General features: G+C 45.6%; 3 protein-coding genes, 2 long non-coding RNA genes and 1 pseudogene across 11 annotated transcripts; 3 read left to right on the top strand and 3 right to left on the bottom strand.

Annotated features, from left to right (window-relative positions):
• Positions 1 to 42,872: 42,872 nt before the first annotated feature.
• Positions 42,873 to 381,597, top strand: KCNIP1 (potassium voltage-gated channel interacting protein 1). 5 transcript variants are annotated; one of them, XM_077895566.1, is made up of 9 exons: positions 171,294 to 171,672; positions 364,222 to 364,254; positions 368,620 to 368,744; positions 369,548 to 369,617; positions 371,111 to 371,181; positions 371,892 to 371,999; positions 376,435 to 376,539; positions 377,445 to 377,507; positions 380,733 to 381,597. In XM_077895566.1, exons 1-9 carry the CDS (start codon positions 171,612 to 171,614, stop codon positions 380,778 to 380,780), a joined length of 684 nt encoding a protein of 227 aa, XP_077751692.1. In that variant the 5' UTR covers positions 171,294 to 171,611; the 3' UTR covers positions 380,781 to 381,597. The 5 variants fall into 5 exon arrangements, 4 of the variants coding, with proteins under 4 accessions (XP_077751693.1, XP_077751692.1, XP_077751694.1 ...); XR_013378172.1 differs by lacking the exons at positions 171,294 to 171,672; positions 364,222 to 364,254 and adding exons at positions 333,422 to 333,550; positions 377,085 to 377,136; XM_077895567.1 differs by lacking the exons at positions 171,294 to 171,672; positions 364,222 to 364,254 and adding an exon at positions 42,873 to 43,266.
• Positions 63,462 to 72,584, bottom strand: KCNMB1 (potassium calcium-activated channel subfamily M regulatory beta subunit 1). The gene is made up of 4 exons (XM_077895569.1): positions 72,183 to 72,584; positions 69,853 to 70,010; positions 68,652 to 68,823; positions 63,462 to 64,504 (listed from the first exon to the last, which is right to left on the bottom strand). The coding sequence occupies exons 2-4, from the start codon at positions 69,984 to 69,986 to the stop codon at positions 64,235 to 64,237; spliced, it is 576 nt and encodes a 191-aa protein (XP_077751695.1). The 5' UTR covers positions 69,987 to 70,010; positions 72,183 to 72,584; the 3' UTR covers positions 63,462 to 64,234.
• Positions 116,272 to 127,241, bottom strand: LOC144312639 (uncharacterized). Its single transcript, XR_013378169.1, has 3 exons — positions 127,108 to 127,241; positions 125,384 to 125,539; positions 116,272 to 117,203 (listed from the first exon to the last, which is right to left on the bottom strand). It is a non-coding gene; the product is annotated as an uncharacterized LOC144312639 (long non-coding RNA).
• Positions 120,062 to 133,933, top strand: LOC144312640 (uncharacterized). The gene is made up of 3 exons (XR_013378170.1): positions 120,062 to 120,305; positions 126,226 to 126,310; positions 132,992 to 133,933. It is a non-coding gene; the product is annotated as an uncharacterized LOC144312640 (long non-coding RNA).
• A 33,510-nt stretch (positions 381,598 to 415,107) lies between the features above and the next one.
• Positions 415,108 to 436,980, top strand: GABRP (gamma-aminobutyric acid type A receptor subunit pi). 3 transcript variants are annotated; one of them, XM_077895562.1, is made up of 11 exons: positions 415,113 to 415,495; positions 417,259 to 417,366; positions 420,051 to 420,147; positions 420,615 to 420,733; positions 424,732 to 424,799; positions 425,587 to 425,804; positions 427,865 to 427,947; positions 431,503 to 431,640; positions 432,123 to 432,275; positions 432,800 to 432,987; positions 435,077 to 436,980. In XM_077895562.1, the coding sequence occupies exons 2-11, from the start codon at positions 417,294 to 417,296 to the stop codon at positions 435,377 to 435,379; spliced, it is 1,440 nt and encodes a 479-aa protein (XP_077751688.1). In that variant the 5' UTR covers positions 415,113 to 415,495; positions 417,259 to 417,293; the 3' UTR covers positions 435,380 to 436,980. The 3 variants fall into 3 exon arrangements, with proteins under 3 accessions (XP_077751690.1, XP_077751688.1, XP_077751689.1); XM_077895564.1 differs by lacking the exon at positions 432,800 to 432,987 and having other exon boundaries at positions 415,108 to 415,495; positions 435,077 to 435,250; XM_077895563.1 differs by lacking the exon at positions 417,259 to 417,366 and having other exon boundaries at positions 415,115 to 415,495.
• A 31,822-nt stretch (positions 436,981 to 468,802) lies between these two features.
• LOC144311868 (small ribosomal subunit protein eS19 pseudogene) lies at positions 468,803 to 469,295 on the bottom strand (annotated as a pseudogene).
• Positions 469,296 to 474,607: the final 5,312 nt, after the last annotated feature.

The raw sequence follows: 474,607 nt of genomic DNA, 5'->3' as shown, positions 1-474,607 counted from the left end.
GTGGCCAAGATGAACAATCCGTGGAGCTCATTTAGAAGAGAGACGCAGAAGGTAAGAAATGTGAATGACAGTGATGATGGAGATAAGAATCATCACGGGTAAAACATGTGGAGTCTTTCTCCTGTGCCAGGGAATAGGCTAAAAACTTGCCACTAATTGTCTTATTTAATTATTGGCACTATTGGGGCACGGGTGGCTCAGTGGTTGAGCGTCTGCCTTTGGCTCAGGTCTGATCCCAAGGTCCTGGGATTGAGTTCCATATCAGGCTCCCCCCAGGAAGCCTGCTTCTCCCTCTGCCTATGTCTCCGCCTCTCTCTCTCTCTCTGTATCTCTCATGAATAAATAAATAAAATCTTAAAAGAATTATTGGCACTATTATTTATCCTATTTTTACAGAAGGGAAAACTGAGGCTCAGAGAGGTAAAGCTATTTGCTGCCTTGCACCCAGCAAATAGGTCGTGCAGCCAGGTCTCAACTGGCATCCTTTCTGGGTCCAGAGCCCCTGTCTTTACCTCTCTGCCAGCTCAAGGCTCTGAGATATTACATAAATCACCCAGGTGGAGTAAGGATTCAAACCCAGCTTTGTCTCCTGAGCCTGTGTTCTGTCCTATTCTATCAGTCTCCTTTCCGTGAAGAGCAAGGGAGGTTGTCGATCTGGACAAGTCACAAAGAGAATCCAGCACTTTCTATGAGGCAGGCCTTTGGTGCCGCACCCCCCTCCCCCCCCCCCCCCCCATATAACCACAGGGCCATTCCTCAGAAGAGCTGTTGGGCAGGCAAGAACAGGTGACTCGAGGGGAAGTGGGTTGCATCGGGTCTGGAGACTTTCATCTTCCTCAGTCCTCAGTGATTTCCCAACACTCATGAATTTCACATCTCCTGTCTCTGGCCATGGGTTCCAGAAGTTCTGGGGGCAGAGCCAGTTAGTCCCCAAGGGAGGCTCAGGATGCCAGAAGGGCCATAGTGATCCTGCGCAGGCCAGCTCACCCAGCCCAGCCTCAGGCCACCTGCTTGTGTAAAACAGAGAGTCACAATAGCAGCCTCTGGGTATAGCCCACAGCAGAGGGGACGCTGCCTCGATGAGGGCTGGGCCGGCTCCCAGCAGTCCTCCAACGGGCATGGGTCTTGGCTTCAAGCATGAACCAGAGCAGAGAGGGGCAGGTTAGGTGCAGCAATCATTGTATAGCCCTTGCCTGGGTGGTAAGTCCCTCTCCCATCGCTCCCTCTCCCTCAGCTGGGTGCAGAAACCCGGGACTCACGAAGGAGCAGATGGAAAGCTTAGCAGAGGCCTTCTTAGGCTTTGTGATATCATCTCCAGACTAGGAAGGGGGCAAGCAGTCCCAGCACAGAGTGAGAATGACCTGCTGGTATAGGGAACAAAGGGTCCCGAGATAGGAATTTTAAATGTGTGAACAGTGAGCTTGTGGACAAGAAAGTGACACTTACAGGCAGTGATGTGTCAGATTTTTCTACCTCAGGGGAAAGAAGCAGATGTAGGAACCGCACAATGCAACCCAGAGTCGGGGATCTGCCCCGTTTTCCCCTGCATCCCCCGTCCCACCTGGGCTTGAAGCCCCTCCCTGCCCACTAACCCAGAGCAGAACCAGGTGGAGAGATAACTGTCTTCTTCACAGCTAATTTGAGAGGGAGGAAGATAAGCAGTTCATCAGAAGAGACTTGGGAGCTGCAGCTTCTGCGCGTGGGGTAGAGGCAGGGTCTGGGGAGTTGTCATTAGACACCAGGAGAGAACGGAAATTAGCGACTTTGGAGGGGGGAGTGTGTTGCCCTTCCTAGGAGAGGCCCCAAGACACTAGAAGGTGGGTAAGAGGATGTGCTTATTCGGATTGGATTTGTACCGAGGGTCTTGTCTGGGGAGAGAGACAGAGGTAGTGGCGTGTGGCTCAGAGAAGGCAATGACATGGGGTGCTATGGGCAATGCAGACAAATGCCATCTCATGGGTTCACCCCAGCCTCACCTCCACCAACCTTACCTCCACCAACCCTTTATGGCTGCCAGTACCGCTTGAGGTGAGGTACTGCTGAAGTGAATTGCTGTTGAACTTTCTTCAGGGCCTGGGTGGATTTGCTTGGAAAGGAAATAAGAACTAGAGTTGTCACCTTCACAAGGAGAGGACGGTTTCCCCTCCATGCACAATTCCAACCGTGTGGAATCCTTCTGGATGGCAGTGGGCTCCCTCCACACAGGAGAGTGGAGCGGGAAAGCCAAGAAGGGGCCCTGACCACTTCCCCTGGGCAGGGTAGCTCCACACAGCCAGTGTGACGCACTGAGACGCAGACTTTGGTGACGCTGCCTCAGAGTAGGTGTGCCAGGAGGGACAGGCTTGCCATGCCACCCCTCCCCACACCGGGAGGTGCAGGGGCCTTGCTCACCCATGTTCCAGGAGGCTGCGGGGTAGGAAAGGAGGGGAGACACTGGTGCCAGCCCACAGCAGCCCTTCTTCAGGCCATGCTGTAGTCTCCCGATGGCCCTCGAGGGACTCCTGCCCCCCGCAGCCTGGACACAGTCCTCACCTCCCCCATCCCTAGATCCACATGGGGAAAACAGAAATCAGCTGCTACATGTGAGACGATAAGGAGCAATATTTTCCACTTCCTCCAAGCTGACAAGTTCATTCTTAAAAAAAAAAAAAAAGTGTATTTTTCATCCTCTCTATCTCTTTCTCTGTTCTTTTAACTGAGGTACCTCAGAAGTTTGAAAGTGGGCGGGAGGAAGTGCTTATTTGGACTTCCTGTCAAGCCTCCCTTCCTTGTCTGCCCTATTTTTGACGGCAGCAGCCTATCCCCAGATAGCTCTGCCACCGAGGGAAACTCCCCAAGTGGCCACAAAGGTGGGTGGGATGTAGGCAGGGGCAGGAGAGAGGAAGGCAAGCTTTTCATCTCCATAAAAGAGAAAAGGCGCTGTCCCCCTCCTGAGGCAGGCTGGGGAAAGGCAGAGGTGGGGGGGCGGGGGGGCTGAGGGCAAGAAAAGCAAAAGCAGTTTCACCCACAGCTCAGAAAAGGTGGATGTGGCCTACTTTGGCTGTTTCTTCCCAAGGAAGAGCAGTGGCCCAGGAAGCAGGGACATGCCCTGAGCAGCCAAAGATTTGCCACAAGAGAACCCAGCAAATTCCTTATAGCTCTCAGCCCTTTTGATCTGCACAAAAGCCCTGTGACTAGATGGTAATGCTCCCATTTCACAGATGCTGAGATACCAGAATTCTCTTGCCCACATTCCCACAGCTAACAAAAGGGGAGCAGGAATGTCCACTCAGGCCTGGGTGGATTTCCATCCATTTCTACTTGTATGACTTGTCCCTTCAGTCTTGGCAAGTCACTAAGCTGTTGATGTTCATTCTGGGTTTTCCTGCCTCACCTGTGGCCTCGGTGCTTGTGGCGCTCTCACGATTTCTGGAGCTCCTGATGTTGGCTGCATTGCCTGTCTTGAAAATCTCAGTGCCCTGGCCACCAGTTTCTGGCTGACCTTCCAGGTGTTTGACCCAGACAGAGTGCATCTTCCAATACACTGTCCAATACAGACTCACCCCAGTGGGCTTTATCAGTCCATCCCACCTTAGTGTGCGTGAGTGTCAGAGCTTTCCTATGAGCGTGGTCCTGGAGCAGGCAGCGGGTCCCTTAGAACTGGGTTATGGGCTTGGGGAGAAGAGGATCTAGAAAACACATGCTGTGCCTCTCCAACCCTTCCATGAACCATCAAGGGTTTGGGAGAAAGGAATGCTAGAACCTTATGTGTATTACAGCATGTGGCCCTATGAGTGCTCTTGGGGAAAGGGTGATGGAGGACACATACCCATTTTACAGATTGCAGAGAAAGGCTTGCGGAGAACAGGTACCTGTCCATGACTTCACAGATAGAATCTGGGATTTGAAACTAGACCTGTCTCGGGACACTTGGGTGGCTAGCAGTTGAGTGCCTTTGGCCCAGGGCATGATCCTGGGAACTCGGGATCGAGTCCCACATTGGGCTTCCCGCAGGGAACCTGCTTCTCCTCTGCCTGTGTCTCTGCCTCTCTCTGTGGCTCTCATAAATAAATAAATAAAATCTTTAAAAAAAAATACAAGCTTGGCAATTCTAATGCCAGGCGAGTGGCACAGGTTCACTGAGTCCCTCAAATGTGTCCTGTAAGTAAGTAGGGAGACATGCACGTGGGGCAGCAGCTCAGCCGGGTTAGGCTGAGCGGGAGATGGGAGGTGAGGTGCTGGAGAAGAGTGAAGTAAGGGAGGAGAGGGACTGCCCACACTCACTCCAGCTGGGACCTTGAGGAGCTCTGTATCGCCCCGCTGTGGAGACTCCCTGGAGTCGTCTGGCTTCTTCATGTTTAAGCCAGTTCTTCAAACCATCCTTACAAATATGTGTATACCCCATCTTCTTCTAATAAGTTACACTTTTGCACAGAGTTGGGTTCTGTTGCCTGTCCAGTTCCTGCTGCTATAACAAAATTTCTCAGTCTGAGTAGCTTATATACAAACATAAATTTATTTCCCACACTTCTGGAGGCCCGATGTCCACAGGCAAGGCGCCAGCATAATCATGTTCAGGTGGACCCTCTTCCTGGGTCTTAGGCAGCACCTTCTTGCTGTGTCCTCTTGTGGCAGGACAGGTTGGAGAGCTCTGTGGACTCTTCCAACAAGGGCACTAATCCCATTCTGGAGGGTTCCATCCTCACAATCGAAGTACCTCCTAAAGGCCCTGCCTTCTAATACCATCCCATAAGGCATTAGGATTTCAACATAGGAGTTTGACACAAATATTCAAGCCATAGCATCATAAAAAATCCATAACTATCCCAAGACATATGGACTGTTCCTCATCAATTTGGCCCAAAAACTGTCAAGGGGAAGAAAAAGAGGCAGCCTGAGGTAAAGATGGTAGCTGTGGACTGGGAGGTGGGGAGGTTCCAGGCTTGGGCTCTAATCACAATAGTGCCCTCAACTGGGTGTCTGACCTTGAGTCCTTTTTACAGGTTCTTCATCTTTTAAAAAGGCTAATAATACTTAACATTCCTCTAGGCACTTTTATGAGGAATGAAGCTGCTCATGTTATGTGCCTGAACTGTGTCTGGCCTATAATAGAGATGCCATCCATTTGTCTCCTTTCCTCAATTTCTAGAGCTTCTCTGTGATGCTCGCTGTCTATGCTACTTCTCAATAGCTGGTTAATTTTCTATCCATTTTCTTTGGGGATAGAAACAAAAAAAGATACCAATAACCTGATACAGAGGATTTATTTTAAAAAGTGTTCACAGAGGACCATCGGAGGGTGATCATTTCTATTATCGACTAAACTGGGACTTTTTTAAAAAGTGGAAGGGGTGATTTAAAAGCTATTCCAAGACAGAAGGCATAGTTTTGGGCCATTCCTGCAAGTGGGCACCCAACTCACAGTTATCACACGTTGCACTGGTGTCTTGGCCAGCCTTCTGCGAGGTCTCATCTGCCCTCATCCAACAGAGTTTCCTATGCTTTACTCGTCCTGGCAAATGCTGACTCTGTTTGCATTTAGCAAGAAGTCAGAATCCCATTTGCCACAGACAGACTGTAATTTAGGTGGAGGCATGTTCAAGCATATGGCCATGAGCCCAGTGCCTGTTACTGCCCAGCTGTTCGATGGGCCTCCTCAGAGCATTGCTTTAACGTGTCCTTACTAGATGTGGAGGGCCTGGCCACTCTCTTTAAATCCAGAAAACTATGCAAGTTCACAGCTCTAAATTTAATGTGTGAAAAGCAAACAGAAGTACTAGATTTTCATAACAAGCTTCCCTCCTCCTCCCCCACCCTGCCAGTGTTCCCTGTTCATCTCTTACAGAGTTCATGCCCTTCCACAAGCATCTGGTACTCCCAGACTGTAAGGGTTATAATTTAGGAAGTCAAGACCAAAACTCCCCCAAGCCATAGCATCCTCTGACAGGGATTTTGTTTCTCTTTCAGTCCCTTGTGAACCTAGGGACTCAGAGGACTCAAGTCCATTCTGGAGACCTGCTAGAATGACCTCTGTGGTATGGCTTTTCTTCCCAAATCCAGCCTCTTAAAAGCTTGAAAGCACATGCAATTCTCTCTAATGACAGAAGCTACAGGAGTCAAGACTCAGATTCTGGAGTCAGAATAACATGTCTGAATACCAACTCTTACTCTCCAGCTGTGTGACATTGCGTAACTTACTTAACTTCTCTGTGCCTCAGTTTTCACAAAGGGATGGGGAAAGCTAAATAATAACATCCATCCTCACTGAGTGATTGAGAGGATCCAGCAAAAGAAAATCACAAGCAGAGTGCAGTCCCTGGCACACCCTACATGGTGATCTTTGCCGGCGTTGTGCACTGTTGGGAACTCATCTGTCTCATCCCTCCCCAGGCACCAGCCCAGAGGGGCAGTTAGTTCCCTATTGCTGTGAGTTCCCTAGGTTGCGTGTAACACCAGGCTCCCCTTGGGGAGATGGTGGGGGTCAACTGCATACATCACTCTGTAATATTTCTGATGGAGACATGTAGCAAGAGCGACAGAGTTAAACTTTCTGATAATTAAGAAGAGGTGCTACAGGTTCAGGGGCTGATAAAGCGGGGAGATATGCAAGTGAGTGAAGAAAGCTTGGTAGAAAAAAACAGTAGCCCCGTGAAATAACAAATGGCAACTTATAAATGGCATTAGTCAGAAAGATGACAAGGAAGGGTGAAGTCTGGGGGAAACGGAGCAGCTCTGTTCAAGCTAATTGTTGCCATATTGTAATGAGGGCCTGCTAGTGCAGGATTGGAGCCCAGGGTCACAGTCTGGAGATATTTACTTAAGGGAAACTGGAAAACTAGATTTTATGTCAAAAAGAAAAAGAAAAAGAAAAGAAAAGAATAGAAAAGAAGAAAGAAAGAAAGAAAGAAGAAAGAAAGAAAGAAAAAGAAAGAAAGAAAGAAAGAAAGAAAGAAAGAAAGAAAGAAAGAAAGAAAGAAAGAAAGAAATGTAATCAATGTCCTAATCCTGGAATCTGTGAATATGTTCAATTACATGGCAAAGAGAAATATAGGTTGCTAATCAGCTGGGCTTTAAATCTCAGAATCCCAGAATATCTGCATGGGCCCAGTATAATCACAAGGGTCCTTAAAAATGGCAGAGGGCAGCAGAAGAAGAAAGAGCTCATGGAGATGTGACTATGGAAAAAAGGCACAGAGAGATATGATGTTCTGGTTTTGAAAATGAGGAAGGAGTCTGCAAGCCAGGGAATGTGAGTGGTGGCTGGGAAAAGCAGGAAGAGAGGTTCTCCTGTAGATCCTTCGGGAAAGAACGCAGCCCTCTTTTTAGCCTAGTGAGACCTGTGTCAGAAATTTTACTTCCAGAAGTGTAAGAATGAGTTTGTATTGCTTTGAGTCACTAAATTTGTGAAAATTTGTCACAGCAGCAGTAGAAAAATAATGTATCGAGTAACTTTTTAAAAACCATGTGGGCCAAACAAACCACAGGTGTTGGCTGTAGTGTACCTATGAGCCACTTCCGATTTAGAATCACTGAATGATGTATTACTTTTCATGTTAGAAGTACCTGATGGCCTAATCAGTTTCTAAGAGGTGCCCAAGATCACACAGTAGTGACTCACACTAGGGATGCTGATTCCTAGAATAGCATCCAAGCACGTCACAAGTACTTAATGCCTTACATCAACACCATGATAGGAGCTGGGAGAGAAAGAACTAGCTGTTCAAATGGTGGAGGCCTTTTTGCCAGCTGTTCTATTCAACAATGAAAACTGAATGCCCCCGTGAGCTCCAGAAGGCCAACTACAGCTGCTGTTCTCAGACCTTAAATCCTGTCCAAAAAAGACTTCTTTCTAGACAGAGGGCATTCTGCTGGATCCTTTCTTTGTCATTGCTGCCACTTCCCAGACGGATGTTCCTGTTTTGCAAGCCATTCTCATGTTCTTTCTTACTTGCTTTCTCTCTCTCTTCCTTCCTTCCTCCCTCCTCCCTCTTTCTTTTCTTCCTATTTCTTTCTTTCTTTCTTTCTTTCTTTCTTTCTTTCTTTCTTTCTTTCTTTCTTCCTTTTTCTCTTTCTTTTTTCTTTTTTCGTAATAATTTCTTAACAAATATGTCTTCATTCAGCACCATCCACAGCATTGGTTTTCTGAGCCCTGGGTCTGGAATTGCTTTACAATGCAAAGAAAGCCTATCAAGACAGGAATGTCTAGAACTGAACCTCTGGGAAAGAAAAGCAGACACTTGTAATTGTGGAGGAGCAAAGTCCTCCAAAATACCAGCTCATGGGTGCCTTTTAGCTGTGAGTGTTCTGTCGGGACCACAGTGCTCTCTGCTGCCCCCACCCTCAGAAAATGATCTTGAAAGCCTTTACCTGGAGCATGTTCTCTTCAGTTCACCATAGTCCTCAATCCTCCCCCAATATCTTAGACCATTCCCCTTCACTCATTTACATTCCCTGCTAAGAGCCGCAGAGAGTTTGAGTTTGTGGCAATTGATTTTTATTCAAGTCCCACAGTCAATTCAGTTCACTTATTCATTCAGAAAATATTTATTGAGCACTTACTATGTGCTAAGAATGTTCTAGGTAATGGGATTCACCAGTGAACAAAGTCCTTGGACTTACGGAGTCTCATAATGATAATAGGAATGACAATGATGGTGATGATTATGGCAATTAACAAGCACTGAGTATATACTTTATGCCAGGCTATGTCCTAAGCCCTTTATATACTATATATAGGTATAGATATTGATAGCTATAGAGAAATATAATGTAATAAAATTATATAATGTGTGTGTATATACATACATTCATGCTCACAACAGTCCTATGAAGTATTTCTATCACTATAAAATAAGGAAACTGAGGCACAGAGAAGTTCCCTCTTTATATGGGAGACAGTCATTAAGAAAGAACAAGTTAAGAGGCACTAGGGTTCCACTGTCCAATATAGTAGCTACTAGCCACAGGTAGATACTTAAATTTAAAATAATTAAAATGAAATAAAATTAGCATTTCAGTTCCCTGGTCACACACATTCCAATCACTCAATAGACACTTGTGGCCAGTGGCTACCATTATAGACTCAGAATGCTTCCATCACACAGAGCTGTTTTGGGTAGTGCTGGTCTAGAGTGTTGTGGTTAATAATGAAAACTCCAGGATTTGAATCTTCCCTGACACTCTCCAGCTGGGAGCCTTGAGCAAATTTCTTAACCTCTCTGTGTCTCAAGTTACTGACCTATAGCATCTAGTTAATAATAATACCATCTTCAGAGAGATCGAGTGAAGATAAATTAATGCTTGGGTGTTTAGAACATAACCATTTGATCAATTACAGCTATTACTGTGAATATATAAAATGATGTGAGTGATGAATGCTATGAAAACAGGTAAAACACAGTGAGGGGGCTAGAGGGTGATGGCTGCTTGTGTGGACAGGTTGGTGAGGTGGTTCTCCAAAGGGGACGGCATCTGGATGAAGTCAGGAAACCAGACTTGGGTAACTGGGGAAGGATATCTCAGTAGATGACACGGGTAAAACCCCTATGGCTGCAGCTTGCTTGCTGTGTACCAGAAACAGCAGCCTGGCCAGAGTAGCTGGGAAACAGTAAACCAAGGCAAGAGGAGAGATCTAGGCTCAGTAAACAGTGAAGGACCTTCATTTGCTCTGAGTGTGGTAGGAGCACCTGACCAGTTTTGAGCAGAGAAGTGAGGGAGTCTGACTTACTTTTTAAAGGGTCATCCTAGTCATGGGTAGAGACAGGGGTAGAGAGGGGTGTAGGAGTAGAGGCAGGGAGGCCCCTAGGTAGCTGCTCAAACCAGAAAGCTAGCTGGGAGCATGGAAAGGAGTGGAGATGAGAAAGTTTCATATTCAAGACAGCTCTGCCCACTGGCTGTCCCCTCTGCCTGGAGCCTCCTTTGCCCAAATGACATCCTGGCTCACTCCCTTACTTCTTTAGGTCTTGACTCACACTTAACTGAAGTCACTATTTTGCAAAAGTCTCTCTGTCACCCTTCCCTATTTGTTTTTCTCCTTAGTGCTTAATCCCGAACTGAGATACAGCATATTTTCCTGGTTTCATTTACCATGGACAGTAAATGTGACGGTGGGCATTTTTGTCAGCTTTACTCACTACTGAACCCCCAGTACTTATAGCAGTCCTTGGCACAAACCAGGTAGGTGCTTGAGAAATATTGTTGAATCAGTGAATCAATGAGCAAATGGTAGAGGGCAGGAAGGAGAACAGGTGGTAATTGAGAAAACTGAAGCCCAGAGAGGGGAAGCCATTGGCCTAAACCCACACAGCAGTTAAAGGACAGAGCCTGTATTGGAGCCCCAGGCCTCCCACCCCTGGGCCTGGACTCTCTCCAGTTCCCTACCACCTAATGCAGCTTTCCCTTTGTTGTCAGAGCTCTTAATGAGCATTTCCTCCTCTGCTCAGTCATTGTTTTTCCCATGACCCAGCTGTTTCTTCCTTATTTCTCCATTTTTTTCAGGCTGTGTTCTTCTGTTTGGCTGAACATTCCCTTTTTCTTCAGGCCTGGCCCAACGGCAATATCTGAAGAGTCATCTACATCATGTGAAAGAAATGCAACAGGACACCAAGACATACAGCCAGGTTCCCCTACTGGGGCAGTCTATGCAGCAAGGTGTACAGATAGGGCCCTGTGGCTGGGGCATGATGGGGGAATGTGGCCAATTCTGAGCATCCACCCCAGATACATTCATGCTTCTGAGCAATGACAGTGGGTCATGAGTTTGCTCTGGTTTCTGCCCAGGGATTGCTCAGAGAAACCACACTCAGCTTGCTCTTGAGAGCTGAGGGACCTGGCAGCTCAGCCTTTCCTCCCACCACACAATGGCCTGGAGGGCCTGAGAGCAGCCCATTCCATCTTCTCCTTCCAGCCTCCCCTTCCTGACCCATGCAGCTGGCCTGCTGTCCATCCTGGACTCTTACCCATCCCACCTCTGGTAGAAAAGCAAAATTCTCCCTCTTATTCTTTATCATAGTAGTAAAATTAAATAGCTACCTTTTAGAACAACTTATTCTACATGAGGCACTTTGCAAATCCACAATTCTTACACAGATTTGGACCTTGGGCTCAGAGATTACTCCATGCGTAAGTGGTAGACTTGGGTTCAATCCTGGGCCTGTCTGTGTCTGATTCTGGAGCTTATTTTCTTTCCCCCAGACACAATCACCATTCATTCGTCTATAATTAATTCAAACATTCATTCAGCAGTTTTCTATCAAGCCACACTAAGGGCTAGATAATGGTGATGAACATGACAGGGTCCTGTCCTCAGTGCACAGTGGGAGAGAAAACAATGAATGCAGCAAGAAGACCATTTTCAGGAGGGATGACCACTGTGGACACATGGAAAGGAGCCAGTGTGAGAGAGAGCATAGTGCAGGGGCAGGGGTGGGAGGGTCTTCTCAGTTGGGTGCTTGGGGAAAGTTACCTCATGCTGGTGGATGCCAGATACAGCGGGGAGGAACCATGTCACCAGGAAGCGGGGTCCAAGTTGGGAAGGGGCCATGGATTGGGGCAGGCCATCGGGAAGGTGGGGAGGTGCATAGCTGACCTTGGGGAAACCACAGGGTGGTGTGGGTCTCCTTAACTGCTAACTAAGTAGGGGAGTCTTTGACTCTTGTTACCGGCCCTTCTTTGTTAAGTGTACACTCTGTCTCCCCTGTTAGGTTTAATGTCAAATACCACTCCTTCTATCCTTGTCCCTCTTTTCTCTAGTTGGTTCCCTAACAGGTCTTTCTACTGGCACCAAGCTCAAAGCAACAGTCACAGTGGAGAAAGCTGAAAGCAACAGCTCCCTGGAGCTCCCCCTGGGGGCCTTGCTCCAAGCTGCATGCCTCTGGGCCTCTGCTGCCCCTACTCTGCTCTATCCTCTCCACACACACCTCCATTCTCCCTCTCTGCCCAACCCTATTAAGATGGAAGCTTGGTTGGACCTGATGTCTACCTTTGAGTTTGTTTGCCTTCTCCCCCACCACTGGGCTTATGGACCCCCTCCTGATTCTTCTCAGCTTTTGTCTGGTCACCTGACCAAGGCTTTAGGACCCCATGACCAGACTCAGAGCCCCCAGAACCCACTTATCTGGCAAATGCCTGCAGAATCACTTCAAATGACTCAATGCAAATTAAGAACATTATCCTATACCTTCTATAAGGATGTGTAAAGGGCCCCCTTCCTAATTCTCTTCTCTGTCAATGCTGAACATCACCTTCTTTGGAATACTTCCCTGAGCCTCCAAATGTGGGTTAGGGGTCCTTCCTCAATGCTTCTGGGGGTGCTGCGCCTCATTAACACCAACCAGGAGTGGTCCTCTGACTGCTCATCTCTCCCACTAGAAGAGGGTCTCTAGGAAGGCAGACCAATATGGTATCTGTAGGAATGACAAGGGTACCTGGCACACATGACTGACTGAGGCTTATAAGGTCCAGCTGGTCCAAGTATGAGGCTGCTGCAGGCCTGCTGCCAGGACCGTAGCAAACCAGAGGGTGTGTTCATTTTTTTTCCTATAGGTGGGAATCCCTCCAGCTTTCGTGACCCTTTAGCTTCCTCTCTGATTTCTCCTAAAAAAAAAAAAAAACTGAAGGATCCATGGGCTCACCGTGGGTTGGAGAGGTTCAGAAGCACATGAATTGAGAACCCCTGTGATTGCAAGCAGGGAAACCAGACTTCTATAACATAACCGCAATGGCCTATAGAGATTTTTGCATCTGCAGGAAGGCTCTGAGACACCCCTGTTTAGAAGGTCTGAATCCCTGGCATGATCTAGGGTGCTGAGCCAGTCAGAAGGCAGACGTCTGGAAGATTGCCAGAGGGGCTAATGGAGGACTAGTGGCTTTATACACATGTATTACCCAAATCCCTTGAAGTTGTCTGTTACCTTCATATTTTATTTTGTTTGAACGAAGTTATAATTTTTTTCTATCTACAAAGGTAAAACATAGTCATCATGGAAACAAAGCAGCAAGAAAAAAGTATAATAAAAATTAAGCACTTAAAATTTTATTATTTCCTTTTGCAAAAAAAAATTTTCATGCTGTGAAAATGGGATCACACTTCACACAATTCTTTATAACATTTTTGGTCTTTTTATATATTGCAACATGTTGTGAGCAACTTTCCATATGGTTGAATATCATCCCAAAGCAGCTTTTTAAATGGCTGCAGCATGTCCTGCGATGTGCAGGTACTAGAATTTATTTCAATAATTTCCTATTGTTGGATACTTAGGTTGGTTCCAAATTTCACTGTTATAACCAACTCAGAAATGAACATTCTTTCAACTAAACTGCTTCACAGCCACAATTATTTCTTTAGGTTAAATTGCTAGATGTAGACTGGCTTAGGTGAAGAACATGAACTTTTATAATTTTGTCATGCCTCACCCACTGCTCTCTACCAAGAACGCTTTAATTTTGGCTCCTGACAGCAGGGCAGAAGGGTATGCATTATCGTGTTGTGCCATTTCCTCCTGCCAGACCTGCCTTTGGTGTTCACTCAATCTGTTTTCACTGGGATGGTAGGTGGCAGGCCATGCAGTTGGCCCCAGTACCCACCTGGGAAAAGCTCTAGAGAAACATCGATAATCTGGCTTATGCCAAGGATGGCAGGTAAGAATATTATCATCACACTTGAAACAATGATTTTATTTTGTTGTTGTTTTTTTGTTTTGTTTTGTTTTGTTTTAAAGAGATAGAGAGAGCACCCAGGGGGAGGAGAGGCAGAGGGAGAGGGAGAGAGAACCTTAAGCAGACTCCATGCAGAACACAGAGCCTCATCTCACAACTCTGAGCCAAAACCAAGAGTCAGACACTTAACCAGTTGTACCACCCAGGCACCCTGAAACAATGATTTTAAAAATGCCATGATGGGGGCATCTAGGTGACCCAGTTGGTTAAGCATTTGACTCTTGATTTTTGATCAAGTCATGATCTTGAGGTCATGAGATCAAGCCCGGCACCAGGCTCAGTGCTAGGCTTGGAGCTACTTAAGATTCTCTCTGCCCCTCCCCTCCTCCAGGCACTTGCATGCACTCTCTCTCACTCTCGGTCTCTCTAATTAATAAATAAATAAATAAATAAATAAATAAATAAATAAATAAACTTTTTTAAATGCTGTGATGGTCCTATCAAACACAACACAGAGGTTAATAGACTCTAGGGTCATACAGACTTGGGTTTGAATCTTGACTTTGATTTGGGCAAGAAGGTACTGAGCCTCTGTTTTCTCAGCTGTGAAATGGAATATCACATCGTAGTATGTTAAATCAGGAATCAAATGTAACCAGGTGTTTAAAGCCCACAGCACAAAGTACCAAGTGAGGCTTCAGCACAGTGTAGCTGGAAGTACTATTAACTAGGCACAATTCTTTGAGCCAATATAATAAATTGTTTAGTTGAGGCCCTTAAGAGACCTGTTACCTTAAGAGAACTGTTAAACTCTCAAGAATGATTTCTAATTAATGTAGCAACTATTCTCATGGGAAGAGATGTCCGTAATGAGTTTCCTTAAATATTTCCTTAAATATTTTTTCCTTAAATATTTACTATATTTTGTTTTGTAATTCAGTGTTTCTTAACGTTTTCTGTGAAATTTTACTTGGTCTAATAGACCCTATTTTCATATAGCTTGTCCTAGCTAGCTTTCTCCAAGACAAAGGGAAAGCTAATTTGGGTATGGACACCAGGTCACAGACTCCTTGGCTGGTGCCCTTGGGGAAATGCAGATCCTGGGGTCTCAGTGAGTACCCCAGCTCAGGCCTCCAGGTGGCTCCCAGAGGTCTCATTAGCAAACTCCCACGTAATCCTTATAGCTAACTGGGCGCCAGACTATGAACTGGCCTTGGAAGTGCTAGACATAACCATAAATTGAATATTTGGAGACTTATAGAGAAAAGGATGCCATTTTTGTTTCATTCTGGTAAAAACACTAACTGAAGTGTCATTTCTACTATATCCAGAAGACAGCATGGTCTTGGGCCTCTTAACAAGGTCTTAGTTTTAAACTCTTTTTTTGTGATGTTATATTTTTCTTTCCACCCTAGACCAATCTCTCAGGGGGCCTGTGAAGTGTGCCTTCTAGTTCAGAGTGCTGACTGAGCAGCAGAGCCCAGTGTTCCACTTGCATCCCTAAGAACACAGTCATTCTGGAGGGTGTCCTGTTTTCCATTTAAATGTCCTTTGGCAATATAAGTGCTGCCTCCAACTGGCTCTGTCTGCAGAAGCCTTGTGTTAGAAACTGCTGCATTCATAACTGGTGGCTTAGTCTGGAAAAGAGAGTTTTGTTTTTGTTTTTAAAGATTTTATTTATTTATTCATAAGAGACAGAGAGAGAGAGAGAGAGAGAGAAAGAGAGAGGCAGAGACATAGGCAGAGGGAGAAGCAGCCTCCCTGTTGGGAACCCAATGCAGGACTTGATCCCAGGACCCCAGGATCACAATCTGAGCCAAAGGCAGATGCTCAAACACTGAGCAACCCATGTGTCCCAAAAGAGAGTTTTTAAGTGTAGATCTACAATGGTTCTTTCAAGTCCTTCCAGGAAGACAGTTGCTATTTTGTTTTATTTTGTTTTGTTTTATGTTACTTCATTTCATTTCATTTCATTTCATTTCATTTCACTTCATTTCATTTCATTTCATTTTGTTATTGTTCCTATTTTTACCTCTCCTTACAGGTTTCCATGTATCTGTTCAGGCCACAGATCTAATTGTTTAAGTACTAGGCACTCTGTCAATCACCTTATGCAAATTATTTCAAATTCTCAAAACAATTTGAATTGGTCAGTGTCAGCAGGTTGCCACTCTAGGCTGTCCAGTGTTACCACCCTGCTTCCAATTCATGCCTTGCATGTCCCTCAGGGAATGCTCCATCAGGGTATGAAATGTGAAATGGAAGGGTTGTGTATTGTGCCATAAAATCAAAGTGGGCCAATTTCTCCTATTGATGTGGCCCATCAGACACTCTATCCCAGGATTTTGAGCTCTGAGCATGTAGTGCGAAGAAGGACATAGGTTCAGCTGGAATATCTGGAGCACTGTGCGGCTCACCTGGCTCCCGCGGTGGGAAGCTGCTGTGTGGGGCCAGCAGCCCGGCCCTCTGGGATCCCATGGCTGCTGCCCACTTCCCAGCCCATTTGCATGCCCTTCAGTTCTTTGAGCCCCCAGCCCCTTAAGTTGTTAGATACTTGCCATTTGCTGTTCCATGCAGAATCTATTTCTGCTGCTTATGACTAAAAATCTAATCTGACTCCAGAGATCCTTTTTCCTTTTTTAAATTTTACTTTTTAACTTTTATATTTTTTATTGAAGTATAATTAACATACAGTTATGTTAGTTTCAGGAGGACAATATAGTGATTTAACAATTCTATACATTACTTGGTGCACATCATATAAGTGAACTCTTATTCCCCCCTATCTTCCCTAACCCTCCACCTACTTCCCGTTCTGCAACCACCAATTTGTTCTCAGTATTTAAGAGTCTGGATTTTTTTGACCCCCAGTTTACAGATAAGGAAGTTGAGCTCTGCCTTATAGCTCTTTTTGCAAAAAGCTCCCCTCCTAGAGAGCTCATGTATCAAAAAATACCTAGGGCAGGCTGGGCTAGGCTGGACTTGGAACCAAAAAGAGTGTGGTACCCAAAAAGAGTGACTTTTTGGTTCGATTTCCTTACCAAGGCCTGCATACCAGTTTATTTCCTGAGTTGTACATTCAGGGTGGTGAAATACAGGCTCCCCAACAATGGCAGCTTGGTATTGTGCAGAATTCTAGTGGTGTGATACCCACAGCACTGTGACTTAGGACTCAGATGAATACACATGCTTGACAAATCCAAGTACTGTGCATGCAGCACTCCCACGGTCCCATACAAAAATACTATGAGTTCATCTAATTCATGATTTCATGGATGTTTTTCAGAAAAAGGAAAAGATTTTTTTAATTTAAAAAAATTAATTGAATTAACATAAAATGGTAAATAAGTAGAAATAATGGTGGTTCATCTTAGAGGAAACAAACACCCTGATAAGTGAGACATGAAGGTCTGAAACTCGAGATCCCGGGAACATGGGAAGAACCTCTGGAAAGCGTCTCAGGCCAGAATCTGTTCCTGAGTGGGAATCTTCTTTGCACCGCCTCTTCACTCGTGAGGGATGCTCTTTAAGCTTCTGCTCACTCTTGGACATCTGTCTTTTACCTGGAAGTACCACCCCAATCAAGAGATATAGGCTCTTCTGTCCAGTTGTAATGAGCAAATGATAGAGGCAAGTTGAGGTTTTACTGATTATATAAAGGGAAGATCTGGGAAGCCCATGAATTAGAAAATGAAGAGTTCTGGCCAGTATTAACCCAAGGATGTGGATGAGGCTTGTCCTCCTAGCACTGGAGAAGCTCAGATCTGAGCCACCTTCTACCCATTTGTTGTTTTCTTCAACATTCACTGAAAACTTATTACCCATTTCTCAGGTGCCAGACACTGTGCTGTGTGCTGGCACTCCACAGAAGACTAGCACACAATCCCTATTCCTCTTGAGCAAGACAAGTAATCCGTTCCCATGGCTCATTGGTGTTGGCAGAGGGGCACTCATAATCATAGGACCAGAGGAATAGGAGAGCGTTGACCTTTCTCTCTATTGTGGAAGAATTGTAGAGGTGAAGGAGAAAGGTGAGGGAAGCTATGTTTAAGTCAAACAGATATTTACAAGTCTCCCCTAATTACTATTTATCTTTGGAGAAACCATTTAACTGGACCTTTGTATCCTCATCTTTAAAATGGGAATTATAAAAATAAAATAAAATAAAATAAAATAAAATAAAATAAAATGGGAATTATAACACAGAGAGATTAAATTAGGTAATATATTGAAAGGGAAAAGGCTTGGTAATATTCAATTATATGTCTTACCACATTTTTTTTTTTTTTTATCCATTCACCCGTCAAGGGACATTTAGCATGTTTCCACTTTTTGGTTACTGCAAATAATGCCAGAGTGAACCTGGGAATGCACGTTACTCATCCTCAAAAGAGAAGGAAACCCTGTCACCTGCTACAACTAGGAGAATTCTTGAGGGCATTGCCATTACGCTGGATGCAACAAGCCAGCCCCAGGAGGATAAACTGCATTATTCCACTTATATGAAGTATCTAAAGTAGTCAAGCACTATTTAGTAGAAGTAGAAAGTAGAATTGTGGTTGCCAGGACTGGAAGGGGAGTGGGGAGTAGTTCAATCAGCCTAAAGTTTCAGCCCTGCAAGATGGAAAGGCTCCACAGAACTGCTGTAGAGCCAAGTACATATAGCTAACACTACTGTATGGTGCACATAAAAATGTGTTAAGAGGAAAAATTTCAAGTCACTTTTTTATCACAATAAAAAAGAAAAGGGGTATAAGCTAACAATACAATATGTTCTCATGAATATTTACATTTGTAGTGAGTATATAAAAAACACAGAAGAAGGCTGCCTACCAATTGTTGGCAAGCAATTGTTTTTAGGAAGGGAGAAAGAAATGGGTTTGGGGAAGGCGGACATCAATGTACTTGTAAAGTTTTAATTTTTATAAAAGGATCTGAAGCAAAATGGGCAAAATGTTAATTAGTCAAATTGGAGTGAGGGATAGGTTGGGATTTATCATCATATAATGTGTTTGAAATATTTAACAATAATAATTAAGAATTAGTGCTCAGCAAAGTGCTTGCCATAGAGAAAGTCTCAAAAAGTAGCATTCAAATCATACAAATAATGCAAATACAAATCAAAATTCAAAGTGCATGCAGAAGTCCAAAAGAAGTCTTGAAGCAAGAGGGAGCATGCTATGCTTCTAGAAGAGCGCATGCATGTATCCATGAGGGAAGGAAGCCAGGGCCAGATCATCAAGAGTTGTCAGATGCCCAGAGGCACACTGCTAAGGCTGGCTTCAATCCCAGGGACCTGCACTGCTGGTCGAGCATGGAGAAAATGAAGTCTCAGCTCTAAAGCCTGCTCCATTATTGGGGACTGGATGGGAAAGCAACTGGAACTCTCATTCTGTTGATGAGAATGCAAAATGGTACAGCAACTCTGGAAAACAGCTTGGCGGTTTCTGATTCAGTTAAGTATTCACTTACAATGTGCACTAGCATTCGCATTCTTAGGTATTTGCCCTAGAGAAGTGAGAACTTAATGTTCACACAAACCTGTGCAATGAATGTTTATAGTGGTACTATTCATAACTGTCAAGAAATATAAACAGCCTGGATGTCTTTCAAATGGTGAACGGGCAGACAAATGGCAGTACATCTATACCATGGCATACTAGTGTGCAATGAAACAAGTGAACTATCAATATGTGCCACATCTCAAAGTTCTATCAGTGATTGCCAAAGTCTAGGGATGTGGGGGTAGGGTGGGGTAAGGATACAAAGGGGTAGCAGAAGGGAGCTTTTTAGGGTGGTTAGAACCCATTCTGTATCCTGTTTGTGGTGGTTGTCACACACTCAGATCTTAAAATTCATAGAACTACACACATAAAAAAAGACAGTATTACTGTGTGTTAGTTTAAAATGTAGAATTTTTTAAATCCTGGAAGTCATAATATATTTCAAGGGTTGTCAGCATCACTACTAATACTTCTTAATGGAAGCAGGAAGACTAAACGGTACGAACAAAAGATCAGGCATTTCTTAGAAAATATATAGAAATTACATTCATCCATCCAAATAGCCAATAATTCTGGGTTGTTCTGGTGAGCACACACCCTGGGCTCATGAGATATACAAGATGATATAGATGATAGAAGATACAGCAAACATGACAAAGTGTGATGAGTATCATCAAAGAAGTATGTTGATGGCTGAAGAAAAGTTTCTGAAGTAGTTTCCACTTAAGCAAGAATTTTCCAAATTCAAATTAAATCCAACAGTTTTCAATTACTCTTCCCCCTGGATTGTACCCATGCAGCTATTTGCTCATTGGCACAAAATACCTAATTTGGCATGTTTGCAAAATGTGCAGTAGTTGTTATGTTGTGTATACCTTATAAAACACAACATATCTGTCTTCAACTCCAAGTTCACTTATGTGAAATGCAAATCTAATGTATGCATGTGTACTGGGAATTGGAGACTTTGAGTTTCAGTTTGTAAATCTAGTATCCATCTCGGTGGGGATAATTAACAAAAGAGGGAACTAGGGCATGAGAATGTAACCAGAAGGTCAGCAGAGGTTTATTTATTCTTTTATTTATTTCCCTTTATTTATTGCATTGAAGCCCTATAAGTGATGAAAGAACAGGCCAGAGGCAGCTAGGGTGCACGGTACTGCCCGTGCATGCTGTGCAAGATATTTATGTAGCTGAGCCAAGACCTATCATCTCAAAGACTAGCAGTTGCCTTGAGAAATGTCTACTTGATATGCAAACCAATGGATTAAACAGTCCATGCTTATTTCCTTTTCATGATTGACAGTATTTTGTGATTTAGGGATCCCAGTGGGAGCCAGAAGGCAGAACCAAGAAGGTACATACAATCAAAACTTGGAATGAGGACCAGACAAGGCACAGAAATAATACCCCTTCATGTGTACATCACCTGCAACAAAATAAAATAAATTTGCGAATTTATTTTGAGATATAGTTTATAAAAGAATATGGATTAATGGATAGAGGGATGACTAACTGGTGGATGAGGAAAAGAAATTTAAGTCCTTGATGAGGTGGAGCCAACTCCCAGCTCTTCACATGTGGGCTACATACGGGGACTTCCTTCCAATGGGGACAGATGAAAAGATGTGCTCTTTCTTCTCCAAACCCATAATCCCAGTGTAATGGTGAGAAAATAATCATATTAGGTGAAGTACCAAAACAAGGTAAGTGTCCATCGATAGACAAATGAATAAAGAAAATGTGGTGTACACACACACACACACACACACACACACTGGAAAATTCTGCAGCCATGAGAAAGAAGGAATTCCTGACATTTCTGATAACATGCAGGGCATGATGCTAAGTGAGATAATTCAGGCAGAGAAAGCCACATACTGTATGATCTCACTTATATGTGGAACCTTTAAAAAAGCTGAATTCAGAGAAACAGAATAGAAAGGTGGTTGCCAGAAGGTAGGGTATGGGGGAAATCAGGGAAATGCTGGTCACAGCTTGGTGGTAATAGTCAACGATACTGTATTATAAACTTGAAAGTTGCTAAGGAAGTAGACCTTAAGGTGTTCTAACCATAACAAAAAGCTAAATATATGAGGTGATGGAGGTGTTAACTAAGTTGCTGTGGTGATCATTTCATAGTACATAAGTATATCAACTCAACAGACTGTACACCTTAAACCCACATAATGTTTTAAGTCAGTTATATCTCAACAAAGCTGGAAAAAATTACCAATTGATTTTAAAAGGAAAAGAAATTCATCAGGCAAATCCCAACTGAGGGACATTTTATAAAATACCTGACCATTATTTCTCACACTTTCAAGGTCATCAGAAAAAAGGAAAGCCTAAGAAATGTCACAGCTGAAAGAAGTCTGAGGAAACAGGACAACAAAATGTAATGTGGAATCCTGGATGGAATCCTAGGACAGAAAAAAAGACATTAGACAAAAAATGAAGAAAATCTGAAAGAACTGGACTTCCAACAATAAAGATATATAAATAGGGGTACCTGGGTGGCTCAGTCAGTTAAGCAACCAACTCTTGATTTCAGCTCTGGTCAAGATCTCAGTGTCGTGAGATTGAGCCCCCATGTTGGGCCTTTTTAAAGATTCTTTCTCACCCTCTGCCCCTCCTCACCTCCCATGTGCACATTCTCTCTCCCTTTTAATAATAATAATAGTACATCAATATTAGCTCATTAATTATGATAAATATGCTATATTATTATTCAATATTAATGATATTGAATAATGTCCCATGGGACATGGGAACTCTGCACGATCTTCAAATTTTTCTGAAAATCCAAAACTACTCTAAAAAGTTTATTTAAATAAACAAGCTGAGGGGCACCTGAGTGGGGCAGACGTTAAGCGTCAGACTCTTGGTTTCAGCTCGGGTCGTGATCTCAGGGTCCTGAGATTAAGCCCTGAGTCCGGCTCCACACTCAGTGGGAGTCTGCTTGAGATTCTCTCTCTCCCTGCCCCTCAGGCCTTGTGCAAGCTCTCTCTCTAAAATAAATAAATAAATATTTAACATATGCAAACAGATGAACAAGCAAGCTTAGTAAAATGTTAATGATAGATTCATTGGTATGCACTATAAAATTCTTTCAACTTTGTTGTGTTTCGAATTATTCATAATTTAAAAAATGAATTTGTAAGCATTTTGTTTAACCTGCAGGGTAGGAAGGGCTTGAAAAGCTTCCAGTAGCTCACAAGCAAACAAAGGATTGTGAATTATGTGAGCTGCTTAGTACTAATAAAGATGTGCAAATTGCCTCTGAGGTTGTCCTCTTGGTATGCTGTGTGCACTGCTTTGTATTGCTCGATATAAAATAACTTATACGGATATTAATAGCTTCATCATCAGCTTTGGTTCCCACAGCCTTGGTTCCCCCCCTTGAAATTTTAAGATTCTTAATCACAATTTCTCCTAAATGCCCTATAGTTAGAGAGATGCTGTATATTTACTATTTCTGCAGATAACACATCATCCCACTTCACAGAATAAAACTGAGGTCAACAGGCATAACCCCCCACTTCCTGTCCTCCTACATACACACTTATTTATAACCTCCCCACTTACCCCCTTCCTTCTAGACTCAGAGAGCCATTCATGGTTGACCCTCATCTTGTCTTTGATCCTCCCCTGCCTAATCCTTCCAGGATAGCCACATTTCCCATCAGTTATTTCATTGCTTTCCCAAATTTCAAATCTTCTGCCTCACGTCTTCTTCACAACCCCCAAAGCCTGTGTTTTTCATCTCTAAACAACTCACTTCCTCCAGTAGCAAAACAAACCAAGTACCCCAAAGTTCTGTCTCCCTCTCTCTGACTCTATACTCTTTCCTATGGCCAGGGTCCTTCAGATCACGGTCTACACTTGCCGTTTGCACATATGTTCATTCCTCAGTGTCCAATTCCACTCTAAAGCCCTCAACGAGCTCACCAATGACTTTCCTTAAAACCCACACCAGAGCCTTAATTCTCAGTAGCAGGTGACACTCATGACCAAGTGCCTGCTGGACAGTGTCTCCTCCTCTGGCTTCCAGGGCCCACTCTCCCCGCCTCACCCATTTGGCTGATCCTTGTCAGCCTCTCTTGCTGGTTCCTCTTCCTCTGATCATACTGATAAACATCAGAGCTCTGTCCTTGGCTTTCTTATCATGCCCTAACATACTCTTCCTGCATGATCCTTCCAAGGCCTCCATCGCTCTGATGATGCTCAAATCTACACTTCTCCACATAATATCAAGAGCTGACATGTAGCTTGTCATGAGGACCAATGATGCTGTTGGCACTATTTAAGCATTTCACAGACATTGTCTCATCTGATCTTTACAACAATCCTAGGAAGGTGCTACTAATATCATCGTCCCATTTTACTGAGCACAGATTCCCAAACACCTTGCCCAAATTCACACAGCTTGAAGCCAGGATCCAAACTTTGATGGATGCTCTCACCACCACACTATGCTCCTTGCAGAATATCTCCCCCTGGAGGTTTTTCATCTACCTCAAACTCAACATGGTCCAAATGGAACTTAGAATCTTTTTTGCAAAATTATCTCCATTATGTTTCCAGAAGAGGCTCCAGGCTGAGTGAGGCCTGCAGCTTCTAAAACTGGACAGAGAAAGGCTCTGAGAAAAACAAAACAGTGAATATGAAATCAGGTTCAGGAAAGTGGCTTGTGAGAGTGAGGAATCCTGGCATAGCTTTCATTAGCTTCATAATGAACCCCTCCCCCATACATTGTGTGTTTCGGTGACCAGCACTTAGTCACTCCAGCTGGAGACCTGAGAGCCTTCTTCTCCTTCAATTCCCTCCCCTTTCCCTTCCTCATCATAAAAAATCAAGGATGCAGTCTTGTAAAATCTCTCTTCCTCACATCTCTGGGGTGTCTCATATAAACCTCCTCATATAAACCATCTTCTATGGCTCAGGTCCTCAACATCCCTCCTGGACCACCTCTCATCTCTCACTTGAGCCACTACCATAATCTACCTCCTTCCTGCTTTGGCATGGGCTTTCCCCAGCACATTTCCTGTACTATAGCAGGGTGGGTAGCTATCAGAAACACACATCTAATCAATCTTTCTGTGACTTCCCTGTGTCCTCCAGCTAAGGTCTAAATTCTCTAGTCTGGTCATCCTTGCCAGGCTTCCTTCCCATCGTGCTCTCCTTTTGTTTCTTTCTTCAACAAATAATCCTTGAGTACACCTATGCTTGAGTAGTATTATCAAGTACCAATAGTAGGGCAACTAGATGCTAAATACTGCAGTCCTGGCAGTAAACAGTACAAGATCTTACACACCCCATGTTCACCACAGCAAACAGCTTACAGTTTCTAGGCTGTGTAAGACTGGGTTCAGCCTTTTTGCCTTTTCCTGAGCTATGGGAAAGGCTCTTAAATTCACTGATCACCTGACTAATTGCCATTTATCCTTCATGGCTAGAAGTGTCACCTCCCTATCATCCACCAGCAAGAATGGATCCCTTCTCCTTTCTACTTCAGATATGCTTCTTTCTTCTCCCAGAACATCACGTCCACTTGAGTGTGAGAAGATCTCCCTTACTTCACAGTCAATTCTTTGACCAGAGAGACAGCATTTGATTCATCTCTATACCCCCACTGGGACCTGGGACCTAGTAAATACCATCTATCCAACCATTTATCTAATCATTCATCAGTTCATCAATTCAGTTATTCATTCTTCCATATAGCCATCTGTCCACCTGTCTATCCATCTGTCCATTCACTCATCCATACAACAAATCTTTCGAATATCCTCCGTGTATCAGCCATTTTTCCAGGCTCTATGGATGTAGAGAAGAACAAGATAGATAAAGGCTCTGCTCTCACCAACTCTACACTCTAGTCAGGGGCACAGAATATGTAAATAAAGAATCAAAGAAGCAAAATAAATGAGTGAGACTTACTATAAAGTGAATTAACCAGAGTGATGGTCACAGAGGGTGTTGCTTTATAAGGAATGGTCAGGTCACCTTATAAGAAGGTGGCATTTATAATGAACCCCAAATGGTAGTAAAGGAGCAGCCAAGCAAAGTGCGGCATCTGGGAATGAGCTTTGTGTGTTTGAGAAACAGAAAAGCAGAGTAGGCAGGTGGAGGGGTGGGAGGTGAGGTTGGAGGGTCCCCAGGGACAGGATCATGCAGCAGCTTGTAGGCCACAGAATGGAGTTTGGATCTCATTCTGAGTTAGAGACAGATGTAATTCTTCAGTGAATGAAGGAGTAGATGAATACATAAACACAGCGCATATGCATTGTTTTGAGTTCAGTTGGTCTGTGGCTCATCTGCGCATTGAGTCCTCAGCAATGCCTTTACCCAGGCCTCTCCTCTGACCACCTGGTATCTGGTGAGCCAACCTTTGTCCTGAGCTCTAGACAAGTGGCCATTAGACAAACTTTTGGTTGCATCTCAGAACCAGGACAGCAGCCCTGCCTGGAAACAGTCCAGGGCTAGCCCTTACCTCCTGGTCCAGGACTATTTCTCTTGTAGTTCCTCAGGATCCTGGGAGAAGAGCAATTGTAGGCACACAGATAAAGGGGAGAGAGCTGGGGATGGTGTGAGAACTCGGGAAACACACAAGTTTGTTGGTTATCGGCCCAGATTTTGAATCCTTTCTCTGGCATTCATCTCTGCATGTACGACCTTGGACAAGTCACTTCAACTCTCAGCCTCAGTATCCCCACCATGACATGAGGACACAAGTACCTATGTCACTATCCATCCCCATGGGGGGAAAGATCAAATAAGACAGTTTGCTAAAATAAGGTTTTGACAAACATTATTTGCTCTCCTGTTATCACTTTGAACTAACAATGGCTTTGTTGCCTAAAAGTTACCATTAGAAAGCAACTTCATGCTTCTCCTCTGTTCTACCAAAGTGAGAAAATGGCAAAAATCATGCAGTGTGTCTCGTTTCCCCATTTCTTTTATATCCAAATTAATATTTCCCGCTTGTGACAATAACAAAGAAATGCAAAACCAAAACCGAAACAGCTTCACTTCCCTGTCCCTCAAGATCCAGCATGACAATCCCCATTGCCCTTGAAGCAAAATTGAGTGTCAACACAAGTGGCTGAGGAAGGAAGGCAGTGTGGCCTCTCCAGGGCTTTAGAAGCCCAGAAGAAGAAGCCCTCTTCCTGGGCTCCCAAGAGCTGGGAACTCCAGGAATGGCATCAGGCTGAGCCTCTTAACGACCCCCCCGCCCCAAACCTGGCTTATAGAAAGTGCTTCCCCTTCCCAACAGGAGTGGGAGCAGCTAATTCAGCTTCACACAGATCAAGTATTTTTGTTTTCATTCAGTTCTATTTTCTTCTTGTAAAAATACCCAAACAGACTTTGGGCCACACCAGACCTTTTCTTAGGAGGCCAACTGTGAACCCCCTCCCCCTCCACACATATGCTGGTCCCAGTTCCTCACCACTCCCCCACCCCCTAACCCCAGGAAGTAGGTTTCTCAACCAGTGAGGCTGGGTATGAGTCACAGGCAATTCCATTCTGTTTGGGGGCATAAGACACCACCACCCCCTGCTCTCTCGGGGTCAAAAGGAGTTGCTGAGAAGGAGATGTGGTTCTGACCCAGAGGGAAATTCCCATGTCTATACAGTGGCTTGGAAAGATCTTGGTCCCTTGGCTCATCTCTCTCAAGGATGCCCTTGTTCCTGGTAAAAGCCCATATTCTCAGGATGTGGCTAGGGTCTGGGGATGGTGCGGCTGCTATGGTGTATGGATGTGGCGAGGGTGGGAAAGGGGGCTAGTGCAAACAGCAGACTCCACCGTGAGTGGCAAAGGGGGGTATGTGCATGTGTGTGCTCACATTCATGTGCAAAGGGAAGGCATGGGAAGGGAAACTGAGGCCATTCATATCTGGCACCACAGCTAGTTACTGGTGCGTTCAAACTTTTCTTCAGGAGCTGCTACCTTTGGGGAGACAATTAGTGAGAACTCCATGGCATACCCCAGCCCTGCATGCCACCCCCCTTCATCCGGTCCTCTCCCCGACCCTCATCGAGGAGAGAATGGCCAGGTCTGTGGCTCCCACAGGGTTCTTTCTTTTCAGCTCAGACTAAGCAAAGAAGTGGGCCGGGAACCCTCTCTCCAGAGAGCACCAGGGTGATCGAAGAGGAAGGGGCCTGCAGGGAGGGGACCCCTGGAATCCATGAAGGGTGTTTCCACAGCTCCTTGAGGATGGGGAGGATGAGCCTTTGGGAAGGCTTGGATCAGGCATCTTCTGCTGTTTTCTTTGTTCTGGTGAAAAGATGCTTCCTGGTCCTTATGATCTACCTGCAGGCTACCCATCACCCTTGAGAAGGACGGAGAGGAGAGAGACAAACCAAGCAAAGCCAAGAGACTCTCCAAAGCATCCATAGCTCTGACCATGAGCGCTGCTCTGTGGACCAGTTGTCTGCCCCCCTTCCACCCCCTTCCACACCACTTGGAGGCTGCCACAGGGCTGTTCTGGTGACCAAAAGCCAGCCAGCACTTGTCTCTGGCCACAGAGGCTTGGAGTGGGTCGGGAGGTTCCCAGGCATCCATCCGGACAAGAGGTCAGTGCAAAATGGCATGGGCCCGACAAACCACAGGCAGGAGAGAAATTCAAACAGTCATCCAGGAAACAGAAGACACTTCACCGAACGCAGAGATGGGCAGACGCCTACACGCCCCTTTTAGGAGAAAAGGGAACATAACAAACAGATATTGTTAGTGAAGCTTTATCAGAAAAGAAAAGGTTGTTTAGCATACGACCCGGGGTGGGGACATGCCAGGACCATTCTGAGTTTGAGTTCTGGTCACTGTCTTTTCCAGGCCTAGGGTCGAGACCCCGTGATGGCCTCTGCTCTACCAGCCAGGCAATGTCTCCGTTTCCTCCGCTCGTGAGGCACGGAGCGCACTAGGGCTTCCACCTGGATAACCTGAAGCCAAGAACTGTGAGAGCCGGCTCCCCCGCCTTGGCCTCCAGGATTTGACTGTACTTCGCCCACAGAGGGCAGAGCAGCATCGCTCTCCCCCCCACCCCCCACCATGCGGTCCGCAGCTACAGGAAACGCTCTTTAGCCAAAATGTGGCCTTTCTCCAGGGGTGGCAAGCTGCAAGCCAGATTAGCTCTTGAGTCCTCAACTGACCTAGGTGTTGGGAAGGTCCTGCTGCTGCTGCTCTGAGCATCAGTGCTGTGGACTGTGTCAGGAGAAGCCGGGGAAAGTACGGGGGCTGAAGCCTCTCACCTAGGGCTTTGCCCCATCCCTTACATGGTGAGGCTGAGAAAAGGGTGCGAGGCCTCCCCGGGGCCCCTCCATCAACACCCTCGCTCCCCTGTAGACCCTGCCTGGCCACCGTCGCCTGCTAACATTACTGCACCCTTGTACAACCTTCCCTCTTTTAGCAAAGTGGTGTTTGGCTGTTGTTTGTTGGGTGGACCCCAAAACTGAAAAGAACAGGAGTCAAGTGGCAGTGCTAGCTCCTTAGGAAATGTGCTGCTCCTCCGGAAGACTGCAGAGGCCCCAGATGCATTTGGCATGCAGAGCTAAGTCAGCAGAACAGCAGGTTTGGACTAGAAGGGCCAGTTCTGTTCCGCTGGGAGAAAGAGGATGCAGAATGTGTTTTTTCAGTTTCTGGGGTTCAGGAGCTCCGAAATTCCCTTTCTCCCTGCCCTCGCTGTGCCGCCATCAATAGTGGAGCAAACTCAGCCTCCTCTTCCTCATATCGCCTTGAGGTTCTTGCAGCCTCAGTTTAGAAGTCAGTGAAATGGAACACCTAATTTTAAACTTTTAAAAAAGATTTTATTTATTTATTCATGAGAGACACAGAGAGAGGCAGAGACATAGGCAGAGGGAGAAGCAGGCTCCCTGTGGGGAGCTTGATGTAGGACCCGATCCCAGGACCCCAGGATCACGCCCTTAGCTGAAGGCAGATTCTCAACCACTGAGCCACTGAGGCGCCCTAATTTTAAACTCTTTACCTACAGTGTGAGAGAGATAGGAGTGACTCTCACGGGCCTCTCTGCAGCTTCCCTCCCCCCCACCCTCCATTGCCCTCTCTCTCTCTCTTTCCCTGCCACATCCCTCAGTTCCTTCTCTTTTCCTCCCATCCTCGGGGAGCCTCTGGCCTCTCCCCTCTCTGCTCCCCTCCAGGCAGGAAGACCAGAGTCTGCTTTTTTTTTTTTTTTTTTTTTTCTGGTTAAAAGGCCCCACTTTGCAAAATCCTGGCCAATTTATGACCCTGCCCTTCCCAGCTGGGGATGATGTTTATTTACATTTAGGGATAGGAGGAAAGAGGCTTAGCTGTGAGTTTTCTGAGGCCAGGGAAAATCACAGTGATAAATAACAAGGTGCTGAGCTGGTACCGAGTGAGCCCCAGAGGCTGCAGGGCTTGGGGAGGGCAGCATCAGAAAGGAGGAGATCTCACACTCCTGATTTGGGGGACTCACTCCTTCGATGGTGAGTCCCCCAAGCCAAGAAACAGGGGCAGAAGCAAAGAGGGAAAGAGGGAGGCCAGAGCAAGACACAGAGACTGAGACAGAGAGACTAAAAATGAAGAGTGAGGGAAAGAAAACAAGTGAAACACTTCTCAAATATTTTTTAAAATCATCAATAAGATTTGAAGAGAGCAGAACAAGTTTAAGGATTTTTCCTTATTTACTACTGAATAAAAACCCCCAGAGCAGGTAATTGGAGATCCAGGAAGTTTCCATAAGAATCAGGACCAGTTAAGCACCAGCTGGGACCTCAGAGCTCTTGTTACTGTCCCATAGGATGACTTATAGGTATAAGGCATTTTTCTGGGGTGCAGGGTGGCTGAGAAGTACAGTATGTTAGATATAGAAGCTTGTCCTAGTGGCCCAGGTCATGAGTTGATCTGTCTGGGGTGCTTCATGTCCCCTTGTCCCCTGCAATATCCCTGTCCTAGTGCTGTCCCCAAGCTGGAGATGAGGTCATAGAGGGGGCCCAGTGGCCTGGGATCATACAGCCCTCAGGTGGAACTCTGGTTCTGCTCCTCATGAGTTATGTGTCCGAACCAAATCACCTCATCTCTCAGAGTCTTGGTTTTCCCATCTGGAAGGTGGAGATATTAATATCTCATAGCATTATTGGAAGAATTGCTAATAATATTAGTATTAACAAGGAAACAAGTAATGATTTCTGCATGCAACTGCCATGTATTCAGCACTGCACCAACTCTGTGCTTTACATTCATGATCCCAGTTGGTCTACACATCATCTCTACCATGTGAGGGCCACAAAATACCCCCACTTTTCATATAACACAGAAAGGCAAAGCCAAAAGCTACTGTTGACAGAGTGACTCCCAAACCCTTCCCATTAGCAGCCAACATATCATAGGTGACAAGAAATGTGAACTCCCTTTCCTTGCCCTGCCTGTCATCTTTTTGGTTTCCTCTTTGGATGAGCCCATAGCTCGCAACTCAAGCCCAGCCCTGCACAGCTACAGAGCTGTAGAGAAGCAGTTCAGCCCTGGTGGGGGGTGGGGTGCAGAGGCCCCCAGTCCTGAATCTATAGGCCAGTAGCTGGCTAAGTCATCTTGGGTAAAGTCATTTCATCTCTCTGCAGCCTCTGATTCTTCATCTCTAAAAGGGAGATGGAGGTGATGGGATGTTCACTCCTGCCCAGACAGGCTGTTTTGAGGACCCAGGGGAGGGAGGCAGTACCATTAATCTAGGGACCCAAGGGAGAAGACAGGCCCAGGCTACATGCGGACTTTAGTGGGGGAAGTAGAGGGACCACACACCTGGAATTTACTCAAATCTGGGATTCAGGCCCCTACTCTGTTGGAAAAGCAGTCAAATCTCAGGATAGATGAACAGGCTAAGGGTTCAGATGTCTGGGGCTTCAAATCCCTGTTCTGTCCCTTACTAGCTAGGTGACCTTGGGCAAGTCATCATCCCTCTGAGCCGTAGATTCCTCATCTGTAAAACGGGAATAAAACTAGTGGCACCTTCAATGGTGGATATAACAAGGCTTAGAAAAGACCTGGCACAGCCTCCAGCACACAGAAAATCCCCCCCTCACTGCTGCAACTGCTCCTGCATCTTTGCAAAGAGCCCAGGAGCTGTGCTCTCTGGCTTCCTGCCCCACCTGACTTGGGGCCTCACCCCGCCACCGCTGCCCACAACTAAGTGCAAGTGCCACTTACAAGGTACATGAAACAGCATTTGAAAAATGAAGGCTCTGTGCTGCTCAGGGATTTTCTATTTAAATTTACTGATTCCCTAATTATAATCTCAGCAAGAAAGAAGACTGAGGACCAGCGGGGGTTGTCGAGGAGCAATTACTTGGCAATTTTCTTTTTTCCAATGGAAGCAAAGGGAGGTGGAAGAGCAGGACGAAGGACAGAGCTGAGATTCCCTACCCTGTCACTTATCTGGGCTTAATATTCTCTGCCCATTGGAGGCAACTCAGCACTTCCTTGGAGGGTAGGCCGAGGGAATGGTGCTTGGGGGGGTGCTGCGGGATAGGGGCTGGCAAGTGTGGGGAGCAAGGGGAATACCCATAGACCTTCATCTCTTTGGCATTCCCCTCTTTCTTGAAAAGCCAAAGCAAGCCTGCTCATCCCTTCCCTCCTGAGTACATACCCATCTAGTAGATCTTTTTTTTTTTTTTCTTTTCAAATTTCCAAATGTAGAAAGAACACTTGCTTAGAATTACCCAAGTCGCTTGTCATAGAGTCAGGCCCCAGAGTCTACCTACAGAATCAGCATCCGCTTGTCCTGATCAGCTGGAGGTAGGCACTGGCCTCTACACTTGACTAGCACTCTGCAATTGATCATCGAGTCCTTGGGCAACTCAATTCATCAGCTCTTAGGTTTCTCTGGTGATAGACTTTAGAAGCATCACCTGCAGAAAAGGATGGCCGGACACTTTCCTTGTCCTCTACACAAAACGACCCCAAACAGTACATTGTTGTTTGCAGAAGACCAGATCCAGAAGGACTCTAAGCAAGTAATTTCTAAGTGTGAGAGCAAAGCTTTAGAGTCAGACTTGCTGGGCTTAAAAATCTTCTTCTACTACCACATACCAGCAGAACACACAGCACCTCTGTGCCTCAGTCTCCTTAACTATAAAAGTAAGATAATAATAGACACATCCTCCTGGGAGGGTAGAATGAGATTATGTGAACATACACAAGCACATGTACACACATGTATGCACACAAATGCATAGCCAGCACCTCACAGAGTGCCTGGCACGTAAGAACTGCTGGGAGCTGCTATTTATTGCAGACTACACACATACTCATTTAGTCCTCACCATCCCCTGTCTGGCAAGTCTGTTTTTGTCCTGTCTTACAGATGGGGAAACTGAGGCTTAAAGACTTGAGGTAACTGGTGCAAGGTTAAAGAAGCAGTAAAGTCGGAGCCTCTGGTTTATTCATAAAATATTGACTGCTCTCCTTGTGCCAGACTCTATTCCAGGCATCGGGGATTTTGTGGTACACAAGACAGACAGTGTTCCTGGTCTCTCAGCAGTCACATCTAGGTGGGGAAAATTTGGAAACAAGATAGTCTGACTCTAGAGCCTATAGGTCTGACCACCAAACTGTCTCCTTGATCGGTGACGTGTCTTATCGTCTTGGTCAAGCACATAGCGGAGCCTTCCCATCACCTATCCTGTGTCTGGGCTGCCAGGATGCTGCACTTGGTGTCACTTGCTGAGAAGAGCCCTGGTCCGGGGATGGGGGAACCAGGGTTTGTGGAATACAGACTACCAGATTCACGGTGGGGGTTGTAAGTTCTTGCAAACTGTGAGGAGAAACAGTACTCATTTGTAGTCAAATCTAGCCTTTGCTGCCTGTGATCTCTGAAACCATTTTCCAAAGTCTGTTGAGACCTCCCCAGTCCTAGGAGGGAGGGCTGCCTCTCCCATGCCCCTGGACCCACATCCTCTCCCCAGCAGAAAAGCAGCACACCTGGCCAGGTGGCCTGCAGGTGGCGAGTGGGAACTTGGGCTCCCCCTAGTGAGGCAGTGAGGCAGTGCAGGACTTGCATGCATCCTGGGCACAAAGTCACCTCTGCAGGACTTCTTCCCCATCAAGAAGATGGTGGGATTGGCTGAGTCCTGATGGAAAACGGCACCTCCCTCCTGTGGCTATCAAGCCCAGCAACAACGCCCCAGTAGAGCTGCTTGGAATTCTCACCCTTTTGAGGTACTTGCCTCTGAACCTGAACTTCCCTCAGCTGTGTACATCCAGGTCACTGGATCTAGCCTCACCATAGCCCCCATCAGGCCTCTCGCTGGAAGGGGCCTCCTTGCCATCCTCTTTGCCCCATTAAGCACACGCCGACTCTTCTGCTGGGCCTGCTGGGTTGGGCTTGCCCCTGACCCCAGCCTGCTTGTCACCACAACCCCACTGGGCTGGGGGTAGGGGTGTATGGGTCATGACAGAGATTGGTCCTGAGTCCCATTGCCAGGTTCAGCTTTGCCTCCTAAAAGTCACCCCATGATATTTTTGGAGCCACTCAGCATCCTAATGATTAGCAAATTATTGCAACCAGATGCCTATACTCTGCTGAGTCAGCAGAGGTCCCCACAGCAGTGAGGAGCAGACCCGGGCCAGTGTAATTTGGAAGGAGTCACATGACCTCTCAGGGCTGCAGTCTCCTTGTCTGAAAATTGAAACAAACTAGTGAGGTTAAAAGGGACAAAATATGGGAAGGCACTCTGGGAAGTATAATGCACAAGCTGTTATTATTATCTCTATTATGTTTGAAATGGAGAAGTCATCTGAGATCCCTTATATTTTAAGAATCAGATATGGGTTTTGTGTGAATGTCCCCCCACCAGGTAGCAGAATCCTTTCTGTCCCATTCTCCTCCCTATTATGTAGATGGAGTGGGGTAGGGGTAGGGTAGGGGTTTTCCTGGTCACCTGGACCTCTGAGCGCCTGCTTCCACTGAATTAGGCCACTTTAGGGACCTGCTTGGTTTCCTATGTGCCCTGGTCCTATTCTACCTCAAATCTTACTGAATTTGTACTGTAACCCTTTTCCTAATTTTCATTTTAAAAATATCTGACAAATCCCTTGTGTGTAGCCAACTTCAGAGGAGATAGAGGGAGTTTATCTCATAGCCACACAGATAACTGAAAGTTGAGTGTCAGACAGGCATCTTCCTAAATGTCCTTTGGCTACTTCTGGTACCTTGAGGTCAGTCTCCCTGTCCTCTTTCCTAAGCCCTCATCAGCTCTCTCTCACCCCCAATTTCCTGCTGGTTCCTGCAACAGAGAAGTTTACAAATTTCTTTCGGCATATTCTGTCAATCATTGTTCATCAAGGCAACGTCCAGGACCCACACTCCAACAGGACTAATGCCCCCACAATTCCTTCCCTAAGAGGAATTTACGTGCCAGCTGATGGGATAATGACTTCTTTCTCTCCACCACATTTGTATTTATCTTTGGGCTCCCTGTTCATGTGGGCCAGGGACAGGAGAGAAGAAGGATGGGCACAGAGCAGGGGGCAGCGTGGGAGGCCCCAGAGGGGCTCCAATGCCTCTCCTTGTTCTTCTGCACAGTTATTTTTGAGGGGTCTCAGCTCCCTCCCCAACTAGAAGTCAGAGAATCAAACTCAAGCATTTTTCCATCTACATGGCAGAGTCTTAGTAAAGGTGTGTCCTGTGAGGGTGTAGTCCACCAACACTTTGGGGGATGCAGGATCCATACCCTTTCCAACCTAAGCTGAAGCCACATCAAGAGGAGGACTCAGGAAACTCACATTATGTCCAGTCCTTTGTCCTCCTGCTCTGGAAGTTTTGAAGCCCAAGGACACCTTGCTCTCAGACTCCTGGCTGGAGACAGAGACAAGAGCTCTGAGTGGTAAAGAGGCGAGACTCACAGTAATTCCAGATTCTAGATAATTCCATGTGGACTCACACACCCTGGATGGGCCGGATGTGTGTAGTGGGCTCCGCAGTTACTATAACAATAACAATGGCACTGATGGTAAGTAATAATGACTGACACTATTTGAGCACGTATTACATCCCAGATCCTACACATACCTTTCACTGGAAACAATAATCATATGATCTGAGTACTGTGATTACCCTCATTTTATAGATGGGGAAGCAGAGGCTTAAATGGCTTCCTTTGTCTCAAGTCACACAGGTAGGAGGTGTAGGAGCTGGGCTTTTAACCACCATGTAGCACTGCCTCTTAAGCAGTACGCCATTTAATGCTTGTGTACAATTTGCAATTTAGAAATGAAACTCTCACATATTATTTCGTTTGTCCTCATCTGGAAACACCTAACCTGGAAGCTCTTTTACAACTGTAGCACAGGCAGGAAACTGAGGCCTGCACAAAGAAGGGGTCAGTCTGCCTTCCCTCTGCTCATAGGAATGTGAGGGTGATGCAGAAGGAAGGGGTATTGACTCTGCAGCAGAGACACCACTGAGGACAGGGGTGGCAGGGGGTGTATATAAAAGGAGCAACAGAGACCTTCCCTGTCACGAGCAAGCCTACAGGCTAGATGGAGAAAAATGACACAAACCACCCAAAAAGGCTGAGCGTCTCCTCTGGCATGCTTATTGCCTCTTGCCCTTCCCGGAACACACCAACTTCGGGCTGGCTTGAATTCCTCTGAGAGTTGGGTTGGTTTTGCCATCTGAGGTACTGGGCACAGTGACAAGTTATCTATCCCGCAGTGAGCATCACACCAGAGTATGGGAAATACTCAGCACCCCACTACGTTCCCTACGCAAACGCCTCACTGTCTCCTGCCTGCCCTTTAGCCACCAGGCCCTCTGGGCACTGATGTAATTACCGAGAAGAAGATGAATATTTAAAGGGGCTCTTATTTAACCAGTAAATGCTTCCTCTCCAAGTTTCCTCCATCGCCGTTTCTGGATGGATTCTAGAAGGACTGTTCTGACTTAGACCAGGAGCTGCCTGTGGTTTGGCCCTGTGAATGGTCACGTGACCGTTCTCCCCTCTTTCTGGGATGCGGCCTTAAAGGTAGAGGGGACCAGTCATTCGGGCCTCACTGTGAACATTAAGGTTAGCTCCCCTGTTCTGCAGGGACCTGGCCATATAGGACCCTGACCTGTGGGGAAAGGGAGGAAGAATCAGAGACACTAAAGGGACTGGGCACCCTTGACTCATTCATTACTCCTTTACTATTATCCATACCCCGCCTTGTTGCCACAAATGGATAGTTTCTCTCCAGAGCCAACCCTACAGACCCTTGATCTCAGACTTTGGGCCTCCAGATCTATGAGAGATGAGACCCTGCTGTGTCAAGCCCCTCGTAATGGGTGATTTGTTACAGTCGCCACAGAAACCGACGCCAAGAGGAAGAGGAAGAGGGAGAGTCGAGAGTGACTTTGAGTGTTACAGCCCGAGGGTCCGAGATGTTGACAATGTGGTTTGTTGAGCTAGAGGGTGTTAGAGAAGCCATCTGAGCTATTTGCAAAGAGCAGAACCCCGAGGAACGGGAACACAGGACAGGTGTACAGTGATGAGAAAGCAGAACAGAGGCATCCGGAATCCATTGTATCTAGGAATTGGGACCCCAGCCCTAATCTCTGCACTTTGCGGTGGGGTGGGGGGGGGTCCTGCTTTCAGTGACTCTGGGAGGCAGAGGGGAGGCAGCGCTAACACATTAATTGGCTTGTCTTAGAGGGCTCTCTGCTGTTCAGCCTGGAGCAACCAGAGCCCACACCTGTGGCCTTTGGTGTCCAGCTTCAACTGGTTCTTCTCTTTCTATGATTACAAAATAAAGTGGTCCCCGTGATATTCCAGGACCAAGTCCAGCTGAGAGCATAGCATTTTATGGGGGCAGGAAAAGATAGCAATGGGCAGGACATGTCAATGGGCAACAATGGGGTAGCAGTTGGGGACACAGAGGAAGAAAGGGTGGCTTCAAGGACCAACGTGATGTCTTCCTACCTTTTGCCTAGAAGCAGCTGCAGCTGCGCACTCCCCTTCCTGCCAGTTCTGTAGCAAACTGTGGTTCCTCCAGCCCCCAGCCAGGCCCTGCAGACCTGCTGACACAGTAGAGAGCAGAGGGCGCTGGACCCCAACACGAGCTGCCCTGCCCTCCACACGAATAAGCCTGAGGACCTCCCGCCAGCCGTGCTGATGAATGCCGATCAGCTCTTAGGCATCATTTCCCCATAATCCTGGCAGGCAGCAGACACCGGGTCCCACTGAGAACACGGAGCTGCCACGCGCCTAGACCAGGGCAGACTCCTCTCTGAGGATCCACTTAAGCAGAGGGGAATTTTTTTCTGAGACTTAGAGGAAAAATAAAATCTGATTTAATTCTTAGGAAATTGCCTTTCTACCCACCTGTGCAAGCCTGTATTTAAATGCTAATACGTTTGGCCTGTTGGGATACCACAGTTATTATTTTTTTCCTAAGCGGCAACAAAACATCATTTATTTTTGAGAGTTCTAGAACCCCTACCCTCTCTCCTGAGTTTCTCATCTTCATATGCACCTAGCAGCTGACTGTGTGACACTTGAAATCTGTAACCATCTCCCTCCCCAGACCAGATCCTCTTTATACCTTTCCTGGTTTTGTTTCCAGAACTGCTGGTGGCTTTTGAGCCCCTCCTGTTCCCTAGACCTCCTCCTATCAGTCACCAGTCCTACTGACTCCACTTTCTTCCTTGGGGCAAATTACCAAATCTAACTGAGCCTCCACTTCCTCATCTGTAAAATGGGTATAATAAATAATATTGACCTCAGGTGTTTGTTATAAGACCCAGATAATCCAAACACAACACCCAGCACAGCATCTGGCAGCAGACTAACAAATCAGGATGATTTATTTTTATAATGACCATGACCCCCATGGAATCTGCCCTCTTCATCTTAATAATTATTCTATCATGATCTGTTCAGTGAGCTCTGAGAGGGCTCTATTAGATTGGAAAACACTGGCCACTATTTGCTTGAGTATTTGCATGCTCTAAAATTCTTTACCTTATACCTTTGTCTGCTTGTTTATAGTCTGAGCACTCCTACCCGACTCCACCTCTAAAATGCAATTTTCACAAGGGAAGGGATGCTATCTTTTTACCGGTGTAGCCTCAATACCTGGCACAAGGTGGAATTCTACAGTTTTGGAAGGGAAGACCCCTGGCCTGGCTGGTTATTAAACTACCAACTCCCAGGCACCTGGGTGGCTCTGTCGATCAAATGTCCACCTTCAACTCAGGTCATGATCCTGGGGTCCTGAAATCAAGCCCCGTATTGGGCTCCCTGCTCAGCGGGGAGTCTGCTTCTCCCTCTGCCTCTGCTCCTCCCCCACCCCTCATGCTCTCTCTTTTACTGTCTCTCAAATAAATAAATAAAATCTTTTTCAAAAATAAGAAAAACAAACTACTGACCCCCAGCTTCAAGGGTGCCCCTCTCCATCCTGCTCGGTGCTGCTGGGATGGGACTCTGCAAGCCACATTTCTGCTTTGCCATCAGCAGCCCCAAGATAGGCTCTGCCAGTAGAGGGACAGGGAGGAGGGGGCCAAGTTCCTTCCAGGCAGCTTCCTGCTCCTGCCTGTGGGACACATAGCACAACTAGCAATGGCATCGGGTTCCAGTGGCAGAGGCTGGTTCATTGCTGATACCTATTTTTTGAACTCCCAGAGTCAACCTCATGACTCCCCTTCAGAGACCCCAGCACCAGCCAGCCAGCACCCCATCCTCAGAGGACCAGGTCTCAGGCTCAGGGAGCCTCTCCTCCAGGCTTCTAGGCTCTGAGAATCCCAGTTCTTTCCTTGACTGCCCCCCGCCCAGCGCCAGAGCTGGCAGCTGCTTCCTACAGTTACCACCTCTGTGATTCCGCAGGGTCCCCTTCTGCCCTCATCCGTCCTCCAATAACCGTGTAACAAGTCTTTATATGAAATTCTTGCTGTCAGAAGAGCGGGTGTGGCTGTGTTTCCTGGCTGCAGTGTGGCTGAAATCTGCGTCTAGCCATGCCCACCGCCACCTCCTCTCACACCCCCATGGACATGGCCGTGGAGGGAATTCCTTTCGGGGCTTTCGTCTCAACTCACTCCATGATGCTTCCAGGAACGGGGGCTTATGATTATAATAGCTGCTTGTTTCTTTCAAATCAAGGCAAAATATGTCTTATTCAAATGCCCAGGAGCTTTAATTTTGAGCCCTGGTGAGATACGAAATAAATTTCCATGAATTTTAGATTCAAATATCAAATGGCCTTAGGCTCAGCTTCTGCCCCAGCTGTGTGACCATCAACAAGTCACTTTCCCTCTCTGGGCCTGTTTCCTCATCTATAGAATGGGTAGCATAATAATACTCGCCTCATAGGGTTGTAGGGTTACATATATGCAGGTAATCAGTGAATGCTGGCTGCACATAGAAGGTTCTCAGTGAATGTTTCTATCTGGTCAGCCTTTCAACCTTCCAGAGGACAGCATACCTCTCCTCTTGCTCTTGGAGAAGTCAGCACACTCTTGTGGGCAGAGACATCTGGAGCCCCCATCTGCTTTTCCTACTGCCCCTGGAAATCCGTGTGAAGGTTCTTGTGAACAGTAGCAGGTGGACCAATAACTCTGCCTTCCCAAGTTCCTTTGGCTAATGCACATCTGCGACAGGGAGGCTGACTAATTACAAACCTGCTGATGACCTAATTTCCCTGGTGCCACCTGAATGCTCCATTACCGTGTGTCCCTTTCTATTCCTTATTTGCAGAATGGTGTGTTCCTTAAGCCGAGAACGATTCTTTCCCATACTCTTCTATTATGAATTTAATACTGACACAACCAGGCTTCCTTTGCTGGGAATGGTCTTGGCACACTAAATACCTTGCCCACATTATCGGAGGCTTTGCTGTGTGATATTTTGGATGCTGCTGGCCCTCTCTGGGCCCGAGTCCTTTCCCTAACACTGAGAGTTCAAATACTTATCCTTGCTGAGATCAGAGGAGAATCTGAAATGCTTAGTGTTTGAGTTACTACGAGGGGAGATTAAGAATTGGAGCCTGGCTCCAGCATTTTCCATCATTACAAAGGTTTACTCATACAGCCTCTACTTGTATGGAGTTGTTTTAGATGCCAGGGGCAATCGTGGTGGCACCACCACAACAGTGGTAACAGTAGGAGCAGTAATAATGACCTGTGCCCTGACAGAGTGGCTTACTATGCCAGGCACTAGATTAAGCACATTAATTTCATCACGAAGCCTCCCCAGATGAGGTTAAAGATTATTATTCCCATTTTCCAGAAGGAAAAACTGAGGCTCTGTTGCTTGCTCAACAGTTGCTAGATTGCAGACCTTAGCATCTCAGGACTGTCTAGTCTTTGCACTTACTGTTCTCTCTGTTGGAATAGTTATTTCCCTACAAGCTGTGTGGCTGGTTCACATCTCTGCTTCAATGTCATTTAATGGAGCAAAGCTTTTCTCGGTGACTCTGTCACCTTAGGAGCTCCTGTCCCTTTCCACCCATTTCGTCAGATCTCTTCCTTCAAAGCACAGTCCTGTATGCAGACACATTGTCTATCTGTCCTTCCACCATAGGGATGTGACCCCAGTAAGCCCAGTGACTTTGTTTTGTTCCCCACTTTCTGCTCAGCACCTGGAGCAGAGGCCAAGGTCGCCCATCTTCACCAATCATATACATGGAATGAACAAGCCTCGGGCAAAGGGCCATGCTCTTAACCACGAGTTCATGTCTTGCCTGGAGCAGGGATAAGACACTTACTCCTTCTTGGGATTTGCCAGCTCCCTCAGACCACGATGCTGGATTTCTTCCCCCCCAACCCCTCCCCCCAACCCGATGTTTCAAATGACAAGACTCCAGATTCTGGAGCTGGAGCCCAAAGGCGAGTCCCTCCAGGACTTCTCCTGTCATCCCGAAATAGATGCTGCCCCACAGCCTTCAGGGAGCCACTCTTCTTGCAGTGTCCTGGCCTGGTTTGAGGCAGAAGAGTTCTGGGTCTGCTAATGCCACTAAAGTCACAGCCACCATTTATTCTGGCTTCTCACTCTTCAGTGTCCCTGTCTCCTGTGGGATGGAAGAGAGAGGCAGGAGGGTCTAGCCAAGGCAGGTGGTCAGGTGACTAACACAGCCTCCCCCGATCTTTCTCTAAACATTCTCCTCCTCCCTGATGCCAGGTAGTACTGCTCCTTGTTAGCTCTTTGCCCACCAGCTGTGTTCCAATGTCAAGTTCTTTCCTTCCCCTTCTTTGTACCTACCTGCCCTGTCTCCATCCCACTAAGATTGTGCAAATTGAACAAGGTTTATCGGATAAATGAGCTCCTGACAAAGGCTTGGTGCCTGATGGTGAATCCATTCCACCCTAAGGTTGGGAAGGCACTGACTCTGTGTGTCCAGTTTGCCTGGCCCAGTGTTTTCTACATCCTGGGAGCTTGGCAAATATTCACGTGAATAGGTAAACCAAAGACAGTGCCATTATCATTCCCAGACACCATGGGCCTTTTAACTGGAACCTTCGATCCCTAAAGACAAAGAGTGACTAACATGGCAATTCAGGCCCTAAGACATCAAGCACAATGGGATATTTTCCATCAGGACTCCTTTCTCTGTATATGTTGTGACTCATACCATGCTGGTGAGTCAGGGTGCTCTGTGTGTATGGACTGTCTCCAGAGTCTGGTCTTAGAGCTGAAATTTGATGGTGACTCCTGTCCAAGAGCTGATATTTGCTTCAGGATTCACTTCCACATGACTCATGGAAGATGGGAAGGGCCCGAATTCCATTTATCTGGCATTTTATCAACTGGTAGCCCATCTTAGACGATCTATTCTTCTCAAACATCCCAGAGAAGCAAATAACAGGGAGACAAGGAAAGAAGAGAAAGACGAAAGATGGAGAGGAAGAGAAAGGCTTTCCCAGGGTGTGGCTTAGTGCAGCAGATGGGGGGTTTCACATCTGCTCTTCATGTGGCCACAGTGCATTAGCAGGTGACGCCCATGCCAACGGCCCCCGTGAGGACCTTTTGAATCGCCAAAGAAAGTCAAGTGCGGCGTCACGGGAGAGGTTCACGCGGTGGGCAGGGGCCGGGATGCTGGGATGAGGTGTCCGCCGAGGTCCTTGCGGATGCGCACAGCGCAGGCCGTGGTACGGCGGGGCAGTCGGGGTCGTTAGGAAGCTTCCTGTTAGCAGAGGGCCTTGCAGTTTTACTTCTGAGAGTGCTGCGCCGTAATCGGATGGAATTCTGCGCCGGCCGTTGCGAGGAGCCCTCGGCACCGCGGGGCGCGCAGCGGGCTGGGGCTGGAGCGGGTGGACGGCGCGGCGCGCTCCTGCCCTGGGGAGAGCCGCAGGGGCTCTGCGCGGCCCGAGGCGGCCGGAGGCGGGCGGAGGCGTTGGCCTTCCCGGTGGCGGAGGCGGGCAGCCCCTGCTCTGGAGCCGGGGCCGGGGCCGGCTCCCCGGGGCTCCCGCTCAGCCCGGCTCCGCGAGGCCAACCGGGCCGCTCGCGCCGCTGCCTGCGAACTTTCCCCGAGCTCGGGCGGCGGCGGGCGGCCTCGGCGGGTCGGGCAGGGGGACCTGCTCCACTAGACTAAGCAGCAGGACAGCGCGGGCGGGCGAGCAGGGGCCGCGGAGCGCAGTGCTGCGCGGCGCCGTCCCTCCCTTCTGACCATTAATTGCTACATTACCCCTGCCATGTAAGAAAGACGTCGGCCAAGCCTGCGAGAGCGCCGGCTCCTCCTCCCGCTCGCTCAGCCTCGCTCCCCCTTGGCTCCCTCGGAGCCGGAGCGCCCTGCGCCCTGGCACTGCGTCCCCGTCCCAGCCCGGCGTGCCGAGGTCCTCCCACGGTGAGGACTTGAGTGGATAGCAGGAGGGGGTGGAGGAGGCAGGCAAGGAGGAAGGGAGCAGACATCGTGCCCCGCAGGCTTTCTGGATGCTGAAGCCGGACTCACTGCAGAGGCAGCTGTGCTGTTCCCGGAGCTTGTGGGGTACATCCCCTCGCAGGGGTTGCCTAGGGGGGCTCCTAGTTCCAGGGCCACGCAAGGTGGGTGCTTTCCCTTCTGGGCGCTGACCGCAGAGCCCACCTTCCCTCCGCCACCATGAGCGGCTGCTCCAAAAGATGCAAGCTTGGGTTCGTGAAATTTGCCCAGACCATCTTTAAGCTCATCACCGGAACCCTCAGCAAAGGTAGGGAGCCTGGCCTTGACCCTCGTTTTCCGTCGTCCTCATGTGGTCTGGCTGGCCAAAGTGGCAAGTGTCTTGGTGCTGCGTCTGTGGCTGTTCTGGTGTGCCAGGGTCTCCGAGGAGGGTGGGGGGAAAGGGGTGGCTGGGATTCGGGGCTGCTGACAACCTGGGTCCGGCTCCAAGCCTCCGAGCCGGCGGCACCACGCCAGGGAGCTCAGCCGGCCATAATTGCCTGGAACTTTGGAAATGGATTTGGTGGTGTGTGGCTGATTGGTTACAGGCGGGCAGAAGGACAGAGCCCTTCCCAGAGCACTGGAAGCTGCTTAGCGTGACTAGAGTTTCAAGAAGTTATCCAGGGAGTGGTGTGTCTTGTTGATAAAAGGGAGATTTGATGCGGTGGGCTGCGAGTAATTGTGCAGACCAGAGCCGCCTGGGGAGGCCAGCAGGGCAGGAATCCACCGCGCTGGTGATCGTGGGATTCGGATCCGCTCTGGGTCTCATGTGCCAAGGACTTTCTCCCACTGGGTTCCAGGGTCCTGCATTTCCGGGGCTTTGTTCATCATTCTGCTTTCTCGGACCCCTGTTCCTCTGCGGATCTTGCCTGTGTCAAGGTCTGTCTTCTTCTCTACTTCTCCAAGAACTGGGGCAGCAGGGGGGTGCTAGGTTCAACTCCCCAGGCAGCAGAAAGGGTGGTTGTGAACCAGACCTAGGACCGTGTATGCGCCAGTCAGCCCCAGGACGCAGAGGGGAGGCTGACTTCTCAGGGCCATCCTTGTCCCTGGAGCCCCCTATAGACACTATGTCACAGAGGGTGAGGCACTCGGAGAGACTCTGGCAAACTTTTTGGAGATAAAATTTGGAGAAAGAGCAGCATGATGTGGTTTCACTGGCTGAAAAAAAGTCTTTAAATATTCATACCCTCTTTCAGGAGGAAAGAGTCTTTAGGGGAGATGCAGTGGAAGCAGCAGGCTGGGTATCCAAGGAAGGAGGGCCGCAAAACCTTGACCAGGATTTTTTTAAATGACAAGGAGAGAAGATAAAAGCTGCGTGTGGCCAGCTGTGATGCTGCGGTGCAGGAGCTCCAGGCCCAGCAGGTCGGGCTTGGTACAAACTGAAAGGCAGGTGTGTTGGTGGGGGGATGGTGAGGTCTGCCTACATCCTTTCTCAGCCCCATCATCACCCCTGTTCTGCCTCCACCACAGTTCTCAAATAGGGCACTGAGCCTCCAGGACGCCCAGGGTGACCAACAGTCTAATGCTGAGCCTCAGGCTGTGTGCAGATGTACTGGGGCCCACGTGGGATGGACAGGGGTGAGGAGCAGGGAGCCAGGATTAGAGGATACAGCAGTGATCTCCCCGGATTTCGATCCTTCCGAACCGGATTTTCTTCCCACATCACGGATTCCAGGATCTTAGGGAATGAGGGGTGAGGGGTAGCTTCCCATCTCAGCCTTTGCTTCCCAGAGGTTTAGCAGAAAGAGCTTTGGCCCAGACTCAGGTCTGACCTAGGTCTCAACTCTGGCTTTGCTCCCTGTGCAGGCCTCAGCCTCTCTGAGCCTCAGTTTCTTCATCTGTAAAATGAATCTGTTCCCAGCATCCTGTTTATCTCCCAGCATTGTTGAGAGGATCCGGGGCAGCTGAGACAGGGGATCCCTCTACGGACTCCATGGTAGTGACAAGATGTGAGGGAGCCATCAGGGACTGAGATGGGCATGGGTCTGGAGAGGGTAACCCAGGCCATGCCATCCTCAGGAGCGGGGTCAGAGGCCCTTAATGTAGCTGACTGCAGGTGGGTCTGCACACTCCAAGGAGCTCCAGAGGGGGAGAGACCACAGCAATAGAGTTAAGTGTGAGAAAGTGAGTCAGGGAGACAGAGCCCGTAAAGGGGTGTGTGTGTGTGTGTGTGTGTGTGTGTGTGAGAGAGAGAGAGAGAGAGAGAGAGAGAGAGAGAGAGAGAGAGAGAGGGAGATGGCTATTTGAATAAATGAACAGGAAGATATTGTCTTTGTATTTGCCTCCAATCATTTGCTTAAGATTTATTTACTAAGCTCCTACCCTGTGTTATGCTAACTGCTGGACACTGGACACATGGACAATATGACACAAGACCTCCATCAAGACATGTGCACTCTGGTGGGGCATAGGATAAATACACAGACATCACCCAGAAGCCATGCTGAGTGCGGAGATGGAGGGAGGCAAGGGGACCGAAGGGCACCCAGAAGAGAAGCCTGGGGCAGATTCAGAGGCTCCTCCAAACATGGCATCAGCAGAGATGAGAAGCAGGGCAGGAGAAGGCAATGGAAGCAGGCTGGCGCTAGCAGAGGAAGCAGCACTGGGGTGTCAGCCTCTGCAGAGACACCAGACAGCACAGGTCAGGATGGGCCCCTCTCTTCGCTCAGAATCAAGGGGACTAAGATCCATGGAACACAGAAAGGGGTCCCCAGGGACCAGCACTGAGGACCCAGTGGCCGCCTGGCCCTTCTGCAACCTGCATCCTTACAGCGTTCCCTAGATCCAGGGCTCACGGAGGCGGCACATAGTGGGCACCAGGGCAGGATGGTGTCTCCCCACTCTGCAGGGAGCACCACGTGTTTACATAGCACTGGCTCTGTGCCGGGCACGCACTGGGAAACTGGTGTTCTGCCCAAGCCAGGTGTTTGCTAAATATTTGTTAAATAAATGACCATGGGAGCAGGGCCAGGACTGGAGCACGGGAGCAAAAAAGGTCTTTCTAATGCATAGGCCGCCCTCGGTGACTCTAGGTCAGATCCTACATGGACACATTATGGTAGTTTAATGATTGCTGGGTTTAATTGCAATTTCACTTACTCCTTTCTCATTGCACTGGGTCCTCAAGTTGCAAAAATCCGACCCTTAGAAGGACTTTTCCCTGTCCCTTTCAGAATTGAAGAAAGTAAAGATGCTACAGGACCAGGCATCTCCTGCTGGTTGTGGGTTCAACTCATTATGTCTTACCTGCCTTGGGAATTCCTGGAGAACGGAGAGAGCCCAAGACCATCCCTCCCTGTCCTTCCCTTCCTGGACCACAGCCACCTCCTCCCAGTTTTAGCAATCCTGTTGCCCACTGGTCTCAGCTGCGGGTGGCCCAGACTTTTCTCACCCTTTTCAGAGCTGAACTGATGAGGTCCTCCTGCTCACACATCTCCTTGACCTTGAGCTTTCCCTTCATAGCTCTGATCACAATCTGTGGTCCACGTTCCTTTTAAGAACATGTTTGCTGAAGGCTGTCTTCCCCACTGGACTTCTGCTCTGGGACGGCTGGGGTCATAGGCGTCTTTCGTCACCACCGCGGCCAGAGCCGCTCGTCCGGTGCCAGGCCGGGAGTGGCTGCTTTGCCGACAGCAGGACATGAACGAAGCAGCACCTCGGGGCACAGACGTCAGCCAGGGAGGATGTTTCGAGTGGGAGCTTTCTAGGACACACTGTGCGAGCCCCCATCCCAGAGGTGCCCAGTAAACCCTCTGTGAACTCTGTCCGGCTGCAAGACCTGAGTCTGGGGCCAGAGGATGAGCCTCCAGCCAGGCAAATCATTCAGAACCGTCCCTGAGCCTTCTCCGTGTCTCGGGAGCGGCATTTAATTGTCCCACAAGAGGGAGGCTGCGCAGGGGAAGAGCTGGCACATCCATCCCTGCCCCTTCAGCTCTACTTTGATTTGTTTTATGTACTGAATTTCCCTGAAATTTAAAGAACAGGTTTCTCTCGCTTTTTAAAAAACAAAACAAAACAAAGTTTGTAAACCACTTATGCAGTGCAAAAGACAGTAGGTTGCCAGACTGGGACATCCTTGGGTCCACTGGGACATCCTTGGGTCCACTGCTGGCCAAGGAGTCTCCTGCAGGGTCCCTCACCTGTCTGGCCTCAGTTACCTAATCTATAAAATGGAATCACAATGCCCTCCTTCAAGGATTAAACAAGAGTGGGTCTATAAAGCTCCCTGCATATTAAGTCCTGGGAAATGTTTGTTGATGTGCCTGCAGTTATTAGCTGCCCCCAGGCCTGTGAGTGCCTCAGGGCAGGGACTCCTTCTCACTAACTGTTGCTTTCTTCGTAGCTGGTACAGACTCTGAGAGTGGCCTCTCTAGAATATTCTATTCCCCTCTCCAGAACTTGCTTTCTTAAGGTCCCACCTAGTAGTAAGACTGACTTTGAGCCATTTCCCATACCTGATTCCCTTATTAGGAGTTTAATAGCATGACTCCCAGGGCCAGGCCCTCCCTGGCTCTTTAACTGAATGGAAGCTCAGCTCCTGGCTTAGATGCCTGGTTAACCCCAGGGTCTGGGCACCTGCCTGGTTCTCTTCCTACACAGCCAACTCCCTCACCACTTCAGAGACTCTGGGGCCACGGGTGGGAACCTAAGTCGTGCAGGCTTCACTCTGGTTGGGGAGGTTCAATCCCTTCTCCTTCTGCACTTTGGGAACCCATCTGTCACCCCTGGCACAGATGGCGAAGCCAAAGCCAGCAGGAGGGAAGAATCCAATCCAGGAGAGCTTCTCATTGTCCAGGCCACCCACATGGCTGCAGGGTGGGGAGGGGGTGGAAGGGCTGACCTCGTGAGATTTATCTCAAGGACAATGTCCTAGAACCCCGACTCCGCTCTCCCACTCTGGCGGGTGGTTTCTCTCTGTGCTTCAGACCCATCGCAGACACACTGTTCCTCTTGCTGCCTCTCAAGGAACTGACCTTGAACTTGGCTCTGCCTTCAGGCAGGCCCAGCTTGAGTCCCAGCCCTGTCATCTAGCAGCTGTGTGAGCTCAGGTCAGGTACCTCCCTAAGTCAAGGCTCATCCCTTGTAATTGGAGGTAACAACACCACCAAGTGCAAAGGTTGTTTTGTAACTCTGTGAGGATGACACAAGTGGCAGGCTGCGGGCAGCTGACGGTGAGTCCCTCCTTACATCGTACCTGTCTTGTCCCAGTCCTGACCCTGGGAGTAGGGGCTGCAATCACCATTTTACCAGATAAGGAAACTTACCAGGTGGCCCAGCTGGCAGTAAGTGGCAGAGCTGGGATTGGAACCCAGGTCCTACTGGGGCCAGGACCAGGTGCTTGCCTTTCCACAGCATGGGCTGAAGACACCCCTGAGGGGATTTCTCCCCACCTGTCAATGGCAAAGAGTACCCCCAGCTTCCCACTAATTTTATAGGTGGGTTTGTAAAGAACTGTTGTACCAGCTGGAGCTCTTCAGGGAAGCCACCCGTCTTCCAAAGGGTTGTGACAAATTCCTTAATGTGGCATGACCTGAGTTAAGAAATAAGCTTTATGGGGAATAGAACACTCTACAGGCCAAGGTCAGCAAGACAGCCTCATATATGCTCTTCCAGCATCACCATCACCTCTCAGATAGGGACACTGGGGCCAGGCATCTGCTGGTTGTTGAATGGGCTCCAAGCCCATGAGGGACACTCCACACCGCTCTCCCTTCACATAGGGCAAGAGTGGGGAGTGGTCATGTCAGTGGGGAAATACACAAGGTTTTAGGCACCAGGTACTCTGGAATTGAGAGACTGACTAGTTACTAGAATTTTCTGGGAAAGACCCTGGGAACCCTAGGACCTATGAGATGTCACAGAGCCCTCTGCCAAAAGGAGAATGCCACCAGTTCCATGAGCAGCTCAGCTTGCGTGCACTTCCCCACCGCCCTGGGTCCCAACTAGCTCACTGTCCTGGCAGGAAAGACCAGCCCTGCATCATGGTATTACTCCCTGAGTGCTTGTGCCTTGCCATATGCAGAAAGTTCAATCACTGGGGCTTCTGGTCCACTCCCACCTCTTTAGTCACAGCCAGAACCGACAAGCATGGGAAACTAGCTCATCTGGGCTCTCCCATTGCCCACTAGCCCTCATCCCAGCCTACCTGTCTCTCATCCTTGCCCTCTATACACACACACATCACTCCCTCATCCATCTCACTGGCCCGGTGCTCTCTAGGGTCCCCCTAGTCCCATAGCAGCTTCCTGCCACCTGCCGAGGCTGTCCTTCTTTGGGGCCACTGGGCCTGTCTTCCAGATAACCTGATACTAGCTAGGAATAATTTGTTCAGGACTATCCTGGCACAGACATCCTATTAACTTCAGGACCACGGGGGAGTGGCTGGTTTGGTCCAAATTAAAAGTAGCTGGAAATGGCCTCTCTGGCAGACAGGAGGGGCATTACGGGTTATGATACCAAGACAAGGGTGGAGTGAATCAAGTCAGGTCCTAAGGGAACTGGAGGTCCCTTATCATGTCAGTATGACCCTCACCTCCCCCAGTCCTTGCAGGATTACAGAATCTTCAGGGCACAGAATCTTCCTTGGATCACCTCTCTCACCAGACCCCAGGCCCCAGGTCCCTGAGAGCTGCTGATTCCCAAGTGTGGATGCGGTCACATGAGGCAGCCTCGGAGGAAGGCAGCATGATGCAGGGAAAGCCAGAGAAAGACTGTGGGGCCAGCCAGCCCTGGGTTCAAATCCTGTCACTTCCTGGCATGATAGCCTTGGGCAAGCTATTTTTCATTTTGAGTCTATGTCCTCCTCCTGGAAAGTGGAACCAGTAGCTCCCACTGTACAGGGTGACCAGGAGACTGAATCGGATGGTGCCTGTGACATGTGTGGTACCTAGCACTTAGCAACTGCCTGATAGAGGCCAAGTTCTGTCCTTCTCTTCTTCTCAAGTGATGAGCCCTTGGACTGGTAGGCAGGAGAAAGGAGACACTGCTGAATGAGGTGGGCTGGGTGTCAAGTCTTCTAGTTCTTCTCCAGATGTGCTGCTACTCAGGTCATGTCCCGTCACCCTATCACTTTTTTTTTAAAGACTTTTATTTATTTATTCATGGGAGACACACACAGAGAGAGAGAGAGGCAGAGACACAGGCAGAGGGAGAAGCAGGCTCCACGCAGAGTGCCCGATATGGGACTCGATCCTAGAACTCCAGGATTATGCCCTGGGCCAAAGGCAGAGGCTCAACCGCTGAGCCACCCAGATGTCCCCCCATCCTATCACTCTTAGTGACAACTTCTATAATAGAGAACTTGTCAACAGCTGAAATTATCCTTTTTATTTAGTGGTTTATGTGTTTACCTACCCAGTCTACGTGAGGACATGAACCTTATAAAGGCTCATGTGTGGGGCTTGTGCTTGGCTCCTTGAGTACCCAGTGGGTTGAATGCACGGTGACTGAAAGTGTCCCCCCCCAGCACCATCAGTGACTGGAGTCCCTTGCTGAGGCCCGCTCTCACTCTCCATCATGTCGTGCTGGATTCTGTGCAGGAGTGTGACAGACGTGACCAGCCAGAACCACCGTGATGACATGATGGGTCAGCCCAGTCCACACCCAGGCTTGGTCCCACTTCCACTCCAGTTTTCCTGTGCTCTGTCTGCGAGATCGGCCCCTCGACGGCAGGCCCGCACCGCCTGTCCACCGCGGCTGGCCAGCGCCCCTCGGTGTCCATCTGCGCCCCAACGAGGAGGGCAGGAGGGAGGGCCGAGGCTCTGAGGACCCCACAGAAAGGCAGAGGGCTGGAGAGAGAGAGGAAGCAGGAGATGAGATAGCCTCGCCGGGGCCAGCAGGGAGGGAAGGAGGCCAGGACCCCAGGAAAAGACGTGAATGGAAGGCGTTTACCATCACCAGCGACCACCCTCCCTGCATGCCTCACAGATCCTCCGTCTGGAGGCAGAAGAAAGCCTTCCTCCTGATGAGGTGAGGGCAGGGAGGCCACAAACACCAAGTCAACCCTGGTTCCCTCTGGCTGAAGCCACCACACGCCCAGCCCGTGTTCTTAGACCTCCATCAAATAACAGCCTCGGAGCCAAACCTGAGTTCAAATCCAAATCATCATGTTTGCTCACTGAGCAGGTGGCTTCCTTCTCTGGGCCTCAGTTTCTTCATCTTTAAAATGGGGGAGTTGTTGATTTGGAAGTTCTTGTCCAGCTTTAGAGTTTTAAGATTCAATACCAGTATTTGCCATCCTCCTTGCTGCACCTGCTCTGGGCCGGACACTGCTCCAAGCACAGTGCACGCCCAAAAGCACAAGAAGGTGGGGTGCTCTCGTCAGCCCCATTTACAGTGAGAAAACCGGAGCGTCAGAAAGGGAAGGACCAGGCTCTGAGTCAGGTTGTCTGTTTCCACATTCTGGCTTTGCACCCCTCATTTCTCGCCCTCCGTCTCTAAAACTCAGATCCAGGGTGGGAAAGCAATGAACACAAAGCTCGTGCCTTCCCAGTTTGGCCAAGAGGCGATGTGTGGTGCTCTTTCAGAAATCAAGGCCTCAAGACCTCTGTTCTGACTGAAGCAGCACAATCCCAGAGAATTCCCCTGAGACCCAAGTCCCCCGCAAACCACCACCGCTGGCCATCTTTTCCAGCTAAACAGCAGAAAATACGAGAGAACTGGCTGGACAGCCCAGCCTGCAAGGACAGGAAAGAAAGGAAATGCCACTCTGCAAGCCTTCCCCCTGTAATTGCCAGTCTGGCCAGTTTCCACTTCTTGCTGGAAGGAGGTGGTTGGAAGCAGAGGCAGAGACCTGGGCAGGAATCAGGGAGGGAGATGTGATTTTGATGCTTGTGTCTGGGAGGCCGGGGTTAGCCTGCCCTAATTTTCTTTCTGTAATCTTCTGATTAACCCTGGACCAGTTTGGGTGGCATTTTTCAAACCATCTACGCTTGGCAGGCAGAGCCAAGCCCAGGCTTGCCGCTCACTATCTGCAAGCATCAGCTTGGAACTGGCTGTCATTCAGAGCCTGGGACAACAGGAGGCACACTGCCTGCAGAAGGCACAAACCATCCTTGTGCTGGTTAACCCTGCCCGTGCCTCACAAGCCCAGAAACAGCAGCCTGTCATTCCAAACTCAAGAGGCACCGTGCAAAGAATAATAATCGCCATGGTCCCTTGAGTGTTATTTATTTGCTGGGGCTTTCTGAGGATCCCTACATTCAGTCCAGCCTCAGCCCTGAAGTTACCTACTCTCACCTGAGGATGGGAGAGGTTGAATAACTTTCCGAGGTCACAGAGCCAAAGTGCGACTGAAGATTCCATGCAGTCCCTCAAGGAAGGCTCTTTCGGTCAAATCTCTCAGCACTTTTACTGCCAAGTATAGACTGAACTGTGCCATCTCCCCAATTCATTTATTGGAGCCCTAACCCCCAAGGTGACTATATTTGGAGACAGTGCCTTGAAAGAGTTAATTAAGGTTAAATGAGGTCACAAGGGTGGGGCCTCATGGCGTCCTTGTAAGAAGAAAGGCACACACGGAGAGGTTGCCACGGGAGGTGACAAGGGTCATCTGCAAGCAGAGGAGAGAGATCTCACCAGAGAGATCTCAACCTTGCCAGCACTGTGATCTTGGACCTGCAGCCTCCAGAACCACGAAAATATAAATTTCCGTCAAGTTACCCAGTCTGTGGTATCGTGCTATGGCAGCCCTCAAAAAGTGACATAACCTCAGAGACAATTCTCTGCATAGCATCCTTTCCCATATTTTTTTTATTGCAGTAAATATACATAACATGATATTTGACATTTTTACCACGTTTAAGTTTACAATTCAGTGTCATTAAGCACATTCGCGCTCTTGTGCAACCATCGCCGCCGTCCAGCTCCAGAACTTTCCAGCATCCCAAATTGAAACTGTATCCTCAGTAAACACTGACTCTCCATCTTCCTCTCCCTAGCCCTGGCAACCACCAGGGCTCCTTTTTATCTGTACAAATCTATCTGTTCTAGGTGCTGCATGTAATGGGATCATACAGTAGCTGTCCTTTGGTGTCTGGCTTAGAAAATATTCCCTTGGCAATTTTTTCAAGGTTCATCCACATTTGTATCAGAATGTCCTTCCTTTTCAAGGCTGAATAATAGTCCATGTATGGATGGACCATCATTTATTTTACCCATTCCTCTCCTGCTATTCATCCATTCCCATATATTTAAAATACAAAATAGATCCCATTCACCCCTTATTCACCACTCTGCCTCCAGCAGTTTCTTGATACCTCTGGGGTCAAATGCAGACATTCCTCTGGGACCTACGGGCTTTGCTTGATGTGCCCTCTGCATTTACATCCTCCACTCCTGGTGTCCCTGCGGTGTACCCGAGCCACCAGGCCCAGTTGCTCCTGCTGGCACACCAGCACCAGCTCTGGATGCTCCCAGTTACTGTTACCTGCACCGGGCACTGTCAGCTCTCAACTGTCTGGCACATCCCCTCTTGTGTAATCCCCACATCCTCATCCCCCACTGCCCCCCCCACACACACACACATCAGTCACTTTCTGTCCACTAAGGTTGCCTCGTTTTTCCACATAGCATTCATTGCTTATGCAATGACATTACACATTGATTCCCCTGTTTCTGGTCTGGCTTGCCCACTAAGAGTTCTGCTTCACTTAGTGAAGGCAGGGACTATTCTGGCTATCACTGTTTACCCAGTACTCGGTGAAGGGCCCAGCACATAGTAAGACTCAGTGGAGGCTGAAGGGTCAACAAGGCAGGTGAAAAGCCCGAGGCCCAGGGAAGACCACTCAGCAAGCAGGCAACAAAACTGGCCTTGAATCTGGGCATCTGGTTCTCTTAAAGGCCCTGGTTCTGTAACCCACCTTCCCAAGTCTATCTGTCCATCCACGCTCATCCCTTAGCAAAGCCACCAGTGATCCTGCAATCGGACATGAGGGTTTGAGCCTTTTGTCTGGCTCCTTAGCCCCTCATCTTGAGAACTGTCCCTTCCTGTCACTGTAGCTACAGGCCATTTAGTTAATCTTTGATCTATTCTTCCCATGGAAAGAGGGCAGTGTTGCCACAAGGGAAGGACCAGTATTATTTTCCATTCTGGCTCTGCACCATTCAGCTGGGAGTCTCCTCTGTTACTGTGTGAAGTGACCAGTCACCGGCAAAGGCTTCTGGAGGCTGTAGACACAGCTGGCTTCCCTACCTGTGCTCCAGCCCTTGGGAATCCAGGACCTTCTGGGAACATGATTTTTGGAGGTCATTAGTCTCCAAAGCCAACCATTAGTCTTTGGATGCTATTTGACCTTCAGAAGATCCATCGCTTCTTTGAGTCTTGCTTTCTGCCGGGAAGTGGGCACAAAATAATAAGTACAGCAATGAGACCTTAGCTTTATAAACCTAAAACCTGGGTCAGACTCCCCTAAGGACACCTCTACCCTGGCTCAGATTCCCCTAAGGACACCTCTACCCCTAAGCTAGACCTCCAGTTTCAAAACCCCAGGGCAGATGGGCTCTGGCAGGACATTTAACAACATCTGGTGAGCTAAAGGCCAGAAAGTGATGAGCACCTGCCCCCGCCTGCTGGCCTTCTCGCTGGACTCTTTAGTGTAGAAGGAAAGCTAGCATGGGGCTCCCCAGCACAAACCAGTGCCTCTACGTCATACCTTGGACTTTGAAGTCCTCCCAAACAATCTGCCAAGAGCCTGATGGCAAGTAAGCAGTTGAAAGGAAGTCAAGGCCACCCAGGCAAGTGACCAGCGTGAGACTCCTCCATAACACTCCAACCCCAACCCCTTCGGTGTACAGATGGAGAAACTGAGGCTAAAACAAGGAACACCCTTGAAGTAGGTATCTTGAGGCAGAGTCTGGGGGCTGGCAGCCAGGAGCACCAGGATGAAGAGAGACCCAGCTCCCTACAGAGGTGTGGCCACCCAACAGTTGGCTCTTCCAGGCCACACATCAATGACTGCAAGACTCCTCGTCTCTTCAGCCGTGACCCTGCAGCCTTGACCTTGTGTCTTCTTCTCCAGTAGGGCCTCCTGTGTCTCTCTCCCTTGCCCCGGCTTGTCTCTTAAGTTCCAGGCCTGCAGGAGATGCCCTGGTTGAACTGTGCGCTCATGGAGGACAGGAGCCATATCTTAGTTGTATAAGATGCCTGATAGGCAGCACAAGGCCTGGTATGGAGTAGGAGTCCAACAGACAGATGAGTTAAAAAAGGAAGGAAAGGAGGAAGGGAGGGAGGGAGGACAGATCTTAAACCCTTCTATATGAAGGTCTTCTTGTGCCACTACTCGACCCTTATAAAAGCAAAGCAGCTCCCTCTCTCTCAACTCCTCTGTTTCTCTATGTCCCCAGTCTTTCACCCTGCAGTTATCTTCCTCACTAAGTCCTACTGATCATTTCTTGCCAGTGTTTCTCCTATCACTGTCTCTCCATTCTCAGAGCTGTTCCTGAAGTCCACACCCTCACCATGTCTCAGTGGCTTTGCTGCAGCAGCCTGCAGCCTGCACTTCCTCCCATATCTCCCTCTCCCATTCCCTCTACACCACGGGCCAGGCAAAGAGAAATCCATCCAGTCCTTCAACCCAGGATCCCACTTCTAGAATCTGTTCTAAAAGGTGACCAGAGATGTGCACAGAGACTGTGACCCAGGGGTGTTCATCATGGTATCGCACCATAGCAGTGAACAGTCAGGGACAAGCAAAGCTTTAGTCAAAAAAGAGTGGGTTAAAATCACTTAGGCTCAGCTATCTGCTGGAATAATGTTACATCTCTGAAAAATGATTTTGAGGACCACTTAAAAACAAGCAGAAATGCTTTTAACGTAATATTAGGTAAAAAAAAAAAAAGAAATCAAAATACAAAACTGTATGTACAATAAAGTTCCAATCTGTGAAAAGATATGTGTACAGAGGGACGCCTGGGTGGCTCAGTGGTTGAGCGTCTGTCTTTGGCTCAGGGCGTGATCCTGGGATCCCAGGATGGAGTCTTGCATTAGGCTCCCCATAAGGAGCCTGCTTCTCCCTCTGCCTATATCTCTGCCTCTCTCTCTCTCTCTCATGAATAAATAAATACAATCTTTATAAAAAATGTGTACAGAAAAGTAAAATAGAAAATAAATAAACTGAAGTAGTAGCATGGGTTTCAGTTGGACTTAAGGGTGATTTTTTAAAGTTCTTGACACTTATCTGTATCATCTACACTACACTGCCTTCAACAAGCATGTATATTTAATCAGTCCATAAAGAAATCATTTGCTGAAATACATCTGCAGGTTTTTACTTCTTCTCAAGAACTTCAGTGACAGCCATGCTTTCCTTATCATGATACCACAGACTCCCACATGCTAGAGCATGCCCTGAACCTACCAACCTGGGTCCCACAGCTCATGGCCTCAGCCCACATGCTGCTCGTGGCTCCCTGCCTCCATCTGCGTTCTCCCTCAGCCAGACTGGTCCCCACGTGGTTTCCAAACCAGACTTGTGTTTTATGTCCCTGAATATAACTCTCCAATGATTCGGAAAAAGAAATACACACACACACACACACACACACACACACACACGTACAAAGAAACAAAGAGGAGGAATGCAAATATGGCAAAATATTGACAACAGTTTGTGAACAAAGTACATCTCCTAGTACTCATTTTGTAATGCTTTATATAGTTGGAAATTTTTTAAATTAAAACTGGTGAAGGGCACCTGGGTGGCTCAGTCCGTTAAGCATCTGCCTTTGGCTCAGGTCATGATCCCAGGGTTCTGAGATGGAGCCCCACATCAGGCTCCCTTCTCAGTGGGAAGCCTGCTTCTCCCTCTCTCTCTGGCCCTCCCCTCAGTTGTTCTCTCTCTCTCTCTCTCAAATGAATAAATAAAATCTTTAAAAATAAATAAATAAATAAATAAATAAATAAATAAATAAATAAATAAGAAATAAAGGAGCAGTATAATGTCATGCTTAAAGATATAGGCTGTGCTATGAAATAAGCTGAGTTTAAATCCCAGTTCTACTGATAGGGCAGCAGTGACCTAAAACAAGTTACTTGCTTTCTAGGTCTCAGTTTCTTTGTAGGTAAAACGAGGATAATGAAAATCATAGTGTATTTCTATCCTACAGATGCCTGGAGGATGGGATAAATGTGTTCAAAGGGCTTAGTGAAGAGTCCGGCAGACCCTTGAGCATTGTGAACTATTAGTACCAATGTTAAATATAGAAACTGAATGGTGATGTTATCCATGATGCCTTCTACCTCCCAAAGCAACTCAACCCTTGGGTAACTAAGGGAAGTGTTATGGCTCAGAAATCTTTTGCTTATGTGATTCTCTTCCTGCCTCTGGCCAGGAGCAGCCAAAACACAGTACGGTTCCCACTGGCATCCATTCCTCCAAATCTTGCCACAGCATCTGGCACAGAGGAGGCAGCCAGTAAGTGCACAGAACCCCAAATAAGAAACTTGAAGGGCTCAGGTTGCACGTTAAAGAAAGTTCTCTTCATCAGATACAAGCTTGTCATTTTGCTGATGCAGCCAGTCTATTCCCATGGGCTTCCTGGAGATGAGGCATCACCTTGATAATTTAGCTGTGGATATAGGCGTCCTGCAGTTGGCATGGAAATGCAATTTAATTTCCAATTAAGCCTGATTTCTGGGCCAAGGTATCTGCCTGGCTCACAATTGGAAGATTATTCCAGGCAGATCTATTGTTGTCAGTGTTGATGGTTCTCCCAAGAAGTGGACTTTCATGGTCACTGGTTCATTGGCCCTTGGATGGTTCAGCAGGGTGGGGATGTGGCCCTTGTGTGCAGGCACTGCGTTTCCATGGGAACTAAGTTTATGTGAGTAGATTAAAGAAAGTTCAATGCAGAGGAAGGCAGTCTGTTTGTGGACAAAAATTTTAAGACGGAATACAGCTAGAAATGGACTGAGAGGGACAGAGAGGCAAGGTGGTCCCCAGCGCCACTCATGAGAACAGAAAGTGAGAAGTTAGTAGTAAGGAAAGGGGAGCAGTAGGAAGCTCTATGGGTTCAAACAGAGAAGAATTTATAAAACGAACGGTGTTAGGTTTGTTTTCCAATTGAGGAAGGGGAGACTGGAGGACATTAAATAAACTGCCTGAGGTCCCAGTTCAACCAGATTCCACCTCTTACTTTTCTGAGCTTTCTTCCCTGCAGTTGCCCTCTCCAAAGACAAAACATGTAACTCAGAGTCATGAGAATAAGGTCACACGAAGTTGAAACTTACCTCCCAAAAATGTAAGGATAAGAAAAAAGCTTTTAGAACATGTTTGGAGAGAGAGAGACGGTGAAACTAGCTGATGGGTGAGTCTACTTGGGGAGATAATCTGATGGAGAGGCAAGCAATACCCACTTGTGTTTGGGTACTTTCCCGCCTCCCCCACAAGGAGTGAGATCTGGACTGGGAGCCATGTGCCAGGATGGCTAAGAGGCTCACGTCACGTCAGGAGCTCAGAGCGCTCTAGCTGCTCCAAATCAATGGGGTTCTGGCTTGTGGCTCAGGGAATTTCAATGGAGGGAGTATAAACCAGGGTTTAAAAACATGTGTATATAAGACATTTCCAAGAATATGACTACTTGAGTGGCCAACAGAGTCACAGAAACATTACTTAATTGCCAAGAAGAGTCACATGGCCTGATTTTTATTAATGATAGTAAGAGAAGACTCTAAAGCTATGCATAAATAAGCATGCTGTCAACTCCTGGACAAATTCTAGAGTGGCCAAGTGGACTATTAAACCAATGGTTTAGGAATAATGGGAAAAGATAATAGGGGTTGCTGAGAGAAGCATGGGGTCCTCAAGAAAGAGTCATGTCAGACCAGCCTCTCTTCCATTCTGCTTTTTGATAGAGTGACCAGTTCAGGGACTGTTGTGGTCCTGGCCTGTCTGGTTCCCGCCCAGTGTTTGACGGGCTGTGGGCTGGGTGGTGCGTGGAATCCTGCAGATTGTAGCTGACTGTGTGGCCCGTCTGTCTTAGCAGCGCCCATGTCAGAACCTTTGCAGGCCTTTTTAGGACACCTATGTTTGGACCTCAACCTACCTCCATTCACTCTTCACAGGCATGATTCCAGGGAGGAGCCCACAGGAAGCCTGGGCTCTGTGGGAAGGTATATGGAAGCATCCAACACACTGCCACTCCTGACTGTGCTCTGCTCAGCATTTTCCATTTTTGGTACAGAGACCACGGGGCAGGAATCACAGAGCTTTGAGAGTAAGGTCTGAAGCCATGCTATCCGTGTTTGAATCCCAGCTATGCATTTGACTAACTTCCAGTCTGTGGCAAGTTAAGACCCTCCCCTGAGCCTCAATTGCCTCATTTCGGAAGTGAAGATAGCAATGATAACCTAAAGGTCATTGTTTGGGTGACATAAGCTGCACATGTAAAATCTCAACTTGTATCCTGACCTAAAAGTTCTCCATAAATATTAGCTCTACTATTAGGGATGACGTGTTCTTGTACAGGGAGGCATTTGCTAAACATATCCCCAGTGGAAGTGGCTGCCTCCTAGTACAATGAGTTGCTCGTCAAAAGGATATTAATGTAGATTGTCACTAAAGAGGAATGTTGTTGGAGGACCCAAGCACCAAATTAAAAAGTGAGGAAGCATAGATGATCTTTAAAAAAAAAAAAAAAAAGATTTATTTATTTTAGAGAGAGCATGAATGCTGGCAGGTAGGGTGGGCAGAGGCAGAGAGAATCTTCAAGAAGACTCCCTGCTGAGCTGAGCACAGAGCCCCAGATGCAGGGCTGGATCCCAGGGCCCCAGGATCATGACCTGAGCCAATTCCCAAGTCAGCGGCTTCACTGACTGAGCCACCAGGGCGCCCAGCACTAGATGATCTTTAAATAACTATTTACCTTCAGAGAACATGAGTTTGTATTTGAATAGGAGCAATCAACGTGGAATGAACTAGCAGGGGCTCCAGAATTGACACAAGAGGGCTCAGACACTCGCAACCATCTCACCGGGAGTGGGGAGAGAAGACATGTCTTGAAGCTGCATATACTTAGCAAGCCCCTGTGTTTAGTTTACATATATCAGAAAAGAGAGAGATTGGTATGGGGTGATGGGGATTACAGGAGATTAAAGACTCTGCAACTGGGGTACTGGGTTCAGCTCAGGTGGTGAGCCTGGGGTTCTGGGATCAAGTCCCTCATCAGGATCCCCATGGGAAGCCTACTTCTCCTTCTGCCTATGTCTCTGCCTCTCTCTGTGTCTCTCATGAATAAATAAAAACAATCTTAAAAAACAAAAGAGTGCAACTGAGGGAGAAGGTTCAAGCCTTTGGCTAAGTCCCCAACTTTGTCCACTGGTCAGCTGGAAGTTGTTGTCTTCACATCTACATCCAAGCCTTCCCCATCTCTCAAATCCTTTAAGGAAGTTGACTGAGGATCATCTGCTTTATAGGAGTGGGAAGGGAGAGTCGTGGAAATCTAAGAAGAAACTGAACATCTTAAGTTTATCATGGATAGTTCTGACCTCATAAGCCTCCTCCCTGAGAACCGCTATACAAGTCTGAAGTGAATTTCTCGGTGTCTTTCTCATCTTGCTTCAACCTTTCTCTTTTCCCTCCATGTGAAAAGGCAGCCGCTGGTGAGGTATAGGATAGCTACACTTTGTTCAAAGACCATATTCCCGAATATTTCATGTAATTAAAAATTCCCAAAATGCAATTCTAATTCTAAAGATATGACATATTTTTACGTACCAGCCTATATCGTCAATTAGCAAAGAATGAATGCAGTTTACAATCAAGCCACTCACTTTAGAAAGGAGTTTGAAAATTAGGAGAAATTTTGGATAAATTATTGATGGGGTGGGGGCTGGAGTCACTTCAATAAGTCACAAAAAGATTTTATTAATATTTTATATTGCACTATTCTGAATTTGTGTAAATTAGGCTCTTCATTGTGAAGGAGGCCCCTGATAATGGTGGGGGTGGGGGTAGGAAGAGTGGCCAGCTCCATGAAGGCAGGCACTGGGTCTGATTCATCTCTACCCTCCCCATTTCCGGCTTTGATCCCCATAACGTGGGCTGAGTTCCAGGGGAGGGACACAGGAGAGCAAGCCAGGTGCACCTCTCCAAGTGTGAGTCACTGGCCCATGAGATGAAAAGCAAAAATGGTGGAAACATGAGATGTTCATTAGCAGTGATTTATTAAGAGCTGATGAGGGCTTTTTGTTCCTAGGCAGCCATTATCCCAAAAAATTTTTTTCCTCAGTGTCTAACTTACTGTGCTGAAATGCCCATTACTTCATGTTCATCCTGCCCATGGAGTTCTGTGAGCAGGAGGCAGATGGAAGCCAGTCTCATTGACAGGAGGAGGGCATTTGTCCCAACCCAATGAAGGTCATTATCAATAATGCATAGGGCAGTGGGGGCTGGGCATTGTTCTAGAGCCACATGGCCTTTCCCCTAGCAGAGGCTGTTTGGATTTTCTGAGTTTCCATGTATTTTAGCCCCAAAAGCAGGTACATGGAAACCATGTGCTAAGAAGTCCCTTTCAGTGAGACTAATGGTGGGGGCTTTTTTTTTCTTATTATTATTTAAATTTACTCACATTTTTTAGATACTTGCAGATTCCCACAGAATTATAAGAATTAATACAGAGAGATCCCATTGTACCCTTGGCCTAGTTTCCCCCCAAAGTAATATCGTATCATTAGTACCATTACCATAGTACAAGGTCATCACTGTGGCTTTCTTAACAAATCAGGAGACTCGAGACTTCCCTGACCCCAGAAGGGAGAAACTCTGGGGAATGGTGTACTATATTCCCTTGGAAGGAATGTCCCCAAGTAAGAAACTGGAGGGTATGGGGACACATCAGGGATTCCTGGTTGGAAGTGAGAGATGCTCAAGCAGAATATAGATGCCCTCCTCTCACATCCCTGACTTGTATGAGGGCACATTGGGTTCCAGAGACACAACACTGTTCCCTACCTGGCCCCTGGGGCTTTGAGGGACTAGGGCCCCCAGCTCTTTAGACTCATTAGCTGAGTCTGCTTAAGTTACTATGGTTGATAGTCTGATCTGGAATCACACAGCCCAGAGCTTGATTCCCAGCTCATCACCTGCTATATGAATGACCTTGGCCAGTGACCTCTTAGAGCTTCAGTTTTTCATAATATCATATAGCACTTACCATGTATCAGTTACTATTCTAGGAAGCTTATAGAATAACCAATATGATACCAGCACTTAAAGGGAAATATTATTAGTTCCTATTTTGCAGATGAGGAAATTGAGGCAGAGAGGTTATTTGCCCAAAGCCATCCAGCTAGTGAATGAATGGGAAGGTTGGGTATTTGAAGCCACATTTAAGTTGACATACATAACCACTGTCCTGTATTGCTTTTCCTCCTCTCTGAGGTAGACTCAATAGTATCTAACTGAGTTTCTACAAGGCAAACTGCTTAGCACAGTGCCTGGCATGTAATACATTAAGCACCAATAAATGCTAGTTAACATTATCACTGGTATAATTGCTTCTGGAAGTTTCTGAGTATTCAATTACTTCCATTCTGGCCACCTACCATGTGTCAAATCTCTATTTGGCCCTCCCAACTACCCAATAGGAGGAGTCCTTTTTTATATAGATGAAAAAATTGAGAACCAGAGAGATGAAATCTAGCAGAGGCAGAGACAGATTCATATCCAGGGGCTGCGGCTGGAATCACAGCTCCTGAAGGAACTTCAGAGACATCAGCCTAACTTCACATCTAGCTCAGGACTTGCCCTGTCAAGCAGTCATTTATTTATTCTGAGAAGCTCAATGACAGGGCACTGGTTCTCTACACGAGTGGTTGTCATGCTTGAGGGCACTCAGAAGCCACTGAAGCCAGTGTCAAACCACAGAGTGCTGTCCCCGTCCCCTGTCTGCCACCTCGTCTCACCCCATCACATCCCCTTGAGGCTTCTGACTAGGAAAGGCTGGAGAGAATGTGCATTTCTCCCAAGGCCCCACAGAATGCTTATGTCACAGCACCAGGGACCATACTTTGAGAACCACTGTTCTAGGAAAACTTCTTGGAGTAGTAATAATAGAGATGATGGCATGCCACACTTATGCCCTTTTCAAGTGTGAGACACGCTTCCCTTGCAGGGCCAGTGCCATACACTTACCTGCATTATAAATTATAAATCCCCATCTATGTGGTTACCTTCCTTCCACAGAGAGTTCTTAAAATTTGTATGTTCTCAAAAGTCTGCCTCTGATTGGAGCCCAGCCCCTTCCCAGTACACTTCCTCCTGCTTGGTGACGTGAGGTTCACTCCTCCAAATCCTTCCAAGATAATATCTGTCACTGCTTTTCTGATTAAAAACAATAAAACCACATCTTCCAACTGCTGAAAATTTAGAAAAGTACCAAAAATAAAAAGAGGGATGAAAAAGTAAATTAAAATTAGCCACCATCTGAATTCCCAATCCCACTGTTAATATTTCAATATACTTTAGTATATTTTCTTATAGCCTCCTGTGATACATATTTTTATTGACATATTTTATGTCAATTGTACATATAACATTACATTAGTTCCAGGTATACAACATAATAATTCGATATTTGTATATATTGCAAAATGATCACAGTAAATCTACTTAACATCTGTCACCATACATAGTTACAATGTTTTTTTTTCTGATGAGAACTTTCAAGATTTACTCTCTTAGCAACTTTCAGATATGCAGTATGGTATTGTTAATTACAGTCACCATGTATAACTGGAAGTTTGTAACTATATTTGTTCATATTGGAATAAAAATGTATATAGCACCTAGTGTCCTAAAAGTAAATTCTGAATGTTCTCTATACACGGGAGCTGCTGTTATTTTCATTATGGAATTCAAAGAAGAAAGTAAGGTTTGCCAAGGATGGCAAAGGTAGGCTTTTGGGCCAACCATGAGAACACAGGCACAGAGATAAGCATCATTGTTATCTGGGGGCTGGTGGGTGGCACAGTAGGGTTTCAGTTAGTTGAGTGGGGACAGGTAATGGAAAGCTGTTACCAGCTGGCCTTGGGCTCTCTGAAGCCCCAGGGACTCATTGTACATTCTTACCCGAGAATGACTTATCAGAGGCATTTCCCAAAGCCCAACCATGTAGCAGAAGTTGTTATGGATCCTAGTGGAACAGTGCGAAAGCAGGGGGAGGAGGTGGGGATACGTAATTAGGGAGCAGCCAGGGGACCCCCTGCAGCTTTGCAGTGAGGCAGCTTTGGGGTGTGGATAGGTCTACTTCTGAGCTGCCAGGATGGAAAGGGACTGGTTTATCTTGACCATGGCGATGATGAGGAGACCTCCGGTCAGCAGGAAGGTGGGCCAGAAGAGAGAGAAGAGGAGGGTCTGGGGCCCATAGAGGCGCCGATACAGGACAGTGGTCTCGTTCTCCCGGGTTGTTGAGAAGCAGTAGAAAATCTGTTGCTCGTGGAATTTGGCTTTGACCTTCTCCACATCGGCCCGGGCCACTTGGTAGTTCTCCAGGCTGCCTGGGATGTAGGAGCACTGCAAGGGGGTGGGGAGGGAAGCAAGAGCACCCATGAAGTTGGAAATCCCTGTTTCTTTGGGAGACATGAGGGGCCAGCATGAAGTAAAGAAAAGTGTTGGCTTTGGAATCGGGGCCCCCAGTGGGAATGAATTTGCCGAAAGCTTGGCAGGCTGTGCACTGCATGGTTCTAGAGAAGCCTTCACAGTGTTGTTGGTGAGGGTGGGGGTCCAGGAGCTGCTCAGGGTACCCACTGCACACCCAGAGCCAGGGGCCCAGCTGCAGCTCTGGCTCTGCTTCCATTGGATGTAGAACCTGAGGCACATTGCTTACCTTTCTCAGCCTTGATATCTCAGCTCTTAAATGGGTTCATAGCAGTATCTCTTTCAAAGATTGTAATTAAAGAGGGACTTCAAGCTTATCTAACCAATGAGTGACACAGACTGAGTGGGCTCTGTATTCAGGCTCGGGACAGAGGTCATACACTCAATTCCCCACAGGGCTCATGCACGTAAATGTCCACATGTGAAGTGGGTGAGGGAAGAAGATGACAAATGCCAGCTGACACTTGCCTTGCACCAGAGAGGACTGTCAGGGAGTGGTGGCGCCTGATGAAATGGAGAAAGCCAGAAGCATCCAGACTGGCAATGATCATGCCATCTGTATGACGGATGCCAGGCGATCCAGGAGACCTACTGTAGCCAGGCCTCTGACATTTCAAGAAAAGCCAGAAAGCCAAATTTTAATGTGAACTCTCACAATTTTAAAATGTTGGCAAAAATTTAAATTGAAAACCCTTTGAGGGTTTGTGTGAGCCAAACAAAAGATCATTGGCAAGCCAGTAATTGACACTGGGATCCAAAAGTAAGAGAGAACACATTGGAAAGAGCTTGTACAGGCAGAGCATAGTATACACTTAATTCTGACACTGATTGTTGTGGCTAGGAGCCCCTGGCTTGGTCAGATGAGATCCAGCTGGAAAGCTCTGCAAAGAAGGCACAAAGTAGAAATGCTGGTTTTATCTCTGCTCTGTGCTGGGAGGTCTGAATGTTGTTTACGTGAGGCTCTGGGAGATGTTCTGCAAGGTGGTTTCCCCACAGCACCTGCAGCAGACTCCCTGGAGAGCTGACCATAGCACAAGTTCCTATTCACTCTGAATTGCTGAGGGTGGGGCCCCGCAAACAAGTGACTCCTTCACGCACAATAGTTTGAGACCGCTGGCCTGGTAGTCATGTCTGAGATCAAAACATGTAGTGTTGATCCAGCTTCTCCCCAGGCCTTGGCTACTCCCTGGGTTTGAATGAGACCCTGGCCCCAAAGCTGCCTGCCCTGATAGCACTCAGCCAGCAGTAAAGAAAATGGTTGCATCATGGCTCTGACAGTCTGGGAAGTGGGGAAGCTGTGTCCAGAGCAGGTTTCCAGCCTGCCAGGGAGCAGCTGAGGTGCGGGAAACCTGCCTCCAAGGAATCTGACATTCAAAGTCATTGGATACTGCAGGGTCCCAGTAGCAGCTGAATTCAGAATTCTGAGCTGAGAGGACCTAGACCATCTCCCCAATGCCTCTGACTCTGGCTCTGGGTAACCCAGCTCATTGAGCAAAGGTGTGGCTGTAGAGCCAGACAGACCTGCATTCAGCCACCAGTTCTAAGTTATGTGACCTTGGTGAATGCCACAACCTCTCTGAGTCCTGTAAAATAGGTTTGTGAGGGTAGCTGCCTGGATGAATTGTCATGGAGACAGGACTGGAGGGTGTGCTGCAGAAACTGACCCAGGGAGAGGCTGGCGACCTCAGGTCAGGCAAGCCAGTCTGCTCCCAAGCCCTAGCACACCAGTGATCGCTCCTGCTTGTCTTTGGAAATTTGTGTCTTGCTCCTCGGGATAAATCAACAGCCACTAGATGTCAAAGAAGAAGCAGGAGTCCTGGTAGAAGCTGATGTAGGGAACTTGGGAGGCTCTACCTCCATCTGGTGGCACTGAGTCACTTGCCTTGCACTCTCCAGACCCACTTCTCAGTGACGCCCCAACACTGTCAGTAATCCCACTGCACGCCCTCGCCCTTGGCACCCTGCCCTCCCCATCCCATCAGCTACCAAACGCTCACCAACAGCACCCATCCCTACCACAGGCTCAATCTCCACCCCTACTGTTGGCCATGGCCTCAGCCTCTCTGCCCAACCACTGAACTTTCCACTCCTCTGTACCACCCTGATCATGCATCTAGGACCACAGACCCTTTAAACACTCCTGGTCACTCATAGAAATAATTCTAAACCTCAGAATCACCTGGAGACTCCAGAGATTCTGCATCAGTTGGTCTGGTGTAGAAACCCAGTTTGGGTAAGTGCCCAGGTGGTTCCAATGCACAGCCAGAGCTGAGCAGTGCCAGCTTGCCCAATCACATTTTAATTCCATAATTCAGTGGTCCTTGGCAGAGATGACAGGCACACAGCCTGTACGGTGCCAGAATATTATTAGCATTTGCCTTCTCTACGGTCTACTTGAATTTAAATTCTTGGGAACCAGTAGAACCTTCCCCTGGGAAATGCTACGGGAAATGGAGGATCAGTTAGGAGCCGCTTATGACTCTGCTCCCTGCTAAAATCTGCACCATGAGCATTAATCGGAGTGAACTTGTTCCAGATAAAGCTCTGGCCTTCTGAAACAAATGCAAAGGAACTTCGTGTGTTCCGAGCCCAGGTTGGTGAGAGACCCGTCCTGATAGATCAGAGAGACCTGACTGCCTTGGCATTCACTCTTACTATTTTTGGTATTGAGGAAGATCACCTCCCCTCTCATAAGGTTGAATCAGTGTGTTTTTTGGTAAAACGGTGATTATAGATAAGCTTAGCCCTTCTCCCAATTCTCTTCCTTATGTTGGACTTTTAAAGCTTAAAAAAAAACCCCAACTGGATATAAATGCCTAACCCCATGTTTTGTGGGATGGCTTCTTCCACCTGCTTCCTTAATCGTGCTATGTGGTGTCTTGCACTGGAATTCAACACACGTTTCTCCTTTCCTACTGCGTTGTATCTGCTGTCTCACTCAGATATCCTTAAAGACTATCTTTTTAGCAAAATAAATAAATCAGTAAAGTGTTTTCTATATTAATTTCTTTAAATATGGGACTAATTATTATCCATAACTTGTACCATTCTTCATTAAAGTTTTGCTTCTCTCAAAAAACAAGCAGCAACTTACTACAAACAAAAAGCGTTCTGATTCCATAATTGGGTCTTGTGGAATGCACCTCTGCAGCCTCTCCCTGCCCCACCGCACCCTGTCTCCTTCCAGTCCCGTCTCTTCTAGGCCCTTCCTCCCACCATGCCATGGTCTATGCCCTCCCCTCACCATGCATGCTGCCCTCACGTGTCTGTGTATCTAACATCTGCTTGATTTTTAAAGTCTAACCCAAATGCGTTTCTGATACCCTCACCTCACTGTTGGCTGGAAAAAGTTACTGCCACCTTTAACCCCATACTTTTCTCTGTTCCTCTCCATGGCACCAATCCCTCCCCACTACATACTATTTCCCAGATGAGCTCTCTCCTCCTGAGTCCAGAGCTCCTAACACAGGAAGTGCTCGATGACTACCAGATGAGTGAGTGAATCATTAAATGGATATGGCCAACTTGTATTTTCTATATGAAAGGATAGGATGGGGGGTTGGGTGTGTGTGGGGAAAGGCAATGATGGGAAAATCTCCCGGGCGTTGATTGGCCTCCAGAGATTGCTTCAGCCCTGGGCCTCTGGTTTCACCGGGGTACAGGGGGTGTCTCAGGTGTTCTCCTCCAAGGCTCAGCTCTGGGTCTGGCCTCTCATTTGACTTGCTTTATAGAAATGCCTTCTATCCACCTGACATGGAGCTCAGCACACCACACAGCCTCTGATTTCATAACAGCATTTCAGCAAAGGTGGTACCTGCGACTTAGAAGGGCTCAGTGGCCTGGCCATACAGCAATTAGTGGCAGGATGGGGATTCAAACCCAGGTCTGTCTGACTCCGAACCAGAAGAGCTAAGTCTAGCTGGACCTCCATGTCAAGTAAGCTCAGCTTTCCTAGCCTTTACTCTCCAGAGCAGGGATGGGGATTCCTTAGGAAGAGGCCCCCACACCTGCCAGGGGCAAGGGGACACGTGCCCAGCTGCCCCCCCCCCCCCACCATCAGTACCTGCTGGTTCCGGTCCCGAGTGTCCTCTGTGTGGTACAGCACAGCCCACCGGCCCACAGCTGACACGTTAACCCACAGGCACGGGTACTGGGGCACCTTCTTGCCCTCCAGCTCCTCTTGCTCCCTGATGTTGGTCTCAATCAGATGGCACGTGGATTTCTGCGTCCACACACTGGGGAGACCATGCACACACGTACGTATCTCAGAACATGGGCTCCAGGCTTGAACCCTTTTAGAGAGACCTAGGGCTGGGACCCTCGTCTTGTCGTAAGCATCCAGCACTAAAGGAGTGTGAATGCAGAGTTGCCCAACCCATGGCAAGAACCATAGAATCAGAATATCAGTGCTCGTTTGCCTCTTAGATATCACCCCTTGGGTAAGATTCCAACCTGGAATCACTCCAGGGTTATAAAAAGTGAGGAGGAAGCAGGCCCAGAAGAGACTAACAGGCTCATCAACACATCAGAGAATCAACTGTGACTCATCTCCCGTTTATCAGGCAGGACACACATCACCAGATGGAGGGGTTGCCAGCAGCTGGAACATGCCCAGAGGCGAGGGTCAGAGACTTAGCCTCAAAAAACAGGATGAGAGAACTGAGCATGTTTATTCCAAACAGAGAATGGGTCAGGAACTTCACAGATTTCCTTTTAAAAGCTCAAGTGGTTGACATGTTAGGGAGCAAGGAACATTCTCTGAGATTCCAGAGCAGAGCTCCACAGGAGCAGGTTTTGGTTCATTGTAGACATTTCCTACTTACAGAAAAAACCCAAAATGAAATATGCACAGTGACGTACTGAGCTCCCCATCGCTAGAGACATTCAACAGGAGGCTAGACGCCCACCTGACCAGGAGGTTTCAGAGGGGGAGTCAAGCAGTGCAGACAAGCAATGAAAATCTAAAACCTCTGATTTCTCCTGGGATCAAACTCACACTGGGATGTTTGCTCTGATCCTTCTTTGTTTCTTGTGAGAAGGGCCTCCTGTATCTGCTATCCCCAAGTCCCAGAACCCCCGATGATCAGAGTCCAGCCAGCCCTACCCTCCCTGCACTTGAACCCTTCACCCTAAGAATGATTGTCCAGACCTTCCTGCCTGGTGTGAAGTCAAGGGGAGGGGTATGAAGAAGACTGGGGTCCCTGGCAGACCAGAGCCTTAGGAGAGGGGCTGGAGGATGGGAGCAGGCCAGGAGAGTGTCCTACCTTTTCTGGTAGAGGGGCAGCATGGTCGTGCCCAGGATATAGTAGGCAATGACCGCACACATCACCATGGCCACACCCAGGCAAAGGGCTCGAGTCTCTCCCCGCTTTTGGGCCATCACCAGCTTCTTGCCCATGTCCACGGCAGGCAGTGGTCATTTCTAGAGCCATAGAGGCAAACAGATATGAGATCAGCCCAGGCAACAAGTAATCCACAGAAGGGGGGACAGGTAAAAAGGGAGAGTGCTCAGTGATCAACATCACCTCTAGTTCTGTATGGAGTTTTGTAACTTCACAGGGCTCTTTGAACTCACGCAAACCTCCCATTAACTCTGAGAGGCAAGTGTTATCATCTCCATTCTACAGTTGAAGGATCTGTGGCTCAGAGAGGTAGAGTGACTTGTCCAAGGTCACACGATGTGAGATAGGTTCAGTAATGGCCCCCAAGAGGTCCATCCTCTCAGCCCTGGGATCTGTGAGTGGTACTTCACGTGGCAAAGACTTTAAGTTAAGGATCCTGAGATAGAGAGATTATCCTGGACTATCCATGTAGACCCTAAATGTAATCATAGAGGTCCTTACAAGAATGAGGCAAAGGGAGATTAGACACAGAAGAGAAAAAGGCGATATGACCAGGGAAGAGAGATTGGAACATTGTAGTCACATGCCAGGAAGTATGAGCAGCCACCAGATGCCAGAGGGGACAAGGAACAACAGATTGTCCCCTCAGCCTCTGGATGGAGTGGGCCCTGCAGACACCTTGATTTCGGCCCTACCAACACCTCACTGGCTTCCGGAACTATGTGAGAGATTTCCGTTATTTGCAGCCACCAAGTTTGCGGTGATGCATTATGGCAGCAACAGAAAAGTAATACAGGAAATAGATGAATACAGTGGGCAGCAGGGGTGGGACATCTGAGCATTTTTTTCTAGGACACTCATCTTAGAAAAACCTGTAACATTTCACAGTTTGTGAACACAATCCCAAGCAAGCCTGGCTGAGTTGGGGGCAGCAAACAGAAAAGGGGTAGCAGGGCCCACTCAGTGCCCCAAATAAAACCACTTCTTTCCTGGAGATGGGGTGTACCTGAGGAGCTGCCCTTGGCGTGTGCCCTACCTTCCAGGCTACTCAGTTGTCTCAGGGGCATTAACTCCTCTGCTGCGAAACATCTTGTGTCCTCCTGGCCCTGGGCACTCCGGACACTGGGAAGTCAGGCGTGCTGTGTGACCAGATCTGGGAACTCAGGAGGAGAGGAGTTGAGAGGCTCCCCTGTCACAGGGAAGTCTGAAACCTGCCGCTTGCTCAGATCCCACCTGTCTACAACGCTCTGGTGAGATTGTGTACACCGAGTGAGTAGGTTTGCAGAGTCATGATCAATGCTCCAAAGACCACTCAGGAATGGGGTGAGGATATGGGTATGTGTATGGGTATGGGTATACGATTTGACAACCATAGTGAGAACCTTCAGACGGGACGAAGGGTAGGCACTGCTGATGGCCTAGAAAGGAAGAAATGGATTGTGGCTCTAATAGGGGGGATTTCAGTTAAACTCCAAGAAGAATTTCTCACTTTTTTGAGTTGCTAAATACCTCTGGACTTTTTGGCTAATCTTCCATCTAGAAAAGTCACTCAATGTCTGGGGTGAATTTTGGAAAGATGGGAAAAATTAAAAGAAGATAGGACCTAGCATTTTGGTTGGCATTCTTGTCCTTAGGAGGACAGGGCACAGAGTACAGTGTTCAAGCGTTTGGTGGAGTGTGGGGCAGGGATTCTGAAGTCAGTGGATCTGGGATCAAATCCTGACTTTGCCACTTAGCAACCATGTGGCTGTAAAAGGAGAATAATAGTACCTGCTTCAGACAGTTCCTACAAAGACCAAGTGGCATACCAAATATCACATATTGATCCCAGTGTCTGACCCAACACAAGCTCTCAATAAATATTAGCTGTTACTCTTAACAAAGGGAATCCTGAAGGCTTGGAGCAGAAGTCCCCAGGGCTCTTGCTGAGCCAAGTTTTGTCCCACTCCTCCCCTGGGGACAAGTGCCAGGACTGGTGCTGCTCTCCAGGCTGCTGCCCTCTGGCTGCTCTGGAACCTGGGACCTGAGTGCTAGGAGTGACCCAGCCATGGAGCAGGCCACCAGAATGGGCACAAACACCAGCAGTGCTAGTCTTGGGTGACACCACTGTCAGCCCCCCTGGAGCCCAGAATCCTGATGGACTTCCCTTAAGGAAGCAAGTTCCCACTGCCAGCCTCTCTCCCCCAAGACCTCCCCTCTAGCCCCAGTGTTTGGAGAAACCACTCCCCGAGTGCTCTGGACGCAGTACTCACAGTTTCTGCTGCCCTGGAGTCTTCAGCAGGCGGATACTTTCTGCCTGGCCCCCAGCCCCCACCCCAAAAGAGGCTGTCTGAGCTGCAGCAGCAAGCTTGGGCTCCCAGCCCATCTCTGGGAAAGCGGCCTTTGGTCCCCATCTGGGACGAGCCTCCATGCCCAAACATGGTCAAGTCTGAGCACACAGCCCCAGGACACAAACTCCAGAGAGCCGGGACCAAGCCCAGGAGAAGAGGGCAGCTGTTACCCAGGCCTCCACACCTGTAATTTTCAGGGTCTGTAGGAAACAGATCTTGAACAAAAAAAAGACAGCAAAACTGAGAAACCGGGAAAGACCATCCTGGTACATTTAGAGACTTTTCTTCGTCATTCACTCTCTCTGGGCTGGCAGAGAAGCCAGGAATAGGAAATGATTTTCCTTTCGTTGACACAAAGGAGGGAGGAGGAGTTAGAGCTCCAAGGGGTTGGGCTTATCAGCTACTAGGGGGCTGACATATCCCCATAGAAGCATCCAAACCCTCCTGAACCTTTGGCACTTACATACTGTGTGAACCTGGGCAGGTCACAGCTACTTATCTGAGCCTCAATTTTCTCAACTATGTTATTAGGACTTTTTTTTTTAAACTAACTTGTTTAGGGTTATGATGAGTGTTAGGGATAATAGAGATTTGAGGCAGAGGAAGAGGAACCCACCTTTTAAAGCTCAGCCAAGCAGAAGCTAAAAGCAGTGAGAGCTCCACGGCAGTTCCAGCCAGCCAGGTCCAGGGACAGCTTGCTCAGCTAGTGGCCTCCTTGAGACAGTCAAAGGACAGTTTGGGGTCATGGGAAGGGGTTTGTTCCTCTCAATATGACAAGTGAACAGCAAAGAGGTCTTTTAAGGCCTGAGACCTCACAGGTAGATTGACAACGAGAGACACAGGGCCTGGAATGAATCCCTGGAGAAATGATTTTTCAAGATGGTCCTCGGCCCATCTAGGGGCCAGAATAGTCCTTCTGGGGCCCAAGAATTAATGCAAAAATGCCAGTCCTTCCTCCTGCTCCCGTGGGGGAGACATACACAGTACATTCAACTAAGCCACTCTTAAGTATGATCAAAGCGTGCATAATTGACTGAATGAGTTATTAAGGGTTACACATTTGGAATTTATAAGCAAATACCAGCATTCTTCACAAGGTACTTTTCCCCTCAGAAGATAGAAACAAGCAAGGAAGGGGGACCGTGAGCTCTCATCATGGAAGCCCCCTTCAAAATGCTGGGACAAGCTCTGTTCTCTAGATGATGTGGAGAAATCTCTTGTCCCCAGCTGGCTGTGGAGCTGTAGGTGAGGGGCAAGGAGGTCACAATGCTATGACCATAAAGATTAGCGCTCTGCATTAACACTGGCTGTTAGAAATCACAAAATGCTTTCCCAACTCCAAACTTCCAACGCCCTAACATAATAAGCACTGCAGGTTCGTAACAATCTATTCAGGTAGAGATTTTTCTGCCCATTTTATAGACAGGGTAACTGAGGTTCGGAGAGGCTAAATAAAATGCCCAAGGTAAGTTACTTTGCATCTCTGAATCTCAGTGTCCATTTCTAGAATGGAGGTATTTATACCTAACCCCTTTTTGTTTTTGAAAAAGAAAAGATCACCTAAGCTACCTAGCCAGCAGACTGTATTTTTCAAAGATGGCCACGCCAACATGCATCGTGTCTCACATCTTACAGGGTGACATCAACACTCGTCCATCAAGAGGGGCGTCTGCATCCTTCAACCTTAGCAGAGCTCTGTAACCACCTTGCCAATAGAATGTGGTGGAAGTGACACTGTGTGATTTCCAAAGCTAAGTCATAAACAGTGCTACAGCTTTCACTGGGCGCCCTCTCAGGACACTTCCCTTAGAGCCAGCCCCCGGATTATGAGGAAGCCAAGAAGCCACATGTAGGTGTTCCAGCTGACTGCCCCAGCTGGGTTCTCAGCCAACAACCAGCATCCCCCAATGACATGTGAGTGAAGAAGCCTGCAGATGCTTCTAGCCCCAGCCATCAAGCCCCCCAGCTGAAGCCTCAGACATCATGGAGCAGAGATCACCCCACCACTCTGTGCACTCTCTGAATTCCCCATTCACAAAATCCATGAGCAATTAAACAGTTGTTTTATGCTGCTATATTTTGAGGGAATTTGTAATGTAGTCACAGTAACTGGAATATACTGCAAGTGACTTAAAAGAGAAACTTACTGTTGCTGGTGATTGTAGTAGTATTGAACCAGTGGGGATGAGAAACCCTGAGATGACTACAGGGAGTATGATGGGGGAGCTTTAGAAGTGCTCTGTATGTTCTGACCTCAGGTTGCTCACTGCTGCACAAATGGAATAGAAGGGAGGTGTTGTAAGAGGGAATTCTCATTTCTTAAGCAACTACTATGTGCCAGGGCATGAGCTACATCCATATGTGAGAATACACACACACACACACACACACACGCATCACATGCATATACATATATGCATGGCTTTACATTTATACATGCAAGCAGTGCACACGTGCAGTAAGTATGTACATATCTGCATATACACATATGTATGCATATCAGGGATACTCATACATTTACACACATATACACATGTGTGCACATATGACACATACATGCATACACATGCACATATGCATTCACACATGCACACATGTACAGATATATGCATATGCATGTGCACACAATGCACATACACACATGCACACACATACATGATCCATAAACCTATACACATATGGACACTTATATGCACACTATGTGCATATATACATGTGTGCACATGCACGTGTAAATGCACGTGTACACATACACACAGATGTATATGCATACACAAACATATACACATATCCATTCTTCTCAGCAGTCCTCACAAAAGGTCTTGTTTCTATGACTTGCCCAAGGTCACTCCCCTGTCACCTGATGCAACGGAGCCTAATGTGAACCTGCGCTTGCTGACTCCACAGCCCATTCCTATCCACCCGTGACTCCCTGAGGCACAGTCTTTAAGAGAACCAGAGTTTTTTCACAAGTCAGCTTCAGCTGCTGTGCAAACCCCTCTCCTCAGTCCATAGCCCTTTCTGGATGCTGCATCCACTTATTTATTTAAACCCTTTTGAATCAATATCTATTCTCTGCCACCACTTGGGATAATAAGTCCCATAAATCAAATTGGCAACCGTGTCCTGAGCCCGAGCTGAGGGTGTGTCCCCAGCCGCGTGTCGCTGGGAGCGGGTGTGAGTCGCCCTCAGTCCTCACAAGGCCATTTGCTCACAGACCCTTGAGGACCTGCCTCGCAGAGGCTCTGAATACGTCACTGTGCTATAGTGGATCCCGGTGGGAAAGGGGAGACATAGATTTTTAAAACTGCAAAAAGACACAACGGAAAACTAAACTATTATATTTTCAGGGAGAGAGAGTAATAAAAGAGGAAATCAGTGAAAAATTTTTCAATAGAGTTGAGACAAAGTATAAAAACAGGACAATTAAATGTCCATATTTGAATTAAATGGCAAGACTGGACCCAATGAGGAACAGGATAGGCCTGCCCCTTCTGAGGGAAGGGAAGTCTCCCACCTTTCTCGTCTGATTCTTCCAGCCAGTGTTTTTGCTTCCCCTCATTTTTCTTACTTAGTGACAAGGTATTTTAGCCTGCTATATTGTTAACATAATTGTAAGCAGCTTGAAATCCTCTTTGAAACAAGGAAGAGCATAAATAAATAAAGAGCACTGCTCTCCATCTGTGCGGTCAGGTTGCTTTCTGATGCCTCTTCCTTACTGCAAAATCATCCACGCTCACTGTGAAAAAGTTGTACAATAGAGAAGCGTACTAAGAAGATGAGGCACAGTGATAACTGGGAGGGAATTGCTGGTCAGGGTGTGTGTGTGTCCTTCCAGATGCTCATAAAAGGATGCATGCATTCTCTCCCTCCGGAGGGCACATCCCTGTGTCCCCACCTGCTAGGGCACTCTTCCTCTTCCCTGGGATGTGATTTTGGGATCCTCACCCCACCTCCTGTTCCCTTAGCCACTCTCCTTGCCTTCTGGGCCAGGTCAGTGCTGTGATTGCACATGCTCAGAGCACCGTGTGCAGCATCTTCAGAGCACTCACGGTCCTTGTAATGTTGCACCTATTCCCCATTCACAGGTCTCCCCACTGGAGTGTAAGCTCACTGAGACCTGGAGCAAGAACTGTTCTGATTCACTGTCACATCTCTAGATAAACAGACTCTTTGGGGTATTTGCTGTGGTTTGTGGTGTAATTTGAAAAAAAAAAAAAAACTCTTTTTTTTTTTTCAAAAAACATTCGCCATCTTAACCATTTTTAAATGTACAATTTGGGAGTGGTAATTGTTTTGATATTGTTGCGCAATAGATCTCCAGAACTTTGTCATCTTGCAAAACTGAAACTCTACACCCATTAAGCAACAACTCCCCATCTCTTCCTCCTGCTTGGCAACCACCATCTACTGTCTGTTTTTCTGAGTCTGACTACTTTAGATACCTCGTATAAATAGAATCATGCCAGAATTGCCCTTTTCTGTCAGGCTATTTCGCTCAGCATAATGTCCTCAAAGTTCATCTATGTTGTAGCATTTGACCAGGAAAAAACCTCTTGCTCCTTAATGTAATGGAATACTGTCATCATTTTGCCATACCAGGAAACATTTTTTAAAAGTTTGCACAGTACTGTTTTATATGGGTAAGCTGTAGTATATTTAATTTAAAAGGTATGGTGTTGGATATTTATGAAGGATGCTTGTTAGTTCTTGGAGCTCAGAGTCCTCCTCTGTTGCTGGGTGGACCTGTTCCATCCATCTCCACCGCACTTACACCCATCATTGTTCTGGAACTGACAGGTACGGGGGAGATTGGATCTATGAGGACACAATTTAAGCACCAGAACTTGGGGATAAAGATGACAGAGCCAAAGAAGTAGAAGATGGCAGCAGATTTCAATTTCCTAGCCTTGTCCAGGCCTGATTTGAGCCTTGGGGGAAGAGGGAGAAACAAGGCAGAGGGAATAGATGCAGGCTGATGGAGCTCTTTTCACCCCATAGTCTTTGGGACTTTGGGACTCTGGAGTGATGAGAACAAAGGGCTCACAGTGATGCTGTGGCCCTGGGCAGTAGCCCCCTAATAAGGGAATCTGCATCATGACTTTTGGCAGCTGCAGCAGAGGCAGTGGCCCGACATAGTCCTGCACCAGTCAGGGTCTTGCAAGAAGGGTAGGGCTGGTGATGTGCTGAGCAGGTTCACACCAGCTTCAAGAGAGTGCTTGTTGTTAAGTCACTGGGAGCTGCAAATCAGCCACAGGGGGAGCAAAATCTACAAACACTGCAAAGCAGGGCTTTTGCTTTTTGAAGAACCCATTTCCCAGGTTGCCACTTAAAGGGCACACTCGAATTGGGAAAATGGAGGAGGTTTTAGGAACTACTGACAATGGGGTGGATAGGGAAGCACAGGGAATGTTGTAGTGCCCTGGGAGCTAGCAACATGGGCCTGAGGGCTGAGGGAAGGGAGCTGTGTCCCACCATCAGAAAGAGAGTCTCCTTGAGAGGGGCTACCTCCAGCCTGGGACCCTCAGTGGCTAAGCTGGGGGAATGAAGAGCTGATTTCACCGTCTGGAGACCCTTCTTCTGATTTCCTGAACCCCATTCACTGAATCCAACTGGTAGAGAGAAGCCGATTGCTCCAATCCCTATGGTCAGCCTGCAGGAAGAGTCTAAAGCAAAGTGCGGAGTGGGTCTGAAAGGGTACCCAAGAAGATATGAGTCCATCTCCTTGAGGTGGCTTTTGGGTTAGAGAATCAGCAAGCAGATCAGAGCAGAGAGCACTGGAGCACAAGAGGGAATCTCTGCAAACCCCCAGGAATATCTGCAGAGCTGTGAGCTGTGCCTCTGAGCCCAAATGTTTGTATATCAAAATAAATGTTGCTCATTTGTAGCCTCCAGCTGATGAGAGCTGAGAAAGCTCAGGTGACATAAACAGTGCTGCATTAAATACTCCTTGCAGTTTTTTGCCCATTCCATTTCCCTAGAATAAAGACCAGACAGCTGAACAAAAAATTCTAGAGCAAAGGCTTTCGACATTTCTCAGATTTTGATATTTATTGTATACTGTTTTCCATAAATTGACACCAATTGACAAATATGTGTACACAGCCGGTACATAGAGTAGCTGATTTCACACATATTCACCAATCCTGGGCATGATGAAATTTAGAAATATTTGTCTATTAGCTAGAAGAAAAAATTTTAGTCCCAGTTTTATTTGGCTCTGCTTAAATTACCAGCAAGGATTGAGCAGTTCTTCATATATTTATTTAGATGCAAAATATTTTATTTGTCCCCATTTTTTTTAAGTTCAGAGGAAGAAAATCTATGAAAGCAATTCATATAGTGCCCAGCACATGGCCAGCACTCGATTTACCACTCATTCCTAAACTCATTGGGCACATGTTCATGGCATGTCTAATGTAAGTGATGCTCAGGATATGTTTGTCTCTGGCAAGACCAGGGCCCCCAATCTACATTATCTGCTCTTACAGGTACCTGTCAGAATGGGGTCAAAGGACAGATTGACATTCCCTTGCCTGCCCACTTCCATCTCCTTGAGTTGTGGAGATTTTGAGGCTGCAAACAGAATATATTTATCCCTTTTGTGAGTCAAAGAATATCCCTCATAGGTTAGAGATCATGTAGGTTGACAGCCTGTACGTGTGTCAGGTTTTCTATTCACAAACTGATAGAGGCAAGTTATAGAGAATCTAATAAGTACAGAAAGATAAAAGGAAGCAATCAAAGTCCAACATCCCAAGGAAACCACTGTCAAAGTACTGGTGTTTAGAATATGTTATTTAAAAAAAGAATGTTTTATTATTATTATTATTATTAGAGAGAGAAACAGGGGGGGCAGAGGGAGAGGAAGAGAGAGAGAATCTTTTTTTAATAATACATTTATTTTTTATTGGTGTTCAATTTGCCAACATACAGAATAACACCCAGTGCTCATCCCGTCAAGTGCCCCCCTCAGTGCCCGTCACCCATTCACCCCCACCCCCCGCCCTCCTCCCCTTCCACCACCCCTAGTTCGTTTCCCAGAGTTAGGAGTCTTTATGTTCTGTCTCCCTTTCTGATATTTCTTACCCATTTCTTCTCCCTTCCCTTCGATTCCCTTTCACTATTATTTGTATTCCCCAAATGAATGAGAACATATAATGTTTGTCCTTCTCCGATTGACTCATTTCACTTAGCATAATACCCTCCAGTTCCATCCACGTCGAAGCAAATGGTGGGTATTTGTTGTTTCTAATGGCTGAGGAATATTCCATTGTATACATAAACCACATCTTCTTTATCCATTCATCTTTCGATGGACACCAAGGGAGAGAGACAATCTTAAGCAGACTCCATGTCCAGCATGGAGCTGGACACGGGGCTCAATCTCACAACCCTGAGATCATGACCTAAGCCGAAATCAAGTCAGACACTTAACTGACCGAGTCACCCAGCCACCACTAGAATATATTCTAAAGACAAATGCAAATGCTTTCTAAAAATAAATTTAGGAATATTCTGTATAATTTTAAATGTGTCCTTATTTTAAACAGGAACACCTTCCCATTAATGTAATATTATTTTACAGCATAGGGTTTCATGTCTCTAATAGATCATTTTACCAATGTGCTATAACATGTGTATTTTCCTATTATGAGACATTTAGCCTGTTTCCAAAGTTTTGTCATTATTAGCCATCCTCCAATGACAATTTTTGAACATCAGTCTTTGCTCACCTGATTCTTTTCTTCCAATAGACTTCTAAAAGCAGGAATCAAAGAATATTAGCCTTTTAAAGGCTTCAGCCCCCTTCACTTTTCCTGGAAGCATTAGATCCAATAAGATTCAAACTTCCCTTCTACTGGTGAGCTATCTGAGATCAGAGACTTATTCAAAGCAACTTACCTAAAGCCATGCAGCTTTAATGGTGCAGGGACTGGGATTCAGACATTACAGCCTCTCATGGGTGTCAGAACTGAGGCTGGAGCCCATGTCCACTGACTCCCAGGCAGTGTTCTTGCCTTACTCCTCTTCTGTAGACTACTTCTCTACCCATAACTAGAGCCCTCAATTCCTGGCCACTAACATGTGGCAGGCCCTGTGCTAAGTACTGAGAACATAGTATCTCATTTGATCCTGACTCTATGACGGAGGTACTATGATTGCCCTCACTTTACAGGTGGACACACTGAAACAGAGAGTGTCTGAGACAAGTAGAGACCTACTTGTCCAAGGTCATAAGATCACATACAGAGCTGAGACTCCTACCCTTCCTTGCTATGATGATGGAAATTTGAGCTGTCGAAATATGGGAGCCACGAGTGGCATGTGGCTTTTGAGCACTTATAAGTGGCTAATGTGAGTGGAGAATTGAATTTTTAAAATTTTATTTCATTTTAATTAACTTAAGTTTAAACAGCCACATGTGACTGGTAGACAGTCTACAAAGTCATAAACTGCTGGCCCCTGGCATTGCCTTTTCTTTGGCTACTTGTCACCATTCTCGACAAGTCCTGGGAAGGCACTCCCTGCAACCTCTCCTCAGCTGGGGAGGGACCCGGCCTGGCCTTCCTGAAGCTCCTCATCAAGCCTCAGCCTGTGACTCAGTCTGAGCCAGGACCCCGAGCAGAGGCCACCCCTTGTTTCTGACGCTGGCTCTTAGGCTGCCCAGAGGGGGCTGGATCCAGTAGGTGCCTCCTGCAGGCATTTAAAAAAAGATGCTGCAGAGAAAAGATTTTTAATCCGCTTGTTGCACATTAATAAATATATATGTTTGTGATCCACAAATAATAAGCTCAAAGTCTCCATTTACTCTAAGTGAAAATACCTTTATGAGTTTCACTAGAACCTTCTCTGGGAGTTAAAAAGATAGACTTGAACTCTATCTGTCCCAGAAGACCCTATCTTTAAGGAGCAAATTGTAGAAGTGTACAGTGCTGATTTTTTTTTTAATTCACCATTTACTGAGTGCCTTCTTTATGCACAGCACCTGGCTAGGCCCTGTACACACCTCACTGTGTTTGTTTTCTAGCATTGCGGTAACAAATTGCCACAAACTAGGTGGCTTAAAGCAATCTAAATCTGTTCTCTCACAGTTCTGGAGGCCAGAAGTCTGAAATGAAGAGGTTGTCAGGGCCCTGTTCCTACAAAGACTCTAGGGGTGGATCCTTCCTTGTCTCTCACAGCTTTTGGTGGCCCCAGGCATTTGGGGACTTGCGGCTGTGCCACTCCAGTCTCTGTTCCTGTCTTCACACAGTCTTCTCCTCTTCTGTGTCGCCTGTCTCACAAAGACAGTTACCATTGGATTTAGAGGCCTCCCAGATAATCCAGGATGATCTCAAAATCCTTAATTACATCTGCAAGACCTTTTTTTTTTTTTTTTCTTCTAATAAGGCCACATTCACAGGTTCCAGGGATTTGGACATGACCAAAGCTTTTCTCAGGTAGGGGGGGCTGGGGCAGGAATTGGGACTCCACTGAAGCCACTAAACTCACCTTATTTAAGCTGCATGACAACCTTGAGAGGCAGGGGAATTGGCCAGGATGGATTAACTGCTGCAACAATTTCAAGATATTATTGGCTTTCCCCAATTACAGTGCATTTCTCATGGAATGAGAGTCCCGAATATATGCTTCTGGTTGGGTGGATCCCCTCTAGGTGGTTGCTAGTGGCATCAGGCTTCTTCATCTTGTGGCTCCACTGTTTTGTGGCCTTGAGGTGACTCCAGAATTATCTAGCCAATAGACTGGAAGGAGGGAGTGCGTGCAGAGAGAAAATGAGGGTAACTGATAGATAACCACCTTGACCTAGAAGTGACAGATGTGACTTATCTTTATATTCCATTTGTGAGGACCAGTCACATGGTCCTACCCAGATGCAATGGAGTCTGGGAAATGTAGTCCTAGATGAGCAGCCACTTTCCAGCATGAATTGGGTGGTAGGATGAAACTTTGTTGGTCAGTCTGTGACTGCCACAGTATCATTCATTTATTTATTCCTCATTCATGTAATTCATTCTTTCACTTATTTTCCAGAAGATGAATTTAAGGCTCAAAAGAGTTAAGTGATTTGACTAAAGTCACACAGTTTTTAAGGCAGAATTCAGTCAATATTTATTAAGTGTCATCCGGATTTGGTGCCCCTCCTTCAGGTGGGTCTGTTCCATCTTTGAACTTTGCACACTCTTATTTATCTGTGTGTTTGCCAAGAATAAGATTGATCAGATTTATCTACTCGAGCCTCCCTGTTCCTTCCCCACTACCCGAGCAGTCAGTCCTTTGCCCTCAACTGTCAGATTCTTTTTCCCTCCTTCTGCCTGTCCCTCTAGAGGATGGGGGGAGAGAAGTGGCTTTAGAGAGGCGGAGACAGAGAGGTAACACAGAGCTGAGAGCTGGAAAGGGAGGGGGTGGCAGAAGGAGAGAAAATCCATATGGGCCAGATGTCCTAGAAAATTTTCTCTGGTTTGACATGTGAGGGGTTTTGGAGCAGCTCCTGTTAGAAAAATTCAGGAGCAGAGGAAAAATATGAGAGATGTAACTGTGAACTATGAGTTTTATCCACTTTTATGCATTCAAAGGAAATCAGTGATTTCCTTTTTAATTTGTTTAAATGTCTTCTTTTTTTCTGGACTGCACTTCTAGTCTACAGCTCCATGTGGAGAGGATGGGCTCCAGATAGCATGACCACAGGTCCCTGGTAGCTCAGACAGCCTGTGTTTACTCCAGTAAGCCACCTTCACTTTCAAAAATAATCCAACTTGAACAGTAGGTTATGTGGCCATGCTAACTTTGGTGTTTGAGTGGGTAGGTCTCCCCATAAGACTAAGGACTCCCCTAGGAGACCATGTCTGCTTCACCTTTAAATGTCCAGGCCCAGCTCAGGCCCTTAAGCACAGTCAGTGCCAAGGAATGGATGCAGGGACCAGGAAGGCAGAGCTGTAATTTGGGTCCAGGCCTTTGCATTCCAAATGCCAGGCTTATCCTGCTATGCCAGCTCTGGTTCTGGAGCTCTCCAAATACAGTGAAGCCAAAGGTAATGGGGGTGTCGGACTGCCTCCCCTCTGGTTTGTGAATACCATAGAGATTCAGGGATGGGAGCCACTGGTGGCTACTGAAAACACCAGAGAACAGTTCCCAAGTTTCCCATTTCAGAGCCTCTGGGAAAGAGGGTCAGTGTCCCAGGGACACCCTTCCAGAACCCACCATCCTGGCCCTACCTGGAGGACACAGCTCAAGCCTCCCTCTGCATCCGTAGTAGGCAGACTAAAGATATCATAACTCAAAACACCAACATGCCAGACGGATTTGAATCTGAAGAACTCTTCAGATAAGGAAATTCAGCTCCTTTTTCACTTTTTAAAATGTGCATTTATTTTTCATTGCAAATTGTGTAAACATAGTCTTAAAATTTTGAAATGAATAATCTTTTAAAGAAATGATCCCACCATTTAATCCTAGTCTTTGCATTTTGGAATCTTTTCCTCTGGGAATTTTTCCCCATTGAAATGGTTTTTCTGTACCTAGTTATACTCATAGACAGATGTATCAGTTATCCACTGCTGGGTAACAAACTACCCCCAAATTTAGCAACAATGACTCATGACTCTGCTGTGTGGTTCTTCTGGTCTGATCTGAGCTTGGCCAACCTCAGCTGGTCCCCCTTATGTACTCAGTTGGCCCTTGTAGGCTTCAGTCATGTCCCTTGATTGGCTGGCTATCAATCAGCTGGAGTGACAAGGGGTTTCTTAGCTTACTAGATGAGCTTATTCTCATGGTGCTGGTTTCAAGGGCAGTGAGTGAAGTGGAACCTGTAAATCCTCTCAAGGTCCAGTCATGGCACTTGTGCCATGTCACTTACACCATATTCTATTAGTCCAAGCTGGTCACAAGGCTGGCCCCATTTCAAGAGGGAAGGAAAGATCACCTCTTGGTAGAGGAATCTGCAAAATACTATGGCCATTTTTGCAATCGATTGTAACTATATAGTTTTGTACTCTTCAGATTTTTCATTTATTATTGTATTATGATCATCTTCTCTTATTAATACAAAGTCTTCACAACATTATTTTTACTGCCTGCATTATGGTTAGATGGTAGATAGACTACAGTTTACTCAACTGTTCCTCAACTGTTGAATATAAAGATTACTTCCAATTATAAATAAGTCTGCACAGAATATCTTTATGCAGTTAGTTATTTCTGTCATTTTCATTGTTGCTTTGGAATACACTCCCAGAAATAGAGCCAAAAATGGTATATTTTAAAAATACTCTTGATGTATACTGTCCAGTTGTATTGCAAAGAAGTGCTGCTTTGCCTCCAACCCCAAGAAGAGTGATTTTCAGCAGTAGCCTGTATGCAAGCCTTCCTGCGGGCCACCTGGCTTCCCTTGGGTCTCCTTGCTTTCTGGTGTACCAGGTTAGAGAGCTGGAATAAAAGCACAGGCTTTCTTTGGGCAACATTAGTATCTGTGGTCAGTGTCCAAGGGTCAGCCTTGTGGTAGACGACAACTGATTCAGGCCCCTGCAATTTCTCACCTCTTGTCTGTCAGCACCTGGATAATATGTCTCCTGGACCAGTGATTCTAACCATCTGTACCATCTGTATCTGAACTGGGGAGCAGGTGGGACCTCAGAGAGATTCCTGTGTTGGGCTGGCTATGGCAGTCCCTCCCGTGGCTGTGTGCAATGCCCCTGCTCAACCATAATTCCAGGTGATCCCCATGGAAACCCACGTGACTGGCAACACTGAGGTTGGTCACACTTCTGGATGGAGACTTGGGACCCATCCCCATTTCCCCTGGGACAAACCTCCCAGTGGGGACACCCTCTTCCACTTCCTCAAAACTTATTTGCCTCCACTGCTATTTCTTCGTTCCCATGTTTTTAACACACAGAATAATCAGGTAAATGATTGTGTTGACTATGCTTTCCTCTAAGATAATAGACTTACAGCTATATGGAAGGCTTCTGAAATGGATGGCATAATCTGGGGGGAATATTGGATACCATGATTAGAGGGTTGGTGAAAGAGAGATTTGGGGCACGTTCATGGGAAATCAGATACATGGGTCTGGATGTTGAAAGAACCTTGTGGAGCCTGATGGGACTGACTTTTGGAATGAAGCAGGGAGGAGTAGGTTGGAGAGGTTGAAGAGGCATCATGTGTGAGCTCACAAACTTGAAGTTTGTACACCCCAGTTCCAACCTCTACTACACCCATTACTGGCCCTGTAAACATAGCCAAGTTATTTCACCTCTCTGTGCCTTAGTTTTCCCATCTGTAAAATAGACATAATAATCCATAAGGATAATTGTGAGGATTAGGGCAGTAAATGGCAGGTAGTAATAATTGCACCTATTGAATTAAAAAAAAAAGAAAAAAGGTGATTTGGACACAAAGAACTCTGTGGCTTGTCCAAAGTAGCCTTGACTGGGACTTGTTCAGTGGGGACCAGAACCAGCCAGATGGCCTTCATATCCCAAGGAGCCTCTTCTGTCTCCTCCCATAGCATCTTTCTCTACTTCCTGTTGGCTCCAGCTTGGAGAAGACAGAGGATTTATTCACTCACCCTCTTAGGCTCCTTCCTCCCTCCAAGGACTGTAGCCAGAAGGATCCTGATGCAGAAAGGACCTTCCTCCCTGCCTAGAGTGTGGAAAGTTCCAGGCCTTTCACATTGGTGAGGTCCAAAGCCAGAAAGAAGAGAAGGCCACTTGCCTGAGCCTGGGCCATGATACTCTGTAGGGAGCGACAGTAGAAGGTCTCAGGGCTGGAGACCTCATGTAAGAACCCCAAGTGATGTGAGGCCATCAGCTTATTCCCCTGAGCCTAGTACAATTTTAAATAACTTGTTGGCTTTTCGAGACAAAACAACCTCTCTTTTTGCTGATGAAATATCCAGCCTATGAAACCATCAGTTGATGGAATCCACAGAGCAGTGTGGAACCTAGAGATGAATCCGAGGGGCTGAAGCTAGTGGGCAGCCTGGGGTCTCCACGGTATGTCTGGTGGGCAGTTGGTGCAAATGGGAGGAACACCTATAGATCCAAGAAAGGGCAGGAATCTAGAAAGAAAGAGTAAGCAGAATGCCTACATTGATTGATACCTCGATTTTCCTTTTACTAAGATTATAACCAAAAAATTATTTTTAAAAAATCCCACATTAGGAGGTTGGACAGTATATTCGTCTTTGAACAGGTAGAAAGGTGAAGTGAGGTCCAATGAGGTGATGAGGCCCCCAGCTAACATGCGAAGGAGCCAGACCGACGGTGCCGGGGCTCTTTCCTAGCAGTGTGCTCCATGCCCTTTACATAGTCTTTCCTAGACAACCTTCCCAACAGCTTTGCAGTAGGTACTGTCATTGTTCCCATTTTATAGATGATAAAGTTGAGGTTTAGCTCTGGAGACTAAGTGCCCAAGGCCACACAGTTAGGAAGGTTGTAGCAGGGATTTGGATTCAGCGTTGCCTGTCTCCAGAACCCTTGGTCTTAAACCTCACACTGTGTCTCTACTGTCTGCAAGGTGAGATCCCTATGTCCTCCCATGGTTCTCAAGACCCTGTGTGACCTGGACCTTTCAATGCCCCGTTCTCGACTCCAACATCTAGGTTACTATTACTAATTTTATTCACTTCCCCTTATCCTTCAGGCCTTGGCTTAAAAGCTACTTCCTCCAGGAAGCCCTCTCTGACCACTTCCCAGCCAGGAAGGGCATCCTCCTCTGGGCTCTCATAGCACCCATATTTCCTCTGCCATAGCCTGCCTGGCCTGGGCTGAAACTGATGATTTTAAGCTCTCCATAATAGACTCTGAGGTCCCCAGGTCAGGGACCACAGCTGCTTGCTCCCTGTACTCGGCTTTTGGCTGCATGGTGGGGAAATATGTCCCAAGAATATTCTCCACCTGCTCCCTGTAGGCCCCCTTCATAACAGGGTGCCATGCAGGACACAGTCCCTGGGGTTGGAGGAGCTCTTCACTGTGTCCCCAGCACCCACCCCACGCCTCTCCTGCCTCTCTTTTTTCCCACTTGCCCAAATTTCAAGAGGTACTTCCAGGCTGCCTCCCCCAATGTTTCCTTGGCCACCTGAGCTCTGAGGTACTCTCTTCTCCCTCCCATGGTGTCCAAAGATTTTTTTTTAAGATTTATTTATTTGTTCATGAGAGACACAGAGAGAGAAGCAGAGGGAGAAGCAGGCTCACTGTGGGGAGCCCGATGTGGGACTCGATCCCAGGACCCCAGGATCACGCCCTGAGTCAAAGGCAGATGCTCTACCACTGAGTCTCCCAGGTGTCCCATCCAAAGACTTTTCTGAAGAACACCAGTCCCACATGAGACACTTCCTTGGCCCAAAGTCCTGGGAAAACCCTGCCTGATAATACATTTCCTTGATTTGCACATATTAACACTTTGGAAATCAACACGTGTCTTACACTTTATATACATCAAATGTGAAAGTGCTTATTTCCTAGGAAAGTAGTTATTGCATTAATGATGCCTCTTAGAATTGATGGCATCTTGAGGCCAAGGAAATGCAGCATGGAGAGCCCCTCGCAAATTGGGAGAGGAAAGGTCCTAAGACGTCCTGTGGTAGAGAAGCAAAATTGGCAAAGCTCAGCCCACCGCTTCACAAATGAAAGCTGAGCCCAGAATATTTTTTTAGAAGATGTATTAACACTTCATGCAACTACCTTCCTCTAAAATGTACTTTGAAAGCACTCCCTGTGACATTTATAATTGATGGGATATATTTCATGATCCACCTTGCATTGTTTCTGTCATCGTTTCCCGGTTACTAATCTTGCCATCTCGCCTACACCACGTGCCTCCCAAGGGCAGGGCATATACACCATAGAACTTGCTGACAGGATGAGTGCCGACTCGGACCATGTGCCGCATGCCTGCTTGGGAACAGGGGATTTCAGGGTATAAATGCCACTGCTGCCCAGAACACTTCCTCAGCAGGCGAGGGAGAGTGACTTTTGCTGGTGGCATCTTATTCAGGGTGGTAGCCCTTCAAGGATATGGGTTCTGTTGAATCACAGTTTGTTCAGCTGTGTGACTTCAGAAAGTTGCTTCATCATTCGGAGCCTTTATTTTCCCATCTGTAAATGGGGAGAATTATGGTTTCTAGCTTCTGTGATTGATTAAGGGAGGTAACATGAGTAGAGCACTTAGAACGAATCCCAAGATAAGAACTCAAAAGCTAGCTGGTGTTGTTATTTTGTCCTTACTGTCATCATGAAATTCCCCTAGTAGTCAGTGATGGGCAGGATTTACTGGAGGAGGAAGCTGGATGATGGAAGCGGATTATTGTTATTATTAGCTGGAGGGAACTACTTACAGAAGAGTCATTGGCCTGTGGGGGCCTCCACGAGACAGGCTGGGCCCATCAGAGGGGGATATGCTGCTCAGGCACTTGGGTGCGAATGTGTCCCTTATTCCTCAGATCGTCTCCTGGGCTCGGCCAGACCCTGGCCTGTAATCTGCTTTCACCAAAGGCAGAGTGAGTGATCTCTCTGTGATGTAACTCAGTAGAGGTGCTGGTGTGAGCAGAATTATCCTACATCCTAAATTTGGGAGATCCAGAATACCCTATCAGGACCACACTTGTCCCCCCCACCCCCAGCCCCTGCAATGTGTGCCAGACAAGGAGGAAATGGTCACCATCCAAGTGTCTTGTGTTATTTTTGGTAGTTCTTATTGGGGCAAAGGGAAAACAATATTTTAAATGTTCTCTGGCTCCTTGAAGAATGTTTTCTTGGCTGTCACCACAGCCCTTGTTCAAAGTCTCAGTTGAAAAGAAAAATAAGCACAGGAAAAGAGAAGCAGAGTGAAGATTCATTCAGCTGAGTTCCTACTCCTGTGTGCCCAGGGGGGATGGTGCGGTTAGTGAGGAGAGGCTCCCAGCCGTCCAGAGCCCAGGTGATCTGGGAGTAAAATGTTTCCAGAACTCTCCCCTATCACCTTCCTTCTTATTAAAACACTCATGCAGAGACCCTCTGGGCACACAGTAGGAACTCTGTTCACTTCTCCAGGTGAGGGGGCTGTGGGCCTAGGGGGGCAAGAAGGATGGTTGGTGTGGTAGGTTGGTTTCAGAGTGTGAAATACCTTCACAGTTAAAGAGCTGGGGGAGCAGAGTGGAGAGACTGTTCTAGGTACCCAAGAAGAACAACTTGTTTCATCCTCAGACTGAGCGTGGCGGGTGACAAATATACCCAAAGTCACACAGGTGGTGAGAGGCGGGTCTGGAACAGAAATCTGGTCTGTCTGATGCTTAACACCATGCCGCCCTTGTCTACCATGCCATCTCCTGAAACTGAGATCTCAAACTTGGCAGTGTCATTCTGTACCCCCCTTATCAGAGAGTGGGTTCCTAACCTACACAAATCTATACAGAGACTCACCTAAGACCTGCCTTCAGGAGCTTCAGACCCCAGAGAGTTGCCCTCTGGGCTTAGTCCTGGGCCCTCAACATGTTCATGAACCCTCCTGACCAGTTGCTCTTAGCAAACCAACAAGACTGAGTTCTTTTTCCATCCCCAGCTCTGCTCTCAGCTCTGGTAACTCAGGCACAGAAGAGCCCCCATGAATCAGCTCAGCAGAGGCAGGGTTGTATAGGAGTTTTGCACACAGACTCCAGAGCCAGTCTGGGTTCAGATCCCACTTCTGCTACCAGAGCCACCATGGAGTATTGGATGGTTTATACCCTACGCAAGGTCTTCGGTCCAAGATGGCAAGGGGGACTAGCACCCAACACTTCTATCACCAAGCTTTGGCCACTGGACCACCACCCAAAGAACAAGGTCTTACACCAGTTCCAGAAGGGATCCATGTGTGCTAGCCACAGCTGTCTGCTGTTCAGAACTAGGTTATTTGGTTGAGTTGCATACCTTCATGGTGCCTCAATATGTTCACCTGTAAATGGAAAAAATATTATATTTCTCAGATGTATGAGGGACGAATACCCAGGAAACATTTAGAGCAGAGCCTAAGGCATAGTAAGTGCTCAAGGCATGTAGTAAGTATCTAGAAGATTAGCCATAGTTTCTGACCAATATTTTATTTTAAGATTTTATTTACTTATTTTAGAAAGAGAGAGCATGCACAGGGCTGGAGGGGGGGAGGGCAGTGAGGGAGGGAGTGTTAAAGCAGACTCCTTGCTGAAGTTGGAGCCCAACATGGGGCTTGATCTCATGACCCTGAGATCATGACCTGAGCCGAAACCAAGAGTTGGACGCTTAACTGAATGAGCCACACAGGTGCCTATGATGAGCATTTTTAAAGGACAATTTTACTGATGGCCAAATTTGAATCCACAGTGTTATTCAATTTTACTCTTTTATTGTTGTTGTTGTTCTAAGCCTGAGTGTCACCATCAGAAATCTAGAAAAGCCTTTGGAGGGTCTGTGAGGTCCCCACCACAGCCATCCTGCCTCATCAGCCTGCCCCTTGCAGGTCCCCTGAGTCCTTCACACAGGACACTGCAAACACGACACAGCTATACCTGCAGTGTCCTTCCTACACCCTGAAATGGAAAAGGAAAGCTGTTTTTTTTTTTTTTCTCATCTTCTGTTTTAGATCAATTAAAAGAAAAGCATTTTAATAAGCCCTGTGGAAAGAGAACTAAAGCTGTTCCCCAGGCTGAGCACTGAACCCAGAGGTCAGGGCAGGATTAATAAGGATGCTATAAATGCAGACAGTGGCCCATATCTCTATGGGCAAAGTGCTCTGGTTTGAGAGAAGAGAGAAAATTAAATTATAATGGGAAAATATACATTATTTGGATCAAGATAAAAAGGAGGAACTCAGTGGAGTATAAATGAATCTGAGTGGGTCTGGCAGAAGGATGTGGAGGCTGGCTCAGAACGCTGCCCAAGGAAGCCTGGCAGGGCCGTGAAACAGGGCCCCACCAAGAGTCATGCTCACTCCCAAGTTAGGCCTTACCCCTTCCCAGGGCCCTATCAGCGGGCTTGTAGCTCTGTTTTCCTGGGGTGACAGGTAAATACACATGGTCACCCACCCAACAAGCATTGATGAGACATCTTCCCTGTCCCAGACCCCCAAGGGCACCATCCATTCAGAGGGAAGCAAAGCCGGCCCCGGACTACCCCCAGGGAGCACGCAGACACATTATGTGGCTAGCGAGAAGATGCTAATTTACCGCGGCTTTCCAAGCACGGTGCTGGAGCCCCTTGGCAGCATTTGCTCACTTTTTCTCACAGCATATGGCCCTCTATCCCTGCCAAGAGGCAAAGGTGATTATGATGCCTATTTTATAGACGAGAAAGCTGGAGCTCTAAGGCCTGAGGGAACTGCCAGACAGCCCGTATGTGGCAGAGCTGAGTTAGAACCCAGGGGTTTATGCCTTTGAAAACCAAGTTCTCAACCACTTTGCAGACAGCTGTTGTGACAGAGGACAGCGGAGGAGCATGTGTGTGTGTACACGTGTGCATGTGTGTGTGTGTCTGTAGGGCATGGCACTGCACCAACCTGAGATAAGCATTCCTGGAAGGCTTCCTGGAGGAGGTAATGTCTAGTCAGGTCCTAAAGTAAAGATCTTGAGTACCAGGCTAAGGAATTTGGATTTTATTAAGTGTTTTTTGAGTAGAGGTGAAGAATGATCAAATCCACAACAGACGATATTTAAAAAGCAAGTATGATGTGCCAGATAATCTATAAGACACAGAGAGCATCACGAAGATCTAAAACAAGGTGTACAGCCTTCTGTTCTCTCCTAGCTCTAGTCTGGTTGGAGTGCTGAAACACAAAGCTATCAAAAATAATTAGTGGTCGTGGAAATAAACTCAGGCCAAGTGCCAAATGAGAGGCAGAGACCAGGTGCTATAGGAGGTGAGAGGAGGGAGCTGACCGGGCTCTGGGGTGATCAAGGAGATTCCTAAGGTAGGTGGAATCCTAGTAGGGCTGGAGGAATTCAGAGAGAGAAATGGGAAAGGCACCAGAACTGGGCCCTAATCGTACCCATATGGGGGTCCTGAGGGCTTAACAGAGAGCCTGCCTCTCACAGGTGATGATACGTGCTTGCTGAATGAATAAATGTTGGGTGACAATAAAGGACACATGGTTGAGAGGTAAGGTGTGACCAAGGACTGTGGGGTATGTCTGTTGGAGAAGTGAGTAGATGTGTAAGGTTGCAGCAGAAGAAAAGGTGGGAGAAGCCTGTCGGGAGCCGACGGGAGAAACCTTGACTGCCAGGCCAAAAAGTTTAGCCTTTTCCCTCGGGCAAGCGGTGGCCGCTGAAGTCTCTGAACATTCACGTAGCAGGAAGCCAACAATTTGGGCGAAGTTGAATGTGAGTCTGTAAGCAAAACGTCCTGAGGTGGAGAAAGGAAAGAAGGAAAATACTACAAGACAAGGCTTCAGGAAGTGACTCTTACCATCTAAAATGGGCAAACTCTTTGATCTAGAAATCTGATTTCTAGACATTTGTCCAAGGATATCAGGGAACCCCCATGGAAAAAAACTGTTTCTGGAGATTCTTTTGTTTGTTTGTTTGTTTCTGTCTCCCTTTCTGATATTTCCTTTTTTAAATTTTTTTAATTTTTAAAAAATTTTTATTTTATTTTATTTTTTTACATTTTTTTTAATTGGAGTTCAATTTGCCAACATATAACATAACACCCAGTGCTCATCCCATCAAGTACAATGGAATATTCCTCAGCCATTAGAAACGACAAACACCACTTGCTTCAACGTGGATGGAACTGGAGGGTATTATGCTGAGTGAAGTAAGTCAACTGGAGAAGGACAAACATTATATGGTCTCATTCATTTGGGGAATATAAAAAATAGTTTCTGGAGATTCTTACAGCACCATCTAGGACAGAGAACACTGGGACGTAGCTCCCTCTAGGGGCACAACGCAGAGCGGGCCAGCGGCCCCAGCTCCCGGGCTTCCCATTTGCCCTCTTCTGCCTCTCACCTCAGGGCCTGTGCACCAGCTGTTCCCTCTGCCTGGAGTGCTTTCCTTTCCTCCAGTTATGCGACTCACTCCTTCTCATCTCTGCTTAAATGCCTCCTTCTCAGGGGCGCCTGGGTAGCTCAGTGGGTTACGCGTCTGCCTTCAGCTCAGGTACGAGTGTCCGAGTGTCCAAGTGTCCAACTGGGATCGAGTCCCGCATCTGGCTCCCTGCTCAGCGGGGTGTTTGCTTCTTCCTCTGCCCCCATCTCACTCGTGCTCTCTCTCTCAAATAAATAAAATCTTTTTTTAAAAATGCCTCCTTCTCAATGACACCTTCCCTGACCACCCATTGAAATGCCCTTCCATCCCCCCACCCCATTTAGACCAAACACCTGCCACCCCATGCCGCTGCTTCACTTGTCTCCCAGCTCCTGTTACCATCTGACATACTCTCTATTTGACTTACTTTGTGTACCTGTCCCCGTCACCCTCTACCCACAGGCCCTCCGCATTTCAAGTGCACGCAGGTAGGGATTGTCATCTATTTCACAGGCCGGTGTATCCGGTGCTAGGGCAGCACCTGGCACATGCTAAGTGCCCAATGAGGATTTGTTGAATGAGTGAGTGAATGAATGAATGAATGATGGGCAGGTGAATCTGTGAGTCTGTGGCTTACACGTGACATCAGTTTGAGCAGCACCAAGGAGCGACCAGGGCAATGCCTTGCTATTTGCAGGCCTGCAGGGTCTGAGCAGCTGGAGGCTGGCCTGAGTACCTCCGTGCCCTACTCACTGGTGTCAGAAGGGCAATGAACACTTTCAAATTAATTATGCCCGCCTTTGGCACTCAGTGGGGTCATTTCCTGTCCTAATGAAACCTTTCCAAACATAGCCACACTCAATTGAAATGTCGTAGCACTTACACTGCAGCTGTGTCATATGGGAAAGGACTCAAGGCCTGCAGTCAGAAGACATGGATCCGCATCCCAAATTTACCCATCTCTCTCTCGGGGAAGACTCTTCATTTCTCTGAGCCTCAGTTTCCTTGTCTGTGAGGTGGGAATAATAACAGTCAGTAGCTATGTCACAGTGTGGGGCTTGATCAAGGAATTAACCGAGATGAGAGATTTTTATAAATTGAAAAGTACCACACGGATTACCCAATGTTACGTGATTCTCGTATGAAGGAGGACAGGTTTTACCATGTACCATTTATGAATGAGGGCACCAATGACAGGAAGGGAGCATGGCACAGGCTGGCACAGATGGAGGGGTTGCCTCTGAGTTCTCCCCTTCTAGAATCCCAGTGTAAGTGATGAGGGGCGGTGCTTTGAGCTCATTTTCTTTGTCTGCAGGCTCCAAGTGCAAGCAGAGATCCAAACTGTTTCAGAATTTCCTGGGGGAGTGTTTGGTTGCCATTTATTTCGTTCTGTGCTCGTGCCTGGGAAATGGTAAGGAAGGAGGCGGGAGGGAGGAGATGTGGCTCGAGGCCTGAGCTCCATTAAAGGGAGTAATTTATCTAAAGTGCAAGGACAGTGACAGTTCGTGCTGGGCAAGGGACAGGGAAGGGGCAGAGGAGTGGTCTGGGCAAGAGAGTTTCTAGCTCTGGTCCATGGTATTAGGCCCCCAGGACCATCCTTGCAGGAACCAGGAGCTGGCTCTGAATGGGGGAGCCGGGTGATTCCATATCATTCAGCGTCTCCTGGCAGCCTTCAACTCCTAACTCACATCTGATCTGCCCTCAGCTCCAGGGCTCTCCGCTTTGCCCGGCCCAGCCCTTTGGACACGACGTATGTATATAAATATATAAAAATGGTCTCCTGACTGTGGCTCCGCTTCATCATAGACTCTGCTGCCTCCATTCATCGGCCCAGCCTCCCCCTGGGACCTGCCGTCACAGCAAAGAGGAGCAAAAGCCATCAACCAACTCAGCACCAATCATGTCTCTTTCCTGTAGGGAAATCAACAAACCACAGCCATTTACACATCCTCTTTCCCTAATTCTTGTCTAACTGTGTCTGTGACCACTTCTGAGCTAAGGTTTCATAAAAACAGCTGCACCAGTTGAGATTGGGGAAGAAATGACATGATGCACAAAACAGTCAGCATAGAAGGCTAAAATGTTTCATCCTCATGGTAACCTAGATTGACTGGCGCTGAGCGCCAGGATGCCGCATCATGAAGAGCTAGGTCCACAGCTCTGCATCCAGTCAAGAGTGCTGCAGTCAATTAGCAATGTCTGCCCCAGGCAAGGGACAGGGAGCTGACTCGTAAATGTCCTTTACAATAATCCTTTCTTATATCTAGCCAAATCTATTTTGAGACATGCAATCAACCTAATGACAGCTTTTCTGGAAAAGGTCTCTATTAAATGTTACATGTAGATGTTGATTATTGGATGGATCCAAGTTTCAACCTTATAAATATAAAATATATATTTTATAAAATATAAAAATGATATAAATGTTAAAAATATAAAAATATATAAGATTTATAAATATAAAATATAAAATGTGTGTGTGTGTGTATGTGTGTGAAAGAAGGAAATAACTATTTGCTATCCCTTCTCTATCAAAACCTACCTGATCTCTTCAACCAAAAATAGGATGGTTATTTTTTGGAGAATAAAGAAATGTCTTGAATTTACCCAGACTTTCCCACTCTGGCTGTTTCTTGCTTCCATGTGTACTGGTAAGGTCTCTAATGTTTGATACATAGTGGGTACTTGGCAAATATTCATGGAAGGAGCTTTGAATGATGAACTCAGCATCTGTGTATTTTTTTAAGATTATTTATTTATTTATTCATGGGAGTCACAGAGGGAGAGGCAGAGGGAGAAGCAGGCTTCCCTGTGGGGAGCCTGATGCAGAACTCGATCCCAGGGCTCTGGGATCACACCCTGAGTCAAAGGCAGAAGCTCAACCATTGAGCCACCCAGACATCTCTGTTTCTGTGTATCTTTAATGATTCGTAAGTGTTGTCACGTTGGCTGAATTTCAATATAAAATATTATATCCTGTCAAATTTTTATTTTTCTAGGAGCAAACATGATGGGTTAATTGGGATAACCCATATGGGCATTGGTTCATTATTTTTCTGAGTGAGGGGATGTGCTGGATTTCCAGGGAGAAATTCTCTTGCTAATTGTTCCCACTTCTGTATTTGTTTGTTTGCTGTCCGTCTCTCCCTCATATTTCCCCTCGTATATTTCTCATCTTTGGATTCCTTATCCTATAGCTCTCACTTCTCAACCTCAGCTCTACTGACACTTGGGGCAGAATCTTTTTTTTTTTTTTTTTCTGTAGTGGAAGACTGTCCTGTCCATTGTGTAGCAGTTGGCAGTATCCCTCACCTCTATCCACTAGATACCAGTAGCAACCCCCTATCCCAAGTCATGACAACCATGTTGTCCAGGGTACATGTCCAGTGTGTCCCCAGACATTGCCAAATGGCCCCTGAGGAGCCAAATCTCCCAAGTTGAAGACTACTGCTGTAACCTCCCTGGGAGCACAGATGCTTTCTTCTTTCTGAGAGATTTCAGCATCCATGCCACCTCCTCAGAAAGCCTTGTGACCACTTGGTCCAAACCAGCCTCAGAGCTCTCCATTTTGCCACAGGACTTCATTTATCTGCAAAGCACGTAACTCTCTCTGATAATTCCCAGGCATAAGTTTGTTTATTGGTTGTCTGCCTCTCTCTACTAGAGTGTGAGTTCCATAAGGGGCCTATTCTATCTTGACTGTCTTTCTATCTTAGGGTTTAGAAGTGCCCAACACTTAATAGTTCTCAATAAATGTTGTTGAATGGGTGAAGGCAAGGAAATGTCTCTTTGGAGGTGATATCTCTAGGATATAAAGCTGCCAGCCACAGGAAGTTTGAGGAAGAGAATTCCAGGCAGAGGGAACAGCCATTGCAAAGCTCATAGGCAAGGTTACACTTGGCATGTGGAAGGTTGCTGGCAGACAGGGATGGGGGAGAGATAGGAGGGGCACGAGAGCCAAAAAGTAGCCTGATTTGTAGGCCTGGGGGACCAAGCTGAGGAGTGCAGACTTTAATTCTAAGAGTGACAGCAAGCCCTTTGGAGACCCCCTAGATGCCTCCAAAGGTATCCCTGGCCTCCTGTCTCTTTCTTCTCTCTGTTCTCCAGCCCCACAATGGGCAGTGTTGGGGAGGATTCTTAAATCTGGTCTGAACTCTCAAGGCTGAAGCAAGAGTTGATGTGACCCCCCCAAGCCACATCTCAGGGTAGGTGAGGGTCCTTCCATCCAGGAGGCAAAACTGCTGAGGGTGTTTCTTTCTCGGGAAAAGCTTGCCACCCTTTGCAAGGACATAGGCTGCCCTTACAGTATCAAGTCCTGGCAAGGGAAGCCTGGAGTGTCTATTTGCAGCTCTTCACAGAAATCCGCTTAAAGAAGTGATACATAGGAAAGAGCATCGAAGAGGCTCATTATGCCCAGTGAAGCCATCCTGGAGCCTTGGGTTGTATTAATTCCACTCTACCAGAGCTCCTTTCCCCATCCTGTGCTGTGACATTATGGCTGGGTTGGTATTGGAGGACTTTAAGAAAAAAAGCTGATTTCTGCATTTAATATGAACAACTCTACTCAGTATCTCCTGCATGAGAAGACTTTGGGTAATAATAACAGCTCACTTTGTTTTGGATATTTACCATGTTTTAGGCTTTATTCTAAGCATATCATGCATAATAACTCACTGAATCCTCACAGCAAAACCCGGAGGTCCATACTATCAATTTGCCCCATTTTATAAGTGAGGAAACTGAGGCCCAGAGAGATTATTTAATTTCCCCAGACTCGCTAAGGATTCTAAATCAAGTTAGGTCAGGAAGTCCACACTCTAACCCTTAAACTATATTCTCTTTTTTAAACTAATACCAGCATATTGCACGTTATCTTTTAAAATTAACATGCCTTTTGCCTCAGCAATTCCATGCTTAGGAGCGTATAATATCCTGAGCCTAAGAAGATATAAATATTCAGTGGCAGAGATGCAGTATCGTTTAAAATGTAGAACACAACCTGCACCTCCATTAAGAGGGGTTATTCAAATAAGTTGTGGGTCCTCCATATAGAAGGAGCTGCTCACAATGACATTATTCATATGTACCAACATGGAAAGTCATCTACACTACATATTTAATAGAAAAGTCCAGAAAAATTGCATTTTAATAAACAGTGATTTGATTTGAGCAATGGGATTGCTAATGATTTTTAATTTCTTCTTTTTGCTGGTCTATAATCTCTAATTTTCCGACAATGAATATGTACTACGTTTGTAATAAGAAAGAAACCCAATAAAATGTATTGAGTAAAAGAATAAGCAGCTGGAAATCATTCTCTCCTGAGGAATTCGCATCTTCTCTGACAATCAGGGCTACAGTTACTTTGTGGGAGCCTTCTGTTTATCTCCGAGGATCTGCTTTTGGCCAATGGGGAGACGAAGCAGGTGATCAGAGGTGGGAGAGCCCGAGGCCAGGGTATACATTCACCTGGCTTGTTCTCCATGAGGTCACTTGGACAGACAGCCATTTTCAAGGTACCTGACTTTACACAACCCCCTATTTGCTGGGTGCTGGTGAGCTTCCCCTCCCAGTGTGGGGAGAGGAGACAGCAAGGTTGTCCAGCTCTTCCTGTGCTCTCCACCCCCTGACACCTTTGTCATTAGTCCTTTTGTAGATAAACTCTCCTACATCACCACAATTTAGTATGTCATCTTTTTCTGGTTGAGACTCTCATACACTTACCTATTTGCTTTTTATTCTTTTCCTTAGACATAATTCTCTAAAATAAAATGACTCTCCAGTTGACCTGTCCAACTTGACTTTTTCTCCTGATGGTCTGGTCTTGCCCACCAGACATCTTCATTTGGACAACCAGGGAACTCATAATACTCATGCCCAAAACACGACTTCAACATTTATTCCCAAACTGAATTCTCTCTTCTTTTCCCTTCCATTCCCACCCTCTCCAAACCTCAAATCATCCTCATCTGTCCCTCTTTGTCACATCCTTTCTGTGCCTAAAGCCTGTGAAGTTAACCTCAGCAATGTCTTTTTCAAACAACCCCTTCACGCCATTTCTCCACTTGGCTCCCACATCCAGGTCTCCTGGTGGGGTCTGCTTGCCTCCCATATCCTCCACACCTCCCCTCCTCAATCTGTGTTATGTGCGACTTCCAGCAAAGGGTCCTTGAAATACAGTTCTGGTCCTGTCTACTCTCATACTCAAAACCCAGGGCCACAGCGACCAAACCCAAATGCCTCAATCTTCCACCCTTTGAACAAACTGAGCTGTGGCCCTACACCCCCAAGTCTTTGCTCATACTGTGTCCTCTGCTGGATCACGTCCTACCACCTTTCCAAGTGTCCCTCCAAGGCTGTTCAACAAAGCTGATCCCCACACAGTTTTCTTTCCCATAAGCAACCCATTCCAAAGTCCTAATCTGGTTGTACTTCTTTCTAGGAAGTGATTCTTTCCCAGTTGGCATTTGGGTAAGTAACTTGATTAAGACTGTGCTGTCATAGAGGCCGGTGTTATTTTTGTCTCTGTATCCCATGAGCTCAGCCAGGGGTCTCAATCTAAGTAGTCACAAAGGCTGTGTACCAAAGGCTCCTGCTCTACAGTGTAAAGTCGTCGTCTGAATGAGGAAGGAAGGAGCTTACATAAGTGTCAGCCTCCGGTCCCAACCTTTGCAGAGACAAACAAAAGCCAGTCCCTAGGAAGGTACGAAGACAGAGATTTTGGGAAGGAGGGGGGTGGCACAGCAGATGAGGTACTGTGGACCGTGACTTCATCAGCCACAGACACGATGACCAGAGAAATGGAGGAACAACATCTGGTGGAGAAAGCAAATAAATAGCCAAAATCCCCTCTCCCTGCCTGCTGCTGTCGACTTGCATGACCTCCCCCAGGCTTAGATGCTGGAAGAGAGGAAACAGAACTCTGAATTTGAATACAATCCTGAAATAATGAATTTGCCAGAAAATGACTAGGTTGAGTTTTGTGCTGCAAGCAGAAGTAGAGCTCAAAATTAGAATTGCATGGAGCCACAGAAGTCAGCATCTTTCATATCTCAGTTGTATGATCTTTTGTATATAAAACTATGTGCTTCCAATGTGCCAGGTGCTCAATATTCATATTCTCGTTTAACTAGGGAGACTGTAGAATGTATTACTTTAACTGGGACAATTCTGGGACTGAAGAGGGTGCTGTGGATGTTGCATTGGGATGCAGACTTGTGTGAACCACAGCTTACCGCTATCCTACAGCTAAGCCTCTCAACTTTCATATAAGCAGATAACATTTGTGTGCCCATTTACAGATGGGGAAAACGGGGATGGGGATGCCTAAAGTGATTGAATGGGGATGGGGATGGGGATGGGGATGCGTAAAGTGATTGAATTATGAGTCCAGAATAAATAAGAAGCCACAACTCAAGCCCAGCTGGTCATCTGCCAAAGCCTGCATATTTTCATTTTGCACAGAGCCTTATGCTGGCTCTGCCCAGCTGTCCCATCACCATGTTGCCCACACACTCTGTTCTCTTTTCTTTGCCAACAAAAATATAATGAGGCCCCATATACATTTTCTAGTGGCCACATTAAAAAGCAAACAAAAACAGGTGAAAGCAGCTTTAATATCATATTTTATTTAACCCAATATATTCAACATGTCATGCGATGCAATCAATGGAAAACAATTATTCATAAGATATTGTACATTTTCCCTGCCTCCACGCACCCCCCCCCCCACCAACATAGAACATACCTCAGTTGGGACTAGCTACCTTCCAAGGGCAATAGCCACATGTGGTAGTGGCTACCCTCCCCAGATGCCGCCCAGTCTGGCAGACCTGGTGAGAGCTGGCCGCAGGCACACTGCCATCTAGTGGACAGATGCTCCTCTCCTGGAAAACCATTCAGAACAAAATTCTCTGCACCCAGTACAATGGTCCCCAGATAAGCTCCCCAAATAAGAACTTGAGGGGAGGGGGATGTCATTTTGGAGTCAGTATCCAGGGTAGATATGCAGCCATGGAGCAAATTCAGGTTAACACGCTGTTGGTGAACCTCAGCTGCGATTCATTTTCCTTTCGTAGACACAGAAAAAAAAAAGTTTTTTCAGGATGTGTTGAAAACAGTCCTTCAAAAAGAGCTTTTTTTCACACCTAATTTCGCTGTATGAAGGACTTCTCCCCAGATAATATACAGCTTCTCTTCTAATCCATGCTAAAAACCTGGTTTCTTCCAAGTTGTACCTTTCTCACTCAGATTGGGTGCAGTTACTCAAGGATTTCGGTTACCAAAGTTTTCCCAATGTGAATAATAGATTATGAACCTATGATGAGAGCTGATGTGATTCTAGACTTTGGAATTACCCCCACAGTGGAGGGGAAGCCTTAAACATGGCTTTGTACGAATAAAATCATATAACTGCATCACTCCGGAGAGGAGGCTTGGCACCAACATGGCTTGGCAGGCAGAGTAAGAAGCAGGTGGGGCATTCGTTGACTTGGCACTGAGAGTGTTGTCAGCACCTTACTATCCTCAGGATAGTGTTGGGTTTTGTACAGACACAGACATGATGGTCACCTTTAAGGAGATTATAGTCTTCCCAGGGGAGCCATACAAAACCGTCACAGCTAAACAATAACAAGAAAAACAGCATCATGATAGAAAGCAAGGACTTAAATTGTCCTTCAATTGCAACACTGGGCGGGATGCAAATTAGATATAAAGCAAGCATTTGAGGAGGACAAGAAGGGAACTTCCTTCTGGTTTCAGTCCTGACACTCCCGGGCTGTGTGACCATGTTTCAGCCACACAACCTCTCTGGTCCTCAGCTTTATCATCTTATACTAAGCAATAAGCAATCTGGACAATTTGCATTTAGAAGATGGGGAGCCAAGGAGAAAGGAAAGACAGATATGTTAGATATGCAGTAAATGGCTGAGAAAGAGTTTCCCACCAGTGGGAGGGCATGAGCCCAGGCACAGGAAAAAAAGATGCTCAGCTGGCTAACCTAGAGAAAAGTGATGGGCCGGGATGTCCTCGTTCTCTATGCCAGGGATAGTTAGAGATTATCCTGCTCAGGGGCTGAAAACTGGCTTAAATTATTAACTTCAAGAACATTGACTTGAAAAGGATCTTTGAACTAATTCAGAATAACAAATCTCAAAGACTATTTTATAGAACACTGGTACCTCATGATGGTTAAATAGGTATTTAACAAAACAGACCTCCTTGCCACAGGACTTCTCAGAACCTCTAACATACTATGATTTTCCCAGAGTGCAGACAGTAAACAGCATTTCCCAGACTTATTTAACTATGGAACTGTTTTTGTTTTGCTTTGCTTTGTTTTGTTTTCTAAGGGACATCACTTAAGAAGTGATTCAGGAGGGATCCCTGGGTGGCACAGCGGTTTGGCGCCTGCCTTTGGCCCAGGGCGCGATCCTGGAGACCCGGGATCGAATCCCACGTCGGGCTCCCGGTGCATGGAGCCTGCTTCTCCCTCTGCCTGTGTCTCTGCCTCTCTGTCTCTCTCTCTCTGTGACTATCATAAATAAATTTTAAAAAATTAAAAAAAAAAGAAGTGATTCAGGAAACAAACTTTGAAAAACACTGCTGTAGCCCAACTCTGCCTTTGCACAGATAGGGAAACTGAGGCCCAAAAAAGACAAGAGGTGAGTCAGATTCACAAAGATAGTAGCAGAACCAAGACTGGAATTTCACTTTTTTTACCCAGTAAATTCATTTTTCTTTTTTTCTATTGCTGTTATACACTACTTAGGGATACAAAAAGATCTACAGAATTACACAAGATATGCATGTTGCCACCACCTGCTTAAAAAATAAAGCATTGCCAATGTAGTAAAAAAAAAAAAAAAAAAAAAAAACCATCTTGTATAGCTGCCCCGTCTCTCCCCAGGGGAATCCCTGTCCTAAATTTGGTGATATCATTCATGGATATCCCAGTGGAATTTCAAGAAAATCCCATCATCTTCAGAGGCTTCTTTTAGCCTCTTCCATGGTTTGTAACTTGTGATGGTCTTAGAGTTAAAAATAAAGACAAAATATCCCACCTGGGCCAGAACAATGAAGATAGAAAGCCCACCTAGAGAATCCTCAGATTACCTACGCACAGCTCCCAGCACAACCGAGAAGTGTTATGAATCAGTAAACTTCTTCATTCTCAAATGGGCTCTTCATATGCTTTATTAATTCTGTTAGATGCGGGGGTGCTTCTTGCTTCATTCCGTGTGAGACTTTCGTGGCATGAATTCACTGTACCACCCCACCCATCCGCAGGCCAGATGGGGAGCCGGGTGCTGCATAAATGTTTAATTGTGACACAGTAAAAATATTTGCTTTCAGTAGCTAGAAGCTACCAAATGGAGGTAGGGCTGTCTACTAGAGTTGCCAGACTTCATTCTAATGAGAACAGAAATAAAGGCTGATTAAATCAAATTCCCCATAGTGCAGAACCACTTAAATAAATGTTTCATATTGTTTGCATGATGCTTTTAAAATGTAACAGCTGCTTATGTAACCATTAGGCTGGACATAAATCATTCATTGCCATCACCACCGTCAGAGCAGAGCTCGGCTCCTTTTCTTCAGCTGCTGACATTTTCATTACTGGGGGATTTCTAGACAGACCATGTGGCTCCCCCTCCCTACCCGCATGCTGGGTAGCAGGAGCGCATGTGAAGGGATGTGGACTGTATGGTGGGCATGAAGCAGACATTTCTGGAGGCCCTGTACTGCGTGTGACCATTGTGCTGGCTTCTCACATTTCATCCTCACCACAAGAAGGCATTATTCCCCTATTTTATAGATGCGAACACTGAGGCCTATGGCAATTAAGTAACCTGCCCAAGGCCCCACAGTAAGAAACAGGGCCTGTATTTGAACCCAGGTCTGGCTGAGCCTTGGCACATCACACATGTCTTTCCAAGAACAAAGGACAACATCACTTCAGCCCCCAAACTCCACACATCTCATGATGCCTTTTGGCAATGATGAGACCAACAGAGGCCAGGGCAGGACTTGAAGAACTAAGGATTCATTTGAGTTGGGGCTAGGGGATGAGAGAGGATCAGAGATTCTGACCTGAACTCCATTTCCTGGGCCAGCAGCCTAGTCCAAGTTTCTGCTCTCACCACTTACCATGCTGGCCCCCTGCCAGCCTCCCTGCTCTCATTTTTGCTCACCTCAATCCATCATTCCCCCACTCACCTCATAAATCAGACCATGCCCCTCTTCTATTTAAAAGCATCCAATGGCTTCCCTCCACTTTCAAAATAAAGCCCAACCTTCCCCCCATGGCCCTCAAGACCTTGCATTGAAATGACATCTGCCACACTTGCTTGCTCTTCCCTACCTCCCTCCTTTGTCCAGACATCCTGGCTTCTTTCTGATCCTCAGACACCTTTGCCTTCTTGCCTACCTCAGGACCTTTGCATAGATCTTGCCATGGCAGACTCCAACCTGTCAATCCACCTCAGTTCAAAGTCACCTCCCAGAAACCCCTCTGCACCCTCCACCGAAAGCTGCTCTCACCTAGACTCTCTCCATTACACAGCTCTGGGTCATTTACTTTGAAGCACTGATTCCTTTCTCAGTTTCTTGACTTGCTTATTATATTCTGATTCACTAGAACGTAGACTCCATGAGAGATATCTGAGCTATTCACCACTGTTTCCCTAGCCCTAGAGTAACGTCTGAAACATAGAAGGTACCCCATAAAGATCAATTCAATAAATGAATCGACTTGCCACATCCATTTCTCCTGCATCCAGACAGAGTAACCCTCACCTGGCCCCTAGAAAGAGAGGATTTGAATCTGAAAGCCAGTTGTCACCTCCAGGTCCAAGCTCCCTGTAGGTAGCCCAGCCTTGCAGGTGATGTCAGTCACGGAGGAAGGCAGAGAGGTGATGGAGAAAATTCAGGAGACCCTCTGGGGTTCCCTATATTCACAGGCCAGAGAGACAACCAGTGTCCTATCTCTGCAAGGTTGAGTCTAAAGAGAAAACAGAACATGAGGCAGGCTGCTGGTGCCGACCAAGCTGAAGACACCCCATCATGACTGCGAAAGACTCAGCTGCTGGCCCTGACTGGGCTCCAACCCCACCCACCCCTCCTGCAAGTGCCCCTTGCTCTGCAGTGGAGGTTGGATGGCTTGACCCCAGACCTCCTGGAGCCCAGACCCTGGACATCATTCAGGCTTGAGCAAGCTTTGGAAGGCAGAAGCCACCTTTCTGCTCCTGTGGCAGCTCTTGGCTGGCAGACCAAGTGCTGGAGACAGGTTCTCCGTGGCTCTGTTCCACCCTCTGCCCTTCAGCTTCCCGGGGCCCGCTTCCTGCCCTGCAGCCCCAGCAGCGGGCCCCTGAGCTCAGCAAAGTCAGCGGCCACCTCAGAGCAAGTGGCCCCGGCAGGTCAGTCCTGCGCTGCTCCAGGGTCTCCCTTGAGGCCTTTTCTCCGGCCCTTCCAGAGACTTTGGAGACCGTCGTTTTTTTCAGTAAGTCCCTTCCTCATCACAACAGGTAGTTCCTCTTTCTTGCACTGACTCTGAAACGAAGCCCTTCCAGGGAAGGGGCGCTTCTTGTCCGCCTCTGGTCTCTGCAGCCTCAGGGCCCCGCCACACCTGAGGAGCTCCTTGGGCGTCAGGGACTGGGTGGGGGGGCTGGGAGGGGCTGGGGGGGCTTTACAGACACTGTGCTCACACGCTCTGTCTCACATTGTCATGCACACCATTGAGGAGGCAGCTCTTAATAATACCCGCTGCGTTGATAACCTGTTCATCACCCACATGTCCTATTTGCTTCATTTCCGGGCCCCATTTGGAAGCCTGCCCTTCTATTGCCGTGCCCCCCCCCCCCCCCCCCGCTAGGAGCTAATACTAGGACGCAGGGAAGGGCGGGAGGCTCTGAGCCAGGCATGCGTAGCTCATGGCCACCCTCTTCTGGAGACCGGCCAGGTGCAGCGTAGCTACGACCACATCGCTTAATCCTGTCTCCATGGGCATTCCTGTTTCCCCAGTTTTGAGAAAGGCACAGGGAGAGGAAGTGACTTCGGGGCTAGCACAGCCAGTGGGTGGCAAGACCTGGCCCCCACCGCAGCGCCTAGCGCTGGAGTGTGGAAGGGAGCTGTTCCCGGGAGCCCTTGCACCCAACCCCCCGCGTTCCCAGCGGCGGCAGGTGCCAGGGCTCTTCTCGGGCCAGGCCAGAGAGGTCCGTCACCTTCATCTTCCTCCTGAGAGTGGGGTCCCCCCTCCCTCCCCTGCCTCCCACGGGACAGTGCGCTGCCAGGCTGCCAAGACCCGGAGACATCACCTCTGCTCACACTCTCTCTAGCCTCTGGGTCTGATCCCCACCCCCAGAGTCAGCAAACTGCCCAGAGCCTTCCAGAGAGGCCTATGGGTTGACTTCAAGTTTAGCATTTTCGGTGTATGATAGAAAGAAAACAGCTTTGTGAGATTTACAAATGCAGTTCCCTACTTCCAGAATGCCCTCTTCCCTCCTCTACTTGGCTTGGCGAACTCCTCCTCATGCTGCCAAACCATGCTCCGATGTTCCCTTCCAGCCTGTTTCCCCCCACATGGATGGGTCCTACCAGGTACCTCTGGTTTCCTTAGCGAAGAAGTTAAGGAAAATCTAAATTGCTCCACATAAGAGAAAAGGAAATCGAGAGCTGAGAGGAAGCTGGGAAAGATGATGTGGCAAGCACCCGAGCTTGAGAGAAGGGGCAGAAAGGGTGAAGGGGTTTTCCCCTAATGCAGAATGTAGGGTGCAAGGCCCTCCTCCATCTCCACACAACAGTGTAAGTCGGGGTCTACACTGCTTACCAGTGTCCTGGGGCCGGGCCTCTCTTTAATTTCATCTTGTGTTTTTATGAAAACAATACCCCTGACTGACCAAATGTAGTGGCAAGAAACAGTATCTGACTTAAAAATCGCTTAAACCCCTTATTCCTTGCCTTCCAGAGCAAAAGGTCACAGTGTGGGCAACCTTAGGGCCACAGGTTCTGCAGCATCCTCGTGCCGAGCCTCGGGTGGCTTCTGCCACAGCCTGCTGTCCTGTCAATAGTCCCAGGACAGGTCAGCGTGCCGCAGGCATCACAGCCTCGTACAACCAACTCCATCCGACGTCAGACAGGAGGGAAGGTGTGTGTCTCCTTCGCTTCCGGCCTTTATGTGGGAAAGAAAATGGGCCCCATCCTGGCGCCCCCTTGATCCCACCGACTTCCATGCTATGCCCCCACTCACCTGCTGGGAGTGTGGCAAAGTATCTGGGGTCTGTCAACCCTGTCGTGAGAGTTGGACTCTGCCATCAGGGGGGCAGGGACAGCTGTTGAGTGAGTGAGCCGCAGCAGGGCGGCCCAGTGGGGCCCAGGCGCCCCGGTGATGAGGCAGGGGTTGGGGGGAGCGAGCGTGGAGAGGCCTGCTCTACTGCACCCCAGCCACAGATGTTCTCCTAACATCCTCTCAGTTATAGGAGTCTCAGGACAAGAAGGAACCAAAGGAGGCCTCCCCTCCGCTTGGATCCCCCCACTGATGGGGAACTTGTTACTCCTGGACACCACCCCTTCATCACAGGACAGCTGGATGTGCTAGGCAGTCCCTTCTATAAACGCAAGGTGACTTCTCAGTAACCTTCCATTGCCCTGGTCCCGCCACGTTCATATCCCTTCAGCAGCCGGTTTCCACAGCAGCCACCAGAGGGCACATGGTAGACCACAGAGCTGGATTGGATAAATCATTCTTGCTAAAAACCCTTCAGTGAGTCCCCAGGGTCTAGGGAATAAAATCCAGCTTCATGGCAGGGCAAGAAGCTTGAGAAGCTTGTCACAACCCAACTCCAGCCTGGTCTCTTATGACCCTCCCTCTAACACATATCTTCTTATACCTCAGGTTACAGCACACTGAAGCTCTTGTTACTCCCCCAACACTTTGATGCTTTCGTTCTATTTGCCCAGCATATCCCCCTACCTTCTCCAGTTGTCAAACTTCTGCACACCCTTCAAAGCCCAGTTCATTTGTACCCTCCTTACCTGGGCTACTATTCCACCCAAAGGACAATATGTTGTTACTTCCTTGGTTCTGTCACACCCTGGGTGGCTAATGCAGCACTTAGTGTTGTTTGGTGCTTGGTGACTTTCCTAAATACTCATTTCTAGCCAAGGCCTGGAAAGTCCTGTTGGGCACCTTTGCAGCCCTGTGCCTAAAGAAACCAGTCGGCAGATGCTTGCCTAAAGTGAAGGGTCACCTTGGGAACCCTGGCTCACTGTCAGGAAGTAGCAGAGATGGACCTAGAACTTAGAATCATGGGGATTCTGTGAGATGATGTGCAGTTTCCCAGCCCCCGAGAAGTGACCCAGGAATGGTAGCTGTGGCTACTACTGTGGTCACTGTGGCTGCTATGGGCTCTCAGCTCTTTCTTTAACTGACGTCTTCACCAATTCCAAAAGGGAGGGGGCCAAACTGCTTCCTCGATCCCAGAATTTGCCCCCAGTCTGCCTTCCTGGCACAGCTGGCTGCATCCAAGCAGGCTCCCGTCCCACCCTGTCCCTCCCCGTCCTTCCTCTCCCCCAGGGCAGATTCTCCCACTGACTCCATCAGTAGGTGCTGGCAGACAGGTTCAACCGCTTGCCTCTGAGTTAGAGAAATGGATTCTAATTATGGGACCTGCCAAAAGTGGCCTCATTTTACAGACAATTGGGTTGTGAATCGAAGTGAACATTAAAGTTTACAGGCTCGACAGAAACCAACTGGCCTCATCATCTTCCCAGGCTGAGCCGCTGCCTGTCACGGTGCAGGCTTCTCCTCCATTGACTGGACAACCGTTTGTGGTGGGAGCGAGGAGCACTCCATGGTCGTCCTCCCCACGTTCAGCGGTGGAAGAAATGTCTGTCCATTTGTCTGTTGTTTGTTCTTGAAACCTGGGCAGGTGCGGCATCTCCTCTCTCAATGATTTGCTCTCCCCCTGCTCTAGCCTCACATAAGAATATATTAGATAGGGACACCCGGGTGGCTCAGCAGTTGAACACCTGCCTTTGGCCCAGGACGAGATCCTGGAGTTCCAGGATTGAGTCCCACATCAGGCTCCTGCATGGAGCCTGCTTCTCCCTCTGTCTGTGTCTCTGCCTCTCTCTCTCTCTGTGTCTCTCATGAATAAATAAATAAAAGATCTTTTAAAAAGAAGAAGATATTAGATGGTGTGGAAAACAAAAACAGGGAAAAGGGGAGCACCTGGGTGTCTCAGTGGTTGAGCATCTGCCTTTGGCTCAGATCGTGATCCTGGGGTTCTGGGATTGAGTCCTGCATGGGGCTCCCCCAGGGAGCCTGCTTCTCCCTCTGCCTCTGTCTCTGCCTCTCTTTCTCTGTGTCCCTCATGAATAACTAAATAAAATCTTAAAAAAAAAAAAAACAGGGAAAAGGGTTCCAATCCGTAGACTCTTACTCATAACAGATCCCCAGTGTCTAAGCCCCCACAGTCCTGCTAGTCCAAGCCTCTGCTATTTGGAGTCAGTGGAGCTCCAAGTCTCTGCTGTTTCTGGGCTTTCCAGACCCTGTACACAGAGAGCCAGGCGCTCCCACTGGGTTCCTCAGGGTTCTCCACAACAGGAAAAGAACCAATAGGATCTACATAGATGTAAATCAGAGGACATTTATCATAGGAACTGGCTTTTGTGTTTGTGAAGGTCAAGAAGTCACACAGTCTGCCATCTGCAGGCTGGTCAACCAGGAACCCATCTGACTCCAAAGGTCTGAGAATCGAGGGCCAATGGTGTTAGTCCCAGTCAGAGTCTGAGGGTCGAAGAATCAGGAGCATCCACTGTGATGTCTGAGGAGGGCAGGAGAAGGTAGACATTCCAGGTCAAGCAAAGAGACGAAATCCATTCGTCCTCTGCCTTTTGTTCAATTCAGGACAACAAGGGATTGGATGATAACCACTCGCATTGGCGAAGTACTCAGTCTACACTCTTCTGGAAATACCCTCACACTCACACACATCCAGAAGTAATGTTTTATTAGCAATCTAGGCATCCCTTAGCCCAGACAAGCTGGCATCTGAAATGACCCATCACACCCACCAAATCTCTACAACCCACCCATGTGCTCAGCATCTTTGTGGACTTAAGGAGATGAGTCTCTCTTTTTTCCCTCTTCCCCCCTCCAAGATTTCTCTTACTCTTATCCCTGCCTAGCTCCAGGACATCCCACCCTCTCTCCTCAAAGGCTGAAGGCTGCTCAAAGGCAGATTCATCTTATAGCTGAGTTTTGGTTAGCCTCAACGGTATTATGTCTTTTTTTTTTTTTCAAATTGGGCCATTTTCTAAAAGCTGAGGTTTCCATATAAAAATGCAGACTGCTGGTTTCTCTTTAAAAGTAGGGCAATCTGGCAGTTCTGTGCTTGTGCAGAAACAATTTGATGATGCTGAAGAGCGGAGTTTTTCCAGGAGGTCTGAGATTGCAACAGCTGAAGGACCATTCCTCCCACCACCCCTCCCCCCAAAAACCCTCCCTGAACTTATTTATATCAACTCCTGTCCCTATAGACATTTACTTTAGGTTTTAACTAGTAATAGGGGGACAGGCTTTATTTAAACGCAAAACTGCTTAGGTGAGATGATACATGTAAGGCATTTGGGAGGAGGCCAGGTACCTAACTGGGTCTTAGATAAATATTTATGGAGTAAATAATCTGATTATCAAAAATACCAATAATCTGAGCACACAAAGTAAGAATACTAGCTCAGGGTTGGCCCTAGAGGGCTCAGGATTCCACAGTGTAGGGGCTCTGATGTGAGGCCACGCCATCAGGGGAGTTCAGATGACCTGAGGATCACCTCATGGCCTAAATCCAAAGAGACTGATGCCAGGCCCACGCTTGATGCTGCCAGATGTTTATTTTGGGAAATTAGAAGACAGCCATATGTTAGCCCTAGGGCCCTGGAGCCACCTAGAAGACCCCCCCCCCCCCAACCAAGCTCTTTACCTGCAGTTTGTTATTAGATCCTCACAAGAACCTTGTGATGTAAGAGCTTAGGTCCCCATTTTACAGATGAGAAAAGTGTCTACTGAAAGAGACAGACATTGAAATGGCCAAGCAAATAAACATAAGTGAGATAAATTCTGAGGGAAAGGGATATATAATGGTATAAAACAAAGAAAATGGGCCTGGTCTAAGTGGTCAGGGAATGTTTCTCCGAAGATATGATACCTGAGCTAAGATCTGAATGATAAGTAAGTGTGACATGGGATAAGAGCAGGCAGGAGGGACTGTTCTCAGCACTCGCAATCCCAGGTGCACCACATGAACCACTTGAGGAGCCATGATCTCATGTTGCGTGGGTCCAATTAAATCAGTAGGACCTGGGTGCCAGTGTTTTTAAAAACTTCATGGCTAGGGGCACTTGGGTGGCTCAGTGATTGAGCGTCTGCCTTTAGCCCAGGGCGTGATCCTGGGGTTCCGGGATTGAGTCCCACATCGGGCTCCCTGCGTGGAGCCTGCTTCTCCCTCTGCCTGTGTCTCTGCCTCTCTCTGTGTGTCTCTCATGAATAAATAAAATCTTTAAGAATAAATAAATAAAACCTTCATGGGTGAATCATCAAAATGGAGCAAAAAGAAGTCCAAAGCTAAGGCACTCACCGACAACAGCCATTCAGAGTTATCTGGCTGAACATAGTGGATGTTCAATAGCAGTAAGCAGGAGGGATTTTCAACATCTCCATCCTCATTACTCCTGCCTCCTCCAGATGGCTTGGTGACTTAAGCCCAATTTCAAATAAAGGAAAGAAACCTGCCTCTGTTGAGGGCTTACTGAGTGTCACATTATTTATTCCATTTAACATTTACCAAAACCCTCAGAGAAAGGAATGTTGTTAGTATTATTTTACAGATAAGGACACTGAGGCTCAGAGCAGGGAATTGGCCAGAGTCACCCAGCTCACCAGGGGCAGCACTGGGATCCTCTCCCAGGCCCACCTGGCTGAGACATTGCATTCCTTCCCCTGAATTCTGCATCTCCATCCATCCCGAGGGGTCTCCTGCTCACCTCAGCACCATTTGCTGGCCTGGATGCCTCACCTTGGGCTGCCTTGCTTTGGTCTGGCCACAGAGGTAGTTGCATGGGTTATGCCTATTTTGAGCAGGGCAGTGCCATGGTTAAAGAGCAAGGACTGAGGAACCAAATCCTCAGTCCAAATCCTGAGTTCAAATCCTGCTCTACTGCTTCCTGGCTGTGGGATCTCAAACTAGTGTCTATTTTTGTCTTCTGTGGCATGGGGATCATATTAGTTCTGCCTCCTAAGTTTGTTGTGAGGACTTCATATGTATATATTTAATGCGTATTCATTATATTTAGAAAAGCAACAGGAATATAGTCAATGTTCAAGTAATGTCAGGAACTCCAGGAGCTGGAGTGAGAGGAACCCTGGACTCTAACGTCCCAACCCCCAAATCGGGGCCATTCTAGGTAGGGTGCTATCTGGCCCCTGCAAATAGGAGGAACAGCACCAGGGACCTGGGTTGACAGGGAGTTTGAAGTGACAGTCATTCCTCCTCCAAGAACAGAATAGAAGGGAGTGCGTGGCTCCAGCGAGCGGCCAATCTATGGACTTGGATGCTGCTGATGTGAGACTGTCTGAGCTGGAGTGGAACTGGCCAGGGTCAGGTCTCAGCCAATCCCGCTGGTGACCTAGCCTGAGTCCCGGACAGCCCCAAGAGCCGGTCCTGACCAACTGTGACCAGTACCACTTGTACCAGCAGAGGGCGGCACAGGCCACGGGCTCGCCTGCTCCTGCTCACCCGCCCACCTTTTTTCCTAGCAAGGTTTTACCACCTAAGTCCAACCTCTTGGGTTCAGGGTCTCCCTCCTCCTCCCTGAAAGCCAGAAGCACCCTGCCTCTCTTGTCCAGTTCCCCCCACCCCAAGTCTGAGGTCTTCTGGATTCTCTTAGCCTGCATATAGAAGTTTCGCTGCAAACAGAGAGTAAGCCCTTAAATTCTTGCAGAGCATCCCAGCATCTATAGGTCCAGAGAGCTCACACCTCAGAGCTTCAGCTTCCACATCTGTGAAGTGAGGTTGGAAGGGGTGGTTCATTAAGCTGTTTTGTTTTGTTTGTTTGTTTGTTTGTTTGTTTTTTTCCAGAAGCTCACTCTGTGCCGGGCACTGAGCTATGTCTTTGACTTTTTCTCCCAAGAGGAGGAGGTACAACAAGATGATGCCAAAGGCACAAACTCCAAAACAGAGCAGGACTGTGATTAATACCGACCAGTGATGTGATTCTGGACCAGCCACTTCACCTCTGTGAAGTCAGAGAGAAAACCCCTACCCCGTGGGTTTACAGGTGGATGAAATGAGAAACCATGTGCACAGTGCTCTGCACAGTGCTTAGGGAGTAACACTACTGCTTTTTAGGGTAGGCCTCTCGGAGACCACCCAGAGCATGCTCTTTCAAGGGCCAGTACCCCCATTTCTCCCCCCTCCTCCCATCACCTTCTTAGTTCCACCTCCAGGGGCCTCCTACCACTGGAGCAGCCCCAGTGCCCTCAGGCTGCTACAGAGGTAGTGTAGGGCAGCTGTCTGGATCTCAATCAGACCAGCACCCTTGTACCTGGTCACTGGCCAAGACCATGGCCTCATCTCAATTTTATGTAGATTGCAAATGGAGCTTCCAGTTACACTACAGGATTCTGGAATGAGGACTGGTTGGGGGTGGGCATCTGCATTTTCACAGGCTGCCCAGGTGATTTTTTGAGGCACTACTCCAGGCAACCAGACTAGGGAAGTAGTATTCCAAAACAATTAATTAAGGCAAGTGAAAGGGACAAGAGAACCATTATGCAAATATGCAGCCATTCAAGGCTATTCATTTCCAGGAGAGAATGTGGATCCAGGTAAAGATTGCCTAAAACACTGGCTGAGTCAGCTTTCTCCCCCATAGGGCCAAGTCCTGCTCTGCTTGATGAACAGAAAGGTCTCAGCAACCACATCAGAGGGTGATAGGCTCCATGCTGGGTGACAGGGATCAGCTGCTAGGCCAGAGGCCAGAACTGGGAAGGCCCACCTGTTCCTGCTCGGCAGTTCTCAATTTGAGGACACACCAGACTTCCCCTGGGAGGGCTCAGTGAGACCCCCAGGGCTGGGCCCACCCCCAGCTTTGGGGCCTGACAGTTTGCATATCCGACAAGTTCCCAGGCATGTACAAGTGCCTGAGTGAGTGAGTGTGTTTTCCTGTTTTCTGCTTTCTGCAGTGTTTAGTTCAGGCTCCTGGTTGGCAACCAGCTTATGGACCCCATTGTGAGTCACAGAGAACAAGACTAGACCAGAAACAGTGACTGTGGCCCAGCTCCTTAGAATCCACAAATCCTGTCCAGGCCGTTGTCTCCAGGCCTCACAGTAAGTAAGCCCACTAGGCTGCTTACAAAGTACACCTGTGTGCTCTCAGTAGGCCAGCCACTGTCCTTGAAACAAACCTACAAACCCACACTTGCCCATGTCACAGAGATGAAGCGACTGCTCCACCGAGGAAGCAAGCCAAGGTTCAAACCAGAGCATCTGGCCCGGGAAGGAGGCTTGGAGCCCGGCACAGGGCGAGCCTACTAGCAAGAACACAGAGAAGACACCGTGTGACAAGCAAAACCGGACCCTCCCCTTCGAAGCTGGCCTCAGTCCCCCGGTCCTGAGCAGCCACGCTGGGCGGGGCCCATGGCAGGAAGGCAGTTCCCCCACCACTGCCCCGTGCTTTCTTTCTCCTCCCTCTTCACACTCTTAGATGGAACTAAGTAAAGACCTAAAAGCATTCCGGCTGTCCCTTAACTCCGGGCCTTTGCGGTCTTCAGAGACACACTGCAGTGGATTTCCTGGTCCCTCTGCCCTGTACTGTCAGCTCATGACCAGGCTAAGCTTGGACTCTCTCCAGAGTTTGCTCTGAGGCTGATGTCCTGGTTTCACACCATTTTGTCATCCCCAGCCCTGATCCCCCCATGAAGCCTCTGCTGTCCTTGTTGGCACCGGCCTCCGGGTTTCTAGAAATGCAAGGCTACTGGCTCCACCAACAGGTCTCCAGTAGGCACAGGACACCCAAGAAGTGTGTGACTCTCCTGGCTCTTCTGGGTGTTACTCAGGCACTTTGGATCCCCCCCAGACCCGCACTGGCCAGCTTCTCCCTCTCATCCTCTGCTGAGCCAGCCCCTTACCCCTTACCTCCTCCCTTGGCCAGTGCTGAGCTTTGCCTTCCAGCCTTTTGGGTCACAGGAGCCAAGATTCCCGTGTTCCAATTCTAGGTCTACCTTTTGGCATCAGGCCAAGGCAGCCATTCTGGTTGGGTATTAGTCCCATCAAGCACGTAACTGTCATTCCCTCCCAAAATCAGTCCCCAGGCTGCTACAGTTGCTTTTTTCAGTTGCCCAGAGCCTGAAGTGCCTGGGAGTGTATCTCATGCTCCTTCATCCCTTCTTCAGGACCTTAGCCCATGTTGGGAGTGGGAAAGCCCTGCTCCCTTGCCCAGAGGTAGGACTAACCCTGAGCACAAGCGGCCTTCCTGAGATCCAATAGGATCACACCTGAGATCATAGCCTCATGTGGCCTCTTGCCTTCCTCTTCTGTTTCTTCTCCCCTGCCCTTGCTGGTTTCTCCTGGAAACAATTCCTTGATCAATCTCATGCACACAACTTCTGGTCTCAGGGTCTGCTTCCAGAAGCCTGACCTAGGACAAAGGTGGTGTCGTGGCAGACTTTGCCTCTGGCCTGCCATGTGAGGATGGATGGGGGGCAGGGAGCAAGGCTTGAAGCAGTGAAGAGGGATTTGTGGTCATCCTGTCATGCTCAGCCTCTTGCTGTTGCCACCCCAGTCACTGCAGTCTGTGCCTCTCTGTCCCCTTCTGTCACCTGTGTCCATCCCTTGGAGGAGCCTCCTGGGTCATGGATGCTCCCTGTCCCTGCAGCTGGGTGGGAAGAAGGGGTCCCTGTCATTTAGCATCTCCACTATAGAAGGCTCAGGAACCAACCAGAAGGCTTTAGCCCCCACCTACCCCTTCCTCTGCTCTTGGCCAGCATGCTGCCAGATGCAAATAAGAAGAAGATTTTAATTCCACAAATTGCAGCACTTATAAAGCTCGTCAGGCTAACTGGCAGGCAGGCACAGGTGAGGAATAAGCGTTCAGGCTCGGCCGAGTGCCAGGGCCCCGGGCTGCCTTCCAGGAAGTCCCCCACCACCTGCCGCTGCAGCTCGTTCCTCAAATGTGTCAGGAGAGCTGAGCATGATGGGAGGAAAGGGGATAAGCTTGGCATCTGTCCCCCTTTTGCTTCCCACTGCCTCTCAATAAGAAGACCGGATGCTTACTCAAGAAAGGAGAGAGTGGGTGGGGTTCCTGCACTCTGCACGGTCCTTCTGAGTTAGCCTTAAGGAAGGTTTTTCCAGGGGTTGCTTCCACCTCAGTATTTCCAGGTTGAGGCAGCAGATCAGAGCCTGTGGAGCTATTCCCCTTCCCAGGCTTTGCAGCCCCCGCCCCAGTTCCGTCCCAAGATGGCATGTGTGTGGCCATTTTTGCCCACTGGGGGCAGACAGCCCAGGACCTCCTGAGAGTAGATGGGCCTGCAGACCTCAGAGGACTCAGAGCCCAAAGGAGTGGTTCATCCTTGCTTTCACAGAGATTTCATGATTCGCATAATTCACAAGTTCAAGGGTAGGAGGAATTCAGGTACTGCTGGATCCAGTGATATGAACAGGACTGGTTTCTCTCCATTTCCTGCCTCTGCTTTCCTGTGTGGGCTTCTTTTTCACATGGTGGCTTCTGGTGGTCTTTCCTTCCAGATGACAAACTGGCCTCTCAGCTCCAGCCTCACATCAAATCAGGCCCGAATCCCATGGGAAAGAGCCAGAGTCTTTGACAGTAGCTCCTGAAAACCTTCTGGGCTTCTTGCTGACCAAATAGCTTATGTTGGAGGCCAGGGTAACAAGATGCACAATTGGCTTTGGGCCTGGACCACGTGGCCACCCCTGGCAATAGATAAAGGAGGAGAAGACATTGGCATGCAAACATTCAGAGCTGCCCCAGTAAGGAGCGGGAGTGGCTACCAGAAGGCAGACACACATGGTTGACCCAGAGGTCTCAAAGCAGAGCCTTCTTCTATGGCTCAGGGCTGAGACCAGGCGATCCTGGAAATGGGGCTCCGTACTATGACCCGGGATTTGGGAAGGAAGCATTTGAAAAAAAGCCAGGCTATAGCCTCAGAAATTCTGCTAGAAAACTGCAATTAATGTCTGCATGACAAATTCAGACGTTTTACCACCTAAGGTGATTCTAACCGAATTTTCTTTTACAATCAATGAGTTAGGTTCTGTCTCCCTGGGAACGTCTTTTTCTTCTGCTGAAAACTCCTATACATCCTAAAAAAAAAAAAAAAAAAAAACAATACAGTGCAAACACCACCTCTTGGATGCCCTGGTAGAACTGTGCTTTCATTCACCCATTTGACAAACATCAAGTTCCTGCTTAGAGCCAGGCTCCGGGCTGGGTGACAAAGACACTGAGACCAATCAACAGGAGTGATGGGCAGATGGCGCCTGCGCTCACACAGCAGGTGGGGAGCCAGGTATTTATGAAACATACACATAAGTGTAAAACTGAAACTGTAAAACGTGGCACAGCAGAGGCGCCCACTCTAGTACGAGTCTGGCCTGGTCAGGGGAGCCAGAGAAGCAGTTTGAGGCTGTGACCATCAAGCTGAGAGTTTTAGGAAGAGTAGAAACGTTGGAGTTAAGAACTCAAGAGGGCAAGGGTGAGGAATGACATGGGAAGATTCTGCTGCCAAGGGGAGGTACGGGTGGATAGGAGCAAGGGGTTGCTGTTTCTGGAGGGGGAGAGATAGAGGCCAAATACATGGCACACTGGAGAGGATGGCAGAGATAGACTATGCAAGTACTAAGGGCAGCCAGGAGCCACTGAAGGTTTTATGCAGTGGGTGGTGTGATAAATTCTGCGTTGGGAAAACATTTCTTTGACCACATTGCAAAGAGCAGCTGCAGAGAGCTTGGGAGAGGCAACAGGAGTGTGAGTAGGCCAAGTGCCAAGACACAATTCCATGGTAGCCTGGACCAGGTGTGTGTGGAGGTGGACAGAGATGGGCAGAACATGGTGATGGATTGGGTGTGGGAGGAGAGCACCTGGAAAGGTCAAGGATGACCTCTGGGTTGTCGCCTTACATGTGTAAGTCAATGGTGGCATCATTCCTTAAGAAAGGGAAGGGTCTGGAAGACATAGACAAGGCTGAATTGGAAAGAGACCCTGAGGAGTCATGTGAGTGGAGGGCAACAGAAGCTCTGGGGGCAGAGGAGATCACCCAGGGTGATGGTATGGGATGAGAGAAAGAGAACCTTGGGCCAGTCCTTGAGGAGCACCAGTGTTTGATGGTCAGTTAAGGGATGTGAGCCTTATAAGAAGGAAAAACAGGAATGGCCAGAGAAGTAGAAGGAAAACTAGGAGAGTCATGTGCCATCCAGGGTCCCCCCAGGAAAGAACTGGCACATTCAATGAGTTTAAAGGAAGAGAGTTAGAGGAGGGACTGTGTATAGAGGCATGGACAGTGTTAAAGAAACCCCAGGATGGCAGCGTGCCCAGGGACCAGCACCCCTGGGCCTGAAGCAGCTGGGTTGGAGGGCAGGTTGGTGCTGTGGCCTCGGGGATGCAGCCACCACCAGGCCTGCAGGTGGATGGGAGGAGTTTGCAGCAACACGTGCCTGACCTCCCGTCTTCCTGCTCTCCGATCTGTTGATGGCTCTCTCCTTGCCCAAACCCAGCCAGAGTCAGAGGACGAAGAAGCCAGGGTAGCACAGGCCAGGGGGACAGAGTAGGGCATGAAAGGGCAGAACATGGATCAGGGAGGGGGAAATGGGGAAAAAGCAACCCAGGTATGGTGTCATGGAAGCCTAAGGGGAGAAGGTTTCTGGGAAGAGGAAGTGATCACGAGTGTGTCACACAGCTGAGAAGCCAACAGAACAAGGGCCAAATTAGTATGATGCGTTCAGCACCACAGAGGTCACCCGTGACTTTAGAAAGAGTTTATTCTGTTGAGTAATGGGGGTAGAAGCCAGGCTGGAACATGATATGCAAGGTCTGTTGGTGGTGGTGTTAAAAGAAGAACATAGAGGTCCGGAGTTCAAATCACGTCACAACCACAGATCTGTGACGTGGCCTCGGGCCCCACCCCGCTCTAAAGTAGAGAAATTTTTTTTTAATTTTTTTTTTAATTTTTTTATTTATTTATGATAGTCATACAGAGAGAGAGAGAGAGAGAGAGGCAGAGGCAGAGGGAGAAGCAGGCTCCATGCACAGGGAGCCCAACGTGGGATTCGATCCCGGGTCTCCAGGATCGCGCCCTGGGCCAAAGGCAGGCGCCAAACCGCTGCGCCACCCAGGGATCCCTAAAGTAGAGAAATTAACGGTAGCCACCTCACAGGAGAGCTGGCGGACGTGATGACACCGTGACACACAAACACCACAATCAACTCTAAAACAATGATGATGGACAAGAGAAGGACTTATTGTACATGGTGCCCCTGCCCAGAACAGTACGGAAGACCCCTGGGTCAGTCCCCTGGGGCTTGGACATTTGGGCAGAGTTCCTGTTTCTCTGCCCCCTGCCTTGGCCAGGACCTCAGCCCTGGCTACCCTGGTCTCTCCCAGGGGGTAGCAGCTCAGCGGCGAGTCCCGTGGGGGCTGCAATCGCTTTGCCCCCTGAGTTTGGGGCAGAAATGGGGCTGCCGACAAATGTGAATGGAACTTTGGCCAAAGAACATCTGGTGTTTTGAGAAAGCCTGGTGGCCATGGAGACAGCAGAAGCAGGCACACATTCACAGCTGAGGATGCCTGTCTGCAGGGCTGAGGCTGGGTGGGCGTCGGGGCAGGCAGGGCTGCTGGCGCCCCAGGGCTCAGTCGGAGTCCCCCCGGGCGTCCGCGGCCGCCCCCCGTCCCTGCTCTCGCCGTCCTCTCTCCACCTGCCGTGTCCCTCCTCGTCGGCAGTCTGTCTGAACGCGCGTGGCCGGGATGTATCTCAGGTCTGCAGCCGCAGGGATGCGAGAATGTGACTCCCCGTGTGTCTTGTAAGTAAACTCTGTTTTCAGTTTGCATGAATGTTCGTCCGGGCGCCAACCCAGGCCTGCAGAGGCCCTGCCGGAGGACCGCAGGACATCTGCAGTGATCTGATCAGACCTCGAAGCCAATGACATGCAGCAGCCCTGTCTGAAATCTGTCTGATTGGAAGCAGAAGGAATACGGGGCCATTTTTAGTGAGGCTTTGTGATTCAGGTAACAGAGCTAGCTCCAGGGAGCCTAGAACAAAGGCGTGCCCCCCTGTGGGGAGAGACACCTCACAGAGCCCGTGCTCGCAACACAACACCCCCACCCCTGGCCAGGATGGAGGTCCCTGCCTGTGAGCATCTGGTGGTGCAGCTGTGGTGGCCACTTGCATGAGTTTGCGCACATCTGTGCACGCACTTTGCACCTCTGTGTGTTTCCGTTCCCAGCCAGGGACCAGAGTGGGAGACAGAGGAGCACAGGAGGCAAGAGGCATCTGCAGTTCCAGAGCCTGCTCTGGCCTGGGGTCTCTGGGGCCCATCACAGTGCTTGGCTCTTGGGAGAACAGGAGAAGCTCTTTACTGAATGAGCACGCACTGACACTGTACCACAGGAAGCACAGCTGCTACTCTAGCAGAGGAAGCAACTGATCAGAGAGGGAACCAAGGTTCTTCTCAGCATTGGTCCATTCCCCAAAACTTTCTTTAGCTTTGTCCCCTTTGTTCCCTTGCAGGCCTGGGCAGGGGGTAGACGCTCGAGTCACATCCCAGGTTAACCAGTGATGAGCTCTGTGACCTTTGATAAGTGTCTGTCCCTTCTGGCAGCTCCTGGTGGAGGAGATAGCATTGCAAAGGCTCTGTGTGCTAGGTAACAGGGTCCTTTTAGGGACAGAAAGGAGGCCATATGGCTGAAGCTGTGAAGCTGAGAGGCCAGCAGGGCCAGATCTGCAGGGTCCCTGGAGCCCTACTCAGGACTTTGGCACTAATTAGATATGTGCCATGGTCAGGTCCTGGCCTCATTCTCAGCTGAGAGTGTGCTCATCTGCAAAGGGCTCTGGACTTGACCTAGGATCCAGCCCGACCTTGGGCCCCCGCCCTGGGTTAACTAGAGATGGGTTCTCACTCAGTGTATAAGATGAGTGTTTCTAAGGGAAACCCATCCCATTACCTGGCTGAGTCTGGTTGCAGGAAGCACATGTGACTCTCAGAGCATTCTGTCCCTACACTCAGGACAACATCCTGTTTTTGTCAAGTGAATCTAAGGACATCACCACCACATTTGAGTCACTTGACATCCTCAACAACTCCTTCTAGGGTGGAGATTTTCTGGCTTTGGGGAGGGAGCATGTTTATAGATTAATGTTGCCAGTCCAGGCATGTTTCATAGCAGAAAAGAACCCAGAACACAGGAGGTGAGTAGAAAGAAGCTGGGCTTCGATTTGTTACAAAAGGTTTTCTGCTGCAGCTATGTTCCAGGGGACACAGAAACCTGTGCCTTTGTGTACAGGAGCCCCTTCTACAAAACCCAAAGATAACCTACTCTTGAATACTCCCTTCCATGGGAGGTTCACTACTTTACAGGGCAGTCTCTTGAACAGTGAAAGGCTGAGAAAAGGCTTCCCGCCTTTCTGGATTAGCCCTGACCTCGAACTCTGCAGTTCTCTTCCCCATGACACATTTGGTTTTTGAGGCCTCATCATGGATTTGAACCACATATTCACCTAATGTGACATAGTAAGCTTTGGTTCAGCAAGATTTACTTTGTCAGTAAAGGAAGGAGAAAAAAAGTTGAAGTACTTTCCCATGGCTACAAAACTCAGCTGCCCATCAACTTATCACTCAACTTTCTCTGGGCTTACGAAGGCTTATTGGTGATGAGGACCACCCTTAGGTTTGGACAAGAGGTGTGCCTGCCTTGGAATCTGTGAGATAATAAATAAATATATCTGTCCCCAGTTCCTAGCACAGAGCTCCTGAAATCCTCGTACAGAATTTCCTGACTGACAAGAGCACCAGAAGCATCTTTTGTTCTAATGTTTGGTCTATGATCCCAGTTCCTGACATAAGGCTCCTGAAACCTAATTTCCTAGGTGATAGGAGTAGCTTTTGTTCCAACAAGGTGCTTCTGGGGCCTGGATGGCTCCTGGAAGGGGGGCTGGTCAGCAGAAAGACCAAGCCCTGATCAGAAGCTGGGTACTTTCAGCTCATCCCCATCCTCTTGAAAAGGGAGAAGGACTAGAAACAGAGTTAATGACCAATTTCACCTACATGAGGAAGCCTCCATAAAAATCCTAATAATACAGGGGTCGGGGAGCTAGGTTGGTGAGCACCTCCCTGTACTGGGAGGGTGATGCACCCCCAACTCCACAAGGACAGAAACTCCTGCCCTTGAGACCCTCCTGAATCTCACCATATGTATCTCTTCATCTGGCTGTTCATCTGTAATCCTTCATCATATACTGTAGTAAGCTGGTAAATGTAAGTAACTGTTTCCCTGAGTTCTGTGAGCCACTCTAGCAGATTGGTTGGACCTGAAGAGGGGGTCATGAGAACCTCAGATTTATAACTGGTTGGTCAGAAACACAGGACAGCCTAGACTTGTGGTTGGCACCTGAGGTGGGGTGGGGGCAGTCTGGTAGGCCTGAGCCCTTCACCTATGGGATATGACACTAGGTCAGCAGCATTGGAACTGAGTTGCATTATAGGATGGCCAGCTGGTGTCACAGAGGATTGCTTGGCATGGGAAAACCCCTACATGTTTGGTGACAGGAAGTGAAGTGTTCTGTGTGAAAGTAAAGGGGACACCTAGGAGGAAGGATGGGAGATTTCGCTATGTGGGACTCCTGCTTAGATGACACCCCTCTGGTCCTCCAGCTGTGCCCTCCCCACAGGTGAGGAGACAGAAAGGGCCATGGGGGTTTGGCCCCAAAAACCCATCCCCTCTTTCCATCTAGACCATACTCTTGGTGCCAGGACCCCAGGATTCCCTATCCTAGTAGCCCTGGGACTGCTTCCAGAGCCTCCGCACAGGCCTGTTTGCTGAGTGTGTCTTCCTGAGAAGCAGCCGTTTGCAGGAGCTGTGGATCGGCTTCCACAGCGGGCCGGACGCCCACAGGCATGTGCAGAAGGCCTCTTCCAGGAGGGGTGAGAAGTGGAAGAAGAGAAAGGGATCAGGTCATGGGCCAGGAGTGGGAGCTAAGGCCTAGTTTTCCTGCACTGTCATGTTCTCCTGAGGAACTCCAAGGAGGTTAAAAATCTGCAAACTCAAGCAGCTAAGAAGCTATCTTTGTTAACATAGGAAGATAGAATACATTTTATTTAGCACATAGCTGACTTGATATATAACTTTAAATATTTAGACATAGGGTAAGTAGGCCTCTACATGTTTCCTCTTGCTACTGCCACAAATTACCACAAATTAAGTGGCTTAAAACAACAGAATTGTCTAATCTTACAGTTCTAGAGGCTAGAACTTGGTCTCACTGGATTAAAGTCATAGTGCCAACAGCGCTGTGTTCCTTCTGGAGGCTCTAAAGGGAATCCATTTCCTTCTTTTTTCCAGCTTCTAGAGGCGCTCGCACTCCTTGGCCTGAGGCCCCTTCCTCCCTCTTCAAAGCCAGCAATGGCCAGTCAAGTCTTTGTCACACTGCCATCTCTCTGACTCTCTCACCCCTGCCTCCGGTCCTCCACTTAAAAAAGACCCCTGGGATTACTTGAGCACCCCCAGATAACCCATGATAATCTCCCCATCTTGCAGTCAGGTGATGAGCAACTTGAATTCCATCTGCAAACATTGTCACAGGACATCACATAACTTCAGGTTCCAGGAATTAGGATGTGGACATCTTTGGAGGGCCGTTATCGTGCCCACCACAGCTTCCATTTGTAGTTTTGTTCCAAGCCATACAGAAATTTGGAGTCTGATTTGTTGAATCCTGAAAGAGTAATATTAGCGCCTGACAATGACTTTTAAAAAATACAATTCTCCTCAGAGTCTGATTTCTTTTAGACCTCGGAGCTATGTACCTGACACAATTTGCAGGCCTGGGCATGAGCTCCACATTTCCAATGACATTATTATGTTACTTTGGCAGTGTTCTGAGAGTAGAGATAAAAGCCCTTCAATTCTCTCAGCCTACCCTTTACAGAGGGAGAAGGGAATTGGGGCCAGACAGTGAATAGTACTAACCCTTATTCCTCCATATACCTGCTTTCTGCCCAATTATTTGGGGACAGGCCACAGAAAGGGCACTAGACTGGGAGTTATCGACTTATGCACTCACCAGTTCAGCAAATATTGATTTAACATCTGCTCTTGCCAGACCTAGTGCTTGTAGTTGGGAGACACAGAGGTGGCAAATACATAGTGGCTAGCTCAGTCACTGGGGGCAGAGGCCTTCTTCCTTCTGGGCCTCAATTTTCTTATCAATCTCGTGAGCAATGGAGCCACATTGTGAAGGCAGGGCGCTGGCCCCTCTCACTCACTGTTGTCTCTCCCTGAACCTTGAACACATAGTAGATGCTCAGCAAATGTTGTTGAATGAATGAATAGCCCTCCCTGATCTGACAGTTAATGACCATATCACGTCAACCAAAAAGCAGAGAGCAAAGCAAGAGGAGAACTGGCTGAGCATGTTACCATGGCTTTGAGAGAGAACATGGAGGAGTTCTAGGGTAGGTTCCTATTGCTCCTTACAGAGCACTTGCTGGAATTTATCAATCCACACAGCCACCTTATGATTGTGGGGCCTAGACGGCTCCTGGAAGTGGGGCTGGTCAGCAGACTCTTTATCATTCCTGCTTTACAAAGAAAGCAGACTTATTAAAGAGAAACATGCTTAAGACCACACAGTTGGTAAGAGTCAGAGCTGGGGTCTGAACCTGGACTCTCTACTGAAGAGATCAGCTTGTCTCCTTACCTCACTGGTACATATACAGTCACCCCAGATCCCACTTGGTGGCTGTTAACCTCTCTTCCACTACGCCCTGCTACCTTCTCATCTCCGGTGATCTCCTTGGGTCTAAACCACCTCAAGGCCAGGCTATGCTGATGGGGAATGAAGAAGGCGAAAGGGCTGAGTTGGGGCGATACTTCGAGTCCTTACCTCCTAACTCAGTTCTCTTGATTGCTCTCAGCTACTTTCCCTGAGCAAAGGCAGAAGTGCTTGATTTGTGCAGCTTCCAGGAAGTCTGCGCCAAGACCAGGGAAATTGCCATCGGCCATCTGTTCTGTTCAAGCCTTCATAAGTGTGCTGCAGGATCTAGAGAGAATGACAGTTTAAAATATATTGAATAGCTCCTGCCTCTTCCTTTATTACCCTTTGACAGGCTCTGAGGGCGAGCAGCCATTAAAGTAAGCCCCAGCAAGTGTCCCAGCAGCACGGCTGGCATCAGCTGGTACCTTTACAGCAGCCAGGGGATGGAGGACTGGGGATTTTTCTCCCCTTCTGTTTCACTTGCTGAGGCTTAGAAAACTCTGACTGGAATAATCCATTTCTGATGCCTGCTGCCGTGGAGTAGTGCACAGAGCACTGGGTTTGGAGTTAGTCAACTCCCGCATGGGCTGTGTGAACTCAGGCAATTACATCTTCTCTCTGAGCTCAAGTCTTGCTGCCAGTTATCTGTGTCCTAGCCTTTGACGTGACTGCCAAGAAACCGCAGCGGGTCTGGGCAGGCAACTGCTGACACCCCACCTCTCCTCTCCCAGGTCTACCTTAGCCCTGTTGTAAGTCAGGCAGGACCTGCAATTCGCCTTAAACTCCATTTCTTGTCCTTAACACTCTACCAAGTGGTCTGGCTGGGCCTCCGCATCCCTCCCCTGGGATCCTGGGAACATAGGAACCCCCTCCAGGTCCTGACTGAATTGTTTCCTTTCTCTGGTGCCGAGGCATAATAGGTGTTCCTGCCTTAGCCAATGGTGTGCTTTAGATATAGTTTCATTCTCTAGATGTCCGTGTCTCCCGTCGTTCGTTTTACACCCGGAGGTCCCGGCGAAGCCCCACCAGTGCCTGGCTCAGCACCCTGCACACACGGTAAGAACTGGTGTGGGGTTCCCAGCTGGGCTGCAAGCTGGGGAGCTTCCCACTCTGAGTGAGGTGACCCTGCCTCCTGCTGGACTAAGGGTGTGGCATTCTTCCATTCATCAACACAATGGACTGAATAAGGGGGACTCGGGTACATCTGGACCTGCATTTTCAGACAACGTCTTCAGGAGACTTTCCCCTCCCTACTGCCGCTTTCTGCTATGTTGTCTTCACCACTCTTAGGGGCTCTTCTGTCTTCTAACAAGCTGGTCTTTGGCAGCACTCAAATTACCTTCCATCCATTTAGCCAGCTTGGGCCAACTATGAGCCAATCACTGTGGCCAGAGGAATGGAACTCTGGATTGGCCAGTTCTGGGTTGTGCACACCCTCCAGTTAGCAGATGTGTGTAACCTCATCTTAGCCAAAAAGATTGAGTACGAGTGGGGTAGGTTCTCAAAAGAAAATAGGGGAAATATTTCTTAGCAGAAAGGGGAATAGTAGACATTTGGCGTGTGAAAAACAAAACAAAACACCCGAGATATCTGCCCTGGTCTCATTGGTTTCACATTACTATCCATTCAGTTCTCATCAAATATTTAGAAATGGGTTCCTTATTTGAAACTGTCCTGCGTTTTCACTTAGGATCTATTTTAACCTCTGAGTTCCATCCTCTTCTGTTCTCAGCCTGCACAACCAAGCTGGGAGTAACCTCCAGGAGCCACACCATCCCCAACAGGCTGCAGAGCAACCCAGTATTCTTAAACCTGTTAGGTTTTAAGAAGCCCTCCCTCCACCATTAACTCACCTCTGTTTCCCATGTTCATCAATTATATTACTACCACCAGTAGATATGACCCCTCAAAAATAGAAAACAGAAACCTGGCTGGCAAAATCTCAGGAATGTCTTGATGTCACAATGGCTAGCAGGTAATGCAGCATCTCAGGACCAGTTCAAAGGGGGATATTTTTAAGATCAGGCTCCCCACATAAGGTCAGTAGTTGCTTTCAGCTCAGACTAACTTCTTCCCATCACCATAACAATCGAATCTCCCATGACAGGACATTGGGATCATTATTTATCAGGAGCAAGTGTACATACATTGGCATTTGTTCTCTCTTCAGAACTCTACGCCCTCAAGGGTATTATACCTTCCTTCTTCCTGGTAGTTTCTTGCCTGATAGTGAAGTTGTGACAATGAGCACTGTACCTGTTTCTTTTGCTGCTGTAACAAATTAACGTTCATCTGGTGGCTTGAAACACAAATTCATTATCTTAGAGTTCTGGAGAACAGAAGTCCAAAATGGATCTCATCAGGCTACAACGAAGATTTCAGCAGAGCTGGGTTCCTTCTGGAAGCTCTAAGAGAGAATCCATTCGCTTGCCTTCTTCATCTTCTAGAGGTTACCTGCATTCCTTGGCTTGTGACTGCCTTTCTCCATCTTCAAAGCAACATAGAATATTCAAATCTCTCCTTGAGTCTTACCTTTCTGGCACCCTCTTTCACATTTAAAGGACCCCTGTGATTACATCTGGTCTGCCTGAATAATCCAGAATAATTTCCTCATTTTAAAGTCAGCTAGTTAGCTGCCTTAATTCCATCAGCATCCTTAATTCTCCCTTGCCATGTAACATTAATATATTCACTGGTTCCAGGGATTAGGACATGGATATATTTGGGGAGGCTGTCATTCCACTCACCATAAGCACTGAGAATTCTAGGTGACTATGGACTTTCTCAGTGATGTCTGTCTAGCATTAGAAAGTTAGAAGAATAGCAGGATTGCCTAAATACAAATAATATAAATGATCTGAAAGATGAAACAAAAACATTCTAGGACAAAAAGAAATACAGATGTCCCCCAGTGGTCCTATTTAAGAAATAACATACTTGGATGTATGATCCTGAAGAGCAGAGATCCTGTCCAAAGAGATCAGAACCTAAATGCTCCCTCCTTAGCTGGGCCCCCATTATAGCTTCCAGTTCTATTGAGGTATTAAGGTTTGCCTTCTTAGGCTCCCTCAGCACTTTCTCCTATTCTCATAAGCTTGAAGACCCCTCAAATCCATCAGGAATTATACCATATTCATTAGGCAACAGTCCTAAAGATTTGAGGGGATCTTTTGGGGGAACTCAGGTGTGAAATTATAGCCCTGCAAGTTCAAGTACCCAATAATGTAGGTCATTACAACTATGAAATATAAATTATTTCTGGAAAGGTTAGATTAATGACTGATGAAGGGTAACCAGATGTTTGGAGGACAACCCTTTCTTAAAGGACTGTTATGTTCTCCTGGTCCCACTGACTCATACAGACCTCATAGGCAGAATGGCTCAAGGTCAGCATTACTCATACCGGGTGTCAGATTGATTCCTACCACATCACAATCCCAGGACTCCAAGTTGGAGCCTTGATGTTGATCCCTTCTCCTTTCCCATATTCAGCCTGGATCCCCTCCCTGCACTTTCTCTATCCTCTTGTGTTATGGAGAGTACTGTCACTTCCATTAGATTGAAGGCAATTATCACGTCCCATTCACCTCTTTGGGCCCAATGTCTTCCATGATGATGCTCTCTTTGTTAGTTCACTGCTGTTGCTTATCCCTCCATACTATATTTGGAAAAACACTCAACTTATGAGGCAGACCTCACCTCCCACCATAAAGCTGGGAATGCCAAATACCCTCTGCCCCAGCCTCCCTTGCAGCTGTGGTGAACATGAATGTCCTAGGCCAAATCAACCAAATTCTCCTGCCCCAAAGTTTGAACCAGAAGCGGTGACATGAAAAATGAAGAACCACATAGAACCTATTGTGAAGGAAGTGGCAGGGAAGCCACCATATCTAGTTTCCAGGGACAGCATCCAGAATTTAGCCTCAGTGCAAGCTGACAGGGATAGGGAGTCTTCACAGGGCCAGTTCTTCAATGTCATTTCAGGGGTTGTTTCTGGCTCATGGCCTCAAGTTGATTTTAGTCTCTTAGAGATTCAGTGAGCCAGCTAATGTCACTTAATCAATCCCCTTTCTGCTCTGATAAGCCAGGCTTAGCATTTGTCATTTACAAATAAGACCCTGAATGAAACAGATGGTTTTGAGTCTCCAATTGGAGTCATCCACACATGCCATTTCTTCCACCTGGAGCCATCATCCACATCCCTGTTCTTCCACATAACTTGTACTTATCCATCTAAGGGCCAGCATTGGTGGCTCTTCCTTTGAGAAACCTCCCAGATTACCCCAAGTCTGGGCTCCTGCAGTACTGTGAGTCCCTCCTGGCAGCACTTACCTCTCTGGATCTCGTCTGTTCATTTCTGTATCTCCCTCACTGCTCTGTGAGTTATATGAGGAGAGATACTCTATTTCATTGTATTATAGTACCTGGCTTATTCGTATTGTTGAATGAATGAATGAATGAATGAATGAAACTATCGCAGGTCAGAACAATCCCCAGTAGAGCCCCCACCATCACTTTCTGGCAGTGTAGGGCATCTTAAGCTTTCAGATTCAGGGCAATTGCCCTGTTCTAGAACCCCTCCCTACAATGGTGCTGCCTTATCCTACTTCCACCAGCACTTCTTATGTATCCACTGGGTGTCAGATCTCTTCCTTCCCTCTTTCTGCCCACATTTAAGATCCTTCAGGTAGAAGCACTTACACTGCCACTGTCCTTCTTCCTCAGCCAGTTATGGAGGCCCTGGGCATTTGGAGGAGTGGCTGTTGCTCCTTGGGAGAAGCACGGGCTAGCTGCAAGCCTCTTTAATGGGCAGGTTGCCATGGTGACTCTATAATAGAGAGAATTGCTTGAGAAACACTGACCACCAAAGGGAACAATTACCAAAGAGGCATCCATTTATTTAACCATTTTCAAGACTGGGTAAGACATAAAGCCACAAATGAAAAGACACCGCAAACAAATAATAGTGCATGAGCTGGTCTGGACCCAGTTCCAGGCCTGCTCCTCACTCCTCCACTCCCACTGCAGAGAGAGAAAGTTCTGCTTTTCAGTGATCTGTAACACTGGTATAAAATTACAGTTTTTAATAGTTACCAGCTATTTGCTCAGCACCCATTATGTGCCACATACTCAAACAGATATTTAAAATGTATTTTCTAATTCTGAAAACAACCCTGTAAAGTGAGCATCGTTATTCCCATCTTACAGATGAGGAAACTGGGGCCCATGGAGTTTAAATGACCTGTCTAGGGTTGCAGAGGTGGGAAGTTCAGGGGCAGTGTTTCAGTTTACACTCCGCTCAAGGCAGCAAATTCTCCCTGTGTTATAACACTGTCATAGCATCTTCGTGAGAAAGCTTTCTCAGGGATGCGACTCCAGCTCTCTCCTGTCTTGTCTGCACCATGTTCTATTGTCATCTACTTCAAAGATAGGCAGTTGATTTGTTTATCCATTCACACATACATTCATACAGACCTACCAATTTCAAACTTCTAGTGCAAAACCAGCAAGCTTTGTGGTGGGCACTTGGCACACATGCTAAGTTAAAAAAGCTTCTCCATAAATGCTGAGCTTCCAGTCCATTTTTTTCTACTCCTGAAAGTAGCCTTTCCTTTCTGAACTGCACTTTGGTTCCTGACTTTATCAGCCTAAGCTCCACACTCAGTTTTGTGAGCTGCACATTGCTGCAGCGTGTAAAGAGCCCAGAGCCTAGCCTGACATTTGGAGGGCTGAGGAGAGCACAGAGAAAAGTATGACAGATCCTGAACTGGCTACTTAGGGTTGAACCCCAGTTCTCCTGCTTAGGAGCTAGATGATCTGGAGCAAATGGCTTAAGGTCCCTGTGCCTCAGTTTCCTTCCTAGAACTCAGAGCTAAAAAAAAAAAAAAAAGAAAAGGCACCTTCTCCATAGGATCATCATGAGGATAAAATAACAGAATCATGCACAGAGCTTTGAGCAATGCCACCGGGTTTGTTGATGGCCCAATAACATCAGCCAGCCCTGGAAGTAGCAGCAGTTCTCAGTCTCAGTAATGGGTCAGTGCTCTCAAGTTCACCTCTGGCCCACCTCCCCATGCAGCTTCTTCTCCTCTTGGATAACCAGGAGCACTTGTATGGCCCTAGGGTCTCTACTCACTAATCAGGATGCTCATTCCAGCCATCAACGGCTATCTTCCTTTCTCCCATTCTGTGAGCATCTCTTCATGTAAAACATACATGGGATCATGTCTCTCCCAGGTAAAAACTCTTCCATGGCTCTCTGTAAGCCTAAATTCCACCCAGACTCCCCAGGGGAGTGTGAGGCCTCCCCTGACCTAGCCCCTGACCTAGCCCCTGCCTACTGTCCAGCTTCACCTCATCAAAACCATTTGCAGCTGCCAGAGCTTAAGGATCTGTTTGACCTAATGGTTCCCCTGACTAGAAACACTTTTTTTTTTTCTCTTTCTCTGGCCAACTTCTCTCGTTTTTAAGGTTCAGCTCTTGCAGAAAGTGAACCCTGGCCATGCCAAGTGCCTTCCATTTTGTAGCTGATAACATCTTTGTGTAGTTCAAGCAGAGCACTTGCAGCACTCCATTGTAATTGTTGCTTCTGCAGGATCAGGGAGGGCTGAGCTGTGTCCTGGCACTGACACTGGCAATAGGGGAGGGAGGGCTTGAAAATATTTAGAAGAGTATATGAAAATTACTGAGAACATAAATATGAAGATGTTCATGACTCTGAAGCTGGCCCAGCACTCACAGCTGGGCCCTGGTGCTGACTTTTTGAATATAAATGATTTCACAGAACATAGAGGTAAGGCTACACTGACCAGGATGGAGCAAGTCACAAATAAGACCACTTTGTAGTCATGTCTGAGCACAGACAAAATGGAACATTGAGGGGGCACCTAGGTGGCTCAGTGGTTGAGCGTCTGCCTTGGCTCAGGTTGTGATCCTGGGGTCCTGGATAGAGTTCCGCATCAGGTTCCCCACAGAGAGCCTGCTTCTCCCTCTGCCTGTGTCTCTGTCTCTGTCTCTCTCTCTCTCTCCTTCTCGAATAAATAAATTTAAAATAAATAAAGTCTTCAAAAATGGAACATTGTCTGAACCACAAAAATGACCAAGGTCCCCCTTTCCAAGCTAATCTGAGGAATGGCTACTTATTTACCAATGACAGTATCATTCCTCTACCTTACTGATTGAATTTATAAAGATCCCTATTGATAGAGTTACCTTTGCAGCCTGACAACATCCAACTAAGGGCACAGCCCCACTTCTCTGAGCACTCCCTAAGTTCACCTAGCACAAGCCTATATTCTTGAGTGAGTCTTTCCTCATACCCTCTTGCTCAGGTACTTCATTGCCCCCCCATGATACACATCTACTCTCACTGCAGACTCAAGAAACCCAGCTCTGTTGAACTAAAGTGTGTCCCTGGAGGCCTTTGGTTAAAGGGCATTGGTATCACTCAGGTTCTATCACCCTGAATTTGTTAAAAGAAATCTTAATTTAAAAATACCTGCGGGATCCCTGGGTGGTGCAGCGGTTTGGCGCCTGCCTTTGGCTCAGGGCGCGATCCTGGAGACCCGGGATCGAATCCCACGTTGGGCTCCCGGTGCATGGAGCCTGCTTCTCTCTCTGCCTGTGTCTCTGCCTGCCTCTCTCTCTCTCTCTCTGAGTGTGACTATCGTAAATAAATAAATTTAAAATAAAAAAAAATACCTGCAAAACTAATGGTGAGCAATATATTTCTGATAGAGAGCTTGTGCTGTAGCAGAGTACCCTGAGCATCATACTGCTTTCCAGAGAGTTGTTGCCTCAGATTCTTCTTCGCTGTGGACCTCCTGGCTGTCTATGATGGGTGTGTCTCCCCTGGAAGAACATCAACTATCATTTCTTGAAAAATTGAGTGTCATCATTGGATAATGACATCTGCTTCCTGGGGAGCACATGGCAGATGGTGTCCATCCCAGGAGCTTCTCTGTACAGATAAAGCCTGAGTCGGTGGCTGTTGTCATTGTTTGGTTACTGTCTGCAAGGCCATCCTCAAAAATGCCTGGTGATATCACTGCCATCCAGTGGACACCGTTGTGGCTCCATTTCTACCCCCAGTCCTGCTTCCTGTGGAAACATCAATGAGGATGCTGATTGATAGCACCTGGGACAGAGAACAGAACAGATTTGGGTGCTAAGCGCCCATCGGAGACATATTATGTGGTGATTGGATCTTCTCTGACAGTGGATGCATAATGGGTCTAATCTCTCACAGAGGCAGAAGGCCAACAGATGCTAGTCTGCCTTGTGAATGATTATTTCTTTTCTTTGTAGAAATTCAGAGTATCTTAATGGGCAAGATTAAAGTCCAGGTAAGGCCTCTCCTCAGCAGCCAGAAAGCACCTGGCGTTTGTGGCAGCAGAAATCCAATATGAAACCCAGATGATAAAGATGGCAATGGGTGTCACAAATGTCCCATCATAAATTTCTACCTGGAATGAGAACCAGGGCATCACAAATGTCAGCAAAGGCCAGTGATGGCTCTAGAGAGGGATATTAGGCCAGGATTGATCTATGAGGAAGTCTCATTCAGGGCTCCCGGCACCTCCCATCCATGGGCTGAGCTGACATGGGCAGGTGTCAAATTGTCACCCTTCTCCTCACCTCTCAGAAAAGTAAAACTTCTTTATGATGCTTTTTATCAAATTTGTCTTTTGCTGTTTCTTCTCTCTCGCCCCTCCCCTTCACTTCGTTCCTGACAAACAAATGAACTGTTACTCTGTCAGTTATTTATCTGAGTAATTTCTTGATGAAATTGCAAATATAATTGAATTTTCTGAAAACCATGAATTCAAATGAGGCAACAGTAGAGGAAACAGCGTGATTAAGGAATTGTTATTCGCTGGCTGTACATCATTACCACCCAGAATTCGTCGCCGGAGCGCTCACAGATGGAGTCACTGAACTATGATTATATTTTAGAAAATGAAAGGGGACAAATCTAAAAAGGCAATAAAGCAAATTAGGAGCCTTCTTGAGGGATAGGATTATTACTGATTAAGTATATTTGGCATCAAAAATGTGCTAGCACTTTGGCAGTTTAAATTACACATTCGTGCAGTCAACGTTTTTACTGGTCTCAAAATTCGTGTTATTTTGGTCTTCTAATCACATTTCCTTTCACCCTCCAAATTGACAATTTGAAAGAACATTAGAAATGCTCTTTTCTGAAGGACCATTTGCCTTCAAAATGCATTTACACTCAGCAGCTATTAAAAGGGTATCACCCACTCATTTAGTTTCTCAATTTAACTTTAAAGGAAAGTTACTGTACTAGAGGAAGTAGCCTCCATTTCAATATAACAGTCTTCGTCATGTCTCTCCATATGCTGGATTAGTGCTGTAGGATTGCGGGAGGCAATTTGCAGGCATCCATGGCCACCATGTGACCCACTGACTGGAGGTACGCTGCCACATACCCTATAGGAATGGAACTACATTCCTGTTGTCAATTCACTTTTTAATGGATCTGAGAGTAATTTCGGGGCATATCTCTTGAAGAGCACTCTAACAGAAGTCAGAGTTAAAAGAATTTCCTTGTAGTCCTGGCTCACCCTCCTATCAGCTGTGTGACTCTGGATATATCATTTCACCTCTCTGAGCCTCTGTGTTCCCATTTCTACAAGTACATAGTACCTGCCCCATAAGGTTGCTGGGATGGCAACTGGAGATGAACGCCTATGGTGTGCTTGCACTGTGCCCTGTGCACAAATGATGTCCATAAGGGTGCTTCTCTCTGCCACCCTCCTCACCCTCTATAATCATGATCTAATCCAGCCTGGATCTCACTCTGGAGGTCTCTTTCACCAAGAGGATCATATCTATCAATTTTCTCTCCTGGTGCTCATTAACCAGTGGAATTCTACTTGGCCAACACTTTCAGCTCCATTCAATGTCTCTTGTCCCTGGGTACAGTCCCCAGGGTAGAGCTGAGCTAAAAAATCCCTGCCCAAATGCCAGCCCCATGCAAAGCAGCTTAGGCCAAAACTAGGCCTTGGTCTTTAGAGAGAGTCCTGGCTCAGGGTCTCAGACCCTAGGCCAGGGTTGAAGGTGGCAGGAGATGAGCAAAGAAAATCCTAGAGTGCAGGGTCACAGAAAGGGTACTCACTCATCACAAGATGGGCTTGGGGCCCTCCTCCTCCAAGGGTAGGCATGGCAGATTATTTCCCAGGATGACAGCATCCTACATTGTCATCTGTGGTATCATCTGGCTAATCCTCCCATTGAAGCTGGGGTTTGTGTATCCTCCCCTGAAATCTGTATGGTACTTGACTGACCAATAGAGTTCAGCAGAAACGACCTCATGTGATCAAATGACCCAACTAAGGCTAGATCATCCAAGGCAACTCAGCTTCCACCTTGCTTACTGGAATGCTCTCTCTTGAGATCTTTGGCTGATTTGTAAGCAGTCTGCCTATCCTGAGATCCCCAAGCTGTAAGGAGGTCCAAACCTGTCCACATACACAGACCATGTAAAGAGACTCTAAGACTCCCTGAAATGAGATGGATGTCCAACCAGGCCCCCGCTGCAGCCACCATCTAGCTGCACTTGCATGAGACACTGAGCCAACACCCAGATAAGCCTTTCTTGAGTTCCTGACCCACTGAGATGATGAGAGAGAAGAAAATCATAGTGTTGTTTTAAGCCACCAATTTTAGAGGCGATGACTGGAACAGAGGGGTGGGGGGTGGGTCCACTGTGGAGTAAGTTCCATTAAGTCAAGTGCATCTGTTTTACCTTCGTCCACACCATCTTCATCTCTCTCACCTCTACCACTTACCTGCTGTATGACCTTGGCCAAGTCTCTCCAACCCTCTGAGCCTCTGTTTTCTCATTTCTAAAACAGGGTCATGATAGTACATCCTCATCAAGTGATTATGAGGATAAAATGAGACAGTTATGAAAAGTGCATAGACTAGTACCTGACATGTAATTTAATAAATATTAGCTATCCTGGAGAGCTACTTCAGAATTGGCAGCATGATGTGGAGAAACTGGAACCCTCATACGCTGCTGCTGGGAATATAAAATGATGCAGCCATTGTGGAAAAACAGTTTGCTGCTTCCTCAGTAAGTTAAATATAAAATTTTCCACATGACCAGCAACTCCACTCCTGGGTATATCCCCAAAAGACTGGATAACAAGCGTTCAAACAAAAACTTGCACATGAATATTCACAGAAATGCTATGCACTATAGCCAACAGGTGTGAACAGCCCAACACCCATCGAATGATGAATGGATAAACAAATGCTGTGTATCTATTCAATGGAATATTCTCTATCCATAAAAAGAAATGAAGTACTGATACTTGCCATAACATAGATGAAGCTTACAAATATTAAACTAAGTGAAAAAAAGGCTACAGGCTTTTTTCAACAAAAGATACCTCTTATATAATTCCATTTATGTGAAAAGCCCAGAATAAGGAAATCTGTAGTGACAGAAAGTATATTTAGTGGTTACCGAGGACTACAGATGGGGCTGGGGAGAAAATGAGCAGTGACTACTGGTGGGAACAAATTTTTTTTGGAAGTGATAAAAATGTTCTAAAAGTGATTGTGTTACTGGTCACAGAACTCTGCGAATATACCAAAAGCCACTGAGTTATACACTCTAAATAGGTGAATTATATAGTATGTAAATTATGTCTCAGTAAATCTGTTATATAAAAACATGAATTAGCTATCCCTAAAATCCCCACTGGTTATCCTGCCTCCAACTGCCCACTTTCATTCTCCTCTCTGGCCTCGTCAGTGCAAATAAAACATACATACATAAAGCAGATTGTGTCCCTCCTCTGCTCAAAATCCTCCAGTCCCTCCTGATTTCACCCCAAAGTTAATTCATTATAATAGCTATGCTGATCTGAACCTTTTACCTCTGACATCATCTCTGTCCACTCTCCTCTTTGTGTGCTTCATTCCAGCTACACTGAGCTCCTTGCTCTCCCCCCAACACATCACGTATATTCCAGCCTCAGGACATTTGCGTTAACTCTTCCCTCTGCCTGTACCATGCCTTCCTCAAATAACTATATGCCTCACACTATCACTTTTTCTACATTCTTGCTCAAAAGTCAACTTCTCAAGAAGGCTTCACTCTGAGGACACCATTTAAAATTATGACTTGTACCCACCTTCTCTACCACTCCCCAGGAACTTTCAATTTCCCTTTTCTTGCTTTATTTATACTTTTACCATAGTATCTATCTCTCAGGATTCTCTTTAATTAATTAATTAATTAATTAATTAATTAATTAATTTATTTATTTATTTATTGAATCTATTTATTGTCTAACCCCTTCTACTAGAATATACCCTCCATGGAACAAGGAATTTTTAAATCTGTTGTGTTAATTGACTTACCCACAGAGACATAGTAGACACTCAAAAAATTGCTAAATTGTTGGACTATATCTCACTCCTCTGTTCTTCCTTGATCTCAAGATAAAGCCCAACTTCACACACTCCTGCATGACCTGCCCAACCCTTTCACTTCAGCTACATTCGGCTATTACAGCTTTCCTACCATTCTCTGTATTCCCAAACTCTGAGTCTCAGCCGTTTCTCCTTCTGCCTAGAATCCCCATCGCTAGCATGTATTATTATTCCCCATTGTACAGATAAGACAACAAAGGCTTAGAAAACTCAGTCATTTGTCCAGGGCCTCTGACTTCAAAGGGCTTATGGTTTACTGGGGAAGACAGATTTTGATCAAATCATAACACTAATACATATGCATTAGATATGGAGATACTGCTTTGAATGTCATCTGAACTGGAGGGCAGAGAAGGCTTTCTGACCTAGGTCTGAGCAATGAGTGGGAATTTGCGAGTAAGATAGGTATGAGAGCACATCGGAACAGCATTCTAGAACATTTATGCCAGGTCCCAAGAGAGAAGGAAATGGTCCATTCCTGCCAATGAAAGACCAGTTTCTCTGGGACACAGAGGGTAGAGGGGAATAGCAGGACAATCAGGCAGGGGAGGGTCAGGAAGGCCACATTGTGAAGTGTAAACTTTACCTTAATAGTTACATTTAACCACTGAGGGGTCTTTGAAGGGATGATCAGAGTGATAAGCCTTGCATTTGTGAACTGTGGTTTGGAGGACAAGTGAGGGGATTTGCAGGACAGATGTGGGAGATAGTGAGTAGGCTCTTGCAATGGTCCAACAAAGAAATAATGCCTAGCTGGCACTAGGGTGTTTTAAATTGAGATGGAGACAAGTAGGAAGGTTAAAAGATATTTATGAGTTAAGAATGGACAGGACATGGTGACAGATGAGGCATGACACTAGAGAAGAAAGGCAGAGCCAAGCATAACACCCAAATCTGCATTGCATAATAGGGTGAATGGTGGTGTCATTCACTGAGAGAGAACGCCCAAGAGGAAGATGTGGTTGACAGGGGATAGGGCATGAGTTCAAGCTGGACCACATATCCAAGTGAATTTGACCAGTGAGAAAGCAGGTATATAGGGCTGGAGCTTGGAAGACAGGTCTGGAGTAAAGATACAGACCTCATCTGTGAAGAGATAGTGACTGAAGTCAAAAGAATGGATGCAATTGCCCAAGGGAAGAGTGAAAAGTGAGAAAGGTAAATGATCTACGACCAAGTCTTACAGCTGAGGAAGCAGAGGAATAGCCAGGAAGGAGAGATGAAAATCAGGCAAGGATGATGTCATGGAAGGGAGGAGAATACAGTGTTTCAAATGCAGCAAATCTGAAGTCAAACATTACAGAAAAGTCCAGCAAAACAAGACTGGAACCTGGCCACTGGGTATGGTGACATGGCTGCCATTGGTGACCCTAGGGAGAGAAGTTTTGGTGGAGTGAAGGCGCAGAGCCAGAGTACAGTGTGCTAAGGGACGGGCAAAGATGGGGACAGGAACATACCCAGTGTAGACAACCCCTGAAAGCAGTTTGGCCATGACCCAGAGGAGATAAAAGGGAAGATGGCTAATAGGGCTTGGGAGTCACAGTACTTTCGTTTACTCTTTTTTTTTTTTTTTTTTTTGAGATTGATTCAAGCATGTTTAAAATGCTAATGAGAAGTATGCAAGTGAGAGGGAACTGTGGAATGCTATAGGAGGAAGAAAATGATGGATGTCAGCAATAAGAACGTGTGAAGCCCACAGCAAGACCAGGGTATGGGTCTGGGCCTCAGCTGGGAGGAGGGCCAGCTGTATACTCACAGGAAGAAAGGAGAGGCAGGTGCAGGTGTAGGGAGGCCAGCGGGTGCAGCAGCAGGCAACAGAGTGGGACCCCACACATGGTCCAAGTTAGGAGGGCATCCTCTTAGGATGAGGGAGGTGACAGTGGCAGGCCCATAGGTTTGAGCCATAGTGGAAATGGTCACCAAGGGAGCAAGTTGGATTAATTTAAGGAATAGAAATGGAGACAAGGCATATGAGAAAATGCTGAAAATAAGGGGAAATTGGGACCTTAGGGCAGCAATTACAGAAGGGGGAGAGGAAAGATTGGGGTAATGGGGAGGGATGGAAGACATCCAGGTGCAAATACAAAGATAGGTGTCATGAAGTAGAGAAAGTCAGGAGTAGAATCCTCAAACACAATTCAGTGAATGCTACTGTGTCAAGGTTCAGATTGAAATACATTTTAGTTATACAGTTTTTCTTATAAGTAATTCATGCTCATATTCAAAATGTATTTTTTAAAAGTTCGGAAAAGCATAAATGGAAAAGGGAAGTCACCATACCCTAGACATGCTTGCTATGTGCCATTCTCAGTTTATCTTTTTACATTTTAGAATGTTAACTCAGGTTCTCCAATGAATTGATCTTAAGAATAAGTGTTCTTGGTCTTGTTAACAAGGGAGCCAGCATAAGACAAAAGAATTAGCTAATGTGTACTTCTTAGGGGTATGTGTCTATAAGGACAGGAATACACATGGGAGGTTTTTATGGGCCAGACTTGAAGATGTTCATGTCACTTCTCCTTCTATTCAAATCCCTGAGAACTCAGTCACATGGTCATACCTAATTATAAGAAAGGCTGGAAGACATACACTCTGGAAGATGACTCTTGTGGTCAGCTAGGAGCTTCAGCCCACAGTAGGGGAGCAACTTTTACCCTGGGAATATTTGGAATTAAGTGGATAAGTGTAGTAGAAAATCATACCCTTTGCAACACAATATTTGTGCTTTGTAATAAGCTGAGCTTATATACCTGTCATGTTTAAGAAAGTGTGGCCTTTTAGAGTCACAGACTAACTTTTCCATTCTAATGTAAAATAATTAATTGAGCAATTAATTGACTTCAGATTTTAAGTTGAAATCTAACTAATAAGTATTGGAACCTGTAAAAGAATAAAAGATTTGCTGTATTTGTAAGTTTAATGAATTATATTTACACTAGTTACTTAATACTTAAAAGGTTTGTTAGACAACTGAAGTACTTAAAAAGAGATTCAAATATATTAAATCTATAAATGCAGTTTACAATGTTTACAGCAATTTAATTAAACCCATTTGTAAATGCGAAGAAACATTTCTCAAAGGTGCCCTTAAAAGTGATTGTTAAAATTTGCTAGACTTATAAATAAATAATAGGATTTGTAAACTAAACTTTAAAGCATATGAAAGAACTTGGGTCTGTATGAATTTGTAACTTTAATAAATTGAACATTAATTTTAAAAACCGAAGAAACCTTTGAATAATATTTTAAGTGCCAGAGAGCTTTCCTCAGGGCATCAAATTAATAGTTTTTTATTATTAAAAAAACATATAGTTATGATAAAAAATTCAACCAACATAGAAGGGAAAAGGTGAAGCCCCTAGGGCCAATCCCCCAGGCAACCATCACTACTAGTATCTTGAGGATCCTTGCAGAAATCCTCTACTCATCCACTTATGAAACACCCTCCCCTCTGCTACCCCACCATTTTGTATACAAAGAGGTCTACTCTGTCTAATATTCTGTACTGGTTTTTTCGCTTAATGATATAATTCATGTAGCTTATAAAAATAAAGGTAAAAGCTGCTCCCTTCATCCCTCACCTCTTTCTTGGCATATGGCTTCCCCTCTCCCCTTCAAGTTGTGGCCATACTCATCTTGAGTATGGAGCTGGTGCTCTATTCCCACCCAATGTCCCTGCCCACCTTTCCACTCACCCCACAAACCCCCTCAGCACACAAAATGGCACATACCCAGGTACCAATGGCTTCCACAGCAGCAAATCCACCAGAGAGGACTCAGTTCTTTTCCTCGATCTGTGGCCGTGACAGTTTGCTCTCTCTTTCTTCTTGCTCACTGGGCTTCCCACAGTCTCTACCTTCTGCCCTCTACCACTTTCTTTCCTCACATGTTCTCCTACTTAGATATCACATCTACAAGTACTTTAGAACCTGGTCCTTAAGTGTCCTCTTGTCATCCTAAACCTTTTCCTAAAGTGTGTCTCTGCCCACAGTTTCTGTCCCCACCTATGAACAGCTGATGCATACATTTGTATGTCTCCAGCCCGGGAGCCCCATCCAAATTCTTAATAGATCTAGACAACTACTCAAGAAGCTCTTCTTCTCCAATGGCTCAAAGGAGGACTGGCTACATAATTTATTTGGCTTAGTGCAAAATGAAAATGAAGATCCCTTTGCTAAAAATGTATTAAGGATTTCAAGATGGCAACAGAAGAGTATTAAACCACGTGTGGGCCTTATGTGACTACACAGGTCTTGCACCCAAGAGGTGGCCCCATTCAGAGACATCTCAAATTCAAGCCTATAAAGAAGCACACACCTCCCACCCTACCACCAAATCTGTCCTTTCTTGTCTTTCCTGTTTTCATAGATGGCAGGGCTACCATCCAGCCCTTATCCATGGCACCACCAAGCCCCCCAACAAGTTTCTGCTCCTGCCGCTGGCTATCCCACCTGCAGCCCCCCCAAGCCACCATCATCTCCTTTCTGACTGGCAGCAGGCAACAGCCTTCTCTTGATCCCCACACCCTCTCCCCACATCATTCTACCATCTCCACTACGCTCAGAGAGGGTTTGTTGGTTTGTTTTCTTCAAAATATAAACCTAACTATGATGACTCATTCCCCACCCCCACCCCCGCTCCATCCGTTTCCCCCACAATCCCTTGCTGAAAACCCCTTAGCGCCTTCCCATTGAAAATCTCTTTCCCACATAATCATTTTTCTTTTGACTTTTTTTTATCATATAGACATTTTTATGTTTTTGTAATCAAATATGTCAGTCTTTTGTGGCTTTTGAGATTCATTGTTTTTCTCAGAATGATTTTTTTCCTACTCTAATATTATAAAAATCTTATCTGTGTTCCTTCCTATATCTTGCATTCTCTCTTTTTTCTTTTTTGCATGTAAATGTTTGATCCATGTTTGGATGTGAGGCATGAGCCTTCAGCTTTGTTTTACTCCCAAAGCCCAGTAGCCCTCCTCCAGTGTCCCCTGACTGAGCCATCTTTTCCTCTCTGAATTGCAAAGCCACCTTTACCTGGTCCTGAATTCCTATTGGCATTAGGGCTTATTTCTGGACTTTCCACTCTATCCCATGGATCACTCTTTCCTCGGGTACACGTTTTCTGATGGCCTGATGTGAATCAAGGATAAAACCTAGATTCTTCCAGGGCATGAATGTCCTTCGCTCAATCCCCCATAAATAACAATTGCTTCCACTAGGCTTTTCTCTTTCTTTCTTAATAAGAGATGGCGATAACAGAGGTCTGAGACTCTATTTTCTGGCAAGGTCCAGAATGCTATTACTCTGGGCTATTGATTGAGGGCAGAGCTATCAGCACATGTAGAACTGATACCATTGTGTGGGAAAACTGAAGAGCCCATCAGAGATTCCATCCCATCCTTATCGAAGGAGCTGCAAGTCTTTGAATTCCTAGCACTTGTTCATGCCTCTGGGCTTTCCCTTGGGTCCTTCCCTCCTCTACTTCTTCTTTCCTTCTGCTAAACTATCCAAATCTTCAAAACTTAGCTCAGGTGTCCCCTGTCAATAAACCTCTCCTGAGGCTCCTCTGTGCTGCTGGCCTGGGTTCACCTCTGCCGCAACCCCTAGCACATGCACACCATGAATGACATCCCTTCTTGCCCCACATCCCTCTCCCCAGACAGGGGGCAAGACCCAGATCTGGATTGACTTGTGCTCTCCACCTTGCCCTGACCCTCAGCCCAGCTCTTTAGGGTGTGCGGGGTAGAGGCATCTATTGGTTTTCTGTACAAAAGCTATACCTGATTATTATAGAAGAGAAGATCCAGATAAAAGAATAGCTCTAAGTAATCTCATCTCCCAGTCCCAATGCCTTTTCCAGAAGAAGCCGCTATTGGTGTGCTGGATAGCTTGGTAAATGTCTGCAGAAGAAATGGCCAACTTTCCTGCAATGGAGGGCTGCTCACCCCTCTTCAGACAAAGAAAATTCTCGTACTTTTTTTATAGCTCAGGGAGACAGGGAGGCTCAGAAAGGCAAGCTGTCATAGCCAACAGTGGCCCAGCTGGGCTTTGTAGTCTGTTCTGATAAGGAAGCTGCACTTACCATGCCACAGTGCAAGTCCCCCGGCCTGGATACTGCTCCTGGCAGAAGCAGGGACGTACCAGGCCTCGTCCCATGTGCTGCCTGGGGCACGGTGCTCAGGCCTCCTTCCACCTGCATCCCAGGCCTGAGGCCCTCCCTGGATCCCTGCTTCCCCCTCTACATCTCGCTTTCTTCCAAACCTATTCATTTATCACCTTTTGATGAGCTCTTCCAGGCAAGCCATGTCAGGAAATTTCTTGGTGTTCGTTTTAATAAAACTTAATTATTAAGACAGCCTCACAAGTCATAATACATTTAGTGGCTCATTTTTCACTTTTCCACTAGAGGCCTCCTGGCAGCCAGGTGGGAGGAGTGGAAGCTCTGGGGAGAGAAGTGTCAAAGGCCTTTCTGGCCCTGTAGGAGCTGAGGTGAGGGGAACATGTCCCTGACCCTTTTTCTCTATCAGCCCTCAGGCTTCACTCTCATATCAGAGGGGTGGGGTGGAAAGAGTACCCGACATGGAGTCGGGAGGTCTGGGGCAAAGCCCTGCTTCTGCCACAGATTGCCAGGCATGTCTCTGGGAAATACAGATCTCCCCACTACATGAAAGTAGAGTGCCCCTATGAAACTTTTCCCTAAGCCCAAATGGCATAAGGCAAAGAAGCAGTTACTTATGTGGAAGAAATTTTGAGCATTTCCAGACCCCAAAAATCACCTCTCTTAGGGTTTTTTTTTTTTTTTAATGTCTTTGGCCACCTCTTGCTAATGGATGCACAAAATAAATTAGGATAAAGCACAGATGCTCATAGACACAGTTCAGAGCTGTGGCGGCCTGATGCTGAGATGCTGAGTGTGGCTCCCAGGGGAGGAGAATCCTGTGGCCACTGTCACTGCTCTGCTTGGGGTGTGCGCTGCCTCTATAACAGCTCTCTGCAAAACCCACACCACAGACTATTTTCACTTTCACCTTTGTTTGCAAAAAGAAAAAATCTTTGGATTTCTTTTAGTAGCAGAAAGTGGTACTAATTTAGGTCTTCTGTAAAAATGAAGTAATATAACACAACCTTTCCTCATATGGGGGATACCTGTATAGAGTTTCCCCAGGCCTCAACTTACTCATCTGCAAAATGGGAATAGTTTTGGTCCAAACCTGACAGAGCCATTGTGAGAGTCAGAAGCAAGATCCTGAAATGAGAAGCCACCCCAATAGGCTGATGGAGGCAAACCTATAAGTATGGAAGCTGGCCATGGTGACACTTGTCTCCACTGGCCTATGAATCAGATCATCTGGGGAAAAGATGGGGTGAAACTGCAGGTCATCTATAGTCACAGGCATGGTCGACATTTATTAACAGCTTAGCCTATTCTAGGCCCTGTTCCAGGCCTGAGGGCTTTATCTGCACAACTCACAAAATCCTTACGACAGTCCTAGTTGTTACTAGGATTATAAGGTTGAGACTAGTAGCATCCATATTTTACAGATGAGGAAACAGAGTCAAAGGGAGGCAAATGCAATATTCCCAAAGTTACAGAACTAGTTGGTGGTGGAGCCAGATTTGAAGTCAATGCCCTGGGAGGAATCAGGGAGAGGCCAGGGAAGTTTATAATCAGGGTGACCCTCACCCTAAAGTTGAGGGGAATGCAGAGGTCAATGAATACCAGAGTCCATGGCAGTTTGATGTGGAGATGTGAGCACGCTTGTGGTGCTTACGAGTAAGCTGGATTCTACTCTTGCCCCCTCTTCAACAGATCCCATAATAGCAACATGGTCCTGGCAACATTGCCAATTCTCTGACCCCAACCCCACCAGGAGGTAAGCAGGGAGACAGGTTGGTAAAGCGTACACAGAATGATATTTTTATTCTGAAAAGAATCACAGTGTGTGGGTCCAGGAATGAAATCACCTTCCATTTATTGAGTACCTATTAAGTGCCAGGCCCCATCCTACTGTAAGCTTTATGTATGATGATTTCTGATTCCCACAAGAACTCCTCTGGGGTCATCAGTATTATTTCCATTTTGCTGATGAAGAAACAGGCCCAGAGAGCATAAGTGACCTGTCCCAGTTCACACAGCCAGGTCAATAGGAATGCTGGCAACTAAACCCAGCTCTGACCAATCTCAAAGCTTTTCTCTTCTGCTGCCCTGTTTTCCTCTGTATCATATCCACTCCCATACATTCATGTCAGCCTCACTCTGAGCACCTACTGTGTGCCACACACCAGCTGAGTGCTGTTTGAACAGGCCAGGTCTGCTCCCTCCCTCCCCCCACCACCTCCATGGAAGGGGAGGGTCTCTGCGGGGAGAAGCCTCCCTGCCTCCCACCTCAGACCCAGAGAGACAGTCAGTCTCCCACGCTGCTGTCCCAGGAGCAAGCAGGCAGCTTTTCTTAGGTTGTTCTAAGTTAAGGATTCTCTCTTCTGGTAAAACAAGGAAACAGAGGAGATAAAAATAAGAAAACAAAAAGAGAAAGTCACAAAGTTACAAGAACTCTCAAAATATCTTTCTGTTCTGGATACAACTCCCTAACACAACTGGGGTAAGGGCCCCTTTGGGAAGTTTTTATCTGCAGTTTCAAGGGCACTTAAAGAGGGCTGGAGCAGGCCCTGGTTATGCACCCCACTTCCATTTCTTCCCTCCTTTCCTTCTTACCTCCCTGCTAACAGACCCGGGTTTTATTCCATCCCCCAGGGAAGCTAACCCTACCCTCGGCTCAGAGTGAAATCCTGAGTGATCCAGGAAGCCCTCTTTCCAATGATGGGTTCAGGGGTGGCTGTGACCCCATCCTTCCTGGGGTCAGGGAGATGATTTCATGATTATTGGGTTGGCTTGGGTTTAAATTTGTTTCTAATTTGCAGTTCCAAATTATCAGGCGCTAATTCTCTGGTTAGTCACAATGGCAGATGACAAAAGGTCAAAGCGTAGAGCTGTCCTCTTACTTCCTGTCGGGGCCCACAGGTTCTTTTCCTCCACAGTCTGACTCAATTATTTTAGTGTCCTCACCTTAGATGGCAGACTTGTCTCTGTTCCAATCTGGGTTTTTATTTTCTTCTTCATGGCTGACCAGTTAAAGGCATACTGTTGATAACAGAACGAACAGAAAAGATTCTGGGTTAGCCTTAAAAAATAGACATGTTGTAATTTGTCTTGAATTTTGACCTTTCAATAAATAACTTGTTTCTAAATTATAGTCTTGGTACAGTGGTATGACTCACTGAAATGGTTAATAGCCTGAAATCTTGATTTTAAAGCAAATTTGGGTAAATAAAATTACCTGTTTTTCTGCTGACTTCTGCTTTGGAGAGCCGTTCTCCGAGAAAAGCATTGTTACCCCACAAGCTAACACATCACTCCTTTTATGGAGCAAAGAGCCTCAAATTCTTCACATTCAAGAAAAACGAAAATATTCTGACCACGTCCTAGCAGTAATGCTCAACATCAATTACGAAGCACAAAGACAGTTTTGAAATGCAAAATATTTTGTTATAAATGGCTTTCCCTTGGGCCCACAGATGAGGACATTTCCTATACGTTACTTGGACCTATAACTTCCCCTTGGGATTTTATATCTACCAGAAAGTAAATATTTCTTTTTTACGAGTCTAAGACAACCACTTGTTTATTTCATGGATTTGGCTCTTAACTTTTTACCTGATAGCCTGATTTAGAGTCATTCGTGGCTCTTGTCATTATTCATTCATTGAACAGATGTGTTTGAATGCTGCTGTGTGGGCCTCTTGCAGTGCCACTGGAGAGATAGAGATGAATCCAACATGGCCCTGTGCTCAGAATTCACATCTTCAGAGATGTGTAAGTTAGCATTTGCCATAGAACATGACAAAAACTCCAGTGTTCATGCATTCAAGGAGGGTAAGAACAAGTCACCTTGTGGTCGGAGGTCAGGAAGGGCTTCAGAGAAAAAGTGTCACTTGGATCTTAGCACCTTCTGGATGCTTGAAGCAGCGGGGTTGAATTCAGGGGTCAAGATGCATCTAGAAGGGCAGTGGGGGTTGAATGATAGAAGGCCTAGTAGGCCAGGTAACAGCTGGTGCTTTACCCAAATAGACTCTCTGGTAATCATATTCCTTTGGTATCTTTTGTAAGTTCCTTGTTTAGTTATTACACACTCATCCTAAACTTTGGTGGATGATGGTCAGAAAGGTATCACAGACACAGGCAAAGGACAGAAGCCCTTTAATTTGGCTTTTTCAATGGAATAGGAGAAGTCACAGCACCTATGATAGTAGGAAAAGCTTCTTTGGCCTTCAAGTCGCAGGAGAGTACCTGCTGTTGACATGGGTCTTGATAAGGGTATGGATCCCTCAGGCCCATGGAATGCTTCCTCTGCTGCTCAAGAGGGGGTCTTAACCCCCCAATTCCGAGGCACTCACAACCTGATCCTGAAGACTCCAAACTCAGCCCAAGCTGGAGGGCTTATGCAAGACCATGCAACTCCAAGGTCAATTTTCCATGCTCACTTTCCTAGGAGCACCATCTCCCTGTCAAGCCCAGTTCTGCATTGTCAGAACAATTCCCTGCATTCCTAAGTTTCTAGGTGAGAATTTTGGCATCTTGGGTTCCTTTTAAGTAGGACATACTTGTAAGCTCTAAAATAAAAAAGAAAAGGTTCTTGAAAGGTGTTAGCTTTCAAGATTATGGTTCAGTGGGATTTTCAAGGTGCCTAGGGTGAATAAAAATGACACAGACAGCTGAACACTTCCTACAAATGAAACAGCAATATAGATCTGAGTTTCATGCCTGACTCTTGAGGTGGTCAATGAAAAGGAAAAGAAAGCAAAGGGTTGGCAGGATTTTCAGGGCATTTGCCCCCCAGATGTTTCAATCTTATTTTCTTTGGACTTTGAAAAGTGGAACTGCAAGTTACCTGTCAAGGAAGCATCAAACCAGAAGAATTCAAAATATGTGGTGTGGCCATGCAGGGGCAAGCCTTCAGAGGGGACCTCTCTCTGTTGGTTGCTTAGAAAACTAGGATTTATTGCCTGGGGGCATCTTGAAGAAGTCACCAGCTGGAGGCACTGAACAGGCCTATATGATAAAATACTGCTTTTCTAAAGAAAATAATAATAATACCAGATAAAATCATATATTATAACATATACAATACAATGTCATAATAATAATAACAAACCTCGGGGGAGGGACTGGTAAGGCACCAGAGACAATTGACTGAGAGGTTAGGACTCCTGCCCCAAAGATTCCTCTCATCTTCTGCATAGGACCTGGAAAAGCTCCATTTGATCAATTCCTTTGAGACATGAAGACTTCTCCACTTCTAAGAATCTTCACGTGAAATGCAAGCACAGTGTGGCATGCCCCAAGGCAAAAATAATCTTCAGTCCCTTCTGATCATAGTGCAGTTCCATGAGGATGATACCTCTCTTTTTGGCCCTCTCAGAGGCTCTGGAATTTTGGCTGTGATGCACTGATAGTCCTTTCATGCCTGTGGGACATATGTCATCAGGAGGGAGCCACATACACACCTCTTTACACTTTGCATAATATTCAACTTCCCAATCTCATGAATCTATTCAACAATCTTTCCTTGACATTCAAACACTATTTACTTCATCGATAAATCAAAACTTATTAAACTTTGAACCAATTAGAATTTATCAAACTTATGAACATTTGTTACAAAATTATTTACCCACAGTCTCCAAAATTTTTCACTAAAACCCTAAGTTTAACGTGTCAGACTCCCTTAAATGCTTTAAGCACCTAAAAAGTCAGCCAAAATGCACACAAAAAATCACCAGGACTGAAAAATACAGACTTACAGTTGCTCTTAAACTTGTTACAAAGTATAAAGATCATGGATATAGGTGGAATGTTTCATTATTTTTATACTTACAGTTTCTCAGAGTTACTTTCTTAGAATTAATATGGCAGTTTCTAGAATTAGGGGAAAAAAAATTATTTTCTGCTCTGATTACAGAGTTCTTCTAATACCAAAAGAAAAACAATATCATGTCAGGCCAGCGTTTGGGGGTCACTGTTCCTTATTTGGGACACCAATAAAGAGTCTTCCAACATTATTACGCTTATTATTAACAGATTGTTAAATGTGGCTTCAGTAAGAATGTGAAAGTCCATGCCTTTCATGTAGATGTTCTTTTCTGTGACCAGAAGTTTCTCCCCAATGATGTTTCATCTCCTGCAAAACCAGGGATAGAAAGTCAGCATCTTGCTGTTTTCATGAAGATAGTTAGCCGACTCAGGGTCTCCTACCACTTTATTGCTTCCTTCCTGTTACTGTGCATTACTACTAATTTCTATTTTTTTCTCCATAACTATTAGATGTATTCAAAATCCACTCTTTCTTCCTTACAAGGATTGAGAAAAGTGCCAAGGTACCTAACAAACCAACATATATTTAATAGAAGAAACAAGATCATTCATATTGGCAGCTATTTAAAAAAATATAAAATGAAACTGTATCATGTTCACCATGTTTTGTACAATTTAAATCAACTTTTTCTCTTTTGAGCTTCATTAGGAACTTATGGCCCTTCACAAGAGACCATGTGCTTAAATTAATTATAGTTATCAATCTCATTTGATGCTCAAATTACCAGAGCCTGACTAAGTGGAAGCCTCTTTAATCAAGCTTTTTGGTCCTTTCAGAGCTAACCGGTGGCATTCTGAAGAGCATCCTTACTTTCTCTGCACAAAAGGAACTTCCTTCCTACCTAAGGTGACCCTCCAAAGAGCTCTATTTCTTTCACTGGGGAAAAGTTATTAGAGTTAAAATCTGAGCATCAGGGGGCACTTGAGAGTTGGTGGCTGGATATAAATGCTGCTGCTGCCGTGGTCACTTTTAGCCACAGAGATGGGAAAAATATTTAAAGTCAGGGAGTTCACATCAGTGCTTCCAATAGAACTATTGCATTGTTCATTTATGCTGTTCTGATATGAAAGTTTTAAATAGATTTTCTCAATGACATGCCAGTTTAGCCTCTCATCCAAGCTGTAAATTGTGCCTTACTTTTCTTTTGTCTTATATTCATAAAATAAATAGATATAAAATTTTGTATGTTTTTCATTCATCTGTAGTCAGTTGATTAAAGAATGTAGATATACGGTTGAGTCCACTTTAATGAAGGGTTAAGTAACCATAAATAACTATAACCATAAGTAAAGGAGTTTATTTATTAGGGATTTATATTATTTATTAGAGATACTAGGACAGAAAGAAACATTGAGATTAACCTCACCCACCTTCCATAATGATGGTTGTTTATAGTTGATTTTATAGTGAAAAGGCCTAAATCTACATTGGGGTTGTTTTCTGAGTAGCCCACATGGTCAGATGTGAAGTGCAATTGCCATTGCTTGCTTTTGAGCCTTTCTTTCTAAGTCTTATTCTTTGTTTATGGATTTAGTAAAGTGAATTTCTGGAATTCCAGTCTTTTATCAACTGCTAAAGCATTTTGCTTCTCTCCAACATGGTTAACAGAATGTTGGCTGTGGTGACGGGATGCTTTGCAATCTATATCTTCCACCAAGCGTGATGTATTGGCATTCCCTCTAGCAGTGGTATGTTAGGCCAATTGAGAATCTAGAAGATGTTAATGCTTTTTAAGAGAGTTGTTAGCAGGAAAAGACACTGTATCTTTTCACTGATTCCAGAGTGCTTGGAATCCACTCTGAGAAGAGGTCTACCATTGAGATAGCACAAGATACTTCCTCTGCAGTGCCATTTGTCTTCCTCCAACATTGCTCCATCAACCTGCCATAACTCTAAATGTTTCAGGTCAAGTTTATGTCCTTTCCCCAAGGAGGCCAAGGAAGGGTCGACTTTTAGCCAAGTATTAGTCAATGTGTATTAGCAGGAATAACAATAATTAAAACAATGGCCACCTTTTGAATCTCTGTTGAATGCCCAGCACAGTATGAGGCTCATTACAGTTATCATATCATAAAATCCTCATAAGAGTCCAATGAAATGTGTACAATTATTTGCTTCATTTTACCTTTGAAGAAACCAAGGATTGGGTAAGTGAAGTGATTTCTCAAGGACTCACAACTGATTAATCGTAGAGCTCAGAAACAGGCATATGTGTTGTTGGTGTTTTCAGGAACCACACCTCCTGACAAAAACCATAGTCCCCTGAGATTCTGATATAATTTCTCTTTGCTGGGGATTCAGTAGTGATATTTTAAAAATCCACAGAATCCTGACAGAATTATGGAAGGTTTTATCTAGTATGCTATGAGAGTCAAGTAATGTCCAAGGCCAAGGCTGTCAGAAAGAGAGAGAGATAGAGGGAGGAGAAGGTGAGGGAAAGAGAGATTTATTAACTCCAAAATTATAATAGCTTCCAAAGCCCTCTCTCACCAATTTCTCCCTCTACTGACACAGCCTCAGTGACATTCATAGCCATATATTTGGGATACTTATTAGGAGAAGCATTTTGCTACTGCTGTCCCAATCTCTTTGTCCTAAAAGGTTTTATCTGATCATACAGTATTTCAAGTAGGCAATAACTAGACTCCATGTGACCCCTGGAGCCTTATTCCAGAGCCTAATTCTAAATTTAAAATATCAGATGGGAGAAATAAATTTTCTTCACTTTTGTTCAGTCTTATTTCCAAGGATGAATGGGGTCAAAAGGGGGTCTTGTGTGTGAAAGTCTGGACAGTGTGGGCAGTGACAATGTTCATTTGCAGGCTGTTGAGATGGGTATTTATTTGGAACTACACCTACTTAGGCCCAGAAATTACAGGTGATTGTTGGGTGGGAGCCAGCTGGGTCATGGGGGAAATAACTTAGGGCGACCCAAGGCTGGGAACCATCTGACTGAAAAGATGAAAGCCAGAAGCCACTCCAGGAGGAAATGCAACTTTTGTACTCTCTTGTGATCATCACTGGGATATTGCTCAGATCTGCCTAAGGTAAGCTTCTGAGTCCCCTTAAAATGCGCTGATCCAGCCTCTCCATCTCTCCTGTCTGCTACCATTTCTCTTGCTTTTTTTTTCTTTAAAGACACCAACATTGTTATTTGGAGTTAGCATGCAAGAGGAAAGTACAAATCACTGCAAAACTCAGGCAAATGTCCGTCAATGATGATTTGCATGGGCCGTGAGGTTCTGGAGTGATGGTTAGGATGACCCCGGAATCAGACAATCCTAGGTTAAATCCCCACTCTTCCCCTTCCCAGGTCAGCAGCTACATGTCTCTGAGCTTCCTTTTCCTCATTTGCAAAAGGATTGTAAAAGATACCTCCGTGGGATAAGATCTCAGCATCGCTAGATTCCTAAATAGGCACATTAGTGTCCGTTCGTTCTGTAAGTGCTTCTTGAGAGGGCACCGTGATGCTGAGGACTCCACAGCCCACCAAGCCCACGGCCATCCCTGCTCGCAGGAAGCTGTCAGTCTACTGGGCCCGACAGGCGGTAATGAGAATGAGAACACCGCACTGAGAAGTGTAACATCATGCCTCCGGGAAATGCAAGAGGATAGAAGTGGGCGGTACCGAGGCAGCGTGAAATGGGGGTGAAGCTGCAACCAGAAGGGAGAACAGCCATTTCCCACCTCATCACTTTGCTTCCAAGAGAAACAAAAAGTTCTTAGATAAGTTCTCTGGTCCCCCAGTGGGACTTCGTCCAACAGGGGCAGCAGGAAAGCAGTCACTTCAGGCCAACAGACTAGTCAGCAGCACTCTGCCGTCACTTTCCTGCCCTGGCAGTCCTTTGGATTCACACAGACCCCAGTGGGATTGATAAACCCACTCATCTGAATCTCTCCTTCCGCACTCACCCCCTCCGGGGCCGTCACCGCATCCCTGTGGCCTTTTCAAGGTGCACTCCTGACAAGCACTCTGCATCAGATCCCCAGGGGTTGTGGCAGCAGGATGAGTCACCTCACAAATATAGTACGTTTCCCTAGGGGGCGGCAGGGGGCGGAAGCATTTGTAGGATTCACCCTGCTTTAATAGATCATTTAGTGCTGTCATACATCAGGGAGCGAAAACAAGCCAGCAAGCTAACCAGGCATGCAGCCCCTCCCTGAACCCTGGTTGGCGACTCCTAGCCAGCACACCCCTCTGCCACATGCGTATCTTGGGGAGGCTGCAATAACTGGGTTCACAGGGCCTCACTCAGCTCCACCTCTACCTCCAAGGCCAGACACTCATTTTCTCTCTCAGTCTCCTCTCTCTCTCTCCCCCCGCCCTTTCTTCTCCCTCCCTCTGTCTCTTCTTCCTTCACTCCATCTCTCTGGCTCTGGCTCCCTTTCCAGCTTCCTCCATCTCTTCCTCCATTTGCAACCCCTCACCCCATCACCCTATCTCCAACCATACCAAACAGGAGTGAGAGCTGATTTTTCACTGCCCTACAAAACTCTTGGTCCAGACAGGGCCCCTGGCCTTGGGCCTAGAGCAGAATCCCATCCTCCTTCCAGCGGGTGGTTCTGTTCCCTCCTTCACCACTCCTCCTTCCATATCCCAAAGCCAAGCCCACAGAGCCCAGCTCTGGACCCAGGGTCTGGACAAAGAGGGTGGCTGATGTTGCCCACACACATTCACACACCCCACCTTCAGGGTCCTGTGGATTTGCAGGGACTATTCTGGGAACCACCTCCAGGAATCTGCAAAGGAGCTGGGGCAGGTCTGAGTTTCCACGGGACCCACCCTCCGCCTCTCAGGGGCTGAGCCTCTTCTCCCTTCCTGAAGGGGCTGAGGAGGGGTGGGTGCTACTGAGTCTCAGAGGAAGGTAGGCAGCTTTTAGGCTTCCACTGGGTCTGGTACATGAAGGAGGAGAAAGCCAGGAGCTCAAAGATAGAACAGCTAAACCCTGCCCCAAGACCCACACCGTTGGCCCCACGCCCAGCCTCAGATCACTGCTGGTCTCAATTTAACTGAAAACTGACTGGACAGGACCCCCTGTGTCATTCTTCTAGACACAGTACCATTGCCAAGATTGGAGACAATCCTTGGAACAAAGAACAGACCCTTGGGATTGTCAGACCCCGAGCCAGGCTTTATCCCATATGTCTTCTCATTTACCTTTCCTCAGAAACCTAGAGCTAGGTACAGTGGCCTGTCCCAAACAACAAGGATGTTGAGTTTCAGAGAGGCTAAGTGACTTGAGCAAGTCCGTACATCTGGAAGCATCAAGGCCTGTCTAGCTCCAGTCTTCCCCCTAAATATCTCAACAGGCCACCTGTGGTCCTGACACAGCTGGGGGTAGGAGCAGTGTCATTGCTGTAATAGAGACCCAGGAACTCAATTCAGAACACCAGGCCCCAGCTCATTTAATAGATCATTTAGCGCTGTCATTGGCTGGGCAAGGATCCCAATACCATGCGCTTCTGCTGATATCCAGCACCCTGATTAGGCACCCAAGATACCACCCAATTGGCAGAGAGGTCAAATGACAGCTCCTGTCTTGCCCTCCCAGTTTAGAGGTTGGGCATATGAACTCAAGAGAGGCCACTGAATTTTGCCTTCTGAGACTGTACATTTCAAACTGAGCAACCTAGAACAAAAAGTAGTGGCAATGGATTTATCCTGAAGAGACCCTACTCATAACCATGACTTCTGGAATCCTGGCAGTTCCTGGATTTAGTTGTTAAGCTTCTTCTGGGTGTAGGAGTCTCCACACTCTTCTCATAATTTCCTCCTTCTGCTAAAGTTGGCCAGAGTCAGTTTCTGTTGCTTGCAACCAAAAATAAGTCTAACTAATATATCACTATCCTACAGGCAATAGAAAGCCATACTGTGATCATCAAGGCTGTTTATGGTCGGGCCTCCCTAACTTTCCCCGACCAGCTTCTTCCTACCTGTGCCTGCAATACCCCAAGTGTGCCACACTGGTTCATTCCTGCCCACTTATGTTCTATGGTTGTGCCATTTTTGTTGAACTAGTCCCCCCACTAGCAAGCATGTTAAATTTGAGATATAACTCATTTATTAGTCAGGGTTCTCAAGAAAAACAGGACCAATCATATTAATATATTGGTTATTACATATAACAGTATTATTTTTTTAAGATTTTATTTATTTATTCAGAAGAGACAGAGAGAGAGGCAGAGGCATAGGCAGAAGGAGAAGCAGATTCCTCACAGGGAGCCCAATGTGGGACTCGATCCCCAGACCGGGGATCACGCTCTGAGCTAAAGGCAGATGCTCAACCACTAAGCCAGCCAGGTATCCCTATATAACAGTGTTATATATGATATATATATATATATAAAAAGAGAGAGAGAGACAGAGATTTATTTCAAGGAATTGAGTCCCATAATTGTGAAGGCTGGCAAATTAGAAATCTGCAGGGCAGGTCAGCAGGCTGGATACCCAAGGAAGGGTCTCCAGGATATTGCAGCTCATGCCTGGAGGGAGAATTCTCTCTTCCCCAGGGGAACATCCATCTCTTTTAAGGCCTTCAACTGATTAGATGAGGCCCACCCACATTATGAAAATTAATTGACTTTACTCAAGTCTACTGAGTCAAATGTTCATCTCAGCTAAAAATGCCTCTGCGCCAAAATTTAGACTGGTGTTTGACCAAGCAACTTGACACCGTGGCCTAGCAAGTTGGTACGTAAAATTAACCATCACAATTCACATATCATAAAATCATCCCACTTAAAACATACAACTGAGGGGTTTTTAGCCTATTCGCAAACCTGTGCAACCATCATCACTATCCTATCATGGAACATTTTGTCACTTCAGAAAGAAATGCGGCCCTTCAGTCACCCTGGTTCCTCCCTCCCCCAGCTCCTGGAAACCTGCTTCTGTATTTTGCACATGCTGCCTCACCTTCCTCCTCCTCTCCCTTTGCACACGTTTAGCAAATTTCTACTCATTGCTCGAAAGCCAGCCCTTCTGAAATCTCCTCCTTGACTCCAGCCTCCCTGAGACACTCCATCCCACTCAGAGTGAGTTAATCATCCCATCTTCTGTGTTCGCCAGTATACACGCTGTCTGTGCCTCCTGGCAGAGCCCTGAGCAAGAGATGTTAACTTGTTTCTCTTTCTCATCAGATCAGGCATTCCTAAACTGTGGCTGGCGATTTCAGTTTTTGAAATGGACCCCACATTTTACCCACCTGTGGGTGGGTATAGCTGTGGGTGTGGGTGTGTTTGTGTGTGTTTCTGAGGTGAGGGGTTATAGATTCATCAGATTTTCAAGAATCCCATGAAGTCAGAAGTCACGACATTAGGGAGAGCTTCTCAAGGGTAGAGACAAGCTCATAGCTGCTCTAGGCCTCATGCCTGGTGCAGAGTAGGAGGTTTGCTCAACATGCCTGGGTGATGAATAAAGTACATTTAGGAAAAGGTCACTTTCTTCAGGGGCTTTCCATCATCATTCTCTGTGAAGCAGTTAAGAAGCAAAGCCAAATAACATATGGCTAAGTGTCAGAGGAGGAGGATAGATGTATAAGTGCATACTCATTCATCCATTCATGCAGTCACCCACTCCCCATTTATTTTATGCACCTACAAGGAACCAAGCCCAGTGCCTGGTGCTTGGTGCTCAGAGAAGCAAGCAGTCCCTGAAAGAATCAAAGGTCTCTGAATGTGGAAGAGATGGTATAGGAAATCAAGGAAGGCTTCTTGGGGGAGGTGCTACATGAGTGAAGTCTGGAGTGAGGAACAGGATTCACATGGACAGGATGAAGGCTTGAGAAGGGCATCCTGAGGGTGTGTGTTGGAAAGGGCACTCACGTGAGCAGATGCCAGCACAAGGCCCTGGATCAATAGTCCTTGTGGCGATGGGAGGACTTCTTAAGTCTCCGAGGGGTGATGGTGTAGAGAAACCTTCCTCATGTGCCAAGACGGACTGTTCGTAATGAGGTGTGGGGTGTCATTCCAGAGCCGGAGCACAAGACACGGCTGAATGGGTAAAAATACTGACCCTGAGTCCGGCTGAGCCCTGAGCAGAAGGAAGATTTCATTAGCGTCAGAGGGAGGAAGGATGTGCCTGCTACCCCGGAGGCCTGAGGGCAGGAGGCTGGCCAGGCAGGGAGGGTGACCCCACGACCCCTAGTGGTGATTGAGCAGCCTGGGAGCACTGGCACCGAAGGAGGGCGAGACCCCACCCGTCACTTCAGCACTGACCCTGCAGGATGGAGGATGGCTGCCAGGAATGGACATTCTCCTTGAGATAGAAGAAGCCATGCTGCAGGAAGTGGAGATTGCAACTCTGTGGTCAGAGAAGGAATGAGACTGTCAGTGGCTGAGGGAACTCAGGCCAGGCCTAGAGCAGGGTGGCCTGGGCTCACAGCCTTGTGCAGGAGCCCCCCGGGCGGGGGCTGACCCTTCTGATCTCCCTCAGCACCCTGTGAAGGCCCCGGAGCCACCTGGTCCTTCCCCTTTCCCATCTTGCTTGACCCTGTCTCTTCCTCTCTGTCCTCTGCCCTCCCACACCCCTGCATCCCTGGGCAGCTCTGAGCAGACCACTCTAAATGAAGTGGGACGTTATTTGGGGCAGGAATGCTATGTGCAGAGCTGTGCTTGGTTTCAGAGTTTAAACGCCCTTCCCAGGGACCACTGGAGAGAGAGATGGAGAGCCTGGATGCGGTGAAGGCTCCCCCTCTGTTGCTGCTGGGAGACACACTGGGGGATGGTGCAGAACTTCTAGCCTCCAGAGCTTGGCCACTGAGTCCCATGCAGAGCAAATGGAGAACTGGGAGCCTCTGGTATGTGCAGACAGCCTGGGGTACCTGCCTTGTGCTGGGGGGTGGGAGGGAGGCAAGAGCTGAGACCTACAAGCCGAGCAGTTGGAAGAACGAGCTGAGCTACAGGATCTGAGGGCTGATCACCAGTCCCCCAGGGGGACCATTTCCAGCCTCCCCACTGAAATGGGAGAGGAGGGTGGAGGAAGGGCAAAGGCTTCTCTCCAGTACTTTTGGGTCAATGTTGGCATGTTGACAGCAGAAAGGATTTTCCCTTATGCCTGGCACTTTGCATGTATCTTCTCATGGATCCCTCACCTGTTTCAGATAGGTAGTAGAGCCTTCCACCCATGGGGATAGAGAAGTACAGGAGATTGGGGATTGAGGCCTTGAAGTGGTAGCCTGGGGAGAGGCCCCTTTTCTCCACAACGCTTGGTTTCCCCTGTGACCAGCACACCAGGCTCTGCAGACTTGTCACAGTCATCCAAATAAGAGACAGCCCATAAGCCCTGAGTAGTGCTGTGTGATCTTGTTCGAGTTGCTCAGTCTCTCTGTTCTTGCTCTTCAACTGCAAAGTGAAGCCATCTGAAACCATCCATATGGATGTTGAACCTGCTCTGTTGAGAGGCCTCTAGGGCCTCCAAAGATGGGTAGGCTAATGTCCCTGCCCCCGCTGACAGCTCTCCGATCTTCCCACTCCCCACCTTGAATTTCTCGCATGGTGATGGGACACAGGGGTGTGGGGCAACAATAAAGGGAAAGCACAACGGAGTTTCTTTGTGGTGATGGAACAGTTTTGGTATCTTGATTGCGGTGGTAGTTACAACAACCTACAGATGGGCTAGAACGGCTGAGGAACACACACACACTAATGAATAGGTGTGATGCTGCTGAAATATGAACAAGGTCTGTGGATTATGCCAACATCAGTCTCTTGATTTTGATGTTAGACTATAGTTATGGAAGATGTTAACATTGGGGGACACCAGATGATGGGTGCAGAAGACCTCTCTGTACTATTTTTTTAGTTTCTTGTGAGTCTATCATTTTTTCAAAATAAAAAGTGAAAATATATTCTCCTATGGCCTCTCCTTGCTCTTAGCATAAATCTAAACTGCATCCAGGATGACAGACCCTGTGCAACCTAGCCTCCCCAGCCTGCTCTGGAACCTTCTCCCTTGTTCTGCTTGGCCCGGCCCCAGTGCCCTTCCCTCTGTGCTTTGAGCCTGCCCAGCACACATTCCCTCTGCAGGGCCTTCATGTCTAGTTCTATTACCCTAAATCCTAAGCATGAATAACTCCTGTCTGTCATTCAAATTTCAGAATCGACCCTGCCTCTCTCAGCAAGGCCTTCTATCTCAGGTTGTCCCCCTCAGCTCTCCCACTGTAAGGATTCCACCTCCTGGTACCTCCTTAGAGTGCCTATCACCAACAAATGTAACCTGATTTATTTGCTTCTGTGCTGTGCACTGTCCTGATGTCCCTTCCCTATGAGAATGGAAGGTACGGAGAGCAGGAAAATGGTCTGTCTTGGTCACTGGTATATCCTCATACCTACAACAGGGGCAGGTATCACAGATGGGTAGGGGATATGTATTAATGATCAATGGGTGGATGGATGGATGGATGGATGGATGGATGGATGGATGCATCATACCAGACTACATTTCAGCAGTGGTGAAGAAAAAAAAGAAGAGAAGAGGAAAGAAAAGGGCAGAGAAGAGAAGAGGAAAGAAAAGAAGAAAAGAGGAAGTTAATGCAGAGGTTCTCCACCAGGACTCCTACTATTATTTAGACATGCACACCCACCTCCCTGAGGCCTACTACAGGCCCAGACTACTCTGCTGGTCCCCACTCCTCAATCCAGTTCAACTCTCCTGTGCACTTACTTCTTCCTAATCGCCACCCTTCCCGATCACTAGCAAATCTGGTTTATAATATCAGTCATTTAAACTTTAGTCTGAATTCCACGTCAGTGCCAACTTCCTCCAGAGATTTGTAGTATAAACTTTACTTGATATTCATCTCGAGGGAATTTCAGTAAAGGGGAGGGAGGTCCATTTTGGGCACATTTCCTGTGCCTATTAAAGTTATGCTTCTTAGAAAGCCAAGAACAAATTCAGATCTGTTTCTGGAAGAGGCTGTGACAGCTGGGGACAACCTTTAGTATTTTATTTTTATTTTTATTTTTTTAAAGAGATTAGTTTCCTTTTTTTTTTTTTTGATTTTATTTATTTATTCATGATAGTCACAGAGAGAGAGAGAGAGAGGCAGAGACACAGGCAGAGGGAGAAGCAGACTCCATGCACCGGGAGCCCGATGTGGGATTCGATCCCGGGTCTCCAGGATCGCGCCCTGGGCCAAAGGCAGGCGCCAAACCGCTGCGCCACCCAGGGATCCCTCTTTAGTACTTTAAAATATGAAAGACCCTTTCCAGAGCCCAACTCTATTGTTCTCTCCCTACATTTCCCTAAGCAAACATCTTTCCCTCCCCTGGCCATCTGTAGAGTGGCATATAAAGTCCTTTACAGCTTTGAGTTGTATAACTCTAAGAAAGGGTACTATTCTGGGGAGAATAAGAGTTTTCGAGAAAATGTGCACATTCAGAATTAGAGCCCAGGGTGCAGGTCAATCCCTTAGCCACCCCCACCCCCACTCTAGCCGTTCAGTTGCCGCTGTAGAAAACAGCTATATCCCCCCCCACCAACCTGGGCTTTCCCTCTCACCTGAGGGCTTAGCTTGGGGAAGTCAGGGCTTTGTGTGGTTCTGGCAGTTTGTATAAAGCAAGGCTTTTAGCAAGGCATTCCATCCCCTGCTTTCTGGAATATTAAGAGAATATTAAATCCCCTTCAGTTTAGCAGATCGGTGAGCTGTTAGGAGGCACCTCCTAGCTCTGGGCATGATAAAACGCTAGAGCAGGTTGCACACAGAAGCCAGGTGGCTTCCAGCCCTGGAGATGTTTCTGGATGACTCAGTTGCTCACTTCAATCATCTATCACAAGTTTATCTGTCACATGATGCCTGGACCTGCTTTCTCCAAAGTCTGTCCAACTCTAGGTTTGGGGAATCCATAAATGGGCACAATGGTGCATTGCTGCTCTGGCCAGTGAGACATTCCCACGAGAGGAATTAGGCTGTGGCTCCGTGGAGCTGCTGAGGAGAAGGTCCCTGAACCAAGTCATGTGTTTACAGTGATGTTTGGCTGCCAGATTTGATTTAGTCTTCAAGACCCAGTGCCAGCGTCTTCTGCTTTGGAAAGCCTTGCCTGACTGCCCTCACCACCCCCACTCTTCCCCCAGGTTGAATCAGACATCTCTTCTCTGAGCTCATGTGGTCTCTCAGCTGATTGCTCTAGGCCCATCTCCCAGTCCTCAAATGGCTTGTATGTCACACTCTGTCCCCATAGGACAGGAGCTTCCTACGGGCCAGGATGGAGCCCACCTCACCTCTCTCTGCTTCTCTGCTACCACCACAGGACAGCTGGGGCAGAGCACGGGCTCAGTTGTGCTGGCGGATCATTGGAGGACCTGGCTGGGAGCTCATACATCATAGATGGCAGATTCCAGGGGTTGGCAATGTGGGAACCAGGCGAGGAGCCCCAGTCTCATCTGCAGCCTCCCACAGCCTTCCCTTACTCGGCAGCCTTGATTCGCAGCAAACTGCACCAGGTCCCTATCACACACCAGGCTCGATGCTCATCTGCATAGCATCCTCCATCCAGAACAGCCCTGAGCTGCGGGCACGAATACTAATGCAGCATGCAAATGCCAACCCAGAGAAAGAGAGCCCGGACTATCAATGAGCTCCCCCAGCACCTGCTAGAGTGCCCAACCCCCTTGCTCACTACGGGCCAGCCAGGACAAGAAGGGACAACAGACACAGTCATCTCAAAGTGCCACTGTGGTCAAAGCAATGCCTCGTGGCTTCCCAGGAAGGGGGCCTCCATGCAAGGTAGTGGGAGAGAAGGCCAGCCTGGCCTCTCAGGAAGGAGGCTCCCAGAGGTGCTCAGGAGGAAGGATGGTGTTCCTGTTCTCAGAGGTGCTTTATTACCCTTCCCGCCACTCCGACAGCTGCAAGCTAGGCCACCTGGGTGCCAGCTTCAGTGCACGTGGCCTGTGACCCACCATGGAGCCCTCTAAGCCAAGACACAGGCTCCTCACAGGCATTCTCCTCTGACCCAGGGCCTCATCTGGGAGGACCTCAAGTAGAGAACACCCCCTCATCCCACCTGTTCTTCCTGGCACTGCTCCCCCCTCCCCACTTCTTCTCTTTTTTGCACTGATCTCCTCCTCTTTCTTTCCTGAGTAACAGCGTGGTTTGAAGATAGACAGAAATGGGTTCCAACCCTGACTCTCCAGCTGTCTCCAGTTTTATGGCCTTGGGCAGATGATTTCACTTCTGCCTCTCGGCCTGCTAACGTATAAAATGGAGGAGAGAGCCGAGACAGGAGTCTTATGAGGAATGTTTACAGATAGCTAAGGACTTCGGGCCACTTCCTCTGGTGTGCCAGAAGCGCTACTTGGCTTGTTTCTTAAATTGCCAATCTTAATTTCTATTCCAAATTCCTACTCTTCGTGGGGGTGGGGGGCAAAAAGGAAATCTCAATAAACTCAGAAGAGCCCGATCTTCTCAGCATTATCTGATCTTCTGAGGGCTTATGAAGCATGGAGGTGTGGGGTGGGCTCAACCTCTGCTGTGCAGCCTATCGCCTCTCCAGGCAGGCAGCCCCAGGATGTCCTGCTTCCTGAGCATTCTATGCTTACTCTGCCATCCAGGTCATAGCTGAGCTCCCCACCCCCACCCCCGGCCTACAACCAAGGTTTACCTGCTCTTTGGGGCATGGTGGGCCATGGCCCTTGTGAGCCCAGAGGAGAGATTTCTCTCCTTGCCGGACTCCACTAGGAGAAACAAGTCAGGAGCCCCTTCTGAGCAAACACACACAGGCTAGTGGAACATGCACTGTCTATGCTGCATAACGGAGTGGCAGAGCCAGGAGGGGGACTTGGGGTCAGGTCCACTTTCCCAGACACTGCTTGGGAAAGGGACAGGGTCTCCCTGACCCCTGGGTTCCACCCAAGTCTGGAGTTTCAGTGCTCATGGTGCTTGGCCTGAGGTAGGTCAGGGACAAATCCTGTCTCCGAGCCCACATTCTTCTATGCCTTTTTTCAAACCAGAGCCTTTGTAAGTCAAAATTCAAGAAGGTGGCCCCTTCGTTTCTGTGTCTTATTGCCACAGGCAGTGAGTGCTACAGATCTCACATGTGAGGCAGGGTGTGTGGTCACAGAAAACAATAGAAGAAGCATCCATTGATACCTTGTACTTTCATGTTGCCTCATTTCTGCAGCTCTGTCCCAGAGTCAGCCCTTGGTATCAAGGCGACAATGACTTTTCTCCCTGCTTCCTTCCTTCCTCCTTCCTTGCTTCAGACTTTTTTTTTTTTTTTTCCCTCTTCAGGCTCCAATTGTGGCAGCAGCCGCCTAGCTGGGAAGCTGGGAGCCAGCGCTGACAGGTTCAGCGGGCCGTGGAGGGCCAGGGGCGCTCATCTCTGGCATTATTACTAATCATCACTCAGCATGGTTGCTGCTCCTTCCCTCCTCCCCTGCTCACTTCCTCTGGGGTCTTCAGTTTGGAGAAGTCACAGAGGGAAAACAGACTCTGTGTGCATTCGCATTTCCATAGGCAGATGGGTATGGCTGCAGCCGCCTGGCAGAAAAGGTATGGATAGGAGCCACAACTGCCAGCCAGAGGGCCAGGACCCAGTGACCTCCCCTTGGCATCTATCCCTTGGCTCTAGGAAGCTACACCATACCTGTGAGTTCCTGGTGAATTGCTACCTCCCAGAGAAACAGTGCTGAAAAAGGAAGTTAAAATAGCCGCAGGAGGGCTTGGAACCAAGGGGAATATAGGATCTGGAATCAGACCACCTAAGTTCAAAGCCAGCTCCACCACTTCCTTGCTGTGTGGCTTTGGGCAGATCACTAACCTCTCTGTGCTCTGGTTGCATCATATATAAAATGGGAGATAATAACGATACCTACCTTAACGAAACAATTAATAGGACCAGGAACAAACTGGTACTTAGTGAAAATCCCAAAGACAATGGCTACCACTGTTAAGGTAATTATCATATAATCTAAGGAGAATAAAGGAGGGGAGTAAACATGCCAAACTCCTGCATATTTACCCAAGGAGATCATGGATCCATGTTCTGCAGACACTTTTGAAATTCTGTCCTCATTGCCCCAGCCATTTTAGTGTCACCACCATGGCAATTTTCCAGGGCCACCCTCACTCCCTCTCAGTCCTGTCTGCCCCGACTCTCACCTGCACTACCTGCAACTCCATCCATTTCTACCTAGTTCCAGTCTTGCTTTTTCCACCCCACTTCCACCCTGACCTTGTCCTCCTAGGTTGCTCTAGGTCCCTGGCCTTGCTGAGTCCAAACCTTTGCTTCTCCCAGGACTGTGTGGGGCTGGCCGGCTCAGCCAGAGTCCCGGGCTGGTTTTCTCAGTGGTAGACCTAGAGAAGTCATTCCCACTCTTTCATGGGGAAATCTGGGATGGGTTGTGAGTTGCTTACCTGCCCATTGCCCCCTTAGACTCTGAGTTCCCCAAGCAAGTGAGCATAAACTTCTGCAGCCCCAGAGACCATCTCAGGGTGTGATGGAACAGAAGGCACTCACTACCTTGTGACTGAATGAATGAATGAGTGAGTGAATGAAGTGTAATGAGGCTGTTTACGATGACTGACACCTCTCCCTGAGCCTTACCAGCCATTACACTAGAGCCCTGGAATGCTTCTTCTCATGTAATCCTTACAACAGTCTCAAGAGAGAGGCACAATTATTTACACCCATTTTACAGATGTTGAAACTGAGACTCAGAGAAGTTCAAGTGGTACAGCTAAGAACTGAGTGAATCAAATCCCTGATTATCATCTTTCCCCTGTTGCACAGAGTTTCTTAACTAGGTGTCCATGGATGTGCCTCGTGTGGGAGAGTCGTGAACACCATAACATTTTATGCAAGGTGTGAGTGCGTGTTCACACATGCATGGCTATTTTGGGGAAGAAGGTTCACAGGTTTCATTGGATACCTAACTGTTTGTTTGAACGTATTTGAATCCACCTCCCTCCCCACCATTCCTTCTTCTACGCAGCCTTCCATCCACCCCCAGAGAGCCATCTGATCAATTTCATGAAGTAGTGACCTTGTGCCTGGCCTAGGGTTGGCACCCATGACCCCTCTGGTCTCCAGGGCACATTATGTATGTTGCTTCAGATAATGTAAGCCAGGATGCTCTGGAATGTCATCCCCCCCCCCCCCCTTCTGGAACTGGGTAACTTGGAAGGGCTGTGCTGCAAGTGTCTGGGCTGTGTGGGTGGCTGCACTCTGTCTGAACTCATTTCAGCCCCAGGCAGAGACTGTTCCAGCACTGGAGCATGAAGGGGGAACCCTTGGGGCAGTGCAGCCATCAAGACACCCAAGGCAGAGCCTGTGACCTGGCTTCCCTGGCATCAGTCCTGCTCCCTGAAGGGTCACGATCAACCTTGACAGATGAGGCCATGCTTGATGCATATGGATGTGGCCCTGGGGAGGCACTTCCCAAGCCCAAGTCCTATTTCAAGATCTTTTCTTCCTCCTGGGAAAGTGGGGAAGAAGTTGCTTGCAAAGAAGACTGGAAGGGGAAACGGAAGAATGGAGTTAGCATTTTCTGAGCCAAGGCTGTGTTCTAGGCAGGAGACCCTCTGCCAGGCACTTTTGTAATCGTGATCACTTTCAGCCTCACCCTGCAAATGAGGTTGGTGGGATTATTCTGCTTGCAGATTTTGGAAATGGAGGCTCTCACACGTCAAATAACAGGCTTGAGGTCACAAAACAAACCCAGCATTTGCAACCTGATCTCCTTGACTTGAAAGCTATATCTAACTCCCTGCCTTCTGAGGATCTATACTTAGTTGTGACATAACTTTGTACTTTGCAAAAGGTTTATCTACCTGGCTTCTCTGAACATCACCCACCCCACCTCATCCCAAACTCATCTGCTCCCTCTTTCTCCCCAGCCCGACCACAGTTTGTAATGGTAAGAGGATCTCATTGTCTTCAATCCTAGCCCACCATTTCCATGAGGACAGGACTCCTGCCTCTTTTTGTTCATTATTGGTCCCTTTCTTTCAAATGGTACCTGGCAGGTAGATGGTGCTTAATAAATATTTGTTGAATGAATGTATAACTAAATAAGCCCCAGCACAGAAATATGATAAAAGACATTTGCAAAGTGCTTTACCGAGAAATGAAGTATTTTCCCCTTACTTTATCTGACCCAATCCTCACACCAACCCTTGAAAGGACGGACCTGGTTCATGTTTCAGAGAGAAGCAACCCAGGCCCAGATGCACATTTAGTAAGAGAAGTGGGACCTGATCCCAGGGTTAAGTGATGGTGCCCTTTCCCCTGTCTTGATAATCTCAGCTTGAATATTTGCCAAACACTTAGGATGTCCTGGGGCAGAGTAAGCCATGGTGGGTGGGGGCAGGGAGGGGGTGCCTGCTTTGCTTTCTAAAAACTCAGGATCTATTTGAGGCGGCCAGACTTATGCATGCAGAACATTTGGGAAATGGTACAAGACAGCAGCTAGCATAGTGCTGAATTGCACATAATCAGGTGCCAACCACATTCCCTTCCTTAACTAATCTGAGTCTTTTAATACCAGATGGGGACCCTGAGAATAGATTTCCTATGAAACAGATGAAGAGCAAAGATGGAAGCCAAGGGGAAGGGCTGTGGCTGACTCATTTCTACACCCCTCTAGCCCAGCACGATACCTGGCCCACAGCAACAGTGATAGTGGCAGTCCGTCCTCCACAACTGGCCACGCTATGTGCCAGGCACCTACTAAGGGCCTTACATCACCTCCAAGTCTTCACAGCAGCACTAAAAAGTAGGTGCTAATGTAGTCCTCAGAAGGGGAGAGTAGGGTTCAGAGAAAGTACTCATCAGGCTCCAAGTCACACAGCTAAAAAGCAGCAGAATCAGCATCGGAACCCAGATCCAGCAGCGCCTCCAGATCCGTGCTCTTCATCTGACACTGCTGCCTCCACGTGTGACCTGCCCAGGCCCCCAAGGATGGAAAGAAACGTGGCTGAGTGAGTGTATGCCAGAAGAGGGGAGGGAGCAAACTTGGCTTGTGTGTTACATAGCCCAGCACGGGCATGCTTTCATCGGACCCCTCTGGGTCTCTAACCATTTCACCCCTTCCTCCCTGAACAGCCTTCCAGGGGGAACTTAAGGAGCCCTACATGGGTGTGTATGTCAGAGGGATGGGAAGGCCTTGCCTCCAGAGCTTTCTGAGGGCACGGACAGGCACCGTGGGTGTGTATTACTCAGCTCAGGCTGCTATTACACAATGCCACAGACTGGGTGGCTTAAACAACAGAAATGTATTTTTTCACAGTTCTAGAGACTGGAAGTCCAAGATCCAGGTGCCAACAGGGTGGGTGTCTGGTGAGAGCTCTCCCCTTGGGTTACAGATGGCTGCCTTCTGCTCCCTGTGTGCTCACAAGGCCTTTCTTAGTCATGTGTTCAGGGCTTGGGGGAACTCTCTGATGTCTGCTCTTATGAGACATTATGGACTCTAATCCCATGGGACCAAGACCTCATCCTTACGACCTCATTTAGCCTTAATTACTTTTTTAGAGGCTACATCTCCAGATACAGCCACACATGCGGGATGGCGGCAGGGGGGTAGGGGACATATGAATTTAAACATATGAGTTTCAAGGGGACACAAACTTTCAGTCCGTAAGAGGATAGGTGAGGGAGGGATCAGAGCTGGCCATGGAGCATGAGCTAGCTCACCTTCAAGAATAGAAGGAGCCACAGCCAGTGAAGCCCCAGTTGGACAGAGCTGGCACAATGGCCTTAGTGAGTACATGTTGGGGACAGCAGGACAAATCACCCACATGATTCTCTGCTCTCTGCAGCAAGTCTCCCAGAGGCAGGAGTGGGTCTGTTGTCATCTCTCCCTTGATGTGCTCTCCTCCCTAGATGTGTTCTTTGTTAGCCTCTCATGGGCAATGTCTGCTGCATCATATAGTGTGTGTGTGTGCATTTACCTTTCAATAATACCTACCGTGCAGGACACCATCAGGAACAAGGGAGCTGTTGTGCATATAAATATCTGGTACATGGTTGACATATGAATGAATAAATATTTGTTGAATAAATGAATCTTGGCTTGGAAGAGTATGCTTCTTCCTTTGAAGAGCTAGGATGATCTGGTAATCACCAGTTTTTACTTAATAATTGAGTGAGCAAAGAAAATTAGTTCATTCATTCATTCATTCATTCACTTGGCACAGACTGCACAGGGGGTTAAGTAGACAGTGTAGAGCTAAATCAATAGTGGTCCCTGTTCTTACAGAACCCTCTGTGAGGAGGGAGAAACGGACAGGAAAGGGACAAGGAAAACCAAGGAAATGACTTTTCTGATGGGCAAAAAGCCCCAAGTGCTGCAGGAACTTGGGGCAGGCACCAGTTCAGGGCCAGGAGGGGACTGCTGGAGAAAATGACACTTGAATTAGATGTTGAAGGATGGGCAGCAGGTCACCAGAAGGAGAAGGAGGTGAGGGACATTTTAGGCAGAGGGAATGGCAAAGGCCCTGAAGCACAACCCTAGAGGGCACCAGTGAGGTCCTGTTTGGACAGAGCCCTAAAGGGAGCACCAGTGAGCAGAGAGACTGGTAGATGAAGCCAGGCCACAGAAGGGCCTCATAATTAATACTCAACGATTTGGACTTCACCTTGGTGATCTCGTTTTATTCCCACTGCTTAGGAGCAGCCAGTCACAAACTCCTCCAGATCTCTGATCTCTAAAACGGAGCAATTCATCTCTCCTCTCCTTTTTTCACATGGCAATGGGGAAGAAGAGGAAATGCACGAATGGCATCCTAGCTTTCTGTAAACTCTCAAGTGCTGGTCCTGGTCTTTAGGTAGTAAGAAGATGAGCAGGTGCCTGACCCGAGAGGGCTGCACCACCGTCTCTCCAGCAAAGTCCCTCCTCTGCTCCTTGAGTCTTGGCCATCCTGATGGGACCTCTCCTGACCCCTGGCTTCAACCCCAGCTCCACCCTTCTCCAGCAAGGAGTGCAGTCTTGCTCCATCAGCCAGGATTCTAGTCCTCATGGACACACACAGATAAGTTCTGACTGGTATGAGAGCTGAAGCTTTGAATCTAGCGGGGCCTAGAGGAGGTCTCCCTGGCTCAGGAGTCCCCGGTGTCCTCACCTGTCGATAGGAGGTGGTGACACGGTCCTGAACTCCAAGTTCTAATCCCACATTCTGGCTAAGTCACTTCAGGCAAATTCCTCACCCTAGGTAAGCCTCAGTTTCTCTTTACAGTAATGATTAGACGCGATCCGTCTAACTCACAGGGCTGGAGGTGATGTGGGTTATACATAGCAAACGGCAATGCAAATAAAAGGGACAGATGTTATTAAGCACACCTTCCCTGTTGCACAAAATATGACGTGTTTGGATTTGTGAAAGCATTAAGCGCTGAATAGGTAAAGGAAACTACTCAGGGTCCCTGGCCAAGTATCAGGCCACCTTTGTCCCTGAAAGAGCAGCTAATGTGCTGGAATGAGGAGAAACAGTACCTGAGAGGCCCCGTAGGCTGGAATATGGCTATTTGCCTGTGTGGCTTTGAGTGTACGTGAATGTTGGTAACTCCAATGCCATTTCGCACTGTTTGTATGCCTTTGTGCCTCTGTGTTCCTGTGTCTGGATCTTGTGTGAGGTCCTGCGGATGATCCTATGAGTGTATGATGGGCTGAGCGTGTCTGTGTGGACTTGTGGGACTGTGCCTCTATTTTTTCGTGTGACTGACTACGCGTATGTGTGTGTTTGTGAGCCCATATGTTGGGGGACCTGTGGTCTGCAGGCACAGTGTATACTGGGAACCTAGGCAGCTCCTACTTGGATGAGGCGTAGGTCCTCCCCTGGCTTTCAGGGAGCAGACCTTGCATTTCGGCATCACAGGATGCTGAGGAGAAGCCATAGGGGTGAACCCAAACTTTGCCCTTTTGCATGAGACGCTGAGATAGGAGTTGGGGTTCTGTGTGATCTGGAGTGAAAACTCACAATAGGGAGACTGTTTCCCAAATTCAGCCATTACCCCTTCAGCACTAACTCACAGTCTACCCCATGACTGATGGTGAAGAAATTACTGTGGGGTCTGAGAGGAGGTGGGAGGGTGAAGGAGGGAGAGAGTGAGGGGAGAAACAAGAGAAAGCAAGGGCCCAAAGGGGCTCCTTTACCCTGTCCAATTCTCAGTCCGCAGAAGGTGGCCCTGGTGTTGGCGGAGCAGGGGGGACCCTTCCTCCCACGACAGCTCAGTTAGATGTGGATCTTTCGTCTCTCCCTGGGTGGAGCAGACTTTATTTCCCCCACCCGATGAATTCGGAGGGTGGATTAAATAAGATTTCCTTTAAGTCAGGTGAAATAGTGCATCGCACGCAGGGACACACACGCGCGCGCACGCTCTCCCGGGGCGGTCTGCGGCTGCCCCCCGAGCCCACCCGCCAGGCGCCGGCCCACGCGGGTCGGTGCGCCCCGGCGCGCGGCGCTCACAGGTGCGGGCGCGCGGGGCGGGGGGCAGCGCTGCGGCTGCGGCTGCGGCTGCGGACGCCCCTCGGGGCCCGGCCCCCGCCCCGCCCCCCGGTCGCCCGCCGGCCCGCGCCGCCGCCTCCTCCGCCCCGCGCCGTCCCTGGCGCTGTTCATTCATGGTTGGTCCCGGCCCCGAGAGCCCGCCGAGCGCCGGGAGCGCAGCGGGGCGCAGCGCGGCAGCAGGGGCGGGCGGAGCGCGGCTGGCTCGGGGGCCGGCACCGCGCGGGCTGCGGGCAGCGTCCTGGGCCCGCGGCGCGCGAACAGCCCGGCCCGGTTCCGAAGGCTCGCGGGGAGCGCCCGGCCGTGAGTCAGTGCATGTGCGGGGCTGAAGAAGGGGAGACAAGGCTCCCGGCGCCCCAGCCCCACGCTCGCTGAATACCAAGCTGCAGGCGAGCTGCCGGGTGCTTTTTTGTGTCCTCCTCCAATTCGGAGTAGAGGAGCCACACTGGTTTCTTTCCAGGGGAGGGCAGGGGCAGGGCGAGGGGTCCCAAGTCGCACACAAGTCTTCGCTGCCATGGGGGCCGTCATGGGCACCTTCTCGTCTCTGCAAACCAAACAAAGGCGACCTTCTAAAGGTAAGCCACCTCCTTCCTCCTTTTGTTCCCCTGACTGGATTTGGGGGTGCTGCATGCTGAGCTGGGGTGTACCACCTGCCTCCCTTGGCCTGGACCCTCCTCTTCACGAGGAGCAAGGGCAGGTTCTTGCAGCTAGAGGAGTGAGAAACCTGGCGGGAGGTTTGGTGTGAATATCGTGAACACGCAGAGGAGGGAGCCAGAGTGGGCGCTGGCCCCTGGCGTGGGGGAGCTCCCCTCTGGGGCTCCAGGTGCCAGGACACTCCTCCTGGAAAGCTCTAGGAGCAGAAGGGAGAGTCAGATTCACAGGTGGGGGTGACTGGATTGTCTGGGTGGAAATGTTGGGAAGCTCTTCCCATTCCCATGACGGCTGGCAATTGTGCAACTGTGGGCACCCAGCAAGTGTGCTCACACATTCACACACTCCTCCGGGTGACAGTGCTGATGCAGACCTTGGAGCCCATCATCAGGGAGAGTGCTCTGTCTGCTTACCCCAGTAAACCTCTGCAAGCCAAAAGGAATCACCAGCTGCCAAGCGGTAAAACTCCCAGGGCTCATGTCCTGGTGGCTGGGGGAGTCATTAGGAGCGAGGGTATCACACAGGGTGCTGCTGTGCTCTGGGAGCCGCTGTGGAGCTGAGGGCGCTGTCAAGGTGTGATGGAGCAGTGAGCTTATGTCAAGGATTAGAAAGCATGATAGCCGCTGTTCCCTAGCTGAGACATGCCCAGTCTCACCAGCGGGACGGTTGTCAAATAGGTCCATGTGAAGTTGGGGCTGACATATGTTGCGCCATAGGGGACTTATGCAGGCCTCCTCCCCAGCAGTGAGAAAGTTGATTATTGGAATGAAGGGACAGGATGCGGTTAAGAAGAAAGAAAATGATGAGTTTTATTTTCTTTTATTTGATGCTCAAATCCTGTTGTGAGTGGAAGAAAGATTTTAAGTAACCTGAGCCGTAGACCTTCACATTCCACCACTGGATCTGGATCTCAGGTTCTGGTTATAGGCAGGGGCTGTAGTTCCCAACCTTTACTCTGGGTTGTGATTAGAACTGTAGTAAGGTATGGGTGGACCCCAAGGTACTCAGTGAGTCTGCTCTAGGACTTGCTTGGTCTCTCCTGACTCAGTGGGCAAATTCACATCTCAGAGTTCCCCATGAGTAGCCTGTCTTCAAGGGGTCCAGGCATCTGGCCCAGCTCCCAGAGATATCAGTCTGGGTGAGCAGTAAGGAATGATATCTCTGGGTATAGATCTTAGGGGATAAAGCTGGATTGGTGTTTAAGTCCCAGAACACAGGTCTAAGGCCACATGAGTTACACATCCTTCTGGCAGGGAAGGGTCTGGGTGCCTTTTACCAGTCTTGGGCAGGCCATGTCTTCAAGCCTTGGCCCAGGACCTTGACATCCAGAGCCTTGATTCTCACAGATCCTCGGATACTACTTGTGTAGGAACAAAATTCAGCACCAAACTCCCATCATTTATCTGACCGCTATGAGGTCCCAGAGGCCAGGAGACTATGGAACAAGAAACCCAGGGATTTGTTTTAAAATATTTTCAATGCCTGTCACACTTCTGCGAGGCAGATAGATGTCACAGAAAGGTCTTGAGCTTTGGAGTCCAGTAGGGTCTGGGCGTGCATCCCAGCTTCATCACTCCCTCCTTCTGAGATCTCATGCCAGCCTTCACCCCTCTCAGCCTGTTTTCTCATCCATAGAGTGGGTGAGAATAGCATCTCCAGGCAGGAAACTCAGTGTGGAGGGAGTAGAGGGAGGGAGGACCCTGTTTCATATACAGTGTTGGCTGAACCACCAGGGACCCAAGGGAGATTGTTGTAAGGACATGAAAACACGAAGGATGGATACAGAGCTCCTTGCATAGGGTCGGGCGAAGATTAAGAGCTCAGACATTACTGTCTACCGTTCCTGTCTCCTACGCAAAATTCTAGGTCACTCCCGTGAATTCCCATAGGATTCCCAGAGGCCAGAGCTCTTCATTCTCTCCCAGGAGCCTAAGAAACAGAAGACGAGGGTGGGGGGCAAGGGTGACAGCTTCCAGTGATCCCTCCCTTACTGTGTGCCTGGCACATTGTGGCATGCTTTTCCTGCACTTTCTTATTTAACTCTCACAACAATGCTTGCTTGAAGCTCACAGCAGGTCAGGGCTATTGGGCAGGCCACCATGACGAGCTGCACCATCCCTGGGTACTCAGGCCCTCTTGGACAGAGTTCCACCACATTGGCTGCATTGTTCAGGGCTCCAGCTGTGTACCTTTCTCCGGGCATTTGCCCTGATCAGAGTCTTATCTTAGCACCTTCCTCTGTGGAATGCTAATCAGCAGGAGACCTTTCCTGCAGAGGAAGGTGACTTGGAAAGTGGCTGGGGGAGGCCAGAGGTCAGGGACCGCTTCCTGGCTAGGTCCCTTAACCCCTTGGAGCTTCAGTTTCTCCTCAGGTTCCATCCTGTTCTCAGATTTGAAGATTTTTCTTGCTGATGCTCTTAATGGAACTGTTACTATGATCTCTGAGACATCAGACTCAGATCTAATTAAGGCATTTGGAAGAGGGTGGTAAAGGTTCTCAATTCAGGATTCGACCTCCCTGGTAGGTTCAAATCCAGGCTCTACCACTCCCTAGCCTTGTTTTCCTCAACTGTAAAACAGGAACAGTAGTAGTTACCATCTTAAAATAGCTGCTGTGTTGAGTGGATTTCAGGGATAATGCAAGTCAAATGATCAGCACAAGCTCTGCTGTGTAGTAAGTGGTCAGCAAATCTTAGCCACTGTTCAATTTATAGCTCTACTGTTTGTGGCTTCCAAATGTCTAGAATAAGGCCATCCTGGAAGTAGGCAGTGCCTCTGGGAGTCCTAATAGCTCATTTCCGGAGCCCTCTTTCAGTGCTGTCCAGGGAACTGGACCCAAAACCCTAAAGGCACAGACGCTGGTCCTGTTACTGCAGCCCCCACTGATCTCTGCTCTGTGGCTGGTCCTGAAACAAACATAGCCTACTGAACAAAGGCCCTGAATGTTTCCAAAATATAATTTGGTGGCACATATAAATTTTTTTAAGTAGGGCAAAGCTCCACGTGATTAGTGCCAAGAGAGAGAGAAACACCTAGCCCAGCCTGGGTGTTCAGGGAGAGCTTCCTGAAGGCAGCCGAAATCTAAATTAATTTTAGAGCCATGTCACCGAACAAAAATATTCTAATTCATTTTCTTTCTCTGTTTAGAATCTTTGTTTGTCTTTAATTAATGAGAAAAGCCCTGCTTTGGGGGATTCAGCCTCTGCATCCCAGTCCTAGATAGAATTTCCGGCTGCAAGAATTTTGTCTGTGCTTTTCATACTGTTCTGGGCTTTAAAGAATAAGTGCAAAGGGTTGGGGTGTGGGATGGCCAAAGAGGGATGATGCAGGTGTAGCTGCTGGGCCTGTGAGGGGCAAGAGAATTTAGGTAGAACATCGCTAGACCGAGGGCATCTCAGTGAAGATTTTTGCCTATAAGCAAACTGGTTATCAGTCCTCTATGACCAAGAGAAAGCATTCAGAACCTTCAGGAAGGTCTGAGCTTGGGATCTTCAGAGTGCTCATTGAATAGATGAGCTGACTAAATCCCACAACTACTTGAAGCTTATTCTAACCACATGGCAAGTTAGAGATAAATATGGAATTGGTTCCCCGCTTCCTAGATCAGTGAACACCTTGGAGAATATATGCAACCAGAGGGCTCCTGATGAAGCTGGGTCTGTAGTTCCTTCATTGGGCAACATGTTCAACCCAGAAGCTGTAGGAGACCAAGGAGAGGCAGTGAGGCAGAGAGAAGCAGTAACCCTGCTGTCACACAGCCCTTGTCGCAAAGGACCTTTGGCAAGTCATTTTACCTTGGAAATGCCAGTTTGCTGATGTCTAAGAGAGGCATACTAATTTACAGGGGTGTTTGTACTGGGCGGTGTCAACCACTTCTGCATCTTTGTTCGTCCTTTTCACTCTGTTACCCTTCCCCCCATCTCCTAGCCTAATAGTTATAATTCCACTCATATTCCAAGACCTCACTCAGCTGTTTCCACAGTCAAGAAGACTTCCCCAGGCCCCATCTAAATTCCTTACTTTTTTTAAGGTGTGCATTCCCATGACTCTCAAGTCATGCATTGTATTGGGCACTGGATGGAGGTGTTAACCCATCTTCCCCTGCTATCCCCCACCCCCATCCACCACTCCAGAGTGTCAGCTTCATGTAGGGTGCTTGTCTGAATCATTCCTCATGGTCCCCAGCTTGGATTCTTACACATGGTAGGTACTCAAAAAATCTTTTCTGGAGGAAATCATAAATAATGGAATTGTTGGCTGCTCTCTGTTATTTTCTAGAATAGCAGACCCTGAAGGAAAAGTTAGCTTCCCACTGGAATTTCAGTTACCAGCCCTCTGCCTGGAATGAATTCTCTTATTTGGTCTGCTGGCTTTGAATTGGCTTTGTCCACAAAATGTACTGAATCTGTTTACCATTTAGCAGGGAGATGCTGAGAGCAGTGTTCCTACTCCCCTGCTCCTGATAGTCACAAAAGGATGAGGAGCCCACACCCAGTGCCAGACACAGTTCTTGGGCCCTCAATCCCAGAAGAAACCCAGTGAGGATCAAGGCAAACAGAAAGAGGGAGGTGGGGGAATGCCTGGGTGGCTCAGTGGTTGAGCATCTGCCTTCAGGATCAGATCCTGATCCCAGGATCCGGGATTGAGTCCCCCATTGGGCTTCTCCCTCTGTCTATGTCTCTGCCTCTTTCTCTGTGTCTCTCATGAATAAATAAATAAATCTTTTTAAATTTTTTTAAAAAGAGGGAGAGGGAGGTGGGAAGACCAAAAAATAAAAGTGAGGGACTATTACCTAACATGAGGAGGCTTTCAGACTAGTATCTGGAAAGGGACCTCGTCTTGAACCTCATTATATGCCTCTGAGGGCTTTGCTCAATAAATGCTTCATAAATGTGCAAATGAACAGTGAGCGCATGTGTCAACAAGTGAGTGAAAGAATGGATGATGAATGAATGGAGGAATAAATAAATGAATGAAAGAAAGGAAGGAAGGAAGCAAGCAAATGAATTATCAAATGAATGCCAGAAGGAATGATTGAAGACATGAGTGCATGCATGAATGAATGTACCCATAAGTTAATGAAGTAATGAAGTCCTAGTCCTAGTAATGAAGTCTTTGCATGAAGAGCATTGATTGTCATGCTACCCCAATGCTGGACCTTAGCTGTCTACCATGAAATTTGGAAGGAGTCAGTGGTACAGGAAGCCCTGGTGCAATAATTACCAGTAACTTAACAACAGGTGCTTCTTAGAAAGCTAAAAATTTTAAATTCAGTCAAGAAGAATTCTGGCAGTTTTTGGATATCCGTAGGGGTGTAGTATTTTGGGGGGAAGGTGAGAAGATGGGAAAATATCTCTACTTTCACTCTTTTGTTGATTAATTTAAAAAGAAAGGAAGGGAGGGAGGAAGGAAGGAAGGAAAGAAGGAAGGAAGGAAGGAAGGAAGGAAGGAAGGAAGGAAGGAAGGAAGGAAGGAAGGAAGGAAGGAACTGATCTAGAATGACCTCCCTTATGTTTCAGGTTCACATTTACCTTGTCTAGCTGAGATCAGGAACCTATTTGTCTACCCATTTATCTGTTCACTAAGCAATCTCTTAAGTACCTGTTAAGCATCATTGCTTCTCTGATGTTACCTCTGCCCAACGCCCACTCTGGCTTCCACTCACCCTCCACCTCCACCTCCCCAGTCACCTGGCAAACTCCTACACATCCTTCAAGACCTCATTCAGCATCACCCTCTCCCAGGCTCCTGCAGGCAGAGCACATCTCTCCCTCCCTCCCCTGTTACCTCTGCAGCTGTTGCTTGCCCTTGCCACAATCGTGAACATTATGTGATTATGGATTAATCATTCATCTCTCTGACTAGCTCTAAGGTCATGAGTCTTATTCCATAGTTTCTGTCAGGCCGGATGTTGGGTCCAGAGTTGATGACTGTTGGCTGTGTGGGGCTAAGGATGGATGGGCCAGGGTGTGTGCTCTCCATGGCTCCGGGTAGTGCAGGAGTGCGGCGGCGCAGATGAGAAATCCAGGTCTGCTCATGGCGAGAAGCGCCGCAAAGTTCTGCATAATGGCCCTGGAGTTGATGTTGCCATTCATCAGGCAGAGAGTGAGCAGTGTTTAGGAGAGAGGGGGAGAGAGACTGACTGAGTGACCGAGTCTTGGGACCTTCAGAAAAAGTCGACTTACCTTTAAATGCTTCGCCTCCCTGTAGGAAGTATTTTAAATGGGTCACCTTTGGGGAGCTGCTGCCATCAGCTGGAGCTCTCTGGCTTCCTGTCCCGTAGCCACAGGAGCAGAACTTTGGATGGATTCTTGCCATGCCAGGCCAGGCGGAAACCTCATTGGGGCAGTGGGGGAAATGGTAATGGCACTCGACTCAAATCAGGGCACCAGGAACAGGATCTCAAAAGTGATTAGGACCACTGAGTGAAAGTAAGACCTGGGTTTAAACTCTGGCTCTGTGACTCCTTAGCTCAAGGTCTCTGGGCCTCAGTTTTCTGTTCTATCAAATGGGGACAATGACAGTGTCTCCCTTACAGGGCTGCGTACGGGGTCAAGGAGGTAGTGAGCACAGTACTTCGCCTAAGGTGCGATGATTTTGGCAACTCGGGGTAGTACTGGCTCTGCTGCTTCCTTTATCGCATCTCAGAGCTGGTCCCTTCCTCCTCTGTTGCTTCATCTGCACCGTGACTGGGCAGTCCTTGGCGAGCTGTGTCCCTTAGAACTGCAGCCTCTGATTCCATCCCCCTGGGGACCCAGAGCTGTCACAACCCTGGCCACTGGAGCCCCAAGCAGTTTCCCCGGTAACTCCTAGGGGAAGCTGGGAATTTTAGGTCATGAAATTCCCAATGGTGACATAGGAACGTGGGGATCATCTGCCAGGGTGAATAATAGTAATAGCTGATATTGACTGCTGCTGTCTGCCAGGCACCGTGCTCTGCCTTTTTCCTGCGTTATTTGATTAACATCTTCCCAGCCCTGAAAGGGTCCCATTTTGCAGATGAACAGCTGAGGTTCTAAGAAGGGAAGCTCGTCCGTCGCCCAGGGTCACTCAGCTCATGGATAGCGGGCCCCATTCTGGCAGGTCCCAGAGCCCGAGCTCTTAGGCTCCACATCACCCCCCTCCCCTCCTGGCCTTGCCTCACAGAAGAACAGCCCAAATGTGAAATGTGGATGTTGAGAAGGCATTCAGGGATAGACCTCATTAGCCATACAGAACAACTGAGCCATCTGCAGGCCTTGAGCAAAATGCTTTCAGCCTCATCTCAGACCACCCCTGGATCTGTTTCCATTTAATCTGACACTGCAAAAGCCTAAATATGAAATGATTGGGGGCAGAAGGCCAATTAGCAAATTCATTAATAGGATTAAACACCGCTCCTCTGCTCTAATCATTTATGTGAACTAAATTCTTTTCCCTTTGTTGCAGACATCATTGCCTGTCAGTGAAGGATCGGGCACTTAAATCTCTAAGTATGTTAGAATTTCAGACATTCCGAATCGGGAACCAGAATCAGTCAGTGTCTTCACGTGATCCAGAGAGGCAGGGAGGGGTCAGTTGTTGTATGAGTGGTCATCATTGCAAAGGAAACGAACACTAGTTCCTTCCTGTCCTTGGCCACAGGTTGGCCTAAATCTCTATGACACATCTGCAGGTGGTATGGCAGTTATGGGCATATACTCTAGACCCGGATATAAACCCTGGCTCTGCAGCATGTTAGCTGTGTGACCTCAAGCAGGCCCTCCATGTCTGTGAGCCTTCATTTCAACATCTAGAAAACTGAGATATTGGTAGTAATCCCCTCCAAGGCTGTTATGAGGATGAACTGCAATAATGCATGTAAGACACAGTGGTCAAAAGATAGTAAGAATGCAGTAAGCAGGGAGTTATGACTGTCGAGAACTGTGCTACTCAATGTGGTCCTCAGACCAGCAGGCCTGGTGCCCTGTGGGAGCCTGTTAGAAATGCAGTCTCAAGTCCCTACTGGACCAGAACCTTCATTTTACTACTATCTCCAGGTGGCTTCTGTGCCCACTGACCCAGAGCACAGAAGCACAGGTCATAGTAAGTATGTATGTGCTTATATGTATATTTATAAGTTTACATACCAAGGTGGAAGGACCTTTGAAACTTCCTGGTTCAAGTCTCATTTAAAATTTAAAAAATGGAGTTCCTAAGGAGGAGAGTGGTTTGCCCATAGTCACCCAGCTTGAGTGTCCAATCTGGGATCCGAACCCTGGGCCTCCCCAGCCCTGCTTGTCTTCACATGAATTGCTATGAAGTCAGATCTCCCCAGATTAACATTTCTTCAACTTTTCTTTCTATCTTTTTTTAAATAAAACAGAAGTGCAGGGCTATATATGCCCATTAAGTTTTAATTTACTAATTTAAAATGTTATTCCAGCTAAGTGAGATCCTGAATCTTAATTCTGTAGCCCTCACCTTAGCAGTACCTATAAGTTCTGTGCTATCTGAAGATGTGGCAAGGAGACAGCTAGTTGTATCTCAGATATGGGCCAGGACAGAGTGCAGGCTGAGCCATGTGGGCGAAAGACCTCTCTCTCCACAAGGGATTTCATTGATAATGCTCAGAGTCACAAAGCTGGCAGCCTGGTTTCTGTACAAAGCCTTGGTGTGGGATTTGAAGCCAGAAGGTATGACAGAGTTAGTAGGAGTCTAAGAGGTAAAGGAAGAGCCTGAAGCATGGAAGTGAAGTGCTTTCCATGGGGCATAGTAGGACCTCTCTGTTGGAAAACCAACAAGCAATCCTCCTGGCTGTCGTAGAAAGCTTCCTGTACTAAATGGTTGAGCAAGACTCATCCGGGGTCAACAGGCTTGTTTGGGATAGAAATTGGAGGGATAGAGAAGCATCACTTGAGGAGGGATTCGAATTGTTTAAGGGCCTGTATGTCCCTGACCCTTCTGCATACCTGACCTCCGTTGACTTTTGCAGTAGCCCTGTGATGGTTGTATTGTTAGTCTCCCTTTGCGAATTAGGAAACTGAAGTTCAGAGAGGTTCTGTGATTGCCTAGTGACTAAAGAGCAAGGATTTGAAGCTTGTCTGATACCAAGGTATCCCCCTCCCATGGCCTCCTCTTCCAGCCTGAGGCCCCGTCCAGGATAGGCAGGCTTCTGATGCCCAAGAAGCAGTTGGAACAACAGTGGCTAGCTTTTGAGCCCCTGGGAACCAAACATGACAGTCACCAGCCTCCCACTGGCCCTGTCACCTCCTCATTCATGCAGAGCCTACACCCAAGATAGAGGAGGGATCTGCTGGCAGCTGAGGGAGGGTTCTGGAGGCCACACAGCACGCAGGCGCTGTGGGGAAGCCAGTGCGCTGGCCTCTGTGTGGGGCTGAGCCTGCACTTTCTCTCCATCCCTGGCACTCATCCATGTGCCAGTCTCCCAGATGGCCAAACTGCACACTCAGCAGGGGTCTCTTCCAGAGGCTTCCCTGCTCACCTAGCGGGGGCAGCAGGGGGCTCAATTCCATTCCCTTCCTCTCTCCTTTGTGTGCTGTCAGCCCAGGGCTAGATTAAGGCTCTGAGCATTTACAGCTACAATGATTGTACTGCCCACCCCACCCCCCTTACCTGCCACTACTTAGACAATTCACGACAGAAACAGTAAAATAAGTCTAAGGAAGCCAAATGAAATTTGGATTTTTTTCCATGATGACTGCTTTGATGATTTAAAAAAAATAGAAAATACATTGTCAAAACATGTTTATGGTGCTTAAAGCCTCTCTTGCATGTGCCCATTGGGTATTTCTGCATTGAAGTTGGAACCAGACAGGGGAAAAAAAGTGTATTGAGGACCGAGGCACATAGTGCCAGGCACTGTGCAAGGTGTTGACAACTATAACAATAATAACACAAATACTATTTTAAAAGCTGTCATAGTAATAAGAAAAAGAATAGTAAAAACAAGTGACACCTATACAGCATTTTTTGCCAAGTGCTATTTATTCTTTTTTTTTTTTTTTGCCAAGTGCTATTCTAAGTGCTTTTAGTATATTAAACTAATTTAATCCTTACAACAACCCAATACTATGGTTATCCCCATATAACACATGAAATCTCAAACTATGAAAAGTAGCATTCAATCCCCCATTTTATAGATAAGAAAACTGTGGCTTAGGAGGAAGTGACTTGACTAAGCCCCTCTAGGTGTGTGGTGGAAGATCCAGGATTCCCACCAACTCTGACTGCCTCCAAATGCAGATATGTGCTACTCTCCACCCTAACCCCGCCCCCGGGGTGCCTTATATAGAGCGGTGGTGTGAAGGCCTGAGACTAAAGCCTAAATATTGAATCCTGTCCTGACTTTTTCAGGAGCACCCTCCACTCCCCACTGCCTGTTCATCTGCCCTCACCTTGTGCTACCATTCCGACATCTCTGGGTCTTCCTCACCGTCCAGAGCAACCACTGTGTGCTTTGGTCCACACCGTATAGCCTGTACTGGAACTAAGTCAGGTTCCCATCCCCCGCCACCCTGAAGAAAAAAGCTGCTAGAAGATTAGTGGTGTAGGATACTGTCTTTGCCCTCAAGGAGCTTCACTCTGGTGACAATAATATTAACAGTGAATCTGTAGAGCTCCAACTATGTGCCAGACACTTTAGCAGCTTGGTTTCATTTAGGCCTTATAGCATTACAAGAAGGTCAGCATTATTACTGGACTCTCTGCAGATAAGGAAACTGAAGAACAGAGAATATAAAACAATGTCCAATGTCTCACCTCTCAGAAGTGGCCAGGCCAGCATTTGAATCCAAATAGTTTGACTCCAGCATCTGCCCACTTAATCACCAGGCTAGACTGTATCCGAACATCAACCTATACCCTAGTGCAGATTGTGTCACACCGTGCGGGCTTGTAGGAGGAAAAGGCATCTCTCTCCGAGGGTGCGTCTGAAGAATCAGGGAGGAGGCCTGAAAGAAGTGGCATTTGAGGCTGATGAAAGAGCAAGGGCTTGCCCCATGCCAAAATGTAGGTTAGTAAAGTTCTAGGCAGAAGGAATAGTATGAGCAATGTCATTGAAGGAGATGACAATAAAGGAGAAGGAATAAAAATGACAGTGATGTTTCTCACTTTTGTGACTTGGGGGAAGTCAGTAGGAAGGTCATCATTAGATATGTGAGGGAACAGAGTGGAGACAGAGACCAGAGCCAGGTATCCACATTCAGGAAGGTGGGGGGCGAGGGGGAGGAAGGTCCTGAAAGGTGCCAGAGAGGAAGGATAAGAATAGGCCAAGGTAAGTGGGGAGCAAGACTATCCCCTCTCACCCTCATCCTGTCTCCCCAGAAGTCTCCCAGGGATCACTTCAGCCCACAGCTGCTCCCTCCTCTACCCCCTCCCGGTGTGCTTACTGTTTGTCCTGCATGATTTAACAATTGATTGCCTTGAATTGCTCTATAATCGCTCCCTGTAAACATGTCCTGGCTCTTCAGTAAGAGTACACTTTCCTCAAAGACTGGAACCTTTCTTTCTGCCCTTCTGAGCTTCTCCCACGAGTCCAGCACCATTCTGGGCACATGATTGGTGCTCAGTGGCTTGATTTGACATTTTACTGAGATGCACTGAGGACTTGGAATTATTCCCTAACTGAGATTAATGTAACAAAGAAAGCTGGGCATAACTTTCAGGCTCCCCTCAGCATACCCACAGGACCCAAGACAGTAGGTTAGTGAAAAAACATAGAGCATTGGAGACATTTCATAACAGCTTAGAGTTGATAGAAAAGGTATGGCATGTTGGGTGAAGTAGAACGGAAGGCCAGTCCTGGCTTACCCTTTACAAGCTGCGTGGTTGAAGTAAATTGTTTGACACCTCTCTGTATGTCAGTCTCTTCATCTATTAATAACAGCAATCATGACATCAACCCACTAGGTTGTCATGGGGATTAAATGATATCATGTGATTGCAAGTGTTTATAAACTTTAAGGCAATGTACGAATGGTGAATATTAATATGTAGATGATGATAATGATCACAGACGTGGTAATGCTTTTGATGGTGGTGGTGATGATGCTCATGGCGGTGATGGTGGTGTTGGTGGTGTTAGTAGCAATAATGACAGTGATAGTTGATAGCAGATAGTGTTATTAGTGGTGGTGCTGGATACAATAGGGATAATATTGGTGAAGGCAGAGATATCGATGACAGTGAGAATAATGGTATTAAGGTAGTAATGGTGGTGCTGGTAGGTCATGGTGTTACTGGAGCATGATAATGTTAGCAGCAATTGTGATGATTATAGTAGGGATAATAGTGATGGGGTAGTGGTGGTAGTGATGGGGCACAATGGTGGTGGTGTGATGAGAGGTGGTATTAGTAATGGTGGTGATAATAGTAGAAGCGATGTTGGCAACAATGGTGGTGGTAAAGTAGTGGTGTTGGAGGTAGTATTGGTGATGCGATGATGGTGGTAATAATGGGGGTAGTGGTGGTAGTGGCACTGGTGGACTTGAGGCTATTTTTCCCTTTGTTCAATGTATCCTCTTTACTAGTCTACACAGAAGGATTTCTAACTCTGAGAATTTGAATTCCCCCAGATATATTTGTCAACAGTAAGAAAGAATAAAACACATCAGCTCATGCCTCTAGATTTATCCATGGTTGGCACTTTCAGAATAATTTTCATACAGACTGCCTTCTTGACACTTGCGTTCCCAGGACATAGCATAGTGCCGTGCCTGCTACACAGTCAGTCTTTGATAAATATTTGTGGAATGAAAGAATGAACTTGCAGAAGAATATTGGCTATACTCATGGATGAACTCATCAGATTTAAATGTACCACCTCCAAAAGTATGCAGGGTTGTCAGGCAGCTCTCTATCCCATCAGAATGCAGCTGCATTCACACCATGACCAGCATGGGCAGTGCAGCCACCCTTCTGTTCCAGCAAGCTGGGAAGACTTCTGGGGAGCTCCGTGAATGTCACCCTGGCCTGAACACATTCTGCCCAGACTCTACAGGAACTAAGCACAAGGAACAATGGAGAAAATGGCATTTCCCATCAGCTTCTTCCGGAGTGTTCATGTCTCTCTCCTCAGCAACCTTCCTGTTGCATCAGGAATGGGAGGGGAGGCATGTCCTGCCCTCGGAGACATTCTTCTTGGCAGCAGGTCCCCTCCCCCTGAGCCTGGGAGGGATTATAGCAGTGATTTCAAATCCATTGCCTCCACAGCCCACCTTCTACCCTGGGCAAATTAGAGGCACCTGGAGGGCTTTTCTCTCCATTCACTGTAGAAAAAGAATAGTCACATGTCAACATTGTAGGGTTCCTTTGGCTTTTAAGTATGTGGCATATAGTAAAGGCTCAATAAATGGTAGTAATTCTTAATATCAGTGGCACATATTACTTCTATCATTAGTGGAGAGATTAACATAGAAAGTGGTGAATAATGATAGACTGGAGGCTTTGCATATCTTTCTTTAATGGAATACGTGTGGCTTGGATTCATCTTGAAAACCCTGGTCTTGGAAATCTGAGCCCACAGGGTCCCCTGAAGAGATCACACATTGTTGGGGGACAGTTGTTGAGAAAGATGGGGATGACCTATAGGCAATAGCATTCAGGTGTTGTTGTGCTGAATAAGGACTAAGAGTGGGAGATTAAATAGTCTTAGATTTAAATCTCAGACTTGCTTCTCATTGGCCATGTGACCTTAGGTGAGTTACTAGGTGAACCTTGGTTTCTTTGTGTGTCCAGTGAGGTTAATAATACTGACCACATCTGTTCCTTGGGAAGAATCTGGAAAATAAAGTGTGAATGGAGTGAGGGTGGAAATTTGTGTTCCAGGCAGCTCAGGACCGGAGGTAATGGAAAGGCCAAAGTACTTTTGGGATTAGAGCTGCTGACAGCCTTTATCTGTCTCTGGAGTTGATTTATTATTCCTCCGAACCCTGAACAAAGTCAAGGAGGGGATAAAGAAAGGGAGAAAGAGGGGTAATAAGAGTATGGAAGAAAATGTAAACATGTAAAGTGCAGGTAGCAGGTTGCCTTCCCAGAGCAAGCAGTTGATAGAGGGTTCACTGGTGTCCTTTTTATTCTGATTGTTCTTGCTGTCAAAACATGTGGAAAGGAATCCAGGTTGAAAGGAGAACTCAAGCAGAGACACAGGGTGAGTGAGATCATGGAGGGATGGACAGATCCTAGGCTGAATGTGATCAAGGTTACCAAGCATCATGTGTAATCTGCAAAGGGTGGAAACTGAGACAGACTGCTCCCGAGCTGTCCCCCTACAACTTCTAATACCATCCAGTGACTCTTTGTGTCAAATGGGAAGAGCTCTTTAAAGATTTTTTTTTGAGAGGGGAGACAGGCAAAGGGAGAGAAAGAATCTCAAGCATATTCCTCGCTGAGGGTAGAGCCCAACATGGGGCTCCATCTCACAACCCTGAGATCACGATCTAAGCCAAAACCAGGAGTCCGACACTCAGCCACCTGAACCACCCAAGCACTCCAAATAGGAAGAGCTCTTTAAAGGATGTTTGGTGTGTGTGCATTTGTGCAGAGAGAGAAGGCATGCTACTGTATATAAAATATCAGACCCCATGCTGGTCACACCCCCTAAATCATCTTTTAATTGTCACACAATCCTATGAGGTAGGTGCTGTTATTATATGTATTTTAGAGGTGATGAAACTGAAGCCCAGAGAGGAGAAGTGATTTACCCAAGGTTACTTCACTGGTAAATGTAGGGACAGTATTGAACCCAGACCTGCCTGTCCCTTAGTTTCTGTAGCACTGTCACTCAGAGACTCTACACCCACTCCCTGGTATTAGCTCCATTTGACATTTGGGGAATTTGAAGCTCGCAAAAGCTGCTTCCCACAGTTGCACAGCCAACGTGAAGCAACACAGGACTAGTCCCAGTTTTCCTGACTGCCAACCCCACAATATCACCCTGGTGGCTCACACATCATTGGAACTAACAACACAAGAATCTCCTATTCCTTCTTCTCTTCCTGCCTGTCTTGGCCTTCTTCCAGAACTGTGGAGGAACAATAAACCAACTCAGGAGGCAGGGGAAGGCTGTAGGAAGCTCAAACCCCAAATTGGTTTGGTCTTTACACGACTTCCATATGAGTTTTCTGGGAGAAAAACCCACCTTGCCCTATGGGGCAATATGTCAGTGGGCAGTAGCCAGGCCAAAACATATGCTAATACATTGCTCCTCTCAATCCAGACCCCACTTAATTTAGAGGTTTTCCATGTAACAGTGAGATGCACAGACTGAGAAGACAGGCAGCCCTAGCCTGGACCTTGGCCTTGCCTTTCTTAAGCTTTGTGATCTTGGGTAAGTCACCTACTCTCTCTGAGCCTCAGGACCTTCATCTGTAAAATAGGGGTAATAGCTCTCTCCTAGGGACTCCTCTTTCCTAGGAGGAGGAATTAAAAAAGTATATATGAAATGCCCTCATTTGAGGGTTAACAAGGGCTTCGTTGTTATGGTTTGACCCAGTGAGTCTCAGGCTATATAGCTTTGATGAACATAAGCTCCTCTGCAACCACATCCTAGTCCCTAGCCCAGGTATGACAATTCCTGGCACATGCTCTTACTCCTTTTCTATTGCCCATGACAGATACTGATCACCTGTCATAGTACTTTTTCCTTCAGTGCTAGAATGTGATCTCAGCATCCTTCTTAACACAGCACGCCATTCATGCAGCCCCTACCAATTGATTACAGTTGGCATGGGAGACAGATGAAATTTATTTGCATCCCCATTCTGATGAAGTTTATATCTGCTTCTCCCTCTCTACAGTCCAGGATGTCTGGCTCCTGTCTGCATTTCTGCATTTGTGAGTGTGTGTGTGTGTGTGTGTGTGTGTTTAAACTGCTCTTCCAGGCTGTCGTTGGTTTGTTTGTATGTATCTCTGTGCTTTGAGAATTCTGCTTGCCATGTCATGCCTATGGCTTAAGATCTGCAAGGAATATCAGCTCATATCTGGGAGGAGGGAATCAAGTTAGAACTTAGGAAAACAAAATCCATGCACAGAACTTGCCATCAGCCACCCTTAGGAGTGACACGAGAGATGGTGATTTAATATGAATTTGAAGTCTCAGAAGGTTTAACACTCCATTGGATGATGACTGAGGTCTCAGGGAAGTAGACCAAGAATAGAACATTTATTCATTAAAATAATACTAACTGTGGTAACAAGTAGGCCCCAGTGTTTCAATGGATTACTGCATAGCATTTTACTTATCGTGCATATAACTGTTCAGTGTGGGTGCTCCTGAAGGGCAAGTCACTTTCCTCTGTGTGGTCATGCAGGGACTCAGCCTCCTTCCATCTCATCACTCCACCAATCCTAGGGCCACCTTTACCTCTAGGTGAAGGGTTCACAGATGGCACACTGCTTCTTAACCGCTGTGACCTAACAGTGACAAGTCTCACTGGGGAGAGCTTGCTGCATAACCCCACCCAGATGGAAGGGCGGGTAGGGGTGCAGAGAATGTGGTCTCTGGCTGGTCCAGTGACACCTCCATACCCTTGGAGAAGCACCAGATGGAAGTAGCATAAAGACCACAGCTGGGCCTGTCACAGACAAAATGGGCCCCCTGTCAGTGGGCTGGGTCCTGCCTGGGGAAGGAGTCTGAGTTCCGAGCTCATGGGCATGAAGGAGGACAGCTCAAGAGCCAGAGGTCAACTGGCAGGGGTCACACAGAACCTGCCCAGGGAAGTCCTGCCTCGACCAGGGGGACGTGCCCATGTGATTGTGGTGTCAGCTGTCCCCCTCCCAGGGAGAGGAGGCAGTAGTCGGAGCCAGAGGCATCCAGTGGTCTGACGGCATCTGGACAGTTCTAGGTTCCCCAGGGGACATTATTGCGATGTGCCTCCCCAGGCAGCCCTGCCTTCAGGGGAAGACAGGGCCGCTCGTGACAACTTCAGCAGCCCGTGTTTTGCAGGGCAGCTCCATTTCTCAGTGTGGTTTATATTTTGGTCTCATGATCTGGGTTAATGAGAGTGTTCTCCTGACAGATGGGTCCCTTCTGGGTGTGCCAGCAAAATCAGGTTTCCGAACCTCCGAGCCTGGGGGCCAGAGGCTGGGGAATGTGCCAAGGTAAATGCCACCTTGTGAGGTCTCTGGGAAGCAGCCAGCAGCCTCCCCTGGGCATCGCTCCTGCCTCATCACGAGGCTTCTCTGGCTGGCCCGTGAGCCTGTGGGAGCCACGTTCACAGCTCTGGAGGCACGGGTCTGTCTCCAGCTGCATGTGGGACATTCCAGCAGTTTCTCCCCAATCTGTGGAAGGAAGGAAGCAGGAAGGAGAGGAGGTGAGAAAAAAACAATCCTGTGCTTAGTCTTCCCTCCAAAGCATACCTTGTGAGCCTCGTCTGTACCGGATTTGGAACAAAGGAATCCTGGCGCTTTGATTATTGTGTCTGCAGCAGTTGGTGAAATGAGCCTGACGCTCACCAGTGCCTTAGTAGGAATTATAATTACATTGGAAGACCCGAGGCAACCAAGTAAACTGATTAGCGGCTCGCTTCAAGTTGATGGATATTTTTTTTCCCTCTGGGTCATAAATAGGGCCATGGGAGATGGCGGCTCCCGGGGTGGGAGCAATCGAGATGGGGCTGTGTGCGTCCAGGAGGCCAAACCGAGCGGTGCTGAGGGGCTCCTGGAGGGACGGACGTGCAGGTGCCCACCTGTTCCCGCCTGGGATGTGTCCGCTCTGTTCCCTCGGGCGGGGACTGGCTCTGACGCTGGGCAGGGCTCACTTGGGCTGCAGCGGGGGTCCTCAGAGCGGTGTGATGGTGATCAGGCTGTTGGGTGATGCTCTGGGAAGCCCTCCCCCAGGAAAGCTGCAGCTTCTGCCAGGCATAATTATTGCATGGATAATTACACGATTCAGAGCCTGCTGGAGAACTCTGGGCCGGTGCCAGAGCAGAGAGGCAGGGTTCCGGGACGGCGGCCGGTTGCCGCTTCTCAGAGCAGAGTCTAAAAGAAAGAGGGTAACCATTCGGCTTCCTAGGATTCCAACCTGGCAGGGCCAGGATTTGGCAAACGTAAGGCCGAGAGAGGTAGGAAGCCAGTGAGTTCTCTCTTCCTCCGCTCACCCTCTTTGAGGAAGGGGTCCCCAGCATTCTAACCTAAGCCCCCCTGTACACCCCCCCAAGCCTCACCTCCCCAGGAGAGCCCATCCCCTCCCACTAGCACCTGCATGCTGATGATGCCAAGCTCCCCAGCACCCACGTCGCCCTCTGAGCTTCAGTTCAGCTGTGCATCCTCAAATGCATGCTGGGCATCTCCTTCAGTTGGAGCTCATCACACCCCCACTGACACTCTGCCTATTTTACTCCAATCTGCCCCCCAGCCAGCATTCTCCTTTTGGCCAGCAACACCTCATCCTCCCAGATTAGACCCCTAGGTAGAAATCCAAATCCTAACCTTCTCCTCCCCCATCCTTGTGTCATGTGAGGCTGAGGCCACGTCACATCAATTCATTCTGCCTCTCCTCCCCACCCCACTTGCGTGGCCCAGGGACAGGCCCCCTGGTCATCTCCAGCTTTCATATAGTGGTCTCCTCACTGGCCTCCCTACCTCCACCCTCATCTTCCGGAGACCATCCTCCCACTACCTCCAGATCCATCTCTCTTAGTGTCAATCTGGTTGCAACTTCCCACACTTAGTGCCCTTTAGTGCTTTCCCATTGCCCTCAGCACCGGCTGTACCCCTTCAGGCTCTGCTCAAGCTGGTTGTACTCCAACACTGCATGGCCTGCCAGTCTCATGACAACCAACCCTATGGGATGCCACACTTCTGCTTCCTCAGACATGTCTTTGTCATGCCTAACAGTGCAAGTGTGGAAGGAGAGAGTGTAAGAGTGAATGTTCTAGGCTCTGGAGCCAGCATTTCTACGTTTGCATCTTGGCTCCATCACCTGCTAGCTGTGTGACTTTGGACAAGTGACTTGACCCCTCTGTTCTTCTTTCTTTCCATTTATAACATAACAGTGGTGATAACAATAGAACCTATCCCATGGGGTTGGTGAGAGGATTCAGTAAAATAATTCATGTAAAGCACTCAGAACATAATTGGTGCACAGTAGCTATTTTATCAAATGTTTGCTGCATGTCCCAAGGTGGATATTCACAAAATGTCAAATTCAGGAAAAAAAAAAAAAGATTCCAGTTAGTTCACATCTTCATTGTACAGAGAAAGAAACTGAGTTTTTGAGAAGGAGAAGGGCTTCACCCTGGTCACCCTTGGAGCCTGGCTCCCAAACCCCAGCCTGGAGCTCTCTGGAGCCAGACAGCTCCCTCTGGACGGTCAGGTTCTCTGAGTGATGAGGGCTCTCCAGTCGTGAGCAGGGAGTCCTCTCCTACAAGACCACTGCCTCTGACAAGTCAGTTAAAGCAGGAGGGGAGGAAAAATGTGCAACTTGGTTTATTCAAAGTTAATTAAATAAGGGGACATGTGATGGCAGGTGCAATGAGGGGTGTGCTCCCATCCAGGGCCTGGGGAACTCTGTCTAGGACATTATAGTCTCACTGAGGCCTGAGGTACCCCATTTACTGGGTCCCATTGTGTGCCCAGCATCGTTGGGAAGAGCCCATGCCTGGAGAGGCCAGCCTGGGCTTGGGAAGCAGCCGAGGGCAGGAGGTCCCTGTCTCTGAGCAAGTCCCTGTCTTTGGTGTCTGAGGAGCCTGTCCCAGAGGGGCTGGGCCTGCCAAGTTCTTGGATCCTAACCTCAGCTGTAGCACTTACCAATTGAGTGATCTCAGACAAGTGACTTAACTTTCCTGAGCTCAGCTTGCTCTTTTATAAAATAAGGGATCATAATATTCACCTGCCTCCTAGGGTTTTGTGGGAATTAAGGACATCATCTGTGTAAAAGCCCCTAGGTCATGCCTGACTCTTAGCAAAGCCTCCACACACATCTAACAGTGAGAATAATCAAGCCTGCCAGTGTCTAGAGGGCACCCATCCCTGCACATGACTAGTGCATGTTTTTTTCCCTGGAATGCACAAGAAGGAAGACCTCTATGAGAACCCTACATAGATCTTTGCTGATTGGCAGTTTTTCCTCGAGTTAATTAGGAAGCTTTGACCTGTCTTGCCACATGGGTCTCTGACTCAGAACGCAGTATTGCAATGACTGCAGAACGTGGTGACAATCCAGCCCCTTTTTCAGACAACTGAGGAGAGGCAGGCAGGGGTGTTCTGAAGGCTTGAGGTGAGGTGGAGGAGCCATCTGACACCCAGGGGTGCCCTGGTTGAAGAGAGTAATTCAAGTAACTCTGTCCCCACTGTGTCCCTCAGTAACAGGCGAGAGTATTCATTGAGGATGTGTTGACTGTGCCTCCTACCCTCTGCCCCATGCCCAGGAATCTCATCTCTGCACAGGACTGTGTGTCAGAGCCACCAGGGAAATGGGCCTGCTGAGAAAGCCAGAGCCAGCCAGGCTCTCCTCTGGGGCAACACGCACTCCGTGTCATTCCACCCCTGGAATCTCCCCTGTGCCAGGCCCTGGCTCAGCCCTGACGAGTCTCACGTTACGGGCTCCCTCTCTCTGTCCAGGATCATTAGGCTTTCACCTACGGCTGGGTTCAAAACCTACCTCCTCCACCTTCCAGCTTTGTGGACTTGCCACACTCATGTCACCTTCCTAGAGACCTACTTTCCTCATTTGTAAAAGTCAGTTTGTGTGTTGTGACCATGAAGTGAGAACCAATTCTGCAGAGCTTAGAATGGTCCCTGGCCAGTCGTACACACTGGAAATCATCCACTTTATGCAGTAGCCCATTCCTACAGATGAAGTAAAGGAGGTCTGTCAACTCAATGGACATGCTTGGGGAGACTCAAACCCAGGTCTGTCAAGTTCCAAATCCTGGGTTTTTCTGCTGTTTGCAGGCTGTGCTGGAGATCATTGCAGAGGTTCATTCTCCAGCGTATCAGATACATACTGCACCAGATTATGCCTCTTTTAAACTGGAGATCTGTCCTTTCTGGGCCTTGAAGATTTGCTGGAACTAGAGAGTCACTAGTGGAACCCAGGTCATGACATCTGGAAGGGGAAATAGAAGTATTGTCACCCTTGTGTTTGGGACATCTCTGCCCGTCCTTGCACCTTCTTCTGACTAGCCACTTTCTGTCCTCTGGGACTTGACACAGGCATCACGTCTCCTAGAAAGCCATCCTTTGCCTCTCCTCCATCTCAAGACCGGCTTAGGTGAAACTTCTCTCTGTTCCAGGACACTGCTGCTCACAGGAGCCCAGCATGCGGGTCCAGGCCATGAAGCTTTAAGGTCAGAGAGCAAGCCTACCATTTATAGTGCCTGACATATGGCAGGAGTTAAATAAAGCTATATATTTACTTACTTATTTGCCAATATCCTGCCTCATTACAAAAAAGGACTTGAGACATCTGAATGAATGAATGTTTGCAGAGCTGAATTAGACTGAGGCGGGGTGTTGACCCAGAAGAAACGATGTGGGCATGGCATCAGAAAGACTGAGGAGAAAATTCTGACCCTGACCCTGTGGCTTCTGTAGAACTTTGGAGAAGCCTTTTATTTCCTACGGCCTAAGTTAGCTCATTCATTAAATGGGACTCTGAATGTTGTAAGGACCCAGTATGAGGCCATGTGCTGAGGTCAGCAGCTCAAAGCTGTGGCAGATCCAAGCAGAGGAGTTTGACATTGGCCTTTTAAAATATTCATGAATGGCGGCTCCTTGGTGGCTCAGTCGGTTAAGCGTCTGTGTTCAGCTCAGGTTATGATCCCAGGGTCGGGGATCAAGCCCTGCATCAGGCTTCTGGCTCAGTGGGGAGCCTACTTTTCCCTCTTCCCTCTGCTCATGCTCTCTCTCACTGTCTCTCTCTCTCTCTCAAATAAATAAAATCTTTTTTAAAAAACTAAAAAAATAAAATATTCATAAATGATTGGAAGACTGTGTGGCAGATAGTCACTGTTGTACAAAGTCTGAACTTGAAAAAAAAAATAAAAATAAAAAAAAAATAAAAAAAAAATAAAAAGTCTGAACTTGAATGGTGCTCTTTGGAGGCCTGGACGTGTGGGGGGAAGGGGATGTCAGCGAGCTAGAAGTTTGTACATGTGCTTGCACATTCATACACCCACCCCCAGGACACATATCTCAAAACAGCTGCATTTTCCTCTGTCCTTGGGTCCTTGGTAAGAGCAAAAGTCTTAAAAAACAAAACACCTTTGTTTTGAGTCATGATGTGATCTAATGTTACATAGCATTTATTTGGGGTCAGAGTTTATTTCAATAGTTTCAAAAACAATATTGTCCTGTATTTATAGAAACATAGAAGTTCTAACGGGGTATTTTCCCTCCTCTACTGTATGTTATTGGGGAGATGGCAAGCTGCAGTGGTATATGTGAGTGGGAGGATTTGGGAAGGTCTCTGGGACTTTCCTTGGAATGTCAAGGATTAACTGTAGTCGGAACTCAGGAACTCGGAATGATTTCTGCCCTGGGGCCTGCCCTGGAGGAAACTTGCATCTCAGCAGTGACTCCCACCCAGGCTGCTCTGGCTCAGCATCCCAGGTGCTCTGGAACCAGAGTCTAAGGCGGGCTCCCTGGCTCCTACCCTACCCAGCACCCCGACCCTCCCTGACCCAATCCCCATGCCCCCTTGTCAGGATTGAGCTGTAGGTGAACGGTCTCTGCGTATCTGGAGAGCTGCTTTGAAGGCCTTAGGCCCTCTTAACATCATGTGGACTAGTGCAAAGAATGCAGGCCATACTTCATTTTGCTGTGATATTTGCTAGCAGGGCGACCTTCCTTATCTGTAGATAAGCCTGCGTGGCTGGCATGAGGAGGTAATAAGAAGCTTCGTGTCTAGTGCCTGGCACACAGCAGGAGCCCTGGAAAACTTAGTCCATCTTTCTCAAGCGTCTGGGAGATGGCTGGAACAAATGTCATAGGATGTGATGTTGCTGATATGGGGCAAACCCCAGGCTTATTTGGAACAGTGAGGGCTTTGTGGGATGTCAGAATAAATAGGGCCCATTACCTCCCACTTCGCACTCTCTGCTTTAGGCAGGACCCCTTCTGGGACCTCAAGATGTCACAGGATCAGTGACACTCAGTCAGAGAAATCCAAGAGTCTAGAAGAACTTTAGGCCGTTTTTTGTTTGGGAAGGAGGAGACTTCTCCCAGGGATTTGTGCTGCTTCTGTCTCCAAATGCAAGTGGGAATTCATTCTGGAGAGGGTGAAGCTCTGAATTTGAGATTGGAGCCCAGTGGGCTCCATCCAACTGATCTTATTAAATAGGAGATGGTCAGGGTACCTGGGTGGCTCAGTGGTTGAGCGTCTGCCTTTGGCTCAGGTTGTGAACCCGGGGTCCTGGGATCGAGTCCCACATTGGGCTACCCATAGGGAGCCTGCTTCTCCCTCTGCCTATATCTTGGCCTCTGTGTGTGTGTGTCTCTCATAAATAAATAAATTAAAATCTTTAATAAATAAACAAATAGGAGATGGTCATTAGCCTCAAAGATGGACTTGTGGGCCCTTTGTGGGATGAAGGGTGAGTGGGCATTCCATCTGGGATGGAATTAGCCAGGACCTTATCAGTTTTAAGGAAAGCCAACTTTTACCATTTAAGAAGAAAAGAGGATTTATTGATTCATCTAATAAGAAAGCCAGGATAGGGTTCGCTTTAGGCATAGCTGCATCCAGGTGCTCAAAGAAAATGTCAGCAAGAATCTTGATTTCCATTTCTCTCAGGTCTGTTCTCCTCTTGTTTGGCTTTGTTCTCAGGAGAGCTCTAACCTTGGGGTGCCAAGATTTGTACACTGGCAGCAACTCCAGTGGGAAAGGCTTCTCTTCAGTAATCCCAGGAAAAGTCCCAGGGCTGACTCTCACTGGCCTCGGTCGGCTGTGTGCTATGCTCTGATCGGCCAGGATCTGGGACAAGGATAATTCTGCCTCAACACCAGATGGACTGTGTTCGGAGGACAGTGGGAAAACCAAGGAGCGCTTCCTAGAAGGCAAATGGCTGCTGGGTCAGCAGAAACAACAGATGTCACTGCCTTGTTCAAGGATGCAAGGTTTCTGTAAAGCCTAATCTCACACGGAGGCCATGCTCACCCTCCCCTCTATCATTCTTGCTTATGTTTCCTGAGCACCTGCTTTGTGTTAGGTGCCCTGCTTGCTGTTGAACGCGCCTCTTCTGTGGACTCTAAGATCACTTCTATTGCCAATATTCCCATTTGATAGAAGATAAACCATAGACTCACAGTGTAGAGGGACAGAGTTGCCCAGAGTCAGAGCTTATAAATGGCAGCATTGGAATTTGAACCCACATTAAACAGGCTGACTTCAGAGTGTAGATTCTTAGTCATATACTCTTCCCCAAAAAAGTGCCTCATGATTTCCCCCTTTGTTCTCATTGGTCTATAAACTTTAGAGGCCCTTCTTCCCACTCCTAGCTCACTTGCCAAACTTGTCCTTAAATGCTCTCTTGTCTAAGTAGTTTCTTCTAGGACTAATGATGGGAAGGACTCTTTTCTGCACCACTATGTGCACAGAATTCTGTGGAGGTGTTCATTTCTCCTAGCTGGCCAGCACTTGGAGAGCAGAGACTGTATCTCTCATCTATCACTCCGGCACCTCATGCGGTACCTGGCACATAGCAGGTGCTCAGGGCTCATCAAATGTTCGCTGGTTCAGAGGGCAACACAAATACAATCAAAGCACAGCAGTTTGCTAAGACTTGACAATGGGAGTGGTGTCCTGGTGGTGACCTCATAGCTATTGAGTATTATGTTAATGGTAGTTGGTGTGTTGGATACTGTATTAGGGGCTTTGCAAGCTGCTCCTTTTCATCTTCACAGAGATGCTGTACTCTTGTCATTTTGTCAAACTTGAACTCAGGGAGATGAGATGATTTGCCCAAAGGCTAGCATACATGTAGCTGGGTTTTAAGGACAAGGATGGGGCTGCCTGACTCCCTCCTGCCTGCCCTCTGCCTCACATACTCAGGGCGCTGCCTGAAAGACTGGCCCCCTTAGCTGGGAAGTTTGTGGCTTTCCAGAATCTGTTGAACATTTTTTCTATGTTTGGAGAGTTTCTGACATTAGAAATACCCCCTCCCTAGGGAGGGATCTCACCTTCAGACTACCTACCACCCTCACATCTAGGGCTAAGATAGCACACCAACCCAGGTGAGGCTGTATTTGGAAGAGGAAATGGATTAAGCCTGGAATCCATTTTTGATGAGAGAGGCAGCAGAGGCCCACAGCTCCCTGGAAGTCATGGTGGGGAAATCCTGGAGCCTCCTTCTGTTGTGTCCATGGTGCCTGTGTTGAACAGTGGGGTCTTTTCTGGAGAGGTCTCCATGATAGGGCTTGAATCTTGCTCCGGGTTGGATGGCCTCCAAACCTAATACCTTGATCCTCTTGGAGATTCTCTAAATTACTAAGTATCTTTTAATAAGCTCCTTCTCTGGATAAAGCAACTGGAGGGGATACTATAGTTTGTAACCAAGGGCCCTGACCAATAGACCCATCCTCATACAGTGGAATGTGTGGGTCCTAGGCATGGTCCTCTGGGAAGGCAGCATGAACTCTGGACTGTCCATAGAACCAGGTGAGGCTGTGACAGCAAAGAGACCTGTGGGAATTAGAGAGGGTTACACCAGTGGGTCTTTGGAAGCCTTTGCCATCTGCATCAGCACTTTGAAACTTTTGTGCACATAGATCACCTGAGGATGTTGTTAATATGAAAATTCTGATTCAGGAGATCTGGACTGAGACCTGGGATCCTACATTTCCAGCACTTCCCCCTCCCAGGTTTTGCTGATGCTGATAATCTGAGGACCACCAGTGAGGCAGTGAGGTTCTTATGACCCTTAGGCCTCAGGCAAAATTTCACATATGCATGTCACATAAATGCTGACTACAGTATCATGAAATAATGAGCTCACATCCTTCCCTGGCCAAGTCCACTACTAACAATTATCCCAAATTTTGGTGATAGCAGTCTTCAGGTACGTGGCAGCTTCAAATCTCATAATTAACATGCTTTGTTATGTCACTCCTGCTCCTAATGAGGACATTTTAGTAATTTGCTTTGTTGAATAAACAGGATGGTTCCTTTGCCCCACAGGGCAATATGATAGGAGTGTAATGTGCTATTTTTACCTCTAACTCAGCCCAGAGAATGCCAGCAGTGTGTGAGGCACTGCAGGAGCCCCAGCCCCCCATCTGTGGGAAGCAGCCTGTGAAACAGCCAGCATGGCCTCTGAAATCTTCACTGTAATCTTTACCATTTCTAACATCCAAGTCCTGGCCCTCTCTCTTTCCAAACTGAACTCATACTATTTTCCATTGTTAACTGGCCCTAGGCCACTATTTAATTCCCTAAAGAGGACTGCCCTCTCCTTCTGCCAAGCCTTTCCTTAGGCAGTTCCCAAACCTGGAATATGCTTATTGCTTATTCCTCTGGCCAACTCCTCCACAACCTTCAAAACCCAGTTCCTGAGTCATCTCCTCCAGGAAGCCTTCCAAGACCCTTCTTTTTCTTTTAGCCCTTAGACTGATCTAAATCCTGGAGATTAGTGCTTCATTTTAAGAATCTTTTTGGCTTCTAGCCTGCAGCAAACTCAGACCACAGACTTGGGCCTGCAAGAACTGTTATATTGTTGTTCAGGAACCAAACTTAAATTTCAACTTCAAGCTCCCGTTCTACCAAGTGAAAGAAAGAAAATCTTACTCAACTCAGGTTTCCCACCTTCTTTTCTGGAGTTGTATTTTCATGACTGGCAGTTTCCATCTCAGGCAGGGATGCCAAAGGAAGGAGCAGGGTCAAGGGCATTTGGTCCTCAGCCTTCTCTCTGTGTTGGCATCTAACCAGGTGTCCTTGACTCATCTTGCTGCAGTTCACAGGGCAATGATGATCCCTGGGGTATTCTCATCTGAGCTTCAAGGCCTCTGGAGTCCAGTTCATTCTTTCCTTTGCCCCTCCCCCTTGTGCACAAACAGATGCTGGGCTTTGTGAAATGAGATCCTCTGACACCACCTCAGACCCTTTGCCCTGGACACCCTCTAAAGCCATCCTGGTGCCTGGATCATGGGCCACAAAGCTGTGTGGTTACCCTTTGCTCTCAAACTCACTCCTCTGGCTATATAGGGGCTGTCTGCATTCCCCCCACCCCGCCCTGCCCAGGGATTTGGCTGAGGGCAGGATGACAGTCCCCTTTCAGATGACCACCAATAAATACCTCAACTTCCTTCCCTTTCATTCTCCTCTTCCTCACCCCAGTCTAGGCACATTGTATGTACAGGGCAGGGGAGGGAGAGGTGAGGCACCGAATTCTCTGACGGAGCATGTAGCCTTCCGTGTCTGTTATTTGTGCATGAGTCCTTCAAAGCTCTGGGCTTTTGGAATTCAGAGAGCCCAAGAAATCAGAAAGAGTTCCTCTCACGTCTATATGTCATGGCCTACAGTTGCCCAAGTCTGTTTTGAGACTCAAAAGTCAAGCAGTACCTTCTTTGTTCCCTGCTTTCCGGAGGCGGTCAGTGTGGAACACCTGCCTGTACCCCAAATTAGGGAGGGGTTTCTGGGCATTGAGAATACCAAGAAAGGGGAACACATGGATCAGAGAGCTCAGAAAGGGCAAGAAGGCACCTCCCTAATCTCTACATTTCGAAACCAGGCGTAGTATAGCGAGGGTTAATAGGAGCCAATATTTATGGGGCATTTCTAGCGAGCATGGCACTGCTTGCCTCATGCTACCTCACAGACCTCTGCAGCAAGTACTATTTTTATCCTGATTCCTCACCTAAGGAAACTAACTAATGCGGACAGGGTTGGCTAGCTTGCCTGAGGTCACGCTGCCGGAGTCCACAGCCCAGCTGGCAGTCGAAGCCTCAGGAGGCTTACCCACTGGACTCTATTGCTCATCTGCCCAGGCCTTGGCACAGTGCCTAGGACTTGTTAGGGAGCAGCATGTGGAACTCTGCTCGGTGACTTCCTACTTACTGGCATCACATCAGTGGCTCATCAACTCTAGGCCTCACTTCAGTCATCTTTAGAAGGTGGATAATAGGCTCCTTAGCCAGGGTACCTGGATGGCTCAGGTGGTTAAGTGCCTGCCTTTGGCTCAGGTCATGATCCCAGGGTCCTGGGATCGAGCCCTGAATTGGGGAGCCTGTTTTTTTTTCTGTCACTCTGCTGCTTCCCCTGCTTGTGCTCTTTCTCTCTCTCTCTCTTTCTCTCTCTCTCTCTCTCTCTCTCTCTCTGGCTCGCTCTTTGTCAAATAAATAAATAAATAAATACATCTTTTAAAAAAAAAGATAGGCTCTTTAGCCGAGGGCAGCTGTGGACATAAGTGACTCAAGGCTAAAGTTTGATCAAAAGAGCTCAGACTTTGAATCCTAAGACTTGTGCACACAAAGTTTAAATTTCTTCTCTTAGATTACAGCCCTGGACATGTCCCGTCCCCTCTCCAAATGCCAGTCTCCTGATCTACCAACTGGGCACAACCAGCATCTCTGATAAACAGTAAATAAATGTTCGTTGCAACAGGGAGGGGGCAGGAGGGTGATGGACTTGACTAGGTAGGCAGTGGGGTCAGGCCTGCAAATGTGTTCCCAGGGAGTTTAGCCATTGGTTTGGTATGGTTGCAGGTGCTTGGGGCATGAGGCCCCAGGAGGCCCCCAGCCCCAGCCTCCAGGCAGTCTCGGCCCCATGCAAGCTCCAGGCAAGACTGGCGGCCTGGCCCAGGAGGCATGAGCCTACGGAGTGACGCTCAGGCCCTCCTGGGAGTTTCGGCTATGGCCACCTTCTGCCTCCCATCCCTGGACACTGCTTATGAGCAAAAGCCCGGTCCTGTGTACAATGTGGCCTGAGCTGCCTGCCTTGGTTTCTTGGAGAGTGTCTGATGAATATGTTTCCTGCACAGCAGTAGCTGCTTCATTTGTTTGTTCTCAAAGTTTCCATTTCTCATTAGCTGCTAAATCGTCCCTGTTGTGGCTGACGCAGCCACTGGGACCACAGGGGCTGCAGAGTTTGTGGTCCCAGGGACATCCCAAAGACCTGGAGGGGGATCAGGAGCAGCAGGGCCTGCCAGGATGTGCCCCACAGGGTGTGGATCAGGTTAGCTCCTATCTCTGGAGACTTTAGGAGACAATGCTGTGTCCTCCTCTCCCCAGTGCTGAACTCTGGCCTCACAGCTCAGCACCCGCGGGTGAAAAGAAGAGGAGGGAGGATACGAGCTCTCTTTAACATCGTTACTGTGAGCCAGAGGCTGCAAGGAAAGGCCAGAAGCTTTTGTGGGCTAGAAAAAACCAGAAGACAGGTGGGGTCTTAGTCCGTTCTGGCTACTGTAACAAAATGCTAACAAAACAAAACAAAACAAAACAAAAACAAAATGCTATATACCCTGGGTGGTATATAAGCAACAGTATTTATTCCTCACAGTTCTGGAAGCTGAAAAGTCTAAGATCAAGGCTTTGTCAGGATTTACTGTCTGGCAAGAGCCCCCTTCCTAGTTCATAGAAGGCCATCTTCTCACAGAGTCCTCACATGGTGGAGGGGGTGAGAGAGCTCCCTGGGTGTCTTTTATCAGGGCACTAATCCCATTCAGGAGGGCCCCACTCTCATGACCCAAGCACCTCCCAGAGGCCCCATCTCCTACTATTAGCACTTTGGCAATTAGGTTTCACCATATGAATTGGGGGGGATGAACACAAGTATTCAGACCAGAGCAACAGGGACCTGGGTATTGCACATTACATTGTTCTCCCAACAACATCTAGTAGATGTATAATGAACACCCAGCATCTGTTGATAAAGGACCAGAGAAAAGATGGGAGGGACCATTTTCAGAGGCTCCCTCCTCTTTAGTCCCAAATTCTTTCTAACTCCAGAACCACTTCACCCCCACCCCATCCCTCCCTGTTGTTCTACTATGTGAAAGATCACCCTATGAAAACCTGCAAGAAGTTCAGAAATCCCTGGCTGCCGGCCTCCACCCCTTGCCTCTCTCGCTGGTAGAGGCCTTTCCCTAAATAAACACTTGTCTCCCATGAGTATTCAGGGAGTGGAAATTAATATCATTGTAAATCTAACTCAAACACAATTAAAAAGGTAAATCTACTTTTGAATTAAAAAAATCTTATCATTCATCTCTAGCCCAAATAAATACAATTTCAGGTCTCTGAGATCTGCAGCATCACCTGAACTACACTCTGCTTCTCTGCCAGAACATGGAGGTGGGAAAGAATTGTCTGAGGAATCACCTCCTCTGGTCCCATCGGGGCAGAGAAGAAGCTTGAACTTGTCACCTATGAAATGGCATCAACAATATGTATCTTAGTTGTTTGTGTGAGGGATTAGAAACGATGCCGGCTGAGGGCCTAAATGAGACTCTTTGGGAATGATCGTAAAGTCCATAAAAGGAACATTGTTTTTGTCCTTTGAGGTATCCTGGTGCCTCACACATGGTGCTTAATAAAAACAAAACCATCAAACTCTGACACCCAGAGAATGGCAGTGACTTGCGCAGGCTCACACAGCAAGTCAGATGAGAGTCCAGATTCACACTGAGGACTCCTAGTCCTGAGCTGGCCCGGGGCACAGGTGGTTTGCTGTCTCATTCCACCAATGACTACTATCTGTCCTGGGGCACTGCCTTACTTTCCCTCAGTTTTCCCATCGCAGAATGGGACTTTGCCAAGTCCCCCTTAGGTAGCCCTGTCACTGGGTCCTGCTCCCTTAGGAAGCAGGTAGAGTCCTCTCTCACTTTCCCTCAAGAGCTGCCCATTTTCTTTCCAGACCGTGGCCAGAACCTTTTCTCTACCATCATCAATATGACCCTCTCCTCCTCTGCCCCTTTTGTCCTCACCTCACCATCCCCAAAGATGAAATAACGGCAGGCAAGTCTTTCCCTGCTGCCAGCCCTGTCCCAACTCTAAAGTTAGAGGGAGGGCAGGGGAAGGGAGGAGAGGGACTAGAGTGTCTCCTCCCCCTCCACACTCCTGATGAGAATTTAGGGAAAGGGGAGCCGCCCTGGCTGGCTGTCTATGATTTAACTCTCCTTCCCTCCCTCCTTCCCTCACCTGCAGTGCACTGGAGTTAAAAATGACCTTGGCAAACAGCCTTCTGTATTATCTGTCTAGTGCAGAGAACAGAGTCAAAGAAAACCCACTCAGAAGCCTGGAGAGCTTTTGGGGGGAGGAGGAGGAGGGAGAGGGAGGGAGGGAAGAGTGGGGAGGAAGCATAGTAGGAAATGTCCCCAGGGCAGTAGGCAAGATGGATTAAGGAGAAGAGAGTCAAACCTGTGAAGCTCTGCTCTGGAAAAATCACTGCTGAGGAGAGATTACGTCCCACTGCTTCAGCAGAGCAGGGCTTCTCCAAGTGAGAAGGGGGAACAACCAACCCTCCCTGGGCACCCATCCTCACAGCCATTCTTTGGCATAGGGCACCTCGCTTTGGGTTGGTGCCTCAGAGAGGTAGCAGCTCTGATCTCAACATAGCTTCTGGAAGCTTCTCTCTTCCTGACAAGGCAGGATTGTGCTGAGTGATGAAAGTAGCCAGGTGTTGGGACCACCAGGCCTGGTTTCTACCATCTGGATTTTGCTATGTGACCTTGGACTGGTCACTTTACCAGTCTGAGCATGGGTTCCCTTAACTGTAAATGAGGAAAATAATGCCCAACTCAGGGTATTGATGAGTGGAGCCATGTGAGATAATGGTTAAGAACATGGACCTGGGAGTTAGGTGGCCCAAATTCTGTGATTCTGGACAAATGATGTCACCCTTCTGAGCCTCAGTTTCTCCATCTGTAATATGGGCATGCACAAGTGTCTACTTTCCCCTCACATAAACCCTTGTGCTGGATAGGCTCTGTTTGTGCCTCCTCTTCTCTGTGTTGTAGGGAGGCCAATCTGGGGGGACCGTAATTGTGAGGCCTCTGCCTCTGGCTTTTGGCTGTTCTGAGTGGAGATAGCTGCAGGAGCCTGAGGGCAGAAGAAGAATGACATCGAGATATCTACTCATGGGATCACTGGATGGCTCAGTGGTTTAGCGCCTGCCTTCAGCCCAGGGCATGATCTTGGAGTCCTGGGATGAGTCCCACATTGGGCTCCCTGCATGGAGCCTGCTTCTCCCTCTGCCTGTGGCTCTGCCTCTGTCTCTCATGAATAAATAAAAATAAATAAAATATTTAAAAAAAAAAAAAAAAGGTATCTACTCACAGGCTCCTTCCCCATCAGGTTGTAGTGGACGGCCCAGCCAGGCTTTCAAGAAGGGGCCAAGTCCCCCTTAGGCAGCCCTGTCACTGGGTGCTCATAGCCACCCTCCACTCTTTAGATTGGGGTGTTAAAGGCTCCCACTGTCCCTAGCCCAGGGTCCTGCGCTGTCATGTGCTTCCCCGCACCCTGGCTATAGCACTGTAAATAGTCCCTCTGTTACACTGTCTTTAAGTTACCCAGTTGGAGTGGGCTCTGTGTCCAGCTGAGACCCTGAAGCAGTTGTCCCTGTGGCCACCGACTTGGTACTTTCAACAAGAATAATTAACACAAGCTGAGTTTAGCTCCATACTAAGCCTTTACAAGTGAAATCTCACCTAACCTCTCAACTAGCACTGGGAAGGAAGCTACTGTGATTCTTCCCAGTTTGCATTTGAGGAAACGGGGGCTCTGGGAATTGCTCTAGCCAGGACTAAGTCTAAAACCCTTAAAGACTATCCTGCATTCCCTCCCTGGTACAGGCAGAGAAGCCTCTGAGTGCACACGGCTCACACTTCCAAGGCGTGTTCTCAAGTAGATGCGTTGTCCTTAACCAACTCCGAGGAACATGCTGGTCTGGAATCCAGGCTAATAATTAGGCACAGCTGATATGATCAGTCCCGCATGGCCTCCAAGGCAGACACACAATAGATGGTAAATATTCTATTTGCTATTGTTACAAAACTCTTTCACAGTAGGGCAGTGATGGGAAGTCCCCTGAGGCCAGCTTCTACCTCCCACCCTGGTAGCTCCTGTTTTCAACACCCTAGCGGGTGGCTGTGGCTTTGGACTTTGCAGGGTGGGGGCTCCCCTTTCACTCTCATCTCGCTCCCTCCCCATCCCTCCTCTAGGCTCTCTGTCCTCTCCTGGCTCCTCTCCTCCCCTACTGGAGCCTAGGGAGGTGGGAGAAAACATGCACCCCTCTGGGCTGTAAAATCTAATTAGAGACAGGGTTTCACTCAGAGTGAAAGACTCCAGCCTGGAGTGGGTTTAAGGCTGGAGTTTCAGACCCCATTGCCCCTGGGTGTGAGGGGAGTTGAGAAGGAGGGGATGCTATTTTAGGATAGATGGCTCTGGGCACTTCTCATATCCCATGACATACATGGTTGTGTCCTCCCATTGTCATTCCAGAAGCCCCCTTCACATCAAGCCTTGTTCTTGGCACAAGAGATGCATAAATGACACCTGGGTCCTGCCCTCAGAAGCTCTTTGTCCATGGGGACGAACTTGAAGCAAATGACCACAGTATGCTCAGCACTCCATGTTCCAGCTGAGGGGCATCATCCTTCTCAGGAGCCCTTTACCATATTTCCTTTAAGGCAAAGACGTGGCCATGTCCCCTGACACATCCATTCATTTAGCCGGTATTATTCCATGACTCAGTTTCTGGCCATGCCTTCTCAGCCCTCTTCATTGGCTTCTCTTCCACTGCCACCTACTCAATGGTGGCTGGCCCCAGGCCTCTGGACCAGCCTCCTGTCTGTCCCTCTGTGGTTTCATGCATTCTCTTAGCCTTAAACATCATCATACATAGTTCACAGGTCCTGTGGTCATGACCTATAAAACGCATCCTGACTCTTCCATTTCTCCTCACCATGTCTACTGCCCTCTAGTCCAAGCCAGTCTCACCTCTAGCCTGGACTGTTGCAGTAGTTTCCAGACTGGTCTCCTTGCTACCAACTTTGCCTCTTAGAATCACTCTCAGTTAAAATATCAGGCTGTCACTTCCTCACATAAACCTTCCAGCGGTCTCCTTTGGCACCTGGAGTAGAATCCATACTCCTGACTGCGGCCCTCAAGACAGCCCCTGGCCTGGCCCCATGACCTCCCTAAACTCATATCCCACCCTCACCATGGCTTTCTTGTGCTTTTGCAAACAGGCCCATTCCTGCCTTCTACTGCCAGACCTTCCGATGCTGGAAGCTCCTTCTTAGCATTCAGGTCTCAGTAAAAATGCACCCCCCCACCCCCCTCTCCTATCTTTGACCACGGTAGCAGAAGTAGCTTCTGCTCCCATGGGTCTCTCATCTTACCTCCATTTTATCGTCCCAGTAGATTTATCCCAACCTAAAGGTATCTCTTGCAAATTTGTTTGCTCGCTCGTCTGGTGTCTGTCACCCCTGCTAGACTTCAGACAGGGCCCGGGTCAACCTGTTCACCAGTGTCTCTGCAACATCTGGGACAGGATCTGGCACAGCACAGGTGCTAAGCAAGTTATCTTTCAGGGAGCAAATGCCAAGCACGTAGCTCCAAGTTTGTCTTCTAAACCCAGCTCTCTGCTCTCAGGGAGAATATCTTGTATATGAAGAACTCAAGGTGAATAAATATTTATACTCCCCAGTGACTTCTATGCTCAAGCTGAAGTAAGAAGAGATTTGATTTTTAAAATAATAGTAATAATAAGGGAATCATCCCTCAAACTGTGTTCTGGTGTCAGTGGCTCAACCAGCTTGTAGTGTGGATCTGACCTGTTCACTTTCTGTGAAGCAGAAAGTTCTGAGTTCTTCCTGTGTCTGATGAGGTTCCAATACACACTACTTTGCTTCTAGATCCCAAGGAGATTTCTCCTCACTACACACCAGGAAAACTCAGATGAGAGACAATTAAGATTTCCAGGCATGGCAATGAGCCCACGAGCTTTCCGGGGGCACAGCTCCTGCTGCCCACGCTCATGCCCTACAGAGCGACCAGCTGCACTGCCCAGGGGCGATGCTCACTGCACCTCTGCAAAAGTCTCAAAAGGCATTTTGAGACATAGTAAGAGGCTGCTAGAGCCCAGAGAGACTCGCAGCCCTGGGTTTGGCAGTTAGAAAGCCGCATTGCTCACACAGCGTCCCCACAGTGAGCTTTTGTCCCCATATCCATTGCCCAGCACTGCTACTCAGATTATGGACTGCAGAGACTGTAACTTAGCCAGATTGTTGCTGGCTACCGTGCACTTCTTAGACAACAGGTGGCAAGTACACAGGGCCCATGTGGTGAAGACCTGCCCTTCCCTTAGCACAGCACAGACTGGAGATTGACAAAATGGAGTGGTCCCCTCCTTGGTAATAAGATATAATGAGCTACTGATGATGACCCACTCCCAGCAGGGCCCTGAGGCAACTGATACATCAGAAACACTGATGAGTTACGTTATTCCCGCATCTGCCCTAAGGGTTGCATGATGGCAGCTCTTTCTTCAGACTAACCGACCTTCAGCTGCAGAAGATGAGGCCCAAGAAAGGTCACAAGCTAGATGGGTGGGCGAAGGGTTGAAATGTATGCTGGGTGGCATAAGAACCCCAAGCATTTCTCATTGTCGCTGGTGGAGATCTTTGCAGCTGCACCAAAAGGTGTCCAGAAGCTGGTAGATCTGATGTTGCTCGCTCTGCTATTCTAGGTTGTCTCATCTCTGCCTCAGTGGTCCTCTCTATAGAATGGAGGTGTAAGGCTAGATGATCTCATAGGATGTGTATGCAAACGACTTCTCCTTTCTGAACTCATTTCTCAACTGTGGAAGCATGGGCTTGGAGAGCCGTATAAAAACAAAATACACTTGTGTACACTGCACTTTACTGAAAACAGAACATTCTGGTACCTTTGAAGCACCAATCCTCCTTTCACTCCTTGTCCCATCTACCTTTCTCTTTGTTTTTCTTAAATTTACCCTTAAGAGACATGTCCCTCAGCAACACATTTCTAAATATTGCATTAAATTTGAAATTTAACAAGAAATAAGGGGCCTGATAATCTTGGCTATGTGATTCAAGACAAGTCCCTTTGCCTCTCTGGGCCCTGTTTTCCCAGTCTGTAAAATGGGCTAAGCGTGGGGAGTGAGGAAAGGATGACCTTTGAGCCCCTTCCTACTGCTGCACCTGCTCCTACACTGCAAGTGACCAATGTTCCACATGACCCTGTGGCCTCTCTGTCTCAAATGCCAGGCCTGAGGCATCCTTGTTGGGCAGGTTGGTTCTTTCCCTGACCTTCCTGAGTCTGCTGCATTGTCCCTCCAGTCCCCCAAGGTGAGGCTTCTGTCTGAACTCAGAATAAGCTTTTACCCAGTCCCTGATGGCAAGTGCTACCAGCTCCATGAATCCCACTGGGAGGGATTCACCTCTCTCAGCTAAGTGAATGATGCTCTCAGCCATGCCCCAGAAACCAGGGCTGGGTGAGTCAATACTTGTCACCAGCAAGCTCCTTTCCTGAAACCCCACCTTCCATCCCCCCAGATGACTAAGTACTGTGCAGTCCTTCTCAGCCATGACAGCACCACCAAGCAGAGCCCCTCATCTCCACTTTCGGACCCAGTCCGGACAGTCTAAGCCATAATAATAAAGCAACATTGTGAAGAGGGAAGAGGTTTGCAGTCAGACAGCTTGAACCCTGGCTCTGCCACTTGCAGGCTGTGCGGCCTTGGCAAGTGCCTTCATCTCTCTGAGGTCCAATTTGTGCATCTTCAATAATGAGATTGTAATGCCTGCTGCACCATTCTTAGGAGGTACAAATAACAGACTTGAAACACCTCAGACAGTGATTGCCTGGCTCACTGTAGAAGCTCAGGACCTGATGGTTCCCTTCCAGTTCTCCCATTCCCATGATATCTATGAACTAAGATGGGGGAAAAAATGCTCCACCATCAGCTCCTGTTCTAAAGAGGCATCCCCATCTTCAGATTGATAGCACCTGGGCTTCTCGCCATATACCCAAAAGTCGAACTGAACAATGGTACTCATAGTTGTTTGGCCATATTACACTGAACTGAGGACCTGCCGATGTGGACCTGCCAAAATGTACTAAGTACCTGCCTTGTGGCAGACTCTGTGATGGCCCCGGGAGAGAGAAAGATGAATAAGAAAGTATAACATGCAAATCAGAAGCTTGGTTTGGAACTGAGTCATAAACTTCCTGTATGGCACGGGGCAAGTTCAACTTTCTAGACCTCAGCTTCTAAGTCTAAATGTCTCATAGGTATGTATTTAGCAGAGGGTCTCATTCATAGTAACTGTCAAAACCCAAGAAGTGTCAAGACTCAGTCTTGCATGAAAAAGAAGACACACATACCTATATACACAGCAAGATACATCTTAGGTAAAAGAATTTTTCTAAGGAAAATTGGTACCAACAAAATACCACGAGAAGAGAAACTTCACAAAACAACAAATATTAATTATAAATATTGAGGGGAAAAAAGTGTGAATGGGGTCTTACCTTGAAAAACAAACAAAGCATGAAAGCATTTCTCATAACAAAATGTAGGTTCTAATGTCAAATGAGCTCATTTTTTCTATTAAAAATAGGAATTATTAAGTGTTGATTAGGGTTTTTTGGTGGAGGAGGGGGTGAAATTTTTTAGACAGAGTTCTATCCTAGTGCAACATAACATTCTTCATTTTGTGTTTGACTTTCACAGCACGGTGATAGAGAATGTCATTCTGAACAAATATTTCAGAGGTTTATCAGCTTTCCCAAGGGCATCTTCTAGTCATTAGATGATAAAATTATTCTCTTTTGAAACACCTGGCATCTTTGTCGATTTTCTCTTCTTCAATTCTTAACTAGTTTAACTCTGCCAATTCTTCATTGTACTTTAAATGTCAGCAGAGCTGTTTCCCAACAGCATTTTTGCTAACTTCAGGAAATCCTGATCTAGTTCATGATTTGCACCTTTTCTTTTCATCAGTTTCCTTTGAATTTCCATTGCATCTTCAGACATTTAAACAACCAACAAGCTGAAGAAAACCAACAAAGGCTTAGGTGAGGTGAGTAAAGTCAGAAAAGAGTGTTAATGGGGAGTGCTACTTGAGTATAAACGGCAGGCTCATTAGTAAATATTTTAGTGTTAGGAAGACTTACTACTCTACCAAACCTTGTAACTATACAGACGTGAATAATGACTTAATTGTCAAATTCAGAGGAATTGACAGGAATTTCTAAAGGAATTCACAATAGCAAGCTTACTAGGTTGATTCTTTTTAAGTATGTATCCTAGATGTTTTAACATGCACACTTAACACCGATATCTTTACCTTTCATCTGAATAATGATAGCTTGACAGTGTTTGCACTCTGATTACCTCCTTTCCAGCTTAAATGTCATGGTTCGTTATTTTAGTTCTATCTTGTTATTTTTAATCCATTTATATTTAATATACCAACTGATGCAGTTGCTATGTTTTCTATTTCTATTTTCTATTTCTATGTATATACCACATTGCTATGTTTTCTATTTCTATTCATTTCTTCCTTTATTTTATCTTTGCTGGCTTTTTTGGAAATTAAACAAATTTTTCTATTATTCTATGGTTTTTCTCATATTGGCTTTTGGCTTCATGTTTTGGAATTATTTTTTGGTGGTGACCACACAAGTTTAAATATACATCTTGAGCCTGTAAGGCTTAGCCATCCTAATTTATTTTTAAGTTTGGACTTTTACTGCTTACTGAACAATGCAAGAATTTTAGAATAGATGAACTCCATTGGCTACTGTTGTTAAATATTTGACATCTACATATTCCTCAAGACATTATTAATATTGTCATTTTAACCAGTTAATATTCTTGAATATTTAACCACATATTTCCTTTGTAGTGTCCTCTAATCTTCTTATAATTTTGAATTTCTGGCTGGAATACTTTTTACTTCAATCTGAAGAACAACATCCTTTGTATCCTCTCACGCTGATCTAATGGCTTTCACTTTTTGCTGATTTTTAGTTTCCATTTGTCTGAAAATGTCTTATTTTGTTTCATTTTCTGCAGGACATTTTTGCTGTGTATATAAAATAAGAGTGACAGTTTTGTTATTTTTTTTATTTCAGCATTTTAAAGACATTTTCTAGAGTTCATTTGTTATTGTTGAAAAGTCAGGTAACAGACTTATTAATGTTTCTTTGAAGATAATTTGTTCCCTTTTTTCATCTATGATTGCTCTTGAGAATTTCTCTTTGGTTTTCAACAATTTAACTGTAAAGTGTGTAGGTATGATTTTTCTTTGTGTTTAATTCTTTTGGGGGCTTCACTGGGCTTCTTGAGTTGATGAGTTGGTGTCTTTTCTCAGTTTTGAAACTCTTGACTATTATCTTTCTAAATATTCCTTCTGCCAAATTTCTTCCCTTACTTTTGAGACTCCTATTATGTGTATGTTAGACCTTTTACAATGACCCACATTACACTTTTTTGACATTACTTTCTTTCTTCTCTGATTTTAGTTTAATTTTTATCTATTGTTCTGTCTTTAAATTACTGATCTTGTAGTTTGTTATGTCTTGCCTACTGTTAAGCCCATCCAATAAGTTTCTACTTTTTTATTCATTTCCAATAACTGTGGAAAGATAGTAGAATTGGAAGGCTACATATTTTCATCCATTTTGCCCACGATTTTCTCTGTGTTTTTTTTTTTTTTTTTTTTTTTTTTTAACAAAGTAATCATAGTTAACATCCTTGGCTCATGACTGCAGTATCTGGATCTCCTGTGGATCATTGTTGTTGTTTGCTTCCTTTTTTCTTTCACTTCTAACCTCTTCACAGTCCTTATAAATTTGACTGAACATTGTGTAGTAAAGCATTGTGAAAGCTCCAGCAGATATATTCTACCAGAGAGATTCCCCCTTTCCTGTATCAAGGGGATAGGATGAAAGGCTGACTATCTCAGTCCAGTCAGCAATTTAGGTGTGTTGTAGACGGCTTGCAATTTATACTGCACTGAATCTATCACATCTAGTTTGTCCTTATTACTTGAGTGTGGCCCTTCAGGGCTGTTGAATGAGAGCCTAGATCGTCTCTGTCTCCTTATCCCTAAAAAGGGCAAAACAGTCAGACATTTATGTTGGGCTCTCTCCGCCTAGTGGAACTCTGTCTCCAAATACCATGAGATTATGAGACTTTATTCCAACCTTCCATCCCAGCTTCCATGCTACCTGTGTTCCTTCAGCACTCAGCAGTGTCCAGTGGGGGAAAACTGTCCTTATATTTTTGGCTCCTCTAGTGTTCAATCCATCATGCCAGTTCTGCACAACTACCCAAAGCTCTGCTAGTTTCAATTTCCCTCAGAAGACTACCTCTCCTTGGCCAATGCCAGCCTCAACCCATGTCCAAAATCACAAATGTCTCCAGGGGAGAAAGCTGTCAGTGCTCATCAGCTTACCTAGGAAGGGCTGTTCTCTTTCTGCAATTTTGGTCCATTTAATCTTCATTTCCATACTCTGATATGTTCAAAATTTTGCAGCTTTTTTTTTTGCACTGGGGAAGTTGCTTGCCACAATCTACTACATCTTATCTGAAAATACTACTTTATCTTGTTATTTTCAAGTCAAGAAATTAAAAATTAATTTATACAGTAATTTTAATGTAGATTGACCTGAATATTAATCACATATCTGTATTCTTTTGTGAATCTTTGACCTTCTGTCTGGGTTAATTTTCCTTCTTACTAAGCTATATCTTCTAGAATTTCCTTTGTTAAGGATCTGTTGGTGATAAACTCTATTTTTGTCCCAAAATGCCGTTAGTTTGCTCTCATTCTTAAAATATACTTTCTTTTGGGTATACATTTGCAGGTGGCCAATTCCTTTCTCTTGACACGCTGAAAATATCATTGTCCTATATACTGGCTTCCATTGTTATTGTTGAGAAGACAGCTGTTACCCTAATTGCTGCTTATTTGTAGATGTTCTAACTTTTCTTTTTGACTGCTTTTAATATTTCTCTGCCATCAGTTGTGATGTACCCTACACCTCATAGAAGTTTACTGTATACTATCTGAATGATCATAAGCAATGACCCTGAATTAGGTCTTCTCACTCTGTCCTCCATGACTTTTAATCCTATATCATTTTTCCACTTTTGTTTCTCTAGCCTGAATTCTAGAAAATTTTTATTTACATTTATCTGTTTACTAATTCTGCCTTCAATTATGTCTACTTTGTCATTTAACCTATCCATATCCATTCACTGAGACTTCAAAAAGTTTAACCAGTGTATTTTTCAGTTCTATATGCTCAGTATGATTCATTTTCAAATCTGGTAAGACATTTTTATAATATCTTGTTACTTGCTCATATTTTCACAACTCTCTTATTTCTTTAAACATATAAACATTGTCATCTTACATTCTGTGTCATAGAAATTCTGATACCTGAAGCTTTATATGTCTGATTTTTCTATATATTATTCCTGATGGCTCTCTTTCATAGTGCCTTGTTCTTTGAATGTTTTGTATTTTGAGGCTTTATCTTCGAGAATTATCTGAGGACTGTGTTAAATTTTCACTTCTCCAGAAAGAACTGTCTGCTTCTTCCAATCATCTGGGAAAACTACTAATCATTGACCATTCAAATAAGATTTTCTACTTGAGATTTTTCAGACCAAAAACCCAAGGAAGGGCTAAAATCTGGTTACAAATTTTCAGAAAAATGAGTTCCATTCCTTCCCCACCTAACTCCAACAGCAAAGTCAAAATAGGCAGATTTTTTGTGTTAATTCATTTCTCATTTCCATTATATTAAAGGTCTAGCCCTTTGCGGTTCAAGATCTATGTGGACCCCACTAGGTTTACTTCTTGGTTTCCAAGCAGGGTTGCAGTTACCCTCAGGAGTTGGGAGTGGCCCATGGGTGCATAACTCTTTAACAGCTCATTATTTGAATACAGTAGACCTGCTTTCCAGAGTCACTGATTTCCAAATTGCTCCAGGCTAAGCCATCCTGAACCTCTCTAGATGGGAGAGTCCTAATGCTGGGACTTTTAGCATAGAGACAGACTGGAGAAGGTGGGCAGTGCACTAGGGAACTCATGGTGACTATGAGGAATAGGGTCCCTGCCTGCTTGGCTTCAGCACACCCCAAGATAAGCCCCTCTGTCGCTACTCCAAGTCTGACAGAGACAGTTACCTTGTCATCTGAAGCTGTATTCACTATAATAGAAAAAAATTCTTGCCTGGGCTAAAAAAGTATATGCCTTATATGAGCCTCAGCCAATCTAGACTTTCACCCACAGTTTCAGATATGGACTTCCTGGATTCTTTTTAAAAATTAATTAGGGACACCTGGGTGGCTCAGTGGTTGAGCATCAGCCTTTGTCTGGGGTCCTGGGTTCAAGTCCCATATCAGGTTCCCTATAGGGAGCCTGCCTCTCCCTCTGCCTATGTCTTTGCCTCTTTTTGTGTGTCCCTCATGAATAAATAAATAAAATATTTTAAAAATTAATTTATGTATTTATTTGATGTATAATTGACATTCAACATAATATTAATTTTGGGTATACAGTGTAATGATTTGACACTTGGATACACTGCACATGATCATCATAGTAAGTCTAGTCACTATCCATCACCATACAAAGTTATTTAAAAAATTGTTTTTGTGTGTGTGTGATGAGAACTTTGAGGATCCACTCTCTCAGCAAGTTTCAAATATGCAGTACATTACCATTGACTATAGTCATCGTGCAGCACAACTCATACCCATGACCTATTTATTCATTTCTCAACTGGAAACCTGTGCCTCCTGACCCTCTTCCCCCATTTTATCCACCCCCCTGAATACCCTTCTCCCTGGCAACCACCACTCTTCTCTGTGTCCATGAGTTTATTTGTTCATTTGCTTTATTTTTTAGATTCTGCATAGAAATGAGATTATATGGTATTATTTGTCTTTCTCTGACTTATTTCACTTAGCGTAATACCCTCAACGTGGGTGTCCTTGGGTTCTAAATTTTTAGAGAAAAAAATTTTAGCACCAACCTTAGGCCATGATGTTCTTAGCTAAGCAAACCTGCTCTGATTTAAGGAACTGATATTCATACAACTAATTGATAAAATTGATTTTCTGTTCCTTAACCACATTGACAGTATAAATAAGGAAACCTGGCATAATATAATGATGGCTGGTCTACAGCTGCTGAAATCACTGAGCACTGGACTGAACTCTAGCATTTCTGAAAGTGTGTTCCTGAAAACATTAGACCATGTGGAGGGCCTCTATGTTTAAATAAGCTTAAGAAATGTTACATACTTAAAACTTCTCTTAGAGATTCACAACATGCATTAGAACATTCAAGGTTCTGAGAAGTCCTACACTTGAAAAGCTTGTTTGATTTGATGTTTTCATCATATTTGAGAATATTTGACCACAAAATTATAAGAAATTTGGAACAGTGAGAATTCGTTTTTTGGATGGAATTCATTTCTGACATAGAAATTCATATGCCATCAATAAACACTGAGAAATGGGTTGTAGAGATACAAATAACACTGATTCAACAAATACTTGTTAAATGCCTCCTATACCTATGACTATAGGTATACATTGGTGAAGAAAACAGACATGGTTTCTGTTTTGTAGCATTTATAAGAGCATTAAACTGTCAGGGAAAGCATTAAGAAATAAACATCAAGTATTAGAAACCAGTTCCTTAAGCTGTTGGACCAGAACCATGGAACAGGCCCATGATCTGGGCAGTTGGCCTGGCAGTTGGCTATTTTGCCTAGACTAAAAGCTCCAGAACTAACTAACATAACTGACAAGAACCATAAGGAATACTAAGCACAAACACACTTGGTTCTGGAACAGAAGAAAACATTTATCTAGGAAAGGAAGTTCAGGGAAGACAAGGAAGTAAAGTAGGTGGTTTTTAAGGCTTATAGAATTACCATGGATCTGAAGAGTCTTCCCAAAATAAGCCATGTAACAATATCTGATTTATAGTTCAAGTCAAGTAAATGTTAGCTGGAATGATGAAGATGGTATTGGTAATGATGATGATGATGGCAGTGATGGTGGAGATCACAGGGATGGTGACGATGGTAGTGATGACAATGACAGTAGTGATGATGGTGATTTTGGTGGTGATGATGTTGATGACAGTGATGATGGTGATGATAGTAGTGGTAATCTTTAACTCTGTCCTAGTGCTTAATACTACATTCAGTTGGTCACTAAGAACTGAACTATAAGTCTACTTTTTAAATAACTCATAAATACATCTCATTTCTCTTTGAAATTCCATTACCTTCGAATAGGCCTTGGTCCTTTCTCAATAGCCCCCTTACCTCATTTTCCTGCCTCTATCTTCCAGTCTTCTAATCTGTGCCCCCACAATAGCAACGACCCTTTGGCAGGCCTTCAAGTCCTACTGTGAAGCTGCCTGGGTGGTGTAGCAGGGATTCCAGACTCACTAGCGTCCCTTCCCAATCTTATCTCTTCCCCTTTCACATGTATCCCCTGTTCAGCTCCAATCAACCAACTGGACCCCAGGCACACCATGCACATTGACACTTGCATGCCTTTCTCATCCTCCTCCCCTTACTTGTCTTTTCTCCTTCTTGTCTTTTAGCAAAACATATACTCATCCTTCAGGGTCCAGCTTAACAGTCAGAGTGGAGGCTTTGATTCATCTCCACCCTGGAATGGACTACTATATGCTTTTGCCTAGCTTCCTGCATGCTTTCTGCATTTATCTGTATGACCTTCAGTAGAGCTATGTTGTTATGCATGCATGTAGGTGGCTGTGTGAGTGTTCATGGTGAAGTCAGGGATGAGCTGGAAGGAGAACCAATCTTCCACTCTATAGATCAAGGATGCTGTGTTCTCCCAGGCTTTAGGAAGTTATTAAAATTAGAACCATTTGTCACAGGAGGTCTTACTGTAGCATCAGACCCTGGGAGGGACCAGGGCACATCTCTTGGCCTCTGAAAGGAATTAATCCATTCATTTACACATTGATTCCACAAATATTTATTGAAGGTCTGCTGTGTACCAGACACCATGCTGGGAGCTGGGGATATAGAGTTGAACAAAAAAGAGCAGAAACAAGTGCTTATTTTCATGGGATTTATGATCTGTTGCTCTACTAATTCAGGTAGAGGTGGGCAACAATCAAGGAAACAAACCAATAAGGCAACTGGGGGTGATAATAAGGGCCACAAAGGAAATAAATGGAGGTCATGAGCGGGTAGTGCAGATGGAGTGGAGAACTGCTTTAAATGTTGAAATCCTGGAGAACTGCCTGAGGAGGTGGCACTTGTGCTCAGATGTCAGTAACAGGAAGGGGCCAGATGTCTAAACATCTGGGGGAAAAAGGAAGGCCTCTCAGGCCAAGCAGAGAGAAGGGAAGGAAGGCAGTAAATGAGGGGCAGGGTAATTGTAGAAGCAGGTAAGAGGTAAGCAATGGCCAGGCAATGCAGGGCCTTATGGGTCATGCTAATGAGGCAGGGTTTTATTCTAAATCCAATGGAAGCCTCTCTCATGTTTTAAGCAAAAATGACCAGTTCAGTTCCCATTGATGCTTTTAAAGGTTTAGGTGTGGGAAATTAATTGCAGAGGGGATAGTGTGGACCAGAGGCAGTGAGGCCAGGGCTGGTGCTGGTGAGGAGCAGGAGCCAGCATCTCCCTCCCTTCCCTGGAAACCCTGGCAGCCCTGGAGACTTGCAGTGAATGACATCATCCTCAGCTCCGGGCTGCTGGGATAAGCAGGGAACTCCTCCCAAGGGTTTGTTGCGCTACACACCAGCACCAAGTTGTCAGCTGAGTGCCTGAGGGAGAGAGGAAGGAACAACCTCAAGGAGTACCTGCTGTGGCCCAGACACTGGATAGAACACCATAGGCACTTTCTGGATAACACTCACAACGGCTCCGTGAGGAACACCTCTGCTTTGCAGATGAATCCTAAAATCCTGAACAGGGAAGGATGCCTGGAAATCATGTGATTGCTCTCCTGTCTCAGAACCTGTGTGTATCTCTGGTTCTCATTAGTTATTAATCATATCCTTAAATAAAGTGCTTGCTACCTTCCAAAGATCTTACAAGTATTCTTATAACCACTTCATGAGGTAAGAACTATCATTATCCCCATTTAACAGGTGAGGAAAACTGAGACCTACAGAGGCTAACTTGTCCATGGTAGCACTGAGCCAGGCTTTAAACACAGGCAGTCTGCCCCAGAATCAACATTCTTTTTAACCCTCTGTGATGCCACCTCCCCTCTATTGTCCATGAGCTAGAACAGTAGAAAGATCTATCCCTACCCTCCCAGCCCCTAGTAGGCTAACACATGTTTTATACATACAGTGGTGTTGCAGAGCTGTTTGGTGGCATAGTTACCACCTTGGGTTCTGTGAGAGTAAGGACACCTCATGGCAGACTGGCCTGTCTGGAAGGGGAAGTCGTTCCCAGTTACTATTCCTTCTACATAAGGGCAGGGCATCGGACAAGAAGCCTGGAGTAAGAAGGTACATCTAAGATGTGTGTCTGGTTTAACTTTCTGTCTCCAGACTTCCCATAGTACCTAGAAAGAAGGAAGTGCTCAGTAACACCTGACCAGTGAGTGGAGAGCTAGATGAATGGTTGAACACAGGCTTACCCTTCCCATGAGAAAGTCCGAGAGGACATTTTTACAGCTAACTCAACATGTAGTACAATGCTAGCAGGCAACATCTGGTTCTTTCCCTCACACTCCAGAGTCTAAACCAGTGTGACAGTGTAGAATGTTTGCAAGGGCACATCCTATCTATAGGGAGCAGCTCCTCCTCAGCTCCAGCTGGTCATTAAAGCCTGTGGGAATGCGGCCCAGTGTGGCCAGGTCTTCATGAGAATCATATTTTTTTTCATGATGACCTGAATATACAGATGTCATACACAGTTGACCGGTTTTTAGAAGGCTACATCCCAAAGCAAATACAGCTAAGGGCTAGCTAGACCAAGCCCATGGGCCACTGGTTTGAGGCCCCCGGTCTAGAATCAGTAGGAGGTGGGCCAGAGTGGACTCTGGCTGGTGACCACTAAGAAAGATAAGGGACACCTGGGTGGCTCAGTGGTTGAGCGTCTACCTTGGGCTCGGGGAATGATCCTGGTTTGAGTATCGAGTCCTGCATCGGGCTCCCCATAGGGCGCCTGCTTCTCCCTCTGTCTGTGTTTTTGCCTCTCTCTGTGTCTCTCATGAATAAATAAATAAAACCTTTTAAAAAAGAAAGAAAAGAAGAGAAGAGAAGGTCCCAGGAGCCTCCGGGAGGAAGTTGCCTTCTGCATGCTGGCTCAGCCAGACTCAAGGTATAATCCTTGTTTATTTTCTGGTTGTCATCCCAGGATTTTAGTTTCATCTTGTCCAACATTGGGGTCTTGTTTTTGTTTTTGTTTTTGTTTTGTTTTTTTTCTTGTCTTGTCCAACATTGTAACCAAGCTTGGACATTCTGCAGTGGGATTAAGGATGGATCTTGTGTACAAAACTGGGCCAATGTGGAAGGAAGCCAGGAAGATGGCTTGATGAGAGCATTAATCTCAACAAGCTGTGTTGTCTTAAAGGCCAAGTTCAGAGCTGACAGCCCAGCTACCCTTCTCCAGATGGAGATTCACCACCCATGGCCAAACTCAAACTCAGAAATTTTCTCAAGAGAGAAAATTTCTTGCAGGCACTCTTCCCAGTTGGGAAACTCTTTTCATGTTCAGTTCAATCCCTTCAGCTGCAGCCAGAGCTCGCTCTCTCTTTCCTGTGTTTTTCTCATCTTTCTTCTCCCCCACTCTCTTCCTCCATACCACCCAGAGCCTGCGTGGGGAAGGAGGGAGGGGGCAGCGTGCTCATCCTGGCTCCATTTGGGGTGGACTTTTAATCCAGGCGTGTTGCCGACACCTGGTGCTGAGCATTTGCAGGTATTTAATTAAACCAGGGATTCCCAGGGGATTTGAGAAGCCGGCTGGCGGGCAATGGGCTCTATCTCCACATCTTATTTTGACAAGCGCTGTAATTATCCCTCGTTGCTGGCAGGCGGAGCAGAATCACTTTCCTTCCCAGCCCCATCTTCTTAGAACAAGAGTACACAGACTGCTCCATTGCTCCACCAATAAACAACCTGCCTGCCTAGGTTCGCCAATGAGGCTGAGACCGAGCTCAGCCATGATTCAGGTTAATGCAGACATGCCACTGATTATCAGCAGCAGTGGAGGTGACTTCAGAGCACTTGCTTTATGCACTAGGGAAACTGCCCCCAAGGATGGCCTTTAAGGGCAAAAGAATTGAGGTGGGAACCATACCCTCCAAAAGGATAGAGTTTACCTCTCCAGGAGCCAACATGTATGAAGCACCTGCTATGCACCTGTCTGGTGTTTTGTTTTTGTTTTTGTTTTTTAAAGATTTTTATTTATCCACTCATGAAAGACACAGAGAGAGAGGCAGAGACATAGGCAGAGGAAGAAGCAGGTTCCCCACAGGAAGCCCAATGTGGGATTCAATCTGAGGACTCTGGGATCATACCCTGAGCCAAAGTCAGAGGCTCAACCGCTGAGTTACCCAGGCATCCTGTGTCTGGTGTTTAATTTAAACTTCACAATAATCCTGCCAGGTCAGCATCATCATCCCATATTATAGAGAGACTGAGGCTTTGTGAGGAAAAGTCACCCAGTCAGCTGTGGTGGCCTCAGGACTATAACCAAGGACTAGCTGACCCTACTACTTCTGCTCTTTCTGCTTTATGGCATTGTGTCCCAGGGATGCCACATATCCACCCCCACCTCCAGGCCCTTCCCCACCTGACTACTGGGGAGCTGCTAGAAAGTTCTAGCCAAGTCAGGAGCAAATGCTTCCCTCTGAGGCATGATGCCCAGTGGTTCTATAGTGAAATGAGGGTGAACTCATTTGTGAAAAAGGGGCTCAGAGTTCTTGTGAAATGAGCTTGGATAGCATCTTTGAGAGTCTTAGGAAAATCGAGAAGGCCTTTGGAATTGTAAAGAAGCAAGTTACTGAGGCTGTGCTGTAGTTCAGAAGGGGACCAAGGAGACGAGGCAGGGGAAAGAAGTTGCTGAGGAAAGGCTAATGGGACACCCGAGCTCAGCCTGGCTTCCAGGTACCCCATGACCTGGCTTCTTGTGCTAGTGCCAGGCAGGGCTAGGCCAGTGGAGACCAGCCTGCCAGGGACCTTGGACCTATTCCAGCAAGGCTCATAGCAACAACTTGACTGTTATTGTTACAAAATTCATACTAGGCACAGCATCATATCATGAAACACGTCACTACACTTAATTCACAAGACACTAAGAAGCAAATTCTCTTATCCCTGTTTGATGGATGAGCACAGTGAGGTTCCTCGAGCCTCTTCCCTCATGTCAACAGCAAATCAAGAGTGAAGCTCGGGCCTAATAGTTTGTTTAAAGCACTGTGTAATAAAACCTCCTTCCACATGGGTTGTATTCCAGGTGCCCTCAAACTCCAGAGCTTTTCTTGGAGGAGCTGCAAGGAATGGTTTGAGAGGTGATGGTGGGGGAGGAAAGCCTCTGAGCTGCCAATCTGGGGAGACTCTGGAGTTTCACACTGTGTGCTCTCAGGCCCTGGCTTCACTGCCCAGTGGCCCCACTCTTGGGAGCACCTTCAGGTGCTATTTATGCTGCCCTTGCTCTTGCTGGTCAGGGACCTGCTTCCCACAGATTGAGCCTTCTCCCCAGGCAAAGATGGAAGGATGGGGGCTGGTGTCAACAGGGAAGAGGGGGGGTGGGAAGGGAGACACGGGGTGTGTGGCAGATGGGCCCGGAAGCAGGCTGGAGCCAGCTGCCCGGCTCTGGCAGTCTGAAGCATCTTTTCTGATTGTCTTCATTCAGCCCCATCTGCAGATGACTCGTTTTTTGAGAGAGGCCCTGGGCATTTGTTCCAGGATCTGAGCTGTGATTAGCAAAGGCACTTGGGGGACCCCACTCCTCAATGCAGCAGAATGCTTCTAGATCCTAATCTTGCTCCAGCTGCCATAGAAGGGAATTCTTGCTTATCTGCAGCCTGGATTCCAATTGCTGAGGTTACCTGTCAAAAATGTCTGGGTCATTCTGCCTCAGGAGTTGGATAGACCTGGGTTTATATATCCCAGGGTTTCTATATACTAGCTGTGTGACCTTTTTTTTTTTTTTTTTTTTTTTTTACTAGCTGTGTGACCTTGAACAGGTTCCTCTACTTCCCTTGAGAAGCAGTGGAGTGTAGAGGTTAAGTACATGGACTCCAGAGATAAGGCTGCCAAAGCTCCAATCCCAACTCCAGTGTGCAGTCCCCTTGCTAACTGTGTGACCTTGGCCAAGTGACTCAGCACCCCTGGGCCTGTCTCTTGAGCTGTAAAATAGGACTCCACATGTATCTACCTTATGGGGTTGTCAAAAAGATGAAGCAAACTCATGCATTGAAAGGACATGGTACATTTTAAGCACTGTAAGTTATTAGCCACTATTAGGGCATGGCAAATATTTTCCGGAATGAATATGGATAAACTTCAGTCAATAGTTTTCTCTCCTGAAGATATGTCCATTGTGAAGGCATCTCAAAGAGGTGTGGCCTGGAGGAGTGGCAACAGGCAGGTGGTTCTGGTACCTCATGCCTTCTTTCCTTCTTTCCCTTACCTCCGGCTCTCCTGCCTCCCCCTGGCATTCTTCATGCAGCTTATGCTATAAGCACTTACCAAGGCCCGTGTTGTGTGCCCAACTTTGTGCTTTTGGTAGTAGGCATTCAGCAGTGAATAATGTGGGCCCTGTCCTCTAGGGGACAATCACAGTGTTGTGAAATAGTGCTCGTGGGGATCAGGGAAGGCTTCTTTGTAAATGTAGTATCTGAGCCATATGACCATTAGAAGGAAGAGCATTTTCAGGCAGAGGGAGCAGCTTATGCAAAGACCCTGAGGTGGAAACATATTTGAAGAACAAGAGGGAGGCCAGAGTAGCTGGACTAGAGTGAGGGAGAAAAGTGGACAGAAATAATGTTGAAAAATAGCCAGGGATCACGTCATAGAGGGCTCTGCAGTCACAGTGAGAAATTTGGGCTTCGTCTGAATTTTCTAGCATAAAGTTGTTATGAAGGTTAAATGAGAAGAGACTTGGAAACACACTTGTAAAGTACTTAGAACAACATCTAGCATATTGGTGCCTTAAATAATTGTTAGCCTTTATTATGGCCACTCTTCATCTTCCCACACTTAGTACTGACCCTGTCGCTGGTCTGCTAGCACATTATAGACATTCTGGCTTAAGAAAGAGCACTGTCCTTAAAGTTACATAGATTTGGGCAACAAGTCTCATTTCTGCCTCTCCCTGGCTTATGTGCCTTAGCTAAGCCCCCTTTGTTCCCTGAGCTTTTATAAAATGACTACATCACATTCCCTGCCTAGGTGGTTGTGTCTGTGAATTTAAAAGTAAAGAATTATGGTCAAAGATGTTCATTATTTAAACTGCTTTTGCCATCTAAATCAGAAGGTTCAAGCTGGCTGGGGCATCAGGGAAAAATCCCTTCTCACTACATCCCTGAACACCGAGCTCACCAGTAGAGCAAGCTCAGAGCAAGGTGGGAGTGGGTAGAGAGACTCTATCCCAGGTTTCAGGAGGTCTCTCAGGGTGACCCTGAGTGTGCTGTAAGGGAAGCTGTCAATACAGCAGCTTATGTAGCCCCTGGGACCAGCTGGGAATGACCCTGGGTGCTTCCATCCAGTGCACCTGTGCATTTTCCAGAACGAGGCAGCCAGGTGCTGATTCAGGGAAATCCTAATGGTCCCCAAGTCTATTATTATGTTTTAATGAGCTGGAAAAGCACAACAGAAATCCTTAAGGGTATCGGCTGTGACACACAAACCTAATAAAATAAAACAAAGTGCCTGTAAATCCAACCCATAAATCGCAGATTGACATATGAGGTTGTATCTTGTTAGCCCCTAATAAACCATGTGGCCTTAAACAAGTCTCATCTCCTCCTAGGGCCTCAGTTTCTCCATCTGTAAAATACAAGGGTTAAAAAAAGACATGACACCCATGTTGTCTTCCATCCCAGACAGGCTTTGATCCTAAATATTTCCTAGTGCAAGTCTACCCGGGCTACCCAGTATCTTTATTTGGCACCTTGACTGATCTGCTCTTGAGAATTCTCTTCTCATTCCCAGTTTAAGTATCACTCCTCAAGGTAGCATCCACCATCACTCTAGACAGATTTAATTCCTCTCTCTGACTGCATACACTCCTTTTACAGATTTGATAGCGATAAAGTGAATTATTTTCAAAATTTTACTTCTATAGCCACAGAGCATTATTTATATTATTCTTATTTAAGCTATCACAATAAATCCAGTTATTTGCATATATGTCAAATTGCCTGCAAAGCAGGAACACATATTATTTATTTTTGGCCTCCTCCCCAGTACTTAGCATAGGAACTGTTTGCCAACATGCCCTAGTTCCTCAAACTTCATAACTTCACACTTTTTCTGTCTTGTACTTGGGATGGCCCTATCTTTTCCTTGGCCTGTAGGCAGACTCCTCTTCTTCCTTCAAAGTCCAACACCAGAATCCCCTCCTCTGTTAAACTCTCTCTTCTCCAGGCTAGGTCTCACTTTGAGAGCCTTCATACCCATCCTCTGCTCTTGTCCTGGAAATCGTGTGCTGCCAAAACCCATTTACTGTCAGCTCTCCCTTCTAGGCTGGGGATCCTCAAAGAAGGGCCCCTGGGCATCTTACCTCTACATCCCCAGGGTTCTTGGCCAGGATCCATGAGTGCTTTGGTGTAAGTTAGGTAATATGAACTCAATTGTCTGCCAATGGTAAGGCTATTAAACAGATGTGTCAGGGGTCTGAATAAAGCCACTTCAGCATGGACAGATGCCCCCAACTGAGCAAGACCTAACAGTTCTAAACATCTCATCCAGAACGCTAGACAGAATCTTGATTGCCGTTCCAGCTCCTCTGAGCATCTTTATCACACCCCAGTTTCCTCCTGCTTTCTCCCTCATCCTTATGAATAAGGCCAACAGTATCTGCCAGGGGACATTCAGCTACTTTGTCACTGTTCTGTTTCTTAAGTATGGGGGTATGGGTAGTTCATATACTACCAAGTTTAATGGTATGCTTTGCAACGCAAACATATATTCCATATTTTCATTTTGTGTAAATCAACTGTTTGTAAGGAAAAAATTTATGAGATAAAATTTTTAAATTGATAAGTAATGCCAGTAGTCAGTGTAAAAGCAGGTTCCAGAAGTTCCCTAAATGCTTTCTGTGGAACCAAGAGAGGTCAAGTTTTCAGGGTAGTAAGCTCTCAGATGGTAGGCATTGCTCATCAGGCCAACCATCACCCAGATTCCAGTTCCCCCTCCCAGCATCTGAGCCTGCAGCAGAAAGCAGATGCTTTCTTAAGAGAATTCTCTGTTCTCTTCTCAATGACTTGACCCAGTGAACTGTACATGCTCCAGTCTGGATCTTGGCTGAAAGCATAAAAGTATTGGGTCAGGCTTCAGATCTGATCAAGGAGGAGAATCAGAATGTCTGGGTAGGTACACTGGCTTGTGGCAAAAGCCCTGGGAAAGACAAGACTTGGGTTTTATGCTCAACTCTGCCTGGAACCTAGGCATCTCACCCTGTAACCTTGGCCCTCATGAGGGCAGTGGGACTTCCCTGGCACACAGCACAGCATTGTGAGTTTGCTGACCCTCTCCCTCCTGGGACAACCGCATGTTAGCCAGTAGTCCCATCTCTCCACCACCCTACCCCCAGGGATCAGAGTGATCCAGTTGTGAGAGTGAGAGTAAGAGGCGAACAACTTGTGTGTGTCTCAGAGATTTCCAGAGTTTTCAGGACTGTCCAATAATTTCATTTAGAGATGAATGCTTCTTAGATGTTGTCTCTTTCTCATCTCTCTGTTAGTTTCTCTCTGTCCCTCTCTGCATATGTTTGTGTCTTTTTGTGTTTCCTACTGCCTTGCTCTGTCTTTGTCTATCTCTTTCTGTCCTAAGCTGTCTCTTGCATTCACCCCATTTCCTTTGGTCACCTGCTACTTTTACTCTCAGTGGTTTTAACTCTGCTTTTACCCCTGTACCTGCTTCAGCTCTTTCCTTTCCTTCCCATCCCTCTCTCTCTGCTTCGCCCTTTACCACTCCTGCTCCTTCTCACTTGCTTCTCCTTCTCTACTGGTCTCTCTCTATTTCCATCCCTAACTGTGCATCCTTGTCATAGGAGAGATCCCACCTGGGGCCCAGTTGCTAGGCCAAGCACCCTATACAAGATAGCATAAGACAGACATTCCTGCTGTCCAGCAGGCAAGAGCCCAGCCTCCTGGCTGAAGCATGACATCTGCAGTGGTTTGTTTCCACTTACCAAAGGGCATCTGTAATTAATGTGGGCAGTGATTAAGGAGCTGGAGATGTGTTTATGCTCCTCTCGGGCTGCAATGAAACACCCATAACATTTAATGTGGTGCATTGACATTTAAATGTCAATTAAAAAGTCCCTGTTCTGCTTGGCTGGCCCCTAGATCGTCAGATGAACGTTGCCCTCCTGCCTGCACTGCCAACCCCACTGAGGGCTTTTGGCATGCAGATGACAAGGCAGCCACAGTGGCCATGACAGTAGGGGTGGGCAGATTCCAAATGGGCTGAGGTGGCTGTGAGAGTATTGCAGGCATGGAGGACCTCACAAAAAGAAGCAGGGAGTGGAGTGAGGCCGGGCCAAGAGCAGAACTGTGCAGAAGGTGTACAGGAGCAGGTGTATGAAGGGGGTTCATGGGAGGCAAGGTCAAAGGCAGCATTTGCCTTCTTTAGCTCTTGTCCCTCTTGTCCCTGAATACCTTCAGGGCATTGCCTAAAGCTCACCTGTGCACTTATCCCTTAGATGCAAAGTCCCTGCCTCTGGGGCTGACCACCCTTCACTAGACTGGGAACTTCTTGAGGCAGGGGGCCCATGTCTGATTCATCTCCCCACCATCCATGATGTTTGATACACACACAGTCTAGCACACAATGGGTATACTAGGATGACCTATTCAATTCAATGCAATACTTATTTGTTGAGTTCCCTCTAGGTAAGAGGCCTTACTCTAGGAACAAGGCTACAAAATGATCAGCACTCCGATCTGGCCCCAAGAAGTGTATTATGTTCTCAAAGACAAATAGAAAAGGCAAATGCTAAGGTAGATGGATGCAAAGAGGATAGGCAGCTGGCCCAGCAAGGATAACAGGGGGAGCTTCCTGGGAAACCTTAAATAAAGCCGAGATCCAAAGATCAAACATGCATTTTCGAGGCAGATCAGAGACAGAGGGAATTCTAGGCAGAGGACCTAACACTAGTGTGGAGGTAGGGCTGAGCCTAGGTGTGCTTAGTGACAAGGGATAAATGAGTGGTCAGTGACATGGTCATAACAGCTTCATTGTGAAATCTGTGCCCAGGGACCATGTGATTGTTGAGTTTCTGCCACCAGCACATGGGTTCTGTGAGAGCAGGGACCTAACCTATCTTATTCACTTCTGTATTTTCATGATGGGAAGAATGCTTGACAAGTAGCAGACACTTGATAAACATTTGGCGCACGTCTTCTCTGGCCTTCCTTCTCTTGTCCAGTTCCAAAGTCCATTGGGTCCTGAAAGTGCATTTGTTTTGCAAGAACTCTTTACAAAGCCTGGCGTCCTATGGATGCTCCATTCCCTCATCCCTTGTATGCCATCTCTCAGCGTCTGAGCTGCTGGGTCTAAGAACAGCATGCTCCAATTTCTCAAGAGTCCTTTCAACAAGGAGCAAATTTGCATGTAAACTTTCCTGGAATTGTAGTACAGAGAAATATGTCTTCCTGAGCCCAGGGCTCTAAGCTGTAGGTACAGAATGAAACACAACAAGTGGGACATCTGCCCAGAATGAGGTTCAGGCCCTGAAATAACACATAGGACCGGGTCTAGTCCTGTGGCTCCTATAGTCCCTGGCCCCAAGGCAGTGTCCATCTTCTCCTCCACTCTGGAAGGGGAACCAAGAGCCTGAGCCACCCAATTTTTAGACTGTTGGTTTGGCTTCCTGAAACATTTCTCAGGTCACCCACAGCCTTCCAAACCCAGATCTAGTTCCCTCATAATCTTCCCTTTCAGTCTTGGGCAGTGCTGGAGACTTGCTAGGAGAGCCTACGAAACTCAGTGCTCCCTTGTCTCCCATCTACCAATCTGTCATTTGCTCATCCCTGTTCATGGTCAGAAGCCTCCTCTGGAGCACAAATGACTCTCTAGCCTGTTGATTTAGCAGGTGCTGCTGCTCTCCACCTTGGCTGGGACACAGTTTACACTGCCCAACCAAGCAGGCACAGCAGGGGAAGGAATGAATCTAGTGAGTGTTCTGACGCTGGATCAATCAGCTGCTCAGTTTATTGGAATTACATCCCAGTGGCTGCTATTGATGGATCTGCATGGAGTGGTACTCAGAGCCTGCTAGACACAGGCTCATAGTCCTGCATTCAATTTGTATAGCCCTGACATCACCTGCCCATGTACTGAGCATCCTTTCCTGTCCTTTTCCAGATACCTCACACTCTGGCATGAGATTTCTAAGGCAGGGGGATCTGCACTAAATATTTGGCATACATGGTACAGTTAAAATCTTCCTTAGTCTTCTTTCTGTGTCTTACCTACGAGGAATGCAAAGGCACATGCACACAATTTAAGCATGGAGGTTTTAGGATTTTAGACATATTCAGGAAAGTTCCCATCTCAATACATCCCCGCCTCCAAACACTGCTCTTATACACACATACACATGTACGCATGCACGCATGCATGCACAATCCTCAGCTACCCTGCATCCTCCCTCCTCTATTGCCATGTCACAGCACACTGTGAACACACCAAGGAGTAGATGCACAATAAAAGTCTGCTGAATCTTCAACAGCCATCATTATGACACTGAGGAGCGTGCATGCCAAGGGTACACAAATGGTTATCACAGATATAGAAAGAAACCATTGGCCTTCTATTGATAATTTTGAATTTTATCATTTGTAATTGCTATCACTATGCATGTTTGATAAGGTATGTTATAATAACACGGTAGTGGTGCTAATAATGTATTGAAACCCTATACTCATATTTTCTGGAGGTGTCCCAGAATTGTAGCTCCATGCTTTTCTTATTGTCTGAATATCTCACCCCTGTTCAGATATCCTTAAATGTCCCTAAGGGTCGTGGAGGGTAAATTGAAAACAACACTTAATTGAATAGCATCTTTCCTCTCTTTCCATTTGGTCTTTTTGGTAGCAGAGAAAATGCTGTGTGGTGGTGTTGTCCATGGTGCTGAATTGACTGCTTACAGGGTGAATGGCAGGAGGCACAGATAAAAATTCAGATTCCTGGATTCTCCCAACCTCCCAGGACTACTGAACAACAGTTTCTTCAGAGATGCAGACTATAAGTCTGTATCTTTAAAAGCACCTCCCTAATCGCTCAACCTGGCATGGGCACCCCTAGGCTAGGACATGGTGTTGCTTTTCACCACGAGATACAATGGACTCTTGTCCAACCTCACCCAGAAGCCTGCATGTGGTTAGTCATTATTTTTTTTATCTTTAGCAAACTTTTTTCATGTTTACATTCTTTCAGAACAGATCGTTTTTATTGATGATGTCTTAAAAAGTCCATCAGTTTTCATCCATTCATTCAATAAATGTTTTTGCCTGTTATACTTACTATAATTTTATTTTCATTTGGCAGATACAGAAACTGAGGCTGAAAAAGATTTATTTCTGACAGACTTAGCTTGTAAGAAATAGATTCAGAAGTTACCTGGTTCCAAATTCTGTGTTCTTTTAGTTTTACTTCAGGACATTTTAATGAAATGGCCACCAGACAAGATCTTCATATGTAGAACGTATTGTGCCCCTCAGCCCTTCTTCCTCTCCCTTTCTTATCCCCCACCCCAAGTGCAAGCTGCAGAGAAAATTAACATTCAGGGCACATTCCGCTCCCTTCTGATTCCCATGGAGAGAACACAGCCTCTGCCTGCCAATTAGTGACGTTCAGATCTTTATTAAAGATGGGGACAGCACGTTCCAGTTATGCAAATGCCCTTGTCTGAAAGCAACCACGGGCCAGCGCACCAGCTCCCCTGCCCCCCACAGAGCCACCACAGAGGTGACTTGGCACCCCCAGTGCTGCTTTAATCAATGGTTGAATCAATAACTATTTACTAAACCTTCTCTGAGGTGCTACAGGGAACATAGGGACATATACCACCTCTGCCTATGAGAACCTGGAGCCCAGTGAAAAGTATGGCCAGGGAGGGAGAAGAACTTATAAAGGCCTTTGCTGTTTTTTAAATACTCACACTTTCCATTTATTACTCCCCAAAAAATAGGTGAGGAAAAGATTTGACCTTTGATAAATATTGTGTGCAGGCACTGTTAGGTGCTCTACATACATTATCTCATTCAAAGCCAGTAATTTTATGTGGGAAGCAATATGCCATTTGTTTCAAAATGTGTGTTTTAAGTAGGGGATATTGAGATTGTAATCCCAGCCCTGCCACTTTCTCCCTGTGAGACCTGGGACCTCAAATTCTTCATCTGCAAAATGAGAGGAAATAATATGCGTCTTTTAGTATTGTTGGGAGGAGTAATTAAGATAACGCATTTAAATTCAAGTGTCTGACTCCACGTGAACAGTAAAGTGTTAAGATGCTTCATATGTAAGAAGATGACAAAAATGAGACAAGTGCAGGACATATATTAGCAATAATGTCTGTATAAGATGGATTCTGAAAGACGACAATTGTGAGAAGAGATTCATCTTCTAATTCTGAGCTATCTGCGCTATTATGTATTTTCATTTAACCTTTTAGAGAAAAGGGGAAAGACGTGTGAAACTGAACCTCCGAGAGATTCAGTAACTGACCTGAACAAAGTCATACAATGACTGGAGGGACCAAGACAGGACTTGGAATAGTCTGTTTGCAATACCCATGCTCTCCCCCTACACCATGCTGCCTCACTTGGGAAATAGATCTGCAATAGTTCAGAGACTACATAGTCTACATTGGTGCATGGGCTGGTGTTGATTTCTCTCTTGGAGATTGGACCAGTGGAGAAGGCTTGAATTAAAGCAAAAAACAAGGTGGAGGAGGGGGAGGATGGAGGTTAAATGGGTCCCTGATTGTCAGAGGCAATGCTGTTAAGATGGAGCACCATGAAATTAATGACCGACCCAAAGCACCTGAGAAATAGAACTGGTTATTAAAATGCAAAATCATAAACCAGGAGAAGGAGGAAAACAAGCACAAAGAATCAGGAAGAAGGAAGCTATTGCATGGACTACAAAGGACAGAAAATCTGTGACAAGCAGCTGGATATTCAGAAGAAGAATCTGATTCGGAGGGCAGGGCTTTATAGCTTGAGCAGTGGGAATACTTGTTACCTAGAAGAGCTGTAAACAAGTGCATAAGTCCCAATTGTTGTAGACAATGGAACACACATCGGTGTCTGAGGTGCAGGGGCAGGCACTCAGGTGAGAGGCACTAGTTTTCAACATAGAAGGGTTTTACCTCTGAAAATGTTTGAGACTATCTGGCAGCATGTTTGACTGTCACACTGGTGGGGACTACTACTGGTATCTAGAGAGTACAGGCCAGGTGTGCTGCCAAACATCCTCCAGAACAACAGGGCAGCTTACTTTCAAAGAATTAACCAGTCCCAAATGCCCAGGTAGAGAACCTGTGGTCTAAGGGATGAGTGGAGAAGTAGGAGGTTAGGGTGTTAGAGGCCAGACTGAACATCAGATGGGAAGCCATAGAAAAAGAGGCCAGACTAGAGATTGAGTTAAAAGGACACAAGGAGGTTAAGTAATCAATCAGATTAGGAGATCATACAGGAGGTCGGACAAGAAGGAAGAAGGTGTAAAGGAATTCCTGAGCTCAGACAGAAGGTCAGGATCTAATCATCAAAGAAGCAAAGATCAAGAAGCAATGAGGGAGAGCATTTGAGGCCAGAGCCAGGAAGAAAGGCTGTCAACAAGGAGCGATCATAGTCTGAGTTTGGATGGGAAGTGAGGATGGGGGCTGTGCGTCAAGACAATGGCATTCTGGACAAAAGTTTGAATAAAGCCAAGAAGTCTGAGCACTTTCCTGCCAGGGGCCACCAATGAACCAGGCAGCCCTGGTGTGTAGAGCATAGGCTATGGAGTCAGAGCCAGGTAGGTCCAAATTCTTGCTCTGCCACCTTCCACATGCACAGCCTATGGCAGGTCATGCCCCTCTCTGAACCTAGTTCCTTCATGTATAAAATAGAAGCAACAGAGATTAGCACTGTGGATTACCTGAACTATAGACTTTGTGGCTGTTATTACTGGAACATGATTCTGTCCCTGGTGTTTCTGAACACTTTGGATCATGTCTGTTGCAGATAATCATTCATTCACTCAGCAAACATTTCCTGGCAGTTGGTATCCCAAACACATTCTGAATGCTGAAATTCCTGGAGGTATGGGGGTTGATTTCTAGTCTGTGTTTACTACACTCCTAAGGTTTGAAAGGTATCTTAAAATTCATAAATGCCTTCCTTAGGCTTGAGTACCCTCTATAACATCCCAGTAAGTAGCCTTATAGCTCTCACACTTCTAGTGGTGACCAACTCACCACCTCCAGAGGTATGTCACTCCTTTCAGAGAACACTGTAGCTAGAGCATGCATACCTATGTTGAGCTAAAGTCTTTCTGGTCCTGTCTTTTTCCCTGAAACTCCCCAGACTTGTTTATTTCCTCTCCCATACTGCATCCAATTTAGAAAGAGGCTTCTCTAGATCAGGATGGTTTTCAGACTCTGCACTGTTGAGTGACCCTCCCCAGAATGAGCCCCAGTGTATTCCTTCCCTCTCAAGGTGGAAAGCAGCCAATTGCTGCAACCCTGTGACCCTTCCACCAACAGACATGGCCTCCCTCCTGTGACCTCAGGAACATAGAGATAGAACTCTTTCGAGGTAACCTGAAACATTCCCAAAATTGAAAGGACAAATCGACTTCTCTGGCTCTCTATGGAGCCCATTCTGAACCAGTTGATCTGCACCCGAAGCACAGCAGGAGAAGGACTTTCACTGACGAGGCTTTCTAAACATAAGCTCTCCTTGACACTCTTGGCAGACATTCTGCGCCCTCCCAGACCTCACTCTGGGAAGCCTCAAGCCCACAGTTAGCTTTGTTAGGCTTATTATTTTAATCAAGACAGAGAAGTTGTCCCCAGTGAACTTAGACTCCAGCGGAGTAATCAAGATTCAGTGAAATGAAGGGAATTAACATGGAGAGTGGCTTAGAAAGAGCTGTTGTCACAGAAAGAGTAAAACATCAGACATTTGGTATCTAACCATTTGGAGCTGTTCTCTCCAAAGAGGACTGTCATGGACAGGAACAGAGAAGAACCGAAGGTCCCCTATTTTCTGCAGCATTTTCTTGTTTCTGCTTTATGGTCCACAGGGGGTGTAGGGCCCAACCTAGCATTTCCAGTAACTGGCTGAGTGATACCAGAAAAGATGAGATGCTCATCTCATCTCTCTGAGCTTCTGTTTTCTGTACAATTAAGAAAAAACACACTCCCTTAGAAGATCATTGAAAAAATTCAAGGACAGTTATTCCTTACACACAGGTTTGGCATATATACCTAAGAAATGGTAGCTGCTAGTGTCTCCTTCTTATCATTATTTCATGAATAATAATGTTAATTATGACTGGCATTCAAGACCATGAACAACCTGGAAGAATGAGAATCTCATCTCCTTTTCTTGTTATGCTTTTTTCCCTTGGAAAATGCACACCAGTTCATCCTTCCTCATATCCATTCTCTCTCTCTTTCTCTCTCTCCTCTTTTCAGTGCCCCAGTAGGTTCCTGAGAGGGCTGGAAGCTGGGATTGTAAACTGCCAGATCTCATGCCTTGCTCTCATTCCTCTCTCCAAAATCTTATCAAATATTAAAAGCTGTGAAATAGGAGGCAGGTTTTTAATCATTTTAATCACAGCATTTTTCAGCCTGCTCAAAAGGGCTCGAAGGAATCGATTCAGAAGTGGTAATTATCCTTGCAGCCCCGTGCCAGGCTCCAGGTCAGCACTGGAGCGCCAGTGACAGATGGCAGGCACTGGGGAGGGCTCTTCCTGGGTGGGGGCACTGAACAGGAGATGCCTCATGGGAGGATGTAAAGCTAAGTCATCCCAGGTTAGGCATCAGGTTTTAAAATGCACACCAAAATCAATTGAAATTCAGCTTACTTTTATTACATTCTCTTTAAGTGCCAGATGCTTGTAGCCTCATTTATCCCTCACAGCAGGTCATGGAGGTATTTACCAGTATCCCAGTTGGTAAGTGGGGAAGAGGAAGAGGAGGCTGCAAAATGGAAAGTAGTGGCCCAAGGCCCATCAGGAAGTGGCATGGCGACCTCAGTCCAGCTCTGAAGCCCGCACTGTGTCCTCTGTGCCTTGATCACTCCTGTGATGAGGGAACTGCTGCAAAGATGTTGGGGGGCCACTAACCTAGATGTCCTGCCTTCCTTATCAGCCTGCACTATGGGTCCAGTCTGCTCACCTCCCTCTCTTCCCCTGCAGGGTTATTTTATGGGCTGTGGCTAACTCTTGTTCTCCCCTGGCTACTGAAATTTATCCGTGCATTTCAGACCCTCAGTGAACCACTAACACTTTCCAACAGCCTGTGCATCACGTCCCAGCTGTTACCCACCTCACCAGCTCATTTCCAGACAATTCCCCCCACCCATTCACCTCTGTGCTGTGTGCTCTGACAAGACTTAGCTTCCTCTGGTTCCAGATACCCTCCTGCCTTTGCACATGCTTTGCCTATCTGGGAAGAGCTCTCTATGTCTCACCTTCCAGATCTCAGCTGAAACATCAGTTCTTCCTGAAAAGATTGCTAACTCTTAATTAGGTGTTTGTTCCCCTCCCCCCCCCCCAATTGATACTGCTTTGGCTTTCCTCCTATTACAACAGCCAGTCCTTTGTTGGGATGGCCTGTTTGCATGGTTGGGATTCCTTTGGCTGTCCAGGCTGAGAAGGGACAGAAGGCATGTCTGCCTGGTTCAACACCATAGTCCAGGGCCAAGCATGGTGCCCAGGGCAGAGCAGGTGCTCAGTAGACATTAGCTGAGTGAGTTACAGAAATAATGAGACTGGACTTAAAGGGGGGGGGGGGGTTCTGGAGGTTTAGGGAATCAGGCAGTCTATAGCTCTGGGCCAGATGAGGCACACAAGTGATCCAAGTTGGCTATTTGCATACAAAATCCAGAGGAATATTCTTCAATATCACAAGAAAATATGTTTTCCATCGTTTTCCTTGAAAAATGCATCCCTCTTGATCTATCTTTCATTTCCCTACGTTTAATAGAGATGTGAATACAGAGAACTATGTCTCTACTATAAGACAAATAGCACCCCATGCACAGTAATAAATGACGACCCAAGCAGTCTACTTGTCGGAAAGATGAAAGGATGTGGGGAGGGAGGGCTGTGGGGAGCGGTGGCGCACAGGTCCCATCTAAAGGGAGAGCTGCTTCTCACCCCCAGTCTGCTGTTGCCCAGGGGAATATGGCCAGATCTTCCGGCTTTTCAAAAGAAGCTAGAAATAGACCACAAGTATAATACCCCAGTTTTTAAGAATTGCCTCAATTACATACACACGCGCATATGCACAAACAAAAACAAAATAAACAAGCCAAATAAAACATCTGCTGAGGGGTTTTGGTTGTTAGATTGCTACTCCTGCAGACTTTTCCTGCTGAGCAGAGCAGTCTCCTTGGAAATGGACTCAGGCGGGACCCCAACATCCGAATCCAGTCAATGCCCAGGGTCCTGTGCATGAAAACACTCCCTTCTTACACTCACAGTGCTTTCTTGAAGCTTGAGCAACTCTCAACACCAAAGGCAAAATATTTATAACCTGACCAGGCAGTGCTTAAAAGATCAAGGCGTATGAGGAACACTGAAATCACTCACATTGTTCACACTTCCTCTCTGCTGTAGGATCAAATGCTTCCGGTTTCAATGATTAATCGCTTCTCTGTTTTCAGCACAAGTAGTACGATGTTATTGATGGGAACAGAAGTATTCATTTCAAGGCTTTGCCTCTGGAACAGATGCAAGTCGGGGGAGGGGCTAATGATGGCTTAGGGCATCTGTGGGGTGCCCAGCACTTTGTGTTGGCTGATTCGACCCCTGAGACTAAACGAAGCTACCCCATGCTCCCATTTACCTATGGGCTCAGGGGAGTTCAAATAACTACCCAACAACTGTCATTACGAGGACAATTAATGGCTACTATCTGTGGACTGCTTACTATATTCCAGGTATCATGCCAAGCACATCACACCTCCTATCTTGTTTGTGCTTCATAACATCTTGTAATATATGTGGGGAGGGGAAGGGCAAGGAGCCTTGGTAGCAGCATGACTGTTTTACACACAAAATAAATGAGGCAGAGAGAGGTTAAGCCAAGGTCACACAACTAATAAACAGTAGAGCAGAGGCCAGCTCGGCGTCCAGGCTCCTGCTTCACTCGGCTCAGGCATTCTTCCCTTATGTCCAGCCTCAACATAGAGCAAATAGTCTCTCCCCAACTGGCTGGGAAGGAACAATTTTTTCCAGAAACCCTATTTACTCCACTGCTTCTCTGAGGGGTCCAGGGTACTGCTGGTAATTTTGTTCTACCTCTAACGCGTCACCTATGCTTGCGGTTGGGGAGGAAGATATGGTGGAAGATTGAGAGGATTTACTCCAACAGCTCTTGCATTTCTGTTGAACATGCCTGGAACTTGCTTTCCTCGGATACTCCAGGGCAGTGCCCCTCAAACTCAGATCCTTGGAGATATTTATTCTCCAGGTCTATGAATTCTCAAGGGCAACTTTTTTTTATTTAAATTGTTGTACTTAAATAAGAATAATTTAAACATCACTTTAATATTCTAGATCGTCTATCATAGCCACCTGTAATAATCTGTGCCTGGAATCCACAAACTACAGCCCATGGACCAAACCCAAGCCCAACTTGTTTTTGTAGGCCCCAAGAGCTAAGAATGATTTTTACAGTTTTAAATCATTGGGGAGAAAATCAAAAGAAGAAGATTTCATGACATGTGAAAGTTGTATGAAATTCCAACCTCAGTGTCTGTAAGTAAAGTTTTATTGAGACACAGCCACTCTCATTGGCTTGTATGTTATCTATGGCTGCTTCTGCAATAAGACAGCAGAGCTGAGCAGTTGGAAGAGAGACCATATAGCCCACAAAGCAGAAAATATTGACCATTTGGCCCTTGACAGAAAAAGTTCACCAACCCATCATCTATGCAATGAGATTTTACAATCCATATTTTACAATTGCTTCCAGCTGTGTTGGGTACTTGTTTATTTGGGGGGAGGGGTTGTTTGCTTTTATTTTTATTGTCATAAGAGAATAAGGAAAAAGAGCAGGATTTAGGTACCTAAAGTGCCTTCCAGTGAACAAAAACAATTTTCTAATGGTTCCAGGAGAGAGGAGCTGTGAGACCTGAGCCATCATAGCATAAGGTAGTGCTGAAGTAAAATGAAAGAAAATGTCAACTCCACACCATAGTCACACTGCAAGCAGCAATTCCCTTTCAACCAAACCACTTCACATTAAACTAATATTGTTAATTTGAAGTTTATTGGTTTTGCAGTCTTATTTGTGTTTAATTTGGAAATTTGTTTCCATTTTATAGCTCGGTAAAAGCCATAAGCATAAGGATTTTATACCTGGCTTTATATGTGTCTGTATTAAATAACATTATGATAAAAATAATTTAAGTCAACACATTGAAATTTTTCCTCTTTAATAGGGTGTATGTTACTCAAGTTTAACAGGAAAAAAAAGGGATGCAAGAAATATCAATTACATTGTATCTTAAAATCAGTGTAGTCTGTTCTAAATTGCCACCTGCCACCCTGCTAGAAAATTCTATCTTAGTTATTTTGGGAGGTCTCCACCTCAGTCTGAGGGTAGAGAGGATTATCAAGTAAGAACCCTAAGCTTAAGTTGGAACCAGGTTCTCATTTTTGGGTGGTGATTAAATATTTTTCATATTGCTCCTGTGGCTGCATGCTATTTGTGTGTGCTGATACCCACTGCCCATCCCTTAGGCTCTGCTACTCAGAATGGCTTAAAGCTGCCCCTCACTTAGTCCTCTCCCCTGCTTCCTTTACACCCGCTCAGCCCACTTCCCCTTCGTCCTCTCTCCTTTTGGACAAAGAAAGAACGATTTTTCTCAATATGCCTTTAGAAGCATAGTTGACTTTGTGAGGTTGGACAATGAAGTAGAAGTGGGAGAGAACAGCACACAACAAGTGGTCTTTCTTCTTAATAATTCACTTTATTACAACTGTTATATAGAAAACATCTTTTTTCTCTTGCTGCAAAGTTTCACCCAGGCACTGAAGATTAGAGAGTGAATCCGGCTCTTTTAATCATCTCCTGAGTTCCCCAATGTATCACTTCCCTATTGCTATGTAACAGATCATTCCAAATGTTACACCTTAAAACAATAAAAATCACTTCTTTTTTCACAAGTCTGCAATTTGTGCAGTCTTTGGTAGGGATGGTTTGTCTCTATTCCATGTGGAGTCAGGTAGGGTAATTCAGCTGGGGTCTGGAGGATCCACTTTCAAGCTGGCTCCCTCACGTGGCTGGCAGACTGGCGCTGGCTGTCGATTGAGAGCTACTGGCAGGCAGCTTGTTTCTTCTCTATGTAAGCTTCCCCATAGGCTTCTTGTTTGGGTTTCAGAGTAGATGGTGGCTTCAGGGCAGCCGGGATGCTTCAAGAACAGACTAAAAGCTTCAAGAACAAGCATTCCAGTGACAAAGGTAGAAACTGTATTGCCTATTACCATCCAGCCTCAGAAGTCACCTAGAGTTATCTTGCCACAGCCTGCCACCACTCTGCATCATGTGGTAGCTGCTTGGCCAAGTGACTTCAACTCTCCAAGCTTCTGTCTCCTCTACGAAAGTGAGGACACATACATAATATTACCTCAGGGTGATGCTGTGATCATTTAGCAAAATACTATATAAAAAGTTAGCCGGGTACCTGGAGCTTAGAACGTGTTAGCTTCATTCTCTCTTCCCCAAATCCATGTCAGTCAACCTGGACAGACTCAAATGGCATTCTTCTTAGCTACCACCTTGGAAGCATTTTCCCTCAGAAAACTATGTATGTTTTATTCAATAAATTTACAGGCTACACATAGATCCTTATTCAAACCCTGCAGGGTGATTGGCCTTTTGAAAGTAGACTTGTTTTCAAAGCTGCTGGCTGTGGGAAGGAGCCCAGCAGGGGCCCTTTTGCCAACACTCGTCTATGGGTGGGGGAAATCCAGATCTCCCTCTGGTGGGGCTGATTGAAGTGGAAGGGCCACCATATGTCTTTCCCAGAAGGGTGACTGACTTCCCACTTTGGTCCCATTTCCCCTGAGGGTTTCCTGAAAGCCCTTCCGGCTAGCCCAGTTGGGAGTGTTAGCACATCAGATCCCATGCTTTGGTGAAAAATGTAAACACAGACCTGATTTTTCATTTTAAATGAAGCCAAGCATATTGCTCCCAGCAGATGCCGAGTGACTCAATCTGTCCTCGCGGTTTTGAAGGGAACTGAAGAACAACATGGTAAAATAAAGCAAACAGCACATTTATTGGTTGATAAAATGCTGTTTTAGTCTACCCTGGCATTATGTGGTGATTGCTATGCAGCGAACATCTGTTATTAAATCCAGACTTCTGTTGCCTGGATACATTGAGTCAAAAGCTGGAGCCTATGAGAAATCCATTTATGTGTCTGTTGCATGTGAATGTCAGAGCTCATATGATGCCTTTGTCTTCATTCTAACTGAATCATTTCATAGACAATGTCTTGCTTGTTAATTATGCTCTGCGCTGATACTGTTTTCATTTGATTTAAAAGGGTAAAAGAAACAAAGAAACAGTGTTCTCTCTCTAAGGTGCTCTAAGTAATTTTGTTGACCAGTTTTGGGGGACAGTATAGTGTATTTGGTAGGCCTTTTTCAAAAGAGTTAAGGTCAAATGACCCAATAATTTAAATTTTAGAGATCTATCCCAAGGACGTCAGAAATGAGCAAATGTATTTGAGAAGAAGAATGTCCAATGCAATGTTACTTACAACAGCAGAAAAGAGTTGGAAGTCACCTAAATGCACATAAATCAAGAGCTTCATTTCTATCGGCTGCAAATCCCATATTATTCTACATCACAACTTATCTAGTTAGTCCCTTCTCAATAAAAAGATGTTTTGGTGAACCATTTTGTACAGATTTGATTACCTCTTTGGGATAGATCGCTAAATGTGGAATTGTTAGGATAAGTGTATAGCGTACTATTTATTCACTCAGTCGGCAAATGTGTCCTGCGTGCCAACTATGTGCTAGGCAGGTACTGCTTCACACACTGGGAGCCCAATGGTGTGCAAAAAGGTTCCCACCTTCATGGAGCCAACAGAGGGAGAAGGGAGGAAAGAAAACTAGAGGAATCTCGCAGGCAGCAGTGCATACTGAGGGGGGTAAGGCTGAGAATGGTGGAAAGCTAAGGCAAGAGATCCAGAGTGCCACAGGTCAGAGGACACTGAAAGAATCACCCCAGGGCTAGCCCTGGTGACCTTAGACACATGGTACTGGGAAAAGTGGTGCATTTACTCATTTGCCAGATGTTTGTTGAATGCCCGCTATATGGCCAGCTGTGTTCTAGGCAGTGAGTACCCAGCAATGAACATAACCAATATGGTATCTTAAAGTAGAATAAGATGGACAATGAACAAAAAAATAAATTTCAAGAAGTGATAAGTACCATGGAAGAAATAAAGGGGACCGAGGAGGGAAGAGGGCTCCTTAGATAGCCTGGTCAAGGAGAATCTCTCTGAGGAGAGGTTGCTTGAGCTAAAATATCAATACTGAGAAAAGGATAGTTGTGAGGGCGCTAGGAGAATGGGACCAGCAACAGCAAAGCCCTGAGGTGGGAGCAACCTTGTCATGTTTGAGGAACAGAGAGGCAGCCGTGACTAGAGCCTGGTGAACTGATTTTAAAATAGCTGCCATCAATGTGTCAGTCAGCGATTGTCACTATCATGCTGTGTAACAAACCACCCCCAAATTGAGGAATATACAACAACTAGCTGGGGCTGTGAATCTCCCCAAGCTCTATTCTCTTTCCATCCATATTCACTACCTCCCTGTATACACGCTCTCTGCTCTGAAAGCTACAGCAGCCTCAGAATGTCTTGCGTGTGTAAGAACCAGGCTTACGTCCAGATGCAGTGACTCTCAAATTCTACTGAGCACGAGAAATACACATTAAGCTAGTTAAATATGTAACATCCCAGGCCTCAGTGTGAGGCCCCGGGAATCTGCATTTAAAAATCCCAGGCCCCTGGAAGGCCTCAGGAATCTGCATTTAAAAATATCACTCCCAAGTAATTTTGATGAAGGCAGTCCATGAACCACACTTGGAGAATCAGTGGTGGAAAATTCACCAAAGACAGCACAGGCACAGCAGAAAAATAGTGCTGGCTGTTTACTTTCAGGGTAAAGGAGAAGCTGGCCCTGCCCTCCTTGGTTTCCAATGTCACAAAGCACACCTGGGCATTTTTAGCATGCACTTCTCTTCACTGTGATGCCATGTGGCTGGCCCAGCCAGCCAAGGAAAGCCATGAGTTAATGGCATCTCCTGGGCAGCACACCTCCCCTAGCTCTGCTCCCCACTGAGCTCTGCTGGATCCTCCGGCATTTTAAAGGGAAGTCGGAGGTTCTTCAAACAGCCTGGAGAGGTTTCCTGGGATTCTAAGGCTCCTCATCCTCTGCTTAGAGCCGGATTTGGCTCCTAGCTTGGAGGAGGGAAGACCTGCTGGCCAGGACTTATAGTGGCTCACAAGGAATCAAAGCAAGCGTTCTCCGCCTTTCTGTGACAGCCCTTCGTGCATCTTCTCTGATCTCTGCCTGAGTGGGGGGAAGCGTTCTGAAAGCTCATTATCAGTTCACATACTTTGCCCTGAACCAGCTCTCAAACACCCTGGGATGAGCAGCCCTAATCGGGAAAGAAAAAAAGAAAATAATGAGTTTCTTGCAAGTTCACAGGTATGCCAGGTGCTTTCTGTCCGGCCAGGGTTTAGGCTTCTCTGTTTTAAATTTGATTTTCTGAGCCTTTAGGAGAGTTGGCCATTGGTCCCCTGGCCATTAACTGCTTGCGTGTGCTAGCCTCCTCCAGACCCTTCTACCACCACATGCTGGACCTTGCCCATGTCAAAATGACTGGACTGCTCCCAGGATTCAGTACTTTCTTGGAAACACTGCTAGAAAGTTATTTCTTTAGTCTATGCTAACAGAAATACCACGTCTAGAAAAACAGGATGGTAATAGCTAGTATTAATTGAGCACTTCCTGTGTGTCCTTTGCATCTATTAGCCAACTTAATCTTTGTAATAACCCCATGAGGCAAATACTGTTATCATTGTCATTTCCAGATAAAATAGTGGAGATTCTGAGAAGTCCCTAATGGAAGATCACACAGAGTGGAGGTGCAGATCCAAATGTTCTGTTCCTAGGACCCAGAATCCCAGCCTCCTCACCATCTGCCACTTCATGTTGCATTGAGCAGACGATGCCTACATGGCGACATTTAGGTTGAATGGTGTGTAGACAACCCTGGGCATACCCAGGGCATGGACACTCAGAACCACATCACATAAGGAATAGTGGCAGGACTTGAGAATGTTTTAGCATGAAGACAAGCTAGTCTCGTGACAGGTTGAATAGGAATAGAGAAGTGCAAGGTATGGAAACTAATTTCAAACGCCAGAAGAGGCAAAAGGATTAGATGACCCCGTATGAGCCCAAGAGTTATAGAGTCTAATGAGGTAAAGTAATGGCAGCAAATTAGGGAAACCTTTCAAAACTCAGAAGTGTCCCAAAAAGGGTGGGGTTGCCTTGGGAAGTAGGACTCGCCCTGTTGTGGGAAGCGTGCAAGCAGGCACGTGGCAACATCTCATTGGGCATGGTAGAGAGTGGACTCAAGTGTCAGATACAGATGGCCCAAATAGTTTTTGAGGCACTTGTGATCCAAAGTATCTATGATTCTAGCATGCGTGAGTCATTGGTGCCCATCTTAAGTAGCACTTTATGCTGTAATTCAAATGCCCAACATAGACACCTTCTTAATAGGCCTAAAGGTAGGTATCATCACTCCCAGATGATGTCTTGTTGGCCTAGCATGCAAGTTCTGTGGGATCACTTCCCATCCAACCCCCATCCGGTGATCTGCTGTGAATCACAGGTTATTGAAACTAGATAGGACCACTGAGCTAAATGATACAGATGAAGGAACTGAAAACAAGAGACAGGGATGAACTTGTCCCAGGTCACAGAGCTGGCAAGTGGCCAAAGTGGGCGAGACTCAGAGCTCCCAGCTCCCGAGCTCACTGCCAGGTCACCTCTCACACCCTGTGGCCTCGTAGCATGTTATAACATGAAGGATACTTTGCAGTCTCCTCAAGCAGCGGTGGCAAATAGGATTCGCTTCCTGTGCCAGTTTTTAATTAATCCGTCATGGTTTCCTGAAGAGCTCTTTCAGAAAGAATCTGGGGCCACATCTGGGTTCAGTGAAAATGAGATCTGTAAATCATTTTTGATGGCTGCCTGGGGCACAGGTAGAAAAGTGACAACCTGCGTGCCAAGGATTTGGCATCCTTAAGCTGGTCCATCTCACCGACTTTCTGGATGAGCGCACTGACCTCTCTGGAAGTGATATGAATACTGCAGAAGAGATTATGAGGTGAGATAAGGCCTTCACCACCTCACTTGTGCAAATGAGGCAAGGGTCTTTGTATGATGATTACACGTACCTATGGAATGTAAAAAATACACAGTAGCCTTAAGCCCCAGCAATAGAGAGTGATGATAGGTCATATGTAGATGGTTTGAATTAACAATTTCTAGTTCATTTTTACTCAAGTGCTTTGCTCTGGGTTGCAGGTGGCTAAAGAGCTTACTCGGGTGATCATAAGCTGGTACTTCTCGGAGATCTTTTTGCGAGTTGGTAAAACGAGGGCTAGGTCCTTCCTCAGGAGGTTCCCACGGGAAATTGAGAAAATGTAAGTAATCAGCACAATGTAATGCTTAGTATTTGCTCAATGAATAGTTGCAAGTACTAGCAGCATAGCCTCTACTCCCTTCTCTCCGTGTTAGCATCTGTCTGTGTTGTTAAGGGTTCAAGCAAAGGCCACCAGAAACAATTTGCCAGGGAACACAGGTCACCAATGCCAGGCTATTGGTCTGGGGCAGATTTTTTGAGTCCTTTTTTTCCCAAAGAGATTCCAGGAACGGCTTTCCTGCTGAGGGAGCAGAGGAGAACCGGGTGGGGGGGAAGGGAGGCCAGAAAAAGCTCTTACCTTCGTAACACGTTTCACTCTCCAGTTCTCCTCCATGGGCACTCTCGAAGTCCACTCTATGGTCCTAAATGTCGGGAAAGAGCCAGAGACCATGAATGTGAAATTTGCCGAGGGCTCGATGTTGAAGGACTGCATGCTTCCTTGGATTACAGGGGAGCAATCTGCCTCCCAAGCCTGCTGTTTCCAAATTTATCAAAGTGCAAGCCATTTTTTAAAGACCATTAAGTGAACGGGATCAAATGTACTTGAAAACAGAGCTAGCAGCCAGTCAGATCATAAGTCTCACAGCCCCTGAGAAGTTGCTTATATGGTAGAAATGAGAGTTTCTCAGATTCTGTGGGTTTTAGCTCTGCCAACGGGGAAGGGAGAATGAGGAAGCTACTATTACTGAGTGTCAGTGCTCAGTACCTAGTGCTACTGTGTGTCACATGGCTTATATAACATTATTCCATTTATTCTCCACCATAGTAACACTTATAATACTTCCACTGAACAGTAATAATTAGCAGGGAAATGGCTGAAACTTGCAATAGCGATAGCTAGCAGGTACTTTGTTTGTATGCAGGTGGTAAGCATGAATTGCGGTCCTCAAATTCAGAACAAAGAGAAATGTAAGTTTGTTTTTCTATCATCCCTGAATTTTATGCCCATCCTGAGCAGTCAGCCCTTTGCGTAGGAGGACCCAAGTCACTGTCCTGTCAGTTTCCTCCCACCTTCCTTCCCGGCCACTGCATGTAAGCGTGGGGCAGGAGCTGCAGGTGCAGGAAGGGTCAGTGGAGGCTAGGGACACCCAGCTCTCCCAGTTATCCTCCTCTACATCACTGAATGCAGACACCTCCTCATTCCCATCCGGTCCTGGGCACTCCCACTGCCTTCTTCCCATCCCACCCAAGACCTCAGCAAGGTGCCCCCCAGGAGGCATGGAGGAGCTGCCTGTGGTTCTGGGCCAACCGGCACTAGGGCATGGCTATGCTGGGAGGCTCCCTCGGCCCATCTTCCTAGACGTCCCTGCTGCCCCTATGCTGTGCTGGACGGAGACAGCCGGTGCCCAGCCTGGTTTCCAGTTGCATCGTCATCTGCAAATGGACTTAGGGGTTCACCTTACTGCCCACCCTTCTCAGCGACCACCAGCATCTTTAGTGCCCCTCTTCCCCTGCTTGCCCTGGCTTAGAGAAGCTTTATCTAGTCTGAGGGCAGAGTAGCCTGCCTCTTCCTCTGCTCTTGGAAATCTACTGTTTGGGGCACAAAACGATCCTGAGGGCTTAGGCTCTTGAGTCTTAATAAACTGAAAATCTTTTCTCAGCTTTCCCATTGCATCCCCCCACCACCCCTGAGGCAGTGAATGCTGCCGAGCAAATAGGAGAAGGGTAGCAAGAAAATCCCAAAATGTTATCCTGCAGTATTCATGAGCTCCAATCCTCCAGCAGCCCTGGGAGGTAAAAATAATTGGCCTGATTTAACCCTGTGGATATGGATGCTCAGAGTGGACGGAGGCCTTCCCGGAGATCATGCCAGGTTAAGGGTTAAGTGGTGGCACTGAGATGGGGCTGGATCCCCCATCTGTCTGACTCTACTACCTAAAGATGGAATATGGGTATTGCCAACTCCTTTGATGACTAGAGGCTGGCTGAGGAATTGCTTTGAGAATTCTGAGGCTGAATCTAAACTTGGTGAGTCAAAAGATCTGAGGCCTATTAGTAATGTCTGCCATGGGCAGCAGCCACTCCCGAGCCACCAGGGCCACACCATGCTTCCTAGACTCTGTGCTTCTTAGAAATTCTGGTGCTCACCCATTGGCTAGATAAATTAATGAATGCAAAAACTATTTCATTAATGCCAAGCTCAGAGAAGGGTTTTGAGAGAGGCTGCTCCTGGCCCATTCACAGGGGTCTTCAGAGACCAGACTGGGCAGATAGAGATAAGGTCACCAGTGGAGATTGGGACCTGAACTTACAAAAGCCCGGAATGCCAAACTCAGAAGCCCATGAGTCGTGAAAGGTTTGGGCTCAGGGGAATAATGTAAGAAAAGCCACATTTCACAGCAGGATCTGGCAGCAAGGAGTTGAGGGGCCTGAGGGAGCAGCTTGGAGAGCTTTGCAGTCAGTGAGGTGTGGGGGAGGTGCCCAGCCCATGGGAGAGGAAGGTCATGGTGACAAGGACAAGAAGATGCGGAGGGACAGCTCATAGGACTCAGCGGCTTGCAGAGGGCTCTTTTCCGTAGTGACTCACATGCCCCTTCCTTCTAGTTGAAGTTCAGTTTTATTTTCAGCTTCAATCAGTGGTAATAGAGAAATCCAGGTGCTTTCTTTCCCTTGCTCCACATTCTTCTCTGCAGTGTCCTGGGGTCGAATATTCCCATATTCTCCCAAAGACAAGGAATTGACAACCCAGGGCAGAGAGGGTCTGTGGCGTCATGATGTCATGATCGTCATCGTGATCCCCTCTAATGAGCGCTCTGTGTCCAGCAGAGGGTAAACTTCACAAGCATCATTCCCTTTAACCCCCAACAGCCCTAGAAAGTAGGAACTTCTAATGTCTATAGTTTACAGATAAGAAAACTGAGATTAAGAAAGACAAAGTAACATGCCGAAAGTCACACAGCTAATAAGTGGTAATTCCAGAAACAAAAATGATTTAAAAAAATAAAATCTAGGGGCACCTCAGTGGCTCAGTGGTTGAGCATCTGCCTTCAGCTCAGGTCGTGATCCCAAGGTCCTGGGATCAAGTACCATATCAAGCTCTGAGAAGGGAGCCTGGTTCTCCATCTGCCTATGTCTCTGTCTCTCTGTGTGTCTCTCAAATAAATAAAATCTTTTTTAAAATAATTAATTAATTAATTAATAAGATCTATAAATATTCTAAGTTCAAATCTTGCTTTCTTAACTGTATGCCTCTGGCCCAGTTGTTGGGTGATGTCCTGATACCTAGATTCTCAAAAAGGCCTTCACCACGACTGGATTCACTACATCCCCCCAGCCACTCGGCACTGTGATTCCCCATCCCCCTCATTCAGAGATGTTCAGCTGCACCTGTAAGTCTCCCAGGCACATCGTTTCTGCCCATTACCAGGCTCACAGTCCTTGTGAAGATATCAGTGCCACTTCTCATCCCTGTGGCAGAGATGGCTCGGTTATTACTAGAGGAATCAATGTACCCAGCAGCATCAAGAACTTGGCTGATAATGGCATAGCAAATGGAGAAAATTAGAGCTGAATGCATTCATGGTGAAAATTCCTCCCAGGTTAGATGGGACCATTCTCTGAGTGACCCATGACAGATATTCACATGGAACTCATTTGCAGAGTCACCTTCACACCTCTCGGGAGCAGGACTATCTACCACTCTGGTCACACATCAGACAATTCTCCATCCCTAGACCCTGGCCCTCCTGAGTCCTGCCTGGGAGGAGCTGGTGTGTCTGCATGTCTCCTGTAGCACCTCACAAGGACACAGCCTTGACCCTGCAGGTAGGGAGGCTGGAGGATACGGTGGTTGATTGCACAGCCTTTGATGTCGAATGAATATGCTTTCAAGTGTCAACTTTCCTCTTCATGCTGGGCAAGCTGGTCCCTGAATCTCAGTGCCCTCATCTGTAAAATGGGAGTAATTAATACATATGACATAGGATGGCCATATGAATGAAATGTGATCAAGTATCAAGGTGTCTGAATCAGTCCCTGTATATAGTAGATGCTCAATAAACACAGGCACCAATAATAGTAACAATAATAATAAGGTTTACCTATGTGTAATCTTCATTGTGTTTATTAAGTGCTATAATAAGATGTTGAGATTAAGATGGTGCTGATGATAATGCTGATGATGAAAATGATGGGCAGGAGGCGGATAAGTGAGAATTTAAAAGCCTTACGGGACCTTGGAAATCATGGGGGAGTCGTTTGTCATAGTAGAAATTGAATGAACTTTAGAGCCAGACAGTTAAGACAGTTGTGCTTAAATTTATTACCAGTCTGTGTGACCAGGGCAGTTACTTCATCTTTTCTAGTCGGGCCTCTGTCCCTCATTTTCTATAAGGCTATTGTCAGGAGTAAATGAAGCCATGCTCATAAAGTGCTAAGCATAGTTCCTGGCCTAGCACACATTCAATTTATAGCAGGCATTGCTGTTCTTGCCAGTACATTTCTGGTCACCCCGCCTGCGGATCAACACTCCCCTTGAGACCAGGGTTGTGTACTCCTTTGTACATGCACCTTGAGGGACAGAGAAGCTACCAGTTTGTCCTTACAGGTGGGGGTAAATGCTCTGAAGAAAGCCAACAAGTTGCATGATAGGAAATAATGTGGGGTGAATGAGCAATACTAGTTTCCTATTGCTGCTGTGACAAATTATCACACATTTATTTAGTAGCTGAAACAACACAAATATATTATTTTACGGTTCAGAAGGTTAGAAATCAGAAATGAGTTGTAAGGGGCTAAAGTCAAGGAGGGCCCTCCAAAACCAACCATGTACAACCATGTTACAGGGCTGTGCTCTCCAGGGGAGAATGTATTTCCTTCCCTTGTGCAGTTTCTGGATGCGACCTGCATCCCTTGTCTTATGGCTCCGTCTTCCATCTCCAAGCTCTGCTTCTGTCTTCACACCACCTTTCTCTGTCTCTCATCCACAGGACTCCGAGAAGGAGCCTTGCAATTACAATGGGCCCACCTGGATAATTCCGGATAATCCCTCCATCTCAGAAATCCTTGGTTTCATTCCATTTTCATTCACTTCATACCATGTGAAGTAACATATTCACAGATTCCAAGAATTAGGAACACAGGCATCATTGCATTAGGGGGACATTGTTCAGTGTCACAGAGGCTTTCTACTTCAGATAGATCCTATGCTCATCATCACTAAGCTCAGTGCTTGGTACAGCAGAGGTCATGAATGAATGAATGAATGAATGAATGAGAAAGATGGAGGGAAAGCAACAAGACTAAGCTGGCCTAAACAGTCCATATTTGAAATGGACTCTTATGGGTCCCCTGAGAACCAGTTGCTTTGTTATGGATGTGCCCTCCACCATCGAGCATCAAACCTGCTGGAAAGTTAAACCTTTCAGGCTCATTGTGCACAAGAGCTGAAAGTCAAGGAGGGCCCTCCAAAACCAACCATGTACTATAACCCCATGTGGGATGCTTTATCTCATCCACAGTCCTCTGTTCCAACAGCCACTATTGTCTCCATTTCTCAGAGAATGACTAAAGGCACAGAGAGGTACAGTCATTCACCCAAGGCCACACAGCTAGAGAATGGCAGAGACTTGACACCAGCTGCCTGACTGCAGAGCCAGCACTCTCATTTCTATCCCACACATTTAATAAACCCACTTCTGGGGCTGCCCGGCTTTATCCCTAAGGGAACTTTCTTTTTCCCTGCTGGATTATGTGTATGATTTTGCAGTCTTGCAAGATTTTAAAAAGCATGCATCAGCTTCTGGTGTGCTTGTCACTCATTCATGCCTATGGGCATGCCCTGTCATTATTGAACAAGGTGGAGTCGGGAGAAAGGCAGGCAGGACCAAGGGAGAGCTCCAACCCTCCTCCTCAAATCCTTTGGCTGCCTGGATTGCGGCTGTTCTATGCAGCTTCCCTGGGGAAGGAAGTACAAGACACTGCCAGGGAGCCTGGTAGCTTTGCAGAGCAGACCATTCCCTGTTCGCATATCTAAGCTGTTTCCCGTGACTTGGTCTGACTGCAAATGGCCACAGGTTGAGGGCCAAGTTCAGCCCAAGGGGAGAAGGGGTGTATTATGCAGAGGCTCAGCATCCAGGCTTGGAAGTTAGAAAGACCAGAGCTCTTCGTGTTTTTCTGCTTCCAGCTAATGGCCTTGGGCATGTCACTTCTCCCCAGTAGCCTCGTCTGATAAAATGGATATAATAATGGTGTTTACCTCCTCAATAAAATGAGATAATATTTTCATGTTAGCATTAGCACAATTCCTAACGCCTAAAAGGTACCAGTCAGTGCTATTTGCTATTACCTAATTTCATCAGGTGTTCAGAGTCTAGAATGAATAATTCACACATTTATGGAGCACCTGCTCTGTGCCAAGCATTGTTTGGCACTAGGAGTATGGCAGGGAATCCAGGACATCCCTGTCCTCTTAGAGCTTATAGAGTAGTGCAGCAGAGACACCCAATACAGAAATAAGCATGTAAGTTCAGAGATAGAAATGCTCTGGAGGAAAATTAAAGCAGGGTAAGGGGTAGAGGGGGCCAGCAGCCTGGAGCTCTGTTTATTTTAGCCCCAGAGGAGGTGATGTGGGAGCACAGACCTGAATGAAAGGGGTATGGGAAGGTGCTTGATGACTGTACTTAAATTATTCTCTTTTTTGTGTGGGCTGATTCTGGTCTGGGAGCCCGCTGGCCTTCAGGATCTGAAGTCTGGCTAGAGCAGCGGGCTTTGTGGTCAGACCACTGACGGTTCCAATCTCAGCCCTGCCACTCTTGAGATGCACAGCTCAGGTGGTTTCCCCTCTCCTAGTGTCCCTTTCCTTCCCTGTAACATGGGGATGGGGGTGGCTCCGAACTGCCAGGAAGGGCATAGGGATGAGAAGAGAAAACACATTAAGTGTGAGCAGAGACCCTGTCCTAGAGTGCACACTCTATAATTGAGAAGTGCTGATATTTGTATTATTGGATGTGAGTTTGGCAACTCAGAGCAAGCAGGGATGACCTTAAATGTGAATAGAAGGTAGCTGGAAGCTTTTACACTTCCCTGGCCTACCCAGGGGATACTGGGGAGCTGTCATCCTAGAGCACCCTGTTAACGGGGTTTTGGTCAAAGTCACTCCCTGCCAGAGCATCAGCTGTGATAGTTGCCAGACACAGGTCCTCACAGGGAAAGCCTGGGGATCAGACAGTCACATCCTGCTGATTGAAACTGAGAGCTAGGAGGCAGACAAAGCAAGTGTGGGCAAGCAAGTCTTGAGTCAGATATGAGCTCCCCAGTGAGGGGAATGGCTGTCACTGAACCATTTCTATCCAGTTAGCAGGAGCTTAGGAGTTAGGCTCTGGTTTATGGTTTGGTGATGGTCAGTGTTGGCGAGAGGCCCTGGCTTGGAGGGTGATGGGAGGGTTCCAGTCTCACACTGAACCTCCTGTACCTTCCCCACCAGCTATCACCAACCCAGCTGGGAGAGATTTACTACTTTGTTGATTATTCTTGAAACTGTCTCTATTTGAAATAATTGGGTCCCCTGCTGGGCTGTATTAAAACAATGCCAATGCTGTAACAGACAGCTCCAGGATTTCTGTGGCTGAACATGACAACAGGTGGCTTCCCACCAGAACATCTTCCTCTTTCCAAATATTAATTCCATTCTATTAAACAAGCATCACAACATACTAGCACATTGATTCACTTATCTGCCCTCCTCCCTGCCCCCTCCCACCACCACCACACATAGATTGTGAGCACCTAGAGACTGTGGGTGCCTCTCTTAATTACCTTGGACACAGTGGTAGGCATGGGGAGGAATCTGTCAAATCTGAAGGAGTGGACACACCCAGTACCACACCTGAAAGCACCACATGGCACAACAGAATACTTGTTGTGGTTGCTCTGAACCTGGGCTTTCTCATCTACAAGATGGAGAGAGGAGTTCAGTCCTTAGTGGCCTATGTGGAGGATTTTAACTAGCACCTCTGCGGAGTGCGGAGCATGGTGCCTAGCGTGGTCCAGGTACTGCCTGAATGGTGAAAGTCTTTAAGTCGGCTGTGCTGGGAACTGTGGCCGGCACGGGAGAAGAAGCTTAGAACATCATTCCTGCCTTTCACAGGGTTTCCTCCTGGTTGGGGAGATAAAAGAGTCGTGCCACAGCTAAAGAAGAAGAGCACAGAAGCCAGCACAGGCTGCAAATGTGCTTGAGTTTGTGTAGGTTATCTCAGGACCAATTCAGGAGAATCTGGATGCTAGTTGCATCCGAGAAGGAGAGCCAGAGGTCAGGGAGGTGAAGGAAAGTGGCTCACGTATTCCAAGAGACTTAATTTTTGCTGTATACATGTTTATATAGTTGGAATTTACTGTGGGCATATATATACTGCCCTTTAGAAAAGAGTCTATGCGCTAAGAAAGTGTGGGCAAGTGGGGCTCTGGGTGGCTCAGTGGTTGAGCATCTGCCTTTGGCTCAGTCATGATCCCGGGGTCCTGGGATCAAGTCTCACATCAAGCTGCCCATAGGGAGCCTGCTTCTCCCTCTGCCTACGTCTCTGCCTCTCTCTGTGTGTCTCTCATGAATAAATAAATTGAAAGAGAAGAAAGGAAGAAAGGAAGAAAAGAAAGGAAGAAAGAAAGGAAGAAAAGAAAGAAGAAAAGAAAAGAAAGAAAGAAAGAAAGAAAGAAAGAGAAGAGAAGAAAGAAAAAAAAGAAAAAAAAGAAAAAAGAAAAGAAAAGAAAAAAAAGAAAAGAAAAGAAAAGAAAAGAAAAGAAAAGAAAAGAAAAGAAAAGAAAAGAAAAGAAAAAAAGAAGGTCTGGTCCGTGGAGATGGAGGTGGAAGTAGGGACCCCTGAGAGCAGAAAAGACTGTGAATTCATCCAGCTTGTACCTACCCACTTCCTGTGTCTCAGAGACCCCACACACCCCAGCATAAATCAGAAACCCTCCGAGGGATTCACCTCAGCAACTCCCAGAAGTGTTTCCCCAGAAAGAACCTGCCATTTGCTTCTGCATCTCCAGCACCTAATGGAGTTATCATGAAGAGGGAGCATTTTTAATTTACTCTGGAGGGGTGTGTGGAGGCCTGGTAACACCGCCTTCCATCTCAGTGACAACAAACTCATTCTTCACTATAATTAAAATGTCACTTTGATAAATAATTCCATCAGCCCCCTTCCACCTATGAATAGCTTCCTGCTATAATTGTTCACATTCTGCTGAATTAGAAGTATTCAAGGGAGAATTTAAGAGGTATTTAGGCAACAAAGATAAATTGAGCGCGTTTTCCATCCTCCCACAATCCCTCATTAAGCAAGACATCATCCCTGGCTGGGGTCCCTCTTCCTGATGCTCTCTTCCCTCTCCAGAGTAGAGGGAAGTGGAGCAGTGGAGTGGTGGAGGGCTGCCTCGCCATGGGCCTCAGAGAGGGCTGGAGTTTTGGAATGTGTATTAGGGGACTTCCTTTCCCAGCCATTACTGCAGAAAAGGGAGAGGAGGCCAGAGATCAAGGGAAGAACATAGACTCCAGTTTCAGGAGGGATCTAAGCTAGGAAATGCCAATTAGCCTTTCTGGACCTCTGTTGTATAACACAATAATACAAGATTACCCATATGAGATTGAGTCAGGATATAATTCATGCTCAAGAAGGAGTCACCTGACCTTGTGTGAGGGACTTCTCATGTTATAGATGAAAGACCCAAGACTCCAAAAAGTGGACTTCCCCTACCTGACACCTAGAAATGGGCAGGGCCAGAGTCTTTAAATACTCGCTGAGACCTACGTGGTATGATGCACATAGTAGGAGCCTCACAAATGTTCCTGTCTTTCATTATTTTTGTTGGTACCTCCTCCTTCCTAATACATGGCATCCGTTGGGATTATGTAGGGTGCACAGCCAGCCACAGGGTGTGGAACACCTTGGGAAGTGTCCTGGATTATCCCTTGCCTTGGGTAGAAAGAGACAACATTTAGATCTTCCCTCCCCAGGAAAGCAGTAGAGCTGTGTGGTTAAGAGCATAGCAGTTTGTAGCCAGAACACCAGGGTTCAAAGACAACCTCTCCCACCATGGGGTTGGGCATGTTATAGACTCTGTTTAACTACAGTTTTCTTATCTATAAATTAGAAATAACTGCAGTCCTCTCAAGGAGTTGCAAAAGGCAGCGCCTGGCACAGTGTCTACATGTGGTACACATTAGCCATTGTTTCCATTGGGTTTCTCATGAAGCATGTAGCAGGTGCCACTCAGTCATATGGTTTTAAGTGCTTTGTGCTCAGCTAGAAGGGAGGGAGCATCAGGCCAATCCAACTGAACCACCCCTTCTTCAGACAGGCACGCCAGTCCACTTCCTTCACAGTACATGTAAGGATCCAGTTCGAGGCCACCAAAATCCTGCCAAAGAAAATCCCACTCCCCAAGCCCAGCTCCTTCCAAGAGTCCTGAGGGGCAGGTGTGCATCGGTGATAGTGGGGTTTAGTTGGGGCTAGGGCTTGGAGGCGTGAGGAGTGGAGATGGGGGTGAGGATGGAGTGTGGGATGGGCGCCGGTAAAGGAAGGAAGTAGCACAGATCAGTTGTGTCTTCCCTGAAGTAGAGCCCACAGGGACAGCCCCTGGACCAGGAGTTCTGTCTGAGAGAGCCCCGTCCAGTTTCATCAGTAAGGGAATCCATAAAAAGAACTCACATGCAAGTGTGACTAGTCAAAGAAGCCAAGAACCCTACATGCTACCCACACTCCCTCCCCACTGAGCTATTTTAGAAGATCTGCTCTCCTCCAGGGAAAGGCTCTGGGATCTCCTGAGCAAGGGGGCACTGATTTGCACTGGGCACCTTGCCTGGAAGTGCTCTGATAAAGAGGCCCAAGATGATGGGAAGAAGGGTCTCCCCTACTTCTCCCCTGCAGGCCTCTCGGGGCTGATTTCCTGTGCACCGCCAGGGCTAACTCCCCAGGGTAGAGTCTGATGGCCAGAGTGCTGAGGTTTTAGAATGTGGAGAGAGGAGAGAGTTCATTCACTCTTCCTAAGAATTCTGCAACGTAATTATTTTTATCCTCTTTTACAGAAGGGGAAGTGGAGACTTAGATACCAAGGATAATTTTGCCAAGGTCACACTGTTAACAAGTGGCTGGATTTGAAGCACTATGACTCCAAAGAGGCAGGCTCTTTACAGCCTATCAGTGATCCCTTTACATTGTGCAAGTGTGCATCACAGGTATAGACAGATGCGATTGACGTGCAGTCCCCTCTTCTAGCCATAAGGAAGGCATCTGTATGGGGAAATGTGGAAATGTGTTGGGGGGGTGAGTGGTGAGTGTCAGGGTGGTGGTGGACCTCATCCAAGTTGATTCCAAACCTGCCTGGACAGGAAGGCTGCCAGTGGTGCAAATACCATCTTGCAGAAGTCTTTTCAACATTAATATGCAGGGACCCAGGGACACCTGGGTGGCTCAGTGGTTGAGTGTCTGCCTTTGGCTCAGGGAGTGATCCCAGGGTCCTGGGATCAAGTGCTGCATCAGGCTCCCTATGAGGAGCCTGCTTCTTCCTCTGCTTATGTCCCTGCCTCTCTCTCAGTCTCTCTCATGAATAAAAAAATAAAATCCTAGAAGGCTCATGTGTCCATTTGTAAGTCAGTACATGTCTCTGTGAACATGCTGCTCTATGGCATGCCTGCCCATGCACCCAAGGACCCGTGAGGCCATGGCTGCCATGTGGACATCATGTCACATGGGCAGCTGCTTCTTAGACCAAGAGTGAAGGGAGAAAGTCCTACCTTAGAGACCCACGCCAGACTGTGGGTGGCATACAAGAACCCAGACTCCAGCCTGAGCCATAGTCAAGGAGAAGAGAAGTGGCACGGCAGAGAAAACACCATCTGAGCAGCATGGAGCAGTGGTGGAGAGAGCACTGAGTGAAGAGCCAGGCTGCCAGCTCCTCCAGTCCCTGGCCAGTGACGTCCAACAGGTGCCTTCCTTCCCCTGGGCCTCCACCATCTGCAGAGACAGATCCCACTGGACAACTGGCTCAAAGCTCTCACCCTGCCTGCACACCCCTCCAGTTTGGGGCCTGCTTAGTCAGCAGGATTCTGGTGGGCCTGAGCTGCAGCTGTGATCAAAGCCACGTATATGCAGGAAATGGGGATTCTAGAAACCAAAGAAGGGTGCCCCAGAGGTCCCCCACCAACGGAACTGGCAGCAGATGCCAGCCTGAGCTTCTGGGAAGTAGGCAGGCCAAGCAAAGGATAGGAAGTAGTGTTAGCCAACAGTAAGTAAGTGCTTGCTGTATACCAGGTAATGCTCAATGTTTAAAGTAGAGTCACTCCTCTTCTGCACAGTCAGGCTGTGGTGAATTTTATAGAGAAACTGAGACACAGAGCGTTTAAGGTAAGCTCATGCAGCAGCTGCTGAAGGGAGAAGCCTGGGTTTGGACCCAGCTGACCTGGTGCCAGCATCTGCACTCCTCATGTGTCACTGCTGGTTTTCTTGCCACTGTTGGGATGGGTCCAGAGCCATCACCCAGAATAAGCATTTGGGCCCCAGAGCATCCCGGTAGTGGTAGCTGGCTGGCTCAGTCCAGTTCAGAGGCCAGGAGCAGGACAGTCACTTGCAGCTGTGGCAATCCAATAACTCAAACCAAGGCAGAAGTGATAAATTGGGGGTGGGGGGTACCTCTCATCCTTTTCTCCTGGTGAGGGAAGAGCTGTCAGGATCATTGCAGGGTTGAGTCAGCCATCTCAAAAACCGTCTAATTGAAACCTCCTCACTGAGCCACACTTCCCATCATGCAGAGGAGCTGCCCCACGTCTCTCCTTTATCTTTGTTTGTGAAGAGGCTTCTCCCCTGTTACCCTGCTCCCCCCACTGCACCCCGCCCCACCACCTCCTGCTGGAATGGACAATCATGGATTTTCGAAACGAGATAAATCTGGAGGATGAATGTATTCATGAGCCCATAAAGGGGTCATGAATCACTGGCCCCAATTACTGCCTTCAATCCTGACAAGATGAATTCCCTCAAGCAGATTCTTCTTGTCAGACAGACACGGGAGGCAGTGCCACTACGAATCTTGGGCCACAGATAACATCATTATTCCACACCAGGCTGGTTTCAGTTTCCCAAGCCGCCTCCACTTAATTTGTGGCTCACTTCCGATGCTGAAGAGAAATAAAAGTAAAATTATATATGTGTGTGTGTGTATGTGTGTGTGTGTGTGTATAAAATATGTGAAAGAAAAGAGAGGAAGACAAAATGGGGAAGCTTTCATGCCAAATGGAAAGGAGACAAGATAAATGTTCTGAATCTGATTTCAAAAACTGTTTGAAAACCCTGTCCGGAATTGTCAGAAACAGCCCTGGCGTCCCCAGGAAATGTATCGTTGCCAAAGCCCTGTGCCGCTGAACTCTGCGGCCCCCATCCTGCCTCCTGGTGACTTGTTTAGAACTACTTCAAATCAGAACAAATCACAGCCAACTTCACTCTCTCTCCAGCCCCTCAATCACTCGTAATCAGACCATGTATTTTAGCAACAAAATCTTCCCTGGCTGAGCAGCTCATTCATCTGCCTTCTGCAAGCTCAACACCCTTTGAATGGGAGATGAGGGAAAGCCACCTGCTTCTCTGGCAGCCAGGGAAGCTGGGAGGAGGGAGGGAATGCCAGTCCTCCCCCTGCCTGCTAGATGGCCAGAGGGAGCCCAGATCCACAGGACCTGCAGGAGAGGAGGCAACCCAGCAGAGGGATGCGGAAGGTGGGGGAGTCATCTGACTCCACATTTGGTGAACACCTGCCCAGCGCCAGACACCATGCATGGTCTCTGGGTTCAGGCTTTGTCAGTGCTCTTTTCTACCCGTGTGACCCCAGACACATTATCTAGTCCTTTCAGGGAAGCAAACCCCCGGAATCCATGCACAGAAGAAGCAGAAAATCAGGACTCAGACCTGGTTTGATTTCTCACTCCAACTCTTGGGAAGCAAGTCATTTCTCTAAGCTTTATTTTCCTAATCTGCAAAATGGGGACAGTAATGCCTCCTTGGCCTCTCTCACGGGGTTTTGTGAGGATCAAAGAAGCAAGAGAGAGGAACACACTCAGAGTCCTACAAGTGAATGGCAGAGGCATTATTTAAGCATTGGGAACCTTGAACAAACCCCCATACCCTCTGATCCATCGAGCTCATCTGACTAAAAGTGTGCACACTAGGAGCTGGGGCAGGGCCTGTTGCCAGGGACACCCACAGCTGAGAAGGAGGAGGCTTGGAAGATTGCACAAGAGGAGATCTCTATCTTGCACAGACAGGGAAGGCCTGGGAGGTGCCAAGGGGGCCCCTTCACACTTCCCTGCACAGGAAGAGGGGGCTGTCCTGCCTTACATGGGCCCAGTGAACAAAAGTCAACAGAGGCCATGCAGGGCGGGGGCCTTCCTGCCATTGCAGATTCCTAAACTGAAACAGATATGGAGAGTGCAGACAAGCCCCGAAGCACATCTGACATGCCCCCGCCAGGACCCCCACCTGCAGGGTGAAAGGGAAAGGGGAGCCGGAGGGGAAGACAGAACAGAGATCATAAGGCTGAGGTCCCTGACCCTAAGTAAGGCTGTTTCTAGATCCCATAGGTGTACACAAGGGTGCCTTAGGGTCAGGGACATTCTCTTAGTCAGAACCAGAGGCTTGAAGAGCACTAGAGCACATGCCAGACAAAGGGGACTCACTCCTCCTTCCTCTAGCAAATGTTGCTTCTAAAAATTTGACATCAGTTTGTGAGTGACAGTGGGAAAAGCAATTAAAATGAGTTAATACAGTTCCAGGCATACAATAAATACCTAATAAATGCTAGCTATTATGGTTACACTGGAGGGGAAGGTTGTGGCACCACACAGTGCATTCATCTTTGACCTGTGGCCTCTCACCCAGACACCACTCAGCAGGCTCTTTCCTCCCTCCTGGAATCTCATGCAACATAATGGTGGCATCTGCTTCGTTTTCTGACTTCTCAAATGATACCAGGGCAGCTAAGGTCTTACCACTGCCCACCTCTTCAGAGTTATAGGTCCTTTATCTCATGTAATGAGTCTCCTATCACTGGACACAATCAAGTAGAGCCCTCCTGGTTATAGGTGGAGGAGGAGGCAGTTGCCAAGGGGAGCTCAGAGGTGCCCTGTCATGGCAGGATTCCATGATGCTCAGGACTGCGGGGTGGACATGGGTGTGTGGTGGGTCTGGGAACAAGGGAGCCAGAAGTCAGAACACTGTGAATGGGGAAAGGAAGAGAAACCGGAGAACCCAGAAAGCCAAGCAGATGATTTTAACCTAAATATCTTCTCCTTCCTTTCCTCCTTTTCTGTAGCACTGACCTGAGTTATTTGAATGAGGACAGACAGAGGGCTTAATCAACAGTACTTACTGAATGGAAATAGAACAGCACTTCCCCACGTTTAAAACCATTCACTCTCTTTCCACCACCTACACCCTTCAGCGGAAAATGAGGGCTCTTTAACTTGGTACTCAAGATCCTCATCAATCCTGAGCTAACATTTATTGAGAGTACATGTGTGATAGACACTCTTATAGGCACCAACCCATTTAATCCTTATAAGAAAAACCCTATGGGGTGGGTTCTTCTGTTGTCACCACTTCAGATAAAGGAACCGAAGCCCAGAGAAGTCAATTAACCTGCTCAGGGTCACACAGCTAGTTAGCGATAGAGCTGGGACTTGAACTTGGGGTCAGTAGTCCTTGCACTGCTGTTCTTAACTCATACTTTAGTCAGCCTGGCCTTGGCCGGCCTCTCTAGCCTCACCTTAACTTGCTCACCACCTGGAACTCCTGGCCAAGGCTACAGGAAATGACCTATGTTTCCTGAGTATATCATGCTGTACTTTGCACAGGCTGTTCCCTCTCCCAAATCCCCTTTTCCCCACCCAAATCCTACTTGTTCTTTAAGATCCAACGTAAGGTCCCCCTATTCTTGGGAGCTATGTTTGAGCTCTGTGTACCCATGCTCGTTCCCTTGCTACTCTTCTCCCCCAGCTTGGTCAGACATCTCAGACCACTCTTCTCACACTGCCCTCCAACTGAGGACTTCCTTGGCATCTTCTGGAACATGTCCCCTTCTTTGCTGTCCCCCAAGGCCCTAGCTCAATGCCTTGCATTCAGTAGGCACGTACTATTTTCAGGGGCAGGGCAGAAAACGGTTAGAGCTGAGGCTCTAGAAACAAAAAGGGCCTGATACAAATTTCCAGTCTGCCATTTGTTAGCTGTATGACCCTGGGCAAGTCAGCCAGCTGTTTGGAGCCTCTGTTTCCCCTTCTGCAAACTTGATTTAATAGTAACTAGGATCCACCTTCGAGGTCCTTGAGCTGATGCATCGAGATAGCTCATATAAATTAATTAGTGTGGTGCCCAGCATGTAATGAGCAGATGGCCAATCAATGTTTGGAAACAATGCACCTCCAAACTGGGCTGGAATCAAACAGGCTTAATTTTGAATCCCAGCTCCACCACTTACCATCTTTATGACCTTGGACAAGTCACCGACTTTGATCTGTTTCCCATCTAGAAAGCAGGCTTACTGTTAGGGCTCAATTCAGAAGACTGTTGTGAGGATAAATGCCTAACATGGTACCTGGCCCACAACCAGTGCTCAGTCAAGTGTTCCTTACCATTATTTAAGTGCATGTTTATTGAATTAAGTCTGCCGTAAACTTGGTGCACTCCTTTATGTATAGGGACATGAGGTTTCACAAGGGAGGCTGGCCTGGACCAACCCAGAGTGAGACTGTGGGGTCAGACTTCTGGCTGCAGGTGTTGAAGGGGAAGAGGGCTCTGTGAGGATGGCAGGAGGGAGTAGAGCTGCCTGGACAAGACGGAGCCACCGTTCACCGGGACTTGTGGTTTTACCTATCCCAAGACATGATCCCCGGTCTCCTGTGGTGCTTCTGGGAGGACATGTGGGCAAGGCATAGAGTATAGACCGGGGACCAGTTAGCCCTGATATAAGCTCAGGTTCTGTCTCTGTGTGGCCTTGGGAGGTTATATGCCTCAACTTTAAAACAGGGTTGTAGGGACGTCTGGGTGACTCAGTCCGTTTAGCATCTGACTCTTGATTTCGGCTCAGGTCATGATCTCAGGGTCATGAGATCGAGCCCCAAATCATGCTCCGTGCTCAGCTCGCAGTCTGCTTGAGATTCTCTCCATCTCCCCCTGCCCCTCCCCTCCAGCTCTTTTAAGTAATTAACTAATTAATTAAATCTTTTACAACAACAACCTTGGATTATAAATGCAATACCAATGCTACAGATCATTGCAAAGAGTGCACCTGCCCTTGCCAGGTCCAAGACACCTTGTAGGTGTTTGATAAGTGTCTGTTCCTGTCCTCTCTCTCCAGAGAAGTCCTGTTCCAGTTCATATGCTAGGGCCATGGGCTGGGCTGCAGCGCCTTTTAAATATACCAGCTCCAGGTTTGGAGCTAATGGGGCACGTGGTGGGGACAGCTGGGAGTCACAGCGTTGTGGTGGAGAATATGGCTTCATGAAAATAACATTTGGAAGTGATTATGGGAGCAATGGATCAGAACCACAGTCAGTTGCCAGCCATCCCCAGAGACAGAAGAGGAGATGGAGGCAAATGGGGGATCCTTGCCTGGAGCTGGATAGAGCACCCCCTGAAACTTCACACTGGCCTGCCTCCGCCCTGCCCTCAAGCTTCATCACACCTTCTTTGGGATAAAGCAGTTTATCCACTCAGGGCTTCTCTGAGTTCTTAATCCCAATGGGACACAAGTTGTTTTACAAAATCATACAATATGAAAGAACATGGAGCAAAATCCTGAAATCTGGGGGCAGGGACGGGAGATAACCACAAGGACGTCAGCAATGGAGACGGCAGGAGGAAAAGCTCATTCCACTTCAACAATTCCAGCAGACACCTGCTCCCTGTTCCCGGCCCTGTGCTGGGTGCTGTGGACCAGAACGAACCCGACCTGGCTCCTGTGCTCAGGTGCAGAGAAGGCATTGGAACGTGGGCTTTGCACTGTGAAGGAGGCATCACAGCGCAGAAGGGATCCTCGGTGCAGCTTTCGGACATGAGGGAAGACATCCTTGAAGAGCTGGAGGTTGTCTGGCCTCTAGCCTGGGCCTCAACCCTGATAGAGGGCAGTGAATCAGGCAGTAGGGGGGCAGAAGGTGCTGCCGACGCTGAGATGGTTCTGGGAAGATGAAGCTCAGGTCAGTCTCACCCTGCACCACACACAAATAGTTCTGTGGTGCCTTTAATTCCCAGAACTCTGACAGTTTACTATCAGATCCTGCACAAGGCCTGGGTATCCTTGGCTTTTAAGGCCAGCCCATCGACAGATACTTACCACGGGGCCCCGTGCCCTGGCACTGGTCCAGGCCTGCAGAAGTGGCCCTGCCACCTGGCCTCACAGCTCTCCACCTCAGCCACAGGGGCTCTCAGACTAGACACGGCTGCATTCAAACCCCACAGCTGAGCATGGTGCTCAGAGAGACACTAACAGCCTCATCACCGGCTGTTTGGGAGGACGAGAGGGGCTCCTGGCTCACTTCCTGGCTGTAGCAGAGGCTAGTAAGTGGCAGTCAAAAAAACCCTCAGTGTGGGAGGGAAATCTGGAGGCTGAGCACCAACTCTCTGCCGTGTGGGCTGTGATGCCTGGAGCGGGTGATAGAACAGTGACCTCGGTCCCTCTGCTGGCTCCTTGGTTCAGTGGTGGGCATAAGTAGGGGCGCTCACTGGAGGCCTGACATCCAGGGCTGTGGTTTCCAGGAGCCCCGGACAGTGTCAGGCCTGCAGGATCAGAACAGTGGCCGTTCTCGCACCGCCTCTCAGTGCTAGCCAGCACAGCAGGCTTTTCCCATAGCATCCCATTAAGCCGCCCACAGCACAGGCAGCCGGATCTTAATATTTACACTGACCTGATGAGCAAACGGGACTCAGCGAGGAGGACTTTCCCAAGGGCATGTGGCTAAGTGCCAGTTCTGGGCTGCAAACCCCAAGCTTCCTGATTCCACAGTGGGTAGTCTCAGTGTTCCGCACTCGGTCCCACAGCTCTCCTCTCCTGCCCCCAGAGTGAGCCAGTCAGGATGGCATCTCCGCAAGAGGTATCTCAGATGTCCCCGGCATGATTAGCTCCTGTCGGGGCAGGGCTGGGACCCCCGCCCAGCTGCAGCTGAGGTACCCAGCAAGGCAGTGGGCTGCAAGAGTGGAGTTCTTCTCGCCCCCGACCTGTTCCAGGACATCTTTTGAGCAGATGATGTGTGGATGAGGCCCCTTGATAAGGACCAAATCCCCTCTCGTTGCTTGGCAACCCAGCTTACAAGTCATAGCAGGAAAGTAATTTACAGGAATTCAAAGTGTCGCTGGAGGTTCTGCTGAGCCGAACTGGTGCAAAGAGGAGCCGCATGATCCAGATCACACCTTTGGTGGGAAGGAGGGGAGGAAGGAAATGCTTCCACTTTCCTTACCCCTACAGTTGAGGGCCCTGAACTAGGTTCATTGATCATTTTCCATTAATTTATTTACTGAATCAAAGACATTGAACCCCCGCCATGTGGCAGGCCCTGTGCTGGGAACCAGGCACACAGTGACAGATGAGACAGATGCCATATCTGGATGCACAGACCTCACAGAGACAGACAAGTACAGAGAGCATCGCAACACGTGGGCCACGACAGGAAATGCATGGGGCTCTGGGTGGGAGCCCCAGGGAGGCCAAGAGGTACAAATATGGGCATGAGAGGGCAGGGCTCATGAAGGTGACCAGCTAGCCAGAGGACAGAGTGTGTCCCAGCGAGGGGCCAGCGTGAGCAAGGGCATGGGGTGGGAGAGCCTGGCACTCTCAAAAATCCCATGTGGTTGGGAAAGGGCTCCTGCTGGGGCTGCAAAATAAGTGGAGCCCCGACCAGACAGAGCCTTGAGTGCCAAGAAAAGCACCTGGCCTTTAGTATAGTCCCACAGCTATTGCTGACGGGCGGGGGGATGGAGCATGAAATCTGTGTTTCAGGACAACCACTCACTCTGGCTTTATTTTTACTATTGGAGGGTAGACTGGAGGAGAAATGAGAGGTGGGAGGGAAAAGACTGGGGACAGGGAAGCCCATTGGGAAATTGCTAAAGAAAAATTGCTAATGGCAAGAGTTGATGAGTTCTGAACTAAGGAGGAGAGAAAGGGACAAATTCAAGAGGTGGTAGGAAGTAAAATCAGCCCAGGTGATTTACCAGTGTTGGGAATGTTGGACTGGAAGGGCCTTGACCGTGGCTGCTTGACCAGCAGATGGCACCAGTTAAGAGAGCGGGAAGGGTAGGATGAAGGCCAGGTGTGATTTTAGGGATGTTTCCTCAGCTCCTATTCATGGGGATTCGTTGGGTTGCCAGCGACAGAAAATCAATTGGAATGCGATTGGGGAACATATTGAGTCATGACATTTAGGAAAGATGGGATGGGGTGCAATGGAACCTTCGTAACCTTGTCTCATGCCGAAGCCCATGGGTAGCAGTTTATGTTGGACACAGTGTAATGGAGTGGATCTGGAGCAGCAGAAGAAGGAAACAGCAGACACCACACTGAGCTGAGCAGGATATGCAGGATCCTTGGCACCAGAGCCCATCTTGATCTTCACTGTGGCTCCTGTCACACTGTAGGGAAGGACAGTTGGGAACGGCAAGGCTTTGTGCAAATGTGGGCTGTGTGGTTCCCAAGAAGCCTGACAGGTGAGGAGTCAGGATGAAGAAGTAGAAGCCACAGAAAAGTAATGTTCTCTGCTCATTCATTCCAGTATTTAATGGAAGTTGGAGACCCCCCTTCATGAGCTAACTGGGAGAGCTTTTCCCGCAGGGCAGCTCAGGCATATCCCAGATCTGCCCTTCCCTGACTTCGTCTCCCATGCAGCTGGAATGACTGAGAACTGCACCAAGACAGATTCAGCCCCCAGGGAGAGGACCAGCTAATGCATGCATCCACATATATCACAGCTTAAGAAGGGCTGCAAACAGCTTCTTGGCAGAAAAACAAAGGGCCATTTGCATTGGCTGCCTGCAGTGCCTCTTTCCTGAGCAGATCCAGTTATCCGAGCCACTGAGTCCCCATGTCTCCCTCCTAGGGTGCAGTGTGGCTCAGCGGTTAGAGACATGGGTTTTTCTTCTCAGCTCTGTGACAGTGGGCAGCGTGGAGTGACCTCGCCTCTCTGAGCCTCGGTTCTGCCCTTGTAGACCGAGGTGAACTACCTCGGCGGTGGGAGGTATCCTCTGTCCTCTGTCTTGTCTCCATGCATCCTGGTCTCTGCGTGCTCATGACCACAGCAGGTCCTGGAGCCCTTCTGCCCTGTTCTTCCTCAGGATCATTAAGCATCTGCTCCTATTTCTTTGTTTCCTTGTTATTTCCCAGTGACAATTTCTATGGCACGTAGGGGGAGAATCCGATAGACCCAGCCTATCTTTATTTTTTTTTTATTGTGTCAAAATACGCATAACCTAAAATTCACTATTTCCAAGTGTATAATTCAGTGGCATTAATGTTCACAATGTTGTGCCACCATCACCACTGTCTAGTTCCCACACTGTGTCATCACCCCAAATGAAAACCCCGTACCCATTACGTACCCCGTCTCCCAGCCCCTGGCAACCACCAGTCTGCTTTTTGTCTTTGAGGATTTGCCTGCTTGGGATATTTCACATTAGTGGAGTAATACAATATGTGGCCTTTGGTGTTTGACTTCTTTCACTTGGTATCATGTTTTCAAGAGTCATCCATGGTACACATTCATTGGTGCCTCGTTCCTTCTTAAACCCCATTGTATGGATAGACCACATTTCATTCATTCATCAATTAATGGACATCTGGAATTTTCCACTTTCTAGCTGTTGTGCATAGTGCCGCTATGAACATTCATTTACAAGTTTTGGTTTGAACACCTGTTTCCAATTCTTTTGCGTATATACCTACGAGTGGAATTGCTGGCTCCCAGTAGTGTATTTAACTGACTAAGGAACTACCAAACCACCCTCCACAGCAGCTGCATCATTTTACATTCCCACCAGCAATGTACAAGGGCTTTAATATCTAATATCTCCACATCCTTGCCAACACTTGCTATCTCCTTTGAAAAAAAAAAAAAAAAAAAAAAACCTCGACAGGCAGTGATTTCTCCCAAACCTATGAAATGCTGATCGTGTTTGCTGGCCAGTTTGCCAGGAACAGAAGTAAGGGAGAAGCCTGGAGCCCCATGGCCTAAACTTGGCCATCTCAGACTTTTCTCTTTCTTCTGGGGCTGTGGGTTTGGCAGTTTGGGGATCTGGGCCTGGCAGGCCATGTGACATGTGTAGTACACATGCATGACCTCAGTCCTCAACACAACCCTTATTCAAGTGAATAAGTGTTACCTCACCAGCCTATGTTGGTGGGGCCACTGTCCTGACCAGTATTCCAGTGTCCCTGGCTTGTACTCTCACTTGTTCTTTGCAGAACCTTAGCCACAAATGCGGCATCAGCTCTTTCTTTCTCCTGCTGCTCTGGTTTCTCTCCCTGAAACAGTGCTTTGTCTGAGAAATTGCCCCCTCCCGCCAGGCAGTGCCCATGGGGCCAGATGCCACCATGCTGCCCACTCACTGTCCAGCTGCTCCTGTGAGCTCCGTTCCCCTACGGTGTGTTCTCTCAAAGGAAAGGCCTCAGGTCTCCTGGCCAAGGCCCATGGAGGACCCATGCCTGGTTCACAAGTGTGCCCAGACATGGCTGGACATGCTCGATTTTCCACTTCGATTCTCAACAGGACGTCTCTCCTCTGGCTCTCCCCTGGGTCCTGAAAGACTAAGGGTGTGGCCCTGGAGTTGGACCGCAGTTGTTTGGATCCATCCACTTACCAACCACAGTCACTTTCTGTCAGCTCCTGTTTTTAGCCTCTGTATTCCATTGTCTCATGGATGGAATGGTGGTAACAATTCCTAATTCATAGAGTTAGTCCTTATAAAAGGCTTAGAATATGCCTGACCCACAGTAGGTGCTCAGTTAACCTAAAAATCATTATCTAATATAAACAATCATTGAGGGATGAATATATACCAAACCCAGGACTGGGGTCTGCTTCTATTTTTGCAATGACCATATCCAACCATCACTTAGTAGATGAGGTCATGAGGCACCAGCAGTTAGGGGAGGAGCCAAGAGGAGGACTCTGGATTTGTCTGACCATAAAGTCTGTGCTCATTCCACTCACGGCCAAAAAAAATGCAGTGTCTTCTTACATAAGGTTGAGCCCCACCTCCTGGGTGCTCTGTTTCAAGGAATGTGCTTTTTGCCTGAGGATGGCAGTGGATGATCTGCTCAGAACTCTCCCAGGTCACAGAAGAATTATAGAGAGATAAAGTGAAGGTTGTAGCTGAGTGAAGACCAAGGTCTCTAATGCAGTCTGGGTAATTTGCAGCTATATCCTACTCAATGTGAATTCTTTTTCTCACCCCCCACAAAATTTTCACTAAAATCTACACAGTTTGCCAATGCTTTTAGAATTGAATTTGTGTATGTGCGGGAGGTATGTTTCCAGTGGCTGCTATAACAAATAACTACACATTAGGTGGGCTGAAAACAACAGTAATGAATTCTCTTGCCATTTAGGAGGTCAGAAATCTGAAATCAGTACCCCTGGACTGAAGTCCAGGTGTGATCATGGCCCCATGCCCTCCAAAGACTATAGGGGATATCTGTTCCTTGCCTGTCCCAGCTTCTGATGGCTTCCAATGTTCCTTGGCTTGTGGCCACATCCCTCCAATGTTTGCCTCCTCAGCCGCATTGCCTCCTCCTCTTCTGAATGTGTCAAAGCTCTCTCTGCCTTACTCCTGTAAGGACACCTGGGATTTCACTTAGGGCCCACCTGGATAGTCCTAAGTGGTGTTCCATCTCAATATCCTTAACTTTGTTGCATCTGCAAAGTTTTTTCTGTACCAGGGAACATTCACAGGTTCCAGGGATTAGGATGTAGACATCTCAAAGACCATTATTCAGCCTACTATAGGGAGGATGGAATGAAGGAGAATGGCCTCAAGGCAGGTGTGAAGCTGGAAGCCAGGCTGTCTGAAGCAGCTGGTTCCCACTTAGGTCAGACACAGGATCACACTACCCCTGGCAAATGGCAGTACTAGGGCTAGAACTGGGTCTCCTGAACCCAGGTCCGACGCTCTCTCCCACTACAATACAACACACTACTCCCAACTCTTGTTCCACTGGGTCTTCCATGGTAATGGCCCCTGATTTAGGGCCTGTCTGGGTGACCTAGATACTATCTGGAAGGTTTTCACCTGAAGGCCTGTGCTAGGGCCTACAGAGTGGTGACATGGAAAGCATGGGTACCAAGCCTTGACAGAGTCCTATTTGACACATACCTCATATCCTACCCCCTCCTCCAGCCTCCCACTGCTGTCACCCAGGCCCCAGGCTCTCCTGGGAATGAGGAGCATTAATGTCATTCCAGATAAGAACCTCTTTCATCCAGCTGTCATCAGTGTTGATAAGCAAACCCAAGAGAAGCCTCAAGTGAGGTGAAGGGGAAGGGGCATGCATCCAGCTGAACCTGAGTTAGCACATCTGTGGGATTACATATCATAGTCATGTGAGAATACTTGCTGAAGTTAGATGACATCAGTGATGTGACCTCTGCTTCTCCGAACCTCAGTTTACTCACCCATAAGAGGGGGACAACTATGTCTGATTGATTAATAATGAAGATGAAGTTGGCGTGAAGGTGATTAGTTAGGTGACCACCCTTAGTTCAGGGAAATGACAGTCACAGGGCCATATGACTCCTTCTGCACTTTGCAGAGTCTTTTCTGCTAGAGGAAAAGTTGAAAACCCAGGATTAAGATGCTCATTGGAAGCGTGATCCCCGGTGGAGGTGAGGAGGGGGACTCCTCTGGCTGGGAGTCACGGATCTGTCTGCCTGGGTTCTGTGCTTTCACCATTACCTTTCTTCACCCTCCCACAGCCTGCTTCCTCCCAGTGTGGCAGCAGGAGAATAGGGCCTCACAGTACTCCCCACAGTGTCGTGCTCTGGGCAGGAGAAGTTGATCACCATGGCGAATGTTCTCTGTGTCTCCTACAGAACCATACGCAGCAAAGACCAGAAAAGAGAAAGCTTCTTATCGCACAGAACAAGAAAGTTCTCCCTTTCTTCCTTCCAGTCACATGGGAGAGTCAACAGAGAGCACTGACAGCCACCAGGCTATTTTTTTCCCTGATTATAATTATAATAATCACTTCCATTTATCGAGCTGTCTGTATGAGGCACCGTGCTAAGCACTTCATTGCATGTGTTACTGCACCCTGTCTCTCTGAAGGGCTTAGGAAGCAGAAGTTATTATTTTACAGATGAGGAAACTGATGCATAAAGAGATTGAATTTGAATCCCTTGTCAGCCTGAGGCTCCAATCTAAGCTTAGCCCTTTCAGTGAAACTTTCGATTGAAACTATTTTTTTGTGCATTTCAGGAGGTTTTTGGTGATGGGTATAGACATACAGTTGAACAAAATTTTTGTTAATGCTAGTTTATTCATTTATGTGAGTGAGGGAATGGACAAATGGACAGATGCAAACATCCAGCTGTCATCTGGATAAAGATAAAAGGAAGCTGGGCAGAGTTAGAATGGAAAATGCATGAACTGTTGCTGGAGTGGCTCCTGACTTGGCCACTTGGCGGTGAACTTCCTTGCTGCCCTAGCAAAGATGGAAACAAGATCTGTTATGCAAATCTCCACAACAGTGGTTCTCAGCATATGGTCCCCAGGCCAGTAGCCTCAGCATCACCTGAGAACTTGTGAGATGCACAAATTCTCATGCCCCAGCCCAGAATTTTGGGGTGAGGTCCAGCCATGTGTGTGTGTGTGTGTGTGTGTGTGTGTGTGTGTGTTTTAAAGAAGGTCCATGTGTGTTTTAACAAGCTCTCCAGGTGATGGTGATACACATTCCAGTCTGGGAACCACTTACCTTAGAATGAGAACATACTAGCTCCTGACATATATGTCTAGAAGAGATTTCTCCCACACCCTTGTGTTGCAGCGAGCAATTATTTTCACCAAATCCCTATCATACAAACCATCATGAGCCTGGAAGAGCTGTTTCCTTAAGTGTCCCCTCAGCATAGACCCGTGGAGCCTTATGAAGGCAACAGAGGGCCCAAGCAGTACCTCCAGACACACAGGATGATGGTCGGGCTTCCTACTCTTGCACAGCTCAGAAGCCTGGCGAGCTTCCTTGCTTAGCTGGTAGGAGCCAAGACTCTGGAGCCAGGCTGACCTGGATTTGAATCCTGGTTATGCCTTTCATTAACTGAGTGACCTTGGCCAGTTTCCTGAATTCCCTCTCTATGCTTCAGTTTCTTCATGTGTAAAGTGAAAATATTGTACCTATTCTATAGAATTGTTCTAAAAATTTAGTAGGCTAATGGGCAAAGTGTTTAATATGGCTACTAAGATACTTTACAAATGGCCCAATGATTATACACTGATGGAGTGTATTTCTTATAGGTGACTGTGCAAGCCGCCAGCCTATATCCATGTCTCTTGCCCTGGAGGACTAGTCTAGAGATGCGTACTTCAAACTAGTGAGCTCTTAGCATGAGCAGGGTTCTTTCACACATGTCATCCCCTTTCATCTTTTCAATGGCTCTGCACTCTATCACTGCCCATTCTCTGTGCCAGATAAGTCAAGTCCCCCAAATGAGCTGACTGTTCTAAAGTCATGCAGGTAAGAAACGCTATAGGCAGGACTTGATTCCAGATCTGTGGCTCAACAGTTCAACTCAGATTCATTAGTCATTTCTTGAGAATGTGCTCTCTCCAGCTCCCTAGATTCTGAGAGAAATGGTTCTCAGCCCCGCTCAGAGTGGGGAAGGGAGGCAGCTTTCAGCATGCCAGCAGGGCTGGGCATCTGAACTCATCTGGTTGAAACCGCTGATTCACGGTTGTGAAAGTCCAGGTGCTGAGAGGGGCTTCACTTGCCTGGGGCCCCCAGGGAGACCTCAAAACAGCCAGTTCTCCAGCCGTCCACCTCTGCTGCTCAGTTCTCTGCCCCATGCCCCACTACATCTCTCAAAGTTACAGTTAATCCCCATGAAAACCGTGGCACAATAGAGTGTAGGAAGAATCTGAGGGCAGAGAGTTAGGGCCAGTTGCTCAGAGCAAGAAAATGTCAGAAGATGTGGAACTACCCATGTAACCCTTGTGGGGGGGTATCATTCAAACCCATTCAGGGTCGGGGCCACAGAGATATGGGCGTGTCCAACCTCCCTTCTGTCCTGGCCTCCCGGGAAGTCAGAACACTCTCCTCCAAAGCCCACCGTGCCCCGCCTCCAAGTGTGACCCCTTTCCTGAGCTAATGGCCCTCACAGGAAAGACAGAGACTTTGGAGTCAGGCCAGGGTTCCCAGTCATTGTATTGGGCACATGACCAAGCCCAAAGTCAGTGGGGCTGGAAAAGAAAGGGAGTGAAACATTGTATAAACGATGCAATCTGCCACGTCCACCTTGCAGAGTGGCTGAGAGGGAGGATTGGCTCATTCATTTATTCCATGTGTATTTGCTGAACACTCACCTGGCCCCACACTGGGTGCTTATATGCAGCAGCAAACAAGAGAGACACAAACCCCTGCCCTCATGGAGCTTACATTCTACCGAATAAGTGCCCTGATTTATCCACAGACATTTACTGGGTGTTTACCCTATGCCAGATTTGGACAGATGTTGGAGACCAAGATGTCCACGGCAGGACACTGATGTCCCTGCCTTCGGTGAGCTCATGGTCCGTGGGGAACTGGACATGCAGACACCCACTTACCACTCAGATGGAGCAGGAGGCAAAAAACGGGCACGAGCTTCAGGGAACACCTGGCCCACCTGGCACTGCCGCTCTAAGCCTCTGCCCCCCACCAGCACCTCCCAGCCCCCGCCTTTGCCAGCTCTCCTCGCAGCCCGCGGCCACAGGCCTGGTTTTCAAGCGCCTGGGCCAGCCAGCCTCCCAGAACGCTGCAGAGGAGTGCAGTCGGCGGACCGAGCCGTCGTCGTGAGTAGGAAGCACCTGCTCTCCCCTTCCGAGCCTAGTGGGGGTGACTGGAGAGGAGGGTGCAGATCCCGCAGCTGAATCACACACCCCGGGAACCGCAGTAACCGCGTGGGCCGGTGACAGCACACAGGCCTTCTGCCCGTGGGCTGAAGAAGCCCTACTTCCCTGGGGTGAACCGGAGGTCAGGGATCAGCCCTCCCCAGAGATTGCTCCCATTTTCCTGAGTCTAAGGAGATGGAGTAAATTGGTTTAATGAAGTGGAGTCTCGTTGTCATGGTGGCGGGAAGAGAACAGACTGATGGCCCTGCCCCAGACTAATGAGGTTAGGTTTGGCTTTTAGTGAATGTGGCCAGCATAATTCAGGGAACTCAGTGTGACCTGTGGTGGACCCTCTTTCAGACAATGGCTTTGTGCCCTGCCCTGCTCCCTTTGGGCAGGCGAAAAACCTGAGGCTGACTCCCCTTCTAGCCCAAGGGTCCAGCCTGTGGGCTCTGCTGGTCCCTCCCCTGTCTTTCTGCCTCTCCCTGGATTGTTGTGCCAGCCCCTTCGGGTCCTGGGCTGAGTTCTGGTCCCATCCACTCTTCCTAGCTCTCCTGCTGGTCATCATGAGCATGACTCTCCTGCTGAAGGCCTCCAACCCGGAGCCGTGCCCATCTCTCACACTGTAGTGACTACAGTGTCTGATCCCTTTGTCCTCAGCGCACCTGCCTCCACCAGGCAAACACCTGCCTTTGCCCTAAAATTCCAGCTGCAATCTCCCTTCTTCTGGCGAGCCTCCTTTGTCTCTTTTTCTAAACTGCCCTTCCACCAAATTAGTGTTGATCACTATGAAGTTTTAATGCCAGAAATATACTCTATTCCTGTTTATGTACCATATGGACAGCTGTGGTATCCATTCATTAAAAAAAGGTGAGTTTTTTCCTGCACACACTCCCATCCCCTGCAAGAAGCAATTTGCACCCCTGTGAAGATGCTCCCATCCCCACTGAGGTGCATGTTGCACACAAAAGCCCTTCATATAACACATTTCTGTAATCAGTCCCACATCACATTTTAGGGGAGAAAATCAACTCAGCAAGACGGAAATTTTTTTGCATGGTGACACCTCTTCCGGGAAGCCTCTCATCCTCCTTGAGCCAGAACTGAGATTTCGAACATCCGCCACATACGCTGTTTTCCTGTACATTTAACCACCATCTTGACGTAGGAGTTTCCCTCCTGGGTTTACAAATTCCTTGAGGGCTGGAATTCCACTCTCAGTGCCTGATACATAGTAGGAGGCTTACAGACGGGAAAAGCAAGGCTGTGGACAGGCCCAAGGTAGTGTACAGCTGTGGGAGGTCACCCTCGCCAGCACAGCACACCCCGACACCATCACTCTCAGTCAGGAGCACCAAACAATTTCATTAAGGCAGCGGTTCCTTAGCACCAACTGACAAGCCCGTAATAACATTTTAATGGCCTGAGTTCAATTCCCAATAAATTACTTAAGTTTCTGCAATAATAGAGCTGGCATTTTCATTAATACTCCTGATTAATTGTCTGTCCTAGGGAAAAAAAAAAAAAAAAAAAACCATCGCCATCACAATCATGATCTTGCTAGTTCCTAGCAGAGAGAATCCCAGCAATGTGGGTTCTCCCACCAGATTAAAGTTGGCGAAGAGTAGAAAAGATTTCTCTGTCACCTGGCATCCTCCGCAGCCGTGGGAACAGAGGAATGTGAGCTGAGTCCAACTGCATGTACTTGAATCCGATCTCAGCATGTGCTGTTGGGGCCTCGAGCTACTCAAACTGCCTCAGTTTCTTTGCCTGTCAAAGGGGGTGATAATACTTATCCCATATGGTTGCTGTGAGGATTAATTGCCTTGGTGCAGGTTAAGTCTTGAGCACAGTATCTGGCATACAGTAGGTGCTCAATAAATAGTGCCTATTCTTTATTTAATTTTGGTTTGACTGTCCCCTCCAGAAAGCTCAGGGAGCTGTGTCACTTAGGAAGAGGCAGAACTGGGATGTTCAGGAGCGGGTTACTGTAGCAGGGGTGGCAGCCTTTGAAGAAATATCATTCCAGCCTTTTGAGTAGCAAAAATCTGCAAATTTGGATTGATTTCCTGACTCTACCAACAGCTGACTATGGGACCCTAAACAAATCCCTTTTCCCACCAAGCTTCCCCAAAAATGAGGATGATATTTTGGGTTTCCTGGGGTAGTTTCCATATATGTGGAAGCATCTGGTGCCTGTAACTGTTCTTTAGTTTATTCATTCAACCAACAACTTTTATTAGGCACTTATTCTGGGCCAAGCACTGACGAAGCATGGGGGTTCAGTAGACATGGCCCGGTCTCCTGGAGCTCCCCAGGGTGGGGAGACAGGGTTGGGCTACTCTCTAGAACGGGTGTTTGAACAGGGTCTCCTGCTCCAAGTGACACCTGAGCATCTGTGGAAAAGTCTGAATGAAGTGAGAGATCAAGTCATATGACCACCTGAGGGAAGAGTTCTAGGGGATGGAAGAGAAAGGACAACTAGAGGATGCTTCTGCCGTTGAATGTGTGTGTGTGTGTGTGTGTGTGTGTGTGTGTGTGTGTGTGTGATTACAAATCATTCCCTGCACAGAACCAACAAGGTCAGGGGAGGACCCTGCAAGACCCAGGTGCCCAGATAGGACTGGGAAAAGGGATGGGCACCTCTGTTTTCCTATCTCTGCACTCGCTGTGAAAGCCAGTGATCCCTCTGGCCCTGAGCTTCCCTTTGTCTGTGAAAGAAGTGCTCCCTCTTGCTCCTTGGACACCTAATCTGGCATTCATTGGTCTCTGCATCTCCCATGCTCCCCCAGAGCCACCCTGACCTTCATCTAGTTCCTTAAAGCAATATATTCTTTCTCGCCTCTGGGCCTTAGTCCAGGCTATTCCATCTGCCCGGAACACACCCCCTTATACCTGTCTTCACTCGGCTAACTCATACTTCCATGTCATTGCTTACATGGAATGCCTTCTGGAATCCAGCCTTCCTGAATGTCTCCAGGCCAGGATCTGGTACCTAGTGAGTGGATGATAAATATTTGTCCTGTGCTGGAGATCCTTATCTCAAGATAGGGACACAGGGTCCCTGCCCTGAAGATTCCAGGTCTGGATGGGAAGACAAGATGAAGTTACATGATAATGTGCTTTCTCTATAAAGCATGGAGGAGGCCAGAGGATATGACAGAAGCAAAGGCAGGAGGCCAGAAATCACAAGACCAGCAGGTTAGGATGAGTGGAAAACTTTTTTTTTTAAGATTTTATTTATTTATTCATGAGAGACACAGAGAGAGAGAGAGGCAGAGACACAGGCAGAGGAAGAAGCAGGTTCCACTCAGAGAGCCTGACATGGGACTTGACCCGGGGACTCCAGGATCACACCCTGGGCTGAAGGCAGTGCTAAACCTCTGAGCCACCCGGGCTGCCCATGAGTGGAAAACCTGACTGAGGTCAGATGTTGACCCCTGCAGGCTTACACACCATGAGCCTCTGGCTCCTGTCCATCCCAGTTATGCTACATGCTTGGGTTGAGACCTCGCCCTCCAGAATTTGGATTATCGTAAACCAGACTTAGAAATTATAATCGGCCAGAGGGAGGTCCAGGCTTCTGTTAGTTAGGCTGTCTTGCATGTCCTTCTGGAGAAAGTGTTTACTTGACTTTTCCAAAGCTGGTTCTGCTTATGACCAATTCCATAAAAGGTCTCCTACAAAGGGAGCTCAGAATCCCATAACCACATGTGCTCTTGGAGAGTCCTTTTGCTCAATAGCATCACAAAGATTCCTGAAATGTCCTGCAGGAAAGGCTGGGTTAACTTTCGCAGCCCTGTTCCCTACACTCAGTTTTAGAATAAGCAGTCCTTCTTGTGACCCACCAAAGGTCCTGCAGACAAACACCAGGAAATGCAGATCGAACCCATTCTCTGTGCAGGGACTGACAGAGGAAGTTAAAGCCATTGCATTTATTGCACACTTTTCCTTCGAGCTGGAGGAGAGAGTAAATACGATGAAGGAGAGAATTACCAACCGGAGATATAAAGCAGTCGTCTTACAGGGAATGTTCTGTTTGCCCAGGGAGAGGGCTTTCAGAATATAAAGCACCATTTCTTCCCCTAAACATCCCTGGGGAGAAAGGAAAGAGAAACTGAAAGAAGCCCTCCGACCAACCACTGGAGATGGGAACATTTCTGTTGGTTTCATTTACATAAGTGTCCTTGGCAATTTGTCCCAATTTGCCTCATTACAAATGATGTAAACATCCGGCGCAATCACAGGCAAAATGGGACAGTTTAAATGCTGCCTGATTAAAAACCCTGGGTTGGCTGCAATGACTTACATGTATGCTAACCATTTCCCTACAAGGACCTTGATTGCAAAGTTCTGGAACCTTTAGGGAAGGTTCCTAGGCCTTGGTACTATTCCCTGTGGCTGCACTCTCCACATAGAGCCTAGTAAAAAGACACAGTCTTCTTTATATTTTTATGCCAGAAAAGGAGGGAGGGAGGGAAGGAAGGAAGGAAGGAAGGAAGGAAGGAAGGAAGGAAGGAAGGAAGGAAGGAAGGAAGGGGAGAGGAAGAAAAAGAAAAAGAAAGAGAACTGACATTTTCACCTTTGCCATCTCACTGGTGGTCAAGGCACTACAACCAAGGGGGTGAGAGAACCAAAATTCAAATGCTAGTACTCAGGTTATGTGTGTGACCTCAAACCAATCACATCATTTGACTAAGCCCCAGTTTCCTAGGCAGTGATATCTGGCCTGTCTCTCACTGTTGATGAGACACCTAACTAGAAACTTCATAAGGACAGAGACCCTGTCTTGTCCATCACTGTATCCTTAGAGCCTGAACAGTGCCTGACAAATAGCAGGTGCTCAGTAAACAGTTACTAAAGGGATGGATGGATGATTGAATGAGGAGGGAGCGGCTCTAGGGGGATAGCACCTAACCTTAAAAACACTGTACCAAGGAGAGGGGGACCCTTCAATAGCTGAACTTGCCCCTCATCCTTCAGAACATAGATGTGATGTTCCCTCCTCCTCAAATCCTTCCCCAGGGCCTCAGCTAGAGCTAGCACAGTCAGGCACTGACTTGAGTTCATAGCCTGGTTCATGACTTTGGGCAAGTGGTTGAACTCTCGGGGCCTCAGCTTTCTCACCTGTATCCTAGGGAAAACAAGAACATTTGCTAAGATGCAAATGGCCTGTGGACCCAAAGGCTTTCTGGGAGCCTATGGGCAGGAGGCACCTCAGGAGGTCTGTTGGATCAGAGTTTCTGGCAGGCCCTAAGAAGCTCACCACTGTCAGAGCTGGGGTGAAGTTGATTTGGCCAAAGTGGTTCCCACATGTGAAGCTGAACTCAAGGTTCTGACAATGTCCAGCAACTCCAAGTGCAGAAACACTAGGTACATGTCCTGCTTCAGCTCCAAACATGAGGGGCAATTGAAAATGATTGGAAGAAGACACGATCAGAACACAGGCCTTCTGGCTTTTGCTGGTCTTGGCCTTTAATTAGTTGCTGTGTGATCTTGTGCCTCTACCCAACAATCTGAAAGGCGGTTGTTGGTTGATGGTGCTGGGGAAAATTAGAGGATTCTGTGAATTCTTGGTACTGTCAACACTGGATTCTGTGTACCTTTCAGCTAGGAACCTTCAGATCTACCTGTGCCAGCATCCCCCACTCACAGAGCTCCAACTGGGAGGAACAGTGAAAGGTTTGAAGAAAAAAATTTGAAGAAGGGAAGTAACAGAGCCAGACCCCCCTCAGCAAATGGCAGGTGCATGGGGCAAATACCCTAAGATTCTGGCCCAAAGCCTACCACTTGCTGACCTCAAGAGTATTATTAACTACTAACCTCTGAGTCTCCGTTTACTCATCTTGAAAATGGAAATAAAACCACATACCATGCAATGTGGTATATAAACTATGTAGGGTCTGGTTCATAGCACATGCTCAAAAAATGTCAGTTCTATGTTTTTTCCCCCTGGAGAACTTTATAGTAGACATTGGGGTGTCTTCCCAACATCCCTCACACCCTTTCCTTGTCCTGCGGCAGCTGAGATGGCATCATCCCGCCTCCAGCTCTGAGAGTGGGCTCCAATGGGTGCACACGCAGCAGCTTAATCCCATGGGTTCCCTTGGTCTCGATCACTGGTCTGGGGAAGATAAACGACCTATAAGTTGGTCCAATGAGACTTAAAATCAGAAATCTAGATTGTTGATTAGAAAGAGAGGAACTTTCTCTGGAAGGAGTTTAGTGCAAAAATGAAGACTGGGGCTGCTACAGCCATTTTACTACCATGAAGGAACTCGCCATGAGAACAGAACTAACTTGGTTAAGTATAGAGCAAGTTCCACCGGAAACGATGCTGAGGTTTCACCAAACTGTACCTGAAATCTACTTCTGCACATCTTAGATCCATGAGCTAGTGAATTCCCTCTGTTACTTAAACCAGATAAAGTGAAATTTGTGGAGGAATAAAAAGCATACTAACTAATAAAAAAAAAAAAAACCCTTCAGGTATTCAACATGCCTGAACCCACCCCCAAGTCTATTGGGAGCTTGTCACAGTTTTCATAAACCAATTTAGATATGCCAATTCTCTCATATTAATTGGCTTTCCAGGGACTGGTTTCTGCTCTCTCTTCAGTCATTTAAAACTCAGAGCAGTACAAGGACCTCATGGACCTCGTGGACCCAGGAATCCAGGCAGCGGCCTGGATACTCTGCTTCCTGGAACCTTGTACTTCTTCCCTTTGCTTAGGGAGTCTGCTATAGGAGAAGTGTCCATCTCCCAGTCATACTGGAAACCAGTGGCAGGGAAGCTGGGAAAAAGCAAGATAGGGCCAGAGAAAGAACACCAACTTCAGGGTCAGGGAGACTCAGAAGCTGAGCTCTATTTTTCCAAGCTTCCAAAGTCACATCACCCCTCTTGAGCTTCGGTTTTCCCATCTGCCAAGGGGAGGATGATACCCTGCTGGGCTCTTGTGACAATTTCAAGACATCATGTGTAAAATGCCTGCCTGAAAGCCTGGGGGCAGTTGGCATTTGATAAATTGTAGCTGTTGTTTAGATTTTTGTCATAACTGTGGTTGCTCTTCCCATTTTCCTGAGCCAGTAAAGATCTAAATTTCAAGGGGCTTCAAGATTTCTCCGTGGAGCAGGAGCTATGTAATAAAAGATAGCATTATCATTTGTCACTGCAGAGCGTTGTTGGGGGAGGTCTATAGAGGGTGGTCAGCCACACACCTCAGCAGCCCTAACATTCAGCACAAGTCAGTGATACACCCGCTTTGGGTCTTTCTTAAGGTCAGTGACCCCCATCTTCTTATCAGTTTTTAGAGCTATCAATGTACAGAGCACCAGGTCCAGAAATGATGAGAGAAGAAAGAGGAAAAGCTGAATAAGACAAAATTCTCTGTCCTCAAGCTGCTCATAAATGAATATAGACAGCTTTGGAGTCTCATTGTCCTGATTCCAATCCTGGTTCCCTTGGTCCCCTTGCTGAGCAGCTGTGTGACTTGAACCAAGTTATTGGACCTCTCCGAGCCTTAGTTTCCTTTTCTGGGAAAAAAAAAAAAACAGTGGGAACAATCATGTATCTCTCTTAGTTTGTTGGAACATAATCAAAAGTAGGAGATAAAGGTGGCTTGCACCATCCCTAGGGCAAAGGAAGTCTTCATCAAGTTTCTTTTTGCATTGGGTTGCACAGTGTTCCCCCAAAATTCATGTTCACTCGAAATGTGACTTTATTTAGAAATAGTGTCTTTGCAAAAATGGGGTCTCTTAATTAGTTAAGGATCCAAAGATGAAGTCATCCTGGATTTAGGGGTGGATCCTAAGTTCAATGACTGGTGTCCTTACAAGAAAAGAGGACTGACTGGTGTCCTTGTAAGAAGAGAGGACGCCGAGAGACACAGAGAAGACAACCATGTGAATACAGGGGCAGAGGTGGAGTTCTGCTGCCCCAAGCCAAGGAACACCCTGAAACTAGAAAAGGCAAAAAGGATTCTTCCCCAGATTCTCAAGGGGAGTATGAACCTGCTGACATCTTGGTTTCAGACTTGTAAGCCTGCAGAGCTGGGAGGGAATCCATTTCTGATGTTTTAAACCACCCCAGTTTGAGGTGCTATGTTACAGCTGCCCTGGGAAAGGAGACCACCCTTCTTCCCCCACCCCTCTTCCCTGAACCACAGTAGAAGTGAACACTGACTGCTTCATTAAGTACACGTAAGGAAGTGTGGGATGCAGGCGCAGTAAGGATGGGCAGGAAGGGGTGGAACCCTGGAAATGAGGGGTGATCCCCGTGCCCTCTGACAATGGTCTGCAGACTAACAGGATGGGTGGCCTACATGAGTGAAATAGGAAGGCTACTGCTGGGGACTCTGGGCCACCAGCCCCCCAGAGCTGTTCTTAGCAGGAACTCAGTTACATCCCCATGTCCCAGGGCTGCGGCCAGACCCAGCCTTCATTCCACAGCCCAGACCCCCCGAGGCCCTGTGCCTCCTGCCTCCAGTGGTACAGCCTCTGGGAGAAAGGCGCCCTGCCTAATGCACTGACCTGAGCAATCAGTCCCTGGGCCTGAGGATCTCAGATTGCTTTAACCGGGACAAACTCAGTCCTCAACCGCTGAATGACGGATTCAACCAATTTCGTGAGATAGGTCATAGCAATACTGGTGAACGTATTTGAGTGTCTACTTCGCTGTTCTTTGACTCATTCAGAGTCCATTTATTGAGCACCTACCATGTGCCAGCCACCGTTCTAGGTACTGAGCAGCTGTGTGACTTGTACACACAAGATACTGAGCACACAGTGTGACCTTGACCGAGAAGATCCCAATCAGGTGGCACTGAGAGTCAGGTGGGGGTGGGGAGGCAGGAAATGAATGAACAATAAGTGAAGCAGCGATAACCAACCACTGATGGGGCTAAACTCAGTGAGAGGTACCTACAGACAACAGGGGCTTCATTTTCTCCAAACTTCATCTTCAGCCCCCTAGTCTTTCATCTCCATCCCTCTCCATTTTACGGCACCTCTAGCTGTTCTCCTAGCTTTACGGTGGCTTCCACTGTCATCTCAGTAACAATGTCAGTTTTTGATTGTTGAAAAGTCTCATCCAATCAGGACTTCTTGTGCCATTTACCATTTCTGTGCCCCAGAGCTCAGACCTGGAAGGGAGCTTCCACACTTCTTCCCCTCCACTTGCTACCCTTCCTGCTTCTGGCCCAGGGCAGGGAAAGCCTTGGCAAAGAGAGACAAAGTTCTCTGATCTTGGCTGGGGCTGTTAGTGACTTTCTCTGGGCCAACATGAGCTGTCTGTGATGTTCCGTGACATGGTGCACCGCCAGCATCGGGCTCCTTGGTGGAGGGTTCTTTCCCAGTCTTTTGTAGATAGATGCCCCTGTCAGCTCCCTGTGTCCTCTGCTCCTGGGCCCCCCCCAGCCCCTGCTTGGGTCCTTTCACCCAGCAGCAGCTCCCTTAGCAAGGAGGGGAGGGTATCTCACACCAATGCCTCCAGCCCACTTACCTTCCTCAGCGTCCCCCTGGCCACAGACTTTGCCATACCAGATGGCAGGAGGGCATGTGCCCAGCCGGCCTCTTTACTCAGCCACCTCAGGCTGCTTCAGCATGTCCCCAGATCCTGAATCTTTTAAGGGGGTTCAACCTCCAGGGCTCTGTCGCCACCTCAGGCCTGTGTCTACAGCTCAGGGCCCCCGGCTGTGGTGTGAACCACCAGCCTCCTTTTAGCATGGACACTCTCATCTCTGAGAGGGGCACCCCCGGCTCCCCACTACTGAGCCATGACACAGGGGGAACACCTCTGTGTGGTGAAGAAAGAGAAAATCCAAAGTGCTCTCTACTACAAATCTCCTTCCATCCCTTTGAGAATTTCTAGCCTTTGCTTGTATACCTGGGAGGGGTGTGGTCACCAAACCCATCCCACTTTCAGCAAGTCTAACATGCATCCAACTCTGTTTGTTCTACTTATGTGCACAGAGCCGCTTCCCAGTCATTGTTCCCAGATTTTAATAAGCGTTAGCCAGAATCCTGGGCAGCAAGATGTGTCCTCCTACCTGCTATTCCGATGATTTCAGGGAATGCAGAGCATTCATTGGAAAGGCAAAGGGAGTAAAACAACACCCACCTACCAGGCTGGAGCTAAAGTGGGAGGGGAACTGGGCAGCACCACCAGGAGGCAGCAGGGAGCCCCAGAGCCCAGACTGGGCGGCAAGCATCCGGGACCATGCAGATCTCATGAGTGAGGGCAGGGTCCCCACGTGGGAACAGCTGGCTGGCTGGAACAAAACAAAAGAGGCCCAAAGCGTAGTGAGTGTCAGGGTGAGCTGCATGGGATAAGTCAGGTCAGAGAGAAGGCTGGCCTGGGCCTGCAGGTTCTTGCGGTTTGTGGTAAGAAATTTGGAAGTCCCTGGAAAGTTTGAGGGCCAAGGAGGGATATGGCCACTTGTCACTGTTGTGGAGATTGGGCTAGATCTGTGCCAGGTGCTATGTGTGGCATGTTCAAGTGTTTACTTCCTTTAATCCTCAGAATAACCCTGTCATCTAGGTCTGAGCTCCTATATTTAGGAAGCAGGGAAACTGGGGCTTGGGAACGCTGTCCCAGCCCCAGCTGTTAGGTGCAGAGGCTGAATTTCATGCCCAGGACTTGGAGACTCCTGGCTCTTAGCTCTTTCCATCAGAGCATGCTGACTTCCTAATGGGGGTAGAGAAGGGACCCTGCAGGCTCTCACACCACCCCGAGCAGGTGTCACTGCTCCAGCCTATAAGCCTGGACACCAGCCAAGGAGGAGTGGGTGCTAGGAAAGCCCTAGAGCAAATGCTGCAATCTGAGAAACTCCACACCCCGCTGACCGTGCTGGGACAGGGGCAGGGCTGCTCACACAGGAATAGGCAGGCTTAGGAGGAGCTGCTAGTACTGCCCCTGACTCTGCAGACCTGATGAGTGTCCCCCAGAGCTTCCTTGCCCTACCATTACCCAGACAGAAGTCAGAAGCTGACTTCTCAGGGCTGTGGCCTGGCAAGCCTGGGTGGCACATTGCAGGGAGGTTGTCACTCCAGTAGTGACATCAGTCTTTTAGGGGCTGGGATTGTGATGGCTACTTCAGCATTTGAAAACCCCCTCCTCAGTTTGAGAGATCCTTTCATCTCTGAATTCCATGGGAGACAGGGCCCACCTCCCTCTTGAGAAGCCTGGAAGACCAGATAGCCACTTTCCCAGCCTCCTTTGCAGCTAGCATGTGAGCACATGTCCTTGGCCCAAGAAGCCTGGGAACCAGAGACAGAGAGGCAGGTGACTTACCAGGAAGAAGAGAACTGGTGGCTGCAGCAGGAGCTGTGGCCAGTGCCTTCCCAGGGCGCGTTGTGAGCTGCGGCCCTGACCGTGCCCCGACTTTTGTGTGTATGTGTATATACACGCAGTTCACAGGGAGGATAGTCAGGAACAGGGGGCCTTGTCTCCAGCATTTTCCCACAGCCTGCTCATCATTTGTTCAGTGGCTCTCAAAGAATGCTACTGTGACAGAGCTGCTAATGGTCCTGAACAACATGAGAAAAAAAAATCATTTTATAATGAAGAGAGAAGATCTGTATCTTCAGGCCTGATTGTCTGGCCTTCTGGGTCATTAATCCCCCTTTGGCTTCAGCAGCCTGAGGCTCAGGCTGAGATCCACTGGCCCTGCCTGGGATGGAACCCTCACTGGGCACCCCGCTGGGGCACATTCCTCCTGAACTGTGAGCTCCCCTGCTTCTTGAGCCCCTTCTGGCAGATTGCTCCTGCCTATGGCAAATATCCTGCACTCCCCCATCAGAATGAGCACTAGGTTTTTCTGACCCACACTAGCTCAGGGAATGTTCCAGACTGCCACCCCCTGTGCCCAAGAAGTTGCCTACAGCCTCGCACGATGCCAAGCTACAACTAGTAAGGGACCAAGGTCACTGCAAGTCCCAGAGAGACAACAAAGCTCCAGGTCCCCCTGCCACTGCCCAAGAGGCTAGCTGACCCCATGCACCCACATGCCCAAGCACTCATGGTCCTCAGGTATCCATCCACCAAAGCCTACAGCACTTTGATTTGACTTGAAGACAGCACTTGGCAAGTCTGTTTTATTTTTGGTTTTTTTTTAAACATTTTTATTTAAGTTAGATTTGCCCACATATAGTGTAACTAACACCCAGTGTTCATCCCAAGAGATCCCCTCCTCAGTGCCCATCACCCAGTTACTCCATCCCCCTGCCTGCCTCCCCTTCCAAAACCCTTTGTTTCCCCGGAGTTGGGAGTCTCTCATGGTTTGTCACCCTCTCTGATATTTCCCACTCATTTTCTCTCCTTTCCCTTATAATCCCTTTCACTATTTCTTATATTCCACGCATGAGTGAAACCATATGATGATTGTCCTTCTCTGATTGGCAAATCTGTTTTGAATCAACCTGTGGTGTTTAGCTCCCCCTGGGTAACACATGAAAAGGCCAGAGCCAAGGGAGAAGCTCCCTGCCTGTCCCCTGCTCTCTCGGGGCGGGCAAGCACAGAGGCCCAGGCTGGGGAGTTGCTCCTGCTTTGAGGGATGAGGCTGGAGAGGAGAGGGACTTGGGGGCTCCCCTTGACTCCAGAGCCCAGGGGCCTGCGGAGAAGTCTCAACAGCATGGGAATATCAGGCGGCCTTTCTCTCCAAGCAATATAAGAGCTTTATTATTAAAAAGTCTTCCTCCCCAGGACGTGTGGGCGGCTCAGTGGTTGAGCGTCTGCCTTTGACTCAGGTCATGATCCCGGGGTCCAGGGATTGAGTCCCCCCGCCCCCATGGGGCTCCCTGCAGGGAGTCTGCTTCTCCCTCTGCCTACGTCTCTACCTGTCTCTACCTCCGTCTGTGTGTCTCTTATGAATGAATAAATAAATAAATCTTAAAAAAAAAAAAAAGTCTTCCTCCCAGACACCATGCCTGCTCTAATCTCACAGGTGTTGAGGATTCTGGCCTGGCCCACCCTCCTTCTTCCTCTCCCTACATGCAGAGAAGCACATAGGGATTTCCTGCCTTGGGAATCCCCAGCACCACCACCACCACCACAGAGATGGCATTAGGAAATGAAAATGTTGCTGAGAGAGTCTCTGTGGTGGCATTTGGCCCACACGGGGGAAGTACCGGCCGGGTGTCTTCCCAGGCAGGCTGTTAGTCACACCCCCTGGCTGGCACCCCCTCACCCTCCTCCCAAACATACATGCTGCCTCCTTCATCACTGAGAAGTCAGACAAACCATCCCCAAGGGCCACTGTGAGCCTGACTCACCTTATCCAAGCCATGGCTTTTCATCCTCATAAAGCACCTGTACATAATATCCCCATTCATACAAGTGGGGAAACAGTCTCAGAGAGAGCAAGATTCTCAAAATTGCATATGAATAGGTATTAGAGCTAGAATTTCAACTGCAGTCCTTTTGACTCCAGAGGCATGGGGTTTTTTTCTCCCTAACTACAATGCCCTCCATAAGACCCTACGAGGAAACGGCTAGGAATGCTGTTTGGTGTGGGGGGACGGAAATCAATAAAATGTGTAGTAAAAAAGGAAGCATTTATTTCTTCATAAAAGTCATAAAAAGCAACATGGGGTATTTTCCATGGCCAGGGCCTGAGATCTGAGGCTGTGATTTAAGGCTCCCACTCCCAGCCTGGTTGTCCCACCAAGACGCCCATCATTACATGAATATTTACACACACACATTGCTGCAGTGCATATGTCTCTGGGAATGGCGTTTCTCCTCGAGGGGAGCTCAAGGTTAATTTGTGAGATTCATGGTTGGCGTTTCTGAGCAGTACAGGTCTGGCCCCCAGCCCGCATCGGGTGGGACAGAAAACCTGCCCCTGGCCTCCTCCCCTCCTACCAGACCTGCAGCCTGGCCCTGGGGGTAGCTCTGGATTGGAGCCCACCCAGTGCTTCTGACAGGCTCCCCCTCACCCCCAGCCCCGCCTGAGCACTTCCATCCATCATGCTATGGGCTGACTCCAGAATGCAAAATCATTTCATCCCTCCTTCCCTCCCCTCCCACCTCCGGCATCTATGGATTTGCTGTTCAGAAAACATCTGTTCCCTCCTTCACCCCTGACATATGCATCGATCTCGTGCTAGCCTGGCTGCTCAGACTCACTGCCTGGGAAACATGCACTCGCTCCTGACCCTCGTGCAGGTCTGGGGGCTCTGAGCTGACAGGGTACAGGCAGGCCTAGTGAGTCTGACAAGGGGAGTCACAGGGTAGGGGGGAGCCCTTGTCCATGCAGAGAGCTCCTGGCTGAGACCCTAGATCAGAGCCAGAAGGGAAGATGTAGATCAGATGGATGAGTCGGAAACTCTTGGCAGGCTAAGGAGCTAGTCTCTGGGAACATGCCCTACCTACTGATAGAGGAGGCCTGGACAACCAATCCCCCCCACCGCTCCCTGCCCCCACCTCCCCTGTTCAGTCAGAGACCCATCTCCCTGCAGGGGGAGTGAGGAAGGATCTCAGACAGCCAATGGGAAGCCCTGCAGCTGCAAGGCCACCACAGCCCAGAGAGGGTAGTCGAGATACCTGGCCCCACCACACTCTCCCTCCAGCACTCCAGCAATCCTGGTCTCCTTGTCATTACCCAGTTAGGTCAGACTCACCCCACCTTGGGGCCTTGTCTGGGCACCCTCCCCCTATGGGACTGCACCAGGGCTCAGGGCTGCCACCTCCATCCCCCATCCATGCCCCACAGTATCCCCAGCACCACCCACCTAGTAGGGACACTGAGTGCACACCCAAAGATATTTGTGAAATGAATTAAACTTGAGCCACATAACTTCTGTTCCCTCTTCGGTGAACAGGGACAATCCGTGAGATCAAGGATGTGACACAGCCTCGGACAGGAGAGGGCATCTCCCGTCTGTAGCTCACTGGACAGATAGTTTCCTCCTATGTGAAATGGGCGTCATGAATCCTGTCTCCCCAGGCGGCTGTGAGGATGACAGCGGCGAATGGCTGGGGAGCATGAGCACTGTGGGCCTGGCACCAAGTAGGAGCTCTGGAAACATGGAGCATGATGCTGCCAGCACCAAGCAGGGCCCCAGGGCCCAAGCACGGGGCTTCGGGAATCAAGAGTAAGTCTGAGCCTCGGTGATTAGTCTCTGCCATTCTCCAGATCAAAAGCTTTTCCAAAGCAGCTGGAGACCCAAAGAGGAACTTTTCCCAGATGGGATTTTTAAAAAAACAACAACACAGAATTATCTCCCTGCACAGAAGGAGATCTGTCTCCCAACCACGGAGCCGCCAGTCCCCAAACTGCTGATTTACTTATTTTTCCTAATTCCTCAGGAGCAGAAGAAAAAGCTCGAACCATCCCGGGGGCAAGTCAGGCCACAGACCTGGAAGGTATCCCAGTTCCCCCTTGGACCAGCTGGTGACCGGGGTCAGGCCCATTGGCCCGAATCCCCAGTCCTGACCAGGGAAAGGGCTCCATGATGCAGCAGCCATGGGGGGACCATCTGGCCACACTCAGGGTGTGCCTCCCCTTCACAGCCCACCCTCAGTGTCCAGGACAGCCAGACGCCAGTTAGCACACTCAGCTCTGTGCCTCCCCTCTGCAGCAGAGGCCATTCATTCCTTTTCTTCTGTCAATCTGCCCATTTTCCAACCCAGGCTCATCTGGATGGATAAGCATCTGAAATCATCTTTAGAAACAAAAAAAGATTTTATTTATTTATTCACAAGAGACACACACACAGAGGCAGAGACATAGGCAGAAGGAGAAGCAGGCTCCCTACGGTGAGCCCTGTGCGGAACTCGATCCCAGGACCCCGGGATCACGCCCTAAGCTGAAGGAAGATGCTCAACCACTGAGCCACCCAGATGTCCCAGCATCTGGAATCATCTTGATAAGATAAGCACCTGAATCAGGGCTTAAAGTAGTGAGGGAAAGAAGATACCCCAGGGTGAAATATAGGAAGAGTTGCAGAAAATACTAGAAAAACCCTGAAATCAAGCCCCATCCAACCAAAGCCAATGATTGCTGAATCATTAGCTCTTCTGTAATTCTGATTCTCTCCTCCAATCCTGTATCTCTCTCTGAGAAAGGAGGCCCCTTCCGGGCTTCAGCCCACTCCTTGGCGCTTCTTTGCAAAGCTTTGAAGAATGCTTTGAAGAGAATCTACTCCTCTCTCTCTGCACATGACCTCCCTTGGTACAGGCTGCCTAAAGCTCTGCCCGCACCCCCTGCCTCCCCCAGGTATCCCTGTGCCCGGAGGGGGCGGGTTGCGGGCAGAGGCAGGGAGGTCAGGATTAAGAACATAGCTCTTCTGCATCACCTTGGGCCATAGATTCTCTGGGCTCCGCTTGCACATCCTTAGCACCAGGACATGGACAATGAGTAAATGAAAGCAAGTGGTCATCGCAAACAAGTATAATTTCTCTTGAAATGTAAAATGGTTTCTGAACTGTGATAACCCAAAGATGGACCAGCCCCTGAGTTTGCCTCTTCTCCAGGCCATTCTCTGCTCAGTGTAGGAAGTAGAGGGGACGGGAGATGGACACATCTGATATAGCAGAACCCTGACTCTGAGTCCAGTGGGCCACACTTGGAACCCCAGGACTGTACTCACCGGCTGTGTAACCTCCGGCAGACAACCTGGCCTCTCTAAGCTTCAGTTTCCACATCTAAAGTCTGGAAATGAGAAGACAGCTAAGACAAGGATTCTGTAGGACAACTGGGAAAAAGCACCCAGCTCAGCAGCCAGCACACAGTAGGCCGTCCTCGAGGTTCCTTAGCGTGGGCAGGGCGGTGAGGAACTTAGACCCAGACTGCACCCAGAAGAGGCTGGTTCTCCACCATGGGGAAGAGTTGTGAATCCCCATGTCTCAATGGAGCCATCCTCATTACGGACTCAGAAAAAAAACATATCCTCCTCTCAAGGGGAGGTCGCTAGATGGGGATCAGGCCCCTGGCCTCCCTGGGCGGATTTCTCAAGGTGTCTGACTCTTGCAGGAGCTGAGCAGAGGAAGCTTGGAGCAGTGTGGGGCTCCACCTGGTGTCCAAAGTGGGTAGCACAAGGCCAAGCGGGAGTGTGCGCACAGGGCTATAGGAAACCAGGTGCAATTTAGGGGAGGAGGGTACCCTGGGAGCAATGCCCAGGGGAGTGCACCCCTTACTGAATATAGACAACAAGCTAAATAAAATAATAATAAATAGGGCAGCTAGTCATAAGGGCAAAATAAAAGTCGAATAACTGATATTTCAGGTAGGGTGGTCGGGGAAGCCTGATAGAGACTTTGGGTACCACCTGAAGGAAGCTGAGGCCTGATATGCAGGTCTCTGAAAGGAGAGCTTTTCAGATAGAAGGAACAGGCAGTGCAAGGCCAGGAGTGTGCCAGGGCCAGAGGAGAACCAAGGGGAAGGCACAGCAACGCGGCCTTCAAACCAACACAGGAGGTCAAAACCATGTCACCTATAGGGTCTTGGTCAGGGCTGTGGCTTTTACTTGGTATGAAGACAGGAGCCAGTGGAAGGTTTGGAGTACAAAAGAAAGAAGATCTGTGTTTTATATATATTTTTTTAAGATTTTATTTACTTATTTGAGAGGAGAAAGTGAGAGAGAGTATGAGCAGGGGAAAGGCAGAGGGAGAGGGAGAGAGGCAGATGCCCCACTGAGCAGGGAGCCCTACACAGGGCTCCATCCCAGGACTCTGGATCATGGCCTGAGCTGAAGGCAGACGCTTAACCAACTGAGCCACCCAGGTGCCCCCGACTGCTTTTTAACAGGGTCCCTCTGGCTACTGGGCCAGACTGTGCCATCCCAGGCAGAAGGGGGAGCACCGGCAGGTGACGGTGGGTCCAGCCAGGAAGGTAGCAGCGAAAGTGGGGAGAGGCCTGTCTCTGAACGGATTTTGAATATAGAGCCAACTGGGCTTGCTGACAGACCGGATGTGTAGGTGAGGTACAGAGAGAAGTCCAAGATGACCACAGAGGTTTGGGTCTGAGCAAAAGGCAGGATGAGGTCAGGTCAATACTAAGCTAGATGGAGAACACTGGTAGAGGAGCTCATCGGGAGGAAGTGTCAGGAGCTCAGGTGTGGACATGGTAAGTGTGAGGTGCCTGTTACACATCCAAGCAAAGAGGTCAGGAAGCCAGGTGCTTCCCAAGCTTCAGCATATCAGGTCCTCTGGAGAGTTTGTTAACCAGATGCTGGACACCACCCTGGTCCTTCCTCACCCGAGGTGCTGATTCACTAGGGTTGAGCTGGGGCCCAAGATATTGCATTTCTAACAAGTTCCCAGCCGGTGCCTCTGCTGCCAGACTGTGGACCACTCTGAGTAGCACTGAAGTTGGTGACTGGCTATGTGACTCTGATGTTCAGGAAAGAGACCTCAGCGGGAGACAGGCTTTCGAAGTCTTTGGTGCCTGAAACCATGAGACTGGAGGACATCTCCAAGGGGTGTATGTCCAGAGGGAAGAGAAGAGGGACAAGTCTGGAGCCCTGGCCTTCCAGGGGCAAGAGACTGGGAAAGGAGGAAGGATTAGTTCTGGACACTGAGTGGAAGGAACAGTGAGATGGGAGGAAAACCAGGCAGATATGATGCTCTGGGGGCCTGAGGAGAAAGGGTTTTAGGAAAAAGGGGTGATCGACACTGCCCAGCACTGCTGACTCAGATGCATCTAGTCATATGGCCTCATACTTAATATGACATAATGTGTGATTCTTCTTTTACTAAAAAATAAAAGGAGGGTAACTGAGGTGGTGCAGCTGGTTAAGCGTTCGACTCTTGGTTTTGGCTCAGGTCATGATCTCAGGGTCGTAAGTTTGAGCTCCGCGTGGGGCTCTGTGCTCAGAGCAGAATCTGCTTAAGAACTTGATGTTCCTCTCTCTCTGCCCCTCCTCCACTCTGTGTTTTCTCTCAAATAAATAAATCTTTAAAAAATAAATATATAAAGGCAATGTATATATTATGTTATACATTACATTATCCTCTATATCATATAATTATATATTATAACTATATAGTATAATTATATCATATTATGTATTACATATAATCTGTATTATATGTTATGTATCCCTTTTTACTTTATGTATGTTATATAACAAATATAAATATATTTGTATATGTAATATATAATACATATAAGCTAATTTAATATATATTATCTTATAATAAATAAGATAGGGATATACTAAAAATAAATATGAATAAATACAATAAAAACATATAAACTTAAGTATAAATTAGACTTAAAATATAACATATATATATATAGATAAATATATATGTATTTTAGTGAAGAGCTTACTATCTCATAGCATTCCCCGACATCACTGTTGGGAATTGCGGCTTTAGGCCAGCAATCCTGAGGCATGGACCGGGCTGTCAGGAGGCCTACTTGGAATTCCAGTTCTGTAAGGTAGTATGCAGTGTGGCCATGGGCAAGGCACTTTACCTCTCTGGGCTTCTTTTTCCTCCATATACAAATGGGGAAGGAAGATTTACTACATAGATGTTTCAAGAGTCCCTTTCAGTTCTTGGCCTCTTCGACATAACCACCTCTTCAGAGGACTTACCGAACCCCTGGACGAGGTAGCCTTCCTCCCGAGTCAGCTGGGACTTCCTAGAACCATCGCAGTCTGAAACGATCTGTGCCTTGGCTGTTTACACACTTGCCAAGGGCTTCCTCCCCCTGTAAGCCCCAGGCGGACAAGCATAGTTTCGGCCTTGTTCAGGGTTTTAGCTCCAGCCAACGCAGGTCTCTTCACAAAGATCTTTTTTCAATTCTGAGGGGATATTGGGAACTATGGAGGATTTTAAGCAGAAACCTTCTGAGCTTTAATTTATAGAATTTATAAAATGATCTCACTTCAATTTATAAAAGTATCTCTGGGCTTCAGTGATGACAATAGACTAAGGGGGTGGGGTGCAAAGAGACCAGGTGGGAGAAGCCACTGCCAGGTAAGGAGTGTCAGGGCCTGGGATGGGGCAGTCCGGGGGGATGGTGGCCATGGTGAGATGTGGCCAGTCTCTGGGTGTGTCTTTAAAGGAGAGCCAGCAGGATACACTAACAGACTGGATGTGGGTATGAGGGAGACACACGTCAAGGAAGTCCCAGATGTCACATCTAAGAGACAGGGAGAAGAATTGCCATCGAAAGCCATGAGGAAGACACAGGGCAGACAGGTTGGAGGGAAAATACCAGAAGTCTTGTTTTATTAAGTCTGAGGGTGCTGGTAAACACAAGTGGAAATGTGAAGAAGAAAGCAGCTAGAAATGAGGGTCTGGAGTTCAGGGGAGAGCCTGGTGGCAGGCTCACAGGCAGTGCCCAAAGCTGGCTGCCAGCTGAGTTCAAGGGACAGAGTCCAGAGAAGAGCTGGAGGAGACCTGATCCCTGCGGGCCTGGCCATCTCCCTGTGGAGACTGCAAGGACACGCAGGGACGTTGCGGGCAGGGCCTCAGCCAGATTGACTGCTCCAAGGACCCAAGCTCTGGCCACGAGGGGATTGCGTGAAGAGGCCCAAGGCCCTGGAGCCATAAGAACTCTCCCAGGCCTGTTCCTCTGGACCAGCAGCATTGAGTCATCCCCAAGGAAAATATCAGCTGAGCACCTTCTGCATACAGAGACCTCATCAAATTGCTCAACCATGACACAGTCACATGCCCTGATCCCAGCAATCTGAACACATTTTTTCCATACTGGGTTCATCTCTGTTTAAAAGGGAGGAAATGGTGTGCCCTAAAGGTGGGCAGGCCCCCCACAATCACACAGCAAGCCAGCCTTCATGAGCACGAGGCCGGGCTGAAAGTGTGGTGGAAATCAGCATTTACTGAGCACCTCCTATAAACACCTCCTACATACCGAGAGCACTACCCAGAGTATTAGCTACCCCATGAAGTAGGTCTGATAATCCTCATTTCACAGATGGATAAATGGGGGCTCAGAGATACAAAATGACCTGCCCAAGGCCACAGCTTATAAGTGGCAGAGCCAGGCCTGCAAGCCAGGCTGTCTAAATCCAGATTGCACTTCCATGTCTGCGGTGGAGGCAGTGGGTACGCTGACACCCCAGTGCCCCCAATCCACCCCCACCACCAACAGAATAATGGGTAGGATCCAGTGAATGAAAACATGGATGCCTTCAAAGCATATGATAAATCAGCAACATTTTAAAATGAACATTTTTGTGACACAGCATCTACATACATTAGAATAAATATACATACATGTATCCCAGGCATATGTATACTTGGTGGGAATCTGGATTCATCTGTCCTTTCCAGCTACTTTCCAGCACTCTCAGGGTCCTACCAGCCTGGAAACACTGGCCCAGCCCTCCTTCCCCTACCCTGATTCTTCTCTTCTCAGACCCTAAATATCTGGCAAGGCTTCTCATTGGGAAGCTACCGCTCCCACCTCCCTGGCCTGGATTCTTGCAGGAGATTCCTCACTGGTCTGCCTACTTCTGCCCTTGCCCCCTACTCTTCTAGTCCATTTTTTAGCCAGTACACAAAGGGATGGTCCACAAAATGTCAGGCCATACCTCTTCTCTGCTCAGAACCCCTCCAATGCTTGCCATCTCACTCAAAGTAAAGGCCAAAGGCCCTACAAGATCCTAAATACTCCCTCCCCCACCCACCCCACCTCCTTTACCCCCTCCCCATCTGCCCTACCACTCACTCTGCTCAAGCCATGCCGCCAACCTCCTTGCTGCTCCATAAACATGGCACCCATACTCTTGTCTCAGGGCCTTTGCTCATTCTGTACCCTCTGCCTGGAGCATTCTTCCCCCAAACATCCACAAGTTTTGACCTCTCATCTTCTTCTCTTCAAATGTCCCTTTAGGCAGACCTTTGCTGATCCCCTATTTCTGGTATCAACACTTCTCTCCTCTGCTGTGCTTTCATATTTCTCCCTGACATTTTCACTCTTTATCATACTATATATTGTATTTGATACATATTGATTTCCTATCTCCCTTAACCCCTACTTAAATGTAAGCTCTATGAGGGCAGATTGATGGTCTATTTTGTTCGTTGCTGATTCCTTCATCCCTAGAATGGTGGTAGGTCCAGAAAGGGCATTTGGTGCATATTTGCTGAATAAATGAATGTTGAATAAAATGGTGCAGGGAAAAAAAAATGGTGCAGGGACTCTGAGAGAGATTTGCCTGTTCTCCACCTTCTCCACTCAGCTCAAAGCAGGAAGTGAGAGGTGTCCAAAAGATGAAGAAAAGTGGTTCCCAGGGGTGGAGGAAGTGCTCAGAGATCTCTGAGATGCCATGGACTGTAGGCAAGAGTTGAGATGACTGCAGGAGGGCCCGGATGTTGCCAGATGTATAGTTTGCCTATTTCCCAGGACATCACCACCTATTACCTTGGCACTTGCTCCATTAACCTCATTCACAGCTGCCTGCCTTGCAGCCATCTGCTAGGGGTGTTTTGGACAGAAATTGCATTTGCTCCGTGGCCTTGAGCTCTACCCCACACCAGGCCTGTGCCAGAGTTCCTCCTGCACCCCCTCATGGGTGCCTGTCCACTGCCACTGCCGCTCTGTTGGTTTCCAGTGGGAAAAGCGGGCCTGGAAGAAATGAAGTGCCTTTCTGAGGTCACCCATCTAATGTCTGAAACTGGAATGCAAACAGAATCTTAGTCTGAGGTCTTAGCAGCAGTGCATGGACATCATCTCTGCCAAGCCACTACCCTGAGTGGCAGTTTCTGAAAATGAAAGTCATAACTGCTGTATGCAGGTGGTAGGTGTGTCACTAAAGGCCGCAGTGAGGTTGTCTCAGCCCCTTCAGTAGAGGTCTTCTTTTCTCCTCCTCCTGACCCCTACCCTAGGCCATCCTGGTTCAGGCCCCCAGGACAACCCTGTGGGTAGTTCCTGGGGGCAGCCAGGTGCATCTAAGGCAGCCTCTTCCTTCAGCTCCCAACAGGCCATGTGGCCGCTCCCCACACAGCAATGAAGATAGGCCAGCGGGAGCAGCCGCTCAGGAGGACCCCCCACCCTCCCAGCCCCCCAAACCTGTGGAGCTTCAGGCCTCTGCACTGGAAGGAGACGTCCACCAATTCCATATGTGCCCAGCAGAGGGCAGCAGCAGCCTGGGGAAGACCCAGAGCAGAGCGAGGCTGCAGAGAGTGCTGGAGTCTCCACATGATGGGTGGTTTCCTCCACAGGAGGAAGAGAGGCACACATTGGAGGGCAGGCAAGATGTCTCTGGGGCCAAACACCCCGCCTCACCTGGGGCAGCCTACCCTTTACTTCTTCACAAGGTGCCACATGAGATTCCATTTGACCAATAGTAGTACTGTATTAATAATAATAAACCGAAAGCCTTTGAGTTACATCATATTACGGTTTCCTTTGAGACTGATAGTTCGATTTGCAGTTCAACAACACAAAAACATACCATACAAAACACCTATCTGTTGGATATTTCACAACAACAAACACACCGCCAGAAGCTAGTGGTGGAAGGCCAGGCCCTGGGAGCCAGGCTTCCTGGGCTTGAATCCTGCCTCCACCACTAACTGTGTGGCCTTGGCAAATTACTTCACCTCCATAAATTCACTTTTCTATTCTGTAAAATGGAAATAATAATAGAGCCAAACTCATAGGGCTGTGTGTTGTGAGGAGTGGCCAAGGTAACACAGGTGGACGTGTGGTGCCCATGTCGGGTGACTGCCCAACCACCTGTGATTGCATGATAACTCCCCTCACAAGTCCCTTAGTCTGCTCTCACCTGCAGAACCTTCGTCTCCTCCCCCCTGTACCCACCCAAGCTTTTCTAATTTAAGAGTCATGTGGGTTCCACCTCGTGTACACCTGTTCACAGGTCAGACTCCCCTCTCTTTACTTCAACCCTGTAGTTGGATGTAGTTCATCTGTGTGTGATCAAACTCCAAGATAACATTATGTTAGACCATGAAGAGGTCTCTCACACATAAAAGAAGGCAAGAGAGGGTTGGTACAGGGCTGGTATGGCAGCTTCAAGGAATCATGAGGAACTCGGGTTCCTTCTATTTACCTGTTCTGCCAATATCAGTCCGTGGCTGCTACTTCATGGCCCAAGATGGCTGCCTTAGCACCTGCCATTAGTTCCACAGAATGTGGTAGCCTGGTCTAAGATGGTGGTAGTGGATTCCATAGAGATTTAGAGAGTAAAATCAATAAGACTTGGTGATGGATTCACTGTGGAAATGAGGACCAGAGAGGCTCAAAGTGTGACTCCTGAATGACTGATGTGAGACCAGATGGATATTGTTCCCATCTCCTGAGACAAAGATAGTGATCCAATGGTCAGGAAGCAGTGGACTCTAAAAAGTCACAATGTGCATTAACAGATCAACATAGTAAGGAAGCATGCAGGGCAGAACCTGTCTAACCCAACCTGGTGCTAGAAAGTCATTAGCAGGCTATGGAAAAATCAATAAAATCTAGGTGAATTTGAGCCCAGAACTGCCATCTTGAATTTCAGGTGAACATTTGCCTTATTCTTTAGGCTGTGTGCCCCTGGACAATGGTGCTCCCAAACTTCAGGCCAGTGTTCAAAGATGGGTTGAAATTAATCTTGTTAAGGGAAAAATTGACAGTGAGGGTGTTTGGTACCTCAGGCCTTTGACAGTAATGGAGTGTCCATTACTCTGCATACACAACAAGAATATAAACTCAATCAGAAATGGAGCATGACTTGAGGGGATAAACTGTTTACTAAAAATCTCCTCATGTGTGCTAGTCATGTTCGTATCTATTTGGGGATAAGACTTGGTATTTCTAACTCTCAGCCCTATCTTACCATTGCCTGACCTAACACACCTCATGGTCTAGAGAACTATAGAGCTTGGGAATATCCTACAAGGAAAATACGGTAGTAAAACATGCCTTGGCATGGGAAGAACAGAATGGGCTCTCTGTCTCCTTTGGACACACAGGAAACAGGCAGCAGTGTCATCTTTTAAAAAGAATCTAAAATCCACCCCGTAGTAGCAGATCCCTTTTGGCTTGCAGTTTTGCAGAGGATAAAGCATTCAGAGAACCACAAAGTCCCTGATTGTGAAATGAAAAGAATATATCTTGGCCTTACTATTCTTTTCCCCAAGAGAAAGATACATGAAGAGGAAATCCTCACCTTTCAGCCCAGAAAGCAAATCCCTTGCTGCCTCCAGAAGTGTATTCATGTCCATTACAGCCTCCCCGTCACCCTGGATTCCTGGGAAGAGCCTCTTTCCAGACCCACCTGTCTGCATGGTCCCATTTCTCTCTTAACTGTTGACCTAGTCAAAGTCAAGGCATCAAGAGAAGAGTGTGGGTTATCCTGATGGCTCTGCCCCACTCAGGAGGCCTTTTCAGAGCCAGCTTGCCTTTGGTTGAGGGGCTGCAAGGGCCTGGTCCTGGTGGCCATGCTGGTCCCAAGGGAAGGTCTCGGTCATCCCCCCATCTGTGTTCTCTCTTGCAGGTAAGTCAGGCTTGAGCAGCCGGGAGGGCGGTGTGATGACACACTTGGCAGTTTGGGAGCAAAAGCAGCCACAGTAAGACATGATTGATTCATTGCATCTCAATTCTCAGCTGGGGTAACCTTCTGTGTACAGACTTCTCCTCTCCCAAAGGAGACTTCTCCGGGACTGGAAAAGAGGATGCCAAACCTCAGGGTCTCACTGGGAGTCCTTAGCCTTGATTGCTTAGCCTTGATCGGGGGTGACAGAGGTGACAGTGGCTTTAGGTACTGTCGGGCCAGTATCTGGCCCCATTGTCTGTGCATGTGGCTTGCACTGGGCTGCCTGCTCCAAGGGGGGCATCTCCGTGTGATCTACGACATGGGTTCTGAAGAGCTTCTTCTGGCAGCTTCAGATAGCTGAGACCTGCTGGCTGGGATGGAGGGGTGAGGGAGCGTTCTGGGATCTTGACAGTCCCACCTGGATGCTCCAGAAGACCCTCATCCTTGGCGGCATGCAGCCTCGGCCATTTCCAAACTCATGGCATCCCACCAGACATGTCACCCACCCTGGCTGTCTTTTCCTATCACTGTCTCTCACCATCACCTCACATCTAGGTTCCAGCCAGTAGGGAAGAGTTTTCTATTCTAATTACTGCGTGTGTGAGAGGGTTGGATTGTGATGTCTCTGTAGGGCCAGGTTTCTGAAGCAACATTTGATCTCTCACATTGAAACATCAAACACTCATGGGGCACTGGTGAGGGCAGCACAGCGAGGGTGTGCCTGGGTGTGCATCCCCAGGACCTAGCAGTTACCCATCATCCTGACCCCCTTTACTTTCTTGGTAGTCATTTGGGCAGGACCTTCCCTTGCCTGGAAGGACATTTGGGACAGTTTCTCCCGAGTGCTATGCAAATTCATTTTTTCTGGATTTTAAGGGAATAGGACATGGTAGGGATATGCAAATCACTCTTCCCAAGATGCTTTAGTAATGGGTGCTCAAAGGTTTGCAGAATTTCTCCTGAGGTGCTCTGGGGTGGCTGCTCCCAGACTCTATATCCAAGGGAATATGGGATGAAGGGATAGATAAATGCCTTCACACCCCAGCTTTAAGAAAGTGAGTCTGGAGCAGGAAATGCAGGGTTTGGCACTAGGCTGCCCTCTCTGATAAGTGAAATGTCCCTGAGACCAGTGGCAGTGATAGGTCTCTTCCCAGGGGACATGCTTCATCCGGACCCTGGATCCTCCTATCTGTCTGGGCTAGGAAAGTCCTGTCTCCCTGGGCCCCAGCCTGGTCTTTGGCCCCACAAACAATACCATTTTCTTGGGGATACTTCAGCTTTCCAATTGGCTTTGTTTTCCCAAAATCAAATTGATGATATGTTGTTGCTCATAAACCATTCCATTCTTCCCAGGACAGAGTCTTTCTGGCATAAATGAGGCCTTTGGAAAAAGGGCTCAGAAGCCCAGGATCCTGCAGGGAGGGAGGGAGGGGGTAACTGAAGTGCCCAGCATCGCCTAACAGGAGCTGGCAGCAGGGGTTCTCTCAGGGCTCACATATATTTTCTAGTCTGAGGCCCACAAAAGCCCTGTGAGCTTAAGAATAGTTCATCTTTAAACACTTTAGAGGTCTCCTTTAAAATAATTGTAAGGGTGTAATGGTTAAGACTAAGATGAAAAGCTCTTAATGGAGGCAGGGGGGCCATAAGCATAGCGAGAGTCAGAGAGAAGGCGTCCAAAGTGTTGCCTCTTGCAGGACACAGCTCCCCCTCCCATTGCACAGACCCTCCCCCTCCAAGCCCTTCTGCCACCTTCCCCCCCACACTCCCTCCAACCTGCCTGAAAATCTCCTGTCTGTGAGGTGGGATGAATGATTATCATTCCCCACATATCAAACAAGGGTACCCATAGAAGAGGGGACTCACAGGTCTCAAAGCGTGCCACTGAGTCACACAGCCCCAAACACCCCATGGAGGCCCTGTGCCTGAAAACTCCCTCCTCTGGACTATCCTCCCTCCAGCAGGGTCTTCACCCCATCTCCCCTGTAGACTGCAAATACCCCTGGGAAGGGTAAGGCACAAGACTCTCATTTTAGCTGCCAGCATTTATTCACAGAGCATTTACTCCCTGCCATGGCCTGGGGGTGTTTCCAGGAACTGAGGACAGGGCTGCTCAGCCATTGCCCCCAGGTGACTGGTTCGGAGGCAGCAGGGCTGCTGGGGAGCCCTAGCAGATGCTGTCACCACCCCTCGTGGCCTTCTAGACAAAAGAAAAGAAAGGGCATCAAGAGCCCAGGAGCTGCCCTCAAGAACCACGGGGCAACCAGAAGACGAAGGAGGAGGAGCCCACATGTACTGAGCACTGACTGTGTGCACACAGTGCAGGGACCCTGACACTCCTGTCTAGTGCCACAGAGCTCCAAAGCCTGTGGAAGCAGATGGAATTCTCCCTCCCTCCACTTGCCCTTCTCCCAGCATGCACTGTCTTTAGAGGGTCCTCACTCACTGAATAAACACGGTGGTGGTGGGGGCAGCCAGGTGCCACTCTCAGCCTCCAATCCTGCTTTCCCAATATGGCCATCAAAATGAAGCCTGGGGCCCCACAGGCCAGTGCTCCCCTGCCCTACAGCCAGGTGTAAAAGTTGGAGGAGGGAGTATTCCCAAGGGAATTTACTTCAAGCCCACCCTCTTTTGTTTTTGAATTTGTCTACCTATGTCTGCATCAAACCCAGCCAGGGCAGGGCCAAGGGCTGCCAGCAGATCTGAGCAAAGTGAATTCTAGGGCAGTGATTACAATCAGTATCCCATGTAATGCAGGGTGACTTGCTCATATCCTTCCACTTAAACTTCAAACCCACAACCTTCTTGGGATTATTATCCCATTGAGTTGGGATTATTATCTCCATTTATACTGGAGAAAACATATGTTTCTGAAAGACCAAGTGACCTACCCAAGACGTCAGGAAGTAAGTGATCCAGGTGTGGCAGGCTGAACAATGGCCCCCAGAATGAAAGCTGTGAATGTTCCCTGCTAGGTCAGGATCTTGAGATGGGGAGAGGGTGTTGAGTTATCCAGGTGGAGCCAGTGTGATCACAAGTGTCCTTGTAAGAGGGAGGCAGAAAGATGTCAGACACAGAGAGAAGGAGACATGACCATGATAGCAGAAGTTGGCATGGTGCCAGGACAGAGTCCCAGCCAAGGAAGCTGGCAGCTAGAAGCTAGAAAAGGCAAGGAAGCTGATTCTCCCCCAGACCTCTAGGGAGCCAGGACTTTGGCCCAGAAACACTGATTTCAGGTTTCTGGCTTCAGAACTGTAACAGAATAATTTGTGTGTGTGTGTTTTTTTTTAAAGCCATCAAGTTTGCAGTCATTTATTACAGTGGCCATAGGAAATTAAAATCCCAAATCTCGTGACTGGCATTGCCTCACTGCTCTGCCTCATGGTGAATCCTGCCGGTTCTGCTACTGACAGGGGGGTGTGTAACCTGGTCTGACACCTTCACTCCCCTAGACTCAGAGATCCCTGAAGTCCAGACCATGGCATCTCATCACTATATCCCCAGGTCCTGATGCGTAACTGGTGACCAGGAAGTAGGACTCGCCTTCCCCCTCATTAAGAACAACATACAGCTACTGTGAGTTTTCCCTTAGATCCCATCCTTTCTAGGACAGGGGCCCTGCTTATCTAACTACCTCCAGTGTGTGTGGCTAGTGTGGCTTTTCTGGCTTCTTTACCTCCCACCCCAGAGTAGGAAAAGGTGGTCAGGTAGAAAGCAGAGGAACTGCAGTCAGATTTTGGTCTCAGCTCCCAGCCAGCTGGGAGGGTGTGGACCAGGCCTTCAGCCACCTGTACCTTATGCTTTCATCTGTAATGGGACATTAGCAGCTCCTCCCAGAGTGGTTCTGGGGATAGAGTGAGGGGATGCATGCAAGTGAGTTATGCATGCTCAGGCTGTTACTCACCAGCCCTCACTGGACAGGTTGATGATGAACCTCTCTGAGCATCTACCTCCACATCAGTGCTAACCTCTGCCTGGCAAGGCTAACCCAGAGCAAGGCTGTTGCCTCTTTGTCCTCCTGGACAAGTCTGGGTACAAGGGCAGACAAAAAGTCTTGAGAAGAGTAAGGTGCGGCCAGATTATGAAGGACCTTGAATGGCACCTTTCTCCCATTGTCTCTGCAAGCATTTACCACACAGACCCCATGCCAGGCTCTGATTCAATAGTGTCCACAAGGGACAAGGTCCCTGCCATCATGGAGGGGCCAGACAAGTGCTGGCGCTGGTCAGCAATCGAAACGCAGTAGACTTTTGAGCAGAGATGAATGTGATGACATCTTTGAGTATCAAGCTGACTTTTCTAGGTGAACACAGAGAGGCCAGGGGCAGAGTCAAGACAATTGGGTCAGTTCAGGGAGGAATGGGGAAGAGGCTAAGCTGAATGACAGCAGGAGCAAGAGTACCTGCCTGTCACCCCAGACCCTGTACTGATTTTTATCCATGAACCCAGCACCCAGGCAGGTCACAGAGTTGATGCCCGGAGTGGTGGTCGGGGGAAATGATGGGTGTCCCAACAGCAGCTGGGACAAGAGAAGTAGGGAAGAATTCAGGATGATGGAAAATGGAAGGGCTTTGAAAAACAGGTCCCTCAGTGTGGTGCTGGCTAGACTCTCAGATCCAGTTGACTCTCTGAGGCCTCCTGTCGCTGCCCTGGTCAGGTCACCAGCATTCTGGCCAAAACTTCTGCTGCAGTGAGTGCAGCAAAGCAGGGCCCAGAGCTGAGGCAGGGCACCCCTCGGGCCTCAGGAGAGTCCCCATGCCCTTCGCAAGTTGGTCTGAAAGACCTTAATGCTTGTATGAGAAAGGAAGGAAGGGTAGAAATTCATGAGCCAAGCATACAACCTGACATATGGAGAAAGAAGAACAATAAAGGGACCCTGGGTGGCTCAGTGGTTGAGCATCTGCCTTTGACTCAGGTCATGATACCGGGATCTTGAGATAGAGTCCCACATTGGGCTCCCTGCAGGGAGCCTCCTTCTCCCTCTGAACTATGTCTCTGCCTCTCTGTGCCTCTCATGAATAAATAAATACTTTTAAAAAAAGAACAACAACAATAAATCTAAAGTAAGTAGATAAAAGGAACTAATAAAGGTAACAGCAGAAATTAATTTTTGTAAAGAATAAACTTTTTGTTAAGAGCTATCAAGAAAAACAGAAGATATAAAAATATTAAGAAGGAAAAAGGAAAGATTATCTGCAGATGTTGAAGACCTTCAAAGATTTAAGAGGATATATTGAACAACCTTCTTGCAATGAATTAGAAAACTCATAAGAAATATAACATTTTCTTATAAAAATGAAGACTTGCCAAAACTGACTCAAGAAGAAATTGAAACCTTATAGAAATTGAAGACTGAAAAGGAATTACCAGGTGATAATAGGTGATAAAAGGTGATAAACACCTTTTCTCGACAAAAACCTCAGTCCATACACTTTTACTGGTAGATTATAATGACTATTCAAGGAAAAAATTCAGAAGGAGTGCCCCCCAAATTCTTATGACGCTAACATAACCCTGACATCAAATCCCGACAAAGAGAGGAAAATTTAAAGCTAATATTACTCATGTAAATATACATAATTTTTTTTAATCCTCAACAAAAAACTAGTAAACAGAATCCGGCAACAAAAAAGTCAAATCTCAAGAATGCAGGGTTGGTCTAACATTAGTCACTTCAAGATATTTACATTAACAAATTAAAAGACAAAAATCATATTCATCAACAGATGAAGTGAAAGTATTTGATAAAATCTGCCATCCATCTATTATATTTTTAAACATAGTAAACCAGGAGTAGAAAGGAATTCCTTAGCCTGATAAAGGACATCTACAAAAAGCCTACAGCAAACATCACACTTAAGGAGAAATTATTGAAAGTATTCCATTTAGGTTTAAGGACATTGAGATCACTCCCTTTAAACATGGTTTTGGAAATCCTAGCTAACACAGGGATGGCAAAAGAAAGAAATAAAATGTGTTGGAATTAGAAAAGAAAAAACTTAGTTATGGATAATATGCTTGCCTAATTCAAATAATCTAAGATGTTATTAGAATTCCAGTACTCAGTAGTTTTCTGGATAAAAATCAATAAAAAAGCAAACACCAGAAGCCAAAAGATAGAAAACAGAATTTTTAATATACTACATGTAATAATATTTAAACATATAAAATATGTAGGATTAATCTCACAAAAGTTGTACAAGACATTTGTGGAGGAATTCTGAAAACTTGATCGAAGGCATTAAAGAGGACCTATATAGATGGAGAGAATATGCCATGATCATGGATTGGAAAACCCAACAAGGTAAAGATGTCAATTCATCCCAAAATGAACTATGAAATTTGATTCATTTCTGATCCAGTTCCAACATTTGGGAAATTTAAAAGTTAGTCCCAAAATGTTTAGGGAAACACAAATGGTCAAGGATGACAATGATACTTTTGAAGAAGAGGAACAAGATGCAAGGACTGATTCAACTCATAAGACTTCGGGTCATACAGGAGCAGTGAGGTAGTGCAGTTGTGTGGGAGTCAATAAATAGACTGTTGGAAAGCTCAGGAGAGCCACACGTGGAGATATTTGCATGTGGTAGGGATGGCCTGCAGAGCAGGGGACAGGGTGATGGACTTACATAACTGGACTGGGACCATTGGTAATCTGTGATGGAAAAAAATGCAATTGAACTCCTCCTTCCTACCCTACATAAAAATCAATTCCAGGTGGGTTACATACATAAATGTGAAAAGGAAAATGGTAACACTTTCAGAAGACAATATAGGAAAATACATTTATGGCCTCAAATTAGGAAAGAATTTCTTCAATGAGATACCAAAAATATAAGCCAGAAAGGAAAGATTAGTAAACTAGCCACATTAAAATTAAAAGTCCTGTCCAAGAATTTCAAGAGGGTAAGAGTACAGGCCATGGCGAGGGAGAAGATATCTCCTGCACATATAATCAACAGAAGACTAGTATCCTATAAACATGGCCTGTGAACTAAGTTGAAAAGACAAACACCCCAACATAAAAGTAGACAAAAGATATAAAAACGAATTTCAGAGAAGAAAGTATTTAAAGACCCACAATTTATGCAAAGTTACTAAACCTCATTAATTGTCAGAAAAATACAGATTAAAATATGTGAGATATAATTTCACAACCACTAGATTGACAAGAATGAAGAAATGTAATAAAGAATTGGTGAGAAATTGGAGCTATGGGGTAAGCTTAGAGATTAATTACTGGTGGGAAAGTAAATTAGTACATCCACTCTGTAAGATAATTTGGCAATAAAAGAACTGGAAAAGTTGAATGTGACCCCAGGTGACCCAACAATGTCACAATGAAGTATTCACCCTAGAGAAACTCTTGAACAAGTTCCTCAAGAGACATGTGATATGACTTGTAGCATCATTTACAACAGCTAAAACTGGATGCCACTTGTGTGTTCCTCAATATTTGAGTGCCTACATTCATTTTATGCAAAATACAAATACACATAGGGATGAGATTTATTATCAAGCAATATTTCCCATTTCCCTTCCTGTTAAGTATATTTGGCTTTGTGTGCTATCAAAGCTTCTTCTTGTCAGGGCTACCACTGTGTGTGGCTTAGCTCATGCACCAAACAGAAGGTCCTGAGAGGGTGAGTGGGAGCTGAAATCCAGCCTTGGGTCCTGGTGCAGGGTATGTCTATGCAGAGAAAAGAGGCACCTTTTACTTCGCATACTGATGCCATCTGTTCCCCAAACCAGGTGCTTGCAAGTCTGGCTCTGCCCAGTGGGCGGCATTTTTTAAAAATTCATCCACCTAGTGGGAGCATCATTTTCTAATTCACACAAAGGTACTTTTTAGGTTTGTAGGATCCCTGCCCTCTTCTCCACCCAATGCCTCCACTCCAGTACAATCCTGTCCTAACAAGGCAGGTAATCAGGCTCGTTTAATGCAACCAGGGAAATGGAGAGAGGCAGGAGGAAGCTGAAGCAATCCCTTGTCCTGCCTTTGTCATGAAGAATTCAAGTAAGGGACCCAGGGAAGGAAAGAATACTGAAAAGAAGCCAGAGCCGCACAAATGATCATAAGAGGAGCTAGAGGTGAATATGGGAAAGAGCCAAAAGAGTTGCAGAGGATTCATGCCCTTGAGAGCTTTCCATGCTTTACAGGGTGAGAGAGTGAGAGAGTCCTAAACAGTTGGGAGAAGGAAGAAAATCAGAGAGGAGAAAGAAGGGAATATTAAGAAGCATGGCTGAGGATTATAAATTAGGTATCCTTTAATGTAAAGATTCAAATCTATTTTTTTTAAAAAAAAACAGATATATTGTTCTTGAAATACAAGAAATTGTACATGTCTACAGTTTAAAATGTTATTTGTTTTGATATATGGCTACACTTATGAAACGACCACAATCCAGATATGAATATAGCCATCATGCCCAAAAGCTTCCCTGTGGCCTTCCCTCCATCGTGCCCATCCTCCCATCCCCCACCTCAAAGCAAACACAAGTCCACTTCCCGGTCACTACAGAGTAGTTTGCATTTCCTAGAATTATATATAAATGGAATCATACAGTATGTATTCTTTCTTATCTGGCTTCTTTCACCCAACACGATTATTCTGAGATTCATTCATATTGTTGTGTATATTTGTTCCTTCATTCCTTTCTATTGCCAAGTAGAATCATAGAATTTCATCGTGTGGATATGCCACAGTTTGTTTATCTGTTCATTTGTTGATGGACATTTGGGTTGTTTCCAGTTTGGGGCTATTACAAATGAAGCTACTATGATATTCATGTATGAGTCTTTTTATGGACATATGGTTTCATTTTTCTTGGGTAAATACCTAGGAGTGGAATTATTGGATCATATGACAGGTGAATGGGTAACTTTTTAAGAAATTGCCAGCTTAGGACTTTTCAAAGGAGTTGTACCATTTTACATTCTATCATCATTCTATTAGCAAATTGGATTTCATTAAAATTTATAACTTCTGCTCCACGAGACATTGTTAAGGAAAGGAAAAAGCAAGCCACAGGGTGAGAGAAAATATTTGCAAAGCATGTAACTGATAAAGAATATCAGTTATTCAGAAATTGCAAAGAGAATAACAACCATATTTCCCACTAAGGTATGAATGATTCGTACAAGGAATACATTTTACAAGGAAGCTTGTGAAGCCAGAGACATTTCTAGTCAGGGAAATTTTAGATCAAGGAGCCAGGACAAAGGGTGGGTGGGACTTGATCTCTGGTAATATATCTGAGGACAGAAGGGCTTGGGCTCTTCTTGGCTCTTGGGGGGACAACTGGAGAAAGGTAGGTCTTAGCAAAACAACTCTGGATGCCAGAGGATGAACTTTCTAATAGTCAGGACCTCCAGAGATAAGATAAGTCACCTTAATAGGCAGTTAGTTGCCCTCAGCGGAGGATGCAAATCAAAGCCAAATTTGGATTGGACCCAGGGAGGGACAGAGAGTTCTAGAACTTTCTAAATATGTCCCAGTGGCTTTTTCCTTCTCCAACTACACATAGGTTTAGGCCCCGATAAGACGTCCACAGCATGAATATCTAATGCTTAGCTCTGACATCAGGCCAATCCTGTCTCCCCATGGGACACTTCATTCCGTCCTCACCTCGTCCGTCTCCTTAACAAGTGCCATCCATTCAGTGTTAGAGCAGTGTTGGAACCCTGGCCATCTGTAATCTTCTCTCTCCCTCCCACTGATTTTTTTTTTCTTTTTGTGTCTCTCCTTCCTGGACATTACTTATTCTTAACTTTTAAATATCTGCTTCTGTTAAAAACAACAACAACAACAAAAACAAAAACAAATGAATGCCTGGGACAGCTTTATAAACAATGTTCCTGGAGAGGCGGGTGGATTAATTATTCAGCATCCTTTCCCTTTGTAACTATTTATTGTCTCATATGCATTTATATGGTACCTATCACTGCAGATCTCGCTCATGCTGGAGACATAATTTCCAGGGACTGACTACTTGTCTAAGATGCATAGATAGTATTGCAGTACTATTTTATTTCTGACTGTAACAGCACGTGCCATTGTTGGGTAATTGTGTTCATGTTTTTAAATGTGAAAAATAATCAAATATAACTTGAAAGAGATTGTACAGTAATTCAAGGGGATAGTAAACCACCAGGAAGTTAGTCGGCAAATAAATAGGCATTTGTGGCTGTCTGGGTGAGCGATGGGGAGCTGCCTGGCTGTGGGAGAGGAAGAGAGAGTGTGAGAGACAAAGAGGAGGATATAGCTGCCCTACCTGCTGCCAGGTAGTTGTAGGGGGCAAGGAAGGAGCCTCGATGTGAGAGGTGGGGGTACCAAGAGAAGGCCAGAAGTTACTGGGTCTCATCTGAGATAGCCAGACACAAAGGAAAAGGAGCATTGCCCTCGTGGGATAAGAAGCAGAGGGCTGGATTGGAGCAGTCTTTGGGTTTTCACGTGTGCTTGTCTGAGTGGCATCAGATGTCAGACTCCCAAGGGAACCTGGTGGGGCAGGTGGGAACTACCATTTGTTTATAGACCTACAACATGCTGGGCATGTGCTAGTGCCTTTACATGCATCATCTCTTTTTTTATTATTAAAACATCTCTATGGAAATATGGTCGCTGCTTTCCCGTTTTACAGATGGGGAAGCTGGAGGTCAGGGTGATTAAGCAAAGCACAAAGACAGACCAGGTGCTTTTCCTGAGGCCCCAGTGCATTTCCCCCTCCCCACTCCACAAAAAAAAACACAAAAACCTAAGGCACAGTCCCTGCCTTCCAGAAGCTTATACCCATTAACATTGGTTCTGGACGTTAACATGCCCTGATTTTCATTCTTTCATTTCTCCTGTGCTTGTTTTGGGATGACAGGAGACACACCAGGCCGGGGTGAAGGTGTGGAAGTCTAGGCCTACATCCAGAGTGTGCAGCACCCCCTTCCCACCCACTGGGAGAGGACTGAGGAGGGGGATGGCTGGGAGTCAGAGGAGCAGTCCCAGCCTGGCAGGACCAGGAGGCAGACAGAACTGACATGGGGGAGATGGAGGAGGAAAGATGACCCTGCTCTGCAGCCCCTTTCTTTCAGTACCAGCCAACGGGATGGCATCTGTCAGAGTTTTCTGGACCCAGAATTCTGCATCTTGCGTGCACATGGGGAGTAGGACAAGTGTTCTTGCTGCCCAGATGTGATCACCTTGGTGACCTTGGCAAAGATGAGGAAGCAGTACGACACATGCATCTCCTTCCTGGCCTCATCTTCCTCACTTTCCTCACAGTCATAAAATACAAATCTGTGAGACCCCCTCAGGTTGGAGATGGGTTTTGTGCCATAACTTTTGTGGGGTCCTTTCTGCCCAATCCAGACTCATGAGGCAAATGCACATGAAAATCTCTAATTTGGTGTCTAGTACCAGAAACCAGCTCCTTTTATCTCAGGCCAAAGGGAGGGCTTCTCAGACGTGTGCTGTGCTGACAGAGGTGGCATTTGGGCCCGGGGCGGGGTAGGATGGGGGCCTGGTGTGCTCAGGGACCCCCCCTGCAGCGTGCTCCCCTCTCCCCACCCCCACTTACTCTCACTCTCACTCTCTCCCATCTGTGCTTCCTTCGCCCTTTTATGTCAAAGGCCTGGCCTCCCAGAGAGTGAACTGATAATCCTGTCAGCTCCCACATTCCCTGAAGAATATTGGCAGGTCCTGCCCATCAAGCAGCTCGGGGCCAGGGAGCCGCTCATATTGTAAGAATATTGCAGTCTTCACTAAAAACATTTGAAGTGGAGGAGGACATTTCCCAAGAAAGAGAGTGTGCTGTGACCAGCCCACAGGTGACCCCGTCCCCCAGTAATCCATCTTCCACAAAAGTCACATGGTCCTTATTGCTTTCCTGCAACGTTTCACTTTTCCTGCACCATTGCTTCTATCTTTCCCTTCTCTCATTAGGAAGTGTCCTCTGCACAACTTTCACCAATCACCAGTGTTCCCCTTCTCTGGGCTTCAGCTCTGTCATCTCCCACCCCTCATCCCAGAACCCCCACCCCCCAAGGCTGCCCTGGTCCTTGCAGCCACCAGGAACTGCCTTTCTTTGTGCTTTTCGGCCGCTAAGTACTTACGCCATTAGCCTGGGTGCCTGTTTTTTTCCATTTGTCAGATGTTGTCAAGAGCCCATCACATGCCAGGCTCTGTACCTCAGTGCTGGGGGGATGACCCCAAAGGTAAAGCACCACTGAAACTTGAATGAATTCACATTCAAGTCATGTCCACAAACGGGTAATAAATTCATAAAATTCTACATACTTCTCTAGTCATAATAAAACCATGCTGTGCTTGGATGCTGAGTATCCATTTTAAAAGAGGGAGGATTGGCTGAATCTGGGTAATTACCAAAGAAAATTCATATATATGATTATTTACTCATGAATATTAATGCATTTAATGAGAGTAAAACATATTTAAAACAAAGTGTTCATTCCAGCTACAATTGAATTTGCTCATTACTCTTTCCTATGTAGATATTATCTGTGATCTACCTGTATATCAAGCATCTGGATACAGCTCAAGTCTACCTGTGGCTAAATTAGGTTAGACATTTTCTGGTGAAAATTACAATGTTAACTTATTTCCAGAGTATTCTTGGTGCCAATAGTTTCACATTTAGGTGTATGACTTGCATTAACATTATCTGGTTAATGGTACAAACAGAATTTTTTATGGATTTTTAGAATATACTAAAATGATATTAACACTATCTGGTTCTGAACTCTAGCTATAATGTGTATTATAAAACCATCTTAGAGCGTGCTAATCTGAAATTTGAAACAATTCAAAAATGAGCTAGGGTCAAGGTTGCATCATTACAACTTACAAAAATAAGGATTGGTAAGTTAACCGGATAAAGAAGGTTGTAAAATAATGATTTCAGTGACTCTGGAATTGACGCAAAAGAGAACAATTCAGTGTAATCAAAGTTACCCCTGAAATTCCCTAAATCATCCTTAAAATGTAACGTGAAAGTACACTAATTTAGAATACCTCCAACAAAACCTACTTTTTTTCTCCAACCTCAAGATAAATTTCTCTTTCCTTGGTTGTGTGTTAGATGAAGAAGTTGTGCGTATCTGGAGCTATGCTGTATGAGAACTTCCTGTTTCATGTGTGTTACTGTTAATATGCAGGTCACACTCAGCCCGTGCGATGCTATCTAGGACAGGTGCTGCCGGGAAACCAAGGCGAGGAAAAGTCATGACCCACTGTAGGGCTTTGCTTCAGATGGCAAGACTGAATTTCTTCACCTCCATTTCACTTCTATTCTCATCTCTCCTTCCCTCCCCCTCCTTTTCTTCCTCCCTCCCTCACTTTTCAGAAAGATCTTTTACCTCTACCTGGCTTCATTTGCATGCAGCTAGCCAAAATCAGGGTCTGAAGTGACTTCACCCACACTGGCCAAATCCAAGCACTGTGCCCACCTTCACAAAGACAGGTCTGGATGTGGTGGTGGATGTGGTGGTGGCTATTAGGAATACAGAGAGATCTACAGAGCTGATTTCTTCTCCTAGTGTCAGCAGCTCCATGCTACTGCCCCTTGGTGGGTCAGAGTAAGGGTAAACTTGGCTTTCAGCCTGGTAAGAACAGGCGCATTCCATGGCTGGGATCCTGATCCTATTTCCAGTCCACTTCTGATTTGCATTGTGCTCTGAGAATTGACGTTCTGCTTGGGGAAATTTTGTTCTCTCCACTAAGACAGAGTTTAATTACCATGTTCTTGCTGTGGAGGAAAATTCTATTCTGGAAGCCAGTCCCTCTCAGACCAATCAGTCATCCTACTCATTGACCGATGGCTCTCAGGGCAGGCAAATAGAAAAGATCTGCATTTAGGAGAAAGCTTGGGGATGGTTGGAACAATGGCCTTGGAAAGGCGTGGGGGCCCCAAAAGGATGGTGTGGGTGGGGCAGGGCTGAGGGGAAGAGGAAGTGCAGAGCAGGCCTGGAACTGACCCTATATGCACCTGCCTCACTCTGCAAGGCTCAGAGCTCTGGCCTCTGGGGCCATCAGGGGCAGAAGCAGACTGGGTCCACGGTGGCCATGGAGACTATGCAGCATGGTTACTGTCTCAAAAGTATTTTCTTCTCTCTCCTACACTGTGTGACTCATAAGTTCGAGCAGGACATTGGGAGCATCCCCATAATGGATGTCTCTTTCTGTCCTTTAAAAAAACCCACAACAGGAGGGACCCCTGGAAGGTGGCTCACACGGTACATGTGTACTTGCTCACACGGTAGCCCACACACGCTCACCTATATCCCTGTCCTTATGGGATGGACACATCCAGTTTAAGGCCCCTGCTCACCCACATAACACAGGCACACTCACACCTGAAAAAAGCCTTAAATGTTGCTCCCAGAGGACCCCCAAACCACATTTTTATTTCATTAGGTTCAAATGACAGGAGAGGTCCCAAGGACAGTGCTCCTGAGTCCTACAAAATGGAAAAATGGACGTAAGGCTAGGAGGTTAAAGGCCTGGATTGAAGCCCCAACCCTGCCACCTGCTCCTTCGGGCCAGCCCCACTCCTTGTCCAGGCCACAATTTCCCATAGGTAACGTAACGGGTTCGATTCGTGGGTCTCTATGGGCTCTCCAGCTGTGTGGCTCCACGTCAAATGCGCTTGACACCCCTGAGATGAACCACTTCCCAAAGGCAGACCATTTGCCTTGGAAACAGCAAGGCAATGATGATGGAACATTCCAAGCCCCCTCATGCTCCCTCAGCTCTACAGAAACGACCTCTCCCATCACCTGCGATCCTGGCCGCTGGTGGTAGAGCAGAGTTAAAAACATAGACAGACCTCAGTACTAATGCAAAATGGGCACTTTAGGAGTACATGGTGCATACCAGGAGTGTATATGCATACCCACAGACTGCGGGCAGTCAGGTGGCTTTACTTCCAAGCTGGGGAGCCCCTCTGGATCTCCTCTCAGTTGCTCATTTAACAGACCTTCACTACATGCCAAGTGGCCGCCAGACTCCATGCCAGATCCCAGACATATTGAGAAGTGAATAGATACCCAAATCCCAGTTCATACCCCAGGAAGGAAATAGATGAGGCCCCGGATGCAATGACTGCTGGGATAGGAGTCCTCATATCAAAAAGGTCTCTAAGAAGGCCATTGCTTTATGAAGGAGATAACACCTGAGTTATGCCTGAAGGAATGGCATTGCAAGCAGAGGCATCCATACAAGGCAAAGCACAGACACTCCCAAAACTTACCATGGGGAGTCTATTGAAGCGAAAGTACAGGGTGTCATACCAGCAATCACTTTTCTTAGAAGTGGCAGGAGATGCATTTTAAAAGCAGAGGGAGAGGGGCTGGTCATAGAGGACCTCCTACAAGTATTAAGACCTTCTTTTTAGGAGGAGCCAGGGAGGAGTCTGTCCTGTGCCCCCACCGAAGCCACAAGTCTAGCATCATGCCCCGATCTGGGCAGGAACATGGGATATATTTACCGAATAAGTGAATTGAGGAAGAAACAAAGGTAGCCATGTGACTTAGTCAGATTTGCATTTGAGATAGGTCACTCTAAAGACTGCATCAGTCCCAAATTTCCAACACAACCATGTCTTCCACAGTGGGTCTGAACACATAATAGTTCTTAGGTTCTTTTCTGGCCTTGAGAACCTAGAAATTCTTGCAATCTCACAGCAGACAAAAAATGAGCAGCCACCTAAGCCAATGTTTCCAGAAGCATGGGGTTTATGGTGCACATTTCTCAAAGATAAGCCAGTCTTCCCCATCCACTTTTTTGTTTTGTTTTGTTTTGTTTTTAGTAACCAAAAGAAGGCAGGTGGGGATCTTAGAGCCTTTGGCAAGCAACAACCTCTCATTGAATTTCCGTGGCATTGATTTGTTTTACTCTCTTCACGGTTCCAGTGGCCTTCTGTGTAGAGCAAATGTATGTCAGGATCCCAACAAAACAGATGGACCCTCAAATTAGTATATTGCAAAGGGACTCATGACAAAGATGTGGCAAGATGTAGGGAAAACCCAGTAGGGCGTGCAGCAACGGGGATTTTATTCTGAATGTGATATACGTTCATTATGGAAAACACAGAGGACTAGCAGGAAGGCAAAAACAAGTGACCTGAACTGCTGCTACACAGTGAAAAGCATTGTTGACACTGTGTGGAGAATTCTCTTCTTCCTTCCTCCTTGTTTCTCTAGAGAAACATTGCTTTCCTGAAGGCTCGCCTGGCATCCTGCAGGTTTGAAAATTTCTTACATATTCCAGAATGTGTGGACGGTAGCAAAGAACTGGCACACACAGCACATGGAATGTTCCATGTTTTGTCTTCAACCAGGCCCTAAACCAGACCACTTGCCTTTTTGTTATGTTTTCATGTACTTCCAGCATTTTAACCCTGAGAGCAGAGCTTTTACTACTGGAATTACTTTTATTTCATGACAACCCTTCTATTCACCTGCTGACAACCCCCTAGATTTTTTCCTGGCCCCTTTGGGCTTCCATAATTAGAATGATGATAGACCTACTATTTATTGCCCCCTCTGGTCTATTTCTTGCTGTCCATGTAATCCTCACCTTGACTTGCTGAAATGGAGGAGTGTGGGAAAGGTAGAAAGAAAAGGTTATCTCAATATGTCACTAGCGTTAAAAGAAGGTAGAACATTATAGACTTGAAGTGACACTGGTTTCTAAGTTAGCTTCGTGGAAAAGTGACATCCAGTTGCTTTTCAAATCCCCAAAATGTTAGTATGGATTATAAACCTATTTATAGTCTTCAGAACTTCTGACACAGTCTAAAACTGTTGGTGGCAAAACAAAGTTTTCCAAATCCAATCATGTTTCTCATTGATTTCCACTTTGAACTTGGAAGTCATTGTCCTCAAGATATAATAAAAACCGTGCTTAAAAAAAAAAGGGAAAACTACCCCCCCTTGATATTTAAAGGAGAATGTTTTTTATACAACGCACTCGTTTGTCTGCTTGAAGTAAATCACAGGGCAGTGCCAGCTGGGGTTCAGAGTCTTAACACTTTTGATTTAGTTTCTGTAATGAGAAGCCCTTCTTTGCAATTCAACATAATAATATAGCATATATAATGTAACAGTATATATTGCACACCTACCAATCTGTTCATTCCTACCACGCCAACCTGAGGGGTCCGCCTAACGTCATGCATGCTTCACATTTCTATAAGAACCAGGAGGGAGATGGCCTGCAGCTTCATCTCCCACCCCACCAACCCCTCCTTCCCACATAGTCTCTTTCCCTGACCAGCTCATGGGGATGTTAGCCCCAGCCTCCAGGGTTTCTGCTGTAAAAGACAGGGAGTGGGGGCACTGTCAGAGTAGCAGAACAGAAAAAGAACTTCTAGATTCCACATCAAAGGCCCCTTTCATCTGATCACAGGTAATGTCTCATATCTGTCCTTCTGCAGTGCTCCCAGCCTCAGGGACTGGTGCCCAAGGCAAAGACATGAGGGTCATCCTTGAAACCCCCCTCTAGACCCACAGCCAGTGATGTGACACATTCTGTCCTTTCTACCTCCTAAGAACCTGTGGCAGTCATCCTCCACCCCATCAGCATCATGTGTCACCAGATCCCAGACTGCCTCCCAGCTGCCTGTGTGCATTCACTAGGCCTGCCACCAGACCTGTCCACAGCTTTCTCCAGTGACGTCTACATGCTCCTCTGGCCCTGTCTATACCTTCCTCCAGTTCAGCTCTATCCTCCTCTAATCTATCCCCACCTTCTTCCAGTCCTGTGTCACCCTCCTCTAATCCCATCTACACCCGCCTACAGTCCTGACCACTCACTGCAGGCCAGAGTCAGCTTTCCAGAACACAGGTCTGACCATGCCATTCCTTTCCATGGCCGGCCATCACCTTCAGGATCATGGGACTTCCGGTTTAGTGGGGGACAAAACAGAAAATAACAATAAATAAACATATTCAATATAATATCAAGTAGTGATGAACGCTGGGAAGAAAACTAAGGCATTGGCCCCAGAGGGTGTGGGCACTGATGTTTTAGATAGGGTGGTAGAAGGGAATAAGGGAAGGGGGTCTCTCTGAGGAAGTAGCATTTGAGCAGAGACCTGGGTACCTAGTAGGTCCTCAGTAAAACTTAGTTGGCTCTCTGTCACTCTGAATGAAAGACTAACCCATTTTTCTAAATCTCCCTCCAGCTGATATTGTTCCAAATCACAAGCATGAGGCTTGAGGGACATGAGTGGGAGTTTTAATTAACCCGATATGCAGCAGAGAGAAGGGCAGCCCAAAACCCCAGAAGCCTTTTCTGCAAAAGGTCAAGGCTTGATAATAAAATGGTGCTTTCATTCTCATTAACAGGGCAATTGATTTAAGGACCAGACCCAGTGGATTATTGATCAGTGTTAATGATTAGAAAATACCAAGTTAATGAATCTAACTGCCATGAAACCCCTGTGGACCTGGAGAAGGCCGGTTAGATACAATAACCTTGTTCCCCTCCAGTCCAGCAAACAGACTTATTTACAGAACTCTAGATTTTTCTAAGGAAACAAAGGCAAAGTAAGAGTCACTGATAGTCAAACAGTTTCTCCTTCCAGTGAAACTGCTGCTGGACCTGAGTGATCATCCTGAGTCTCCACAGAGGTTATTGCTGACACCCCCTGTTCCTATCTCACTTCTTAAAATAAACTTTTCACTTTAGAATAGTGTTAGTTTACAGAAAAATTGTAATAATCGTATAGAAAGTTCTCATGTACCCCATACCCAGCTTCTCCATTAATCCCTTACTTCAGCATTGTCACAATTAATGAAGCAACGTTGTTGCATTTTTATTAACTAAAGCTCATTCTTAATTCATATTTCCTTAGTTTCTACTTAATGTCCCTTTTCTGTGTCAGGATCCCATCCAGAATATCACAGTACATTTAGTCATCATGTCTCATTAGGCTCCTCTTGGCTGTGACAATTTCTCAGAGTTTTCTTCCTGTTGATGGCCATGACAGTTTTGAGGAGTTACTAACAAGGTGTTTTGCAGAATATCCCTCATTTGGGTTTACTCTGAAGTTTTTCTCATGCTTAGTCTAGAGTTATGTATGGGTTTAGGAGGAAGAAAGGGTAAAGAGCCATCCACACCACATCATGTCAAGTACACTTACAATCACATGGCTTCTCACTGTGATGTTGACCTTGACCACCTAGCTGAGGTCGTGCTTGTCAGGTTTCTCCTCTGTAAAGCTTCTCTCCCTCCTGCTTTCCACACTGTTCTCTCTCTCTCTCTCTCTCTCTTCAAAGATTTTATTCATTTGTTCAGAAGAAACACAGAGAGAGAAAGAGGCAGAGATACAAGCAGAGGGAGAAGCAGGCTCCATGCAGGGAGCCCAATGTGGGACTCCATCCCAGGTCTCCAGGATCATGCCCTGGGCTGAAGGCAGGTGCTAAACTGCTGAGCCACCCAGGCTGCCCCACACTGTTCTCTTTAGAAGGAAGTCACTATGAACAGCCCACACTTAAAGAACAGGGACTAATGCTCCACCTCCATGAAGGTGGAGAATCAACATAAATTATTTGGATTTTTCTGCACAAGATATTTGTTTATATTAATATGGAATCGTGGATATTTATGTTTATATTTGAGCTATAATCCAATATTATTTTACCTTTTTTTGTTGCTCAAATTATTCCACCTTTGGCCATTGGAAGCTCTTTCAGTTGGCTCTTGTATCTCTGACATATCCCCATCAATGCTGGGTGGTGATTGTTTGTTTTCAAGCACTTCCTTACTCTCTGGCACTACAAGATGCTCTGGGCTCATTTTGTATATTTCCAGCCTTAGCCCTGGAACAAGTCATTTCTCCAAGGAAGAAATATATCCTAATATAATATATTAGTTTTCATAATGGGTTGTCTTGTTTCATTTTCTTTATGAGCATAAAAGTAAGTCATGCTTGTTGTGGAAAATTTAGCAATTCTATGAAAGAATAGCAAAAAATATAAGTATCCCTAACTATGCAACAGCAAAAAAAAAAAAAAAAAAAAAAAGCCACAGTTAACATTTTGGATATTCCCATGGTCTTTTTTCCAGTTGCTATCTCTTGAGAAGTCCTTTCTGTACTTTCACTCTTGATCTTATCCATCAGACCATGGACCCCTGGTGGGTGGAGAAGTGGTTTGCCTCCTTGTCCCACAAATGTAATTGGAGCAGATGAATCATTCTGGCCTTTCTTGTGTTGTCTATTCACTGGGTCCCTTCCCACTCTTCCTTCTGGGGGTCATAGGTTCAAAAAGCCCAGGAGTCAGGATGTGTCTTCTAGCAGAGTCTGAGGATAAGAATACATCCTACTTCTGGGACCTTAGACATGACTTTTGACTTCACTTTTTCTCTTTTCTAAGGATTAAATGAAATAATGTGTGCAAAATACTTAAAAGAGGGCTTGGCAAGTAACAGGCATTAAACAAGTAAAAGCAGTGATCGCTATAATTACAATTATTAATAATTCAAAGAAACACATTGCCAGTGATAGAAGCATAGCTTAGTGTGGTAGGCAGGCCTCTGGGAGAGACATATATGCACATACTACCTCTGCGCCAGAGACCTCAGGAAACTGATCTGGTCCTTTCCAAGAATTGGGGCAGACTGGCTAAGAAACTGTCTCTCTACAGGACCAGCAGTGCAAAAGTGGGCCCTTGGGTCTCAACTAAAAAGAATACATATGGAGAGGCAGTACTGCACTGTGGTCAAGAACAGGGGCTCAGAACCAGGCTGCCAGAGTGGCAAACTCTGGTCCCATCACTTACCCACCAGGTGACTCTCACTCAGCCATTTAACCTCATCAGGTCTAATGTAAGGATAACCCTATTGGTTGTCTACAAGGTTGCTGTGAATATTCAGTAAGTTCACAAAATTAGGAACTCAAAACAGTATCAGGACAGAGTAAACACTCAATTCCTACTATTTACTATGTTTATTGTTTTATCATTCGGGATTCTTCAGGTTGAAGGTAACAAAAAAACTTAGCCTCTATTGCACTAAGCCGAAGGGTATCTATTGACATGTGCAGGCGTGCTCGGGAGTTTCTCAGAACCTCATTGGCTCCCATCGGATCATGCACCGGTCTCTGAACCAACCGGTATGGCCGAGGAGATCCTAGGCCTGGACTGGCCACTTTGAGTCTCACATTTCCCTCCTAAAGAAAATCTCAGAGAACAGAGGTGGTGAGTCCCGTGGTGATAGACGCCTTTCTTTGAAACTATTTCCTTTTCCCTGAAGATGAAGCAGAAGAGGAGAAGCTTTGGAGTGGCCAAGTATTGAGCTGACAGGGCCAGTCACAGACAGAGTCCCTGTGCAGTGAGGCTCCCAAGGAAGGCAGTAGGGGAGGAGGTAAATCAAAGGTGGGGAAACAAGAAGGTAAGCTTTGGGCAAGATTCACTTTCTACAGCATCCTGACCCATCACTTGGTACAGGAGGATCTCCTTAAAATTCCCCCAGGGCTGGGCTAGGATAAGAGAAATACATCGAACTAAAGTCAAGAGTCTTGAGCCCAAGTTCTGGTTCTGCTCTTTGGCATGGGGCAGATGGCTTGCCCCGGTCCAGACCACCACCTCCTCCATTGTCAATGAGCAATGAGTTGATTTTCCTAACTCCATGACAGCCCTAGAAATCCCTGAATCTCTGCCCATATCAGTGCTTGCTCTCTTGCGTTGATTTTTTCCCTCCAAATAAAGAAACCGTGGGCATGCAGGGGAAAAGCCTACTTATGGTAACAACTGGAAAACAGAAAGAGTTGGGGAATCATGACAGAGGAGGAGGGAAATGCAAATATCTATCAGTGACTCATCTGTGCCAACACTGATGCTTCATCATTATCCATGGAGCCTGATGCCAGGTAGTACAGATGAATGTGGTCACTCATGCTGTGTGGGGATAGTTTCCAGGTATTTCTTAGAAGCCCACTTGCAGTCTCACCAGATGAAAATTGTGCCATATTGCTACTGGGAGCTGGAGTTGGAGTTACCAGTCTCTGGAAAGAAGAGCCATTAGGCACCCTTCTCGCTGGGTCCTTCTATAGGAATTTCAGATGAAACTGTTCTATGACTCTTACCTCCTTGGAGAACTCTTCCCAGATTCCTAGGCTGGGCTTGGTGTCCTTGAATCATGCTCCTACAGTCCTTCTGGTGATCTTTGTGAGCACCCATCACTGACTTGTCATCACCATACAATTGTCTACCTACCTACTGAACCTGTGAGCAAAGGAACCAAGGTCTCTCCAGCCCCTAGCACAGATGCTGGCACACAATAGGTGATCTGTGTTTGTTGAGTGAATAAACAAATGGATTTAGATAACCCAGAATACTCTTTCTAGCTCAGCATTGTAAAACAGGGAAACATGGAGTCAATATGACCTTGGGCAAGTCACCTAATTTCTATGGACTTCAGTTTTACTTCCTATAAAATACATGCAATAATAATTTGCTCCCACTTCCCATGGGACTGTTTGATGATTAAATGAGATAATGTAGAGGCATCTCGGTGACTCAGTCAGTTAAGCATCTGACTCTTGATTTCACCTCAGGTTGTGATCTCAGAGTCATGGGATAGAGCCCCATGTGGAGCCTGTCTGGTTTTGCGCTCAGTAGAGTCTGCTTGGTATTCTCTCTCCCTCCTTTCCCCTCTGCCTCTTTCCCTATTCACGTGCTCTCTCTCTCTCTCTTTTTCTCAAATATATAAATGATATAATGTATATAATACTGCTAATTACCCTTACCTGAATGTTCCCTCTATTCCCACTGCTGTATTAGCCTTCATATAATGTATTTAAAATGATAAAGACAATAGTACTTAACAAATATTTGTTTTTGCCTCCTCTCCCCCGAACTACATTACAGTTTAATTGTTGAAGTTAAAGGTTATTTGTGGAAGGGATGGATGGATGGAAGGCTTCCATCTAGTAGTGGCCTTCCAACAGCAAGGGATAGAATGGGTGTGGTGGGTACCACTGGCTCAGCAGATGTTTATACCATTTAAAATAACTACCTTGGACTTCAGAGAGTTCCTGGGTATGAAGGTTTGGCTTTAATTAAAGTCTCAGCACAGTGTTAAATGCCATTTTATTTTCGTTCATAATTAACACTAATGAGATGAGTGGATCACAAACGGCCCACATTCTGAGAAAGTGAAAAACAACATCCAAGCTTGGTGGTTTCCATTTTTGCTTTTCTCCCTCCCATGTTCTGTTCAATTAAAAGTTTTGAGAAAATATTGCAACTACACTCCTTGTCTTATGGTAATGAAGCATATTAATTTGAATGTGATGAATACAATATTCCACTGACTTTTTTATTCCCTTATCTACAAAAGTTTAAAATAATGGGCCAATTAAATCAGGAGAAAAGAATGCAGGGTTTGCCTGAGGCTCCAATTCAGCAACCAGAGAACTGAAAGAAAATTCAGTGAAGTGTCTGGGTCAGACTGCATCCCCTTGGCTATAGCTGAGAGACACTAACTCATCATGACAGATGTGGACCAGGAAAGAGCAAATACTGTATCAAGGGGCCACGTTCTAGACACTCTTCAGTGTTGTCTCAGTGAATATTTATTGAATGGAGGGTGGGTGGGTGGATGAATGGGTACATGATGGATAGATAAAAATGGATGGATGGCTGCAATGGAAAGATGAAATCAGATGACATCCCAGGTCCCATTCTTCCCAAAATAGAAACGTAAGTCTAGCCTGGAGTTGACTTAACCCTTCTAAGACCTAAAAATCAAAGGCAGAACTTAGAAGTGAAGTTCAGCTCTCTAACCTCTTTACCTTAGATTCATAAACTATAAATCATCCTGAGTTCAGGTAGGACAGCCCCTGGGAGCTTAACTCTAAAGTAGAGGCCTCCAAACCGACTAACTCCAGTATGAGTTTCTGCATTGGAAGAGAGATATCCTGGAGCAGGCCTATGACCCTGAAATATTATTTGGTGTCTCCATGAGGACTTCTAGAAGACTCCCTACCTCATTGTGGTGCTTCGGTCATTAAGTTCACTTTGCCACTCTGTCCTCTGAGGCAGTCTACAGGTACATATCCCCCAATATCTGTGTACTTTGTCACCTTCTGATCTGTTCTCTGCATTGAAGGCATTTTAAAACACAAAACACTCTCTCTCTCCACGCCCTAACCCCCGTCCTCCCCACACACACACGCAAACACACTCATGATGTTATTCCTAGCCTAAAACTCATTGTTCACAGGCTAGACAAATCCCTAACATGGTCTACAAGACTCTGCATGGCCTGACCCTTGAATGCCTCCCAGTCTTACCTTTCATCATACCCTCTCCCCCTGTGCCCATTCCTTGGGCTCCTGCATTGGCCTTCTGGCAGTTCTCTCTTCAGCACTCAGGCTCCCACATACCTCAGGACCTTTACGCATACTTTCACTTATTCCTTAAATGCTCTTCCCTATGTTAATACCTATCCATCTGCAGCTTTTAGCTCAAGCATCACTTCCTCAAGGAAGGCATCCCTGGTGATACTCCCTACACCAATATCAGTGTGTGTTGGGCACTGTGTTTATATTGTCATAACTGAGTATTTTTCCTTTGTAGCACTTATCACAGTTTATAATTATATGCTTGTGCTATTATTTGAGTCTTATACCTCTTCCTTATTAGGCCATTAACACTATAACCACTGATTCATTGTATCCTTAGTGCTTAGCACAGTGCCTGGCTCATAATAGATGCTTAATAGATATTTACTGAATGAATGAATGCATGCATAAGTGCCTATTCAAGAGCCTTGGCTCTTTCTGCTCTACTAACTGCTTCCAAGTTTGGGATTTCTTAATTTCTAAAGTACTTACTTGCACTAGGCTTTATGCTAGGAACTTGAACAACTGAGATCTACCCTTGCTTTCATGTAGTTCACAGTGGGACAAGAAACAAATACATAAATACACAATGACAATACAGCGTGTCAAGTCCTACAATTCATGTTAAGTGTGAGGTTTCATGGAAGCAGGAAAGAAACACTCCTTGTTCCCCCTAGAGATACTTCCCAAATGAGATCTTTCCTAGGTTGAATCTGAAAGGAAAAGGTGTTGGCCAAGGAAATAAGGGTGGAGGTAGAATTTGTGGTGAAATGACTAGTAGTAAGAAGGCTCATCAGCGAGAGCCTAGCACTGGAGTAAATAAGTCCCAGGGATGATAGCACCCCAGGTGGAGAGGCCGGGCTGTGGGAGATGAGGCTGGGAGGTGAGCCTGGGCACTAAGGACCTTCGATGACAGTCAAAGATGGCAAAGGATGCTGTGTGACAGGGGACTAGCATGGAGAGACCTGTGATTTGGAGAACTCTGGAGGCTCTTTGGAGAAAAAGTGCTCATACTTCAAGTGACTCTTCCTCCTCTGAAGAAAGAAAGGCTCAGTCCCAGGACTGTCAATCAAACTCTTCTCTAGAATCCAAACTTCCTTTTCCAAAGGGTGCTCAGTGTGGCTGACCTTGCTTATTCATTGCAGGGAGAATTAATTTCAGGGAGGGGGGAATTAAAAAAAATACAAGATTAAGCAGTGTAATCATCTGCTGCAGAGAGTTGGAAATGCAATAAATAATAATAGCATTGAGAGCTGTTTTTAATAACTCACCAGTGTAATTTAGCCCCAGCTTCTTGGAGCATATGTAAAATATGTCATAATGTGTATAATGGCAAATGCCTCATTGCCAGTCTCTAAAGACAAATGTCTTCCCAGGAGGAAAGGGGGTGGGATGGAGAAGGGAGGAGAAATTGGAGGACATGATTGCAAATAGGGTGTAGGAAGGCAAGCATCGTTCATTCTGACACCACTAATACAAAATTTGTGATCCTTTGCAGATGTGATAGGTTTCAGTTGGTTTGTCTTCGAGGATGGGGCAGGTTAACAGCAATAACATGCTAAAGGAGATAGTCATAATTTGTGAGAGAGTGAGTTGTTTTCATATTCTGCAGAATCACTGTTCGCATGCAGTCTGTGTTATAATTACAGATCATCGTTGTCTGTCTATGCCAGCAGATCCCCAGGGCACTGAAGTCTTGGCAGCATTTGTTTGACTTAGTTGAGTTACTAAATATTCATGAAACCATTAAAATGTGTTATTTAAAAGTATTTGATAAAGCCTCACTTTTAGTAATTTATATGGACTATACCCCCTCCCCTAAAGTCCAAATTAGTGGGATGGAGCTGGGAGTTCTCCTTTCTTGGGAAGCCAACATGGCACAATTAAAACAAGATAGACTTTGGAGTCAGACAGATCTGAGTTCAAATTCTAGTCCCACCACTTACTAGTTGTGACCTTTTGCAACTTATTCAAACTCTGAGGCTCCACTTCCTTACCTATTAAATGAGCAATGATGATGATGATGATGACAGCTAATATTCATGAATCACCCATTGTGTTTCCTCCATCACAACACCACTGTGATATAGGTATTGGTATGATTCCCATCTTACAGGTGAGGATCCTGAAGCTTAGAGCAGTCCAGTAACTTTCATGAGGCACAAGGCTAGCAAATATTGTTCAGGAACCCAACACTGGGTCCCTATGACCTCAGAGTCCATACTAATCCAGCTAGTAAGTATGCTATGTGATCCTCTTAAACTAAGTTCTACAGTTGGGGAAGATGAGACATAATGTGTATAAGGTATAGTTCCTGGCACATAATAGACACTTTGTAAATGTCTCTTGCATTGAAGGACTATATTTATCTTCCTTTGATGTGTCCTCTCTGGAAAAATACATCTGTGTCTTTGTCAAAGTTTTATTAATGCCCTCATCATTCCATGCTCTTGGCCGAACAACTGAGCACCCATCCCAGTCCTCAGGTTTTTAATCTATAAAATGAGGGGGTGTGGGTGCAAATTAGTACAACCACTTTGGAAAACAGTGTGGCAATGTTTAGTAAAGATTCTGTGATGCATCAATTCTACTCTTACCCTAAAGCAGGGTTTCTCTACCTCTGCCGTATTGACACTGGGGTCAGGGATTTCTTTGTTGTGATATTCTGTGCATTGTAGGATATTTAGCTCCATCCACAGCCTCTATCCTCTAGATGCCAGGAGCATCCCCCAGTTGTGACAGCCAAAAAGGTCTCCAGACATTGTTGCCAAAGTCTCTTGGTGGGGAGGGGGGGCAAAATCTCCATTGAAACCACTGCCCTAAAGGCACTCTTGCAAATATGCATCAGCAGCATGTTCAGTAGTGAACAGAACCACATTGTTTGCAATAGCATAAAAGTGGTAACAACCTGTCTAATAACAGCTGAATAGTGTATTTATCACAGCATTGCTGTGAAATGAAATATAATACAATAGTGAAAATTAGCCATAGCTACCTATGACAATGTGGATGAATTTCCTAAATACAGGCTTGAGCAAAACAGTAAAAAGCAAGTTACAGAAGTCTGCATGTCATATGATTCTATCCATATAAAATTTAATGACATAAAATGATGCCACATACCATTTAAGGAATATACATATACGTGTATATGCAGTAAAACTAGAAAGAAATGAATGGAAGTAAAAATAACCAAATTCAGTATATGGTTCCTGGGAGTGAGGGGCACAAGTGCAATCTGAGCAGGGCACATGCGCTTCCATTCTATTAGAATAACTGTTTCCCAAAATGGGTATATGAGTATCATCAGATTATTTTTATGGCTCTTTCTAAGTCTGAAATATTTCATAATGTTTTTTTAAAGAAGTCAAAGTGGTTCCAATGGGGGATGGGCACATAGAAGAATCACTTGGGAACTTTTCTTAATTATACACATCTGCCTCTTAGAGATTTTGAAATCTTTCCAGTTCACTCCCCATATCATCAAACAAGAGTCACTGCCTTGGCCACTGTTCCCAATAGGAATGTGTCCTCCCCTCAGGTGTTGTAGGGTTGAGAATCATTGATCACTTTGAAGAATTCCTGAGGTTGTGTCCTTAGACTTATTCTGTCCTCTAATATTCTATGATCCCCAAAAATAAAGGAGTTGGGGGGTGTCTACTAGATGGATAAACATATAAGCAAACCTGCATCCCTCCAGTTTTCAAAGCTCAGCCCACATACTGTTTCACATCGGGCCCTTGACAGGGCTCTGAAGACAGATCTCTTGGGGTTAGGAGGAGATCACCTTCCTTCAAGGGAAGTGGATGCTGCTGCCAGAGTGTTTGAAACCAACACTGTATTCATGACCAACAGGGGTGTCCTAGGACTCAGGAAGCACCTCCATCTTCATTTGACAAGTACAAAAAGGAAGACTCAGCAGAGTCAAGTTATTTGAAAGTCATCCAGCCAGTGAGTGGCAGAGACATGAATAGACTCAGATCTGCCTTCAAATCCCATGTCCTTAGCATGTTGCCTTCCTACAGTAGTAATAACTCTGGCCATTGCAACTGAGAGCTAATTAGGAATGCAAGAAATCAAAGCAAGAGATTTCCCCCAAAAAAACACATGATTGACAAACAAATATGTGCTCTGCAGTCAGAGAAAAGAGAGCAGGTAGGAGGAGTGTGGAGCATCAGGTGTTCAGCTGAGCCTTGACAGGTTGGCTTTAGTTAGCAGAGAAGAGAGAACATTCCATATGGGGAAATACACAAGGGAATGGACAGAGGGCAGTGTAAGTCAAGTTCTGCAGGCCAGGAAGGCAATGTCAAATGCATTCTGTTTGGAACATAGCTGGTTGGAACTGGTGCCCACATCTTTGTAAGTATAGTCACTGGTCTAGAGGCTCCTTGGTGGCTGAGATAGATCTTAGCAATGTATCCCCAGTGCCTGGGGCATAGTAGGCAGGAAACATGATATTGGAGGGAGGGAAACAGGAAGGTAGGAAGGCAGGAAGGAAGAAAGCACTGAAGCTGAGGGAGAGGAGGGAAGGAAGGAATGAAGGAAGGAAACAATGTGTGTGTATCATATTAGAATTTCTGTTGAAATTCCAACAGAGCCTGGATCCCTTCTGAGAAAGCAAAGGAAGTAGAAATTGAAACATGTCAGTGGATATCTAAATACCATATCTCATTGACTTTATTTACAAATGAATTTCCACCAACAGCAGTTAAGTGTTGCTCAAATCAACAATTTGCCAGTCCAAATTGACATAAACACTGTGCACTCATTAATAAATGTGCTCATTACTCTTCCCTGCTAGGCAATGTGAACTCCTGTGTTCTGGCCTGTTTTAAGCATAGAGACCTACATCACCATCTCCTTAGCCTGGCACCCTGGTAGGGGAGGGCAGAATGTAGAAGGAGCCTGCAGGCTGAAAGCTTGGGGAGGTGGGGAGAGAGGGGCTCCTGAAGTTCATCCCAAAGGACATGGAATTCTTGAAGTAAAATTCAGGATCCTCCCAAAATTGATCTCCTAAAGTGTTTGGGATGATCCTTCCTGAGGGTTTTCTAAAATCCAAGAGGAAAAACCAGAAAGCTTTCCTCCCATTGTCTCCCTTGACCCCAGGCTCCATGGAGCTGATGATGAATCAAAATCAAACAAAAGTGAAACCATATGATTGTCTTTCTCCAATTGACTTAAGGAGAGAAAATGAGTGGGAAAAATCAGAGAGGGTGACAAAGCATGAGAGATTCCTAACTCTGGGAAACGAACAAGGGGTGGTGAAAGAGGAGGTGGGGGGCGGATGGGGTGACTGGGTGACGGGCACTGAAGGGGGCACTTGACAGGATGAGCACTGGATGTTATACTATATGTTGGCAAATCGAACTCCAATAAAAAAAAAATACAAAAAAAAAAACCCACAAACAAACAAAGATGGCTTTGAGAAATGACTGCTAAGAGCTGAAGCCTGGAGTCCATGGAGAACAAGCCCAGTTGGATTCCACAGGAAACTGCTTGGAGCTGGACTCCTCTTCCCAATGATGCACCTGTAAGAGACAGGCTTCCAGGTAGATGCATTGAGGTTTTTTATATTTCAGCATCTGCCCCATCCCCATAAATCCCTAAATATCCAATCAGGGGCACTAATGACCAGCAAAGAAGTAAAATCATTGTTGGGACCAAATGAGACAAAAAGTCTAAAATATCTGACCCAGTGGGGCGGGGGTGGCTATTGGTACCATAGTTATTCCTGGAGAGAGAAGCAAAAGGGCCTGAGGGAAGAAAACTGAGCAGAAACAGGACAGTTGGGGACCAGAACCAACTCCAAACCCATCCCTAACCACCCAACACTCCTCACCAGCAGAACCTGAGCCTTCAGTAGCCAGAAAATGCCTTGAATGAAAGGATACAGAGACCTGAACTCCAGGACTGCCTCTGCCACCTAACTAGCTGTGTCATGTCCTGAGAGACACTTAACCCCATCTGAGCTTCCTCTGGAAGTTGGTACTGGTGAACACCTAATTAGTTGTTGTGATGATTCAGATAAAGGAGAAACTTGTGTGAAAGTCCAGCACGGTGCCCAGTCCAAGAAAATGCTAAAGGCATTTATTTCCCTCTCGTTGCCCCTGTTTTCTTATCTGCAAAATGGAAGTAATGCTGCACCCCAACTTAAAGTTAGGGCATCGTATTTTTTCAACAAATATTTGTTGAGAAACTACAATATGCAGAGTGATTGAAAAGGTTAAACAGAACTCACAAAGTAAAAATCCTAGAAGACTTTTTAGACATTGTGAACTTCCTAATGAGAAAGGTTTTCTTTTTATCTATGCACAGTCTCTAACACATGCCCAATAAATATCAGAGAAAGAAGGAGAGGGAAGAAAAAAGGGAAGGGAAGAAGGGAAGGAATGGAAGGGGGAAGATGTCATTACTTTACTATTGTACAGTCATCATCATCATTATGAAACTAATTTAAACAAACCCAGCCGGTGCCCCCAAAAGGCCTCCAAGATAAAGGCTAGGATGAAGAACACAGAAATAATTTTCCCATTTTGACCAGTGATGGGAATAGTAATGATTTTCTCTCTGAACCATAACCATCTTGCAGTTAAATAATTTGCTTTCTGGTAGAATCAAGAGCTCAAAGATGGTGCTCTAAGGAATTCTTTCATTTCTTTCCCACCTTTTAAAGAAAAGAAAACTCCAAATGCAATTATTGGCATTATTTTTATACCAACTGCAGCAGAACGTTCTGGAAGATGAGGCTCCTACCAAATTAGTTTATCCAAATGAGATTTAGACAGTACCTTACCAGGAGACCACTCAGAAACCCACATACCACCAGCAAGCCCTTCTATGTCTAGTGAATGTGCACGTAGCTTTGCGTATGCAGTTTCAGTGAACTACATGAACTGCTTCAATCTTGTGGGATGCTACACCACTGGGCAGCCCTGTTTACTTCAGGTTACACAACAGTGAGCAAACTGACAGCAGAAGAAGTAGCTCACTAAAACAGAGTTTTATTTTCTGACTGCTGGGGGCTCACACGCAAGTGAAATGTAAGCAGCAACAAATATTTGCCTGAAACCATTTGTCTGGAAGGAAAATCTGTGGCTAGAAAACTGAAGTTCAAGCACTCAGGGGAAGTTTGATTCCCCTACCTTAAACAGTATTCCTTCCTCTCCCCAGATCCAAACCTCCAAATTATAACAGCTCAATCTATGACTTCTCCATCACACCTAGCTGATATATTATCTCCTCAAGTGTATGGATAATAATGATAATGATACTAATATAGTTCTTTCTGTGCTTAATTACTAATTCATTTCAGTCTTTACAACTCTCTTGAGTAGCTACTATGATTATCTCTGTTTTACAGGTGAGAAAACTTGGGCACAGAGAAATTGAGTAACTCACCAATAGTCACATAGCTGAATAAGAAGCAGAGTTAAGAGGTAGTGCAGGTAGTCTGGTCCTGGAGATTGTTCTCTGAACCTCCATGTTAGTCCCATTCACTGGGTGTCAGAGACTGTGTTAAGAGGTTATAAAATTATTTCATTTCATTATTGCAACAATCCTAGAATATGGGTATCAATATTACCCCATTTTATAGATGAGGAAACTGACTCCAAAAGTTTAAATTATTTGTTCCAGGTCACATAGCTAGTAGTTGACAGAGTTAAAATTCAAACCCAGTGATTCTGTGAACTCATAATTGTTTGGCAGAAGCTAGGTGCCATGGATTGACTGTTTCCCAAAAATTCATATGTTGATGCTCTAACTCCAAATATGGTGGCATTGGGAGGTGGTAATTAGGGAGATTATTAAATTTGCATGAGGTCATGAGGATCAAGCTTTAATGATGGGATTAATGACCTGATAAGAAGAGGAAGAGACTAGAACTCTGTCTCTACCATGGGAGGACACAGCAAGAAGGCAGCCATCTACAAGCCAGAAAAAGGGCTCTCACCAGATCCCAACCACACTGATGCCCTGACTTCAGACCTCCCAGCTTCTAGGATGAAAAGAAATAAATATCTGTTGTTCAAGCCACCCAGTCTATGGTATAACATTAGAGTGGCCTGAGCTGACTGCAACACTAGGCATTTGTGAGTGTGACCATCTTGGTCCGTCAGATTTCTAAAGGACCCTGGAGTCTATGGCCAGTATCCATGTCTCAGGTGTGATGGTCTGAATTGGAATCTAGTCATTTGTGGTGTCTGGATCAGAACAAAAGTCAAGTAACTGGTATATGAGGTCAATTCACCACCCACCAACCCACCCCTACCCCTCCCTCAACACCCCTCCTTTAGCCCTACCCCTGCCATCCACACCCAAAGAGAACGTCTCTAAATGATCAAACCTTTATTTCTTTATGGCAAACAGCCCAGAACAGGGGGGTAATAAAGCCTGCCAATGCTGACAAAGAACTGAAGAGGGCCACAAAAGTGAAGACCCTTGCCCAAAAAATAGTAAATCGGGACAAACTAGGGAGAGAAGTGCCCAATTCTGTGTAGGCTCACGCCTACAATGCAGACACATTCACCTTACGATCTATGTGGAAATAAGAAAAAGCAATTTGTGAGATGGATTCCACAAGTGCTCCAGTTAGGGTGAAAATTTCTCATCAAGTGAAAGATGGAACTCCAATAAAAATTTAAAAGGAGGTTATACTTAGACGAAGAGTTGTGTGGATACCACGTGATGCTGGATGGAAATTGGATGGAGAAAAAAGCAGGCTCTCTAATAAACAATTCATGTATCTTTCATAAATACCAAACCGCAGATGCTTCATGTATTAGCTGGACATGTGAGAGAATATGGACTTTGGGGCAGGGAGATCTGGGCCTGACACTCAGACAACCATTACCTATGAGAACTGAATTTACTGTTGATCTTCTTAGAGATGAAAGTGGCAATACTCCCAAAGATATATTGTGAGAATCCAGGGAGATGGACTGTGTAAAGCACCCCACATTTGCTTAAAAAAATAAATAAATAATAGTTCTGTCTGTCTAGTTGCCATTGAGCTAAGTCACCCAGGAGGCATATGTCCCTAAAAGGGTTTGGAGATCATCAGGAGGGGTCCAGGCTTTGAGACCAGAGAACTCTGGAAGAATTTAAGTCCTTGGGGTACCTGGGTGGCACTGTCAGTTTAGTGTCCAACTCTTGATTTCAGCTTGGGTCTTGATCTCAGAATTATGAATTTGAAACCCTGGTTGGGCTCCATGCTGGGCATGGAGTCTACTTTAAAAAGAAGAAGGAGGAGGAGGAACGGAAGAAGAAGAAAAATTTAAATCATTACATGGTGATAGCAGGCAGAAAGTGGGAGCCATTACTCCTTTTTCTCTTGTGATTCATTCCCAGAAATTCCAGGAAGCAGCAAAAGTTGAAGTCTAGCTCCTGGCACCTGACCTTGCATCTAACAGATACTCAGTAATCCACGTCGGTGGAACTGCTCTGGAAATGCTGTGTGTGAGGTGAAATAGGGCAAAAAGTGAAAAACGTGGGACAGAAACATGGCTGAGATCAGAGTCATCTGCCCCGAGCTGACATCTGGAGCAATGAGCATGCATCAGCTTGCAAAAGGGGAGAACGCAGAGGGAAAGATAAGTGTCAGGGACAGCACCAGTCTTATAAGGCAGAGAGCTGTTGGAAAGGAAGCAAGAGAGAGGGGGCAAGAAGCAGGCAGAAACCAGGAGAGGTACAGGCCAGAGAAGCCAAGAGAACAAAGTATTGGCTTACCAGAGGTCTCTCTGCTCCTAATTCATTTCCTAATGTCTGGCCATGCTAATGCCTAAAATTCCACTAAGCCCATTGGTTTAACGGTTATACTCACTAGGGCTCAGAAGAGAGGAAACACAGAAAGTCAGGAAAACCTCTGGGCAGGTGAATTTGTCAGGTTTCCTTCTGGATGGGTGGGGTCTGGAATGGCAAAGTGGTGTGGGGGGGGGCGGGGGGGGGCAGGAAGCGGTCAGGTGTGGTATTTGACATCTCCATAGTGTAAATATTCCTGCTGTGGCCCATCAAACCACCAAAGACTTAATAACTGCCTTGCTAATTCCCTAAAAATTTAGCCATCAGCTTTCATAAGCTGGAATGGGCTGACTCCAGGCAGCACCACCCACGTGCAAATGAGATTGGAGATTGATACAAAGAACCAAGAAGGTAGGTGCAGAGCAAAGACAAGAGTGTGCTGTGCCTCAGTCTGATATGTAGACCATCTTTCCTTCCACAAAGAAGGAAAGGAAGGAGAGATAATCATTCACATTTAGTTATTGTTGCTGTTTAAAATAGATCACATACATGGGAGAAAATGGTAACAGTGGGCCTCCCTCTGACCCAGGCCTTGAGTTCTCTCCTCCATGGACAACTAAAATTCTCAATTATCAGTGTATCCTTCTGAAACTATATTATGTATATGCCCACAGATGGCGTATGTGTGTCCCTTTTCAAAATTAAAATGGTAATGTACTAAGCAACTTACTTTTTTCCTTTAATAATACTTTTTCAGCATTCTTCCAAGAGAAGGTACATAAATGTGTTGTATATCTGTAATGGCTGTGTAGTATGCACTATGATTTATTTAACCAGTTTCCTCAGTGATAAGCACCTAAGTTTTTTCTGTCTTCTCCTGTTACAAACAAATGATGTGATGAATATCTTTTTACATATATAGACCTACATGCACACACATAGGTATCCTGTAAGTGAAATTCCAGGACCAAAGTGTGTAGACACTTTTTATTTCTGATGGGTTTTTCCCTCCTAAGAGGTTTTATGCATTTACACCCACCCCAGGTCATGAGAATGTCTCCCCCCTCCCCAGGCCCCACATTGTTGCCCCCCCCCCCCCCCCCCCCCCCCCCGTGGTATATGCTCCAAATCTGAGCCGGCATTTGCTAAGTACCCGCTCTGCTCTCACACCTGGGGCAGGCACTCTTCTTTGAGGCAGGTTTATTCCCAGAAGGGGAAACTGAGCCTCATGGAGGTCAAGGAATTTTACCACAGGGCAGGTCTCTGTGATAAAATTCCTAGTCTTCCTTCTCTATGTTGTGCCCCCTTCCCCACCAGGCTCCCCGCTGACCATCCAGTGTAGGGAGAGTGTGATGCCCCCCATGGAGCCCAGAAGCTTAGGACACACTGGTAACCCATACTTTTGCTTCCCCATCTTTTCCTTTCTTTCTAGGAGTTTTGCTCAGTTTTGCTTTTAGTAATTTCTTCTACTGAACTAAAAACTGCCCAAATACAAATATAACTGTAGACTCAGCCCAGTTTACAGTTTCTTTCTTGGTGATCCAGTTTCCAGGGGCAGTTTGTGATGTCAAAACAGGGACCACCTGTACTCCAGAATAAGCTTGACTGGTTTTTACTGGAGGACTACAGGCAAATTATTGTCCTTCTGAAAAATGGCCTTTCCCTCTAAACCTGTCACAGATCGAAAGCAGTTTTTTTCCCTTATGTCTTGAAATAATCTACAGTCCCACACATTCCCTCCAGAGTCGCGAAGAGGATGTGCCATGAGACCCCGCCGGTTAGGGTTACACTTGGGGAACAGATGCGTAGGGTTGGTGAAGCCTTTGGCGGGGGATTGCCTTGGGAAAAGAGGAGGTAAAAGTACAGATCACTATGAAACCACGCAGAGGTGGCCGGCTGGGAGGAGGAGAAAAGCGGAGGGAGCGGGAGGAGTGGGAGGCGGGGAGGGAGGGCAGGCGGGCGAGAACGTGACAATCCCCGCGCACTTGGGCGAGCCGAGCCGCGGCAAGACCGCCCGGGAGGCCGGCACGATGCGGGCGGAGGGCGAGGCAGAGGGGCTCCAGACGTTGGGAATAGTGGTGGCGCTATGCTCCTCCCTGAAACTTTTGCACTACCTCGGGCTGATTGACTTGTCAGACGGTAAGCGCACTCTTGAGCTTCCCTATGTTATAGGAACGTGTTTTTCAGCTTCGGTCGTTACGCGTAGTTTAGAGACCGCGCGCAAAGGAGCGCGGAGACCCGAGAGCTTTGGAGGCCTTGGCTGATCCCAGGGGTACCGGAGCTCGCCCTCCTCCGACGCCCCAGTGATGCTCTGGCCGTGGTGCAGAAACCTATGCCTGGAGAGCTGGGGGGACTGGAGCCGTGAGCTCGTCTCTGCCTGCCCTGTGTGCATGTGGGTCCCGGTGGGTCACTAGCTGCGAGAGACCAGCACAAAACACCACAGTCCTGGGGGATCCCTGGGTGGCACAGCGGTTTGGCGCCTGCCTTTGGCCTAGGGCGCGATCCTGGAGACCCGGGATCGAGTCCCACGTCGAGCTCCTGGTGCATGGAGCCTGCTTCTCCCTCTGCCTGTGTCTCTGCCTCTATATAACTAATCTATCATCTGTCTATTTATCTATCTATCATCTGTGTCTCTCATGAATAAATTAAAAAAAAAAACACCACAGTCCTCTCTCAGAGTGTCTGATAGCTATGTTGTTGATAGAAGCCAATGACTTTTAGAAGTCATTATGTTGTTTAAGAAGTCTGTGGGATGATGGCGGTGCTAAAACTTTTGTAAAATGCTAATCACAGTGCCAGACAATTAGAAGACATACAAGAGTCGGTTTCTTTCCCCAGCCCTTCATCCCCAACCCTTATAAGAATCCTTACCCTAAAAGCACCTCATGAGCTGTGACTTTAGCTTCCATTCCTTGGTGAGAAAGTAGTCAAAAATTCGAGTCACCCCCTGCTGTTTATGACTAGGAAGTTAGTGGTTTGATTCCCAAAGTTAAAGGACCTCAAGAAATGAGTATTTTCTTCCTCCTTTTGAGATTTTGTACCAAGTAGGACATAGTTTGTTTACATAATGTCAATCACATAAAATGAGACTCCTGGGAAAATTCCAGTTTCGATGAGCAATGAATTAAACAAAACCAGCCTCCAACAATATATATTCAATGTATATATGATGTGTGTCTGTTGTATATTCTTCCATAATTGGACAGTGTAGACAGAATTTCTTTTCCAAGAGGCATCAGATACCTCTGTAATGAATGTAATGAAATACATTTGTAGGCAAATTTGTAGACAAAGGACTAGCTGAAGTACCAACCAAAGCTGAGATAGACCAGAGACTGCATACAGGATGATGTGATTGGATGAGCTCCAGACTAGGAGCCAAGATACCTGGTGTCTATCAGTGATCACTCTCTACTTAATCTTGGTCAAGTCACTTTTTATCTGGATCTCGGTTTCCTTATGAGAATATTGATCATTTTCAATCTCTGCTTCATGGGATTCTGGAGCAACCCAAACATTTTCTTGTTCACAGTTTGTGGTGGGGACAGTAAGGCAGACACTGGGCTCTCCCTGCTTCAATAAAACCAGCTTCCCTTGACCTGCCCTTTATGCCAGACCTGTATGTGAGAGCTTGCTAAGCTTCAGCTACATTTTAGTGAATCCATGATTCTATGATTCCATGAGTGTGTTTCCCTGAGATTTTGGAAGATGAAGCACATTCAGAAAAGTTTTTCTTTCTTGAAAACCACCTGAAGTCTAACAATCTGAAAGAAGAGTTCTGTGTGCACATAGGAACTCTTCCAGGCCCTGGGTCCCTTATATGTGCTCCTCTCAACTCTAAACTCAGCCTGCCAGCCCTTTACAATTGAGCAAAACCCCTGTTCTCCACCAGATCCCCAAAAGATGTTTCATCCCTGTTCTGAGCTTCAAAGCAGATACCCACCAAGATTACAAATTAAAGTCAGAGAAAGTTCCATAGAAACTTCTTTATAAAGCTAGAGGTGTGGTGGAAAATATTACCCTGTTATTCCTTTCTGTATCCAATCATACCCATCTCTCTTCCCCTGCTTTAGCTTCTGAAGATTATAGCTTTTGATTTTATTACTATAGAAGATATCAGTTACTCATCTAATGTTATAGTAATGAGGGGATTAGGATAAAATGAAGAGAACATATGTTTAAGACCGCCTCCAGGAACCCTCGGTGAAGGAAGGGATTAACATTTATTCAGCACCTACAATGTACCAGGTATAGTGCCAGATGTTCCTATATGTATGAGCTAATGGAAGCCTCAAAATAACACTCTAAGGAAAAAGACTAAATAGAACTGGAAATTAGATATCATTGTTCCTTTTTAAAAGTATTTTTTTAAAGATTTTATTTATCTGAGAGAGAGAGAGAGAGAGCACCAGGGGGTGGGGGGAGGATGGGCAGAGAGAGATGGAGAAGCAGACACCCCTCTGAGCAGGCAGCCCGACCCCAGGGCCCTGAGATCAGGACCTGAGCTGAAGGCAGATGTTTAACAGACTGAGCCACACAGGTGCCCCTCATTGTTCCTTTTACATAAAGAAGAAGATAGGTTTAGAGAAACTATGTAAAATTTCCAAAAACACAGTAATAGCAGGGTGAAGAAATTTGTCTCTAAAATTTCACCCTCTTTCCTCTATACCAAGTGGCTCAACAAGTAAGATGGGGTCTGTGGTCTGTCATTAAGTCTATACTACACAGGCTGTTATGCCAGAGCCTTTCCCGTATGGTCCAAAATGTCATTTTTAATGTGTATGTGACATCTGAAATTCTGTTCACCCATTTGAATATCAAGAGGAGAATACCACTTCCTATTAAGTACACTGGGACCAGTGTGATCCTGCAATCATCCTCAAGAGAGCAGGAGAGCAATTCTTTTTTTTTTTTTTTTTTTTTTCAGGAGAGCAATTCTGAAGAGCCTATCAGTAGTCTTCCTTAGGTGCTTCATCTTAATTTTATTTTTCAGTAGTAATTTTAGAATAATACAGATATTGGGCCTAGAATGAAAAGAGTTGCATTCCAATCTTGGATGTGCCATTTATTGATGGCATGATCTTGGGCAAGTCCCTTTTCTTCCTGAGCTTTCACTTTCCTTATTGGTCATAATGGAGACATGAGGATGATGGTTGTATTAATTTCCTAGGACTAGTGTAACAAATTATTTCAAATTGGGTGGCCCCAAAACAACAGAAATTTCTTCTTTCACAGTTCCGGAAGCTAGAAATCAAAAAGCAAGAAGTTGGCCAGGCTGTGCTCCCTTTAAGCCTCTAGAGGGGAATTCCTCCTTGCTTCTTCCCATTTCTGGTAACCCCGGGTGTTCCTGGGCTTGTGGCAGTGTCACTGCATTCTGTCTCCACCTGCACATGGCTATCTTCTCCCTGCGTGCCTTATCTTTACTCCCTCTTCCTGCAAGACATCAGCCATGTTGTATTAGGGCCACCTTAATGACTTCATCTTAACTTGATTCTATCTGCAAATATTCTGTTTCCAAATAAGGTCACAGTCACAGGTACTAGAGTTTAGGACTTCAACATATCTTTGTAGATGACCCAATTCATCCTGTTCGAATCTTTATTAACTCCTTTCTTCTCCTGGGTGTAGGATCTATTTGCTGTTTTTTCTCTAGCTCCTTTATGGGTAAGGTTAGCTTTTGTATTTGAGTTCTTTCCAGTTTTTGAATGGATGCTTGTATTGCAATGTATTTCCCCCTTAGGACTGCTTTTGCTGCATCCCAAAGATTTTGAACGGTTGTATCTTCATTCTCATTAGTTTCCATGAATCTTTTTAATTCTTCCTTAATTCCCTGGTTGACCCTTTCATCTTTTAGCAGGATGGTCCTTAATCTCCACGTGTTTGAGGTCCTTCCAAACTTCTTGTTGTGATTTAGTTCTAATTTCAAGGCATTATGGTCTGAGAATATGCAGGGGACGATCCCAATCTTTTGGTATCGGTTCAGACCCGATTTGTGACCCAATATGTGGTCTATTCTGGAGAAAGTTCCATGTGTCATCCTGTAACAATAGTAAGCAATGCTGCATATTGTTGTTGTAGGGATTAAATGAAGTGGCACATGGGGACGGACCAAGCTAATTATCTCTCCCATAAAAGATTAATTCTTCTTCAGCCTTACATCATGCAATAAAATGAATATACTACTCATCACAGAAAAAAGACAAATCCCAGGTTCATCAGGCCTCTTGGGCACTATAATCCTTCCCTTTGGGTTTGGAAGTTGCCAATGAAATTTCCAGAGTAGAAACACTGGGGTGACTTCCCCCCATATGCTGTTTCACAGTGCATGCCTAGGCCTCACTGCCATGACCTGCCAATCAGACTTATCACTCATCCTTCCAAAATGAGGACAGCAGGGGATGCAGAGAGGAGAAGGTTGGGCAGCGGCATGTGGTGACAGACAAGTAATCCCCCCCAGAAAGTTCAGAGACCATTAACAGTGAATTCTCTGCTTCTCTCTCACCTGCTGCTCACTGGGCCAGTCTGAGGCAGCCTTACCCTCACCAGATGGGAGTCCTCTCTTCCCAAAGCATCATGTCTACTGGCGCTGCCACAGTAACTTCAGAAGTAGCTCACTATTCCAGGGCCAGACATTGACTGTAGTGGTGAGGCATATACATCAGTGTTTCTCAGAGTGGATTCTCCTGCTGCCATGTCTTACACCTGTCTTAATATAGAGTTATTTTGCTCTGTGTCTAACCATTGCTTGCTTGTTTACAGAATCGGGAATGTCACAAGCTATGCAAACTACCACCAAAAAAATGATAGCAATAGTAATAACCTCACAAACTCAGGGAAACCATGAGAATCCAGGTGTGTTTATTGGGGTCTTTAAAAAGAGTCAACTTTCTATGCATTCTAAAATGTGTGAAACAGGTAGTATTAACTCCAGAGGTTTGCTGGATCCACTTGATAGCAAAAGATTTGAAGTATGTTTTGTATGAGGCCAACTACCCACACATAGCCTGCTTTAATTATTTCTTATGGACTTAGTGCCTGTATAGTACTTTATAGCCTAGGAAACCATTGTCCATCAAGTGTTGAATCTGGACAGCAGAGAAATCTTGTTATATATGGAGATCTTATATTACTATTGAATTAATTTTATGGCTTTGAAAAACTGAAATTCTGGGGCTTTGACTTTAAGCCACATGGGTAAAAAGTAACAATTTCAGAACTCAATTCAAGTCTTCTGAGTCCCACTACAGAGCCCTTTCTATTGTCCAATGAAGCAAAACTTGTAATTAAACTGTGCCTGGAGCATTGGGAATATCACTGTTTCTGTTCATTGAATGTTTGTATCACTCCTCTTGGTAAAGTACTCATAACCTAATCCAGTTAGGTTTGTCGTGGGCTGAATCATGACCATCCAAAGATATTGTGTCCTAATCTCTAGAACCTATGAATGTCACCTTATAAGACAAAAGGTATTTTGCAGGTTTGATTAAGTTAAGGATCTTGAGATGAGATTATGCTTAATTATATGTATATGTGTATATATATATGTGTGTGTGTGTGTATATACATATATGTATATTCATATATATGTATATGCCATCATAAGTCCTATATGTCATCATAAAAGAGAGGCAGGCAGAGATTAGACAGAAGAGTTGAGGGTGAAAGCAAGGATAGGAATGAGGGCTGCAAGGCAAGGAGCGCTGGCAGCCACAAGGAGCTGGAAGAGGTAAGGAAATGGATTCTCCCCAGAGCCTTTAAAAGGACCATGACTTTGCTGACACCTATAGGTATATACCCATACACCTATAGGTATATGAGGTATACCTTCATATACCCTCCCACCACTGAGTAAACAAAAGAACCCAAGTAGATTACTCTTCCACAGCCTTGCCTTTCGAACTACCAAACCTGTTAATTATATTATCTTTTTACATTGCCAAGGTTTAAGATGTTCCAAGAACATACCTCTTTCAAAATAACTAGGAGGAGTTTCCTTAGACCTCTCATCCCCCATGAGAATGACCCTGTCTTCTGCACTGAGTGGGCTCCCAGGTCTGTGTCTAGAATTGTCTATCTTTATGACCAACAGAAGGACATCTGTTTGTCCTGAAAGGTCTCCTATGACATACATGGCACTAACTGAAAGATCCCCTTTTCCAGTCCTTGCAATCTCACAGGGACATCCAGAGCTACCCAGGCCTATAAAGCTAACCCCTCATTCAGCCACACCTTGCAGACCCCCATCCCCTACACCTGATGATAAAATGAGACTCACCTCAGGTCCCACTGTGCTACTGCCCATCTCCTCCCCCAAACACATCCTGCATCTGAGAAAATCTCTTAAAATCCAACACAAAGACACACTAATTTTGCTGGCATAGAATAGCTGGCAGCTTGGAGTCTGTAATAGCAAGCCTAATAAACTTTTAAAATGTCTTTTCCTATCTGAGAAGATAGATTCTGAGAAAAAGTGAGGGATGCATACAAATCAAAGCAACTGCATGTGGCTGGTTTGAGTTTCTTTAGAGAAGAGAACTATCAAAGGTACAACTCACTTGCTTTGTGAAAACATGTTCTCCTATTTATTTACATAATAATTACACAAGTTATACATGAATGAACTCTCATGGTTTGACAATCCCCCACCACAGAAATAAAGTGAAAGCGTTGATAGCCTGCCTAACTGTCCCAGTCCCACATTATCCCCAGGGCTAAGTGCTGTGGTGACACCAGTGCTTAGACTTCTGGTACCAACACAGAAGGATCACAGCCTGGTCTATAGTAAGAAAAGTAAATATAAAATACATTTAAGAAATAAAATGGACCTGCTTAGGGAGTCCATCATATTTTCAACTTCAGCAGAAATAGGAGGAGAAGAAGATGAGAGAAACAGAATAGGAAGGAGAGAAGCAGGGAATAAAGGAAGAAAGAGAGAAGTGGTCAGAAGTGAGAAGAGTGAAGAAGTGGGACTGAGAAAGGGCAGGAGAGAGGGTAGGCAGTAACAGGAAGGAGATTCAGCTCATTTGGAGGCAAGCACTCTGTGGTTCAGTTGGGTGTCCAGTAAGTTCCATCCTATAATCATTCACCTTTAAGAGTCTGCTTAGCTTACTAAGGGCTTACCAACCACTCTCTGTGCTCCAATCTCTTGAGAACATAGGCTGTAAAATAAAGTCCCAGGAGCCCACTTGGCACCTGAGCCATAGCCAGAACACCATCTCCATCTCCCCTGACAAAGCCAGCCCCAGGGAGGAACCCAGCCTTTGTCTCCAGTGCTACAAACCTGGCAGTAAATGGCAAGTCTGTCTCGTTATTTCCTCAGACCGGGCATGCGAAGTTTTCTGAGCCAAGAATTCGATGGCACACACATACTCATTTGTTTAATATATTCGGCCTCCTACTCCATTGATCCGATGCCCTGGAAATAAGTAAGCACTGCAGTATTGTTCCTTTATTTCCCTCATGGCAATATTCAAAGATTAAAAAGTCAAAGCTGTCCAAAGATTCCTCCTGTCTGCCTTCACCCTCCCTCCGCATACATGCCCCTCTACCCCATCTTCTCTCTCTCCAGCCCCAGGGCTCTCAATCTGTCTCATGTTTCTCAGGCCCTTCTACCATGATGCCCACCTGGGCTGACTTTCATTGGTTCTCTCCTGACTTCCTGGCTTTTAATCCACCCCCCTCGAAACATACCCTTCTGCACTGACTCATCTTAAACTGCCCCTGAAAAACACACCCCTGCTTAGGCCTTCATTTTGTCCATGAATTTGTGGGTGAAGAGCCCATGTTAAAATCTTTTTTTTTTTTTTTAATGATGGTGCTAACATAGTATACTGGCTTTCCACTGTTACCTGCCTTCACATTTGCTTATTTTAAAAACTAGAGAGAGAATAGCTGAGGTGACCTTTCCCCTCACAAGCCACTCTGCCTCCCAAGGGAATCAGTTTTAAGAGACAAGTTGCAGGGTGCCTGGGTGGCTCCGTGGTTGAGCGGTTGAGCGTCTGCCTTTGGCTCAGGTCGTGATCCCAGGATCCCAAGATCAAGTCTCGCATCAAGCTTCCTGCAGAAAGCCTCCTTCTCCCTCTGTGTCTCTCATGAATAAATAAAATCTTAAAGAGAGAGAGAGAGAGAGAGAGAGAGAAGAGTTGCTCTGGCACCAACAAACACTTGTTGAATGAATGAACAAATGCCTTTAATCCTGACGACTAAAAAAAAAAAAAAAAAAAAAAATTCCTGACGACTGCTGGGTTCATCACATATTCCTTCTGCCCAGCACAGTGCCCAATACATAGTAGATGCTCAAGAAGTGTTGAATGAATGAATGATGAATGAACAAATAACTAATGAATGACAAGTCCAGAGGTTTACCTTCAAAGCTTCCTCACACCTCGGAATGCATTTGGAGGACCTTCCAACTTCACTAGCAAAGACTCTGTATAGAGTTATTTCCCACTCCCCTCCAGTGGGCCTTTGTTTTCACCCAAAGCCTCCATCTCCAGACCTCTCTATTCCCTGCCTAATACACATTCTAATTATTGACAAGCTGGTTGTTCCCCTCTGGCCTGTCTGGGGATAATCCCTTGATATTTCAGAGAATATTCCAAGAATAGAGCAAGTTCTCTGACTTGACAAACAGATACTCAGTAAAAGCTGGTGAGTGAATGGGCACAAATTAATGGCCATCCCTGCTCATAGCAAAGAAGCTGAGAATGCATTCAGGCCCAACCTGAGACACCCTCATTACTGCTTCTGTGTTGCTGTTGAAAGAACCCCAGGCCCCATGTCAGTTGGCCTGGACTCCAGCCTTAGCCCTGCCCCTCAAGCCCACCCTGTTTCTCTCTGGGTTCACCAGAGCCAACCATAAAAGGGGCAGGTTGAATTAGATCAGTGGTCTCCAAATGCTCAGCTGCAAATTTGCCATATGGGATTTGGGGAAGGAAAAAGCCTTCTCCTGCTCTCCCTCCCTAATCCAGCCTCTGATTATTCTCATCTATTTTACTTAGCCTCCATGCAAAATTGTCTTTAATTGAAGAAGTCCTTGCCTTTATAGGAGCTTGAAAACCACTGATAACATCTAAGATCCATCCAACCTTGAAGTTTTCATGATCTCATGATTCTACTTTATGTAAGAAGATCCATGATGTACTTGCTTTCAAGGTAGACAGAAGGGATACGACCTTGCCGGGGCCACATTTCTCTATAGCACCATCACCGTGACAACCAACCCACAGGATGCCTTATGGGTTCACTGGCCTAAGCCTAACCTCTAGAACACTGCAACCAGCAACAGCCATAAACACAGAACTAATGAGCAATATATCTGTTCTCACGGCTGCCAGAGTCTAAATAAGTTGAGAGAATGTTGCAAAGCCAAGATGAGATCACCAAGCTTCTGGTACTGAAAAGGTATATTTCATAGGATGTTTATCTGGACAAGACCCTAAAGAGCATGGAAATGATCTGGTGCCTTGGAAATAAACCTGCCATTGGAGTCAGAAGCCAGAATTTAAGCCCCACTTCTGCCATTTGCAGACTAATGACCTTGGGCAAGGTACCTAGTTCCCAAGAGACTCAGTTTTCTCATCTGTAAAATAGGGTAATATAACCCACCTTGTAGGATGTTGGGAAGATTAATTAAAATGAATTGTATGAGGGTATTTGGCTCAGTGCTAAGAGTTTATAAGTACAAAAGCCCAAAGGGAGGAAGTGACTTGCCCAAGGTCACACAATGGCATTATCATCACGTTGCCCACAACTCGGCATAGCCATGCTCTTAGAGGATTCTGGTGCCCAGGGGGAGGCAGAGGGGCCCACTAAGCCTTCTACTTAAGTTCCCAGCACTTCAAGGGTGCTGCCCTGGAGGGGGCGCTGAGACACCACCCAAGAGTCTCACTCTCAGGAATTCAATATAGAAAACACATTAAGACCTGTTTACATGGAAGTGCTGTTTATAATTATTGTCCCCTATGGGATATTCCCCTACTGCTTCCTCCAATCCTGTTTTAAACTGCTCTGCTAATAGAGCTTTCCGGGCTTCCCCAGGGAGACATTCACAGATGCTAATAGAGACATAATTCAAAAATTGTTTGATATACATGCCCTCAATTTTCTCCAAGAACCACCTAAGATACCCAAACATGCAATGCACTCATTGGCCAGATGCAATTAAACATGCATGGTATTAAATGTGCAGGCTGCTACTCGGCCAGGTCTGCTTAAGTTGCAGCAGTCCAGCACTTCATCCTAAGATCCTGCCAAGGTCAGGTGCAACAGGAAAGAAGCAAACTGCTGGATGAGAGCCCTGGAGGACCCTTCTTATAGAGTCTGCACTACAAGGCTTTCCAAAGCCTTTTTAGACATGACAAGGAGGCTTTTAAAAAATCCTCCAGGTCTGAAGAAGCAAAGAATCAATGCTGAGCAACTCTGAGAGTAATAACTTCCATCTCTCTGATGTATAAAGAGGAGAAGGAAGGCAGAAAGAAGCTGGGTGCAACTCTACAACATTGCAACATTACATTACAGAAAGATCTGGCTCCAGATCCCAGAACAAGTGCTTACTCTGTGGGACCCTGGGAGAGTCACATAAACTTTCTGAGATTTAGCTTATCCAATGGCAAACTGGGGATTCTAAGAGCACCTCCCAGGATCTCTGGAAAGATAAAAGGAAATTAACAAATGAAAAGCACTTAGCGTATCTTCACATAGTAGGAATTCATTAAACTTCTTTTATATAAATCATTTTCCTAAAATCTGAATATGGAAAGCATGGACATGCTTATATGCTTGTTAAACAAATACATGAATGTTGAGAAAATTTTAAATATGCTAAAATTAGAAGATCAAGAGAAGTAATCTAGGACTGATTAAAAAGAACTCTGACTTACCCAAAAATAATACATTTAGTAAACCTTGGTATCTCAAGAGAAAATTAATATAAATTGAAAATGGCATAGGTTCAAGGTGACTTTAGAGATGTTTCTGAAGACTAGATCCATAATTAATTAATAAACTAAAAATATAAAGAACTGGCAAGGCTAGAAACCCAATGTCCCTGTTCATCCCCCCTTTCTCCTACAGAAGGAATTGCACCCCAGAGATGGAAATGTCCAGCCCAGGAAAGAACACCGAACCAGGGGTTTGAGGGATGTTGTTCAGTGCTCTTTGCCCTGAGAATGGGCCAGCCCTCCTACACATTGTCCCTTAAAGATAGTGCCAGACTGACACCCAGGCAAAGTGACCCAGAGCTCAGTTTACCACCCTCCCCTCCTCACACAGAAATGGACAGGAGGGGAAAGGACAGGGGCCACACCTACTGCACACCTACTAACTTCACACTTCTGGGTATCCATCTAAATCCTCAGGAAGACCCTAAGAAGTAAGTGTCCTTCATGTACAAGAAAATGCCTTTGGGTAGACAACACAATTGTGGAAGCCACACAAGTGTGTGACAGGTATGGGATTCAAGCCACACTCCCTGGGCCCAGCATCCAACCCTTTCCACCTCTCCAACATGACAGATGCAAACATCTGACCTCAGAAGGCTTATAATCAACATGGCCCGATTGGAATTGACATAACTGAGCTTCAGTCAAACTATACATGTGGGGATTTTTCAATCAAATAAAGATTGGAAAGAGCCCCTACGCTCTCCTGTCATATAATGTGGGCTGCAATCACTATGGCAGGCACTCTTTGCAGTTTGCCTGGGAGGGGATTAGCAAGCATGTAGGGGCCTTCGGTAGGACAGGCAGCAGAGAGGGGGGAAGAGCAGCAGAAAACTGAACATAGTGCTCCCCACGGTTTTCACCTTCACCTGTGCAGCCCTTTCCAGAAAGTAGGGGTAGAGGCTCCCCCGTTTGTCCCAGAGGAAAGCCTTGAACTCTTAGGGCAGATCTGAGAAGCACAAATGAGAAGCCTGACCTGGCCCCTGTGGGTTGACAGATATGGTTGCTCCTGCATGGGGAAAGGGTGAAGTCTCTCAGCCTGAGACCTTCATTTATCTTCAGGACAATTTTAATTGGAAACCTCGCCTCGCTGCTGCCCACTTTTTCAGAAGTAATTAGAATGCTAATCTATAAGAAAGATGTCTATTAAAAATAAATTAATAATATATAATACATTTTGGCTTACAATTTTGAATAATATGGCCATCCCGTCTTAAAATAAAAATTCATATATTTTTAATAAGCCTGAGACATGTTTCCCAATGAACCACAGATGGTTCATTTTTATTATCCTATAAAGAGATATTATGGGTAAATGTGTTTTAAAAATGGCAAAACAGAACCTCAGAGCTGCTCTCTTTTGGAGATCTCCAAGCACTTCCTAAGCATCTGGGCTCCCTCCTGTCATCATGGAGACAGACACCATTGATCCCCTGACCTTCATCCCTAATCAGACAGAACCAGTGAGGCAAAATCAAAACCAGACACAGTTCAAATTCCAACTTTGTTACTTGATGACTAATAACCAAGCCATAATGACCTAGAAAATGGATATTTATAAAATAAATCCTTGTGAGGTAATTTAAAGAGTATATAAAGCAGGGTATGAAATGCATTGGACAAAAAAAAAAAAAAAAAGAAATGCATTGGACATAGTAACTCGCACTGAGAAGCTCTCTTTAAAAGTCCCTTCCTCTCCCTCAATGTCTAGAATCATGATGAACATCTGAAGCTATTACACCTATGTGCCCAAGCACATAGCCTGCCATTGTACCTACAAAGAGGGTAAATATGTTCTGTCCATTTGACAAACATCCATGAACCCTACCACAAAAAGCTATTGAGTTCGGAGAACAAATAATTTGTACTATCCTAAGAAGGTGAAATGTGTAGAAGACAAGGGGCGGGTAACTGGCTCTTCTCCCAGCACTGATCGTCAACTTATTGACTTAGAATTTAGCGGAAGGTAAGTCAGTATTAATCAAAACCATCCCTATAACAGCCACATTGCTGGGGCCAGGGGACAGAGGGAAGTGTGCCAAAGTTCCCTCCCAGATGTCCCCACTGCACAACCCAGTTCCACTAGCCACCCAATTGCTCAAGCCTGGAAAATCTTCCTTGTCATCTCCTGATCCCTTTCTTTCAAGCTTCCTCTCCCCTACATCAGCAGGTCTTGTGGATTCTGTCTGCTGGAGAGACTGGAAATATGGTTTCACTCATATGGGGAATATAAAAGATAGTGAAAGGGATTATAGGGGAAAGGAGGGAAAATGAGTGGGAAATATCAGTGAGGGTGACAGAACATGAGAGACTCCTAACTCTGGGAAATGAACAAGGGGTAGTGGAAGGGGAGGTGGGCGGGGGATGGGGGTGACTGGGTGACAGGCACTGAGGGAGGTACTTGGCGGGATGAGCATTGGGTGTTATACTATATGTTGGCAAATCAAACTCCAATAAAAAAAAAAAAACATTAAAAAAAAATTTTTTTAATTTGCCCTTGATCTGTTTCCTTCAAAGTTAACATCATCTCTCATCCAGTCACAACTCTCTCCTGGCAGTCTTTCTGCATCTACTAAGAACAAAACAAAAAACTAAGAACAAAACAATAACAAAAACCTCTTAATCAAACTATAGTAGGCATCAGAACCCAAGTAACCAATATCTAGATTTCTTTTTTAATTGGAGGAAAACCATTACAGCATCCCAGAAGCCCTCTATTCCCTCCTTTCTGGTCACAAGTTCCCCAAGATAACTGCTCCCCTGACTTATAGCAGCATGGGTAGATTTTTCGATTTTCCCCCCATACTGTTGGATGGTGCTGTCATTAATTCATTTGCATCACTGTGCAGCATTTCATTTTGTCAGTGTGTTAACAATTTGTTGATTATAATGTTAATGGATGCTTGGGTGGTTTTCGACTTTGGGGCAGTTATAAACTTGATACCCCTGATTCCCATTGCTTTAATGATAAAAACTCTAAATTGACTGGTCTGACCAATAATTACCTTCTTACCTGACACTTGTCATTCTGCTCCAGCACTTGCCCTCTGCTTAACTTCCTCAAAAGGCCAAATTCATTCTCATTTTCTCATCTGGGCACATGCTGTTCCTGCTCCCTGAAACTCTTCCTGCTATGCTTTCTCCTCTTTATACTGCAGCTCCCATGTGCACAGACTCTCCCTCCCTGTAACTCAAATCAGGATCCTTCTGGTTTTTCTTCTTCACACTGCCCCCACTCTTTTTGTCAGGGTTCTTAAAAGGATTCATAATTGCATATTCATGTGTGTGATTATTTAGTTAACGTGTGGGTCCCACTGAACAGAGGAGTTGCCTGACTTACTTGTGTTTGCATTGCTGGCACCCGGAACAGAACCTGGCACAGAACAGGAGCTCAACACATATTTGTTAGGTGAGTGAATGAACTCACCATCCCATCAAGGTGCCCATGGTCAAGGGAGACAGAAAGGCCTCTGTATGATGATGTGGGGTGGTGGGTGCTACAGGAGAGAGATCTTGCCATACAGATGCTATCTGGGAAAGAGTACAAAGCTTCCATTTCAGAGGAAGTAGCCCTTGAGGTGACATATTATAGAAGACTGTACAGTTGCAGTAGGTACCATTCACACTAAATGGTGCCCTCTGAGAGAGTGCAGCATAGGGGGATAGATTTGAGGGAAACACAAGAAATAACCCAGCACAAAGGGAAGGAAATCAGATGCGAGATGGAGCAGGAGCATATGCAAAAGTATGAAAGCATCACTTAGAAAGTCTGGTTGGGAAATAGCAGTTCTTCTTGAGAGTGAGTATATGGGGAGCGTGGTGTGGCTGGGAGAGAAGACCCTGAAAGCAAAGCAGGAAGCAGATCATAAAAGACCTTGAAGGCCTTATTAAGGAGCATGGCCTTCCTCCTGCAGGCAGTGGGGAGCCACTGAAGGCTTTAAAGCAAAGGACATATTCAGATGTATTTCCTTTGAACATCTTGTTTTCTCCTTCCCCAGAACCTCCAGACAAGAGGTTCCTGAAAAGCTCCCCCCATCTTCCTTCTGCAGTTAGGATGTCTCTCTCTCTCTCTCTCTCTCTCTCTCTCTCTCTCTCTCTCTCTCTCTCTTTCAGATTTCAGGCTTACCTTCACTCCCTCAGGGAAGCGTCCCCTGACTACCTTCCCTGCACCGGAGCCTCCCCACCACTCCAGCCCTTAACACCAAACAGTTCCCATTTACCGCACTCCTCACAGTTACAATTTTACACATGTGTCTGTGATTCCTAGGTTAAGTCCCTCATGCACCAAACTGTAACCCTACTGTGGACAAGAACCATGCCTGTCTTTGCTTACCCTTGGAATCACACTGCCTTTCAAGTGCCTGGCACATACTGGGTACGCCACAGTTAAGTGCTCTATGAATGACTGTTTTACAAAGAACCTTCCACCTATTCATGCAGAGAACCCATTCGTAGAGTTGAGGCAACAGGCTGGAGGCTGAAGCTTTCTGGTAGTCTTGGGGAGAGATGCTGAGTACATAGCATTGAGTCCAAGGAATGTTCCTGCCCAGTGCTCCAGCGGAAATCTCAAAGTAGGCATTTTGAACCTCTGCCTAACTGCAAAACCAAACTCTAGCGACTGTATTTTATTTTCTGTTTTTCTGGATACTCTGGGATTTGGGACCTTGATCCTAGAGAGACTGCCTCTCCCAGAGCTGGTTAATTTCTAGGGATAGCAAATGACTCCCTTGCAAGTGTGCCTTTGGTACACAAACAAACAAATCCAGAGCCCACACCCAACCATCTCTTTTAGCTAGCTCTCACACACCAAGTCAGTATTCCCTCTGCCCTAAACTACCACGGGACCAGGTACCAGACAGGTGAAAACCCTCCTACAGCCTAGAGGTGGCCAAGATTCTTCCAACTTTCCAATCCCAGCATACCTATCCTGCCTTGCCCATTCCTTCCCACAAAAACCCCAGTAAAGGCTCTGGGCCATCCTCTCCCCTCATCCCTGTCTGCCTTCTGACCGACTCCAGTGCTTCCCTGTGTGTCCCTGTATGGTGTGTCATAACTCCTATTTCTAGGGATCTGTGAGTATAAACTTCTTCTCTCATGACAGTCATTTCCCTGTCTGCATTTCCTACTGTACCTGATTAAAACAAATCCCAGGTACACATTTTAACATAAAAAGCCTTTAATGTATTCAGGTGTCCCAGGGTCCTAACTCCTCAAAGATGAAACTGTGTGGTGAAGGTCTTTCTAATCCTCATGGCTCTCAATGTGGTATCTCAGAAGACACTCATGAATGTCTGCAGATAATGAACAGGAAGCTCTCTGGCACCCTCATCTCCTGAGAATCTGCTTTCACTCCCGGAATCAGGCCCAGGCGTGGAGCTTTTCCAATGGCCTTGGGACCAACCAGTTTTACAAATTATCAACATCTCCCCATTAGCTGTTGCAATATTAAATTGTGTGACTGGAAATGAATGAATAATCCCACAGGCAAGTGAGAGAGACCAAGCAGTGGGGATTTAATAACAAGTCCTGCCCTCTTTCCAAGCAGAAGGTCTTCCTAATTAAATATTAAAAATCTATCCACACAGCTCCAGCAAAAAAATTGCTTTTTCAGCAGCACCACTTTGAGACATTTCCTCAAAAGACCCAAGTGCTGTGGGAATGTCCTCTTGGGGCCCCAGATGATGGAAAGGAACCACCAGCGACAAGTACTGCTGGGTGTCTTATCACATGGGTAAGATCACATCCAAGTGGCAAAGTTGGCATTTCAATCTAATTCAGTGTGGTTACGAACTGATACAACATAACAGCAGTTCAGAACATAGTTTCAGTATCAAGCAGACCTGAATTTGAGTCCTGGGTCTGCCATTTGCTAACTGTGTGGCCTTGGGTGGATAACCTCACATCCCTAAGTCTCAGCTTCTTTGTCTTTAAGCAGTGTGGAGCTCACAGGGTTTGGGGAGGGTTCTGTGAGATAATGTACATGAAGCACTAGATGCAGGCCTGGTAACTAGGAAATGCTTCTGAAATGTCAGCTACTGTTCTGATCAATCTGAAGACTCCCCCCAACATTCCCTCTGCCCCCCAGTGTCCCAGAAAGGCCTCCATCAGAACGAAGGGCATCCTGTCCAACCCACGGCCTCTAGCCAGGTGTGTCTTTTTTTTTCCTCACAGGTTAAGGAGTTATTAGGAGCTGTTTCATATCTAGGGATATACTCCCTGCCAGTTGCACTTCCGTTTATTACCTCATTTAACTCTCACAAGAGTCCTGCAAAGTAGGGATTATTCCCACCATCTCCCAGTGTTGAAACTGAGTTGAAAAACATAATGTGTTACCAAGGCTACAAGCCAGAAGCACTCCACCCTCACCTCTGGGTAGCTTCCTGGGCTCCTCCTCAGAGAAAGGGCCCCAGGATCTGGGCCCCACCCTACCCCCAGTCAGGGCTTCTGAGGTGCTCCCCATCTGTTCTTTAAGTCAATCGAAAAATAACCTTTTGGATTTCGTATTAGAAATCTATACCTACTTATTGCAGAAAGTTTAGAAAATATACATAAGCAAAAAGAATATAACAAATCTTAACCCTAACCCTAATCCTAATAGCCATCCATAACTCCAACCCTCAATAATAACTAAAATTTTTATGTATGGTATCTTTGAGAAGGCAGATAGATATTTCCTGTTTCACAAAGCCTGTTTTTTTTCCACTTCCAGGAATATAATCTTAAATGCATATAGGATTTCCCACATCCCTAATCCTAGCCCCATGGCTTTCTACCTGCCGAGGCTTTGCTTTAGTTATTATTGCACCTCTTTTGCATATTTAACCTCTCCCTTTTAATTACAACTACCAGGACCTGCTTCTCCCACAGGGTATGGGTAACTAAAGTAAGAATAAAGGAGGAAGTTGCTTATGAGCTAGAAGTCTAGCAGTCCTGGGAGATTTTCTCCAGCATTCTAGTATTCCTGATGCCATGGAGTCAGATCTCCAGTCACGCCTGACTGGCCTTTGGCATTCTAAACAGGAATTACCAGGCCCCTTGGCATTCCAGCAGAAACTTCAAATATCTCAAATTGTGGATTTCATTAACTGATAGGAAGAAACAGACTTTCTTTCCTGTCAACCACTTGCAGGGAACTAGGACCCAGCCTAAGGTCTCAGGCCTATTTGATTAATGGAGGCTCTCCATCGCAGTGAGCTAGCAAGGAGAGGAAGGGCACAAAGCCATGAGGCAAAGAATTCACCCTGCAAAGCCATTCTCCGTGAGGTCCTCACAGGTCAGAGGGGCCAAAGACATCTCTGTTCTCTTATGATTAGTATTAGCTCTCATTGGGTGATTAATGTTATAACTCCTAACTCTCCACTGGCTTCTCAAAACAATAAAGCCTTCTGTATTGTGCTGTTTGCCACCCTCAAAAACTATTAACATGGACCCCAAAACCCAGCACAATACAGTCCATAACCACCTTACACTGCTCTGTCCCTTGTTCACCATGTCCCTGACTCCAGACAAGACACCTTCTCTCATGCCCTGGAGCAGGCTCTCTCCTTGGGAGTCCTTGGAGAGGCTGCTCCCTCCCTCACTCTGCACATGGCCATCCCCTTCTTGTCCTTGGCTCAGCATTTGGACTGCCACAGAGGAGTCCAGTGGTGACAGCTAGGTCTGCCTGTTAAGTCCACAAGGCATCCCTCCATTGCACATTGCACTTCACTTAAAAATTTTTTTAATTATATTTATTTATCCATGAGAGACACACAGAGAGAGGCAGAGACACGGGCAGAGGGAGAAGCAGGCTCCATGTAGGGAGCCCGACATGGGACTTGATCCCGGGTCTCCAGGATCACGCCTCAGGCCGAAGGCAGCACTAAACTGCTGAGCCACCAAGGCATCCTCCCAAATTTTTTATTTGCTATCTGCCTGCACCCAAGGACACACACAGCACCCCTGTTCTTATTTGATTTGATTGGCTAGGACTGGCCACATGATCACACCTAACTTCAGAGGGGCTGGAAGTATAGGCAAACATGCACATGAAAGGAGGAGAACCAGGAGTAATTGGTGATGAGCACTAATGATCACCACAATGTCATGTTTTGTTTGAAAAAAAAATTATTCCATAAAAACAATATCACAACAAACATAACTAACACCAAACGCAGTAGACCAGACTTCTGGGACCATCTTCACAATGAAACAAACAGCATCTACTTACCCCCTCGAAATGTCATGTTTTTAACCACAATATTAAAATTATCAAAACAACCCATACAACATAGCTTTAAACATATTTCAAACCCTAATGAGCTATAAGGTGAAAAGGAAAATGTGCCTCCTTGCCCAGTCTCCCCACCCCATAATCCTGTATAAGTGACGATTATAGACAAAGTATTTCAGGATTTGAGATGCCAGTGGGGAGGACTAGGAAGGCTTCACAGAAAGGCATGACTAGAAGCTGTTTGGGTTTCTTAAATGTGAGATTTAATTTTCAAAGACTCCTATGATCCAACTTAAGCTTTATGGCTTTGAGACTCATATGATGAGAAAAACTGCTGTCTCACAGCAGGGAATTTAGAAGGGTTAGGAATTCCAAGCCAGAGCTCCACTCTGGAAAGTTCCATCAAAGCATCACTCCAGGCTTAGTGGTTGCCACCCACCACTCCACAGATTACAAAGCTTCAGAGTCCTGTGACCCACTAATGGATTCACAAACTAACTCAGCTAATTAATCCTTGTGCATGCATCCTCTTAAACTGCAAAAGCCTTCTCCTGGAGCTGGCCACCCTGGCTAACAGAGTATCATGTGGGCTTTCCAGAGCTGCACCCTGCTTAGCCAAGCAGAGACACTCATTAGGAAACTCAGCCCCCACTCACCCCACCACGTGAGGAGAGGATTTGATTAAATGCCTTCAACATGCCAGGTACTTCCTCTGCAGTGGTTCCTTTGATCCTAACAGACTGGGAAGATGGATGCTGTTGTGCCCGTTTTACCATTGAGAGGACTGAGTCTTGCAGACTGGAAGTGACTTGCTCAGGCTCACCAGCTATTGAGCTGCAGAGCTGGGATTCAAGCCTGACTATTTTGATTACAAAGCTCACCATTACTCCCCTTCTGCTGATGCTCAATTCAGCTACCTACCACCTTTTTCAACGATCCTGTAGAAACTGATGCCTCCCCTGACCCATTTCTCTCTAGTCCTGGAACCCTGCTTCGTTTTCATTCACAACGCACATCACCACCTCTGTTCACTGCTTTGTTCACCACCTTTTGTTCACTGCTTTGTCACCAATGCCTGTAAGAGTGGCTGGCACCTCGTAGGCACTCAGTGATTATTTGTTGAATGAGTGAATGGTGCTGTGAAAAGAACACTGACCTGAGTTTTAAGCCTGCTCTGCCTGGAATCCAATGTGTGGCCCTGGACGAGTCCAGTTCTGCTGGGTTCTCTGGCCCCCAGCGGCCATATCTATGAAGTCAGAGGGCAGGATCAAAGCATCTCTTTGTAACTTGTATGCTCTGTGACTTATACAGCTTGTCACCCAGAGCAAAGTCTGCTGTAAGGGAAATAAGATTGGAAATGTTACATGAATGGCAGAGAGCTTGAGGCAGAGGAAGAGATGGGGAAGGGACCCTTGAAACTCTTTGGAGTCTTCCCTCCTACCACCTCATACTGGGCTCTGCAAATTCTCAAGTGCAGAAGTGCAAGAAGCTTAGAGTAATTTGGTCCCTGACTTGCCAAGACAGAGCAACAACCACAAAGACACAGGATAAGGCCCAGGGCAACCCATAGGATGGTCCCTTATACCAAAAAACATCTGTCTATCAGTGAGATGATGAGATTAGTCTTTGCTCTTCTACTTGCCATCTTTTTTATTTCAGAGAGGTCTCATAAGATCTCTTGAACCCATTTCTCCTAAAATGGGAAAACTCATTTTTTTTCTTTCCTCTCTGAACCTCAGTTTTCTTGTCTGTAAAAAGCCAGACATGTGCTGAAATGCACTGAAACAGAACCTGTAAATCTACCTCATTCTTGGCACGTGTGATATTAGCCACACAGAAGCATACATCTCAGGATACAACCTGAATCTGTACAGAAATCCTCTCTAGGGCAGCCCAAATGGCTCAGCGGTTTAGCGCCACCTTCAGCCTGGGGTGTGATCCTGGAGACCCGGGATCGAGTCCTGTGTCGGCTCCCTGCATGGAGCCTGCTTCTCCCTCTGCCTGTGTCTCTGCCTCTCTCTCTCTCTCTCTCTCTCTATGTGTGTGTGTGTCTCTCATGAATAAATAAATAAAATATTTTTTAAAAAAGAAATCCTCTCTAATCACAGGGCATCCTCTTTACTCCATGCTGCTTGGGACCCCCAAAATGAAATTGTCCTGTTTCTAGATTATCACAAAACACACAAAAGTCACTTGGAAAAACATGGTATGGGGTGGGGGAAAGAGGCAGTTAAACTGGCCTCATAGGGATCCCTAGGTGGCGCAGCGATTTGGCGCCTGCCTTTGGCCCAGAGCGCGATCCTGGAGACCCGGGATCGAATCCCACATCGGGCTCCCAGTGCATGGAGCCTGCTTCTCCCTCTGCCTGTGTTTCTGCCTCTCTCTCTCTCTATGACTATCATAAATAAATAAAAAATTTTAAAAAAATTAAAAAAATAAACTGGCCTCATAGAGGCAGGCAATGTGGATGAGTGATAATAGAGATTTGTCCCATGATCTTAATTCTGGGGAGGTAATAGGGAGTAGAAGGGATTGAGGTTTACTAGAGAGCAGTGCCATGTCTAAAGCAAGCAGCCACTCCTCAGCTCCAGCCAATTGTTGCCATGTGATAATGTGATAATTCAGGCCTACACAGACATAAATTCCAATTTCTAAAGAGAAGCCAAAAAATCCATATTTTATGTGAAATAAATGTTGTCAAAATTCACATTTAAAAGAAGTGAAACAACAACTGTACCCTGTAGGCTGCCAGACTGTGATTTCTAAACTAAACTGTCAGACAGAATTAGCCACCGAATTAGCCAAATACTTCCCAGATAGTCTCTTGGCTGCTTTCTCAGGACTCAATGTATTTCCCATTTAGCTTCTTGTTCTACACACTTCTAGCAAACAATGAGCACTTAGTACCTACTATAGGCAAAGCGGATAGACATCATGGCAGGAGTGGGACACAAAATTAAAAACAAAACAAAAACAGGCACAAGACACAGTCTCTCCACCCATACCCTACCCCACCCCACTCCCATAAGTGAAATCTGCAACATGCAAGGGTAGATTCTGACACTTGCTGGGTGATGATAGAGACAGTAAGTGCCTCAGGAGTTTGGACAGAGAGCTTTCCCTGTGGTGTCTGCGAGAGCTGCCCAGAGGAGAGAGCTCTCAAGGCAGGCTTAAAGGGTGGCTGGGGTTGGGATCAGCTGATGACACGCTCTGGCAGAGACAGAGGACTGCGGCTATTACGGAAGACCCCGGCTGGGTAGTTGTGGGAAATTGTTCTGGGGGGATCCAGGCTTCATCCTAAAGATCCCTCAGGAGGGAGCTGGTAGGTGGTAATGGGGCAAAGCTGATGGAAAGGGACCCCCTTATCCTGCCACATTCTCCAGGATGAAGAGGCTGGGCACTGGCTCTGGAGGCCCCTCTGGGCCTGACTCTTCACTTCTTGCGTTTCTATGCAGAATAGACAAGCAGGACAGACCTTCCCATGACAGCTTCTTGTGGGCTGTTTCCTCGGGGGTAGGGGAGATGCCTTCATGGTAATGATCTGGATCCTGAAACAATTCAGAGAGGCAGCAGGGCTCCGAAACAGGCAGTATTTCCTTTTTTTATGATGGTTTCATTTTACATTTTTATTGGCTCTCCACTGATTGCTCTCGGGCTCTCTGACGGGATGTGAGATGCGCTGACATTTATAGAAATCAATACATTAATAAATCACGAAGTTCATAATGTCTGATTTGCTTCTAAATGAGACAGAACTATTATCACCATAAAGTTGCACATAAAATATGCCCAATTGTGATGTATTGTATAGTCTAATCAAAGGCATTTGAGTGAATAACCTTTCCCCAAAAGAAGGAAACAATCAAAGCTGAATAACGTCATTAATAATTCAAGGTATGTCTGCCAAGGCTTCATTTATTAAGTGCACAGTTAAGAGGCTTCTGAGCCGAGTCCTGCAGATGACACCTTGCCATCTTCTCCCTGCCTCTGGGCAGGCAGACATCCGTTCTCCGATGAACTGGCTACAGTCCTTGCATTTGGCAGTACATGTTCCAGTGGAGGGCAATGTCCAATTCCCTTCTCCAGCTAAGAAATGGACCAAAACAATACACACTTTGACTGTCTGGATTATTAAGGGCAGAGGACATGGAGCCATGTAATAACTCTAGGGGAGAAGAGGCAGGAAATTTCTCAGTGATGATCAATTATTAGATCTGTTGACTTAACACTCCAGGCCCCATGTTTCTGGTGTCCACAACTCACAGATGCTCAGCCCTGTTCCCTGGCAATCTGCAGACCAAGGTGCTCTTGCATCCAGAATCTTGTGTTTGCTTACGTCCACTGCAGCTAATACAGAATAATAATATTCCCTTTAGCCAGTTAATGTCCAACCTGAGCTCGCAATTGGATGCTTTTCTGACAGAGTAAGTCACAAAACAAACAGATCTTCCTATATTAAAGAGGAACACATTTAATTAACTAGATCCATCAGAAAAGGCATAATCATGGTCTAGAAAATATCTACAGACTTGATTATTGGATTCTGCCTTTGAGAATCACCCTCAACACTTAACATCATGGACATGACACACAATTGGATAGTTGTCTCCAAAAAAAATAACATTTTTGAGCACCTACTATGTGCATAGAGCACTTTACGTATCTTATCTCATTTAGACTCACAACTACAAGGTGGGTATGATTATAAAATTAGTCTAATAACGATATACCTCCTAGGGACAACCAGATGATTAGATCAATCCTAAAACTATTACCATGCTCTCTGAGCTCCCCAAGACAGGTACTTAATATGAAGATGCATTAATACTGAATTCCAGCAAAAGCTCACCCAGCCAATCTCCATTATTTCCCTGCTTGTGTTACTCTATATGATGTACTGAACTTTACTTTCACAATAACAACAATGAAAAGGTTTATTTGGTTGGATTACAGAGGCTAAACCTACTTTATGAATTTGGTTTTCAGGCCCTTAGCACACTAATTGGGATAATTAAACATACACTAGCTATTCTGACATAGCAGCAGTAATATGATGGAGCTGGCTCATACCCACAGGCTGCACGCTTCACTTCTCAAATCCACATCCAGTGACTTCACATTGATAGCCTGGTGGGAATATTTACACCAAAGATATTAGAAAATGATATCCATCAGGTTTTTCTACCATCCCCAAATGCCAATTGTTAAACATTTACCAGCCCACCAAAGCAAGTCCTCTGCTTGGAAACCCATCACCTGGCAAATTGCCGAGTTAGCTGGAAAGCAGTGAACTACTCTTCAAAAAGCAGGCTGAAAAAAAACAGGCTGAAAGATTGGCTTTTCACACCTTAGTCTGACCTTGATCCATTAAATTTCCATTGATGAGAAAATTCTGTGCCAATCTTGGAGAAGTCCTATTTATGTGGCAATTTTACTTTTCCTGTGAGTAATTTTTTTGACTTCTCTCAGCACCTTCATATTTCCAACTTAAAGCTAGCAATGCCCTTCTCCGTGGATACTTCTACTCCCTTCTCCCCTTCATTTACAGTGAAGTGACATGTTAGCCTCTCAGTCAAGAGGAGCAACAAAATCCCATTTATGCAATCCTCTTGCTTCCTACAGAAATATTCAAGACTCACTTATCCTGGGCAACGTGTCCCCCATCCCCAACACAGGGCAGCCAGCACTCATGAACTGGCCATCTCCATGTGCTGGAACTTCAGGGCAGTAGCCAGCTAAGACCAAAGAAGAGGTGGTAGGAGGTTTCCCACTGCCTCCCGAATGCCAGCTGGCTGTAGGATTTGGGCCTCGTGTGACTAATTGCTCCCTGGAGCTGTGGAGACTACTGGTTCCATCTAAGTAAATCATCCAGAATACTTTTTTCAGATAGAGTCCATTTAAACATCATCTAGAGATTTCCACCTGTGGCTGAGACACTATTTCACAGCCTGGCCAGGGGCTTAACTGGACTGCAATGTTGCCATGGAAGCAAAGGGACACAAGAGTCCCTAACGTATGTGACCTTGCTCCTTGTCCTGAGACATCATTTAGGGCTGCCAACCCTGGGATCTAAATGATTTGCTTCTTTCCTAGTAGTTTGTCTTTCCAGTCTTGTTGGAAAATGTGTGAATTTCATGCTGTCACACAACAGAGTTGTGATTTATGTCACGGTCTGTTTAATGACTTTGTGGACTTTTAATAATCACATTATATTTCTGACAGTTAATTTCTACTACCACCACTTTCCAAGGAACATCTGACACTCCCTTTCCACATACCTCACCCAATATGCTGATCTGAAGGCCACATTCAAAAACACCCTTATTCTGAGAGAAAGGTCACAGAACTGAAATACACTATATATGGAAGAATTTTCAAGTCCATCTAATGGAAATAGCAGTACTCAAAGATTTTTTTATAGGACTCTTTTTTTCAGAAGATTTTCAGGACTGAAGTGTAAATGAATGAGAAATGTATAAATTCAATTTTGCTTAAAAGGGGCAGGAGGGCTTCAAGATTAAGAGAACAAACGCTTGGAGCAAAACATGATTTGAGTTTTATTGAAGCAAGAAGACTGAAAAAAATGTCCAGAACACTCAAAAAATCTTTATCAAAGCTCAGCTCAGCACTCCCGGGACTCATCGTTAAGTTTATAAAATTCAGAGCTGATGAGTTGTGTGTGCTGTGTGTGTCTGAGTGAGTTTATGACTAACCTCCAAGCCCTGGCTATAAGAATCTCAGCCTCCAGGATTATACTTCAAGACCAAATGAAACTCGTCCCTCTGTGCACCACCATACCCCAGCTCCTCACCCTTGGTTCCATACAGGTGCCACTGAGATCTTCACTCATTATAATGGGGTAAATTGTCAACCAAAAGATGGTGTTAAACTCATCCAGAATAAACCAATCAACCATGTTTAAGGAGAGAGAAAAGATCATATTTTCAAATGCCAGCATGCCATCTCTAATACAGTCTTTAATGTAACCAACATAGTTTAGGCACACTGAAAATGAACCATTGGAAGCACTAGAAATATGATTTCAAGAGGCAGCACGGCATTCAATTTTATGCACACTGTCACCTAAATTATTTGCAGCTCAAGTATGTCATGCTCTTTAAATTTCCCTCTGGGCTCAGTTTTCACAGTGTCCCACAGTTTCAATATGTCGTATTTTCATTACCATTTGGTTCAAAATGCTTTCTAGTTTCCATGAGATTTCTTCCTCCATACATGGGTTTCTTAGGAATTCAAACCATGTTGTTTGATTTCCAAACATTTGGAAATGTCTTTTTTTTTCTTCTTCCCTTGATTTCTTGTTTAATTCCACTGTGGGTAGAAAATGTTCTGAATAGGGGCACTGAGTGGCTCAGTGGTTGAATGTCTGCCTTTGGCTCAGGTCGTGATTCCAGGGTCATGGGATCAAGTCCCAAATGAGGGTCCCCAAAGGGAACCTGCTTCTACCTCTGCTTATGTCTCTGCCTCTCTCCCTCTGGGTCTCTCATGAGTAAAGAAATAAAATCATAAATAAATAAACAAATAAAAATAAAACATTCTGAATAATTTCAGTTCTTTAAATTTTGTTGAGATTGGCTTTATAACTCAAGAAGTGGTCAGTTTTGGTCAATGTTCTCTGAGCACTTGAGAATGTGTGAGCTCTGTGGCAGTTGAGTAAAGAGCTCCACTCCTATCAATGGAGATACATTGGTTAATTGCACTGCTTATATCCTCTTTACCCTAATCGATTTTTTTATCAGTTGCTAAGAAAGGAGTTTTGAAATCTCCAGTTATGACTGTGAATTTGCTATTTCTCCTTTTCTCTGTTAGTCTTTGCTTTGTATGTATTTGAAAATTATATTATTTGTGCATACAAATTTAGAATTGTTGTATCTTCTTAATGGATAGTGCCTTCATGATGCAAACTCCCTCTTTCTAGCAAAGGTTCTTGCCTGAAATTCTACTTAATCTGATGTTAACATAGCCACGCCTGCTTTGCTTGATGTGTGTTTGCATGTTGTATCACTTTCCGTCCTTTCACCTCTATCTTTTCTGTGTCTTCAGATTCACAAGCAGTACTGAGTTAGGGCTTGTTTTTTATCTGAAGTTTGTTGTCTTATATCAAAGGTTTCCTCTTTGTCGTTGTATTTCAGGTTTTACTGTGATGTTCTCAGTGTGCTTTCCTTTGTGTTTATCTGCTTGGGTTTATGCTTCTTGAATTTGTGGCTCAATCTCGTTCATCCAGTTTTTTAAATGATCAGTTGTTATCTCTTCAGATATTGCTTGGACATCATTTTTTATCTCCTCTTTTTTAGGAACTCCGGTGGCATATATGTTAGAACTTTTCTTCACATCCAATGTCTCTTTTATGGGCTTGTATTTTCCATGTTTCTCTCTATGTGTATATCAGTCTGTATATTTTTCTCTTAACCTATCACTGAATCACTAATTCTCTTTCCATCTGTGACTATCCTGCTGTTAAACTGATCTATTTAGTTGTTAATCCTGGATAGCATGTTTTTCAATTCTAGGACTTTTCATTTACTTTTATAGGTTCTGATTCTCTAGTGGAATCTCCATCTTTTTATTTTCTTGAGCATATTTCACCATCATTTTAAACCTCACTCTTGATGAATCCAATATTTAGATCACCGATGAATCTATTTACTATATTTTGTCTTCTGTCGGTCCAGTCTCTTAATATGTCTGGCAAATTTTCAATGAGTGGTGAGCATTAGAATACAAAATGTGAACACTATCTGGCTGAGCCTTCAGCTCGTGCAAGGTAACTGAGCAGGAGCAGATGAACTTAATCCAAATGGGGACTGGGCTGTTTTGAGGCTGGATTTCGATCTTTGAAAGACCTGATCTATTTCTGATGTGCCCTTTCTCCTAGAACATTGTCCTCTCCGGGCCAAACTGAAAACCTGAATGTTCACCAGGAACCCCCTCCTAGAAGACTCTGATACCCCATTACACTGTGAGCCTGCCAAGAGCTCCATTTAGCTCTGCAACCTTGGGGTACAGTTCTTGCTTCGTTTCCCTTGACCTCTGTCCCTTGGGATAGCTCAGGCGATTAGGCTTATGTCTATGCATCCATCCCTCCTCTGAGACCCCTCGAGCCCTGAATGTCTTAGTAGAACTGATCCTATTTTTGTCTTCCCAGATTGGTGAAAGTTCTGCTTACGTTTTTGCTCTTAGCAGACCCTTTTTGCTCAGTTTCTCAAGCTCATTATCCATGCCACTTATAAATCAGCATACACTGCGAGATGAACAACAGCATCGACTGTCAAGCCACTTAATGAGTTTTTCTTCCCTCCAGAATCACGGCTTCTAAAGATGGGATACCTTGGTAGCTCTCCAGTGCCTTCAAACACATGTGTTGCTTTTTACACCTGCTCCCCACCACCCCCAGGCTTCAGGTGTCTTTTTGTTGTTACTATGTTAATTTTTTAAAAAATTTTTAATTGATTCATTTTTTTAATCCTCCTTTTCAAATTGTTCTCAGTGAGAAGTCAGCTCTGCTGTAGGAGAGCTCACCATTCCTGGGCCTTTTGGCTTATGTATCATTGCATAGGCTATTCCCTTGTTCCCCTTTTCCTTGAAGATTCAAATAAATTATCACCTTCTCTTGAAGCCATCCCTGTCACCCCTTCCAATCCTATGCCTTCCAGGTGACATTTATCAAGAGCTTTTTCCTTCTTGGCTCCCAAGTGTCTTAGCCAGATCTACACTGCTTGCTACTTGGCATGATTTACCAAGGAAGAGTTCCAGACCAGCAACCCATAGCATCCTATGAATAGGAATATTATATTTGGCTCATGCTGTATGTTCCCAATGTTAAGCTCATTAATAACAGCTAAGAATCAAGATACAATCTTTTAATTGTAGCAGCTCCTGAGAAAAATCTAAAGATCTGGACTCCCTGAACCTAAATTCTACATAATAACAACTGGCTGTGTAAGAGCTGTTCCCCTTTAATGGGGCAATGACTCACCAGTTCTCAGTCCCTGCTAGTCTCTCTTGGTGTATACCTAGCACCTGACTCATCTAAATTCCATACTGACTACTGGTGGCATTTGAGTTTGTGATCTTGGTCTCTGTGTGCATCTCCCAGCCAGTCAGAGAGCTCCATATGAACTGACAGTACATCTTTTCACCTCTTTCCAAACCCATCCCTGGCATGGCAGTGATGGTCAATACATATTTATAGATATACCTCCACAAAAATGCTACCAAGGTGTTTTTAGGGCTATGAAACTATTCTGTGGGATGCTGTAGTGGTGAATATGAGACCATTATACACTTGTCAAAACCCATAGAATTATACCACACAATGAACTCTAATGTAAACTATGGATGTTAGCTAAAAATATTTTAATCTTGGTTCATCAGCTGAACAAATATATCATACCAGGGCTAAGGGGAAACCGTGAGGTGACAGGCATGGGAACTCTGTATTTTCTGCTCAACTTTTCTGTAAACCTAAAGCTGCTCTAAAATTTATCTATTAGAAAAAGTAAATGAATGTAAATGTGATTAATCAGATTGATAAAAGAAAGCAAGTAAATCTGGCAAAATAAGCTTCTCCCAGGGGATTCAGGTCAGGACACAAGACAGAAATATTTATGAGTGGATATCTAACAGTACCACCACCTTTAGGGACAGCAGAAAATAAACCACTGCTGTCTGAGAATGTGGGTGGGAAGTGATCAAAACACACTTAAAGTGAAGGCTGGGCTGTATGACACACTCTCCATCAGGAGTGATGGAAGGAAAAAAAACAAAGGAGTGATGGAAGGACAGGAGGAAGTTCAAATAATGGCCCACAAAGGAAAAACCAAGCTGACCCCTAAAGAGGCCCCAAAAGACCAGCAGGAGAGCAGCAAGTAAAGCCCCCCATTTCCTGTTTTCTGGGACCTGGACCCGCCCAGCTCCATCGTGCCATAGCAGATCTTCCAGGTCTGATGATTTGTCTTACGTTTTGTATTCAGCATACCAGAGGACTTCACCTGCATCCACTCTGCTCACCCGTCCTAATGTGCTAATCAGTTTTTTTCAACAGCCCACCCCCTACTTATCAAGCTTTAGAAGGGAAGAGAGAAGGAGAGAGAAGGGTTGTAGATTGTAAGCTCCAGGAGAGCAGGGAATAGAGTTGTTTCGTTCACTGAAATGCGCATAGTAGATACGTCTTTGATGATGGTTGACCGAGCAAATATAGAATCCTACAAAACGTGCAGATTCAAATGTCAAAGCGGCAGAGGGGGACAATGGGGCCTCTGTTGTGAAGGGTATCACATAAGACACTTTTCAATCAAATATGCGAGTACTTCCAAGGACCCATTCACATCCGTGCATCCTCTGCCCCATGCCATTCCATCTCTCTTCAGGTTGCATGGCTGCATGGCTGCGGGCATGCTCAGTGAGCCCCCTGCTGGGAGCCGTGGGCACTGCGAGGTGACCCATTGCTCTTGCCTGTTCGGACTGTGGGAAAAGAATAGGGAAAAGGTCAGCCCCAGCCCTGCTACAAGATCTCTTTGCATATGTCGAGCTGGATGGTGACCTGGACACCTTCAGAGTGCAATCTCCATGGAAAATAAAAGTATGTTTTGTTTTTTTGATGAATGGATTTGGTAAAATGTTTTCTTACTTTTTCCTAGACATCGCCTGGTGGTATTACCAGTATCAGAGAGGTAAAAAAGTTTAAACTAACTTGACTACTTTGGTCACATTACTTTCAAAAGAAGAGCTTCTTAATCAATTATATTTTGTAATTGTTCTACTCACTCACCAATTTTCTTTGCCCCTTGTTAGCAAACCCTACTAGAAACAGTCGGAAACATTCTTTAGAGACAAGTTATAGGAAAAGCTTTGCTCCCACTATGAAATTGTTATGGTTTTCTCTCATGGGCAACAAGACATATATAAAAGCTCAGAGCCAGTTTGTGGCTCAAGTTAGTCACTGCTTGGAACAAATGACCTGAATTTCTAAGTTCTCTTTTTCCCCATGGTCTTGACCTCCTAATCTACTCAACATTTTCTGGGGTGGTTTTTTCTTATTACTTTATCTCTTTTTATTTTATTATATTTATTTCATATAATCAGTTTTAAGTCCTTTGTGAAACAAAGTGGAATGTGTTTAAATAAATAGGGAGAGAAAAGTTGGTTGACTGGGTGGTAAGTGAGGTAGGAGAAAGGTAGGTAGGTGGGAGGTAAGCAGGCAGAAATCAGGACACAAAAACTCAAATGCCAATGGGGCCAGGAAGGTAGCATAAATGAGCTAAGTGAGCCACAGGTGAAGAAAGGGAGCAATAGAGGCATTGGCTGCTCAGAGGGAATAGCTACTGCTCAGCTCCTGTAAACTATTGCCTTGTGAGAATTTAAGATCAATGTTGTTAGATAATCCCATTTTCCAAGAGAAATTTTAAAAATTGACTTTGTCAACCTCTCATCTTTAAATATTGTCAGTTAATTCCAAAAACATAAAACCCACCACATTTTATACACCAAACAAGACCAATCTTTGGACTACATTCTATGTCGAGGGCCACCATTTTGTAACTTTGAAACTAGATGGATGATTATAAAATCCAACCCAGAGATGCCATGATGGAGAGACTATTTCCTAGTCCAGGGAGAAGGAGCTAGCAAAGGAGACACCTCACTAGGGAGGAGACCAAAGGCTTGGTCCTCCTCCTACAGCTCATAGTCTAGGGGTCTGACTTGAACTCTGGCACAGAGCCCTGCTCTTGTTACTTTGTAAGGTTGGTTACAAACCAATTTGTGGTCTGTGTTTGAGGGAAGCGGAAGCCAGTATAGGAGCACTGGAAGCCAGATCTATAAAAGAGACCCTGGACTAGCTGGATTCTAGGTCCTGTTCTGTCATAAACTGGCTGTGTGACTCAGGCAAAGCCATTTAGTGACAGAGCTTGGAAGAGATCTCCTTAACATGGGCTCCACATGTTTAAAATATCTAATATTCAGATAGAGAGGGTAATGGTCCCTCACTCCCCAACACATACAAGGTTGTAATGGGACAACAGGCATGGCAACATTTTACAGACTAAAAGTACTTTACCAACAGAAAGTATTCTAATTTATTCTTGTTATGTAGTTATCGCCATAGTATTACATTTCTACGTTAATTTTGATGACTATCATTCAAACTCAGTCTGACTTAGTAACTGGTTCACCATTACTTTTAATTTTTTAATAACAAAAGTAACAATAAGCAATATTTTCCCTTGCAGACTCTTAGCAGACCTCAAAAAGAAACTGTCAGGGAGGCTCCCCACCTATTAATTGTTGTCCTCTTCCTCCATCCAAGTAGCTGAGCGGCCCTGCTTCCTTTACTGGGACCACCTGGGCAGCACCCAGGGACTCCCTGGAGGTGGGTGGGAAGTGGGGTAGGTGCAACAGGAGGAATGTGAAAACCTCAGAAGCCCCTTCAGAAATCTCTTCAGAATGTCTTTACAGTGGCTGGAACCAGACAAAGGCTGGGAAGGGAGAGCAGGCATGAGGGAAGGGGATGCTGAGATGTGGGCCCTTCTAGAAAGTTGCCACATGTATAGACAGCTTAGTGTCTTCCATCCACAGGTCATGACACATGATGGTCACAATCAGCATAATTTTAAAAAGGACCAGACTAAAAGTGAGAACAGAGTACATCTCACATTAACAGGGGAAAGTGTTTAAGGAGATTTTTGCTTCAAAATATTTCATAAAATATTTGTTTATATGTTTGTGCATACTGGATTGTGATGTAAATTGTAGCTCTTCCTCTGAAACACAGTAAAACAAAAAAAATTGGGAACCACTGGTTTAAGACATGCAAGCTATTTCCCAGCATCTCGAGCCCCAAAGTCATGAATTTCCTTCAGTGACTGATGTTACCACAGCCTGACAATTAGAAGGTGATGAAAAGCAAAAGCAAAGCAAAGCTTGGCAGTCAGCATCCCAATATTCAGATATTACTGAATCCGATATGGAAATTGATCCTGCTGCCCAGACAGCAAACAAACCATTTATTGATAAAGTTGATTTCTCCCTTAATGAAGTGGGCTTAATATTTGATATTTCAGTAACTACTTAGTGCATTTATAATAAAGGAGATGGTAAGTGCAGCTTATGAAGCAGAAAGATTCTCTCAAACTTCCGCAGAGACTTCCCTGATCTGGTGAAGAATTCAATCACAAGAAGATTAATAGAAATGAGACAACACTGTAAAATAAGTCTTTTTAGCTTCTGGATAAGTTAAACTGGGAAATATATACCAGACACCTGCAAAAATACATCATTTCTTCCAAAAAATATATTTCTGTCTTCCTGGTTTACATTTTCATAGTTCACCTCTTCTCAGAGTTTTAAATATCTGTATACTTTTCAAAATAAAATTGCTATTAAATCTAATACTGGAGATTTAAACTAACAATTTTATTTCTCTTTTAAAATGAGCTAAAAATACATGTGAGTTTTCTGAATTAGATTTATGTGGGGAGAGTTGTTTTTTTAGGGAAATTGGCCCTTTGATTTACATAGAAATGCTGCAGTGTTTAGGTAATTACTACTTAACTTGTTAGTAACAAACATAACAATAATTAAAGGCTCTGTAAGAATTACGAAGAAATCAGTCACTTGTAGCTATGTTGTATTATCAGAGTATCTTATTTATATTGAATAATCTGCCCTACTCCCAGGAGGATAAAGTGATACCTGTTGCCCAGCACATACGAAAGACAACCATTGGGGATTATTACCAAGTTCTTCTGTCTCTCCCTTGGAACCTTACCCAAACGTCCATTTCCTTAGGGAAGATGTCCAAGATACAAACTCACTTTGATGGATTCCTTTTGTATTGAGATCACAGTCTCAAAAGAAAAAGTGACAATTGGAGAGAAAATCTGGTAGCAAGAACTTGGCACTGACTGGAGAAATGTACTCAGTGTTAAGCACCTGCTCACCCTGTTCTCTCAGACAGAAATGCAGTCTGTCCCCACTCTCTATGGTCATGGGATGTGACATGGTGTGTGTGTGCATTCTCAGCACCCTGCCCATCTCATCATTATTCTTGCCAAACCAGATTTACAGTCGTTCAATATATGGATTGGGTAATGTCTGCATGACAACAACGGGCAGAAAAGGTTAGCCGACAATTGATTCTTGATTGGAGTAAATTTATAGAAAGTGTCTGGCAGGAAACACTCATTTAGCCTTCTGGGATGGTAAAACATTGAAACTTCCACTTATTTGGAGGTTGTGATCCTTCAGGAGGCAATGGCAAATCTCTTGCTTTAACTGACACTTTCTCAAAAACTAGTGGAAAATTAAATTACATTGTCATACTTAGTGGAGAAACACACTGCTACTTCAGACAACTGTTTTCTGAGCCCTTCAAATGCTTCAGAAGCTTTGATTTATATCAACTGGTTCCCATTTAAGTCATTTTCCTATTTAAGAATATCTAGTATATATTATAAAACAACTCTATAAAATACATTCATATTCTTGTATTAATATTTAACATGCCATAATTGGAACTTTTTGCTAAATTGTATTAGCTTCATCTAATTGTACCAAATGGTAAGACTTTGCTCTACATATTTAATAGATTTTCTCTTTGCTATTTGGGAGCTGTTAATGATTCCACTCACTTACCTGTGTCTCTCTGGAATATTCAGATGGTTCAGGGGGACAGCAAATTGAATATGTGAAGAAGTTACTTTGAAAAAAAGGGAAATGTTTTCGTATAGACTTATTTTTAGCCCATCTACCCTCATCTCCACTTGGAAGGTGTTTCTCTCCTGCCTGAAGCTCCCTTCTTGTGTGGCATCTGACACAGCTGGAGTTATGGCTAGACGAAGTGTAAGACAGAAGTGACTAGGCAAGGAACAGGGGAGGTGGGGGAGGAGGGATCAAGGCAGAAAGGTCATCTGCACTGTGACCCCAGCCCACGACCCTGTGTCCCAGGTCACACCACCCACTCTTTTGACAGCCAAGACTGTGGTCTGACGAGTGGCCACTGAGGTCAGCCACTCCAACTCCATCTCCTCTGGTTCCAGATAAGATTGAAGATGAGTTGGAGATGACCATGGTTTGCCATCGGCCAGAGGGACTGGAGCAGCTTGAGGCCCAGACCAACTTTACCAAGAGGGAGCTGCAAGTCCTTTATCGAGGCTTCAAAAATGTAAGGCCCACAGGGAAGCTGAAGGCCCAGGCAGGATTTCCCACCCAAATGCCAACAGGGCCCATTAGGGAGCTCTTCCATATATGCAGTTGTAAAAGAAAGGCCAATTCTATAAAGAGGGCATGAGAGCAAGATCACCTGGCTAGAAAGAAAGACTCCAGGCAAGAATGAGGCAATCTCTATAGATGGGAAACTGGCCAGTAGCCCAGGCACTTCACAGGATAGCAGGCACAACCTTGGAGAAATCACCTTGGCCCAGCTTTTAGCCTTAGTATAACCCATTCACACTGTCAATATTGTCCATGCCCCAGAACTGCTGGGACTTAAGTCTGTGCTAACTGAGCTCACAGAGACTGATGTGTAAGCCTGAATTCCAAAGTATTAATTTGCTACATTACTTCCTATATTAAACTTCATGATAGCCTTGTCAGGAAGGTACTATTAGCCCTATTTTACAGGTAAGGACATTGAGAATCAGAGACTAACTCACCCAAAGTCATAAAGCCTAGAAGATGCTTAACCAGGATCCAAATCCAGGTCTTCCTAAGCCCAAAGCCCATGCTCTTTCCAACTCACAGTACCTATTCTCTGATAAAGCCTCATCATTTTGCAAAGCAGCTCCAGTCCTAAGGCAGGGTAAACTCCCAGCTACTCACTTGGTGATACAGAAGCATATGGGTGGTTGTCCAGTCCCTACTCATCAGGGATGATGAGGAAACCTAAACCCCAAGGATGGACACAGTCTCCTCCTTCTGGGGTGGGCCCCCATCCCCCCCCCCACTGACTGTCTCCCCTTCATGCAGGAGTGCCCCAGTGGTGTGGTCAATGAAGAAACATTCAAACAAATCTACGCTCAGTTTTTCCCCCATGGAGGTGAGTCTGATCTTCAAAAGATCTTTTCCAGCCCCCTTTCTGGTGAACAGCCTTTCTTCCTCCAAGTGCATGCTTCTCCTCCTCAATGTCAGGAACAACTCAGGGTAAGATTTCATTCCCTTAGTATAAGATAAAGAATTAGCTAAAGCTTGAGCGGAAAAGAGCTCTGAAATGGATCATTTTCAGGAGAGGAGAGATTAATAAATATCATAAAGTCTCCTAACAGCTCTAGAAAGCAGCTACTATACCATATGCCAGATGGGGCAACTGTCTCAGAGAAGTTAAGCAATTCACTCAAGGTCACATAGCTAGTAAGTGACAGAGCAGGATTCAATCCCACAAGCATCTGATGAAAAGCTTCTCTGTGTTGGCCCCACCATTGTGCCACGTGCCCTCCATTCTTTCCCTCACAACAGCTGAGGCAAGGTGGAATTTTGAAAGAGAATTTTAATAAATACCAGAGACTGTAGGAATAAATGAATCCATAAAGACGTAGGGAACATAAAATTGTGCATGTAAGTCCAGGTTAGCGAGTATGCCAGGCCACAGGCCACTGTGTTGCCATGCCATGCCATGCCTTCCTTCCTGAAGGAAGCTACTCTGGCTCCATGGGCCTAGGACATCAGTGGCTCTCCCCATGGCTTCCATGTGTTACATGCCACTTCCTTTCCCACCCCCAGGAGCTATCTCCTGCAGGACCCCTTCCCTGGGTCCTAATGAAATGGAGATCCAAGTGTCCCAAACACTTCTTGGACTCTGTTTCTCCTGGGCCTCTTTGGCAGCAGACAGGGCCCTCCTAGGTGTGGGGACTCAGGATAGGGTCCCTACCCAGGTTGTGGGGAGGCAGCTTCACCCCATGCTGGCTCCAGAATCACTGTTGTTGAGTTCTTGAGCCTCAATCTCTTGAGTTTTGACCATGTGGTAGGCAAGATTTCATTGAGTTTGGTGATGGTGATGGTGACATGGTGATGGTTCTGATGACATGACTATGTGAAAAGTTAACACACTTTTTCCAAAATTCTGAGAGATAGATCTTGCTATATCCCTTTGTAAGAGACAGGAAAGAGGAGCTCAGAGATGCTCTGGTCACAGAGCTACACTGGGACAGAGCTGCTAGCCAAGCCCAGGTCTGTCTGCTCCCTAGTGGGTGCTCACTCCCTGGCATTGCTCTTTCACTCATGAGAGCATCTTCTGCACACAGTCGCCATGTCACTCACCCACCAAGAATTATCCATGCAGCAGGCAGGAGAGTCTTTCTCCCAGGATGGCTAGATATAGGGGCAAGGGTCAGTCTTTGCTCTAAGAACTTCCTACCTAAACCCCAGGACAGTTATACAGGTCCCAGATTCCATGGTGGGTTTGCCTTTACCACCTTTCCTCCTTCCCATCACCCCAGTAGCACCCTCTTCTCTTTATCACTGTTGCCAAGGATTCTTTCTCCCCTCTGTGAAGCCCCAGCTCCTGTCACCTACCTTTCCTTCTGTGCCTTGCAGATGCCAGCATGTATGCCCATTACCTCTTCCACGCCTTCGACACCACCCAGACAGGCTCCGTGAAGTTCGAGGTATGCTTGTCCCCAAGTCCTAGACGCCCCCCCCCAAACTCTTCCTTCAAGCTGTGGCATATTGAAGGGATTGTTGGATCATCAGACATTTCAGTGTGTTGTCCACTTAACAAGCATTTCCTGAAGATAGGGGAAGAAGCAGCAGCTGCCCTTCCCCTCCAGGAGCTCAGGGCCTCAAGGGACTAAGGATAACAGTTTAATAGCTCATGTGCACATGGAGCTAACCACATGACAGACTGCAGTTGTGCTTTGCATGTATTAACTCATTTAGTCCCCACAGTAACCCTACAAAGTAGAGTTCTATTATTTATTACCAGTTTGCAGAAGAGGACAGTAAGGCAAAGAGAGATGGAGTGATTTTCCAAAGGTCAACCAGCTAGGAAGTGGTATGGGAGGAATATGAACTCAAGTAGTAGAATGTACCACCATCCTTGGGATAATTGCAGGTGTGGGATTAGGCAGTGTCTACCTAGGTCTGGAGATGTCAGCACATACATTCTTCCTGAAGGAGACTCCATCCCCTAAAATGTGGCAGGGTAAGGAATGAAAGAGGAGGTACTTTCCCTGAGGTTGACCACATCCTTCAGAGGACAGAGGACATGGGAGATATAATTCAGTGAAAGCAGTCATAGAGTCTGATCCAAAGACAGAGGTTCCACCCACCCCATGGCTTGGTGGTTAATGTCATTTATGCCTCTTCCACTTGTCAGGACTTTGTAACTGCTCTGTCAATTTTACTGAGAGGAACCGTCCATGAGAAGCTAAGGTGGACATTTAATTTGTATGACATCAATAAAGATGGATACATAAACAAAGAGGTAAGTGAGCTGAGGCTAGGGGCATGAAAGAACTACAATGAAGGCATCTAATAGAAAGCAGCCTCAGTCATGAGGGTGAAATTGTCTGAATGAGCAAGGACCTGCTTTGGGGCTAACAGAGCTGATTCCTGGTGAAGGTCACCTTGACCTCCCCCTATTGTTCCACCCTGCACAGTTCCCAAGTACTCAAGAAAGGATTAAGCAGATTCATTATTACTGAGTCACATGTATTCAATCCACATTCCAAAAGGGGTGTCAGTGATTTTAGTGTGGAGTTACTTTTCCCAGGGGAACTCACATTTAGCAGGTTAACAGCCACAACCTAAAGCTAAATGTTGGAATGGTACAATTGAAAGCAAGGTCTAGAAGAGAGAGGGGAGATTTCTGAGGAAGAGGAGACTACAATAGGATCATATTGGCCACAATCTGTTTTGCCTTCTAATAAAACCACAGAAGGGATGATGGCAGGTATGACAATCTCTAAAGACATGACAAACGATTTCTGAATCTTCACTGCTTAACACTTTTACAGCCTCAAAGTACATGTGGTATCTAGACAGTGAAATACTCAAAGGTATATCTCAAAACTCTCTTTGATATCCATTGTGTCTTAGTATCTCATTTGTAGCTTGGACATAGCATCCTGCAACATCCCACTCCCTGAGCTTCTATGTGCCAGGTGCAGTGCCTAGAGCTACAAATATCATCTCCAATTCTCACTTCAATCTTGCAAGCTTCTCTATAATGTTCATTCAGTCAAGTATTTACTCAACATATACTTGAGGGCTTATTAGATGTTCTAGATGCTGCAAATAAAGTGGTAGATGATCCCTTGAGTGTGAAGACCCTAATATCCACTAATAACAGATATGTTCAATGAATTCCAGTAAATGCATGTAAAGGAATAGCAGGTGGCCATTTAAGGTCATACAAAAGTGAGAAGATATAAAAATTCATCTGACACATTACATTACACAAGGTGATTACACAAAAATCACCTTATAAAATAGTATGTATAATATTATCTCAATTTTGCAAATAATTTAATGCTTCTATACCTATTCAAATATATGATACTCCAAAATATTCCAATACTACTTTACAAAAATATAAAGAAAGGACCCTAAAGTAGGACTTATAACACAGTCTTCAACCTTTGTGCAGCCATAATTTCATCACTGAATAATCTCACTAACCCTGGCTCCCTCTTTCTTATCTGCAGACTAGACAAAATGGTCCCCATTTATACCCATAGATCTCTCTAGATGGTAGCCTTAATAAAGTACCCTTTAAAATAAAAAGAAAATGTGGATAAGTAGCTTCTTAGAAAATATAGCTAGCTGGAACTTCCCCCTGGCAATCATTTGGAGATAATCTCTTCCAAATTATAGGCAACAAAAGTCCTGAGAGAGCAATCAAAATTGGTCTTTAAGTCCCCTCTCTTATAAAAGATACTCAGGAAAGAAACGTTTGATAATGTGGATGTGAAGGACTTATGAAGCCCACATTTTAAAAGAAACACATGGATAGAGACATGTATTTCCTAGTTCTGTTTGTTGGGAGGGCCTAAAAGCAATGATGCCCACTAGCAATGAGGGTATCTTGCACCCAGACCTTGGTTTCTGAACACCATTCTCCAATTAAAGGACCCAGTCTCCTTGGAGAATTGGGTGATACCAGGACTGAGAACAAGAAAACAGAAGATGAGCCTGGAGTACCTTGTAGTGCTATAAAGTATTGGAGTGCTTTAAAAAGGAAGGAAGGAAGGAAAGGAAAGGAAAGGAAAGGGAAGGGAAGGGAAGGGAAGGGAAGGGAAGGGAAGGGAAGGGAAGGGAAGAAAGGAGGGAGGGAGGGGAAAGGATGATATGTGGAATCAGTTGAAGGAGTTCCCAGTCACCAAAACCAGAACAATTTGAGGAGCAAAATTAAAAATGCTAATATTAGATTATAAGCGATGAAATAAACATGCCTGAGTCCCTACTAAATTAAATATATATAATTATAGATTATATATATTTAAATAATATGTGTTCAAATAAATAATAAATATATATTCAAATGAATAATTGAATTCACAGATAAATGAGGGACAAGGGACAACTCTTCCTTAAAGGAGAATTCCAATTAATAAATAAAGAATGAATAAAGGAAATACAAAGTCAGCATTAGACAAATACCACAGTAATAATTTTTGCAGGCAAGATCCACTGAAAGATGCTAAAATCAGTGGAGGAATTTGGCAGCCACCACCTTAATCAAGTGATCAAGGTTAATATCAACATTAATAAGATTATATCAACTCCATATACCTCTTTGACATGATGCACCAAGAAGGATATAGTATCACTGCTATAGTATTCTCATAAAAAATGCGTAATTTCAATCTTATCATAAGAAAACCAGGGACTAACCCAAACAGGGACATTCTACAAAATAACTGACTAGTACTCATATCAGAAGTGTTTTGGTCTTGAAGACAAAGAGTGAGAAACCATCACAGTTTAGAGGAGATTGAGACACAACAACTAGATAGATGAGGGATCCTTAACCATAAAAAAGACACCAGGGAGAAATCTAATGATATGTGAATAAGCCCCATAGTTGTGTTAATAGCACTATAGCACTGTGGTAGCATTGTTAATTCTCTGGGTTTGAGCATTGTGCTGTGCTTTGGCAAGTTAGGTGAAGCTGGGTCAAAAGTATACATACATGAACATCTGTTCTATTCTTGCAATTTTGTGTAAGTCTAAAACTATTGATAGGTTATAAATGAATCAAAAACAATAAAATAAGCACATGGAACCAGGAGTAGCAGACAAGGAACCCGGGATAGAGGCTGTCTCCTGGGTCTCCATAGATCTCAAAGACAAGGCCGTCCTCCTGTGCCCTCTTGCTTGCATTCCAAGGAGGGGCCGTGGAATACTATGCTTGGCCAGTGTGATCAGAACATCACAGAGCCACTCAACAGTTACTTGGCTCCCTCCCATGCAGGGACCTTAGGATTGAGCATAGGTCCTCACAAACTCTTGAGGAAATAGCTATAAACTAAGAATCAGAACTCTTTTAAGAAGTATTTAATAATCACTTATTCTGTATCGGGAAGCATTGAAAGATGAAAGAAAACATGATGGGATTTGTACCATCTATCAGGCCATCAAACAAGAATGACTCTATAGAAAGTAGTCTTTTGGTTAAAGGTAAAAAATCATCAACACAGACTAGCCTAAGTTGAGAGGTTTCCTATAAAAATACAGTTAGCCTGATGGAATATGTGTAATCCCCATTGAAGTTAGAAGGTTGTTAGCTTCCAATCTCTCTCTCTCTCTCTCTGTTCCTCCCGCCACCACCACCTCTTCTTTCCTCTCTCTTCCCTCCCCATCCTCCAGCATTGCTGAGATCAAGATGGTCACACTCTCCTCTGCAGGAATGACACAAATTGCTAGCAACATAGGGGTGGGGAGGTACAAGAGGAGGTTTTAGTTTATAGGGTAACCATTCTGAAATACTGTCCCTCTAGGGATTCTCTCAGTCTTTGTAACTGTTTTTCTTCTTCATTTGTTTTTCTCCGAAAGCCTGAGTGTATGTGAGTATGTATATGTGTGTGAGAGAGTGTGTGTAAGTGTATGTGTGTGTGCAAGTGCCCTTGCATGTTCTCATGGGAAGATTTCTGTGTCTCCCCAATCCCTAACTCTCTTCTCCTGCCTCTACTACTTTCCTCTCTTCTCTCTCTCTTTCTCCCTGCATTTTTCCCATCTCCTCTACTTTCTTGTGTATTTGCTTCATTCTACTCTTCACAGAAGTTCTACTCTTCTGCAGAACTTTTAGGTGTCTGCTCTCACTCAACCTCAGCTAAAACCTGGAAATGGCTTGCCTGTGGCACCGACTCTGGTCCTAAATCCACTTGACTTTTGAGCTCCAGGGTTCTATCACTCCTGATTACAGTTTCTGCACCTCATCACTTAAGCTTCTCAAGAGAGAAAAACAGAGTAGCTCAGCTTCAGTCAGATGTCCACCTTTGTTCCAGTTAGCTGTGATCACAGGGACAAGTCACCCAGTACAAACACAGCCACCCACCCAATCATTCAAAGGAATTGTGGAGTAGGGAGAGAGTCTTCCAAAAATGGGGTGTGGGCAAATCAGTACACAAACATATTCACCCCAATCCCACACATAACCCCTCACTGAGGATAATGCTCAAGAAAAGGTAACTAACCCAACAGCTTTTGAAGGCAAAGACAATTTTCCATTGCCCTCTCTCTAGGAGGAGGCTCCCAGAATATAGCCCCTTCAGCTTGCTTTCTAACTTCCTCTCATCAGCTGAAGAGAGTCCTTTTAATTGCCTTCATTCACAAAGGTGACAGGGAGCCTCAAACTGTCACCTAAAAAGAGCTTGACTTCATGGTTCCCACTTTGTACTTCCATATCGTCTCTCCAGGAAATGATGGACATTGTCAAAGCCATCTATGACATGATGGGGAAATACACATACCCTGTGCTCAAAGAAGACACTCCAAGGCAGCATGTAGATGTCTTCTTCCAGGTAAGTGCCCACACAATGTGTGTGAGCTTTAAGCCCAATTTAGACCAGTCAATCCACAAGCATCTGAACAAGTGGTTCTGTCCAACTCTGTTCTAAGCATAGTAGAAAACAGAAAAGAATCACAAGATGTGCTGACCTCAAGTAAGAGATGATCTCATTAAGTAAGCAAGTATTTACTATAGAATAGAACAGGGAAGTATATTATGAAGTATAAATACTACGGTATAGCCTCTAAGTTCCATAAAAATCCTTAGTGGAGCAGAGTAGCCAGAAAAGATGCCATTAAGCATGTTTATGTAGTTGTTAAGGTTTTATGTCCGGAGAGTGATGGGAAATAAGGTTGGAAACAAAGGTGGGTTGAATTGAGATCTTTAATTGAAGAGGTTTAGCCTTGCTTGGGTGACTACTGTTACTCCACAAGTAGAAGAGTGGCATGACTATAGTGATGTTTTAGTAAAAAAAAATAATAATAATAATAATAAGGCTAGTGGTAGGGTTTTGAAGAATGTCCGAGCTCATTCTAGTCTAATCCTCTCACTTTGCAGATGGGAAAAGCAGAGGCTCAGAGAGGCTTAAAGACTCACTCAAGGTCACACAGTAAGTGACAGAGACCGAAGTCGAACCTCTCATGTGCAGTGTTCTCTCTGCCAGGTGGACAGGCTGGGAGAGAGTCTGGGGAAGACATGTTAGGTGTCAGCAGAATAATCCAGTGATGAGAGTCTGGAGCAAGTCTTTCCATTTTAAGGAAGTTCATGGGAGTCAAAGTGCTATAACCAGGGCCTGGGTGGGGTTGTCTGGCCAGTAGAAGACCACTTTAATTCTCGGGGCAAAGGTGGTTAACAAAGCGAAAGTTTTGGAATGCAGATTACCAGGTTTGTTAAAGTGCTTCCTGTTGTGTCTTCCAGAAAATGGATAAAAATAAAGATGGCATCGTGACTTTAGACGAATTTCTTGAATCCTGCCAAGAGGTAAGGAGAGACCTCAGAGCATAAAACCTCTAGATCTGGGAAAGGAAATCTGGGGGCTTGGGGTCTGCAGAAGGGAGAGAATGAGAAACCTGTGACCTCAGGTCAGAGCCTTCACCACCAACTCCACCAAGAGCAACTCAGAATCCCAACAATCTCCACTCCTCCAACTGGCCTGTGGTTGGTCTTGGGTAAACACAGCCTGAGCCAGACAGCCTGAGAAGGACTGGGGGGGAGGGGATGTGGAAGCCCAGAGGGGGTCTCTGTGAAACCAAAGACTTCCCAGTTAAGCAATACTCGTTTTTTAACCTGCTTCCGCTCCTTAGACTACAAGGGAGTAACTGAGGAAAAAAATCTAAGGCTGTGAATCTCAAGCCATAGTGTGCCCAAGAATTCCCCAGTGATACTGAAAATGAACACTAGATGGGGCAGGGCGGGGTGGGGAGAGGCTGTAGAAATCTTTGTTTTAACACAAATGGCCCTGGAGATCAATACTTCTAAAACTTTAATGGGCAAACCAACCTTCTTAAAGACCTGGTTAAAATGTAGATTCTAATTCAATAGGTCTGGAAGGGAGTTTGAGGGGCTACTTTTCTAACACTCTCCTCAGTCATACTGGTGCTGCAGGTCCTTGGACCACATTTTCACTCATTTTAAGGCTAGACTAGCCCAGAGTCTCTGCCAGAAACTCAATTGGAAATAGTTACTTTTATCTACTTTAGAAAAATGCATTTCTATCCCCACCTTATTTCAGAAAAGTACACAGTTACTCCGAATTTACCCATAAGAAAAGGAGATGCACAAAACCAGAGAGAAGTTATCAACATATACTGAGCACCTACCAAGTTTCAGGTGTATGTATAAACTTCACTAACAGCCCTGAGAGGTGGTGGCACTATATCCAGGGTGATATTCAACATATTTAATAATGAGAGTAGAGGGATCCCTGGGTGGCGCAGCGGTTTGGCGCCTGCCTTTGGCCCAGGGCGCCATCGTGGAGACCCAGGATCGAATCCCACATCAGGCTCCCGGTGCATGGAGCCTGCTTCTCCCTCTGCCTGTGTCTCTGCCTCTTTCTCTCTCTCTCTCTGACTATCATAAATAAATAAAAAATTTTAAAAATTAAAAAAAAATGAGAGTAGACTGAGAATCGACCACTCTTAACTGATGTTGACAAATGCCATGGGGCAGTGCCCTAGAGGAACCCTTCTAAGCTTGCCAACCTGTTAGCCAATGGACCTTTGGGTGCTCCAGGGGTCCTGGGCCAATTACCAGATAGACAGAGGGAAAGATGCTGGGTAGAAGGCTCAGGTCAGCAGTTATTTACCAACAAGGCTAGAAATATTTCAACATGTTAATCCTCAGGAACCAGGTGACCCAGGAGTATTGATCATGCCCATTTCAAAGAAGAGTAACCTAAGATTGCAAAGTTAAGAGAAATGGCTAAGGCAGAGTAGGTGACAGAGATGGAACCTGAACTCCATCATTATAATTTTAAATTCTATGCCCTACTTCGGTTTGCCTTTTTGCCTTTGCTTCACAGGTGAGCGAAGTTTTTTAAATTTGTTTAGTTTCTCACATTAGCAACCTCTATAGCTATTCATTAATTCACTTATTTTTTGCTCGCAACCCACCTTTAGGTAGATACTATGATTGATGCTATTTTACACGTAAAGAAACTGAGGCACAGAGGGATTCAATAACTGGCCTAAGGTCACTCAGCTATAAATGACAGATCTGGGATTTGAATTCTGGACAGCGTGACTCCAGAACCCATAGACTTACTTTAAAAGTTCTAGCAACTTTTAAAAGATTTCAGATACCCAGAGTCAACTTTTGTCTTTCTTTTTTTCTCCTATTATACATCTGCTTTCTGTTTCATCATTTGTGCTCTAAATTATTTTCTTCCTTCTGTTAAATTTTAATTTAATTGTTTGGGTTTTCTTTCTAGCTGTTTAAGATGAAGATTTAGATCATTATTTTCAGCCATTCTTTTCCAATGTGTTCACATAAAGGTATAAAATTTCCTTTAAGTACTGTTTTAGATCCCACAGATTTTAATGTCATATTTTCAGTATATTTTAATTCAAAATATTTCCTTCTCTGCCTCATGAACTTAAAAGTATGTTGCTTAATAGCTAAACATTTGAAGATTTTCTATATTCAATATTTTTCAGAGAATATACAATAGAACAATGTAAAATGGAGAATATATAATAGAGACATACAATAAAAAAATCAACAAAACCAAAATTTGCCTCTTTTCAAAAATTAATAAAATTGGTAAGTGCTTAGCAAGACTGATTTAAACAAAAGAGAAAGAGATAGAAAACTCAAACTATCAGTATGAGGAATGGAAAGGGTAACAACACTACAGGTTTTACAGACATTATAAAGAGAATAGTTAATTATTCAATACATTTGACAACATAGAAATCTACAAATTCCTTGCAAATATAATTTATCAAAACTAACACAAAAAGAAATAGAAAATCTGAATAGTCCTATCTATGTTAAAGAAATTGAATCTCTAATTTACATTTTTCCCGTAAAGAAAATGGCAGACATAGATCCCTTACCCTGTAAATTCTTTCAAACTCTTTCCAAAGAAGAAAAGATATTAGTCTCATACAAACTCAGAGAAAAGCAAAAGAGGAAAAACTTCTCAACTTGATTTATGAGGCTATCATAACTCTAATATAAAAACATGACAAGGCCATTGCAAAATAAGAAAATGTTCAGACTAATATATTCCCTCTGGACATAGATGCGAAAAAAATCAAATCTAGTAATGGGTTTTTAAAAATGAACAAATAGGTTTATTACAGCAATGCTAGTTTGGTTTAACATTCAAGAATCAATATAATTAATAACATAATAGAATTTTTTAAAACACAATCATTTCAGTGGATGTAGAAAAATCCTTTGATAAAATGCAGTTGCTCAGAACTTCTTAAAAGAAGTAATAGTGCTTCACTGGATAATTTATTTCTTACAAATTTCTTAAGGCCACAGAAGGTGCTTCTTGCCTTGAGTTGCTCACACTCTAGCGCCCCCCCACCCCCTCACACACACACCCTGTACTTCACATACACACCCTGTATTTCTCATACCCTTGCAGAGTTCTTTCTGCATGGGAAACCCACATGCTCACCATTACAGAGCTTCTCAAGGAGGAACCTCAAAGAGTTCTAACCATCCTCTCTTTCCCTCCTCTTCCCCTTCCAGGATGACAACATCATGAGGTCCCTCCAACTATTCCAAAATGTCATGTAATTGTGGACATAGCCATCTGGCTCTCAGAGACATTGTACTGAACAACCACCTCTTAACACATTGATCTGCCCTTGTTCTGATTCTACACACCAACTCTTGGGACAGAAACACCTTTTACAAATTGGAAGAATTCTCCACTGGAGACTTTCTATGGAACCCAGCATCGCGTGGCTCAGTCTCTGATTGCCAACCCTTCCTTCTCCATCTTCTTCAGAGAGAGAAGATTAAATTGGGTTTGTTTTGGAAGCATGCTCATCTCTTCATGCTGCTGCCCCATGGAAGGTCCCTCTGCTTGAGCTTAAACAGTAGTGCACACTTTTCTGCTTGCGTGCCCCAGCCCACCACCTCCAAGTCCAGCAGACCTTGATGTATCTGGAAGCAAGATGACCTGAGCCAAATGCACACCATCCTCTGATGGCCTCCCAAACCAATGTGCCTGTTTCCCTTATTTTGATGGGAAGAATGTGCATTACACAGAACAATACAAATCAGTATATGACTAGATTGGGAGAGCCAGCACCTAACATATGTAGGATAAAACTGAATTCTTAAGCATGGCCTTGTCTGGTGACCCAAACTGCCCACATCTTTTGTTTCCAGAGGCAAGAACCAATAATTCTTTTTCACACTGACATCTGTGCTGGTAATGCAAGTCCCTTAATGTGCCCAGGAAGAAAGCCAATGCCCAGTGGTCCATGCCCTCAGTCCATCTCCTGCTAGAGTCCAGCACTGCATGCCCCTCCCAGAAAGCCCAGAATGCCTGCAAATTGCTGTAATTTTATACCATGTTCTAATCAATAAACAGAACTATTTCTTATACTGTTAATCTTCATTTTTTCCATGACTCCATTGACCAGAAAAGGTAAGCTGTGAAAAGGGAAGGCTCGTCCATTGAGTTGTCATCCAGTTATTAATACCTGCTCTGTGTGCCAGACCCAGTGCCAGTCAGAGTATCCTCCTCCACTGCCCCCAAGCAAGCATCCCATTTAAATACAAATACTGTGACTATAAACAAATATGTCTTTGAGAGGAGACCCTTCACAATACCTTCCTTCCAACAAGATTACTGCTCTCAAGACCCTCTGGTATAGAAAGTCTGGAGCCTCATGGTATGGTTGGGGATACAGAGATGAAGAGGTGGCTGGAACTTCTGCTGAGCAGCTTAGAGTCCAAGGGTTGACCAAGTGGCTTCAGCTTATAAACAACAAATTACTACTTATGTTGGACACTGTCTTAGATTCCTCATTTAACATCACATTAAAAAGATGAAGAGCTAACCATGGCATTTTTGGAAGGAAATCAATTTACTGAACCCCTAGTATGTGCCAAGTGCTCTACTAGGGTCTTACATACATCTCATTTCATGTTTATGTAGCACATTCTAGGAGATAGAGTCCTCATTTTCCTGGTTTCGACACTGAAGCTCAGAGGTGAGGGGACCTGCCTAGGGTATCACAGCTCCATTAGAGATTAAACTCTTCCCATTCTATCATAGAGCCTTCCTGTTAGGAGAGTCTGTTTCCCCTCACCCCAAGGCAATGAAGGTACCACACACAAATCTCATTCATCTGTAGTCAGTTCAAAGAGGCATGGATATTCTCTGAATCCAAACAGCAGATGAGGAAACAGATGCAGTGAAGGGGAAAGCCTTAAGTGCCCATGGACCACTAGCAAGAGCAGGCCACAACATGTCATGGGTTCATGAAATACTCCATTGGCTGCTGCCTCTCATGGTTGGAAACTTTAGAGAAGGCAGCTCTGTTTCTCCAGGCTTCCTGCGTGCTGCCATGTGGTCATCTAGGACTGCTAGACATGTGGCCAGCCCCTAGCAAAGCACACACACACTTAGGCCCAAGCAGAGGATCTGTATTTATGAACCTTCCCATGTGCGGGGTCTGAACCTGCATCATGAGGCTATACAATTTCTAGGCCATGGTTCTCTACCTTGGCTGAACATCACAATCACCTGGGGAACTTTGAAAAATTGCCAGTGCATGGGCCCCACTTCAGACCAACTGAAGTAGAATTTCTGCTAGTGAGGCCTGGGCATCAGGATTCTTTAGAACCTGCTCAGATGATTGTAATGTACATTCAGAGCTAAGGTGGGGGAACTGACCACACTCAATGCCATGAATGGAGCACATGATCTGAACCATCGATCCTTCTAACCATAATGATTAGTTCAGTGATTGGCTTGATACCTAAGCCAGTCCAAACAGCATGAATCACAAGATTTGTGTTGGGAACAAAAGGATAAAGTTGGTCTCTCTCCTACTGGATATGAATGGGATGCATGCAGTCCTAAGGACATGTTGGTAGTGATTTAGGAATTCTAAGGGGTTATCTGGTAACTGAAGAGCAGATAAACCAGAATCACAGAAGACAAGGCAGAGACGTTAAAACAAAACACACTGGAAACTGAAAGCTTAAATTAGATCACTGAGTTGCTGGAGCAAGCTGGACCTGAAGCTAGAATACATCTGACCTTTTCAGATGCCTGTGTTAGATCCTTATATAAGGTCTAGGCCAGTCCCGGAATGGAGCCTGTTTCTCCCTCCTCCTATGTCTCTGCCTCTCTCTCTATGTCTATCGTAAATAAATAAATCTTTAAAAAAAAAAAAAAAAAAAAAGGTCTAGGCCAGTGTATCTCTACTCTGGCTGCTTATCAGAATCGCTTGGGGATCAGAGAAGGGGAAAATTTTAAAGTGCCAAAGGCCTGGGCCTTATCCCAGATTAGCTGAATAAGAACCTCTACAGGTGGGGCCCTGAGCATCATTATGCTTTAAAAGCTGTCCAGGTGATTCCAGTGCACACCCAGGGCTAAGAGCCCCTGATGTAGAAAAGTTGAAGGGTTGGCACTCTTCTTCCTGTGCTGGCCAGGCCACAAGAAACCCAATTCAGTCCTGAACACTGAATGCCAAGAGGAAAATCAGTATCTGGAGGTATTCAGAGAGAAATCAGGATGAAAGAAAGATTCAAAATTGGTCCTGAGATGAATAATCAACAGAAAGAAAGTTGTCTGTCCTCGGGCTATGGGTGGGGAGCAACTATTGCAGCAATTACAAACATATAGGTATCCATTCATCTTTTTTTTCCATTCATCTTTTTAATAAAAAACAAATGATCCAATTTAAAAATGGGCAGAAGACATGAACAGACATTTCTCCAAAGAAGACATACAGATGGCCAACAGACACATGAAGAGATGCTTAACATCACTCATCATCAGGGAAATACATATCAAAACTACAATGAGATATATCACCTCACACCTATCAGAACAGCTAAAATCAAAGATACAAGAAACAACGTGTTGGCGAGGATGTGGAGAAAAAGGAACCCTCATGCACTCTTGGTGGGAATGCAAACTGGTGCAGCCACTGTGGAAAACAGTATTGAGGGACCTCAAAAAGTTAAAAATAGAGGGATGCCTGGGTGGCTCTGAGCATCTGCTTTCGGCTCAAAGCATGATCCCGGGGTCCTGGGATCAAGTCCCGCATTGGGCTCCCTGTAGGGAGCCCACTTCTCTCTCTGCCTATGTCTCTGCCTCTCTCTCTGTGTCTTTCATGAATAAATAAAGAAAATCTTTTCAAAAAAGTTAAAAATAGAACTACCCTATAATCCAGTAATCACACTACTGGGTACTTACCCAAAGAATATGAAAATACTAATTCAAAAGGATACATGCACTCCTATGTTTATAGTACCATTATTTACAGTAACCAAATTATGGAAGCATCCCAAGTGTCCATCAATTGATGAATGGATAAAGATGTGATTATATATATTAGAATATTACTTGGCAATCAAAAAGAGTAAAATCTTGCCATTTGCAACAACATGGATGGAGCTAGAAAGTATCATGCTAAGTAAAATAAGTCAGTTGGAAAAAGACAAGTATTATGATTTCACTCACATGTGGAACTTCAGAAACAAAACAAATGAACAAAGAAAAAAAGAGACAAGCCAAAAAACAGACTCTTGACTCAAGAGAACAAACTGATGGTCACCAGAAGGGAGGGTGGGGGGATGGGTGAAACAGGTGATGGGAATTAAAGAGTCCACTTACCATGACAAGCACTAGTACACACAACTGTTGAATCACTATATCATACACCTGAAACTAAAATAACACTATCTGTGTTATTCATTGGAATTAAAATTTAAAACTTAATTTAAAAAGAGTGATACTAAAACCAACAAGCAAAAAGCTTTTAATAAAGGAACAAGGGAAAAATAAACACAGCAGTTTCCAAAAGAGCACAGAAACAAAGAGAGGCCCATGCTTTGTGAATCCATGCCTCTCTCAGCATTTGAGCTATCGGAGAAACTAGGCTCTCCGCTTAGAACACCCGACTCCAACCTGTCCTCCTGGAGGGATCCTGCTCCTCCTGAATCACCCAACACATTTGTTACCATTTGCCAATAATCATGCCTGCTGATGGGGATTCATCCAAGCAGCAGTGTGTGTGGCTGTCGTACCCAGACACCCTTAACACTCACTGTTACCACACAGTTGCACTCAACTGTGCCCCCTGGAAATGCCTGCAACTTTTGTCTATAACTCTGTCATAGAAAGACCCTGGTCAGGATGCCTGCACTCTGCCTGTGAGCAGGACAGGCCAGAAGTATCACGTAGTGAACACTTCCCTGGAGCAGCCCTTAACCAATGGCTGGCAAGAGTTGGTGTATAAATATCCCAAACCCATCTCCTTTCCATAGGAAGAACTCCAGGGTGACTTCTATACCGTCTCCCAGACTTCACCAGTAGGATTGAGACTGAATAGTTCACAGCAGTATTGTGCTCAACAGTGTAGCCCTACTGACCTCTTTCCCTTTCCTCTCTTCTTTCCTATACTCTCTTACCATTGCTTCCTGGGATCCCCTCCCAGATCAGCTACTGGACACCAACACCCAGAAGTGTTGGCTTCTGGAGGAACCTAACTAAAATGTTGAACAGGACAGATAATGTATCCCGCTCTTATGAACCTTGTATCTCGTAGGAGTAAATAGTAGATAAAACGTTTTCAGTGAAGTGGCATGAAGAAAATACAAGTGTGACATGGTAGAGAGTGAGTGGGCTGGTCAGGGAGGCAACTCTAGACAGGGTAGGGAGGGATGGCCCCTCTGAACTGATATGGACATGATCTCAGGTGGACCAGGGATGGGAAGGATCACTAGGCATTTACAGAAAATCTGGTTCTAAGCTTGCTATCACTTCTTGCTCAGGCATTCAAGAATCTATCCCTTGTTCCAACATGGAAACCATGTCTAGAAATACAGAATCCCTCCACGACCCATCCTGTGGTTCTCTAACATCACATCTCTGAGTAATCCTCTGAGCAGAGGCCAGTAAGGCCCCTCCAAGAATTTCCCAGGAGGAAGTACAGAAGGCTTTGGGGACCATGGTTTGGTGCCAGGTTGTCTACAGATGATATCATACTTGAATTGCACAACAACTCTGTGAAGTAGGAATTCTAGGCACCTGTTTTTCAGATAAAGAAATGATGCCCCAAGACATTGAGGGACTTGCCTACACAGCTGGAAATGGGCTTTAAAGCATGCCAGGCTCCAAAATCTATGCCCAGCTCCATTTCTTAGAGAACATGAAGACCATTCTCCACCTATTCCTAAAACAAGCTCTAATGATATACAAACACCAGACGGTGTTGGAAAGCAGCTGCCATGCAATCTATTAGTAAAAAGCAATGAAAACAAGTCCATGAATTCAAGCCAAATTACTCTTCCTCTATAAGGAATAATGCCAAGGACATGTGCAAAGATGCCCATATGGATTTCTTAGAGGACCTGAAATCTGTGTGTCCCTCCATATCAAAATAAAGCCCAATCTAAGTCTCAGACTTCCACAAGCTCTGCACTCCAGTACAGTGACAGCCTGGAGGCTAAAAAAATCCAAATCTTGAAGATCGGAGAAAAACCCTAGGGGCAGCCAGCCCCACTGAGTGGACTTTCGAAGACCCAGAAGACTCTGGGAAGGTGACTGCACTCTCATTTTGGAAGGGAACACTTGACCTATACTAAACCAATCATTTTCTCCCATGCCTCTGGCCACAGGGACTGGTTCGGGGATAGCTTAAGACCTAAGCCAATGCAAACAGCATGAATTTTATTAGAGTTACTGCTGAAAACAAGGAAAACAATGTCACTCTTCCCTACTGGACATGAATGAATAAGCACGTAGCCCTAGAACATACAGGCAAATATTTTGTAACCTGCAGGGAAGCCAATCTATAGATGAACATCATACCACAGAAGACAAGACAAGGCAGGGAGATGAAACAAATGGACTCCATGATTTCATTGAACTGCTGAATCCAGTTTCACCTGAACTACATGTACCGCTAGTGGTTTGTGCTGCATACATCAACAAATTAATTTTTTATTATTTAAGGCAGTTTTTTAAAGATGTTATTTATTTATTTATTTATTCATGAGAGACACGGAGAGAGAGAAGCAGAGACATAGGCAGAGGGAGAAGCAGGCTCCATGCAGGGAGCCCGATGTGGGACTCGATCCTGGCTCCCAGGATCATGCTCTGAGCCGAAGGCAGACGCTCAATCGCTGAGCTATCCAGGTGTCCTCATTTAAGACTGTTTGAATTGAACTTTCTGCAACTTGCAGCTTGACACATGCTAACTGATCCCCCACTACTTCCTATAATAGATGGGGCAACCAAAGCCCCAAGCTACAGAGCTTGGACCAGAAATCTAGTCTAATGCCATATCCATTGTACTGCTCTGCCATCTACTTTGCCACCATAATATAACAAGAATATTAAATATCATTTATTGAGCACTTGTTACATGCTAAATAGTTCACATGCATTCAGTTCTCGCTACCCTAAGGTTGTTTCTATTATTAATGCCATTTACTAATGAGGAAACTGGAGTTCAGAGAGTTTAAGTGGCTTGGCCACAATCTAATAGCTAATAAGTGAGAGAGAAGTTTGAACCCAGGACTCTCTGACTGCTGCACTGAATGCTAAGCCTGAAACTGCCAGGTTCAATGAGTATATGGAGCCAGGCAATTAAAGAAATTAGTGGCAACCCAGAGAATACACGCCCAGGGTAAAGGAAGGAATTATGTCACAGCTCTAGGGATGGTTGTCATGTTGCTGGTATGTGGGTGGGCCCAGTTATTTGACCTAGCAATTCTTCAAGTAAAGTTGAAAATCTGGACTTGCGTGTGAAATCCCCCAACCTTTGTATTCTGGCAACTAGACAGAAAGACAGGAGAAACACCCAATCAAACAAGTATAGGAGATGCATTTGGCACAGGGGTCACCAATTTGCAACCTCTGCACTAAACTCTACCAGCTCATTTCCCCACTAGCAAGTGGTGGTAATAGAGCAGGCTGATGCCAACTATCCATCAACAAGTAAATGGATAAACAAACGTGGCCTATCCCTACAATGGAATACAACTCAGGAGTAAACAAGAATGAATTCTTGACACACACAACATGAAAGAATCCCAAAATCATGCAGATGAAAGAAGCTAGACCAAAAAAAAAAAAAGGTACACATTGTATGTTCCCATTAATATAAAGTTCTAGAAAATGCAAACTGATCTATAGTGACAGGAAGATCAGTGATTGCCTGGGGATGGGGAGGGTCAGTGCAGAGAGAAGGGGTAAGAGAGATTACCGAGGGGGCAAGAAGAGACTTTTGAGAATGATGGTTGTGTTTATTATCTTGATTGTGCGATGGTTTCACTAGTGCATACATGTATCAGGTATATGAAATCATACATTTTAAATACGTGTGGTTGATTCCCTGTTGACTTAAAGATGTTAAAAAATACTTGGTCCGGAATCCCAGAGCACACCACCAATACCATTCATAGGTTGTCTACCAACCTGGGACCCCTCCCCCAACCCCCACAAGAAGAACTTTGCATTAGTAATCCTCATCATCCTACCTTCCCTGGTGTTTCATTTGGCCAGCTCATTCCCAGCCAAATTCCTCCAGCTACATCGCATCACTCCCATTCCCACCAGGAAAGCTGCCAAATCCAGTCCCATCTCTCCTCCTCTTCTCTCAAAGCCCAGTCGAGGCCCCTTACCCAGACTAGAATGCCTGATGAGAGGCAAGGATTTTGTGGCAGGGGATTGTGAACTAAGGGTATCCAGTCCGCCTATCTTCTAAACCCCCCACTCCCTGCCCAGTCTAAGGGGCCAAAGCCCCTCACTGTTAATGCCAACATAGAATAGATACATGCTTGGAGAGAGGTGGAGAAAGATGGACTCTCACGGATTCTACAGAGGAGAGAATGCCATATGTGATCAATATTAGCCCACTGTGATGATTCATTTTGTTAACTTGGCTAGGCCATGGTACCATGGTCAAATTCCATTCTAGTTGTTGTTATAAAAGTATTTGGTAGATGTGTTTAACACTTACCTCCGTAAAAACAACAACAAACATTGAATTCTGTAGACTTTGAGTATCGCAGGTAATTTTCCACTATGTGGTGGGCTTCATCCAATCAGCTGAAGACCTTAAGAGAAAAGACTAAAGTGTCCTGGGAAGAAGGAATTCGGCCTCCAGAGCATAGTAGAATTAAGTCATTTTGGAGAACTAAGAAGGAACTATGAAAGGGGACTATCTGTTGAGCATCCAGGGGATGGCATGAAGGGAGAGGACCCCCCCCCCCCCCCCGCTCACGATCACCTGCTACATGTCTAGCACCTTCTGTGCTGCGCCTCATGCAGTATTCTAACGAACCTGTGGGATAAGGTTATAAATAATATCCCCATTTTCTGGATGGGAAGAGCTCAAGGAGGTGAAATCACATGACCAAGGTCATTAACAATTAATGGTACAGAGTTTATGAGGATAATGACTGTGACTACCTTTACTGTGCTTATGACGGGCCAGACACCGTTCTGAATGCCTAATGGAAGCTCTTTCATCTCATCTTCACAACAAAAATCCCTGCATGCGAGCTCCTGACCTGGCCACTTCCGAGTCCGAGGACCCCCGGCGCTGCTGTGCGCGCTCCGAGGACGCAGCAGTCCCGGGAGGCTGTGGTCAGAGGCGGGACCTGGAGACACCCCCGGCGGGGCGGGGAAGGGCAGGCCGGGGGCCCGGGGGGCCGGCCCCGGATGCCTGGCCAAGGAACGGGCTTTCCCTGGAGCGGCGGGGAGCCCCAGCAGGGCTCCGGGGAGCAGCCGCGGGAATGGAGGGGCGGAGGGGGCCGCCAGGGGCCCGGGGCGGGACCGGCTCCTTCTCCGGGACGGCCGCTGAGGACCTCAGCGGAGTGAGCCCGGCGGCGAGCGGACCCGGGAACTCACGAAGGAGAGGGACAAGGTGAGACCCCGGAGGACGGAGCCGACCACGCGCTGATGGGCCGGAGACGCAGGCGCACGGGGGCCCCGAAGGTGGCGGGCGGGTGCGCGCGGCGGGTGCTGCTCCGCCTGGCGCCGCTAGATGGCGCAGGCGCCCCGCCGGACGCGCCGCGGGCCCCTGGGCGGAGCCTCCCGGCCCGGCGGGGCTCAGGGCTGAGGCTGCGGGAGGAGGGCGCGCCCCCGCCACCTGCCACCTGCCACCTGCGCCGGCACAGGGCCCCGCGCTTCCCAGGGCCCGGCGCCTGGCGTCAGGCTCTGCTACCACCGCCTTGAAATTCTTCATTATGTGACAACAGGAACATCTGCGTTTTCCTCCTGTTTGCACCAGGCCCTGCAAATGATGCAGCAGGTCCTGCCGAGAACTTGCTGCTTACAGCGCTTGCACACCCGCACTCATTTATCAGTCCCACACTGCAGCGAGGCGAGGACACGGTTCCATTTTATAGGCCGAGAAACTGAGACCTGGAGAGGTGAGGAGACCTGTCCAAGACCACATACAGGCTGCTGATGCGCCGGCTGGGAGCGGCTTCCGTGACCCCAGCGCGGGCCCTTGGCTGCCCACGGCTGTCAGGACCCCGGGCAGCTTCTTTCCGGCCCACCTGGTGCTCAGAGGCTCAGATGAGGCTGGGATGGAGGATGGTGGTGCAGAACAGCCCAGAGTCTCCATTTCTTCTAGTGATTGAGAAATCCCGGGCAGCCTGGAGGAAGAGGCAGCCCTCCTGGCCCAAGTTGTTAATCCTGGCTTCTGTCTCCTGCACAGACGGACGGCGGCAAGTCCGGTCCTTGGCTGTCGTCCGTCTGTCCGGGGATTGTGCACCCTGACTCGAAGCAAGGGGTAGCCTTCCCAGTGAGAGCCGGCCCAGAGCTGGAGTCCTGGCTCCCCCTCTCTCCAGCTGCTTGTGCCCCTAAGCAAGCGGCCTGCTGAGCCTCGCTTTCATCAAAAGTAAACAGGAAAGAATTCTCAGGGTTGCTGCAGAGGATTAAATTCTTGAAGCGCCTGGCAAGTTGCAGGTACTCAGTAAATATTCCTTTATTTGCTTTTGGGTTTTGTCACCAAGGCGAAGCTGATTATCTGCGCTGGAATCTCCCCCGCAGGGAGTGAAGTACTCTGCTGGGTAGGAGGCCAAGGGTTGGAGGGCTGGAGGGCAAAGGGCAAGAGAACTGTGAGAATGCTGTCTGACAGGCTAGGCCAGGCCCCCATGGAAAGGTCTAGAAAGAGGCCTGCACAGCTCCTTCCCTCCCTGCTGGTCGTGGCTTCAGGAAGCAGGGGGGCAGAGGGGAGGAAGAAAACCACAAAATGATAATGTGGTCCTACAACCCAGGACTGGTTTCAGAGTCTTTTCTGGTCCTTCATGTTGCTGGATTCTCCTCCCAGCTCCCCTGAGAAGCCAACAGGGCGCTTGCTGCCCCATTTTACAATGAGTGACTTGCCCACAGACAAGAGAGTGACGCCATGGCTTGACCCAGTCTTCTGGGTTTTGATCCAGGGTTCATGCTGAGTCAGGGCCGCCAGGCTGGGATGAAAGAACAGAAAAGACAGCATGACTCTCCTCTTTTCTCCATCTCCCAGACCCACAAAGCTAGGAATGGATACTGGGATTGAAGATTGGGGACTAGAGAACAAAAGATTCTCCGAGTCTAGCACCTGTGCCCTCCTCGGAGTCCAGGCTAGCCCAGAATGAAAGGTTGTCCTGGAGCCTTTGACTCACACAGGTTTGGGCTCCAACCCTAGTGTTGCCATGTACTTGCTGTGTGACCTTAGGTAAGTGACTCCACCTCTCTGAGCTTCTGTTTCTCATTTCAAAAGCAAGGATGATGATAATAACTTACCTCACGAGATTGGCATGGTGTGGGGGAAAGTGAGTGGGTTTTATAGTCGGTCAGACTGGGTTCAGATTCCAGCTCTGCTATTTATTAGCTGTGTGATCTTGGGCAAGCGTCTTCACCTCCATAAGACTCAGTTTCCTCACCTGAAAAATGAGGATGTTAAGACCTCCTGCCCAAGGTAGTTTTAGAAATTGGAGATAAAGCTGTAGACTGCCAGACACTTTGCCTAGCCTCTCGTCAAGCCAATAATGTTAATCTCCTCAGGACAGAAGGAGGCCCGGGGTGGCTTCTGCTGCTGCATTTCAGTGGGGAGGACACCCCAAGACCAGGCCTGGCGCCTGCCCCAGCATCCATCCACTCCGAGCCCCAGGCACATCTGGTGCCTGTAGAGCAGTCAGCTCAAAAGCATCCTTTCAGGAATCATAGCTGACGTTCAGTGAGTGGGACATTAACCAGGCAACATCAACAATGGAAAGACTGTGAGTCTTTCCACCCCTAGGAGGTAGAATGAGAGTGGGAACTAGTATTTACCGAACACCTACTATCTCTGTGCTAGCTCTGCAGCAGGCTCTTCACGCACACCAATCTCAGTTTCCCCACAGTGAGCACACGCTAGAGAGAGAAGGTACATGCAGGTCTGCCTGATTCCAAAGCTCACATGACAGCACTTTCCCTTACACACCAGCAAATAATCTATCAGCCCACAGTGTGGCCTGGTGCTTAAGAGGGTGGACTTAGTACCAGTCAGCTTTGGTGCCAGCTCTGCCACTCATTAACCATGGGACCATGGACAAGAAGCTTAACCTTTCTGTGCCTCAGTTTCCTCATCTGTAAAATGGAGGTGTGGCAGCCATGGAGATAGGCTGCTCAGACCTCCTTCAGGAGAACTCGCCTGCCCCCTCGTGTGCAAGGGTTCAGAGTCAGGCAATGATGTTAATGTGACCAGCCCACTCCACCCCAGGAGAGAAGCACCTGGGCATGGCTGCTGCTGGTCCACACTGTGCCCAGCCAGTGACTGAGCATGGAGGGCATATTAGTTCCAGCCCATTCTTGCAGGACGCCACATCCTTCTAAGGGGCATCCTTTACGCAGAGGCTGCCATCAGCCTTGCCAAGCGTTTCTCAAAACTGCACTGCTGTGCAAGGCTCTTGCTAGCCAACCTCTCCTGCCCTCTCTCCTTTTCACAGCGGTCAGACCCACAGCCACCGTCCCACTCTTCACACACCTCCTGCCCAATAAGTCCCTGGCCCATCTAACCGCATCTTGGCCTATGCTTCTTGAAGGACCATACCTAGCACAAAAAGTAATAAAAGTACCTGTCTCACCGAGCTGCTGTGAGGAGGGAGTGCATTTCTTCACGCATGCTGCTCAGGACAGTGAGCACAACCCAAGGGTTTGCTATCACTGTTGCTACAAATGACAGCCATTCACAGATCTGTCTGGTACAGAGATTTCTGTGCAATCCCCTTACAGACCTAAAGAAAATAATGGAATGGCATTCCCTGACCTCAACATCCCCCCAGAGGGCCTCCCCCAGGGAATGGCATGGGGGTCTCCACCTTCCCCTGAATCTCTGTGCTCTTCACTCACAGGAGCACCTTGTTTCAGACACCTGTGCCAAGTGTCCACCCCCAGCACTCCTCTCTTCAAGCCTGACAGAGCAGGTGAGCAGAGAGGGTGGAGGTCTAAGAGACAAGTAGAGTGGAAGCTGGCTTTCCTCACCTAAGGAAGGGACCTGTGGCTCAAAGCCTTTAGGGGAAAAGAGTCACACAGCAGGACAGCCTTACTTCCTAGGCAAAGGAGAGAGTCAAGGCCTCGGGCCCCCTCCTCGCTCAGACAGAGGCCAAGACCAGGTCACTGATCAGATAAACATCCCAGAAAAGGCTGAAGCAGGCCGAGGGCTCTCCCTGACATAGGGGGCCCCTGAGCAAATCCACCTTTCTTTTAGGGCACATTAACACTAAATGAAAGGGTCAAATTCTAAAATAACTAGACTTTAATAAACTGACATTTATTGCCCCTCAACTGGGAACTTCACATGCATTTTCTCATGAAGCCTCACAACAGCTCAATAAAATAGTTATTAATGCCCTCTCATGAATGAGGAAGTGAAGGCTCTCAGAAGTAAAGGGATTTATGCAAGTTCACAGGGCCGCATGTGGCAGTGCTGGCTGAACCCACATCCACGATGCCTCCACGCCAGCTCCGCCAAGCAGGAATAGGGTTCTTACCCCAGAGTCCATCTTTCCGGGCGGCCAGATGTCTCCTGTGCCTACCCTGTCCCCTCACCCCATTCCCGCTCACCCCAACCAGGTACTGCCATCATCCTACCACCAAGGAGCAGGCTCGCCCATGGAGTTGGGTTGCTGTTGGAAACGCCATCTAGAGAGGTGTGGTGCGAGGAAGGCAGACAGACGGACATCTGTGGGGTCACATTCACAGACAGACAGATCATTGCCAGAAGGAAGCCACATGCCTTACGTCTCAGCTCATCTGACTGGACTCAGACACAGCCAGATGCTGTCACAGTCGTGTCCCAGAGGCCCTCAGGCAGGCAGAGCCTTCACAGCAGCTGTTACTGTCTGGAAGGGCTTTCTGCTCAACACTTAACCCTTCTGAGGCCCCTCAGGGCCAAAAGATGCCACAGCCCCATGAGAGAGCTATTTCAGAGGAGAGGGTCCCCTCCACTGAGGAGGAGCCAGGGCACCCTAGAGGAACCCCGCTTTCCCCCACCCCCTTCTGCTGCTTCCCAGGAGGACAGGGTGGAGCAGGCAGTGCTGGGAAGGGGAGAAGCCAACATTCCCCAAGGTAGAGACCGTGAGCCTCTCGGGTTTCAGGAATCAAGGAAGGGACACACCCAAACACCTACCATGTACTCCAGAGCAAGAAAAAAGGCTCCTGAATCCGAAAGGCTTGGGGGGAGACCCAGAGTGCAGCTGAAGAAAGAGGCAGAAGCCGCAGCGTCCTGGCTGCCATGGGTGTGCAGCGCCCTGACCCGGCTTCTCATGGGCTCCCAGGAAATGAACAAAAGGCTCACACAGTGATTCTGAGGTGTCAGTTGGCAGCTGCCTCTGACTGGAGGCCATTCACCAACTCCCGCTCAGACTCTCAGCCCCCCACACAGCCTGGGGGTGTTGGCAGCTGACAGAGAGACTGTCACCCAAGACAGGTCTGGGTTTCTCTGAAGAAAAAGAAAAAAGTCAGCTGACTTCCTGGGGCACTCTCTTGGGGGTCTCACTGGAATGAACAAAGCCATTAGGTCTGAAGTAGGGGGGCCACAGCCTGCTTTGCTAGGAGGTCCCCCAGATTCAGGATTGCTTCCTCTGCTCCAGACAACACCTTTGCAAGAGAGAGCCTCCCACTGTGGGGGCCCTGGCTCTACTGGCTGACTGGCTATCCCATGTCAACAGCTTGGAGCCATCCTCAACCTGGAGACCTCTCCTTCCTGCCTCCTTCCTGATTCAGGCCCGGTGCACTGCATTCTTGCTTTTCCTCCTCTGCTCTGCTCCACGCCCCGGACATGTTAATAGGGGGTGTACTCCTGCGGGCCATGTGAGTGACTGACCTTTCTCTTTCACCTGGGGAGCTCAGTAGAGAAGCCATCACACCTATCACCTATCAGTTCTGTGACCTTAGACAAGATATGAACTTCTCTGAGCTACAACTTCCTCATCTATAAAATGGGAAAAACAATATTTATATCAAATGATTGTTATGAATATACAGAATAGACAAATCCATAGGGGCAGGAAGCAGGTTAGTGGTTGCTGGGGGATTGGGGGAAGGAATGGGAGTGACTGCTTTCATGGATCTGGGGATTTCTGTTTGAAAAATGATGAAAATGTTCTGGAACTAGGTAATGACAATGGTGGCACAACTTTGTTGTGAATGAACTTAATGCCACTGAATTGTATACTTTTAAGAGGTTACAATGGTAAATTTTATATGATACATATCACAATAAAAAAGAAAAAAAGGTTATTATGAGATTAGATGAAATGAAGAGTGTAGAAATGTTGATCACAGAATCTGGTAGGTCTTGAACATATTTTAATTTCTTTCCTTCGGATCATCACATTGAATTGTATACAACATGCTCCCTCATGCCTACCCAGGGCTGATTGGCTTTCTCTTTAGACACCTGCTCTGAGATGCTACTAGGAAAAATACACATGTTTTCCATAAAGTAAAGCCTTTATCATTGTCCAATGGAGAGAGTGCCCGATTCTACACTCCCACACACACACTCCTGTTGCTGACCTCTTTTACCTGTTCCACCACGGCCGTACCCAGGACTGAGTCCTGCCAGAGGAGGGTAAAAGCCTTCAGTACCAAAGCCGAGGACTTTCCTCCGTATCTCCTTCTCAGTTTCCACAAAAACTATCATCCTAAAGAAACAAAGCTGATCATTTTTGGGACACAGTTTTCCAAGAGTCTCTCATGTCTCTGCACATCTTGTGAACAGGGACATTGTCTTAGTTATGGACTATCTTTCCAGCAAGTTTGTACAGCAAATGGCCTCAGAAGACAGATAGGGTCCCCCTCCAAAGCAAAGAGCCAGTAGGCTTACTGTCCACTATAAAGGATTCGGGTTCCCCCAGCTCAGGTCTCCTCTCCTATAATGCAACCCATGGTGTGTGCGAGTGACACCTGGCTCTCTTTCTGTCACCCAGAGGAAAGTAGGGGTTCACACAAAAATGTACTGTACATAGCAAGGCCCAGTTAGTATCTCTAATCATTATGACTGACTTGCCTTTCTCCCCTCTAAGCATCTTGAGGCTAGCTAGGCAGCATGTTTCATTTCTCTTTGTGTTTCACAGAACAGGTACTGATAAATTTGTGCTGAGTGAGTTACTGAGTGAATGAATGAATGAATAAATGGAGGGATGGAGAAGTGTTTCTCTTCTGTCATCCTGATGCTCTTACTGGGCCCTGCCTCTCCCATTCCCATGGCTTTCCTGTATCCAAGATTTCATCCACTTCCCTAGCCTGCTGATTGCCTAGATAAAACCATATGATGCAGATAATAAAATGCAAATACTCTGTCTTGGGGCCTGGAATTTGAATGTGGGGAGGAATCCGAGATCTTTAACCTTGCCCAGGTCCAGATCTCTCTCATATTAGCCCTGCCCTGCCCTTACCACCCAGCTTTGTCCTATGTTCAGCTCCATTCCCATCTCCATGACCTAGTGGTGCCCTGTAGTTCTAATGTGTGCAACAAGACGTAGATTCAGGCTACCAAACCACACAATGCTGTTCACCAGTGAACCAGCAAACAAGATGTTGACTTCTCAGGTTCGTTCCTGTTAGTCTGAAAGGGGATTATAACACCAGATGCTCTGTTAATATTTATGTAAAGGATACACAAGCCTTCCTTTAAACTAAATGAATTGCCTCCTTCTTGTATTGTTTAAGCCAGGGAGCTGAGCAATAGCACTCAAAAATATAACCAAAAGGAGAGGAACCTGAAATGTCACTCCGGACATTCCTTTTGGCTCAGTGTCAACATGGCAAACACAATCTCCCAGAAAGAAAGCAATGGCATTTAATGGGACAGCCAGTTGTCGCTTGCCATGAGAGCCCCTGCCTCAGTGTAGAGCCTCATCACACACTCTATACAGTGTATAAGAGAGGATTACAGAAGCGTACCTGCTCAAGATGTGCTTGAAACTGCAGGCAGCTCCTCACCTTTTCTGGAACAAGGCAGAAAGGATAGCCAGTTGGTATCTTGCCAAGGGAGGCAGCAGTGAATAGTTACTTAATGTAAAGACTTTGGGGCCCATTTTTCAGGGGGCTTGGATCCTTTACTCATAGGAACACTGCATTCTAGACTACATCAGCTTCCCCTACCTTAGGTCACCAGAAGAAGACTGGCCTCTTATTTTCCATTCAATGCTTAAGAGTCAAACCATGCATTTCTTTACTTCTACCTCCCTTCACTCCGGGAGGGATCTGTGTCTGTCTATAAGACTGCATACAATAAGACAGGCTCTGGAAAAATACAGGCAGTATTTACAGGATTGTATATAAAACCACAAAACTGCCTGCCTATTTGCCCAGGGATGTTGCAATTGAACAAAGCTCAGAGCCGGGCCCAGGGGCGGAGGCCATGGTGAGGTGGCCCTGATGTGGTAGCTGTGGTGTGGCAGCCTTGTCCCAGGGCCTGGCCCCAGTATTCCAAGTCCAGCAGTTCGACTCTGCCAAGGCCCTCAGAGGCTCTGAGGGAGCCAGGTCATACTACCCACGCTCACAAGAGGCTCATGGACCAAACCAGAATTCACCCTGCTTTATGAATTTATTCTGAGAAATGGACCTACAAGGAAACTAAGAGCAAGAAGACAGGGAGGGTAGGAGGAAGCACAGGGAGAAGAAGAAGAAGAAGAAGAAGAAGAAGAAGAAGAAGAAGAAGAAGAAGAAGAAGAAGAAGGAGGAGGAGGAGGAGGAGGAGGAGAAGGAGGAGGAGGAGGAGGAGGAGAAGGAGAAAGAAGAAGAAAGAAGAAGAAGAAAAGGAAGGCAGAAAAGGAGGGAAGGCGGGAAGGAAGCCAGAATAGGTATGTGACATGGTCGGTGCTGGTGTCTCTGTAAAAAATACAAAAGGGAAACCAAATTATAAACAGAACATCACTCCCTGGGTTGAAATCAAAGCCAAGAGAAATGAGCTGGCGGTGTGGGGGATTGAGGGGAGTGCCCAGAACTGTGCTGAGGCCTCATGAATTATCCTTTTCCAACAAGAGACAGACCTTTCCAATGACCTGAAAATATTTCTGGCAGATTCCAGCCCCTTTACCTTGGCAGGTCCTGGATAAACACTGCCCAGGTCTTGTTCTGTGAGCTCTGTTTAAGGTTCCAGAATGATAACTCCCCTCTGGATAACTCCCACATTCTTCAGAGAGCACGTGATCCTACTGAAGACCTGTCAGCCTCCTTCATTACAGCTCCACTGTGGGACCTGGTCCAGGAGACATTACCCAGGTCCCCTTGATTGTGGAGTGTGAGCTTTCAAAAACCACTCTGTCGGGCAAACCAGATGGCTCAGCGGGTTAGCACCGCCTTCAGCCCAGGGCGTTATCCTGGAGACCCGGGTTCGAGTCCCATGTCAGGCTCCCTGCATGGAGCCTGCTTCTCCCTCTGCCTGTGTCTCTGCCTCTCTCTCTCTCTCTCTCTGTGTCTCTCATGAATAAATAGATGAAATCTAAAAAAAAAAAAAAAAAAAAAGATTAAAAAAACACTCTGTCATCCTCTTGGATAATGTCTATAGATGATTTCCTTCATTCATTTTGTGTGAATTTTATTCTGTGACTCTCAAAGGTCTACTCTGAGTTCTAAATTACTGGGGAGTGGGGGCAGGGGAGCGGCCCCTCTCTCAGGTATGAGTCTATCTGCTCAGTCAGTAAAGATACCACATATGGAGCAGTACAATGTAATGTGATAAATGTGGTGACAGAGATGAATCCAACGTAGCATGCTGACACAATAGAAGAGAGGTAGAATCGTGGAACTTCCACAGAAGAGGATCTGGAACCTAGAGGGTAAGTCAACTCACCAGGTGGCTTAGGACAAATCCAAGGGGGCTGCCTGGGCTGACACACTCTCTTGGAAGTGATTATCAACGAGGGCTTCAGTGCCAGGAATTGTGTAGTGATCGGAGCCAACTGCAGGAGAGGGATGGGGCCATCACACACTGGACCCAGCACAGTATGGCCTGGAAGGCTGACTCGGAGCCTCCACTTAGAGCAAGGACACCTAGCCACATACACCAATCATCTGAGCCAGGGCCACTTGTACCAAATGTGCTCCCTCCCAAATGTGCTCATCAAATGAATGAGCACATGGATGAGTGAACATCCCATCTATAAAATGGAACTGATAATATTTAGTCCAGCTATCCCGTGGGGTTACTGGGAGGGCGAATCGGAATTGCAGGGATGGAGAAAGCTCCAAAAACTGTAAAACTGTACTGTACTGACATGAGGGTTAGTATGTGGACTGATACAGTTGGCTGCCCGGAGACAAAAGCCATTGGAGCAGGCAGTTGGTGAAGTGTGGTGACTTCTCCCACCTGCAGGGGGCAGCTCTAGTGGAAGCTGTTAAGAAAATCACTTCTCTTCATCAGCATGTTACCTGGACTATGATGACAACTATGAGAGGAATCTTTTTCATCAGTGGAACATTACAACGGGCAAGACTATAAGTCATAAGGAACAGCAGCAGGATTGGGTATATAAATAGGGTGGGGATAAAGATCTAAGACCTATCCCATCTGAGCATTCCACTAGAGAATTGCTGATGACCAAGTCTCAGCCCCTATTTTAGAAAAAGGGAAACTGAGGCCCAGAGAGGGTACAGGTTACACAGCTCATCTGAGCCAAATAATCATAACAGCTCACATTACTGAGGGCAGCCCTATGACCGAGCACCTCCATGCATTAGGCCATTTAATCTATTTAACAACCCTATGAAGTAGATACTATAATTATCTCCATTTTACAGATAAGAAAACAGACTGGTTCATACAGTTAGTAAGCAAGGGTTAGGACTTATATCTCCCCATTGCCAGGGCAACCGGAATTCCACAGGTAAAGGTATCTTTGTGGGAAGAAATACACTATTTAATTTGTTATTTATTTATTTGTTTGTAGGTTGCGGGTATTTGACTAAAATAGAGAACACCAATGCTGGACATAGTACGTGGGAAAACCTATAAGGATCTCTCTTACTTGGGAGTGAAAACATGTACAAGGATGCTCTTAGGGCCTGGTAGCCGCTTAGCCGTGGTTCAGCTCAGGCCAGTTCCTAGAGAAAGGAATTCAGTTAGAGCCCTAATGCCTGAGCCCTCCTGCTCCCTCTCTCTCATTAGCTGACACCATCAATTCAAGGTTAATGCATGCCAGGACTGGGAGCTAATTATTCCGCCATTACAGACACAAATTTCCCCTGGAGGACAGCTAGAGATGGGAGCCGGACAGAAGAGGAAGAGGCTTAGAAAGGAAAGAGACTGCCTGGGTCTCACAAATGGGAAAATAACATGGCATCAGCTGGAGTGGGCCTCCCTAACCACTGGAACCTGGTCTCCAAAAAAATCTCAGTGTCGTCCCTGGGTGTTCCCCCAGCTGACCACTCGGCCATGCCCCATTTGCATGGATTGCCAGCCATTACAGAGCCCCCTACCTCCATCTGTGAGCATCAGTGCTTCCTACAAGAGTTTGTAGAAAACCCTTCATTTCCACAGTTTATTTAATTCCTAGTCCAGACCAAGCACTTGGATGCAGGGAAGGGAGAGGGGGATTAGCCACAACAATTAATAACACACAGTTTCTGACTTCAAGGAGCTTTTGATACTGCGGAAGATATAAACATGCATCCGATCAACTCTTGCCCTTTGCTAGATTACAGGGGCAAAGAGCTATGGGACAGATTCACTCCAAGAAGGATGTTCTTGGAGAGAAGAGGCGCTTGAAGTCTTAAAGGATAAGCTACCTAGCAGGATTGGGGGGGCGGGGGGTATCCCAGGTGATGGAAGCAGCAGAAGAACTGTGGTGTGCAGAAAAGTCAGAACATGTTTGGTGCGGCTGGGACACGGGGTGAGCATATTGAAAATCAGCTTGTAGTGGAAGTAAGACTAGGAAAGTCATTTGGGAGAGACCACAGAGAGCCTGAAATGGCATAATGTGGAATGTAGAACCTTCTACTGAAGGCAGTAGGGAACCACTGATAGCTTTTGAGGCAGAGTGACATGACTAGATCTGCATTTTAGAAAGAGGGCTGGGGGACACCTGGGTGGCTCAGCAGTTGAGCATCTGCCTTTGGCTCAGGTCGTGATCCTGGAGTCCCCGAATCAAGTCCCACATTGGGCTCCCCGCATGGAGCCTGCTTCTCCCTCTGTCTGTGTCTCTGCCTCTCTCTCGCTCTGTGTGTCTCTCATTAATAAATAAATAAAATCTTAAAAAAAAAAAAAAAAAAAAAAGAACACGAGATCAGAGCATGGTTCCCCAAGATACCATTAAAAAAAAAAAAGAGGGCTGGGGCAGTGTGTGGTATATGGGAGAAAATAGAGGCAAGAGGATTAGGGGGAAGCTCTTGAAAGATCTCCAAGTAGGGATTTGAATTAGTGAGCATTTGGCAACCTCATAAAGATGACCTTTGAGGATAAGAGATGCTTTTATCCATTGATCCAAATTCATTTAGTGTTCCCTTTGCCCAAGGACAGGTTGAGCCAGAATATTTCTGGTAAATTGTTTTGCCTGGGCGTTTCTTAAACGTTGCCTTAAAGTATCTTCTGAAGCGACCCAGATAGGGCTCTTGGTTGAGAAGTGAGGAACAGAAAATGAACAGCCACAGCCCAGGATGGGACCTACTATGAGAGCTGTGCCCAGCACTCTACAGAGCATGGAAAAGGGGTGGCTAGCTGCTGTCTGTGTCAGGGGAGGGCACAGAGGGCACTGTGGGTGTATGAATGTGTGTGGGAAAAGTGGGGCAGTGGAATATGTTTGTGTACATAGTGGGGGTATTTGGAAGGGAATAGGGGTGTATATATATTTAGGGGAAGGAGATTATGGATATCTATGTATCTATTAAGTGTATAGATGTGTGTATCCATGTGTGTATAGGGTGTGTAGTGTATGTGCATGTGTATTTTTGTGTGTACATGTGTGTGTGTGTGTGTGTGTGTGTCTGTGTAGAGGGTCAGCAAGCAGAAAGACCTCCCAGAGAGGCCAACACTGAGTCTGGCTCTGGAAGAATGAGGAGCAGTTCAGTGGGTGGGGAGAGCAGAGCAGGTGATCCAGGAAGTGAGAATGGGGTGTGCAACAACAAGGAGGCGTGAATGAACCTGGTATGTTTGGGGCATGGTGGCAGCAGAGCTGAGAAGGGAGGAAGGCAAAAAGATAAGTCAATTTGGTGCTACATTAGGGGGTCCTTCCTGGAGACCTTGGCACTTGTTAGCATTCTTGGTTGACATCCCAGCCTCTCGGTGAGATGGCAGTAGCAACAGGGCATTTCTAGGGTGGCTCTGGAAGAGGACTGGCGAGGCCACAGACAGGCCACAGCCACACCTGAACTGGCTGCATGAATGTTTACAAAACAAATGCATGTTAGAGGGCTTAAAAAACCACACTGCGTTCTATAATATTCAAGGAAAGAGGGGGCTGGAGCAAGCCAGAGCCTGTGGCAAAAATGGGTTAGGTTGATTCTCTAACCTCATAGGACCGGTCAGGCACCTCCAGAATTAGCTGCTCTGGGCAAGCATCACCTCTCTGCCAAATTGTTCCCCTTGCCTTCCACCTGCCTCTACGCCGTCCCCCACCCTAAGCCAAGTGTCTCGAACTTCTATCCTTGAGCATGAGAAAAATTCAGCACAATCGACTACCACAGCCCAAAAGCATCTTCTTTTTCCAGGCTCTACCTAGGGCAGATCTCCATAGCAGATCTCCTTTGATCTGGAGGAGGGGGACCTTGAGAGTTTCCCATGGGGCTGAGGGGGCTCAGTCAAGGGAAGGGACAGTGGGCCCAGAGGTGAGACCACATCACACAGCCCACTTCAGCTCAGGGCTCAGCCAGGCTGGGTGGAGGGGACACAGACTTGGCAGTCAGCCACTTGCAGGTTGTGTCCTTGGGCAAGGCATTCCAGCTCTTTAGCTGTTTCCTAAGACAGGAATCCTAAAGTGCCAACAGCATTGAGTCACCGTGGTTTATTCATCAAATCCCTCTTCCTACTATGTGCCAGGCACTGAAATATATCAGGGAACAAAGCATATGAAGCCTCCTGCCTATGTGGAGCTTTCATTCTATAGGGAAGAGACCAATAGATCATAAGCTATAGGGAAGAGACTAATAGATCATAAGCAATAAACATAGTAAATGAATTCTGGAGGGTGGTAGAAAGAGATAAGATACAGAGAAGAGAAAGGAGCAGGATAAGGGAAGATGTAGAGGCTGGGGAGGCAAACACTGACATGAATATAGCTGCCAGGGTGGAAGCAGTTAGGCAGAACTTGGCATAAACCAGGCAGGAGATGGTGGGGCTGAGCTGGAGTGGGTGTCTGATGATGCCATGGGGTGGCTGTGTCTGCCACTCAGAGGGCTCTGAATAGCTCAGAGGGGTGATCAGGCTCCCAGCCTGGTTCAGTGTCTCAGGCACAGGAGGTGAGTCTCATAGACCTCATTCTGCCCCCTAGGACCTGAATTCAGCGTCTCCAGCCACCCTAGAGCCCTCCTGGAGATGGACTGTTGTCCCAGGCTTTTGCACCCCACTTTACCCACCAGAAACAGGGTGCTCCTCTAATCTGGCCCGACTGCACACTGCGTCCTCCTCAGTATCTTGAGAACCCTGCTCCCTATCTCAGGGAGTATGAACCCTCCCTGGGACCTTAGGCAAAGCAAATAGGCCTTAGAGATCATCTAACTTATTAACCCCCTTCCTTTTACATCTGAGGGACAGGTGGGGAAGTGACTGGCCCACGCCAAGCTCTCCAGTTTAGGCCCACATCAGTGCTTGCCGGGATGCTGCTCTGGTTTCTGAGCTAAGTTCCTTGCTTTTCATTTCTCCAACTGCAACCTTTCCACCAAACATCGGCCAGAGTAATCTTTCTACAATACAAATTTGATCATGTCAGCCCCCTGTGCCTCACTCACACTGTTCTCTCCACTTGAAATGCCCTTCTTGCCTCTGACACCTACTCATCTTTCAAGATTCAGCTCTGGGGTATCACCTTTAGGGGTATCAACCTTCCCTGAACCCTGCTTCTCATCTCAGATAGAATGCAGCAACACTTTTCTCATGTCCCATTACCTTTAATTCTACCACTCAAATTTCCCACCTCCATTTTTGGCTGAAATGGATACTTAAAACAGTACGTGTTCATTCACCAAATATACTTTCCTAAGGTTTCATGTTACTTTGTTCTGTTAAAGATTCAGGTACTTCTCAGTTCTCATGTGCTGGTGTTTCACAGAATCACAATTTTTAGACAGCTCAGGGATGAAGCAGTGGTAAAATGTACAACAATCATGGCTGCCCACTGCCTTGTTTTCGTAAATAGCTTTATTGGAACACAGCCATGAGCATGTGTTTATGTATTGTCTGAGACTTTTTTTGAATTACAACAGCAGAATTGAATAGTTGTGAGAGACCATGAGGCCCACAAAGTTGAAAATGTTTACTCTGTGTCCCTTTTCAAAAAGCATTTGCTGACCTGGAAGCTCATACGGGCAAGCACCATGTCTATTTTGTACCTGGAACAGAAGAGGCACCTGATAAACACTTTCGAGTAAGTATAGAAGGAAGAATACGAAGTGATGAGCAAAGCATATGTTCCATAACAGAGGTGGAAGCAAAGTAGAGTGCTGGGTGTGGGTTTTCAGGAAGGAGGATTTATATTAAAGAAAAAAACAGAAGGAGGGAACAGATATTCATTTGCTGGGGAAAATTCTGGAAATGAATTCGGTTTTCAAAATGTTTCATTAAAAGAGGTCCAATCAGGGCTACCTGGGTGGTTCAGTGGGTTGAGTGTTGCACTCTTGGTTTTGGCTCAGGTCATGATGTCAGGGTCATGGGATCAAGCCTCAAGTTGGGCTCTGGGCTCAGCATGGAGTCTGCTTCTCTCCCTCCCTCTGCCCCACCCCCCACTTGCTCACACACTCTCTCTCTTACAAATAAATAATTTTTTTTTAAATGGAGGGGGCCAAATCACCACACATGAACAATGCTCTTGGCACATAGTCTACAGAAGCAAATGCCAGTCTGTGAGCCAATCCTGCCCAACACCTATTTTCATAAATACGTTTTCATTGGGACATCACCCATTCAGTTATGCATTACCTGTGGCTGCCTCTGCTCTACAGCATCAGGACTGTTGCTGTGGTGTGGCCAGAGAGCCTTAAACACACACCATCTGGCCTTTTACAGAACACATTTATGGACTCTGATCTAGAGCCTAGCAAAGGGCCCAACCCATTAAATACATGTTAAATGGCTGAAGCCATGCATGAGTATATGGTCTCTCACTGAGAGAATGACCAGTCAGACAGTCTGGTCACCAGGTTCAAGGCAAAGTAGTGAATCAAACTAACAACAGGTCAGAGTATTTAAATTTCTAAAGCTCAAGCTAATAGAAGCTAAAGCTGGGCCATGTATTTAAGGTGGTGGCCAAGGGATCCCCAAAGCCAACTGCTGGACTCTAGTCAGTGTGGTCAATGCAGATAACCCTTTAGGACCTGAGGTCACAGTGACATGGGCAGCTCCATTGTCTGCCTTTGTCCTCAGGCCTGGGGTAGCCTCCAGGTTGGCTCCACCTGCTTCAGCAGATGCCTCCTAGCTTAAAATGGCTTCAGTTCTAGCCAGCCAGGACCCACTGCCCATCTCAACCTGGGGATTCCAGATGAGATCTAGGTCATCTGGAAAAAGGTCTGGGTCAGCTGGGAGGAGTTGGAGCAAGGCTACAGATGTGCAGCCCAGCCGTAGCCCCACAACTGGAGATGCAGGCCTGCAGAGGAGAGTCCAGAAAGGAGACAGACAGTATGAAGCAGGAGAACCAGGTGACAACAGTGGAAAGGACCCCCTAAACATACAGTGGGGAGAAAAAGGACACTGCTTGGAGGAAACAGACTGGATCTAATTTTCTTGCTAAATAAAATACACCATGCTGGAAAGGGCTCACTAGGGTGTCAGAAAATGAATAGAATGGATTCTTTTCCCTATTTATTAATTCATTCAGTGCTTACAGAGTATTCAGTTCTGTGCTGGGCCTTAAGGATGGTTGCAAATACTTTCCCTAGGAGCTCATCATCTGTTGTGGAGGCAGGCAAGAACAGGGTACTCTATGGTCTGTGGTATAGTGGATGCTGTGCTATGGTGTAGTGGTCAGCTTAGAGAAAAGGGAGAAAGCCTCACTGGGACAAGAGGGACTCCAAGGGACCTGTTGGGGTTGGCCTGATGGATATGAAGAAAAGGACAAAGGATGTTCCTGACAGGGAACAGCATGTGCAAAGCCAGGTCAGGGAGGAGGAAAGAGAGGGAGATTTGGAGAACTGTGGGCCATTTGGTATGGATTGATAATTATAGAGTGAAGAGAAGGAGAGATGGTAGATGAGTATCTTTACGGCCAGACCCTGAAGGCTTTTGAATGCCAAGGCAAAAGGTCTTTCTTTAGAAAAAAAAAAAAAATCCACTGAAGGATCTTCAAGCAGAGAATTTACCTGATGGTAGAAGAATTTCAGAAAAAGAATTGGCAGGGAATGGGCTTGGAGGAGGGAAGCCAGGATAGGACAGCATGCTTTCCTTTGGGCCTCCCTCTAATATCACCTCCTCAGAGAGGCCCTCCATGACAACCCCATCTAAAACAGAACCATCTCTTTAGCTTGGTAGTTCTTCATAGCACTTAACTCTACCTGATTTTGTAGCTACGTGCATATGCATTTATTTATTGTCTCTTCTCACTAGAACATAGGTTTCTGGAAAGCAGGAACTATTGCCTGTTTCATTCACAGCTGTGTCCCCAACACTCAAAGAGCATCTGACACGTAGTAGGCTCTCAAATTAGATCCTGACCTTCTAAGAAATAGAAAACTTAGCTGAGGGCCCGTTTTTATCTGAAGCAGTACGCAGCTCAGACTTGGGTGGCCCTGAGGGTGGCGAGGAGCTGCTTTGAAGGTCAGTGAACTGAGCCCCACATCTGTGATATCTGTACTCCCAGGCTCTGAAACTACCCCACAGGCTGACAGCACCACAGGACTCCAGAACGGGTAGCAGAGAGCCCTGCTATGTAAGCTGCTCTTAATGTCTTGGGGCTGGTAGGTTTCTGGTACCAGGTGCCATGTCAGCATCTTATAACACAAAATACTGCCACAGAGAGTACAACTGGCTTTTAAGGACCCTGGGCCTGAAATCCCAGATAAAAAAAAACTGATTAAGTACCACCTGCATGCCAGGCAGAGTGCAAGGTATACTACCTATGCTAATGCTGCAGGGTAGGTATCATTATCCCCATTTTACAGATGAAAAACTGAAGTTCAAAATGATTAGGTGATTGATCATGATCAGAGTAGGAATTGTCAGAGCCAAGATATTGGAACCCACTTTGACTCCAATACTTATGATCTGTGCTACTCAGCCACGTAAATTGAAATCGCTAATCCCAAACCAGGCCTAGTGCCCTGAGTTCTGATGGCCTCACCACAGTCTTCTCACCTCCTTATGATCAACAGATCCTCGGTCCCTCTCATCCAGAGGCACTCCTGGTGACTTCTGAGGAAGGTGTCAGGGACCCTGAGTGGGCAAGGGCAAGTGGGTAAATGAAACGGACCTTGCTGAGGAAAAAAAAACGTTTCCCATATCTTCTTATGAAGGTGTTTAGGGGTCTGTGAATTAAACAGACAAAAAGCAGATTAACAAGAGAAAAGACAGATTTTTACTTACATACATATGGGAGTTCACAACGAAACACCGCTCAGAGGCAGTTAGAATTGGGGCTTATATGCCATCTTAAAAGGGGAAGGGGTGGGCAGAAGGACACTTACAGAAAACAAGTGACCTCTTAGAAATAGGAGACAGGGGAGAGAGCGAGCACTTACAGGAAAACAAATGACTTCCAGGAAAGATAAATGGGCCCTGAGGAGAATAGGTAGGAGATACAACAATTTTCGTGACAACGCCTATTTAGGATGAAGTGGAGACTTCAGATCTGAGATGATAAGAATCAATATTTTATGGTTGTTCTGGAGGAAGGATTTTCGGACAATTTTGAATTCTTTTATAAAAGCAATGCTTTCAGGAGCTCAAAGGAGATTTCAGGAGCTCAAATGCCTTCTGTTCAAAAGAATTTTTCTTCCACTGGAGCTCTTCAAAGCAGTGAGAGGCCACAGTGGGCTCATAGGAAACAGCAACATTCAAGGACCTCTGAAAACTGACCAGTGAAACATTTTGACAAATAAAAGTCATGTAGATAGCCGGACCCTCTGGTGATGACATACGGGTTTGGTTTGGGTTTGGGGTTTGGTTTTGATTCGTTTCTTGAGCACAGGGAATATGGTAAAGCTGGGTATACTGGGCATGATGCCTTACAGGAAAGTGATGGCAGAGGTTTGGTGCCAGAGCTTGCCCTCTTCTGAAGCTCTGCTGCTGGCCCAGTGCACTGTCTGCATCAAATCTTTCTTCTGACCACTTTCCTGGGAATGGCTCCACTTGGTACACGGTAAGGGACATAGGTGGTCTGCCCTCTTTAAACACCGCTTCCCTGCAGTCCCGCTCACTTTCTCTACCTGCCCGATGGCCAACATGCCAGCGATTGTGTTTGTGGCTTGGGAGTGAGCTCTGAGGTCTTTCATACTTTAGTACAGCTTCTGGCAGTCTTCTATAGGTTTCAGTGACTTACCAGCTCAAAAGAAAAGGTTGAGAGAAAAAGAACAAAGTGGGTATCCCCCAGCCCCCATCCTACCTCCCTTGCCAACTCCTTCCCATCCTCTACGGATCAGCTTTAATGTCATATCTCAAAGGACCATCCCAGGGTCACTCTAAGTTGGCCAGCTCCCCCTATAACTCCTGTTGTTACAGCCTACTCCTTTCCCACTAAGTTCTTATCACAAGTTGTAGCTAGATATGTTTCTTATCTCTTGCCTATCCCTACTTTTAAACTATGAGCTTCAAAAAAAGGAAGGACCAGGTGTGAGCCACTAATATTCCACTAATACTTAGCACAGTGCCTGGCACAGAACAGGTAGGTATTCAGTACTGTGGATCCTCTGAATTGATGAGTGAATGAAATAGCTCTGCCTTACAGCAGCAGTCCTCAGATGTTAGACCCAGAAAGGATTATCTGGGGAGCTTATGAAAATTCAGATTTCCTAAGCCAAACTTCTTGAGATTCCAATTCAGTGGGTCAGGAGAGGAGCCCAGGAGTGTGGTAGACCATACTTTGGGAGCCGCTGCCTGGGCTCCATGATTTTGTCTCCACTGCAGAGATATGGCCCAGAAAGAAACTTTTACCACTTGCCATTTCTTTTCCTTCCTGTCCCTAGGAAAGCCTAAGGCACATAAAGTCCAAAAGTTTATGCATTGATGCTGAGGAGTTGCAGAGAAAGAGCAAAGAGGTGAAAGGATAAAGCATATACTTATTATTATTAGAAATAAGAAGCAAATAATAAAGTTAATAATGCACTACTATTACCCAGAGTACAGGTGCCATTGTTTGCATGCATTCAGTGACCTAGCAGACTTACCCACTATGTGACCAGGGTGCTGACCTTCATATTGGGGATGCATTGATTAACAAGACCTCAAGGAGCAGCCAGCTTAGTCGTGGAGGCAAGCAGTTCAGTGATGTGTTGAGAACAGTAAAACCCAACAAGAGCAACATGTGAAGGCAGTGCCAGGACAGAGGAGCCTGAGTGGCTCCATAGAGGAGGCGGTATCAGAACCAGGCTTGTTCAACTGGGGCTTACCTGGCCAGGAAGAGAGCCAAGATGAACACCAATTAGCAATGACCACAATGTAGAATCCATTTGGGAGGAAGCAACAGGAGACCTGTCTGGAGAGATGGACAGTGTTGTCCAAGGTTGGCCTTGACCTGCTCAGGAGTTACAAATGCCAGCCCAAAAGTTCTACCCAGACCATGGCAGGGTTTTCTCTTCCCTGTCCAGAGTTTAAAATTTTAAATTGGAATGTTTTTAGGCAAAGAACTCTCCTGCATGCCGTGGTTCCTACCATGCCTTACACTCAACCCTCTTCTTGCATCAAGTTAGCTGCCCAGCCCAAGAAGGCGTTTAGGGCTGTGCTCTTTCTAGGAGAGGGGGTTCAAAAGAGAGCAGAAATCAAAGTTAGGAATTTGATCCCCTCTGAGTTTTTATGAAGATCAGTCCAGTGATATGTGGTAGACAAAATATAATTGGAAACCGAAAGAATAGCCAGGAACTTCCTCACTAACCTCACACTAATAACTGTCTCTATACTTTCTTGACTCTATACCCTCAATACCTATATTTATGTGCTTAGAAATCACATACATGTCTCATGTTCTAATACAGTATGGGTGTAAGTAACGATTCTACACCCAACTCTGATGTGTGGGTTTTTTCCCACACCAACCAACAATTCTCCAACGCCAGCTGGGTGTTCTGTAACTCAACTCAATTCTGACACTATCTACTCTACTTGGAGAGAGCATCAGATCACACAGGTTAAGGGCTCAGGTCCCACAAGACTGCCCCCACCCCAACCTCAGATGCCAATCACAAATATAGATTGTCGGTCACTTGTGCTTCTGACCAACTGCCTGTAGATCAGAGGTCCTAAAGACTCCCTCCCTGGGGTCAATTAATTTGCTAGAACAGCTCACAAAACTCAGAAATATTTTACTTTCTAGATTGGGTGCAGAGCTCCCATGCCCTGTCCATGCCCACCACTCTCCTGGCAACTCCAGGTGTTCACAAATGCAGAAGTTTCCTGAACTCTATCCTTCTGGAGTTTTATGAAGGCTTCATTACTTAAACATGATTGATTGAGCCATTAGCCACTGGGGGTTGATTCAACCTCCAGCCCCTCTATTCTCCTTGGAAATAGGGGGACTGAAAGTTCTAATCACCTGGTCGTCTCCTCTGACAACCAGCCCCCTCCTCAGGTGACCCAGGGGCATTCCAAAAGTTATGGTATTACCATAGCAAAAGATATGATCTCAAGCTCATTGGCCTGGAAAATCCCAAGATTTTTAGCTCTGTGGCAGAAATAAGGACAAAGGCCAAACACATATTTCATATTATAAATCACAATACCACAGTTAATACATAGAAAGAAGAATTTAAATGGATGAGCTAAGAATAAAATAACACTACTTTTAATGTTTTTATTTTATTGTATGTATCATACAAAGAAACCTTTTTCACTGAAAGGAATTATTATGAATGTTCATGTTTCTCGTGAGTGCAATGTGGTTGAAATGTTTTATGTTTGTGCCATTTTCATATTAACAACATTTTGCAGTACAATTTTTAGAAGATCTGGTTTTAAGTGCAAATTACTTTGATACTTGATTCTTTCTTATAGCTTTCAGAATTGAAAAAAGATACCTCAGTAAGGTTCAGGGATCCAAATGAAAAAAGCACTTCATTGGCTGTGCTTATTAATATTAATGTTTCAGTCTTTCTCACCAATTACACAAAGGCTTTTGTTTAAATTCAGCTGGTAAATTTCCATCTTCTCTGATGTCCATCAACTGTTCTTGCAAACGGATCAATTGTATTTTTTTATATTTTTCAGCAGAAGGTTTGAAAACCACTCAAACTCTTCATTTGGAAGATGTTTAATTATGTTGGGCATTAGGTAGGCCAAGTGTCAACACTACCATTTTCTTGCTGTTTGCCTCTGTTTGCATTATTAATGCTATTTTCCGCAAGTAGTTTCTTCCGGTGGGACTCATTTTCAAGCCATGTGTCCATTCCTTCAGGGTTTATTTAGTGAAAACAAATAATAAATCCATTTAACCTGGCAAACCTGCGCTGCAGAAAGTCAAGTTACATGAAAAGCAAAGGAGTGGGAGCCAAGCCTTGCTCTATCTCAGGCCAGTGTGCTCGGGCTATTCGGTATGTGACCTCGGTTTGTGACCTCAGATGGTCTGACTGACTGACAGAGCAGTGAGCTGCCAGTACCTATCACATGGTAGATACTAGAACATACAAAAATCTTTCCCATTGTTTAAAGTCTTAGAAATTCTAATATTTTCTCCCCAAACCTCAGTGGTCTGGCTCATCTTGCACAGGGCCTGGTGTTTGTGGGCCTCTTTTTGGAGACCCCAGTCTCCAAGGTAAGGAGATGCAGATGAGACAAATGAGAAAGTGTCTGGGGTCAGTCAGGTGTTGATGTGGGATAGGGAACAAGGAGTTCCAGGTTGTCTAGAGTTTCCAGCTGGGATGGTAGGTTGGTGGGGTATCCAGTATGATAGGCAGCATTTCCTGGGAAGCACAGGTGCTAGGTAGCCTGTCCCACCATCGCCTCTCAGGCCAGAGAAAGATCCAAAAGCTGTCTCTGTCTCCTGCTTCACTTGAACTCTGTTCCTCTGCTCTGCTCCCCGCACCCCAAGTCACTGAATGGACATGTGAGGTAAGCAGCTAACTCAAAATCCTAAGACCTGGATTCCAGTCCATACATAGTAGCTATGTGACTCTGCACAGCTTTCTCATCTGCAAGATGTGAATAAAGGAACAAACCCTGCTTGCTTCATAGGAGTATGCTGCAGCTCAAGTAAGACAGGCACATGCAAATATAAAGGCTCTAAAAACTGCAAAGCACCATATAAATGTATGACGTTATTATGACCTATTAGTATTTTGTGTGCTTGGTGATTGATGCACCAGGCAAGGCATACTCCCTCACTCCAGCCTTTGTTTTTCTGGGACACATTCTAGGAGGGTGTGTAGCCATGTGGTGTAGGAGGTGGACACCAGGATGAGTAACCCATGGGTGGTAGGTCTACATAGCTGAACATCCTGAAATACCACTGACCTCAGGTGCCCTCAGAGTAGAGGTCACACTTGGAAGATAGATGGCCTGGATGGTGCAGAGGGTGACCTGTGGGTTCTGTAACCAAGAAGCAGGCCAGAACCACTGGAGCAGGACTTAGCTTCCATGGAAACTCTCCACTTAATGACAGAGATGATAAATATGATAAAGTAATGATAGATATAGATACTTAGATGGGTGGAGGATTGGACAGAGAAGTACAAACATGAGAAGATGCTGACATCAAGATAAAAAGAACAATTTAGTGAGCACCTACAGTGTGCCAGGTTTGATGCACCAGGTCATTTCAGATATGCCCGCACACCTGTCATTGCTGAATTCTTCAGCGACAGGAAGAGAAATCATCCTCTCCATTTGTCAGAAAAGGAAGCAGGTCCAAAGAGGCTTAAGGAACTTGCCAAAAGCCACCCAACCGGCCCGTGTTCTTTCATCTAAGTCTCACTGTTCCTACGTCAGAGGACACCCCACGCCCACTCCCCTACCCCTGGCTCTGAATTGCCTTTGTTATTTTTCAGCCTTTGTTTTATGTGAACACATCTTGGAAGCTCTGAGAAAAGCCATTGAGCAGTTTCCATTCATTGAGAACCTGAAACCAGCTCCTCATCCATTCCTGTTTCAGCTGTCTTCAAGGTTCCCAGGTGAAAGTGAAGTGGCCTCTTAAGAGAAATCAAAGAGCTTTCTCTTCAGGCACACAGAAATGTTTGCAAAGCGAGCCAGGTTCTGGGGTACACTAAGGAAACTGGTCTGGAGCCAAAGGTGTCTATGGGACATTGCATGCCATGGCCCACCCGCTCTGTCCTATCTCCTGTTGCTCCTTGCAGCTTCATTCACTCGTGTCCTACCTCTCTCCTGTCTTATCACCCTCTCCCCTCTGAGATTTGGCCTGGCAGGGGTCTGGGCAGGAGCTTGGCAATGGTGTCAGGAAGGCAGGAGGTGCCTCAGGGCTTCACACCACACAGCCTCTGTACTCTCCCAGGCCCCTCCATCGGACTCTTGGCTCCTGGCTCTCTCAGGGTACAAAGCCAAGCCTCCAGGGAATTCTTTGCACCTTCCCATGGGGCTGGAGCCAGGAGTGAGTTTCAGGGCCACTGGCTATAGTGACAGGGAGACTTTAGGGGTCAGTGTACACTGGTGAAACCCTTCTGTTAGGAGGTTCAATTGGCTATGGAGAATGGATGCTCCTAAAGGGACTTTGCAGGGGTTAAAGAACCCTCTGTGTGAAGAGCAGGGATGGGGAAGGAGGAGAGATGGAGAAATCTAGCCAGATTTCTCCCAGTCCCTCCCACCTCTTTCTGGGCTGGCCTCCTCAGGCTTTATCCTCCTTTCCCTTGGCCTCTATATCTCCCTTTGAAACTTCCTAGCCCAGAAAGCATGTTATTCTCACATCTGCAAGTCTCCTTTTACATAGACTAGGCTTTCTGTTGATTCCAAAGGTGCTTTTAAAATGCCCGAGAAATCAGAATTTTAGAAATGGTCAAGTTCTATCTTCAGGATGGAATGCTGAAGACAAGAGGTAAAGTGGCTTTGCCCAAGATTGTACACGCTGCTAACTCCTGTTCCATGATACCAGGATAGAGGTTGTCCTCAAAATTCAGGACCCAGGACTTGTCTTCCAGGCATGGTGGCTGGGATTACCCACTGTGTTTGACTTTCATTGGTCTTTGATCTCAAAATTCTTTTCTGGCTGTGGTCCTGGAGCTCAACTCACAATCAAACCCCTGGCGTAGCAGTAGCCATAGCAGGAGCTGGGCGATTCTCACAGACACCCAGAACCAAGTCAGAGCTCCACCCGAGGGAGGGGCTGTGGGAGGTGCTGCCCACCTGTCTGCCTAGCCGGTCTTGCAGCTCTGTCTTCTCGGAGAGAGCCGCTCCATCAGAGAGTGGCTGTGTGTTGCATCCAGCGGGTCAAGGCTGAGGATGAGAAGACTCGTGGGGACCCAGAAGACCATGTCCTGCCTGAATGCCCGGCCTGAAGGCCTGAAGGCCCTGCCCTAACAGAACCTCAGAGGCATCCTGGTAAGAAAACTGCTGGCCCCTCTAGTACTTAGAGGGAGGAGAGGGAAGGAAATTAAGTCACAAAGACTGCTGGGATTGAGAGGAGAGCACTGGATCTAGAATTCGCTGATCACCTACTCTGTATCAGGTCTCGCCACTGTCTGAAGAACTATTGATTACTCTCCCATTTTATAGTGGAGGGAAACTAAACCCCAGGGAGAAGTAAAACAATCTCAGAGTCAGGGGCAGAGTCAAGATTAGAGCTCCTCCTGTCTAACCCTAGAGCCCAAGATGCTCCTTCCTCTCTGTACTGCCAACTGGGCCCACACTGCACAACCTCACCTGTTGTGATTTTCTTAAGGCAGTTCCCATGGCAATAATGCCTTTTCTCACCTCCACCTAATTTAGGCTTGACTGCTGCTTTCCAACAAATGATCTGTCTATGCCAAAGTGAGAGAAGTCAGGGGAACTCTACCTGTGTGGGAAGGAGGCTAGAGCATGACATGTTTAGGGTTTACTGTCTACGTGATGGAGATTCTGGGAATGGGAGCAGCAGAAATGTGCACATACTGGAATCACTTCTGCTTCTCAGAGCCAGTCCAGAAAAAGCTGCCTTTTGCCATGTAGGTGCCCCTGAAGTCCTATGTCCGACCCTGTCATTCCTGAGGTGGTGGCAAAATGAGTGTACTCGAAAGGACACAACAATCATCTCACACCCTGGGTGGCAGCACAGGGCATCAGAGGAGTTTGAGCTTTGGGCCCTCATGGTCATAGTGGGATCATTGAAGTCCGCATAGAAGACGCCAAAGGGAGAGGAGAATGATTTCTGCTCCCGTTTCTCAGATAGGAAAGCCCAGACTCTGAAAGGTTAAATGACTCAGATGTGTCAACCCAAAAAGCTCAAGCTTTTCTGTTAGTAGAGGAGGATCTAGCCTTCAGAGTAGTTCATAGGCTGCCCTTACTCAGGAGCCTCTAGAGACCTTCTGAGTAGGTCTGGTGGGAATGGGGAGCTGCTTCTGTAATCTCCAGGTCCCCTGTAGCTGTGGGGACAACCCTCAGGGCACTGTCCTCTAGTGGTTCAGTGCATGGCTCTATGAATGCCATTCCCAGTGTCCGTATCAGCACTGGTGGCAGGAAACTTCTTTCAGGCAGGCAGGCAGGCAGACACACAAATCATCACTTGATAGTTGGCTCCTCTGCCATGTGTGGTGAAGGCATCAGCACAGTTGCCATGTGGAACATAGTGTGGATGCAGCACTCTATTTCAGAGGTGGGTTTGGTGTAAGAAGGACCAGAGTCAAGTGGAATCTGATTCACTTTGGTAGCTGGGGCCCTCTTCCTAGATGCAGTGCAAAGAAAAGGGGCCTGGAAGACTTGGATTCAAATCATGGCACTTAATTGCTATGTGGCCTTGGCTAAATCCCTTCACCAATCTGAGACTCTGGAAATTAACACCTACTAGACCCAATGGTCATGAGAATTAAATGTGATTAAGCACCAAGCACAGGACCTAGGAGGCATCTAGGGGGGAGGTTTCTTCTCTTTTCTTCCTTAATAAAACAAGACAGGTTCAGCAACCTCACCACAGCAAACAGGGTCACATGGGGTCATATGTTCAGGTCTGGTGTGGGCAAAGCTTTTCAGACACAAGATTCCTTGAAGCAGATTCGGAGGCCTTGGGCCCTAACATAGGGCTGGGCACAGGGAAACATGATTCAATAGGAGTCTTGGAGCTGAAGCTAGGTTGTTCTCCAACTTGCCTGATAAAATTCAATTTCCCATAGGAGGAGGAAGAATTTAGGAACATCCCAAAATAAGAATGAAGCTGATTCAGAACAGACTAGGAAGAAGTCACAGAAGGCCATGGGCTCGAGGGGAAAGACAGAGTATTGGTGAGCAAGCCTCCCTATCTTTGCCCAGCGTCTGGAGGGCCCCACCTTCTCTTGTTCACCTGGCAAATGCAAACACATTCTTCAGGAATCTGATGATATTCTCCAGGACCCCTGTCCTGGCACTGTCCCACCCTCCCCCAATGGAGATGACCACTTGCTTCCTTTGCACACCATATATCCCTTTGCTTCAGTTCCTGTTATAGGACAGTTACAGGGAACAGTGTCATTTCACTGCTTACACTCTCTCTCTCACTAGACAGGAACTCTGGTGATGCCTCACATCTGTCTGATTCCCAGAAGGAGTTTGTTAAGCCTTTGGAAAATTGAAAGAAGGGATGGAGGGTATGGGAGCCAGTCCATAGACCCTATTAAACTTGATGCTGGGGACAGGGGAATGAACGGAGACTGGGAGGATGAACTAAAGGAAGAAGGTTTGAATATGATCATTGGTGGATTTATAATGTTGATTTATCAAAAGATGAGAAGGAAAGGGCTGAGATGGAGAAATATGACAGAGTGCAGAGTTCCAGGAGCTTACATATGTGCAAAGATGTTCACTACTGATTTTGTAACAGTAAAAAATGTGGAAATAAGTTAGTACCATACACAGGACATAGGTTATATAAATATTGGTATATTAATCTTATGAAATACCTTGAGCCATTAGAGAGAATGAAACATATCTTAGGAATTGGAAAGATGGCATTGGAAAAGAACATGTGTCATGGTGCCATGGTTAGAAGTGATGGGGTGAGCTTGCCTGGGTTCAGGTCTGTCCCTCACTGGCTAGACAACCTTGGGGCTGTTTCTTAGCCTCTTCAAGCCTCAGTTTTTTCATTTGTAAAATGAGGAGAATGGAAGTAATTACCTTGATGAGTTGTTGTAAGGGTTTCTGAGGTTCTTAGAGTACAAGCATGCATTAAGTATTTAATAAATGTATGCCATCATTATTAAGCAAAAAAGTAAATGTCAAAAAATGCATACTATCACCCCAATTTTACTTTTTAATTTTTTTCTTCATGCAGATAAACACGTATATAAATATACAATAATATATGCATAGGATCAACAACTGTTAAGAGACAAATGATTGTCTCTGAGGTATGAGACTAGAGAGAAGTGAGGGAGAGGCACTATTTTTACAGACTTTATTTTTTAAGGAAATTTTGGGCTTGCAGCAAAATGGAGTCCCCCACCCCACCCTATGCACAGCTTTTCCCACTATCACATCCCCCTCCAGAGTAGTATGTTTGTTAAACTAATGAACCTCCATCGACACATCATTGGGACTTACACTGTTAAATATACATTTCTAACTTGTTTTCATTTCTACAATGAGCATATATTTGTTTTCTAAGTAAAATTTTATTAGTTGATTAATGGCTAAATCACACCCTAAGTCCCAGAATGGCTAGACTCTTGAAAGTGGCCTGGTTCACAGAGACTGCTACAGAGGAAGGGATCCACCCTGGGACTGCCTGCCTAGGCACATGGCCTGAGGCGCACCCAAGAACCCCTACTCTGCTGTCACCAGCATAACAGGTCACAGGCTCACCTGCCTGGCTGCTGGCTACTCTCTCAGAGGAACATCTGACACTAGATCCCAAGCCTGAAAAGGCCAGGCCCCTGGGCCATGTCTTTCCTGACAGTCCTCACGCATACACGATGCTCACCCAACCAGCTGAACGGCTTCAGAGCATCCAGGGAGCAGGTCTGGGAGGTTGGGAGAACAGCCAATATCATGGGTGCGAGGCTGCCAGCCCTGGACTCAAAGTCTCCTCTGACATTCACTAGCACAGTGACCTTTCTGTGAGCTTCTGTTTCCTCATCACAATATGGGATTACCCTGCCCACTTCACAAAGGCACATGACAATAGAGTGAGAAGATCCGTGGGAAAGGATCTACTGTATTCCTTGGCACATGGAAAGTTCTTGGGAAGTTTGTTTGTTTATTATTGGGAAGTTTTCATTTCCTGTCTACATGACCTACTTAACAGTCCTGGGACTTTGTACAGATAATTCTTCTTGAGCACCTTCTTGCCACCATCCTGCAAAGAAGCTGTCACTTGCTAATCTCATTTAACCCTCTCCATGACACAATGATGTCATTAGCATTATCCCTCTTTGCCTGTGAGAGAACTTAGTTCTGAAAGATTCAGTAACTTTTTCCAGGTGTAGACTCACATCTTTCCCATTCTTGGCTTTTCTTTCACATCCCCAGCTAAGAAGGAACACACTGCCCTGGCCTGGCTTCTGAGAATGGTGGCTCCAAGGCCTCTGTCTCAAGAGGCAAGACTGGCACTCTCAGGAATTTGGCCTGAGGATAAATGGCATTGTCTGGATGAGTACATAGTTGGGGTGTCCTTGCTGGCATAGTCAGGATAAGGACAGGGAAAGGACAATTGGGGCCCTTCAAATATGCAGCCCGGGATGAACTGGCTGCATTTCTGGTGCTAGCGAGCCACTCTCTGAACAGGTGTCAGCCTTTATCTGGGTTGGATTTAAAATGTGATTCTTCAAAATGAAGCCATTCCTGGATGGCATGCAGGGAATAGGTGCTATAACTAAATGGTTGAAAGAGAATGCTCCCCATGCATTCTGAGAAAATGCTGATGACCCACAGGATGGAGCTGGGCTTAAGGAGGTGAGCCCTTTGGGTCACCTCTCCCACCTTGTTTCCCCAGGTGATTCCTACTTTGGTCTCTCTCTGCGTGAGTGCCTCATCAACATGAAATATAGTCTCTACTTGACCTTCATGTGTCTGAGTCTCTTCACTCCAAGGTGAGTTTGCTGCCTCACAATGACCTGGGTCTGAATTGTTTTTGCATATGTGCTCAAAATAGGAAGAGTGGCAGGTCCTCCTACTTTCCAACTGCAAGACAAAGCCTAGTCCATTCATCTCCCTGATATACCCAGACAACACAATTTCCTGCCATGTATTTTATTTGGAGAATGCAAGCTTCCAAAATGGTCATAGATGGATGAAACCCTTGTGTTTTTTTCTAAAGACACTTGAAGGGTTTCTCAAATTACCTCAACATTCTGATGTATGGCAAATGGGTAATAAAATGGAGCAGGATAGGGACATGTTAACTCAGCAGCTTAAAATTAGAGATTTCTCTCTGGGCAAGTCACGGCTGGTACATGGGCACAACACTTATACATGCAAACAGAGCTCAAGTTTATGTGTATACGTGCTTATTCACACATAAATAAGCACGTGCACCAACATCCATTTTCTGTTCCAGGATATGTGTCCAGGGGAATCAGTTCAACATCGAGACCAGCAGAAGTGACAAGCTCTCCCTGCCTGGCTTTGAGAATCTCACAGCAGGATATAACAAATTTCTCAGGCCAAATTTTGGCGGTAGGTCATCCTTTTTGTCCAGGACATCGATCCCAAAGGACAAGAGCAGAGGCAATATGCAGAGGAGGGTTTCAGGAGATTCTAGTTGACTCCATTTTCTGGTCTGCAACCTGTTAAGGATTAGCAATGATGAATGAGGGCAGCCAGTGATTTTCACACTACTTTGGAGAACGTGCTTAGCCTCTCAACCTGCAGGATAAAGAAATCCTCTTCCCCACTGAAGAGGTTAGCAGAGTCTCTAACAACCTCTCACATACTATCTTTCTTCTGTCCCCATTTCTGTCATTATTTAAGGAACCTGCCAGGACCACACCACCTAGCCTTCCAGCTTTCAGCCTGGTCACTCAAGGCTAATCCCCAACTGGATGACCTGCCTGGGTCTTTGGCCTGCTCAATATACCTGCCTATGTCCCAGCCTCCTCAGCATAGAGTCCAGAGCCCTTTGCTACACCAGGCTTTCCCAGCCCAGCCTCTATCTGCCTGCCAGTCTTGCCTGCCCCAACCCCTCCCCCTCTCTGCCCCGCTATGAGTGTACCCCAAAGGCTCCCTGACCTCCTTGGCTTCCCCTGGTCTCCGTGCCTTTGCTAAGACTGTTTACCTGCTGGGACCGACTTCTTGCAACTTGACACCCTGGCAAAATGCCGATTTTTCATGCTTCACATCAAAGGCTCCCTCCTCTGAGAAGCCAGCCCCGTCCTGCAGGCCCCCATCTTTCATACTTTGTTTTGAACATACTTCCAAATCATAGCCATTACCTGGCAATACTACCATTGCCACTAGCTTCACATCTGTCTCAGCTTTAGGCTGCAGCCCCTTGAGGGAGTCTTGCTTTATTTACCTCACTAACCCCAGCAGCAGCTCAGCACTTGGCATATAGTGTGTTGTAAATTGGTATTTGCTAGCAGACTGAAGCAAGGAGGGAGGGCATGAGACCAATCACACACCTCGTCATTGGGTCTCCATCTCTCTGTTTATAAAATGGAGATTAGCCAAAGTGGTTGCTAACATATCCTTACCTAGAGCAGGAAGTGGTAGAAAGAGACTCGGAGTTGAACAAACCTCCATCTGGCTCCTGGCTCTACTGCTTGCCAAGCACCTTAGCTTTCTAAGCCCCCTTTCTGTAAAATGGGGATATATCTTCCACCTCACAGAGGGGGCTGATTGAGAGGAAGTGTGTGAACACGAAGCATGGTGCCTGCCACATTCATCAGGGTGCAGTCTATTCTAATCCCCTTTCCTTCCTGCTCCTCCCTTCACATGATAAAATTCTCTGGTCAAATCTAGGATTTGTGGGTTAGTCCAGGTCCTCTGAGGAGCAGACACCAAAAGGCAATTATCCATGCAAGAAATTTATTGGGGCAGTATCTACGACAGAACATGGGTGGGAAGAGAGAAAAGCTGACTGTGGGGGGAAGGAGAGAGGGATAGCAGGAAGGCTGAGTAGAGATGTCTTAGACTATGGTGCTGGTGCAGTTCTACACGTGTTTAGAGAGGCCCCCAGGGAGTCCTTGAGCCCAAGTTCCCATCAGAGGAGTCTCCCATCTCCATGCCTTCCACTAACAGTGTGCTTAGTATCCCCGCCACACTCTGTCACTGGTGGGGTGCAGCCTGAGGAAAGCATGGCCTAAGAGCAAGTGTGGTAAAAGATTTCAGAGCACAGCATCTGGGCCAATTACACCCACTCAGTTGGAGATCAGAGAGACCATTTTCATGGCCACACAATAAAGATTTAAGGTCCTTAAGTTAACAAACCTAGGCTTCAAGCTCTCCTGGTCTTCCCAGGCCCGGCTGAACACTACTGATAAGCATATGAGTCCATATACCCTGGTCAGGTCCAATTTCTCTGCTTCCCAAGCCCTAAACATTTAGGCCAGGATATTGCCTTTCTTGTTGCCTGCTCACAGGTCTACAAGAGGCAAGGTTCTGAGGCAAAGTTCCCATTCTGAACCTGGGGTGGACCCAAGGAGTGTGAGGCCCTGATCCACATGGGCTGAAAAGGGGGCAAGGAGTTCTTTGTCAAAAAGATGGGAAGGCACAAACCCCAACACCTTGGCAATCTGTCTCCTAAAGGAACCTACATTTATGTGGCAGCCTGGAGTTCTGTGCAGGGGAGATGTTTTCCGTAATGTCTGTCCACCTGGGTTCTAGGTCCCTGAGGTCCTTAAGAGACAAGTCCTCTATACGATTTTTCAGGGAATGAGGTAGACAGAGCACAGGTTTGTAAGCAGGCCCTCGGAACACTGTCCAGGAACTAGCTTTGACCTCTTTCCTAGGAGGAAGCTGCCCTCTGGTGGCACAGTTCACTTTTATAACTCAAGGGGAAGAAAGAAAGTTCTGGTCCATAAAGAAGCCAACAGAAGCATGGCCCGCCTGAACTAGCCAGAAACAAACAAACAGAAAGCGCAGTGGGATGGAACTTTCTTGTGTATTCTGTTTTTCATATTCCTCAGGGAGAGCATATAACACTGACCCACTGCTCACTGTGCTCCAGGCACTTAAAAATAGATCCTATAATCTTCCCAACCCAATCCTCAATAGTAGGCACTAGTAGCTCTCACACACAGGTGCAAAACTATAGCACAAAAAGCTTAAGCAGTTTGCTCAAGGTCACCCAGATGTGAAGCGGTAGGCACGGGATTCAAACACTGTGACTCCAAGCTCCTTTTCTTAATTTCTGCCTTTTAGCACCATGCTCCTTCAGCACCTTCCAGGGTCTGTCCTCAAAGATCCCCCATTTTTCCACCAAGTATTAACACCAAGTACTAGCTGAATTAATTTCAATTGCATTCGTTCTAAAACTCCATTTCCAGATTCCTGCCTGTATTTTATGCCTGGGTTTCCTTCTGTTAATGATTAGGTTGCTTTGTCTGATTCCTACCAGTTAGATGATTTTAAACTTCCTTTTGAGTTCCACCTCACCTCATCCTGGTTAATGCATTGTCACAGTCCCCTGAGGCACCCTACTTATTTATTGCAAGTGGAAGCTATTGCAGCTATTAACCTGGTGAGTAAATTTGTTCCTCTTCCAGAATTAGCTAGGATCATGGAGCTGATGGGGAAGGCAAATGCCATTTATTGAGCCTCTATTATTATGTGACAGACACAGTCCTGGGACTTTGTACAGATAATTCTTCTTGAGCACCTTCTTGCCACCATCCTGCAAAGAAGCTGTCACTTGCTAATCTCATTTAACCCTCTCCATGACACAATGATGTTATTAGCATTATGTGAGAGAACTTAGTTCTGAAAGATTCAGTAACTTTTTCCAGGTGTAGACTCACATCTTTCCCATTCTTGGCTTTTCTTTCATATCCCCAGCTAAGAAGGAACACACTGCCCTGGCCTGGCTTCTGAGAATGGTGGCTCCAAGGCCTCTGTCTCAGGAGGCAAGACTGGCACTCTCAGGAATTTGGCCTGAGGCCAAATATCTGTGATCCCCCAGATGACAGGGGGAAGGTTCTGGAATTCTAAATAGTTTAGGCTATCTGGGGAGTAAAGGAAGAGGAGGAAAGTGTCAGGAGGTGAGCAAGAGCTCAACCATGAGCAGTCTTGAATGCCATCTTGTGGTAAATTTACTTAGTTGAGGGGAGAAAAAAAAAGATATCTGTGCACAAATTCCCAAATCTCTTACTATATTTCTAAATGATTTGTCCCTTGCCCCTTGCAAGCACCATTGGAAAAATCCTCCAAGTAAGAAGTAGCAAATACCACTACATCCTTTAAAATATGCTCATGAGCATGGTGTGGTCTCTTTTACCCATTAAGCTATTTATATATTTGTGCATTTCTTATACAAAAATTTTTCATACTTTTTTTTCTCATTCCACACAATGGTTCCTCCTGACAAGGGAGGACAGAAATTTACCTTTTACTTTATGTACTTCTAGAGTGGTTTAAATTTTCCAATAGGTCAGTGTTACTTTCATATTTTCTAATTTTTAAAACACTGTGCTAATGTAGAATGTTTTTGTTTCTAAGTCCTTCTGGTTTTTTCTTAGGAGAACCAGTTCAGATAGCACTGACTATGGACATTGCAAGTATTTCTAGTATTTCAGAGAGTAACATGGTAAGTGTGGCCCTTTCCTCTTTACCTGAGGAGTCCTTCTTGTGTTTTATGGGGATATACTTTCTAGCTACTCAAAAACAGAATAGGGACTCACAGCCCCCTTGTACTTGAAATGACAGAAACTGGAGACCTATCCCAAAACTCAAGACAGTGGAAGATTCTTGTAAAACAGATCTTCTGAGTATCAGGAAGAAAGTGGATTCAAGGGCCAGGAAGGAAAAGATGAGGGAATGGGGCGGGTGCATTTGATGAGGAATAAAAACTGGGTAATGAATGAAAGCACAGTGGAGAAGCCTGAATATCAAGTGGACCCTCCCAGGGTGGAAGCTAAGCTAAGCTGATGAAAACTGGCAATCACATAAGTGCTTTCCACCATTCTCTCACTTAAGAGAACCCATTAAAGACAAAGTGACACTAAAGGCAGGTTGCCAAGGGGGCCTGCTGTGCATTCTGGGTAAATCCTGGACAACCTAAGCACTTAGCTCACCCAAAACTTCAACCACTCGGAGGGGCCTTTGGGTTAGAAGGCAAGCAAGTTAAGGTCCTGAACATGCTCCTCTGGGGCTCCCTTTTGGCAGTGAGAGTTCTGGTGGAGAATAAATAAGGTGCTTTGGTCTCATTGCTACACGCCCCTCCCCCAAGAATAAGACTTTATTCACCAATGTCTATTATAGTATGTACTCCTGACCTAAGTGCAGGTGGGGAGTAAGACATCACCCCTTTCCTTCCATTTTCAGTCTTTCTCCCCTTCCCCCCATCCATTTCCACTGCCCTTCTTCCCCCTCAGGACTACACAGCCACCATATACCTCAGACAACGCTGGACGGACCAGCGGCTGGTGTTCGAAGGCAACAAGAGCTTTACTCTGGATGCACGCCTCGTGGAGTTCCTCTGGGTGCCGGATACATACATCGTGGAGTCCAAGAAGTCCTTCCTCCATGAAGTCACTGTGGGAAACAGGCTCATCCGTCTCTTCTCCAATGGCACAGTCCTGTATGCTCTCAGGTGATTGGGTACCTGCCACCTCAGGATGGGAGGGGAAATGGCTAGAAGAAAGGGTCGTTCTGACCAGCCCTCAGATAAGGCTGAGGTCCCCCCTTCTCATGCTCCTGCCTTTCTAGACTCTTGTCCTTGTGATAGAAGGGCCCTCCCTCAGCTTAGTTTGGCTCAACTAGCAGCTACTGAATGCCTGCTCTGTACCAGGCCCTGCAGCAGACACTGAAAATACAGAGCTGAATGAGACACTGTCCTGAAGCAGATGGATAAGCCAAGGAAGACCAGAATCCCAGGGGCCTGAGGTAGGGAGGAAGTTAGAGGTTTGGGGGTGATGCTAGAGTATGCTTTCATGGAACTTTGAGCGGAGTCTTACTGAGTAAAAAAAAAAAAAAAAAAAGTTAGCAAGGGAATAAGAGAAATAGCAAGGGAGATAGAGAGGTAGGTCCACGTAAGGGATTTTCTTTTCATGAGCCTCAGTGGAGTTAGAGTTGTCCCAGAATGCATCTCTACTTGCCTGAATCATTTTTCTACACAGAAGCCAAGTGCAGTGCCTCAAAACCTCTGCCCTCTGTAGCCATGAGCTCCCCTCTGTCCCTTTCCCAAATCCCTGAGGCCAAAAGTTACTTCCACCCAGTTGTTCATCAACTGGCTGGTTGGCCAGAATAGGAAAGGTACTCCCAAGGTGCCGCAAGAGGCAGCCCACAGGCAGAGGCTCATCACTGCCTATGCAAGGGATGTGCAAGGACTGAGCAAACCTTATGCTCCCAGTCCTTGGGGAGAAGGCCAGGAACCAATACTCGTGGGACTTATCTTAGATCCCAAGTAAGAGGCTGACATGAAACAAAGACTGAGCTATCCAATAAACTGAATTTTTGAATTGTTCATCTGGCATTCTTCAGCTACACTGAATTTTGCAAAAACCAGCCAAAACCCCAACCCTTCCTTCAAGAAACCAACCTACACCTCTCCCTTGCTTTCAACTCCAATCAACATTAATGTCTCCCTTCCTGTGTGTGAACATGTGTGTGTGTGTGTATGTGTCTGTCTATATTACGCACATGACACAGTCTATCCTGTCCAAGGATTATTGATAATGGTTAACTGCCTGGCTCTAGAATCAGACACTTTTGGGGGCAAGTCCCTATTCTTTCCCTGCTCTGTGACCTTAGGGAAATTGCTAGACTCTTTGAACCTTGGTTTCCTCAGCAGCAAAAGGAGAATAGAATTTCCTACCTCATAAAGCTATTGTAAAAATTCAAAGGGATAATGCATGTGAAGCACTTTGCCCTGGGACTGGCTTGGGGTAAATAATAGCTGTTGTCATTCTCTCTCTCCCTTAAATAAGTGTAGCTTCCTCAAGATAGGCACCATGCATGCATCCTTTCATTTTCCCCAAGAACCTAGCACACTGCTTAATAAATAAGGGTGTTTGATAAAAATATGTGACGCTGAAAAAAAGGAAGATAAAGGTTGCCAATTGAAATCTCCACTGTGATGGCTTTACTGATGTTTAATTGAATGTCTCTGGGTGTTGATCCCCCAAGAGCCACAGTGCCTAGGACCTTCCAACATCCTTTACTTCCTCTGAGAATCCTGATCCCCTCCAGGAGACAGGGTCCCTGAGAACTGCTCAGCCAGGAGACCTGGGATCCAGCCCCAGCTCTGCAACTAAGGGCTGTGTGAGCTAAGGCACCCCCTGAGTCTGTTGTCAAATGGAGATAGTGGTGACAGTGTTCTCTGTTCTAGCTCCTCATAGGTTTGTCATGAAGATTAAATTCTAAAACTGGATGCAAAAGCATCTCAAGCCAATAAGTGATTCTCTTCTGTGATATTGCTGCAAGTTTGCCTCTTCATTGCCAACATTCTAGCTTCCTCCATTCTGTACTCCAGCTTTTACCACATCTCAAAGGTGTTACTTAGCACAGAAAACCTCAGGAATGTTTTGAGTGTAGGCTGCAAGTCACACATTCACTGTAAGTCAAGGTGAAAGTCCTCCTGGAGTGGCCCTTAAAAGGGAATGTATACTTTCCCTCATAACACTCCTTTTGAACCCATTTTTCATTTCTTAGAATCACAACGACTGTTGCGTGTAATATGGACCTGTCTAAATACCCCATGGACACACAGACATGCAAGTTGCAACTGGAAAGCTGTGAGTATATATCCTGCAGGCCCCTGAGATGATTTCCCTGGGTGACTTACATCAGTGTATTCATGAAGAGAGACCTATATAGAGCAGCCTTTTTTTCCTTGGTCCTGATTCCAATTGATTCAGGCCTTCTGAGCGTTTGTCCAGAGAGACTTAGAGACCTCTCGAGGACAAATCTTCCAACATTACATCATTTGGGGAGGACCATTGTGAATGAGCACTAAATATTTCTACCTAAGAATAGATAGAACGGTGAAGGAAGTGGGAGTCGATAGGACCAGGAGTGGGACTCAGAATCTGAGAAGGCACAGAAGCCAGAAAGAACACAGCAGAGGTTAAAAATGGTAAATAGCAATCATTGACATTCATTGCACTACTGCTTCCAACTTTGAAAAGCAGTTGTTAGGTTTATGTATAGCCTAACACATCATTGTGGGCATCTAAACTGCAGTCTGAGGACTTATGATGAAGAATGAGCATTTTTTCTAACTTGATATGTATCAGATGGCATTGCTGAGTAATCTCCATTGTTCTGAAGTGCCCACCAAACTTGGGAAAGTGGTTCCTGTGACAGGTGTCCTGGGGAAACAATGCTTCAGATAGGAGTCATTAAGGCATCAAGGGATGGCCTGTGTGAAGAGGAAAAAACCATAGTCAAGCACTGGAGATCAGTCGACACTTCTGACATGAGGACACAAGTGGTCAACATCCAAGATGCACAAGCATTATGAGGCAGCATTTTTCAGGGGTAGACATTTAATTAAAGACTCAGGCAGATTAATTACTCTATTGATTAAATGCATGCAAACCCTCCTTCAAGCAATACAGCTATTTGGGGCAGAATAAAACTTGAAGTTATCAAAAACAGAACTCATTTTCAGCCCCACATGGAAAAAGTAATTGCCCTCCATGTGTGGCTCTGCTCATCTCAAATCCCAGGAGCGAGATTCTCCTGGAAACTTCAGCACTTGGCTTGTACGAATACCATCCCCAGTGAGCAGAGGAAGCTTTCACTGAGTGTTTATTAGCAGTTATTTGGGTACAGAAACCTCACCAAGGGTTTTTTTTTCCTGAACACCATCCCTAGGAAAGAATTGCTAGCATCCCACAAGAGCAGTGATAATGTAATGATTACGAGCATTTAATAGTTGTAAAAGTAAAGTGTCCAAGTAGAAGCTTGTACATTCACTTGTTTAGATTTTTTTTTTTAATTTCTTTGGGATCCTAGACCTATTTGGACAGCTAGATTGAACAGTAGATTTTAGGGTGCTTCTGAGAGAAAGCCCATAGAAAATTTTTACCTGGAAGTCCCCTAAGAGCTCATGACTACTTCTCGGCCCTATGGAGGGAAGATAGCCACTGTTAAACAGTGCATACCGCAAGACTTAAAATATTAGGCCCAACACTGAGCCTCATCTCCCAGTAGCCTGAGGAAATGAAGGCAATACAGTCCAATGTTTAAGACCACAGGTTCTGGGATCACTGTGTTTCCCTGTCACTAGCTGCAGTTTTGGGTGACTAGCACTAGCCTCTCCAGACCCCACTTTCCTCATCAGTGAAGGAGGAAAAGTAATAGTCTCTGACTCAGAGTTATTTTTTAACAGCTTTACTGAGGTAAAATGTACGTACCTTAAAATTCAGCCCTTTCAAGTATATAATTCAAAGATTTTTAGTAAACCTGCCAGGTAGTACAACATTGCCACATTTCATCATTAGAACTTTTTCCACCAGGGCACCTGGGTGGCTCACTGTTTGAGCCTCTGCCTTCGGCTCAAGGCATGATCCCAGGATCCTGGGATCGAGTCCCACATCAGGCTCCCCACAGGGAGCCTACTTCTCCCTCTGCCTATGTCTCTGCCTCTCTCTGTGTCTCTCATGAATAAATAAAATCTTAAAAAAAAAAAAAGAATTTTTCCACCAATCAAAAAGATCCCTTGTGCCCATTTACAGTGTCTCCTGTTCCCACCACCAGCCCACAGGCAACTACTAATCCACTCTCTATGAATTTGCTTTCTTTGGATATTTTATTGGAACAATAATCAATACAACATGTAGTCTTTTGTATCTGGCTTCCTTTACTTAGCATGTTTTTGAGGCTCATACATGTTAGAGCATGTATCAGCACTTTGTTCCTTTTTATTCCTTTACTCTTCATTATTCCATATGAAAGAGTACAAGTAGTACAAATCCCTTTGGCTTGTTTCCACCCTGTAGTTACTAAGAATAATGCAACTGTGTACAAGTTTTTTGTGGACCTGATTTGACTTCTCTTGGGCAGATACTTAGGAGTGGAATGCTGGATCAAATGGTAAATTTATGTTTCAGTTTTCAAAAAGTTGCCAAACTGTTTTCCAAAGTGGTTGCACCATTTGACATTTGCACTGGCGATGTCCCATCTTCTCCACATTCTCATCATTGATTATTGTGTCTTTTTCATCACAGCCACTCTAATGGGTGTGAAGTGGTAGCTTACTGTGATTTTGCCGTGCTTATCCCTAAGATGCCCTTAATGATGTCAGGTGTCTTTTCATGTGCTCATTGAACACTTATCTATTTTCTCAAAGAGATATTTTGAGGATTAAATGAGATGACAATATTATAAAGCACTTAGAAATGTAATTGCTCACTAAGTGATAGCCATTATTATCACCATTATCACCCATGGGCTTTGGGTTTAGACTTTCCAGATGTATAATCCTGACTTTGTTTTTAACTTGCCTTGCTATCTGAGTAAGTTATGTAATCTCTCTGAATCTGAGAATTTTCATGTTTCAAATGGGTGAAACATTACAGTTCCTCCATTCTAAGCCACAGCATCTATTGAATAAAATTTTAGGGAAAAAAGTAAGCTCTACTTTATATGTATGTATGTATGTATGTATCAACTCTAAGATCCATCCCAATTTCAAAAACTATAAAGAAAAAAATTTTTAGTGAAGAAATATAGAAATGGCTGTCTTGCAAGTTTATGAGAACATTAGAGATGTAGTGTATAAAAGACTTACCATAAATGTTTCATAAAAGGTAGCTATTATTATTATTATGAACTATATTAGTAAAACCACTTTGAGATTTATCAAATGCTTATGTTAACAGACATCAATAAAGGGGCTAGCTGCAGGTTTTTGTTTTGCATTTAAGTCAATATGGAAATTTGAACAGGCCGATGGTAAAGTCGCTGAAAACACCGTTAGAACTGCTAGTCTGTCCTGAAAGGCACTATGGAGCATAGAGCTATGTATGCCCACAGATATGAGTTCAATAAATACCATTTAAATAATGAGGGCAGCTACTTCTAGAGGCCTGTAACCTATCAAGTCTATGTAATGCTTAGCAAAGAACTGATTTTTGATTGATGGCAAACAGCCCTAGCAGGTCATCCTATTCTGAGGAGACACTGCAGTGCCCATGAGAAATCATGCCAAGTTTTGCATGGCATCATCCTTGGACTTAGCACCATCAAGACAGAGACCCTGCTGCCCTTATATTGGAGTAATTTCTGGACCAGTTGAATCTGCTACCTTCTTGCACTGACCAAGGCACTGTTTTCCTTGCCAGGGGGCTATGATGGAAATGATGTGGAGTTCAGCTGGCTGAGAGGGAATGACTCTGTGCGTGGGCTGGAAAACCTGCGGCTTGCTCAGTACACCATACAACGGTATTTCACCTTGGTCACCAGATCGCAACAGGAAACAGGTGACTTGTGAGACGCATTGCTCAAAAGCAAAGTAACTAGGTTGCATTCTGAGTCAGAATTAGCATCTCTTCTCCACTTTATCTCTTTGGGGCCCAGAAACCCCTCCACAGTGTGGTAGGGCAGGAGGATTTGGGCCTTGCACTATTATCTGCTTCACATTCAATACTGAAATGACCCCCAAAGGGCTCGCAGTCTAATGAAGTAGACATCAAGGAAACCAGCAGGTATAATGTTGCAGGAATACTATGACAGAGAAAAGCATAAGAAAGGGATCATAGGTGGGGGTATCAGGACCCCTATACATCCCATTCTATACAACAGTAATTTCTTTCATTCAAACTATAGTGACAGTTCATGGTTAACTAGGTTTTGGTGAATAACAGATAACTTAATGTGAATATATCTAAATTAAACATCTCATAGTGAAAGCACTCTGCCATGTGAGGAGACATGATTTCCTATCAATTATTTACCCTATCAGGAAATTATACACGACTGGTCTTGCAATTTGAGCTTCGGAGGAATGTCCTGTATTTCATTCTGGAAACCTATGTTCCTTCTACTTTCCTGGTGGTGTTATCCTGGGTTTCGTTTTGGATTTCCCTTGATTCAGTTCCTGCAAGAACCTGTATTGGTAAGCAGCTCCAACAGGAGATTTCTTTTTTTTTTTTTTTCAACAGGAGATTTCTAATAACTAGAGTTACAGGTCTTTTTTTGTTTCTTTTTACCTTCTACCAGTTTTTTTTTTTTTTTTACTAATATTCAGAGGGCAGTTCCAGGAGTTGGTTTCTTGAGAAATCTTTTGCAGGGAGAGAGAGACAGAGACAGAGACCGAGAGAGATGTAGTGCCTTTTTAAACATATTTTACAATTATAAGAGAGAATTGTGATTGGATGGTCTATTGCCAATTATTTTGTATATTGAGCACCTCCCTCCAATGGGAAGACAGAAGGTGAAACATTTAGAAAACCATATCACTCATATTCATTCAAAATGGACAAATCGATCCTGTTCTAGAAGATCACAGATTTTTCAAAACGAAAAAGTCCCATTTCTGAGTTCTATCCCCTTTGCCAGCTCCTGAATGGTGAGTCTGCCAGGTAAGGGTGAAAGGTGCACTAGCCACAGATGTGAGAACATTGCCTACTTGTTTTCCAGGAGTGACCACTGTATTATCAATGACAACATTGATGATTGGGTCCCGCACCTCTCTTCCCAATACCAACTGTTTCATAAAGGCCATTGATGTGTACCTGGGGATCTGCTTTAGCTTCGTGTTTGGGGCCCTATTGGAATATGCAGTTGCCCACTACAGCTCCTTACAGCAGATGGCAGCCAAAGATAGGGTAAGAATTTTGAGGGCCCTATATATAATTCATCACTTGCCATGTGCTGGTCTGTAGAGATGACCCAGACTGGTTCCTGTCCCCCAGGGATTCACTTTGCTCCAGCGACTCTCATCCTTGTTTAGGTGAGGGCATCTGGAAGTCATGGAACCTTTTGAAAAAGACTGCTCTTCTCATCAAGTACAATGGGTTATTAACATGTTTAATTTGCTAGCAGAAAATAACTGTTGCCTGTATGCCACATGAAATCACAACCACAGGAACAAGTATCCATGAAAAACCCAGTATCAAACCAAATGTGATCAGCTGCTTACAAGTTTCAGATTAATATGTATTTACTATTTAATTCTTTTGTTGCACTCTTATTTTCTTAAATTATACAAATAACAGTTTGGTGGAAAATGTATGGAAAAAAATAAATTGCAGCAAATTTCTCAATTAGCATATCTTTCTGCTAAGATAATGGGAAAGACTGCCATTATCTGAGTTAGCAGTGAAACACTGTGGTCCAGCTCTCAGAATAATAATAATCATTATTATCAATTAAACATTTATATGCACCAGACTTAATCACAAGCCTTTTGCAAATATCATTTAAAATACTCATAACAACCCAGTAAGGCTATCTCCATTTTTATAGTTGTGGAATCTGAGGTACAAGAAGGGTAAGTGACTTATCCCACGGGATGTAGGTAAAGAGGTAGAGCTAGGATTTGAACCTAAATCTGCTTAGCTCCAAAACCTGACCCTTATCTGCTATTCTCACTTACAGTGGGCAATGGCCATGTTCCTAACTATTGTCCTCTACAGGCCCATGAAACCCTTGGATTCTTTGGAAGCCCAGTTTGATAAACACTGGTATACCAAAGCTCATGCTAACAAGCAAGAAACTGATAGGGATCAGCACAGAAGAGATGCCCATCTTTAGCAAAGTGCCAGGACCACACAGGGTCTAATGGTGAGGAAATTAATCAGAATAGCCCAGAGACCCAGTTGCCCATTCCTTTGCATTTAACTAACGTGAACAATGTTTCATACAGTCATATTCCCCAGTACCAAACGCAAATAATCCTATCTGCTAGCCAAAGAAGAATATGAATTTCATTTATTTTACTCCTTTATAGGCTTCCTTAAGAGGACAATGGTTAATTACAAAAAAAAAAAAAAATCTGGATTTAGTAGACTGGCAAAAAAGGATTGGAGAACTACTAAAATCCTTCACCAAGTCACTAGAAAGCCCTTATTTTACTTTGTGTATAATAATAGCTTCACTACAGAGTACTTGCTATGTGCTAAACATCTTCTTTAGTTCACCCAACAGTTTATTAGATGGCTACCACTGTTATCCCAAATTTACTATTGAGGAATCTGCCACTCAAAGAAGTGAGATAGCTCACCTAAGCCCTCATAGCTAGTAAGTAGCCTGGCCAAGGATCCAACTTTGCTCTCTCTGACTTCACTACACTTCCTACGTGCCGTGCCATTCTAGGCATGTTGGAAAATGACACCTCCCTGGAATTGTAGGGAGCGTCACTATTTCTGTTTGTGTGGCAGAGACTTTTAGACACTGCAGATTCCTATTATCTCTCATAATCAATTAATCTCTCCTCACTAGAATGGAATTCATCAAACACCTACTAAATGCTTTCCACAATTTATACCATTTAATCTTACACAATTTATACCCTCTCATGAGGTAGGCATTAATATCATCACCATTTTGCAGGCAAAGAAACTAAGTTTTAAAGGAATTAAAGGTGACTAAAATTTCACAATAGCAAGAGGCAGAATGGAATTCAAACCCAGGCCAGCTAACTTCAAAGCCTGAGCATTTAGCAAACAGCTCTGCATATCAATAGTAGGCAATGGTTATTCTTCACAGTATACAAGCTGTTGACCCAGGGATAGATGCCCATAAGCAGGATAACATGACTGCCAAGTCTGGCTCACTGGCCAGATTCTGAGGCATTCCATGCCACTTTCTATTAAACCTAATTATTCAATACTTAGGCTTCTAAGTACATAAATACCTACTTATTTATTTTGCTTAGTCAAGTCCTTCAAGTTAACTGTGTTCTCTATGACCTAGGGGACGTCAAAAGAAGTGGAAGAAGTCAATATTACTAACATCATCAACAGTTCCATCTCTAGCTTTAAGCGGAAAATCAGCTTTGCCAGCATTGAAATTTCTGGTGATAATGTCGACTATAGTGACTTGACAATGAAAACCAGTGACAAGTTCAAGCTTGTTTTCCGAGATAAGATGGGCAGGATTGTTGATTATTTCACAATTCAAAACCCCAGTAATGTTGATCGATATTCCAAATTACTTTTTCCTTTAATTTTTATGCTAGCCAATGTATTTTACTGGGCATACTACATGTATTTTTGATAGTACATTGAATTGTTGCATGTCATGGTTCTTTGACAGAACAAGGTAATGGTGTAAATGGTATTCTAAGCCAAGTGTGTGCACTAATAGTGCTACAAGTGACTAAAATAACATTTGAGCATTTCTTCTCAAAGAATATTCCCCCAACCATTATTTAAGCTGCGTAGAAGTCCCAGCATTACAGAGTCTTGTAGTAGAAACATCAACTCATTCCTTTTTATCTTTACCAAAGACGTCCCCATGGAGCCTAAGATTACAAACCTACTCAGGGTTGCCTATTTGCTCAGTGGCTCCCTGGTCTGCATTTACCTCATATAAAAAATGAGAAGGAAACTATTATATGTATTGAGTAACCCTCAAGTGTCAGTGGTTGTTTCTAAATTAATCATACATGCTATTTACTAAATCTCTACAGTGCTTATAAAATGCATTGTTACCTATTTAGGGAGTAACATTTTCTAGTTTTTGTTTTTGATTAAAATAAAATGTGGGCCTAAGTCAATTCACTGGAAGTCACTGCACTAACTCAATACTAAGATGAGTTTTTATTACAGTATTTGATACCACAGCAGAATTGTCCCCAAATTCCAATAAGTTCTGCCATTGAAAAATCAAATGTAAATGAAGGAAACATTAATGGATCAATAATCTCAAACATAAATTTGTTTCAAAGATATGATGCATTTCCCTATATCTGAACTGAAAGGGCTCTGGAGCTTTATTCCCCCATTTATATGTCTTATCATTTTACTATTATATGTACACCAGTCCTCAATAATGCGAAAGCCCATTCCCCCTACCAGGGACGGAATTGGAAGATTTTTCTAAAAACTTAGTCTAAGGCGTCTTACTTTGAACTGTTGCCATCAATACTTGAAGAACTGAGTCCGTTTCTATCTGCTTCTCTGACACTGAGCACCACTTTCTCAGCAGCAGATCTCCTGCATCTTTCCAAGAGGAGCTCTTATTGTTATGCTCTAGTGACCAGGAATGATGCTTATTAGATCATGAAGTACATTACCCAGAAACAAGTAGCTTAGAACAAGTAAGCTTGGCCTTGCTCAGAACCCTGATCCTTCCAGCTGGATTACTTTGACTTTCTTATCCTGCATGAGTAGGAGAATGTTGGCCCTGAGTCCTGAACTTTCTAAGTAACAATGGGACTTGTTCCAGAACTTAAATGCAGGCTGCTGATGAGTTACCTTTTTCAAGTCCAGCCATTCTCACCCTAACACAAGAAACACATTATGTGCATCCTTGCTCTTTGGTCAAGCTCAGCCAACAGCATTGTAAGTGGAGATTTGCCAGCATGTCATGATAAAGACTTCAGTTCAGTCTCAATCTCCATAAAAGGAATCTTGCCATCTTTAATTCTTTAGCTTCCTTTTCTAATAATTGTATGGCTATATCTTTTCTTTCAGAAGCAAACTATGGGTTCTCTTTTCTACAGCCCTCTGTACCATAGACTCTCATTCTTTTTCTCTTTTTGATAATTCTCACAATTCAGTGTGTATGAGTGTAATCACTTGAGCTTTCAACAAAATGTTTCTAATGGGATGAGGGAATTAAAAGTGGTGGAATGTGGTTGTATGGTTCAATCATATTTGTGATTTTTTTCAAGTTTTGAAATATCTGCTCTAAAACCCTGTTTAAGCATTACGTATTTTTTAGAAAGCTGTAAAGGTGTGAAACTGTGAAATAAACATACCATATTAGCTACCCACCAAATCAAGTGGTCATCTGTAGAATGACTAGTGTAAGATTTCATTTGGAAAAGGTATACATCATAGTGCGGACTCAATGGGCTCACAGTCTTACATCTTCATGTTCCCCCCACTAGAGACAGTACACATTTTCATTCAAACACACACACCTACTATTTCCTGCCAAGGAAGATAAGCACTGAGGCACAATCTCTTTCTTTGAGATCACGGCACCACAACACTTGCCTTGCAGTTAAACAACTGGGCCTGCTGCTATTGAAAGATCAAATTCCCTGAAAATGTCACAGATTCCCTTCTAAGCCTTCTTCATTGTTTGGAATTAACTTCTGTTTTTATTTAATGATATTTTTAAAGTTTGAGAATATACTTTGGGGAAAATTCTTGCATTTTGTATCACTCTGACATTTATGTAGGCTACAACATCAGAGTTCTCAGTAAAAACTCCTAAAATTTTAGATCTGTTCCATGTATCCAACCTACCCAGATTGGTCCTAGAACTCACTTCATTCAAAATATTTCTTGGGTGAAAATTCAAAGACTAACCTCACCAAATTTCCAAAGACATGAAACTATGTAGATTTAAGAATATTCTAAGTCATAGAAATATGATTTTTGATTCCTTTGATGTTGAGAATATCAATATTCTCAATATATGAAATCACATATATGTATATTATATTAAATAATATTCATTAAATATATATATTAAACATTCAATAACAAATTACAGAGGGTTAATTTCCAATGAAAGATAGGGACAAATGGAGAAATGAGCATAGCAGAGAGGAGCTAGAGATTACAATAGACCATAAGTTGAAAACAAACACAGAGGGGTACCATTAGGAGAAAAAGTATAGTAGGGGCTTTCAGTGCCAGGAACATTTAGGGACAATCTGAAATTAGGGACAGTTAGTCAGCCAGGATTGAAATGTGGTCCTTCCTCGATGCCATACATTACTATTACACATACAGAGCATTCTTCTCAGCTTCTGGCCCATAGTTAATTTTGATTAGTCCATAATACATTCACTACCAAAGATCCTTGCTTCTTAATATACATTTTTAAAGTAGAGTCATATTAGACAGGGAATTATACCCCAATATATATGGTCAATGTATTTTATGCATTACACCAATGACTTTATTTTTTTTTTACACCAATGACTTTAAAGGAGAGAACATTTCATCACTTGTTTCATGTTTTTTGAATAATTAAATATGCAATATAATTTTCAATAGATTTTGTAGAGAATTTAGATGTATGTCAGATTGACATATATTTGAGTTGAAAAATATTGAGTCCAATTTTGGTCATCATACCTTTAAAAAGGATGTAGAGAAAGGGAAGAGTCAAAGAAAAATGGTAGAAGTGATTAAAATCATGAAAAACAGGTCTAAGGGGGAGGAGCTTTTGCACCTTGAAAAGCAATGCTGCATAATGACTGTCATTATTAGGTTCACAAAAGGCTTTGTATAAAGTACATGCTGTTCTAATCACCTGAATAAGTGAGCTGAATAAAAAGTAAATAGAAATGAACTTAAAAGAAAGTGTAATTGTCTAGAAAGAAGAAAATGTGCAAGTTAAATAACGAAATGCACTTGAGTAATGAAATGCTCAGATAAACTTCTAGTCTCCATCTGGTAGTTTCCCGTGAGAATAAACAATCATCTCTCTCCTCTGATTTTGCCATCAACAGGTCTGAAAGCAGACGACTCTATTCTAGCAGGCAATCTTGGGAGATTGCAGATTCAGGGAGATGCCGCTAGCCGGAGAAAATTAAAGTGTCATACTACGTATTGCTAACAAAGAACGTATGACTAAGAATATTCCCAGGTGACCCACAAGTATTCCTGGTGGCCCACGAGGCTGAGTTCCAAAATTATAATTTCTCTTTGGGGAATTGGCGGGGGGGGGGGGGTGTCATATGACTCACAGCTTTCAGTGACTTGGATATGAAAAAGGCTTTTTGATTATCCAATCTCATTATTTATAATTGTGTCTTTCCAAAAATTAAAGAAACAATCCTATTTGGAAAAGTAGAAAGGAGGGATGCTTGGGTGGCTCAGTGGTTGAGCGCCTGCCTTCATTCAGCTCAGGGCATGATCCTGGAGTCCCAGGATTGAGTCCCACATTGGGCTCCCTGCACGGAGCCTGCTCCTCCCTCTGCCTGTGCTCTCTGCCTCACTCTGTGTCTCTCATGAATAAATAAATAAAATCTTTTTTTAAAAAAAGTAGAAAGGGGAGCAGAACATAAAAAGTGAGTAGCTAGCTTCATGTTAATCCAATGTCTCTGTGATCTCTTTTTCTCTAAATCAGACTAGAGCCAAGGGCCAAGTGGACTTGGAGAGTCAGGAGCTCCATACCCTGCATTTATGGCCTGCTTCAAATTTTATTAAAATACTCAAGGAATAGGATTTCATATTTCATCACCTGAATCTCCATTTTCATCTGGAAGTTTTTCCTCCTACCCAATACTGAAACTTGGCTAACACACTATGTAGAAAAAGGTTAACATACCAGAGTTGAGACTGTTATCTTTAAAAAGGTCTGTTTGCAAGGTTAGTTGGTCCTTAGTTGGCATGTGGGAATTTGGATTTGGGAAGAATTCCCATTATTCCCCAATAGGTGATAGTGGCTCACTGTAGCTAAACTGTATCAGACATGTGATTTATGCTGAACACCTGCTTCCCTTCTGGGAGTGTGGAATTTTGGATCGTGCTAAGCAGAAGTTGCCAATTTTTGCCCAGCGAAAATCTTGGACACTGAGTATCTCTAATGAGCTTCTTGGTAGAGAACATTCCATATATTTGCCGCAATTCCATACCAGAGGAATTGGGCACATCCTGGGTGACTACATGGGGAGAAATCTCCTGGAAGCTTATGCCTGCTTTCCCCCAGACTTTGTCCCATGCTCTTTTCCCCTTTGTTTTTTTTTTTTTTTTAAATTTTTATTTATTTATGATAGTCACAGAGAGAGAGAGAGAGAGAGGCAGAGACATAGGCAGAGGGAGAAGCAGGCTCCATGCACCGGGAGCCTGATGTGGGATTCGATCCCAGGTCTCCAGGATCGCGCCCTGGGCCAAAGGCAGGCGCTAAACCGCTGCGCCACCCAGGGATCCCTCTTTTCCCCTTTGTTGATTGTAACATATCCCAGCTGTGGATAGGACTATGTGCTGAGACCCATGCGTCCTTTAAGAAAATCAGTGAATCCATTGGTGGTCTTGGGGGACCCCTGACACACATTTTGGAACCCACCCAAGCATAAGATTGACCAGTGGAGCCTTTACAGACAACAGATTTCAGAATAACCTCAGACCTACTGACTCAAGATCTGTGTTTTTCAAAGCTCTCCAGATGTTTTTGATATGAAGTCAGATGGGAAAAGAGATGCCAAATGCCTTGGTAGAAAAGACAACAGCAGCATGAAAGCTATATTTTCTAGGAAAAAAATAATAATAATACAGTATGTCTGTCACATAGAAGGAAAGAATCCAATTCAATATGATGATTGAGTATGAATAATGTACACAGCAGCCAGAAAGCAAAATTTTTCCATTTTTTCGATGAATCTTCTATGTTAGTGCCAAAAAAGGAACAGGACATCTCCTATTTCTAATACGGCCACAACATGACCAAAAGACACCCAATGATTAACATGTGGTTGAAGGTGGATAGGGATGCAGCAGTTGTTCATTGCAACTCCCAGTTTCTGAGACAGTAAACCTTAACATTCATGCAAATGAACTAAAAATCTTCATAGGAAAGCAAAAAGTTAGACTACATGCAACCGAAGACTCTGGCTTCTGCAGTGGTAAGCAGGGCAGCTGGTCTGAATGACACCTCATAAGCAGCTCTCAGGAATGACCCCAAAGTTTCACTAAGAACTCTCAGAACGACAAAGGGAGAAGTCAGAGACCATCAAGTTGTGACAAAAAAGGGCATCTGAAAACTCACTTTCCTTCCTCACTCTTAAGGTATCTTTCAGTCTGGTTCACTGGCTTTCTCTGCATTTGTACCAAAGGCCTTGCAAGGAGCCAGAATACAAATTATACTGTGCTTATTATGTCATGGATGAAGACACTTGTTTCATTTCTAAATTTTAGAAGTAGTCTTGAAGCTGACTCTTCAGGTTAAATACTTCTATGGACAAAATGTGGATATGTCCTCATAACACACAGAAATGGGGCATGACTGATGAATAACCAGTTGACTCGACCAGAGATTTCTTTTTACGGGAAGTAGGCAAATGTGTCCCTGATGGATTTGCTTTTCAATAACAAGTTATTGAACCAATTCACCAAAATACATCTTGAAGAATCAAAATGCCCTCATTCATAAATCAATTTGTACCTATGAAACAAAACAAAGGAAATGGGAGAGGATGACAGCTGAAAGTGATAACCACAAATATCACCAATAAAAGCTAGACTCAGATGGCATGGCATTTAAAGCCACACACCTTAGAATGCAATAAAAAAAAAAGTGAATTTTCAGAATGTAAAGAAGTCCCAGGAGAAATTATCCGTTTAAAAGAATACGAGACGTAACTTTTCTAAGTTTGTATATTTCTGAAATCCAAACAAAATATTCTAATCCATTTCACAGAGGGAATCAAAGGCAAATTCTCAACAAGGGAAATAGAACTTTGTTTGATCTACTCCTATAGTAATTCAAATAACTTATTCACTTATATTTTTCCACAAAGAATTCAATTGCATACCCTTTCATGCATATCCCCAAAGACTAATCTGGTTTCATTTAATATAGGAGCCCAGGAATGAGAGTCAAGATATCTGGGCTCTGCTATTAACCTAATCTCTATTTGCCTAAGTTACTCATATGTTAAATGAAACAAAAATATTTGTCTTTCCTACTTCACCGGTTTGTGATAGGGTTAGACATAAGATTATAAAAGTATTTTAGGGGATCCCTGGGTGGCTCAGTGGTTTAGCGCCTTCCTTTGGTCCAGGGCGTGATCCTGGAGTCCCGGGATTGAGTTCCACGTCAGGCTCCCTGCATGGAGCCTGCTTCTCCCTCTGCCTGTGTCTCTGCCTCTCTCTCCCTTTCTCTCATGAATAAATAAATAAAATCTTTTTTAAAAAGTATTTTAGAAATATGTAATAGAAGCAAGTTCTAATTAATCTGAGATATGATTGTGCACATATTATATATCCCTAGACAATGAGAACTGGGATATCGCCAGGACATCATGATATCTCACAAGCTTATATGACATATTAATAGATAAGGATCAAAGACATGAAAGAATGATCGGAGACCAAACACGGGATACCACCATAACTAGAAGCCATGCCTCATAAACCCAGCCTCCTTTTCACTGAATCTGTTACTTCCTCAACTAATTCTGTACACATAGTTTCACGCTCTGTCTGTGCAGAAGCAGCACTAAAATATGACAACATCTACAGTATAACAAAAAGTCACAACCACATCAAGATTTAATGGCATTATCTGTGTGTGGCCTAAGAATTGAAGATCTCTTTCAATTTGCCAGGACTGTCCTACCCCCAGGATTTTGAGACAAAATCTCCAGAATCTTTGCTACCCAATCAGATCATTCTTCCCCATGAAGGACTTTTGAAAGTCATTTTCTTAGCCTACAGGCCCCACTTTCCCCCTTCCTTCTAAAACCCCCTGTAGAGGAGATCACAAAAACGCATCCTTCTCACAAAACGTACCTCTGACCTGGCTAGCTGCTCCTGGAATGCGGTTAGCAAGAAAATCCTATTTCATTTCTGCAATGGTGAAAGACCTCAGATCATGAATTCTCTCCTCACTGTGGATTGTCTTACAAATGCGTCTGTATGTATAAGCAATGCCTTCCATTGCAATGAATCTTTTGCATTTTTAAAGGTAAGTTGTATGTTCTGACACTATAAATGGCAGTAAAAGTATTTCAAATTATCTACCATTTGCTTACTGTATTAACCAAGAGAGTACATAAAGGGCAATAAAGTTATATCTTTATCAGAAAAGCATACATTGCTTTGGTAAGCACTGTGCTATCACAACACTGTTGTCTGCTCAAAGTTTTATAATGTTTTGCAAATAGAACATAGGCACAAAATAACTTTTATTCAGTCTTTTAGGGGGAAATATTAAGAATAATCACCATGATGTAATCCATCAGGGGTTTTATCATTTTGCTTCTTCTAGGTAATTTAGACAGACTTTCTTTTTTTTTTTTTTTTAAATTTTATTTATTTATTCATGATAGTCACAGAGAGAGAGAGAGGCAGAGACACAGGCAGAGGGAGAAGCAGGCTCCATGCACCGGGAGCCCGATGTGGGATTCGATCCCGGGTCTCCAGGATCGCGCCCTGGGCCAAAGGCAGGCGCCAAACCGCTGCGCCACCCAGGGATCCCTAGACAGACTTTCTATTGTGAATCACATAAAAGGATAGGAGCCCATGATGTGAAGTAACTGTAAGCCAATAGGTATAATTTACTAAGTGTCCATCATGTAATACACACTTAACCCTACTCGGGCTCTCATCCTGCCAATAATCCTATAAGGTAAATGCTATTAACCCATTTTGAAAATAAGAACAGCAATAATTAATGAGATTGACTGGCTGGCTCTAAGTTTCACAGTTGGTCAGAGCTAAGGTTTGAACCCCGTTCTATTCGGTCTCTTCCTCCTTCTTATAGAAAGTTGTTAGAAGTCTTCAGAATCTGGATCTGAGACTGTAATAAGAATTAAACAAACTCAAATGATACTGAGAACATGTCTCCTTCACCTTCCTACCTTAGAAATATCCATTGAACTTTTCCCCCTCCAAAGGCAGTAACTCACAACGGTGATAAGATGAGGCAAATAGACTGTGGAAATCCAAGCAGTACCCTGGAGAGGTCAATGGCTATGGCTCTGACCTGAGTCAGGTTGGTTTTAAGCTCTGGCTCTGCCTGTTATTAGTTAGCTGTGTGACCCCACTTAACCTCTGTGAACCTTATTTCTTTCTCTGTAAAACAGGAAAATCGTCTTCATAGGCTTGAATAATATGAGGTGTACAATATACTTAACCCAGCACCTAGCAGATTGTTGCATGCTCAATAAATACTACGTATTTTTTTTATTGGAACTTTTGCTGTTAGGTATCTATATAAAAATAAAAGACACATTATTGGTTAAGAAAATTCACGGCCTCTGGTTTAACTGGTTTTTGTTGGCACCTAATGACTTTACATGTCTTGATTTAAGAGAGCCTAAAAGCAAAGAATGGATGTCGAGCATTGGGTTTCTACTTTCAAGAACAGATGCTCTTGTTTGGGCTCAGCTAACATTGAAGTCTAGTTGGCAGCCCAAAATAGAACCCATTTGATTTCTCCTGCCAGTTTAAGTAGGAAATTGATGCTGCTAAGATTGTGAAATTAGAGTCTCTAGATTTTTTAATTAATATGTCACACCCTGAAATGCACATCCCATCCTTTCTTATTTTTACATAATTAAGTTTTAGCTCTCATTCCCACCATTCCCAAACTCTTACTTAAAAAAAAGTTCTAAATATGTCTACTGAAAATAAAGTAGCAGACTGGTTAATGCAGAGCTGAAATGGGGACCTTCTTTTGATAGGTCTCCTATCCAAGGAAACCTTTTCTGTTAGACCTTCCGTTTTTCGCTTCTGGCTTAACCTAAGAAAAAAATGTAGATTTACCTCAGTACGAATGAAGAATGGGAGACATTTGGACAGGGAAGAGGGAAAGGAGAATGAGGCTGCTGGGAGCCTTAGGATTTGGAAGTGACAATTTGACCAAGAGTGGACACCACATAAAATTTCACATTAAAGAATTAAAACCCATAGTTCCCAATAAGCAAAACTAAAACAAGTCTTTATGGAGGTTTTCACTAAATATCAACTGCAGGCCTGAGTCCTTACAGAGTAGTAACTCTTTAGGCTTAATTTTTATTTCCTAGGGAAGCCTTCCCTCTTATGAACAGCTCATATCTCTATGTTTCATAGACTGTAGCAGTGTATGCCTTTCATTAAAAGCCCCATAACTGTAATTTTACACCTATTTGAATAATTTGTTGGTTACTGTCTGTCTTTCCATGAGATTTACACCTTTTATGGCCAAAAACTCTGTTTGCTTTTATTCACTGAGTATCCACAGTGGCTAGCAGAATAACTCACATAAAAAATGCCCAGTGAGGGGTCCCTGGGCTGCTCAGTCGGTTAAGCATCTGCTTTCAGCTCAGGTCATGATCCCAGAATCCTGAGAGTGAGCCCTGCATCAGGCCCCCCACTCAGCAGCAAGTCTGCCTATTATTCTCCCTCTGCTCATATGCGCTCTCTCTCTCTCTCTCTCAAATAAATAAATATATATTTTTTAAGTACCCAGTGGATGTTGTTGAGTAAATGGATGCATTCACTGAATCCAGAAATTCTGAACCAAATTCTGTCTCTGGAGACTAGAGCAGTATTTCCCCAAGCAGCACCCCCTGGAGCCAGAATGCCTGGGTTTGAGTCTTGGCTATAAAATTTACTGGCTGCGTGGTCCTAGTCACATTAATCCCCCTCTCTGTGCTTCATCTGTCAACTGAGGATAGTAAGAGTCCTTGCTTTGGGTTGTTATCAAGATATCAAGAATTACAATATATACACTGCTTAGAGCAATGTCCTACATATAACAATACTTGAGTGAATATAACTACTGTCATTATATTTCTTGAAATACCACTGCAGCTAATGATTTGGAGATAAAAAGGCATTTTTTGTCAAATAATTTTGGAAGATATTGGGTTAAATAAAGTTAAGGGGCTTTCTTTAACGCAGGACTTCTCAGAGCTTGTAATATGCTAATGTGCACTGGAAATGTCTAAGAGGAGAGCATAATATACCATGTTTCCTAAACTCATTTGACAACAGAATCCTCCTTTTTTTAAAAAAAATTATTTATTTATTTGATAGAGACCTAGCACAGAAAGCAAGAAAGCACAAGCAGGGGGAGTGGCAGAGGTAGAGGGAGAAGCAGGCTCCCTACTGAACAGGGAGCCCAATGCAGGGCTCCATTCCAGGACCCTGGGATCATGACCTGAGCAGAAGGCAGATGCTTAACCAACTGAGCCACCCAAGTGCCCTAACAACAGAATCCTTTGTGTGATTAAAATATATTAAAGTATCTCATAGATACTTTATGGAACATACTTTAGAAAATGTTGAATTAGACACCTTAGTAGCAAAATAGCAAGAAACAAAATTTGGGACTGGATATCTTTCAATATTATATGTAATGAAGAAATACAAAAATAACAAGAAAGTAACTCTTTCATAAAATTTAGTTAATGAGACATACATGGAAAAAAGGTCTAGCCTTAAACTTTTAGATCCCAACAATTCACCTTGACTGAGATAAGAGACCCCTGGAATACCTGAGAGCAGAGTTTGCAGATACAGCTTGAAGAAGAGTTCAAGTACAGGAAAAGGCAGAGCTTCCCACTTAAAAGTTCACACTTTGAAAAGAAGTACATTGTGCTTGGTGCTATGCAGTTAGGAACTACTATCCGCCCTTCTCCTCCTTTCCCCCCAGATGACTTCAGTAAATGTATTAGTTTGCTAGGGCTGCCATAACGAAGTGCCACAGACTGGGCAAATTAAACAAAATTTATTTTCTCACAATTCTGGAGGCTAGAAGTCCAAGACCAAGAAACCTGTGATTTCTTCTGACACTCTGTCCTTGGCTTGTAGGTGGCCATCTTCTCCCTGTGTGATCTTCCTTCTGTGTGTGTCGGTGTCATCTCCTCTTCTTATAAGGACACCAGCCATACTGGTTAAGGGACCACCCAAATGCCCCCATTTTAACTTCATCCCTTTAAAGGGCCTATTTCCAAATACAGGTCCCCGCCCCCCACCCACACCCACCCCGGGCTACTGGGAGTTAGGACCTCAACATATGAATTTAGGGCAGAGATGGGGGGAATGATATAGTTCATCCCATAACACCAGGTGTAAAGAGTCTTAAAGACTCTTTAAGGATGGGCACCTGGTTACTGTGTGTCCTGCTCAATTTCCTGCACTACAAATACAAAAAAAGAAAAATATTTAAGCTCTCTCCTAAGTTATCTATCGCTCTTGTTTCTTGCCCAATTTTTCTCCAATTATTTTAGATCTTACTCTGTCTGCCCCAAAGCAAGAGAGCCCCTGTGACTCGGGCCATGTTGTACCATCCAGTGTCCCTTTGAGAAGAGTTGTAGTAACATGCTGCTTCGCTGCTGTCTCCCAGAGCCCATCCTTAAAGAGTTTTTGTACCGTCATACCCACCCATTTTTTCCAAACCTGATAACCTCCTCAGCTGCCAAGGATCTCCCATCACATTACAAAGATTTAAAACCCACAGACTCTGGAAGATACGCCCAGGTAGTGTTAAAATGGAAGTAGTGTTCTTTTCCAACTGGGAGAACACTCATGATTTGCTGACAGTTTGCAGGTCTGGGAATAGTACTAAGTCAGCAGAGGGCTCAATATCTAACCCAGGAAAGGCCATTGTCCTGAAACAGTGAAGAACAGACTTCACCTCACCTCAGAGCCAGGACCCAGCTTGGAAGGCAAGGCAAGGTGTTTTGTTTCTGCAATGGAAAGTAGTAGTAGAAAGTATTTTTTTTTCTTTTTAATTACCTTGTTATGTGATGGAAGTCATAAGGTAAAAGAAAAGTGTGAAAAGTTTATTTTTTTTTAACACCTGACCTTCTGATAGCCTATATGTTTTAGGGACAAACTTCCTAATGAGACTTTTTATAATAAAGCTTTCATTGCTTTGAAAAATATTAACTTTTCCAGTTCTTCCGGGTAGATCAAACAGACCCTGCAGTTATAGTTAACAATATCCTAAAGATTTAGCTTCTCAGTAATAATGGGTAAAAGCCTTAGCATTGCCACAGGCCAAAACTATATTATTTGAAATGAAACCTCTCATAAATATCCAACTATGAAGTCACTATCTATCAACTGCTGTTATATAAACAGGACAGAGCTAAATCTCCCAACTGCCAATATCTGAGCTGCCACAAAGCATGATTTTGTGTCCAGAACTCACAAATTTAACAGTCTTTTGCTCTGTCAATCAATTCTAGGAAGCCAGGTTTGGTTTTGGGAGTCACCATATAGTCCAAGTAAGGAGGCCTGGAAAGTCTGAATTCTTCATGCATTTCCCTTTTGCCAAGAGCTTAGACCTCCCTCAGACTCAGAAGCTGTCTGCAGTATAAAAGATGTGACCAATCCTTTAGAAAGAACACTGTAGCTCCCAATGTCCCACTTCTTACCTCTTCCTTACCACAACTTTCGCTGTACCTTTGTGGTTGGGTTAAGCCTTAGACTTCTGCCCTCACTCTGCTCTGAGCACTTATGTATCATAGTCTACCAGAGTTTTGTTCAGCACCAGAAATGCTAACGGAAGGTCTGTGGACCAAGCTTTGAAAAACTGCTCAAAACAGTATGAAGCCATTGGGGTGCCTGGGTGGCCCAGTCAGTTGAGCATCTTTCTTCGGCTCAGGTCGTGATCTTGGGGTCCCAGGATGGAGCCTCACATCAGTCTCCCTGCTCAGCAGAGTCTGCTACTCTATCTCCCTGTGTCCCTCCCGCTGGCTCATGCACTTGTGCATGCACATGTGTGCGTGTGCTTCTCTCTCTCTCTCAATCCCTCTAATAAAATACAATCTTAAAAAAAATATGAAATCATCAATAAAATTTAATTTTTCACATCTTCTGTTCCAGGGCCTAGAACATGACAGTCACATAATACACATGTGATAAACTAAACTGAAACCAAGATTCTTTCTTCAAGCCTCAGATTTTCAACTAGAGGAGTAGCACAACTTCGGTTTTAGAGAGTAAATGGGAGCAGCTTAGAAGCTGGAGAAAGAAAACAGAAATCAGAGTCAAGGGGACCAACTGTGCATCCTCTAATTAAAATTTTTTAAACATACTGTAATAATATTCACCAAGATTGCCATAATTCTTATGATATGCCAGGCCCTATCATAAAAGCTTCCCTCATATTAATTCATTTAATTCTCACAGCAACTGAAAAGGTAGAGACTATCATTATTCTCATTTCAAGATAAAGCAAGGGAGATCCAGAGAGAGTAAGGCACTCACTCAGAGTGACATGGTCAGTGAGTGGCAGAGGCCTGTCACTGAAGCAGGCCATCTAGCTTCCAAGTTCAGTGTGCAGATCACTCCCACGTGCATGGTCTCAAGCAGTTCTTACTTCCCACCTACCCCCCCACCCAGCCTCCCAGTAAATTAGTGGCCAGTGTGCCAGCTCCTCTTGCTGGCCTGTCCTACTTAACTTGACTAGATCTGGCCTGCCCTTCCTTGCTTACCACTATCAAAACATATCTGACCTTTATCCTATTCCCAAGGACTCTGTGTTAATTGACTGGTTTTAGCAGCTTACTGTGTTGTAAGTCATACTAGTATGACTCATTATTCTTTCAACAAATGTGTATTGAGCACCCACTATGTGCCAGGCACTGTGCTAGGTGCAGGGGATATACAGAGAATGCACCACCAAAGAAGTAGACATGTAAACAAATTCAGTAATAACAAATCCTGAATAGTGCCCTTAAGAAAATAAAGATGATTGCATCTATAGGATAATGACTCAAAGAAATATTTCTTTTGTGTTGAGAATTTCAGATGCTATGACAAATCACACAGGAAGGATATTTTAGGACATTGGCAGCCTTTCCATCAGGCCCCTAAATACACCAACTTCTCTGTAAAAAATAAAATCATCTTTACCATTCCCCTAGAATATTTTAGTAGTTCTTCTCAGCCTTCAGGATAAAATCCAAACCCCTTAACATGATTCACATTGCCCTCCAAGTTTGGCCTTCTGCCCATGTTCCAGACTCAATATTATGTCAGTCCCTTCCCCACCCCTTTCACATTCAAATCCCACCATATTTAAAACTAATTATCGCATGATGGCCTATCCACCTTGGTTGCCTATCCCCCTTCACCACACTTCACCTGAACAAATCCTATTTATCTTCCAACACTCAGATTAGAGTTACCCTCCAAGAAGCCTTCTTCATCTGAAGCTGGGTTTGGAACAGCCCTTTGGAGATCCCTTAGTGTTATGGATTGAATTGTATCCCCAGCTCCCAATTCATATGTTGAAGTCTTAACTTCCAGTGCCTCAAAATGAGATCGTATTTGAGTGTGGGGGTCTTTAAACAGATAATTAAGCTAAAATGAGATCATTGGGCTGGCTCAAATCCAATATGGCTGGTGTTTGTACAAACAGAGATTAAGACACAGATGCACACACAGAGGTGTAGGGAGAAGGTGGCCATCTGCAAGCTAAGAAGAGAGGTCTCAGAAGAGACCAACCCTGTGGTCACCTTGATCTTGGACTTCTAGTCTCTAGAACCACAAGAAAATAAGTTTCTGTTGTTTAAGCCACCTAGTCTATGGCACTTTTTTATGACAACCCTAGCAAACTAACAAACTTAGCATCCTGTGTAAGCCTTAGTGATAAACCTGCTTCATGGACCTAAGTTAAAAAACCTCATCTTTTAAAATTCCCCCCCCCCCATGTTGACCTCAGGCCCGGGCAAGTGGTCAACCCTTGGTCAGTGTTTACTGAATGAGTGAAGGAATGAATGAACCACTTATTCCACTTGCATGGAAGGCATCATCATCAATGCAACATTACTTCTGAAAACTGGAAAGCAGGCTGGATAGTGTAATCATCTGAAAGAAAGGTTGGCTCCCTCTCAGAGAGAATAAAAGGAACTAGAACTACAGTTCCCACTGCAGCAATCAGGACTTGGAAAAACAGAAGGTTACAGAGGCACCCCCCGAGGCACAGATTTGTGGTATTTCCCAGGTCTTTCAAGCACATTTAATTGTGCACATGGAAAAGAATGGCATCATTATTTAATCCAAAATACAATAACAACAATAGATTGCTCATGTAGGCGCATAAGTCCCCTACAGAGAATTTAATGTGCATGTTGCCTTTACCCACATATACAGCCAAGGCAGTGGGAATGGGGGCCAGCCCATTCTTGTGGCCTGGGAAGACAAAACATGGATGCCTATGGTTGTTATAACAGCAAAAGCAGGGGGAAACAAAAGAAAGCCCAAGGGTAGAGCTACGACTCCACTTAAGACTAATGCATATCTTTATTTTTGTCCTCAGCAATAACCCAAAGAAATATCTGATGCTGCTGAAAGACTGCTGTCATCCCTAGTAGATACTCATCAATTATTATTAAGTATTGCACGGTTCAGGTCAAGATATAATATGTCTGAGAAAAACCATGGCACCTCCTTTTAATCTTGCGTAGAAAACAATTAAAGTATATAAAGCACATTATTAAAATATGTAAAATTTATAATTTAATTATAAGATTGCATAGCTTTATGATCTAATAGTTCTGCTGTATTTTGCATATTAGTGAACAATTGCTTTCTTAAAGCACACAGTAGAATCATTTACTTGATGCTGGAGAATAAGTTAATTATGGATTCCCTGTATATGACTAATGGATTTAATAATCACTTTACTGTAGAATTAACTTATACTTCCCTGTGCTTATAGCACTAATGATGATATTCATAAAAGTTATATTTTTTAAAAAATGTAAGATTGGCACAAAAAGAGGAACCAATGTACAACTTGGTTTCAGAGCCAGCAGTTCTAAATAGATAGTTCAGAGCCATCAAGGCCCTCTTCTTGCTCCATAATAAATCATACACACCCTCTCTACCCCCACCCCCGCCACCAACCCTGCCTCCATTGGCTTTATTAAGGGAATTTATTTTATTTAGGGGAAGACGAAATGCTTGCCACATGCATTTAGTGAAGCCTCTGATTTTTTTAACCTCAGTTGCAGGTCACAATGAGGATTATTCACTTATATCTATTTCATGGCACTCTGGGAAGCCCCATACGTACTAAGATCACATTGGGTTGCCCAAGTCTCTCTTTTTGTCCTCAGTTTCATTCTCTCGAAGCCACTCATTTTTCTCCTTCAGCCAGAACAAGCAACATTGGTGGAAGGAGCAGCAGGAATGTTCTTTGTTTAAGGAAGAGAGTCCCTAGCGCTGCCTTTCTGAACTGATATCCTTTCTAACTACCAGTACCATAATCGTCATCATCACCATCAGCAGCAGCACCACCATCATTGTCATCAGCATCACCATCATCACTGCCATCACCACACCATCATCACTATCATGTCTACCACCATCATTACTGATGGTCATCATGACCATCACCGTTATCATTACTATCATCACTATCACCACCATCATCTGGATTCTTCTTTCTCATGGAATTAAGCAATGAAAGATCTTGGATTTTATTTTCAGTTTTGCCAGTGTACCAGTGGGGATGACCTTAAGAGGGTCATGAAACCTCTCCAAACTTGTTTCCATAGTTCTAAGATGTGAAAACTAATTCTGGTGGTCCTTTGTTCACTGTCAAATCCTAAATACAGTCAGCATATTGTTTTGGTGATGCCTCCTACCCAAATGTACATCACCCACCTCTCCACGAATTATTCTGCCAATTCTGGCATAGAGGTTAAATATTCTGGAAGAAAAGAATGATGGCTTACACTTTGATTTACAGCATTGAGCTTTTCACAAAGTATGTGCCCACTACATACCTGTTGATGAATTGATTGATTGATTGAAAGAGTGTAAATTCTTAAGGACCCAAGGGATTATAATTCCCTTTAAATCAGGGGCCCAGCAGTTTAGCGCTGCCTTTGGCCCAGGGCGTGATCCTGGAGACCCGGGATCCTGTCCCACGTCGGGCTTCCTGCATGGAGCCTGCTTCTCCCTCTGCCTGTGTCTCTGCCTCTCTCTCTCTGTTTCTCTCATGAATGAATAAATAAAATCTTAAAAAAAAAAAAATCAGAGACCATAGCAATTGCTGCAAATTCTTGAATCTCTGTATCCCTGCCTCATGCCTCCACCAATCTCTTCCAATATAATGTTCTGCTGAGAGTGCAGTCATAAATGGTAATGGCAGGCTGCCAGGAAATTTGGCCTAGCCCCTAGCAGGGACTCAGAAGACCTAAGAGTACCATTTCCTGCCCCACTGCTGGGTTCTTTACAAGGTACCAGATACTCCAGATACCCTTTCCCTCCACCTCAGCACACCAAAGGAATAAACTAATCTTCTTCATAAAATACTGAATCGCTTTGACAAGTGAGAAATTCACAAAGTTTTGCTTTTGTTTTAATCAGCATGTAATGTTATAGAGGGAAGATTTTAAGCTAAATTTTCAAGATTTCACTTATGTCTTCCTTGGCATAATTTATTTAATTAACTACATCAGTCAAAATATAATTGGTAAATGACAGACTGAATTAAAGTTCCTACCCCTTTAAGTCCCCTAAACTTTTTGTTTATTTAATGAACTTTATTTACAACATAACTTCCCTCCACACCCTACTCCCCAGCCACAGTCAAGACACTTCTGTGGCAACTGGAGTCATGCAAAATACTCAGTATACTCCCTGAAATTCATTTTTCTCATTAGAAGATCTAAAATATAAACCCCTTGCCCAAAGTTATGCCCTTTCTCTTCATCCACAGCCATTATTAGCTTCTGGCCCAAAGCAATGTTTCTGAGACTGCACTGTGCAGATCTGTCATCCGGGGTCACAGTCAAATGCCCACCCTGATGCAGTGGAGCCCAGATTCTGCATTTCCTACAAACATCCAGCGGAAGCAGGTGAGCTGTTGTTCCTGAGCTACACTTTATGAGTAGCAAGAACCAACACTTTCTGAGGATCAGCCTTGAAGTAATACCTTAATTTTATTCCCAGAACATTCATATTATATAATTTTTCATGCAAGAGACAAATATTTAAACTTTAAGATTTCTACTACTCAAAAATATGTGTGTTATTCTTTTTCTTTGAATCACTAAAACTTACTACCTTTCATCTCCATCTTCACTTCATCTCCATTTTGTTACCGTATTCCCTTCTCTTTTCTTGACGTGCCCCACAAACTAAAATATGTTGAACGTTACACAAGCATAACTACCTCTCTGGTTTTCAAGTATCTTTTGCCTTTCAGATGTTAAATAACATCTAAAATGTTTTGGATTTATATAATACTTTATGCCTTACAAAGGGCTTGTGTGCAGTGCACTTATTTCATAAATAGAAGTTCATGTCTGAGGAGAGAATGATAATGTGAAAAAAGTAGATGGACTTCGGAGAGAAATACACCTGGGTACAAATTCTGGCTCTGTAAATATTCAATCTTGGACAAATTACTTAACCTCTTTGCTTAAATTTTCTCATTTGTCAAAGGGGAATATAAATAGCTGCATCATGAGCTAGTTTTTGAGTGAAGGTTGGGGTGGTACGGTTTCAAAAGAAACTGACTAGCTAAGACTTGGAACATAAGAGATACTTCACGTGAGTCCCCTCCAAACTCCCATCCAGCTGCCTCTAGGCATCTCTCAATGCCCTCTGCCCTGCATAGCTGTCCTTCTCCAGGATGGCAACCAGCATCAGACAGGAAATGCTCCTTTCCTCTTTATCTCCCAAACTTTCACATTTTCTCTATAAAACCTGCTTTTTTGTGTGAAGCATGCAGTGTGCATTTGACACCTAGATTTCAAGTGATCAAACAAGACATGATGACAAATCTAAGAAAAATGACACAAGCCTTTTGAAGAAAACTAAAATCAATTCCCTCCCCTCCTTCCTTGAAGTTCCCTCTTTTCCAGTTGTTATCTCACCTCATCTATCATACTTAGACAGAAATCCATACGTCTAGTTTAAATCACTGTTTCTCAGGCAACAGCCGGGCCACTTAGCAAGAGTCTAAAGAAAGCCAATATAATATTCTACCTAGAGTGATACTTGGTCAAAGGTTACTATGCCAGAGTAGGTTAATTATTCTAAAAGGACTTACTTTTACTATAATTATTGATTGCCATGAACTAATAAAAAAAAAAGCTGCTATTTATTAAGTGCATCTATATCCCCTAGAAACTTTTACATGAGTATATCATTTTGTCCTCATTACGACTCTACAAAATTTCTCCAATTGTAAGAAAATTTTAAGATCAAGTTGGCCAAAGTCATAAGTTGGTGATAGGCTGAGCCAAAATTCAAACCAAGCCATACATGATTATCTGATTGTGTTATGTTACTACCTTTTTTTTTTTTAAGTAGGCTCCACGCCCAGTGTGGAGCCCAATGCAGGGCTTGAACTCACAATCCTAAGGATCAGGATCTGAGATAAGATCAAGAGTTGGACACTTAACTGACTGAGCCACCCAAATGTCCCCTATTACTATTACTTCTAATTTAGAATTTGTTTAGCCAAGTAAGATGTGCACATATTAAAGAATTCCACAAGACTTAGAGCAAATAGCAGCAGTCCCTTGCCTATACCTCCCACCTGTAATCCCCATTCCCCAGAGGAAACCTCTTTTGACTGTTTTTCTGTTATTTATCTTTATATTTCTTTTAAAATATGCTTAATTGCTTTCTTAATTTTTCAACTTTTGAATTATAATGGACTTATTACTATGAAAGATGAAAATTTAACTCTAAACCACCCTGTCCCCAATAATTCGCCTTTCCCCTCCTCCTAATATAATAAGATTTGTTTTTATTAAATCAATAGGGCAGCCCGGGTGGCGCAACGGTTTAGCGCCGCCTGCAGCCCAGGGCGTGATCCTGGAGACCCGGGATGAAGTCCCATGTCAGGCTCCCTGTATGGAGCCTGCTTCTCCCTCTGCCTGTGTCTCTGTCTCTCTCTCTCCCTCTCTCTGTGTCTCTATGAATAAATAAAATAAAAAATTTAAAAAAATAAAAATAAATCAGTAGTCAATGTTTATATTGATTTGGACATAGAAATGTTATTCACAGCTAAGCAATAGTAATAGTCCGGTTTGAAAACTTTTCTTGTATAATAGTTTTTCTTGGAATTAATAATTGCATCACCATTCCACTTCTTTAATATTTCATGTTTTTTGTAATTAGTAATTAGTAAATTCATCCCCAGCTCTTTGCCAGAACCATAAAACTCTCAGTATGGTCAAATGTACCAAGTGATTTATGGTTTTTCAATTTGTGCATGTTTTGTTTTGTTTTTCTCCAACATTCATCCAACAGCCCTAAACTACCAATCCACACTGATTTCTCTTGAAGTCTGCTTTATTCATTGTGCTGGGCTCTTAGCAGGCTCTTTCAACCCACAGCTGCACATCCTTCAGGTTTCCTGTATGGTTTTTTTTTTTTTAATAATATTCTTCCCTTTGATAGTATCTCTGTTCTCTATTTCTGAACTCTCACTAATTAGATGTGGGAATTCCAGAAAAGATCCTCTGTCTCATTTTTTTCTTGCCTCCTTTTTTTTGCCTTTTTAGTGTATATTTTAGATGATTTCTTCAACTTTTACTCCAACTAATGGGTTATTTGTAGTATTTTATTTTTCATTTCTAAGATCATTTCTTCTCTGAATGTTTCCTTATTATGGCATCCAATGCATGCTCCAAAAAGGCAACACTTTATTTTCTCTAAGGATATTAATTATAGGCTTTTTAAAATTATAGTTTAAAAAAAGTTTTCTTTTCCTTGAAGTTTCTATTTCCTCAAGCAGTATTTTTCCAGTTTATTTGGCTCTCATCTTCCATATGAGAGGCTCTCTTCTTGCCTGTACCACTCTGAGGTGCTCTTAAATATGAAACAGAAGCTCTGTGCATGGACAGAACATCCAACTAGTGAACTTTCTAGAGAGTAATAAAAGGATGATGAGGTGGTGGGTCAGCTTTTTCACAGATATTCAAACTCACTACCCAAAGGTTATATTATATATATATATATATATATATATATATATATATATATATATATATAAAGGTTATATATTTCCCAAGGACACCCATTTCTTCCTTGGAAGATAGAAACCTGGCTGCCAGCATCCCTGGAGCCCAGAGGGAAAATGGGCATGTGGTCTTGCAGTTCCGGAAGCTGACTTACACTAAATCTCCTGGTCCAGCTCTTGAGCCCTGTCAGCTGAGCAAACCTTGCAAGAAATTAAACTCCAAGTTGTTGTTGTTTGTTTTGTTTTTTAAACAGCTACCAGAGAGTAGATCTCACTGTTCTATATGCTATCGTTCAAAACCTGCTTTCCGCTCCGCTCCACAACTTTTGTCTCTAGAGGTTCCTGTTGCTGTCATATCTTGACATTGCAGAGTTCTGCAGTATAATGTGGCTGGCTTCCTGTCACCCTCTCCTACTGTAGGTATCTGGCTTCCCACTCCCTCTGCTGTGCTAAATCCGTAACCGCCAGCTCATTTGCTTTCCAGCTTCCAACACTGATTTCCCCACTTGCTATGGAGCCCTCTCCTGTTCTCTTTGTCTTCATTTATGCGTGTTTCTCAAATTCCTTCACTATCATTTTAGTGGGATGCGAGGAGGGGACAGAAATACATATGAGAACGCATTTACCGTGTTTGACCAGAAGTCCAATGCTTTATTCTTGTTTAGCAGTTCTCTTAGAATCATAGTGTATTATGTAATGGCTTAAAATCTCACTTGACTCTCAAATAAACAGAGGTAAATTAGGTTGAGCCATAGATATTTTTTAGTATTTCATAAAATAGTAGCATAGGTGTACTCAACGTGTTTGTCTAAAACTCTTATGACTAGAGCAGAAGGAAGATAAGAAGGGAGGGAGGGAGGAAGAAAGGAAAGAATGAAAAGTCCCTAAATTTTTTTAATCACACAGGATAATAAATAAACGTTATACTTTACATAATTTTTCTTCATTAATACTTCTTGGGCTTCACTATTAGGTGGTATAAAACAATTTTATTCTCATAAAAGAACTGTCTGGAGACTTGGCTTCCAGAACCAACAGGTGGCAAAAACTATACTTTCGTTGCCAGGAGTATAGTTTGTTTTAAACCCAAAAGCTGTCCTTGTAAAACTGCAGCCCAGAAGAGTACTTGTGGATTTTAAAATATCCTATGTATCTTCTGTAGACTTAGAATTCGATGTCAATATTGGCTTGAAATAATCTGTGGCAGACTCATGGGTTTTTTAGGTGTTATGAGGTTTTTTGTGAGGTTTTGTCTTTTTTTTTTTTTTTTTTAAGGGAAAGAGGAAAAGAATAAAAGGATGACATGAGGACATTTTTTTCTCTTCACTCAAAACCAAATTCAAAACCAAATATTCAAGACTTGTGTTCACTTTCCTTTGAATAAAGCCTCTGGTGAGTATAGTGGTATTTGCAGCCCTGCTACATGGTTTGCAGCCTCCCTGCCCCCGCCCCCCCTGCCCCCAGCAGTTTGCATCATGCGAGCTGGCTGACATTATTCAAGGAAAGAGATGACCAAGGAAAATAGGATTTAAAACTTTGCTTCTAGCCTGCAAACTACCTGTCTGCAACTATGTTTGATCAATGCGGCTGCTGCTTAGAATGTGGAAGGTAAGCTCTGTGACTTGGACAGAAAAAGTCACTTCTATGGTTATTTTGGGCACCATCTGGTATGTGTCCTAAATGCAGAGGAGCTGATGGATGGAAAACCCCCCAATCCATGAGGCATCTGTGTGAACTAGGAAAGGGTCTGTGGGCCTGAAGGAAAGACCTATGAGAATGTCTGCCAGTTTAAGGAGCTAAACCTTCAGAAGAGCACCAATATTTGCATGAAATACAAAGGATTTCATGAATCAGGTAATACAAAATCCCCATACCACCCCCTTGAATCTTTAAAGAATAAAGAATAGGGATCCCTGGGTGGCACAGCGGTTTGGCGCCTGCCTTTGGCCCAGGGCGCGATCCTGGAGACCCGGGATCGAATCCCACGTCGGGCTCCCGGTGCATGGAGCCTGCTTCTCCCTCTGCCTGTGTCTCTGTGCCTCTCTCTCTCTCTCTGTGACTATCATAAAAAAAAAAAAAGAATAAAGAATATATATCTCTGCATATGTTTTGTATTTCTGACATTGACTGTGTGTGTTGAAATGATGGAAGAGCCTGATATTTTCTTGTAGCTACAATCTGACTTAATTTCCAGGTTATGTGACCTCCGGCAGATCTAAAAAACTCAGGTATAAGGAATTCATTGCCCGAAACTTGATTTAATGCTCCCTAGATAAAATTATACAAGAATAAAAAAATTAACTGTACTAGAGCTCAACTATGTGACCTTATTGAATAATAGGAAATGTTTCTGTTTATACATTTCAAAACATTAATAAAGCTTTCTCTATCTTTTCTATAGTTATCATGCAAAATCAACTAAATTTTAATTTAGTGATATCTAGATGGAATTAAAAATAATAAAAGGCAATACAAGGTAAATGCCTTGATAAATATGAATTATATCTGTATAGGACTTAACACTTTTTTTTTTTAAGTGTAGACATGGCATATAATCAATTGGATGAAATTTCATTTTGGTGTAAGAGCCAAAACTTATAACACTTGAAAGGACCACATTAAATAGATAGTAAATCTACATTACTTACTAAGTAAGTAGGAAAGACTTCCTATGTCATTTGCATTTATTTTGGGGCACTTAAGCACCATTACAAGATAAAATAAAGTTCTTATAAGGCTGCATTTTTCCTGACAGGATACAGAAGCCAACGTAAACATAAAACTACTATACTTGTTGGGAAAGATGAAGAAAAATAAAGCAACTTTCACAGACGTAGTTTAACATCCTCACATTAATGTAATTTCATTCTCCAAAAATGAGTCATTCCAATATCTTATAGATTTTCAAATGTCTTAAAGCATGCTCTCCAGAGCTCTAAATTGTTCATTAAACACTTCAAAATACAGTTCTGGAGATAGATATTAATGGAATAGGGCAAGTTCAACAGTTACATCAGTACGCAGAACCTACTGTGTCATCTGATGCTCATTGTATAAACACATGTATTTCAGAATATAATCATTCCACTTAGTTTTCAAAAGACCATCGGTGCAATTTATCCGACTACATTTGTTTCCAACAAGTAAAAATTTGAGATCTCAAGAAGCAGATTCCCAGAATGAAATAAGGCTTAACCAGCAATGTCCCCACTATAATAATGTTAACCCATTTCAATACAGTATGATAATTGCAAATACGGATACACAGTTTGCAAAGCATTGCAGTACTGGATTGCTGAAAGTCAAAACTCTGGAGAATTACATAGCTTAGCAAAGACAATATTTTTGCCTAAGATCCATGTGTTCAAAATCTCTCCATTCAGCAGTAACCTATTATTGGGAATGTATTCTGTTGTAAATGAATAACAAGAGTTGTTTTCTCCAGAGTAATAGAAACAAAGTGACACTTGAAGTCTAGTGATCCTAATATTATTAATGAGTATTCATAAGATTAGGTTTTCCAGTGTCTTCCTCCTCTTTCTCTTTCTCCTCCTCCTCCTCCTCCTTCTTTACATTTTTTAAATTAGGGTAGGTCCTCTAGTATCACTTTTAAACCCATCAAAACTAGTTTTCAGTAATCTTCAACATCATTTGTATCATTGAATCACAACTTCTCAATGCAATCTGCAAGTTCCTAGAGCTGAGAAGATGAGTCTAAAAGAGCTGGTGATGTCAATGATTTGGGAATATACAATCCTACCATTTTTTATTTGGTTATCCACCCTTCCATACCATCATTTCTAATTTCTACATGGATAATAATGTTATTTGAAATTAAAGATCAAGAAAATGAATTCACAGAATAGAATTCTTTCAAAATCTTCTGATAAGTTTCTAAAACTTCACTACATTTACAAAAATATATTTAATCATTATTCTGTTCATTTATGTTACTACCTTCTTGTATTGGCCTGAATTCACATGCTTTGCAAGATGACCATTTGCCAACATAATTATGATTTTTTTTACATTCATAAGAAATCATTTGCAATTATTTTAACGTACTGATATATACTTAGCAGAAATAAGCTAAAATCTTTTAAAATATTTCCAAGACTGCTTTTACTTAACTCTGATTCAATGTTCTTGAGTTAAATAATACAAATCTAATGTGGTTTAACAGTCCATTGGGTATGATTTTCTTTGGGGTTTTGGCAGATAATATGATAGATTGAGTTTGAACTTTGATCACTGGCAATGGAAAGTCTGTGAGACCTTTTTGCAGACAAGACAGGTAGATTTATCATGAATAATATTAGCACAGGTTGTTGTGAGTATATTGTTTGTAATACACAGAAAAATTAAAGGGCCAGCTTTGCTGATTAATATGTGACATTAGCTGAACAATGAAGTCAGACATGAGTTTTCTTTAGCCAACCATAAAGTAATTGATTTGTGGGCAATTCAGGTTTAAAACTGAATAGGTTTGATTCATTTATGTCCAAGAAAAGGTTACTGTTGTTAGCAATCAAAAAGTACTCCCCAAAGAGGAAAAACAAAACAAAAAAAGTATTACCAAATATTAGGAGCTTTTAGCACAAGATAGAACAAAAAAACTTGGTGGTTAGGAGAGCTAAGCTAAACCATCTATTCTTTATGAGTTTCTTGATATAAAATGTACTCCCTAATGTTGAGAAGCAACAATTTAACACCAGTCCACTTTTTGTTTTATTTCTTATCCCATTTATTTTTGATTGGATGTTCACAACTTAATACTTCCAAGGGCCACATAGAGTAGTTTTGCCCTAGAAAAGGGGGATTTATGTGATTTCTAGCTTTTTTTATTTGGTGCCCTTGGCATCACCTACTTTCCTGGGACAAAAAAGAAAAATTACTTTAATGTTAAATTGACTGATGGCCCATTCTGATTTCCTGAGATTACTACTAATGAAAAAATACTTAATATTAAGAAATAGAAGCTATGAAATATAAAATTTACAAAAGCTATCTGCCTTAAAAGGCCCATATCAGCCATTGTCATTATATGATGTCAGCTTATATCAGTTGCTATCTAGACTCCAACAAAGAGTTAAATAAGCGGGCAAGAAAATTTGTATAGCTAGATTTAAAGATGGGCCGACATTTTTTTTACCCTGGGCCATAACTAAGTCAATTTCCAAGATGTTATATCACTAAGGATAAAACTAAGCTATGCAACAATGATATTGCATTATTTTTCAGAAAGAACTTTTAGCATACATAATTAAATATTAATTAAACATATGTGTATGCATATATTTTGAATTTTATTCTCCATATGGATAAAAATGTCCTCTGTGGCAACTTATAGAAGTTTAGGATATTTTTAATGTGATTTTTTAAAAAAATAAAAATAACACTGAAATAGAATTTACCATATTCTTACTTGCTGTATTTCATTTCTGGATAAAGGGTCTGTTTTAGATTTAGTTCCATTATTGAAATAAAATTATAAAGCTAGTTATGGTGTAATGGGAAAAATGAGATGTATGGGAAAATGTTATCGGAAACGTAATGGGAAAAATATTTACTTTGTAGACAGACAAACCTTATTAAGTGGCTCTGCCACTTAATGATGTGACTGACCTTGGGTAAGGTGCTTAACTTTCTTAAAGTCACTTGTAAGATAGAAAATACCTGCCTTGCCAGCTGGTAGTGTTAAATAAGAATTGAACAAAGCGTGGTACACAAATGTTCAAAAATATGTTTCCCTTTCTCCCATCCACATAGAAAATGAGATCCTAGAGTAATGACTGTTTTTATCCCTTATATGATATTTAAAAGAACAGATTTTGTATTTTCTAATATGGTCCATTTTTTTAATTAACAGTTTTATCAAGCTCTACTTCATGTACCATACAACCCACCACCCACTTAAAGTATACAATGCAATGGCTTTTCGTATGTTCACAGAACTGTGCAACCATGGCGACGATCAATTCTGTTTACCACAATCAATTTTATATTTTCATTATCCCCAAAAAGAAACCTCGATCCCCTTAAGTCATCACTCTCCAATCCTCCCATATTGTTCATCCCTTGACTTTCCTATACTGAACATTTCGTATAAGTGGAATCATATATTATGTGGTCAATTGTGACTGACTTCTTTCCCTTAACATGATGTTTTGAAGATTCATCCATGTTGTAGCATATGTCAATATTATTCCTTTTTATTCATTTTTATTAGAATAATATTCTGTTGTATTTATACACCACATTTTATTTATCATTCTTCAGGTGATGGATATTTGGGTTGTTTCCATTTGGGTAGAACTACTGTATTATATGGTAACTCTGTTTAACCATTTGCCAAACTTCCAGACAATTTTCCAGAGTATCTGCATGCAACATTTTACATCCCTACCGGCAGTGTTATTAGGATTCCATTATCTCCACATTCTTGCCAACGCTTGTTATTATCTGTTTTGTTTTGTTAAATTATAGCTATCCTAGTGTGTGTGAAATGGTATCTCAATGTGCTTTTCATTTGCCTTTCTTTCTTTTTTTTTTAAGATTTATTCATTTATTTATGAGAGACACAGAGGGAGGCAGACCTAGGCAGAGGGAGAAGCAGGCTCCCAGCAGGGAGCCTGATTTGGGACTCAATCCCAGGATCCCAGGATCATACCCTCATTTGCCTTTCCAAGTGGCTTATGATGTTGAGCATCTTTTCATGTGCCTACTGGCCATCTGTATATCTTCTTCATAGGAATGTCTACTAGGATCTTTTGTTCATTTTTAGTTGGGTCATTTGTCTTTTTACTATTGAATTCTAATAGTTCTTTATATATTCTAGATATAACCCCCTTATCACATATGTGGTTCCTTCCCCCCCCATTATTTTCCCATTTTTTTTCACCTCAACATTCCCCACCCAACTTAGTACAACATCTTCACAGCTTTATTCTTACCAGGTCTTTTAGAATTTTTAATTTTTCCCCCATCCTAAGTAATTCATATTCAATTAAATGACAGGCACTTCTGAATAAGTTTTTAAGTCAATGTGATAAAATAAGTTTTTAATGCAAGGTATTTTGTCATTAGGATTCCCCTTTCCATGTGCTTAAATACCATATATATTTTAGTGGCAATTTTGGTTAAAAGTCTACTATTTGAGTAGGAAAAAAAGAGCCCTCAATTATTTATGCCAATTGAATATATACATGGACAAATTATTTGCAGAAAAAAATTCTTTAGGCACTAGAGTGATTTTCTTGACATAAATTTCTTAATTTTTTTCCTTATTAGCTCCTTATTAGCTCCTGTTATTTGCCTCCTCAAAACACAGAGAACTTCACTCAAAATAATGTCACCTTTGGGACGCCTGGGTGGCTCAGCGGTTGAGTGTCTGCCTTTGGCTCAGGGCATGATCCTGGGATCGAGTCCCACACTGGGGTCCCTGCATGGAGCCTGCTTCTCCCTCTGCCTGTGTCTCTGCCTCTCTCTCTCTCTCTCATGAATAAATAAATAAAATCTTTTTAAAAAATAATGTCACTTTTGGTTGTAAAGTTTCATCTTATCCAGTACCATATCTAAAGTGGAGGAAAAAGGCATATTTCAATGCAGGTATTTGAATTACTTGTGCAGTACACATAGGCATGTTGATGATGTTAATGAATGCTTTCCTCCAGATCACATTTTATGATTCAAGTTTGGAATATTAAAATGTTTCCACTGTAGTCATGTCACAATATAATAATAACTTATATATTCAAGGCATTGGTCTTACAAAATCATTTCACATATATGATCTCATCAATATGGCTTAGATGTCTGTACATGGTAACAGAGAAAAAGGATGAGAAGGGTAGTGTAGTGTTTCTCAAAGTGTGGCTCAGAGACCACAGTCATAGGATCATCTTGACAACTGAGCAAAAAGACTAACTGCAGGACTCAATTGTAGCCAAAAAGTATCCAAGATACAGGGGATGTGCCTCACAAATCTGCTTTTTAAAATAATTGTTCCAGATGACCCCAATTCATGCTAAAGTTTGACAACCACTGATGTAGTTAAACAACCAAACAAATAAATCACATAATATGTTTCAGAATGAAAAGATAGTGAGCAAATTACTTAACTTCTTTGACCCCATTGTCTCACCTTCTCAGGAACATCTCAGGATTGTTTAATAATGAGTATATGTCAATCACCCAGTGCATTGCCTTGTCCAGAGTAGGCACTCAATAAATAGCAGTTACTAGTTTTTTAAACAACACCTCTAGGGCATTCTTCTCAGAATAATGGGTGAGGAGAGCATTTAGTGGAAGAAACAGTGTATGCAAAACAGAAAGGGCAATCATGTCATGCAAATCACTCACTATAACTGTGCAGGGGGAGTGAGTAGGAGTAATAATAAATAAATCTGGAAAAGAAGGATTGGGCTAGATAAGAGGACACTACATTCAGAGTACAGAGTTGGGATTTTTCACAGTAAGCCATGAAGCCATTGAAGAATTGTTTAATTATAGAAATTTTCTAGCATCATCAAAAGTAGAACAATATAATAAAGTAGTATATACACAATACTCAAGATTCAATAATTACCAACATTTCGTCACATTGACTTATCCATTTCTTTTTTACTTTGCTCTTTTCTTTGCCAAAATATCTTAGAGGTATCCCCAGCTTTCATGTTATTTCACCTTCCATCCCTTCGTATTTGTCCATAGAATACACAACCCTTTCATACATAACCACAATTCGTTTGTCATACCTAAAAAAGTTAACAGTATTTCTTTGGTATCATCTACTACCCTGTCCATAATTTCCACATTTCCCCAATGGTCTTAAAAATGTCCCTTTATAGTTTCTAAAAATTAGACTTCAAACTCAGTCTACACATCACAGATGGCTATTTGGTTTCGCAAATTTCTTTAATCTAGAAAATGCCCTCACCCATCATTACTTATGTCATTGGCTTATTGCAAAAACTAGGCAATTTCTTTACATAAAATATTATACGTTCTGGATTTGTCTGTGGGTTCCCTTGGGAGTGGGGATGGACATTTAAATTGTTTTTCAATTCCTCCATACTTCCTAGAAGTGGACGTTTTCTCTGAGACTTATTTAGATTCAGGTTCAGCATTTTGGGCAGGAGCCCTTCATGGGGGTGCTGTGGACATCCTCTTGCATCAAAGTAGAAGGCACAACAGGTCTGTTTGTCCTGCTTTCAGTAATGCTAATACTGGTCAGTTGTTTCAGGAGATAAAAACCTGATGCCACTGTGATAAATTTCCCCATCATCTTTCAATGAATAATCTCAACCAACTGAAGATTATTGACTAAATCAATTCTTTATTAGGTGTCACAAAATAGTGATGTTCTAATTCTAGCATTCATTCTATGCATATAGACTGGAATTTGTGTGTAAAGAATTATTCTGGAAGAAATAGACAGCAATACAATAATAGTAGGGGATTTGTACACCCCACTTTCAGCAATAAATAGATCATCTAGGCAGAAAGTCAATAAGGAAATATTGAACTTAATCTACATGTTAGACCAAATGGACCTAATAGACAGGTATAGAACATCCCATCCAACAGCAGCAGAATACACATTCTTCTCAAGTGCACATAGAACATTCTCCAGGATATATTGTATATTACATTACAAAACAAGTCTTAATAAATTTGAGAAGACTGAAATCATATCAAGCATCTTTTCTGGCCACAATGCTATGAAACTAGAAATTAATTATAAGAAGAAAACTGGAAAATTCACAAATACATGGAGATTAAGCAACATGCTCGTGAACAACCAATGGGTCAAAGAAGAAATGAAAAAAAATAAAAATAAAAAACATCTTGAGACAAATGAAAGTGGAAACAGCATACCAAAATTTATGGGCAGCAAAAGGAGTTCTAAGGTGGATGTTTATAGACATAAATGCCTACATTATGAAAAAAAAGAGAGATCTCAAATAAACAACCTAATTTTACACTTGAAGGAACTAAAGAAAGAACAAACTAAGCCCAAAGTTAGTAGAAAGAAGGAAATAACAAAGATGAGAAATAGAGACTAAAAAGACAATAGAAAATATCAATGAAACTGAGAGGTAGTTTTTTGAAAGGATAAGCAAAATTAACAAATCTTTAGCTAGACTAGCTAAGAAAAAAAAGAGGAGACTCAAATAATATCAGAAATAAAAGACATTATGATCAATAGCACAGAAATAAAAAGGATCACAAGAAATTACTATGAATTATTATATGTCAACCAATTAGATAATCTTTAAGAACAGGCTTAATTCCTAGAAACATACAAGCTGCCAAGAATGAATTATAAAGAAACAGAACATCTGAACAGACTAATCACTGGTAAGGAAATTGAGTCAGTAATCAAAAACTCTCCAACAAAGAAAAGTCTAGGACCAGGTGGCTTCACTGGTGAATTCTAACAAACATTAAGGAAGAATTAATGCCAGTCCATCTCAAACTCTTCCAAAAACTAGAAGAGGAGGGAACATTTCCAAAGTCCTTTTATGAGACCAGCATTACCCTGATACTAAAGCCAGACAAAAGATGCTACAAGAGAGTAAAATTACAGGCCAATATCCCTTATGAACATAGATGCAAAAATCCTCAACAAAATATCAGCAATCATATACTATGACCAAGTGGGATTTATTTCAGGAAAGCAGGGATGATTCATATATGCAAATCAATAAATGTGATATACCACATTAACAAAATGAAGGATAAAAATTATATGATCACTTCAATAGATGCAGGAGAAGCATTTGACAAAATTTAACATCCTTTCATTACAGAAAACCCCATAAACTAGGGATAAAGAGAATGTACTTCAACATAATAAAGGCCATATACATGACAGGCCTATAGCTAACATCATACTCAATGGTGAAAACCTGAAAGCTTTTCTTCTAAGATCAGGAATAAGATAAGGATGGCCATTTTTACCACTTTTACTCTACCAGAGTACTAGAAGTTCTAGCCAGAGCAATTAGGTAATAAAGGGAAATAAAAGGCATCCAAATCAGAAAGGAAGAAATAAAATTGTCTTGTTTGCAGATGATAGATTATATGTAGAAAACCCTCAATACTCCACCCAAAAAACCCTGTTGAACTAATAAATGAATTCAGTAAAGTTTCAGGGTTCAAAATCCATATACAAAAATCAGTTGTATGCCTATACACCAGCAACAAACTATCAGAAAAAGACGTTATGAGAGCAAACAGAATGTGATATTTAGGAATAAATTTAACCAGGGAGTTGAAAGATGTGACTTTCATCAGGTTGGCATTTGTGGAGATTACAGGCCAGTTATTTTGTAGAATGTCTCTAAATGTGAGTTTGCCTCAATGTTTCCTCACATTTAGACTCAGGGTATGCACCTTTCACAAGGCTATTACAGAGATGGCATTGTGTTCTTCCTACTACATTCTGTCAAATGGCACATGGTTTAGATTTGTTCCCTTACTAACGTTATCCACATTAATCACTCAATTAAAAGTGGTGGATGACAGTCTTCTGGGCTGAAAAGTTACTCTTTTTTACTTTGTAATCAATTAGTATTTTGTGAGGAACTACTGTGAGACTATGTAAACTTTCAATTTATTCATTCATTTACTTATATTAATATGCACTAATAATAATATATTATTAAGGTTTCTTATTTTATTCAATAAGTGATAATCTATCACTATCATTATTTACATGCCTGAATTGTTCTGGATTTGGCAGGTGGGAGCCCCTTCAGGTTGACTCCTTGTCCTGTTACCATTCGTTTGTATTCTGTTCCATTTTTTTCCTATGCCTTTTTTCATTTGATTGAAATGGTATACTATTCCTTTTATTTTTTTTTTTTTCGAATGAGGCAATTTATTAACCCAGCATTTGTTCTAATGCTTCTTGTTGGCAGCTGCCACCTGTCGGGCAGTTCTGTCCAGATCCCGCTGTCCCCAAGGTGTCCGTTTGCGGCCCCCATCTTGGTCCTTTTCCACCACTTTCAGCCCCTCTAGGGCTCGGAGGACCCTGCGGGCCACACTCTTGGGGCGTCTGCTGAAGTGGCTGGGCATGACCCCGCTTCTCTGGCCCCGCAGAGCTTAGTCACGGGCCGACCCCAGCGCCGCCCGGACGCCTGGGCTTACAGGTGCCGGGCTGTGGAAGCAGCTCGTGTGTAGAACCAGCTCTCATCGTGGGGAGCCAGCTCTTCATGCTCGGCCAGCTTGACAGTGTCCACCTATTCAGGGACTTTCAGCTTCCTAGACTTTTTGAGGAAGGCTGCCAGAGCTCTGATGAACTCCTGCTGGTTCAGATTCCTTTTACAGGAACTCCAGGCATCTGCGGCCTCCGCGCTGCCAGCCAGGGGAAAGTGATATACTATTCCATCTTGTCTTTTACACTTAACCTCTTAACATAGTAGTTTCCACATTTTTACAAAACTCTCCATAAATATAATCCTTAATGACTGTATAGGATTATGCCATAGGCTAATTTTAGTATATGTGCTGCCGAAGCGAGCACTATGCCATAGGCTATATCATAATTTACTTAACCTTTTCAGCTTTTCCTTATTATATAAATCATGCTTTAATAAATACTTTCACATATAAAACATTTTTTCTTTTCTTTTTTTCTTTCTTTCTTTCTTTCTTTTTTTTTTTTTTCAGTTTACGTTATTTTCTTAGATTCACTTTCTAGAAGTTGGGTGAAGATGATAAACATTTCCAGGATTCTTAATATATTGTACTTTTCAGAATGAGTATACTATTTTATTTATCCAATAGCATTATACATCAGTGACATTTTACTATGACCTTGCTTAGGGGTAACTTTAAGGATACATAGTTAACATTTGTTGCTATCTTACTGATGTAATCAATGCTTTAAACTATCTGTTAGTATGTGAAAGAGTTAACATGCAAGTAATGTAAGGTAATATACAAATGAAAAAATATTAGTTTTTATTTGTCAAAATGATGGCATTATTAAACACAGTAATATACCCCTATTATTATCAGTATGTTTAAAGTGTAAAATCACTTAAAGAAAAAGCAGGTATGGATTTTATGTGTATGTGTGTAATAATAAAGTTTGTTAAATAACTCATATTTACATCACCAGAGAAGAAGAAATGTTTTTTGTTACTCTGGTTTTACACTGGATATTTTAAAAAATGGAGTTTAAGGTTAATGACTTGATAAAATAAAAACATGGTTGAAATCAACCAATATGAAATAAATACACACAAGTATACATATTTTATGCAGCTGTTATGTTTTGGAGAGATTTTATATAAATCTGAATTTTTGGATGTATTTTCCTCCTGTTTCTCTCACTTGCCTGCCTTCTGCTGAATTCCCAAAACTTACTGAGGTATTAAGTAATCTTAGTAAGTGTACTTAATAAAATTACATTTGTTGAATATTTTAAGGGAGGTATATTCTAATGTTTCCTATTTTTTGTTTATATGTTCTACTAAAGTAAATGATTGATCATAGGTTTTATAATTTAAGTATTAATAAAGTGAGAATTTTAATTGGATGTTTTGTGTTTTTTTTGTTTGTGGTTTAAGTTAGTTGGATATTTTGAAGTTTCAGTCCCATATTTCAGTCCCATATAAGTCCTTCTATAGAAACAGGAAATAGAAATGCCATTAATGGAGATAATGTCACAGCCTTTCAATATTCTCTAGGGTAGAGAAGCTTGATTGAGTGGGAGGGAAAATGAGGAAATAGCTAAATTGTAAATTTACAAACTAAAAGATTTTGGAATAATTTATTCTGTTTGATTAAAATTATAATCCCATTTCATTAAGAATATCTTTTTAAATATGACATTCAGAGAATGATATGGATCTGATTATAATAATTAGTATTTTTGTAGCCCTTATTATTTGCCAAGTACTAAGTACTTCATATACATCAACTCATTTAATCATCATAGCAACCTATGAGTTAGATACTGTTAGTTTCCATTTTACAGATGAGGAAACAAAGGCATGGAGAGATTAAGCAACTTCCCCAAGTTTACCAGCTAGTAAGTGATACAGCTGGCATCCAAACCCAGGTTTTTTGGCTTGAGTGTCTGTTTTCCTAACCAGCGTGCTCTAATCTCAATGTTACTTCTTATAAAATCTTTGAATTTTGGCCTTACTATTTTCTTGATCTTAGAATAACAATAAACACGCTAATACATACATACACTAACTCAAAGATATTAGGTAAATTTCCTAAGGTACCAGAATTACAAATGTTAATCGAATTTCCTGAAAAGGTATAAGATCAAAGATCCGTCTTTTTTAGAAGGCCAGTTGCCATTAAAAAAGATACTTTTGTAATTCCTAAGTGTTTTTTTTTAATTGTATTTTATTTTTTACTTATTCATGAGAGACACAGAGAGAGAGAGAGAGAGAGAGAGAGAGGCAGAGGGAAAAGCAGGCCCCATGCAGGGAGCTCCATGTGGGACTTGATCCCAGGACTCCAGGATCACGCCCTGGGCCAAAGGCAGGCATAAACCCCTGACCCACCCAGGGATCCCCTCCTAAGAGTTCTAAATGTCCCTCCTTTAATTGGATTTTGTGATAGAAATGGATTATTTGACATCCTGTAGCATCCTTTTGCTAGTTTTAATAGCTGTGGTGACACAATTCTTAGATTTTATTAATTGACAAAAAAGATATGGACCTGTATGCATATTTTGTTGATAGAAAAACATGGAAGGGAGAGTTCATTATAAACAGAAATCTGAAGTGGTCACTCAAATTTTATGGGAAAAAATAATTGGCTTTTTATTTGCTGAATTTCCTTGTAAATCCACAGAATAGTCAGCTGTTGTTCTTATCATAATCTTGTATTTGTGCCAAAGATATTCTGCTATGGGAGAAAAAAGCAATATGATCACATCTCAAGTAATTATTCCTCCTCATTTAATGGCTTAAAGTTTGAGGTAACAGAAATGCTACTTTACTGTTTTGTTTTGTTTTGTTTTTTTAGAAATGCTACTTTAAAACAATAGCTTTAAAAATGTGGTTGGAATCCAGAAGTTAGATAAAAGAAAGTTAAAATAATGTAGTGTTGTATGGCAGATGCAATAGAGAGGTCAGAAATTAACACTGGTGCTAGGGATGTAGGAGTCACAAATGAGACTGGATATCAAAAGTCTTAAAGCATGGAAATAGGTATTAGAATATAGGAATCAAAAACTTTGGGATATAGGAGTAAAAAATGGTAGGATGAGGGTATCCCCCTCCAAGTTTAGGAGTTAGGTTATGGGGCAGCCCAGGTGGCTCAGCGGCTTAGTGCTGCCTTCAGCCCAGGGTGTGATCCTGGAGACCCTGGATCGAGTCCCATGTCAGGCTCCCTGCATGGAGCCTGCTTCTTCCTCTGTGTCTCTGCCTCTCTCTCTTTCTCTCTGTGTCTCTCATAAATAAATAAAATCTTAAAAAAAAAAAAAAGGAGTTAGGTTATGGGAATGAGGATTCATGGGCTGTGGATGAGCTATGAAAATCAAGATGCAAACAGTCTGGTCTTAAACCTCCCACTTAAATCAATTATAAAAGCAGGATAAACTTTATATATGTGTGTGTGTGTGCATATATATGTATACATCTAACACATATGTTAATATGTTACATATATGGCAATTATAAATAAATGAATTTGACAATTACTGTGTATTAACAACTACACAGACACCCAGGCATACACACACATATAGATATATATACAACAACTGCTTGAAGGCACTAGAGAGCAACCAATAGAGACAAGACTTGATTGGCTTCAACCCTTGAGTGCATGAAAGCACTAAGGGCAAGATCTACATTCAGGTCACTTCCCACCTCCGGGGCATTTTGAATTGGCACAAGGGTAATGGAGCTAAGTAGATAATAGCAATCTCAGTGGTCTAGGAGCAGAGATGGGAGTTTAGGAAAAAAAGCAGCTGAGATTTGAAGGACAATTCTAGAGAGGAGAAAATTACAGAGATGTGGACCTCCAAATCATTGTACAAATTCCCCTTAAATTATCAGGAAATTCTTAAGATGCATATGCTTAGGATGCAACTTTAAGAAACAGCCAGACAGCAGCACCTGAAGCATTAAACAGAGATTTTAGCAGCTTCACACTATGGAGGAAATGGGGATTATAGTTCAAGCCCCATGAGGTGGCAGTATCTTGGCAAATATTCAGGCTTTCAAGATCTAATAAGATCTAGTAAGAACCATGACCTAGGAATAAGGGCAAAACTAAAATAAACCTGAATTTAAAAGCTGAAAACCAAGTCTCAATTAGATTAAGGTGATTCACTTGTATTCTGTCTACTACAATAAGAAAACTTAATCCTTTTTGTAGAAAGCTGGTATCATCCACAGCCTCTACAATTTTTCTTCTATACTGTCTAACATCCAATAAGAAATTATAAGGCATGCTTAAAAAATAGGACCAAATACCAAAAACCAGGAGGACTTTTTGGAAATTCATATATTGGAGTTATCTTTAGGGGCTTTAAATAATATGATTAAAATGTTCAAGACAATAGAGGGAAGATAAACAATTTCACCAGAGCCTTAGAATCTATTTAAAGAATGGAAGGGGAGGACTCAAATGAAAATTCTGGAACTGAAAATACTATTACTAAAATTAAGATTCCAATAGAGGGTTGTGTAGCAGTTCAGACACAGCAGAATAGAGTTTTTACTAAATGGGTGACAGGTCAGTTAAAAAATTATGCGGATTAAAGCATGATGAGAAAAAAAGAGAAAATACAGAAAAGACTGTAAGACACATATGGAATACTCAAAAAAAAAAAAAAAAAGAGTCTAAAATACATGTAACTGAAGTTCCAAAAGGAGAAGAGAGAGAAAGGAACAAAAGTAATATTTAAAGAAATGGAGAATTTTCAAATACTGATAAAAAATATAAGATTTCATATTGAAGAAGCCTTATGAATCCCAAGCAGGATCACACATACACACACACACACACACACACACACACACACACACACAGTTACACTGTACTCAAACTGCTGAAGACCAAAAAGAAAGAAAAAAATTTAAAACAGGGGGGTGGGAGAAGGAGTTGTTTTACCTGCAAAGGAGCAATAGACCATTGGCTAACTTCTCAATAGAAACAATGGCAACGAGAAATCAAGGGAAAAGACTTTTTTTTTTTATGCTGAGAACATTTGTTTTAAAAGACAAAAATGGAATTCGATACCTAGCAAAACTATCCTTTAAAAAAATGCAGGTGAAATAACGATGTATTCATGTTCACCAAGGCTGGATTTGTCACTAATAAACGCGAACTATAAGAAATAGCAAAGTAATTTTTCACACGACGGTGCAACGCCCCCAGCTGAAAGCTTCAATCTTCAAGAAGGAATGAAGAGCACCAGAAAGGAGTGACTTTGACCCACTCTTGTTCAAATAAATTGTCATTCCAACGGAATCATTTGGTGTAAAATACAAGCTCACCTTAAGTGAACCATAGGCAAGAAGTAGTAAGAGGTGAGCTAGAATTTTACAAGTCAACAGTGTCGGTTTAACTTTAAACCAAATAAAGTCAAAAAGGAGATGGAAGCTGGGGTCCGGGAGTCAGGGGTCAAGCACAACGGTTGGCGCCAGGGCATCAGAGGGTGCGGCTGGGTGC

The sequence above is a fragment of the Canis aureus genome, chromosome 4 (genome assembly GCF_053574225.1).
Source record: "Canis aureus isolate CA01 chromosome 4, VMU_Caureus_v.1.0, whole genome shotgun sequence".
Classification (NCBI taxonomy): Eukaryota; Metazoa; Chordata; class Mammalia; order Carnivora; family Canidae; genus Canis; species Canis aureus.
The sequence above is the reverse complement of the archived record's forward strand: the minus strand, read 5'-3'. Positions and strand labels throughout refer to the sequence as shown.

Coding starts and splice junctions, on each gene's coding strand:
- KCNIP1 (XM_077895565.1), top strand. CDS start 333,442: ATGCGGGCGGAGGGCGAGGCAGAGGGGCTCCAGACGTTGGGAATAGTG. Junction 369,618..371,110: donor TCAGTTTTTCCCCCATGGAG/GTGAGTCTGATC, acceptor TGTGCCTTGCAG/ATGCCAGCATGTATGCCCAT. Junction 371,182..371,891: donor CAGGCTCCGTGAAGTTCGAG/GTATGCTTGTCC, acceptor TCCACTTGTCAG/GACTTTGTAACTGCTCTGTC.
- GABRP (XM_077895562.1), top strand. CDS start 417,294: ATGAAGCTGATTCAGAACAGACTAGGAAGAAGTCACAGAAGGCCATGG. Junction 417,367..420,050: donor AGGGGAAAGACAGAGTATTG/GTGAGCAAGCCT, acceptor TTGTTTCCCCAG/GTGATTCCTACTTTGGTCTC. Junction 425,805..427,864: donor ACAGTCCTGTATGCTCTCAG/GTGATTGGGTAC, acceptor TTCATTTCTTAG/AATCACAACGACTGTTGCGT.
- KCNMB1 (XM_077895569.1), bottom strand. CDS start 69,986: ATGGGCAAGAAGCTGGTGATGGCCCAAAAGCGGGGAGAGACTCGAGCC. Junction 68,824..69,852: donor CTGCCCCTCTACCAGAAAAG/GTAGGACACTCT, acceptor TGGTCTCCCCAG/TGTGTGGACGCAGAAATCCA. Junction 64,505..68,651: donor CTCGGGACCGGAACCAGCAG/GTACTGATGGTG, acceptor ACCCCCTTGCAG/TGCTCCTACATCCCAGGCAG.